Genomic DNA, 576716 nt, shown 5'->3' on the forward strand with positions numbered 1-576716 from the left:
ACTGAATGACTCTCGAGTTCAGACACGCAAGGATTCTAGAGTTTGGCCACCCTTGCGTTCCGGAACTCAGCCGTCAATTGATTCTAGAACCCACAATCTTTCACAATGGTAGAATAATGACGTGGTAGCATTCTGGACATCAGACACCTTAACTTCTGGCTAGCAGGCATTTTAGGACTTTAGAATTCCACCGTGCTGTGCATTCTAGAATTTCACCACATTCCGATTCTAGAATACAGACATTTGGTGCTTCTGGAATTCAGACACCCTGAGTTCCAGAATGTGGACATTCAATGACTCTCGAGTTCAGACACGCAAGGATTCTAGAGTTTGTCCACCCTGACATTACAGAACAAAGCCGTCCATGTTTTCTAGAACTCAGTATCTTTCAAAATGGTAGAATGCTGACGTGGTAGCATTCTGGACGACAGACACCTTAACTTCCGGCTAGCAGTCATTTTAGGAGTATAGAATTTCTCTGTGCTGTGCATTCTAGAATTCCGCCACATTCCGATTCTAAAATGCGGTAATTTGGTGCTTCTGGAATTCAGACACCCTGAGTTCCGGAATGTGGACTTTGAATGACTCTCGAGTTCAGAGATGCAAGGAATGTAGAGTTTGGCCACCCTGACATTCTGGAACTCAGCCGTCCATTGATTATAGAACCCAGAATCTTTCAGAATGGTAGAATGCTGACATGGTAACATTCTGGATGTCAGACACCTTAACTTCCGGCTAGCAGGCATTTTAGGACTTTAGAATTCCACGATGTTGTGCATTCTAGAATTCCGCCATATTCCGATTCTAGAATGCAGACATTCGGTGTTACTGGAATTCACATACCCTGAGTTCCGGAATGTGGTCATTGAATGACTCTCGAGTTCAGACACGCAATGATTCTAGAGTTTGGCCAACCTGACATTATGGAATGCAACCGTCCATTGATTCTAGAACCCAGAATCTTTCAGAATGGTAGGATGCTGGCGTGATAGCATTCTGGACGTCAGACACCTTAACTTCTGGCTAGCAGGCATTATAGGACTTTAGAATTCCGCCATGCTGTGCATTCTAGATTTCCGCCACATTCCTATTCTAGAATGCAGACATTTGGTTCTTCTGGAATTCAGACAGCATGAGTTCCGGAATGTGAATATTGTATGACTCTCGAGTTCAGACACACAAGGATTCTAGAGTTTAGCCACCTTGACATTCCGGAACTCAGCCTTCCATTGATTCTAGACCCAGTATCTTTCAGAACGGTAGAATGATGACGTGGTAGCATTCTGGACGTCAGACACTTTAACTTTCGGCTAGGAGGCATTTTAGGACTTTAGAATTCCACCATGCTGTGCATTCTACAATTTCGCCACATTCCGATTCCAGAATTCAAACATTTGTTGCTTCTGGAATTCAGACACCCTGCGTTCCGGAATGTGGACATTGAATGATTCTCGAGTTCAGACACGGAAGGATTCTAGAGTTTGGCCACCCTGACATTCAGGAACTCAGTCATATATTGATTCTAGAACACAGAATCTTTCAGAACTGTAGAATGCTGACGTGTTTGCATTCTGGACGTCAGACAAATTAACTTCCGGCTAGCAGGCATTTTAGGTCTTTAAAATTCCACCGTGCTGTGCATTCTAGAATTCTGCCACGTTGCGAATCTAGAATACAGACTTATGGTTCCTCTAGGATTCAGACCCCCTGAGTTCCGGAATGTGTACATTGAATGACTCTCGAGTTCATACACATAAGGACAGTAGAGTTTGGCCCCTCTGACATTCCAGAACTCAGCCGTCCATTGATTCTGGAACCCAGAATCTTTCAGAATGGTAGGATGTTGGCGTGGTAGCATTCTGGACGTCAGACACTTTAAGTTCTTGGTAGCAGGCATTATAGGATATTAGAATTCCACTGTGCTGTGCATTCTAGAATTCCGCCACAGTCCAAATGTAGAATGCAGACATTTGGTGCTTCTGGAAATCAGACACCCTGAGTTCCGGCATGTGGACATTGAATGACACTCGAGTTCAGACACATAAGCATTCTAGAGTTTGGCCACACTGACATTCCAGATGTCAGCCGTCCAATGACTCTAGAATCCAGACTCCTTCAGAACAGTAGAATGCTGACATAGTAGCTTTCTGGACGTCAGACAACTTAACTTCCGTCTAGCAGGCATTTTAGGACTTTAGAATTCGGCCGTGCTGTGCATTCTAGAAATCCGCCACATTCCGATTCTTGAATGCAGACATTTGGTGCTTCTGGAAATCAGATACCCTGAGTTCCGGCATGTGGACATTGAATGACGCTCGAGTTCAAACACGTAAGGATTGTAGAGTTTCGCCACCCTGACATTCCGGAACTCAACCGTCCATTGATTCTAGAAAAAAGAATCTTTCAGAATGTTAGAATGCTGACGTGGTAGCATTCTGGACGTCAGACACCTTAACTTCCGGCTATCAGGCATTTTAGGACTTTAGTATTCTGCCGTGCGGTGCATTCTAAAATTCCGCCACATTCCGATTCTAGAATACAGACATTTGGTGCTTCTGGAATTCAGACACCCTGAGTCCCGGAATGTGGACATTGAATGACTCTCGAGTTCAGACATGCAAGGATGCTAGAATTTGGCCAACCTGACATTCCGGACCTCATCCGTGAATTGATTCTAGAACCCAGAATCTTTGAGAATGGTAGAATGCTGACTTGGTAGCATTCTGGACATCAGACACCTTAACTTCCCACTAGTAGGCATTTTAGGACTTTAGAATTTTGCCGGGCTGTGCATTCTAGATATCCGCCACATTCCGATTCTAGAATCCACACATTTGGGGATTCTGGAATTCAAACAACCTGAGTTCCGGAATGTGGACATTGAATGACTGTCGATTTCAGACACGCAAGTATTCTAGCGTTTGGGCACTGACAACTTTTGGAACTCAGGTGTCCATTGATTCTAGAACTCAGAATCTTTCAGAACGGTAGAATGATGATGTGATCACATTCTGGACGTCAGACCCCTTAAATTCTGATGAGCAGGAATTTTAGAACTTTAGAATTCCGCTGTGGTTTGCATTGTAGAATTCCACCACATTCCGATTCTAGAATGCAGACATTTGTTGCTTCTGGAATTCAGACTCCCTGAGTTCCCGAATGTGGACATTGAATGACTCTCGAGTTCAGACACTCAAGGATTCTAGAGTTTGGACACCCTGACATTCCGGAACTCTGCCGTCCATTGATTCTAGATCCCAGAATCTTTCAGAACGGTGGAATGCTGACGTGGTAGCGTTCTGGACGTCAGACCCCTTAACTTCCGGCTAGAAGGCATTTTACGACTTTAGAATTCTGCCTTCTTGTTCATTCTAGAATTTCGCCACATTCCAGTGCTAGAATGCAGACATTTGGTGCTTCTGGAATTCAGACACCCTGACTTCCGGAATGTGGACATTGAATGACTCTCGAGTTCAGACACGCAGCATTTTAGAGTTTGGCCACCCTGACATTCCGGAACTCAGCCCTCCATTGATTCTAGAACCCAGAATCTTTCAGAACAGTAGAATATTGACGTGGTAGCATTCTGGAAGTCAGACACCTTAACTTCCGACTACCAGGCATTTTAAGACTTTAGAATTCTGCCGTGCTGTGTATTCTAGAATTCTGCAACATTCCGATTCTAGAATGCAGATATTTGGTGCTTCTGGAATTCAGACACCCTTAGTTGCGGAATGTGGACATTGAATGACTCCCGAGTTCAGACACGCAAGGATTCTAGAGTTTGGCCAACCTGACATTCCGAAACTAAGTCGTCCATTGATTCTAGAACCCAGAATCATTCAGAAGGGTAGAATGCTGACGAAGTAGCATTCTGGACGTCAGACAACTTAACTTCCGGCTGGCAGGCATTTTAGGACTTTAGAATTCTGCCATGCTGTGCATTCTAGAATTCCACCACATTCCGATTCAAGAATGCAGACATTTGGTGCTTCAGGAATTCAGACACCCTGAGTTCCGGAATGTGGACATTGAATGGTTCTCGAGTTCAACCATGCAAGGATTCTAGTGTTTGGCCACCCTGACATTCAGGAACTCAGCCGTCCATTGATTATAGAACCCAGAATCTTTCAGAACGGTAGAATGCTGACGTGGTAGCATTCTGGACATCAGACAGCTAAACTTCCGGCTAGCAGGCATTTTAGGACTTTAGAATTCCACCATGCTGTGCATTCTAGAATCACACCACATTCCGATTCTAGAATGCAGACATTTGGTTCTGTTGGAATTCAAACACCCTGAGCTCCAGAATGTGGACATTGAATGACTCTCGAGTTCAGACAAGCAAGGATTCTAGAATTTGGCCACCATGACATTCCGGAACTCAGCCGTCCATTGATTCCAGAACCCAGAATCTTTCAGAACGGTAGAATACTGATGTGGTAGTATTCTGGATGTCAGACAGCTTAACTTCCGGCTAGCAGGCATTTTAGGACTTTAGAATTCCGCAGTGCTGTGCATTCCAGAATTCCAAAACATTCCGATTCTAGAATGCAGACATTTGGTGCTTCTGGAATTCAGACACCCTGAGTTCTGGAATAGGAACATTGAATGACTCTCGAGTTCAGTCAAGCAAGGATTCTAGAGTTTGGCCACCCTGACATTCCGGACCTCATCCGTGAATTGATTCTAGAACACAGAATCTTTCAGAACGGTAGAATGCTGTCGTGGTTGCATTCTGGACATCAGACACCTTAACTTCCGGCTAGCAGGCATTTTAGGACTTTAGAATTTTGCCGTGCTGTGCACTCTAGAATTCCACCACATTCCGATTCTAGAATGCAGACTTTTGATGCTTCTGGAATTCAGACACCATGAGTTCCGGAATGTGGACACTGAATGACTCTCGAGTTCAGACACGCAAGGATTCTAGAGTTTGGCCAACCTGACATTCAGGAACTCAGCCGTCCATTGATTCTAGAACCTAGAATCTTTCAGAACGGTAGAATTCTGATGTGGTAGCATTCTGGAAGTCAGACACCTTAACTTCCGTCTACCAGGCATTTTTGGACTTTAGAATTCCACCGTGCTGTGCATTCTAGAATTCCGCCACATTCCAATTCTAGAATGCAGACTTTTGATGCTTCTGGAATTCAGACCCACTGAGTTCCGGAATGTGGACATTGAATGACTCTCGAGATCAAACACGTAAGTATTCTAGATTTTGGATACCCTGAAATTTTGGAACTCAACCGTCCATTGATTCTAGAACACAGAATCTTTTGGAATGGTAGAGTGCTGACCTGGTAGCATTCTGCACGTTAGACACCTGAACTTCTGGCTAGCAGGCATTTTAGGACTTTAGAATTCCGCCGTGCTGTGCATTCTAGAATTCCACCACATTCCGATTCTAGAATGCAGACGTTTGTTGCTTCTGTAATTCAGACCCCCTGAGTTCTGGAATGTGGAGATTGAAAGACTCTCGAGTTCAGACACATAAGGATTGTAGAGTTTGGCCACCCTGACATTCCGGAACTAAACCGTCCATTGATTCTTGAACCCAGAATCTTTCAGAATGGTAGGATGCTGATATGGCAGCATTCTGGACGTTAAACACCTTAACTTCGGGATAGCAAGCATTTTAGGACGTTAGAATTCCGTCGTTCTGTGCATTCTAGAGATCCGCCACATTCCGATTCTAGAATCCAGACATTTGATGCTCCTGGAACTCAGACACCCTGAGTTCCAGAATGTGGACATTGAATGACTCTCGAGTACAGACACGCAAGTATTCTAGAGTTTGGCCACCCTGACATTCCGGAACTCAGCCGTCAATTTATTCTAGAACCCAGAATCTTTCAGAAGGGTAGAATGCTGATGTGGTAGCATTCTGGACATCAGACACCTTAACTTCCGGCTAGCAGGCATTTTAGGACTTTCGAAATCCACTGTGCTGTGCAGTCTAGAATTCCGCCGCATTCGGATTCAAGAAAGCAGACATTTGTTACTTCTGGAATTCAAACACCCTGAGTTCCGGAATGTGGACATTGAATGACTCTCGAGTTCAGACACGCAAGGATTCTAGAATATGGGCACCCACACCTTCTGGAACTCAGCCGTCCATTGATTCTAGAACCCAGAATCTTTCAGAATGGCAAAATGATGACGTGGTCGTATTTTGGACGTCAGACACCTTAACTTCCGGCTAGTAGGTATTTTAGGACTTTAGAATTTTATTGTGCTGTGCATTCTAGAATTTCACCACATTCCGATTCTAGAATGAAGACATTTGGTGCTTCTGGAATTCAGACACCCTGAGTTCCGGAATGTGGACATTGAATGACTCTCGAGTTCAGACACGCAAGGACTCTAGAGTTTGGCCACCCTGATATTCCGGAAGTCAGCCATACATTGATTCTAGAACACAGAATCTTTCAGAACTCTAGAATGCTGACGTGGTAGCATTCTGGAGGTCAGACAAATTAAGTCCCGGCAAGCAGGCATTTTAGGTCTTTAGAATTCCACCGTGCTGTTCATACTAGAATTCCGCCACATAGCGATTCTAGAATACAGACTTTTGGTGCTTCTGGAATTCAGACCCCCTGAGTTCCGGAATGTGGACATTGAATGACTCTCGAGTTCAGACACGTAAGGATTCTAGAATTTGGCCACCCTGACATTCCTCAACTCAGCCTTCCATTGATTCTAGAACCCAGAATCTTTCAGAATGGTAGAATGCTGACCTCGTAGCATTCTGGACGTCAGATACCTTAACTTCCGGCTAGCAGGCATTTTAGGATTTCAGAATTCCACTGTGCTGTGCATTCTGGAATTCCACGACATTCCGATTCTAGAATGCACACAGTTGGTGCTTCTGGAATTCATACACCCTGAGTTCTGGAATGTGGACATTGAATTAGTCTCGAGTTCAGACACACAAGGATTCTAGAGTTTGGCCACCCTGACATTCCAGAACTCAGCCGTCCATTGATTCTAGAACCCAGAATCTTTCAGAATGGTAGAATGCTGACGTGGTAGCATTCGGGACGTCAGACACCTTAATTTCCGGCTAGCAGTCATTTTTGGACTTTAGAATTTCTCGGTGCTGTGCATTCTAGAACTCTGCCACATTCCGATTCTAGAATGCTGACATTTGGTGTTTCTGGAATTCAGACACCCTGAGTTCTGGAATGTGGACATTGAATGACTCTCGAGTTCAGACACGCAAGGACTCTAGAGTTTGGCCACCCTGACATTCCGGAACTCAGCCATAAATTGATTCTAGAACACAGAATCATTCAGAACTGTAGAATGCTGACGTGGTAGCATTCTTGACGTCAGACAAATTAACTCCCGGCTAGCAGGCATTTTAGGTCTTTAGACTTCCACCATGCTGTGCATTCTATAATTCTGCCACATTGTGGTTCTAGAATACAGACTTTTGGTGCTTCTGGAATTCAGACCCCCTGAGTTCCGGAATGTGGACATTGAATGACTCTTGAGTTCAGACACGTAAGGATTCTAGAGTTTGGCCACCCTGACATTCCAGAACTCAGCCGTCCATTGATGCTAGAACCCAGTATCATTCAGAACGGTAGAATGCTGATGTGGTAGCAATCTGGACGTCAGATATCTTAACTTCTGGATAGCAGGCATTTTAGGACTTTAGAATTCCGCCGTGCTGTGCATTCTAGAATTCCGCCATATTCCGATTCTAGAATGCAGACATTTGGTGCTTCTGGAATTCAGACACCCTGAGTTCCGGCATGTGAACATTGAATGACTCTCGGGTTTAGACACGTAAGGATTCTAGAGTTTGGCCAGCCTGACATTCCAGAACTCAAACATCCATTGACTCTAGAACCCAAAATCTTTCAGAATGGTAGAAGGCTGACCTCGTAGCATTCTGGACGTCAGATACCTTAACTTCCGGCTAGCAGGTATTTTAGGAATTAACAATTCCGCCGTGCTGTGCATTCTAGAATTCTGCCACATTCCCATTCTAGAATGCCGACATTTGGTGCTTCTGGAAATCAGACGCTCTGAGTTCCGGTATGTGGACATTAAATTACTCTCGAGATCAGATACGTAAGGAATCTAGAGTTTGGCCACCCTGATATTCTGGAACTCAGCTGTCCATTGATTCTAGAACCCAGAATTTTTCAGAATGTTAGAATGCTGACGTGGTAGCATTCTGGACGTCAGACACCTTAACTTCCGGATGGCAGGCATTTTAGGACTTTAGAATTTCTCCGTGCTGTGCAATCTAGAATTCCACCACAATCCGATTCCAGAATGCAGACATTTGGTGCTTCTGGAATTCAGACACCCTGAGTTCCATAATGTGGACATTGAATGACTCTCGAGTTCAGACACGCAAGGATTCTAGAGTTTGGCCACCCTGACATTCCAGAAATACACCGTCAATTGATTCTAGAACCCAGAATCTTTCAGAATGGTAGAATGCTGACGTGGTAGCATTCTGGACGTCAGACACCTTAACTTCCGGCTAGCAGCCATTTTTGGACTTTAGAATTTCTCCGTGCTGTGCAATCTAGAATTCCACCACAATCCGATACTTGAATGCAGACACTTGGTGCTTCTGGAATTCAGACACCCTGAGTTCTGGAATGTGGACATTGAATGACTCTCGAGTTCAGACAGGTAAGGATTCCAGAGTTTGAACAACCTGATTTTCTGGAAATCAACCGTCCATTGATTCTAGAAACCAGAATCTTTCAGAATGGTAGAATGCTGACATGGTAGCATTCTGGACGTCAGACACCTTAACTTCCGGCTAGCAGGCATTTTAGGACTTTATAATTTTGCCGTGTTGTGCATTCTAGAACTCTGCCACATTCCGATTCTAGAATGCAGACATTTGGTGTTTCTGGAATTCAGATACGCTGAGTGCCGGAATGTGGACATTGAATGACTCTCGGGTTCAAACACAAAAGGATTGTAGAGTTTGGCCACCCTGACTTTCTGGAACTCAGCCGTCCATTGATTCTAGAACCCAGAATCTTTCAGAATGGAAGAATGCTGACGTGGTAGCATTCTGGACGTCAGACACCTTAACTTCTGGCTAGCAGGCATTTTAGGACTTTAGAATTCCGCCGTGCTGTGCATTCCAGAATTCCGCCAGATTCCGATTCTAGAATGAAGACATTTGGTGCTTCTGGAATTCAGACACACTGAGTTCCGGAATGTGGACATTGAATGACTCTCGAGTTCAGACACGCAAGGATTCTAGAGTTTGGCCAGCCTGACATTCCGGAACTCAGCCATACATTGATTCTAGAACAAAGAATCTTTCAGAATTGTAGAATGCTGACGTGGTAGCATTCTGGACGTCAGACAAATTAACTCCCGGCTAGCAGGCATTTTAGGTCTTTAGAATTCCACCGTGCTGTGCATTCTAGAATACCGCCACATTGCGATTCTAGAAAACAGACTTTTGGTGCTTCTGGAATTCAGACACCCTGAGTTCCGGAATGTGGACATTGAATGACTCTCGAGTTCAGACATGTAAGCATTCTAGAGTTTGGCCACCCTGACATTCCAGAACTCAGCCGTCAATTGATTCTAGAACCCAGAATCTTTCAGAATGGTAGAATGCTGACCTCGTAGCATTCTGGACGCAGATACCTTAACTTCCGGCTAGCAGGCATTTTAGGAAATTACAATTCTGCCGTGCTGGGCATTCTAGAATTCCGCAACATTCCGATTCTAGAATGCGGACATTTGGTGCTTCTGGAATTCAGACCCTCTGAGTTCCGGAATGTGGACATTGAATGACTCTCGAGATCAGATATGTAAAGATTCTAGAGTATGGCCACCCTGACATTCCGGAACAAAACCATCCATTGATTCTTTAACCCAGAATCTTTCAGAATGATAGGATGCTGATGTGGCAGCATTCTGGACGTTAGACAGCTTAACTTCTGGCTAGCAGGCATTTTAGGAGTTTAGAATTCTGCCGTGCTGTGCTTTCTAGAGATCCGCCACATTCCGATTCAAAAATGCAGACTTTTGATGCTTCTGGAATTCAGACACCCTGAGTTCCGGAATGTGGACACTGAATGACTCTCGAGTTCAGACACGCAAGGATTCTAGAGTTTGGCCACCCTTGCGTTCCGGAACTCAGCCGTCAATTGATTCTAGAACCCACAATCTTTCACAATGGTAGAATAATGACGTGGTAGCATTCTGGACATCAGACACCTTAACTTCTGGCTAGCAGGCATTTTAGGACTTTAGAATTCCACCGTGCTGTGCATTCTAGAATTTCACCACATTCCGATTCTAGAATACAGACATTTGGTGCTTCTGGAATTCAGACACCCTGAGTTCCAGAATGTGGACATTCAATGACTCTCGAGTTCAGACACGCAAGGATTCTAGAGTTTGTCCACCCTGACATTACAGAACAAAGCCGTCCATGTTTTCTAGAACTCAGTATCTTTCAAAATGGTAGAATGCTGACGTGGTAGCATTCTGGACGACAGACACCTTAACTTCCGGCTAGCAGTCATTTTAGGAGTATAGAATTTCTCTGTGCTGTGCATTCTAGAATTCCGCCACATTCCGATTCTAAAATGCGGTAATTTGGTGCTTCTGGAATTCAGACACCCTGAGTTCCGGAATGTGGACTTTGAATGACTCTCGAGTTCAGAGATGCAAGGAATGTAGAGTTTGGCCACCCTGACATTCTGGAACTCAGCCGTCCATTGATTATAGAACCCAGAATCTTTCAGAATGGTAGAATGCTGACATGGTAACATTCTGGATGTCAGACACCTTAACTTCCGGCTAGCAGGCATTTTAGGACTTTAGAATTCCACGATGTTGTGCATTCTAGAATTCCGCCATATTCCGATTCTAGAATGCAGACATTCGGTGTTACTGGAATTCACATACCCTGAGTTCCGGAATGTGGTCATTGAATGACTCTCGAGTTCAGACACGCAATGATTCTAGAGTTTGGCCAACCTGACATTATGGAATGCAACCGTCCATTGATTCTAGAACCCAGAATCTTTCAGAATGGTAGGATGCTGGCGTGATAGCATTCTGGACGTCAGACACCTTAACTTCTGGCTAGCAGGCATTATAGGACTTTAGAATTCCGCCATGCTGTGCATTCTAGATTTCCGCCACATTCCTATTCTAGAATGCAGACATTTGGTTCTTCTGGAATTCAGACAGCATGAGTTCCGGAATGTGAATATTGTATGACTCTCGAGTTCAGACACACAAGGATTCTAGAGTTTAGCCACCTTGACATTCCGGAACTCAGCCTTCCATTGATTCTAGACCCAGTATCTTTCAGAACGGTAGAATGATGACGTGGTAGCATTCTGGACGTCAGACACTTTAACTTTCGGCTAGGAGGCATTTTAGGACTTTAGAATTCCACCATGCTGTGCATTCTACAATTTCGCCACATTCCGATTCCAGAATTCAAACATTTGTTGCTTCTGGAATTCAGACACCCTGCGTTCCGGAATGTGGACATTGAATGATTCTCGAGTTCAGACACGGAAGGATTCTAGAGTTTGGCCACCCTGACATTCAGGAACTCAGTCATATATTGATTCTAGAACACAGAATCTTTCAGAACTGTAGAATGCTGACGTGTTTGCATTCTGGACGTCAGACAAATTAACTTCCGGCTAGCAGGCATTTTAGGTCTTTAAAATTCCACCGTGCTGTGCATTCTAGAATTCTGCCACGTTGCGAATCTAGAATACAGACTTATGGTTCCTCTAGGATTCAGACCCCCTGAGTTCCGGAATGTGTACATTGAATGACTCTCGAGTTCATACACATAAGGACAGTAGAGTTTGGCCCCTCTGACATTCCAGAACTCAGCCGTCCATTGATTCTGGAACCCAGAATCTTTCAGAATGGTAGGATGTTGGCGTGGTAGCATTCTGGACGTCAGACACTTTAAGTTCTTGGTAGCAGGCATTATAGGATATTAGAATTCCACTGTGCTGTGCATTCTAGAATTCCGCCACAGTCCAAATGTAGAATGCAGACATTTGGTGCTTCTGGAAATCAGACACCCTGAGTTCCGGCATGTGGACATTGAATGACACTCGAGTTCAGACACATAAGCATTCTAGAGTTTGGCCACACTGACATTCCAGATGTCAGCCGTCCAATGACTCTAGAATCCAGACTCCTTCAGAACAGTAGAATGCTGACATAGTAGCTTTCTGGACGTCAGACAACTTAACTTCCGTCTAGCAGGCATTTTAGGACTTTAGAATTCGGCCGTGCTGTGCATTCTAGAAATCCGCCACATTCCGATTCTTGAATGCAGACATTTGGTGCTTCTGGAAATCAGATACCCTGAGTTCCGGCATGTGGACATTGAATGACGCTCGAGTTCAAACACGTAAGGATTGTAGAGTTTCGCCACCCTGACATTCCGGAACTCAACCGTCCATTGATTCTAGAAAAAAGAATCTTTCAGAATGTTAGAATGCTGACGTGGTAGCATTCTGGACGTCAGACACCTTAACTTCCGGCTATCAGGCATTTTAGGACTTTAGTATTCTGCCGTGCGGTGCATTCTAAAATTCCGCCACATTCCGATTCTAGAATACAGACATTTGGTGCTTCTGGAATTCAGACACCCTGAGTCCCGGAATGTGGACATTGAATGACTCTCCAGTTCAGACATGCAAGGATGCTAGAATTTGGCCAACCTGACATTCCGGACCTCATCCGTGAATTGATTCTAGAACCCAGAATCTTTGAGAATGGTAGAATGCTGACTTGGTAGCATTCTGGACATCAGACACCTTAACTTCCCACTAGTAGGCATTTTAGGACTTTAGAATTTTGCCGGGCTGTGCATTCTAGATATCCGCCACATTCCGATTCTAGAATCCACACATTTGGGGATTCTGGAATTCAAACAACCTGAGTTCCGGAATGTGGACATTGAATGACTGTCGATTTCAGACACGCAAGTATTCTAGCGTTTGGGCACTGACAACTTTTGGAACTCAGGTGTCCATTGATTCTAGAACTCAGAATCTTTCAGAACGGTAGAATGATGATGTGATCACATTCTGGACGTCAGACCCCTTAAATTCTGATGAGCAGGAATTTTAGAACTTTAGAATTCCGCTGTGGTTTGCATTGTAGAATTCCACCACATTCCGATTCTAGAATGCAGACATTTGTTGCTTCTGGAATTCAGACTCCCTGAGTTCCCGAATGTGGACATTGAATGACTCTCGAGTTCAGACACTCAAGGATTCTAGAGTTTGGACACCCTGACATTCCGGAACTCTGCCGTCCATTGATTCTAGATCCCAGAATCTTTCAGAACGGTGGAATGCTGACGTGGTAGCGTTCTGGACGTCAGACCCCTTAACTTCCGGCTAGAAGGCATTTTACGACTTTAGAATTCTGCCTTCTTGTTCATTCTAGAATTTCGCCACATTCCAGTGCTAGAATGCAGACATTTGGTGCTTCTGGAATTCAGACACCCTGACTTCCGGAATGTGGACATTGAATGACTCTCGAGTTCAGACACGCAGCATTTTAGAGTTTGGCCACCCTGACATTCCGGAACTCAGCCCTCCATTGATTCTAGAACCCAGAATCTTTCAGAACAGTAGAATATTGACGTGGTAGCATTCTGGAAGTCAGACACCTTAACTTCCGACTACCAGGCATTTTAAGACTTTAGAATTCTGCCGTGCTGTGTATTCTAGAATTCTGCAACATTCCGATTCTAGAATGCAGATATTTGGTGCTTCTGGAATTCAGACACCCTTAGTTGCGGAATGTGGACATTGAATGACTCCCGAGTTCAGACACGCAAGGATTCTAGAGTTTGGCCAACCTGACATTCCGAAACTAAGTCGTCCATTGATTCTAGAACCCAGAATCATTCAGAAGGGTAGAATGCTGACGAAGTAGCATTCTGGACGTCAGACAACTTAACTTCCGGCTGGCAGGCATTTTAGGACTTTAGAATTCTGCCATGCTGTGCATTCTAGAATTCCACCACATTCCGATTCAAGAATGCAGACATTTGGTGCTTCAGGAATTCAGACACCCTGAGTTCCGGAATGTGGACATTGAATGGTTCTCGAGTTCAACCATGCAAGGATTCTAGTGTTTGGCCACCCTGACATTCAGGAACTCAGCCGTCCATTGATTATAGAACCCAGAATCTTTCAGAACGGTAGAATGCTGACGTGGTAGCATTCTGGACATCAGACAGCTAAACTTCCGGCTAGCAGGCATTTTAGGACTTTAGAATTCCACCATGCTGTGCATTCTAGAATCACACCACATTCCGATTCTAGAATGCAGACATTTGGTTCTGTTGGAATTCAAACACCCTGAGCTCCAGAATGTGGACATTGAATGACTCTCGAGTTCAGACAAGCAAGGATTCTAGAATTTGGCCACCATGACATTCCGGAACTCAGCCGTCCATTGATTCCAGAACCCAGAATCTTTCAGAACGGTAGAATACTGATGTGGTAGTATTCTGGATGTCAGACAGCTTAACTTCCGGCTAGCAGGCATTTTAGGACTTTAGAATTCCGCAGTGCTGTGCATTCCAGAATTCCAAAACATTCCGATTCTAGAATGCAGACATTTGGTGCTTCTGGAATTCAGACACCCTGAGTTCTGGAATAGGAACATTGAATGACTCTCGAGTTCAGTCAAGCAAGGATTCTAGAGTTTGGCCACCCTGACATTCCGGACCTCATCCGTGAATTGATTCTAGAACACAGAATCTTTCAGAACGGTAGAATGCTGTCGTGGTTGCATTCTGGACATCAGACACCTTAACTTCCGGCTAGCAGGCATTTTAGGACTTTAGAATTTTGCCGTGCTGTGCACTCTAGAATTCCACCACATTCCGATTCTAGAATGCAGACTTTTGATGCTTCTGGAATTCAGACACCATGAGTTCCGGAATGTGGACACTGAATGACTCTCGAGTTCAGACACGCAAGGATTCTAGAGTTTGGCCAACCTGACATTCAGGAACTCAGCCGTCCATTGATTCTAGAACCTAGAATCTTTCAGAACGGTAGAATTCTGATGTGGTAGCATTCTGGAAGTCAGACACCTTAACTTCCGTCTACCAGGCATTTTTGGACTTTAGAATTCCACCGTGCTGTGCATTCTAGAATTCCGCCACATTCCAATTCTAGAATGCAGACTTTTGATGCTTCTGGAATTCAGACCCACTGAGTTCCGGAATGTGGACATTGAATGACTCTCGAGATCAAACACGTAAGTATTCTAGATTTTGGATACCCTGAAATTTTGGAACTCAACCGTCCATTGATTCTAGAACACAGAATCTTTTGGAATGGTAGAGTGCTGACCTGGTAGCATTCTGCACGTTAGACACCTGAACTTCTGGCTAGCAGGCATTTTAGGACTTTAGAATTCCGCCGTGCTGTGCATTCTAGAATTCCACCACATTCCGATTCTAGAATGCAGACGTTTGTTGCTTCTGTAATTCAGACCCCCTGAGTTCTGGAATGTGGAGATTGAAAGACTCTCGAGTTCAGACACATAAGGATTGTAGAGTTTGGCCACCCTGACATTCCGGAACTAAACCGTCCATTGATTCTTGAACCCAGAATCTTTCAGAATGGTAGGATGCTGATATGGCAGCATTCTGGACGTTAAACACCTTAACTTCGGGATAGCAAGCATTTTAGGACGTTAGAATTCCGTCGTTCTGTGCATTCTAGAGATCCGCCACATTCCGATTCTAGAATCCAGACATTTGATGCTCCTGGAACTCAGACACCCTGAGTTCCAGAATGTGGACATTGAATGACTCTCGAGTACAGACACGCAAGTATTCTAGAGTTTGGCCACCCTGACATTCCGGAACTCAGCCGTCAATTTATTCTAGAACCCAGAATCTTTCAGAAGGGTAGAATGCTGATGTGGTAGCATTCTGGACATCAGACACCTTAACTTCCGGCTAGCAGGCATTTTAGGACTTTCGAAATCCACTGTGCTGTGCAGTCTAGAATTCCGCCGCATTCGGATTCAAGAAAGCAGACATTTGTTACTTCTGGAATTCAAACACCCTGAGTTCCGGAATGTGGACATTGAATGACTCTCGAGTTCAGACACGCAAGGATTCTAGAATATGGGCACCCACACCTTCTGGAACTCAGCCGTCCATTGATTCTAGAACCCAGAATCTTTCAGAATGGCAAAATGATGACGTGGTCGTATTTTGGACGTCAGACACCTTAACTTCCGGCTAGTAGGTATTTTAGGACTTTAGAATTTTATTGTGCTGTGCATTCTAGAATTTCACCACATTCCGATTCTAGAATGAAGACATTTGGTGCTTCTGGAATTCAGACACCCTGAGTTCCGGAATGTGGACATTGAATGACTCTCGAGTTCAGACACGCAAGGACTCTAGAGTTTGGCCACCCTGATATTCCGGAAGTCAGCCATACATTGATTCTAGAACACAGAATCTTTCAGAACTCTAGAATGCTGACGTGGTAGCATTCTGGACGTCAGACAAATTAAGTCCCGGCAAGCAGGCATTTTAGGTCTTTAGAATTCCACCGTGCTGTTCATACTAGAATTCCGCCACATAGCGATTCTAGAATACAGACTTTTGGTGCTTCTGGAATTCAGACCCCCTGAGTTCCGGAATGTGGACATTGAATGACTCTCGAGTTCAGACACGTAAGGATTCTAGAATTTGGCCACCCTGACATTCCTCAACTCAGCCTTCCATTGATTCTAGAACCCAGAATCTTTCAGAATGGTAGAATGCTGACCTCGTAGCATTCTGGACGTCAGATACCTTAACTTCCGGCTAGCAGGCATTTTAGGATTTCAGAATTCCACTGTGCTGTGCATTCTGGAATTCCACGACATTCCGATTCTAGAATGCACACAGTTGGTGCTTCTGGAATTCATACACCCTGAGTTCTGGAATGTGGACATTGAATTAGTCTCGAGTTCAGACACACAAGGATTCTAGAGTTTGGCCACCCTGACATTCCAGAACTCAGCCGTCCATTGATTCTAGAACCCAGAATCTTTCAGAATGGTAGAATGCTGACGTGGTAGCATTCGGGACGTCAGACACCTTAATTTCCGGCTAGCAGTCATTTTTGGACTTTAGAATTTCTCGGTGCTGTGCATTCTAGAACTCTGCCACATTCCGATTCTAGAATGCTGACATTTGGTGTTTCTGGAATTCAGACACCCTGAGTTCTGGAATGTGGACATTGAATGACTCTCGAGTTCAGACACGCAAGGATTCTAGAGTTTGGCCAGCCTGACATTCCGGAACTCAGCCATACATTGATTCTAGAACAAAGAATCTTTCAGAATTGTAGAATGCTGACGTGGTAGCATTCTGGACGTCAGACAAATTAACTCCCGGCTAGCAGGCATTTTAGGTCTTTAGAATTCCACCGTGCTGTGCATTCTAGAATACCGCCACATTGCGATTCTAGAAAACAGACTTTTGGTGCTTCTGGAATTCAGACACCCTGAGTTCCGGAATGTGGACATTGAATGACTCTCGAGTTCAGACATGTAAGCATTCTAGAGTTTGGCCACCCTGACATTCCAGAACTCAGCCGTCAATTGATTCTAGAACCCAGAATCTTTCAGAATGGTAGAATGCTGACCTCGTAGCATTCTGGACGCAGATACCTTAACTTCCGGCTAGCAGGCATTTTAGGAAATTACAATTCTGCCGTGCTGGGCATTCTAGAATTCCGCAACATTCCGATTCTAGAATGCGGACATTTGGTGCTTCTGGAATTCAGACCCTCTGAGTTCCGGAATGTGGACATTGAATGACTCTCGAGATCAGATATGTAAAGATTCTAGAGTATGGCCACCCTGACATTCCGGAACAAAACCATCCATTGATTCTTTAACCCAGAATCTTTCAGAATGATAGGATGCTGATGTGGCAGCATTCTGGACGTTAGACAGCTTAACTTCTGGCTAGCAGGCATTTTAGGAGTTTAGAATTCTGCCGTGCTGTGCTTTCTAGAGATCCGCCACATTCCGATTCAAAAATGCAGACTTTTGATGCTTCTGGAATTCAGACACCCTGAGTTCCGGAATGTGGACACTGAATGACTCTCGAGTTCAGACACGCAAGGATTCTAGAGTTTGGCCACCCTTGCGTTCCGGAACTCAGCCGTCAATTGATTCTAGAACCCACAATCTTTCACAATGGTAGAATAATGACGTGGTAGCATTCTGGACATCAGACACCTTAACTTCTGGCTAGCAGGCATTTTAGGACTTTAGAATTCCACCGTGCTGTGCATTCTAGAATTTCACCACATTCCGATTCTAGAATACAGACATTTGGTGCTTCTGGAATTCAGACACCCTGAGTTCCAGAATGTGGACATTCAATGACTCTCGAGTTCAGACACGCAAGGATTCTAGAGTTTGTCCACCCTGACATTACAGAACAAAGCCGTCCATGTTTTCTAGAACTCAGTATCTTTCAAAATGGTAGAATGCTGACGTGGTAGCATTCTGGACGACAGACACCTTAACTTCCGGCTAGCAGTCATTTTAGGAGTATAGAATTTCTCTGTGCTGTGCATTCTAGAATTCCGCCACATTCCGATTCTAAAATGCGGTAATTTGGTGCTTCTGGAATTCAGACACCCTGAGTTCCGGAATGTGGACTTTGAATGACTCTCGAGTTCAGAGATGCAAGGAATGTAGAGTTTGGCCACCCTGACATTCTGGAACTCAGCCGTCCATTGATTATAGAACCCAGAATCTTTCAGAATGGTAGAATGCTGACATGGTAACATTCTGGATGTCAGACACCTTAACTTCCGGCTAGCAGGCATTTTAGGACTTTAGAATTCCACGATGTTGTGCATTCTAGAATTCCGCCATATTCCGATTCTAGAATGCAGACATTCGGTGTTACTGGAATTCACATACCCTGAGTTCCGGAATGTGGTCATTGAATGACTCTCGAGTTCAGACACGCAATGATTCTAGAGTTTGGCCAACCTGACATTATGGAATGCAACCGTCCATTGATTCTAGAACCCAGAATCTTTCAGAATGGTAGGATGCTGGCGTGATAGCATTCTGGACGTCAGACACCTTAACTTCTGGCTAGCAGGCATTATAGGACTTTAGAATTCCGCCATGCTGTGCATTCTAGATTTCCGCCACATTCCTATTCTAGAATGCAGACATTTGGTTCTTCTGGAATTCAGACAGCATGAGTTCCGGAATGTGAATATTGTATGACTCTCGAGTTCAGACACACAAGGATTCTAGAGTTTAGCCACCTTGACATTCCGGAACTCAGCCTTCCATTGATTCTAGACCCAGTATCTTTCAGAACGGTAGAATGATGACGTGGTAGCATTCTGGACGTCAGACACTTTAACTTTCGGCTAGGAGGCATTTTAGGACTTTAGAATTCCACCATGCTGTGCATTCTACAATTTCGCCACATTCCGATTCCAGAATTCAAACATTTGTTGCTTCTGGAATTCAGACACCCTGCGTTCCGGAATGTGGACATTGAATGATTCTCGAGTTCAGACACGGAAGGATTCTAGAGTTTGGCCACCCTGACATTCAGGAACTCAGTCATATATTGATTCTAGAACACAGAATCTTTCAGAACTGTAGAATGCTGACGTGTTTGCATTCTGGACGTCAGACAAATTAACTTCCGGCTAGCAGGCATTTTAGGTCTTTAAAATTCCACCGTGCTGTGCATTCTAGAATTCTGCCACGTTGCGAATCTAGAATACAGACTTATGGTTCCTCTAGGATTCAGACCCCCTGAGTTCCGGAATGTGTACATTGAATGACTCTCGAGTTCATACACATAAGGACAGTAGAGTTTGGCCCCTCTGACATTCCAGAACTCAGCCGTCCATTGATTCTGGAACCCAGAATCTTTCAGAATGGTAGGATGTTGGCGTGGTAGCATTCTGGACGTCAGACACTTTAAGTTCTTGGTAGCAGGCATTATAGGATATTAGAATTCCACTGTGCTGTGCATTCTAGAATTCCGCCACAGTCCAAATGTAGAATGCAGACATTTGGTGCTTCTGGAAATCAGACACCCTGAGTTCCGGCATGTGGACATTGAATGACACTCGAGTTCAGACACATAAGCATTCTAGAGTTTGGCCACACTGACATTCCAGATGTCAGCCGTCCAATGACTCTAGAATCCAGACTCCTTCAGAACAGTAGAATGCTGACATAGTAGCTTTCTGGACGTCAGACAACTTAACTTCCGTCTAGCAGGCATTTTAGGACTTTAGAATTCGGCCGTGCTGTGCATTCTAGAAATCCGCCACATTCCGATTCTTGAATGCAGACATTTGGTGCTTCTGGAAATCAGATACCCTGAGTTCCGGCATGTGGACATTGAATGACGCTCGAGTTCAAACACGTAAGGATTGTAGAGTTTCGCCACCCTGACATTCCGGAACTCAACCGTCCATTGATTCTAGAAAAAAGAATCTTTCAGAATGTTAGAATGCTGACGTGGTAGCATTCTGGACGTCAGACACCTTAACTTCCGGCTATCAGGCATTTTAGGACTTTAGTATTCTGCCGTGCGGTGCATTCTAAAATTCCGCCACATTCCGATTCTAGAATACAGACATTTGGTGCTTCTGGAATTCAGACACCCTGAGTCCCGGAATGTGGACATTGAATGACTCTCGAGTTCAGACATGCAAGGATGCTAGAATTTGGCCAACCTGACATTCCGGACCTCATCCGTGAATTGATTCTAGAACCCAGAATCTTTGAGAATGGTAGAATGCTGACTTGGTAGCATTCTGGACATCAGACACCTTAACTTCCCACTAGTAGGCATTTTAGGACTTTAGAATTTTGCCGGGCTGTGCATTCTAGATATCCGCCACATTCCGATTCTAGAATCCACACATTTGGGGATTCTGGAATTCAAACAACCTGAGTTCCGGAATGTGGACATTGAATGACTGTCGATTTCAGACACGCAAGTATTCTAGCGTTTGGGCACTGACAACTTTTGGAACTCAGGTGTCCATTGATTCTAGAACTCAGAATCTTTCAGAACGGTAGAATGATGATGTGATCACATTCTGGACGTCAGACCCCTTAAATTCTGATGAGCAGGAATTTTAGAACTTTAGAATTCCGCTGTGGTTTGCATTGTAGAATTCCACCACATTCCGATTCTAGAATGCAGACATTTGTTGCTTCTGGAATTCAGACTCCCTGAGTTCCCGAATGTGGACATTGAATGACTCTCGAGTTCAGACACTCAAGGATTCTAGAGTTTGGACACCCTGACATTCCGGAACTCTGCCGTCCATTGATTCTAGATCCCAGAATCTTTCAGAACGGTGGAATGCTGACGTGGTAGCGTTCTGGACGTCAGACCCCTTAACTTCCGGCTAGAAGGCATTTTACGACTTTAGAATTCTGCCTTCTTGTTCATTCTAGAATTTCGCCACATTCCAGTGCTAGAATGCAGACATTTGGTGCTTCTGGAATTCAGACACCCTGACTTCCGGAATGTGGACATTGAATGACTCTCGAGTTCAGACACGCAGCATTTTAGAGTTTGGCCACCCTGACATTCCGGAACTCAGCCCTCCATTGATTCTAGAACCCAGAATCTTTCAGAACAGTAGAATATTGACGTGGTAGCATTCTGGAAGTCAGACACCTTAACTTCCGACTACCAGGCATTTTAAGACTTTAGAATTCTGCCGTGCTGTGTATTCTAGAATTCTGCAACATTCCGATTCTAGAATGCAGATATTTGGTGCTTCTGGAATTCAGACACCCTTAGTTGCGGAATGTGGACATTGAATGACTCCCGAGTTCAGACACGCAAGGATTCTAGAGTTTGGCCAACCTGACATTCCGAAACTAAGTCGTCCATTGATTCTAGAACCCAGAATCATTCAGAAGGGTAGAATGCTGACGAAGTAGCATTCTGGACGTCAGACAACTTAACTTCCGGCTGGCAGGCATTTTAGGACTTTAGAATTCTGCCATGCTGTGCATTCTAGAATTCCACCACATTCCGATTCAAGAATGCAGACATTTGGTGCTTCAGGAATTCAGACACCCTGAGTTCCGGAATGTGGACATTGAATGGTTCTCGAGTTCAACCATGCAAGGATTCTAGTGTTTGGCCACCCTGACATTCAGGAACTCAGCCGTCCATTGATTATAGAACCCAGAATCTTTCAGAACGGTAGAATGCTGACGTGGTAGCATTCTGGACATCAGACAGCTAAACTTCCGGCTAGCAGGCATTTTAGGACTTTAGAATTCCACCATGCTGTGCATTCTAGAATCACACCACATTCCGATTCTAGAATGCAGACATTTGGTTCTGTTGGAATTCAAACACCCTGAGCTCCAGAATGTGGACATTGAATGACTCTCGAGTTCAGACAAGCAAGGATTCTAGAATTTGGCCACCATGACATTCCGGAACTCAGCCGTCCATTGATTCCAGAACCCAGAATCTTTCAGAACGGTAGAATACTGATGTGGTAGTATTCTGGATGTCAGACAGCTTAACTTCCGGCTAGCAGGCATTTTAGGACTTTAGAATTCCGCAGTGCTGTGCATTCCAGAATTCCAAAACATTCCGATTCTAGAATGCAGACATTTGGTGCTTCTGGAATTCAGACACCCTGAGTTCTGGAATAGGAACATTGAATGACTCTCGAGTTCAGTCAAGCAAGGATTCTAGAGTTTGGCCACCCTGACATTCCGGACCTCATCCGTGAATTGATTCTAGAACACAGAATCTTTCAGAACGGTAGAATGCTGTCGTGGTTGCATTCTGGACATCAGACACCTTAACTTCCGGCTAGCAGGCATTTTAGGACTTTAGAATTTTGCCGTGCTGTGCACTCTAGAATTCCACCACATTCCGATTCTAGAATGCAGACTTTTGATGCTTCTGGAATTCAGACACCATGAGTTCCGGAATGTGGACACTGAATGACTCTCGAGTTCAGACACGCAAGGATTCTAGAGTTTGGCCAACCTGACATTCAGGAACTCAGCCGTCCATTGATTCTAGAACCTAGAATCTTTCAGAACGGTAGAATTCTGATGTGGTAGCATTCTGGAAGTCAGACACCTTAACTTCCGTCTACCAGGCATTTTTGGACTTTAGAATTCCACCGTGCTGTGCATTCTAGAATTCCGCCACATTCCAATTCTAGAATGCAGACTTTTGATGCTTCTGGAATTCAGACCCACTGAGTTCCGGAATGTGGACATTGAATGACTCTCGAGATCAAACACGTAAGTATTCTAGATTTTGGATACCCTGAAATTTTGGAACTCAACCGTCCATTGATTCTAGAACACAGAATCTTTTGGAATGGTAGAGTGCTGACCTGGTAGCATTCTGCACGTTAGACACCTGAACTTCTGGCTAGCAGGCATTTTAGGACTTTAGAATTCCGCCGTGCTGTGCATTCTAGAATTCCACCACATTCCGATTCTAGAATGCAGACGTTTGTTGCTTCTGTAATTCAGACCCCCTGAGTTCTGGAATGTGGAGATTGAAAGACTCTCGAGTTCAGACACATAAGGATTGTAGAGTTTGGCCACCCTGACATTCCGGAACTAAACCGTCCATTGATTCTTGAACCCAGAATCTTTCAGAATGGTAGGATGCTGATATGGCAGCATTCTGGACGTTAAACACCTTAACTTCGGGATAGCAAGCATTTTAGGACGTTAGAATTCCGTCGTTCTGTGCATTCTAGAGATCCGCCACATTCCGATTCTAGAATCCAGACATTTGATGCTCCTGGAACTCAGACACCCTGAGTTCCAGAATGTGGACATTGAATGACTCTCGAGTACAGACACGCAAGTATTCTAGAGTTTGGCCACCCTGACATTCCGGAACTCAGCCGTCAATTTATTCTAGAACCCAGAATCTTTCAGAAGGGTAGAATGCTGATGTGGTAGCATTCTGGACATCAGACACCTTAACTTCCGGCTAGCAGGCATTTTAGGACTTTCGAAATCCACTGTGCTGTGCAGTCTAGAATTCCGCCGCATTCGGATTCAAGAAAGCAGACATTTGTTACTTCTGGAATTCAAACACCCTGAGTTCCGGAATGTGGACATTGAATGACTCTCGAGTTCAGACACGCAAGGATTCTAGAATATGGGCACCCACACCTTCTGGAACTCAGCCGTCCATTGATTCTAGAACCCAGAATCTTTCAGAATGGCAAAATGATGACGTGGTCGTATTTTGGACGTCAGACACCTTAACTTCCGGCTAGTAGGTATTTTAGGACTTTAGAATTTTATTGTGCTGTGCATTCTAGAATTTCACCACATTCCGATTCTAGAATGAAGACATTTGGTGCTTCTGGAATTCAGACACCCTGAGTTCCGGAATGTGGACATTGAATGACTCTCGAGTTCAGACACGCAAGGACTCTAGAGTTTGGCCACCCTGATATTCCGGAAGTCAGCCATACATTGATTCTAGAACACAGAATCTTTCAGAACTCTAGAATGCTGACGTGGTAGCATTCTGGACGTCAGACAAATTAAGTCCCGGCAAGCAGGCATTTTAGGTCTTTAGAATTCCACCGTGCTGTTCATACTAGAATTCCGCCACATAGCGATTCTAGAATACAGACTTTTGGTGCTTCTGGAATTCAGACCCCCTGAGTTCCGGAATGTGGACATTGAATGACTCTCGAGTTCAGACACGTAAGGATTCTAGAATTTGGCCACCCTGACATTCCTCAACTCAGCCTTCCATTGATTCTAGAACCCAGAATCTTTCAGAATGGTAGAATGCTGACCTCGTAGCATTCTGGACGTCAGATACCTTAACTTCCGGCTAGCAGGCATTTTAGGATTTCAGAATTCCACTGTGCTGTGCATTCTGGAATTCCACGACATTCCGATTCTAGAATGCACACAGTTGGTGCTTCTGGAATTCATACACCCTGAGTTCTGGAATGTGGACATTGAATTAGTCTCGAGTTCAGACACACAAGGATTCTAGAGTTTGGCCACCCTGACATTCCAGAACTCAGCCGTCCATTGATTCTAGAACCCAGAATCTTTCAGAATGGTAGAATGCTGACGTGGTAGCATTCGGGACGTCAGACACCTTAATTTCCGGCTAGCAGTCATTTTTGGACTTTAGAATTTCTCGGTGCTGTGCATTCTAGAACTCTGCCACATTCCGATTCTAGAATGCTGACATTTGGTGTTTCTGGAATTCAGACACCCTGAGTTCTGGAATGTGGACATTGAATGACTCCCGAGTTCAGACACGCAAGGACTCTAGAGTTTGGCCACCCTGACATTCCGGAACTCAGCCATAAATTGATTCTAGAACACAGAATCATTCAGAACTGTAGAATGCTGACGTGGTAGCATTCTTGACGTCAGACAAATTAACTCCCGGCTAGCAGGCATTTTAGGTCTTTAGACTTCCACCATGCTGTGCATTCTATAATTCCGCCACATTGTGGTTCTAGAATACAGACTTTTGGTGCTTCTGGAATTCAGACCCCCTGAGTTCCGGAATGTGGACATTGAATGACTCTTGAGTTCAGACACGTAAGGATTCTAGAGTTTGGCCACCCTGACATTCCAGAACTCAGCCGTCCATTGATGCTAGAACCCAGTATCATTCAGAACGGTAGAATGCTGATGTGGTAGCAATCTGGACGTCAGATATCTTAACTTCTGGATAGCAGGCATTTTAGGACTTTAGAATTCCGCCGTGCTGTGCATTCTAGAATTCCGCCATATTCCGATTCTAGAATGCAGACATTTGGTGCTTCTGGAATTCAGACACCCTGAGTTCCGGCATGTGAACATTGAATGACTCTCGGGTTTAGACACGTAAGGATTCTAGAGTTTGGCCAGCCTGACATTCCAGAACTCAAACATCCATTGACTCTAGAACCCAAAATCTTTCAGAATGGTAGAAGGCTGACCTCGTAGCATTCTGGACGTCAGATACCTTAACTTCCGGCTAGCAGGTATTTTAGGAATTAACAATTCCGCCGTGCTGTGCATTCTAGAATTCTGCCACATTCCCATTCTAGAATGCCGACATTTGGTGCTTCTGGAAATCAGACGCTCTGAGTTCCGGTATGTGGACATTAAATGACTCTCGAGATCAGATACGTAAGGAATCTAGAGTTTGGCCACCCTGATATTCTGGAACTCAGCTGTCCATTGATTCTAGAACCCAGAATTTTTCAGAATGTTAGAATGCTGACGTGGTAGCATTCTGGACGTCAGACACCTTAACTTCCGGATGGCAGGCATTTTAGGACTTTAGAATTTCTCCGTGCTGTGCAATCTAGAATTCCACCACAATCCGATTCCAGAATGCAGACATTTGGTGCTTCTGGAATTCAGACACCCTGAGTTCCATAATGTGGACATTGAATGACTCTCGAGTTCAGACACGCAAGGATTCTAGAGTTTGGCCACCCTGACATTCCAGAAATACACCGTCAATTGATTCTAGAACCCAGAATCTTTCAGAATGGTAGAATGCTGACGTGGTAGCATTCTGGACGTCAGACACCTTAACTTCCGGCTAGCAGCCATTTTTGGACTTTAGAATTTCTCCGTGCTGTGCAATCTAGAATTCCACCACAATCCGATACTTGAATGCAGACACTTGGTGCTTCTGGAATTCAGACACCCTGAGTTCTGGAATGTGGACATTGAATGACTCTCGAGTTCAGACAGGTAAGGATTCCAGAGTTTGAACAACCTGATTTTCTGGAAATCAACCGTCCATTGATTCTAGAAACCAGAATCTTTCAGAATGGTAGAATGCTGACATGGTAGCATTCTGGACGTCAGACACCTTAACTTCCGGCTAGCAGGCATTTTAGGACTTTATAATTTTGCCGTGTTGTGCATTCTAGAACTCTGCCACATTCCGATTCTAGAATGCAGACATTTGGTGTTTCTGGAATTCAGATACGCTGAGTGCCGGAATGTGGACATTGAATGACTCTCGGGTTCAAACACAAAAGGATTGTAGAGTTTGGCCACCCTGACTTTCTGGAACTCAGCCGTCCATTGATTCTAGAACCCAGAATCTTTCAGAATGGAAGAATGCTGACGTGGTAGCATTCTGGACGTCAGACACCTTAACTTCTGGCTAGCAGGCATTTTAGGACTTTAGAATTCCGCTGTGCTGTGCATTCCAGAATTCCGCCAGATTCCGATTCTAGAATGAAGACATTTGGTGCTTCTGGAATTCAGACACACTGAGTTCCGGAATGTGGACATTGAATGACTCTCGAGTTCAGACACGCAAGGATTCTAGAGTTTGGCCAGCCTGACATTCCAGAACTCTGCCATACATTGATTCTAGAACAAAGAATCTTTCAGAATTGTAGAATGCTGACGTGGTAGCATTCTGGACGTCAGACAAATTAACTCCCGGCTAGCAGGCATTTTAGGTCTTTAGAATTCCACCGTGCTGTGCATTCTAGAATACCGCCACATTGCGATTCTAGAAAACAGACTTTTGGTGCTTCTGGAATTCAGACACCCTGAGTTCCGGAATGTGGACATTGAATGACTCTCGAGTTCAGACATGTAAGCATTCTAGAGTTTGGCCACCCTGACATTCCAGAACTCAGCCGTCAATTGATTCTAGAACCCAGAATCTTTCAGAATGGTAGAATGCTGACCTCGTAGCATTCTGGACGCAGATACCTTAACTTCCGGCTAGCAGGCATTTTAGGAAATTACAATTCTGCCGTGCTGGGCATTCTAGAATTCCGCAACATTCCGATTCTAGAATGCGGACATTTGGTGCTTCTGGAATTCAGACCCTCTGAGTTCCGGAATGTGGACATTGAATGACTCTCGAGATCAGATATGTAAAGATTCTAGAGTATGGCCACCCTGACATTCCGGAACAAAACCATCCATTGATTCTTTAACCCAGAATCTTTCAGAATGATAGGATGCTGATGTGGCAGCATTCTGGACGTTAGACAGCTTAACTTCTGGCTAGCAGGCATTTTAGGAGTTTAGAATTCTGCCGTGCTGTGCTTTCTAGAGATCCGCCACATTCCGATTCAAAAATGCAGACTTTTGATGCTTCTGGAATTCAGACACCCTGAGTTCCGGAATGTGGACACTGAATGACTCTCGAGTTCAGACACGCAAGGATTCTAGAGTTTGGCCACCCTTGCGTTCCGGAACTCAGCCGTCAATTGATTCTAGAACCCACAATCTTTCACAATGGTAGAATAATGACGTGGTAGCATTCTGGACATCAGACACCTTAACTTCTGGCTAGCAGGCATTTTAGGACTTTAGAATTCCACCGTGCTGTGCATTCTAGAATTTCACCACATTCCGATTCTAGAATACAGACATTTGGTGCTTCTGGAATTCAGACACCCTGAGTTCCAGAATGTGGACATTCAATGACTCTCGAGTTCAGACACGCAAGGATTCTAGAGTTTGTCCACCCTGACATTACAGAACAAAGCCGTCCATGTTTTCTAGAACTCAGTATCTTTCAAAATGGTAGAATGCTGACGTGGTAGCATTCTGGACGACAGACACCTTAACTTCCGGCTAGCAGTCATTTTAGGAGTATAGAATTTCTCTGTGCTGTGCATTCTAGAATTCAGTCACATTCCGATTCTAAAATGCGGTAATTTGGTGCTTCTGGAATTCAGACACCCTGAGTTCCGGAATGTGGACTTTGAATGACTCTCGAGTTCAGAGATGCAAGGAATGTAGAGTTTGGCCACCCTGACATTCTGGAACTCAGCCGTCCATTGATTATAGAACCCAGAATCTTTCAGAATGGTAGAATGCTGACATGGTAACATTCTGGATGTCAGACACCTTAACTTCCGGCTAGCAGGCATTTTAGGACTTTAGAATTCCACGATGTTGTGCATTCTAGAATTCCGCCATATTCCGATTCTAGAATGCAGACATTCGGTGTTACTGGAATTCACATACCCTGAGTTCCGGAATGTGGACATTGAATGACTCTCGAGTTCAGACACGCAATGATTCTAGAGTTTGGCCAACCTGACATTATGGAATGCAACCGTCCATTGATTCTAGAACCCAGAATCTTTCAGAATGGTAGGATGCTGGCGTGATAGCATTCTGGACGTCAGACACCTTAACTTCTGGCTAGCAGGCATTATAGGACTTTAGAATTCCGCCATGCTGTGCATTCTAGATTTCCGCCACATTCCTATTCTAGAATGCAGACATTTGGTTCTTCTGGAATTCAGACAGCATGAGTTCCGGAATGTGAATATTGTATGACTCTCGAGTTCAGACACACAAGGATTCTAGAGTTTAGCCACCTTGACATTCCGGAACTCAGCCTTCCATTGATTCTAGACCCAGTATCTTTCAGAATGGTAGAATGATGACGTGGTAGCATTCTGGACGTCAGACACTTTAACTTTCGGCTAGGAGGCATTTTAGGACTTTAGAATTCCACCATGCTGTGCATTCTACAATTTCGCCACATTCCGATTCCAGAATTCAAACATTTGTTGCTTCTGGAATTCAGACACCCTGCGTTCCGGAATGTGGACATTGAATGATTCTCGAGTTCAGACACGGAAGGATTCTAGAGTTTGGCCACCCTGACATTCAGGAACTCAGTCATATATTGATTCTAGAACACAGAATCTTTCAGAACTGTAGAATGCTGACGTGTTTGCATTCTGGACGTCAGACAAATTAACTTCCGGCTAGCAGGCATTTTAGGTCTTTAAAATTCCACCGTGCTGTGCATTCTAGAATTCTGCCACGTTGCGAATCTAGAATACAGACTTATGGTTCCTCTAGGATTCAGACCCCCTGAGTTCCGGAATGTGTACATTGAATGACTCTCGAGTTCATACACATAAGGACAGTAGAGTTTGGCCCCTCTGACATTCCAGAACTCAGCCGTCCATTGATTCTGGAACCCAGAATCTTTCAGAATGGTAGGATGTTGGCATGGTAGCATTCTGGACGTCAGACACTTTAAGTTCTTGGTAGCAGGCATTATAGGATATTAGAATTCCACTGTGCTGTGCATTCTAGAATTCCGCCACAGTCCAAATGTAGAATGCAGACATTTGGTGCTTCTGGAAATCAGACACCCTGAGTTCCGGCATGTGGACATTGAATGACACTCGAGTTCAGACACGTAAGCATTCTAGAGTTTGGCCACACTGACATTCCAGATGTCAGCCGTCCAATGACTCTAGAATCCAGACTCCTTCAGAACAGTAGAATGCTGACATAGTAGCTTTCTGGACGTCAGACAACTTAACTTCCGTCTAGCAGGCATTTTAGGACTTTAGAATTCGGCCGTGCTGTGCATTCTAGAAATCCGCCACATTCCGATTCTTGAATGCAGACATTTGGTGCTTCTGGAAATCAGATACCCTGAGTTCCGGCATGTGGACATTGAATGACGCTCGAGTTCAAACACGTAAGGATTGTAGAGTTTCGCCACCCTGACATTCCGGAACTCAACCGTCCATTGATTCTAGAAAAAAGAATCTTTCAGAATGTTAGAATGCTGACGTGGTAGCATTCTGGACGTCAGACACCTTAACTTCCGGCTATCAGGCATTTTAGGACTTTAGTATTCTGCCGTGCGGTGCATTCTAAAATTCCGCCACATTCCGATTCTAGAATACAGACATTTGGTGCTTCTGGAATTCAGACACCCTGAGTCCCGGAATGTGGACATTGAATGACTCTCGAGTTCAGACATGCAAGGATGCTAGAATTTGGCCAACCTGACATTCCGGACCTCATCCGTGAATTGATTCTAGAACCCAGAATCTTTGAGAATGGTAGAATGCTGACTTGGTAGCATTCTGGACATCAGACACCTTAACTTCCCACTAGTAGGCATTTTAGGACTTTAGAATTTTGCCGGGCTGTGCATTCTAGATATCCGCCACATTCCGATTCTAGAATCCACACATTTGGGGATTCTGGAATTCAAACAACCTGAGTTCCGGAATGTGGACATTGAATGACTGTCGATTTCAGACACGCAAGTATCCTAGCGTTTGGGCACTGACAACTTTTGGAACTCAGGTGTCCATTGATTCTAGAACTCAGAATCTTTCAGAACGGTAGAATGATGATGTGATCACATTCTGGACGTCAGACCCCTTAAATTCTGATGAGCAGGAATTTTAGAACTTTAGAATTCCGCCGTGGTTTGCATTGTAGAATTCCACCACATTCCGATTCTAGAATGCAGACATTTGTTGCTTCTGGAATTCAGACTCCCTGAGTTCCCGAATGTGGACATTGAATGACTCTCGAGTTCAGACACTCAAGGATTCTAGAGTTTGGACACCCTGACATTCCGGAACTCTGCCGTCCATTGATTCTAGATCCCAGAATCTTTCAGAACGGTGGAATGCTGACGTGGTAGCGTTCTGGACGTCAGACCCCTTAACTTCCGGCTAGAAGGCATTTTACGACTTTAGAATTCTGCCTTCTTGTTCATTCTAGAATTTCGCCACATTCCAGTGCTAGAATGCAGACATTTGGTGCTTCTGGAATTCAGACACCCTGACTTCCGGAACGTGGACATTGAATGACTCTCGAGTTCAGACATGCAGCATTTTAGAGTTTGGCCACCCTGACATTCCGGAACTCAGCCCTCCATTGATTCTAGAACCCAGAATCTTTCAGAACAGTAGAATATTGACGTGGTAGCATTCTGGAAGTCAGACACCTTAACTTCCGACTACCAGGCATTTTAAGACTTTAGAATTCTGCCGTGCTGTGTATTCTAGAATTCTGCAACATTCCGATTCTAGAATGCAGATATTTGGTGCTTCTGGAATTCAGACACCCTTAGTTGCGGAATGTGGACATTGAATGACTCCCGAGTTCAGACACGCAAGGATTCTAGAGTTTGGCCAACCTGACATTCCGAAACTAAGTCGTCCATTGATTCTAGAACCCAGAATCATTCAGAAGGGTAGAATGCTGACGAAGTAGCATTCTGGACGTCAGACAACTTAACTTCCGGCTGGCAGGCATTTTAGGACTTTAGAATTCTGCCATGCTGTGCATTCTAGAATTCCACCACATTCCGATTCAAGAATGCAGACATTTGGTGCTTCAGGAATTCAGACACCCTGAGTTCCGGAATGTGGACATTGAATGGTTCTCGAGTTCAACCATGCAAGGATTCTAGTGTTTGGCCACCCTGACATTCAGGAACTCAGCCGTCCATTGATTATAGAACCCAGAATCTTTCAGAACGGTAGAATGCTGACGTGGTAGCATTCTGGACATCAGACAGCTAAACTTCCGGCTAGCAGGCATTTTAGGACTTTAGAATTCCACCATGCTGTGCATTCTAGAATCACACCACATTCCGATTCTAGAATGCAGACATTTGGTTCTGTTGGAATTCAAACACCCTGAGCTCCAGAATGTGGACATTGAATGACTCTCGAGTTCAGACAAGCAAGGATTCTAGAATTTGGCCACCATGACATTCCGGAACTCAGCCGTCCATTGATTCCAGAACCCAGAATCTTTCAGAACGGTAGAATACTGATGTGGTAGTATTCTGGATGTCAGACAGCTTAACTTCCGGCTAGCAGGCATTTTAGGACTTTAGAATTCCGCAGTGCTGTGCATTCCAGAATTCCAAAACATTCCGATTCTAGAATGCAGACATTTGGTGCTTCTGGAATTCAGACACCCTGAGTTCTGGAATAGGAACATTGAATGACTCTCGAGTTCAGTCAAGCAAGGATTCTAGAGTTTGGCCACCCTGACATTCCGGACCTCATCCGTGAATTGATTCTAGAACACAGAATCTTTCAGAACGGTAGAATGCTGTCGTGGTTGCATTCTGGACATCAGACACCTTAACTTCCGGCTAGCAGGCATTTTAGGACTTTAGAATTTTGCCGTGCTGTGCACTCTAGAATTCCACCACATTCCGATTCTAGAATGCAGACTTTTGATGCTTCTGGAATTCAGACACCATGAGTTCCGGAATGTGGACACTGAATGACTCTCGAGTTCAGACACGCAAGGATTCTAGAGTTTGGCCAACCTGACATTCAGGAACTCAGCCGTCCATTGATTCTAGAACCTAGAATCTTTCAGAACGGTAGAATTCTGATGTGGTAGCATTCTGGAAGTCAGACACCTTAACTTCCGTCTACCAGGCATTTTTGGACTTTAGAATTCCACCGTGCTGTGCATTCTAGAATTCCGCCACATTCCAATTCTAGAATGCAGACTTTTGATGCTTCTGGAATTCAGACCCACTGAGTTCCGGAATGTGGACATTGAATGACTCTCGAGATCAAACACGTAAGTATTCTAGATTTTGGATACCCTGAAATTTTGGAACTCAACCGTCCATTGATTCTAGAACACAGAATCTTTTGGAATGGTAGAGTGCTGACCTGGTAGCATTCTGCACGTTAGACACCTGAACTTCTGGCTAGCAGGCATTTTAGGACTTTAGAATTCCGCCGTGCTGTGCATTCTAGAATTCCACCACATTCCGATTCTAGAATGCAGACGTTTGTTGCTTCTGTAATTCAGACCCCCTGAGTTCTGGAATGTGGAGATTGAAAGACTCTCGAGTTCAGACACATAAGGATTGTAGAGTTTGGCCACCCTGACATTCCGGAACTAAACCGTCCATTGATTCTTGAACCCAGAATCTTTCAGAATGGTAGGATGCTGATATGGCAGCATTCTGGACGTTAAACACCTTAACTTCGGGATAGCAAGCATTTTAGGACGTTAGAATTCCGTCGTTCTGTGCATTCTAGAGATCCGCCACATTCCGATTCTAGAATCCAGACATTTGATGCTCCTGGAACTCAGACACCCTGAGTTCCAGAATGTGGACATTGAATGACTCTCGAGTACAGACACGCAAGTATTCTAGAGTTTGGCCAACCTGACATTCCGGAACTCAGCCGTCAATTTATTCTAGAACCCAGAATCTTTCAGAAGGGTAGAATGCTGATGTGGTAGCATTCTGGACATCAGACACCTTAACTTCCGGCTAGCAGGCATTTTAGGACTTTCGAAATCCACTGTGCTGTGCAGTCTAGAATTCCGCCGCATTCGGATTCAAGAAAGCAGACATTTGTTACTTCTGGAATTCAAACACCCTGAGTTCCGGAATGTGGACATTGAATGACTCTCGAGTTCAGACACGCAAGGATTCTAGAATATGGGCACCCACACCTTCTGGAACTCAGCCGTCCATTGATTCTAGAACCCAGAATCTTTCAGAATGGCAAAATGATGACGTGGTCGTATTTTGGACGTCAGACACCTTAACTTCCGGCTAGTAGGTATTTTAGGACTTTAGAATTTTATTGTGCTGTGCATTCTAGAATTTCACCACATTCCGATTCTAGAATGCACTCATTTGGTGCTTCTGGAATTCAGACACCCTGAGTTCCGGAATGTGGACATTGAATGACTCTCGATTTCAGACACGCAAGCATTCTAGAGTTTGGGCACACACAACTTTTGGAACTCAGCCGTCCATTGATTCTAGAACTCAGAATCTTTCAGAATGGTAGAATGATGATGTGGTCACATTCCAGACGTCAGATACCTTAACTTCCGGCTAGCAGGAAGTTAGGACTTTAGAATTCCGCCATGCTGTGCATTCTAGAATTCCACGACATTCCGATTCTAGAATGCAGACATTTGGTGCTTCTGGAATTCAGACTCCCTGAGTTCCCGAATGTGGACATTGAATGACTCTCGAGTTCAGACACTCAAGGATTCTAGGGTTTGGCCACCCTGACATTCCGGAACTCAGCCGTCCATTGATTCTAGATCCCAGAATCTTTCAGAACGGTGGAATGCTGACGTGGTAGCGTTCTGGATGTCAGTCCCCTTAACTTCCGGCTAGAAGGCATTTTATGACTTTAGAATTCTGCCTTGTTCATTCTAGAATTTTGCCACATTCCAGTGCTACAATGCAGACATTTGGTGCTTCTGGAATTCAGACACCCGTAGTTCTGGAATGTGGACATTGAATGACTCTCGAGTTCAGACATGCAACATTCTAGAGTTTCGCCACGCTGACATTCCGGAACTCAGCCGTCCATTGATTCTAGAACCCAGAATCTTTCAGAACAGTAGAATACTGACGTGGTAGCATTCTGGACATCAGACACCTTAACTTCCGACTACCAGGCATTTTAGGAATTTAGAATTCTGCCGTGCTGTGTATTCTAGAATTCTGCAACATTACGATTCCAGAATGCAGACATTTGGTTCTTCTGGAATTCAGACACCCTTAGTTCCGGAATGTGGACATTGAATGACTCTCGAGTTCAGACACGCAAGGTTTCTAGAGTTTGTCCAACCTGACATTCCGGAACTCAGTCGTCCATTGATTCTAGAACCCACAATCTTTCAGAACGGTAGAATGCTGATCTAGTAGCATTCTAGACGTCAGACACCTTAACTTCTGGCTAGCAGGCATTTTAGGACTTCAGAATTCCACCGTGCTGTGCATGCTAGAATTCCGCCACATTCCCATTCTAGAATGCAGACATTTGGTGCTTTTGGAGTTCAGACACCCTAAATTCCAGAATGTGGACATTGAATGACTCTGAAGTTCAGACACAAAAGGATTCTAGATTTTGGCCACCCTGACATTATGCAAATCAGCTGTCCATTGATTCTACAACCCGGAATCTTTCAGAATGGAAGAATTCTAACGTGGTAGCATTCTGGACGGCAGACACCTTACCTTCCGGCTAGCAGGCGTTTTAGGACATTAGTATTCCGACGTGCTGTGCATTCTGGAATTCCACCACATTCCGATTCTAGAATGCAAACATTTGGTGCTTCTGGAAATAAGACACCGTGAGTTCCGGAATGTGGAAATTGAGTGATTCTCGAGTTCAGACACGCACAATTCCAGAGTGTGGCCACCCTGAAATTCTGGGAACTCAGCCGTCCATTGATTCTACAACCCAGAGGTTTCAGAATGATGGAATGCTGACATGGTAGCATTCTGGATGTCAGACACATTACCTTCCACCTAGCAGGCATTTTAGGACTTTAGAATTCCGCCGTGCTGTGCATTCTAGAATTCCGCCACATTCCGATTCTAGAATGCAGACATTTGGTTCTTCTGGAATTCAGACACCCTGAGTACCGGAATGTGGACTTTGAATGACTCTCGAGTTCAGACACGCAAGGATTCTAGAGTTTGAACATCCTGAGATTCCGGAACTCAACCGTCCATTGATTCTAGAACCCAGAATCATTCGTAACGGTAGAATGCTGTCCTAGCAGCATTCTGGACGTCAGACATCTTAACTTCCGTCTAGCAGGCATTTTAGGACTTTAGAATTCCGCCATGCTGTGCATTCTAGAATTCCGCCACATTCCGATTCTAGAATGCAGACATTTGGTGCTTCTGGAATTCAGACACCCTGAGTTCCGGAATGTGGACATTGAATGACTCTCGAGTTCAGACACGCAAGGATTCTAGAGTTTGGCCACCCTGATATTCCGGAACTCAACCGTCCATTGATTCTAGAACCCAGAATCTTTCAGAATGGTAGAATGCTGACGTGGTAGCATTCTGGACGTCAGACACCTTAATTTTCGTCTAGCAGGCATTTTAGGACATTAGAATTCCACCGTGCTGTGCATTCTAGAATTCCGCCAAATTCCGAATCTAGAATGCAGACATTTGGTTCTTCTGGAATTCAGCCACCATGGGTTCCGGAATGTGGACAATGAATGACTCTCGAGTTCAGACACGCAAGGATTCTAGAGTTTGGCCACCCTGACATTCAGGAACTCAGCCGTCCATTGATTCTAGAACCCAGAATCTTTCGTAACTGTAGACTGCTGAACTAGTAGCATTCTGGACGCCAGACACCTTAACTTCCGGCTAGCAGGCATTTTAGGACTCTAGAATTCTGCCGTGCTGTGCATTCCAGAATTCCACCACATTCCGATTCTAGAATGCAGACATTTGGTGCTTCTGGAACTCAGACACCCTGAGATCCGGAATGTGGACATTGAATGACTGTCGAGTTCAGACACGCAAGGATTCTAGAGTTTGGGCACCCACAACTTTTGGAACTCAGACGTCCATTGATTCTAGAACTCAGAATCTTACAGAACGGTATAATAATGACGTGGTTGCATTCTGGACGTCAGACACCTTGACTTCCGGCTAGCAGGAATTTGAGGACTTTAGAATTCCACAGTGCTGTGCAATCTAGAATTCCACCACATTCCGATTCTAGAATGCAGACATTTAGTGCTTCTGGAATTCAGACACCCTGAATTCAAGAGTGTGGACATTGAATGACTCTCGAGTTCAGACACACAAGGATTCTTGAGTTTGGCCACCCTGACTTTATGGAACTCAGCCATCCATTGATTCTAGGACCCAGAATCTTTCAGAATGGTAGAATGCTGAGGTGGTAGCATTCTGGACGTCAGACACCTTAACTTCTGGCTAGCAGGCATTTAAGACTTCAGAATTCCGACATACTGTGCAATCTAGAAATCCACCAATTTCCAATTGTAGAATGCAGTCATTTGGTTCTTCTGGAATTCAGAAACAATGAGTTCCGGAATGTGGACATTGAATGACTCTCGAGTTCAGACACGTAAGGATTCTAGAGTTTGGACACACTGTCATTCCAGAACTCAGCCGTCCATTGACTCTAGAACCCAGAATCCTTCAGAACAGTAGAATGCTGACATAGTAGCTTTGTGGACGTCAGACAACTTAACTTCCGGCTAGCAGGCATTTTAGGGCTTGAGAATTCCGCCGTGCTGTGCATTCTAGAATTCCACCACATTCCGATTCTATAAAGCAATGTCTGCATTCTAGAATCGGAATGTGGCGGAATTCTAGAATGCACAGCACGGCGGAATTCTAAAGTCCTATAATGCCTGCTAGCTGGAAGTTAAGTTGTCTGACGTCCAGAATGCTACCACGTCAGCATTCTACCGTTCTGAAAGATTCTGGGTTCTAGAATCTACGGACGGTTGAGTTCCAGAATGTCAGGATGGCCAAACTCTAGAATCCTTACGTGTCTGAACTCGAGTGTCATTCAATGTGCACATTCCAGAACTCAGGTTGTCTGAATTCCAGAAGAACCAAATGTCTGCATTCTAGAATCGGAATGTGGCGGAATTCTAGAATGCACAGCACGGCGGAATTCTAAAGTCCTAAAATGCCTGCTATCCAGAAGTTAAGGTGTCTGACATCCAGAATGCTACCACATCAGAATTATACCATTCTGAAAGATTCTGGGATCTAGAGTCAATGGACAGCTGAGTTCCAGGATGTGAGGGTGTCCAAACTCTAGAATCCTTGCGTGTCTGAACTCGAGAGTCATTCAATGTCCACATTCCAGCACTCTGGATGTGTGAATTATAGAAGCACCAAATGTCTGCTTTCTAGAATCGGAATGTGGCGGAATTCTAGAATCCACAGCACGGCGGAATTCAAAAGTCCTAAAATGCCTGCTATCCGGAAGTTAAGGTGTCTGACATCCAGAATGCTAAAACGTCAGAATTATACCATTCTGAAACATTCTGGGATCTAGAATCAATGGACTGCTGAGTTCCAGAATGTCAGGGTGTCCAATCTCTAGAATTCTTGCGTGTCTGAGCTCGAGAGTCATTCAATGTCCACATTCCAGAACTCTGGATGTCTGAATTATAGAAGCACCAAATGTCTGCATTCTAGAATCTGAATGTGGCGGAATTCTAGAATGCACAGCACGGCGGAATTCTAAAGTCCTAAAATGGCTTCTAGCCGAAAGTTAAGGTGTCTGACGATCAGAATGTTACTAGGTCAGCATTCTACCGTTCTGAGAGATTCTGGGTTCTAGAATCAATGGACGGCAGAATTCTGGAATGTCAGGTTGTCCAAACTCTAGAATCCTTGCGTGTATGAACTCGAGAGTCATTCAATGCCCACATTCCGGATCACAGGGTGTCTGAATTCCAGAAGTACCAAGGGTCTGCATTCTAGAATCGGAATGTGGCGGAATTCTACAATGCACAGCACGGCGGAATTCTAAAGTCCTAAAATGCCTCCTATCCAGAAGTTAAGGTTTCTGACATCCAGAATGCTACCACGTCAGAATTATGCCATTCTGAAACATTCTGGGATCTAGAGTCAACGGACGGCTGAGTTCCAGAATGTCAGGGTGTCCAAACTCTAGAATCCTTGCATGTCTGAACTCGAGAGTCATTCAATACCACATTCCAGAACTCTGCATGTCTGAATTATAGAGGCACCAAATATCTGCATTCTAGAATCGGAATGTGGCGGAATTCTAGAATGCACAGCACGGCGGAATTCTAAAGTCCTAAAATGCCTGCTATCCGGAAGTTAAGGTGTCTGACATCCTGAATGCTACCATGTCAGAATTATACCATTCTGAAACATTCTGGGATCTAGAGTCAACGGACGGCTGAGTTCCAGAATGTCAGGGTGTCCAAACTCTAGAATCCTTGCATGTCTGAACTCGAGAGTCATTCAATGTCCACATTCCAGAACTCTGGATGTCTGAATTATAGAAGCACCAAATGTCGGCATTCTAGAATCGGAATGTGGTGGAATTCTAGAATGCACAGCACGGCGGAATTCTAAGTCCTAAAATGCCTGCTATCCGGAAGTTAAGGTGCCTGACATCCAGAATGCTACCATGTCAGAATTATACCATTCTGAAACATTCTGGGATCTAGAGTCAACGGACGGCTGAGTTCCGGAATGTCAGGGTGTCCAAACTCTAGAATCCTTGCGTGTCTGAACTCGAGAGTCATTCAAAGTCCACATTCCAGTACTCTGCATGTCTGAATTATAGAATCACCAAATGTCTGCATTCCAGAATCGGAATGTGGCGGAATTCTAGAGTGCACAGCCCGGCGGAATTCGAATGTCCTAAAATGCCTGCTATCGGGAAGTTAAGGTGTCTGACTTCCAGAATGCTACCACGTCAGAATTATACCATTCTGAAAGATTCTGGGATCTAGAATCAATGGACGGCTGAGTTCCAGAATGTCAGTGCGGCAAAACTCTAGAATCCTTGCGTGTCTGAACTCGAGAGCCATTCAATGTCCACATTCCAGAACTCTGGATGTCTGAATTATAGAAGCACCAAATGTCTGCATTCTAGAATCGGAATGTGGCGGAATTCTAGAATGCACAGCACGGCGGAATTCTAAAGTCCTAAAATGCCTCCTAGCCGAAAGTTAAGGTGTCTGATGACCAGAATGTTACTAGGTCAGCATTCTACCGTTCTGAGATTCTGGGATCTAGAATCAATGGACGGCTGAGTTCTGGAATGTCAGGGTGTCCAAACTCTAGAATCCTTACTTGTATGAACTCGAGAGTCATTCAATGTCCACATTCCGTATCACAGGGTGTCTGAATTCCAGAAGCACCAAATGTCTGCATTCTAGAATCGGAATGAGGCGGAATTCTAGAATGCACAGCACGGTGGAATTCGAATGTCCTAAAATGCCTGCTATCGGGAAGTTAAGGTGTCTGACATCCAGAATGCTACCACGTCAGAATTATACCATTCTGAAAGACTCTGGGATCTAGAATCAATGGACGGCTGAGTTCCAGAATGTCAGGGTGGCAAAACTCTAGAATCTTTGCGTGTCTGAACTCGAGAGTCATTCAATATCCACATTCCAGAACTCTGGATGTCTGAAATATAGAAGCACCAAATGTCTGCATTCTAGAATCGGAATGTGGCGGAATTCTAGAATGCACAGCACGGCAGAATTCTAAAGTCCTAAAATGCCTGCTATCTGGAAGTTAAGGTGTCTGACATCGAGAATGTTACTAGGTCAGCATTCTACCGTTCTGAGAGATTCTGGGTTCTAGTATCAATGGACGGCAGAGTTCTGGATTCTCAGGGTGTCCAAAATCTAATATCCTTGCGTGTCTGAACTCGAGAGTCATTCAATGTCCACATTCCAGAACTCTGGATGTCTGAATCATAGAAGCACCAAATGTCTGCATTCTAGAATCGGAATGTGGCCGAATTCTAGAATGCACAGCACGGCGGAATTCTAAAGTCTTAAAATGCCTCCTAGCCGAAAGTTAAGGTGTCTGACGACCAGAATGTTACTAGGTCAGTATTCTACCGTTCTGAGAGATTCTGGGCTCTAGAATCAATGGACGGCAGAGTTCTGGAATGTCAGGGTGTCCAAACTCTAGAATCCTGGCGTGTATGAACTCGAGAGTCATTCAATGTCCACATTCCGGATCACAGGGTGTCTGAATTCCAGAAGCACCAAATGTCTGCATTCTAGAATCAGAATGTGGCGGAATTCTACAATGCACAGCACGGCGGAATTGTAAAGTTCTAAAATGCCTCCTATCCAGAAGTTAAGGTTTCTGACATCCAGAATGCTACCACGTCAGAATTATACCATTCTGAAACATTCTGGGATCTAGAGTCAACGGACGGCTGAGTTCCAGAATGTCAGGGTGTCCAAACTCTAGAATCCTTGCATGTCTGAACTCGAGAGTTATTCAATACCACATTCCAGAACTCTGCATGTCTGAATTATAGAGGCACCAAATATCTGCATTCTAGAATCGGAATGTGGCGGAATTCTAGAATGCACAGCACGGCGGAATTCTAAGTCCTAAAATGCCTGCTATCCGGAAGTTAAGGTGCCTGACATCCAGAATGCTACCACGTCAGAATTATACCATTCTGAAACATTCTGGGATCTAGAATCAATGGACGGCTGAGTTCCAGAATGTCAGGGTGCCAAAACTCTCGAATCCTTGCGTGTCTGAACTTGAGAGTCATTCAATGTCCACATTGTAGAACTCTGGATGTCTGAATTATAGAAGCACCAAATGTCTGCATTCTAGAATCGGAATGTGGGAGAATACTAGAATTCACAGCACGGCGGAATTCTAAAGTCCTAAAATGCCTGCTATCCGGAAGTTAAGGTGTCTGACATCAATAATGCTACCACGTCAGAATTATACCATTCTGAAAGATTCTGGGATCTAGAGTCAATGGACGGCTGAGTTCTAGAATGTCAGGGTGTCCAAACTCTAGAATACTTGCGTGTCTGAACTCGAGAGTCATTCAATGTCCACATTCCAGAACTCTGGATGTCTGAATTATAGAAACAAAAAATGTCTGCATTCTAGAATCGGAATGTGGCGGAATTCTAGAATGCACAGCACGGCGGAATTTTAAAGTCCTAAAAAGCCTGCTATCCGGAAGTTAAGGTGTCTGACATCCAGAATTCTACCACGTCAGAATTATACCATTCTGAAAGATTCTGGGATCTAGACTCAATGGACGGCTGAGTTCCAGAATGTCAGGGTGGCAAAACTCTAGAATCCTTGTGTGTCTGAACTCGAGAGTCATTCAATGTCCACTTTCCAGAACTCTGGATGTTTGAATTATAGAAGCACCAAATGTCTGCATTCTAGAATCGGAATGTGGCGGAATTCTAGAATGCACAGCACGGCGGAATTCTAAAGTCCTAAAATGCCTGCTATCCGGAAGTTAAGGTGTCTGACATCCAGAATGCTACCACGTCAGAATTATACCATTCTGAAACATTCTGGGATCTAGAATCAAGGGACGGCTGAGTTCCAGAATGTCAGGGTGGCAAAACTCTAGAATTCTTGCGTGTCTGAACTCGAGAGTCATTCAATGTCCACATTCCAGAACTCTGGGTGTCTGAATTATAGAAGCACCAAATGTCTGCATTCTAGAATCGGAATGCGGCGGAATTCTAGAATGCACAGCACGGCGGAATTCTAAAGTCCTAAAATGCCTCCTACACGAAAGATAAGGTGTCTGACGACCAGAATGTTACTAAGTCAGCATTCTACCGTTCTGAGAGATTCTTGGTTCTAGAATCAATGGACGGCAGTGTTCTGGAATGTCAGGGTGTCCACACCCTAGAATACTTGGGTGTCTGAACTCGAGAGTCATTCAATGTCTACATTCCGGATCACAGGTTGTCTGAATTCCAGAAGCACCAAATGTCTGCATTCTAGAATTGGAAAGTGGCGGAAAACTAGAATGCACAGCACGGCGGAGTTCTAAATTCCTAAAATGCCTGCTCTCCAGAAGTTAAGGTGTCTGACATCCAGAATGCTACCACGTAAGAATTATACCATTCTGAAACATTCTCGGATCTAGAATCAATGGACGGCTGAGTTCCAGAATGTCAGGGTTGCAAAACTCTAGAATTCTTGCGTGTCTGAACTCGAGAGTCATTCCATGTCCACATTCCAGAACTCTGGATGTCTGAGTTATAGAAGCACCCAATGTCTGCATTCTAGAATCGGAATGCGGCGGAAATCTAGAATGCAGAGCACGGCGGAATTCTAAAGTCCTAAAATGCCTCCTACACGAAAGATAAGGTGTCTGACGACCAGAATGTTACTAAGTCAGCATTCTACCGTTCTGAGAGATTCTGGGTTCTAGAATCAATGGACGGCAGTGTTCTGGAATATCAGGGTGTCCAAACCCTAGAATACTTGGGTGTCTGAACTCGAGTGTCATTCAATGTCTACATTCCGGATCGCAGGGTGTCTGAATTCCAGAAGCACTAAATGTCTGCATTCTAGAATTGGAAAGTGGCGGAAAACTAGAATGCACAGCACGGCGGAATTCTAAAGTCTTAAAATGCCTGCTATCCGGAAGTTAAGGTGTCTGACATCCAGAATGCTACCACGTCAGAATTATACCATTCTGAAACATTCTGGGATCTAGAGTCAATGGACGGCTGAGTTCCAGAATGTCAGGGTGTCCAAACTCTAGAATCCTTGCGTGTCTGAACTCGAGAGTCATTCAATGTCCACATTCCAGAACTCTGGATGTCTGAACTATAGAATCACCAAATGTCTGCATTCTAGAATCGGAATGTGGCGGAATTCTAGAATGCACAGCACGGCAGAATTCTAAAGTCCTAAAATGCCTGCTATCTGGAAGTTAATGTGTCTGACATCCAGAATGTTACCAGGTCAGCATTCTACCATTCTGAGAGATTCTGGGTTCTAGAATCAATGGACGGCAGAGTTCTGGAATGTCAGGGTGTCCAAACTCTAGAATCCTTGCGTGTCTGAACTCGAGAGTCATTCAATGTCCACATTACGGATCACAGGGTGTCTGAATTCCAGAAGCACCAAATGTCTGCATTCTAGAATTGGAAAGTGGCGGAAATCTAGAATGCACAGCACGGTGGAATTCTAAAGTCCTAAAATGCCTGCTCTGCGGAAGTTAAGGTGTCTGACATCCAGAATGCTACCACGTCAGAATTATACCATTCTGAAACATTCTGGGATCTAGAGTCAATGGACGGCTGAGTTCCAGAATGTCAGGGTGACAAAACTCTAGAATCCTTGCGTGTCTGAACTCGAGAGTCATTCAATGTCCACATTACAGAACTCTGGATGTCTGAACTATAGAAGCCCCAAATGTCTGCATTCTAGAATCGGAATGTGGCGGAATTCTAGAATGCACAACACGGCAGAATTCTAAAGTCCTAAAATGCCTGCCATCCGGACGTTAAGGTGTCTGACATCCAGAATGCTACCACGTCAGAATTATGCCATTCTGAATCATTCTGGGAGTCTAGAATCAATGGACGGCTGAGTTCCAGAATGTCAGGGTGGCAAAACTCTAGAATCCTTGCGTGTCTGAACTCGAGAGTCATTCAATGTCCACATTCCAGAACTCTGGATATCTGAATTATAGAGGCACCAAATGTCTGCATTCTAGAATCGGAATGTGGCGGAATTCTAGAATGCAAAGCACGGCGGAATTCTAAAGTCCTAAAATGCCTCCTAGCTGAAAGTTAAGGTGTCTGACGACCAGAATGTTACTAGGTCAGCATTCTACCGTTCTGACAGATTCTGGGTTCGAGAATCAATGGACAGCAGAGTTCTGGAATGTCAGGGTGTCCAAACTCTAGAATCCTTGCGTGTGTGAACTCGAGAGTCATTCAATGTCCACATTCTGGATCACAGGGTGTCTGAATACCAGAAGCACCAAATGTCTGCATTCTAGAATCGGAATGTGGCGGAATTCTAGAATGCACAGCACGGCGGAATTCAAATGTCCTAAAATGCCTGCTATCGGGAAGTTAAGGTGTCTGACATCCAGAATGCTATGACGTCAGAATTATACCATTCTGAAACATTCTGGGATCTAGAGCCAATGGACGGCTGAGTTCCAGAATGTCAGGGTGTCCAAACTCTAGAATCCTTGCGAGTCTGAACTAGAGAGTCATTCAATGTGCACATTCCAGAACTCTGGATGTCTGAATTATAGAAGCACCAAATGTCTGCATTCTAGAATCGGAATGAGGCGGAATTCTAGAATGCACAGCACGGCGGAATTCTAAAGTCCTAAAATGCCTGCTATCCGGAAGTTAAGTTTCCTGACATCCAGAATGCTACCACGTCAGAATTATACCATTCTGAAACATTGTGGGATCTAGAATCAATGGACGGCTGAGTTCCAGAATGTCAGGGGGGCAAAACTCTAGAATCATTGCGTGTCTGAACTCGAGAGTCATTCAATGTCCACATTCTAGAACTCTGGATGTCTGAATTATAGAAGCACCAAATGTCTGCATTCTAGAATCGGAATGTGGCGGAATTCTAGAATGCACAGCACGGCAGAATTCTAAAGTCCTAAAATGCCTGCTATCTGGAAGTTAAGGTGTCTGACATCGAGAATGTTACTAGGTCAGCATTCTACCGTTCTGAGAGATTCTGGGTTCTAGTATCAATGGACGGCAGAGTTCTGGATTCTCAGGGTGTCCAAAATCTAATATCCTTGCGTGTCTGAACTCGAGAGTCATTCAATGTCCACATTCCAGAACTCTGGATGTCTGAATCATAGAAGCACCAAATGTCTGCATTCTAGAATCGGAATGTGGCCGAATTCTAGAATGCACAGCACGGCGGAATTCTAAAGTCTTAAAATGCCTCCTAGCCGAAAGTTAAGGTGTCTGACGACCAGAATGTTACTAGGTCAGTATTCTACCGTTCTGAGAGATTCTGGGCTCTAGAATCAATGGACGGCAGAGTTCTGGAATGTCAGGGTGTCCAAACTCTAGAATCCTGGCGTGTATGAACTCGAGAGTCATTCAATGTCCACATTCCGGATCACAGGGTGTCTGAATTCCAGAAGCACCAAATGTCTGCATTCTAGAATCAGAATGTGGCGGAATTCTACAATGCACAGCACGGCGGAATTGTAAAGTTCTAAAATGCCTCCTATCCAGAAGTTAAGGTTTCTGACATCCAGAATGCTACCACGTAAGAATTATACCATTCTGAAACATTCTGGGATCTAGAGTCAACGGACGGCTGAGTTCCAGAATGTCAGGGTGTCCAAACTCTAGAATCCTTGCATGTCTGAACTCGAGAGTTATTCAATACCACATTCCAGAACTCTGCATGTCTGAATTATAGAGGCACCAAATATCTGCATTCTAGAATCGGAATGTGGCGGAATTCTAGAATGCACAGCACGGCGGAATTCTAAGTCCTAAAATGCCTGCTATCCGGAAGTTAAGGTGCCTGACATCCAGAATGCTACCACGTCAGAATTATACCATTCTGAAACATTCTGGGATCTAGAATCAATGGACGGCTGAGTTCCAGAATGTCAGGGTGCCAAAACTCTAGAATCCTTGCGTGTCTGAACTTGAGAGTCATTCAATGTCCACATTGTAGAACTCTGGATGTCTGAATTATAGAAGCACCAAATGTCTGCATTCTAGAATCGGAATGTGGGAGAATACTAGAATTCACAGCACGGCGGAATTCTAAAGTCCTAAAATGCCTGCTATCCGGAAGTTAAGGTGTCTGACATCAAGAATGCTACCACGTCAGAATTATACCATTCTGAAAGATTCTGGGATCTAGAGTCAATGGACGGCTGAGTTCTAGAATGTCAGGGTGTCCAAACTCTAGAATACTTGCGTGTCTGAACTCGAGAGTCATTCAATGTCCACATTCCAGAACTCTGGATGTCTGAATTATAGAAACACAAAATGTCTGCATTCTAGAATCGGAATGTGGCGGAATTCTAGAATGCACAGCACGGCGGAATTCTAAAGTCCTAAAAAGCCTGCTATCCGGAAGTTAAGGTGTCTGACATCCAGAATTCTACCACGTCAGAATTATACCATTCTGAAAGATTCTGGGATCTAGACTCAATGGACGGCTGAGTTCCAGAATGTCAGGGTGGCAAAACTCTAGAATCCTTGTGTGTCTGAACTCGAGAGTCATTCAATGTCCACTTTCCAGAACTCTGGATGTTTGAATTATAGAAGCACCAAATGTCTGCATTCTAGAATCGGAATGTGGCGGAATTCTAGAATGCACAGCACGGCGGAATTCTAAAGTCCTAAAATGCCTGCTATCCGGAAGTTAAGGTGTCTGACATCCAGAATGCTACCACGTCAGAATTATACCATTCTGAAACATTCTGGGATCTAGAATCAAGGGACGGCTGAGTTCCAGAATGTCAGGGTGGCAAAACTCTAGAATTCTTGCGTGTCTGAACTCGAGAGTCATTCAATGTCCACATTCCAGAACTCTGGGTGTCTGAATTATAGAAGCACCAAATGTCTGCATTCTAGAATCGGAATGCGGCGGAATTCTAGAATGCACAGCACGGCGGAATTCTAAAGTCCTAAAATGCCTCCTACACGAAAGATAAGGTGTCTGACGACCAGAATGTTACTAAGTCAGCATTCTACCGTTCTGAGAGATTCTTGGTTCTAGAATCAATGGACGGCAGTGTTCTGGAATGTCAGGGTGTCCACACCCTAGAATACTTGGGTGTCTGAACTCGAGAGTCATTCAATGTCTACATTCCGGATCACAGGTTGTCTGAATTCCAGAAGCACCAAATGTCTGCATTCTAGAATTGGAAAGTGGCGGAAAACTAGAATGCACAGCACGGCGGAGTTCTAAATTCCTAAAATGCCTGCTCTCCGGAAGTTAAGGTGTCTGACATCCAGAATGCTACCACGTAAGAATTATACCATTCTGAAACATTCTGGGATCTAGAGTCAATGGACGGCTGAGTTCCAGAATGTCAGGGTGTCCAAACTCTAGAATCCTTGCGTGTCTGAACTCGAGAGTCATTCAATGTCCACATTCCAGAACTCTGGATGTCTGAACTATAGAATCACCAAATGTCTGCATTCTAGAATCGGAATGTGGCGGAATTCTAGAATGCACAGCACGGCAGAATTCTAAAGTCCTAAAATGCCTGCTATCTGGAAGTTAATGTGTCTGACATCCAGAATGTTACCAGGTCAGCATTCTACCATTCTGAGAGATTCTGGGTTCTAGAATCAATGGACGGCAGAGTTCTGGAATGTCAGGGTGTCCAAACTCTAGAATCCTTGCGTGTCTGAACTCGAGAGTCATTCAATGTCCACATTACGGATCACAGGGTGTCTGAATTCCAGAAGCACCAAATGTCTGCATTCTAGAATTGGAAAGTGGCGGAAATCTAGAATGCACAGCACGGTGGAATTCTAAAGTCCTAAAATGCCTGCTCTGCGGAAGTTAAGGTGTCTGACATCCAGAATGCTACCACGTCAGAATTATACCATTCTGAAACATTCTGGGATCTAGAGTCAATGGACGGCTGAGTTCCAGAATGTCAGGGTGGCAAAACTCTAGAATCCTTGCGTGTCTGAACTCGAGAGTCATTCAATGTCCACATTACAGAACTCTGGATGTCTGAACTATAGAAGCCCCAAATGTCTGCATTCTAGAATCGGAATGTGGCGGAATTCTAGAATGCACAACACGGCAGAATTCTAAAGTCCTAAAATGCCTGCCATCCGGACGTTAAGGTGTCTGACATCCAGAATGCTACCACGTCAGAATTATGCCATTCTGAATCATTCTGGGAGTCTAGAATCAATGGACGGCTGAGTTCCAGAATGTCAGGGTGGCAAAACTCTAGAATCCTTGCGTGTCTGAACTCGAGAGTCATTCAATGTCCACATTCCAGAACTCTGGATATCTGAATTATAGAGGCACCAAATGTCTGCATTCTAGAATCGGAATGTGGCGGAATTCTAGAATGCAAAGCACGGCGGAATTCTAAAGTCCTAAAATGCCTCCTAGCTGAAAGTTAAGGTGTCTGACGACCAGAATGTTACTAGGTCAGCATTCTACCGTTCTGACAGATTCTGGGTTCGAGAATCAATGGACAGCAGAGTTCTGGAATGTCAGGGTGTCCAAACTCTAGAATCCTTGCGTGTGTGAACTCGAGAGTCATTCAATGTCCACATTCTGGATCACAGGGTGTCTGAATACCAGAAGCACCAAATGTCTGCATTCTAGAATCGGAATGTGGCGGAATTCTAGAATGCACAGCACGGCGGAATTCAAATGTCCTAAAATGCCTGCTATCGGGAAGTTAAGGTGTCTGACATCCAGAATGCTATGACGTCAGAATTATACCATTCTGAAACATTCTGGGATCTAGAGCCAATGGACGGCTGAGTTCCAGAATGTCAGGGTGTCCAAACTCTAGAATCCTTGCGAGTCTGAACTAGAGAGTCATTCAATGTGCACATTCCAGAACTCTGGATGTCTGAATTATAGAAGCACCAAATGTCTGCATTCTAGTATCGGAATGAGGCGGAATTCTAGAATGCACAGCACGGCGGAATTCTAAAGTCCTAAAATGCCTGCTATCCGGAAGTTAAGTTTCCTGACATCCAGAATGCTACCACGTCAGAATTATACCATTCTGAAACATTGTGGGATCTAGAATCAATGGACGGCTGAGTTCCAGAATGTCAGGGGGGCAAAACTCTAGAATCATTGCGTGTCTGAACTCGAGAGTCATTCAATGTCCACATTCTAGAACTCTGGATGTCTGAATTATAGAAGCACCAAATGTCTGCATTCTAGAATCATAATGTGGCGGAATTCTAGAATGCACAGCACGGTGGAATTCTAAATTCCTAAAAAGCCTGCTATACGGAAGTTAAGGTGTCTGACATCCAGAATGCTACCACGTCAGAATTATACCATTCTGAAAGATTCTGGGATCTAGAGTCAATGGACGGCTGAGTTCCAGAATGTCAGGGTGTCCAAACTCTAGAATCCTTGCGTGTCTGAACTCGAGAGTCATTCAACGTCCACATTCTGGATCACAGGGTGTCTGAATTCCCAAAGCACCAAATGTCTGCATTCTAGAATCGGAATGTGGCGGAATTCTAGAATGCACAGCACGGCGGAATTCGAATGTCCTAAAATGCCTGCTATCGGGAAGTTAAGGTGTCTGACATCCAGAATGCTACGACGTCAGAATTATAAAATTCTGAAAGTTTCTGGGATCTAGAATCAATGGACGGCTGAGTTCCAGAATGTCAGGGTTTCCAAACTCAAGAATCCTTGCGTGTCTGAACTCGAGAGTCATTCAATATCCACATTCCAGAACTCTGGAGGTCTGAAATATAGAAGCACCAATTGTCTGCATTCTAGAATCGGAATGTGGCGGAATTCTAGAAAACACAGCACGGCAGAGTTCTAAAGTCCCAAAATGCCTGCTATCTGGAAGTTAAGGTGTCTGACATCCAGAATGTCACTAGGTCAGCATTCTACCGTTCTGAGAGATTCTGGGTTCTAGAATCAATGGACGGCAGAGTTCTGGAATGTCAGGGTGTCCAAACTCTAGAATCCTTGCGTGTCTGAACTCGAGAGTCATTCAATGTCCACATTCTGGATCACAGGGTGTCTGAATTCCAGAAGCACCAAATGTCTGCATTCTAGAATCGGAATGTGGCGGAATTCTAGAATGCACAGCACGGCAGAATTCTAAAGTCCTAAAATGCCTGCTATCGGGAAGTTAAGGTGTCTGACATCCAGAATGCTAACACGTCAGAATTATACCATTCTGAAACATTCTGGGATCTAGAATCAATGGACGGCTGAGTTCCAGAATGTCAGGGTGGCAAAACTCTAGAATCCTTGCGTGTCTGAACTCGAGGGTCATTCAATATCCACATTCCAGAACTCTGGATGTCTAAAATATAGAAGCACCAAATGTCTGCATTCTAGAATCGGAATGTGGCGGAATTCTAGAATGCACAGCACGGCGGAATTCGAATGTCCTAAAATGCCTGCTATCGGGAAGTTAAGGTGTCTGACATCCAGAATGCTACGACGTCAGAATTATAAAATTCTGAAAGTTTCTGGGATCTAGAATCAATGGACGGCTGAGTTCCAGAATGTCAGGGTTTCCAAACTCAAGAATCCTTGCGTGTCTGAACTCGAGAGTCATTCAATATCCACATTCCAGAACTCTGGATGTCTGAAATATAGAAGCACCAAATGTCTGCATTCTAGAATCGGAATGTGGCGGAATTCTAGAAAACACAGCACGGCAGAGTTCTAAAGTCCCAAAATGCCTGCTATCTGGAAGTTAAGGTGTCTGACATCCAGAATGTCACTAGGTCAGCATTCTACCGTTCTGAGAGATTCTGGGATCTAGAATCAATGGACGGCAGAGTTCTGGAATGTCAGGGTGTCCAAACTCTAGAATCCTTGCGTGTCTGAACTCGAGAGTCATTCAATGTCCACATTCTGGATCACAGGGTGTCTGAATTCCAGAAGCACCAAATGTCTGCATTCTAGAATCGGAATGTGGCGGAATTCTAGAATGCACAGCACGGCAGAATTCTAAAGTCCTAAAATGCCTGCTATCGGGAAGTTAAGGTGTCTGACATCCAGAATGCTAACACGTCAGAATTATACCATTCTGAAACATTCTGGGATCTAGAATCAATGGACGGCTGAGTTCCAGAATGTCAGGGTGGCAAAACTCTAGAATCCTTGCGTGTCTGAACTCGAGGGTCATTCAATATCCACATTCCAGAACTCTGGATGTCTAAAATATAGAAGCACCAAATGTCTGCATTCTAGAATCGGAATGTGGCGGAATTCTAGAATGCACAGCACGGCAGAATTCTAAAGTCCTAAAATGCCTGCTATCCGGAAGTTAAGGTGTCTGACATCCAGAATGCTACCGCGTCAGAATTATACCATTCTGAAAGATTCTGGGATCTATAATCAATGGACAGCTGAGTTCCAGAATGTCAGGGGGGCAAAACTCTAGAATCTTTGCGTGTCTGAACTCGAGAGTCATTCAATATCCACATTCCAGAACTCTGGATGTCTGAAATATAGAAGCACCAAATGTCTGCATTCTAGAATCGGAATGTGGCGGAATTCTAGAATGCACAGCACGGCAGAATTCTAAAGTCCTAAAATGCCTGCTATCTGGAAGTTAAGGTGTCTGACATCGAGAATGTTACTAGGTCAGCATTCTACCGTTCTGAGAGATTCTGGGTTCTAGTATCAATGGACGGCAGAGTTCTGGATTCTCAGGGTGTCCAAAATCTAATATCCTTGCGTGTCTGAACTCGAGAGTCATTCAATGTCCACATTCCAGAACTCTGGATGTCTGAATCATAGAAGCACCAAATGTCTGCATTCTAGAATCGGAATGTGGCCGAATTCTAGAATGCACAGCACGGCGGAATTCTAAAGTCTTAAAATGCCTCCTAGCCGAAAGTTAAGGTGTCTGACGACCAGAATGTTACTAGGTCAGTATTCTACCGTTCTGAGAGATTCTGGGCTCTAGAATCAATGGACGGCAGAGTTCTGGAATGTCAGGGTGTCCAAACTCTAGAATCCTGGCGTGTATGAACTCGAGAGTCATTCAATGTCCACATTCCGGATCACAGGGTGTCTGAATTCCAGAAGCACCAAATGTCTGCATTCTAGAATCAGAATGTGGCGGAATTCTACAATGCACAGCACGGCGGAATTGTAAAGTTCTAAAATGCATCCTATCCAGAAGTTAAGGTTTCTGACATCCAGAATGCTACCACGTAAGAATTATACCATTCTGAAACATTCTGGGATCTAGAGTCAACGGACGGCTGAGTTCCAGAATGTCAGGGTGTCCAAACTCTAGAATCCTTGCATGTCTGAACTCGAGAGTTATTCAATACCACATTCCAGAACTCTGCATGTCTGAATTATAGAGGCACCAAATATCTGCATTCTAGAATCGGAATGTGGCGGAATTCTAGAATGCACAGCACGGCGGAATTCTAAGTCCTAAAATGCCTGCTATCCGGAAGTTAAGGTGCCTGACATCCAGAATGCTACCACGTCAGAATTATACCATTCTGAAACATTCTGGGATCTAGAATCAATGGACGGCTGAGTTCCAGAATGTCAGGGTGCCAAAACTCTAGAATCCTTGCGTGTCTGAACTTGAGAGTCATTCAATGTCCACATTGTAGAACTCTGGATGTCTGAATTATAGAAGCACCAAATGTCTGCATTCTAGAATCGGAATGTGGGAGAATACTAGAATTCACAGCACGGCGGAATTCTAAAGTCCTAAAATGCCTGCTATCCGGAAGTTAAGGTGTCTGACATCAAGAATGCTACCACGTCAGAATTATACCATTCTGAAAGATTCTGGGATCTAGAGTCAATGGACGGCTGAGTTCTAGAATGTCAGGGTGTCCAAACTCTAGAATACTTGCGTGTCTGAACTCGAGAGTCATTCAATGTCCACATTCCAGAACTCTGGATGTCTGAATTATAGAAACACAAAATGTCTGCATTCTAGAATCGGAATGTGGCGGAATTCTAGAATGCACAGCACGGCGGAATTCTAAAGTCCTAAAAAGCCTGCTATCCGGAAGTTAAGGTGTCTGACATCCAGAATTCTACCACGTCAGAATTATACCATTCTGAAAGATTCTGGGATCTAGACTCAATGGACGGCTGAGTTCCAGAATGTCAGGGTGGCAAAACTCTAGAATCCTTGTGTGTCTGAACTCGAGAGTCATTCAATGTCCACTTTCCAGAACTCTGGATGTTTGAATTATAGAAGCACCAAATGTCTGCATTCTAGAATCGGAATGTGGCGGAATTCTAGAATGCACAGCACGGCGGAATTCTAAAGTCCTAAAATGCCTGCTATCCGGAAGTTAAGGTGTCTGACATCCAGAATGCTACCACGTCAGAATTATACCATTCTGAAACATTCTGGGATCTAGAATCAAGGGACGGCTGAGTTCCAGAATGTCAGGGTGGCAAAACTCTAGAATCCTTGCGTGTCTGAACTCGAGAGTCATTCAATGTCCACATTCCAGAACTCTGGGTGTCTGAATTATAGAAGCACCAAATGTCTGCATTCTAGAATCGGAATGCGGCGGAATTCTAGAATGCACAGCACGGCGGAATTCTAAAGTCCTAAAATGCCTCCTACACGAAAGATAAGGTGTCTGACGACCAGAATGTTACTAAGTCAGCATTCTACCGTTCTGAGAGATTCTTGGTTCTAGAATCAATGGACGGCAGTGTTCTGGAATGTCAGGGTGTCCACACCCTAGAATACTTGGGTGTCTGAACTCGAGAGTCATTCAATGTCTACATTCCGGATCACAGGTTGTCTGAATTCCAGAAGCACCAAATGTCTGCATTCTAGAATTGGAAAGTGGCGGAAAACTAGAATGCACAGCACGGCGGAGTTCTAAATTCCTAAAATGCCTGCTCTCCGGAAGTTAAGGTTTCTGACATCCAGAATGCTACCACGTAAGAATTATACCATTCTGAAACATTCTGGGATCTAGAGTCAATGGACGGCTGAGTTCCAGAATGTCAGGGTGTCCAAACTCTAGAATCCTTGCGTGTCTGAACTAGAGAGTCATTCAATGTCCACATTCCAGAACTCTGGATGTCTGAACTATAGAATCACCAAATGTCTGCATTCTAGAATCGGAATGTGGCGGAATTCTAGAATGCACAGCACGGCAGAATTCTAAAGTCCTAAAATGCCTGCTATCTGGAAGTTAATGTGTCTGACATCCAGAATGTTACCAGGTCAGCATTCTACCATTCTGAGAGATTCTGGGTTCTAGAATCAATGGACGGCAGAGTTCTGGAATGTCAGGGTGTCCAAACTCTAGAATCCTTGCGTGTCTGAACTCGAGAGTCATTCAATGTCCACATTACGGATCACAGGGTGTCTGAATTCCAGAAGCACCAAATGTCTGCATTCTAGAATTGGAAAGTGGCGGAAATCTAGAATGCACAGCACGGTGGAATTCTAAAGTCCTAAAATGCCTGCTCTGCGGAAGTTAAGGTGTCTGACATCCAGAATGCTACCACGTCAGAATTATACCATTCTGAAACATTCTGGGATCTAGAGTCAATGGACGGCTGAGTTCCAGAATGTCAGGGTGGCAAAACTCTAGAATCCTTGCGTGTCTGAACTCGAGAGTCATTCAATGTCCACATTACAGAACTCTGGATGTCTGAACTATAGAAGCCCCAAATGTCTGCATTCTAGAATCGGAATGTGGCGGAATTCTAGAATGCACAACACGGCAGAATTCTAAAGTCCTAAAATGCCTGCCATCCGGACGTTAAGATGTCTGACATCCAGAATGCTACCACGTCAGAATTATGCCATTCTGAATCATTCTGGGAGTCTAGAATCAATGGACGGCTGAGTTCCAGAATGTCAGGGTGGCAAAACTCTAGAATCCTTGCGTGTCTGAACTCGAGAGTCATTCAATGTCCACATTCCAGAACTCTGGATATCTGAATTATAGAGGCACCAAATGTCTGCATTCTAGAATCGGAATGTGGCGGAATTCTAGAATGCAAAGCACGGCGGAATTCTAAAGTCCTAAAATGCCTCCTAGCCGAAAGTTAATGTCTCTGATGACCAGAATGTTACTAGGTCAGCATTCTACCGTTCTGACAGATTCTGGGTTCGAGAATCAATGGACAGCAGAGTTCTGGAATGTCAGGGTGTCCAAACTCTAGAATCCTTGCGTGTGTGAACTCGAGAGTCATTCAATGTCCACATTCTGGATCACAGGGTGTCTGAATACCAGAAGCACCAAATGTCTGCATTCTAGAATCGGAATGTGGCGGAATTCTAGAATGCACAGCACGGCGGAATTCAAATGTCCTAAAATGCCTGCTATCGGGAAGTTAAGGTGTCTGACATCCAGAATGCTATGACGTCAGAATTATACCATTCTGAAACATTCTGGGATCTAGAGCCAATGGACGGCTGAGTTCCAGAATGTCAGGGTGTCCAAACTCTAGAATCCTTGCGAGTCTGAACTAGAGAGTCATTCAATGTGCACATTCCAGAACTCTGGATGTCTGAATTATAGAAGCACCAAATGTCTGCATTCTAGAATCGGAATGAGGCGGAATTCTAGAATGCACAGCACGGCGGAATTCTAAAGTCCTAAAATGCCTGCTATCCGGAAGTTAAGTTTCCTGACATCCAGAATGCTACCACGTCAGAATTATACCATTCTGAAACATTGTGGGATCTAGAATCAATGGACGGCTGAGTTCCAGAATGTCAGGGGGGCAAAACTCTAGAATCATTGCGTGTCTGAACTCGAGAGTCATTCAATGTCCACATTCTAGAACTCTGGATGTCTGAATTATAGAAGCACCAAATGTCTGCATTCTAGAATCATAATGTGGCGGAATTCTAGAATGCACAGCACGGTGGAATTCTAAATTCCTAAAAAGCCTGCTATACGGAAGTTAAGGTGTCTGACATCCAGAATGCTACCACGTCAGAATTATACCATTCTGAAAGATTCTGGGATCTAGAGTCAATGGACGGCTGAGTTCCAGAATGTCAGGGTGTCCAAACTCTAGAATCCTTGCGTGTCTGAACTCGAGAGTCATTCAACGTCCACATTCTGGATCACAGGGTGTCTGAATTCCCAAAGCACCAAATGTCTGCATTCTAGAATCGGAATGTGGCGGAATTCTAGAATGCACAGCACGGCGGAATTCGAATGTCCTAAAATGCCTGCTATCGGGAAGTTAAGGTGTCTGACATCCAGAATGCTACGACGTCAGAATTATAAAATTCTGAAAGTTTCTGGGATCTAGAATCAATGGACGGCTGAGTTCCAGAATGTCAGGGTTTCCAAACTCAAGAATCCTTGCGTGTCTGAACTCGAGAGTCATTCAATATCCACATTCCAGAACTCTGGAGGTCTGAAATATAGAAGCACCAATTGTCTGCATTCTAGAATCGGAATGTGGCGGAATTCTAGAAAACACAGCACGGCAGAGTTCTAAAGTCCCAAAATGCCTGCTATCTGGAAGTTAAGGTGTCTGACATCCAGAATGTCACTAGGTCAGCATTCTACCGTTCTGAGAGATTCTGGGTTCTAGAATCAATGGACGGCAGAGTTCTGGAATGTCAGGGTGTCCAAACTCTAGAATCCTTGCGTGTCTGAACTCGAGAGTCATTCAATGTGCACATTCTGGATCACAGGGTGTCTGAATTCCAGAAGCACCAAATGTCTGCATTCTAGAATCGGAATGTGGCGGAATTCTAGAATGCACAGCACGGCAGAATTCTAAAGTCCTAAAATGCCTGCTATCGGGAAGTTAAGGTGTCTGACATCCAGAATGCTAACACGTCAGAATTATACCATTCTGAAACATTCTGGGATCTAGAATCAATGGACGGCTGAGTTCCAGAATGTCAGGGTGGCAAAACTCTAGAATCCTTGCGTGTCTGAACTCGAGGGTCATTTAATATCCACATTCCAGAACTCTGGATGTCTAAAATATAGAAGCACCAAATGTCTGCATTCTAGAATCGGAATGTGGCGAAATTCTAGAATGCACAGCACGGCAGAATTCTAAAGTCCTAAAATGCCTGCTATCCGGAAGTTAAGGTGTCTGACATCCAGAATGCTACCGCGTCAGCATTCTACCATTCTGAGAGATTCTGGGTTCTAGAATCAATGGACGGCAGAGTTCTGGAATGTCAGGGTGTCCAAACTCTAGAATCCTTGCGTGTCTGAACTCGAGAGTCATTCAATGTCCACATTACGGATCACAGGGTGTCTGAATTCCAGAAGCACCAAATGTCTGCATTCTAGAATTGGAAAGTGGCGGAAATCTAGAATGCACAGCACGGTGGAATTCTAAAGTCCTAAAAGGCCTGCTCTGCGGAAGTTAAGGTGTCTGACATCCAGAATGCTACCACGTCAGAATTATACCATTCTGAAACATTCTGGGATCTAGAGTCAATGGACGGCTGAGTTCCAGAATGTCAGGGTGGCAAAACTCTAGAATCCTTGCGTGTCTGAACTCGAGAGTCATTCAATGTCCACATTACAGAACTCTGGATGTCTGAACTATAGAAGCCCCAAATGTCTGCATTCTAGAATCGGAATGTGGCGGAATTCTAGAATGCACAACACGGCAGAATTCTAAAGTCCTAAAATGCCTGCCATCCGGACGTTAAGGTGTCTGACATCCAGAATGCTACCACGTCAGAATTATGCCATTCTGAATCATTCTGGGAGTCTAGAATCAATGGACGGCTGAGTTCCAGAATGTCAGGGTGGCAAAACTCTAGAATCCTTGCGTGTCTGAACTCGAGAGTCATTCAATGTCCACATTCCAGAACTCTGGATATCTGAATTATAGAGGCACCAAATGTCTGCATTCTAGAATCGGAATGTGGCGGAATTCTAGAATGCAAAGCACGGCGGAATTCTAAAGTCCTAAAATGCCTCCTAGCCGAAAGTTAATGTCTCTGATGACCAGAATGTTACTAGGTCAGCATTCTACCGTTCTGACAGATTCTGGGTTCGAGAATCAATGGACAGCAGAGTTCTGGAATGTCAGGGTGTCCAAACTCTAGAATCCTTGCGTGTGTGAACTCGAGAGTCATTCAATGTCCACATTCTGGATCACAGGGTGTCTGAATACCAGAAGCACCAAATGTCTGCATTCTAGAATCGGAATGTGGCGGAATTCTAGAATGCACAGCACGGCGGAATTCAAATGTCCTAAAATGCCTGCTATCGGGAAGTTAAGGTGTCTGACATCCAGAATGCTATGACGTCAGAATTATACCATTCTGAAACATTCTGGGATCTAGAGCCAATGGACGGCTGAGTTCCAGAATGTCAGGGTGTCCAAACTCTAGAATCCTTGCGAGTCTGAACTAGAGAGTCATTCAATGTGCACATTCCAGAACTCTGGATGTCTGAATTATAGAAGCACCAAATGTCTGCATTCTAGAATCGGAATGAGGCGGAATTCTAGAATGCACAGCACGGCGGAATTCTAAAGTCCTAAAATGCCTGCTATCCGGAAGTTAAGTTTCCTGACATCCAGAATGCTACCACGTCAGAATTATACCATTCTGAAACATTGTGGGATCTAGAATCAATGGACGGCTGAGTTCCAGAATGTCAGGGGGGCAAAACTCTAGAATCATTGCGTGTCTGAACTCGAGAGTCATTCAATGTCCACATTCTAGAACTCTGGATGTCTGAATTATAGAAGCACCAAATGTCTGCATTCTAGAATCATAATGTGGCGGAATTCTAGAATGCACAGCACGGTGGAATTCTAAATTCCTAAAAAGCCTGCTATACGGAAGTTAAGGTGTCTGACATCCAGAATGCTACCACGTCAGAATTATACCATTCTGAAAGATTCTGGGATCTAGAGTCAATGGACGGCTGAGTTCCAGAATGTCAGGGTGTCCAAACTCTAGAATCCTTGCGTGTCTGAACTCGAGAGTCATTCAACGTCCACATTCTGGATCACAGGGTGTCTGAATTCCCAAAGCACCAAATGTCTGCATTCTAGAATCGGAATGTGGCGGAATTCTAGAATGCACAGCACGGCGGAATTCGAATGTCCTAAAATGCCTGCTATCGGGAAGTTAAGGTGTCTGACATCCAGAATGCTACGACGTCAGAATTATAAAATTCTGAAAGTTTCTGGGATCTAGAATCAATGGACGGCTGAGTTCCATAATGTCAGGGTTTCCAAACTCAAGAATCCTTGCGTGTCTGAACTCGAGAGTCATTCAATATCCACATTCCAGAACTCTGGAGGTCTGAAATATAGAAGCACCAATTGTCTGCATTCTAGAATCGGAATGTGGCGGAATTCTAGAAAACACAGCACGGCAGAGTTCTAAAGTCCCAAAATGCCTGCTATCTGGAAGTTAAGGTGTCTGACATCCAGAATGTCACTAGGTCAGCATTCTACCGTTCTGAGAGATTCTGGGTTCTAGAATCAATGGACGGCAGAGTTCTGGAATGTCAGGGTGTCCAAACTCTAGAATCCTTGCGTGTCTGAACTCGAGAGTCATTCAATGTCCACATTCTGGATCACAGGGTGTCTGAATTCCAGAAGCACCAAATGTCTGCATTCTAGAATCGGAATGTGGCGGAATTCTAGAATGCACAGCACGGCAGAATTCTAAAGTCCTAAAATGCCTGCTATCGGGAAGTTAAGGTGTCTGACATCCAGAATGCTAACACGTCAGAATTATACCATTCTGAAACATTCTGGGATCTAGAATCAATGGACGGCTGAGTTCCAGAATGTCAGGGTGGCAAAACTCTAGAATCCTTGCGTGTCTGAACTCGAGGGTCATTCAATATCCACATTCCAGAACTCTGGATGTCTAAAATATAGAAGCACCAAATGTCTGCATTCTAGAATCGGAATGTGGCGGAATTCTAGAATGCACAGCACGGCGGAATTCGAATGTCCTAAAATGCCTGCTATCGGGAAGTTAAGGTGTCTGACATCCAGAATGCTACGACGTCAGAATTATAAAATTCTGAAAGTTTCTGGGATCTAGAATCAATGGACGGCTGAGTTCCAGAATGTCAGGGTTTCCAAACTCAAGAATCCTTGCGTGTCTGAACTCGAGAGTCATTCAATATCCACATTCCAGAACTCTGGATGTCTGAAATATAGAAGCACCAAATGTCTGCATTCTAGAATCGGAATGTGGCGGAATTCTAGAAAACACAGCACGGCAGAGTTCTAAAGTCCCAAAATGCCTGCTATCTGGAAGTTAAGGTGTCTGACATCCAGAATGTCACTAGGTCAGCATTCTACCGTTCTGAGAGATTCTGGGATCTAGAATCAATGGACGGCAGAGTTCTGGAATGTCAGGGTGTCCAAACTCTAGAATCCTTGCGTGTCTGAACTCGAGAGTCATTCAATGTCCACATTCTGGATCACAGGGTGTCTGAATTCCAGAAGCACCAAATGTCTGCATTCTAGAATCGGAATGTGGCGGAATTCTAGAATGCACAGCACGGCAGAATTCTAAAGTCCTAAAATGCCTGCTATCGGGAAGTTAAGGTGTCTGACATCCAGAATGCTAACACGTCAGAATTATACCATTCTGAAACATTCTGGGATCTAGAATCAATGGACGGCTGAGTTCCAGAATGTCAGGGTGGCAAAACTCTAGAATCCTTGCGTGTCTGAACTCGAGGGTCATTCAATATCCACATTCCAGAACTCTGGATGTCTAAAATATAGAAGCACCAAATGTCTGCATTCTAGAATCGGAATGTGGCGGAATTCTAGAATGCACAGCACGGCAGAATTCTAAAGTCCTAAAATGCCTGCTATCCGGAAGTTAAGGTGTCTGACATCCAGAATGCTACCGCGTCAGAATTATACCATTCTGAAAGATTCTGGGATCTATAATCAATGGACAGCTGAGTTCCAGAATGTCAGGGGGGCAAAACTCTAGAATCTTTGCGTGTCTGAACTCGAGAGTCATTCAATATCCACATTCCAGAACTCTGGATGTCTGAAATATAGAAGCACCAAATGTCTGCATTCTAGAATCGGAATGTGGCGGAATTCTAGAATGCACAGCACGGCAGAATTCTAAAGTCCTAAAATGCCTGCTATCTGGAAGTTAAGGTGTCTGACATCGAGAATGTTACTAGGTCAGCATTCTACCGTTCTGAGAGATTCTGGGTTCTAGTATCAATGGACGGCAGAGTTCTGGATTCTCAGGGTGTCCAAAATCTAATATCCTTGCGTGTCTGAACTCGAGAGTCATTCAATGTCCACATTCCAGAACTCTGGATGTCTGAATCATAGAAGCACCAAATGTCTGCATTCTAGAATCGGAATGTGGCCGAATTCTAGAATGCACAGCACGGCGGAATTCTAAAGTCTTAAAATGCCTCCTAGCCGAAAGTTAAGGTGTCTGACGACCAGAATGTTACTAGGTCAGTATTCTACCGTTCTGAGAGATTCTGGGCTCTAGAATCAATGGACGGCAGAGTTCTGGAATGTCAGGGTGTCCAAACTCTAGAATCCTGGCGTGTATGAACTCGAGAGTCATTCAATGTCCACATTCCGGATCACAGGGTGTCTGAATTCCAGAAGCACCAAATGTCTGCATTCTAGAATCAGAATGTGGCGGAATTCTACAATGCACAGCACGGCGGAATTGTAAAGTTCTAAAATGCCTCCTATCCAGAAGTTAAGGTTTCTGACATCCAGAATGCTACCACGTAAGAATTATACCATTCTGAAACATTCTGGGATCTAGAGTCAACGGACGGCTGAGTTCCAGAATGTCAGGGTGTCCAAACTCTAGAATCCTTGCATGTCTGAACTCGAGAGTTATTCAATACCACATTCCAGAACTCTGCATGTCTGAATTATAGAGGCACCAAATATCTGCATTCTAGAATCGGAATGTGGCGGAATTCTAGAATGCACAGCACGGCGGAATTCTAAGTCCTAAAATGCCTGCTATCCGGAAGTTAAGGTGCCTGACATCCAGAATGCTACCACGTCAGAATTATACCATTCTGAAACATTCTGGGATCTAGAATCAATGGACGGCTGAGTTCCAGAATGTCAGGGTGCCAAAACTCTAGAATCCTTGCGTGTCTGAACTTGAGAGTCATTCAATGTCCACATTGTAGAACTCTGGATGTCTGAATTATAGAAGCACCAAATGTCTGCATTCTAGAATCGGAATGTGGGAGAATACTAGAATTCACAGCACGGCGGAATTCTAAAGTCCTAAAATGCCTGCTATCCGGAAGTTAAGGTGTCTGACATCAAGAATGCTACCACGTCAGAATTATACCATTCTGAAAGATTCTGGGATCTAGAGTCAATGGACGGCTGAGTTCTAGAATGTCAGGGTGTCCAAACTCTAGAATACTTGCGTGTCTGAACTCGAGAGTCATTCAATGTCCACATTCCAGAACTCTGGATGTCTGAATTATAGAAACACAAAATGTCTGCATTCTAGAATCGGAATGTGGCGGAATTCTAGAATGCACAGCACGGCGGAATTCTAAAGTCCTAAAATGCCTGCTATCCGGAAGTTAAGGTGTCTGACATCCAGAATGCTACCACGTCAGAATTATACCATTCTGAAACATTCTGGGATCTAGAATCAAGGGACGGCTGAGTTCCAGAATGTCAGGGTGGCAAAACTCTAGAATCCTTGCGTGTCTGAACTCGAGAGTCATTCAATGTCCACATTCCAGAACTCTGGGTGTCTGAATTATAGAAGCACCAAATGTCTGCATTCTAGAATCGGAATGCGGCGGAATTCTAGAATGCACAGCACGGCGGAATTCTAAAGTCCTAAAATGCCTCCTACACGAAAGATAAGGTGTCTGACGACCAGAATGTTACTAAGTCAGCATTCTACCGTTCTGAGAGATTCTTGGTTCTAGAATCAATGGACGGCAGTGTTCTGGAATGTCAGGGTGTCCACACCCTAGAATACTTGGGTGTCTGAACTCGAGAGTCATTCAATGTCTACATTCCGGATCACAGGTTGTCTGAATTCCAGAAGCACCAAATGTCTGCATTCTAGAATTGGAAAGTGGCGGAAAACTAGAATGCACAGCACGGCGGAGTTCTAAATTCCTAAAATGCCTGCTCTCCGGAAGTTAAGGTTTCTGACATCCAGAATGCTACCACGTAAGAATTATACCATTCTGAAACATTCTGGGATCTAGAGTCAATGGACGGCTGAGTTCCAGAATGTCAGGGTGTCCAAACTCTAGAATCCTTGCGTGTCTGAACTAGAGAGTCATTCAATGTCCACATTCCAGAACTCTGGATGTCTGAACTATAGAATCACCAAATGTCTGCATTCTAGAATCGGAATGTGGCGGAATTCTAGAATGCACAGCACGGCAGAATTCTAAAGTCCTAAAATGCCTGCTATCTGGAAGTTAATGTGTCTGACATCCAGAATGTTACCAGGTCAGCATTCTACCATTCTGAGAGATTCTGGGTTCTAGAATCAATGGACGGCAGAGTTCTGGAATGTCAGGGTGTCCAAACTCTAGAATCCTTGCGTGTCTGAACTCGAGAGTCATTCAATGTCCACATTACGGATCACAGGGTGTCTGAATTCCAGAAGCACCAAATGTCTGCATTCTAGAATTGGAAAGTGGCGGAAATCTAGAATGCACAGCACGGTGGAATTCTAAAGTCCTAAAAGGCCTGCTCTGCGGAAGTTAAGGTGTCTGACATCCAGAATGCTACCACGTCAGAATTATACCATTCTGAAACATTCTGGGATCTAGAGTCAATGGACGGCTGAGTTCCAGAATGTCAGGGTGGCAAAACTCTAGAATCCTTGCGTGTCTGAACTCGAGAGTCATTCAATGTCCACATTACAGAACTCTGGATGTCTGAACTATAGAAGCCCCAAATGTCTGCATTCTAGAATCGGAATGTGGCGGAATTCTAGAATGCACAACACGGCAGAATTCTAAAGTCCTAAAATGCCTGCCATCCGGACGTTAAGGTGTCTGACATCCAGAATGCTACCACGTCAGAATTATGCCATTCTGAATCATTCTGGGAGTCTAGAATCAATGGACGGCTGAGTTCCAGAATGTCAGGGTGGCAAAACTCTAGAATCCTTGCGTGTCTGAACTCGAGAGTCATTCAATGTCCACATTCCAGAACTCTGGATATCTGAATTATAGAGGCACCAAATGTCTGCATTCTAGAATCGGAATGTGGCGGAATTCTAGAATGCAAAGCACGGCGGAATTCTAAAGTCCTAAAATGCCTCCTAGCCGAAAGTTAATGTCTCTGATGACCAGAATGTTACTAGGTCAGCATTCTACCGTTCTGACAGATTCTGGGTTCGAGAATCAATGGACAGCAGAGTTCTGGAATGTCAGGGTGTCCAAACTCTAGAATCCTTGCGTGTGTGAACTCGAGAGTCATTCAATGTCCACATTCTGGATCACAGGGTGTCTGAATACCAGAAGCACCAAATGTCTGCATTCTAGAATCGGAATGTGGCGGAATTCTAGAATGCACAGCACGGCGGAATTCAAATGTCCTAAAATGCCTGCTATCGGGAAGTTAAGGTGTCTGACATCCAGAATGCTATGACGTCAGAATTATACCATTCTGAAACATTCTGGGATCTAGAGCCAATGGACGGCTGAGTTCCAGAATGTCAGGGTGTCCAAACTCTAGAATCCTTGCGAGTCTGAACTAGAGAGTCATTCAATGTGCACATTCCAGAACTCTGGATGTCTGAATTATAGAAGCACCAAATGTCTGCATTCTAGAATCGGAATGAGGCGGAATTCTAGAATGCACAGCACGGCGGAATTCTAAAGTCCTAAAATGCCTGCTATCCGGAAGTTAAGTTTCCTGACATCCAGAATGCTACCACGTCAGAATTATACCATTCTGAAACATTGTGGGATCTAGAATCAATGGACGGCTGAGTTCCAGAATGTCAGGGGGGCAAAACTCTAGAATCATTGCGTGTCTGAACTCGAGAGTCATTCAATGTCCACATTCTAGAACTCTGGATGTCTGAATTATAGAAGCACCAAATGTCTGCATTCTAGAATCATAATGTGGCGGAATTCTAGAATGCACAGCACGGTGGAATTCTAAATTCCTAAAAAGCCTGCTATACGGAAGTTAAGGTGTCTGACATCCAGAATGCTACCACGTCAGAATTATACCATTCTGAAAGATTCTGGGATCTAGAGTCAATGGACGGCTGAGTTCCAGAATGTCAGGGTGTCCAAACTCTAGAATCCTTGCGTGTCTGAACTCGAGAGTCATTCAACGTCCACATTCTGGATCACAGGGTGTCTGAATTCCCAAAGCACCAAATGTCTGCATTCTAGAATCGGAATGTGGCGGAATTCTAGAATGCACAGCACGGCGGAATTCGAATGTCCTAAAATGCCTGCTATCGGGAAGTTAAGGTGTCTGACATCCAGAATGCTACGACGTCAGAATTATAAAATTCTGAAAGTTTCTGGGATCTAGAATCAATGGACGGCTGAGTTCCAGAATGTCAGGGTTTCCAAACTCAAGAATCCTTGCGTGTCTGAACTCGAGAGTCATTCAATATCCACATTCCAGAACTCTGGAGGTCTGAAATATAGAAGCACCAATTGTCTGCATTCTAGAATCGGAATGTGGCGGAATTCTAGAAAACACAGCACGGCAGAGTTCTAAAGTCCCAAAATGCCTGCTATCTGGAAGTTAAGGTGTCTGACATCCAGAATGTCACTAGGTCAGCATTCTACCGTTCTGAGAGATTCTGGGTTCTAGAATCAATGGACGGCAGAGTTCTGGAATGTCAGGGTGTCCAAACTCTAGAATCCTTGCGTGTCTGAACTCGAGAGTCATTCAATGTGCACATTCTGGATCACAGGGTGTCTGAATTCCAGAAGCACCAAATGTCTGCATTCTAGAATCGGAATGTGGCGGAATTCTAGAATGCACAGCACGGCAGAATTCTAAAGTCCTAAAATGCCTGCTATCGGGAAGTTAAGGTGTCTGACATCCAGAATGCTAACACGTCAGAATTATACCATTCTGAAACATTCTGGGATCTAGAATCAATGGACGGCTGAGTTCCAGAATGTCAGGGTGGCAAAACTCTAGAATCCTTGCGTGTCTGAACTCGAGGGTCATTCAATATCCACATTCCAGAACTCTGGATGTCTAAAATATAGAAGCACCAAATGTCTGCATTCTAGAATCGGAATGTGGCGGAATTCTAGAATGCACAGCACGGCAGAATTCTAAAGTCCTAAAATGCCTGCTATCCGGAAGTTAAGGTGTCTGACATCCAGAATGCTACCGCGTCAGCATTCTACCATTCTGAGAGATTCTGGGTTCTAGAATCAATGGACGGCAGAGTTCTGGAATGTCAGGGTGTCCAAACTCTAGAATCCTTGCGTGTCTGAACTCGAGAGTCATTCAATGTCCACATTACGGATCACAGGGTGTCTGAATTCCAGAAGCACCAAATGTCTGCATTCTAGAATTGGAAAGTGGCGGAAATCTAGAATGCACAGCACGGTGGAATTCTAAAGTCCTAAAAGGCCTGCTCTGCGGAAGTTAAGGTGTCTGACATCCAGAATGCTACCACGTCAGAATTATACCATTCTGAAACATTCTGGGATCTAGAGTCAATGGACGGCTGAGTTCCAGAATGTCAGGGTGGCAAAACTCTAGAATCCTTGCGTGTCTGAACTCGAGAGTCATTCAATGTCCACATTACAGAACTCTGGATGTCTGAACTATAGAAGCCCCAAATGTCTGCATTCTAGAATCGGAATGTGGCGGAATTCTAGAATGCACAACACGGCAGAATTCTAAAGTCCTAAAATGCCTGCCATCCGGACGTTAAGGTGTCTGACATCCAGAATGCTACCACGTCAGAATTATGCCATTCTGAATCATTCTGGGAGTCTAGAATCAATGGACGGCTGAGTTCCAGAATGTCAGGGTGGCAAAACTCTAGAATCCTTGCGTGTCTGAACTCGAGAGTCATTCAATGTCCACATTCCAGAACTCTGGATATCTGAATTATAGAGGCACCAAATGTCTGCATTCTAGAATCGGAATGTGGCGGAATTCTAGAATGCAAAGCACGGCGGAATTCTAAAGTCCTAAAATGCCTCCTAGCCGAAAGTTAATGTCTCTGATGACCAGAATGTTACTAGGTCAGCATTCTACCGTTCTGACAGATTCTGGGTTCGAGAATCAATGGACAGCAGAGTTCTGGAATGTCAGGGTGTCCAAACTCTAGAATCCTTGCGTGTGTGAACTCGAGAGTCATTCAATGTCCACATTCTGGATCACAGGGTGTCTGAATACCAGAAGCACCAAATGTCTGCATTCTAGAATCGGAATGTGGCGGAATTCTAGAATGCACAGCACGGCGGAATTCAAATGTCCTAAAATGCCTGCTATCGGGAAGTTAAGGTGTCTGACATCCAGAATGCTATGACGTCAGAATTATACCATTCTGAAACATTCTGGGATCTAGAGCCAATGGACGGCTGAGTTCCAGAATGTCAGGGTGTCCAAACTCTAGAATCCTTGCGAGTCTGAACTAGAGAGTCATTCAATGTGCACATTCCAGAACTCTGGATGTCTGAATTATAGAAGCACCAAATGTCTGCATTCTAGAATCGGAATGAGGCGGAATTCTAGAATGCACAGCACGGCGGAATTCTAAAGTCCTAAAATGCCTGCTATCCGGAAGTTAAGTTTCCTGACATCCAGAATGCTACCACGTCAGAATTATACCATTCTGAAACATTGTGGGATCTAGAATCAATGGACGGCTGAGTTCCAGAATGTCAGGGGGGCAAAACTCTAGAATCATTGCGTGTCTGAACTCGAGAGTCATTCAATGTCCACATTCTAGAACTCTGGATGTCTGAATTATAGAAGCACCAAATGTCTGCATTCTAGAATCATAATGTGGCGGAATTCTAGAATGCACAGCACGGTGGAATTCTAAATTCCTAAAAAGCCTGCTATACGGAAGTTAAGGTGTCTGACATCCAGAATGCTACCACGTCAGAATTATACCATTCTGAAAGATTCTGGGATCTAGAGTCAATGGACGGCTGAGTTCCAGAATGTCAGGGTGTCCAAACTCTAGAATCCTTGCGTGTCTGAACTCGAGAGTCATTCAACGTCCACATTCTGGATCACAGGGTGTCTGAATTCCCAAAGCACCAAATGTCTGCATTCTAGAATCGGAATGTGGCGGAATTCTAGAATGCACAGCACGGCGGAATTCGAATGTCCTAAAATGCCTGCTATCGGGAAGTTAAGGTGTCTGACATCCAGAATGCTACGACGTCAGAATTATAAAATTCTGAAAGTTTCTGGGATCTAGAATCAATGGACGGCTGAGTTCCAGAATGTCAGGGTTTCCAAACTCAAGAATCCTTGCGTGTCTGAACTCGAGAGTCATTCAATATCCACATTCCAGAACTCTGGAGGTCTGAAATATAGAAGCACCAATTGTCTGCATTCTAGAATCGGAATGTGGCGGAATTCTAGAAAACACAGCACGGCAGAGTTCTAAAGTCCCAAAATGCCTGCTATCTGGAAGTTAAGGTGTCTGACATCCAGAATGTCACTAGGTCAGCATTCTACCGTTCTGAGAGATTCTGGGTTCTAGAATCAATGGACGGCAGAGTTCTGGAATGTCAGGGTGTCCAAACTCTAGAATCCTTGCGTGTCTGAACTCGAGAGTCATTCAATGTGCACATTCTGGATCACAGGGTGTCTGAATTCCAGAAGCACCAAATGTCTGCATTCTAGAATCGGAATGTGGCGGAATTCTAGAATGCACAGCACGGCAGAATTCTAAAGTCCTAAAATGCCTGCTATCGGGAAGTTAAGGTGTCTGACATCCAGAATGCTAACACGTCAGAATTATACCATTCTGAAACATTCTGGGATCTAGAATCAATGGACGGCTGAGTTCCAGAATGTCAGGGTGGCAAAACTCTAGAATCCTTGCGTGTCTGAACTCGAGGGTCATTCAATATCCACATTCCAGAACTCTGGATGTCTAAAATATAGAAGCACCAAATGTCTGCATTCTAGAATCGGAATGTGGCGGAATTCTAGAATGCACAGCACGGCAGAATTCTAAAGTCCTAAAATGCCTGCTATCCGGAAGTTAAGGTGTCTGACATCCAGAATGCTACCGCGTCAGAATTATACCATTCTGAAAGATTCTGTGATCTAGAGTCAATGGACGGCTGAGTTCCAGAATGTCAGGGTGTCCAAACTCTAGAATCCTTGCGTGTCTGAACTCGAGAGTCATTCAGTGTCCACATTCCAGAACTCTGGATGTCTGAATTATAGAAGCAACAAATGTCTGCATTCTAGAATTGGAATGTGGCGGAATTCTAGAATGCACAGCACGGCAGAATTCTAAAGTCCTAAAATGCCTGCTATCCGTAAGTTAAGGTGCCTGACATCCAGAATGCTACCACGTCAGAATTATACCATTCTGAAAGATTCTGGGATCTAGAGTCAATGGACGGCTGAGTTCCAGAATGTCAGGGTGGCAAAACTCTAGAATCCTTGCGTGTCTGAACTCGAGAGTCATTCAATGTCCACATTGCGGATCACAGGGTGTCTGAATTCCAGAAGCACCAAATGTCTGCATTCTAGAATCGGAATGTGGCGGAATTTTATAATGCACAGCATGGCAGAATTCTAAAGTCCTAAAATGTCTGCTATCCAGAAGTTAAGGTGTCTGACATCCAGAATGCTACCACGTCAGAATTATACCATTCTGAAACATTCTGGGATCTAGAGTCAATGGACGGCTGAGTTCCGGAATGTCAGGGTGTCCAAACTCTAGAATCCTTGCGTGTCTGAACTCGAGAGTCATTCAATGTCCACATTCCAGAACTCTGGATGTCTGAATAATAGAAGCACCAAATGTCTGCATTCTAGAATCGGAATGTGGCGGAATTCTAGAATGCACAGCACGGCGGAGTCCTAAATTCCTAAAATGCCTCCTAGCCGAAAGTTAAGGTGTCTGACGACCAGAATGTTACTATGTCAGCATTCTACCATTCTGAGAGATTCTGGGTTCTAGAATCAAAGGACGGCAGAGTTCTGGAATGTCAGGGTTTCCAAACTCCAGAATCCTTGCGTGTCTGAACTGAAGAGTCATTCAATGTTCACATTCCAGAACTCTGGATGTCTGAAATATAGAAGCACTAAATGTCTGCATTCTAGAATCAGAATGTGGCTGAATTCTAGAATGCACAGCACGGCAGAATTCTAAAGTGCTAAAATGCCTGCTATCTGGAAGTTAAGGTGTCTGACATCCAGAATGTTACTAGGTCAGCATTCTACTGTTCTGAGAGATTCTGGGGTCTAGAATCAATGGACGGCAGAGTTCTGGAATGTCAGGGTGTCCAAACTCTAGAAAACTTGCGTGACTGAACTCGAGAGTCATTCAATGTCCACATTCCGGATCACAGGGTGTCTGAATTCCAGAAGAACCAAATGTCTGCATTCTAGAATCGTAATGTGGCGGAATTCTAGAATGCACAGCACGACGAAATTCTAAAGTCCTAAAATGCCTGCTACCCGGAAGTTAAGGTGTATGACATCCAGAATGCTACCACGTCAGAATTATACCATTCTGAAGCATTCTGGGATCTAGAATCAATGGACGGCTGAGTTCCAGAATGTCAGGGTGGCAAAACTCTAGAATACTTGCGTGTCTGAACTCGAGGGTCATTCAGTATCCACATTCCAGAACTCTGGATGTCTAAAATATAGAAGCACCAAATGTCTGCATTCTAGAATCGGAATGTGGCGAAATTCTAGAATGCACAGCACGGCAGAATTCTAAAGTCCTAAAATGCCTGCTATCCGGAAGTTAATGTGTCTGATATCCAGAATGCTAGCACGTCAGAATTATACCATTCTGAAAGATTCTGGGATCTAGAGTCAATGGACGGCTGAGTTCCAGAATGTCAGGGTGACCAAACTCTAGAATCCTTGCGTGTCTGAACTCGAGAGTCATTCAATGTCCACATTCCAGAACTCTAGATGTCTTAATTATAGAAGCACCAAATGTCTGCATTTTAGAATTGGAATGTGGCGGAATTCTAGAATGCACAGCACGGCAGAATTCTAAAGTCCTATAATGCCTGCTATCCGGAAGTTAAGGTGTCTGACATCCAGAATGCTACCACGTCAGAATTATACCATTCTGAAACATTCTGGGATCTAGAAACAAAGGACAGCTGAGTTCCAGAATGTCAGGGTGGCAAAACTCTAGAATCCTTGCATGTCTAAACTCGAGGGTCATTCAATATCCACATTCCAGAACTCTGGATGTCTAAAATATAGAAGAACCAAATGTCTGCATTCTAGAATCGGAATGTGGCGGAATTCTAGAATGCACAGCACGGCAGAATTCTAAAGTCCTAAAATGCCTGCTATCTGGATGTTAAGGTGTCTGACATCCAGAATGTTATTAGGTCAGCATTCTACCGTTCTGAGAGATTCTGGGTTCTAGAATCAATGGACGGCAGAGTTCTGGAATGTCAGGGTGTCCAAACTCTAGAATCCTTGCGTGTCTGAACTCGAGAGTCATTCAATGTCCACATTCCGGATTACAGGGTGTCTGAATTCCAGAAGCACCAAATGTCTGCATTCTAGAATCATAATGTGGCGGAATTCTAGAATGCACAGCACGGCAGAATTCTAAAGTCCTAAAATACCTGCTATCGGGAAGTTAAGATGTCTGACATCCAGAATTCTACCACGTCAGAATTATACCATTCTCAAACATTCTCGATCTAGAATCAATGGATGGCTGAGTTCCAGAATGTCAGGATGGCAAAACTGTAGAATCCTTGCGTGTCTGAACTCGAGGGTCATTCAATATCCACATTCCAGAACTCTGGATGTCTGAAATATAGAAGCACCAAATGTCTGCATTCTAGAATCGGAATGTGGCAGAATTCTAGAATGCACAGCACGGCAGAATTCTAAAGTCCTAAAATGCCTGCTATCGGTAAGTTAAGGTGTCTGACATCCAGAATGCTACCACGTCAGAATTCTACCATTCTGAAACATTCTGGGATCTAGAGTCAATGGACGGCTGAGTTCCAGAATGTCAGGGTGTCCAAACTCTAGAATCCTTGCGTGTCTGAACTCGAGAGTCATTCAATGTCCACATTCCAGAACTCTGGATGTCTGAAATATAGAAGCACCAAATGTCTGCATTCTAGAATCGGAATGTGGCGGAATTCTAGAATGCACAGCACGGCAGAATTCTAATGTCCTAAAATGCCTGCTATATGGAAGTTAAGGTGTCTGACATCCAGAATGTTACTAGGTCAGCATTCTACCGTTCTGAGAGATTCTGGGTTCTAGAATCAATGGACGGCAGAGTTCTGGAATGTCAGGGTGTCCAAACTCTAGAATTCTTGCGTGTATGAACTCGAGAGTCATTCAATGTCCACATTCCGGATCACAGGGTGTCTGAATTCCAAAAGCACCAAATGTCTGCATTCTAGAATCGGAATGTGGCGGAATGCTAGAATGCACAGCCCGGCGGAATTCGAATGTCCTAAAATGCCTGCTATCGGGAAGTTAAGGTGTCTGACATCCAGAATGCAACGACGTCAGAATTATACCATTCTGAAAGATTCTGGGATCTAGAATCAATGGATGGCTGAGTTCCAGAATGTCAGGGTGGCAAAACTCTAGAATCCTTGCGTGTCTGAACTCGAGAGTCATTCAATATCCACATTCCAGAACTCTGGATGTCTGAAATATAGAAGCACCAAATGTCTGCATTCTAGAATCGGAATGTGGCTGAATTCTAGAATGTGCAGCACGGCAGAATTCTAAAGTCCTAAAATGCCTGCTATCTGGAAGTTAAGGTGTCTGACATCCAGAATGTTACTAGGTCAGCATTCTACAGTTCTGACAGATTCTGGGTTCTAGAATCAATGGACGGCAGAGTTCTGGAATGTCAGGGTGTCCAAACTCTAGAATCCTTGCGTGTCTGAACTCGAGAGTCTTTCAATGTCCACATTCCGGATCACAGGGTGTCTGAATTCCATAAGAACCAAATGTCGGCATTCTAGAATCGTAATGTGGCGGAATTCTAGAATGCACAGCACGGCGGAATTCTAAAGTCCTAAAATGCCTGCTATCCGGAAGTTAAGGTGTCTGACATCCAGAATGCTACCACGTCAGAATTATACAATTCTGAAACATTCTGGGATCTAGAATCAATGGACAGCTGAGTTCCAGAATGTCAGGTTGGCAAAACTCTAGAATCCTTGCGTGTCTGAACTCGAGGGTCATTCAATATCCACATTCCAGAACTCTGGATGTCTGAATTATAGAAGCACCAAATGTCTGCATTCTAGAATCGGAATGTGGCGGAATTCTAGAATGCACAGCACGGCAGAATTCTAAAGTCCTAAAATGCCTGCTATCCGTAAGTTACGGTGTCTGACATCCAGAATGCTACCACGTTAGAATTATACCATTCTGAAAGATTCTGGGATCTAGAGTCAATGAACGGCTGAGTTCCAGAATGTCAGGGTGCCCAACTCTAGAATACTTGCGTGTCTGAACTCGAGAGTCATTCAATATCCACATTCCAGAACTCTGGATGTCTGAATTTTAGAAGCAACAAATGTCTGCAGTCTAGAATTGGAATGTGGCGGAATTCTAGAATGCACAGCACGGCAGAATTCTAAAGATCTAAAATACCAGCTATCCGGAAGTTAAGGTGTCTGACATCCAAACTCTAGAATCCTTGCGTGTCTGAACTCGAGAGTCATTCTCTGTCCACATTCTGGATCACAGGGTGTCTGAATTCCAGAAGCACCAAATGTCTGCATTCTAGAATCGGAATGTGGTGGAATTCTAGAATGCACAGCACGAAAATATTCTAAAGTCCTAAAATGCGTGCTATCGGGAAGTTAAGGTGTCTGACATCCAGAATGCTACCACGTCAGAATTATACCATTCTGAAACATTCTGGGATCTAGAATCAATTGACGGCTGAGTTCCAGAATGTCAGGGTGGCAAAACTCTAGAATCCTTGCGTGTCTGAACTCGAGGGTCATTCAATATCCACATTCCAGAACTCTGGATATCTAAAATATAGAAGGACCAAATGTCTGCATTCTAGAATCGGAATGTGTCGGAATTCTAGAATGCACAGCACGGCAGAATTCTAAAGTCCTAAAATGCCTGCTATCCGGAAGTTATGCTGTCTGACATCCAGAATGCCACCACGTCAGAATTATACCATTCTGAAAGATTCTGGGATCTAGAGTCAACGGACGGCTGAGTTCCAGAATGTCAGAGTGTCCAAACTGTAGAATCCTTGCGTGTCTGAACTCGAGAGTCATTCAATGTCCACATTCCAGAACTCTGGATGTCTGAAATATAGAAACAACAAATGTCTGCATTCTAGAATTGGAATGTGGTGGAATTCTAGAATGCACAGCACGGCAGAATTCTAAAGTCCTAAAATGCCTGCTATCTGGAAGTCAAGGTGTCTGACATCCAGAATGTTACTAGGTCAGCATTCTAACGTTCTGAGAGATTCTGGGTTCTAGATTCAATGGACGGCAGACTTCTGGAATGTCAGGGTGTCCAAACTCTAGAATCCTTGCGTGTCTGAACTCGAGAGTCATTCAATGTCCACATTCTGGATCACAGGTTGTCTGAATTCCAGAAGCACCAAATGTCTGCATTCTAGAATCGGAATGTGGCGGAATTCTAGAATGCACAGCACGACAGTATTCTAAAGTCCTAAAATGCCTGCTATCGGGAAGTTAAGGTGTCTGACATCCAGAATGCTACCACGTCAGAATTATACCATTCTGAAACATTCTGGGATCTAGAATCAATGGACGGCTGAGTTCCAGAATGTCAGGGTGGCAAAACTCTAGAATACTTGCGTGTCTGAACTCGAGGGTCATTCAGTATCCACATTCCAGAACTCTGGATGTCTAAAATATAGAAGCACCAAATGTCTGCATTCTAGAATCGGAATGTGGCGGAATTCTAGAATGCACAGCACGGCAGAATTCTAAAGTCCTAAAATGCCTGCTATCCGGAAGTTAAGTTGTCTGACATCCAGAATGCTACCACGTCAGAATTATACCATTCTGAAAGATTCTGGGATCTAGAGTCAATGGACGGCTGAGTTCCGGAATGTCAGGGTGTCCAAACTCTAGAATCCTTGCGTGTCTGAACTCGAGAGTCATTCAATGTCCACATTCCAGAACTCTGGATGTCTGAATTATAGAAGCACCAAATGTCTGCATTCTAGAATTGAAATGTGGCGGAATTCTAGAATGCACAGCACGGCAGAATTCTAAAGTCCTATAATGCCTGCTATCCGGAAGTTAAGGTGTCTGACATCCAGAATGCTACCACGTCAGAATTATACCATTCTGAAACATTCTGGGATCTAGAATCAAAGGACAGCTGAGTTCCAGAATGTCAGGGTGGCAAAACTCTAGAATACTTGCATGTTTGAACTCGAGTCATTAAATGTCCACATTCCAGAACTCTGGATGTCTGAATTATAGAAGCACCAAATGTCTGCATTCTAGAATCGTAATGTGGCGGAATTCTAGAATGCACAGCACGGCAGAATTCTAAAGTCCTAAAATGCCTGCTATCCGGAAGTTAAGGTGTCTGACATCCAGAATGCTACCACGTCAGAATTATACCATTCTGAAACATTCTGGGATCTAGAATCAATGGACAGCTGAGTTCCAGAATGTCAGGTTGGCAAAACTCTAGAATCCTTGCGTGTCTGAACTCGAGGGTCATTCAATATCCACATTCCAGAACTCTGGATGTCTGAATTATAGAAGCAACAAATGTCTGCATTCTAGAATTGGAATGTGGCGGAATTTTAGAATGCACAGCACGGCAGAATTCTAAAGATCTAAAATACCTGCTATCCGGAAGTTAAGGTGTCTGACATCCAGAATGCTACCACGTCAGAATTATACCATTCTGAAACATTCTGGGATCTAGAATCAATGGGCGGCTGTGTTCCAGAATGTCAGGGTGTCCAAACTCTAGAATCCTTGCGTGTCTGAACTCGAGAGTCATTCTATGTCCACATTCTGGATCACAGGGTGTCTGAATTCCAGAAGCACCAAATGTCTGCATTCTAGAATCGGAATGTGGTGGAATTCTAGAATGCACAGCACGAAAATATTCTAAAGTCCTAAAATGCCTGCTATCGGGAAGTTAAGGTGTCTGACATCCAGAATGCTACCACGTCAGAATTATACCATTCTGAAACATTCTGGGATCTAGAATCAATGGACGGCTGAGTTCCAGAATGTCAGGGTGGCAAAACTCTAGAATCCTTGCGTGTCTGAACTCGAGGGTCATTCAATATCCACATTCCAGAACTCTGGATGTCTAAAATATAGAAGGACCAAATGTCTGCATTCTAGAATCGGAATGTGGCGGAATTCTAGAATGCACAGCACGGCAGAATTCTAAAGTCCTAAAATGCCTGCTATCCGGAAGTTAAGGTGTCTGACATCCAGAATGCCACCACGTCAGAATTATACCATTCTGAAAGATTCTGGGATCTAGAGTCAACGGACGGCTGAGTTCCAGAATGTCAGGGTGTCCAAACTGTAGAATCCTTGCGTGTCTGAACTCGAGAGTCATTCAATGTCCACATTCCAGAACTCTGGATGTCTGAATTATAGAAGCAACAAATGTCTGCATTCTAGAATTGGAATGTGGCGGAATTCTAGAATGCACAGCACGGCAGAATTCTAAAGTCCTAAAATGCCTGCTATCTGGAAGTCAAGGTGTCTGACATCCAGAATGTTACTAGGTCAGCATTCTAACGTTCTGAGAGATTCTGGGTTCTAGAATCAATGGACGGCAGACTTCTGGAATGTCAGGGTGTCCAAACTCTAGAATCCTTGCGTGTCTGAACTCGAGAGTCATTCAATGTCCACATTCTAGATCACAGGTTGTCTGAATTCCAGAAGCACCAAATGTCTGCATTCTAGAATCGGAATGTGGCGGAATTCTAGAATGCACAGCACGACAGTATTCTAAAGTCCTAAAATGCCTGCTATCGGGAAGTTAAGGTGTCTGACATCCAGAATGCTACCACGTCAGAATTATACCATTCTGAAGCATTCTGGGATCTAGAATCAATGGACGGCTGAGTTCCAGAATGTCAGGGTGGCAAAACTCTAGAATCCTTGTGTGTCTGAACTCGAGGGTCATTCAATATCCACATTCCAGAACTCTGGATGTCTAAAATATAGAAGCACCAAATGTCTGCATTCTAGAATCGGAATGTGGCGGAATTCTAGAATGCACAGCACGGCAGAATTCTAAAGTCCTAAAATGCCTGCTATCCGGAAGTTATGTTGTCTGACATCCAGAATGCCACCACGTCAGAATTATACCATTCTGAAAGATTCTGGGATCTAGAGTCAACGGACGGCTGAGTTCCAGAATGTCAGAGTGTCCAAACTGTAGAATCCTTGCGTGTCTGAACTCGAGAGTCATTCAATGTCCACATTCCAGAACTCTGGATGTCTGAAATATAGAAACAACAAATGTCTGCATTCTAGAATTGGAATGTGGTGGAATTCTAGAATGCACAGCACGGCAGAATTCTAAAGTCCTAAAATGCCTGCTATCTGCAAGTCAAGGTGTCTGACATCCAGAATGTTACTAGGTCAGCATTCTAACGTTCTGAGAGATTCTGGGTTCTAGATTCAATGGACGGCAGACTTCTGGAATGTCAGGGTGTACAAACTCTAGAATCCTTGCGTGTCTGAACTCGAGAGTCATTCAATGTCCACATTCTGGATTACAGGTTGTCTGAATTCCAGAACCACCAAATGTCTGCATTCTAGAATCGGAATGTGGCGGAATTCTAGAATGCGCAGCACGACAGTATTCTAAAGTCCTAAAATGCCTGCTATCGGGAAGTTAAGGTGTCTGACATCCAGAATGCTACCACGTCAGAATTATACCATTCTGAAACATTCTGGGATCTAGAATCAATGGACGGCTGAGTTCCAGAATGTCAGGGTGGCAAAACTCTAGAATCCTTGCGTGTCTGAACTCGAGCGTCATTCAATATCCACATTCCAGAACTCTGGATGTCTAAAATATAGAAGGACCAAATGTCTGCATTCTAGAATCGGAATGTGGCGGAATTCTAGAATGCACAGCACGGCAGAATTCTAAAGTCCTAAAATGCCTGCTATCCGGAAGTTAAGGTGTCTGACATCCAGAATGCCACCACGTCAGAATTATAACATTCTGAAAGATTCTGGGATCTAGAGTCAACGGACGGCTGAGTTCCAGAATGTCAGGGTGTCCAAACTGTAGAATCCTTGCGTGTCTGAACTCGAGAGTCATTCAATGTCCACATTCCAGAACTCTGGATGTCTGAATTATAGAAGCAACAAATGTCTGCATTCTAGAATTGGAATGTGGCGGAATTCTAGAATGCACAGCACGGCAGAATTCTAGAGTCCTAAAATGCCTGCTATCTGGAAGTCAAGGTGTCTGACATCCAGAATGTTACTAGGTCAGCATTCTAACGTTCTGAGAGATTCTGGGTTCTAGAATCAATGGACGGCAGACTTCTGGAATGTCAGGGTGTCCAAACTCTAGAATCCTTGCGTGTCTGAACTCGAGAGTCATTCAATGTCCACATTCTGGATCACAGGTTGTCTGAATTCCAGAAGCACCAAATGTCTGCATTCTAGAATCGGAATGTGGCGGAATTCTAGAATGCACAGCACGGCAGAATTCTAAAGTCCTAAAATACCTGCTATCGGGAAGTCAAGGTGTCTGACATCCAGAATGTTACTAGGTCAGCATTCTAACGTTCTGAGAGATTCTGGGTTCTAGATTCAATGGACGGCAGACTTCTGGATTGTCAGGGTGTCCAAACTCTAGAATCCTTGCGTGTCTGAACTCGAGAGTCATTCAATGTCCACATTCTGGATCACAGGTTGTCTGAATTCCAGAAGCACCAAATGTCTGCATTCTAGAATCGGAATGTGGCGGAATTCTAGAATGCACAGCACGACAGTATTCTAAAGTCCTAAAATGCCTGCTATCGGGAAGTTAAGGTGTCTGACATCCAGAATGCTACCACGTCAGAATTATACCATTCTGAAGCATTCTGGGATCTAGAATCAATGGACGGCTGAGTTCCAGAATGTCAGGGTGGCAAAACTCTAGAATCCTTGCGTGTCTGAACTCGAGGGTCATTCAATATCCACATTCCAGAACTCTGGATGTCTAAAATATAGAAGCACCAAATGTCTGCGTTCTAGAATCGGAATGTGGCTGAATTCTAAAATGCACAGCACGGCAGAATTCTAAAGTCCTAAAATGCCTGCTATCCGGAAGTTAAGTTGTCTGACATCCAGAATGCTACCACGTCAGAATTATACCATTCTGAAAGATTCTGGGATCTAGAGTCAATGGACGGCTGAGTTCCGGAATGTCAGGGTGTCCAAACTCTAGAATCCTTGCGTGTCTGAACTCGAGAGTCATTCAATGTCCACATTCCAGAATTCTGGATGTCTGAATTATAGAAGCACCAAATGTCTGCATTCTAGAATTGAAATGTGGCGGAATTCTAGAATGCACAGCACGGCAGAATTCTAAAGTCCCATAATGCCTGCTATCCGGAAGTTAAGGTGTCTGACATCCAGAATGCTACCACGTCAGAATTATACCACTCTGCAACATTCTGGGATCTAGAATCAAAGGACAGCTGAGTTCCAGAATGTCAGGGTGGCAAAACTCTAGAATACTTGCGTGTTTGAACTCGAGTCATTAAATGTCCACATTCCAGAACTCTGGATGTCTGAATTATAGAAGCACCAAATGTCTGCATTCTAGAATCGTAATGTGGCGGAATTCTAGAATGCACAGCACGGCAGATTTCTAAAGTCCTAAAATGCCTGCTATCCGGAAGTTAAGGTGTCTGAAATCCAGAATGCTACCACGTCAGAATTATACCATTCTGAAACATTCTGGGATCTAGAATCAATGGACAGCTGAGTTCCAGAATGTCAGGTTGGCAAAACTCTAGAATCCTTGCGTGTCTGAACTCGAGGGTCATTCAATATCCACATTCCAGAACTCTGGATGTCTGAATTATAGAAGCAACAAATGTCTGCATTCTAGAATTGGAATGTGGCGGAATTCTAGAATGCACAGCACGGCAGAATTCTAAAGATCTAAAATACCTGCTATCCGGAAGTTAAGGTGTCTGACATCCAGAATGCTACCACGTCAGAATTATACCATTCTGAAACATTCTGGGATCTAGAATCAATGGGCGGCTGTGTTCCAGAATGTCAGGGTGTCCAAACTCTAGAATCCTTGCGTGTCTGAACTCGAGAGTCATTCTATGTCCACATTCTGGATCACAGGGTGTCTGAATTCCAGAAGCACCAAATGTCTGCATTCTAGAATCGGAATGTGGTGGAATTCTAGAATGTACAGCTCGAAAATATTCTAAAGTCCTAAAATGCCTGCTATCGGGAAGTTAAGGTGTCTGACATCCAGAATGCTACCACGTCAGAATTATACCATTCTGAAACATTCTGGGATCTAGAATCAATGGACGGCTGAGTTCCAGAATGTCAGGGTGGCAAAACTCTAGAATCCTTGCGTGTCTGAACTCGAGGGTCATTCAATATCCACATTCCAGAACTCTGGATGTCTAAAATATAGAAGGACCAAATGTCTGCATTCTAGAATCGGAATGTGGCGGAATTCTAGAATGCACAGCACGGCAGAATTCTAAAGTCCTAAAATGCCTGCTATCTGGAAGTTAAGGTGTCTGACATCGAGAATGTTACTAGGTCAGCATTCTACCGTTCTGAGAGATTCTGGGTTCTAGAATCAATGGACGGCAGTGTTCTGGATTCTCAGGGTGTCCAAACTCTAGAATCCTTGCGTGTCTGAACTCGAGAGTCATTCAATGTCCACATTCCAGAACTCTGGATGTCTGAATTATACAAGCACCAAATGTCTGCATTCTAGAATCGGAATGTGGCCGAATTCTAGAATGCACAGCACGGCGGAATTCTAAAGTCTTAAAATGCCTCCTAGCCGAAAGTTAAGGTGTCTGACGACCAGAATGTTACTAGGTCAGTATTCTACCGTTCTGAGAGATTCTGGGCTCTAGAATCAATGGACGGCAGAGTTCTGGAATGTCAGGGTGTCCAAACTCTAGAATCCTGGCGTGTATGAACTCGAGAGTCATTCAATGTCCACATCCGGATCACAGGGTGTCTGAATTCCAGAAGCACCAAATGTCTGCATTCTAGAATCAGAATGTGGCGGAATTCTACAATGCACAGCACGGCGGAATTGTAAAGTCCTAAAATGCCTCCTATCCAGAAGTTAAGGTTTCTGACATCCAGAATGCTACCACGTCAGAATTATACCATTCTGAAACATTCTGGGATCTAGAGTCAACGGACGGCTGAGTTCCAGAATGTCAGGGTGTCCAAACTCTAGAATCCTTGCATGTCTGAACTCGAGAGTTATTCAATACCACATTCCAGAACTCTGCATGTCTGAATTATAGAGGCACCAAATATCTGCATTCTAGAATCGGATTGTGGCGGAATTCTAGAATGCACAGCACGGCGGAATTCTAAGTCCTAAAATGCCTGCTATCCGGAAGTTAAGGTGCCTGACATCCAGAATGCTACCACGTCAGAATTATACCATTCTGAAACATTCTGGGATCTAGAATCAATGGACGGCTGAGTTCCAGAAGGTCAGGGTGCCAAAACTCTAGAATCCTTGCGTGTCTGAACTTGAGAGTCATTCAATGTCCACATTGAAGAACTCTGGATGTCTGAATTATAGAAGCACCAAATGTCTGCATTCTAGAATCGGAATGTGGGAGAATACTAGAATTCACAGCACGGCGGAATTCTAAAGTCCTAAAATGCCTGCTATCCGGAAGTTAAGGTGTCTGACATCCAGAATGCCACCACGTCAGAATTATACCATTCTGAAAGATTCTGGGATCTAGAGTCAATGGACGGCTGAGTTCTAGAATGTCAGGGTTTCCAAACTCTAGAATACTTGCGTGTCTGAACTCGAGAGTCATTCAATGTCCACATTCCAGAACTCTGGATGTCTGAATTATAGAAACACAAAATGTCTGCATTCTGGAATCGGAATGTGGCGGAATTCTAGAATGCACAGCACGGCGGAATTCTAAAGTCCTAAAAAGCCTGCTATCCGGAAGTTAAGGTGTCTGACATCCAGAATTCTACCACGTCAGAATTATACCATTCTGAAAGATTCTGGGATCTAGACTCAATGGACGGCTGAGTTCCAGAATGTCAGGGTGGCAAAACGTTGGAATCCTTGTGTGTCTGAACTCGAGAGTCATTCAATGTCCACTTTCCAGAACTCTGGATGTCTGAATTATAGAAGCACCAAATGTCTGCATTCTAGAATCGGAATGTGGCGGAATTCTAGAATGCACAGCACGGCTGAATTCTAAAGTCCTAAAATGCCTGCTATCCGGAAGTTAAGGTGTCTGACATCCAGAATGCTACCACGTCAGAATTATACCATTCTGAAACATTCTGGGATCTAGAATCAATGGACGGCTGAGTTCCAGAATGTCAGGGTGGCAAAACTCTAGATTTCTTGCGTGTCTGAACTCGAGAGTCATTCAATGTCCACATTCCAGAACTCTGGATGTCTGAATTATAGAAGCACCAAATGTCTGCATTCTAGAATCGGAATGCGGCGGAATTCTAGAATGCACAGCACGGCGGAATTCTAAAGTCCTAAAATGCCTCCTACACGAAAGATAAGGTGTCTGACGACCAGAATGTTACTAAGTCAGCATTCTACCGTTCTGAGAGATTCTTGGTTCTAGAATCAATGGACGGCAGTGTTCTGGAATGTCAGGGTGTCCACACCATAGAATACTTGGGTGTCTGAACTCGAGAGTCATTCAATGTCTACATTCCGGATCACAGGTTGTCTGAATTCCAGAAGCACCAAATGTCTGCATTCTAGAATTGGAAAGTGGCGGAAAACTAGAATGCACAGCACGGCGGAGTTCTAAATTCCTAAAATGCCTGCTCTCCGGAAGTTAAGGTGTCTGACATCCAGAATGCTACCACGTCAGAATTATACCATTCTGAAACATTCTCGGATCTAGAATCAATGGACGGCTGAGTTCCAGAATTTCAGGGTTGCAAAACTCTAGAATTCTTGCGTGTCTGAACTCGAGACTCATTCCATGTCCACATTCCAGAACTCTGGATGTCTGAATTATAGAAGCACCCAATGTCTGCATTCTAGAATCGGAATGCGGCGGAAATCTAGAATGCAGAGCACGGCGGAATTCTAAAGTCCTAAAATGCCTCCTACACGAAAGATAAGGTGTCTGACGACCAGAATGTTACTAAGTCAGCATTCTACCGTTCTGAGAGATTCTGGGTTCTAGAATCAATGGACGGCAGTGTTCTGGAATATCAGGGTGTCCAAACCCTAGAATACTTGGGTGTCTGAACTCGAGAGTCATTCAATGTCTACATTCCGGATCGCAGGGTGTCTGAATTCCAGAAGCACTAAATGTCTGCATTCTAGAATTGGAAAGTGGCGGAATACTAGAATGCACAGCACGGCGGAATTCTAAAGTCCTAAAATGCCTGCTATCCGGAAGTTAAGGTGTCTGACATCCAGAATGCTACCACGTCAGAATTATACCATTCTGAAAGATTCTGGAATCTAGAATCAATATACGGCTGAGTTCCAGAATGTCAGGGTGTCCAAACTCTAGAATCCTTGCGTGTCTGAACTCGAGAGTCATTCAATATCCACATTCCAGAACTCTGGATGTCTGAAATATAGAAGCACCAAATGTCTTCATTCTAGAATCGGAATGTGGCGGAATTCTAGAATGCACAGCACGGCAGAATTCTAAAGTCCTAAAATGCCTGCTATCTGGAAGTTAATGTGTCTGACATCCAGAATGTTACCAGGTCAGCATTCTACCATTCTGAGAGATTCTGGGTTCTAGAATCAATGGACGGCAGAGTTCTGGAATGTCAGGGTGTCCAAACTCTAGAATCCTTGCGTGTCTGAACTCGAGAGTCATTCAATGTCCACATTACGGATCACAGGGTGTCTGAATTCCAGAAGCACCAAATGTCTGCATTCTAGAATTGGAAAGTGGCGGAAATCTAGAATGCACAGCACGGTGGAATTCTAAAGTCCTAAAATGCCTGCTCTGCGGAAGTTAAGGTGTCTGACATCCAGAATGCTACCACGTCAGAATTATACCATTCTGAAACATTCTGGGATCTAGAGTCAATGGACGGCTGAGTTGCAGAATGTCAGGGTGGCAAAACTCTAGAATCCTTGCGTGTCTGAACTCGAGAGTCATTCAATGTCCACATTACAGAACTCTGGATGTCTGAACTATAGAAGCACCAAATGTCTGCATTCTAGAATCGGAATGCGGCGGAATTCTAGAATGCACAGCACGGCGGAATTCTAAAGTCCTAAAATGCCTCCTACACGAAAGATAAGGTGTCTGACGACCAGAATGTTACTAAGTCAGCATTCTACCGTTCTGAGAGATTCTTGGTTCTAGAATCAATGGACGGCAGTGTTCTGGAATGTCAGGGTGTCCAAACTCTAGAATCCTTGCGTGTCTGAACTCGAGAGTCATTCAATGTCCACATTCTGGATCACAGGGTGTCTGAATTCCAGAAGCCCCAAATGTCTGCATTCTAGAATCGGAATGTGGCGGAATTCTAGAATGCACAGCACGGCAGAATTCTAAAGTCCTAAAATGCCTGCCATCCGGACGTTAAGGTGTCTGACATCCAGAATGCTACCACGTCAGAATTATGCCATTCTGAATCATTCTGGGAGTCTAGAAACAATGGACGGCTGAGTTCCAGAATGTCAGGGTGGCAAAACTCTAGAATCGTTGCGTGTCTGAACTCGAGAGTCATTCAATGTCCACATTCCAGAACTCTGGATATCTGAATTATAGAGGCACCAAATGTCTGCATTCTAGAATCGGAATGTGGCGGAATTCTAGAATGCAAAGCACGGCGGAATTCTAAAGTCCTAAAATGCATCCTAGCTGAAAGTTAAGGTGTCTGACGACCAGAATGTTACTAGGTCAGCATTCTACCGTTCTGAGAGATTCTGGGTTCGAGAATCAATGGACAGCAGAGTTCTGGAATGTCAGGGTGTCCAAACTCTAGAATCCTTGCGTGTGTGAACTCGAGAGTCATTCAATGTCCACATTCCGGATCACAGGGTGTCTGAATACCAGAAGCACCAAATGTCTGCATTCTAGAATCGGAATGTGGCGGAATTCTAGAATGCACAGCACGGCGGAATTCTAAAGTCCTAAAATGCCTGCTATCCGGAAGTTAAGTTTCCTGACATCCAGAATGCTACCACGTCAGAATTATACCATTCGGAAACATTGTGGGATCTAGAATCAATGGACGGCTGAGTTCCAGAATGTCAGGGCGGCAAAACTCTAGAATCATTGCGTGTCTGAACTCGAGAGTCATTCAATGTCCACATTCTAGAACTCTGGATGTCTGAATTATAGAAGCACCAAATGTCTGCATTCTAGAATCATAATGTGGCGGAATTCTAGAACGCACAGCACGGTGGAATTCTAAATTCCTAAAAAGCCTGCTATACGGAAGTTAAGGTGTCTGACATCCAGAATGCTACCACGTCAGAATTATACCATTCTGAAAGATTCTGGGATCTAGAGTCAATGGACGGCTGAGTTCCAGAATGTCAGGGTGTCCAAACTCTAGAATCCTTGCGTGTCTGAACTCGAGAGTCATTCAACGTCCACATTCTGGATCACAGGGTGTCTGAATTCCCAAAGCACCAAATGTCTGCATTCTGGAATCGGAATGTGGCGGAATTCAAGAATGCACAGCACGGCGGAATTCGAATGTCCTAAAATGCCTGCTATCGGGAAGTTAAGGTGTCTGACATCCAGAATGCTACGACGTCAGAATTATAAAATTCTGAAAGTTTCTGGGATCTAGAATCAATGGACGGCTGAGTTCCAGAATGTCAGGGTTTCCAAACTCAAGAATCCTTGCGTGTCTGAACTCGAGAGTCATTCAATATCCACATTCCAGAACTCTGGATGTCTGAAATATAGAAGCACCAATTGTCTGCATTCTAGAATCGGAATGTGGCGGAATTCTAGAAAACACAGCACGGCAGAGTTCTAAAGTCCCAAAATGCCTGCTATCTGGAAGTTAAGGTGTCTGACATCCAGAATGTCACTAGGTCAGCATTCTACCGTTCTGAGAGATTCTGGGTTCTAGAATCAATGGACGGCAGAGTTCTGGAATGTCAGGGTGTCCAAAGTCTAGAATCCTTGCGTGTCTGAACTCGAGAGTCATTCAATGTCCACATTCTGGATCACAGGGTGTCTGAAATATAGAAGCACCAAATGTCTGCATTCTAGAATCGGAATGTGGCGGAATTCTAGAATGCACAGCACGGCAGAATTCTAAAGTCCTAAAATGCCTGCTGTCGGGAAGTTAAGGTGTCTGACATCCAGAATGCTAACACGTCAGAATTATACCATTCTGAAGCATTCTGGGATCTAGAATCAATGGACGGCTGAGTTCCAGAATGTCAGGGTGGCAAAACTCTAGAATACTTGCGTGTCTGAACTCGAGGGTCATTCAGTATCCACATTCCAGAACTCTGGATGTCTAAAATATAGAAGCACCAAATGTCTGCATTCTAGAATCGGAATGTGGCTGAATTCTAGAATGCGCAGCACGGCAGAATTCTAAAGTCCTAAAATGCCTGCTATCGGGAAGTTAAGGTGTCTGACATCCAGAATGTTACTAGGTCAGCATTCTACCATTCTGATAGATTCTGGGTTCTAGAATCAATGGACGGCAGAGTTTTGGAATGTCAGGGTGTCCAAACTCTAGAATCCTTGCGTGTCGGAACTCGAGAGTCTTTCAATGTCCATATTCCGGATCACAGGGTGTCTGAATTCCATAAGAACCAAATGTCGGCATTCTAGAATCGTAATGTGGCGGAATTCTAGAATGCACAGCACGGCGGAATTCTAAAGTCCTAAAATGCCTGCTATCCGGAAGTTAAGGTGTCTGACATCCAGAATGCTACCACGTCAGAATTATACAATTCTGAAACATTCTGGGATCTAGAATCAATGGACAGCTGAGTTCCAGAATGTCAGGTTGGCAAAACTCTAGAATCCTTGCGTGTCTGAACTCGAGGGTCATTCAATATCCACATTCCAGAACTCTGGATGTCTGAATTATAGAAGCACCAAATGTCTGCATTCTAGAATCAGAATGTGGCGGAATTCTAGAATGCACAGCACGGCAGAATTCTAAAGTCCTAAAATGCCTGCTATCCGTAAGTTACGGTGTCTGACATCCAGAATGCTACCACGTTAGAATTATACCATTCTGAAAGATTCTGGGATCTAGAGTCAATGAACGGCTGAGTTCCAGAATGTCAGGGTGTCCAAACTCTAGAATACTTGCGTGTCTGAACTCGAGAGTCATTCAATATCCACATTCCAGAACTCTGGATGTCTGAATTTTAGAAGCAACAAATGTCTGCATTCTAGAATTGGAATGTGGCGGAATTCTAGAATGCACAGCACGGCAGAATTCTAAAGATCTAAAATACCTGCTATCCGGAAGTTAAGGTGTCTGACATCCAAACTCTAGAATCCTTGCGTGTCTGAACTCGAGAGTCATTCTCTGTGCACATTCTGGATCACAGGGTGTCTGAATTCCAGAAGCACCAAATGTCTGCATTCTAGAATCGGAATGTGGTGGAATTCTAGAATGCACAGCACGAAAATATTCTAAAGTCCTAAAATGCGTGCTATCGGGAAGTTAAGGTGTCTGACATCCAGAATGCTACCACGTCAGAATTATACCATTCTGAAACATTCTGGGATCTAGAATCAATTGACGGCTGAGTTCCAGAATGTCAGGGTGGCAAAACTCTAGAATCCTTGCGTGTCTGAACTCGAGGGTCATTCAATATCCACATTCCAGAACTCTGGATGTCTAAAATATAGAAGGACCAAATGTCTGCATTCTAGAATCGGAATGTGGCGGAATTCTAGAATGCACAGCACGGCAGAATTCTAAAGTCCTAAAATGCCTGCTATCCGGAAGTTATGGTGTCTGACATCCAGAATGCCACCACGTCAGAATTATACCATTCTGAAAGATTCTGGGATCTAGAGTCAACGGACGGCTGAGTTCCAGAATGTCAGAGTGTCCAAACTGTAGAATCCTTGCGTGTCTGAACTCGAGAGTCATTCAATGTCCACATTCCAGAACTCTGGATGTCTGAAATATAGAAACAACAAATGTCTGCATTCTAGAATTGGAATGTGGTGGAATTCTAGAATGCACAGCACGGCAGAATTCTAAAGTCCTAAAATGCCTGCTATCTGGAAGTCAAGGTGTCTGACATCCAGAATGTTACTAGGTCAGCATTCTAACGTTCTGAGAGATTCTGGGTTCTAGATTCAATGGACGGCAGACTTCTGGAATGTCAGGGTGTCCAAACTCTAGAATCCTTGCGTGTCTGAACTCGAGAGTCATTCAATGTCCACATTCTGGATCACAGGTTGTCTGAATTCCAGAAGCACCAAATGTCTGCATTCTAGAATCGGAATGTGGCGGAATTCTAGAATGCACAGCACGACAGTATTCTAAAGTCCTAAAATGCCTGCTATCGGGAAGTTAAGGTGTCTGACATCCAGAATGCTACCACGTCAGAATTATACCATTCTGAAGCATTCTGGGATCTAGAATCAATGGACGGCTGAGCTCCAGAATGTCAGGGTGGCAAAACTCTAGAATCCTTGTGTGTCTGAACTCGAGGGTCATTCAATATCCACATTCCAGAACTCTGGATGTCTAAAATATAGAAGCACCAAATGTCTGCATTCTAGAATCGGAATGTGGCGGAATTCTAGAATGCACAGCACGGCAGAATTCTAAAGTCCTAAAATGCCTGCTATCCGGAAGTTATGGTGTCTGACATCCAGAATGCCACCACGTCAGAATTATACCATTCTGAAAGATTCTGGGATCTATAGTCAACGGACGGCTGAGTTCCAGAATGTCAGAGTGTCCAAACTGTAGAATCCTTGCGTGTCTGAACTCGAGAGTCATTCAATGTCCACATTCCAGAACTCTGGATGTCTGAAATATAGAAACAACAAATGTCTGCATTCTAGAATTGGAATGTGGTGGAATTCTAGAATGCACAGCACGGCAGAATTCTAAAGTCCTAAAATGCCTGCTATCTGGAAGTCAAGGTGTCTGACATCCAGAATGTTACTAGGTCAGCATTCTAACGTTCTGAGAGATTCTGGGTTCTAGATTCAATGGACGGCAGACTTCTGGAATGTCAGGATGTCCAAACTCTAGAATCCTTGCGTGTCTGAACTCGAGAGTCATTCAATGTCCACATTCTGGATCACAGGTTGTCTGAATTCCAGAAGCACCAAATGTCTGCATTCTAGAATCGGAATGTGGCGGAATTCTAGAATGCACAGCACGACAGTATTCTAAAGTCCTAAAATGCCTGCTATCGGGAAGTTAAGGTGTCTGACATCCAGAATGCTACCACGTCAGAATTATACCATTCCGAAGCATTCTGGGATCTAGAATCAATGGACGGCTGAGTTCCAGAGTGTCAGGGTGGCAAAACTCTAGAATCCTTGCATGTCTGAACTCGAGTGTCATTCAATATCCACATTCCAGAACTCTGGATGTCTAAAATATAGAAGCACCAAATGTCTGCATTCTAGAATCGGAATGTGGCTGAATTCTAAAATGCACAGCACGGCAGAATTCTAAAGTCCTAAAATGCCTGCTATCCGGAAGTTAAGTTGTCTGACATCCAGAATGCTACCACGTCAGAATTATACCATTCTGAAAGATTCTGGGATCTAGAGTCAATGGACGGCTGAGTTCCGGAATGTCAGGGTGTCCAAACTCTAGAATCCTTGCGTGTCTGAACTCGAGAGTCATTCAATGTCCACATTCCAGAACTCTGGATGTCTGAATTATAGAAGCACCAAATGTCTGCATTCTAGAATTGGAATGTGGCGGAATTCTAGAATGCACAGCACGGCAGAATTCTAAAGTCCTAAAATGCCTGCTATCCGTAAGTTAAGGTGTCTGACATCCAGAATGCTACCACGTCAGAATTATGCCATTCTGAAACATTCTGGGATCTAGAGTCAATGGACGGCTGAGTTCCAGAATGTCAGGTTGTCCAAACTCTAGAATCCTTGCGTGTCTGAACTCGAGAGTCATTCAATGTCCACATTCCAGAACTCTGGATGTCTGAATTATAGAAGCACCAAATGTCTGCATTCTAGAATCAGAATGCGGCGGAATTCTAGAATGCACAGCACGGAAGAATTCTAAAGTCCTAAAATGCCTGCTATCTGGAAGTTAAGGTGTCTGACATCCAGAATGTTACTAGGTCAGCATTCTACCGTTCTGAGAGATTCTGGGTTCTAGAATCAATGGACGGCAGAGTTCTGGAATGTCAGGGTGTCCAAACTCTAGAATTCTTGTGTGTATGAACTCGAGAGTCATTCAATGTCCACATTCCGGATCACAGGGTGTCTGAATTCCAGAAGCACCAAATGTCTGCCTTCTAGAATCGGAATGTGGTGGAATTCTAGAATGCACAGCCCGGCGGAATTCGAATGTCCTAAAATGCCTGCTATCGGGAAATTAAGGTGTCTGACATCCAGAATGCTACGACGTCAGAATTATACCATTCTGAATTATTCTGGGATCTAGAATCAATGGACGGCTGAGTTCCAGAATGTCAGGGTTTCCAAACTCAAGAATCCTTTCGTGTCTGAACTCGAGATTCATTCAATATCCACATTCCAGAACTCTGGATGTCTGAAGTATAGAAGCACCAAATGTCTGCATTCTAGAATTGGAATGTGGCAGAAATCTAGAATGCACATGATGGCAGAATTCTAAAGTCCTAAAATGCCTGCTATCTGGAAGTTAAGGTGCCTAATATCCAGAATGTTACTAGGTCAGCATTCTACCGTTCCGAGAGATTCTGGGTTCTAGAATCAATGGACGGCAGAGTTCTGGAATGTCAGGGTGTCCAAACTCTAGAATCCTTGCGTGTCTGAACTCGAGAGTCATTCAATGTCCACATTCCGGATCACAGGGTGTCTGAATTCCAGAAGCACCAAATGTCTGCATTCTAGAATCGTAATGTGGCGAAATTCTAGAATGCACAGCACGGCAGAATTCTAAATCCTAAAATACCTGCTATCGGGAAGTTAAGGTGTCTGACATCCAGAATGCTACCACGTCAGAATTATACCATTCTCAAACATTCTGGGATCTAGAATCAATGGACGGTGAGTTCCAGAATGTCAGGGTGGCAAAAGTCTAGAATCCTTGCGTGTCTGAACTCGAGGGTCATTCAATATCCACATTCCAGAACTCTGGATGTCTGAAATATAGAGGCACCAAATGTCTGCATTCTAGAATCGGAATGTGGCAGAATTCTAGAATGCACAGCACGGCAGAATTCTAAAGTCCTAAATTGCCTGCTATCCGGAAGTTATGGTGTCTGACATCCAGAATGCCACCACGTCAGAATTATACCATTCTGAAAGATTCTGGGATCTATAGTCAACGGACGGCTGAGTTCCAGAATGTCAGAGTGTCCAAACTGTAGAATCCTTGCGTGTCTGAACTCGAGAGTCATTCAATGTCCACATTCCAGAACTCTGGATGTCTGAAATATAGAAACAACAAATGTCTGCATTCTAGAATTGGAATGTGGTGGAATTCTAGAATGCACAGCACGGCAGAATTCTAAAGTCCTAAAATGCCTGCTATCTGGAAGTCAAGGTGTCTGACATCCAGAATGTTACTAGGTCAGCATTCTAACGTTCTGAGAGATTCTGGGTTCTAGATTCAATGGACGGCAGACTTCTGGAATGTCAGGATGTCCAAACTCTAGAATCCTTGCGTGTCTGAACTCGAGAGTCATTCAATGTCCACATTCTGGATCACAGGTTGTCTGAATTCCAGAAGCACCAAATGTCTGCATTCTAGAATCGGAATGTGGCGGAATTCTAGAATGCACAGCACGACAGTATTCTAAAGTCCTAAAATGCCTGCTATCGGGAAGTTAAGGTGTCTGACATCCAGAATGCTACCACGTCAGAATTATACCATTCCGAAGCATTCTGGGATCTAGAATCAATGGACGGCTGAGTTCCAGAGTGTCAGGGTGGCAAAACTCTAGAATCCTTGCATGTCTGAACTCGAGTGTCACTCAATATCCACATTCCAGAACTCTGGATGTCTAAAATATAGAAGCACCAAATGTCTGCATTCTAGAATCGGAATGTGGCTGAATTCTAAAATGCACAGCACGGCAGAATTCTAAAGTCCTAAAATGCCTGCTATCCGGAAGTTAAGTTGTCTGACATCCAGAATGCTACCACGTCAGAATTATACCATTCTGAAAGATTCTGGGATCTAGAGTCAATGGACGGCTGAGTTCCGGAATGTCAGGGTGTCCAAACTCTAGAATCCTTGCGTGTCTGAACTCGAGAGTCATTCAATGTCCACATTCCAGAACTCTGGATGTCTGAATTATAGAAGCACCAAATGTCTGCATTCTAGAATTGGAATGTGGCGGAATTCTAGAATGCACAGCACGGCAGAATTCTAAAGTCCTAAAATGCCTGCTATCCGTAAGTTAAGGTGTCTGACATCCAGAATGCTACCACGTCAGAATTATGCCATTCTGAAACATTCTGGGATCTAGAGTCAATGGACGGCTGAGTTCCAGAATGTCAGGTTGTCCAAACTCTAGAATCCTTGCGTGTCTGAACTCGAGAGTCATTCAATGTCCACATTCCAGAACTCTGGATGTCTGAATTATAGAAGCACCAAATGTCTGCATTCTAGAATCAGAATGCGGCGGAATTCTAGAATGCACAGCACGGAAGAATTCTAAAGTCCTAAAATGCCTGCTATCTGGAAGTTAAGGTGTCTGACATCCAGAATGTTACTAGGTCAGCATTCTACCGTTCTGAGAGATTCTGGGTTCTAGAATCAATGGACGGCAGAGTTCTGGAATGTCAGGGTGTCCAAACTCTAGAATTCTTGTGTGTATGAACTCGAGAGTCATTCAATGTCCACATTCCGGATCACAGGGTGTCTGAATTCCAGAAGCACCAAATGTCTGCCTTCTAGAATCGGAATGTGGCGGAATTCTAGAATGCACAGCCCGGCGGAATTCGAATGTCCTAAAATGCCTGCTATCGGGAAATTAAGGTGTCTGACATCCAGAATGCTACGACGTCAGAATTATACCATTCTGAATTATTCTGGGATCTAGAATCAATGGACGGCTGAGTTCCAGAATGTCAGGGTTTCCAAACTCAAGAATCCTTTCGTGTCTGAACTCGAGATTCATTCAATATCCACATTCCAGAACTCTGGATGTCTGAAGTATAGAAGCACCAAATGTCTGCATTCTAGAATTGGAATGTGGCAGAAATCTAGAATGCACATGATGGCAGAATTCTAAAGTCCTAAAATGCCTGCTATCTGGAAGTTAAGGTGCCTAATATCCAGAATGTTACTAGGTCAGCATTCTACCGTTCCGAGAGATTCTGGGTTCTAGAATCAATGGACGGCAGAGTTCTGGAATGTCAGGGTGTCCAAACTCTAGAATCCTTGCGTGTCTGAACTCGAGAGTCATTCAATGTCCACATTCCGGATCACAGGGTGTCTGAATTCCAGAAGCACCAAATGTCTGCATTCTAGAATCGTAATGTGGCGAAATTCTAGAATGCACAGCACGGCAGAATTCTAAATCCTAAAATACCTGCTATCGGGAAGTTAAGGTGTCTGACATCCAGAATGCTACCACGTCAGAATTATACCATTCTCAAACATTCTGGGATCTAGAATCAATGGACGGTGAGTTCCAGAATGTCAGGGTGGCAAAAGTCTAGAATCCTTGCGTGTCTGAACTCGAGGGTCATTCAATATCCACATTCCAGAACTCTGGATGTCTGAAATATAGAGGCACCAAATGTCTGCATTCTAGAATCGGAATGTGGCAGAATTCTAGAATGCACAGCACGGCAGAATTCTAAAGTCCTAAATTGCCTGCTATCCGTAAGGTAAGGTGTCTGACATCCAGAATGCTACCACGTCAGAATTATACCATTCTGAAACATTCTGGGATCTAGAGTCAATGGACGGCTGAGTTCCAGAATGTCAGGGTGTCCAAACTCTAGAATCCTTGCGTGTCTGAACTCGAGAGTCATTCAATGTCCACATTCTAGAACTCTGGATGTCTGAATTACAGAAGCACCAAATGTCTGCATTCTAGAATTGGAATGTTGCGGAATTCTAGAATGCACAGCACGGAAGAATTCTAAAGTCCTAAAATGCCTGCTATCCAGAAGTTAAGGTGTCTGACATCCAGAATGCTACCACGTCAGAATTATACCATTCTGAAACATTCTGGGATCTAGAATCAATGGGCGGCTGCGTTCCAGAATGTCAGGGTGGCCAAACTCTAGAATACTTGTGTGTCTGAACTCGAGAGTCATTCAATGTCCACATTCCAGAACTCTGGATGTCTGAATTATAGAAGCACCAAATGTCTGCATTCTAGAATCGGAATGTAGTGGAATTCTAGAATGCACAGCACGGCGGAATTCTAAAGTCCTAAAATGCCTCCTAGCCGAAAGTTAAGGTGTCTGACGACCAGAATGTTACAAGGTCAGCATTCTACTGTTCTGAGAGATTATGGGTTCTAGAATCAATGGACGGCAGAGTTCTGGAATGTCAGGGTTTCCAAACACTAGAATCCTTGCATGTCTGAACTCGAGAGTCATTCAATATCCACAACCCAGAACTCTGGATGTCTGAAATATAGAAGCACCAAATATCTGCATTCTAGAATTGAAATGTGGCGGAATTCTAGAATGCACAGCACGGCAGAATTCTAATGTCCTAAAATGCCTGCTATCTGGAAGTTAAGGTGTCTGACATCCAGAATGTTACTAGGTCAGCATTCTACCGTTCTGAGAGATTCTGGGTTCTAGAATCAATGGACGGCAGAGTTCTGGAATGTCAGGGTGTCCAAACTCTAGAATTGTTGCGTGGATGAACTCGAGAGTCATTCAATGTCCACATTCCGGATCACAGGGTGTCTGAATTCCAGAAGCACCAAATGTCTGCATTCTAGAATCGGAATGTGGCGGAATGCTAGAATGCACAGCCCGGCGGAATTCGAATGTCCTAAAATGCCTGCTATCGGGAAGTTAAGGTGTCTGACATCCAGAATGCTACGACGTCAGAATTATACCATTCTGAATTATTCTGGGATCTAGAATCAATGGACGGCTGAGTTCCAGAATGTCAGGGTTTCCAAACTCAAGAATCCTTGCGTGTCTGAACTCGAGAGTCATTCAATATCCACATTCCAGAACTCTGGATGTATGAAATATAGAAGCACCAAATGTCTGCATTCTAGAATCGGAATGTGGCGGAATTCTAGAATGCACAGCACGGCAGAGATCTAAAGTCCTAAAAAGCCTGCTATCTGGAAGTTAAAGTGTCTGACATCCAGAATGTTGCTAGGTCTGCATTCTACCGTTCTGAGAGATTCTGTGTTCTAGAATCAATGGACGGCTGAGTTCCAGAATGTCAGGGTGGCAAAACTCTAGAATCGTTGCGTGTCTGAACTCGATGGTCATTCAATGTCCACATTCTGGATCACAGGGTGTCTGAATTTCAGAAGCACCAAATGTCTGCATTCTAGAATCGGAATGTGGCGGAATTCTAGAATGCAAAGCACGACAGAATTCTAAAGTCCTAAAATGCCTGCTATCGGGAAGCTAAGATGTCTGACATCCAGAATGCTACCACGTCAGAATTATTCCATTCTGAAACATTCTGGGATCTAGAATCAATGGACGGCTGAGTTCCAGAATGTCAGGGTGGGAAAACTCTAGAATCGTTGCGTGTTTGAACTCGAGGGTCATTCAATATCCACATTCCAGAACTCTGGATGTCTAAAATATAGAAGCACCAAATGTCTGCATTCTAGAATCGGAATGTGGTGGAATTCTAGAATGCACAGCACGGCAGAATTCTAAAGTCCTAAAATGCCTGCTATCCGGAAGTTAAGTTGTTTGACATCCAGAATGCTACCACGTCAGAATTATACCATTCTGAAAGATTCTGGGATCTAGAGTCAATGGACGGCTGAGTTCCGGAATGTCAGGGTGTCCAAACTCTAGAATCCTTGCGTGTCTGAACTCGAGAGTCATTCAATGTCCACATTCCAGAACTCTGGATGTCTGAATTATAGAAGCACCAAATGTCTGCATTCTAGAATTGGAATGTGGCGGAATTCTAGAATGCACAGCACGGCAGAATTCTAAAGTCCTAAAATGCCTGCTATCCGTAAGTTAAGGTGTCTGACATCCAGAATGCTACCACGTCAGAATTATGCCATTCTGAAACGTTCTGGGATCTAGAGTCAATGGACGGCTGAGTTCCAGAATGTCAGGTTGTCCAAACTCTAGAATCCTTGCGTGTCTGAACTCGAGAGTCATTCAATGTCCACATTCCAGAACTCTGGATGTCTGAATTATAGAAGCACCAAATGTCTGCATTCTAGAATCAGAATGCGGGGGAATTCTATAATGCACAGCACGGCAGAATTCTAAAGTCCTAAAATGCCTGCTATCTGGAAGTTAAGGTGTCTGACATCCAGAATGTTACTAGGTCAGCATTCTACCGTTCTGAGAGATTCTGGGTTCTAGAATCAATGGACGGCAGAGTTCTGGAATGTCAGGGTGTCCAAACTCTAGAATTCTTGTGTGTATGAACTCGAGAGTCATTCAATGTCCACATTCCGGATCACAGGGTGTCTGAATTCCAGAAGCACCAAATGTCTGCCTTCTAGAATCGGAATGTGGCGGAATTCTAGAATGCACAGCCCGGCGGAATTCGAATGTCCTAAAATGCCTGCTATCGGGAAGTTAAGGTGTCTGACATCCAGAATGCTACGACGTCAGAATTATACCATTCTGAATTATTCTGGGAAATAGAATCAATGGACGGCTGAGTTCCAGAATGTCAGGGTTTCCAAACTCAAGAATCCTTTCGTGTCTGAACTCGAGATTCATTCAATATCCACATTCCAGAACTCTGGATGTCTGAAGTATAGAAGCACCAAATGTCTGCATTCTAGAATTGGAATGTGGCAGAAATCTAGAATGCACATGATGGCAGAATTCTAAAGTCCTAAAATGCCTGCTATCTGGAAGTTAAGGTGCCTAATATCCAGAATGTTACTAGGTCAGCATTCTACCGTTCCGAGAGATTCTGGGTTCTAGAATCAATGGACGGCAGAGTTCTGGAATGTCAGGGTGTCCAAACTCTAGAATCCTTGCGTGTCTGAACTCGAGAGTCATTCAATGTCCACATTCCGGATCACAGGGTGTCTGAATTCCAGAAGCACCAAATGTCTGCATTCTAGAATCGTAATGTGGCGAAATTCTAGAATGCATAGCACGGCAGAATTCTAAATCCTAAAATACCTGCTATCGGGAAGTTAAGGTGTCTGACATCCAGAATGCTACCACGTCAGAATTATACCATTCTCAAACATTCTGGGATCTAGAATCAATGGACGGTGAGTTCCAGAATGTCAGGGTGGCAAAAGTCTAGAATCCTTGCGTGTCTGAACTCGAGGGTCATTCAATATCCACATTCCAGAACTCTGGATGTCTGAAATATAGAGGCACCAAATGTCTGCATTCTAGAATCGGAATGTGGCAGAATTCTAGAATGCACAGCACGGCAGAATTCTAAAGTCCTAAAATGCCTGCTATCGGGAAGTTAAGGTGTCTGACATCCAGAATGTTACCACATCAGAATTATAACATTCTGAAACATTCTGGGATCTAGAGTCAACGGACGGCTGAGTTCCAGAATGTCAGGGTGTCCAAACTCTAGAATCCTTGCATGTCTGAACTCGAGAGTCATTCAATATCCACATTCCAGAACTCTGGATGTCTGAAATATAGAAGCACCAAATGTCTGCATTCTAGAATCGGAATGTGGCGGAATTCTAGAATGCACAGCACGGCAGAATTCGAAAGTCCTAAAATGCCTGCTATCTGGAAGTTAAGGTTTCTGACATCCAGAATGTTACTAGTTCAGCATTGTACCATTCTGAGAGATTCTGGGTTCTAGAATCAATGGACGGCAGAGTTGTGTAATGTCAGGGTGTCCAAACTCTAGAATCCTTGAGTGTCTGAACTCGAGAGACATTCAATGTCCACATTCTGGATCACAGGGTTTCTGAATTACAGAAGCATCAAATATCTGCATTCTAGAATTGGAATGTGGCGGAATTCTAGAATGCACAGCACGGCAGAATTCTAAAGTCCTAAAATGCCTGCTATCCGTAAGTTAAGGTGTCTAACATCCAGAATGCTACCACGTCAGAATTATACCATTCTGAAAGATTCTGGGATCTAGAGTCAATGGACGGCTGAGTTCCAGAATGTCAGGGTGTCCAAACTCTAGAATCCTTGCGTGTCTGAACTCGAGAGTCATTCAATGTCCACATTCCAGAACTCTGGATGTCTGAATTATAGAAGCACCAATTGTCTGCATTCTAGAATCAGAATGTGGCGGAATTCTAGAATGCACAGCACGGCAGGATTCTAAAGTCCTAAAATGCCTCCTAGGAGAAAGTTAAAGTGTATGACGACCAGAATGTTACCAGGTCAGCATTCTACCGTTGAGAGAGATTCTGGGTTCTAGAATCAATGGACGGCAGAGTTCTGGAATATCAGGGTGTCAAAACTCTAGAATTCTTGCATGTATGAACTCGAGAGTCATTCAATGTCCACATTCCGGATCACAGGGTGTCTGAATTCCAGAAGCACCAAATGTCTGCATTGTAGAATCGGAATGTGGCGGAATCTAGAATGCACAGCCCGGTGGAATTCGAATGTCCTAAAATGCCTGCTATCGGGAAGTTAAGGTGTCTGACATCCAGAATGCTACGACGTCAGAATTATACAATTCTGAAAGATTCTGGGATCTAGAATCAATGGACGGCTGAGTTCCAGAATGTCAGGGTTTACAAAATCAAGAATCCTTGCGTGTCTGAACTCGAGAGTCATTCAATATCCACATTCCAGAACTCTGGATGTCTGAAATACAGAAGCACCAAATGTCTGCATTCTAGAATCGGAATGTGGCGAAATTCTAGAATGCACAGCACGGCAGAATTCTAAAGTCCTAAAATGCCTGCTATCTGGAAGTCAAGGTGTCTGACATCCAGAATGTTACTAGGTCAGCATTCTACTGTTCTGAGATATTCTGGGTTCTAGAATCAATGGACGGCAGAGTTCTGGAATGTCAGGGTGTCCAAACTCTAGAATCCTTGCGTGTCTGAACTCGAGAGTCATTCAATGTATACATTCTGGATCACAGGGTGTCTGAATTCCAGAAGCACCAAATGTCTGCATTCTAGAATTGGAATGTGGCGGAATTCTAGAATGCACAGCACGGCAGAATTCTAAAGTCGTAAAATGCCTGCTATAGGGAAGTTAAGGTGTCTGACATCCAGAATGCTACCACGTCAGAATTATACCATTCTGAAACATTCTGGGATCTAGAATCAATGGACAGCTGAGTTACAGAATGTCAGGGTGGCAAAAGTCTAGAATCCTTGCGTGTCTGAACTCGAGGGTCATTCAATATCCACATTCCAGAACTCTGGATGTCTGAAATATAGAGGCACCAAATGTCTGCATTCTAGAATCGGAATGTGGCAGAATTCTAGAATGCACAGCACGGCAGAATTCTAAAGTCCTAAATTGCCTGCTATCGGGAAGTTAAGGTGTCTGACATCCAGAATGCTACCACGTCAGAATTATACCATTCTGAAACATTCTGGGATCTAGAGTCAATGGACGGCTGAGTTCCAGAATGTCAGGGTGTCCAAACTCTAGAATCCTTGCGTGTCTGAACTCGAGAGTCATTCAATGTCCACATTCCAGAACTCTGGATGTCTGAATTATAGAAGCACCAAATGTCTGCATTCTAGAAACGGAATGTGGCGGAATTCTAGAATGCACAGCACGGCGGAATTCTAAAGTCCTAAAATGCCTCCTAGCCGAAAGTTAAGGTGTCTGACGACCAGAATGTTACAAGTTCAGCATTCTACTGTTCTGAGAGATTCTGGGTTCTAGAATCAATGGACGGCAGAGTTCCGGAATGTCAGGGTTTCCAAACTCTAGAATCCTTGCGTGTCTGAACTCGAGAGTCATTCAATATCCACATTCCAAAACTCTGGATGTCTGAAATATAGAAGCACCAAATGTCTGCATTCTAGAATCGGAATGTGGCGGAATTCTAGAATGCACAGCACGGCGGAATTCTAAAGTCCTAAAATGCCTGCTATCCGTAAGTTAAGGTGTCTGACATCCAGAATGCTACCACGTCAGAAATATACCATTCTGGAACATTCTGGGATCTAGAGTCAATGGACGGCTGAGTTCCAGAATGTCAGGGTGTCCAAATTCTAGAATCCTTGCGTGTCTGAACTTGAGCGTCATTCAATGCCACATTCCAGAACTCTGGATGTCTGAAATATAGAAGCACCAAATGTCTGCATTCTGGAATCGGAATGTGGCGGAATTCTAGAATGCACAGCACGGCAGAATTCTAATGTCTTTAAATGCCTGCTATCTGGAAGTTAAGGTGTCTGACATCCAGAATGTTACTAGGTCAGCATTCTACCGTTCTGAGACATTCTGGGTTCTAGAATCAATGGACGGCATAGTTCTGGAATGTCAGGGTGTCCAAACTCTAGAATTCTTGCGTGTATGAACTCGAGAGTCATTCAATGTCCACATTCCGGATCACAGGGTGTCTGAATTCCAAAAGCACCAAATGTCTGCATTCTAGAATCGGAATGTGGCGGAATGCTAGAATGCACAGCCCGGCGGAATTCGAATGTCCTAAAATGCCTGCTATCGTGAAGTTAAGGTGTCTGACATCCAGAATGCTACGACGTCAGAATTATACCATTCTGAATAATTCTGGGATCTAGAATCAATGGACGGCTGAGTTCCAGAATGTCAGGGTTTCCAAACTCAAGAATCCTTCCGTGTCTGAACTCGAGAGTCATTCAATATCCACATTCCAGAACTCTGGATGTCTGAAATATAGAAGCACCAAATGTCTGCATTCTAGAATTGGAATGTGGCGGAATTCTAGAATGCACATGATGGCAGAATTCTAAAGTCCTAAAATGCCTGCTATCCGAAGTTAAGGTGTCTGACATCCAGAATGATACTAGGTCTGCATTCTACCGTTCTGAGAGATTCTGGGTTCTAGAATCAATGGACGGCAGAGTTCTGGAATGTCAGGGTGTCCAAACTCTAGAATCCTTGCGTGTGTGAACTCGAGAGTCATTCAATGTCAACATTCCGGATCACAGGGTGTCTGAATTCCAGAAGCACCAAATGTCTGCATTCTAGAATCGTAATGTGGCGGAATTCTAGAATGCACAGCACGGCAGAATTCTAAAGTCCTAAAATACCTGCTATCGGGAAGTTAAGGTGTCTGACATCCAGAATGCTACCACGTCAGAATTATACCATTCTCAAACATTCTGGGATCTAGAATCAATGGACGGGTGAGTTCCAGAATGTCAGGGTGGCAAAACTCTAGAATCCTTGCGTGTCTGAACTCGAGGGTCATTCAATATCCACATTCCAGAACTCTGGATGTCTGAAATATAGAAGCACCAAATGTCTGCATTCTAGAATTGGAATGTGGCGGAATTCTAGAATGCACAGCACGGCAGAATTCTAAAGTCCTAAAATGCCTGCTATCCGTAAGTTAAGGTGTTTGACATCCAGAATGCTACCACGTCAGAATTATACCATTCTGAAAGATTCTGGGATCTAGTGTCTATGGAAGGCTGAGTTCCAGAATGTCAGGGTGTCCAAACTCTAGAATCCTTGCGTGTCTGAACTCGAGAGTCATTCAATGTCCACATTCTAGAACTCTGGATGTCTGAATTACAGAAGCACCAAACGTCTGCATTCTAGAATTGGAATGTGGTGGAATTCTAGAATGCACAGCACGGAAGAATTCTAAAGTCCTAAAATGCCTGCTATCCGGAAGTTAAGGTGTCTGACATCCAGAATGCTACCACGTCAGAATTATACCATTCTGAAACATTCTGGGATCTAGAATCAATGGGCGGCTGCGTTCCAGAATGTCAGGGTGGCCAAACTCTAGAATACTTGTGTGTCTGAACTCGAGAGTCATTCAATGTCCACATTCCAGAACTCTGGATGTCTGAATTATAGAAGCACCAAAGGTCTGCATTCTAGAATCGGAATGTGGTGGAATTCTAGAATTCACAGCACGGCGGAATTCTAAAGTCCTAAAATGCCTCCTAGCCGAAAGTCAAGGTGTCTGACGACCAGAATGTTACAAGGTCAGCATTCTACTGTTCTGAGAGATTCTGGGTTCTAGAATCAATGGACGGCAGAGTTCTGGAATGTCAGGGTTTCCAAACTCTAGAATCCTTGCATGTGTGAACTCGAGAATCATTCAATATCCACATTCCAGAACTCTGGATGTCTGAAATATAGAAGCACCAAATATCTGCATTCTAGAATTGGAATGTTGCGGAATTCTAGAATGCACAGCACGGCAGAATTCTAATGTCCTAAAATGCCTGCTATCTGGAAGTTAATGTGTCTGACATCCAGAATGTTACTAGGTCAACATTCTACCGTTATGAGACATTCTGGGTTCTAGAATCAATGGACGGCAGAGTTCTGGAATGTCAGGTTGTCCAAACTCTAGAATTCTTGCGTGTATGAACTTGAGAGTCATTCAATGTCCACATTCCGGATCACAGGGTGTCTGAATTCCAAAAGCACCAAATGTCTGCATTCTAGAATCGGAATGTGGCGGAATGCTGGAATGCACAGCCCGGCAGAATTCGAATGTCCTAAAATGCCTGCTATCGGGAAGTTAAGGTGTCTGACATCCAGAATGCTACAACGTCAGAATTATACCATTCTGAAAGATTCTGGTATCTAGAATCAATGGACGGCTGAGTTCCAGAATGTCAGGGTTTCCAAACTCAAGAAACATTGCGTGTCTGAACTCGAGAGTCATTCAATATCCACATTCCAGAACTCTGGATGTCTGAAATATAGAAGCACCAAATGTCTGCCTTCTAGAATCGGAATGTGGCGGAATGCTAGAATGCACAGCACGGCAGAATTCTAATGTCCTAAAATGCCTGCTATCTGGAAGTTAAGGTGTCTGACATCCAGAATGTTACTAGGTCAGCATTCTACCGTTCTGAGAGATTCTGGGTTCTAGAATCAATGGACGGCAGAGTTCTGGAATGTCAGGGTGTCCAAACTCTAGAATACTTGCGTGTCTGAACTCGAGAGTCATTCAATGTCCACATTCCTGATCACAGGGTGTCTGAATTCCAAAAGCACCCAATGTCTGCATTCTAGAATCGGAATGTGGCGGAATGCTAGAATGCACAGACCGGCGGAATTCGAATGTCCTAAAATGCCTGCTATCGGGAAGTTAAGGTGTCTGACATCCAGAATGCTACGACATCAGAATTATACCATTCTGAATTATTCTGGGATCTAGAATCAATGGACGGCTGAGTTCCAGAATGTCAGGGTTTCCAAACTCAAGAATCCTTGCGTGTCTGAACCCGAAAGTCATTCAATATCCACATTCCAGAACTCTGGATGTCTGAAATATAGAAGCACCAAATGTCTTCATTCTAGAATTGGAATGTGGCGGAATTCTAGAATGCACAGCACGGCAGAATTCTAAAGTCCTAAAATGCCTGCTATCCGGAACTTAAGGTGTCTGACATCCAGAATGCTACCACGTCAGAATTATACCATTCTGAAACATTCTGGGATCTAGAATCAAAGGACGGCTGAGTTCCAGAATGTCAGGGTGGCAAAACTCTAGAATCCTTGCGTGTCTGAACTCGAGAGTCATTCATTGTCCACATTCCAGAACTCTGGATGTCTGAATTATAGAAGCACCAAATGTCTGCATTCTAGAATCGGAATGTGGTGGAATTCTAGAATGCACAGCACGGCAGAATTCTAAAGTCCTAAAATGCCTCCTAGCGGAAAGTTAAGGTGTCTGATGACCAGAATGTTACTAGGTCAGCATTCTACCGTTCTGAGAGATTCTGGGTTCTAGAATCAATGGACGGCAGAGTTCTGGAATGTCAGGGTGTCCAAACTCTAGAATTCTTGCGTGTATGAACTCGAGAGTCATTCAATGTCCACATTCCGGATCACAGGGTGTCTGAATTCCAGTAGCACCAAATGTCTGCATTGTAGAATCGGAATCTGGCGGAATCTAGAATGCACAGCCCGGCGGAATTCGAATGTCCTAAAATGCCTGCAATCGGGAAGTTAAGGTGTCTGACATCCAGAATGCTACGACGTCAGAATTATACCATTCTGAAAGATTCTGGGATCTAGAATCAATGTACGGCTGAGTTCCAGAATGTCAGGGTTTCCAAACTCAAGAATCCTTGCGTGTCTGAACTCGAGAGTCATTCAATATCCACATTCCAGAACTCTGGATGTCTGAAATATAGAAGCACCAAATGTCTGCATTCTAGAATCGGAATGTGGCGGAATTCTAGAATGCACAGCACGGCGGAATTGTAAAGTCCTAAAATGCCTGCTATCCGGAAGTTAAGGTGTCTGACATCCAGAATGCTACCACGTCAGAATTATACCATTCTGAAACATTCTGGGATCTAGAGTCAACGGACGGCTGAGTTCCAGAATGTCAGGGTGTCCAAACTCTAGAATCCTTGCATGTCTGAACTCGAGAGTCATTCAATATCCACATTCCAGAACTCTGGATGTCTGAAATATAGAAGCACCAAATGTCTGCATTCTAGAATCGGAATGTGGCGGAATTCTAGAATGCACAGCACGGCAGAATTCGAAAGTCCTAAAATGCCTGCTATCTGGAAGTTAAGGTTTCTGACATCCAGAATGTTACTAGTTCAGCATTGTAACATTCTGAGAGATTCTGGGTTCTAGAATCAATGGACGGCAGAGTTCTGTAATGTCAGGGTGTCCAAACTCTAGAATCCTTGAGTGTCTGAACTCGAGAGACATTCAATGTCCACATTCTGGATCACAGGGTTTCTGAATTCCAGAAGCATCAAATATCTGCATTCTAGAATTGGAATGTGGCGGAATTCTAGAATGCACAGCACGGCAGAATTCTAAAGTCCTAAAATGCCTGCTATCCGTAAGTTAAGGTGTCTAACATCCAGAATGCTACCACGTCAGAATTATACCATTCTGAAAGATTCTGGGATCTAGAGTCAATGGACGGCTGAGTTCCAGAATGTCAGGGTGTCCAAACTCTAGAATCCTTGCGTGTCTGAACTCGAGAGTCATTCAATGTCCACATTCCAGAACTCTGGATGTCTGAATTATAGAAGCACCAATTGTCTGCATTCTAGAATCAGAATGTGGCGGAATTCTAGAATGCACAGCACGGCAGGATTCTAAAGTCCTAAAATGCCTCCTAGCCGAAAGTTAAAGTGTCTGACGACCAGAATGTTACCAGGTCAGCATTCTACCGTCGAGAGAGATTCTGGGTTCTAGAATCAATGGACGGCAGAGTTCTAGAATATCAGGGTGTCCAAACTCTAGAATTCTTGCATGTATGAACTCGAGAGTCATTCAATGTCCACATTCCGGATCACAGGGTGTCTGAATTCCAGAAGCACCAAATGTCTGCATTGTAGAATCGGAATGTGGCGGAATCTAGAATGCACAGCCCGGTGGAATTCGAATGTCCTAAAATGCCTGCTATCGGGAAGTTAAGGTGTCTGACATCCAGAATGCTACGACGTCAGAATTATACAATTCTGAAAGATTCTGGGATCTAGAATCAATGGACGGCTGAGTTCCAGAATGTCAGGGTTTACAAACTCAAGAATCCTTGCGTGTCTGAACTCGAGAGTCATTCAATATCCACATTCCAGAACTCTGGATGTCTGAAATACAGAAGCACCAAATGTCTGCATTCTAGATTCGGAATGTGGCGGAATTCTAGAATGCACAGCACGGCAGAATTCTAAAGTCCTAAAATGCCTGCTATCCGGAAGTTAAGGTGTCTGACATCCAGAATGCTACCACGTCCGAATTATACTATTCTGAAACACTCTGGGATCTAGAATCAAAGGACGGCAGTGTTCCAGAATGTCAGGGTGTCAAAACTCTAGAATCCTTGTGTGTCTGAACTCGAGAGTCATTCAATGTCCACATTCCAGAACTCTGGTGTCTGAATTATGGAAGCACCAAATGTCTGCATTCTAGAATTGGAATGTGGCGGAATTCTAGAATGCACAGCACGGCAGAATTCTAAAGTCCTAAAATGCCTGCTATCCGGAAGTTAAGGTGTCTGACATCCAGAATGCTACCACGTCAGAATTATACCATTCTGAAACATTCTGGGATCTAGAGTCAACGGACGGCTGAGTTCCAGAATGTCAGGGTGACCAAATTCTAGAATCCTTGCATGTCTGAACTCGAGAGTCATTCAATGTCCACATTACGGATCTCTGGATGTCTGAATTATAGAAGCACCAAATGTCTGCATTCTAGAATCGGAATGTGGCGGAATTCTAGAATGCACAGCACGGCGGAATTCTAAAGTCCTAAAATGCCTGCTGTCCGGAAGTTAAGGTGTCTGACATCCAGAATGCTACCACGTCAGAATTATAACATTCTGAAACATTCTGGGATCTAGAGTCAACGGACGGCTGAGTTCCAGAATGTCAGGGTGTCCAAACTCTAGAATCCTTGCATGTCTGAACTCGAGAGTCATTCAATAGACACATTCCAGAACTCTGGATGTCTGAAATATAGAAGCACCAAATGTCTGCATTCTAGAATCGGAATGTGGCGGAATTCTAGAATGCACAGCACGGCAGAATTCGAAAGTCCTAAAATGCCTGCTATCTGGAAGTTAAGGTTTCTGACATCCAGAATGTTACTAGTTCAGAATTGTACCATTCTGAGAGATTCTGGGTTCTAGAATCAATGGACGGCAGAGTTCTGTAATGTCAGGGTGTCCAAACTCTAGAATCCTTGAGTGTCTGAACTCGAGAGACATTCAATGTCCACATTATGGATCACAGGGTTTCTGAATTCCAGAAGCATCAAATATCTGCATTCTAGAAACGGAATGTGGCGGAACTCTAGAATGCACAGCACGGCAGAATTCTAAAGTCCTAAAATGCCTGCTATCCGTAAGTTAAGGTGTCTAACATCCAGAATGCTACCACGTCAGAATTATACCATTCTGAAAGATTCTGGGATCTAGAGTCAATGGACGGCTGAGTTCCAGAATGTCAGGGTGTCCAAACTCTAGAATCCTTGCGTGTCTGAACTCGAGAGTCATTCAATGTCCACATTCCAGAACTCTGGATGTCTGAATTATAGAAGCACCAATAGTCTGCATTCTAGAATCAGAATGTGGCGGAATTCTAGAATGCACAGCCCGGCAGGATTCTAAAGTCCTAAAATGCCTCCTAGCCGAAAGTTAAAGTGTCTGACTACCAGAATGTTACCAGGTCAGCATTCTACCGTTGAGAGAGATTCTGGGTTCTAGAATCAATGGACGGCAGAGTTCTGGAATGTCAGGGTGTCCAATCTCTAGAATTCTTGCATGTATGAACTCGAGAGTCATTCAATGTCCACATTCCGGATCACAGGGTGTCTGAATTCCAGAAGCACCAAATGTCTGCATTGTAGAATCGGAATGTGGTGGAATCTAGAATGCACAGCCCGGTGGAATTCGAATGTCCTAAAATGCCTGCTATCGGGAAGTTAAGGTGTCTGACATCCAGAATGCTACGACGTCAGAATTATACAATTCTGAAAGATTCTGGGATCTAGACTCAATGGACGGCTGAGTTCCAGAATGTCAGTTTGGCAAAACTCTAGAATCCTTGCGTGTCTGAACTCGAGAGTCATTCGATGTCCACATTCCAGAACTCTGGATATCTGAATTATAGAAGCACCAAATGTCTGCATTCTAGAATTGGAATGTGGCGGAATTCTAGAATGCACAGCACGGCAGAATTCTAAATCCTAAAATGCCTGCTGTCCGGAAGTTAAGGTGTCTGACATCCAGAATGCTACCACGTTAGAATTAAACCATTCTGAAAGATTCTTCGATCTAGAGTCAATGGACGACTGAGTTCCAGAATGTCAAGGTGTCCAAACACTAGAATCCTTGCGTGTCTGATCTCGAGAGTCATTCAGTGTCCACATTCCAGAACTCTGGATGTCTGAATTATAGAAGCACCAAATGTGTGCATTCTAGAATCGTAATGTGGCGGATTTCTAGAATGCACAGCACGGCAGAATTCTAAAGTCCTAAAATGCCTGCTATCCGGAAGTTACGGTGTCTGACATCCAGAATGCTACCACGTCAGAATTATACCATTCTGAAACATTCTGGGATCTAGAATCAATGGACGGCTGAGTTCCAGAATGTCAGGGTGGCAAAACTCTAGAATCCTTGCGTGTCTGAACTCGAGAGTCATTCAATGTCCACATTCCAGAACTATGGATGTCTGAATTATAGAAGCACCAAATGTCTGCATTCTAGAATCGGAATGTGACGGAATTCTAGAATGCACAGCACGGCAGAATTCTAAAGTTCTAAAATGCCTCCTAGCCAAAAGTTAAAGTGTCTGATGACCAGAATGTTACTAGGTCAGCATTCTACCGTTCTGAGAGATTCTGGGTTCTAGAATCAATGGACGGCAGAGTTCTGGAATGTCAGGGTGTCCAAACTCTAGAATTCTTGCGTGTATGAACACGAGAGTCATTCAATGTCCACATTCCGGATCACAGTGTGTCTGAATTCCAGAAGCACCAAATGTCTGCATTCTAGAATCGGAATGTGGCGGAATGCTAGAATGCCCAGCACAGCGGAATTCGAATGTCCTAAAATGCCTGCTATCGGGAAGTTAAGGTGTCTGACATCCAGATTGTTACCAGGTCAGCATTCTACCGTTGTGAGAGATTCTGGGTTCTAGAATCAATCGACGGCAAAGTTCTGGAATGTCAGGGTGTCCAAACTCTAGAATCCTTGCGTGTCTGAACTCGAGAGTCATTCAATGTCCACATTCTGGATCACAGGGTGTCTGAATTCCAGAAGCAGCAAATGTCTGCATTCTAGAATCGGAATGTGGCGGAATGCTAGAATGCACAGCCCGGCGGAATTCGAATGTCCTAAAATGCCTGCTATCGTGAAGTTAAGGTGTCTGACATCCAGAATGCTACGACGTCAGAATTATACCATTCTGAATAATTCTGGGATCTAGAATCAATGGACGGCTGAGTTCCAGAATGTCAGGGTTTCCAAACTCAAGAATCCTTCCGTGTCTGAACTCGAGAGTCATTCAATATCCACATTCCAGAACTCTGGATGTCTGAAATATAGAAGCACCAAATGTCTGCATTCTAGAATTGGAATGTGGCGGAATTCTAGAATGCACATGATGGCAGAATTCTAAAGTCCTAAAATGCCTGCTATCCGAAGTTAAGGTGTCTGACATCCAGAATGATACTAGGTCTGCATTCTACCGTTCTGAGAGATTCTGGGTTCTAGAATCAATGGACGGCAGAGTTCTGGAATGTCAGGGTGTCCAAACTCTAGAATCCTTGCGTGTGTGAACTCGAGAGTCATTCAATGTCCACATTCCGGATCACAGGGTGTCTGAATTCCAGAAGCACCAAATGTCTGCATTCTAGAATCGTAATGTGGCGGAATTCTAGAATGCACAGCACGGCAGAATTCTAAAGTCCTAAAATACCTGCTATCGGGAAGTTAAGGTGTCTGACATCCAGAATGCTACCACGTCAGAATTATACCATTCTCAAACATTCTGGGATCTAGAATCAATGGACGGGTGAGTTCCAGAATGTCAGGGTGGCAAAACTCTAGAATCCTTGCGTGTCTGAACTCGAGGGTCATTCAATATCCACATTCCAGAACTCTGGATGTCTGAAATATAGAAGCACCAAATGTCTGCATTCTAGAATTGGAATGTGGCGGAATTCTAGAATGCACAGCACGGCAGAATTCTAAAGTCCTAAAATGCCTGCTATCCGTAAGTTAAGGTGTTTGACATCCAGAATGCTACCACGTCAGAATTATACCATTCTGAAAGATTCTGGGATCTAGTGTCTATGGAAGGCTGAGTTCCAGAATGTCAGGGTGTCCAAACTCTAGAATCCTTGCGTGTCTGAACTCGAGAGTCATTCAATGTCCACATTCTAGAACTCTGGATGTCTGAATTACAGAAGCACCAAACGTCTGCATTCTAGAATTGGAATGTGGTGGAATTCTAGAATGCACAGCACGGAAGAATTCTAAAGTCCTAAAATGCCTGCTATCCGGAAGTTAAGGTGTCTGACATCCAGAATGCTACCACGTCAGAATTATACCATTCTGAAACATTCTGGGATCTAGAATCAATGGGCGGCTGCGTTCCAGAATGTCAGGGTGGCCAAACTCTAGAATACTTGTGTGTCTGAACTCGAGAGTCATTCAATGTCCACATTCCAGAACTCTGGATGTCTGAATTATAGAAGCACCAAAGGTCTGCATTCTAGAATCGGAATGTGGTGGAATTCTAGAATTCACAGCACGGCGGAATTCTAAAGTCCTAAAATGCCTCCTAGCCGAAAGTCAAGGTGTCTGACGACCAGAATGTTACAAGGTCAGCATTCTACTGTTCTGAGAGATTCTGGGTTCTAGAATCAATGGACGGCAGAGTTCTGGAATGTCAGGGTTTCCAAACTCTAGAATCCTTGCATGTGTGAACTCGAGAATCATTCAATATCCACATTCCAGAACTCTGGATGTCTGAAATATAGAAGCACCAAATATCTGCATTCTAGAATTGGAATGTTGCGGAATTCTAGAATGCACAGCACGGCAGAATTCTAATGTCCTAAAATGCCTGCTATCTGGAAGTTAATGTGTCTGACATCCAGAATGTTACTAGGTCAACATTCTACCGTTATGAGACATTCTGGGTTCTAGAATCAATGGACGGCAGAGTTCTGGAATGTCAGGTTGTCCAAACTCTAGAATTCTTGCGTGTATGAACTTGAGAGTCATTCAATGTCCACATTCCGGATCACAGGGTGTCTGAATTCCAAAAGCACCAAATGTCTGCATTCTAGAATCGGAATGTGGCGGAATGCTGGAATGCACAGCCCGGCAGAATTCGAATGTCCTAAAATGCCTGCTATCGGGAAGTTAAGGTGTCTGACATCCAGAATGCTACAACGTCAGAATTATAACATTCTGAAAGATTCTGGTATCTAGAATCAATGGACGGCTGAGTTCCAGAATGTCAGGGTTTCCAAACTCAAGAAACATTGCGTGTCTGAACTCGAGAGTCATTCAATATCCACATTCCAGAACTCTGGGTGTCTGAAATATAGAAGCACCAAATGTCTGCCTTCTAGAATCGGAATGTGGCGGAATGCTAGAATGCACAGCACGGCAGAATTCTAATGTCCTAAAATGCCTGCTATCTGGAAGTTAAGGTGTCTGACATCCAGAATGTTACTAGGTCAGCATTCTACCGTTCTGAGAGATTCTGGGTTCTAGAATCAATGGACGGCAGAGTTCTGGAATGTCAGGGTGTCCAAACTCTAGAATACTTGCGTGTCTGAACTCGAGAGTCATTCAATGTCCACATTCCTGATCACAGGGTGTCTGAATTCCAAAAGCACCCAATGTCTGCATTCTAGAATCGGAATGTGGCGGAATGCTAGAATGCACAGACCGGCGGAATTCGAATGTCCTAAAATGCCTGCTATCGGGAAGTTAAGGTGTCTGACATCCAGAATGCTACGACATCAGAATTATACCATTCTGAATTATTCTGGGATCTAGAATCAATGGACGGCTGAGTTCCAGAATGTCAGGGTTTCCAAACTCAAGAATCCTTGCGTGTCTGAACCCGAAAGTCATTCAATATCCACATTCCAGAACTCTGGATGTCTGAAATATAGAAGCACCAAATGTCTTCATTCTAGAATTGGAATGTGGCGGAATTCTAGAATGCACAGCACGGCAGAATTCTAAAGTCCTAAAATGCCTGCTATCCGGAACTTAAGGTGTCTGACATCCAGAATGCTACCACGTCAGAATTATACCATTCTGAAACATTCTGGGATCTAGAATCAAAGGACGGCTGAGTTCCAGAATGTCAGGGTGGCAAAACTCTAGAATCCTTGCGTGTCTGAACTCGAGAGTCATTCATTGTCCACATTCCAGAACTCTGGATGTCTGAATTATAGAAGCACCAAATGTCTGCATTCTAGAATCGGAATGTGGTGGAATTCTAGAATGCACAGCACGGCAGAATTCTAAAGTCCTAAAATGCCTCCTAGCGGAAAGTTAAGGTGTCTGATGACCAGAATGTTACTAGGTCAGCATTCTACCGTTCTGAGAGATTCTGGGTTCTAGAATCAATGGACGGCAGAGTTCTGGAATGTCAGGGTGTCCAAACTCTAGAATTCTTGCGTGTATGAACTCGAGAGTCATTCAATGTCCACATTCCGGATCACAGGGTGTCTGAATTCCAGTAGCACCAAATGTCTGCATTGTAGAATCGGAATCTGGCGGAATCTAGAATGCACAGCCCGGCGGAATTCGAATGTCCTAAAATGCCTGCAATCGGGAAGTTAAGGTGTCTGACATCCAGAATGCTACGACGTCAGAATTATACCATTCTGAAAGATTCTGGGATCTAGAATCAATGTACGGCTGAGTTCCAGAATGTCAGGGTTTCCAAACTCAAGAATCCTTGCGTGTCTGAACTCGAGAGTCATTCAATATCCACATTCCAGAACTCTGGATGTCTGAAATATAGAAGCACCAAATGTCTGCATTCTAGAATCGGAATGTGGCGGAATTCTAGAATGCACAGCACGGCGGAATTGTAAAGTCCTAAAATGCCTGCTATCCGGAAGTTAAGGTGTCTGACATCCAGAATGCTACCACGTCAGAATTATACCATTCTGAAACATTCTGGGATCTAGAGTCAACGGACGGCTGAGTTCCAGAATGTCAGGGTGTCCAAACTCTAGAATCCTTGCATGTCTGAACTCGAGAGTCATTCAATATCCACATTCCAGAACTCTGGATGTCTGAAATATAGAAGCACCAAATGTCTGCATTCTAGAATCGGAATGTGGCGGAATTCTAGAATGCACAGCACGGCAGAATTCGAAAGTCCTAAAATGCCTGCTATCTGGAAGTTAAGGTTTCTGACATCCAGAATGTTACTAGTTCAGCATTGTAACATTCTGAGAGATTCTGGGTTCTAGAATCAATGGACGGCAGAGTTCTGTAATGTCAGGGTGTCCAAACTCTAGAATCCTTGAGTGTCTGAACTCGAGAGACATTCAATGTCCACATTCTGGATCACAGGGTTTCTGAATTCCAGAAGCATCAAATATCTGCATTCTAGAATTGGAATGTGGCGGAATTCTAGAATGCACAGCACGGCAGAATTCTAAAGTCCTAAAATGCCTGCTATCCGTAAGTTAAGGTGTCTAACATCCAGAATGCTACCACGTCAGAATTATACCATTCTGAAAGATTCTGGGATCTAGAGTCAATGGACGGCTGAGTTCCAGAATGTCAGGGTGTCCAAACTCTAGAATCCTTGCGTGTCTGAACTCGAGAGTCATTCAATGTCCACATTCCAGAACTCTGGATGTCTGAATTATAGAAGCACCAATTGTCTGCATTCTAGAATCAGAATGTGGCGGAATTCTAGAATGCACAGCACGGCAGGATTCTAAAGTCCTAAAATGCCTCCTAGCCGAAAGTTAAAGTGTCTGACGACCAGAATGTTACCAGGTCAGCATTCTACCGTCGAGAGAGATTCTGGGTTCTAGAATCAATGGACGGCAGAGTTCTAGAATATCAGGGTGTCCAAACTCTAGAATTCTTGCATGTATGAACTCGAGAGTCATTCAATGTCCACATTCCGGATCACAGGGTGTCTGAATTCCAGAAGCACCAAATGTCTGCATTGTAGAATCGGAATGTGGCGGAATCTAGAATGCACAGCCCGGTGGAATTCGAATGTCCTAAAATGCCTGCTATCGGGAAGTTAAGGTGTCTGACATCCAGAATGCTACGACGTCAGAATTATACAATTCTGAAAGATTCTGGGATCTAGAATCAATGGACGGCTGAGTTCCAGAATGTCAGGGTTTACAAACTCAAGAATCCTTGCGTGTCTGAACTCGAGAGTCATTCAATATCCACATTCCAGAACTCTGGATGTCTGAAATACAGAAGCACCAAATGTCTGCATTCTAGATTCGGAATGTGGCGGAATTCTAGAATGCACAGCACGGCAGAATTCTAAAGTCCTAAAATGCCTGCTATCCGGAAGTTAAGGTGTCTGACATCCAGAATGCTACCACGTCCGAATTATACTATTCTGAAACACTCTGGGATCTAGAATCAAAGGACGGCAGTGTTCCAGAATGTCAGGGTGTCAAAACTCTAGAATCCTTGTGTGTCTGAACTCGAGAGTCATTCAATGTCCACATTCCAGAACTCTGGTGTCTGAATTATGGAAGCACCAAATGTCTGCATTCTAGAATTGGAATGTGGCGGAATTCTAGAATGCACAGCACGGCAGAATTCTAAAGTCCTAAAATGCCTGCTATCCGGAAGTTAAGGTGTCTGACATCCAGAATGCTACCACGTCAGAATTATACCATTCTGAAACATTCTGGGATCTAGAGTCAACGGACGGCTGAGTTCCAGAATGTCAGGGTGACCAAATTCTAGAATCCTTGCATGTCTGAACTCGAGAGTCATTCAATGTCCACATTACGGATCTCTGGATGTCTGAATTATAGAAGCACCAAATGTCTGCATTCTAGAATCGGAATGTGGCGGAATTCTAGAATGCACAGCACGGCGGAATTCTAAAGTCCTAAAATGCCTGCTGTCCGGAAGTTAAGGTGTCTGACATCCAGAATGCTACCACGTCAGAATTATAACATTCTGAAACATTCTGGGATCTAGAGTCAACGGACGGCTGAGTTCCAGAATGTCAGGGTGTCCAAACTCTAGAATCCTTGCATGTCTGAACTCGAGAGTCATTCAATAGCCACATTCCAGAACTCTGGATGTCTGAAATATAGAAGCACCAAATGTCTGCATTCTAGAATCGGAATGTGGCGGAATTCTAGAATGCACAGCACGGCAGAATTCGAAAGTCCTAAAATGCCTGCTATCTGGAAGTTAAGGTTTCTGACATCCAGAATGTTACTAGTTCAGAATTGTACCATTCTGAGAGATTCTGGGTTCTAGAATCAATGGACGGCAGAGTTCTGTAATGTCAGGGTGTCCAAACTCTAGAATCCTTGAGTGTCTGAACTCGAGAGACATTCAATGTCCACATTATGGATCACAGGGTTTCTGAATTCCAGAAGCATCAAATATCTGCATTCTAGAAACGGAATGTGGCGGAACTCTAGAATGCACAGCACGGCAGAATTCTAAAGTCCTAAAATGCCTGCTATCCGTAAGTGAAGGTGTCTAACATCCAGAATGCTACCACGTCAGAATTATACCATTCTGAAAGATTCTGGGATCTAGAGTCAATGGACGGCTGAGTTCCAGAATGTCAGGGTGTCCAAACTCTAGAATCCTTGCGTGTCTGAACTCGAGAGTCATTCAATGTCCACATTCCAGAACTCTGGATGTCTGAATTATAGAAGAACCAATAGTCTGCATTCTAGAATCAGAATGTGGCGGAATTCTAGAATGCACAGCACGGCAGGATTCTAAAGTCCTAAAATGCCTCCTAGCCGAAAGTTAAAGTGTCTGACTACCAGAATGTTACCAGGTCAGCATTCTACCGTTGAGAGAGATTCTGGGTTCTAGAATCAATGGACGGCAGAGTTCTGGAATGTCAGGGTGTCCAATCTCTAGAATTCTTGCATGTATGAACTCGAGAGTCATTCAATGTCCACATTCCGGATCACAGGGTGTCTGAATTCCAGAAGCACCAAATGTCTGCATTGTAGAATCGGAATGTGGTGGAATCTAGAATGCACAGCCCGGTGGAATTCGAATGTCCTAAAATGCCTGCTATCGGGAAGTTAAGGTGTCTGACATCCAGAATGCTACGACGTCAGAATTATACAATTCTGAAAGATTCTGGGATCTAGACTCAATGGACGGCTGAGTTCCAGAATGTCAGTTTGGCAAAACTCTAGAATCCTTGCGTGTCTGAACTCGAGAGTCATTCGATGTCCACATTCCAGAACTCTGGATATCTGAATTATAGAAGCACCAAATGTCTGCATTCTAGAATTGGAATGTGGCGGAATTCTAGAATGCACAGCACGGCAGAATTCTAAATCCTAAAATGCCTGCTGTCCGGAAGTTAAGGTGTCTGACATCCAGAATGCTACCACGTTAGAATTAAACCATTCTGAAAGATTCTTCGATCTAGAGTCAATGGACGACTGAGTTCCAGAATGTCAAGGTGTCCAAACACTAGAATCCTTGCGTGTCTGATCTCGAGAGTCATTCAGTGTCCACATTCCAGAACTCTGGATGTCTGAATTATAGAAGCACCAAATGTGTGCATTCTAGAATCGTAATGTGGCGGATTTCTAGAATGCACAGCACGGCAGAATTCTAAAGTCCTAAAATGCCTGCTATCCGGAAGTTACGGTGTCTGACATCCAGAATGCTACCACGTCAGAATTATACCATTCTGAAACATTCTGGGATCTAGAATCAATGGACGGCTGAGTTTCAGAATGTCAGGGTGGCAAAACTCTAGAATCCTTGCGTGTCTGAACTCGAGAGTCATTCAATGTCCACATTCCAGAACTATGGATGTCTGAATTATAGAAGCACCAAATGTCTGCATTCTAGAATCGGAATGTGACGGAATTCTAGAATGCACAGCACGGCAGAATTCTAAAGTTCTAAAATGCCTCCTAGCCAAAAGTTAAAGTGTCTGATGACCAGAATGTTACTAGGTCAGCATTCTACCGTTCTGAGAGATTCTGGGTTCTAGAATCAATGGACGGCAGAGTTCTGGAATGTCAGGGTGTCCAAACTCTAGAATTCTTGCGTGTATGAACACGAGAGTCATTCAATGTCCACATTCCGGATCACAGTGTGTCTGAATTCCAGAAGCACCAAATGTCTGCATTCTAGAATCGGAATGTGGCGGAATGCTAGAATGCCCAGCACGGCGGAATTCGAATGTCCTAAAATGCCTGCTATCGGGAAGTTAAGGTGTCTGACATCCAGATTGTTACCAGGTCAGCATTCTACCGTTGTGAGAGATTCTGGGTTCTAGAATCAATCGACGGCAAAGTTCTGGAATGTCAGGGTGTCCAAACTCTAGAATCCTTGCGTGTCTGAACTCGAGAGTCATTCAATGTCCACATTCTGGATCACAGGGTGTCTGAATTCCAGAAGCAGCAAATGTCTGCATTCTAGAATCGGAATGTGGCGGAATTCTAGAATGCACAGCAATTCGGAATTCGAATGTCCTAAAATGCCTGCTATCGGGAAGTTAAGGTGTCTGACATCCAGAATGCTAGTACGTCAGGATTATACCATTCTGAAAGATTCTGGGATCTAGACTCAATGGACGGCTGAGTTCCAGAATGTCAGGGTGGCAAAACTCTGGAATCCTTGCGTGTCTGAACTCGAGAGTCATTCGATGTCCACATTCCAGAACTCTGGATATCTGAATTATAGAAGCAACAAATGTCTGCATTCTAGAATCGGAATGTGGCGGAATTCTAGAATGCACAGCACGGCGGAATTGTAAAGTCCTAAAATGCCTGCTATCCGGAAGTTAAGGTGCCTGACATCCAGAATGCAACCACGTCAGAATTATACCATTCTGAAACATTCTGGGATCTAGAATCAATGCACGGCTGAGTTCCAGAATGTCAGGGTGGCAAAACTCTAGAATCCTTGCGTGTCTGAACTCGAGAGTCATTCAATGTCCACATTCCAGAACTCTGGATGTCTGAATTATAGAAGCACCAAATGTCTGCATTCTAGAATCGGAATGTGGCGGAATTCTAGAATGCACAGCACGGCGGAATTCTAAAGTCCTAAAATGCCTGCTATCCGGAAGTTATGGTGTCTGACATCCAGAATGCTACCACGTCAGAATTATACCATTCTGAAAGATTCTGGGATCTAGAGTCAATGTACGGCTCGGTTCCAGAATGTCAGGGTGTCCAAACTCTAGAATCCTTGCGTGTCTGAACTCGAGAGTCATTCAATGTCCACATTCCAGAACTCTGGATATCTGAATTATAGAAGCACCAAATGTGTGCATTGTAGAATCGGAATGTGGCGGAATTCTAGAATGCACAGCACGGCAGAATTCTAAAGTCCTAAAATGCCTCCTAGCCGAAAGTTAATGTCTCTGATGACCAGAATGTTACTAGGTCAGCATTCTAACGTTCTGAGAGATTCTGGGTTCTAGAATCAATGGACGGCAGAGTTCCGGAATGTCAGGGTGTCCAAACTCTAGAATTCTTGCGTGTATGAACACGAGAGTCATTCAATGTCCACATTCCGGATCACAGTGTGTCTGAATTCCAGAAGCACCAAATGTCTGCATTCTAGAATCGGAATGTGGCGGAATTCTAGAATGCACAGCACGGCGGAATTCGAATGTCCTAAAATGCCTGCTATCGGGAAGTTAAGGTGTCTGACATCCAGAATGCTACCACGTCAGAATTATACCATTCTGAAACATTCTGGGATCTAGAATCAATGGACGGCTGAGTTCCAGAATCTCAGGGTGGCAAAACTCTAGAATCCTTGCTGGCCTGAACTCGAGAATCATTCAATGTCCACATTCTATAGCTCTGGATGTCTGAATTATAGAAGCACCAAATGTCTGCATTCTGGAATCGGAATGTGGCGGAATTCTAGAATGCACAGCACGGCGGAATTGTAAAGTCCTAAAATGCCTGCTATCCGGAAGTTAAGGTGTCTGACATCCAGAATGCTACCACGTTAGAATTATACCATTCTGGAACATTCTGCGATCTAGAGTCAATGGACGGCTGAGTTCCAGAATGTCAGGGTGTCCAAACTCTAGAATTCTTGTGTGTCTGAACTCGAGAGTCATTCAATGTCCCCATTCTAGAACTCTGGATGTCTGAATTATTGAAGCACCAAATGTCTGCATTCTATAATCGTAATGTGGTGGAATTCTAGAATGCACAGCACGGTGGAATTCTAAATTCCTAAAACGCCTGCTATCCGGAAGTTAAGGTGTCTGACATCCAGAATGCTACCACGTCAGAATTATACCATTCTGCAAGATTCTGGGATCTAGAGTCAATGGACGGCTGAGTTCCAGAATGTCAGGGTGTCCAAACTCCAGAATCCTTGCGTGTCTGAACTCAAGAGTCATTCAATGTCCACATTCCAGAACTCTGGATGTCTGAATTATAGAAGCAACAAATGTCTGCATTCTAGAATCGGAATGTGGCGGAATTCTAGAATGCACAGCACGGCGGAATTCTAAAGTCCTAAAATGCCTGCTATCCGGAAGATAAGAGTCTGACATCCAGAATGCTACCACGTCAGAATTATACCATTTTGAAACATTCTGGGATCTAGAATCACTGGACGGCTGAGTTCCAGAATGTCAGGGTGGCCAAAGTCTAGAATCCTTGTGTGTCTGAACTCGAGAGTCATTCAATGTCCACATTCCAGAACTCTGGATGTCTGAATTATAGAAGCACCAAATGTCTGCATTCTAGAATCGGAATGTGGCGGAATTCTAGAATGCACAGCACGGCGGAATTCTAAAGTCCTAAAATGCCTGCTATCCGGAAGTTAAGGTGTCTGACGACCAGAATGTTACTAGGTCAGCATTCTACCGTTCTGAGAGATTCTGGGTTCTAGAATCAATGGACGACAGAGTTCTGGTATGTCAGGGTTTCCAAACTCTAGAATCCTTGCATGTCTGAACTCGAGAGTCATTCAATATCCACATTCCAGAACTGTGGATGTCTGAAATATAGAAGCACCAAATGTCTGCATTCTAGAATCGGAATGTCGTGGAATTCTAGAATGCACAGCACGGCGGAATTCTAAATTACTAAAATGCCTGCTATCCGGAAGTTAAGGTGTCTGACATCCAGAATGCTACCACGTCAGAATTATACCATTCTGAAACATTCTGGGATCTAGAATCAATGGACGGCTGAGTTCCAGAATGTCAGGGTGGAAAAACTCTAGAATCCTTGCGTGTCTGAACTCGAGAGTCATTCAATGTCCACATTCTAGAACTCTGGATGTCTGAATTAAAGAAGCACCAAATGTCGGCATTCTAGAAACGTAATGTGGCGGAATTCTAGATTGCACAGCACGGCGGAATTCTGAATTCCTAAAATGCCTGCTATCCGGAAGTTAAGGTGTCTGACATCCAGAATGCTACCACGTCAGAATTATACCATTCTGAAAGATTCTGGGATCTAGAGTCAATGGACGGCTGAGTTCCAGAATGTCAGGGTATCCAAACTCTAGAATCCTTGCGTGTCTGAACCCGAGAGTCATTCAATGTCCACATTCCAGAACTCTGGATGTCTGAATTATAGAAGCACCAAATGTCTGCATTCTAGAATCGGAATGTGGCGGAATTCTAGAATGCACAGCACGGCGGAATTCTAAAGTCCTAAAATGCCTGCTATCCGGAAGTTAAGGTGCCTGACATCCAGAAGGCAACCACGTCAGAATTATACCATTCTGAAGCATTCTGGGATCTAGAATCAATGGACGGCTGAGTTCCAGAATCTCAGGGTGACAAAACTCTAGAATCCTTGCGGGTCTGAACTGGAGAATCATTCAATGTCCACATTCTAGAGCTCTGGATGTCGGAATTATAGAAGCACCAAATGTCTGCATTCTGGAATCGGAATGTGGCGGAATTCTAGAATGCACAGCACGGCGGAATTCTAAAGTCCTACAATGCCTGCTGTCCGGAAGTTAAGGTGTCTGACATCCACAATGCTGCCACGTCAGAATTATACCATTCTGAAACATTCTGGGATCTAGAGTCAATGGACGGCTGAGTTCCAGAATGTCATGGTGTCCAAACTCTAGAATCTTTGCGTGTATGAACTCGAGAGTCATTCAATGTCCACATTCCAGAACTCTGGATGTCTGAATTATAGAAGCACCAAATGCCTGCATTCTAGAATCGGAATGTGGTGGAATTCTAGAATGCACAGCACGGCGGAATTCTAAAGTCCTAAAATGCCTCCTAGCCGAAAGTTAAGGTGTCTGACGACCAGAATGTTACTAGCTCAGCATTTTACCGTTCTGAGAGATTCTGGGTTCTAGAATCAATGGACGGCAGAGTTCTGGAATGTCAGGTTGTCCAATCTCTAGAATTCTTGCGTGTATGAACTCGAGAGTCATTCAATGAACACATTCCGGATCACAGGTTGTCTGAATTCCAGAAGCACCAAATGTCTGCATTCTAGAATCGGAATGTGGCGGAATTCTAGAATGCACAGCACGGCGGAATTCGAATGTCCTAAAATGCCTGCTATCGGGAAGTTAAGGTGACTGACATCCAGAATGCTACCACGTCAGAAATATACCATTCTGAAAGATTCTGGGATCTAGAATCAATGGACGGCTGAGTTCCAGAATGTCAGGCTGGCAAAACTCTAGAATCCTTGCGTTTCTGAACCCGAGAGTCATTCAATGTCCACATTCCAGAACTCTGGATGTCTGAATTATAGAAGCACCAAATGTCTGCATTCTAGGATCGGAATATGGTGGAATTCTAGAATGCACAGCACGGCAGAATTCTAAAGTGCTAAAATACCTCCTAGCCGAATGTTAAGGTGTCTGACGACCAGAATGCTACTAGGTCAGCCTTCTACCCTTCTGAGAGATTCTGGGTTCTAGAATTCATGGACGGCAGAGTTCTGGAATGCCAGGGTGTCCAAACTATAGAATCCTTGCGTGTATGAACTCGAGAGTCATTCAATGTCCACATTCCGGATCACAGGGTGTCTGAATTCCAGAAACACCAAATGTCTGCATTCTAGAATCGGAATGTGGCAGAATTCTAGAATGCACAGCACGTCGGTATTCGAACGTCCTAAAATGCCTGCTATCGGGAAGTTAAGGTGTCTGACATCCAGAATGCTACCACGTCAGAATTATACCATTCAGAAGGATTCTGGGATCTAGAATCAATGGACGGCTGAGTTCCAGAATGTCAGGGTGGCAAAACTCTAGAATCCTTGCGTGTCTGAACTCGAGAGTCATTCAATGTCCACATTCCAGAACTCTGGATGTCTGAAATATAGAAGCATCAAATGTCTGCATTCTAGAATCAGAATGTGGCGGAATTCTAGATTGCACATCACGGCAGAATTCTAAAGTCCTAAAATGCCTGGTATCTGGAAGTTAAGGTGTCTGACATCCAGCATGCTACCACGTCAGAAATATACCATTCTGAAACATTCTGGGATCTAGAATCAATGGACGGCTGAGTTCCAGAATGTCAGGGTGGCAAAACTCAAGAATCCTTGCGTGTCTGAACTCGAGAGTCATTCAATGTCCACATTCCAGAACTCTGGATGTCTGAAATATAGAAGCACCAAATGTCTGCATTCTAGAATCGGAATGTGGCGGAATTCTAGAATGCACAGCACGGCAGAATTCTAAAGTCCTAAAATGCCTGCTATCTGGAAGTAAAGGTGTCTGACATCCAGAATGTTACTAGGTGAGCATTCTACGGTTCTGACAGATTCTGGGTTCTAGAATCAACGGATGGCAGAGTTCTGGAAAGTCAGGGTGTCCAAACTCTAGAATCATTGCGTGTCTGAACTCGAGAGTCATTCAATGTCCACATTCTGGATCACAGGGTGTCTGAATTCCAGAAGCACCAAATGTCATCATTCTAGAATCGGAATGTGGCGGAATTCTACAATGCACAGCACGGCGGAATTCTAAAGTCCTTAAATGCCTGCTATCCAGAAGTTAAGGTGTCTGACATCCAGAATGCTACCACGTCAGAATTATACCATTCTGAAAGATTCTGGGATCTAGAATCAATGGACGGCTGAGTTCCAGAATGTCAGGGTGGCAATACTCTAGAATCCTTGCGTGTCTGAACTCGAGAGTCATTCAATGTCCACATTCCAGAACTCTGGATGTCTGAATTATAGAAGCACCAAATGTCTGCATTCTAGAATCGGAATGTGGCGGAAATCTAGAATGCACAGAACAGCAGAATTCTAAAGTCCTAAAATGACTTCTCTCGGGAAGTTAAGGTGTCAGACATCCAGAATGCTACCACGTCAGAATTATACCATTCTGAAACATTCTGGGATCTAGAATCAATGGACGGCTGAGTTCCAGAATGTCAGGGTGGCAAAGCTCTAGAATCCTTGCCTGTCTGAACTTGAGGGTCATTCAATATCTACATTGCAGAACTCTGGATGTCTGAAATATAGATGCGCCAAATGTCTGCATTCTAGAATCGGATTGTGGCGGAATTCTAGAATGCACAGCACGGCGGAATTCTAAAGTCCTAAAATGCCTGCTATCCGGAAGTTAAGGTGTCTGACATCCAGAATGCTACCACGTCAGAATTATACCATTCTGAAACATTCTGGGATCTAGAATCAATGGACGGCGAATTTCCAGAATGTCAGGGTTTCCAAACTCTAGAATCCATGCGTGTCTGAACTCGAGAGTCATTCAATATACACATTCCAGAACTCTGGATGTCTGAAATATAGAAGCACCAAATGTCTGCATTCTAGAATCGGAATGTGGCGGAATTCTAGAATGCACAGCACGGCAGAATTCTAAAGTCCTAAAATGCCTGCTATCTGGACGTTAAGGTTTCTGACATCCAGAATGTTACTAGTTCAGAATTGTACCATTCTGAGAGATTCTGGGTTCTAGAATCAATGGACGGCAGAGTTCTGTAATGTCAGGGTGTCCAAACTCTAGAATCCTTGAGTGTCTGAACTCGAGAGACATTCAATGTCCACATTATGGATCACAGGGTTTCTGAATTCCAGAAGCATCAAATATCTGCATTCTAGAAACGGAATGTGGCGGAACTCTAGAATGCACAGCACGGCAGAATTCTAAAGTCCTAAAATGCCTGCTATCCGTAAGTTAAGGTGTCTAACATCCAGAATGCTACCACGTCAGAATTATACCATTCTGAAAGATTCTGGGATCTAGAGTCAATGGACGGCTGAGTTCCAGAATGTCAGGGTGTCCAAACTCTAGAATCCTTGCGTGTCTGAACTCGAGAGTCATTCAATGTCCACATTCCAGAACTCTGGATGTCTGAATTATAGAAGCACCAATAGTCTGCATTCTAGAATCAGAATGTGGCGGAATTCTAGAATGCACAGCCCGGCAGGATTCTAAAGTCCTAAAATGCCTCCTAGCCGAAAGTTAAAGTGTCTGACTACCAGAATGTTACCAGGTCAGCATTCTACCGTTGAGAGAGATTCTGGGTTCTAGAATCAATGGACGGCAGAGTTCTGGAATGTCAGGGTGTCCAATCTCTAGAATTCTTGCATGTATGAACTCGAGAGTCATTCAATGTCCACATTCCGGATCACAGGGTGTCTGAATTCCAGAAGCACCAAATGTCTGCATTGTAGAATCGGAATGTGGTGGAATCTAGAATGCACAGCCCGGTGGAATTCGAATGTCCTAAAATGCCTGCTATCGGGAAGTTAAGGTGTCTGACATCCAGAATGCTACGACGTCAGAATTATACAATTCTGAAAGATTCTGGGATCTAGACTCAATGGACGGCTGAGTTCCAGAATGTCAGTTTGGCAAAACTCTAGAATCCTTGCGTGTCTGAACTCGAGAGTCATTCGATGTCCACATTCCAGAACTCTGGATATCTGAATTATAGAAGCACCAAATGTCTGCATTCTAGAATTGGAATGTGGCGGAATTCTAGAATGCACAGCACGGCAGAATTCTAAATCCTAAAATGCCTGCTGTCCGGAAGTTAAGGTGTCTGACATCCAGAATGCTACCACGTTAGAATTAAACCATTCTGAAAGATTCTTCGATCTAGAGTCAATGGACGACTGAGTTCCAGAATGTCAGGGTGTCCAAACACTAGAATCCTTGCGTGTCTGATCTCGAGAGTCATTCAGTGTCCACATTCCAGAACTCTGGATGTCTGAATTATAGAAGCACCAAATGTGTGCATTCTAGAATCGTAATGTGACGGATTTCTAGAATGCACAGCACGGCAGAATTCTAAAGTCCTAAAATGCCTGCTATCCAGAAGTTACGGTGTCTGACATCCAGAATGCTACCACGTCAGAATTATACCATTCTGAAACATTCTGGGATCTAGAATCCATGGACGGCTGAGTTCCAGAATGTCAGTGTGGCAAAACTCTAGAATCCTTGCGTGTCTGAACTCGAGAGTCATTCAATGTCCACATTCCAGAACTATGGATGTCTGAATTATAGAAGCACCAAATGTCTGCATTCTAGAATCGGAATGTGGCGGAATTCTAGAATGCACAGCACGGCAGAATTCTAAAGTTCTAAAATGCCTCCTAGCCAAAAGTTAAAGTGTCTGATGACCAGAATGTTACTAGGTCAGCATTCTACCATTCTGAGAGATTCTGGGTTCTAGAATCAATGGACGGCAGAGTTCTGGAATGTCAGGGTGTCCAAACTCTAGAATTCTTGCGTGTATGAACACGAGAGTCATTCAATGTCCACATTCCGGATCACAGTGTGTCTGAATTCCAGAAGCACCAAATGTCTGCATTCTAGAATCGGAATGTGGCGGAATGCTAGAATGCACAGCACGGCGGAATTCGAATGTCCTAAAATGCCTGCTATCGGGAAGTTAAGGTGTCTGACATCCAGATTGTTACCAGGTCAGCATTCTACCGTTCTGAGAGATTCTGGGTTCTAGAATCAATGGACGGCAAAGTTCTGGAATGTCAGGGTGTCCAAACTCTAGAATCCTTGCGTGTCTGAACTCGAGAGTCATTCAATGTCCACATTCTGGATCACAGGGTGTCTGAATTCCAGAAGCAGCAAATGTCTGCATTCTAGAATCGGAATGTGGCGGAATTCTAGAATGCACAGCAATTCGGAATTCGAATGTCCTAAAATGCCTGCTATCGGGAAGTTAAGGTGTCTGACATCCAGAATGCTAGTACGTCAGGATTATACCATTCTGAAAGATTCTGGGATCTAGACTCAATGGACGGCTGAGTTCCAGAATGTCAGGGTGGCAAAACTCTGGAATCCTTGCGTGTCTGAACTCGAGAGTCATTCGATGTCCACATTCCAGAACTCTGGATATCTGAATTATAGAAGCAACAAATGTCTGCATTCTAGAATCGGAATGTGGCAGAATTCTAGAATGCACAGCACGGCGGAATTCGAAAGTCCTAAAATGCCTGCTATCCGGAAGTTAAGGTGCCTGACATCCAGAATGCAACCACGTCAGAATTATACCATTCTGAAACATTCTGGGATCTAGAATCAATGCACGGCTGAGTTCCAGAATGTCAGGGTGGCAAAACTCTAGAATCCTTGCGTGTCTGAACTCGAGAGTCATTCAATGTCCACATTCCAGAACTCTGGATGTCTGAATTATAGAAGCACCAAATGTCTGCATTCTAGAATCGGAATGTGGCGGAATTCTAGAATGCACAGCACGGCGGAATTCTAAAGTCCTAAAATGCCTGCTATCCGGAAGTTATGGTGTCTGACATCCAGAATGCTACCACGTCAGAATTATACCATTCTGATAGATTCTGGGATCTAGAGTCAATGTACGGCTCGGTTCCAGAATGTCAGGGTGTCCAAACTCTAGAATCCTTGCGTGTCTGAACTCGAGAGTCATTCAATGTCCACATTCCAGAACTCTGGATATCTGAATTATAGAAGCACCAAATGTGTGCATTGTAGAATCGGAATGTGGCGGAATTCTAGAATGCACAGCACGGCAGAATTCTAAAGTCCTAAAATGCCTCCTAGCCGAAAGTTAATGTCTCTGATGACCAGAATGTTACTAGGTCAGCATTCTAACGTTCTGAGAGATTCTGGGTTCTAGAATCAATGGACGGCAGTGTTCCGGAATGTCAGGGTGTCCAAACTCTAGAATTCTTGCGTGTATGAACACGAGAGTCATTCAATGTCCACATTCCGGATCACAGTGTGTCTGAATTCCAGAAGCACCAAATGTCTGCATTCTAGAATCGGAATGTGGCGGAATTCTAGAATGCACAGCACGGCGGAATTCGAATGTCCTAAAATGCCTGCTATCGGGAAGTTAAGGTGTCTGACATCCAGAATGCTACCACGTCAGAATTATACCATTCTGAAACATTCTGGGATCTAGAATCAATGGACGGCTGAGTTCCAGAATCTCAGGGTGGCAAAACTCTAGAATCCTTGCTGGCCTGAACTCGAGAATCATTCAATGTCCACATTCTATAGCTCTGGATGTCTGAATTATAGAAGCACCAAATGTCTGCATTCTGGAATCGGAATGTGGCGGAATTCTAGAATGCACAGCACGGCGGAATTGTAAAGTCCTAAAATGCCTGCTATCCGGAAGTTAAGGTGTCTGACATCCAGAATGCTACCACGTTAGAATTATACCATTCTGGAACATTCTGCGATCTAGAGTCAATGGACGGCTGAGTTCCAGAATGTCAGGGTGTCCAAACTCTAGAATTCTTGCGTGTATGAACTCGAGAGTCATTCAATGTCCCCATTCTAGAACTCTGGATGTCTGAATTATAGAAGCACCCAATGTCTGCATTCTATAATCGTAATGTGGTGGAATTCTAGAATGCACAGCACGGTGGAATTCTAAATTCCTAAAACGCCTGCTATCCGGAAGTTAAGGTGTCTGACATCCAGAATGCTACCACGTCAGAATTATACCATTCTGAAAGATTCTGGGATCTAGAGTCAATGGACGGCTGAGTTCCAGAATGTCAGGGTGTCCAAACTCCAGAATCCTTGCGTGTCTGAACTCAAGAGTCATTCAATGTCCACATTCCAGAACTCTGGATGTCTGAATTATAGAAGCACCAAATGTCTGCATTCTAGAATCGGAATGTGGCGGAATTCTAGAATGCACAGCATGGCGGAATTCTAAAGTCCTAAAATGCCTGCTATCCGGAAGATAAGTGTCTGACATCCAGAATGCTACCACGTCAGAATTATACCATTTTGAAACATTCTGGGATCTAGAATCAATGGACGGCTGAGTTCCAGAATGTCAGGGTGGCCAAAGTCTAGAATCCTTGTGTGTCTGAACTCGAGAGTCATTCAATGTCCACATTCCAGAACTCTGGATGTCTGAATTATAGAAGCACCAAATGTCTGCATTCTAGAATCGGAATGTGGCGGAATTCTAGAATGCACAGCACGGCGGAATTCTAAAGTCCTAAAATGCCTGCTATCCGGAAGTTAAGGTGTCTGACGACCAGAATGTTACTAGGTCAGCATTCTACCGTTCTGAGAGATTCTGGGTTCTAGAATCAATGGACGACAGAGTACTGGTATGTCAGGGTTTCCAAACTCTAGAATCCTTGCATGTCTGAACTCGAGAGTCATTCAATATCCACATTCCAGAACTCTGGATGTCTGAAATATAGAAGCACCAAATGTCTGCATTCTAGAATCGGAATGTCGTGGAATTCTAGAATGCACAGCACGGCGGAATTCTAAATTACTAAAATGCCTGCTATCCGGAAGTTAAGGTGTCTGACATCCAGAATGCTACCACGTCAGAATTATACCATTCTGAAACATTCTGGGATCTAGAGTCAATGGACGGCTGAGTTCCAGAATGTCAGGGTATCCAAACTCTAGAATCCTTGCGTGTCTGAACCCGAGAGTCATTCAATGTCCACATTCCAGAACTCTGGATGTCTGAATTATAGAAGCACCAAATGTCTGCATTCTAGAATCGGAATGTGGCGGAATTCTAGAATGCACAGCACGGCGGAATTCTAAAGCCCTACAATGCCTGCTATCCGGAAGTTAAGGTGTCTGACATCCAGAAGGCAACCACGTCAGAATTATACCATTCTGAAACATTCTGGGATCTAGAATCAATGGACGGCTGAGTTCCAGAATCTCAGGGTGGCAAAACTCTAGAATCCTTGCGGGTCTGAACTGGAGAATCATTCAATGTCCACATTCTAGAGCTCTGGATGTCGGAATTATAGAAGCACCAAATGTCTGCATTCTGGAATCGGAATGTGGCGGAATTCTAGAATGCACAGCACGGCGGAATTCTAAAGTCCTACAATGCCTGCTGTCCGGAAGTTAAGGTGTCTGACATCCACAATGCTGCCACGTCAGAATTATACCATTCTGAAACATTCTGGGATCTAGAGTCAATGGACGGCTGAGTTCCAGAATGTCATGGTGTCCAAACTCTAGAATCTTTGCGTGTATGAACTTGAGAGTCATTCAATGTCCACATTCCAGAACTCTGGATGTCTGAATTATAGAAGCACCAAATGCCTGCATTCTAGAATCGGAATGTGGTGGAATTCTAGAATGCACAGCACGGCGGAATTCTAAAGTCCTAAAATGCCTCCTAGCCGAAAGTTAAGGTGTCTGACGAACAGAATGTTACTAGCTCAGCATTTTACCGTTCTGAGAGATTCTGGGTTCTAGAATCAATGGACGGCAGAGTTCTGGAATGTCAGGTTGTCCAATCTCTAGAATTCTTGCGTGTATGAACTCGAGAGTCATTCAATGTTCACATTCCGGATCACAGGTTGTCTGAATTCCAGAAGCACCAAATGTCTGCATTCTAGAATCGGAATGTGGCGGAATTCTAGAATGCACAGCACGGCGGAATTCGAATGTCCTAAAATGCCTGCTATCGGGAAGTTAAGGTGACTGACATCCAGAATGCTACCACGTCAGAAATATACCATTCTGAAAGATTCTGGGATCTAGAATCAATGGACGGCTGAGTTCCAGAATGTCAGGCTGGCAAAACTCTAGAATCCTTGCGTTTCTGAACCCGAGAGTCATTCAATGTCCACATTCCAGAACTCTGGATGTCTGAATTATAGAAGCACCAAATGTCTGCATTCTAGGATCGGAATATGGTGGAATTCTAGAATGCACAGCACGGCAGAATTCTAAAGTGCTAAAATACCTCCTAGCCGAATGTTAAGGTGTCTGACGACCAGCATGCTACTAGGTCAGCATTCTACCCTTCTGAGAGATTCTGGGTTCTAGAATTCATGGACGGCAGAGTTCTGGAATGCCAGGGTGTCCAAACTATAGAATCCTTGCGTGTATGAACTCGAGAGTCATTCAATGTCCACATTCCGGATCACAGGGTGTCTGAATTCCAGAAACACCAAATGTCTGCATTCTAGAATCGGAATGTGGCAGAATTCTAGAATGCACAGCACGTCGGTATTCGAATGTCCTAAAATGCCTGCTATCGGGAAGTTAAGGTGTCTGACATCCAGAATGCTACCACGTCAGAATTATACCATTCAGAATGATTCTGGGATCTAGAATCAATGGACGGCTGAGTTCCAGAATGTCAGGGTGGCAAAACTCTAGAATCCTTGCGTGTCTGAACTCGAGAGTCATTCAATGTCCACATTCCAGAACTCTGGATGTCTGAAATATAGAAGCACCAAATGTCTGCATTCTAGAATCGGAATGTGGCGGAATTCTAGAATGCACAGCACAGCGGAATTCTAAAGTCGTAAAATGCCGCCTAGCCGAAAGTTAAGGTGTCTGACGAACAGAATGTTACTAGGTCAGCATCCTACCGTTCTGAGAGATTCTGGGTTCTAGAATCAATGTACGGCAGAGTTCTGGAATGTCAGGTTGTCTAAACTCTAGAATTCTTGCGTGTATGAACTCGAGAGTCATTCAATGTCGACATTCCGGATCACAGGGTGTCTGAATTCCAGAAGCACCAAATGTCTGCATTCTAGAATCGGAATGTGGCGGAATTCTAGAATGCACAGTACGGCGGAATTCTAAAGTCCTAAAATGCCTGCTATCCTGAAGTTAAGCTGTCTGACATCCAGAATGTTACTAGGTCAGCATTCTACCGTTCTGAGAGATTCTGGGTTCTAAAATCAATGGACGGCAGAGTTCTGGAATGTCAGGGTGTCCAAACTCTAGAATCCTTGCGTGTATGAACTCGACAGTCATTCATTGTCCACATTCCGGATCACAGGGTGTCTGAATTCCAGAAGCACCAAATGTCTGCATTCTAGAATCGGAATGTGGCGGAATTCTAGAATGCACAGTACGGCGGAATTCTAAAGTCCTAAAATGCCTGCTATCCTGAAGTTAAGCTGTCTGACATCCAGAATGCTACCACGTCAGAATTATACCATTCTGAAAGATTCTGAGATCTAGAATCAATGGACGGCTGAGTTCCAGAATGTCAGGTTGGCAAAACTCTAGTATCCTTGCGTGTCTGAAGTCGAGATTCATTCAATGTCCACATTCCAGAACTCTGGATGTCTGAATTATAGAAGCACCAAATGTCTGCATTCTAGAATCGGAATGTGGCGGAATTCTAGAATGCACAGCACGGCGGAATTCTAAAGTCCTAAAATGCCTGCTATCTGGAAGTTAAGGTGTCTGACATCCAGAATGCTACCACGTCAGAATTATACCATTCTGAAACATTCTGGGATCTAGAGTCAATGGACGGCTGAGTTCCAGAATATCAGGGTGTCCAAACTCTAGAATCCTTGCGTGTCTGAACTCGAGAGTCATTCAATGTCCACATTCCAGTACTCTGGATGTCTGAATTATAGAAGCACAGAATGTCGGCATTCTAGAATCGGAATGTGGCGGAATTCTAGAATGCACAGCACGGCGGAATTCTAGAGTCCTAAAATGCCTGCTATCTAGAAGTTAAGGTGTCTGACATCCAGAATGTTACCACGTCAGAATTATACCATTCTGAAAGATTATGGGATCTAGAATCAATGGACGGCTGAGTTCCAGAATGTCAGGGTAGCAAAACTCTAGAATCCTTGCGTGTCTGAACTCCAGAGTCATTCAATGTGCACATTCCAGAACTCTGGATATCTGAATTATAGAAGCACCAAATGTCTGCATTCTAGAATCGGAATGTGGTGGAATTGTAGAATGCACAGCACGGCGGAATTCTAAAGTCCTAAAATGCCTACTATCCGGAAGTTAAGTTGTCTGACATCCAGAATGCTACCACGTCAGAATTATACCATTCTGAAAGATTATGGGATCTAGAATCAATGGACGGCTGAGTTCCAGAATGTCAGGGTAGCAAAACTCTAGAATCCTTGCGTGTCTGAACTCGAGAGTCATTCAATATCCACATTCCAGAACTCTGGATGTCTGAATTATAGAAGCACCAAATGTCTGCATTCTAGAATCGGAATGTGGCGGAATTCTAGAATGCACAGCACGGCGGAATTCTAAAGTCCTAAAATGCCTCCTAGCCGAAAGGTAAGGTGTCTGACGACCAGAATGTTACTAGGTCAGCATTCTACCGTTCTGAGAGATTCTGGGATCTAGAATCAATGGACGGCTGAGTTCCAGAATGTCAGGGTGGCAAAACTCTAGAATCCTTGGGTGTCTGAACTCGAGAGTCATTCAATGTCCACATTCAAGAACTCTGGATGTCTGAAATATAGAAGCACCAAATGTCTGCATTCTAGAATCGGAATGTGGCGGAATTGTGGAATGCACAGCACGGCGGAATTCTAAAGTCGTAAAATGCCTCCTAGCTGAAATTTAAGGTGTCTGACGACCAGAATGTTACTGGGTCAGCATTCTACCGTTCTGAGAGATTCTGCGTTCTAGAATCAATGTACGGCAGAGTTCTGGAATGTCAGGGTGTCCAAACTCTAGAATCCTACCGTGTATGAACTCAAGAGTCATTCAATGTCCACATTCCGGATCACAGGGTTACTGAATTCCAGAAGAACCAAATGTCTGCATTCTAGAATCGGAATGTGGCGGAATTCTAGAATGCACAGCACGGTGGAATTCGAATGTCTTAAAATGCCTGCTATCGGGAAGTTAAGGTGTCTGACATCCAGAATGCTACCACATCAGAATTATACCATTCTGAAAGATTCTGGGATCTAGAATCAATGGACGGCTGAGTTCCAGAATGTCAGGGTTTCCAAACTCTAGAATCCTTGCGTGTCTGAACTCGAGAGTCATTCAATATCCACATTCCAGAACTCTGGATGTCTGAAATATAGAAGAAACAAATGTCTGCATTCTAGATTCGGAATGTGGCAGAATTCTAGAATGCACAGCACGGCAGAATTCTAAAGTCTTAAAATGCCTGCTATCTGGAAGTTAATGGGTCTGACATCCAGAATGTTACTAGGTCAGCATTCTACCGTTCTGAGAGATTCTGGCTTCTAGAATCAATGGACGGCAGAGTTCTGGAATGTCAGGGTGTCCAAACTCTAGAATCCTTGCGTGTATGAACTCGAGTGTCATTCAATGTCCACATTCCGGATCACAGGGTGTCTGAATTTCAGAAGCACCAAATGTCTGCATTCTAGAATCGGAATGTGGCGGAATTCTAGAATGCACAGCACGGCGCAATTCTAAAGTCCTAAAATGCCTGCTATCCTGAAGTTAAGGTGTGTGACATCCAGAATGCTACCACGTCAGAATTATACCATTCTGAAACATTCTGGGATCTAGAATCAATGGACGGCTGAGTTCCAGAAGGTCAGGGAGGCAAAACTCTAGAATCCTTGCGTGTCTGAACTCGAGAGTCATTCAATATCCACCTTCCAGAACTCTGGATGTCTGAAATATAGAAGCACCAAATGTCTGCATTCTAGAATCAGAATGTGGCGGAATTCTAGATTGCACATCACGGCAGAATTCTAAAGTCCTAAAATGCCTCCTAGCCGAAAGTTAAGGTGTCTGATGACCAGAATGTTACTAGGTCAGCATTCTACCGTTCTGAGAGATTCTGGGTTCTAGAATCAATGGACGGCAGAGTTCTGGAATGTCAGGGTTTCCAAACTCTAGAATTCTTGCGTGTCTGAACTCGAGAGTCATTCAATATCCACATTCCAGAGCTCTGGATGTCTGAAATATAGAAGCACCAAATTTCTGCATTCTAGAATATGAATGTGGCGGAATTCTAGAATGCACAGCACGGCAGAATTCTAAAGTCCTAAAATGCCTGCTATCTGGAAGTTAAGGTGTCTGGCATCCAGAATGTTACTAGGTCAGAATTCTACCGTTCTGAGAGATTCTGAGATCTTGAATCAATGCACGGCAGTGTTCTGGAATATCAGGGTTTCCAAACTCTAGAATCCTTGCATGTCTGAACTCGAGAGTCATTCAATATCCATATTCCGGATCACAGGGTGTCTGAATTCCAGAAACACCAAATGTCTGCATTCTAGAATCGGAATGTGGCGGAATTCTACAATGCACAGCACGGCGGAATTCTAAAATCCTTAAATGCCTGCTATCCAGAAGTTAAGGTGTCTGACATCCAGAATGCTACCACGTCAGAAATATACCATTCTGAAAGATTCTGGGATCTAGAATCAATGGACGGCTGAGTTCCAGAATGTCAGGGTGGCAAAACTCTAGAATCCTTGCGTGTCTGAACTCGAGAGTCATTCAATGTCCACATTCCAGAACTCTGGATGTCTGAATTATAGAAGCACCAAATGTCTGCATTTTAGAATCGGAATGTGGCGGAATTCTAGAAAGCACAGAACGGCAGAATTCTAAAGTCCTAAAATGCCTTCTATCGGGAAGGTAAGGTGTCTGACATCCAGAATGCTACCACGTCAGAATTATACCATTCTGAATCATTCTGGGATCTAGAATCAATGGACGGCTGAGTTCCAGAATGTCAGGGTGGCAAAACTCTAGAATAATTGCCTGTCTGAACTCGATGGTCATTCAATATCCACATTCCAGAACTCTGGATGACTGAAATATAGAAGCACCAAATGTCTGAATTCTAGAATCGGAATGTGGCGGAATTCTAGAAGGCACAGCACGGCGGAATTCTAAAGTCCTAAAATGCCTGCTATCCGGAAGTTAAGGTGTCTGACATCCAGAATGCTACCACGTCAGAATTATACCATTCTGAAACATTCTGGGATCTAGAGTCAATGGACGGCTGAGTTCCAGAATGTCAGGGTGTCCAAACTCTAGAATCCTTGCGTGTCTGAACTCGAGAGTCATTCAATGTCCACATTCCAGAACTCTGGATGTCTGAATTATAGAAGCACCAAATGTGTGCATTCTAGAATCGTAATGTGGCGGATTTCTAGAATGCACAGCACGGCAGAATTCTAAAGTCCTAAAATGCCTGCTATCCGGAAGTTACGGTGTCTGACATCCAGAATGCTACCACGTCAGAATTATACCATTCTGAAACATTCTGGGATCTAGAATCCATGGACGGCTGAGTTCCAGAATGTCAGGGTGGCAAAACTCTAGAATCCTTGCGTGTCTGAACTCGAGAGTCATTCAATGTCCACATTCCAGAACTATGGATGTCTGAATTATAGAAGCACCAAATGTCTGCATTCTAGAATCGGAATGTGACGGAATTCTAGAATGCACAGCACGGCAGAATTCTAAAGTTCTAAAATGCCTCCTAGCCAAAAGTTAAAGTGTCTGATGACCAGAATGTTACTAGGTCAGCATTCTACCGTTCTGAGAGATTCTGGGTTCTAGAATCAATGGACGGCAGAGTTCTGGAATGTCAGGGTGTCCAAACTCTAGAATTCTTGCGTGTATGAACACGAGAGTCATTCAATGTCCACATTCCGGATCACAGTGTGTCTGAATTCCAGAAGCACCAAATGTCTGCATTCTAGAATCGGAATGTGGCGGAATGCTAGAATGCCCAGCACGGCGGAATTCGAATGTCCTAAAATGCCTGCTATCGGGAAGTTAAGGTGTCTGACATCCAGATTGTTACCAGGTCAGCATTCTACCGTTGTGAGAGATTCTGGGTTCTAGAATCAATCGACGGCAAAGTTCTGGAATGTCAGGGTGTCCAAACTCTAGAATCCTTGCGTGTCTGAACTCGAGAGTCATTCAATGTCCACATTCTGGATCACAGGGTGTCTGAATTCCAGAAGCAGCAAATGTCTGCATTCTAGAATCGGAATGTGGCGGAATTCTAGAATGCACAGCAATTCGGAATTCGAATGTCCTAAAATGCCTGCTATCGGGAAGTTAAGGTGTCTGACATCCAGAATGCTAGTACGTCAGGATTATACCATTCTGAAAGATTCTGGGATCTAGACTCAATGGACGGCTGAGTTCCAGAATGTCAGGGTGGCAAAACTCTGGAATCCTTGCGTGTCTGAACTCGAGAGTCATTCGATGTCCACATTCCAGAACTCTGGATATCTGAATTATAGAAGCAACAAATGTCTGCATTCTAGAATCGGAATGTGGCGGAATTCTAGAATGCACAGCACGGCGGAATTGTAAAGTCCTAAAATGCCTGCTATCCGGAAGTTAAGGTGCCTGACATCCAGAATGCAACCACGTCAGAATTATACCATTCTGAAACATTCTGGGATCTAGAATCAATGCACGGCTGAGTTCCAGAATGTCAGGGTGGCAAAACTCTAGAATCCTTGCGTGTCTGAACTCGAGAGTCATTCAATGTCCACATTCCAGAACTCTGGATGTCTGAATTATAGAAGCACCAAATGTCTGCATTCTAGAATCAGAATGTGGCGGAATTCTAGAATGCACAGCACGGCGGAATTCTAAAGTCCTAAAATGCCTGCTATCCGGAAGTTATGGTGTCTGACATCCAGAATGCTACCACGTCAGAATTATACCATTCTGAAAGATTCTGGGATCTAGAGTCAATGTACGGCTCGGTTCCAGAATGTCAGGGTGTCCAAACTCTAGAATCCTTGCGTGTCTGAACTCGAGAGTCATTCAATGTCCACATTCCAGAACTCTGGATATCTGAATTATAGAAGCACCAAATGTGTGCATTGTAGAATCGGAATGTGGCGGAATTCTAGAATGCACAGCACGGCAGAATTCTAAAGTCCTAAAATGCCTCCTAGCCGAAAGTTAATGTCTCTGATGACCAGAATGTTACTAGGTCAGCATTCTAACGTTCTGAGAGATTCTGGGTTCTAGAATCAATGGATGGCAGAGTTCCGGAATGTCAGGGTGTCCAAACTCTAGAATTCTTGCGTGTATGAACACGAGAGTCATTCAATGTCCACATTCCGGATCACAGTGTGTCTGAATTCCAGAAGCACCAAATGTCTGCATTCTAGAATCGGAATGTGGCGGAATTCTAGAATGCACAGCACGGCGGAATTCGAATGTCCTAAAATGCCTGCTATCGGGAAGTTAAGGTGTCTGACATCCAGAATGCTACCACGTCAGAATTATACCATTCTGAAACATTCTGGGATCTAGAATCAATGGACGGCTGAGTTCCAGAATCTCAGGGTGGCAAAACTCTAGAATCCTTGCTGGCCTGAACTCGAGAATCATTCAATGTCCACATTCTATAGCTCTGGATGTCTGAATTATAGAAGCACCAAATGTCTGCATTCTGGAATCGGAATGTGGCGGAATTCTAGAATGCACAGCACGGCGGAATTGTAAAGTCCTAAAATGCCTGCTATCCGGAAGTTAAGGTGTCTGGCATCCAGAATGCTACCACGTTAGAATTATACCATTCTGGAACATTCTGCGATCTAGAGTCAATGGACGGCTGAGTTCCAGAATGTCAGGGTGTCCAAACTCTAGAATTCTTGTGTGTCTGAACTCGAGAGTCATTCAATGTCCCCATTCTAGAACTCTGGATGTCTGAATTATTGAAGCACCAAATGTCTGCATTCTATAATCGTAATGTGGTGGAATTCTAGAATGCACAGCACGGTGGAATTCTAAATTCCTAAAACGCCTGCTATCCGGAAGTTAAGGTGTCTGACATCCAGAATGCTACCACGTCAGAATTATACCATTCTGAAAGATTCTGGGATCTAGAGTCAATGGACGGCTGAGTTCCAGAATGTCAGGGTGTCCAAACTCCAGAATCCTTGCGTGTCTGAACTCAAGAGTCATTCAATGTCCACATTCCAGAACTCTGGATGTCTGAATTATAGAAGCACCAAATGTCTGCATTCTAGAATCGGAATGTGGCGGAATTCTAGAATGCACAGCACGGCGGAATTCTAAAGTCCTAAAATGCCTGCTATCCGGAAGATAAGAGTCTGACATCCAGAATGCTACCACGTCAGAATTATACCATTTTGAAACATTCTGGGATCTAGAATCACTGGACGGCTGAGTTCCAGAATGTCAGGGTGGCCAAAGTCTAGAATCCTTGTGTGTCTGAACTCGAGAGTCATTCAATGTCCACATTCCAGAACTCTGGATGTCTGAATTATAGAAGCACCAAATGTCTGCATTCTAGAATCGGAATGTGGCGGAATTCTAGAATGCACAGCACGGCGGAATTCTAAAGTCCTAAAATGCCTGCTATCCGGAAGTTAAGGTGTCTGACGACCAGAATGTTACTAGGTCAGCATTCTACCGTTCTGAGAGATTCTGGGTTCTAGAATCAATGGACGACAGAGTTCTGGTATGTCAGGGTTTCCAAACTCTAGAATCCTTGCATGTCTGAACTCGAGAGTCATTCAATATCCACATTCCAGAACTGTGGATGTCTGAAATATAGAAGCACCAAATGTCTGCATTCTAGAATCGGAATGTCGTGGAATTCTAGAATGCACAGCACGGCGGAATTCTAAATTACTAAAATGCCTGCTATCCGGAAGTTAAGGTGTCTGACATCCAGAATGCTACCACGTCAGAATTATACCATTCTGAAACATTCTGGGATCTAGAATCAATGGACGGCTGAGTTCCAGAATGTCAGGGTGGAAAAACTCTAGAATCCTTGCGTGTCTGAACTCGAGAGTCATTCAATGTCCACATTCTAGAACTCTGGATGTCTGAATTAAAGAAGCACCAAATGTCGGCATTCTAGAAACGTAATGTGGCGGAATTCTAGATTGCACAGCACGGCGGAATTCTGAATTCCTAAAATGCCTCCTATCCGGAAGTTAAGGTGTCTGACATCCAGAATGCTACCACGTCAGAATTATACCATTCTGAAAGATTCTGGGATCTAGAGTCAATGGACGGCTGAGTTCCAGAATGTCAGGGTATCCAAACTCTAGAATCCTTGCGTGTCTGAACCCGAGAGTCATTCAATGTCCACATTCCAGAACTCTGGATGTCTGAATTATAGAAGCACCAAATGTCTGCATTCTAGAATCGGAATGTGGCGGAATTCTAGAATGCACAGCACGGCGGAATTCTAAAGTCCTAAAATGCCTGCTATCCGGAAGTTAAGGTGCCTGACATCCAGAAGGCAACCACGTCAGAATTATACCATTCTGAAGCATTCTGGGATCTAGAATCAATGGACGGCTGAGTTCCAGAATCTCAGGGTGGCAAAACTCTAGAATCCTTGCGGGTCTGAACTGGAGAATCATTCAATGTCCACATTCTAGAGCTCTGGATGTCGGAATTATAGAAGCACCAAATGTCTGCATTCTGGAATCGGAATGTGGCGGAATTCTAGAATGCACAGCACGGCGGAATTCTAAAGTCCTACAATGCCTGCTGTCCGGAAGTTAAGGTGTCTGACATCCACAATGCTGCCACGTCAGAATTATACCATTCTGAAACATTCTGGGATCTAGAGTCAATGGACGGCTGAGTTCCAGAATGTCATGGTGTCCAAACTCTAGAATCTTTGCGTGTATGAACTCGAGAGTCATTCAATGTCCACATTCCAGAACTCTGGATGTCTGAATTATAGAAGCACCAAATGCCTGCATTCTAGAATCGGAATGTGGTGGAATTCTAGAATGCACAGCACGGCGGAATTCTAAAGTCCTAAAATGCCTCCTAGCCGAAAGTTAAGGTGTCTGACGACCAGAATGTTACTAGCTCAGCATTTTACCGTTCTGAGAGATTCTGGGTTCTAGAATCAATGGACGGCAGAGTTCTGGAATGTCAGGTTGTCCAATCTCTAGAATTCTTGCGTGTATGAACTCGAGAGTCATTCAATGAACACATTCCGGATCACAGGTTGTCTGAATTCCAGAAGCACCAAATGTCTGCATTCTAGAATCGGAATGTGGCGGAATTCTAGAATGCACAGCACGGCGGAATTCGAATGTCCTAAAATGCCTGCTATCGGGAAGTTAAGGTGACTGACATCCAGAATGCTACCACGTCAGAAATATACCATTCTGAAAGATTCTGGGATCTAGAATCAATGGACGGCTGAGTTCCAGAATGTCAGGCTGGCAAAACTCTAGAATCCTTGCGTTTCTGAACCCGAGAGTCATTCAATGTCCACATTCCAGAACTCTGGATGTCTGAATTATAGAAGCACCAAATGTCTGCATTCTAGGATCGGAATATGGTGGAATTCTAGAATGCACAGCACGGCAGAATTCTAAAGTGCTAAAATACCTCCTAGCCGAATGTTAAGGTGTCTGACGACCAGAATGCTACTAGGTCAGCCTTCTACCCTTCTGAGAGATTCTGGGTTCTAGAATTCATGGACGGCAGAGTTCTGGAATGCCAGGGTGTCCAAACTATAGAATCCTTGCGTGTATGAACTCGAGAGTCATTCAATGTCCACATTCCGGATCACAGGGTGTCTGAATTCCAGAAACACCAAATGTCTGCATTCTAGAATCGGAATGTGGCAGAATTCTAGAATGCACAGCACGTCGGTATTCGAACGTCCTAAAATGCCTGCTATCGGGAAGTTAAGGTGTCTGACATCCAGAATGCTACCACGTCAGAATTATACCATTCAGAAGGATTCTGGGATCTAGAATCAATGGACGGCTGAGTTCCAGAATGTCAGGGTGGCAAAACTCTAGAATCCTTGCGTGTCTGAACTCGAGAGTCATTCAATGTCCACATTCCAGAACTCTGGATGTCTGAAATATAGAAGCATCAAATGTCTGCATTCTAGAATCAGAATGTGGCGGAATTCTAGATTGCACATCACGGCAGAATTCTAAAGTCCTAAAATGCCTGGTATCTGGAAGTTAAGGTGTCTGACATCCAGCATGCTACCACGTCAGAAATATACCATTCTGAAACATTCTGGGATCTAGAATCAATGGACGGCTGAGTTCCAGAATGTCAGGGTGGCAAAACTCAAGAATCCTTGCGTGTCTGAACTCGAGAGTCATTCAATGTCCACATTCCAGAACTCTGGATGTCTGAAATATAGAAGCACCAAATGTCTGCATTCTAGAATCGGAATGTGGCGGAATTCTAGAATGCACAGCACGGCAGAATTCTAAAGTCCTAAAATGCCTGCTATCTGGAAGTAAAGGTGTCTGACATCCAGAATGTTACTAGGTGAGCATTCTACGGTTCTGACAGATTCTGGGTTCTAGAATCAACGGATGGCAGAGTTCTGGAAAGTCAGGGTGTCCAAACTCTAGAATCCTTGCGTGTCTGAACTCGAGAGTCATTCAATGTCCACATTCTGGATCACAGGGTGTCTGAATTCCAGAAGCACCAAATGTCATCATTCTAGAATCGGAATGTGGCGGAATTCTACAATGCACAGCACGGCGGAATTCTAAAGTCCTTAAATGCCTGCTATCCAGAAGTTAAGGTGTCTGACATCCAGAATGCTACCACGTCAGAATTATACCATTCTGAAAGATTCTGGGATCTAGAATCAATGGACGGCTGAGTTCCAGAATGTCAGGGTGGCAATACTCTAGAATCCTTGCGTGTCTGAACTCGAGAGTCATTCAATGTCCACATTCCAGAACTCTGGATGTCTGAATTATAGAAGCACCAAATGTCTGCATTCTAGAATCGGAATGTGGCGGAAATCTAGAATGCACAGAACAGCAGAATTCTAAAGTCCTAAAATGACTTCTCTCGGGAAGTTAAGGTGTCAGACATCCAGAATGCTACCACGTCAGAATTATACCATTCTGAAACATTCTGGGATCTAGAATCAATGGACGGCTGAGTTCCAGAATGTCAGGGTGGCAAAGCTCTAGAATCCTTGCCTGTCTGAACTTGAGGGTCATTCAATATCTACATTGCAGAACTCTGGATGTCTGAAATATAGATGCGCCAAATGTCTGCATTCTAGAATCGGATTGTGGCGGAATTCTAGAATGCACAGCACGGCGGAATTCTAAAGTCCTAAAATGCCTGCTATCCGGAAGTTAAGGTGTCTGACATCCAGAATGCTACCACGTCAGAATTATACCATTCTGAAACATTCTGGGATCTAGAATCAATGGACGGCGAATTTCCAGAATGTCAGGGTTTCCAAACTCTAGAATCCATGCGTGTCTGAACTCGAGAGTCATTCAATATACACATTCCAGAACTCTGGATGTCTGAAATATAGAAGCACCAAATGTCTGCATTCTAGAATCGGAATGTGGCGGAATTCTAGAATGCACAGCACGGCAGAATTCTAAAGTCCTAAAATGCCTGCTATCTGGACGTTAAGGTTTCTGACATCCAGAATGTTACTAGTTCAGAATTGTACCATTCTGAGAGATTCTGGGTTCTAGAATCAATGGACGGCAGAGTTCTGTAATGTCAGGGTGTCCAAACTCTAGAATCCTTGAGTGTCTGAACTCGAGAGACATTCAATGTCCACATTATGGATCACAGGGTTTCTGAATTCCAGAAGCATCAAATATCTGCATTCTAGAAACGGAATGTGGCGGAACTCTAGAATGCACAGCACGGCAGAATTCTAAAGTCCTAAAATGCCTGCTATCCGTAAGTTAAGGTGTCTAACATCCAGAATGCTACCACGTCAGAATTATACCATTCTGAAAGATTCTGGGATCTAGAGTCAATGGACGGCTGAGTTCCAGAATGTCAGGGTGTCCAAACTGTAGAATCCTTGCGTGTCTGAACTCGAGAGTCATTCAATGTCCACATTCCAGAACTCTGGATGTCTGAATTATAGAAGCACCAATAGTCTGCATTCTAGAATCAGAATGTGGCGGAATTCTAGAATGCACAGCCCGGCAGGATTCTAAAGTCCTAAAATGCCTCCTAGCCGAAAGTTAAAGTGTCTGACTACCAGAATGTTACCAGGTCAGCATTCTACCGTTGAGAGAGATTCTGGGTTCTAGAATCAATGGACGGCAGAGTTCTGGAATGTCAGGGTGTCCAATCTCTAGAATTCTTGCATGTATGAACTCGAGAGTCATTCAATGTCCACATTCCGGATCACAGGGTGTCTGAATTCCAGAAGCACCAAATGTCTCCATTGTAGAATCGGAATGTGGTGGAATCTAGAATGCACAGCCCGGTGGAATTCGAATGTCCTAAAATGCCTGCTATCGGGAAGTTAAGGTGTCTGACATCCAGAATGCTATGACGTCAGAATTATACAATTCTGAAAGATTCTGGGATCTAGACTCAATGGACGGCTGAGTTCCAGAATGTCAGTTTGGCAAAACTCTAGAATCCTTGCGTGTCTGAACTCGAGAGTCATTCGATGTCCACATTCCAGAACTCTGGATATCTGAATTATAGAAGCACCAAATGTCTGCATTCTAGAATTGGAATGTGGCGGAATTCTAGAATGCACAGCACGGCAGAATTCTAAATCCTAAAATGCCTGCTGTCCGGAAGTTAAGGTGTCTGACATCCAGAATGCTACCACGTTAGAATTAAACCATTCTGAAAGATTCTTCGATCTAGAGTCAATGGACGACTGAGTTCCAGAATGTCAGGGTGTCCAAACACTAGAATCCTTGCGTGTCTGATCTCGAGAGTCATTCAGTGTCCACATTCCAGAACTCTGGATGTCTGAATTATAGAAGCACCAAATGTGTGCATTCTAGAATCGTAATGTGACGGATTTCTAGAATGCACAGCACGGCAGAATTCTAAAGTCCTAAAATGCCTGCTATCCAGAAGTTACGGTGTCTGACATCCAGAATGCTACCACGTCAGAATTATACCATTCTGAAACATTCTGGGATCTAGAATCCATGGACGGCTGAGTTCCAGAATGTCAGTGTGGCAAAACTCTAGAATCCTTGCGTGTCTGAACTCGAGAGTCATTCAATGTCCACATTCCAGAACTATGGATGTCTGAATTATAGAAGCACCAAATGTCTGCATTCTAGAATCGGAATGTGGCGGAATTCTAGAATGCACAGCACGGCAGAATTCTAAAGTTCTAAAATGCCTCCTAGCCAAAAGTTAAAGTGTCTGATGACCAGAATGTTACTAGGTCAGCATTCTACCATTCTGAGAGATTCTGGGTTCTAGAATCAATGGACGGCAGAGTTCTGGAATGTCAGGGTGTCCAAACTCTAGAATTCTTGCGTGTATGAACACGAGAGTCATTCAATGTCCACATTCCGGATCACAGTGTGTCTGAATTCCAGAAGCACCAAATGTCTGCATTCTAGAATCGGAATGTGGCGGAATGCTAGAATGCACAGCACGGCGGAATTCGAATGTCCTAAAATGCCTGCTATCGGGAAGTTAAGGTGTCTGACATCCAGATTGTTACCAGGTCAGCATTCTACCGTTCTGAGAGATTCTGGGTTCTAGAATCAATGGACGGCAAAGTTCTGGAATGTCAGGGTGTCCAAACTCTAGAATCCTTGCGTGTCTGAACTCGAGAGTCATTCAATGTCCACATTCTGGATCACAGGGTGTCTGAATTCCAGAAGCAGCAAATGTCTGCATTCTAGAATCGGAATGTGGCGGAATTCTAGAATGCACAGCAATTCGGAATTCGAATGTCCTAAAATGCCTGCTATCGGGAAGTTAAGGTGTCTGACATCCAGAATGCTAGTACGTCAGGATTATACCATTCTGAAAGATTCTGGGATCTAGACTCAATGGACGGCTGAGTTCCAGAATGTCAGGGTGGCAAAACTCTGGAATCCTTGCGTGTCTGAACTCGAGAGTCATTCGATGTCCACATTCCAGAACTCTGGATATCTGAATTATAGAAGCAACAAATGTCTGCATTCTAGAATCGGAATGTGGCGGAATTCTAGAATGCACAGCACGGCGGAATTCGAAAGTCCTAAAATGCCTGCTATCCGGAAGTTAAGGTGCCTGACATCCAGAATGCAACCACGTCAGAATTATACCATTCTGAAACATTCTGGGATCTAGAATCAATGCACGGCTGAGTTCCAGAATGTCAGGGTGGCAAAACTCTAGAATCCTTGCGTGTCTGAACTCGAGAGTCATTCAATGTCCACATTCCAGAACTCTGGATGTCTGAATTATAGAAGCACCAAATGTCTGCATTCTAGAATCGGAATGTGGCGGAATTCTAGAATGCACAGCACGGCGGAATTCTAAAGTCCTAAAATGCCTGCTATCCGGAAGTTATGGTGTCTGACATCCAGAATGCTACCACGTCAGAATTATACCATTCTGATAGATTCTGGGATCTAGAGTCAATGTACGGCTCGGTTCCAGAATGTCAGGGTGTCCAAACTCTAGAATCCTTGCGTGTCTGAACTCGAGAGTCATTCAATGTCCACATTCCAGAACTCTGGATATCTGAATTATAGAAGCACCAAATGTGTGCATTGTAGAATCGGAATGTGGCGGAATTCTAGAATGCACAGCACGGCAGAATTCTAAAGTCCTAAAATGCCTCCTAGCCGAAAGTTAATGTCTCTGATGACCAGAATGTTACTAGGTCAGCATTCTAACGTTCTGAGAGATTCTGGGTTCTAGAATCAATGGACGGCAGAGTTCCGGAATGTCAGGGTGTCCAAACTCTAGAATTCTTGCGTGTATGAACACGAGAGTCATTCAATGTCCACATTCCGGATCACAGTGTGTCTGAATTCCAGAAGCACCAAATGTCTGCATTCTAGAATCGGAATGTGGCGGAATTCTAGAATGCACAGCACGGCGGAATTCGAATGTCCTAAAATGCCTGCTATCGGGAAGTTAAGGTGTCTGACATCCAGAATGCTACCACGTCAGAATTATACCATTCTGAAACATTCTGGGATCTAGAATCAATGGACGGCTGAGTTCCAGAATCTCAGGGTGGCAAAACTCTAGAATCCTTGCTGGCCTGAACTCGAGAATCATTCAATGTCCACATTCTATAGCTCTGGATGTCTGAATTATAGAAGCACCAAATGTCTGCATTCTGGAATCGGAATGTGGCGGAATTCTAGAATGCACAGCACGGCGGAATTGTAAAGTCCTAAAATGCCTGCTATCCGGAAGTTAAGGTGTCTGACATCCAGAATGCTACCACGTTAGAATTATACCATTCTGGAACATTCTGCGATCTAGAGTCAATGGACGGCTGAGTTCCAGAATGTCAGGGTGTCCAAACTCTAGAATTCTTGCGTGTATGAACTCGAGAGTCATTCAATGTCCCCATTCTAGAACTCTGGATGTCTGAATTATAGAAGCACCCAATGTCTGCATTCTATAATCGTAATGTGGTGGAATTCTAGAATGCACAGCACGGTGGAATTCTAAATTCCTAAAACGCCTGCTATCCGGAAGTTAAGGTGTCTGACATCCAGAATGCTACCACGTCAGAATTATACCATTCTGAAAGATTCTGGGATCTAGAGTCAATGGACGGCTGAGTTCCAGAATGTCAGGGTGTCCAAACTCCAGAATCCTTGCGTGTCTGAACTCAAGAGTCATTCAATGTCCACATTCCAGAACTCTGGATGTCTGAATTATAGAAGCACCAAATGTCTGCATTCTAGAATCGGAATGTGGCGGAATTCTAGAATGCACAGCATGGCGGAATTCTAAAGTCCTAAAATGCCTGCTATCCGGAAGATAAGTGTCTGACATCCAGAATGCTACCACGTCAGAATTATACCATTTTGAAACATTCTGGGATCTAGAATCAATGGACGGCTGAGTTCCAGAATGTCAGGGTGGCCAAAGTCTAGAATCCTTGTGTGTCTGAACTCGAGAGTCATTCAATGTCCACATTCCAGAACTCTGGATGTCTGAATTATAGAAGCACCAAATGTCTGCATTCTAGAATCGGAATGTGGCGGAATTCTAGAATGCACAGCACGGCGGAATTCTAAAGTCCTAAAATGCCTGCTATCCGGAAGTTAAGGTGTCTGACGACCAGAATGTTACTAGGTCAGCATTCTACCGTTCTGAGAGATTCTGGGTTCTAGAATCAATGGACGACAGAGTACTGGTATGTCAGGGTTTCCAAACTCTAGAATCCTTGCATGTCTGAACTCGAGAGTCATTCAATATCCACATTCCAGAACTCTGGATGTCTGAAATATAGAAGCACCAAATGTCTGCATTCTAGAATCGGAATGTCGTGGAATTCTAGAATGCACAGCACGGCGGAATTCTAAATTACTAAAATGCCTGCTATCCGGAAGTTAAGGTGTCTGACATCCAGAATGCTACCACGTCAGAATTATACCATTCTGAAACATTCTGGGATCTAGAATCAATGGACGGCTGAGTTCCAGAATGTCAGGCTGGAAAAACTCTAGAATCCTTGCGTGTCTGAACTCGAGAGTCATTCAATGTCCACATTCTAGAACTCTGGATGTCTGAATTAAAGAAGCACCAAATGTCGGCATTCTAGAAACGTAATGTGGCGGAGTTCTAGAATGCACAGCACGGCGGAATTCTGAATTCCTAAAATGCCTGCTATCCGGAAGTTAAGGTGTCTGACATCCAGAATGCTACCACGTCAGAATTATACCATTCTGAAAGATTCTGGGATCTAGAGTCAATGGACGGCTGAGTTCCAGAATGTCAGGGTATCCAAACTCTAGAATCCTTGCGTGTCTGAACCCGAGAGTCATTCAATGTCCACATTCCAGAACTCTGGATGTCTGAATTATAGAAGCACCAAATGTCTGCATTCTAGAATCGGAATGTGGCGGAATTCTAGAATGCACAGCACGGCGGAATTCTAAAGCCCTACAATGCCTGCTATCCGGAAGTTAAGGTGTCTGACATCCAGAAGGCAACCACGTCAGAATTATACCATTCTGAAACATTCTGGGATCTAGAATCAATGGACGGCTGAGTTCCAGAATCTCAGGGTGGCAAAACTCTAGAATCCTTGCGGGTCTGAACTGGAGAATCATTCAATGTCCACATTCTAGAGCTCTGGATGTCGGAATTATAGAAGCACCAAATGTCTGCATTCTGGAATCGGAATGTGGCGGAATTCTAGAATGCACAGCACGGCGGAATTCTAAAGTCCTACAATGCCTGCTGTCCGGAAGTTAAGGTGTCTGACATCCACAATGCTGCCACGTCAGAATTATACCATTCTGAAACATTCTGGGATCTAGAGTCAATGGACGGCTGAGTTCCAGAATGTCATGGTGTCCAAACTCTAGAATCTTTGCGTGTATGAACTTGAGAGTCATTCAATGTCCACATTCCAGAACTCTGGATGTCTGAATTATAGAAGCACCAAATGCCTGCATTCTAGAATCGGAATGTGGTGGAATTCTAGAATGCACAGCACGGCGGAATTCTAAAGTCCTAAAATGCCTCCTAGCCGAAAGTTAAGGTGTCTGACGAACAGAATGTTACTAGCTCAGCATTTTACCGTTCTGAGAGATTCTGGGTTCTAGAATCAATGGACGGCAGAGTTCTGGAATGTCAGGTTGTCCAATCTCTAGAATTCTTGCGTGTATGAACTCGAGAGTCATTCAATGTTCACATTCCGGATCACAGGTTGTCTGAATTCCAGAAGCACCAAATGTCTGCATTCTAGAATCGGAATGTGGCGGAATTCTAGAATGCACAGCACGGCGGAATTCGAATGTCCTAAAATGCCTGCTATCGGGAAGTTAAGGTGACTGACATCCAGAATGCTACCACGTCAGAAATATACCATTCTGAAAGATTCTGGGATCTAGAATCAATGGACGGCTGAGTTCCAGAATGTCAGGCTGGCAAAACTCTAGAATCCTTGCGTTTCTGAACCCGAGAGTCATTCAATGTCCACATTCCAGAACTCTGGATGTCTGAATTATAGAAGCACCAAATGTCTGCATTCTAGGATCGGAATATGGTGGAATTCTAGAATGCACAGCACGGCAGAATTCTAAAGTGCTAAAATACCTCCTAGCCGAATGTTAAGGTGTCTGACGACCAGCATGCTACTAGGTCAGCATTCTACCCTTCTGAGAGATTCTGGGTTCTAGAATTCATGGACGGCAGAGTTCTGGAATGCCAGGGTGTCCAAACTATAGAATCCTTGCGTGTATGAACTCGAGAGTCATTCAATGTCCACATTCCGGATCACAGGGTGTCTGAATTCCAGAAACACCAAATGTCTGCATTCTAGAATCGGAATGTGGCAGAATTCTAGAATGCACAGCACGTCGGTATTCGAATGTCCTAAAATGCCTGCTATCGGGAAGTTAAGGTGTCTGACATCCAGAATGCTACCACGTCAGAATTATACCATTCAGAATGATTCTGGGATCTAGAATCAATGGACGGCTGAGTTCCAGAATGTCAGGGTGGCAAAACTCTAGAATCCTTGCGTGTCTGAACTCGAGAGTCATTCAATGTCCACATTCCAGAACTCTGGATGTCTGAAATATAGAAGCACCAAATGTCTGCATTCTAGAATCGGAATGTGGCGGAATTCTAGAATGCACAGCACAGCGGAATTCTAAAGTCGTAAAATGCCGCCTAGCCGAAAGTTAAGGTGTCTGACGAACAGAATGTTACTAGGTCAGCATCCTACCGTTCTGAGAGATTCTGGGTTCTAGAATCAATGTACGGCAGAGTTCTGGAATGTCAGGTTGTCTAAACTCTAGAATTCTTGCGTGTATGAACTCGAGAGTCATTCAATGTCGACATTCCGGATCACAGGGTGTCTGAATTCCAGAAGCACCAAATGTCTGCATTCTAGAATCGGAATGTGGCGGAATTCTAGAATGCACAGTACGGCGGAATTCTAAAGTCCTAAAATGCCTGCTATCCTGAAGTTAAGCTGTCTGACATCCAGAATGTTACTAGGTCAGCATTCTACCGTTCTGAGAGATTCTGGGTTCTAAAATCAATGGACGGCAGAGTTCTGGAATGTCAGGGTGTCCAAACTCTAGAATCCTTGCGTGTATGAACTCGAGAGTCATTCATTGTCCACATTCCGGATCACAGGGTGTCTGAATTCCAGAAGCACCAAATGTCTGCATTCTAGAATCGGAATGTGGCGGAATTCTAGAATGCACAGTACGGCGGAATTCTAAAGTCCTAAAATGCCTGCTATCCTGAAGTTAAGCTGTCTGACATCCAGAATGCTACCACGTCAGAATTATACCATTCTGAAAGATTCTGAGATCTAGAATCAATGGACGGCTGAGTTCCAGAATGTCAGGGTAGCAAAACTCTAGAATCCTTGCGTGTCTGAACTCCAGAGTCATTCAATGTGCACATTCCAGAACTCTGGATATCTGAATTATAGAAGCACCAAATGTCTGCATTCTAGAATCGGAATGTGGTGGAATTGTAGAATGCACAGCACGGCGGAATTCTAAAGTCCTAAAATGCCTACTATCCGGAAGTTAAGTTGTCTGACATCCAGAATGCTACCACGTCAGAATTATACCATTCTGAAAGATTATGGGATCTAGAATCAATGGACGGCTGAGTTCCAGAATGTCAGGGTAGCAAAACTCTAGAATCCTTGCGTGTCTGAACTCGAGAGTCATTCAATATCCACATTCCAGAACTCTGGATGTCTGAATTATAGAAGCACCAAATGTCTGCATTCTAGAATCGGAATGTGGCGGAATTCTAGAATGCACAGCACGGCGGAATTCTAAAGTCCTAAAATGCCTCCTAGCCGAAAGGTAAGGTGTCTGACGACCAGAATGTTACTAGGTCAGCATTCTACCGTTCTGAGAGATTCTGGGATCTAGAATCAATGGACGGCTGAGTTCCAGAATGTCAGGGTGGCAAAACTCTAGAATCCTTGGGTGTCTGAACTCGAGAGTCATTCAATGTCCACATTCAAGAACTCTGGATGTCTGAAATATAGAAGCACCAAATGTCTGCATTCTAGAATCGGAATGTGGCGGAATTGTGGAATGCACAGCACGGCGGAATTCTAAAGTCGTAAAATGCCTCCTAGCTGAAATTTAAGGTGTCTGATGACCAGAATGTTACTGGGTCAGCATTCTACCGTTCTGAGAGATTCTGCGTTCTAGAATCAATGTACGGCAGAGTTCTGGAATGTCAGGGTGTCCAAACTCTAGAATCCTACCGTGTATGAACTCAAGAGTCATTCAATGTCCACATTCCGGATCACAGGGTTACTGAATTCCAGAAGAACCAAATGTCTGCATTCTAGAATCGGAATGTGGCGGAATTCTAGAATGCACAGCACGGTGGAATTCGAATGTCTTAAAATGCCTGCTATCGGGAAGTTAAGGTGTCTGACATCCAGAATGCTACCACATCAGAATTATACCATTCTGAAAGATTCTGGGATCTAGAATCAATGGACGGCTGAGTTCCAGAATGTCAGGGTTTCCAAACTCTAGAATCCTTGCGTGTCTGAACTCGAGAGTCATTCAATATCCACATTCCAGAACTCTGGATGTCTGAAATATAGAAGAAACAAATGTCTGCATTCTAGATTCGGAATGTGGCAGAATTCTAGAATGCACAGCACGGCAGAATTCTAAAGTCTTAAAATGCCTGCTATCTGGAAGTTAATGGGTCTGACATCCAGAATGTTACTAGGTCAGCATTCTACCGTTCTGAGAGATTCTGGCTTCTAGAATCAATGGACGGCAGAGTTCTGGAATGTCAGGGTGTCCAAACTCTAGAATCCTTGCGTGTATGAACTCGAGTGTCATTCAATGTCCACATTCCGGATCACAGGGTGTCTGAATTTCAGAAGCACCAAATGTCTGCATTCTAGAATCGGAATGTGGCGGAATTCTAGAATGCACAGCACGGCGCAATTCTAAAGTCCTAAAATGCCTGCTATCCGGAAGTTAAGGTGTGTGACATCCAGAATGCTACCACGTCAGAATTATACCATTCTGAAACATTCTGGGATCTAGAATCAATGGACGGCTGAGTTCCAGAAGGTCAGGGAGGCAAAACTCTAGAATCCTTGCGTGTCTGAACTCGAGAGTCATTCAATATCCACCTTCCAGAACTCTGGATGTCTGAAATATAGAAGCACCAAATGTCTGCATTCTAGAATCAGAATGTGGCGGAATTCTAGATTGCACATCACGGCAGAATTCTAAAGTCCTAAAATGCCTCCTAGCCGAAAGTTAAGGTGTCTGATGACCAGAATGTTACTAGGTCAGCATTCTACCGTTCTGAGAGATTCTGGGTTCTAGAATCAATGGACGGCAGAGTTCTGGAATGTCAGGGTTTCCAAACTCTAGAATTCTTGCGTGTCTGAACTCGAGAGTCATTCAATATCCACATTCCAGAGCTCTGGATGTCTGAAATATAGAAGCACCAAATTTCTGCATTCTAGAATATGAATGTGGCGGAATTCTAGAATGCACAGCACGGCAGAATTCTAAAGTCCTAAAATGCCTGCTATCTGGAAGTTAAGGTGTCTGGCATCCAGAATGTTACTAGGTCAGCATTCTACCGTTCTGAGAGATTCTGAGATCTTGAATCAATGCACGGCAGTGTTCTGGAATATCAGGGTTTCCAAACTCTAGAATCCTTGCATGTCTGAACTCGAGAGTCATTCAATATCCATATTCCGGATCACAGGGTGTCTGAATTCCAGAAACACCAAATGTCTGCATTCTAGAATCGGAATGTGGCGGAATTCTACAATGCACAGCACGGCGGAATTCTAAAATCCTTAAATGCCTGCTATCCAGAAGTTAAGGTGTCTGACATCCAGAATGCTACCACGTCAGAAATATACCATTCTGAAAGATTCTGGGATCTAGAATCAATGGACGGCTGAGTTCCAGAATGTCAGGGTGGCAAAACTCTAGAATCCTTGCGTGTCTGAACTCGAGAGTCATTCAATGTCCACATTCCAGAACTCTGGATGTCTGAATTATAGAAGCACCAAATGTCTGCATTTTAGAATCGGAATGTGGCGGAATTCTAGAAAGCACAGAACGGCAGAATTCTAAAGTCCTAAAATGCCTTCTATCGGGAAGGTAAGGTGTCTGACATCCAGAATGCTACCACGTCAGAATTATACCATTCTGAATCATTCTGGGATCTAGAATCAATGGACGGCTGAGTTCCAGAATGTCAGGGTGGCAAAACTCTAGAATAATTGCCTGTCTGAACTCGATGGTCATTCAATATCCACATTCCAGAACTCTGGATGACTGAAATATAGAAGCACCAAATGTCTGAATTCTAGAATCGGAATGTGGCGGAATTCTAGAAGGCACAGCACGGCGGAATTCTAAAGTCCTAAAATGCCTGCTATCCGGAAGTTAAGGTGTCTGACATCCAGAATGCTACCACGTCAGAATTATACCATTCTGAAACATTCTGGGATCTAGAGTCAATGGACGGCTGAGTTCCAGAATGTCAGGGTGTCCAAACTCTAGAATCCTTGCGTGTCTGAACTCGAGAGTCATTCAATGTCCACATTCCAGAACTCTGGATGTCTGAATTATAGAAACACCAAATGTCTGCATTCTAGTATCGGAATGTGGCAGAATTCTAGAATGCACAGCACGGCGGAATTCTAAAGTCCTAAAATGCCTGCTATCCGGAAGTTAAGGTGTCTAACAGCCAGAATGCTACCACGTCAGAATTATACCATTCTGAAACATTCTGGGATCTAGAATCAATGGACGGCGAAGTTCCAGAATGTCAGGGTTTCCAAACTCTAGAATCCTTGCGTGTCTGAACTCGAGATTCATTCAATATCCACATTCCAGAACTCTGGATATCTGAAATATAGAAGCACCAAATGTCTGCATTCTAGAATCGGAATGTGGCGGAATTCTAGAATGCACAGCACGGCAGAATTCTAAAGGCTTAAAATGCCTGCTATCTGGAAGTTAAGGTGTCTGACATCCAGAATGTTACTAGGTCAGCATTCTATCGTTCTGACAGATTCTGTGTTCTAGTAACAATGGATGGCAGAGTTCTGGAAAGTCAGGGTGTCCAAACTCTAGAATCCTTGCGTGTCTGAACTCGAGAGTCATTGAATGTCCACATTCTGGATCACAGGGTGTCTGAATTCCAGAAGCACCAAATGTCTGCATTCTAGAATCGGAATGTGGCGGAATTCTACAATGCACAGCACGGCGGAATTCTAAAGTCCTTAAATGCCTGCTATCCAGAAGTTAAGGTGTCTGACATCCAGAATGCTACCACGTCAGAATTATACCATTCTGAAAGATTCTGGGATCTAGAATCAATGGACGGCTGAGTTCCAGAATGTCAGGGTGGCAAAACTCTAGAATTCTTGCGTGTCTGAACTCGAGAGTCATTCAATGATTACATTCCAGAACTCTGGATGTGTGAATTATAGAAGCACCAAATGTCTACATTCTAGAATCGGAATGTGGCGGAATTCAAGAATGCACTGAACGGCAGAATTCTAAAGTCCTAAAATGCCTTCTATCGGGAAGTTAAGGTGTCTGACATCCAGAATGCTACCACGTCAGAATTATACCATTCTGAAACATTCTGGGATCTAGAGTCAATGGACGGCTGAGTTCCAGAATGTCAGGGTGGCAAAACTCTAGAATCCTTGCCTGTCTGAACTCGAGGGTCATTCAATATCTACATTCCAGAACTCTGGATGTCTGAAATATAGAAGCACCAAATGTCTGCATTCTAGAATCGGAATGTGGCGGAATTCTAGAATGCACAGCACGGCGGAATTCTAAAGTCCTAAAATGCCTGCTATCCGGAAGTTAAGGTGTCTGACATCCAGAATGCTACCACGTCAGAATTATGCCATTCTGAAACATTCTGGGATCTAGAGTCAATGGACGGCTGAGTTCCAGAATGTCAGGGTGTCCAAACTCTAGAATCCTTCCGTGTCTGAACTCGAGAGTCATTCAATGTCCACATTCCAGAACTCTGGATGTCTGAATTATAGAAACACCAAATGTCTGCATTCTAGAATCGGAATGTGGCAGAATTCTAGAATGCACAGCACGGCGGAATTCTAAAGTCCTAAAATGCCTGCTATCCGGAAGTTAAGGTGTCTGACATCCAGAATGCTACCACGTCAGAATTATACCATTCTGAAACATTCTGGGATCTAGAATCAATGGACGGCTGAGTTCCAGAATGTCAGGGTAGCAAAACTCTAGAATCCTTGCGTGTCTGAACTCGAGAGTCATTCAATATCCACATTCCAGAACTCTGGATGTCTGAATTATAGAAGCACCAAATGTCTGCATTCTAGAATCGGAATGTGGCGGAATTCTAGAATGCACAGCACGGCGGAATTCTAAAGTCCTAAAATGCCTCCTAGCCGAAAGGTAAGGTGTCTGACGACCAGAATGTTACTAGGTCAGCATTCTACCGTTCTGAGAGATTCTGGGATCTAGAATCAATGGACGGCTGAGTTCCAGAATGTCAGGGTGGCAAAACTCTAGAATCCTTGGGTGTCTGAACTCGAGAGTCATTCAATGTCCACATTCAAGAACTCTGGATGTCTGAAATATAGAAGCACCAAATGTCTGCATTCTAGAATCGGAATGTGGCGGAATTGTGGAATGCACAGCACGGCGGAATTCTAAAGTCGTAAAATGCCTCCTAGCTGAAATTTAAGGTGTCTGACGACCAGAATGTTACTAGGTCAGCATTCTACCGTTCTGAGAGATTCTGGGTTCTAGAATCAATGGACGGCAGAGTTCTGGAATGTCAGGGTTTCCAAACTCTAGAATTCTTGCGTGTCTGAACTCGAGAGTCATTCAATATCCACATTCCAGAGCTCTGGATGTCTGAAATATAGAAGCACCAAATTTCTGCATTCTAGAATATGAATGTGGCGGAATTCTAGAATGCACAGCACGGCAGAATTCTAAAGTCCTAAAATGCCTGCTATCTGGAAGTTAAGGTGTCTGGCATCCAGAATGTTACTAGGTCAGCATTCTACCGTTCTGAGAGATTCTGAGATCTTGAATCAATGCACGGCAGTGTTCTGGAATATCAGGGTTTCCAAACTCTAGAATCCTTGCATGTCTGAACTCGAGAGTCATTCAATATCCATATTCCGGATCACAGGGTGTCTGAATTCCAGAAACACCAAATGTCTGCATTCTAGAATCGGAATGTGGCGGAATTCTACAATGCACAGCACGGCGGAATTCTAAAATCCTTAAATGCCTGCTATCCAGAAGTTAAGGTGTCTGACATCCAGAATGCTACCACGTCAGAAATATACCATTCTGAAAGATTCTGGGATCTAGAATCAATGGACGGCTGAGTTCCAGAATGTCAGGGTGGCAAAACTCTAGAATCCTTGCGTGTCTGAACTCGAGAGTCATTCAATGTCCACATTCCAGAACTCTGGATGTCTGAATTATAGAAGCACCAAATGTCTGCATTTTAGAATCGGAATGTGGCGGAATTCTAGAAAGCACAGAACGGCAGAATTCTAAAGTCCTAAAATGCCTTCTATCGGGAAGGTAAGGTGTCTGACATCCAGAATGCTACCACGTCAGAATTATACCATTCTGAATCATTCTGGGATCTAGAATCAATGGACGGCTGAGTTCCAGAATGTCAGGGTGGCAAAACTCTAGAATAATTGCCTGTCTGAACTCGATGGTCATTCAATATCCACATTCCAGAACTCTGGATGACTGAAATATAGAAGCACCAAATGTCTGAATTCTAGAATCGGAATGTGGCGGAATTCTAGAAGGCACAGCACGGCGGAATTCTAAAGTCCTAAAATGCCTGCTATCCGGAAGTTAAGGTGTCTGACATCCAGAATGCTACCACGTCAGAATTATACCATTCTGAAACATTCTGGGATCTAGAGTCAATGGACGGCTGAGTTCCAGAATGTCAGGGTGTCCAAACTCTAGAATCCTTGCGTGTCTGAACTCGAGAGTCATTCAATGTCCACATTCCAGAACTCTGGATGTCTGAATTATAGAAACACCAAATGTCTGCATTCTAGTATCGGAATGTGGCAGAATTCTAGAATGCACAGCACGGCGGAATTCTAAAGTCCTAAAATGCCTGCTATCCGGAAGTTAAGGTGTCTAACAGCCAGAATGCTACCACGTCAGAATTATACCATTCTGAAACATTCTGGGATCTAGAATCAATGGACGGCGAAGTTCCAGAATGTCAGGGTTTCCAAACTCTAGAATCCTTGCGTGTCTGAACTCGAGATTCATTCAATATCCACATTCCAGAACTCTGGATATCTGAAATATAGAAGCACCAAATGTCTGCATTCTAGAATCGGAATGTGGCGGAATTCTAGAATGCACAGCACGGCAGAATTCTAAAGGCTTAAAATGCCTGCTATCTGGAAGTTAAGGTGTCTGACATCCAGAATGTTACTAGGTCAGCATTCTATCGTTCTGACAGATTCTGTGTTCTAGTAACAATGGATGGCAGAGTTCTGGAAAGTCAGGGTGTCCAAACTCTAGAATCCTTGCGTGTCTGAACTCGAGAGTCATTGAATGTCCACATTCTGGATCACAGGGTGTCTGAATTCCAGAAGCACCAAATGTCTGCATTCTAGAATCGGAATGTGGCGGAATTCTACAATGCACAGCACGGCGGAATTCTAAAGTCCTTAAATGCCTGCTATCCAGAAGTTAAGGTGTCTGACATCCAGAATGCTACCACGTCAGAATTATACCATTCTGAAAGATTCTGGGATCTAGAATCAATGGACGGCTGAGTTCCAGAATGTCAGGGTGGCAAAACTCTAGAATTCTTGCGTGTCTGAACTCGAGAGTCATTCAATGATTACATTCCAGAACTCTGGATGTGTGAATTATAGAAGCACCAAATGTCTACATTCTAGAATCGGAATGTGGCGGAATTCAAGAATGCACTGAACGGCAGAATTCTAAAGTCCTAAAATGCCTTCTATCGGGAAGTTAAGGTGTCTGACATCCAGAATGCTACCACGTCAGAATTATACCATTCTGAAACATTCTGGGATCTAGAGTCAATGGACGGCTGAGTTCCAGAATGTCAGGGTGGCAAAACTCTAGAATCCTTGCCTGTCTGAACTCGAGGGTCATTCAATATCTACATTCCAGAACTCTGGATGTCTGAAATATAGAAGCACCAAATGTCTGCATTCTAGAATCGGAATGTGGCGGAATTCTAGAATGCACAGCACGGCGGAATTCTAAAGTCCTAAAATGCCTGCTATCCGGAAGTTAAGGTGTCTGACATCCAGAATGCTACCACGTCAGAATTATGCCATTCTGAAACATTCTGGGATCTAGAGTCAATGGACGGCTGAGTTCCAGAATGTCAGGGTGTCCAAACTCTAGAATCCTTCCGTGTCTGAACTCGAGAGTCATTCAATGTCCACATTCCAGAACTCTGGATGTCTGAATTATAGAAACACCAAATGTCTGCATTCTAGAATCGGAATGTGGCAGAATTCTAGAATGCACAGCACGGCGGAATTCTAAAGTCCTAAAATGCCTGCTATCCGGAAGTTAAGGTGTCTGACATCCAGAATGCTACCACGTCAGAATTATACCATTCTGAAACATTCTGGGATCTAGAATCAATGGACGGCTGAGTTCCAGAATGTCAGGGTAGCAAAACTCTAGAATCCTTGCGTGTCTGAACTCGAGAGTCATTCAATATCCACATTCCAGAACTCTGGATGTCTGAATTATAGAAGCACCAAATGTCTGCATTCTAGAATCGGAATGTGGCGGAATTCTAGAATGCACAGCACGGCGGAATTCTAAAGTCCTAAAATGCCTCCTAGCCGAAAGGTAAGGTGTCTGACGACCAGAATGTTACTAGGTCAGCATTCTACCGTTCTGAGAGATTCTGGGATCTAGAATCAATGGACGGCTGAGTTCCAGAATGTCAGGGTGGCAAAACTCTAGAATCCTTGGGTGTCTGAACTCGAGAGTCATTCAATGTCCACATTCAAGAACTCTGGATGTCTGAAATATAGAAGCACCAAATGTCTGCATTCTAGAATCGGAATGTGGCGGAATTGTGGAATGCACAGCACGGCGGAATTCTAAAGTCGTAAAATGCCTCCTAGCTGAAATTTAAGGTGTCTGACGACCAGAATGTTACTGGGTCAGCATTCTACCGTTCTGAGAGATTCTGCGTTCTAGAATCAATGTACGGCAGAGTTCTGGAATGTCAGGGTGTCCAAACTCTAGAATCCTACCGTGTATGAACTCAAGAGTCATTCAATGTCCACATTCCGGATCACAGGGTTACTGAATTCCAGAAGAACCAAATGTCTGCATTCTAGAATCGGAATGTGGCGGAATTCTAGAATGCACAGCACGGTGGAATTCGAATGTCTTAAAATGCCTGCTATCGGGAAGTTAAGGTGTCTGACATCCAGAATGCTACCACATCAGAATTATACCATTCTGAAAGATTCTGGGATCTAGAATCAATGGACGGCTGAGTTCCAGAATGTCAGGGTTTCCAAACTCTAGAATCCTTGCGTGTCTGAACTCGAGAGTCATTCAATATCCACATTCCAGAACTCTGGATGTCTGAAATATAGAAGAAACAAATGTCTGCATTCTAGATTCGGAATGTGGCAGAATTCTAGAATGCACAGCACGGCAGAATTCTAAAGTCTTAAAATGCCTGCTATCTGGAAGTTAATGGGTCTGACATCCAGAATGTTACTAGGTCAGCATTCTACCGTTCTGAGAGATTCTGGCTTCTAGAATCAATGGACGGCAGAGTTCTGGAATGTCAGGGTGTCCAAACTCTTGAATCCTTGCGTGTATGAACTCGAGTGTCATTCAATGTCCACATTCCGGATCACAGGGTGTCTGAATTTCAGAAGCACCAAATGTCTGCATTCTAGAATCGGAATGTGGCGGAATTCTAGAATGCACAGCACGGCGCAATTCTAAAGTCCTAAAATGCCTGCTATCCGGAAGTTAAGGTGTGTGACATCCAGAATGCTACCACGTCAGAATTATACCATTCTGAAACATTCTGGGATCTAGAATCAATGGACGGCTGAGTTCCAGAAGGTCAGGGAGGCAAAACTCTAGAATCCTTGCGTGTCTGAACTCGAGAGTCATTCAATATCCACCTTCCAGAACTCTGGATGTCTGAAATATAGAAGCACCAAATGTCTGCATTCTAGAATCAGAATGTGGCGGAATTCTAGATTGCACATCACGGCAGAATTCTAAAGTCCTAAAATGCCTCCTAGCCGAAAGTTAAGGTGTCTGATGACCAGAATGTTACTAGGTCAGCATTCTACCGTTCTGAGAGATTCTGGGTTCTAGAATCAATGGACGGCAGAGTTCTGGAATGTCAGGGTTTCCAAACTCTAGAATTCTTGCGTGTCTGAACTCGAGAGTCATTCAATATCCACATTCCAGAGCTCTGGATGTCTGAAATATAGAAGCACCAAATTTCTGCATTCTAGAATATGAATGTGGCGGAATTCTAGAATGCACAGCACGGCAGAATTCTAAAGTCCTAAAATGCCTGCTATCTGGAAGTTAAGGTGTCTGGCATCCAGAATGTTACTAGGTCAGCATTCTACCGTTCTGAGAGATTCTGAGATCTTGAATCAATGCACGGCAGTGTTCTGGAATATCAGGGTTTCCAAACTCTAGAATCCTTGCATGTCTGAACTCGAGAGTCATTCAATATCCATATTCCGGATCACAGGGTGTCTGAATTCCAGAAACACCAAATGTCTGCATTCTAGAATCGGAATGTGGCGGAATTCTACAATGCACAGCACGGCGGAATTCTAAAATCCTTAAATGCCTGCTATCCAGAAGTTAAGGTGTCTGACATCCAGAATGCTACCACGTCAGAAATATACCATTCTGAAAGATTCTGGGATCTAGAATCAATGGACGGCTGAGTTCCAGAATGTCAGGGTGGCAAAACTCTAGAATCCTTGCGTGTCTGAACTCGAGAGTCATTCAATGTCCACATTCCAGAACTCTGGATGTCTGAATTATAGAAGCACCAAATGTCTGCATTTTAGAATCGGAATGTGGCGGAATTCTAGAAAGCACAGAACGGCAGAATTCTAAAGTCCTAAAATGCCTTCTATCGGGAAGGTAAGGTGTCTGACATCCAGAATGCTACCACGTCAGAATTATACCATTCTGAATCATTCTGGGATCTAGAATCAATGGACGGCTGAGTTCCAGAATGTCAGGGTGGCAAAACTCTAGAATAATTGCCTGTCTGAACTCGATGGTCATTCAATATCCACATTCCAGAACTCTGGATGACTGAAATATAGAAGCACCAAATGTCTGAATTCTAGAATCGGAATGTGGCGGAATTCTAGAAGGCACAGCACGGCGGAATTCTAAAGTCCTAAAATGCCTGCTATCCGGAAGTTAAGGTGTCTGACATCCAGAATGCTACCACGTCAGAATTATACCATTCTGAAACATTCTGGGATCTAGAGTCAATGGACGGCTGAGTTCCAGAATGTCAGGGTGTCCAAACTCTAGAATCCTTGCGTGTCTGAACTCGAGAGTCATTCAATGTCCACATTCCAGAACTCTGGATGTCTGAATTATAGAAACACCAAATGTCTGCATTCTAGTATCGGAATGTGGCAGAATTCTAGAATGCACAGCACGGCGGAATTCTAAAGTCCTAAAATGCCTGCTATCCGGAAGTTAAGGTGTCTAACAGCCAGAATGCTACCACGTCAGAATTATACCATTCTGAAACATTCTGGGATCTAGAATCAATGGACGGCGAAGTTCCAGAATGTCAGGGTTTCCAAACTCTAGAATCCTTGCGTGTCTGAACTCGAGATTCATTCAATATCCACATTCCAGAACTCTGGATATCTGAAATATAGAAGCACCAAATGTCTGCATTCTAGAATCGGAATGTGGCGGAATTCTAGAATGCACAGCACGGCAGAATTCTAAAGGCTTAAAATGCCTGCTATCTGGAAGTTAAGGTGTCTGACATCCAGAATGTTACTAGGTCAGCATTCTATCGTTCTGACAGATTCTGTGTTCTAGTAACAATGGATGGCAGAGTTCTGGAAAGTCAGGGTGTCCAAACTCTAGAATCCTTGCGTGTCTGAACTCGAGAGTCATTGAATGTCCACATTCTGGATCACAGGGTGTCTGAATTCCAGAAGCACCAAATGTCTGCATTCTAGAATCGGAATGTGGCGGAATTCTACAATGCACAGCACGGCGGAATTCTAAAGTCCTTAAATGCCTGCTATCCAGAAGTTAAGGTGTCTGACATCCAGAATGCTACCACGTCAGAATTATACCATTCTGAAAGATTCTGGGATCTAGAATCAATGGACGGCTGAGTTCCAGAATGTCAGGGTGGCAAAACTCTAGAATTCTTGCGTGTCTGAACTCGAGAGTCATTCAATGATTACATTCCAGAACTCTGGATGTGTGAATTATAGAAGCACCAAATGTCTACATTCTAGAATCGGAATGTGGCGGAATTCAAGAATGCACTGAACGGCAGAATTCTAAAGTCCTAAAATGCCTTCTATCGGGAAGTTAAGGTGTCTGACATCCAGAATGCTACCACGTCAGAATTATACCATTCTGAAACATTCTGGGATCTAGAGTCAATGGACGGCTGAGTTCCAGAATGTCAGGGTGGCAAAACTCTAGAATCCTTGCCTGTCTGAACTCGAGGGTCATTCAATATCTACATTCCAGAACTCTGGATGTCTGAAATATAGAAGCACCAAATGTCTGCATTCTAGAATCGGAATGTGGCGGAATTCTAGAATGCACAGCACGGCGGAATTCTAAAGTCCTAAAATGCCTGCTATCCAGAAGTTAAGGTGTCTGACATCCAGAATGCTACCACGTCAGAATTATGCCATTCTGAAACATTCTGGGATCTAGAGTCAATGGACGGCTGAGTTCCAGAATGTCAGGGTGTCCAAACTCTAGAATCCTTCCGTGTCTGAACTCGAGAGTCATTCAATGTCCACATTCCAGAACTCTGGATGTCTGAATTATAGAAACACCAAATGTCTGCATTCTAGAATCGGAATGTGGCAGAATTCTAGAATGCACAGCACGGCGGAATTCTAAAGTCCTAAAATGCCTGCTATCCGGAAGTTAAGGTGTCTGACATCCAGAATGCTACCACGTCAGAATTATACCATTCTGAAACATTCTGGGATCTAGAATCAATGGACGGCGAAGTTCCAGAATGTCAGGGTTTCCAAACACTAGAATCCTTGCTTGTCTGAACTCGAGAGTCATTCAATATCCACATTCCAGAACTCTGGATGTCTGAAATATAGAAGCACCAAATGTCTGCATTCTAGAATCGGAATGTGGCGGAATTCCAGAATGCACAGCACGGCAGAATTCTAAAGTCCTAAAATGCCTGCTATCTGGAAGTTAAGGTGTCTGACATCCAGAAAGTTACTAGGTCAGCATTCTACCGTACTGACAGATTCTGGGTTCTAGAATCAATGGATGGCAGAGTTCTGGAAAGTCAGGGTGTCCAAACTCTAGAATCCTTGCGTGTCTGAACTCGAGAGTCATTCAATGTCCACATTCTGGATCACAGGGTGTCTGAATTTCAGAAGCACCAAATGTCTGCATTCTAGAATTGGAATGTGGCGGAATTCTAGAATGCACAGCATGGCTGAATTCTAAGGTCCTAAAATGCCTAGTATCCAGAAGTTAAGCTGTCTGACATCCAGAATGCTACCACGTCAGAATTATACCATTCTGAAAGATTCTGGGATCTAGAATCAATGGACGGCTGAGTTCCAGAATGTCAGGGTGGCAAAACTCTAGTATCCTTGCGTGTCTGAACTCGAGAGTCATTCAATGTCCACATTCCAGAACTCTGGATGTCTGAATTATAGAAGCACCAAATGTCTGCATTCTAGAATTGGAATGTGGCGGAATTCTAGAATGCACAGCACGGCGGAATTCTAAAGTCCTAAAATGCCTGCTATCCGGAAGTTAAGGTGTCTGCCATCCAGAATGCTACCACATCAGAATTGTACCATTCTGAAACATTCTGGGATCTAGAGTCAATGGACGGCTGAGTTCCAGAATGTCAGGGTGTCCAAACTCTAGAATCATTGCGTGTCTGAACTCGAGAGTCATTCAATGTCCACATTCCAGAGCTCTGGATGTCTGAATTATAGAAGCACCAAATGTCTGCATTCTAGAATCCGAATGTGGCAGAATTCTAAAATGCACACCACGTCGGAATTCTAAAGTCCTAAAATGCCTGCTATCCGGAAGTTAAGGTGTCTGACATCCAGAATGCTACCACGTCAGAATTATACCATTCTGAATCATTCTGGGATCTAGAATCAATGGACGGCTGTGTTACAGAATGTCAGGGTGGGAAAACTCTAGAATACTTGTGTGTGTGAACTCGAGAGTCATTCAATGTCCACATTCCAGAACTCTGGATGTCTGAATTATAGAAGCACCAAATGTCTGCATTCTAGAATCGGAATGTGGTGGAATTCTAGAATGCACAGCACAGCGGAATCCTAAAGTCCTAAAATGCCACCTAGCCGAAAGGTAAGGTGTCTGACGACCAGAATGTTACTGGGTCAGCATCCTACCGTTCTGAGAGATTCTGGGTTCTAGAATCAATGGACGGCAGAGTTCTGGAATGTCAGGGTGTCCAAACTCTAGAATCCTTGCGTGTCTGAACTCGAGAGTCATTCAATGACCACATTCCGGATCACAGGGTGTCTGAATTCCAGAAGCACCAAATGTCTGCATTCTAGAATCGGAATGTGGCGGAATTCTAGAATGCACAGCATGGCGGAATTCGAATGTCCTAAAATGCCTGCTATCGGGAAGTTAAGGTGTCTGACATCCAGAATGCTACCACGTCAGAATTATACCATTCTGAAAGATTCTGGGATCTAGAATCAATGGACGGCTGAGTTCCAGAATGTCATTGTTTCCAAATTCTAGAATCCTTGCGTGTCTGAACTCGAGAGTCATTCAATATCCACATTCCAGAACTCTGGATGTCTGAAATATAGAAGCACCAAATGTCTGCATTCTAGAATCGGAATGTGGCGGAATTCTAGAATGCACAGCACGGCAGAATTCTAAAGTCCTAAAATGCCTGCTATCTGGAAGTTAAGGTGTCTGACATCCAGAATGTTACTAGGTCAGCATTCTACCGTTCTGAGAGATTCTGGGTTCTAAAATCAATGGACGGCAGAGTTCTGGAATGTCAGGGTGTCCAAACTCTAGAATCCTTGCGTGTATGAACTCGAGAGTCATTCATTGTCCACATTCCGGATCACAGGGTGTCTGAATTCCAGAAGCACCAAATGTCTGCATTCTAGAATCGGAATGTGGCGGAATTCTAGAATGCACAGTACGGCGGAATTCTAAAGTCCTAAAATGCCTGCTATCCTGAAGTTAAGCTGACTGACATCCAGAATGCTACCACGTCAGAATTATACCATTCTGAAAGATTCTGGGATCTAGAATCAATGGACGGCTGAGTTCCAGGATGTCAGGTTGGCAAAACTCTAGTATCCTTGCGTGTCTGAACTCGAGAGTCATTCAATGTCCACATTCCAGAACTCTGGATGTCTGAATTATAGAAGCACCAAATGTCTGCATTCTAGAATCGGAATGTGGCGGAATTCTAGAATGAACACCACGGCGGAATTCTAAAGTCCTAAAATGCCTGCTATCCGGAAGTTAAGGTGTCTGACATCCAGAATGCTACCACGTCAGAATTATACCATTCTGAAACATTCTGGGATCTAGAATCAATGGACGGCTGAGTTCCAGAATATCAGGGTGTCCAAACTCTAGAATCCTTGTGTGTCTGAACTCGAGAGTCATTCAATGTCCACCTTCCAGAACTCTGGATGCCTGAAATATAGAAGCACCAAATGTCTGCATTCTAGAATCGGAATGTGGCAGAATTCTAGAATGCACAGCACGGCGGAATTCTAAAGTCCTAAAATGCCTGCTATCCGGAAGTTAAGGTGTCTAACATCCAGAATGCTACCACGTCGGAATTATACCATTCTGAAACATTCTGGGATCCAGAATCAATGGACGGCGAAGTTCCAGAATGTCAGGGTTTCCAAACTCTAGAATCCTTGCGTGTCTGAACTCGAGATTTATTCAATATCCACATTCCAGAACTCTGGATATCTGAAATATAGAAGCACCAAATGTCTGTATTCTAGAATCGGAATGTGGTGGAATTCTAGAATGCACAGCACAGCGGAATCCTAAAGTCCTAAAATGCCACCTAGCCGAAAGGTAAGGTGTCTGACGACCAGAATGTTACTGGGTCAGCATCCTACCGTTCTGAGAGATTCTGGGTTCTAGAATCAATGGACGGCAGAGTTCTGGAATGTCAGGGTGTCCAAACTCTAGAATCCTTGCGTGTCTGAACTCGAGAGTCATTCAATGACCACATTCCGGATCACAGGGTGTCTGAATTCCAGAAGCACCAAATGTCTGCATTCTAGAATCGGAATGTGGCGGAATTCTAGAATGCACAGCATGGCGGAATTCGAATGTCCTAAAATGCCTGCTATCGGGAAGTTAAGGTGTCTGACATCCAGAATGCTACCACGTCAGAATTATACCATTCTGAAAGATTCTGGGATCTAGAATCAATGGACGGCTGAGTTCCAGAATGTCATTGTTTCCAAATTCTAGAATCCTTGCGTGTCTGAACTCGGGAGTCATTCAATGTCCACATTCCAGTACTCTGGATGTCTGAATTATAGAAGCACCGAATGTCGGCATTCTAGAATCGGAATGTGGCGGAATTCTAGAATGCACAGCACGGCGGAATTCTAAAGTCCTAAAATGCCTGCTATCAAGAAGTTAAGGAGTCTGACATCCAGAATGCTACCACGTCAGAAGTATACCATTCTGAAAGATTCTGGGATCTAGAATCAATGGACGGCTGAGTTCCAGAATGTCAGGGTAGCAAAATTCAAGAATCCTTGCGTGTCTGAACTCCAGAGTCATTCAATGTCCACATTCCAGAACTCTGGATATCTGTATTATAGAAGCACCAAATGTCTGCATTCTAGAATCGGAATGTGGTGGAATTCTAGAATGCACAGCACGGCAGAATTCTAAAGTCCTAAAATGCCTGCTATCCGGAAGTTAAGGTGTCTGACATCCAGAATGCTACCACATCAGAATTGTACCTTTCTGAAACATTCTGGGATCTAGAGTCAATGGACGGCTGAGTTCCAGAATGTCAGGGTGTCCAAACTCTAGAATCCTTGCGTGTCTGAACTCGAGAGTCATTCAATGTCCACATTCCAGAACTCTGGATATCTGAATTATAGAAGCACCAAATGTCTGCATTCTAGAATCGGAATGTGGCGGAATTCTAGAATGCACAGCACGGTGGAATTCTAAAGTCCTAAAATGCCTGCTATCCAGAAGTTAAGGTGTCTGACATCCAGAATGTTACCACTTCAGAATTATACCATTCGGAAACATTTTGGGATCTAGAATCAATGGACGGCTGAGTTCCAGAATGTCAGGGTGGCAAAACTCTAGAATACTTGGGTGTCTGAACTCGAGAGTCATTCAATGTCCACATTCCAGAACTCTGGATGTCTGAAATATAGAAGCACCAAATGTCTGCATTCTAGAATCGGAATGTGGCGGAAATGTGGAATGCACAGCACGGCGGAACTCTAAAGTCCTAAAATGCCTCCTAGCCGAAATTTAAGGTGTCTGACGACCAGAATGTTACTAGGTCAGCATTGTACCGTTCTGAGAGATTCTGCGTTCTAGAATCATTGTACGGCAGAGTTCTGGAATGTCAGGGTGTCCAAACTCTAGAATCCTACCGTGTGTGAACTCAAGAGTCATTCAATGTCCACATTCCGGATCACAGGGTGTCTGAATTCCAGAAGCACCAAATGTCTGCATTCTAGAATCGGAATGTGGCGGAATTCTAGAATGCACAGCACGGTGGAATTCGAATGTCTTAAAATGCCTGCTATCGGGAAGTTAAGGTGTCTGACATCCAGAATGCTACCACGTCAGAATTATACCATTCTGAAAGATTCTGGGATCTAGAATCAATATACGGCTGAGTTCCAGAATGTCAGGGTTTCCAAACTCTAGAATCCTTGCGTGTCTGAACTCGAGAGTCATTCAATATCCACATTCCAGAACTCTGGATGTCTGAAATATAGAAGAACCAAATGTCTGCATTCTAGAATTGGAATGTGGCGGAATTCTAGAATGCACAGCACGGCAGAATTCTAAAGTCCTAAAATGCCTGCTATCTGGAAGTTAATGTGTCTGACATCAAGAATGTTACTAGGTCAGCATTCTACCGTTCTGAGAGATTCTGGCTTCTAGAATCAATGGACGGCAGAGTTCTGGAATGTCAGGGTGTCCAAACTCTAGAATCCTTGCGTGTCTGAACTCGAGAGTCATTCAATGACCACATTCCGGATCACAGGGTGTCTGAATTCCAGAAGCACCAAATGTCTGCATTCTAGAATCGGAACGTGGCGGAATACTAGAATACACAGCACGGCGTAATTCTAAAGTCCTAAAATGCCTGCTATCCAGAAGTTAAGGTGTCTGACATCCAGAATGCTACCACATCAGAATTATACCATTCTGAAAGATTCTGGGATCTAGATTCAATGGATGGCTGAGTTCCAGAATGTCAGGTTGGCAAAACTCTAGAATCCTTGCGTGCCTGAACTCGAGAGTCATTCAATGTCCAGAATCCAGAATTCTGGATGTCTGAATTATAGATGCACCAAATGTCTGCATTCTAGGATCGGAATGTGGCGGAATTCTAGAATGCACAGCACGGCAGAATTCTAAAGTCCTAAAATGCCTGCTATCCGGAAGTTAAGGTGTCTGATATCCACAATGTTACCACTTCAGAATTATACCATTCGGAAACATTCTGGGATCTAGAATCAATGGACGGCTGAGTTCCAGAATGTCAGGGTGGCAAAACTCTAGAATACTTGTGTGTCTGAAATCGAGAGTCATTCAATGTCCACATTCCAGAACTCTGGATGTCTGAAATATAGAAGCACCAAATGTCTGCATTCTAGAATCGGAATGTGGCGGAATTGTGGAATGCACAGCACGGCGGAATTCTAAACTCCTAAAATGCCTCCTAGCCGAAATTTAAGGTGTCTGACGACCAGAATGTTACTAGGTCAGCATTGTACCGTTCTGAGAGATTCTGCGTTCTAGAATCAATGGACGGCAGAGTTCTGGAATGTCAGGGTGTCCAAACTCTAGAATCCTTGCCTGTCTGAACTCGAGAGGCATTCAATGTCCACATTCCGGATCACAGGGTGTCTGAATTCCAGAAGCACCAAATGTCTGCATTCTTGAAGCGGAATGTGGCGGAATTCTAGAATGCACAGCACGGCGGAATTCGAAAGTCCTAAAATGCCTGCTATCGGGAAGTTAAGGTGTCTGACATCCAGAATGCTACCACGTCAGAATTATACCATTCTGAAAGATTCTGGGATCTAGAATCAATGGACGGCTGAGTTCCAGAATGTCAGGGTGTCCAAACTCTAGAATCCTTGCGTGTCTGAACTCGAGAGTCATTCAATGTTCACATTCCAGAACTCTGGATGTCTGAATTATAGAAGCACCAAATGTCTGCATTCTAGAATCGGAATGTGGCAGAATTCTAGAATGCAGAGCACGGCGGAATTCTAAAGTCCTAAAATGCCTGCTATGCAGAAGTTAAGGTGTCTGACATCCAGAATGCTACCACGTCAGAATTATACCGTTCTGAAACATTCTGGGATCTAGAATCAATGGACGGCTGAGTTCCAGAATGTCAGGGTGGCAAAACTCTAGAATCCTTGTCTGTCTGAACTCGAGAGTCATTCAATGACCACATTCCAGAACTCTGGATGTCTGAAATATAGAAGCACCAAAGGTCTGCATTCTAGAATCGGAATGTGGCGGAATACTAGAATGCACAGCACGGCAGAATTCTAAAGTCCTAAAATGCCTGCTATCGGGAAGTTAAGGTGTCTGACATCCAGAATGCTACCACGTCAGAATTATACCATTCTGAAACATTCTGGGATCTAGAGTCAAAGGACGGCTGAGTTCCAGAATGTCAGGGTGGCAAAACTCTAGTATCCTTGCGTGTCTGAACTCGAGAGTCATTCAATGTCCACATTCCAGAACTCTGGATGTCTGAATTATAGAAGCACCAAATGTCTGCATTCTAGAATTGGAATGTGGCGGAATTCTAGAATGCACAGCACGGCGGAATTCTAAAGTCCTAAAATGCCTGCTATCCGGAATTTAAGGTGTCTGCCATCCAGAATGCTACCACATCAGAATTGTACCATTCTGAAACATTCTGGGATCTAGAGTCAATGGACGGCTGAGTTCCAGAATGTCAGGGTGTCCAAACTCTAGAATCCTTGCGTGTCTGAACTCGAGAGTCATTCAATGTCCACATTCCAGAGCTCTGGATGTCTGAATTATAGAAGCACCAAATGTCTGCATTCTAGAATCCGAATGTGGCAGAATTCTAGAATGCACAGCACGTTGGAATTCTAAAGTCCTAAAATGCCTGCTATCCGGAAGTTAAGGTGTCTGACATCCAGAATGCTACCACGTCAGAATTATACCATTCTGAAACATTATGGGATCTAGAATCAATGGACGGCTGAGTTACAGAATGTCAGGGTGGCAAAACTCTAGAATACTTGTGTGTCTGAACTCGAGAGTCATTCAATGTCCACCTTCCAGAACTCTGGATGTCTGAATTATAGAAGCACCAAATGTCTGCATTCTAGAATCGGAATGTGGTGGAATTCTAGAATGCACAGCACAGCGGAATCCTAAAGTCCTAAAATGCCACCTAGCCGAAAGGTAAGGTGTCTGACGACCAGAATGTTACTGGGTCAGCATCCTACCGTTCTGAGAGATTCTGGGTTCTAGAATCAATGGACGGCAGAGTTCTGGAATGTCAGGGTGTCCAAACTCTAGAATCCTTGCGTGTCTGAACTCGAGAGTCATTCAATGACCACATTCCGGATCACAGGGTGTCTGAATTCAAGAAGCACCAAATGTCTGCATTCTAGAATCGGAATGTGGCGGAATTCTAGAATGCACAGCATGGCGGAATTCGAATGTCCTAAAATGCCTGCTATCGGGAAGTTAAGGTGTCTGACATCCAGAATGCTACCACGTCAGAATTATACCATTCTGAAAGATTCTGGGATCTAGAATCAATGGACGGCTGAGTTCCAGAATGTCATTGTTTCCAAATTCTAGAATCCTTGCGTGTCTGAACTCGAGAGTCATTCAATGTCCACATTCCAGTACTCTGGATGTGTGAATTATAGAAGCACCGAATGTCGGCATTCTAGAATCGGAATGTGGCGGAATTCTAGAATGCACAGCACGGCGGAATTCTAAAGTCCTAAAATGCCTGCTATCAAGAAGTTAAGGAGTCTGACATCCAGAATGCTACCACGTCAGAAGTATACCATTCTGAAAGATTCTGGGATCTAGAATCAATGGACGGCTGAGTTCCAGAATGTCAGGGTAGCAAAATTCAAGAATCCTTGCGTGTCTGAACTCCAGAGTCATTCAATGTCCACATTCCAGAACTCTGGATATCTGTATTATAGAAGCACCAAATGTCTGCATTCTAGAATCGGAATGTGATGGAATTCTAGAATGCACGGCACGGCAGAATTCTAAAGTCCTAAAATGCCTGCTATCCGGAAGTTAAGGTGTCTGACATCCAGAATGCTACCACATCAGAATTGTACCTTTCTGAAACATTCTGGGATCTAGAGTCAATGGACGGCTGAGTTCCAGAATGTCAGGGTGTCCAAACTCTAGAATCCTTGCGTGTCTGAACTCGAGAGTCATTCAATGTCCACATTCCAGAACTCTGGATATCTGAATTATAGAAGCACCAAATGTCTGCATTCTAGAATCGGAATGTGGCGGAATTCTAGAATGCACAGCACGGTGGAATTCTAAAGTCCTAAAATGCCTGCTATCCAGAAGTTAAGGTGTCTGACATCCAGAATGTTACCATTTCAGAATTATACCATTCGGAAACATTTTGGGATCTAGAATCAATGGACGGCTGAGTTCCAGAATGTCAGGGTGGCAAAACTCTAGAATACTTGGGTGTCTGAACTCGAGAGTCATTCAATGTCCACATTCCAGAACTCTGGATATCTGAAATATAGAAGCACCAAATGTCTGCATTCTAGAATCGGAATGTCGCGGAATTGTGGAATGCACAGCACGGCGGAATTCTAAAGTCCTAAAATGCCTCCTAGCCGAAATTTAAGGTGTCTGACGACCAGAATGTTACTAGGTCAGCATTGTACCGTTTTGAGAGATTCTGCGTTCTAGAATCATTGTACGGCAGAGTTCTGGAATGTCAGGGTGTCCAAACTCTAGAATCCTACCGTGTGTGAACTCAAGAGTCATTCAATGTCCACATTCCGGATCACAGGGTGTCTGAATTCCAGAAGCACCAAATGTCTGCATTCTAGAATCGGAATGTGGCGGAATTCTAGAATGCACAGCACGGTGGAATTCGAATGTCTTAAAATGCCTGCTATCGGGAAGTTAAGGTGTCTGACATCCAGAATGCTACCACGTCAGAATTATACCATTCTGAAAGATTCTGGGATCTAGAATCAATATACGGCTGAGTTCCAGAATGTCAGGGTTTCCAAACTCTAGAATCCTTGCGTGTCTGAACTCGAGAGTCATTCAATATCCACATTCCAGAACTCTGGATGTCTGAAATATAGAAGAACCAAATGTCTGCATTCTAGATTCGGAAGGTGGCGGAATTCTAGAATGCACAGCACGGCAGAATTCTAAAGTCCTAAAATGCCTGCTATCTGGAAGTTAATGTGTCTGACATCAAGAATGTTACTAGGTCAGCATTCTACCGTTCTGAGAGATTCTGGCTTCTAGAATCAATGGACGGCAGAGTTCTGGAATGTCAGGGTGTCCAAACTCTAGAATCCTTGCGTGTATGAACTCGAGAGTCATTCAATGTCCACATTCCGGATCACAGGGTGTCTGAATTTCAGAAGCACCAAATGTCTGCATTCTAGAATCGGAATGTGGTGGAATTCTAGAATGCACAGCACGGCCGAATTCTAAAGTCCTAAAATGCCTGCTATCCGGAAGTTAAGTTGTCTGACATCCAGAATGATACCACATCAGAATTATACCATTCTGAAACATTCTGGGATCTAGAATCAATGGACGGCTGAGTTCCAGAATGTCAGGGTTTCCAAACTCTAGAATCCTTTCGTGTCTGAACTCGAGAGGCATTCAATATCCACATTCCAGAACTCTGGATGTCTGAAATATAGAAGCACCAATTGTCTGCATTCTAGAATCGGAATGTGGCGGAATTCTAGAATGCACAGCACGGCAGAATTCTAAAGGCCTAAAATGCCTCCTAGCCGAAAGGAAAGGTGTCTGACGACCAGAATGTTACTAGGTCAGCATTCTACCGTTCTGAGAGATTCTGGCTTCTAGAATCAATGGACGGCAGAGTTCTGGAATGTCAGGGTGTCCAAACTCTAGAATCCTTGCGTGTCTGAACTCGAGAGTCATTCAATGACCACATTCCGGATCACAGGGTGTCTGAATTCCAGAAGCACCAAATGTCTGCATTCTAGAATCGGAACGTGGCGGAATACTAGAATACACAGCACGGCGTAATTCTAAAGTCCTAAAATGCCTGCTATCCAGAAGTTAAGGTGTCTGACATCCAGAATGCTACCACATCAGAATTATACCATTCTGAAAGATTCTGGGATCTAGATTCAATGGATGGCTGAGTTCCAGAATGTCAGGTTGGCAAAACTCTAGAATCCTTGCGTGTCTGAACTCGAGAGTCATTCAATGTCCAGAATCCAGAATTCTGGATGTCTGAATTATAGATGCACCAAATGTCTGCATTCTAGGATCGGAATGTGGCGGAATTATAGAATGCACAGCACGGCAGAATTCTAAAGTCCTAAAATGCCTGCTATCCGGAAGTTAAGGTGTCTGATATCCACAATGTTACCACTTCAGAATTATACCATTCGGAAACATTCTGGGATCTAGAATCAATGGACGGCTGAGTTCCAGAATGTCAGGGTGGCAAAACTCTAGAATACTTGTGTGTCTGAAATCGAGAGTCATTCAATGTCCACATTCCAGAACTCTGGATGTCTGAAATATAGAAGCACCAAATGTCTGCATTCTAGAATCGGAATGTGGCGGAATTGTGGAATGCACAGCACGGCGGAATTCTAAACTCCTAAAATGCCTCCTAGCCGAAATTTAAGGTGTCTGACGACCAGAATGTTACTAGGTCAGCATTGTACCGTTCTGAGAGATTCTGCGTTCTAGAATCAATGGACGGCAGAGTTCTGGAATGTCAGGGTGTCCAAACTCTAGAATCCTTGCCTGTCTGAACTCGAGAGGCATTCAATGTCCACATTCCGGATCACAGGGTGTCTGAATTCCAGAAGCACCAAATGTCTGCATTCTTGAAGCGGAATGTGGCGGAATTCTAGAATGCACAGCACGGCGGAATTCGAAAGTCCTAAAATGCCTGCTATCGGGAAGTTAAGGTGTCTGACATCCAGAATGCTACCACGTCAGAATTATACCATTCTGAAAGATTCTGGGATCTAGAATCAATGGACGGCTGAGTTCCAGAATGTCAGGGTGTCCAAACTCTAGAATCCTTGCGTGTCTGAACTCGAGAGTCATTCAATGTTCACATTCCAGAACTCTGGATGTCTGAATTATAGAAGCACCAAATGTCTGCATTCTAGAATCGGAATGTGGCAGAATTCTAGAATGCAGAGCACGGCGGAATTCTAAAGTCCTAAAATGCCTGCTATGCAGAAGTTAAGGTGTCTGACATCCAGAATGCTACCACGTCAGAATTATACCGTTCTGAAACATTCTGGGATCTAGAATCAATGGACGGCTGAGTTCCAGAATGTCAGGGTGCCAAAACTCTAGAATCCTTGTCTGTCTGAACTCGAGAGTCATTCAATGACCACATTCCAGAACTCTGGATGTCTGAAATATAGAAGCACCAAAGGTCTGCATTCTAGAATCGGAATGTGGCGGAATACTAGAATGCACAGCACGGCAGAATTCTAAAGTCCTAAAATGCCTGCTATCTGGAAGTTAAGGTGTCTGACATCCAGAATGTTACTAGGTCAGCATTCTACCGTTCTGAGAGATTCTGGGTTCTAGAATCAATGGACGGCAGAGGTCTGGAATGTCAGGGTGTCCAAACTCTAGAATCCTTGCGTGTCTGAACTCGAGAGTCATTCAATGTCCACATTCTGGATCACAGGGTGTCTGAATTCCAGAAGCACCAAATGTCTGCATTCTAGAATTGGAATGTGGCGAAATTCTAGAAAGCACAGCACGGCGGAATTCTAAAGTCCTAAAATGCCTGCTATCCAGAAGTTAAGGTGTCTGACATCCAGAATGCTACCACGTCAGAATTATACCATTCTGAAAGATTCTGGGATCTACAATCAATGGACGGCTGAGTTCCAGATTGTCAGTGTGGCAAAACTCAAGACTCCTGGCGTGTCTGAACTCGAGAGTCATTCAATGTCCACATTCCAGAACTCTGCATGTCTGAAATATAGAAGCACCAAATGTCTGCATTCTAGAATCGGAATGTGGCGGAATTCTAGAATGCACAGCACGGCGGAATTCTAAAGTCCTAAAATGCCTGCTATCCGGAAGTTAAGGTGCCTGACATCCAGAATGCAACCACGTCAGAATTATACCATTCTGAAACATTCTGGGATCTAGAATCAATGCACGGCTGAGTTCCAGAATGTCAGGGTGTCCAAACTCTAGAATCCTTGCGTGTCTGAACTCGAGAGTCATTCAATGTCCACATTCCAGAACTCTGGATGTCTGAATTATAGAAGCACCAAATGTCTGCATTCTAGAATCGGAATGTGGTGGAATTCTAGAATGCACAGCACGGCGGAATTCTAAAGTCCTAAAATGCCTGCTATCCGGAAGTTATGGTGTCTGACATCCAGAATGCTACCACGTCAGAATTATACCATTCTGATAGATTCTGGGATCTAGAGTCAATGTACGGCTCGGTTCCAGAATGTCAGGGTGTCCAAACTCTAGAATCCTTGCGTGTCTGAACTCGAGAGTCATTCAATGTCCACATTCCAGAACTCTGGATATCTGAATTATAGAAGCACCAAATGTGTGCATTGTAGAATCGGAATGTGGCGGAATTCTAGAATGCACAGCACGGCAGAATTCTAAAGTCCTAAAATGCCTCCTAGCCGAAAGTTAATGTCTCTGATGACCAGAATGTTACTAGGTCAGCATTCTAACGTTCTGAGAGATTCTGGGTTCTAGAATCAATGGACGGCAGAGTTCCGGAATGTCAGGGTGTCCAAACTCTAGAATTCTTGCGTGTATGAACACGAGAGTCATTCAATGTCCACATTCCGGATCACAGTGTGTCTGAATTCCAGAAGCACCAAATGTCTGCATTCTAGAATCGGAATGTGGCGGAATTCTAGAATGCACAGCACGGCGGAATTCGAATGTCCTAAAATGCCTGCTATCGGGAAGTTAAGGTGTCTGACATCCAGAATGCTACCACGTCAGAATTATACCATTCTGAAACATTCTGGGATCTAGAATCAATGGACGGCTGAGTTCCAGAATCTCAGGGTGGCAAAACTCTAGAATCCTTGCTGGCCTGAACTCGAGAATCATTCAATGTCCACATTCTATAGCTCTGGATGTCTGAATTATAGAAGCACCAAATGTCTGCATTCTGGAATCGGAATGTGGCGGAATTCTAGAATGCACAGCACGGCGGAATTGTAAAGTCCTAAAATGCCTGCTATCCGGAAGTTAAGGTGTCTGACATCCAGAATGCTACCACGTTAGAATTATACCATTCTGGAACATTCTGCGATCTAGAGTCAATGGACGGCTGAGTTCCAGAATGTCAGGGTGTCCAAACTCTAGAATTCTTGCGTGTATGAACTCGAGAGTCATTCAATGTCCCCATTCTAGAACTCTGGATGTCTGAATTATAGAAGCACCCAATGTCTGCATTCTATAATCGTAATGTGGTGGAATTCTAGAATGCACAGCACGGTGGAATTCTAAATTCCTAAAACGCCTGCTATCCGGAAGTTAAGGTGTCTGACATCCAGAATGCTACCACGTCAGAATTATACCATTCTGAAAGATTCTGGGATCTAGAGTCAATGGACGGCTGAGTTCCAGAATGTCAGGGTGTCCAAACTCCAGAATCCTTGCGTGTCTGAACTCAAGAGTCATTCAATGTCCACATTCCAGAACTCTGGATGTCTGAATTATAGAAGCACCAAATGTCTGCATTCTAGAATCGGAATGTGGCGGAATTCTAGAATGCACAGCATGGCGGAATTCTAAAGTCCTAAAATGCCTGCTATCCGGAAGATAAGTGTCTGACATCCAGAATGCTACCACGTCAGAATTATACCATTTTGAAACATTCTGGGATCTAGAATCAATGGACGGCTGAGTTCCAGAATGTCAGGGTGGCCAAAGTCTAGAATCCTTGTGTGTCTGAACTCGAGAGTCATTCAATGTCCACATTCCAGAACTCTGGATGTCTGAATTATAGAAGCACCAAATGTCTGCATTCTAGAATCGGAATGTGGCGGAATTCTAGAATGCACAGCACGGCGGAATTCTAAAGTCCTAAAATGCCTGCTATCCGGAAGTTAAGGTGTCTGACGACCAGAATGTTACTAGGTCAGCATTCTACCGTTCTGAGAGATTCTGGGTTCTAGAATCAATGGACGACAGAGTTCTGGTATGTCAGGGTTTCCAAACTCTAGAATCCTTGCATGTCTGAACTCGAGAGTCATTCAATATCCACATTCCAGAACTCTGGATGTCTGAAATATAGAAGCACCAAATGTCTGCATTCTAGAATCGGAATGTCGTGGAATTCTAGAATGCACAGCACGGCGGAATTCTAAATTACTAAAATGCCTGCTATCCGGAAGTTAAGGTGTCTGACATCCAGAATGCTACCACGTCAGAATTATACCATTCTGAAACATTCTGGGATCTAGAATCAATGGACGGCTGAGTTCCAGAATGTCAGGCTGGAAAAACTCTAGAATCCTTGCGTGTCTGAACTCGAGAGTCATTCAATGTCCACATTCTAGAACTCTGGATGTCTGAATTAAAGAAGCACCAAATGTCGGCATTCTAGAAACGTAATGTGGCGGAATTCTAGAATGCACAGCACGGCGGAATTCTGAATTCCTAAAATGCCTGCTATCCGGAAGTTAAGGTGTCTGACATCCAGAATGCTACCACGTCAGAATTATACCATTCTGAAAGATTCTGGGATCTAGAGTCAATGGACGGCTGAGTTCCAGAATGTCAGGGTATCCAAACTCTAGAATCCTTGCGTGTCTGAACCCGAGAGTCATTCAATGTCCACATTCCAGAACTCTGGATGTCTGAATTATAGAAGCACCAAATGTCTGCATTCTAGAATCGGAATGTGGCGGAATTCTAGAATGCACAGCACGGCGGAATTCTAAAGCCCTACAATGCCTGCTATCCGGAAGTTAAGGTGTCTGACATCCAGAAGGCAACCACGTCAGAATTATACCATTCTGAAACATTCTGGGATCTAGAATCAATGGACGGCTGAGTTCCAGAATCTCAGGGTGGCAAAACTCTAGAATCCTTGCGGGTCTGAACTGGAGAATCATTCAATGTCCACATTCTAGAGCTCTGGATGTCGGAATTATAGAAGCACCAAATGTCTGCATTCTGGAATCGGAATGTGGCGGAATTCTAGAATGCACAGCACGGCGGAATTCTAAAGTCCTACAATGCCTGCTGTCCGGAAGTTAAGGTGTCTGACATCCACAATGCTGCCACGTCAGAATTATACCATTCTGAAACATTCTGGGATCTAGAGTCAATGGACGGCTGAGTTCCAGAATGTCATGGTGTCCAAACTCTAGAATCTTTGCGTGTATGAACTTGAGAGTCATTCAATGTCCACATTCCAGAACTCTGGATGTCTGAATTATAGAAGCACCAAATGCCTGCATTCTAGAATCGGAATGTGGTGGAATTCTAGAATGCACAGCACGGCGGAATTCTAAAGTCCTAAAATGCCTCCTAGCCGAAAGTTAAGGTGTCTGACGAACAGAATGTTACTAGCTCAGCATTTTACCGTTCTGAGAGATTCTGGGTTCTAGAATCAATGGACGGCAGAGTTCTGGAATGTCAGGTTGTCCAATCTCTAGAATTCTTGCGTGTATGAACTCGAGAGTCATTCAATGTCCACATTCCGGATCACAGGTTGTCTGAATTCCAGAAGCACCAAATGTCTGCATTCTAGAATCGGAATGTGGCGGAATTCTAGAATGCACAGCACGGCGGAATTCGAATGTCCTAAAATGCCTGCTATCGGGAAGTTAAGGTGACTGACATCCAGAATGCTACCACGTCAGAAATATACCATTCTGAAAGATTCTGGGATCTAGAATCAATGGACGGCTGAGTTCCAGAATGTCAGGCTGGCAAAACTCTAGAATCCTTGCGTTTCTGAACCCGAGAGTCATTCAATGTCCACATTCCAGAACTCTGGATGTCTGAATTATAGAAGCACCAAATGTCTGCATTCTAGGATCGGAATATGGTGGAATTCTAGAATGCACAGCACGGCAGAATTCTAAAGTGCTAAAATACCTCCTAGCCGAATGTTAAGGTGTCTGACGACCAGAATGCTACTAGGTCAGCATTCTACCCTTCTGAGAGATTCTGGGTTCTAGAATTCATGGACGGCAGAGTTCTGGAATGCCAGGGTGTCCAAACTATAGAATCCTTGCGTGTATGAACTCAAGAGTCATTCAATGTCCACATTCCGGATCACAGGGTGTCTGAATTCCAGAAACACCAAATGTCTGCATTCTAGAATCGGAATGTGGCGGAATTCTAGAATGCACAGTACGGCGGAATTCTAAAGTCCTAAAATGCCTGCTATCCTGAAGTTAAGCTGTCTGACATCCAGAATGTTACTAGGTCAGCATTCTACCGTTCTGAGAGATTCTGGGTTCTAAAATCAATGGACGGCAGAGTTCTGGAATGTCAGGGTGTCCAAACTCTAGAATCCTTGCGTGTATGAACTCGAGAGTCATTCATTGTCCACATTCCGGATCACAGGGTGTCTGAATTCCAGAAGCACCAAATGTCTGCATTCTAGAATCGGAATGTGGCGGAATTCTAGAATGCACAGTACGGCGGAATTCTAAAGTCCTAAAATGCCTGCTATCCTGAAGTTAAGCTGTCTGACATCCAGAATGCTACCACGTCAGAATTATACCATTCTGAAAGATTCTGAGATCTAGAATCAATGGACGGCTGAGTTCCAGAATGTCAGGTTGGCAAAACTCTAGTATCCTTGCGTGTCTGAAGTCGAGATTCATTCAATGTCCACATTCCAGAACTCTGGATGTCTGAATTATAGAAGCACCAAATGTCTGCATTCTAGAATCGGAATGTGGCGGAATTCTAGAATGCACAGCACGGCGGAATTCTAAAGTCCTAAAATGCCTGCTATCTGGAAGTTAAGGTGTCTGACATCCAGAATGCTACCACGTCAGAATTATACCATTCTGAAACATTCTGGGATCTAGAGTCAATGGACGGCTGAGTTCCAGAATGTCAGGGTGTCCAAACTCTAGAATCCTTGCGTGTCTGAACTCGAGAGTCATTCAATGTCCACATTCCAGTACTCTGGATGTCTGAATTATAGAAGCACAGAATGTCGGCATTCTAGAATCGGAATGTGGCGGAATTCTAGAATGCACAGCACGGCGGAATTCTAGAGTCCTAAAATGCCTGCTATCTAGAAGTTAAGGTGTCTGACATCCAGAATGCTACCACGTCAGAATTATACCATTCTGAAAGATTATGGGATCTAGAATCAATGGACGGCTGAGTTCCAGAATGTCAGGGTAGCAAAACTCTAGAATCCTTGCGTGTCTGAACTCCAGAGTCATTCAATGTCCACATTCCAGAACTCTGGATATCTGAATTATAGAAGCACCAAATGTCTGCATTCTAGAATCGGAATGTGGTGGAATTGTAGAATGCACAGCACGGCGGAATTCTAAAGTCCTAAAATGCCTACTATCCGGAAGTTAAGTTGTCTGACATCCAGAATGCTACCACGTCAGAATTATACCATTCTGAAAGATTATGGGATCTAGAATCAATGGACGGCTGAGTTCCAGAATGTCAGGGTAGCAAAACTCTAGAATCCTTGCGTGTCTGAACTCGAGAGTCATTCAATATCCACATTCCAGAACTCTGGATGTCTGAATTATAGAAGCACCAAATGTCTGCATTCTAGAATCGGAATGTGGCGGAATTCTAGAATGCACAGCACGGCGGAATTCTAAAGTCCTAAAATGCCTCCTAGCCGAAAGGTAAGGTGTCTGACGACCAGAATGTTACTAGGTCAGCATTCTACCGTTCTGAGAGATTCTGGGATCTAGAATCAATGGACGGCTGAGTTCCAGAATGTCAGGGTGGCAAAACTCTAGAATCCTTGGGTGTCTGAACTCGAGAGTCATTCAATGTCCACATTCAAGAACTCTGGATGTCTGAAATATAGAAGCACCAAATGTCTGCATTCTAGAATCGGAATGTGGCGGAATTGTGGAATGCACAGCACGGCGGAATTCTAAAGTCGTAAAATGCCTCCTAGCTGAAATTTAAGGTGTCTGACGACCAGAATGTTACTGGGTCAGCATTCTACCGTTCTGAGAGATTCTGCGTTCTAGAATCAATGTACGGCAGAGTTCTGGAATGTCAGGGTGTCCAAACTCTAGAATCCTACCGTGTATGAACTCAAGAGTCATTCAATGTCCACATTCCGGATCACAGGGTTACTGAATTCCAGAAGAACCAAATGTCTGCATTCTAGAATCGGAATGTGGCGGAATTCTAGAATGCACAGCACGGTGGAATTCGAATGTCTTAAAATGCCTGCTATCGGGAAGTTAAGGTGTCTGACATCCAGAATGCTACCACATCAGAATTATACCATTCTGAAAGATTCTGGGATCTAGAATCAATGGACGGCTGAGTTCCAGAATGTCAGGGTTTCCAAACTCTAGAATCCTTGCGTGTCTGAACTCGAGAGTCATTCAATATCCACATTCCAGAACTCTGGATGTCTGAAATATAGAAGAAACAAATGTCTGCATTCTAGATTCGGAATGTGGCAGAATTCTAGAATGCACAGCACGGCAGAATTCTAAAGTCTTAAAATGCCTGCTATCTGGAAGTTAATGGGTCTGACATCCAGAATGTTACTAGGTCAGCATTCTACCGTTCTGAGAGATTCTGGCTTCTAGAATCAATGGACGGCAGAGTTCTGGAATGTCAGGGTGTCCAAACTCTAGAATCCTTGCGTGTATGAACTCGAGTGTCATTCAATGTCCACATTCCGGATCACAGGGTGTCTGAATTTCAGAAGCACCAAATGTCTGCATTCTAGAATCGGAATGTGGCGGAATTCTAGAATGCACAGCACGGCGCAATTCTAAAGTCCTAAAATGCCTGCTATCCGGAAGTTAAGGTGTGTGACATCCAGAATGCTACCACGTCAGAATTATACCATTCTGAAACATTCTGGGATCTAGAATCAATGGACGGCTGAGTTCCAGAAGGACAGGGAGGCAAAACTCTAGAATCCTTGCGTGTCTGAACTCGAGAGTCATTCAATATCCACCTTCCAGAACTCTGGATGTCTGAAATATAGAAGCACCAAATGTCTGCATTCTAGAATCAGAATGTGGCGGAATTCTAGATTGCACATCACGGCAGAAATCTAAAGTCCTAAAATGCCTCCTAGCCGAAAGTTAAGGTGTCTGATGACCAGAATGTTACTAGGTCAGCATTCTACCGTTCTGAGAGATTCTGGGTTCTAGAATCAATGGACGGCAGAGTTCTGGAATGTCAGGGTTTCCAAACTCTAGAATCCTTGCGTGTCTGAACTCGAGAGTCATTCAATATCCACATTCCAGAGCTCTGGATGTCTGAAATATAGAAGCACCAAATTTCTGCATTCTAGAATATGAATGTGGCGGAATTCTAGAATGCACAGCACGGCAGAATTCTAAAGTCCTAAAATGCCTGCTATCTGGAAGTTAAGGTGTCTGGCATCCAGAATGTTACTAGGTCAGCATTCTACCGTTCTGAGAGATTCTGAGATCTTGAATCAATGCACGGCAGTGTTCTGGAATATCAGGGTTTCCAAACTCTAGAATCCTTGCATGTCTGAACTCGAGAGTCATTCAATATCCATATTCCGGATCACAGGGTGTCTGAATTCCAGAAACACCAAATGTCTGCATTCTAGAATCGGAATGTGGCGGAATTCTACAATGCACAGCACGGCGGAATTCTAAAATCCTTAAATGCCTGCTATCCAGAAGTTAAGGTGTCTGACATCCAGAATGCTACCACGTCAGAAATATACCATTCTGAAAGATTCTGGGATCTAGAATCAATGGACGGCTGAGTTCCAGAATGTCAGGGTGGCAAAACTCTAGAATCCTTGCGTGTCTGAACTCGAGAGTCATTCAATGTCCACATTCCAGAACTCTGGATGTCTGAATTATAGAAGCACCAAATGTCTGCATTCTAGAATCGGAATGTGGCGGAATTCTAGAAAGCACAGAACGGCAGAATTCTAAAGTCCTAAAATGCCTTCTATCGGGAAGGTAAGGTGTCTGACATCCAGAATGCTACCACGTCAGAATTATACCATTCTGAATCATTCTGGGATCTAGAATCAATGGACGGCTGAGTTCCAGAATGTCAGGGTGGCAAAACTCTAGAATCCTTGCCTGTCTGAACTCGATGGTCATTCAATATCCACATTCCAGAACTCTGGATGACTGAAATATAGAAGCACCAAATGTCTGAATTCTAGAATCGGAATGTGGCGGAATTCTAGAAGGCACAGCACGGCGGAATTCTAAAGTCCTAAAATGCCTGCTATCCGGAAGTTAAGGTGTCTGACATCCAGAATGCTACCACGTCAGAATTATACCATTCTGAAACATTCTGGGATCTAGAGTCAATGGACGGCTGAGTTCCAGAATGTCAGGGTGTCCAACTCTAGAATCCTTGCGTGTCTGAACTCGAGAGTCATTCAATGTCCACATTCCAGAACTCTGGATGTCTGAATTATAGAAACACCAAATGTCTGCATTCTAGTATCGGAATGTGGCAGAATTCTAGAATGCACAGCACGGCGGAATTCTAAAGTCCTAAAATGCCTGCTATCCGGAAGTTAAGGTGTCTAACAGCCAGAATGCTACCACGTCAGAATTATACCATTCTGAAACATTCTGGGATCTAGAATCAATGGACGGCGAAGTTCCAGAATGTCAGGGTTTCCAAACTCTAGAATCCTTGCGTGTCTGAACTCGAGAGTCATTCAATGTCCACATTCCAGAACTCTGGATGTCTGAATTATAGAAGCACCAAATGTCTGCATTCTAGAATCGGAATGTGGCGGAATTCTAGAATGCACAGCACGGCGGAATTCTAAAGTCCTAAAATGCCTGCTATCCGGAAGTTATGGTGTCTGACATCCAGAATGCTACCACGTCAGAATTATACCATTCTGATAGATTCTGGGATCTAGAGTCAATGTACGGCTCGGTTCCAGAATGTCAGGGTGTCCAAACTCTAGAATCCTTGCGTGTCTGAACTCGAGAGTCATTCAATGTCCACATTCCAGAACTCTGGATATCTGAATTATAGAAGCACCAAATGTGTGCATTGTAGAATCGGAATGTGGCGGAATTCTAGAATGCACAGCACGGCAGAATTCTAAAGTCCTAAAATGCCTCCTAGCCGAAAGTTAATGTCTCTGATGACCAGAATGTTACTAGGTCAGCATTCTAACGTTCTGAGAGATTCTGGGTTCTAGAATCAATGGACGGCAGAGTTCCGGAATGTCAGGGTGTCCAAACTCTAGAATTCTTGCGTGTATGAACACGAGAGTCATTCAATGTCCACATTCCGGATCACAGTGTGTCTGAATTCCAGAAGCACCAAATGTCTGCATTCTAGAATCGGAATGTGGCGGAATTCTAGAATGCACAGCACGGCGGAATTCGAATGTCCTAAAATGCCTGCTATCGGGAAGTTAAGGTGTCTGACATCCAGAATGCTACCACGTCAGAATTATACCATTCTGAAACATTCTGGGATCTAGAATCAATGGACGGCTGAGTTCCAGAATCTCAGGGTGGCAAAACTCTAGAATCCTTGCTGGCCTGAACTCGAGAATCATTCAATGTCCACATTCTATAGCTCTGGATGTCTGAATTATAGAAGCACCAAATGTCTGCATTCTGGAATCGGAATGTGGCGGAATTCTAGAATGCACAGCACGGCGGAATTGTAAAGTCCTAAAATGCCTGCTATCCGGAAGTTAAGGTGTCTGACATCCAGAATGCTACCACGTTAGAATTATACCATTCTGGAACATTCTGCGATCTAGAGTCAATGGACGGCTGAGTTCCAGAATGTCAGGGTGTCCAAACTCTAGAATTCTTGCGTGTATGAACTCGAGAGTCATTCAATGTCCCCATTCTAGAACTCTGGATGTCTGAATTATAGAAGCACCCAATGTCTGCATTCTATAATCGTAATGTGGTGGAATTCTAGAATGCACAGCACGGTGGAATTCTAAATTCCTAAAACGCCTGCTATCCGGAAGTTAAGGTGTCTGACATCCAGAATGCTACCACGTCAGAATTATACCATTCTGAAAGATTCTGGGATCTAGAGTCAATGGACGGCTGAGTTCCAGAATGTCAGGGTGTCCAAACTCCAGAATCCTTGCGTGTCTGAACTCAAGAGTCATTCAATGTCCACATTCCAGAACTCTGGATGTCTGAATTATAGAAGCACCAAATGTCTGCATTCTAGAATCGGAATGTGGCGGAATTCTAGAATGCACAGCATGGCGGAATTCTAAAGTCCTAAAATGCCTGCTATCCGGAAGATAAGTGTCTGACATCCAGAATGCTACCACGTCAGAATTATACCATTTTGAAACATTCTGGGATCTAGAATCAATGGACGGCTGAGTTCCAGAATGTCAGGGTGGCCAAAGTCTAGAATCCTTGTGTGTCTGAACTCGAGAGTCATTCAATGTCCACATTCCAGAACTCTGGATGTCTGAATTATAGAAGCACCAAATGTCTGCATTCTAGAATCGGAATGTGGCGGAATTCTAGAATGCACAGCACGGCGGAATTCTAAAGTCCTAAAATGCCTGCTATCCGGAAGTTAAGGTGTCTGACGACCAGAATGTTACTAGGTCAGCATTCTACCGTTCTGAGAGATTCTGGGTTCTAGAATCAATGGACGACAGAGTTCTGGTATGTCAGGGTTTCCAAACTCTAGAATCCTTGCATGTCTGAACTCGAGAGTCATTCAATATCCACATTCCAGAACTCTGGATGTCTGAAATATAGAAGCACCAAATGTCTGCATTCTAGAATCGGAATGTCGTGGAATTCTAGAATGCACAGCATGGCGGAATTCTAAATTACTAAAATGCCTGCTATCCGGAAGTTAAGGTGTCTGACATCCAGAATGCTACCACGTCAGAATTATACCATTCTGAAACATTCTGGGATCTAGAATCAATGGACGGCTGAGTTCCAGAATGTCAGGCTGGAAAAACTCTAGAATCCTTGCGTGTCTGAACTCGAGAGTCATTCAATGTCCACATTCTAGAACTCTGGATGTCTGAATTAAAGAAGCACCAAATGTCGGCATTCTAGAAACGTAATGTGGCGGAATTCTAGAATGCACAGCACGGCGGAATTCTGAATTCCTAAAATGCCTGCTATCCGGAAGTTAAGGTGTCTGACATCCAGAATGCTACCACGTCAGAATTATACCATTCTGAAAGATTCTGGGATCTAGAGTCAATGGACGGCTGAGTTCCAGAATGTCAGGGTATCCAAACTCTAGAATCCTTGCGTGTCTGAACCCGAGAGTCATTCAATGTCCACATTCCAGAACTCTGGATGTCTGAATTATAGAAGCACCAAATGTCTGCATTCTAGAATCGGAATGTGGCGGAATTCTAGAATGCACAGCACGGCAGAATTCTAAAGCCCTACAATGCCTGCTATCCGGAAGTTAAGGTGTCTGACATCCAAAAGGCAACCACGTCAGAATTATACCATTCTGAAACATTCTGGGATCTAGAATCAATGGACGGCTGAGTTCCAGAATCTCAGGGTGGCAAAACTCTAGAATCCTTGCGGGTCTGAACTGGAGAATCATTCAATGTCCACATTCTAGAGCTCTGGATGTCGGAATTATAGAAGCACCAAATGTCTGCATTCTGGAATCGGAATGTGGCGGAATTCTAGAATGCACAGCACGGCGGAATTCTAAAGTCCTACAATGCCTGCTGTCCGGAAGTTAAGGTGTCTGACATCCACAATGCTGCCACGTCAGAATTATACCATTCTGAAACATTCTGGGATCTAGAGTCAATGGACGGCTGAGTTCCAGAATGTCATGGTGTCCAAACTCTAGAATCTTTGCGTGTATGAACTTGAGAGTCATTCAATGTCCACATTCCAGAACTCTGGATGTCTGAATTATAGAAGCACCAAATGCCTGCATTCTAGAATCGGAATGTGGTGGAATTCTAGAATGCACAGCACGGCGGAATTCTAAAGTCCTAAAATGCCTCCTAGCCGAAAGTTAAGGTGTCTGACGAACAGAATGTTACTAGCTCAGCATTTTACCGTTCTGAGAGATTCTGGGTTCTAGAATCAATGGACGGCAGAGTTCTGGAATGTCAGGTTGTCCAATCTCTAGAATTCTTGCGTGTATGAACTCGAGAGTCATTCAATGTCCACATTCCGGATCACAGGTTGTCTGAATTCCAGAAGCACCAAATGTCTGCATTCTAGAATCGGAATGTGGCGGAATTCTAGAATGCACAGCACGGCGGAATTCGAATGTCCTAAAATGCCTGCTATCGGGAAGTTAAGGTGACTGACATCCAGAATGCTACCACGTCAGAAATATACCATTCTGAAAGATTCTGGGATCTAGAATCAATGGACGGCTGAGTTCCAGAATGTCAGGCTGGCAAAACTCTAGAATCCTTGCGTTTCTGAACCCGAGAGTCATTCAATGTCCACATTCCAGAACTCTGGATGTCTGAATTATAGAAGCACCAAATGTCTGCATTCTAGGATCGGAATATGGTGGAATTCTAGAATGCACAGCACGGCAGAATTCTAAAGTGCTAAAATACCTCCTAGCCGAATGTTAAGGTGTCTGACGACCAGAATGCTACTAGGTCAGCATTCTACACTTCTGAGAGATTCTGGGTTCTAGAATTCATGGACGGCAGAGTTCTGGAATGCCAGGGTGTCCAAACTATAGAATCCTTGCGTGTATGAACTCGAGAGTCATTCAATGTCCACATTCCGGATCACAGGGTGTCTGAATTCCAGAAACACCAAATGTCTGCATTCTAGAATCGGAATGTGGCAGAATTCTAGAATGCACAGCACGTCGGTATTCGAATGTCCTAAAATGCCTGCTATCGGGAAGTTAAGGTGTCTGACATCCAGAATGCTACCACGTCAGAATTATACCATTCAGAAGGATTCTGGGATCTAGAATCAATGGACGGCTGAGTTCCAGAATGTCAGGGTGGCAAAACTCTAGAATCCTTGCGTGTCTGAACTCGAGAGTCATTCAATGTCCACATTCCAGAACTCTGGATGTCTGAAATATAGAAGCACCAAATGTCTGCATTCTAGAATCGGAATGTGGCGGAATTCTAGAATGCACAGCACAGCGGAATTCTAAAGTCGTAAAATGCCGCCTAGCCGAAAGTTAAGGTGTCTGACGAACAGAATGTTACTAGGTCAGCATCCTACGGTTCTGAGAGATTCTGGGTTCTAGAATCAATGTACGGCAGAGTTCTGGAATGTCAGGTTGTCTAAACTCTAGAATTCTTGCGTGTATGAACTCGAGAGTCATTCAATGTCGACATTCCGGATCACAGGGTGTCTGAATTCCAGAAGCACCAAATGTCTGCATTCTAGAATCGGAATGTGGCGGAATTCTAGAATGCACAGTACGGCGGAATTCTAAAGTCCTAAAATGCCTGCTATCCTGAAGTTAAGCTGTCTGACATCCAGAATGTTACTAGGTCAGCATTCTACCGTTCTGAGAGATTCTGGGTTCTAAAATCAATGGACGGCAGAGTTCTGGAATGTCAGGGTGTCCAAACTCTAGAATCCTTGCGTGTATGAACTCGAGAGTCATTCATTGTCCACATTCCGGATCACAGGGTGTCTGAATTCCAGAAGCACCAAATGTCTGCATTCTAGAATCGGAATGTGGCGGAATTCTAGAATGCACAGTACGGCGGAATTCTAAAGTCCTAAAATGCCTGCTATCCTGAAGTTAAGCTGTCTGACATCCAGAATGCTACCACGTCAGAATTATACCATTCTGAAAGATTCTGAGATCTAGAATCAATGGACGGCTGAGTTCCAGAATGTCAGGTTGGCAAAACTCTAGTATCCTTGCGTGTCTGAAGTCGAGATTCATTCAATGTCCACATTCCAGAACTCTGGATGTCTGAATTATAGAAGCACCAAATGTCTGCATTCTAGAATCGGAATGTGGCGGAATTCTAGAATGCACAGCACGGCGGAATTCTAAAGTCCTAAAATGCCTGCTATCTGGAAGTTAAGGTGTCTGACATCCAGAATGCTACCACGTCAGAATTATACCATTCTGAAACATTCTGGGATCTAGAGTCAATGGACGGCTGAGTTCCAGAATATCAGGGTGTCCAAACTCTAGAATCCTTGCGTGTCTGAACTCGAGAGTCATTCAATGTCCACATTCCAGTACTCTGGATGTCTGAATTATAGAAGCACAGAATGTCGGCATTCTAGAATCGGAATGTGGCGGAATTCTAGAATGCACAGCACGGCGGAATTCTAGAGTCCTAAAATGCCTGCTATCTAGAAGTTAAGGTGTCTGACATCCAGAATGCTACCACGTCAGAATTATACCATTCTGAAAGATTATGGGATCTAGAATCAATGGACGGCTGAGTTCCAGAATGTCAGGGTAGCAAAACTCTAGAATCCTTGCGTGTCTGAACTCCAGAGTCATTCAATGTCCACATTCCAGAACTCTGGATATCTGAATTATAGAAGCACCAAATGTCTGCATTCTAGAATCGGAATGTGGTGGAATTGTAGAATGCACAGCACGGCGGAATTCTAAAGTCCTAAAATGCCTACTATCCGGAAGTTAAGTTGTCTGACATCCAGAATGCTACCACGTCAGAATTATACCATTCTGAAAGATTATGGGATCTAGAATCAATGGACGGCTGAGTTCCAGAATGTCAGGGTAGCAAAACTCTAGAATCCTTGCGTGTCTGAACTCGAGAGTCATTCAATATCCACATTCCAGAACTCTGGATGTCTGAATTATAGAAGCACCAAATGTCTGCATTCTAGAATCGGAATGTGGCGGAATTCTAGAATGCACAGCACGGCGGAATTCTAAAGTCCTAAAATGCCGCCTAGCCGAAAGGTAAGGTGTCTGACGACCAGAATGTTACTAGGTCAGCATTCTACCGTTCTGAGAGATTCTGGGATCTAGAATCAATGGACGGCTGAGTTCCAGAATGTCAGGGTGGCAAAACTCTAGAATCCTTGGGTGTCTGAACTCGAGAGTCATTCAATGTCCACATTCAAGAACTCTGGATGTCTGAAATATAGAAGCACCAAATGTCTGCATTCTAGAATCGGAATGTGGCGGAATTGTGGAATGCACAGCACGGCGGAATTCTAAAGTCGTAAAATGCCTCCTAGCTGAAATTTAAGGTGTCTGACGACCAGAATGTTACTGGGTCAGCATTCTACCGTTCTGAGAGATTCTGAGATCTTGAATCAATGCACGGCAGTGTTCTGGAATATCAGGGTTTCCAAACTCTAGAATCCTTGCATGTCTGAACTCGAGAGTCATTCAATATCCATATTCCGGATCACAGGGTGTCTGAATTCCAGAAACACCAAATGTCTGCATTCTAGAATCGGAATGTGGCGGAATTCTACAATGCACAGCACGGCGGAATTCTAAAATCCTTAAATGCCTGCTATCCAGAAGTTAAGGTGTCTGACATCCAGAATGCTACCACGTCAGAAATATACCATTCTGAAAGATTCTGGGATCTAGAATCAATGGACGGCTGAGTTCCAGAATGTCAGGGTGGCAAAACTCTAGAATCCTTGCGTGTCTGAACTCGAGAGTCATTCAATGTCCACATTCCAGAACTCTGGATGTCTGAATTATAGAAGCACCAAATGTCTGCATTCTAGAATCGGAATGTGGCGGAATTCTAGAAAGCACAGAACGGCAGAATTCTAAAGTCCTAAAATGCCTTCTATCGGGAAGGTAAGGTGTCTGACATCCAGAATGCTACCACGTCAGAATTATACCATTCTGAATCATTCTGGGATCTAGAATCAATGGACGGCTGAGTTCCAGAATGTCAGGGTGGCAAAACTCTAGAATCCTTGCCTGTCTGAACTCGATGGTCATTCAATATCCACATTCCAGAACTCTGGATGACTGAAATATAGAAGCACCAAATGTCTGAATTCTAGAATCGGAATGTGGCGGAATTCTAGAAGGCACAGCACGGCGGAATTCTAAAGTCCTAAAATGCCTGCTATCCGGAAGTTAAGGTGTCTGACATCCAGAATGCTACCACGTCAGAATTATACCATTCTGAAACATTCTGGGATCTAGAGTCAATGGACGGCTGAGTTCCAGAATGTCAGGGTGTCCAAACTCTAGAATACTTGCGTGTCTGAACTCGAGAGTCATTCAATGTCCACATTCCAGAACTCTGGATGTCTGAATTATAGAAACACCAAATGTCTGCATTCTAGTATCGGAATGTGGCAGAATTCTAGAATGCACAGCACGGCGGAATTCTAAAGTCCTAAAATGCCTGCTATCCGGAAGTTAAGGTGTCTAACAGCCAGAATGCTACCACGTCAGAATTATACCATTCTGAAACATTCTGGGATCTAGAATCAATGGACGGCGAAGTTCCAGAATGTCAGGGTTTCCAAACTCTAGAATCCTTGCGTGTCTGAACTCGAGATTCATTCAATATCCACATTCCAGAACTCTGGATATCTGAAATATAGAAGCACCAAATGTCTGCATTCTAGAATCGGAATGTGGCGGAATTCTAGAATGCACAGCACGGCAGAATTCTAAAGGCTTAAAATGCCTGCTATCTGGAAGTTAAGGTGTCTGACATCCAGAATGTTACTAGGTCAGCATTCTATCGTTCTGACAGATTCTGTGTTCTAGTAACAATGGATGGCAGAGTTCTGGAAAGTCAGGGTGTCCAAACTCTAGAATCCTTGCATGTCTGAACTCGAGAGTCATTGAATGTCCACATTCTGGATCACAGGGTGTCTGAATTCCAGAAGCACCAAATGTCTGCATTCTAGGATCGGAATGTGGCGGAATTCTACAATGCACAGCACGGCGGAATTCTAAAGTCCTTAAATGCCTGCTATCCAGAAGTTAAGGTGTCTGACATCCAGAATGCTACCACGTCAGAATTATACCATTCTGAAAGATTCTGGGATCTAGAATCAATGGACGGCTGAGTTCCAGAATGTCAGGGTGGCAAAACTCTAGAATTCTTGCGTGTCTGAACTCGAGAGTCATTCAATGATTACATTCCAGAACTCTGGATGTGTGAATTATAGAAGCACCAAATGTCTACATTCTAGAATCGGAATGTGGCGGAATTCAAGAATGCACTGAACGGCAGAATTCTAAAGTCCTAAAATGCCTTCTATCGGGAAGTTAAGGTGTCTGACATCCAGAATGCTACAACGTCAGAATTATACCATTCTGAAACATTCTGGGATCTAGAGTCAATGGACGGCTGAGTTCCAGAATGTCAGGGTGGCAAAACTCTAGAATCCTTGCCTGTCTGAACTCGAGGGTCATTCAATATCTACATTCCAGAACTCTGGATGTCTGAAATATAGAAGCACCAAATGTCTGCATTCTAGAATCGGAATGTGGCGGAATTCTAGAATGCACAGCACGGCGGATTTCTAAAGTCCTAAAATGCCTGCTATCCGGAAGTTAAGGTGTCTGACATCCAGAATGCTACCACGTCAGAATTATGCCATTCTGAAACATTCTGGGATCTAGAGTCAATGGACGGCTGAGTTCCAGAATGTCAGGGTGTCCAAACTCTAGAATCCTTCCGTGTCTGAACTCGAGAGTCATTCAATGTCCACATTCCAGAACTCTGGATGTCTGAATTATAGAAACACCAAATGTCTGCATTCTAGAATCGGAATGTGGCAGAATTCTAGAATGCACAGCACGGCGGAATTCTAAAGTCCTAAAATGCCTGCTATCCGGAAGTTAAGGTGTCTGACATCCAGAATGCTACCACGTCAGAATTATACCATTCTGAAACATTCTGGGATCTAGAATCAATGGACGGCGAAGTTCCAGAATGTCAGGGTTTCCAAACACTAGAATCCTTGCTTGTCTGAACTCGAGAGTCATTCAATATCCACATTCCAAAACTCTGGATGTCTGAAATATAGAAGCACCAAATGTCTGCATTCTAGAATCGGAATGTGGCGGAATTCCAGAATGCACAGCACGGCAGAATTCTAAAGTCCTAAAATGCCTGCTATCTGGAAGTTAAGGTGTCTGACATCCAGAAAGTTACTAGGTCAGCATTCTACCGTACTGACAGATTCTGGGTTCTAGAATCAATGGACGGCTGAGTTCCAGAATGTCAGGGTGGCAAAACTCTAGTATCCTTGCGTGTCTGAACTCGAGAGTCATTCAATGTCCACATTCCAGAACTCTGGATGTCTGAATTATAGAAGCACCAAATGTCTGCATTCTAGAATTGGAATGTGGCGGAATTCTAGAATGCACAGCACGGCGGAATTCTAAAGTCCTAAAATGCCTGCTATCCGGAAGTTAAGGTGTCTGCCATCCAGAATGCTACCACATCAGAATTGTACCATTCTGAAACATTCTGGGATCTAGAGTCAATGGACGGCTGAGTTCCAGAATGTCAGGGTGTCCAAACTCTAGAATCATTGCGTGTCTGAACTCGAGAGTCATTCAATGTCCACATTCCAGAGCTCTGGATGTCTGAATTATAGAAGCACCAAATGTCTGCATTCTAGAATCCGAATGTGGCAGAATTCTAAAATGCACACCACGTCGGAATTCTAAAGTCCTAAAATGCCTGCTATCCGGAAGTTAAGGTGTCTGACATCCAGAATGCTACCACGTCAGAATTATACCATTCTGAAACATTCTGGGATCTAGAATCAATGGACGGCTGAGTTACAGAATGTCAGGGTGGGAAAACTCTAGAATACTTGTGTGTGTGAACTCGAGAGTCATTCAATGTCCACATTCCAGAACTCTGGATGTCTGAATTATAGAAGCACCAAATGTCTGCATTCTAGAATCGGAATGTGGTGGAATTCTAGAATGCACAGCACAGCGGAATCCTAAAGTCCTAAAATGCCACCTAGCCGAAAGGTAAGGTGTCTGACGACCAGAATGTTACTGGGTCAGCATCCTACCGTTCTGAGAGATTCTGGGTTCTAGAATCAATGGACGGCAGAGTTCTGGAATGTCAGGGTGTCCAAACTCTAGAATCCTTGCGTGTCTGAACTCGAGAGTCATTCAATGACCACATTCCGGATCACAGGGTGTCTGAATTCCAGAAGCACCAAATGTCTGCATTCTAGAATCGGAATGTGGCGGAATTCTAGAATGCACAGCATGGCGGAATTCGAATGTCCTAAAATGCCTGCTATCGGGAAGTTAAGGTGTCTGACATCCAGAATGCTACCACGTCAGAATTATACCATTCTGAAAGATTCTGGGATCTAGAATCAATGGACGGCTGAGTTCCAGAATGTCATTGTTTCCAAATTCTAGAATCCTTGCGTGTCTGAACTCGAGAGTCATTCAATATCCACATTCCAGAACTCTGGATGTCTGAAATATAGAAGCACCAAATGTCTGCATTCTAGAATCGGAATGTGGCGGAATTCTAGAATGCACAGCACGGCAGAATTCTAAAGTCCTAAAATGCCTGCTATCTGGAAGTTAAGGTGTCTGACATCCAGAATGTTACTAGGTCAGCATTCTACCGTTCTGAGAGATTCTGGGTTCTAAAATCAATGGACGGCAGAGTTCTGGAATGTCAGGGTGTCCAAACTCTAGAATCCTTGCGTATATGAACTCGAGAGTCATTCATTGTCCACATTCCGGATCACAGGGTGTCTGAATTCCAGAAGCACCAAATGTCTGCATTCTAGAATCGGAATGTGGCGGAATTCTAGAATGCACAGTACGGCGGAATTCTAAAGTCCTAAAATGCCTGCTATCCTGAAGTTAAGCTGACTGACATCCAGAATGCTACCACGTCAGAATTATACCATTCTGAATGATTCTGGGATCTAGAATCAATGGACGGCTGAGTTCCAGAATGTCAGGTTGGCAAAACTCTAGTATCCTTGCGTGTCTGAACTCGAGAGTCATTCAATGTCCACATTCCAGAACTCTGGATGTCTGAATTATAGAAGCACCAAATGTCTGCATTCTAGAATCGGAATGTGGCGGAATTCTAGAATGAACACCACGGCGGAATTCTAAAGTCCTAAAATGCCTGCTATCCGGAAGTTAAGGTGTCTGACATCCAGAATGCTACCACGTCAGAATTATACCATTCTGAAACATTCTGGGATCTAGAATCAATGGACGGCTGAGTTCCAGAATATCAGGGTGTCCAAACTCTAGAATCCTTGTGTGTCTGAACTCAAGAGTCATTCAATGTCCACCTTCCAGAACTCTGGATGCCTGAAATATAGAAGCACCAAATGTCTGCATTCTAGAATCGGAATGTGGCAGAATTCTAGAATGCACAGCACGGCGGAATTCTAAAGTCCTAAAATGCCTGCTATCCGGAAGTTAAGGTGTCTAACATCCAGAATGCTACCACGTCGGAATTATACCATTCTGAAACATTCTGGGATCTAGAATCAATGGACGGCGAAGTTCCAGAATGTCAGGGTTTCCAAACTCTAGAATCCTTGCGTGTCTGAACTCGAGATTTATTCAATATCCACATTCCAGAACTCTGGATATCTGAAATATAGAAGCACCAAATGTCTGCATTCTAGAATCGGAATGTGGCGGAATTCTAGAATGCACAGCACGGCAGAATTCTAAAGTCCTAAAATGCCTGCTATCTGGAAGTTAAGGTGTCTGACATCCAGAATGCTACCACGTCAGAATTATACCATTCTGAAACATTCTGGGATCTAGAGTCAATGGACGGCTGAGTTCCAGAATGTCAGGGTGGCAAAACTCTAGTATCCTTGCGTGTCTGAACTCGAGAGTCATTCAATGTCCACATTCCAGAACTCTGGATGTCTGAATTATAGAAGCACCAAATGTCTGCATTCTAGAATTGGAATGTGGCGGAATTCTAGAATGCACAGCACGGCGGAATTCTAATGTCCTAAAATGCCTGCTATCCGGAAGTTAAGGTGTCTGCCATCCAGAATGCTACCACATCAGAATTGTACCATTCTGAAACATTCTGGGATCTAGAGTCAATGGACGGCTGAGTTCCAGAATGTCAGGGTGTCCAAACTCTAGAATCCTTGCGTGTCTGAACTCGAGAGTCATTCAATGTCCACATTCCAGAGCTCTGGATGTCTGAATTATAGAAGCACCAAATGTCTGCATTATAGAATCCGAATGTGGCAGAATTCTAGAATGCACAGCACGTTGGAATTCTAAAGTCCTAAAATGCCTGCTATCCGGAAGTTAAGGTGTCTGACATCCAGAATGCTACCACGTCAGAATTATACCATTCTGAAACATTCTGGGATCTAGAATCAATGGACGGCTGAGTTACAGAATGTCAGGGTGGCAAAACTCTAGAATACTTGTGTGTCTGAACTCGAGAGTCATTCAATGTCCACATTCCAGAACTCTGGATGTCTGAATTATAGAAGCACCAAATGTCTGTATTCTAGAATCGGAATGTGGTGGAATTCTAGAATGCACAGCACAGCGGAATCCTAAAGTCCTAAAATGCCACCTAGCCGAAAGGTAAGGTGTCTGACGACCAGAATGTTACTGGGTCAGCATCCTACCGTTCTGAGAGATTCTGGGTTCTAGAATCAATGGACGGCAGAGTTCTGGAATGTCAGGGTGTCCAAACTCTAGAATCCTTGCGTGTCTGAACTCGAGAGTCATTCAATGACCACATTCCGGATCACAGGGTGTCTGAATTCCAGAAGCACCAAATGTCTGCATTCTAGAATCGGAATGTGGCGGAATTCTAGAATGCACAGCATGGCGGAATTCGAATGTCCTAAAATGCCTGCTATCGGGAAGTTAAGGTGTCTGACATCCAGAATGCTACCACGTCAGAATTATACCATTCTGAAAGATTCTGGGATCTAGAATCAATGGACGGCTGAGTTCCAGAATGTCATTGTTTCCAAATTCTAGAATCCTTGCGTGTCTGAACTCGGGAGTCATTCAATGTCCACATTCCAGTACTCTGGATGTCTGAATTATAGAAGCACCGAATGTCGGCATTCTAGAATCGGAATGTGGCGGAATTCTAGAATGCACAGCACGGCGGAATTCTAAAGTCCTAAAATGCCTGCTATCAAGAAGTTAAGGAGTCTGACATCCAGAATGCTACCACGTAAGAAGTATACCATTCTGAAAGATTCTGGGATCTAGAATCAATGGACGGCTGAGTTCCAGAATGTCAGGGTAGCAAAATTCAAGAATCCTTGCGTGTCTGAACTCCAGAGTCATTCAATGTCCACATTCCAGAACTCTGGATATCTGTATTATAGAAGCACCAAATGTCTGCATTCTAGAATCGGAATGTGGTGGAATTCTAGAATGCACAGCACGGCAGAATTCTAAAGTCCTAAAATGCCTGCTATCCGGAAGTTAAGGTGTCTGACATCCAGAATGCTACCACATCAGAATTGTACCTTTCTGAAACATTCTGGGATCTAGAGTCAATGGACGGCTGAGTTCCAGAATGTCAGGGTGTCCAAACTCTAGAATCCTTGCGTGTCTGAACTCGAGAGTCATTCAATGTCCACATTCCAGAACTCTGGATATCTGAATTATAGAAGCACCAAATGTCTGCATTCTAGAATCGGAATGTGGCGGAATTCTAGAATGCACAGCACGGTGGAATTCTAAAGTCCTAAAATGCCTGCTATCCAGAAGTTAAGGTGTCTGACATCCAGAATGTTACCACTTCAGAATTATACCATTCGGAAACATTTTGGGATCTAGAATCAATGGACGGCTGAGTTCCAGAATGTCAGGGTGGCAAAACTCTAGAATACTTGGGTGTCTGAACTCGAGAGTCATTCAATGTCCACATTCCAGAACTCTGGATGTCTGAAATATAGAAGCACCAAATGTCTGCATTCTAGAATCGGAATGTGGCGGAAATGTGGAATGCACAGCACGGCGGAACTCTAAAGTCCTAAAATGCCTCCTAGCCGAAATTTAAGGTGTCTGACGACCAGAATGTTACTAGGTCAGCATTGTACCGTTCTGAGAGATTCTGCGTTCTAGAATCATTGTACGGCAGAGTTCTGGAATGTCAGGGTGTCCAAACTCTAGAATCCTACCGTGTGTGAACTCAAGAGTCATTCAATGTCCACATTCCGGATCACAGGGTGTCTGAATTCCAGAAGCACCAAATGTCTGCATTCTAGAATCGGAATGTGGCGGAATTCTAGAATGCACAGCACGGTGGAATTCGAATGTCTTAAAATGCCTGCTATCGGGAAGTTAAGGTGTCTGACATCCAGAATGCTACCACGTCAGAATTATACCATTCTGAAAGATTCTGGGATCTAGAATCAATATACGGCTGAGTTCCAGAATGTCAGGGTTTCCAAACTCTAGAATCCTTGCGTGTCTGAACTCGAGAGTCATTCAATATCCACATTCCAGAACTCTGGATGTCTGAAATATAGAAGAACCAAATGTCTGCATTCTAGAATTGGAATGTGGCGAAATTCTAGAATGCACAGCACGGCAGAATTCTAAAGTCCTAAAATGCCTGCTATCTGGAAGTTAATGTGTCTGACATCAAGAATGTTACTAGGTCAGCATTCTACCGTTCTGAGAGATTCTGGCTTCTAGAATCAATGGACGGCAGAGTTCTGGAATGTCAGGGTGTCCAAACTCTAGAATCCTTGCGTGTCTGAACTCGAGAGTCATTCAATGACCACATTCCGGATCACAGGGTGTCTGAATTCCAGAAGCACCAAATGTCTGCATTCTAGAATCGGAACGTGGCGGAATACTAGAATACACAGCACGGCGTAATTCTAAAGTCCTAAAATGCCTGCTATCCAGAAGTTAAGGTGTCTGACATCCAGAATGCTACCACATCAGAATTATACCATTCTGAAAGATTCTGGGATCTAGATTCAATGGATGGCTGAGTTCCAGAATGTCAGGTTGGCAAAACTCTAGAATCCTTGCGTGCCTGAACTCGAGAGTCATTCAATGTCCAGAATCCAGAATTCTGGATGTCTGAATTATAGATGCACCAAATGTCTGCATTCTAGGATCGGAATGTGGCGGAATTCTAGAATGCACAGCACGGCAGAATTCTAAAGTCCTAAAATGCCTGCTATCCGGAAGTTAAGGTGTCTGATATCCACAATGTTACCACTTCAGAATTATACCATTCGGAAACATTCTGGGATCTAGAATCAATGGACGGCTGAGTTCCAGAATGTCAGGGTGGCAAAACTCTAGAATACTTGTGTGTCTGAAATCGAGAGTCATTCAATGTCCACATTCCAGAACTCTGGATGTCTGAAATATAGAAGCACCAAATGTCGGCATTCTAGAATCGGAATGTGGCGGAATTGTGGAATGCACAGCACGGCGGAATTCTAAACTCCTAAAATGCCTCCTAGCCGAAATTTAAGGTGTCTGACGACCAGAATGTTACTAGGTCAGCATTGTACCGTTCTGAGAGATTCTGCGTTCTAGAATCAATGGACGGCAGAGTTCTGGAATGTCAGGGTGTCCAAACTCTAGAATCCTTGCCTGTCTGAACTCGAGAGGCATTCAATGTCCACATTCCGGATCACAGGGTGTCTGAATTCCAGAAGCACCAAATGTCTGCATTCTTGAAGCGGAATGTGGCGGAATTCTAGAATGCACAGCACGGCGGAATTCTAAAGTCCTAAAATGCCTGCTATCGGGAAGTTAAGGTGTCTGACATCCAGAATGCTAACACGTCAGAATTATACCATTCTGAAAGATTCTGGGATCTAGAATCAATGGACGGCTGAGTTCCAGAATGTCAGGGTGTCCAAACTCTAGAATCCTTGCGTGTCTGAACTCGAGAGTCATTCAATGTTCACATTCCAGAACTCTGGATGTCTGAATTATAGAAGCACCAAATGTCTGCATTCTAGAATCGGAATGTGGCAGAATTCTAGAATGCAGAGCACGGCGGAATTCTAAAGTCCTAAAATGCCTGCTATGCAGAAGTTAAGGTGTCTGACATCCAGAATGCTACCACGTCAGAATTATACCGTTCTGAAACATTCTGGGATCTAGAATCAATGGACGGCTGAGTTCCAGAATGTCAGGGTGGCAAAACTCTAGAATCCTTGTCTGTCTAAACTCGAGAGTCATTCAATGACCACATTCCAGAACTCTGGATGTCTGAAATATAGAAGCACCAAAGGTCTGCATTCTAGAATCGGAATGTGGCGGAATACTAGAATGCACAGCACGGCAGAATTCTAAAGTCCTAAAATGCCTGCTATCGGGAAGTTAAGGTGTCTGACATCCAGAATGCTACCACGTCAGAATTATACCATTCTGAAACATTCTGGGATCTAGAGTCAAAGGACGGCTGAGTTCCAGAATGTCAGGGTGGCAAAACTCTAGTATCCTTGCGTGTCTGACCTCGAGAGTCATTCAATGTCCACATTCCAGAACTCTGGATGTCTGAATTATAGAAGCACCAAATGTCTGCATTCTAGAATTGGAATGTGGCGGAATTCTAGAATGCACAGCACGGCGGAATTCTAAAGTCCTAAAATGCCTGCTATCCGGAAGTTAAGGTGTCTGCCATCCAGAATGCTACCACATCAGAATTGTACCATTCTGAAACATTCTGGGATCTAGAGTCAATGGACGGCTGAGTTCCAGAATGTCAGGGTGTCCAAACTCTAGAATCCTTGCGTGTCTGAACTCGAGAGTCATTCAATGTCCACATTCCAGAGCTCTGGATGTCTGAATTATAGAAGCACCAAATGTCTGCATTCTAGAATCCGAATGTGGCAGAATTCTAGAATGCACAGCACGATGGAATTCTAAAGTCCTAAAATGCCTGCTATCCGGAAGTTAAGGTGTCTGACATCCAGAATGCTACCACGTCAGAATTATACCATTCTGAAACATTATGGGATCTAGAATCAATGGACGGCTGAGTTACAGAATGTCAGGGTGGCAAAACTCTAGAATACTTGTGTGTCTGAACTCGAGAGTCATTCAATGTCCACCTTCCAGAACTCTGGATGTCTGAATTATAGAAGCACCAAATGTCTGCATTCTAGAATCGGAATGTGGTGGAATTCTAGAATGCACAGCACAGCGGAATCCTAAAGTCCTAAAATGCCACCTAGCCGAAAGGTAAGGTGTCTGACGACCAGAATGTTACTGGGTCAGCATCCTACCGTTCTGAGAGATTCTGGGTTCTAGAATCAATGGACGGCAGAGTTCTGGAATGTCAGGGTGTCCAAACTCTAGAATCCTTGCGTGTCTGAACTCGAGAGTCATTCAATGACCACATTCCGGATCACAGGGTGTCTGAATTCCAGAAGCACCAAATGTCTGCATTCTAGAATCGGAATGTGGCGGAATTCTAGAATGCACAGCATGGCGGAATTCGAATGTCCTAAAATGCCTGCTATCGGGAAGTTAAGGTGTCTGACATCCAGAATGCTACCACGTCAGAATTATACCATTCTGAAAGATTCTGGGATCTAGAATCAATGGACGGCTGGGTTCCAGAATGTCATTGTTTCCAAATTCTAGAATCCTTGCGTGTCTGAACTCGAGAGTCATTCAATGTCCACATTCCAGTACTCTGGATGTCTGAATTATAGAAGCACCGAATGTCGGCATTCTAGAATCGGAATGTGGCGGAATTCTAGAATGCACAGCACGGCGGAATTCTAAAGTCCTAAAATGCCTGCTATCAAGAAGTTAAGGAGTCTGACATCCAGAATGCTACCACGTCAGAAGTATACCATTCTGAAAGATTCTGGGATCTAGAATCAATGGACGGCTGAGTTCCAGAATGTCAGGGTAGCAAAATTCAAGAATCCTTGCGTGTCTGAACTCCAGAGTCATTCAATGTCCACATTCCAGAACTCTGGATATCTGTATTATAGAAGCACCAAATGTCTGCATTCTAGAATCGGAATGTGGTGGAATTCTAGAATGCACAGCACGGCAGAATTCTAAAGTCCTAAAATGCCTGCTATCCGGAAGTTAAGGTGTCTGACATCCAGAATGCTACCACATCAGAATTGTACCTTTCTGAAACATTCTGGGATCTAGAGTCAATGGACGGCTGAGTTCCAGAATGTCAGGGTGTCCAAACTCTAGAATCCTTGCGTGTCTGAACTCGAGAGTCATTCAATGTCCACATTCCAGAACTCTGGATATCTGAATTATAGAAGCACCAAATGTCTGCATTCTAGAATCGGAATGTGGCGGAATTCTAGAATGCACAGCACGGTGGAATTCTAAGTCCTAAAATGCCTGCTATCCAGAAGTTAAGGTGTCTGACATCCAGAATGTTACCATTTCAGAATTATACCATTCGGAAACATTTTGGGATCTAGAATCAATGGACGGCTGAGTTCCAGAATGTCAGGGTGGCAAAACTCTAGAATACTTGGGTGTCTGAACTCGAGAGTCATTCAATGTCCACATTCCAGAACTCTGGATATCTGAAATATAGAAGCACCAAATGTCTGCATTCTAGAATCGGAATGTCGCGGAATTGTGGAATGCACAGCACGGCGGAATTCTAAAGTCCTAAAATGCCTCCTAGCCGAAATTTAAGGTGTCTGACGACCAGAATGTTACTAGGTCAGCATTGTACCGTTCTGAGAGATTCTGCGTTCTAGAATCATTGTACGGCAGAGTTCTGGAATGTCAGGGTGTCCAAACTCTAGAATCCTACCGTGTGTGAACTCAAGAGTCATTCAATGTCCACATTCCGGATCACAGGGTGTCTGAATTCCAGAAGCACCAAATGTCTGCATTCTAGAATCGGAATGTGGCGGAATTCTAGAATGCACAGCACGGTGGAATTCGAATGTCTTAAAATGCCTGCTATCGGGAAGTTAAGGTGTCTGACATCCAGAATGCTACCACGTCAGAATTATACCATTCTGAAAGATTCTGGGATCTAGAATCAATATACGGCTGAGGTCCAGAATGTCAGGGTTTCCAAACTCTAGAATCCTTGCGTGTCTGAACTCGAGAGTCATTCAATATCCACATTCCAGAACTCTGGATGTCTGAAATATAGAAGAACCAAATGTCTGCATTCTAGATTCGGAAGGTGGCGGAATTCTAGAATGCACAGCACGGCAGAATTCTAAAGTCCTAAAATGCCTGCTATCTGGAAGTTAATGTGTCTGACATCAAGAATGTTACTAGGTCAGCATTCTACCGTTCTGAGAGATTCTGGCTTCTAGAATCAATGGACGGCAGAGTTCTGGAATGTCAGGGTGTCCAAACTCTAGAATCCTTGCGTGTATGAACTCGAGAGTCATTCAATGTCCACATTCCGGATCACAGGGTGTCTGAATTTCAGAAGCACCAAATGTCTGCATTCTAGAATCGGAATGTGGTGGAATTCTAGAATGCACAGCACGGCCGAATTCTAAAGTCCTAAAATGCCTGCTATCCGGAAGTTAAGTTGTCTGACATCCAGAATGATACCACATCAGAATTATACCATTCTGAAACATTCTGGGATCTAGAATCAATGGACGGCTGAGTTCCAGAATGTCAGGGTGTCCAAACTCTAGAATCCTTGCGTGTCTGAACTCGAGAGGCATTCAATATCCACATTCCAGAACTCTGGATGTCTGAAATATAGAAGCACCAATTGTCTGCATTCTAGAATCGGAATGTGGCGGAATTCTAGAATGCACAGCACGGCAGAATTCTAAAGGCCTAATATGCCTCCTAGCCGAAAGGAAAGGTGTCTGACGACCAGAATGTTACTAGGTCAGCATTCTACCGTTCTGAGAGATTCTGGCTTCTAGAATCAATGGACGGCAGAGTTCTGGAATGTCAGGGTGTCCAAACTCTAGAATCCTTGCGTGTCTGAACTCGAGAGTCATTCAATGACCACATTCCGGATCACAGGGTGTCTGAATTCCAGAAGCACCAAATGTCTGCATTCTAGAATCGGAACGTGGCGGAATACTAGAATACACAGCACGGCGTAATTCTAAAGTCCTAAAATGCCTGCTATCCAGAAGTTAAGGTGTCTGACATCCAGAATGCTACCACATCAGAATTATACCATTCTGAAAGATTCTGGGATCTAGATTCAATGGATGGCTGAGTTCCAGAATGTCAGGTTGGCAAAACTCTAGAATCCTTGCGTGTCTGAACTCGAGAGTCTTTCAATGTCCAGAATCCAGAATTCTGGATGTCTGAATTATAGATGCACCAAATGTCTGCATTCTAGGATCGGAATGTGGCGGAATTATAGAATGCACAGCACGGCAGAATTCTAAAGTCCTAAAATGCCTGCTATCCGGAAGTTAAGGTGTCTGATATCCACAATGTTACCACTTCAGAATTATACCATTCGGAAACATTCTGGGATCTAGAATCAATGGACGGCTGAGTTCCAGAATGTCAGGGTGGCAAAACTCTAGAATACTTGTGTGTCTGAAATCGAGAGTCATTCAATGTCCACATTCCAGAACTCTGGATGTCTGAAATATAGAAGCACCAAATGTCTGCATTCTAGAATCGGAATGTGGCGGAATTGTGGAATGCACAGCACGGCGGAATTCTAAACTCCTAAAATGCCTCCTAGCCGAAATTTAAGGTGTCTGACGACCAGAATGTTACTAGGTCAGCATTGTACCGTTCTGAGAGATTCTGCGTTCTAGAATCAATGGACGGCAGAGTTCTGGAATGTCAGGGTGTCCAAACTCTAGAATCCTTGCCTGTCTGAACTCGAGAGGCATTCAATGTCTACCTTCCGGATCACAGGGTGTCTGAATTCCAGAAGCACCAAATGTCTGCATTCTTGAAGCGGAATGTGGCGGAATTCTAGAATGCACAGCACGGCGGAATTCGAAAGTCCTAAAATGCCTGCTATGGGGAAGTTAAGGTGTCTGACATCCAGAATGCTACCACGTCAGAATTATACCATTCTGAAAGATTCTGGGATCTAGAATCAATGGACGGCTGAGTTCCAGAATGTCAGGGTGTCCAAACTCTAGAATCCTTGCGTGTCTGAACTCGAGAGTCATTCAATGTTCACATTCCAGAACTCTGGATGTCTGAATTATAGAAGCACCAAATGTCTGCATTCTAGAATCGGAATGTGGCAGAATTCTAGAATGCAGAGCACGGCGGAATTCTAAAGTCCTAAAATGCCTGCTATGCAGAAGTTAAGGTGTCTGACATCCAGAATGCTACCACGTCAGAATTATACCGTTCTGAAACATTCTGGGATCTAGAATCAATGGACGGCTGAGTTCCAGAATGTCAGGGTGGCAAAACTCTAGAATCCTTGTCTGTCTGAACTCGAGAGTCATTCAATGACCACATTCCAGAACTCTGGATGTCTGAAATATAGAAGCACCAAAGGTCTGCATTCTAGAATCGGAATGTGGCGGAATACTAGAATGCACAGCACGGCAGAATTCTAAAGTCCTAAAATGCCTGCTATCTGGAAGTTAAGGTGTCTGACATCCAGAATGTTACTAGGTCAGCATTCTACCGTTCTGAGAGATTCTGGGTTCTAGAATCAATGGACGGCAGAGTTCTGGAATGTCAGGGTGTCCAAACTCTAGAATCCTTGCGTGTCTGAACTCGAGAGTCATTCAATGTCCACATTCTGGATCACAGGGTGTCTGAATTCCAGAAGCACCAAATGTCTGCATTCTAGAATTGGAATGTGGCGGAATTCTAGAAAGCACAGCACGGCGGAATTCTAAAGTCCTAAAATGCCTGCTATCCAGAAGTTAAGGTGTCTGACATCCAGAATGCTACCACGTCAGAATTATACCATTCTGAAAGATTCTGGGATCTACAATCAATGGACGGCTGAGTTCCAGATTGTCAGTGTGGCAAAACTCAAGAATCCTGGCGTGTCTGAACTCGAGAGTCATTCAATGTCCACATTCCAGAACTCTGGATGTCTGAAATATAGAAGCACCAAATGTCTGCATTCTAGAATCGGAATGTGGCGGAATTCTGGAATGCACAGCACGGTGGAATTCAAAATCGTAAAATGCCTACTAGCCGAAAGTTAAGGTGTCTGACTACCAGAATGTTACTAGGTCAGCATTCTACCGTTCTGAGAGATTCTGGTTCTAGAATCAATGTACGGCAGAGTTCTGGAATGTCAGGGTGTCCAAACTCTAGAATACTTGCGTGTCTGAACTCGAGAATCATTCAATGTCCACATTCCAGAACTCTGGATGTCTGAATTATAGAAGCACCAAATGTCTGCATTCTAGAATCGGAATGTGGCGGAATTCTAGAATACACAGCACGGCGTAATTCTAAAGTCCTAAAATGCCTGCTATACAGAAGTTAAGGTGTCTGACATCCAGAATGCCACCACATCAGAATTATACCGTTCTGAAACATTCTGGGATCTAGAATCAATGGACGGCTGAGTTCCAGAATGTCAGGGTGGCAAAACTCTAGAATCTTTGTCTGTCTGAACTCGAGAGTCATTCAATGACCACATTCCAGAACTCTGGATGTCTGAAATATAGAAGCACCAAAGGTCTGCATTCTAGAATCGGAATGTGGCGGAATACTAGAATGCACAGCACGGCAGAATTCTAAAGTCCTAAAATGCCTGCTATGTGGAAGTCAAGGTGTCTGACATCCAGAATGTTACTAGGTCAGCATTCTACCGTTCTGAGAGATTCTGGGTTCTAGAATCAATGGACGGCAGAGTTCTGGAATGTCAGGGTGTCCAAACTCTAGAATCCTTGCGTGTCTGAGCTCGAGAGTCATTCAATGTCCACATTCGGGATCACAGGGTTTCTGAATTCCAGAAGCACCAAATGTCTGCATTCTAGAATCGGAATGTGGCGGAATTCTAGAAAGCACAGCACGGCGGAATTCTAAAGTCCTAAAATGCCTGCTATCCAGAAGTTAAGGTGTCTGACATCCAGAATGCTACCACATCAGAATTATACCATTCTGAAAGATTCTGGGATCTACAATCAATGGACGGCTGAGTTCCAGATTGTCAGTGTGGAAAAACTCAAGAATCCTGGCGTGTCTGAACTCGAGAGTCATTCAATGTCCACATTCCAGAACTCTGGATGTCTGAAATATAGAAGCACCAAATGTCTGCATTCTAGAATCGGAATGTGGCGGAATTCTGGAATGCACAGCACGGTGGAATTCAAAATCCTAAAATGCCTACTAGCCGAAAGTTAAGGTGTCTGACGACCAGAATGTTACTAGGTTAGCATTCTACCGTTCTGAGAGATTCTGGGTTCAAGAATCAATGGACGGCAGAGTTCTGGAATGTCAGGGTGTCCAAAGTCTAGAATCCTTGCGTGTCTGAACTCGAGAGTTATTCAATGTAAACATTCCAGAACTCTGGATGTCTGAATTATAGAAGCAACAAATATCTGCATTCTAGAATCGGAATGTGGCGGAATTCTAGAATGCACAGCACGGCAGAATTCTACAGACCTAAAATGCCTGCTATCTGGAAGTTAAGGTGTCTGACATCCAGAATGTTACTAGGTCAGCATTCTACCGTTCTGAGAGATTCTGTGTTCTAGAATCAATGGATGGCAGAGTTCTGGAATGTCAGGGTGTCCAAACTCAAGAATCCTTGCGTGTCTGAACTTGAGAGTCATTCAATGTCCACATTCCGGATCACAGTTTGTCTGAATTCCAGAAGCACCAAATGTCTGCATTCTAGAATCGGAATTTGGCGGAATTCTAGAATGCACAACACGGCGGAATTCTAAATTCCTAAAATGCCTGCTATCCAGAAGTTAAGGTGTCTGACATCCAGAAAGCTACCACGTCAGAATTATACCATTCTGAAAGATTCTGGGATCTAGAATCAATGGATGGCTGAGTTCCAGATTGTCAGGGTTTCCAAACTCTAGAATCCTTGCGTGTCTGAACTCGAGAGTCATTCAATGTCCACATGCCAGAACTCTCGATGTCTGAATTATAGAAGCACCAAATGTCTGCATTATAGAATCGGAATGTGGCGGAATTCTAGAATTCACAGCACGGCGGAATTCGAAAGTCCTAAAATGCCTGCTATCGGGAAGTTAAGGTGTCTGACATCCAGAATGCTACCACGTCAGAATTATACCATTCAGAAAGATTCTGGGATCTAGAATCAATGGACGGCTGAGTTCCATAATGTCAGGGTTTCCAAAGTGTAGAATCCTTGCGTGTCTGAACTCGAGAGTCATTCAATATCCACATTCCAGAACTCTGGATGTCTGAAATATAGAAGCAACAAATGTCTGCATTCTAGAATCGGAATGTGGCGGAATTCTACAATGCACAGCACGGCGGAATTCTAAAGTCCTAAAATGCCTGCAATCCGGAAGTTAAGGTGTCTGACATCCAGAATGCTACCACATCAGAATTATACCATTCTGAAAGATTCTGGGATCTAGAATCAATGGACGTCTGAGTTCCAGAATGTCAGAGTGGCAAAACTCTAGTATCCTTGCGTGTATGATCTCGAGAGTCATTCAAGGTCCACATTCCAGAACTCTGGATGTCTGAATTATAGAAGCACCAAATGTCTGCATTCTGGAATCGGAATGTGGCGGAATTCTAGAATGCACTGCACGGCGGAATTCTAAAGTCCTAAAATGCCTGCTATCTGGAAGTTAAGGTGTCTGACATCCAGAAAGCTACCACGTCAGATTTATACCATTCTGAAACATTCTGGGATATAGAATCAAAGGACGACTGAGTTCCAGAATGTCAGGGTGGCAAAACTCTAGAATCCTTGCGTGTCTGAACTCGAGAGTCATTCAATGTCCACATTCCAGAACTCTGGATGTCTGAAATATAGAAGCACCAAATGTCTGCATTCTAGAATCGGAATGTGGCGGAATTCTAGAATGCACAGCACGGCGGAATTTTAAAGCCCTGAAATGCCTGCTATCCGGAAGTTAAGGTGTCTGACATCCAGAATGCTACCACGTCAGAATTATACCGTTCTGAGAGATTCTGGGTTCTAGATTCAATGGATTGCAGGGTTCTGGAATGTCAGGTTGTTCAAATTCTAGAATCCTTGCGTGTCTGAACTCGAGAGTCATTCAAATTCCACATTCCGGTTCACAGGGTGTCTGAATTCCAGAAGCACCAAATGTCTGCATTCTAGAATCGGAATGTGGCGGAATTCTAGAATGCACAGCACGGCAGAATTCTAAAGTCCTAAAATGCCTGCTATTGGGAAGCTAAGGTGTCTGACATCCAGAATGCTACCACGTCAGAATTATACCATTCTGAAATATTCTGGGACCTAGAATCAATGGATGGGTGAGTTCCAGAATGCCAGTGTGGCAAAACACTAGAATCCTTGCGTGTCTGAATTTGAGAGTCATTCAATGTCCACATTCCAGAACTCTGGATGTCTGCATTATAGAAGCACCAAATGTCTGCATTCTAGAATCATAATGTGGCGGAATTCTAGAATGCACAGCAAGGCGGAATTCTAATGTCCTAAAATGCCTGCTATGCAGAAGTTAAGGTGTCTGACATCCAGAATGCTACCACGTCAGAATTATACCATTCTGAATCATTCTGGGATCTAGAGTCAATGGACGGCTGAGTTCCAGAATGTCATGGTGTCCAAACTCTAGAATCCTTGCGTGTCTGAACTCGAGAGTCATTCAATGTCCACATTCCAGAACTCTGGATGTCTGAATTATAGAGGCTCCAAATGTCTGCATTCTAGAATCGGAATGTGGCGGAATTCTAGAATGCACAGCACGGCAGAATTCTAAAGTCCTAAAATGCCTGCTCTCCGGAAGTTATGGTGTCTGACATCCAGAATGCTAGCACGTCAGAATTATACCATTCTGAAACATTCTGGAATCTAGAATCAATGGACGGCTGAGTTCCAGAATGTCAGGGTGGCAAAACTCTAGAATCCTTGTGTGTCTGAACTCGAGAGTCATTCAATGTCCACATTCCAGAACTCTGGATGTCTGAATTATAGAAGCACCAAATGTCTGCATTCTAGAATCGGAATGTGGCGGAATTCTGGAATGCACAGCACGGCGGAATTCCAAAGTCCTAAAATGCCTCCTAGCCGAAAGTTAAGGTGTCTGACGACCAGTATGCTACTAGGTCAGCATTCTACCGTTCTCAGTGATGCTGGGTTCTAGAATCAATGGACGTCAGAGTTCTGGAATGTCAGGATGTCCAAACTCTAGAATCCTTGCGTGTATGAACTCGAGAGTCAATCAATGTCCACATTCCGGATCACAGGGTGTCTGAATTCCAGAAGCACCAAATGTCTGCATTCTAGAATCGGAATGTGGTGGAATTCTAGAATGCACAGCACGGCGGAATTCGAATGTCCTAAAATGCCTGCTATCAGGAAGTTAAGGTGTCTGACATCCAGAATGCTACCACGTCAGAATTATACCATTCTGAAAGATTCTGGGATCTAGAATCAATGGACGGCTGAGTTCCAGAATGTCAGGTTTTCCAAACACTAGAATCCTTGTGTGTCTGAACTCGAGAGTCATTCAATATCCACATTCCAGAACTCTGGATGTCTGAAATATAGAAGCACCAAATGTTTGCATTCTAGAATCGGAATGTGGCGGAATTCTAGAATGCACAGCACGGCGAAATTCTAAAGTCCTAAAATGCCTGCTATCAGGAAGTTAAGGTGTCTGACATACAGAATGCTACCACGGCGGAATTATACCGTTCTGAGAGATTGTGGGTTCTAGAATCAATGGATGGCAGGATTCTGGAATGTCAGGTTGTTCAAACTCTAGAATCCTTGCGTGTCTGAACTCGAGAGTCATTCAATTTCCACATTCCGGGTCACAGGGTGTCTGAATTCCAGAAGCACCAAATGTCTGCATTCTAGAATCGGAATGTGGCGGAATTCTAGAATGCACAGCCCGGCGGAATTCGAAAGTCCTAAAATGCCTGCTATCGGGAAGCTAAGGTGTCTGACATCCAGAATGCTACCACGTCAGAATTATACCACTCTGAAAGATTCTGGGATCTAGAATCAAAGAACAGCTGAGTTCCAGAATGTCAGGGTTTCCATACTCTGGAATCCTTGCGAGTCTGACCTCGAGAGTCATTCAATATCCACATTCCAGAACTCTGGATGTCTGAATTATAGAAGCACCAAATGACTGCATTCGAGAATCGGAATCTGGCGGAATTCTAGAATGCACAGCACGGCAGAATTCTAAAGTCATAAAATGCCTGCTATCCGGAAGATAAGGTGTCTGACATCCAGAATGTTACTAGGTCAGCATTCAGCCGTTCTGGGAGATTCTGGGCTCGAAAATCAATGGACGGCAGAGATCTGGAATGTCAGGGTGTCCAAACTCTAGAATCCTTGCGTGTCTGAACTCGAGAGTCATTCAATGTCCATATTCCGGATCACAGGGTGTCTGAATTCCAGAAGCACCAAATGACTGCATTCTAGAATCGGAATGTGTTGTAATTCTAGAATGCACAGCACGGCGGAATTCTAAAGTCCTAAAATGCCTGCTATCCGGAAGTAAAGGTGTCTGACATCCAGAATGCTACCACGTCAGAATTGTACCATTCTGAAATATTCTGGGAACTAGAATCAATGGATAGGTGAGTTCCAGAATGTCAGGTGGGCAAAACTCTAGAATCCTGGCGTGTCTGAACACGAGAGTCATTCAATGCCACATTCCAGAACTCTGGATGTCTGAATTATAGAAGCCCCAAATGTCTGCATTCTAGAATTGGAATGTGGCGGAATTCTAGAATGCACATCACGGCCGAATTCTAAAGTCCTAAAATTCCTGCTATCCGGAAATTAAGGTGTCTGACATCCAGAATGCTACCACGTCAGAATTTTACCATTCTGAAAAATTCTGGGATCTAGAATCAATGGATGGCTGAGTTCCAGAATGTCAAGGTGGCAAAACTCTAGAATCCTTGCGTGTCTGAACTCGAGAGTCATTCAGTGTCCACATTCCAGAACTCTGGATGTCTGAATTATAGAAGCACCAAATGTCTGCATTCTAAAATCGGAATGTGGCGGAATTATAGAATGTACAGCACGGCGGATTTCTAAAGTCCTAAAATGCCTGCTATCTGGAAGTTAAGGTGTCTGACATCCAGAATGCTACCACGTCAGATTTATACCATTCTGAAAGATTCTGGGATCTAGAATCAATGGACGGCTGAGTTCCAGAATGTTAAGGTGGCAAAACTCTAGAATCCTTGCGTGTCTGAACTCGAGAGTCATTCAATGTCCACATTCCAGAACTCTGGATATCTGAATTATAGAAGCACCAAATGTCTGCATTCTAGAATCAGAATGTGGTGAAATTCTATAATGCACAGCACGGCGGAATTCTAAAGTCCTAAAATGCCTGCTATCCGGAAGTTAAGGTGTCTGACATCCAGAATGCTACCACGTCAGAATTATACCATTCTGAAACATTCTGGGATCTAGAATCAATGGACGGCTGAGTTCCAGAATGTCAGGGTGCAAAACTCTAGAATCCTTGCGTGTCTGATCTCGAGAGTCATTCAAGGTCCACATTCCAGAACTCGGGATGTCTGAATTATAGAAGCACCAAATGTCTGCATTCTAGTATCAGAATGTGGCGGAATTCTAGAATGCACAGCACGGCGGAATTCTAAAGTCCTAAAGTGCCTGCTATCTGGAAGTTAAGGTGTCCGACATCCAGAATGCTACCACGCCAGAATTATACCATTCTGAAAGATTCTGGGATCTAGAGTCAATGGACGGCTGAGTTCCAGAATGTCACGGTGTCCAAACTCTAGAATCCTTGTGTGTCTGAACTCGAGAGTCATTCAATGTCCACATTCCAGAACTCTGGATGTCTGAATTATAGAAGCACCAAATGTCTGCATTCTAGAATCGGAATGTGGCGGAATTCTAGAATGCACAGCACGGCGGAATTCTAAAGTCCTAAAATGCCTGCTATCCGGAAGTTAAGGTTTCTGACATCCAGAATACTGCCACGTCAGAATTGTACCATTCTGAAACATTCTGGGGTCTAGAATCAATGGACGGCTGAGTTCCGGACTCTCAGGTTGGCAAAACTCTAGAATCCTTGCGTGTCTGAACTCGAGAGTTATTCAATGTCCACATTCCAGAACTCTGGATGTCTGAATTATAGAAGCAACAAATATCTGCTTTCTAGAATCGGAATGTGGCGGAATTCTAGAATGCACAGCACGGCAGAATTCTACAGACCTAAAATGCCTGCTATCTGGAAGTTAAGGTGTCTGACATCCAGAATGTTACTAGGTCAGCATTCTACCGTTCTGAGAGATTCTGTGTTCTAGAATCAATGGATGGCAGAGTTCTGGAATGTCAGGGTGTCCAAACTCAAGAATCCTTGCGTGTCTGAACTTGAGAGTCATTCAATGTCCACATTCCGGATCACAGTTTGTCTGAATTCCAGAAGCACCAAATGTCTGCATTCTAGAATCGGAATTTGGCGGAATTCTAGAATGCACAACAAGGCGGAATTCTAAATTCCTAAAATGCCTGCTATCCAGAAGTTAAGGTGTCTGACATCCAGAAAGCTACCACGTCAGAATTATACCATTCTGAAAGATTCTGGGATCTAGAATCAATGGATGGCTGAGTTCCAGATTGTCAGGGTTTCCAAACTCTAGAATCCTTGCGTGTCTGAACTCGAGAGTCATACAATGTCCACATGCCAGAACTCTGGATGTCTGAATTATAGAAGTACCAAATGTCTGCATTCTAGAATCGGAATGTGGCAGAATTCTAGAATGCAGAGCACGGCGGAATTCTAAAGTCCTAAAATGCCTGCTATGCAGAAGTTAAGGTGTCTGACATCGAGAATGCTACCACGTCAGAATTATATCGTTCTGAAACATTCTGGGATCTAGAATCAATGGACGGCTGAGTTCCAGAATGTCAGGGTGGCAAAACTCTAGAATCTTTGTCTGTCTGAACTCGAGAGTCATTCAATGACCACATTCCGGAACTCTGGATGTCTGAAATATAGAAGCACCAAAGGTCTGCATTCTAGAATCGGAATGTGGCGGAATACTAGAATGCACAGCACGGCAGAATTCTAAAGTCCTAAAATGCCTGCTATGTGGAAGTCAAGGTGTCTGACATCCAGAATGTTACTAGGTCAGCATTCTACCGTTCTGAGAGATTCTGGGTTCTAGAATCAATGGACGGCAGAGTTCTGGAATGTCAGGGTGTCCAAACTCTAGAATCCTTGCGTGTCTGAACTCGAGAGTCATTCAATGTCCACATTCGGGATCACAGGGTGTCTGAATTCCAGAAGCACCAAATGTCTGCATTCTAGAATCGGAATGTGGCGGAATTCTAGAAAGCACAGCACGGCGGAATTCTAAAGTCCTAAAATGCCTGCTATCCAGAAGTTAAGGTGTCTGACATCCAGAATGCTACCACGTCAGAATTATACCATTCTGAAAGATTCTGGGATCTACAATCAATGGACGGCTGAGTTCCAGATTGTCAGTGTGGAAAAACTCAAGAATCCTGGCGTGTCTGAACTCGAGAGTCATTCAATGTCCACATTCCAGAACTCTGGATGTCTGAAATATAGAAGCACCAAATGTCTGCATTCTAGAATCGGAATGTGGCGGAATTCTGGAATGCACAGCACGGTGGAATTCAAAATCCTAAAATGCCTACTAGCCGAAAGTTAAGGTGTCTGACGACCAGAATGTTACTAGGTTAGCATTCTACCGTTCTGAGAGATTCTGGGTTCAAGAATCAATGGACGGCAGAGTTCTGGAATGTCAGGGTGTCCAAAGTCTAGAATCCTTGCGTGTCTGAACTCGAGAGTTATTCAATGTCCACATTCCAGAACTCTGGATGTCTGAATTATAGAAGCAACAAATATCTGCATTCTAGAATCGGAATGTGGCGGAATTCTAGAATGCACAGCACGGCAGAATTCTACAGACCTAAAATGCCTGCTATCTGGAAGTTAAGGTGTCTGACATCCAGAATGTTACTAGGTCAGCATTCTACCGTTCTGAGAGATTCTGTGTTCTAGAATCAATGGATGGCAGAGTTCTGGAATGTCAGGGTGTCCAAACTCAAGAATCCTTGCGTGTCTGAACTTGAGAGTCATTCAATGTCCACATTCCGGATCACAGTTTGTCTGAATTCCAGAAGCACCAAATGTCTGCATTCTAGAATCGGAATTTGGCGGAATTCTAGAATTCACAGCACGGCGGAATTCGAAAGTCCTAAAATGCCTGCTATCGGGAAGTTAAGGTGACTGACATCCAGAATGCTACCACGTCAGAATTATACCATTCAGAAAGATTCTGGGATCTAGAATCAATGGACGGCTGAGTTCCATAATGTCAGGGTTTCCAAAGTGTAGAATCCTTGCGTGTCTGAACTCGAGAGTCATTCAATATCCACATTCCAGAACTCTGGATGTCTGAAATATAGAAGCAACAAATGTCTGCATTCTAGAATCGGAATGTGGCGGAATTCTACAATGCACAGCACGGCGGAATTCTAAAGTCCTAAAATGCCTGCAATCCGGAAGTTAAGGTGTCTGACATCCAGAATGCTACCACATCAGAATTATACCATTCTGAAAGATTCTGGGTTCTAGAATCAATGGACGTCTGAGTTCCAGAATGTCAGAGTGGCAAAACTCTAGTATCCGTGCGTGTATGAACTCGAGAGTCATTCAAGGTCCACATTCCAGAACTCTGGATGTCTGAATTATAGAAGCACCAAATGTCTGCATTCTGGAATCGGAATGTGGCGGAATTCTAGAATGCACTGCACGGCGGAATTCTAAAGTCCTAAAATGCCTGCTATCTGGAAGTTAAGGTGTCTGACATCCAGAAAGCTACCACGTCAGATTTATACCATTCTGAAACATTCTGGGATATAGAATCAAAAGACAGCTGAGTTCCAGAATGTCAGGTGGCAAAACTCTAGAATCCTTGTGTGTCTGAACTCGAGAGTCATTCAATGTCCACATTCCAGAACTCTGGATGTCTGAAATATAGAAGCACCAAATGTCTGCATTCTAGAATCGGAATGTGGCGGAATTCTAGAATGCACAGCACGGCGGAATTTTAAAGCCCTGAAATGCCTGCTATCCGGAAGTTAAGGTGTCTGACATCCAGAATGCTACCACGTCAGAATTATACCGTTCTGAGAGATTCTGGGTTCTAGATTCAATGGATTGCAGGGTTCTGGAATGTCAGGGTGTTCAAATTCTAGAATCCTTGCGTGTCTGAACTCGAGAGTCATTCAAATTCCACATTCCGGTTCACAGGGTGTCTGAATTCCAGAAGCACCAAATGTCTGCATTCTAGAATCGGAATGTGGCGGAATTCTAGAATGCACAGCACGGCAGAATTCTAAAGTCCTAAAATGCCTGCTATTGGGAAGCTAAGGTGTCTGACATCCAGAATGCTACCACGTCAGAATTATACCATTCTGAAATATTCTGGGACCTAGAATCAATGGATGGGTGAGTTCCAGAATGCCAGGGTGGCAAAACACTAGAATCCTTGCGTGTCTGAATTCGAGAGTCATTCAATGTCCACATTCCAGAACTCTGGATGTCTGCATTATAGAAGCACCAAATGTCTGCATTCTAGAATCATAATGTGGCGGAATTCTAGAATGCACAGCAAGGCGGAATTCTAATGTCCTAAAATGCCTGCTATCCAGAAGTTAAGGTGTCTGACATCCAGAATGCTACCACGTCAGAATTATACCATTCTGAAACATTCTGGGATCTAGAGTCAATGTACGGCTGAGTTCCAGAATGTCATGGTGTCCAAACTCTAGAATCCTTGCGTGTCTGACCTCGAGAGTCATTCAATGTCCACATTCCAGAACTCTGGATGTCTGAATTATAGAAGCTCCAAATGTCTGCATTCTAGAATCGGAATGTGGCGGAATTCTAGAATGCACAGCACGGCAGAATTCTAAAGTCCTAAAATGCCTGCTCTCCGGAAGTTATGGTGTCTGACATCCAGAATGCTAGCACGTCAGAATTATACCATTCTGAAACATTCTGGAATCTAGAATCAAAGGACGGCTGAGTTCCAGAATGTCAGGGTGGCAAAACTCTAGAATCCTTGTGTGTCTGAACTCGAGAGTCATTCAATGTCCACATTCCAGAACTCTGGATGTCTGAATTATAGAAGCACCAAATGTCTGCATTCTAGAATCGGAATGTGGCGGAATTCTGGAATGCACAGCACGGCGGAATTCCAAAGTCCTAAAATGCCTCCTAGCCGAAAGTTAAGGTGTCTGACGACCAGTATGTTACTAGGTCAGCATTCTACCGTTCTCAGTGATGCTGGGTTCTAGAATCAATGGACGTCAGAGTTCTGGAATGTCAGGATGTCCAAACTCTAGAATCCTTGCGTGTATGAACTCGAGAGTCAATCAATGTCCACATTCCGGATCACAGGGTGTCTGAATTCCAGAAGCACCAAATGTCTGCATTCTAGAATCGGAATGTGGTGGAATTCTAGAATGCACAGCACGGCGGAATTCGAATGTCCTAAAATGCCTGCTATCAGGAAGTTAAGGTGTCTGACATCCAGAATGCTACCACGTCAGAATTATACCATTCTGAAAGATTCTGGGATCTAGAATCAATGGACGGCTGAGTTCCAGAATGTCAGGTTTTCCAAACACTAGAATCCTTGTGTGTCTGAACTCGAGAGTCATTCAATATCCACATTCCAGAACTCTGGATGTCTGAAATATAGAAGCACCAAATGTTTGCATTCTAGAATCGGAATGTGGCGGAATTCTAGAATGCACAGCACGGTGAAATTCTAAAGTCCTAAAATGCCTGCTATCAGGAAGTTAAGGTGTCTGACATCCAGAATGCTACCACGGCGGAATTATACCGTTCTGAGAGATTCTGGGTTCTAGAATCAATGGATGGCAGGATTCTGGAATGTCAGGTTGTTCAAACTCTAGAATCCTTGCGTGTCTGAACTCGAGAGTCATTCAATTTCCACATTCCGGGTCACAGGGTGTCTGAATTCCAGAAGCACCAAATGTCTGCATTCTAGAATCGGAATGTGGCGGAATTCTAGAATGCACAGCCCGGCAGAGTTCGAAAGTCCTAAAATGCCTGCTATCGGGAAGCTAAGGTGTCTGACATCCAGAATGCTACCACGTCAGAATTATACCACTCTGAAAGATTCTGGGATCTAGAATCAAAGAACAGCTGAGTTCCAGAATGTCAGGGTTTCCATACTCTGGAATCCTTGCGAGTCTGACCTCGAGAGTCATTCAATATCCACATTCCAGAACTCTGGATGTCTGAATTATAGAAGCACCAAATGACTGCATTCGAGAATCGGAATCTGGCGGAATTCTAGAATGCACAGCACGGCAGAATTCTAAAGTCCTAAAATGCCTGCTATCCGGAAGATAAGGTGTCTGACATCCAGAATGTTACTAGGTCAGCATTCAGCCGTTCTGGGAGATTCTGGGCTCGAAAATCAATGGACGGCAGAGATCTGGAATGTCAGGGTGTCCAAACTCTAGAATCCTTGCGTGTCTGAACTCGAGAGTCATTCAATGTCCATATTCCGGATCACAGGGTGTCTGAATTCCAGAAGCACCAAATGACTGCATTCTAGAATCGGAATGTGTTGTAATTCTAGAATGCACAGCACGGCGTAATTCTAAAGTCCTAAAATGCCTGCTATCCGGAAGTTAAGGTGTCTGACATCCAGAATGCTACCACGTCAGAATTGTACCATTCTGAAATATTCTGGGAACTAGAATCAATGGATAGGTGAGTTCCAGAATGTCAGGTGGGCAAAACTCTGGAATCCTGGCGTGTCTGAACACGAGAGTCATTCAATGCCACATTCCAGAACTCTGGATGTCTGAATTATAGAAGCCCCAAATGTCTGCATTCTAGAATTGGAATGTGGCGGAATTCTAGAATGCACATCACGGCCGAATTCTAAAGTCCTAAAATTCCTGCTATCCGGAAGTTAAGGTGTCTGACATCCAGAATGCTACCACGTCAGAATTTTACCATTCTGAAAGATTCTGGGATCTAGAATCAATGGATGGCTGAGTTCCAGAATGTCAAGGTGGCAAAACTCTAGAATCCTTGCGTGTCTGAACTCGAGAGTCATTCAGTGTCCACATTCCAGAACTCTGGATGTCTGAATTATAGAAGCACCAAATGTCTGCATTCTAAAATCGGAATGTGGCGGAATTATAGAATGTACAGCACGGCGGATTTCTAAAGTCCTAAAATGCCTGCTATCTGGAAGTTAAGGTGTCTGACATCCAGAATGCTACCACGTCAGATTTATACCATTCTGAAAGATTCTGGGATCTAGAATCAATGGACGGCTGAGTTCCAGAATGTTAAGGTGGCAAAACTCTAGAATCCTTGCGTGTCTGAACTCGAGAGTCATTCAATGTCCACATTCCAGAACTCTGGATGTCTGAATTATAGAAGCACCAAATGTCTGCATTCTAGAATCAGAATGTGGTGAAATTCTATAATGCACAGCACGGCGGAATTCTAAAGTCCTAAAATGCCTGCTATCCTGAAGTTAAGGTGTCTGACATCCAGAATGCTACCACGTCAGAATTATACCATTCTGAAACATTCTGGGATCTAGAATCAATGGACGGCTGAGTTCCAGAATGTCAGGGTGCAAAACTCTAGAATCCTTGCGTGTCTGATCTCGAGAGTCATTCAAGGTCCACATTCCAGAACTCGGGATGTCTGAATTATAGAAGCACCAAATGTCTGCATTCTAGTATCAGAATGTGGCGGAATTCTAGAATGCACAGCACGGTGGAATTCTAAAGTCCTAAAGTGCCTGCTATCCGGAAGTTAAGGTGTCTGACATCCAGAATGCTACCACGCCAGAATTATACCATTCTGAAAGATTCTGGGATGTAGAGTCCATGGACGGCTGAGTTCCAGAATGTCAGGGTGTCCAAACTCTAGAATCCTTGCGTGTCTGAACTCGAGAGTCATTCAATATCCACATTCCAGAACTCTGGATGTCTGAATTATAGAAGCAACAAATATCTGCATTCTAGAATCGGAATGTGGCGGAATTCTAGAATGCACAGCACGGCAGAATTCTACAGACCTAAAATGCCTGCTATCTGGAAGTTAAGGTGTCTGACATCCAGAATGTTACTAGGTCAGCATTCTACCGTTCTGAGAGATTCTGTGTTCTAGAATCAATGGATGGCAGAGTTCTGGAATGTCAGGGTGTCCAAACTCAAGAATCCTTGCGTGTCTGAACTCGAGAGTCATTCAATGTCCACATTCCGGATCACAGTTTGTCTGAATTCCAGAAGCACCAAATGTCTGCATTCTAGAATCGGAATTTGGCGGAATTCTAGAATGCACAACACGGCGGAATTCTAAATTCCTAAAATGCCTGCTATCCAGAAGTTAAGGTGTCTGACATCCAGAAAGCTACCACGTCAGAATTATACCATTCTGAAAGATTCTGGGATCTAGAATCAATGGATGGCTGAGTTCCAGATTGTCAGGGTTTCCAAACTCTAGAATCCTTGCGTGTCTGAACTCGAGAGTCATACAATGTCCACATGCCAGAACTCTGGATGTCTGAATTATAGAAGTACGAAATGTCTGCATTCTAGAATCGGAATGTGGCGGAATTCTAGAATTCACAGCACGGCGGAATTCGAAAGTCCTAAAATGCCTGCTATCGGGAAGTTAAGGTGTCTGACATCCAGAATGCTACCACGTCAGAATTATACCATTCAGAAAGATTCTGGGATCTAGAATCAGTGGACGGCTGAGTTACATAATGTCAGGGTTTCCAAACTGTAGAATCCTTGCGTGTCTGAACTCGAGAGTCATTCAATATCCACATTCCAGAACTCTGGATGTCTGAAATATAGAAGCAACAAATGTCTGCATTCTAGAATCGGAATGTGGCGGAATTCTAGAATGCACAGCACGGCGGAATTCTAAAGTCCAAAAATGCCTGCTATCCGGAAGTTAAGGTGTCTGACATCCAGAATGATACCACATCAGAATTATACCATTCTGAAACATTCTGGGATCTAGAATCAATGGACGTCTGAGTTCCAGAATGTCAGAGTGGCAAAACTCTAGTATCCTTGCGTGTATGAACTCGAGAGTCATTCAAGGTCCACATTCCAGAACTCTGGATGTCTGAATTATAGAAGCACCAAATGTCTGCATTCTGGAATCGGAATGTGGCGGAATTCTAGAATGCACAGCACGGCGGAATTCTAAAGTCCTAAAATGCCTGCTATCTGGAAGTTAAGGTGTCTGACATCCAGAAAGCTATCACGTCAGATTTATACCATTCTGAAACATTTTGGGATATAGAATCAAAGGACGGCTGAGTTCCAGAATGTCAGGGTGGCAAAACTCTAGAATCCTTGCGTGTCTGAACTCGAGAGTCATTCAATGTCCACATTCCAGAACTCTGGATGTCTGAAATATAGAAGCACCAAATGTCTGCATTCTAGAATCGGAATGTGGCGGAATTCTAGAATGCACAGCACGGCGGAATTTTAAAGCCCTGAAATGCCTGCTATCCGGAAGTTAAGGTGTCTGACATCCAGAATGCTACCACGTCAGAATTATACCGTTCTGAGAGATTCTGGGTTCTAGATTCAATGGATTGCAGGGTTCTGGAATGTCAGGTTGTTCAAATTCTAGAATCCTTGCGTGTCTGAACTCGAGAGTCATTCAAATTCCACATTCCGGTTCACAGGGTGTCTGAATTCCAGAAGCACCAAATGTCTGCATTCTAGAATCGGAATGTGGCGGAATTCTAGAATGCACAGCACGGCAGAATTCTAAAGTCCTAAAATGCCTGCTATTGGGAAGCTAAGGTGTCTGACATCCAGAATGCTACCACGTCAGAATTATACCATTCTGAAATATTCTGGGACCTAGAATCAATGGATGGGTGAGTTCCAGAATGCCAGGGTGGCAAAACACTAGAATCCTTGCGTGTCTGAACTCGAGAGTCATTCAATGTCCATATTCCAGAACTCTGGATGTCTGCATTATAGAAGCACCAAATGTCTGCATTCTAGAATCGGAATGTGGCGGAATTCTAGAATGCACAGCACGGCAGAATTCTAAAGTCCTAAAATGCCTGCTCTCCGGAAGTTATGGTGTCTGACATCCAGAATGCTAGCACGTCAGAATTATACCATTCTGAAACATTCTGGAATCTAGAATCAAAGGACGGCTGAATTCCAGAATGTCAGGGTGGCAAAACTCTAGAATCCTTGTGTGTCTGAACTCGAGAGTCATTCAATGCCACATTCCAGAACTCTGGGTGTCTGAATTATAGAAGCACCAAATGTCTGCATTCTAGAATCGGAATGTGGCGGAATTCTGGAATGTACAGCACGGCGGAATTCCAAAGTCCTTAAATGCCTCCTAGCCGAAAGTTAAGGTGTCTGACTACCAGTATGTTACTAGGTCAGCATTCTACCGTTCTCAGAGATGCTGGGTTCTAGAATCAATGGACGTCAGAGTTCTGGAATGTCAGGATGTCCAAACTCTAGAATCCTTGCGTGTATGAACTCGAGAGTCAATCAATGTCCACATTCCGGATCACAGGGTGTCTGAATTCCAGAAGCACCAAATGTCTGCATTCTAGAATCGGAATGTGGTGGAATTCTAGAATGCACAGCACGGCGGAATTCGAATGTCCTAAAATGCCTGCTATCAGGAAGTTAAGGTGTCTGACATCCAGAATGCTACCACGTCAGAATTATACCATTCTGAAAGATTCTGGGATCTAGAATCAATGGACGGCTGAGTTCCAGAATGTCAGGTTTTCCAAACACTAGAATCCTTGTGTGTCTGAACTCGAGAGTCATTCAATATCCACATTCCAGAACTCTGGATGTCTGAAATATAGAAGCACCAAATGTTTGCATTCTAGAATCGGAATGTGGCGGAATTCTAGAATGCACAGCACGGCGAAATTCTAAAGTCCTAAAATGCCTGCTATCAGGAAGTTAAGGTGTCTGACATCCAGAATGCTACCACGGCGGAATTATACCGTTCTGAGAGATTCTGGGTTCTAGAATCAATGGATGGCAGGATTCTGGAATGTCAGGTTGTTCAAACTCTAGAATCCTTGCGTGTCTGAACTCGAGAGTCATTCAATTTCCACATTCCGGGTCACAGGGTGTCTGAATTCCAGAAGCACCAAATGTCTGCATTCTAGAATCGGAATGTGGCGGAATTCTAGAATGCACAGCCCGGCAGAGTTCGAAAGTCCTAAAATGCCTGCTATCGGGAAGCTAAGGTGTCTGACATCCAGAATGCTACCACGTCAGAATTATACCACTCTGAAAGATTCTGGGATCTAGAATCAAAGAACAGCTGAGTTCCAGAATGTCAGGGTTTCCATACTCTGGAATCCTTGCGAGTCTGACCTCGAGAGTCATTCAATATCCACATTCCAGAACTCTGGATGTCTGAATTATAGAAGCACCAAATGACTGCATTCGAGAATCGGAATCTGGCGGAATTCTAGAATGCACAGCACGGCAGAATTCTAAAGTCCTAAAATGCCTGCTATCCGGAAGATAAGGTGTCTGACATCCAGAATGTTACTAGGTCAGCATTCAGCCGTTCTGGGAGATTCTGGGCTCGAAAATCAATGGACGGCAGAGATCTGGAATGTCAGGGTGTCCAAACTCTAGAATCCTTGCGTGTCTGAACTCGAGAGTCATTCAATGTCCATATTCCGGATCACAGGGTGTCTGAATTCCAGAAGCACCAAATGACTGCATTCTAGAATCGGAATGTGTTGTAATTCTAGAATGCACAGCACGGCGTAATTCTAAAGTCCTAAAATGCCTGCTATCCGGAAGTTAAGGTGTCTGACATCCAGAATGCTACCACGTCAGAATTGTACCATTCTGAAATATTCTGGGAACTAGAATCAATGGATAGGTGAGTTCCAGAATGTCAGGTGGGCAAAACTCTGGAATCCTGGCGTGTCTGAACACGAGAGTCATTCAATGCCACATTCCAGAACTCTGGATGTCTGAATTATAGAAGCCCCAAATGTCTGCATTCTAGAATTGGAATGTGGCGGAATTCTAGAATGCACATCACGGCCGAATTCTAAAGTCCTAAAATTCCTGCTATCCGGAAGTTAAGGTGTCTGACATCCAGAATGCTACCACGTCAGAATTTTACCATTCTGAAAGATTCTGGGATCTAGAATCAATGGATGGCTGAGTTCCAGAATGTCAAGGTGGCAAAACTCTAGAATCCTTGCGTGTCTGAACTCGAGAGTCATTCAGTGTCCACATTCCAGAACTCTGGATGTCTGAATTATAGAAGCACCAAATGTCTGCATTCTAAAATCGGAATGTGGCGGAATTATAGAATGTACAGCACGGCGGATTTCTAAAGTCCTAAAATGCCTGCTATCTGGAAGTTAAGGTGTCTGACATCCAGAATGCTACCACGTCAGATTTATACCATTCTGAAAGATTCTGGGATCTAGAATCAATGGACGGCTGAGTTCCAGAATGTTAAGGTGGCAAAACTCTAGAATCCTTGCGTGTCTGAACTCGAGAGTCATTCAATGTCCACATTCCAGAACTCTGGATGTCTGAATTATAGAAGCACCAAATGTCTGCATTCTAGAATCAGAATGTGGTGAAATTCTATAATGCACAGCACGGCGGAATTCTAAAGTCCTAAAATGCCTGCTATCCTGAAGTTAAGGTGTCTGACATCCAGAATGCTACCACGTCAGAATTATACCATTCTGAAACATTCTGGGATCTAGAATCAATGGACGGCTGAGTTCCAGAATGTCAGGGTGCAAAACTCTAGAATCCTTGCGTGTCTGATCTCGAGAGTCATTCAAGGTCCACATTCCAGAACTCGGGATGTCTGAATTATAGAAGCACCAAATGTCTGCATTCTAGTATCAGAATGTGGCGGAATTCTAGAATGCACAGCACGGTGGAATTCTAAAGTCCTAAAGTGCCTGCTATCCGGAAGTTAAGGTGTCTGACATCCAGAATGCTACCACGCCAGAATTATACCATTCTGAAAGATTCTGGGATGTAGAGTCCATGGACGGCTGAGTTCCAGAATGTCAGGGTGTCCAAACTCTAGAATCCTTGCGTGTCTGAACTCGAGAGTCATTCAATATCCACATTCCAGAACTCTGGATGTCTGAATTATAGAAGCAACAAATATCTGCATTCTAGAATCGGAATGTGGCGGAATTCTAGAATGCACAGCACGGCAGAATTCTACAGACCTAAAATGCCTGCTATCTGGAAGTTAAGGTGTCTGACATCCAGAATGTTACTAGGTCAGCATTCTACCGTTCTGAGAGATTCTGTGTTCTAGAATCAATGGATGGCAGAGTTCTGGAATGTCAGGGTGTCCAAACTCAAGAATCCTTGCGTGTCTGAACTCGAGAGTCATTCAATGTCCACATTCCGGATCACAGTTTGTCTGAATTCCAGAAGCACCAAATGTCTGCATTCTAGAATCGGAATTTGGCGGAATTCTAGAATGCACAACACGGCGGAATTCTAAATTCCTAAAATGCCTGCTATCCAGAAGTTAAGGTGTCTGACATCCAGAAAGCTACCACGTCAGAATTATACCATTCTGAAAGATTCTGGGATCTAGAATCAATGGATGGCTGAGTTCCAGATTGTCAGGGTTTCCAAACTCTAGAATCCTTGCGTGTCTGAACTCGAGAGTCATACAATGTCCACATGCCAGAACTCTGGATGTCTGAATTATAGAAGTACGAAATGTCTGCATTCTAGAATCGGAATGTGGCGGAATTCTAGAATTCACAGCACGGCGGAATTCGAAAGTCCTAAAATGCCTGCTATCGGGAAGTTAAGGTGTCTGACATCCAGAATGCTACCACGTCAGAATTATACCATTCAGAAAGATTCTGGGATCTAGAATCAGTGGACGGCTGAGTTACATAATGTCAGGGTTTCCAAACTGTAGAATCCTTGCGTGTCTGAACTCGAGAGTCATTCAATATCCACATTCCAGAACTCTGGATGTCTGAAATATAGAAGCAACAAATGTCTGCATTCTAGAATCGGAATGTGGCGGAATTCTAGAATGCACAGCACGGCGGAATTCTAAAGTCCAAAAATGCCTGCTATCCGGAAGTTAAGGTGTCTGACATCCAGAATGATACCACATCAGAATTATACCATTCTGAAACATTCTGGGATCTAGAATCAATGGACGTCTGAGTTCCAGAATGTCAGAGTGGCAAAACTCTAGTATCCTTGCGTGTATGAACTCGAGAGTCATTCAAGGTCCACATTCCAGAACTCTGGATGTCTGAATTATAGAAGCACCAAATGTCTGCATTCTGGAATCGGAATGTGGCGGAATTCTAGAATGCACAGCACGGCGGAATTCTAAAGTCCTAAAATGCCTGCTATCTGGAAGTTAAGGTGTCTGACATCCAGAAAGCTATCACGTCAGATTTATACCATTCTGAAACATTTTGGGATATAGAATCAAAGGACGGCTGAGTTCCAGAATGTCAGGGTGGCAAAACTCTAGAATCCTTGCGTGTCTGAACTCGAGAGTCATTCAATGTCCACATTCCAGAACTCTGGATGTCTGAAATATAGAAGCACCAAATGTCTGCATTCTAGAATCGGAATGTGGCGGAATTCTAGAATGCACAGCACGGCGGAATTTTAAAGCCCTGAAATGCCTGCTATCCGGAAGTTAAGGTGTCTGACATCCAGAATGCTACCACGTCAGAATTATACCGTTCTGAGAGATTCTGGGTTCTAGATTCAATGGATTGCAGGGTTCTGGAATGTCAGGTTGTTCAAATTCTAGAATCCTTGCGTGTCTGAACTCGAGAGTCATTCAAATTCCACATTCCGGTTCACAGGGTGTCTGAATTCCAGAAGCACCAAATGTCTGCATTCTAGAATCGGAATGTGGCGGAATTCTAGAATGCACAGCACGGCAGAATTCTAAAGTCCTAAAATGCCTGCTATTGGGAAGCTAAGGTGTCTGACATCCAGAATGCTACCACGTCAGAATTATACCATTCTGAAATATTCTGGGACCTAGAATCAATGGATGGGTGAGTTCCAGAATGCCAGGGTGGCAAAACACTAGAATCCTTGCGTGTCTGAACTCGAGAGTCATTCAATGTCCATATTCCAGAACTCTGGATGTCTGCATTATAGAAGCACCAAATGTCTGCATTCTAGAATCGGAATGTGGCGGAATTCTAGAATGCACAGCACGGCAGAATTCTAAAGTCCTAAAATGCCTGCTCTCCGGAAGTTATGGTGTCTGACATCCAGAATGCTAGCACGTCAGAATTATACCATTCTGAAACATTCTGGAATCTAGAATCAAAGGACGGCTGAATTCCAGAATGTCAGGGTGGCAAAACTCTAGAATCCTTGTGTGTCTGAACTCGAGAGTCATTCAATGCCACATTCCAGAACTCTGGGTGTCTGAATTATAGAAGCACCAAATGTCTGCATTCTAGAATCGGAATGTGGCGGAATTCTGGAATGTACAGCACGGCGGAATTCCAAAGTCCTTAAATGCCTCCTAGCCGAAAGTTAAGGTGTCTGACTACCAGTATGTTACTAGGTCAGCATTCTACCGTTCTCAGAGATGCTGGGTTCTAGAATCAATGGACGTCAGAGTTCTGGAATGTCAGGATGTCCAAACTCTAGAATCCTTGCGTGTATGAACTCGAGAGTCAATCAATGTCCACATTCCGGATCACAGGGTGTCTGAATTCCAGAAGCACCAAATGTCTGCATTCTAAAATCGGAATGTGGTGGAATTCTAGAATGCACAGCACGGCGGAATTCGAATGTCCTAAAATGCCTGCTATCAGGAAGTTAAGGTGTCTGACATCCAGAATGCTACCACGTCAGAATTATACCATTCTGAAAGATTCTGGGATCTAGAATCAATGGACGGCTGAGTTCCAGAATGTCAGGGTTTCCAAACACTAGAATCCTTGTGTGTCTGAACTCGAGAGTCATTCAATATCCACATTCCAGAACTCTGGATGTCTGAAATATAGAAGCACCAAATGTCTGCATTCTAGAATCGGAATGTGGCGGAATTCTAGAATGCACAGCACGGCGGAATTTTAAATTCCTAAAATGCCTGCTATCAGGAAGTTAAGGTGTCTGACATCCAGAATGCTACCACGTCGGAATTATACCGTTCTGAGAGATTCTGGGTTCTAGAATCAATGGATGGCAGGATTCTGGAATGTCAGGTTGTTCAAACTCTAGAATCCTTGCGTGTCTGAACTCGAGAGTCATTCAATTTCCACATTCCGGGTCACAGGGTGTCTGAATTCCAGAAGCACCAAATGTCTGCATTCTAGAATCGGAATGTGGCGGAATTCTAGAATGCACAGCACGGCAGAATTCGAAAGTCCTAAAATGCCTGCTATCCGGAAGTTAAGGTGTCTGACATCCAGAATGCTACCACGTCAGAATTGTACCATTCTGAAATATTCTGGGAACTAGAATCAATGGATAGGTGAGTTCCAGAATGTCAGGTGGGCAAAACTCTGGAATCCTGGCGTGTCTGAACACGAGAGTCATTCAATGCCACATTCCAGAACTCTGGATGTCTGAATTATAGAAGCCCCAAATGTCTGCATTCTAGAATTGGAATGTGGCGGAATTCTAGAATGCACATCACGGCCGAATTCTAAAGTCCTAAAATTCCTGCTATCCGGAAGTTAAGGTGTCTGACATCCAGAATGCTACCACGTCAGAATTTTACCATTCTGAAAGATTCTGGGATCTAGATTCAATGGATGGCTGAGTTCCAGAATGTCAAGGTGGCAAAACTCTAGAATCCTTGCGTGTCTGAACTCGAGAGTCATTCAGTGTCCACATTCCAGAACTCTGGATGTCTGAATTATAGAAGCACCAAATGTCTGCATTCTAAAATCGGAATGTGGCGGAATTATAGAATGTACAGCACGGCGGATTTCTAAAGTCCTAAAATGCCTGCTATCTGGAAGTTAAGGTGTCTGACATCCAGAATGCTACCACGTCAGATTTATACCATTCTGAAAGATTCTGGGATCTAGAATCAATGGACGGCTGAGTTCCAGAATGTTAAGGTGGCAAAACTCTAGAATCCTTGCGTGTCTGAACTCGAGAGTCATTCAATGTCCACATTCCAGAACTCTGGATGTCTGAATTATAGAAGCACCAAATGTCTGCATTCTAGAATCAGAATGTGGTGAAATTCTATAATGCACAGCACGGCGGAATTCTAAAGTCCTGAAATGCCTGCTATCCTGAAGTTAAGGTGTCTGACATCCAGAATGCTACCACGCCAGAATTATACCATTCTGAAACATTCTGGGATGTAGAGTCCATGGACGGCTGAGTTCCAGAATGTCAGGGTGTCCAAACTCTAGAATCCTTGCGTGTCTGAACTCGAGAGTCATTCAATATCCACATTCCAGAACTCTGGATGTCTGAATTATAGAAGCAACAAATATCTGCATTCTAGAATCGGAATGTGGCGGAATTCTAGAATGCACAGCACGGCAGAATTCTACAGACCTAAAATGCCTGCTATCTGGAAGTTAAGGTGTCTGACATCCAGAATGTTACTAGGTCAGCATTCTACCGTTCTGAGAGATTCTGTGTTCTAGAATCAATGGATGGCAGAGTTCTGGAATGTCAGGGTGTCCAAACTCAAGAATCCTTGCGTGTCTGAACTCGAGAGTCATTCAATGTCCACATTCCGGATCACAGTTTGTCTGAATTCCAGAAGCACCAAATGTCTGCATTCTAGAATCGGAATTTGGCGGAATTCTAGAATGCACAACACGGCGGAATTCTAAATTCCTAAAATGCCTGCTATCCAGAAGTTAAGGTGTCTGACATCCAGAAAGCTACCACGTCAGAATTATACCATTCTGAAAGATTCTGGGATCTAGAATCAATGGATGGCTGAGTTCCAGATTGTCAGGGTTTCCAAACTCTAGAATCCTTGCGTGTCTGAACTCGAGAGTCATACAATGTCCACATGCCAGAACTCTGGATGTCTGAATTATAGAAGTACGAAATGTCTGCATTCTAGAATCGGAATGTGGCGGAATTCTAGAATTCACAGCACGGCGGAATTCGAAAGTCCTAAAATGCCTGCTATCGGGAAGTTAAGGTGTCTGACATCCAGAATGCTACCACGTCAGAATTATACCATTCAGAAAGATTCTGGGATCTAGAATCAATGGACGGCTGAGTTACATAATGTCAGGGTTTCCAAACTGTAGAATCCTTGCGTGTCTGAACTCGAGAGTCATTCAATATCCACATTCCAGAACTCTGGATGTCTGAATTATAGAAGCACCAAATGTCTGCATTCTGGAATCGGAATGTGGCGGAATTCTAGAATGCACAGCACGGCGGAATTCTAAAGTCCAAAAATGCCTGCTATCCGGAAGTTAAGGTGTCTGACATCCAGAAAGCTACCTCGTCAGATTTATACCATTCTGAAACATTTTGGGATATAGAATCAAAGGACGGCTGAGTTCCAGAATGTCAGGGTGGCAAAACTCTAGAATCCTTGCGTGTCTGAACTCGAGAGTCATTCAATGTCCACATTCCAGAACTCTGGATGTCTGAAATATAGAAGCACCAAATGTCTGCATTCTAGAATCGGAATGTGGCGGAATTCTAGAATGCACAGCACGGCGGAATTTTAAAGCCCTGAAATGCCTGCTATCCGGAAGTTAAGGTGTCTGACATCCAGAATGCTACCACGTCAGAATTATACCGTTCTGAGAGATTCTGGGTTCTAGATTCAATGGATTGCAGGGTTCTGGAATGTCAGGTTGTTCAAATTCTAGAATCCTTGCGTGTCTGAACTCGAGAGTCATTCAAATTCCACATTCCGGTTCACAGGGTGTCTGAATTCCAGAAGCACCAAATGTCTGCATTCTAGAATCGGAATGTGGCGGAATTCTAGAATGCACAGCACGGCAGAATTCTAAAGTCCTAAAATGCCTGCTATTGGGAAGCTAAGGTGTCTGACATCCAGAATGCTACCACGTCAGAATTATACCATTCTGAAATATTCTGGGACCTAGAATCAATGGATGGGTGAGTTCCAGAATGCCAGGGTGGCAAAACACTAGAATCCTTGCGTGTCTGAACTCGAGAGTCATTCAATGTCCATATTCCAGAACTCTGGATGTCTGCATTATAGAAGCACCAAATGTCTGCATTCTAGAATCGGAATGTGGCGGAATTCTAGAATGCACAGCACGGCAGAATTCTAAAGTCCTAAAATGCCTGCTCTCCGGAAGTTATGGTGTCTGACATCCAGAATGCTAGCACGTCAGAATTATACCATTCTGAAACATTCTGGAATCTAGAATCAAAGGACGGCTGAATTCCAGAATGTCAGGGTGGCAAAACTCTAGAATCCTTGTGTGTCTGAACTCGAGAGTCATTCAATGCCACATTCCAGAACTCTGGGTGTCTGAATTATAGAAGCACCAAATGTCTGCATTCTAGAATCGGAATGTGGCGGAATTCTGGAATGTACAGCACGGCGGAATTCCAAAGTCCTTAAATGCCTCCTAGCCGAAAGTTAAGGTGTCTGACTACCAGTATGTTACTAGGTCAGCATTCTACCGTTCTCAGAGAGGCTGGGTTCTAGAATCAATGGACGTCAGAGTTCTGGAATGTCAGGATGTCCAAACTCTAGAATCCTTGCGTGTATGAACTCGAGAGTCAATCAATGTCCACATTCCGGATCACAGGGTGTCTGAATTCCAGAAGCACCAAATGTCTGCATTCTAAAATCGGAATGTGGTGGAATTCTAGAATGCACAGCACGGCGGAATTCGAATGTCCTAAAATGCCTGCTATCAGGAAGTTAAGGTGTCTGACATCCAGAATGCTACCACGTCAGAATTATACCATTCTGAAAGATTCTGGGATCTAGAATCAATGGACGGCTGAGTTCCAGAATGTCAGGGTTTCCAAACACTAGAATCCTTGTGTGTCTGAACTCGAGAGTCATTCAATATCCACATTCCAGAACTCTGGATGTCTGAAATATAGAAGCACCAAATGTCTGCATTCTAGAATCGGAATGTGGCGGAATTCTAGAATGCACAGCACGGCGGAATTTTAAATTCCTAAAATGCCTGCTATCAGGAAGTTAAGGTGTCTGACATCCAGAATGCTACCACGTCGGAATTATACCGTTCTGAGAGATTCTGGGTTCTAGAATCAATGGATGGCAGGATTCTGGAATGTCAGGTTGTTCAAACTCTAGAATCCTTGCGTGTCTGAACTCGAGAGTCATTCAATTTCCACATTCCGGGTCACAGGGTGTCTGAATTCCAGAAGCACCAAATGTCTGCATTCTAGAATCGGAATGTGGCGGAATTCTAGAATGCACAGCACGGCAGAATTCGAAAGTCCTAAAATGCCTGCTATCGGGAAGCTAAGGTGTCTGACATCCAGAATGCTACCACGTCAGAATTATACCATTCTGAAAGATTCTGGGATCTAGAATCAAAGAACAGCTGAGTTCCAGAATGTCAGGGTTTCCATACTCTGGAATCCTTGCGAGTCTGAACTCGAGAGTCATTCAATGTCCACATTCCAGAACTCTGGATGTCTGAATTATAGAAGCACCAAATGACTGCATTCGAGAATCGGAATGTGGCGGAATTCCTGAATGCACAGCACGGCAGAATTCTAAAGTCCTAAAATGCCTGCTATCCGGAAGATAAGGTGTCTGACATCCAGAATGTTACTAGGTCAGCATTCAGCCGTTCTGGGAGATTCTGGGCTCGAAAATCAATGGACGGCAGAGATCTGGAATGTCAGGGTGTCCAAACTCTAGAATCCTTGCGTGTCTGAACTCGAGAGTCATTCAATGTCCATATTCCGGATCACAGGGTGTCTGAATTCCAGAAGCACCAAATGACTGCATTCTAGAATCGGAATGTGTTGTAATTCTAGAATGCACAGCACGGCGGAATTCTAAAGTCCTAAAATGCCTGCTATCCGGAAGTTAAGGTGTCTGACATCCAGAATGCTTCCACGTCAGAATTGTACCATTCTGAAACATTCTGGGAACTAGAATCAATGGATGGGTGAGTTCCAGAATGTCAGGGGGGCAAAACTCTAGAATCCTGGCGTGTCTGAACTCGAGAGTCATTCAATGCCACATTCCAGAATTCTGGATGTCTGAATTATAGAAGCAACAAATGTCTGCATTCTAGAATTGGAATGTGGCGGAATTCTAGAATGCACAGCACGGCAGAATTCTAAAGTCCTAAAATGCCTGCTATCCGGAAGTTAAGGTGTCTGACATCCAGAATGCTACCACGTCAGAATTTTACCATTCTGAAACATTCTGGGATCTAGAATCAATGGATGGCTGAGTTCCAGAATGTCAGGGTGGCAAAATTCTTGAATCCTTGCGTGTCTGAACTCGAGAGTCGTTCGATGTCCACATTCCAGAACTCTGGATGTCTGAATTATAGAAGCACCAAATGTCTGCTTTCTAGAATCGAAATGTGGCAGAATTCTAGAATGCACAGCACGGCGGAATTCTAAAGTCCTAAAATGCCTACTAGCCGAAAGTTAAGGTGTCTGACGACCAGAATGTTACTCGGTCAGCATTCTACCGTTCTGAGAGATTCTGGGTTCTAGAATCAATGGACGGCAGATTTCTGGAATGTCAGGGTTTCCAAACTCTAGGATCCTTCTGTGTCTGAACTCGTGAGTCATTCAAAGTCCACGTTCCGAATCATAGGGTGTCTGAATTCCAGAAGCACCAATTGTCTGCATTCTAGAATCGGAATGTGGCGGAATTCTTGAATGCACAGCACAGCGGAATTCTAAAGTCCAAAAATGCCTGCTATCCGCAAGTTAAGGTGTCTGACATCCAGAATGTTACTAGGTCAGCATTCTACCATTCTGAGAGATTCTGGGTTCTAGAATCAATGGACGGCAGAGTTCTGGAATGTCAGGGTGGCAAAATTCTAGAATCCTTGCGTGTCTGAACTCAAGAGTCATTCAATGTCCACATTCCAGAACTCTGCATGTCTGAATTATAGAAGCACCAAATGTCTGCATTCTAGAATCGGAATGTGGTGGAATTCTAGAATGCACAGCACGGCGGAATTCTAAATTCCTAAAATGCCTGCTATCCGGAAGTTAAGGTGTCTGACATCCAGAATGCTACCACGTCAGAATTATAGAATTCTGAAAGATTCTGGGATCTAGAATCAATGGATGTCTGAGTTCCAGAATGTCAGGGTGGCAAAACTCTAGATTCCTTGCGTGTCTGAACTCGAGAGTCATTCAATGTCCACATTCCAGAACTCTGCATGTCTGAATTATAGAAGCACCAATTGTCTGCATTCTAGAATCGGAATGTGGCGGAATTCTGGAATGCACAGCACGGCGGAATTCTAAAGTCCTAAAATGCCTGCTATCTGGAAGTTAAGGTGTCTGACATTCAGAATGTTACTAGGTCAGCATTCTACCGTTCTGAGAGATTCTGGATTCTAGAATCAATGGACGGCAGATATCTGGAATGTCAGGGTGTCCAAACTGTAGAATCCTTGCGTGTATGAACTCGAGAGTCATTCAATATCCACATTCCGGATCACAGGGTGTCAGAATTCCAGAAGCACCAAAGGTCTGCATTCTAGAATCGGAAAGTGGCGGAATTCTAGAATGCACAGCACGTCGGAATTCGAATGCCCTAAAATGCCTGCTATCCGGAAGTTAAGGTGTCTGACATCCAGAATGCTACCACGTCAGAATTATACCATTCTGAAAGATTCTGGGATCTAGAATCAATGGAAGGCTGAGTTCCAGAATGTCAGGGTCGCAAAACTCTAGAATCCTTGCGTGTCTGAACTCGAGAGTCATTCGATGTCCACATTCCAGATCTCTGGATGTCTGAATTATAGAAGCAGCAAATGTCTGCATTCTAGAATCAGAATGTGGCGGAATTCTAGAATGCGCAGCACGGCGGAATTCTCAAGTCCTAAAATGCCTGCTATCCGGAAGTTAAAGTGTCTGACATCCAGAATGCTACCACGTCAGAATTATACCATTCTGAAACATTCTGGGTTCTAGAATCAATGGACGGCTGAGTTCCAGAATGTCAGAGTGGCAAAACTCTTGAATCCTTGCGTGTCTGAACTCGAGAGTCGTTCAATGTCCACATTCCAGAACTCTGGATGTCTGAAATATAGAAGCACCAATTGTCTGCATTCTAGAATCGGAATGTTGCGGAATTCTAGAATGCACAGCACGGCGGAATTCTAAAGTCATAAAATGCCTACTAGCCGAAAGTTAAGGTGTCAGACGACCAGAAGGTTACTACGTAAGCATTCTACGGTTCTGAGAGATTCTGGGTTCTAGAATCAATGGACGGCACAGTTCTGGACTGTCAGGGTGTCCAAACTCTAGAATCCTTGCGTGTATGAACTCGAGAGTCATTCAATGTCCACATTCCGGATCACAGTGTGTCTGAATTCCAGAAGCACCAAATGTCTGCATTTTAGAATCGGAATGTGGCGGAATTCTAGAATGCACAGCATGGCGGAATTCTAAAGTCCTAAAATGCCTGCTATCCGGAAGTTAAGGTGTCAGACATTCAGAATGTTACTAGGTCAGCATTCTACCGTTCTGAGGGATGCTGGGTTCTATAATCAATGGACGTCAGAGTTCTGGAATGTCAGGGTGTCCAAACTCTAGAATCCTTGCGCGTATGAACTCGAGAGTCATTCAATGTCTGCATTCCGGATCACAGGGTGTCTGAATTCCAGAAGCAACAAATGTCTGCATTCAAGAATCGGAATGTGGCGGAATTCTAGAATGCCCAGTACGGCGGAATTCTAAAGTCCTAAAATGCATGCTATCTGGAAGTTAAGGTGTCTGACATCCAGAATGCTACCACATCAGAATTATACCATTCTGAAAGATTCTGGGATCTAAAATTAATGGACGTCTGAGTTACAGAATGTCAGAGTGGCAAAACTCTAGAATCCTTGCGTGTATGAACTCGAGAGTCATTCAATGTCCACATTCCAGAACTCTGGATGTCTGAATTATAGAAGCACCAAATGTCTGCATTCTAGAATCGGAATGTGGCGGGATTCTAGAATGCACAGCACGGCGGAATTCTAAACTCCTAAAATGCCTGCTATCTGGAAGTTAATGTGGCTGACATCCAGAATGCTACCACGTCAGATTTATTGCATTCTGATACATTCTGGGATATAGAATCAATGGACAGCTGAGTTCCAGAATGTCAGGGTGGCAAAACTCTAGAATCCTTGCGTGTCTGAACTCGAGAGTCATTCAATGTCCACATTCCAGAACTCTGGATGTCTGAAACATAGAAGCACCAAATGTCTGCATTCTAAAATCGGAATGTGGCGGATTTCTAGAATGCACAGCACGGTGGAATTTTAAAGTCCTAAAATGCCTGCTATCAGGAAGTTAAGGTGTCTGACATCCAGAATGCTACCATGTCAGAATTATACAGTTCTGAGAGATTCTGGGTTCTAGAATCAATGGATGGCATGGTTCTGGAATGTCAGGTTGTTTAAACTCTAGAATCCTTGCGTGTCTGAACTCGAGAGTCGTTCAATTTTCACATTCCGGGTCACAGGGTGTCTGAATTCCAGAAGCACCAAATGTCTGCATTCTAGAATCGGAATGTGGCGGAATTCTAGAATGCACAGCACGGCGGAATTCGAAAGTCCTAAAATGCCTGCTATCGGAAGCTAAGGTGTCTGACATTCAGAATGCTACCACGTCAGAATTATACCGTTCTGAAAGATTCTGGGATCTAGAATCAATGGACGGCTGAGTTCCAGAATGTCAGGGTTTCCAAACTCTAGAATCCTTGCGAGTCTGAACTCGAGAGTCATTCAATATCCACATTCCAGAACTCTGGATATCTGAATTATAGATCACCAAATGACTGCATTCTAGAATCGGAATGTGGCGGAATTTTAGAATGCACAGCACGGCCGAATTCTAAAGTCCTAAAATGCCTGCTATCCGGAAGTTAAGGTGTATGACATCCAGAATGTTACTAGGTCAGCATTCTACCATTCTGAGAGATTCTGGGCTCTAGAATCAATGGATGGCACAGATCTGGAATGTCAGGGTGTCCAAACTCTAGAATCCTTGCGTGTCTGAACTCGAGAGTCATCCAATGTCCACATTCCGGATCACAGGGTGTCTGAATTCCAGAAGCACCAAATGTCTGCATTCTAGAATTGGAATGTGGCGGAATTCTTGAATGCACAGCACGGCGGAATTCTAAAGTCCTTAAATGCCTGCTATCCAGAAGTTAAGGTGTCTGACATCCAGAATGCTACGACGTCAGAATTATACCATTCTGAAACATTCTGGGATCTAGAATCAATGGACGGCCGAGTTCCAGAATGTCACGGTGGCAAAAATCTAGAGTCCATGCGTGTCTGAACTCGAGAGTCATTCAATGTCCACATTCCAGAACTCTGGATGTCTGAATTATAGAAGCACCAAATGTCTGCATTCTAGAATCGGAATGTGGCGGAATTCTAGAACGCCCAGCACGTCGGAATTCGAATGTCCTAAAATGCCTGCTATCGGGAAGTTAAGGTGTCTGACATCCAGAATGCTACCACGTCAGAATTATACCATTCTGAAAGATTCTGGGATCTAGAATCAATGGACGGCTGAGTTCCAGAATGTCGGGGTGGCAAAACTCTAGAATCCTTGCGTGTCTGAACTCGAGAGTCATTCGATGTCCACATTCCAGAACTCTGGATGTCTGAATTATAGAAGCACCAAATGTCTGCATTCTAGATTCAGAATGTGGCGGAATTCTAGAATGCACAGCACGGCGGAATTCTAAAGTCCAAAAATGCCTGCTATCCGGAAGTTAAGGTGTCTGACATCCAGAATGCTACCACATCAGAATTATACCATTCTGAAAGATTCTGGGATCTAGAATCAATGGACGTCTGAGTTCCAGAATGTCAGAGTGGCAAAACTCTAGTATCCTTGCGTGTATGAACTCGAGAGTCATTCAAGGTCCACATTCCAGAACTCTGGATGTCTGAATTATAGAAGCACCAAATGTCTGCATTCTGGAATCGGAATGTGGCGGAATTCTAGAATGCACAGCACGGCGGAATTCTAAAGTCCTAAAATGCCTGCTATTGGGAAGCTAAGGTGTCTGACATCCAGAATGCTACCACGTCAGAATTATACCATTCTGAAATATTCTGGGACCTAGAATCAATGGATGGGTGAGTTCCAGAATGCCAGGGTGGCAAAACACTAGAATCCTTGCGTGTCTGAACTCGAGAGTCATTCAATGTCCATATTCCAGAACTCTGGATGTCTGCATTATAGAAGCACCAAATGTCTGCATTCTAGAATCGGAATGTGGCGGAATTCTAGAATGCACAGCACGGCAGAATTCTAAAGTCCTAAAATGCCTGCTCTCCGGAAGTTATGGTGTCTGACATCCAGAATGCTAGCACGTCAGAATTATACCATTCTGAAACATTCTGGAATCTAGAATCAAAGGACGGCTGAATTCCAGAATGTCAGGGTGGCAAAACTCTAGAATCCTTGTGTGTCTGAACTCGAGAGTCATTCAATGCCACATTCCAGAACTCTGGGTGTCTGAATTATAGAAGCACCAAATGTCTGCATTCTAGAATCGGAATGTGGCGGAATTCTGGAATGTACAGCACGGCGGAATTCCAAAGTCCTTAAATGCCTCCTAGCCGAAAGTTAAGGTGTCTGACTACCAGTATGTTACTAGGTCAGCATTCTACCGTTCTCAGAGAGGCTGGGTTCTAGAATCAATGGACGTCAGAGTTCTGGAATGTCAGGATGTCCAAACTCTAGAATCCTTGCGTGTATGAACTCGAGAGTCAATCAATGTCCACATTCCGGATCACAGGGTGTCTGAATTCCAGAAGCACCAAATGTCTGCATTCTAAAATCGGAATGTGGTGGAATTCTAGAATGCACAGCACGGCGGAATTCGAATGTCCTAAAATGCCTGCTATCAGGAAGTTAAGGTGTCTGACATCCAGAATGCTACCACGTCAGAATTATACCATTCTGAAAGATTCTGGGATCTAGAATCAATGGACGGCTGAGTTCCAGAATGTCAGGGTTTCCAAACACTAGAATCCTTGTGTGTCTGAACTCGAGAGTCATTCAATATCCACATTCCAGAACTCTGGATGTCTGAAATATAGAAGCACCAAATGTCTGCATTCTAGAATCGGAATGTGGCGGAATTCTAGAATGCACAGCACGGCGGAATTTTAAATTCCTAAAATGCCTGCTATCAGGAAGTTAAGGTGTCTGACATCCAGAATGCTACCACGTCGGAATTATACCGTTCTGAGAGATTCTGGGTTCTAGAATCAATGGATGGCAGGATTCTGGAATGTCAGGTTGTTCAAACTCTAGAATCCTTGCGTGTCTGAACTCGAGAGTCATTCAATTTCCACATTCCGGGTCACAGGGTGTCTGAATTCCAGAAGCACCAAATGTCTGCATTCTAGAATCGGAATGTGGCGGAATTCTAGAATGCACAGCACGGCAGAATTCGAAAGTCCTAAAATGCCTGCTATCGGGAAGCTAAGGTGTCTGACATCCAGAATGCTACCACGTCAGAATTATACCATTCTGAAAGATTCTGGGATCTAGAATCAAAGAACAGCTGAGTTCCAGAATGTCAGGGTTTCCATACTCTGGAATCCTTGCGAGTCTGAACTCGAGAGTCATTCAATGTCCACATTCCAGAACTCTGGATGTCTGAATTATAGAAGCACCAAATGACTGCATTCGAGAATCGGAATGTGGCGGAATTCCTGAATGCACAGCACGGCAGAATTCTAAAGTCCTAAAATGCCTGCTATCCGGAAGATAAGGTGTCTGACATCCAGAATGTTACTAGGTCAGCATTCAGCCGTTCTGGGAGATTCTGGGCTCGAAAATCAATGGACGGCAGAGATCTGGAATGTCAGGGTGTCCAAACTCTAGAATCCTTGCGTGTCTGAACTCGAGAGTCATTCAATGTCCATATTCCGGATCACAGGGTGTCTGAATTCCAGAAGCACCAAATGACTGCATTCTAGAATCGGAATGTGTTGTAATTCTAGAATGCACAGCACGGCGGAATTCTAAAGTCCTAAAATGCCTGCTATCCGGAAGTTAAGGTGTCTGACATCCAGAATGCTTCCACGTCAGAATTGTACCATTCTGAAACATTCTGGGAACTAGAATCAATGGATGGGTGAGTTCCAGAATGTCAGGGGGGCAAAACTCTAGAATCCTGGCGTGTCTGAACTCGAGAGTCATTCAATGCCACATTCCAGAATTCTGGATGTCTGAATTATAGAAGCAACAAATGTCTGCATTCTAGAATTGGAATGTGGCGGAATTCTAGAATGCACAGCACGGCAGAATTCTAAAGTCCTAAAATGCCTGCTATCCGGAAGTTAAGGTGTCTGACATCCAGAATGCTACCACGTCAGAATTTTACCATTCTGAAACATTCTGGGATCTAGAATCAATGGATGGCTGAGTTCCAGAATGTCAGGGTGGCAAAACTCTTGAATCCTTGCGTGTCTGAACTCGAGAGTCGTTCGATGTCCACATTCCAGAACTCTGGATGTCTGAATTATAGAAGCACCAAATGTCTGCTTTCTAGAATCGAAATGTGGCAGAATTCTAGAATGCACAGCACGGCGGAATTCTAAAGTCCTAAAATGCCTACTAGCCGAAAGTTAAGGTGTCTGACGACCAGAATGTTACTCGGTCAGCATTCTACCGTTCTGAGAGATTCTGGGTTCTAGAATCAATGGACGGCAGATTTCTGGAATGTCAGGGTTTCCAAACTCTAGGATCCTTCTGTGTCTGAACTCGTGAGTCATTCAAAGTCCACGTTCCGAATCATAGGGTGTCTGAATTCCAGAAGCACCAATTGTCTGCATTCTAGAATCGGAATGTGGCGGAATTCTTGAATGCACAGCACAGCGGAATTCTAAAGTCCAAAAATGCCTGCTATCCGCAAGTTAAGGTGTCTGACATCCAGAATGTTACTAGGTCAGCATTCTACCATTCTGAGAGATTCTGGGTTCTAGAATCAATGGACGGCAGAGTTCTGGAATGTCAGGGTGGCAAAATTCTAGAATCCTTGCGTGTCTGAACTCAAGAGTCATTCAATGTCCACATTCCAGAACTCTGCATGTCTGAATTATAGAAGCACCAAATGTCTGCATTCTAGAATCGGAATGTGGTGGAATTCTAGAATGCACAGCACGGCGGAATTCTAAATTCCTAAAATGCCTGCTATCCGGAAGTTAAGGTGTCTGACATCCAGAATGCTACCACGTCAGAATTATAGAATTCTGAAAGATTCTGGGATCTAGAATCAATGGATGTCTGAGTTCCAGAATGTCAGGGTGGCAAAACTCTAGATTCCTTGCGTGTCTGAACTCGAGAGTCATTCAATGTCCACATTCCAGAACTCTGCATGTCTGAATTATAGAAGCACCAATTGTCTGCATTCTAGAATCGGAATGTGGCGGAATTCTGGAATGCACAGCACGGCGGAATTCTAAAGTCCTAAAATGCCTGCTATCTGGAAGTTAAGGTGTCTGACATTCAGAATGTTACTAGGTCAGCATTCTACCGTTCTGAGAGATTCTGGATTCTAGAATCAATGGACGGCAGATATCTGGAATGTCAGGGTGTCCAAACTGTAGAATCCTTGCGTGTATGAACTCGAGAGTCATTCAATATCCACATTCCGGATCACAGGGTGTCAGAATTCCAGAAGCACCAAAGGTCTGCATTCTAGAATCGGAAAGTGGCGGAATTCTAGAATGCACAGCACGTCGGAATTCGAATGCCCTAAAATGCCTGCTATCCGGAAGTTAAGGTGTCTGACATCCAGAATGCTACCACGTCAGAATTATACCATTCTGAAAGATTCTGGGATCTAGAATCAATGGAAGGCTGAGTTCCAGAATGTCAGGGTCGCAAAACTCTAGAATCCTTGCGTGTCTGAACTCGAGAGTCATTCGATGTCCACATTCCAGATCTCTGGATGTCTGAATTATAGAAGCAGCAAATGTCTGCATTCTAGAATCAGAATGTGGCGGAATTCTAGAATGCGCAGCACGGCGGAATTCTCAAGTCCTAAAATGCCTGCTATCCGGAAGTTAAAGTGTCTGACATCCAGAATGCTACCACGTCAGAATTATACCATTCTGAAACATTCTGGGTTCTAGAATCAATGGACGGCTGAGTTCCAGAATGTCAGAGTGGCAAAACTCTTGAATCCTTGCGTGTCTGAACTCGAGAGTCGTTCAATGTCCACATTCCAGAACTCTGGATGTCTGAAATATAGAAGCACCAATTGTCTGCATTCTAGAATCGGAATGTTGCGGAATTCTAGAATGCACAGCACGGCGGAATTCTAAAGTCATAAAATGCCTACTAGCCGAAAGTTAAGGTGTCAGACGACCAGAAGGTTACTACGTAAGCATTCTACGGTTCTGAGAGATTCTGGGTTCTAGAATCAATGGACGGCACAGTTCTGGACTGTCAGGGTGTCCAAACTCTAGAATCCTTGCGTGTATGAACTCGAGAGTCATTCAATGTCCACATTCCGGATCACAGTGTGTCTGAATTCCAGAAGCACCAAATGTCTGCATTTTAGAATCGGAATGTGGCGGAATTCTAGAATGCACAGCATGGCGGAATTCTAAAGTCCTAAAATGCCTGCTATCCGGAAGTTAAGGTGTCAGACATTCAGAATGTTACTAGGTCAGCATTCTACCGTTCTGAGGGATGCTGGGTTCTATAATCAATGGACGTCAGAGTTCTGGAATGTCAGGGTGTCCAAACTCTAGAATCCTTGCGCGTATGAACTCGAGAGTCATTCAATGTCTGCATTCCGGATCACAGGGTGTCTGAATTCCAGAAGCAACAAATGTCTGCATTCAAGAATCGGAATGTGGCGGAATTCTAGAATGCCCAGTACGGCGGAATTCTAAAGTCCTAAAATGCATGCTATCTGGAAGTTAAGGTGTCTGACATCCAGAATGCTACCACATCAGAATTATACCATTCTGAAAGATTCTGGGATCTAAAATTAATGGACGTCTGAGTTACAGAATGTCAGAGTGGCAAAACTCTAGAATCCTTGCGTGTATGAACTCGAGAGTCATTCAATGTCCACATTCCAGAACTCTGGATGTCTGAATTATAGAAGCACCAAATGTCTGCATTCTAGAATCGGAATGTGGCGGGATTCTAGAATGCACAGCACGGCGGAATTCTAAACTCCTAAAATGCCTGCTATCTGGAAGTTAATGTGGCTGACATCCAGAATGCTACCACGTCAGATTTATTGCATTCTGATACATTCTGGGATATAGAATCAATGGACAGCTGAGTTCCAGAATGTCAGGGTGGCAAAACTCTAGAATCCTTGCGTGTCTGAACTCGAGAGTCATTCAATGTCCACATTCCAGAACTCTGGATGTCTGAAACATAGAAGCACCAAATGTCTGCATTCTAAAATCGGAATGTGGCGGATTTCTAGAATGCACAGCACGGTGGAATTTTAAAGTCCTAAAATGCCTGCTATCAGGAAGTTAAGGTGTCTGACATCCAGAATGCTACCATGTCAGAATTATACAGTTCTGAGAGATTCTGGGTTCTAGAATCAATGGATGGCATGGTTCTGGAATGTCAGGTTGTTTAAACTCTAGAATCCTTGCGTGTCTGAACTCGAGAGTCGTTCAATTTTCACATTCCGGGTCACAGGGTGTCTGAATTCCAGAAGCACCAAATGTCTGCATTCTAGAATCGGAATGTGGCGGAATTCTAGAATGCACAGCACGGCGGAATTCGAAAGTCCTAAAATGCCTGCTATCGGAAGCTAAGGTGTCTGACATTCAGAATGCTACCACGTCAGAATTATACCGTTCTGAAAGATTCTGGGATCTAGAATCAATGGACGGCTGAGTTCCAGAATGTCAGGGTTTCCAAACTCTAGAATCCTTGCGAGTCTGAACTCGAGAGTCATTCAATATCCACATTCCAGAACTCTGGATATCTGAATTATAGATCACCAAATGACTGCATTCTAGAATCGGAATGTGGCGGAATTTTAGAATGCACAGCACGGCCGAATTCTAAAGTCCTAAAATGCCTGCTATCCGGAAGTTAAGGTGTATGACATCCAGAATGTTACTAGGTCAGCATTCTACCATTCTGAGAGATTCTGGGCTCTAGAATCAATGGATGGCACAGATCTGGAATGTCAGGGTGTCCAAACTCTAGAATCCTTGCGTGTCTGAACTCGAGAGTCATCCAATGTCCACATTCCGGATCACAGGGTGTCTGAATTCCAGAAGCACCAAATGTCTGCATTCTAGAATTGGAATGTGGCGGAATTCTTGAATGCACAGCACGGCGGAATTCTAAAGTCCTTAAATGCCTGCTATCCAGAAGTTAAGGTGTCTGACATCCAGAATGCTACGACGTCAGAATTATACCATTCTGAAACATTCTGGGATCTAGAATCAATGGACGGCCGAGTTCCAGAATGTCACGGTGGCAAAAATCTAGAGTCCATGCGTGTCTGAACTCGAGAGTCATTCAATGTCCACATTCCAGAACTCTGGATGTCTGAATTATAGAAGCACCAAATGTCTGCATTCTAGAATCGGAATGTGGCGGAATTCTAGAACGCCCAGCACGTCGGAATTCGAATGTCCTAAAATGCCTGCTATCGGGAAGTTAAGGTGTCTGACATCCAGAATGCTACCACGTCAGAATTATACCATTCTGAAAGATTCTGGGATCTAGAATCAATGGACGGCTGAGTTCCAGAATGTCGGGGTGGCAAAACTCTAGAATCCTTGCGTGTCTGAACTCGAGAGTCATTCGATGTCCACATTCCAGAACTCTGGATGTCTGAATTATAGAAGCACCAAATGTCTGCATTCTAGATTTAGAATGTGGCGGAATTCTAGAATGCACAGCACGGCGGAATTCTAAAGTCATAAAATGCCTCCTAGCCGAAAGTTAAGGTGTCTGACGACCAGAATGTTACTAGGTCAGCATTCTACCGTTCTGAGAGATTCTGGGTTCTAGAATCAATGGACGGCAGAGTTCTGGAATGTGAGGGTGTCCAAACTCTAGAATCCTTGCGTGTATGAACTCGAGAGTCATTCAATGTCCACATTCCGGATCACAGGGTGTCCGAATTCCAGAAGCACCAAATCTCTGCATTCTAGAATCGGAATGTGGCGGAATTCTCGAATGCACAGCACGGCGGAATTCTAAAGTCCTAAAATGCCGGCTATCCGGATGTTAAGGTGTCTGACATCCAGAATGCTACCACGTCAGAATTATACCATTCTGAAACATTCTGGGATCAAGAATCAATGGACGGCTGAGTTTCAGAATCTCAGGGTGGCAAAATTCTAGAATCCTTGCGTGTCTGAACTCGAGAGTCTTTCAATGTCCGCATTCTAGAGCTCTGGATGTCTGAATTATAGAAGCACCAAATGTCTGCATTCTATAATCGGAATGCGGCGGAATTCTATAATGCACAGAACGGCAGAATTCTAAAGTCCTAAAATGCCTGCTATCGGGAAGTTAAGGTGTCTGACACCGAGAATGCTACCACGTCAGAATTATACCATTCTGAAAGATTCTGTGATCTAGAGTCAATGTACGGCTGAGTTCCAGAATGTCAGGGTGTCAAACCCTAGAATCCTTGCGTGTATGAACTCGAGAGTCATTCAATGTCCACATTACAGAACTCTGGATGTCTGAATTATAGAAGCACCAAATGTCTGCATTCTAGAATCGGAATGTGGCGGAATTCTAGAATGCACAGCACGGTGGAATTCTAAATTCCTAAAATGCCTGCTATCCAGAAGTTAAGGTGTCTGACATCCAGAATGCTACCACGTCAGAATTATACCATTCTGAAAGATTCTGGGATCTATAATCAATGGATGGCTGAGTTCCAGAATGTCAGGGTGTCCAAACTCTAGAATCCTTGCGTGTCTGAACTCGAGGGTCATTCAATGTCCACATTCCAGAACTCTGGATGTCTGAATTACTGAAGCACCAAATGACTGCATTCTAGAATTGGAAGGTGGCGGAAATCTAGAATGCACAGCACGGCAGAATTCTAAAGTCCTAAAATGCCTGCTATCCGGAAGTTAAGGTGTCTGACATCCAGAATGCTACCACGTCAGAATTATACCATTCTGAAAGATTCTGGGATCTAGAATCAATGGACGGCTGAGTTCCAGAATGTCAGGGTGGCAAAACTCTAGAATCCTTGCGTGTCTGAACTCGAGAGTCATTCGATATCCAAATTCCAGAACTCTGGATGTCTGAATTATAGAAGCACCAAATGTCTGCATTCTAGAATCGGAATATGGCGGAATTCTAGAATGCACAGCACGGCAGAATTCTAAAGTCGTAAAATGCCTCCTAGCCGAAAGTTAAGGTGTCTGACGACCAGAATGTTACTACGTCAGCATTCTACCGTTCTGAGAGATTCTGGGTTCTATAATCAATGGACGGCAGAGTTCTGGAATGTCAGGGTGTCCAAACTCTAGAATTCTTGCGTGTATGAACTCGAGAGTCATTCAATATCCACATTCCGGATCACAGGGTGTCTGAATTATAGAAGCACCAAATGTCTGCATTCTAGAATCGGAATGTGGAGGAATTCTAGAATGCACAGCACGGCGGAATTCGAATGTCTTAAAATGCCTGCTATCGGGAAGTTAAGGTGTCTGACATCCAGAATGCTGCCACGTCAGAATTATACCATTCTGAAAGATTCTGGGATCTAGAATCAATGAACGGCTGAGTTCCAGAATGTCAGGATTTCCAAACTCTAAAATCCTTGCGAGTCTGAACTCGAGAGTCATTCAATATCCACATTCCAGAACTCTGGATGTCTGAAATATAGAAGCACCAAATGTCTGCATTCTAGAATCGGAATGTGGCGGAATTCTAGAATGCACAGCACGGCGGAATTCTAAAGTCCTAAAATGCCTGCTATCCGGAAGTTAAGGTGTCTGACATCCAGAATGCTACCACGTCAGAATTATACCATTCTGAAACATTCTGGGATCTAGAATCAATGGACAGCTGAGTTCCAGAATGTCAGGGTGGCAAAACTCTAGAATACTTGCGTGTCTGAACTCGAGAGTCATTCAATGTCCACATTCCAGAACTCTGGATGTCTGAATTATAGAGGCACCAAATGTCTGCATTCTAGAATCGGAATGTGGCGGAATTCTAGAATGCACAGCACGGCGGAATTCTAAAGTCCTAAAATGCCTCCTATCCGAAAGGTAAGGTGTCTGACGACCAGAATGTTACTAGGTCAGCATCCTACCATTCTGAGAGATTCTGGCTTCTAGAATCAATGGACGGCAGAGTTCTGGAATGTCAGGGTGTCCAAACTCTAGAATTCTTGCGTGTGTGAACTCGAGAGTCATTCAATGTCCACATTCCGGATCACAGGGTGTCTGAATTCCAGAAGCACCAAATGTCTGCATTCTAGAATCGGAATGTGGCGGAATTCTAGAATGCACAGCACGGCGGTATTCGAATGTCCTAAAATGCCTGCTATCGGGAAGTTAAGGTGTCTGACATCCAGAATGCTGCCACGTCAGAATTATACCATTCTAAAAGATTCTGGGATCTAGAATCAATGGACGGCTGAGTTCCAGAATGCCAGGGTTTCCAAACTCTAGAATCCTTGCGTGTCTGAACTCGAGAGTCATTCAATATCCACATTCCAGAACTCTGGATGTCTGAAATATAGAAGCACCAAATGTCTGCATTCTAGAATCGGAATGTGGCGGAATTCTAGAATGCACAGCACGGCGGAATTCTAAAGTCCTAAAATGCCTGCTATCTGGAAGTTAAGGTGTCTGACATCCAGAATGTTACTAGGTGAGCATTCTACCGTTCTGAGAGATTCTGTGTTCTAGAATCAATGGACGGCAGAGTTCTGGAATGTCAGGGTGTCCAAACTCTAGAATCCTTGCGTGTCTGAACTCGAGAGTCATTCAATGTCCACATTCTGGATCACAGAGTGTCTGAAGACCAGAAGCACCAAATGCCTGCATTCTAGAATCGGAATGTGTCGGAATTCTAGAATGCACAGTATGGCTGAATTCTAAAGTCCTAAAATGCCTGCTCTCTAGAAGTTAAGGTGTCTGACATCCAGAATGCTACCACGTCAGATTATACCATTCTGAAAGATTCTGGGATCTAGAATCAATGGACGGCTGAGTTCCATAATGTCAGGGTGGCAAAACTCAAGAATCCTTGCGTGTCTGAACTCGAGAGTCATTCAATATCCACATTCCAGAACTCTGGATGTCTGAATTATACAAGCACCAAATGTCTGCATTCTAGAATCAGAATGTGGCGGAATTCTAGAATGCACAGCACGGTGGAATTCTAAAGTCCTAAAATGCCTACTAACTGAAAGTTAAAGCGTCTGACATCCAGAATGTTACCACATCAGAATTGTACCATTCTGAAACATTCTGGGATCTAGAGTCAATGGAAGGCTGAGTACCAGAATGTCAGGGTGTCCAAACTCTAGAATCCTTGCGTGTCTGAACTCGAGAGTCATTCAATGTCCACATTCCAGAACTCTGGATGTCTGAATTATAGAAGCACCAAATGTCTGCATTCCAGAATCGGAATGTGGCAGAATTCTAGAATGCACAGCACGGCGGAATTCTAAAGTCCTAAAATGCCTGCTATCCGGAAGTTAAGGTGTCTGACATCCAGAATGCCACCACGTCAGAATTATACCATTTTGAAACATTCTGGGATCTACAATCAATGGACAGCTGAGTTCCAGAATGTCAGGGTGGCCAAAGTCTAGAATCCTTGCGTGTCTGAACTCGAGAGTCATTCAATGTCCACATTCCAGAACTCTGGATGTCTGAATTATAGAAGCACCAAATGTCTGCATTCTAGAATCGGAATGTTGCGGAATTCTAGAATGCACAGCACGGCGGAATTCTAAAGTCCTAAAATGCCTGCTATCCGGAAGTTAAGGTGTCTGACGACCAGAACGTTACTAGGTCAGCATTCTACCGTTCTGAGAGATTCTGGGTTCTAGAATCATTGGACGGCAGAGTTCCAGAATGTCAGGGTGTCCAAACTCTAGAATCCTTGCGTGTCTGAACTCGAGGGTCATTCAATGTCAACCATTCCAGAACTCTGGATGTCTGAATTATTGAAGCACCAAATGTCTGCATTCTAGAATCGGAATGTGGCAGAATTCTAGAATGCACAGCACGGCGGAATTCTAAAGTCGTAAAATGCCTGCTATCCAGAAGTTATGGTGTCTGACATCCAGAATGCTACCACGTCAGAATTATACCATTCTGAAAAATTCTGAGATCTAGAATCAATGGACGGCTGAGTTCCAGAATCTCAGGGTGGAAAACTCGAGAATCCTTGCGTGTCTGAACTCGAGAGTCATTCAATGTCCACATTCCAGAACTCTGGATGTCTGAATTATAGAAGCACCAAATGTCTGCATTCTAGAATCGGAATGTGGCGGAATTCTAGAATGCACAGCACGGCGGAATTCGAAAGGCCTAAAATGCTTGCTATCCGGAAGTTAACGTGTCTGACATCCAGAATGCTACCACGTCAGAATTATACCATTCTGAAACATTCTGGGATCTAGAGTCAATGGACGGCTGAGTTCCTGAATGTCAGGGTGTCCAAACTCTAGAATCCTCGCGTGTCTGAACTCGAGAGTCATTCAATGTCCATATTCCAGAACTCTGGATGTCTGAATTATAGAAGCACCGAATGTTTGCATTGTAGAATCGCAATTTGGCGGAATTCTAGAATGCACAGCAAGGCGGAATTTTAAAGTCCTAAAATGCCTGCTATCCGGAAGTTAAGTTGCCTGACATCCAGAATGCTACCACGTCAGAATTATACCATTCTGAAAGATTCTGGGATCTAGAGTCAATGGACGGCTGAGTTCCAGAATGTCAGCGTGTCCAAACTCCAGAATCCTTGCGTGTCTGAACTCAAGAGTCATTCAATGACCACATTCCAGAACTCTGGATGTCTGAATTATAGAAGCACCAAATGTCTGCATTCTAGAATCGGAATGTGGCGGAATTCTAGAATGCACAGCACGGCGGAATTCTAAAGTCCTAAAATGCCTGCTTTCCGGAAGATAAGTGTCTGACATCCAGAATGCTACCACGTCAGAATTATACCATTTTGAAACATTCTGGGATCTACAATCAATGGACGGCTGAGTTCCAGAATGTCAGGGTGGCCAAAGTCTAGAATCCTTGCGTGTCTGAATTCGAGAGTCATTCAATGTCCACATTCCAGAACTCTGGATGTCTGAATTATAGAAGCACCAAATGTCTGCATTCTAGAATCGGAATGTGGTGGAATGCTAGAATGCACAGCACGGCGGAATTCTAAATCCTAAAATGCCTGGTATCCGGAAGTTAAGGTGTCTGACGACCAGAACGTTACTTGGTCAGCATTCTACCGTTCTGAGAGATTCTGGGTTCTAGAATCAATGGACGACAGAGTTCTGGAATGTCAGGGATTCCAAACTCTAGAATCCTTGCGTGTCTGAACTCGAGAGTCATTCAATATCCACATTCCAGAACTCTGGATGTCTGAAATACAGAAGAACCAAATGTCTGCATGCTAGAATCGGAATGTCGCGGAATTCTAGAATGCACAGCACGGCGGAATTCTAAATTACTAAAATGTCTCCTATCCGGAAGTTAAGGTGTCTGACATCAAGAATGCTACCACGTCAGAATTATACCATTCTGAAACATTCTGGGATCTAGAATCAATGGACGGCTGAGTTCCAGAAAGTCAGGGTGTCCAAACTCTAGAATCCTTGCGTGTCTGAACTCGAGAGTCATTCAATGTCCACATTCCAGAACTCTGGATGTCTGAATTATAGAAGCACCAAATGTCTGCATTCTAGAATCGGAATGTGGCGGAATTCTAGAATGCACAGCACGGCGGAATTCTAAAGTCCTAAAATTCCTGCTATCCGGAAGTTAAGGTCTCTGACATCCAGAATGCAACCACGTCAGAATTATACCATTCTGAAACATTCTGGGATCTAGAATCAATGGACGGCTGAGTTCCAGAAAGTCAGGGTGGCAAAAGTCTAGAATCCTTGCGTGTCTGAACTCGAGAGTCATTCAATGTCCACATTCCGGAACTCTGGATGTCTGAATTATAGAAGCACCAAATGTCTGCATTCTAGAATCGGAATGTGGCGGAATTCTAGAATGCACAGCACGGTGGAATTCTAAATTCCTAAAATGCCTGCTATCCAGAAGTTAAGGTGTCTGACATCCAGAATGCTACCACGTCAGAATTATACCATTCTGAAAGATTCTGGGATCTATAATCAATGGATGGCTGAGTTCCAGAATGTCAGGGTGTCCAAACTCTAGAATCCTTGCGTGTCTGAACTCGAGGGTCATTCAATGTCCACATTCCAGAACTCTGGATGTCTGAATTACTGAAGCACCAAATGACTGCATTCTAGAATTGGAAGGTGGCGGAAATCTAGAATGCACAGCACGGCAGAATTCTAAAGTCCTAAAATGCCTGCTATCCGGAAGTTAAGGTGTCTGACATCCAGAATGCTACCACGTCAGAATTATACCATTCTGAAAGATTCTGGGATCTAGAATCAATGGACGGCTGAGTTCCAGAATGTCAGGGTGGCAAAACTCTAGAATCCTTGCGTGTCTGAACTCGAGAGTCATTCGATATCCAAATTCCAGAACTCTGGATGTCTGAATTATAGAAGCACCAAATGTCTGCATTCTAGAATCGGAATATGGCGGAATTCTAGAATGCACAGCACGGCAGAATTCTAAAGTCGTAAAATGCCTCCTAGCCGAAAGTTAAGGTGTCTGACGACCAGAATGTTACTACGTCAGCATTCTACCGTTCTGAGAGATTCTGGGTTCTATAATCAATGGACGGCAGAGTTCTGGAATGTCAGGGTGTCCAAACTCTAGAATTCTTGCGTGTATGAACTCGAGAGTCATTCAATATCCACATTCCGGATCACAGGGTGTCTGAATTATAGAAGCACCAAATGTCTGCATTCTAGAATCGGAATGTGGAGGAATTCTAGAATGCACAGCACGGCGGAATTCGAATGTCTTAAAATGCCTGCTATCGGGAAGTTAAGGTGTCTGACATCCAGAATGCTGCCACGTCAGAATTATACCATTCTGAAAGATTCTGGGATCTAGAATCAATGAACGGCTGAGTTCCAGAATGTCAGGATTTCCAAACTCTAAAATCCTTGCGTGTCTGAACTCGAGAGTCATTCAATATCCACATTCCAGAACTCTGGATGTCTGAAATATAGAAGCACCAAATGTCTGCATTCTAGAATCGGAATGTGGCGGAATTCTAGAATGCACAGCACGGCGGAATTCTAAAGTCCTAAAATGCCTGCTATCCGGAAGTTAAGGTGTCTGACATCCAGAATGCTACCACGTCAGAATTATACCATTCTGAAACATTCTGGGATCTAGAATCAATGGACAGCTGAGTTCCAGAATGTCAGGGTGGCAAAACTCTAGAATACTTGCGTGTCTGAACTCGAGAGTCATTCAATGTCCACATTCCAGAACTCTGGATGTCTGAATTATAGAGGCACCAAATGTCTGCATTCTAGAATCGGAATGTGGCGGAATTCTAGAATGCACAGCACGGCGGAATTCTAAAGTCCTAAAATGCCTCCTATCCGAAAGGTAAGGTGTCTGACGACCAGAATGTTACTAGGTCAGCATCCTACCATTCTGAGAGATTCTGGCTTCTAGAATCAATGGACGGCAGAGTTCTGGAATGTCAGGGTGTCCAAACTCTAGAATTCTTGCGTGTGTGAACTCGAGAGTCATTCAATGTCCACATTCCGGATCACAGGGTGTCTGAATTCCAGAAGCACCAAATGTCTGCATTCTAGAATCGGAATGTGGCGGAATTCTAGAATGCACAGCACGGCGGTATTCGAATGTCCTAAAATGCCTGCTATCGGGAAGTTAAGGTGTCTGACATCCAGAATGCTGCCACGTCAGAATTATACCATTCTAAAAGATTCTGGGATCTAGAATCAATGGACGGCTGAGTTCCAGAATGCCAGGGTTTCCAAACTCTAGAATCCTTGCGTGTCTGAACTCGAGAGTCATTCAATATCCACATTCCAGAACTCTGGATGTCTGAAATATAGAAGCACCAAATGTCTGCATTCTAGAATCGGAATGTGGCGGAATTCTAGAATGCACAGCACGGCGGAATTCTAAAGTCCTAAAATGCCTGCTATCTGGAAGTTAAGGTGTCTGACATCCAGAATGTTACTAGGTGAGCATTCTACCGTTCTGAGAGATTCTGTGTTCTAGAATCAATGGACGGCAGAGTTCTGGAATGTCAGGGTGTCCAAACTCTAGAATCCTTGCGTGTCTGAACTCGAGAGTCATTCAATGTCCACATTCTGGATCACAGAGTGTCTGAAGACCAGAAGCACCAAATGCCTGCATTCTAGAATCGGAATGTGTCGGAATTCTAGAATGCACAGCATGGCTGAATTCTAAAGTCCTAAAATGCCTGCTCTCTAGAAGTTAAGGTGTCTGACATCCAGAATGCTACCACGTCAGATTATACCATTCTGAAAGATTCTGGGATCTAGAATCAATGGACGGCTGAGTTCCATAATGTCAGGGTGGCAAAACTCAAGAATCCTTGCGTGTCTGAACTCGAGAGTCATTCAATATCCACATTCCAGAACTCTGGATGTCTGAATTATACAAGCACCAAATGTCTGCATTCTAGAATCAGAATGTGGCGGAATTCTAGAATGCACAGCACGGTGGAATTCTAAAGTCCTAAAATGCCTACTAACTGAAAGTTAAAGCGTCTGACATCCAGAATGTTACCACATCAGAATTGTACCATTCTGAAACATTCTGGGATCTAGAGTCAATGGAAGGCTGAGTACCAGAATGTCAGGGTGTCCAAACTCTAGAATCCTTGCGTGTCTGAACTCGAGAGTCATTCAATGTCCACATTCCAGAACTCTGGATGTCTGAATTATAGAAGCACCAAATGTCTGCATTCCAGAATCGGAATGTGGCAGAATTCTAGAATGCACAGCACGGCGGAATTCTAAAGTCCTAAAATGCCTGCTATCCGGAAGTTAAGGTGTCTGACATCCAGAATGCCACCACGTCAGAATTATACCATTTTGAAACATTCTGGGATCTACAATCAATGGACAGCTGAGTTCCAGAATGTCAGGGTGGCCAAAGTCTAGAATCCTTGCGTGTCTGAACTCGAGAGTCATTCAATGTCCACATTCCAGAACTCTGGATGTCTGAATTATAGAAGCACCAAATGTCTGCATTCTAGAATCGGAATGTTGCGGAATTCTAGAATGCACAGCACGGCGGAATTCTAAAGTCCTAAAATGCCTGCTATCCGGAAGTTAAGGTGTCTGACGACCAGAACGTTACTAGGTCAGCATTCTACCGTTCTGAGAGATTCTGGGTTCTAGAATCATTGGACGGCAGAGTTCCAGAATGTCAGGGTGTCCAAACTCTAGAATCCTTGCGTGTCTGAACTCGAGGGTCATTCAATGTCAACCATTCCAGAACTCTGGATGTCTGAATTATTGAAGCACCAAATGTCTGCATTCTAGAATCGGAATGTGGCAGAATTCTAGAATGCACAGCACGGCGGAATTCTAAAGTCGTAAAATGCCTGCTATCCAGAAGTTATGGTGTCTGACATCCAGAATGCTACCACGTCAGAATTATACCATTCTGAAAAATTCTGAGATCTAGAATCAATGGACGGCTGAGTTCCAGAATCTCAGGGTGGAAAACTCTAGAATCCTTGCGTGTCTGAACTCGAGAGTCATTCAATGTCCACATTCCAGAACTCTGGATGTCTGAATTATAGAAGCACCAAATGTCTGCATTCTAGAATCGGAATGTGGCGGAATTCTAGAATGCACAGCACGGCGGAATTCGAAAGGCCTAAAATGCTTGCTATCCGGAAGTTAACGTGTCTGACATCCAGAATGCTACCACGTCAGAATTATACCATTCTGAAACATTCTGGGATCTAGAGTCAATGGACGGCTGAGTTCCTGAATGTCAGGGTGTCCAAACTCTAGAATCCTCGCGTGTCTGAACTCGAGAGTCATTCAATGTCCATATTCCAGAACTCTGGATGTCTGAATTATAGAAGCACCGAATGTTTGCATTGTAGAATCGCAATTTGGCGGAATTCTAGAATGCACAGCAAGGCGGAATTTTAAAGTCCTAAAATGCCTGCTATCCGGAAGTTAAGTTGCCTGACATCCAGAATGCTACCACGTCAGAATTATACCATTCTGAAAGATTCTGGGATCTAGAGTCAATGGACGGCTGAGTTCCAGAATGTCAGCGTGTCCAAACTCCAGAATCCTTGCGTGTCTGAACTCAAGAGTCATTCAATGACCACATTCCAGAACTCTGGATGTCTGAATTATAGAAGCACCAAATGTCTGCATTCTAGAATCGGAATGTGGCGGAATTCTAGAATGCACAGCACGGCGGAATTCTAAAGTCCTAAAATGCCTGCTTTCCGGAAGATAAGTGTCTGACATCCAGAATGCTACCACGTCAGAATTATACCATTTTGAAACATTCTGGGATCTACAATCAATGGACGGCTGAGTTCCAGAATGTCAGGGTGGCCAAAGTCTAGAATCCTTGCGTGTCTGAATTCGAGAGTCATTCAATGTCCACATTCCAGAACTCTGGATGTCTGAATTATAGAAGCACCAAATGTCTGCATTCTAGAATCGGAATGTGGTGGAATGCTAGAATGCACAGCACGGCGGAATTCTAAATCCTAAAATGCCTGGTATCCGGAAGTTAAGGTGTCTGACGACCAGAACGTTACTTGGTCAGCATTCTACCGTTCTGAGAGATTCTGGGTTCTAGAATCAATGGACGACAGAGTTCTGGAATGTCAGGGTTTCCAAACTCTAGAATCCTTGCGTGTCTGAACTCGAGAGTCATTCAATATCCACATTCCAGAACTCTGGATGTCTGAAATACAGAAGAACCAAATGTCTGCATGCTAGAATCGGAATGTCGCGGAATTCTAGAATGCACAGCACGGCGGAATTCTAAATTACTAAAATGTCTCCTATCCGGAAGTTAAGGTGTCTGACATCAAGAATGCTACCACGTCAGAATTATACCATTCTGAAACATTCTGGGATCTAGAATCAATGGACGGCTGAGTTCCAGAATGTCAGGGTGTCCAAACTCTAGAATCCTTGCGTGTCTGAACTCGAGAGTCATTCAATGTCCACATTCCAGAACTCTGGATGTCTGAATTATAGAAGCACCAAATGTCTGCATTCTAGAATCGGAATGTGGCGGAATTCTAGAATGCACAGCACGGCGGAATTCTAAAGTCCTAAAATGCCTGCTATCCGGAAGTTAAGGTCTCTGACATCCAGAATGCAACCACGTCAGAATTATACCATTCTGAAACATTCTGGGATCTAGAATCAATGGACGGCTGAGTTCCAGAAAGTCAGGGTGGCAAAAGTCTAGAATCCTTGCGTGTCTGAACTCGAGAGTCATTCAATGTCCACATTCCGGAACTCTGGATGTCTGAATTATAGAAGAACCAAATGTTTGCATTCTAGAATCGGAATGTGGTGGAATTCTAGAATGCACAGCACGGCGGAATTCTAAAGTCCTAAAATGCCTCCTAGCCGAAAGTTAAGGTGTCAGACGACCAGAAGGTTACTAGGTCAGCATTCTACCGTTCTGAGAGATTCTGGGTTCTAGAATCATTGGACGGCAGAGTTCTGGAGTGTCACGTTGTCCAAACTCTAGAATCCTTGCGTGTCTGAACTCGAGAGTCATTCAATGTCCACATTCCGGATCACAGGGTGTCTGAATTCCAGAAGCACGAAATGTCTGCATTCTAGAATCGGAATGTGGCGGAATTCTAGAATGCACAGCACGGCGGAATTCTAAAGTCCTAAAATGCCTGCTATCTGGAAGTTAAGGTGTCTGACATCCAGAATGCTACCACGTCAGAATTATACCATTCTGAAAGATTCTGGTATCTAGAGTCAACGGACGGCTGAGTTCCAGAATGTCAGGGTGTTCAAACTCTAGAATAATTTCTTGTCTGAACTCGAGAGTCATTCAATATCCACATTCCAGAACTTTGGATGTCTGAATTATAGAAGCACCGAATGTCTGCATTCTAGAATCGGAATGTGGCGGAATTCTAGAATGCACAGCACGGCGGAATTCTAAAGTCCTAAAATGCCTGCTATCCGGAAGTTAAGGTGTCTGACATCCAGAATGCTACCACGTCAGAATTATACCATTCTGAAACATTCTGGGATCTAGAATCAATGGACGGCTGAGTTCCAGAATCTCAGGGTGGCAAAACTCTAGAATCCTTGCGGGTCTGAACTCGAGAATCATTCAATGTCCACATTCTAGAGCTCTGGATGTCGGAATTGTAGAAGCACCAAATGTCTGCATTCTGGAATCGGAATGTGGCGGAATTCTAGAATGCACAGCACGGCGGAATTCTAAAGTCCTAAAATGCCTGCTGTCCGGAAGTTAAGGTGTCTGACATCCAGAATGCTGCCACGTCAGAATTATACCATTCTGAAACATTCTGGGATCTAGATTCAATGGACGGCTGAGTTCCAGAATGTCAGGGTGTCCAAACTCTAGAATCTTTGCGTGTATGAACTCGAGAGTCATTCAATGTCCACATTCCAGAACTCTGGATGTCTGAATTATAGAAGCACCAAATGTCTGCATTCTAGAATCGGAATGTGGCGGAATTGTAGAATGCACAGCAGGGCGGAATTCTAAAGTCCTAAAATGCCTCCTAGCCGAAAGTTAAGGTGTCTGACGACCAGAAGGTTACTAGGTCAGCATTCTACCGTTCTGAGAGATTCTGGGTTCTAGAATCAATGGACGACAGACTTCTGGAATGTCAGGGTTTCCAAACTCTGGAATCCTTGCGTGTCTGAACTCGAGAGTCATTCAATGTCCACATGCTAGAACTCTGGATGTCTGAATTATAGAAGCAACAAATGTCTGCATTCTAGAATCGGAATGTGGCGGAATTCTAAAATGCACAGCACGGCAGAATTCTTAAATCATAAAATGCCTGCTATCTGGAAGTTAAGGTGTCTGGCATCCAGAATGTTACTAGGTCAGCATTCTACCGTTCTGAGAGATTCTGGGATCTAGAATCAGTCGACGGCAGAGTTCTGGAATGTCAGGGTGTCCAAACTCTAGAATCCTTGCGTGTCTGATCTCGAGAGTCATTCAATGTCCACATTCCGGATCACAGGGTGTCTGAATTCCAGAAGCACCAAATGCCTGCATTCTAGAATCGGAATGTGTCGGAATTCTAGAATGCACAGCATGGCTGAATTCTAAAGTCCTAAAATGCCTGCTCTCTAGAAGTTAAGGTGTCTGACATCCAGAATGCTACCACGTCAGATTATACCATTCTGAAAGATTCTGGGATCTAGAATCAATGGACGGCTGAGTTCCAGAATGTCAGGATTTCCAAACTCTAGAATCCTTGCGTGTCTGAACTCGAGAGTCATTCAATATCCACATTCCAGAACTCTGGATGTCTGAAATATAGAAGCACCAAATGTCTGCATTCTAGAATCGGAATGTGGCGGAATTCTAGAATGCACAGCACGGCGGAATTCTAAAGTCCTAAAATGCCTGCTATCCGGAAGTTAAGGTGTCTGACATCCAGAATGCTATCACGTCAGAATTATACCATTCTGAAACATTCTGGGATCTAGAATCAATGGACAGCTGAATTCCAGAATGTCAGGGTGGCAAAACTCTAGAATACTTGCGTGTCTGAACTCGAGAGTCATTCAATGTCCACATTCCAAACTCTGGATGTCTGAATTATAGAAGCACCAAATGTCTGCATTCTAGAATCGGAATGTGGCGGAATTCTAGAATGCACAGCACGGCGGAATTCTAAAGTCCTAAAATGCCTCCTAGCCGAAAGGTAAGGTGTCTGACGACCAGAATGTTACTAGGTCAGCATCCTACCATTCTGAGAGATTCTGGGTTCTAGAATCAATGGACGGCAAAGTTATGGAATGTCAGGGTGTCCAAACTCTAGAATTATTGCGTGTGTGAACTCGAGAGTCATTCAATGTCCACATTCCGGATCACAGGGTGTCTGAATTCCAGAAGCACCAAATGCCTGCATTCTAGAATCGGAATGTGGCGGAATTCTAGAATGCACAGCACGGCGGTATTCGAATGTCCTAAAATGCCTGCTATCGGGAAGTTAAGGTGTTTGACATCCAGAATGCTACCACGTCAGAATTATACCATTCTAAAAGATTCTGGGATCTAGAATCAATGGACGGCTGAGTTCCAGAATGCCAGGGTTTCCAAACTCTAGAATCCTTGCGTGTCTGAACTCGAGAGTCATTCAATATCCACATTCCAGAACTCTGGATGTCTGAAATATAGAAGCACCAAATGTCTGCATTCTAGAATCGGAATGTGGCGGAATTCTAGAATGCACAGCACGGCGGAATTCTAAAGTCCTAAAATGCCTGCTATCTGGAAGTTAAGGTGTCTGACATCCAGAATGTTACTAGGTGAGCATTCTATCGTTCTGAGAGATTCTGTGTTCTAGAATCAATGGACGGCAGAGTTCTGGAATGTCAGGGTCTCCAAACTCTAGAATCCTTGCGTGTCTGAACTCGAGAGTCATTCAATGTCCACATTCCGGATCACAGGGTGTCTGAATTCCAGAAGCACCAAATGCCTGCATTCTAGAATCGGAATGTGTCGGAATTCTAGAATGCACAGCATGGCTGAATTCTAAAGTCCTAAAATGCCTGCTCTCTAGAAGTTAAGGTGTCTGACATCCAGAATGCTACCACGTCAGATTATACCATTCTGAAAGATTCTGGGATCTAGAATCAATGGACGGCTGAGTTCCATAATGTCAGGGTGGCAAAACTCAAGAATCCTTGCGTGTCTGAACTCGAGAGTCATTCAATATCCACATTCCAGAACTCTGGATGTCTGAATTATACAAGCACCAAATGTCTGCATTCTAGAATCAGAATGTGGCGGAATTCTAGAATGCACAGCACGGTGGAATTCTAAAGTCCTAAAATGCCTACTAACTGAAAGTTAAAGCGTCTGACATCCAGAATGCTACCACATCAGAATTGTACCATTCTGAAACATTCTGGGATCTAGAGTCAATGGAAGGCTGAGTACCAGAATGTCAGGGTGTCCAAACTCTAGAATCCTTGCGTGTCTGAACTCGAGAGTCATTCAATGTCCACATTCCAGAACTCTGGATGTCTGAATTATAGAAGCACCAAATGTCTGCATTCCAGAATCGGAATGTGGCAGAATTCTAGAATGCACAGCACGGCGGAATTCTAAAGTCCTAAAATGCCTGCTATCCGGAAGTTAAGGTGTCTGACATCCAGAATGCCACCACGTCAGAATTATACCATTTTGAAACATTCTGGGATCTACAATCAATGGACAGCTGAGTTCCAGAATGTCAGGGTGGCCAAAGTCTAGAATCCTTGCGTGTCTGAACTCGAGAGTCATTCAATGTCCACATTCCAGAACTCTGGATGTCTGAATTATAGAAGCACCAAATGTCTGCATTCTAGAATCGGAATGTTGCGGAATTCTAGAATGCACAGCACGGCGGAATTCTAAAGTCCTAAAATGCCTGCTATCCGGAAGTTAAGGTGTCTGACGACCAGAACGTTACTAGGTCAGCATTCTACCGTTCTGAGAGATTCTGGGTTCTAGAATCATTGGACGGCAGAGTTCCAGAATGTCAGGGTGTCCAAACTCTAGAATCCTTGCGTGTCTGAACTCGAGGGTCATTCAATGTCAACCATTCCAGAACTCTGGATGTCTGAATTATTGAAGCACCAAATGTCTGCATTCTAGAATCGGAATGTGGCAGAATTCTAGAATGCACAGCACGGCGGAATTCTAAAGTCGTAAAATGCCTGCTATCCAGAAGTTATGGTGTCTGACATCCAGAATGCTACCACGTCAGAATTATACCATTCTGAAAAATTCTGAGATCTAGAATCAATGGACGGCTGAGTTCCAGAATCTCAGGGTGGAAAACTCTAGAATCCTTGCGTGTCTGAACTCGAGAGTCATTCAATGTCCACATTCCAGAACTCTGGATGTCTGAATTATAGAAGCACCAAATGTCTGCATTCTAGAATCGGAATGTGGCGGAATTCTAGAATGCACAGCACGGCGGAATTCGAAAGGCCTAAAATGCTTGCTATCCGGAAGTTAACGTGTCTGACATCCAGAATGCTACCACGTCAGAATTATACCATTCTGAAACATTCTGGGATCTAGAGTCAATGGACGGCTGAGTTCCTGAATGTCAGGGTGTCCAAACTCTAGAATCCTCGCGTGTCTGAACTCGAGAGTCATTCAATGTCCATATTCCAGAACTCTGGATGTCTGAATTATAGAAGCACCGAATGTTTGCATTGTAGAATCGCAATTTGGCGGAATTCTAGAATGCACAGCAAGGCGGAATTTTAAAGTCCTAAAATGCCTGCTATCCGGAAGTTAAGTTGCCTGACATCCAGAATGCTACCACGTCAGAATTATACCATTCTGAAAGATTCTGGGATCTAGAGTCAATGGACGGCTGAGTTCCAGAATGTCAGCGTGTCCAAACTCCAGAATCCTTGCGTGTCTGAACTCAAGAGTCATTCAATGACCACATTCCAGAACTCTGGATGTCTGAATTATAGAAGCACCAAATGTCTGCATTCTAGAATCGGAATGTGGCGGAATTCTAGAATGCACAGCACGGCGGAATTCTAAAGTCCTAAAATGCCTGCTTTCCGGAAGATAAGTGTCTGACATCCAGAATGCTACCACGTCAGAATTATACCATTTTGAAACATTCTGGGATCTACAATCAATGGACGGCTGAGTTCCAGAATGTCAGGGTGGCCAAAGTCTAGAATCCTTGCGTGTCTGAATTCGAGAGTCATTCAATGTCCACATTCCAGAACTCTGGATGTCTGAATTATAGAAGCACCAAATGTCTGCATTCTAGAATCGGAATGTGGTGGAATGCTAGAATGCACAGCACGGCGGAATTCTAAATCCTAAAATGCCTGGTATCCGGAAGTTAAGGTGTCTGACGACCAGAACGTTACTTGGTCAGCATTCTACCGTTCTGAGAGATTCTGGGTTCTAGAATCAATGGACGACAGAGTTCTGGAATGTCAGGGTTTCCAAACTCTAGAATCCTTGCGTGTCTGAACTCGAGAGTCATTCAATATCCACATTCCAGAACTCTGGATGTCTGAAATACAGAAGAACCAAATGTCTGCATGCTAGAATCGGAATGTCGCGGAATTCTAGAATGCACAGCACGGCGGAATTCTAAATTACTAAAATGTCTCCTATCCGGAAGTTAAGGTGTCTGACATCAAGAATGCTACCACGTCAGAATTATACCATTCTGAAACATTCTGGGATCTAGAATCAATGGACGGCTGAGTTCCAGAATGTCAGGGTGTCCAAACTCTAGAATCCTTGCGTGTCTGAACTCGAGAGTCATTCAATGTCCACATTCCAGAACTCTGGATGTCTGAATTGTAGAAGCACCAAATGTCTGCATTCTAGAATCGGAATGTGGCGGAATTCTAGAATGCACAGCACGGCGGAATTCTAAAGTCCTAAAATGCCTGCTATCCGGAAGTTAAGGTCTCTGACATCCAGAATGCAACCACGTCAGAATTATACCATTCTGAAACATTCTGGGATCTAGAATCAATGGACGGCTGAGTTCCAGAAAGTCAGGGTGGCAAAAGTCTAGAATCCTTGCGTGTCTGAACTCGAGAGTCATTCAATGTCCACATTCCGGAACTCTGGATGTCTGAATTATAGAAGAACCAAATGTTTGCATTCTAGAATCGGAATGTGGTGGAATTCTAGAATGCACAGCACGGCGGAATTCTAAAGTCCTAAAATGCCTCCTAGCCGAAAGTTAAGGTGTCAGACGACCAGAAGGTTACTAGGTCAGCATTCTACCGTTCTGAGAGATTCTGGGTTCTAGAATCAATGGACGGCAGAGTTCTGGAGTGTCACGTTGTCCAAACTCTAGAATCCTTGCGTGTCTGAACTCGAGAGTCATTCAATGTCCACATTCCGGATCACAGGGTGTCTGAATTCCAGAAGCACGAAATGTCTGCATTCTAGAATCGGAATGTGGCGGAATTCTAGAATGCACAGCACGGCGGAATTCTAAAGTCCTAAAATGCCTGCTATCTGGAAGTTAAGGTGTCTGACATCCAGAATGCTACCACGTCAGAATTATACCATTCTGAAAGATTCTGGTATCTAGAGTCAACGGACGGCTGAGTTCCAGAATGTCAGGGTGTTCAAACTCTAGAATAATTTCTTGTCTGAACTCGAGAGTCATTCAATATCCACATTCCAGAACTTTGGATGTCTGAATTATAGAAGCACCGAATGTCTGCATTCTAGAATCGGAATGTGGCGGAATTCTAGAATGCACAGCACGGCGGAATTCTAAAGTCCTAAAATGCCTGCTATCCGGAAGTTAAGGTGTCTGACATCCAGAATGCTACCACGTCAGAATTATACCATTCTGAAACATTCTGGGATCTAGAATCAATGGACGGCTGAGTTCCAGAATCTCAGGGTGGCAAAACTCTAGAATCCTTGCGGGTCTGAACTCGAGAATCATTCAATGTCCACATTCTAGAGCTCTGGATGTCGGAATTGTAGAAGCACCAAAGGTCTGCATTCTGGAATCGGAATGTGGCGGAATTCTAGAATGCACAGCACGGCGGAATTCTAAAGTCCTAAAATGCCTGCTGTCCGGAAGTTAAGGTGTCTGACATCCAGAATGCTGCCACGTCAGAATTATACCATTCTGAAACATTCTGGGATCTAGATTCAATGGACGGCTGAGTTCCAGAATGTCAGGGTGTCCAAACTCTAGAATCTTTGCGTGTATGAACTCGAGAGTCATTCAATGTCCACATTCCAGAACTCTGGATGTCTGAATTATAGAAGCACCAAATGTCTGCATTCTAGAATTGGAATGTTGCGGAATTGTAGAATGCACAGCAGGGCGGAATTCTAAAGTCCTAAAATGCCTCCTAGCCGAAAGTTAAGGTGTCTGACGACCAGAATGTTACTAGGTCAGCATTCTACCGTTCTGAGAGATTCTGGGTTCTAGAATCAATGGACGACAGACTTCTGGAATGTCAGGGTTTCCAAACTCTGGAATCCTTGCGTGTCTGAACTCGAGAGTCATTCAATGTCCACATGCTAGAACTCTGGATGTCTGAATTATAGAAGCAACAAATGTCTGCATTCTAGAATCGGAATGTGGCGGAATTCTAAAATGCACAGCACGGCAGAATTCTTAAATCATAAAATGCCTGCTATCTGGACGTTAAGGTGTCTGGCATCCAGAATGTTACTAGGTCAGCATTCTACCGTTCTGAGAGATTCTGGGATCTAGAATCAGTCGACGGCAGAGTTCTGGAATGTCAGGGTGTCCAAACTCTAGAATCCTTGCGTGTCTGATCTCGAGAGTCATTCAATGCCCATATTCCGGATCACAGGGTGTCTGAATTCCAGAATCACCAAATGTCTGCATTCTAGGATCGGAATGTGGAGGAATTCTAGAATGCACAGCACGGCGGAATTCTGAAGTCCTTAAATGCCTGCTATCCAGAAATTAAGGTGTCTGACATCCAGAATGCTACCACGTCAGAATTATACCATTATGAAAGATTCTGGGATCTAGAATTAATGGACGGCTGAGTTCCAGAATGTCAGGTTGGCAAAACTCTGGAATCCTGCATGTCTGAACTCGAGAGTCATTCAATGTCCACATTCCAGAACTCTGGATGTCTGAATTATTAAAGCACCAAATATCTGCATTCTAGAATCGGAATGTGGCGGAATTCTAGAATGCACAGCATGGCGGAATTCTAAAGTCTTAAAATGCCTGCTATCCGGAAGCTAAGGTGTCTGACATCCAGAATGCTACCACGTCAGAATTATACCATTCTGAAACATTCTGGGATCTAGAGTCAATGGACGGTTGTGTTCCAGAATGTCAGGGTGTCCAAACTCTAGAATCCTTGCGTGTCTGAACTCGAGAGTCATTCAATGTCCACATTCCAGAACTCTGGATGTTTGAATTATAGAAGCAACAAATGTCTGCATTCTAGAATCGCAATGTGGCGGAATTCTAGAATGCAGAGAACGGCAGAATTCTAAAGTCCTAAAATGCCTGCTATCGGGAAGTTAATGTGTCTGACATCCAGAATGCTACCACGTCAGAATTATACCATTCTGAAACATTCTGGGATCTATAATCAATGGACGGCTGAGTTCCAGAAGGTCAGGGAGGCAAAACTCTAGAATCCTTGCGTGTCTGAACTCGAGAGTCATTCAATATCCACCTTCCAGAACTCTGGATATCTGAAATATAGAAGCACCAAATGTCTGCATTCTAGAATCAGAATGTGGCGGAATTCTAGATTGCACATCACGGCAGAATTCTAAAGTCCTAAAATGCCTGGTATCTGGAAGTTAAGGTGTCTGACATCCAGCATGCTACCACGTCAGAATTATACCATTCTGAAACATTCTGGGATCTAGAATCAATGGACGGCTGAGTTCCAGAATGTCAGGGTGTCCAAACTCAAGAATCCTTGCGTGTCTGAACTCGAGAGTCATTCAATGTCCACATTCCAGAACTCTGGATGTCTGAAATATAGAAGCACCAAATGTCTGCATTCTAGAATCGGAATGTGGCGGAATTCTAGAATGCACAGCACGGCAGAATTCTAAAGTTCTAAAATGCCTGCTATCTGGAAGTTAAGGTGTATGACATCCAGAATGTTACTAGGTCAGCATTCTACGGTTCTGACAGATTCTGGGTTCTAGAATCAATGGATGGCAGAGTTCTGGAAAGTCAGGGAGTCCAAACTCTAGAATCCTTGCGTGTCTGAACTCGAGAGTCATTCAATGTCCACATTCTGGATCACAGGGTGTCTGAATTCCAGAAGCACCAAATGTCTTCATTCTAGAATCGGAATGTGGTGGAATTCTACAATGCACAGCACGGCGGAATTCAAAAGTCCTTAAATGCCTGCTATCCAGAAGTTAAGGTGTCTGACATACAGAATGCTACCACGTCAGAATTATACCATTCTGAAAGATTCTGGGATCTAGAATCAATGGACGGCTGAGTTCCAGAATGTCAGGGTGGCAAAACTCTAGAATCCTTGCGTGTCTGAACTCGAGAGTCATTCAATGTCCACATTCCAGAACTCTGGATGTCTGAATTATAGAAGCACCAAATGTCTGCATTCTAGAATCGGAATGTGGCGGAATTCTAGAATGCACAGAACGGCAGAATTCTAAAGTCCTAAAATGCCTTCTATCGGGAAGTTAAGGTGTCTGACATCCAGAATGCTACCACGTCAGAATTATACCATTCTGAAATATTCTGGGATCTAGAGTCAATGGACGGCTGAGTTCCAGAATGTCAGGGTGTCCAAACTCTAGAATCCTTGCGTGTCTGAACTCGGGAGTCATTCAATGTCCACATTCCAGAACTCTGGATGTCTCAATTATAGAAACACGAAATGTCTGCATTCTAGAATCGGAATGTGGCAGAATTCTAGAATGCACAGCACGGCGGAATTCTAAAGTCCTAAAATGCCTGCTATCCGGAAGTTAAGGTGTCTGACATCCAGAATGCAACCACGTCAGAATTATACCATTCTGAAACATTCTGGGATCTAGAATCAATGGACGGCGAAGTTCCAGAATGTCAGGGTTTCCAAACTCTAGAATCCTTGCGTGTCTGAACTCGAGTGTCATTCATTATCCACATTCCAGAACTCTGGATGTCTGAAATATAGAAGCAGCAAATGTCTGCATTCTAGAATCGGAATGTGGCGGAATTCTAGAATGCACAGCACGGCAGAATTCTAAAGTCCTAAAATGCCTGCTATCTGGAAGTTAAGGTGTCTGACATCCAGAATGTTACTAGGTCAGCATTCTACCGTACTGACAGATTCTGGGTTCTAGAATCAATGGATGGCAGAGTTCTGGAAAGTCAGGGTGTCCAAACTCTAGAATCCTTGCGTGTCTGAACTCGAGAGTCATTCAATGTCCACATTCTGGATCACAGGGTGTCTGAATTCCAGAAGCACCAAATGTCTGCATTCTAGAATTGGAATGTGGCGGAATTCTAGAATGCACAGCACGGCGGAATTCTAAAGTCCTAAAATGCCTGCTATCCGGAAGTTAAGGTGTCTGACATCCAGAATGCTACCACATCAGAATTATACCATTCTGAAAGATTCTGGGATCTAGATTCAATGGATGGCTGAGTTCCAGAATGTCAGGGTGTCCAAACTCTAGAATCCTTGCGTGTCTGAACTCGAGAGTCATTCAATGTCCACATTCCGGATCACAGGGTGTCTGAATTCCAGAAGCACCAAATGTCTGCTTTCTAGAATCGGAATGTGGTGGAATTCTAGAATGTTCAGCACGGCGGAATTCTAAAGTCCTAAAATGCCTGCTATCCGGAAGTTAAGGTGTCTGACATCCAGAATGTTACCACGTCAGAATTATACCCTTCTGAAAGATTCTGGGATCTAGAATCAATGGACGGCTGAGTTACAGGATGTCACGGTGGCAAAACTCTAGTATCCTTGCATGTCTGAACTCGAGAGTCATTCAATGTCCACATTCCAGAACTCTGGATGTCTGAAATATAGAAGCACCAAATGTCTGCATTCTAGAATCAGAATGTGGCGTAATTCTAGAATGCACAGCACGGCAGAATTCTAAATTCCTAAAATGCCTGCTCTCTGGAAGTTAAGGTGTCTGACGACCAGAATGTTACTACGTCAGCATTTTACCGTTCTGAGAGATTCTGGGTTGTAGAATCAATGGACGGCAGAGTTCTGGAATGTCAGGGTGTCCAAACTCTAGAATCCTTGCGTGTCTGAACTCGAGAGTCATTCAATGACCACATTCCGGATCACAGGGTGTCTGAATTCCAGAAGCACCAAATGTCTGCATTCTAGAATCGGAACGTGGCGGAATACTAGAATACACAGCACGGTGGAATTCTAAAGTCCTAAAATGCCTGCTATCCAGAAGTTAAGGTGTCTGACATCTAGAATGCTACCACATCAGAATTATACCATTCTGAAAGATTCTGGGATCTAGAATCAATGGATGGCTGAGTGCCAGAATGTCAGGCTGGCAAAACTCTAGAATCCTTGCGTGTCTGAACTCGAGAGTCATTCAATGTCCAGAATCCAGAATTCTGGATGTCTGAATTATAGATGCACCAAATGTCTGCATTCTAGTATCGGAATGTGGCGGAATACTAGAATGCAGAGCACGGCGCTATTCTAAAGTCCTAAAATGCCTGCTATCCGGAAGTTAAGGTGTCTGACATCCAGAATGCTACCACATCAGAATTATACCATTCTGAAACATTCTGGGATCTATAGTCAATGGACGGCTGAGTTCCAGAATGTCAGGGTGTCCAAACTCTAGAATCCTTGCGTGTCTGAACTCGAGAGTCATTCAATGTCCACATTCCAGAACACTGGATGTCTGAATTATAGAAGCACCAAATGTCTGCATTCTAGAATCGGAATGTGGCGGAATTCTGGAATGCACAGCACGGCAGAATTCTAAAGTCCTAAAATGCCTGGTATCCGGAAGTTAAGGTGTCTGACATCCAGAATGTTACCACTTCAGAATTATACCATTCAGAAACATTCTGGGATCTAGAATCAATGGACGGCTGAGTTCCAGAATGTCAGGGTGGCAAAACTCTAGAATACTTGGGTGTCTGAACTCGAGAGTCATTCAATGTCCACATTCCAGAACTCTGGATGTCTGAAGTATAGAAGCAACAAATGTCTGCATTCTAGAATCGGAATGTGGCGGAATTGTGGAATGCACAGCACGGTGGAATTCTAAAGTCCTAAAATGCCTCCTAGCCGAAATTTAAGGTGTCTGACGACCAGAATGTTACTAGGTCAGCATTCTACCGTTCTGAGAGATTCTGCGTTCTAGAATCAATGTACGGCAGAGTTCTGGAATGTCAGGTTGGCAAAACTCTTGAATCCTTGCGTGTCTGAACTCGAGAGTCATTCAATGTCCACATTCCAGAACTCTGGATGTCTGAATTATAGAAGCACCAAATGTCTGCATTCTGGAATCGGAATGTGGCTGAATTCTAGAATGCACAGCACGGCGGATTTCTAAAGTCCTAAAATGCCTCCTAGCCGAAAGGTAAGGTGTCTGACGACCAGAATGTTACTAGGTCAGCATTCTACCGTTCTGAGAGATTCTGGGTTATAGAATCAATGGACGGCAGAGTTCTGGAATGTCAGGGTGTCCAAACACTAGAATTCTTGCGTGTATGAACTCGAGAGTCATTCAATGTCCACATTCCGGATCACAGGGTGTCTGAATTCCAGAAGCACCAAATGTCTGCATTCTAGAATCGGAATGTGGCGGAATTCTAGAATGTACAGCACGGCAGAATTCGAATGTCCTAAAATGCCTGCTATCGGGAAGTTAAGGTGTCTGACATCCAGAATGCTACCACGTTAGAATTATACCATTCTGAAAGATTCTGGGATCTAGAATCAATGGACGGCTGAGTTCCAGAATGTCAGGGTTTCCAAACTCTAGAATCCTTGCGTGTCTGAACTCGAGAGTCATTCAATATCCACATTCCAGAACTCTGGATGTCTGAAATATAGAAGCACCAAATGTCTGCATTCTAGAATTGGAATGTGGCGGAATTGTAGAAGGCACATCATGGCAGAATTCTAAAGTCCTAAAATGCCTGCTATCTGGAAGTTAAGGTTTCTGACATCCTGAATGTTACCAGGTCAGCATTCTAGCGTTCTGAGAGATTCTGGGTTCTAGAATCAATGGACGGCAGAGATCTGGAATGTCAGGGTTTCCAAACTCTAGAATCCTTGCGTGTCTGAACTCGAGAGTCATTCAATGTCCACATTCCGGATCACAGGGTGTCTGAATTCCAGAAGCACCAAATGTCTGCTTTCTAGAATCGGAATGTGGTGGAATTCTAGAATGTTCAGCACGGCGGAATTCTAAAGTCCTAAAATGCCTGCTATCCGGAAGTTAAGGTGTCTGACATCCATAATGTTACCACGTCAGAATTATACCATTCTGAAAGATTCTGGGATCTAGAATCAATGGACGGCTGAGTTACAGGATGTCACGGTGGCAAAACTCTAGTATCCTTGCATGTCTGAACTCGAGAGTCATTCAATGTCCACATTCCAGAACTCTGGATGTCTGAAATATAGAAGCACCAAATGTCTGCATTCTAGAATCAGAATGTGGCGTAATTCTAGAATGCACAGCACGGCAGAATTCTAAATTCCTAAAATGCCTGCTATCTGGAAGTTAAGGTGTCTGACGACCAGAATGTTACTAGGTCAGCATTTTACCGTTCTGAGAGATTCTGGGTTGTAGAATCAATGGACGGCAGAGTTCTGGAATGTCAGGGTGTCCAAACTCTAGAATCCTTGCGTGTCTGAACTCGAGAGTCATTCAATGACCACATTCCGGATCACAGGGTGTCTGAATTCCAGAAGCACCAAATGTCTGCATTCTAGAATCGGAATGTGGCGGAATTCTAGAATGTACAGCACGGCAGAATTCGAATGTCCTAAAATGCCTTCTATCGGGAAGTTAAGGTGTCTGACATCCAGAATGTTACCACGTCAGAATTATACCATTCTGAAAGATTCTGGGATCTAGAATCAATGGACGGCTGAGTTACAGGATGTCACGGTGGCAAAACTCTAGTATCCTTGCGTGTCTGAACTCGAGAGTCATTCAATGTCCACATTCCAGAACTCTGGATGTCTGAAATATAGAAGCACCAAATGTCTGCATTCTAGAATCAGAATGTGGCGTAATTCTAGAATGCACAGCACGGCAGAATTCTAAATTCCTAAAATGCCTGCTATCTGGAAGTTAAGGTGTCTGACGACCAGAATGTTACTAGGTCAGCATTCTACCGTTCTGAGAGATTCTGGGTTGTAGAATCAATGGACGGCAGAGTTCTGGAATGTCAGGGTGTCCAAACTCTAGAATCCTTGCGTGTCTGAACTCGAGAGTCATTCAATGTCCACATTCCGGATCACAGGGTGTCTGAATTCCAGAAGCACCAAATGTCTGCATTCTAGAATCGGAATGTGCAGGAATTGTGGAATGCACAGCACGGCGGAATTCTAAACTCCTAAAATGCCTCCTAGCCGAAATTTAAGGTGTCTGACGACCAGAATGTTACTAGGTCAGCATTCTACCGTTCTGAGAGATTCTGCGTTCTAGAATCAATGTACGGCAGAGTTCTGGAATGTCAGGGTGTCCAAACTCTAGAATCCTATCGTGTGTGAACTCAAGAGTCATTCAATGTCCACATTCCGGATCACAGGGTGTCTGAATTCCAGAAGCACCAAATGTCTGCATTCTAGAATCGGAATGTGGCGGAATTCTAGAATGCACAGCACGGTGGAATTCGAATGTCCTAAAATGCCTGCTATCGGGAAGTTAAGGTGTCTGACATCCAGAATGCTACCACGTCAGAATTATACCATTCTGAAAGATTCTGGGATCTAGAATCAATGGACGGCTGAGTTCCAGAATGGCAGGGTTTCCAAACTCTAGAATCCTTGCGTGTCTGAACTCGAGAGTCATTCAATATCCACATTCCAGAACTCTGGATGTCTGAAATATAGAATCACCAAATGTCTGCATTCTAGATTCGGAATGTGGCGGAATTCTAGAATGCACATCACGGCAGAATTCTAAAGTCTTAAAATGCCTGCTATCTGGAAGTTAATGTGTCTGACATCCAGAATGTTACTAGGTCAGCATTCTACCATGCTGAGAGATTCTGGCTTCTAGAATCAATGGACGGCAGAGTTCTGGAATGTCAGGGTGTCCAAACTCCAGGATCCTTGCGTGTATGAACTCGAGAGTCATTCAATGTCCACATTCCGGATCACAGGGTGTCCGAATTTCAGAAGCACCAAATGTCTGCATTCTAGAATCGGAATGTGGTGGAATTCTAGAATGCACAGCATGGCGGAATTCTAAAGTCCTAAAATGCCTCCTAGCCGAAAGGTAAGGTGTCTGACGACCAGAATGTTACTAGGTCAGCATTCTACCGTTCTGAGAGATTCTGGGTTCTATCATCAATGGACGGCAGAGTTCTGGAATGTCAGGGTGTCCAAACTCTAGAATTCTTGCGTGTATGAACTCGAGAGTCATTCATTGACCACATTCTGGATCACAGGGTGTCTGAATTCCAGAAGCACCAAATGTCTGCATTCTAGAATCGGAATGTGGCGGAATTCTAGAATGCACAGCACGGCGGAATTCTAAAGTCCTAAAATGCCTGCTGTCCGGAAGTTAAGGTGTCTGATATCCAGAATGTTACCACTTCAGAATTATACCATTCGGAAACATTCTGTGATCTAGAATCAATGGACGGCTGAGTTCCAGAATGTCAGGGTGGCAAAACTCTAGAATACTTGGGTGTCTGAACTCGAGAGTCATTCAATGTCCACATTCCAGAACTCTGGATGTCTGAAATATAGAAGCACCAAATGTCTGCATTCTAGAATCGTAATGTGGCGGAATTGTGGAATGCACAGCACGGTGGAATTCTAAAGTCCTAAAATGCCTCCTAGCCGAAATTTAAGGTGTCTGACGACCAGAATGTTACTAGGTCAGCATTCTACCGTTCTGAGAGATTCTGCGTTCTAGAATCAATGTACGGCAGAGTTCTGGAATGTCAGGTTGGCAAAACTCTTGAATCCTTGCGTGTCTGAACTCGAGAGTCATTCCATGTCCACATTCCAGAACTCTGGATGTCTGAATTATAGAAGCACCAAATGTCTGCATTCTGGAATCGGAATGTGGCTGAATTCTAGAATGCACAGCACGGCGGATTTCTAAAGTCCTAAAATGCCTCCTAGCCGAAAGGTAAGGTGTCTGACGACCAGAATGTTACTAGGTCAGCATTCTACCGTTCTGAGAGATTCTGGGTTATAGAATCAATGGACGGCAGAGTTCTGGAATGTCAGGGTGTCCAAACACTAGAATTCTTGCGTGTATGAACTCGAGAGTCATTCAATGTCCACATTCCGGATCACAGGGTGTCTGAATTCCAGAAGCACCAAATGTCTGCATTCTAGAATCGGAATGTGGTGGAATTCTAGAATGTACAGCACGGCAGAATTCGAATGTCCTAAAATGCCTGCTATCGGGAAGTTAAGATGTCTGACATCCAGAATGCTACCACGTCAGAATTATACCATTCTGAAAGATTCTGGGATCTAGAATCAATGGACGGCTGAGTTCCAGAATGTCAGGGTTTCCAAACTCTAGAATCCTTGCGTGTCTGAACTCGAGAGTCATTCAATATCCACATTCCAGAACTCTGGATGTCTGAAATATAGAAGAACCAAATGTCTGCATTCTAGATTCGGAATGTGGCGGAATTCTAGAATGCACAGCACGGCAGAATTCTAAAGTCCAAAATGCCTGCTATCTGGAAGTTAAGGTTTCTGACATCCTGAATGTTACCAGGTCAGCATTCTAGCGTTCTGAGAGATTCTGGGTTCTAGAATCAATGGACGGCAGAGATCTGGAAGGTCAGGGTTTCCAAACTCTAGAATCCTTGCGTGTCTGAACTCGAGAGTCATTCAATGTCCACATTCCGGATCACAGGGTGTCTGAATTCCAGAAGCACCAAATGTCTGCTTTCTAGAATCGGAATGTGGTGGAATTCTAGAATGTTCAGCACGGCGGAATTCTAAAGTCCTAAAATGCCTGCTATCTGGAAGTTAAGGTGTCTGACATCCAGAATGTTACCACGTCAGAATTATACCATTCTGAAAGATTCTGGGATCTAGAATCAATGGACGGCTGAGTTACAGGATGTCATGGTGGCAAAACTCTAGTATCCTTGCGTGTCTGAACTCGAGAGTCATTCAATGTCCACATTCCAGAACTCTGGATGTCTGAAATATAGAAGCACCAAATGTCTGCATTCTAGAATCAGAATGTGGCGTAATTCTAGAATGCACAGCACGGCAGAATTCTAAATTCCTAAAATGCCTGCTATCTGGAAGTTAAGGTGTCTGACGACCAGAATGTTACTAGGTCAGCATTTTACCGTTCTGAGAGATACTGGGTTGTAGAATCAATGGACGGCAGAGTTCTGGAATGTCAGGGTGTCCAAACTCTAGAATCCTTGCGTGTCTGAACTCGAGAGGCATTCAATGTCCACATTCCGGATCACAGGGTTTCTGAATTCCAGAAGCACCAAATGTCTGCATTCTAGGATCGGAATGAGGCGGAATTCTAGAATGCACAGCACGGCGGAATTCGAATGTCCTAAAATGCCTGCTATCGGGAAGTTAAGGTGTCTGACATCCAGAATGCTACCACGTCAGAATTATACCATTCTGAAAGATTCTGGGATCTAGAATCAATGGATGGCTGAGTTCCAGAATGTCAGGGTGTCCAAACTCTAGAATCCTTGCGTGTCTGAACTCCAGAGTCATTCAATGTTCACATTCCAGAACTCTGGATGTCTGAATTATAGAAGCACCAAATGTCTGCATTCTAGAATCGGAATGTGGCAGAATTCTAGAATGCCCAGCACGGCGGAATTATAAAGTCCTAAAATGCCTGCTATCCAGAAGTTAAGGTGTCTGACATCCAGAATGCTACCACGTCAGAATTATAGCGTTCTGAAACATTCTGGGATCTAGAATCAATGGACGGCTGAGTTCCAGAATGTCAGGGTGGCAAAACTCTAGAATCCTTGTCTGTCTGAACTCGAGAGTCATTCAATGACCACATTCCAGAACTCTGGATGTCTGAAATATAGAAGCACCAAAGGTCTGCATTCTAGAATCGGAATGTGGCGGAATTCTAGAATGCACAGCACGGCAGAATTCTAAAGTCCTAAAATGCCTGCTATCTGGAAGTTAAGGTGTCTGACATCCAGAATGTTACTAGGTCAGCATTCTACCGTTCTGAGAGATTCTGGGTTCTAGAATCAATGGACGGCAGAGTTCTGGAATGTCAGGGTGTCCAAACTCTAGAATCCTTGCGTGTCTGAACTCGAGAGTCATTCAATGTCCACATTCTGGATCACAGGGTGTCTGAATTCCAGAAGCGCCAAATGTCTGCATTCTAGAATCGGAATGTGGCGGAATTCTAGAATGCACAGCACGGCGGAATTCTAAAGTCCTAAAATGCCTGCTATCCAGAAGTTAAGGTGTCTGACATCCAGAATGCTACCACGTCAGAATTATACCATTCTGAAAGATTCTGGGATCTACAATCAATGGACGGCTGAGATCCAGATTGTCAATGTGGCAAAACTCAAGAATCCTGGCGTGTCTGAACTCGAGAGTCATTCAATATCCACATTCCAGAACTCTGGATTCCTGAAATATAGAAGCACCAAATGTCTGCATTCTAGAATCGGAATGTGGCGGAATTCTGGAATGCACAGCACGGTGGAATTCAAAATCCTAAAATGCCTACTAGCCGAAAGTTAAGGTGTCTGACTTCCAGAATGTTACTAGGTCAGCATTCTACCGTTCTGAGAGATTCTGGGTTCTAGAATCAATGTACGGCAGAGTTCTGGAATGTCAGGGTGTCCAAACTCTAGAATCCTTGCGTGACTGAACTCGAGAATCATTCAATGTCCACATTCCAGAACTCTGGATGTCTGAATTATAGAAGCACCAAATGTCTGCATTCTAGAATCGGAATGTGGCGGAATTCTAGAATGCACAGCACGGCGGAATTCGAATGTCCTAAAATGCCTGCTATCGGGAAGTTAAGGTGTCTGACATCCAGAATGCCACGACATCAGAATTATACCATTCTGAAAGATTCTGGGATCTAGAATCAATGGATGGCTGAGTTCCAGAATGTCAGGCTGGCAAAACTCTAGAATCCTTGCGTGTCTGAACTCGAGAGTCATTCAATGTCCAGAATCCAGAATTCTGGATGTCTGAATTATAGATGCACCAAATGTCTGCATTCTAGGATCGGAATGTGGCGGAATACTAGAATGCAGAGCACGGCGGCATTCTAAAGTCCTAAAATGCCTGCTATCCGGAAGTTAAGGTGTCTGACATCCAGAATGCTACCACATCAGAATTATACCATTCTGAAACATTCTGGGATCTATAGTCAATGGACGGCTGAGTTCCAGAATGTCAGGGTGTCCAAACTCCAGAATCCTTGCGTGTCTGAACTCGAGAGTCATTCAATGTCCACATTCCAGAACTCTGGATGTCTGAATTATAGAAGCACCAAATGTCTGCATTCTAGAATCGGAATGTGGCGGAATTCTAGAATGCACAGCACGGCAGAATTCTAAAGTCCTAAAATGCCTGGTATCCGGAAGTTAAGGTGTCTGACATCCAGAATGTTACCACTTCAGAATTATACCATTCGGAAACATTCTGGGATCTAGAATCAATGGACGGCTGAGTTCCAGAATGTCAGGGTGGCAAAACTCTAGAATACTTGGGTGACTGAACTCGAGAGTCATTCAATGTCCACATTCCAGAACTCTGGATGTCTGAAATATAGAAGCACCAAATGTCTGCATTCTAGAATCGGAATGTGCCGGAAATGTGGAATGCACAGCACGGCGGAATTCTAAACTCCTAAAATGCCTCCTAGCCGAAATTTAAGGTGTCTGACGACCAGAATGTTACTAGGTCAGCATTCTACCGTTCTGAGAGATTCTGCGTTCTAGAATCAATGTACGGCAGAGTTCTGGAATGTCAGGGTGTCCAAACTCTAGAATCCTATCGTGTGTGAACTCAAGAGTCATTCAATGTCCACATTCCGGATCACAGGGTGTCTGAATTCCAGAAGCACCAAATGTCTGCATTCTAGAATCGGAATGTGGCGGAATTCTAGAATGCACAGCACGGTGGAATTCGAATGTCCTAAAATGCCTGCTATCGGGAAGTTAAGGTGTCTGACATCCAGAATGCTACCACGTCAGAATTATACCATTATGAAAGATTCTGGGATCTAGAATCAATGGACGGCTGAGTTCCAGAATGTCAGGGTTTCCAAACTCTAGAATCCTTGCGTGTCTGAACTCGAGAGTCATTCAATATCCACATTCCAGAACTCTGGATGTCTGAAATATAGAAGCACCAAATGTCTGCATTCTAGATTCGGAATGTGGCGGAATTCTAGAAGGCACATCACGGCAGAATTCTAAAGTCTTAAAATGCCTGCTATCTGGAAGTTAATGTGTCTGACATCCAGAATGTTACTAGGTCAGCATTCTACCGTGCTGAGAGATTCTGGCTTCTAGAATCAATGGACGGCAGAGTTCTGGAATGTCAGGGTGTCCAAACTCTAAGATCCTTGCGTGTATGAACTCGAGAGTCATTCAATGTCCACATTCCGGATCACAGGGTGTCCGAATTTCAGAAGCACCAAATGTCTGCATTCTAGAATCGGAATGTGTTGTAATTCTAGAATGCACCGCATGGCGGAATTCTAAAGTCCTAAAATGCCTCCTAGCCGAAAGGTAAGGTGTCTGACGACCAGAATGTTACTAGGTCAGCATTCTACCGTTCTGAGAGATTCTGGGTTCTAGCATCAATGGACGGCAGAGTTCTGGAATGTCAGGGTGTCCAAACTCTAGAATTCTTGCGTGTATGAACTCGAGAGTCATTCAATGACCACATTCTGGATCACAGGGTGTCTGAATTCCAGAAGCACCAAATGTCTGCATTCTAGAATCGGAATGTGGCGGAATTCTAGAATGCACAGCACGGCGGAATTCTAAAGTCCTAAAATGCCTGCTGTCCGGAAGTTAAGGTGTCTGACATCCAGAATGTTACCACTTCAGAATTATACCATTCGGAAACATTCTGGAATCTAGAATCAATGGACGGCTGAGTTCCAGAATGTCAGGGTGGCAAAACTCTAGAATACTTGGGTGTTTGAACTCGAGAGTCATTCAATGTCCACATTCCAGAACTCTGGATGTCTGAAATATAGAAGCACCAAATGTCTGCATTCTAGAATCGGAATGTGGCGGAATTGTGGAATGCACAGCACGGTGGAATTCTAAAGTCCTAAAATGCCTCCTAGCCGAAATTTAAGGTGTCTGACGACCAGAATGTTACTAGGTCAGCATTCTACCGTTCTGAGAGATTCTGCGTTCTAGAATCAATGTACGGCAGAGTTCTGGAATGTCAGGTTGGCAAAACTCTTGAATCCTTGCGTGTCTGAACTCGAGAGTCATTCCATGTCCACATTCCAGAACTCTGGATGTCTGAATTATAGAAGCACCAAATGTCTGCATTCTGGAATCGGAATGTGGCTGAATTCTAGAATGAACAGCACGGCGGATTTCTAAAGTCCTAAAATGCCTCCTAGCCGAAAGGTAAGGTGTCTGACGACCAGAATGTTACTAGGTCAGCATTCTACCGTTCTGAGAGATTCTGGGTTATAGAATCAATGGACGGCAGAGTTCTGGAATGTCAGGGTGTCCAAACACTAGAATTCTTGCGTGTATGAACTCGAGAGTCATTCAATGTCCACATTCCAGGTCACAGGGTGTCTGAATTCCAGAAGCACCAAATGTCTGCATTCTAGAATCGGAATGTGGCGGAATTCTAGAATGTACAGCACGGCAGAATTCGAATGTCCTAAAATGCCTGCTCTCGGGAAGATAAGGTGTCTGACATCCAGAATGCTACCACGTCAGAATTATACCATTCTGAAAGATTCTGGGATCTAGAATCAATGGACGGCTGAGTTCCAGAATGTCAGGGTTTCCAAACTCTAGAATCCTTGCGTGTCTGAACTCGAGTGTCATTCAATATCCACATTCCAGAACTCTGGATGTCTGAAATATAGAAGAACCAAATGTCTGCATTCTAGATTCGGAATGTGGCGGAATTCTAGAATGCACAGCACGGCAGAATTCTAAAGTCCAAAATGCCTGCTATCTGGAAGTTAAGGTTTCTGACATCCTGAATGTTACCAGGTCAGCATTCTAGCGTTCTGAGAGATTCTGGGTTCTAGAATCAATGGACGGCAGAGGTCTGGAATGTCAGGGTTTCCAAACTATAGAATCCTTGCGTGTCTGAACTCGAGAGTCATTCAATGTCCACATTCCGGATCACAGGGTGTCTGAATTCCAGAAGCACCAAATGTCTGCTTTCTAGAATCGGAATGTGGTGGAATTCTAGAATGTTCAGCACGGCGGAATTCTAAAGTCCTAAAATGCCTGCTATCCGGAAGTTAAGGTGTCTGACATCCAGAATGTTACCACGTCAGAATTATACCATTCTGAAAGATTCTGGGATCTAGAATCAATGGACGGCTGAGTTACAGGATGTCACGGTGGCAAAACTCTAGTATCCTTGCGTGTCTGAACTCGAGAGTCATTCAATGTCCACATTCCAGAACTCTGGATGTCTGAAATATAGAAGCACCAAATGTCTGCATTCTAGAATCAGAATGTGGCGTAATTCTAGAATGCACAGTACGGCAGAATTCTAAATTCCTAAAATGCCTGCTATCTGGAAGTTAAGGTGTCTGACGACCAGAATGTTACTAGGTCAGCATTTTACCGTTCTGAGAGATTCTGGGTTGTAGAATCAATGGACGGCAGAGTTCTGGAATGTCAGGGTGTCCAAACTCTAGAATCCTTGCGTGTCTGAACTCGAGAGGCATTCAATGTCCACATTCCGGATCACAGGGTGTCTGAATTCCAGAAGCACCAAATGTCTGCATTCTAGGATCGGAATGAGGCGGAATTCTAGAATGCACAGCACGGCGGAATTCGAATGTCCTAAAATGCCTGCTATCGGGAAGTTAAGGTGTCTGACATCCAGAATGCTACCACGTCAGAATTATACCATTCTGAAAGATTCTGATATCTAGAATCAATGGACGGCTGAGTTCCAGAATGTCAGGGTGTCCAAACTCTAGAATCCTTGCGTGTCTGAACTCGAGAGTCATTCAATGTTCACATTCCAGAACTCTGGATGTCTGAATTATAGAAGCACCAAATGTCTGCATTCTAGAATCGGAATGTGGCAGAATTCTAGAATGCACAGCACGGCGGAATTATAAAGTCCTAAAATGCCTGCTATCCAGAAGTTAAGGTGTCTGACATCCAGAATGCTACCACGTCAGAATTATAGCGTTCTGAAACATTCTGGGATCTAGAATCAATGGACGGCTGAGTTCCAGAATGTCAGGGTGGCAAAACTCTAGAATCCTTGTCTGTCTGAACTCGAGAGTCATTCAATGACCACATTCCAGAACTCTGGATGTCTGAAATATAGAAGCACCAAAGGTCTGCATTCTAGAATCGGAATGTGGCGGAATTCTAGAATGCACAGCACGGCAGAATTCTAAAGTCCTAAAATTCCTGCTATCTGGAAGTTAAGGTGTCTGACATCCAGAATGTTACTAGGTCAGCATTCTACCATTCTGAGAGATTCTGGGTTCTAGAATCAATGGACGGCAGAGTTCTGGAATGTCAGGGTGTCCAAACTCTAGAATCCTTGCGTGTCTGAACTCGAGAGTCATTCAATGTCCACATTCCAGAACTCTGGATGTCTGAATTATAGAAGCACCAAATGTCTGCATTCTAGAATCGGAATGTGGCGGAATTCTAGAATGCACAGCACGGCGGAATTCGAAAGTCGTAAAATGCCTGGTATCGGAAAGTTAAGGTGTCTGACATCCAGAATGCTACCACGTCAGAATTATACCATTCTGAAAGATTCTGGGATCTAGATTCAATGGACGGCTGAGTTCCATAATGTCAGGGTTTCCAAACTGTAGAATCCTTGCGTGTCTGAACTCGAGAGTCATTCAATGTCCACATTCCGGATCACAGTTTGTCTGAATTCCAGACGCACCAAATGTCTGCATTCTAGAATCGGAATGTGGCGGAATTCTAGAACGCACAGCACGGCGGAATTCTAAAATCCTAAAATGCCTGCTATCCAGAAGTTACGGTGTCTGACATCCAGAATGCTACCACGTCAGAATTATACCATTCTGAAAGATTCTGTGATCTAGAATCAATGGATTGCTGAGTTCCAGAATGTCAGGGTGTCCAAACTCTAGAATCCTTGCGTGTCTGTACTCGAGAGTCATTCAATGACAACATGCCGGAACTCTGGATGTCTGAATTATAGAAGCACCAAATGTCTGCATTTGGGAATCGGAATGTGGCGGAATTCTAGAATGCACAGCACGGCGGAATTCTAAAGTCCTAAAATGCCTGCTATCCTGAAGTTAAGGTGTCAGACATCCAGAATGTTACTAGGTCAGCATTCTACCGTTCTGAGGGATTCTGGGTTCTAGAATCAATGGACGGCAGAGTTCTGGAATGCCAGGGTGTCCAAACTCTAGAATCCTTGCGGGTCTGAACTCGAGAGTCATTCAATGTCCGCATTCCAGATCACAGGGTGTCTGAATTCCAGAAGCAACAAATGTCTGCATTCAATAATCGGAATGTGGCGGAATTCTAGAATGCCCAGCACGGCGTAATTCTAAAGTCCTAAAATGCATGCTATCTGGAAGTTAAGGTGTCTGACATCCAGAATGCTACCACATCAGAATTATACCATTCTGAAAGATTCTGTGATCTAGAATTAATGGACGTCTGAGTTCCAGAATGTCAGAGTGGCAAACCTCTAGAATACTTGCGTGTATGAACTCGAGAGTCATTCAATGTCCACATTCCAGAACTCTGCATGTCTGAATTATAGAAGCACCAAATGTCTCCATTCTAGAACCGGAATGTGGCAGAATTCTAGAATGCACAGCACGGCGGAATTCTAAAGTCCTAAAATGCCTGCTATCTGGAAGTTAATGTGTCTGACATCCAGAATGCTACCACGTCAGATTTATAGCATTCTGAAACATTCTGGGATATAGAATCAATGGACAGCTGAGTTCCAAAATGTCAGGGTTTCCATACTCTGGAATCCTTGCGAGTCTGACCTCGAGAGTCATTCAATATCCACATTCCAGAACTCTGGATGTCTGAATTATAGAAGCACCAAATGACTGCATTCTAGAATCGGAATGTGGCGGAATTCTAGAATGCACAGCACGGCAGAATTCTAAAGTCCTAAAATGCCTGCTATCCGGAAGTTAAGGTGTCTGACATCCAGAATGTTACTAGGTCAGCATTCTGCCGTTCTGGGAGATTCTGGGCTCTAGAATCAATGGACGGCAGAGATCTGGAATGTCAGGGTGTCCAAACTCTAGAATCCTTGCGTGTCTGAACTCGAGAGTCATTCAATGTCCATATTCCGGATCACAGGGTGTCTGAATTCCAGAAGCACCAAATGTCTGCATTATAGAATCGGAATGTGTTGTAATTCTAGAATGCACAGCATGGCGGAATTCTAAAGTCCTAAAATGCCTGCTATCCGGAAGTTAAGATGTCTGACATCCAGAATGCTACCACGTCAGAATTGTACCATTCTGAAACATTCTGGGAACTAGAATCAATGGATGGGTGAGTTCCAGAATGTCAGGGGGACAAAATCTAGAATCCGGGTGTGTCTGAACTCGAGAGTCATTCAATGTCCACATTCCAGAACTCTGGATGTCTGAATTATAGAAGCCCCAAATGTCTGCATTCTAGAATTGGAATGTGGCGGAATTCTAGAATGCACAGCACGGCAGAATACTAAAGTCCTAAAATTCCTGCTATCCGGAAGTTAAGGTGTCTGACATCCAGAATGCTACCACGTCAGAATTTTACTATTCTGCAACATTCTGGGATCTAGAATCAATGGATGGCTGAGTTCCAGAATGTCAGGATGGCAAAACTCTAGAATCCTTGCGTGTCTGAACTCGAGAGTCATTCAGTGTCCACATTCCAGAACTCTGGATGTCTGAAATATAGAAGCACCAGATGTCTGCATTCTAGAATCGGAATGTGTCGGAATTCTAGAATGCACAGCATGGCGGTATTTTAAAGCCCTAAAATGCCTACTATCCGGAAGTTAAGGTGTCTGGCATTAAGAATGTTACTAGGTCAGCATTCTACCATTCTGAGAGATTCTGGGTTCTAGAATCAATGGATGGCATAGTTATGGAATGTCATGGTGTTCAAACTCAAGAATACTTGCGTGTCTGAACTCGAGTGTCATTCAATGTCCACATTCCGGATCACAGGGTGTCTGAATTCCAGAAGCACCAATTGTCTGCATTCTAGAATCGGAATGTGGCGGAATTCTTGAATGCACAGCACTGCGGAATTCTAAATTCCAAAAATGCCTGCTATCCGGAAGTTCAGGTGTCTGACATCCAGAATGTTACTAGGTCAGCATTCTACCATTCTGAGAGATTCTGGGTTCTAGAATCAATGGACGGCAGAGTTCTGGAATGTCAGGGTTGCAAAATTCTAGAATCCTTGCGTGTCTGGACTCAAGAGTCATTCAATGTCCACATTCCAGAACATTGCATGTCTGAATTATAGAAGCACCAAATGTCTGCATTCTAGAATCGGAATGTGGCAGAATTCTAGAATGCACAGCACGGCGGAATTCTAAATTCCTAAAATGACTGCTATCCGGAAGTTAAGGTGTCTGACATCCAGAATGCTACCACGTCAGAATTATAGAATTCTGAAAGATTCTGGGATCTAGAATCAAAGGATGGCTGAGTTCCAGAATGTCAGGGTGGCAAAACTCTAGAATCTTTGCGTGTCTGAACTCGAGAGTCATTCAATGTCCACATTCCAGAACTCTGGATGTCTGAATTATAGAAGCACCAAATGCCTGCATTCTAGAATCGGAATGTGGTGGAATTCTAGAATGCACAGCACGGCGGAATTCTAAAGTCATAAAATGCCTCCTAGCCGAAAGTTAAGGTGTCTGACGACCAGAATGTTACTAGGTCAGCATTCTACCGTTCTGAGAGATTCTGGGTTCAAGAATCAATGGACGGCAGAGTTCTGGAATGTCAGGGTGTCCAAAGTCTAGAATCCTTGTGTGTCTGAACTCGAGAGTCATTCAATGTCCACATTCCGGATCACAGGGTGTCTGAATTCCAGAAGCAGCAAATGTCTGCATTCTAGAATCGGAATGTGGCGGAATTCTAGAATGCACAGCATGGTGGAATTCGAATGTCCTAAAATGCCTGCTATCGGGAAGTTAATGTGTCTGACATCCAGAATGCTACCACGTCTGAATTATACCATTCTGAAAGACACTGGGATCTAGAATCAATGGACGGCTGAGTTCCAGAATGTCAGGGTGTCCAACCTCTAGAATCCTTGCGTGTCTGAACTCGAGAGTCATTCAATATCCACATTCCAGAACTCTGGATGTCTGAAATATAGAAGCACCAAATGTCTGCATTCTGGAATCGGAATGTGGCGGAATTCTAGAATGCACAGCACAGCAGAATTCTAAAGTCCAAAATGCCTGCTATCTGGAAGTTAAGTTGTCTGACATCCTCAATGTTTCTAGGTCAGCATTCTAGCGTTCTGAGAGATTCTGGGTTCTAGAATCAATGGACGGCCGAGATCTGGAATGTCAGGTTTTCCAAACTCTAGAATCCTTGCGTGTCTGAACTCGAGAGTCATTCAATGTCCACATTCCGGATCACAGGGTGTCTGAATTCCAGAACACCAAATGTCTGCATTCTAGAATCGGAATGTGGCGGAATTATAGAATGTACAGCACGGCGGAATTCTAAAGTCCTAAAATGCCTGCTATCTGGAAGTTAAGGTGTCTGACATCCAGAATGCTACCACGTCAGAATTATACCATTCTGAAAGATTCTGGGATCTAGAATCAATGGACGGCTGAGTTCCAGAGTGTCAAGGTGGCAAAACTCTAGAATCCTTGCGTGTCTGAACTCGAGAGTCATTCAATGTCCACATTCCAGAACTCTGGATGTCTGAATTATAGAAGCACCAAATGTCTGCATTCTAGAATCAGAATGTGGTGGAATTCTACAATGCACAGCACGGCGGAATTCTAAGGTCCTAAAATGCCTGCTATCCAGAAGTTACGGTGTCTGACATCCAGAATGCTACCACGTCAGAATTATACCATTCTGAAAGATTCTGTGATCTAGAATCAATGGATGGCTGAGTTCCAGAATGTCAGGGTGTCCAAACTCTAGAATCCTTGCGTGTCTGTACTCGAGAGTCATTCAATAACCACATGCCGGAACTCTGGATGTCTGAATTATAGAAGCACCAAATGTCTGCATTTTAGAATCGGAATGTGGCGGAATTCTAGAATGCACAGCACGGCGGAATTCTAAAGTCCTAAAATGCCTGCTATCCTGAAGTTAAGGTGTCAGACATCCAGAATATTACTAGGTCAGCATTCTATCGTTCTGAGGGATTCTGGGTTCTAGAATCAATGGACGGCAGAGTTCTGGAATGCCAGGGTGTCCAAACTCTAGAATCCTTGCGTGTCTGAACTCGAGAGTCATTCAATGTCCGCATTCCGGATCACAGGGTGTTTGAATTCCAGAAGCAACAAATGTCTGCATTCAATAATCGGAATGTGGCGGAATTCTAGAATGCCCAGCACGGCAGAATTCTAAAGTCCTAAAATGCATGCTATCTGGAAGTTAAGGTGTCTGACATCCAGAATGCTACCACATCAGAATTATACCATTCTGAAAGATTCTGTGATCTAGAATTAATGGACGTCTGAGTTCCAGAATGTCAGAGTGGCAAAACTCTAGAATCCTTGCGTGTCTGAACTCGAGAGTCATTCAATGTCCACATTCCAGAACTCTGGATGTCTGAATTATAGAAGCACCAAATGTCTCCATTCTAGAACCGGAATGTGGCAGAATTCTAGAATGCACAGCACGGCGGAATTCTAAAGTCCTAAAATGCCTGCTATCTGGAAGTTAATGTGTCTGACATCCAGAATGCTACCACGTCAGATTTATAGCATTCTGAAACATTCTGGGATATAGAATCAATGCACAGCTGAGTTGCAGAATGTCAGGGTGGCAAAACTCTAGAATCCTTGCGTGTCTGAACTCGAGAGTCATTCAACGTCCAAATTCCAGAACTCTCGATGTCTGAATTATAGAAGCACCAAATGTCTGCATTCTAGAATCGGAATGTGGCGGAATTCTAGAATGCACACCCTGGCAGAAATTTAAAGTCCTAAAATGCCTGCTATCCAGAAGTTAACGTGTCTGACATCCAGAATGCTACCACGTCGGAATTATACCGTTCTGAGAGATTCTGGTTTCTAGAATCAATGAATGGCAGGATTCTGGAATGTCAGGTTGTTCAAACTCTAGAATCCTTGCATGTCTGAACTCGAGAGTCATTCAATGTCCACATTCCAGGTCACAGGGTGTCTGAATTCCAGAAGCACCAAATGTCTGCATTCTAGAATCGGAATGTGGCGGAATTCTAGAATGCACAGCACGGCGGAATTCGAAAGTCCTAAAATGCCTGCTATCGGGAAGCTAAGTTGTCTGACATCCAGAATGCTACCACGTCAGAATTATACCATTTTGAAAGATTCTGGGATCTAGAATCAATGGACAGCTGAGTTCCAAAATGTCAGGGTTTCCATACTCTGGAATCCTTGCGAGTCTGACCTCGAGAGTCATTCAATATCCACATTCCAGAACTCTGGATGTCTGAATTATAGAAGCACCAAATGACTGCATTCTAGAATCGGAATGTGGCGGAATTCTAGAATGCACAGCACGGCAGAATTCTAAAGTCCTAAAATGACTGCGATCCGGAAGTTAAGGTGTCTGACATCCAGAATGTTACTAGGTCAGCATTCTGCCGTTCTGGGAGATTTTGGGCTCTAGAATCAATGGACGGCAGAGATCTGGAATGTCAGGGTGTCCAAACTCTAGAATCCTTGCGTGTCTGAACTCGAGAGTCATTCAATGTCCATATTCCGGATCACAGGGTGTCTGAATTCCAGAAGCACCAAATGTCTGCATTATAGAATCAGAATGTGTTGTAATTCTAGAATGCACAGCATGGCGGAATTCTAAAGTCATAAAATGCCTCCTAGCCGAAAGTTAAGGTGTCTGACGACCAGAATGTTACTAGGTCAGCATTCTATCGTTCTGAGAGATTCTGGGTTCTAGAATCAATGGACGGCAGAGTTCTGGAATGTCAGGGTGTCCAAACTCTAGAATCCTTGCGTGTATGAACTCGAGAGTCATTCAATGTCCACATTCCGGATCACAGTGTGTCTGAATTCCAGAAGCACCAAATGTCTGCATTCTAGAATCGGGATGTGGTGGAATTCTAGAATGCACAGCACGGCGGAATTCTAAATTCCAAAAATGCCTGCTATCCGGAAGTTCAGGTGTCTGACATCCAGAATGTTACTAGGTCAGCATTCTACCATTCTGAGAGATTCTGGGTTCTAGAATCAATGGACGGCAGAGTTCTGGAATGTCAGGGTGGCAAAATTCTAGAATCCTTGCGTGTCTGAACTCAAGAGTCATTCAATGTCCACATTCCAGAACACTGCATGTCTGAATTATAGAAGCACCAAATGTCTGTATTCTAGAATCGGAATGTGGCAGAATTCTAGAATGCACAGCACGGCGGAATTCTAATGTCCTAAAATGACTGCTATCCGGAAGTTAAGGTGTCTGACATCCAGAATGCTACCACGTCAGAATTATAGAATTCTGAAAGATTCTGGGATCTAGAATCAAAGGATGGCTGAGTTCCAGAATGTCAGGGTGGCAAAACTCTAGATTCCTTGGGTGTCTGAACTCGAGAGTCATTCAATGTCCACATTCCAGAACTCTGGATGTCTGAATTATACAAGCACCAAATGTCTGCATTCTAGAATCGGAATGTGGCGGAATTCTGGAATGCACAGCACGGCCGGATTCTAAAGTCCTAAAATGCCTGCTATCTGGAAGTTAAGGTGTCAGACATTCAGAATGTTACTAGGTCAGCATTCTACCGTTCTGAGAGATTTTGGGTTCTACAATCAATGGACGGCAGATATCTGGAATGTCAGGGTGTCCAAACTGTAGAATCCTTGCGTGTATGAACTCGAGAGTCATTCAATGTCCACAATCCGGATCACAGGGTGTCTGAATTCCAGAAGCAGCAAATGTCTGCATTCTAGAATCGGAATGTGGCGGAATTCTAGAATGCACAGCACGTCGGAATTCGAATGTCCTAAAATGCCTGCTCTCGGGAAGTTAAGGTGTCTGACATCCAGAATGCTACCACGTCAGAATTATACCATTCTGAAAGATTCTGGGTTCTAGAATCAATGGACGGCTGAGTTCCAGAATGTCAGGGTGGCAAAACTCTAGAATCCTTGCGTGTCTGAAGTCGAGAGTCATTCGATGTCCACATTCCAGAACTCTGCATGTCTGAATTATAGAAGCACCAAATGTCTGCATTCTAGATTCAGAATGTGGCGGAATTCTAGAATGCACAGCACGGCGGAATTCTAAAGTCCTAAAATGCCTGCTATCCGGAACTTAAAGTGTCTGACATCCAGAATGCTACCACGTCAGAATTATACCATTCTGAATCATTCTGGGATCTAGAATCAATGGACGGCTGAGTTCCAGAATGTCAGGGTGGCAAAACTCTAGAATCTTTGCGTGTCTGAACTCGAGAGTCATTCAATGTCCACATTCCAGAACTCTGGATGTCTGAATTATAGAAGCACCAAATGCCTGCATTCTAGAATCGGAATGTGGTGGAATTCTAGAATGCACAGCACGGCGGAATTCTAAAGTCATAAAATGCCTCCTAGCCGAAAGTTAAGGTGTCTGACGACCAGAATGTTACTAGGTCAGCATTCTACCGTTCTGAGAGATTCTGGGTTCTAGAATCAATGGACGGCAGAGTTCTGGAATGTCAGGGTGTCCAAACTCTAGAATCCTTGCGTGTATGAACTCGAGAGTCATTCAATGTCCACATTCCGGATCACAGTGTGTCTGAATTCCAGAAGCACCAAATGTCTGCATTCTAGAATCGGAATGTGGCGGAATTCTAGAATGCACAGCACGGCGGAATTCTAAAGTCCTAAAATGCCTGCTATCCGGAAGTTAAGGTGTCTGACATCCAGAATGCTACCACGTCAGAATTATACCATTCTGAAACATTCTGGGATCTAGAATCAATGGACGGCTGAGTTCCAGAATCTCAGGGTGGCAAAATTCTAGAATCCTTGCGTGTCTGAACTCGAGAGTCTTTCAATGTCCGCATTCTAGAGCTCTGGATGTCTGAATTATAGAAGCACCAAATGTCTGCATTCTAGAATTGGAATGTGGCTGAATTCTAGAATGCACAGCACGGCGGAATTCTAATGTCCTAAAATGTCTGCTATCCGGAAGTTAAGGTGTCTGACATCCAGAATGCTACCACGTCAGAATTATAGAATTCTGAAAGATTCTGGGATCTAGAATCAAAGGATGGCTGAGTTCCAGAATGTCAGGGTGGCAAAACTCTAGATTCCTTGCGTGTCTGAACTCGAGAGTCATTCAATGTCCACATTCCAGAACTCTGGATGTCTGAATTATAGAAGCACCAAATGTCTGCATTCTAGAATCGGAATGTGGCGGAATTCTGGAATGCACAGAACGGCCGGATTCTAAAGTCCTAAAATGCCTGCTATCTGGAAGTTAAGGTGTCTGACATTCAGAATGTTACTAGGTCAGCATTCTACCGTTCTGAGAGATTTTGGGTTCTACAATCAATGGACGGCAGATATCTGGAATGTCAGGGTGTCCAAACTGTAGAATCCTTGCGTGTATGAACTCGAGAGTCATTCAATGTCCACATTCCGGATCACAGGGTGTCTGAATTCCAGAAGCAGCAAGTGTCTGCATTCTAGAATCGGAATGTGGCGGAATTCTAGAATGCACAGCACGTCGGAATTCGAATGTCCTAAAATGCCTGCTCTCGGGAAGTTAAGGTGTCTGACATCCAGAATGCTACCACGTCAGAATTATACCATTCTGAAAGATTCTGGGTTCTAGAATCAATGGACGGCTGAGTTCCAGAATGTCAGGGTGGCAAAACTCTAGAATGCTTGCGTGTCTGAACTCAAGAGTCATTCGATGTCCACATTCCAGAACTCTGGATGTCTGAATTATAGAAGCACCAAATGTCTGCATTCTAGATTCAGAATGTGGCGGAATTCTGGAATGCACAGCACGGCGGAATTCTAAAGTCCTAAAATGCCTGCTATCCGGAAGTTAAAGTGTCTGACATCCAGAATGCTACCACGTCAGTATTATACCATTCTGAAATATTCTGGGACCTAGAATCAATGGACGGCTGAGTTCCAGAATGTCAGGGTGGCAAAACTCTAGAATCCTTGCGTGTCTGAACTCGAGAGTCATTCAATGTCCACATTCCAGAACTCTGGATGTCTGAATTATAGAAGCACCAAATGCCTGCATTCTAGAATCGGAATGTGGTGGTATTCTAGAATGCACAGCACGGCGGAATTCTAAAGTCATAAAATGCCTCCTAGCCGAAAGTAAAGGTGTCTGACGACCAGAATGTTACTAGGTCAGCATTCTACCGTTCTGAGAGATTCTGGGTTCTAGAATCAATGGACGGCAGAGTTCTGGAATGTCAGGGTGTCCAAACTCTAGAATCCTTGCGTGTATGAACTCGAGAGTCATTCAATGTCCACATTCCGGATCACAGTGTGTCTGAATTCCAGAAGCACCAAATGTCTGCATTCTAGAATCGGAATGTGGCGGAATTCTAGAATGCACAGCACGGCGGAATTCTAAATTCCTAAAATGCCTGCTGTCCGGAAGTTAAGGTGTCTGACATCCAGAATGTTACCACTTCAGAATTATACCATTCGGAAACATTCTGGGATCTAGAATCAATGGACGGCTGAGTTCCAGAATGTCAGGGTGGCAAAACTCTAGAATACTTGGGTGTTTGAACTCGAGAGTCATTCAATGTCCACATTCCAGAACTCTGGATGTCTGAAATATAGAAGCACCAAATGTCTGCATTCTAGAATCGGAATGTGGCGGAATTGTGGAATGCACAGCACGGTGGAATTCTAAAGTCCTAAAATGCCTCCTAGCCGAAATTTAAGGTGTCTGACGACCAGAATGTTACTAGGTCAGCATTCTACCGTTCTGAGAGATTCTGCGTTCTAGAATCAATGTACGGCAGAGTTCTGGAATGTCAGGTTGGCAAAACTCTTGAATCCTTGCGTGTCTGAACTCGAGAGTCATTCCATGTCCACATTCCAGAACTCTGGATGTCTGAATTATAGAAGCACCAAATGTCTGCATTCTGGAATCGGAATGTGGCTGAATTCTAGAATGAACAGCACGGCGGATTTCTAAAGTCCTAAAATGCCTCCTAGCCGAAAGGTAAGGTGTCTGACGACCAGAATGTTACTAGGTCAGCATTCTACCGTTCTGAGAGATTCTGGGTTATAGAATCAATGGACGGCAGAGTTCTGGAATGTCAGGGTGTCCAAACACTAGAATTCTTGCGTGTATGAACTCGAGAGTCATTCAATGTCCACATTCCAGGTCACAGGGTGTCTGAATTCCAGAAGCACCAAATGTCTGCATTCTAGAATCAGAATGTGGCGGAATTCTAGAATGTACAGCACGGCAGAATTCGAATGTCCTAAAATGCCTGCTCTCGGGAAGTTAAGGTGTCTGACATCCAGAATGCTACCACGTCAGAATTATACCATTCTGAAAGATTCTGGGATCTAGAATCAATGGACGGCTGAGTTCCAGAATGTCAGGGTTTCCAAACTCTAGAATCCTTGCGTGTCTGAACTCGAGTGTCATTCAATATCCACATTCCAGAACTCTGGATGTCTGAAATATAGAAGAACCAAATGTCTGCATTCTAGATTCGGAATGTGGCGGAATTCTAGAATGCACAGCACGGCAGAATTCTAAAGTCCAAAATGCCTGCTATCTGGAAGTTAAGGTTTCTGACATCCTGAATGTTACCAGGTCAGCATTCTAGCGTTCTGAGAGATTCTGGGTTCTAGAATCAATGGACGGCAGAGGTCTGGAATGTCAGGGTTTCCAAACTATAGAATCCTTGCGTGTCTGAACTCGAGAGTCATTCAATGTCCACATTCCGGATCACAGGGTGTCTGAATTCCAGAAGCACCAAATGTCTGCTTTCTAGAATCGGAATGTGGTGGAATTCTAGAATGTTCAGCACGGCGGAATTCTAAAGTCCTAAAATGCCTGCTATCCGGAAGTTAAGGTGTCTGACATCCAGAATGTTACCACGTCAGAATTATACCATTCTGAAAGATTCTGGGATCTAGAATCAATGGACGGCTGAGTTACAGGATGTCACGGTGGCAAAACTCTAGTATCCTTGCGTGTCTGAACTCGAGAGTCATTCAATGTCCACATTCCAGAACTCTGGATGTCTGAAATATAGAAGCACCAAATGTCTGCATTCTAGAATCAGAATGTGGCGTAATTCTAGAATGCACAGCACGGCAGAATTCTAAATTCCTAAAATGCCTGCTATCTGGAAGTTAAGGTGTCTGACGACCAGAATGTTACTAGGTCAGCATTTTACCGTTCTGAGAGATTCTGGGTTGTAGAATCAATGGACGGCAGAGTTCTGGAATGTCAGGGTGTCCAAACTCTAGAATCCTTGCGTGTCTGAACTCGAGAGGCATTCAATGTCCACATTCCGGATCACAGGGTGTCTGAATTCCAGAAGCACCAAATGTCTGCATTCTAGGATCGGAATGAGGCGGAATTCTAGAATGCACAGCACGGCGGAATTCGAATGTCCTAAAATGCCTGCTATCGGGAAGTTAAGGTGTCTGACATCCAGAATGCTACCACGTCAGAATTATACCATTCTGAAAGATTCTGATATCTAGAATCAATGGACGGCTGAGTTCCAGAATGTCAGGGTGTCCAAACTCTAGAATCCTTGCGTGTCTGAACTCGAGAGTCATTCAATGTTCACATTCCAGAACTCTGGATGTCTGAATTATAGAAGCACCAAATGTCTGCATTCTAGAATCGGAATGTGTCAGAATTCTAGAATGCACAGCACGGCGGAATTATAAAGTCCTAAAATGCCTGCTATCCAGAAGTTAAGGTGTCTGACATCCAGAATGCTACCACGTCAGAATTATAGCGTTCTGAAACATTCTGGGATCTAGAATCAATGGACGGCTGAGTTCCAGAATGTCAGGGTGGCAAAACTCTAGAATCCTTGTCTGTCTGAACTCGAGAGTCATTCAATGACCACATTCCAGAACTCTGGATGTCTGAAATATAGAAGCACCAAAGGTCTGCATTCTAGAATCGGAATGTGGCGGAATTCTAGAATGCACAGCACGGCAGAATTCTAAAGTCCTAAAATGCCTGCTATCTGGAAGTTAAGGTGTCTGACATCCAGAATGTTACTAGGTCAGCATTCTACCATTTTGAGAGATTCTGGGTTCTAGAATCAATGGACGGCAGAGTTCTGGAATGTCAGGGTGTCCAAACTCTAGAATCCTTGCGTGTCTGAACTCGAGAGTCATTCAATGTCCACATTCCAGAACTCTGGATGTCTGAATTATAGAAGCACCAAATGTCTGCATTCTAGAATCGGAATGTGGCGGAATTCTAGAATGCACAGCACGGCGGAATTCGAAAGTCGTAAAATGCCTGGTATCGGAAAGTTAAGGTGTCTGACATCCAGAATGCTACCACGTCAGAATTATACCATTCTGAAAGATTCTGGGATCTAGATTCAATGGACGGCTGAGTTCCATAATGTCAGGGTTTCCAAACTGTAGAATCCTTGCGTGTCTGAACTCGAGAGTCATTCAATGTCCACATTCCGGATCACAGTTTGTCTGAATTCCAGACGCACCAAATGTCTGCATTCTAGAATCGGAATGTGGCGGAATTCTAGAACGCACAGCACGGCGGAATTCTAAAATCCTAAAATGCCTGCTATCCAGAAGTTACGGTGTCTGACATCCAGAATGCTACCACGTCAGAATTATACCATTCTGAAAGATTCTGTGATCTAGAATCAATGGATTGCTGAGTTCCAGAATGTCAGGGTGTCCAAACTCTAGAATCCTTGCGTGTCTGTACTCGAGAGTCATTCAATGACCACATGCCGGAACTCTGGATGTCTGAATTATAGAAGCACCAAATGTCTGCATTTGGGAATCGGAATGTGGCGGAATTCTAGAATGCACAGCACGGCGGAATTCTAAAGTCCTAAAATGCCTGCTATCCTGAAGTTAAGGTGTCAGACATCCAGAATGTTACTAGGTCAGCATTCTACCGTTCAGAGGGATACTGGGTTCTAGAATCAATGGACGGCAGAGTTCTGGAATGCCAGGGTGTCCAAACTCTAGAATCCTTGCGGGTCTGAACTCGAGAGTCATTCAAAGTCCGCATTCCGGATCACAGGGTGTCTGAATTCCAGAAGCAACAAATGTCTGCATTCAATAATCGGAATGTGGCGGAATTCTAGAATGCCCAGCACGGCGTAATTCTAAAGTCCTAAAATGCATGCTATCTGGAAGTTAAGGTGTCTGACATCCAGAATGCTACCACATCAGAATTATACCATTCTGAAAGATTCTGTGATCTAGAATTAATGGACGTCTGAGTTCCAGAATGTCAGAGTGGCAAAACTCTAGAATACTTGCGTGTATGAACTCGAGAGTCATTCAATGTCCACATTCCAGAACTCTGCATGTCTGAATTATAGAAGCACCAAATGTCTCCATTCTAGAACCGGAATGTGGCAGAATTCTAGAATGCACAGCACGGCGGAATTCTAAAGTCCTAAAATGCCTGCTATCTGGAAGTTAATGTGTCTGACATCCAGAATGCTACCACGTCAGATTTATAGCATTCTGAAACATTCTGGGATATAGAATCAATGGACAGCTGAGTTCCAAAATGTCAGGGTTTCCATACTCTGGAATCCTTGCGAGTCTGACCTCGAGAGTCATTCAATATCCACATTCCAGAACTCTGGATGTCTGAATTATAGAAGCACCAAATGACTGCATTCTAGATCGGAATGTGGCGGAATTCTAGAATGCACAGCACGGCAGAATTCTAAAGTCCTAAAATGCCTGCTATCCGGAAGTTAAGGTGTCTGACATCCAGAATGTTACTAGGTCAGCATTCTGCCGTTCTGGGAGATTCTGGGCTCTAGAATCAATGGACGGCAGAGATCTGGAATGTCAGGGTGTCCAAACTCTAGAATCCTTGCGTGTCTGAACTCGAGAGTCATTCAATGTCCATATTCCGGATCACAGGGTGTCTGAATTCCAGAAGCACCAAATGTCTGCATTATAGAATCGGAATGTGTTGTAATTCTAGAATGCACAGCATGGCGGAATTCTAAAGTCCTAAAATGCCTGCTATCCGGAAGTTAAGATGTCTGACATCCAGAATGCTACCACGTCAGAATTGTACCATTCTGAAACATTCTGGGAACTAGAATCAATGGATGGGTGAGTTCCAGAATGTCAGGGGGACAAAATCTAGAATCCGGGTGTGTCTGAACTCGAGAGTCATTCAATGTCCACATTCCAGAACTCTGGATGTCTGAATTATAGAAGCCCCAAATGTCTGCATTCTAGAATTGGAATGTGGCGGAATTCTAGAATGCACAGCACGGCAGAATACTAAAGTCCTAAAATTCCTGCTATCCGGAAGTTAAGGTGTCTGACATCCAGAATGCTACCACGTCAGAATTTTACTATTCTGCAACATTCTGGGATCTAGAATCAATGGATGGCTGAGTTCCAGAATGTCAGGATGGCAAAACTCTAGAATCCTTGCGTGTCTGAACTCGAGAGTCATTCAGTGTCCACATTCCAGAACTCTGGATGTCTGAAATATAGAAGCACCAGATGTCTGCATTCTAGAATCGGAATGTGTCGGAATTCTAGAATGCACAGCATGGCGGTATTTTAAAGCCCTAAAATGCCTACTATCCGGAAGTTAAGGTGTCTGGCATTAAGAATGTTACTAGGTCAGCATTCTACCATTCTGAGAGATTCTGGGTTCTAGAATCAATGGATGGCATAGTTATGGAATGTCATGGTGTTCAAACTCAAGAATACTTGCGTGTCTGAACTCGAGTGTCATTCAATGTCCACATTCCGGATCACAGGGTGTCTGAATTCCAGAAGCACCAATTGTCTGCATTCTAGAATCGGAATGTGGCGGAATTCTTGAATGCACAGCACTGCGGAATTCTAAATTCCAAAAATGCCTGCTATCCGGAAGTTCAGGTGTCTGACATCCAGAATGTTACTAGGTCAGCATTCTACCATTCTGAGAGATTCTGGGTTCTAGAATCAATGGACGGCAGAGTTCTGGAATGTCAGGGTTGCAAAATTCTAGAATCCTTGCGTGTCTGGACTCAAGAGTCATTCAATGTCCACATTCCAGAACACTGCATGTCTGAATTATAGAAGCACCAAATGTCTGCATTCTAGAATCGGAATGTGGCAGAATTCTAGAATGCACAGCACGGCGGAATTCTAAATTCCTAAAATGACTGCTATCCGGAAGTTAAGGTGTCTGACATCCAGAATGCTACCACGTCAGAATTATAGAATTCTGAAAGATTCTGGGATCTAGAATCAAAGGATGGCTGAGTTCCAGAATGTCAGGGTGGCAAAACTCTAGAATCTTTGCGTGTCTGAACTCGAGAGTCATTCAATGTCCACATTCCAGAACTCTGGATGTCTGAATTATAGAAGCACCAAATGCCTGCATTCTAGAATCGGAATGTGGTGGAATTCTAGAATGCACAGCACGGCGGAATTCTAAAGTCATAAAATGCCTCCTAGCCGAAAGTTAAGGTGTCTGACGACCAGAATGTTACTAGGTCAGCATTCTACCGTTCTGAGAGATTCTGGGTTCAAGAATCAATGGACGGCAGAGTTCTGGAATGTCAGGGTGTCCAAAGTCTAGAATCCTTGTGTGTCTGAATTCGAGAGTCATTCAATGTCCACATTCCGGATCACAGGGTGTCTGAATTCCAGAAGCACCAAATGTCTGCATTCTAGAATCGGAATGTGGCGGAATTCTAGAATGCACAGCATGGTGGAATTCGAATGTCCTAAAATGCCTGCTATCGGGAAGTTAATGTGTCTGACATCCAGAATGCTACCACGTCTGAATTATACCATTCTGAAAGACACTGGGATCTAGAATCAATGGACGGCTGAGTTCCAGAATGTCAGGGTGTCCAACCTCTAGAATCCTTGCGTGTCTGAACTCGAGAGTCATTCAATATCCACATTCCAGAACTCTGGATGTCTGAAATATAGAAGCACCAAATGTCTGCATTCTGGAATCGGAATGTGGCGGAATTCTAGAATGCACAGCACAGCAGAATTCTAAAGTCCAAAATGCCTGCTATCTGGAAGTTAAGTTGTCTGACATCCTCAATGTTTCTAGGTCAGCATTCTAGCGTTCTGAGAGATTCTGGGTTCTAGAATCAATGGACGGCCGAGATCTGGAATGTCAGGTTTTCCAAACTCTAGAATCCTTGCGTGTCTGAACTCGAGAGTCATTCAATGTCCACATTCCGGATCACAGGGTGTCTGAATTCCAGAACACCAAATGTCTGCATTCTAGAATCGGAATGTGGCGGAATTATAGAATGTACAGCACGGCGGAATTCTAAAGTCCTAAAATGCCTGCTATCTGGAAGTTAAGGTGTCTGACATCCAGAATGCTACCACGTCAGAATTATACCATTCTGAAAGATTCTGGGATCTAGAATCAATGGACGGCTGAGTTCCAGAGTGTCAAGGTGGCAAAACTCTAGAATCCTTGCGTGTCTGAACTCGAGAGTCATTCAATGTCCACATTCCAGAACTCTGGATGTCTGAATTATAGAAGCACCAAATGTCTGCATTCTAGAATCAGAAAGTGGTGGAATTCTACAATGCACAGCACGGCGGAATTCTAAGGTCCTAAAATGCCTGCTATCCAGAAGTTACGGTGTCTGACATCCAGAATGCTACCACGTCAGAATTATACCATTCTGAAAGATTCTGTGATCTAGAATCAATGGATGGCTGAGTTCCAGAATGTCAGGGTGTCCAAACTCTAGAATCCTTGCGTGTCTGTACTCGAGAGTCATTCAATAACCACATGCCGGAACTCTGGATGTCTGAATTATAGAAGCACCAAATGTCTGCATTTTAGAATCGGAATGTGGCGGAATTCTAGAATGCACAGCACGGCGGAATTCTAAAGTCCTAAAATGCCTGCTATCCTGAAGTTAAGGTGTCAGACATCCAGAATATTACTAGGTCAGCATTCTATCGTTCTGAGGGATTCTGGGTTCTAGAATCAATGGACGGCAGAGTTCTGGAATGCCAGGGTGTCCAAACTCTAGAATCCTTGCGTGTCTGAACTGGAGAGTCATTCAATGTCCGCATTCCGGATCACAGGGTGTTTGAATTCCAGAAGCAACAAATGTCTGCATTCAATAATCGGAATGTGGCGGAATTCTAGAATGCCCAGCACGGCGGAATTCTAAAGTCCTAAAATACCTACTAGCCGAAAGTTAAGGTGTCTGATGACCAGAATGTTACTAGGTCAGCATTCTACCGTTCTGAGAGATTCTGTGATCTAGAATTAATGGACGTCTGAGTTCCAGAATGTCAGAGTGGCAAAACTCTAGAATCCTTGCGTGTCTGAACTCGAGAGTCATTCAATGTCCACATTCCAGAACTCTGGATGTCTGAATTATAGAAGCACCAAATGTCTCCATTCTAGAACCGGAATGTGGCAGAATTCTAGAATGCACAGCACGGCGGAATTCTAAAGTCCTAAAATGCCTGCTATCTGGAAGTTAATGTGTCTGACATCCAGAATGCTACCACGTCAGATTTATAGCATTCTGAAACATTCTGGGATATAGAATCAATGCACAGCTGAGTTGCAGAATGTCAGGGTGGCAAAACTCTAGAATCCTTGCGTGTCTGAACTCGAGAGTCATTCAACGTCCAAATTCCAGAACTCTCGATGTCTGAATTATAGAAGCACCAAATGTCTGCATTCTAGAATCGGAATGTGGCGGAATTCTAGAATGCACACCCTGGCAGAAATTTAAAGTCCTAAAATGCCTGCTATCCAGAAGTTAACGTGTCTGACATCCAGAATGCTACCACGTCGGAATTATACCGTTCTGAGAGATTCTGGTTTCTAGAATCAATGAATGGCAGGATTCTGGAATGTCAGGTTGTTCAAACTCTAGAATCCTTGCGTGTCTGAACTCGAGAGTCATTCAATGTCCACATTCCAGGTCACAGGGTGTCTGAATTCCAGAAGCACCAAATGTCTGCATTCTAGAATCGGAATGTGGCGGAATTCTAGAATGCACAGCACGGCGGAATTCGAAAGTCCTAAAATGCCTGCTATCGGGAAGCTAAGTTGTCTGACATCCAGAATGCTACCACGTCAGAATTATACCATTTTGAAAGATTCTGGGATCTAGAATCAATGGACAGCTGAGTTCCAAAATGTCAGGGTTTCCATACTCTGGAATCCTTGCGAGTCTGACCTCGAGAGTCATTCAATATCCACATTCCAGAACTCTGGATGTCTGAATTATAGAAGCACCAAATGACTGCATTCTAGAATCGGAATGTGGCGGAATTCTAGAATGCACAGCACGGCAGAATTCTAAAGTCCTAAAATGACTGCGATCCGGAAGTTAAGGTGTCTGACATCCAGAATGTTACTAGGTCAGCATTCTGCCGTTCTGGGAGATTTTGGGCTCTAGAATCAATGGACGGCAGAGATCTGGAATGTCAGGGTGTCCAAACTCTAGAATCCTTGCGTGTCTGAACTCGAGAGTCATTCAATGTCCATATTCCGGATCACAGGGTGTCTGAATTCCAGAAGCACCAAATGTCTGCATTATAGAATCAGAATGTGTTGTAATTCTAGAATGCACAGCATGGCGGAATTCTAAAGTCATAAAATGCCTCCTAGCCGAAAGTTAAGGTGTCTGACGACCAGAATGTTACTAGGTCAGCATTCTACCGTTCTGAGAGATTCTGGGTTCTAGAATCAATGGACGGCAGAGTTCTGGAATGTCAGGGTGTCCAAACTCTAGAATCCTTGCGTGTATGAACTCGAGAGTCATTCAATGTCCACATTCCGGATCACAGTGTGTCTGAATTCCAGAAGCACCAAATGTCTGCATTCTAGAATCGGGATGTGGCGGAATTCTAGAATGCACAGCACGGCGGAATTCTAAAGTCCTAAAATGCCTGCTATCCGGAAGTTAAGGTGTCTGACATCCAGAATGCTACCACGTCAGAATTATACCATTCTGAAACATTCTGGGATCTAGAATCAATGGACGGCTGAGTTCCAGAATCTCAGGGTGGCAAAATTCTAGAATCCTTGCGTGTCTGAACTCGAGAGTCTTTCAATGTCCGCATTCTAGAGCTCTGGATGTCTGAATTATAGAAGCACCAAATGTCTGCATTCTAGAATTGGAATGTGGCTGAATTCTAGAATGCACAGCACGGCGGAATTCTAATGTCCTAAAATGTCTGCTATCCGGAAGTTAAGGTGTCTGACATCCAGAATGCTACCACGTCAGAATTTTACCATTCTGAAACATTCTGGGATCTAGAATCAATGGATGGCTGAGTTCCAGAATGTTAGGGAGGCAAAACTCTAGAATCCTTGCGTGTCTGAACTCGAGAGTCATTCAGTGTCCACATTCCAGAACTCTGGATGTCTGAAATATAGAAGCACCAGATGTCTGCATTCTAGAATCGGAATGTGTCGGAATTCTAGAATGCACAGCATGGCGGTATTTTAAAGCCCTAAAATGCCTACTATCCGGAAGTTAAGGTGTCTGGCATTAAGAATGTTACTAGGTCAGCATTCTACCATTCTGAGAGATTCTGGGTTCTAGAATCAATGGATGGCATAGTTATGGAATGTCATGGTGTTCAAACTCAAGAATACTTGCGTGTCTGAACTCGAGAGTCATTCAATGTCCACATTCCGGATCACAGGGTGTCTGAATTCCAGAAGCACCAATTGTCTGCATTCTAGAATCGGAATGTGGCGGAATTCTTGAATGCACAGCACGGCGGAATTCTAAATTCCAAAAATGCCTGCTATCCGGAAGTTCAGGTGTCTGACATCCAGAATGTTACTAGGTCAGCATTCTACCATTCTGAGAGATTCTGGGTTCTAGAATCAATGGACGGCAGAGTTCTGGAATGTCAGGGTGGCAAAATTCTAGAATCCTTGCGTGTCTGAACTCAAGAGTCATTCAATGTCCACATTCCAGAACACTGCATGTTTGAATTATAGAAGCACCAAATGTCTGCATTCTAGAATCGGAATGTGGCAGAATTCTAGAATGCACAGCACGGCGGAATTCTAATGTCCTAAAATGACTGCTATCCGGAAGTTAAGGTGTCTGACATCCAGAATGCTACCACGTCAGAATTATAGAATTCTGAAAGATTCTGGGATCTAGAATCAAAGGATGGCTGAGTTCCAGAATGTCAGGGTGGCAAAACTCTAGATTCCTTGCGTGTCTGAACTCGAGAGTCATTCAATGTCCACATTCCAGAACTCTGGATGTCTGAATTATACAAGCACCAAATGTCTGCATTCTAGAATCGGAATGTGGCGGAATTCTGGAATGCACAGCACGGCCGGATTCTAAAGTCCTAAAATGCCTGCTATCTGGAAGTTAAGGTGTCAGACATTCAGAATGTTACTAGGTCAGCATTCTACCGTTCTGAGAGATTTTGGGTTCTACAATCAATGGACGGCAGATATCTGGAATGTCAGGGTGTCCAAACTGTAGAATCCTTGCGTGTATGAACTCGAGAGTCATTCAATGTCCACAATCCGGATCACAGGGTGTCTGAATTCCAGAAGCAGCAAATGTCTGCATTCTAGAATCGGAATGTGGCGGAATTCTAGAATGCACAGCACGTCGGAATTCGAATGTCCTAAAATGCCTGCTCTCGGGAAGTTAAGGTGTCTGACATCCAGAATGCTACCACGTCAGAATTATACCATTCTGAAAGATTCTGGGTTCTAGAATCAATGGACGGCTGAGTTCCAGAATGTCAGGGTGGCAAAACTCTAGAATCCTTGCGTGTCTGAAGTCGAGAGTCATTCGATGTCCACATTCCAGAACTCTGCATGTCTGAATTATAGAAGCACCAAATGTCTGCATTCTAGATTCAGAATGTGGCGGAATTCTAGAATGCACAGCACGGCGGAATTCTAAAGTCCTAAAATGCCTGCTATCCGGAACTTAAAGTGTCTGACATCCAGAATGCTACCACGTCAGAATTATACCATTCTGAATCATTCTGGGATCTAGAATCAATGGACGGCTGAGTTCCAGAATGTCAGGGTGGCAAAACTCTAGAATCTTTGCGTGTCTGAACTCGAGAGTCATTCAATGTCCACATTCCAGAACTCTGGATGTCTGAATTATAGAAGCACCAAATGCCTGCATTCTAGAATCGGAATGTGGTGGAATTCTAGAATGCACAGCACGGCGGAATTCTAAAGTCATAAAATGCCTCCTAGCCGAAAGTTAAGGTGTCTGACGACCAGAATGTTACTAGGTCAGCATTCTACCGTTCTGAGAGATTCTGGGTTCTAGAATCAATGGACGGCAGAGTTCTGGAATGTCAGGGTGTCCAAACTCTAGAATCCTTGCGTGTATGAACTCGAGAGTCATTCAATGTCCACATTCCGGATCACAGTGTGTCTGAATTCCAGAAGCACCAAATGTCTGCATTCTAGAATCGGAATGTGGCGGAATTCTAGAATGCACAGCACGGCGGAATTCTAAAGTCCTAAAATGCCTGCTATCCGGAAGTTAAGGTGTCTGACATCCAGAATGCTACCACGTCAGAATTATACCATTCTGAAACATTCTGGGATCTAGAATCAATGGACGGCTGAGTTCCAGAATCTCAGGGTGGCAAAATTCTAGAATCCTTGCGTGTCTGAACTCGAGAGTCTTTCAATGTCCGCATTCTAGAGCTCTGGATGTCTGAATTATAGAAGCACCAAATGTCTGCATTCTAGAATTGGAATGTGGCTGAATTCTAGAATGCACAGCACGGCGGAATTCTAATGTCCTAAAATGTCTGCTATCCGGAAGTTAAGGTGTCTGACATCCAGAATGCTACCACGTCAGAATTTTACCATTCTGAAACATTCTGGGATCTAGAATCAATGGATGGCTGAGTTCCAGAATGTTAGGGTGGCAAAACTCTAGAATCCTTGCGTGTCTGAACTCGAGAGTCATTCAGTGTCCACATTCCAGAACTCTGGATGTCTGAAATATAGAAGCACCAGATGTCTGCATTCTAGAATCGGAATGTGTCGGAATTCTAGAATGCACAGCATGGCGGTATTTTAAAGCCCTAAAATGCCTTCTATCCGGAAGTTAAGGTGTCTGGCATTAAGAATGTTACTAGGTCAGCATTCTACCATTCTGAGAGATTCTGGGTTCTAGAATCAATGGCTGGCATAGTTATGGAAAGTCATGGTGTTCAAACTCAAGAATACTTGCGTGTCTGAACTCGAGAGTCATTCAATGTCCACATTCCGGATCACAGGGTGTCTGAATTCCAGAAGCACCAATTGTCTGCATTCTAGAATCGGAATGTGGCGGAATTCTTGAATGCACAGCACGGCGGAATTCTAAATTCCAAAAATGCCTGCTATCCGGAAGTTCAGGTGTCTGACATCCAGAATGTTACTAGGTCAGCATTCTACCATTCTGAGAGATTCTGGGTTCTAGAATCAATGGACGGCAGAGTTCTGGAATGTCAGGGTGGCAAAATTCTAGAATCCTTGCGTGTCTGAACTCAAGAGTCATTCAATGTCCACATTCCAGAACACTGCATGTCTGAATTATAGAAGCACCAAATGTCTGCATTCTAGAATCGGAATGTGGCAGAATTCTAGAATGCACAGCACGGCGGAATTCTAAATTCCTAAAATGACTGCTATCCGGAAGTTAAGGTGTCTGACATCCAGAATGCTACCACGTCAGAATTATAGAATTCTGAAAGATTCTGGGATCTAGAATCAAAGGATGGCTGAGTTCCAGAATGTCAGGGTGGCAAAACTCTAGATTCCTTGCGTGTCTGAACTCGAGAGTCATTCAATGTCCACATTCCAGAACTCTGGATGTCTGAATTATAGAAGCACCAAATGTCTGCATTCTAGAATCGGAATGTGGCGGAATTCTGGAATGCACAGAACGGCCGGATTCTAAAGTCCTAAAATGCCTGCTATCTGGAAGTTAAGGTGTCTGACATTCAGAATGTTACTAGGTCAGCATTCTACCGTTCTGAGAGATTTTGGGTTCTACAATCAATGGACGGCAGATATCTGGAATGTCAGGGTGTCCAAACTGTAGAATCCTTGCGTGTATGAACTCGAGAGTCATTCAATGTCCACATTCCGGATCACAGGGTGTCTGAATTCCAGAAGCAGCAAATGTCTGCATTCTAGAATCGGAATGTGGCGGAATTCTAGAATGCACAGCACGTCGGAATTCGAATGTCCTAAAATGCCTGCTCTCGGGAAGTTAAGGTGTCTGACATCCAGAATGCTACCACGTCAGAATTATACCATTCTGAAAGATTCTGGGTTCTAGAATCAATGGACGGCTGAGTTCCAGAATGTCAGGGTGGCAAAACTCTAGAATGCTTGCGTGTCTGAACTCGAGAGTCATTCGATGTCCACATTCCAGAACTCTGGATGTCTGAATTATAGAAGCACCAAATGTCTGCATTCTAGATTCAGAATGTGGCGGAATTCTGGAATGCACAGCACGGCGGAATTCTAAAGTCCTAAAATGCCTGCTATCCGGAAGTTAAAGTGTCTGACATCCAGAATGCTACCACGTCAGTATTATACCATTCTGAAATATTCTGGGACCTAGAATCAATGGACGGCTGAGTTCCAGAATGTCAGGGTGGCAAAACTCTAGAATCCTTGCGTGCATGAACTCGAGAGTCATTCAATGTCCACATTCCAGAACTCTGGATGTCTGAATTATAGAAGCACCAAATGCCTGCATTCTAGAATCGGAATGTGGTGGTATTCTAGAATGCACAGCACGGCGGAATTCTAAAGTCATAAAATGCCTCCTAGCCGAAAGTTAAGGTGTCTGACGACCAGAATGTTACTAGGTCAGCATTCTACCGTTCTGAGAGATTCTGGGTTCTAGAATCAATGGACGGCAGAGTTCTGGAATGTCAGGGTGTCCAAACTCTAGAATCCTTGCGTGTATGAACTCGAGAGTCATTCAATGTCCACATTCCGGATCACAGTGTGTCTGAATTCCAGAAGCACCAAATGTCTGCATTCTAGAATCGGAATGTGGCGGAATTCTAGAATGCACAGCACGGCGGAATTCTAAAGTCCTAAAATGCCTGCTATCTGGAAGTTAAGGTGTCTGACATCCAGAATGCTACCACGTCAGAATTATACCATTCTGAAACATTCTGGGATCTAGAATCAATGGACGGCTGAGTTCCAGAATCTCAGGGTGGCAAAATTCTAGAATCCTTGCGTGTCTGAACTCGAGAGTCTTTCAATGTCCGCATTCTAGAGCTCTGGATGTCTGAATTATAGAAGCACCAAATGTCTGCATTCTAGAATTGGAATGTGGCTGAATTCTAGAATGCACAGCACGGCGGAATTCTAATGTCCTAAAATGTCTGCTATCCGGAAGTTAAGGTGTCTGACATCCAGAATGCTACCACGTCAGAATTTTACCATTCTGAAACATTCTGGGATCTAGAATCAATGGATGGCTGAGTTCCAGAATGTTAGGGAGGCAAAACTCTAGAATCCTTGCGTGTCTGAACTCGAGAGTCATTCAGTGTCCACATTCCAGAACTCTGGATGTCTGAAATATAGAAGCACCAGATGTCTGCATTCTAGAATCGGAATGTGTCGGAATTCTAGAATGCACAGCATGGCGGTATTTTAAAGCCCTAAAATGCCTACTATCCGGAAGTTAAGGTGTCTGGCATTAAGAATGTTACTAGGTCAGCATTCTACCATTCTGAGAGATTCTGGGTTCTAGAATCAATGGATGGCATAGTTATGGAATGTCATGGTGTTCAAACTCAAGAATACTTGCGTGTCTGAACTCGAGAGTCATTCAATGTCCACATTCCGGATCACAGGGTGTCTGAATTCCAGAAGCACCAATTGTCTGCATTCTAGAATCGGAATGTGGCGGAATTCTTGAATGCACAGCACGGCGGAATTCTAAATTCCAAAAATGCCTGCTATCCGGAAGTTCAGGTGTCTGACATCCAGAATGTTACTAGGTCAGCATTCTACCATTCTGAGAGATTCTGGGTTCTAGAATCAATGGACGGCAGAGTTCTGGAATGTCAGGGTGGCAAAATTCTAGAATCCTTGCGTGTCTGAACTCAAGAGTCATTCAATGTCCACATTCCAGAACACTGCATGTCTGAATTATAGAAGCACCAAATGTCTGCATTCTAGAATCGGAATGTGGCAGAATTCTAGAATGCACAGCACGGCAGAATTCTAAATTCCTAAAATGACTGCTATCCGGAAGTTAAGGTGTCTGACATCCAGAATGCTACCACGTCAGAATTATACCATTCTGAAAGATTCTGGGATCTAGAATCAATGGACGTCTGAGTTCCAGAATGTCAGGGTGGCAAAACTCTAGAATCCTTGCGTGTCTGAACTCGAGAGTCATTCAATGTCCACATTCCAGAACTCTGGATGTCTGAATTATAGAAGCACCAAATGTCTGCATTCTAGAATCGGAATGTGGCGGAATTCTAGAATGCACAGCACGGCGGAATTCTAAAGTCCTAAAATGCCTGCTATCCGGAAGTTAAGGTGTCTGACATCCAGAGTGTTACTAGGTCAGCATTCTACCGTTCTGAGAGATTCTGGGTTCTAGAATCAATGGACGGCAGAGATCTGGCATGTCAGGGTGTGCAAACTCTAGAATACTTGCGTGTCTGAACTCGAGAGTCATTCAATGTCCACATTCCAGATCTCTGGAAGTCTGAATTATAGAAGCACCAAATGTCTGCATTCTAGAATCGAAATGTGGCGGAATTCTAGAATGCACAGCACGGCGGAATTCTAAAGTCCTAAAATGCCTACTGGCCGAAAGTTAAGGTGTCTGATGACCAGAATGTTACTAGGTCAGCATTCTACCGGTCTGAGAGATTCTGGGTTCTAGAATCAATGGACGGCAGATTTCTGGAATGTCAGGGTGTCCAAACTCTAAAATCCTTCAGTGTTTGAACTCGAGAGTCATTCAATTTCCATATTCCGGGTCACAGGGTGACTGAATTCCAGAAGCACCAAATGTCTGCATTCTAGAATTGGAATGTGGCGGAATTCTAGAATGCACAGCACGGCGGAATTCTAAAGTCCTAAAATGCCTACTAGCGGAAAGTTAAGGTGTCTGATGACCAGAATGTTACTAGGTCAGCATTCTACCGTTCTGAGAGATTCTGGGTTCTAGAATCAATGGACGGCAGAGTTCTGGAATGTCAGGGTGTCCAAACTCTAGAATCCTTCAGTGTTTGAACTCGAGAGTCATTCAATTTCCATATTCCGGGTCACAGGGTGACTGAATTCCAGAAGCACCAAATGTCTGCATTCTACAATCGGAATATGGCGGAATTCTAGAATGCACAGCACGGCGGAATTCTAAAGTCCTAAAATGCCTGCTATCTGGAAGTTAAGGTGTCTGACATCCAGAATGTTACTAGGTCAGCATTCTACCATTCTGAGAGATTCTGGGTTCTATAATCAATGGCCGGCAGAGATCTGGCATGTCAGGGTGTCCAAACTCTAGAATCCTTGCGTGTCTGAACTCGAGATTCATTCAATGTGCACATTCCGGATCACAGGGTGTCTGAATTCCAGAAGCACCAAATGTAGGCATTCTAGAATCGGAATGTGGTAGAATTCTAGAATGCACAGCATGGCGGAATTCTAAAGTCCTAAAATGCCTGCTATCCGGAATTTAAGGTGTCTGACACCCAGAATGCTACCACATCAGAATTATACCATTCTGAAACATTCTGGGATCTAGAATCAATGGACGGGTGAGTTCCAGAATGTCAGGGTGGCAAAACTCTAGAATCCTGGCATGTCTGAACTCGAGAGTCATTCAATGTCCACATTCCAGAACTCTGGATGTCTGAATTATAGAAGCACCAAATGTCTGCATTCTAGAATCGGAATGTGGCGGAATTCTAGAATGCACAGCACGGCGATTTCTGAAGTCCTAAAATGCCTGCTATCCGGAAGTTAAGGTGTCTGACATCCAGAATGCTACCACGTCAGAATTATACCATTCTGAAAGATTCTGGGATCTAGAATCAATGGATGGCTGAGTTCCAGAATGTCAGGGTGGCAAAACTCTAGAATCCTTGCGTGTCTGAACTCGAGAGTCATTCAATGTCCACATTCCAGAACTCTGGATGTCTGAATTCCAGAAGCACCAAATGTCTGCATTCTAGAATCGGAATGTGGCGGAATTCTAGAATGCACAGCACGGCAGAATTCTGAAGTCCTAAAATGCCTGATATTCGGAAGTTAAGGAGTCTGACATCCAGAATGTTACTAGGTCAGCATTCTACCGTTCTGAGAGATTATGGGTTCTAGAATCAATGGACGGCAGAGTTCTGGAGTGTCAGGGTGTCCAAACTCTAGAATCCTTCCGTGTCTGAACTCGTGAGTCATTCAATGTCCACATTCCGGATCACAGGGTGTCTGAATTCCAGAAGCACCAAATGTCTGCATTCTAGAAGCGGAATGTGGTAGAATTCTAGAATGCACAGCACGGCGGAATTCGAAAGTCCTAAAATGCCTGCTATCCGGAAGTTAAGGTGTCTGACATCAAGAATGCTACCACGTCAGAATTATACCATTCTGAAAGATTCTGGGATCTAGAATCAATGGACGGCTGAGTTCCAGAATGTCAGGGTGGCAAAACTCTAGAATCCTTTCATGTCTGAACTCGAGAGTCATTCAATGTCCACATTCCAGAACTCTGGATGTCTGAATTATAGAAGCACCAAATGTCTGCATTCTAGAATCGGAATGTGGCGGAATTCTAGAATGCACAGCACGGCGGAATTCTAAAGTCCTAAAATGCCTGCTATCCGGAAGTTAACGTGTCTGACATCAAGAATGCTACCAAGTCAGAATTATACCATTCTGAAAGATTCTGGGATCTAGAATCAATGGACGGCTGAGTTCCAGAATGTCAGGGTGACAAAACTCGAGAATCCTTGCGTGTCTGAACTCGAGAATCATTCAATGTCCACATTCCAGAACTCTGGATGTCTGAATTATAGAAGCACCAAATGTCTGCATTCTAGAATCGGAATGTGGCGGAATTATAGAATGCACAGCACGGCAGAATTCTAAAGTCCTAAAATGCCTGCTAGCCGAAAGTTAAGGTGTCTGATGACCAGAATGTTACTAGGTCAGCATTCTACCGTTCTGACAGATTCTGGGTTCTAGAATCAATGGACGGCAGAGTTCTGGAATGTCAGGGTGTCCAAACTCTAGTATCCTTCAGTGTTTGAACTCGAGAGTCATTCAATTTCCATATTCCGGGTCACAGGGTGACTGAATTCCAGAAGCACCAAATGTCTGCATTCTAGAATCGGAATGTGGCGGAATTATAGAATGCAGAGCACGGCGGAATTCGAAAGTCCTAAAATGCCTGCTATCCGGAAGTTAAGGTGTATGACATCCAGAATGTTACCACGTCAGAATTATACCATTCTGAAAGATTCTGGGATCTAGAATCAATGGACGGCTGAGTTCCAGAATGTCAGGGTGGCAAAACTCTAGAATCCTTGCGTGTCTGAACTCGAGAGTCATTCAATGTCCACATTCCAGAACTCTGGATGTCTGTATTATTGAAGCACCAAATGTCTGCATTCTAGAATCGGAATGTGGCGGAATTATAGAATGCACAGCACGGCGGAATTCTAAAGTCCTAAAATGCCTGCTCTCCGGACGTTAAGGTGTCTGACATCCAGAATGTTACTAGGTCAGCATTCTACCGTTCTGAGAGATTCTGGGTTCTAGAATCAATGGACGGCAGAGATCTGGCATGTCAGGGTGTCCAATCTCTAGAATCCTTGCGTGTCTGAACTCGAGACTCATTCAATGTCCACATTCCGGATCACAGGGTGTCTGAATTGCAGAAACACCAAATGTCTGCATTCTAGAATCGGAATGTGGCAGAATTCTAGAATGTACAACACGGCGGAATTCTAAAGTCCTAAAATGCCTGCTATCCGGAAGTTAAGGTGTCTGACACCCAGAATGCTACCACATCAGAATTATACCATTCTGAAACATTCTGGGATCTAGAATCAATGGACGGGTGAGTTCCAGAATGTCATTATGGCAAAACTCTAGAATCCTGGCATGTCTGAACTCGAAAGTCAATCAATGTCCACATTCCAGAACTCTGGATATCTGAATTATAGAAGCACCAAATGTCTGCATTTTAGAATCGGAATGTGGTGGAATTCTAGAATGCACATCACGGCGGAAATCTAAAGTCTTAAAATGCCTGCTATCCGGAAGTTAAGGTGTCTGACATCCAGAATGCTACCACGTCAGAATTATACCATTCTGAAACATTCTGGGATCTAGAATCAGTGGACGGCTGAGATCCAGAATGTCAAGGTGGCAAAACTCAAGAATTCTTGCGTGTCTGAACTCGAGAGTCATTCAATGTCCACATTCCAGAACTCTGGATGTCTGAATTACAGAAGCACCAAATGTCTGCATTCTAGAATCGGAATGTGCCAGAATTCTAGAATGCACAGCACAGCGGAATTCTAAAGTCCTAAAATGCCTGCTATCCGGAAGTTAAGGTGTCTGACATCAAGAATGCTACCAAGTCAGAATTATAACATTCTGAAACATTCTGGGATCTAGAATCAATGGAGGGCTGAGTTCCAGAATGTCAGGGTGGCAAAACTCTAGAATCCTGGCGTGTCTGAACTCGAGAGTCATTCAATGTCCACATTCCAGAACTCTGGATGTCTGAAATATAGAAGCACCAAATGTCTGCATTCTAGAATCGGAATGTGGTGGAATTCTAGAATGCACAGCACGGCGGAATTTTAAAGTCCTAAAATGACTGCTATTCGGAAGTCAAGGTGTCTGACATCCAGAATGTTACTAAGTCAGCATTCTACCGTTCTGAGAGATTCTGGGTTCTAGAATCAATGGATGGCAGAGTTCTGGAATGTCAGGGTATCCAAACTCAAGAATACTTGCGTGTCTGAATTCGAGAGTCATTCAATGTCCACATTCCGCATCACAGGGTGTCTGAATTCCAGAAGCACCAAATGTCTGCATTCTAGAATCGGAATCTGGCGAAATTCTAGAATGCACAGCACGGCGGAATTCGAAAGTCCTAAAATGCCTGCTATCCGGAAGTTAAGGTGTCTGACATCCAGAATGCTGCCACGTCAGAATTATACCATTCTGAAAGATTCTGGGATCTAGAATCAATGGACGGCTGAGTTCCAGAATGTCAGGGTTTCCAAACTCTAGAATCCTTGCGTGTCTGAACTCGAGAGTCATTCAATATCCACATTCCAGGACTCTGGATGTCTGAAATATAGAAGCACCAAATGTCTGCATTCTAGAATGGGAATGTGGTAGAATTCTAGAATGCACAGCACGACAGAATTCTAAAGTCCTAAAATGCCTGCTATTCGGAAGTTAATGTGTCTGACATCCAGAATGTTACTAGGTCAGCATTCTACCGTTCTGAGAGATTCTGGGTTCTAGAATCAATGGACGGCAGAGTTCTGGAATGTCAGGGTGTCCAAACTCTAGAATCCTTCCGTGTCTGAACTCGTGAGTCATTCAATGTCCACATTCCGGATCACAGGGTGTCTGAATTCCAGAAGCACCAAATGTCTGCATTCTAGAATCGGAATGTGGCGGAATTCTAGAATGCACAGCACGACAGAATTCTAAAGTCCTAAAATGCCTGCTATTCGGAAGTTAAGGTGTCTGACATCCAGAATGTTACTAGGTCAGCATTCTACCGTTCTGAGAGATTCTGGGTTCTAGAATCAATGTACGGCAGAGTTCTGGAATGTCAGGGTGTCCAAACTCTAGAATCCTTCAGTGTATGAACTCGAGAGACTTTCAATTTCCATATTCCGGTTCAGAGGGTGACTGAATTCCAGAAGCACCAAATGTCTGCATTCTAGAATCGGAATGTGGCGGAATTCTAGAATGCACAGCACGGCGGAATTCTAAAGTCCTAAAATGCCTACTAGCCGAAAGTTAAGGTGTCTGATGACCAGAATGTTACTAGGTCAGCATTCTACCGTTCTGAGAGATTCTGGGTTCTAGAATCAATGTACGGCAGATTTCTGGAATGTCAGGGTGTCCAAACTCTAGAATCCTAGAGTGTTTGAACTCGAGAGTCATTCAATTTCCATATTCCGGGTCACAGGGTGCCTGAATTCCAGAAGCACCAAATGTCTGCATTCTAGAATCGGAATGTGGCGGTATTCTGGAATGCACAGCACGGCGGATTTCGAAAGTCCTAAAATGCCTGCTATCCGGAAGTTAAGGTGTCTGACATCCAGAATGCTGCCACGTCAGAATTATACCATTCTGAAAGATTCTGGGATCTAGAATCAATGGACGGGTGAGTTCCAGAATGTCAGGGTGGCAAAACTCTAGAATCCTGGCGTGTCTGAACTCGAGAGTCATTCAATGTCCACATTCCAGAACTCTGGATGTCTGAATTATAGAAGCACCAAATGACGGCATTCTAGAATCCGAATGTGGCGGAATTCTAGAATGCACAGCACGGCGGAATTCGAAAGTCCTAAAATGCCTGCTATCCGGAAGTTAAGGTGTCTGACATCCAGAATGCTACCACGTCAGAATTATACCATTCTGAAACATTCTGGGATCTAGAATCAATGGACGGCTGAGTTCCAGAATGTCAGGGTGGCAAAACTCTAGAATCCTTGCGTGTCTGAACTCGAGAGTCATTCAATGTCCACATTCCAGAACTCTGGATGTCTGAATTATAGAAGCACCAAATGTCTGCATTCTAGAATCGGAATGTGGCGGAATTCTATAATGCACAGCACGGCGGAATTCTAAAGTCCTAAAATGCCTGCTATCCGGAAGTTAAGGTGTCTGACATCCAGAGTGTTACTAGGTCAGCATTCTACCGTTCTGAGAGATTCTGGGTTCTAGAATCAATGGACGGCAGAGATCTGGCATGTCAGGGTGTCCAAACTCTAGAATACTTGCGTGTCTGAACTCGAGAGTCATTCAATGTCCACATTCCAGATCTCTGGATGTCTGAATTATAGAAGCACGAAATGTCTGCATTCTAGAACAGGAATGTGGCGGAATTCTAGAATGCACAGCACGGCGGAATTCTAAAGTCCTAAAATGCCTGCTATCCGGAAATTAAGTTGTCTGACATCAAGAATGCTACCAAGTCAGAATTATAACATTCTGAAAGATTCTGGGATCTAGAATCAATGGACGGCTGAGTTCCAGTATGTCAGGGTGGCAAAACTCTAGAATCCTGGCGTGTCTGAACTCGAGAGTCGTTCAATGTCCACATTCCAGAACTCTGGATGTCTGAAATATAGAAGCACCAAATGTCTGCATTCTAGAATCAGAATGTGGCGGAATTCTAGAATGCACAGCATGGCGGAATTTTAAAGTCCTAAAATGCCTGCTATACGGAAGTCAAGGTGTCTGACATCCAGAATGTTACTAAGTCAGCATTCTACCGTTCTGAGAGAATCTGTGTTCTAGAATCAATGGATGGCAGAGTTCTGGAATGTCAGGGTGTTCAAACTCAAGAATACTTGCGTGTCTGAACTCGAGAGTCATTCAATGTCCACATTCCGCATCACAGGGTGTCTGAATTCCAGAATCACCAAATGTCTGCATCCTAGAATCGGAATGTGGCGGAATTCTAGAATGCACTGCACGGCGGAATTCGAAAGTCCTAAAAGGCCTGCTATCAGGAAGTTAAGGTGTCTGACATCCCGAATGCTACCACGTCAGAATTATACCATTCTGAAAGATTCTGGGATCTAGAATCAATGGACGGCTGAGTTCCAGAATGTCAGGGTGGCAAAACTCTAGAATCCTTGCGGCTCTGAACTCGAGAGTCATTCAATGTCCACTTTCCAGAACTCTGGATGTCTGAATTATAGAAGCACCAAATGTCTGCATTCTAGAATCGGAATGTGGCGGAATTCTAGAATGCACAGAACAGCAGAATTCTAAAAATCCTAAAATAGCTGCTATCCGGAAGTTAAGGTGTCTGACATCAAGAATGCTACCAAGTCAGAATTATACCATTCTGAAAGATTCTGGGATCTAGAATCAATGGACGGCTGAGTTCCAGAATGTCAGGGTGGCAAAACTCTACAATCCTTGCGTGTCTGAACTCGAGAGTCATTCAATGTCCACATTCAAGAACTCTGGATGTCTGAATTATGGAAGCACCAAATGTCTGCATTCTAGAATCGGAATGTGGCGGAATTCTAGAATGCACAGCACGGCAGAATTCTAAAGTCCTAAAATGCCTGCTATCGGGAAGTTAAGGTTTCTGACATCCAAAATGCTACCACGTCAGAATTGTACCATTCTGAAAGATTCTGTGATCTAGAATCAATGGACGGCTGAGTTCCAGAATGTCAGGGTGGCAAAACTCTAGAATCCTTGCGTTTCTGAATTCGAGAGTCATTCAATGTCCACATTCCAGAACTCTGGATGTCTGAATTAGAGAAGCACCAAATGTCTGCATTCTAGAATCGGAATGTGGCGGAATTCTAGAATGCACAGCACGGCGGAATTCTAAAATCCTAAAATGCCTGCTATCCGGAAGTTAAGGTGTCTGACATCAAGAATGCTACCAATTCAGAATTATACCATTCTGAAAGATTCTGGGATCTAGAATCAATGGACCCCAGAGTTCCAGAATGTCAGTGTGGCAAAACTCTAGAATCCTTGCGTGTCTGAACTCGAGAGTCATTCAATGTCCACATTCCAGAACTCTGGATGTCTGAATTATAGAAGCACCAAATGTCTGCATTCTAGAATCGGAATGTGGCAGGATTCTAGAATGCACAGCACGGCGGAATTCTAAAGTCCTAAAATGCCTGCTATCCGGATGTTAAGGTGTCTGACATCAAGAATGCTACCAAGTCAGAATTATACCATTCTGAAAGATTCTGGGATCTAGAATCAATAAACGGCTGAGTTCCAGAATGTCAGGGTTGCAAAACTCTAGAATCCTTGCGTGTCTGAACTCGAGAGTCATTCAATGTCCACATTCCAGAACTCTGGATGTCTGAATTATAGTAGCACCAAATGTCTGCATTCTAGAATCGGAATGTGGCGGAATTCTAGAATGCACAGCACGGCGGAATTCTAAAGTCCTAAAATGCCTACTAACCGAAAGTTAAGGTGTCTGATGACCAGAATGTTGCTAGGTCAGCATTCTACCGTTCTGAGAGATTCTGGGTTCTAGAATCAATGGACGGCAGATTTCTGGAATGTCAGGGTGTCCAAACTCTAGAATCCTAGAGTGTTTGAACTCGAGAGTCATTCAATTTCCATATTCCGGGTCACACGGTGACGGAATTCCAGAAGCACCAAATGTCTGCATTCTAGAATCGGAATGTGGCGGAATTCTAGAATGCACAGCACGGCGGAATTCGAAAGACCTAAAATGCCTGCTATCCGGAAGTTAAGGTGTCTGACATCCAGAATGCTACCATGTCAGTATTATACCATTCTGAAAGATTCTGTGATCTAGAATCAATGGACGGCTGAGTTCCAGAATGTCAGGGAGGCAAAACTCTAGAATCCTTGCGTGTCTGAACTCGAGAGTCATTCAATGTCCAAATTCCAGAACTCTGGATGTCTGAATTATAGAAGCACCATATGTCTGCATTCTACAATCGGAATGTGGCGGAATTCTAGAATGCACAGCACGTCGGAATTCGAAAGTCCTAAAATGCCTGCTATCTGGAAGTTAAGGTGTCTGACATCCAGAATGTTACTAGGTCAGCATACTACCGTTCTGAGAGATTCTGGGTTCTAGAATCAATGGCCGGCAGAGATCTGGCTTGTCAGGGTGTCCAAACTCTAGAATCCGTGCGTGTCTGAACTCGAGAGTCATTCAATGTCCACATTCCGGATCACAGGGTGTCTGAATTGCAGAAGCACCAAATGTCTGCATTCTAGAATTGGAATGTGGTAGAATTCTAGAATGCACAGCACGGCGGAATTCGAAAGTCCTAAAATGCCTGCTCTCCGGAAGTTAAGGTGTCTGACACCCAGAATGCTACCACATCAGAATTATACCATTCTGAAACATTCTGGGATCTAGAATCAATGGACGGGTGAGTTCCAGAATGTCAGGGTTGCAAAATTCTAGAATCCTGGCATGTCTGACCTCGAGAGTCATTCAATGTCCACATTCCAGAACTCTGGATGTCTGAATTATAGAAGCACGAAATGTCTGCATTCTAGAATCGGAATGTGGCGGAATTCTAGAATGCACAGGACGGCGGAATTCTAAAGTCCTAAAATGCCTGCTATCCGGAAGTTAAGGTGTCTGACTTCAAGAATGCTACCAAGTCAGAATTATACCATTCTGAAAGATTATGGGATCTAGAATCAATGGACGGCTGAGTTCCAGAATGTCAGGGTGGCAAAATTCTAGAATCCTGGCGTGTCTGAACTCGAGAGTCATTCAATGTCCACATTCCAGAACTCTGGATGTCTGAAATATAGAAGCACCAAATCTCTGCATTCTAAAATAAGAATGTGGCGGAATTCTAGAATGCACAGCATGGCGGAATTTTAAAGTCCTAAAATGCCTGCTATACTGAAGTCAAGGTGTCTGACATCCAGAATGTTACTAAGTCAGCATTCTACCGTTCTGAGAGAATCTGGGATCTAGAAATAATGGATGGCAGAGTTCTGGAATGTCAGGGTGTTCAAACTCAAGAATACTTGCGTGTCTGAACTCGAGAGTCATTCAATGCCCACATTCCAGAACTCTGGATGTCTGAATTATAGAAGCAACAAATGTCTGCATTCTAGAATCGGAATGTGGCGGTATTGTAGAATGCACAGCACGGCAGAATTCTGAAGTCCTAAAATGCCTGCTATCGGGAAGTTAAGGTGTCTGACATCCAGAATGCAACCACGTCAGAATTATACCATTCTGAAAGATTCTGGGATCTAGAATCAATGGACGTCTGAGTTCCAGAATGTCAGGGTGGCAAAACTCTAGAATCCTTGCGTGTCTGAACTCGAGAGTCATTCAATGTCCACATTCCAGAACTCTGGATGTCTGAATTAATGAAGAACCAAATGTCTGCATTCTAGAATCGGAATGAGGCAGAATTCTACAATGCACAGCACGGCGGAATTCTAAAATCCTAAAATGCCTGCTATCCGGAAGTTAAGGTGTCTGACATCAAGAATGCTACCAAGTCAGAATTATACCATTCTGAAAGATTCTGGGATCTAGAATCAATGGACGGCTGAGTTCCAGAATGTCAGGGTGGCAAAACTCTAGAATCCTTGCGTGTCTGAACTCGAGAGTCATTCAATGTCCACATTCCAGAACTCTGGATGTCTGAATTATAGAAGCACCAAATGTCTGCATTCTAGAATCGGAATGTGGCGGAATTGTAGAATGCATAGCACGGCGGAATTCTAAAGTCCTAAAATGCCTGCTATCCGGAAATTAAGGTGTCTGACATCAAGAATGCTACCAAGTCAGAATTATACCATTCTGAAAGATTCTGGGATCTAGAATCAATGGACGGCTGAGTTCCAGAATGTCAGGGTGGCAAAACTCTAGAATCCTTGCGTGTCTGAACTCGAGAGTCATTCAATGTCCACATTCCAGAACTCTGGATGTCTGAATTATAGAAGCACCAAATGTCTGCATTCTAGAATCGGAATGTGGCGGAATTCTGGAATGCACAGAACGGCCGGATTCTAAAGTCCTAAAATGCCTGCTATCTGGAAGTTAAGGTGTCTGACATTCAGAATGTTACTAGGTCAGCATTCTACCGTTCTGAGAGATTCTGGGTTCTAGAATCAATGGACGGCAGATTTCTGGAATGTCAGGGTGTCCAAACTCTAGAATCCTTCAGTGTTTGAACTCGAGAGTCATTCAATTTCCATATTCCGGGTCACAGGGTGACTGAATTCCAGAAGCATCAAATGTCTTCATTCTACAATCGGAATGTGGCGGAATTCTAGAATGCACAGCACGGCGGAATTCTAAAGTCCTAAAATGCCTGCTATCTGGAAGTTAAGGTGTCTGACATCCAGTATGTTACTAGGTCAGCATTCTACCGTTCTGAGAGATTCTGGGATCTAGAATCAATGGACGGCAGAGATCTGGCATGTCAGGGTGTCCAAACTCTAGAATCCTTGCGTGTCTGAACTCGAGAGTCATTCAATGTCCACATCCCGGATCACAGGGTGTGTGAATTCCAGAAGCACCAAATGTCTGCATTCTAGAATCGGAATGTGGTAGAATTCTAGAATGCACAGCACGGCAGAATTCTAAAGTCCTAAAATGTCTGCTGTCCGGAAGTTAAGGTGTCTGACACCCAGAATGCTACCACATCAGAATTATACCATTCTGAAAGATTCTGGGATCTAGAATCAATGGACGGCTGAGTTCCAGAATGTCAGGGTGGCAAAACTCTAGAATCCTTGCGTGTCTGAATTCGAGAGTCATTCAATGTTCACATTCCAGAACTCTGGATGTCTGAATTATAGAAGCACCAAATGTCTGCATTCTAGAATCGGAATGTGGCGGAATTCTAGAATGCACAGCACGGCGGACTTCTAAAGTCCTAAAATGCCTGCTATCCGGAAGTTAAGGTGTCTGACATCCAGAGTGTTACTAGGTCAGCATTCTACCGTTCTGAGAGATTCTGGGTTCTAGAATCAATGGACGGCAGAGATCTGGCATGTCAGGGTGTCCAAACTCTAGAATACTTGCGTGTCTAACTCGAGAGTCATTCAATGTCCACATTCCAGATCTCTGGATGTCTGAATTATAGAAGCACCAAATGTCTGCATTCTAGAATCGGAATGTGGCGGAATTCTAGAATGCACAGCACGGCGGAATTCTAAAGTCCTAAAATGCCTGCTATCCGGAAGTTAAGGTGTCTGACATCAAGAATGCTACCAAGTCAGAATTATAACATTCTGAAAGATTCTGGGATCTAGAATCAATGGACGGCTGAGTTCCAGTATGTCAGGGTGGCAAAACTCTAGAATCCTGGCGTGTCTGAACTCGAGAGTCATTCAATGTCCACATTCCAGAACTCTGGATGTCTGAAATATAGAAGCACCAAATGTCTGCATTCTAGAATCAGAATGTGGCGGAATTCTAGAATGCACATCATGGCGGAATTTTAAAGTCCTAAAATGCCTGCTATACGGAAGTCAAGGTGTCTGACATCCAGAATGTTACTAAGTCAGCATTCTACCGTTCTGAGAGAATCTGGGTTCTAGAATCAATGGATGGCAGAGTTCTGGAATGTCAGGGTGTTCAAACTCAAGAATACTTGCGTGTCTGAACTCGAGAGTCATTCAATGTCCACATTCCGGATCACAGGGTGTCTGAATTCCAGAAGCACCAAATGTCTGCATCCTAGAATCGGAATGTGGCGGAATTCTAGAATGCACAACATGGCAGAATTCGAAAGTCCTAAAAGGCCTGCTATCGGGAAGTTAAGGTGTCTGACATCCCGAATGCTACCATGTCAGAATTATACCATTGTGAAAGATTCTGGGATCTAGAATCAATGGACGGCAGAGTTCCAGAATGTCAGGGTGGCAAAACTCTAGAATCCTTGCGGGTCTGAACTCGAGAGTCATTCAATGTCCACATTCAAGAACTCTGGATGTCTGAATTATAGAAGCACCAAATGTCTGCATTCTAGAATCGGAATGTGGCGGAATTCTAGAATGCACAGCACGGCGGAATTCTAAAGTCCTAAAATGCCTACTAACCGAAAGTTAAGGTGTCTGATGACCAGAATGTTACTAGGTCAGCATTCTACCGTTCTGAGAGATTCTGGGTTCTATAATCAATGGACGGCAGATTTCTGGAATGTCAGGGTGTCCAAACTCTAGAATCCTAGAGTGTTTGAACTCGAGAGTCATTCAATTTCCATATTCCGGTTCACACGGTGACGGAATTCCAGAAGCACCAAATGTCTGCATTCTAGAATCGGAATGTGGCGGAATTCTAGAATGCACAGCACGGCGGAATTCGAAAGACCTAAAATGCCTGGTATCCGGAAGTTAAGGTGTCTGACATTAAGAATGCTACCATGTCAGTATTATACCATTCTGAAAGATTCTGTGATCTAGAATCAGTGGATGGCTGAGTTCCAGAATGTCAGGGAGGCAAAACTCTAGAATCCTTGCGTGTCTGAATTCGAGAGTCATTCAATGTCCAAATTCCAGAACTCTGGATGTCTGAATTATAGAAGCACCATATGTCTGCATTCTACAATCGGAATGTGGCGGAATTCTAGAATGCACAGCACGGCGGAATTCTAAAGTCCTAAAATGCCTGCTATCTGGAAGTTAAGGTGTCTGACATCCAGAATGTTACTAGGTCAGCATACTACCGTTCTGAGAGATTCTGGGTTCTAGAATCAATGGCCGGCAGAGATCTGGCTTGTCAGGGTGTCCAAACTCTAGAATCCGTGCGTGTCTGGACTCGAGAGTCATTCAATGTCCACATTCCGGATCAAAGGGTGTCTGAATTCCAGAAGCACCAAATGTCTGCATTCTAGAATCTGAATGTGGTAGAATTCTAGAATGCACAGCACGGCGGAATTCTAAAGTCCTAAAATGCCTGCTATCCGGAAGTTAAGGTGTCTGACTCCCAGAATGCTACCACATCAGAATTATACCATTCTGAAACATTCTGGGATATAGAATCAGTGGACGGCTGAGTTCCAGAATGTCAGGGTGGCAAAACTCTAGAATCCTGGCATGTCTGAACTCGAGAGTCATTCAATGTCCACATTCCAGAACTCTGGATGTCTGAATTATAGAAGCACCAAATGTCTGCATTCTAGAATCGGAATGTGGCGGAATTCTAGAATGCACAGGACGGCGGAATTCTAAAGTCCTAAAATGCCTACTATCCGGAAGTTAAGGTGTCTGACATCAAGAATGCTACCAAGTCAGAATTATACCATTCTGAAAGATTCTGGGATCTAGAATCAATGGACGGCTGAGTTCCAGTATATCAGGGTGGCAAAACTCTAGAATCCTGGCGTGTCTGAACTCGAGAGTCATTCAATGTCCACATTCCAGAACTCTGGATGTCTGAAATATAGAAGCACCAAATGTCTGCATTCTAGAATCAGAATGTGGCGGAATTCTAGAATGCACAGCATGGCGGAACTTTAAAGTCCTAAAATGCCTGCTATACGGAAGTCAAGGTGTCTGACATCCAGAGTGTTACTAGGTCAGCATTCTACCGTTCTGAGAGAATCTGCCTTCTAGAATCAATGGATGGCAGAGTTCTGGAATGTCAGGGTGTTCAAACTCAAGAATACTTGCGTGTCTGAACTCGAGAGTCATTCAATGTCCACATTCCGGATCACAGGGTGTCTGAATACCAGAAGCACCAAATGTCGGCATTCTAGAATCGGAATGTGGTAGAATTCTAGAATGCACAACACGGCGGAATTCTAAAGTCCTAAAATGCCTGCTATCCGGAAGTTAAGGTGTCTGACATCAAGAATGCTACCATGTCAGAATTATACCATTCTGAAAGATTCTGGTATCTAGAATCAATGGACGGCTGAGTTCCAGAATGTCAGGGTGGCAAAACTCTAGAATCCTTGCGTGTCTGAACTCGAGAGTCATTCAATGTCCACATTCCAGAACTCTGGATGTCTGAATTATACAAGCACCAAATGTCTGCATTCTAGAATCGGAATGTGGCGGAATTCTAGAATGCACAGCACGACAGAATTCTAAAGTCCTAAAATGAGTGCTATTCGGAAGTTAAGGTGTCTGACATCCAGAATGTTACTAGGTCAGCATTCTACCGTTCTGAGAGATTCTGGGTTTTAGAATCAATGGACGGCAGAGTTCTGGAATGTCAGGGTGTCCAAACTCTAGAATCCTTCCGTGTCTGAACTCGTGAGTCATTCAATGTCCACATTCCGGATCACAGGGTGTCTGAATTCCAGAAGCACCAAATGTCTGCATTCTAGAATCGAAATGTGGCGGAATTCTAGAATGCACAGCACGGCGGAATTCGAAAGTCCTAAAATGCCTGCTATCCGGAAGTTAAGGTGTCTGACATCCAGAATGCTTCCACGTCAGAATTATACCATTCTGAAAGATTCTGGGATCTAGAATCAATGGACGACTGAGTTCCAGAATGTCAGGGTTTCCAAACTCTAGAATCCTTGCGTGTCTGAACTCGAGAGTCATTCAACATCCACATTCCAAGACTCTGGATATCTGAAATATAGAAGCACCAAATGTCTGCATTCTAGAATCGGAATGTGGTAGAATTCTAGAATGCACAGCACGACAGAATTCTACAGTCCTAAAATGCCTGCTATTCGGAAGTTAAGGTGTCTGACATCCAGAATGTTACTAGGTCAGCATTCTACCGTTCTGAGAGATTCTGGGTTCTAGAATCAATGGACGGCAGAGTTCTGGAATGTCAGGGTGTCCAAACTCTAGAATCCTTCCGTGTCTGAACTCGTGAGTCATTCAATGTCCACATTCCAGATCACAGGGTGTCTGAATTCCAGAAGCACCAAATGTCTGCATTCTAGAATCGGAATGTGGCGGAATTCTAGAATGCACAGCAAGACAGAATTCTAAAGTCCTAAAATGCCTGCTATTCGGAAGTTAAGGTGTCTGACATCCAGAATGTTACTAGGTCAGCATTCTACCGTTCTGAGAGATTCTGGGTTCTAGAATCAATGGACGGCAGAGTTCTGGAATGTCAGGGTGTCAAAACTCTAGAATCCTTCAGTGTCTGAACTCGAGAGTCACTCAATTTCCATATTCCGTGTCACAGGGTGACTGAATTCCAGAAGCACCAAATGTCTGCATTCTAGAATCGGAATGTGGCGGAATTCTAGAATGCACAGCACGGCGGAATTCGAAAGCCCTAAAATGCCTACTAGCCGAAAGTTAAGGTGTCTGAAGACCAGAATGTTACTAGGTCAGCATTATACCATTCTGAGAGATTCTGGGTTCTAGAATCAATGGACGCCAGAGTTCTGGAATGTCAGGGTGTCCAAACTCTAGAATCCTTCCGTGTCTGAACTCGTGAGTCATTCAATGTCCACATTCCGGATCACAGGGTGTCTGAATTCCAGAAGCACCAAATGTCTGCATTCTAGAATCGAAATGTGGCGGAATTCTAGAATGCACAGCACGGTGGAATTCGAAAGTCCTAAAATGCCTGCTATCGGGAAGTTAAGGTGTCTGACATCCAGAATGCTACCACGTCATTATTATACCATTCTGAAACATTCTGGGATCTAGAATCAATGGACGGCTGAGTTCCAGAATGTCAGGGTGGCAAAATTCTAGAATCCTTGCGTGTCTGAACTCGAGAGTCATTCAATGTCCACATTCCAGAACTCTGGATGTCTGAATTATAGAAGCACCAAATGTCTGCATTCTAGAATCGGAATGTGGCGGAATTCTAGAATGCACAGCACGGCGGAATTCTAAAATCCTAAAATGCCTGCCATCCGGAAGTTAAGGTGTCTGACATCAAGAATGCTACCAAGTCAGAATTATACCATTCTGAAAGATTCTGGGATCTAGAATCAATGGACGGCTGAGTTCCAGATTGTCAGGGTGGCAAAACTCTAGAATCCTTGCGTGTCTGAACTCGAGAGTCATTCAATGTCCACATTCCAGAACTCTGGATGTCTGAATTATAGAAGCACCAAATGTCTGCATTCTAGAATCGGAATGTGGCGGAATTCTAGAATGCACAGCACGGCGGAATTCTAAAGTCCTAAAATGCCTACTAGCCGAAAGTTAAGGTGTCTGATAACCAGAATGTTACTAGGTCAGCATTCTACCGTTCTGAGAGATTCTGGGTTCTAGAATCAATGGACGGTAGAGTTCTGGAATGTCAGGGTGTCCAAACTCTAGAATCCTTCCGTGTCTGAACTCGAGAGTCATTCAATGTCCACATTCCAGAACTCTGGATGTCTGAATTATAGAAGAACCAAATGTCTGCATTCTAGAATCGGAGTGTGGCGGAATTCTAGAATGCACAGCACGGCGGAATTCTAAAGTCCTAAAATGCCTGCTATCCGGAAGTTAAGGTGTCTGACATCAAGAATGCTACCTAGTCAGAATTATACCATTCTGAAATATTCTGGGATCTAGAATCAATGGACGGCTGAGTTCCAGAATGTCAGGGTTACCAAACTCTAGAATCCTTGCTTGTCTGAACTCGAGAGTCATTCAATGTCCACATTCCAGAACTCTGGATGTCTGAATTATAGAAGCACCAAATGTCTGCAATCTAGAATCGGAATGTGGCGGAATTCTGGAATGCACAGCACGGCGGAATTCTAAAGTCCTAAAATGTCTACTAGCCGAAAGTTAAGGTGTCTGATGACCAGAATGTTACTAGGTCAGTATTCTACCGTTCTCAGAGATTCTGGGTTCTAGAATCAATGGACGGCAGAGTTCTGGAAGGTCAGGGTGTCCAAACTCTAGAATTCTTCAGTGTTTGAACTCGAGAGTCATTCAATTTCCATATTCGGGGTCACAGGGTGACTGAATTCCAGAAGCACCAAATGTCTGCATTCTAGAATCAGAATGTGGCGGAATTCTAGAATGCACAGCACGGCGGAATTCTAAAGTCCTAAAATGCCTGCTATCCGGAAGTTAAGGTGTCTGACATCAAGAATGCTACCAAGTCAGAATTATACCATTCTGAAAGATTCTGGGATCTAGAATCAATGGACGGCTGAGTTCCAGAATGTCAGGGTGGCAAAATTCTAGAATCCTTGTGTGTCTGACCTCGAGAGTCATTCAATGTCCACATTCCAGAACTCTGGATGTCTGAATTATAGAAGCACCAAATGTCTGCATTCTAGAATCGGAATGTGGCGGAATTCTAGAATGCACAGCACGGCGGAATTCGAAAGCCCTTAAATGACTGCTATCCGGAAGTTAAGGTGTCTGACATCAAGAGTGCTACCAAGTCAGAATTATACCATTCTGAAACATTCTGGGATCTAGAATCAATGGACGGCTGAGTTCCAGAATGTCAGGGTGGCAGAACTCTAGAATCCTTGCGTGTCTGAACTCGAGAATCATTCAATGTCCACATTCCAGAACTCTGGATGTCTGTATTATAGAAGCACCAAATGTCTGCATTCTAGAATCGGAATGTGGCGGAATTCTAGAATGCACAGCACGGCGGAATTCTAAAGTCCTAAAATGCCTTCTCTCCGGACGTTAAGGTGTCTGACATCCAGAATGTTACTAGGTCAGCATTCTACCGTTCTGAGAGATTCTGGGTTCTAGAATCAATGGACGGCAGAGATCTGGCATGTCAGGGTGTCCAAACTCTAGAATCCTTGCGTGTCTGAACTCGAGAGTCATTCAATGTCCACATTCCGGATCACAGGGTGTCTGAATTCCAGAAGCACCAAATGTCTGCATTCTAGAATCGGAATGTGGTAGAATTCTAGAATGCACAACACGGCGGAATTCTAAAGTCCTTAAATGCCTGCTATCCGGAATTTAAGGTGTCTGACATCAAGAATGCTAACAAGTTAGAATTATACCATTCTGAAAGATTCTGGGATCTAGAATCAATGGACGGCTGAGTTCCAGAATGTCAGGGTGGCAAAACTCTAGAATCCTTGCGTGTCTGAACTCGAGAGTCATTCAATGTCCACATTGCAGAACTCTGGATGTCTGAATTATAGAAGCACCAAATGTCTGCATTCTAGAATCGGAATGTGGCGGAATTCTAGAATGCACAGCACGGCGGAATTCTAAAGTCCTAAAATGCCTGCTATCCGGAAGTTAAGGTGTCTGACATCAAGAATGCTACCAAGTCAGAATTATACCATTCTGAAAGATTCTGGGATCTAGAATCAATGGACAGCTGAGTTCCAGAAAGTCAGGGTTACCAAACTCTAGAATCCTTGCGTGTCTGAACTCGAGAGTTATTCAATGTCCACATTCCAGAACTCTGGATGTCTGAATTATAGAAGCACCAAATGTCTGCAATCTAGAATCGGAATGTGGCGGAATTCTAGAATGCACAGCACGGCTGAATTCTAAAGTCCTAAAATGCCTACTAGCCGAAAGTTAAGGTGTCTGATGACCAGAATGTTACTAGGTCAGCATTCTACCGTTCTGAGAGATTCTGGGTTCTAGAATCAATGGACGGCAGAGTTCTGGAATGTCAGTGTGTCCAAACTCTGGAATCCTTCAGTGTTTGAAATCGAGAGTCATTCAATTTCCATATTCCGGGTCACAGGGTGACTGAATTCCAGAAGCACCAAATGTCTGCATTCTAGAATCGGAATGTGGCGGAATTCTAGAATGCACAGCACGGCGGAATTCTAAAGTCCTAAAATGCCTGCTCTCCGGAGGTTAAGGTTTCTGACATCCAGAATGATACTAGGTCAGCATTCTACCGTTCTGAGAGATTCTGGGTTCTAGAATCAATGGACGGCAGAGATCTGGCATGTCAGGGTGTCCAAACTCTAGAATCCTTGCGTGTCTGAACTCGAGAGTCATTCAATGTCCACATTCCGGATCACAGGGTGTCTGAATTCCAGAAGCACCAAATGTCTGCATTCTAGAATCGGAATGTGGTAGAATTCTAGAATGCACAACACGGCGGAATTCTAAAGTCCTAAAATGCCTGCTATCCGGAAGTTAAGTTGTCTGACACCCAGAATGATACCACATCAGAATTATAGCATTCTGAAACATTCTGGGATCTAGCATCAATGGACGGGAGAGTTCCAGAATGTCAGGGTGGCAAAACTCTAGAATCCTTGCGTGTCTGAACTCGAGAGTCATTCAATGTCCACATTCCAGAACTCTTGATGTCTTAAATATAGAAGCACCAAATGTCTGCATTCTAGAATCAGAATGTGGCGGAATTCTAGAATGCACAGCACGGCGGATTTTTAAAGTCCTAAAATGCCTGCTATACGGAAGTCAAGGTGTCTGACATCCAGAATGTTACTAAGTCAGCATTCTACCATTCTGAGAGATTCTGAGTTCTAGAATCAATGGATGGCAGAGTTCTGGAATGTCAGGGTGTTCAAACTCAAGAATACTTGCGTGTCTGAACTCGAGAGTCATTCAATGTCCTCATTCCGCATCACAGGGTGTCTGAATTCCAGAAGCACCAAATGTCTGCATTCTAGTATCGGAATGTGGCGGAATTCTAGAATGCACAGCACGGTGGAATTCTAAAATCCTAAAATGCCTGCTATCCGGAAGTTAAGGTGTCTGACATCAAGAATGCTACCAAGTCAGAATTATACCATTCTGAAAGATTCTGGGATCTAGAATCAATGGACGGCTGAGTTCCAGAATGTCAGGGTTTCCAAACTCTAGAATCCTTGCGTGTCTGAACTCGACAGTCATTCAATGTCCACATTCCAGAACTCTGGATGTCTGAATTATAGAAGCACCAAATGTCTGCATTCTAGAATCGGAATGTGGCGGAATTCTAGAATGCACAGCACGGCGGAATTCTAAAGTCCTAAAATGCCTACTAGCCGAAAGTTAAGGTGTCTGATGACCAGAATGTTACTAGGTCAGCATTCTACCGTTCTGAGAGATTCTGGGTTCTAGAATCAATGGACGGCAGAGTTCTGGAATGTCAGGGTGTCCAAACTCTAGAATCCTTCAGTGTTTGAACTCGAGAGTCATTCAATTTCCATATTCCGGGTCACAGGGTGACTGAATTAAAGAAGCACCAAATGTCTGCATTCTAGAATCGGAATGTGGCAGAATTCTAGAATGCACAGCACGGCGGAATTCGAAAGTCCTAAAATGCCTGCTATCCGGAAGTTAAGGTGTCTGACATCCAGAATGCTACCACGTCAGGATTATACCATTCTGAAAGATTCTGGGATCTAGAAGAAATGGACGGCTGAGATCCAGAATGTCAGGGTTTCCAAACTCTAGAATCCTTGCATGTCTGAACTCGAGAGTCATTCAATATCCACATTCCAGGATTCTGGATGTCTGAAATATAGAAGCACCATATGTCTGCATTCTATAATCGGAATGTGGTAGAATTCTAGAATGCACAGCACGACAGAATTCTAAAGTCCTAAAATGCCTGCTATTCGGAAGTTAAGGTGTCTGACATCCAGAAGGTTACTAGGTCAGCATTCTACCGTTCTGAGAGATTCTGGGTTCTAGAATCAATGGACGGCAGAGTTCTGGAATGTCAGGGTGTCCAAACTCTAGAATCCTTCTGTGTCTGAACTCGTGAGTCATTCAATGTCCACATTCCGGATCACAGGGTGTCTGAATTCCAGAAGCACCAAATGTCTGCATTCTAGAATCGGAATGTGGCGGAATTCTAGAATGCACAGCACGGCGGAATTCGAAAGTCCTAAAATGACTGCTATCGGGAAGTTAAGGTGTCTGACATCCAGAATGCTACCACGTCAGAATTATACCATTCTGAACCATTCTGGGATATAGAATCAATGGACGGCTGAGTTCCAGAATGTCAGGGTGGCAAAACTCTAGAATCCTTGCGTGTCTGAACTCGAGAGTCATTCAATGTCCACATTCCAGAACTCTGGATGTCTGAATTATAGAAGCACCAAATGTCTGCATTCTAGAATCGGAATGTGGCGGAATTCTAGAATGCACATCAAGGCGGAATTCTAAAATCCTAAAATGCCTGCTATCCGGAAGTTAACGTGTCTGACATCAAAGAATGCTACGAAGTCAGAATTATACCATTCTGAAAGATTCTGGGATCTAGAATCAATGGACGGCTGAGTTCCAGAATATCAGGGTGGCAAAACTCTAGAATCCTTGCGTGTCTGAACTCGAGAGTCATTCAATGTCCACATTCCAGAACTCTGGATGTCTGAAATATAGAAGCACCAAATGTCTGCATTCTAGAATCGGAATGTGGCGGAATTCTAGAATGCACAGCACGGCGGAATTCGAAAGTCCTAAAATGCCTGCTATCCGGAAGTTAAGGTGTCTGACATCAAGAATGCTACCAAGTCAGAATTATACCATTCTGAAAGATTCTGGGACCTAGAATCAATGGACGGCTGAGTTCCAGAATGTCAGGTTGGGAAAACTCTAGAATCCTTGCGTGTCTGAACTCGAGAGTCATTCAATGTCCACATTCCAGAACTCTGGATGTTTGAATTATAGAAGCACCAAATGTCTGCATTCTAGAATCGGAATGTGGTGGAATTCTAGAATGCACAGTACCGCACCAATTCTAAATTCCTAAAATGCCTGCTATCCGGAAGTTAATGTGTCTGACATCAAGAATGCTACCAAGTCAGAATTATACCATTCTGAAAGATTCTGGGATCTAGAATCAATGGACGGCTGAGTTCCAGAATGTCAGGGTGGCAAAATTCTAGAATCCTTGTGTGTCTGAACTCGAGAGTCATTCAATGTCCACATTCCAGAACTCTGGATGTCTGAATTATAGAAGCACCAAATGTCTGCATTCTAGAATCGGAATGTGGCAGAATTCTAGAATGCACAGCACGGCGGAATTCTAAAGTCTTAAATGCCTACTAGCCGAAAGTTAAGGTGTCTGATGACCAGTATGTTACTAGGTCAGCATTCTACCGTTCTGAGAGATTCTGGGTTCTAGAATCAATGGACGGCAGAGATCTGGAATGTCAGGGTGTCCAAACTGTAGAATCCTTGCATGTCTGAACTCGAGAGTCATTCAATGTCCACATTCCAGAACTCTGGATGTCTGAAATATAGAAGCACTAAATGTCTGCATTCTAGAATCGGAATGTGGCAGAATTCTAGAATGCACAGCACGGCGGAATTCGAAAGTCCTAAAATGCCTGCTATCCGGAAGTTAAGGTGTCTGACATCCAGAATGCTACCACGTCAGAATTATACCATTCTGAAACATTCTGTGATCTAGAATCAATGGACGGCTAAGTTCCAGAATGTCAGGGTGGCAAAACTCTACAATCCTGGCGTGTCTGAACTCGAGAGTCATTCAATGTCCACATTCCAGAACTCTGGATGTCTAAATTATAGAAGCACCAAATGTCTGCATTCTAGAATCGGAATGTGGCGGAATTCTAGAATGCACAGCACGGCGGAATTCTAAAGTCCTAAAATGCCTGCTATCCGGAAGTTAAGGTGTCTGACATCAAGAATGCTACCACGTCAGAATTATACCATTCTGAAACATTCTGGGATCTAGAATCATTGGACGGCTGAGTTCCAGAATGTCAGGGTGGCAAAACTCTAGAATCCTTGCGTGTCTGAACTCGAGAGTCATTCAATGTCCACATTCCAGAACTCTGTATGTCTGAATTATAGAAGCACCAAATGTCTGCGTTCTAGAATCGGAATGTGGCGGAATTATAGAATGCACAACACGGCGGAATTCTAAAGTCCTAAAATGCCTGCTATCCGGAAGTTAAGGTGTCTGACATCAAGAATGCTACCAAGTCAGAATTATACCATTCTGAAAGCTTCTGGGATCTAGAATCAATGGACGGCTGAGTTCCAGAATGTCAGGGTGGCAAAATTCTAGAATCCTTGTGTGTCTGAACTCGAGAGTCATTCAATGTCCACATTCCAGAACTCTGGATGTCTGAATTATAGAAGCACCAAATGTCTGCATTCTAGAATCGGAATGTGGCGGAATTCTAGAATGCACAGCACGGCAGAATTCTAAAGCCCTAAAATGCCTGCTATCCGGAAGTTAAGGTGTCTGACATCAAGAGTGCTACCAAGTCAGAATTATAACATTCTGAAAGATTCTGGGATCTAGAATCAATGGACGGCTGAGTTCCAGAATGTCAGGGTGGCAAAACTCTAGAATCCTGGCGTGTCTGAACTCGAGAGTCATTCAATGTCCACATTCCAGAACTCTGGATGTCTGAAATATAGAAGCACCAAATGTCTGCATTCTAGAATCCGAAGGTGGCGGAATTCTAGAATGCACAGCACGGCGGAATTCGAAAGTCCTAAAATGCCTGCTATCCGGAAGTTAAGGTGTCTGACATCAAGAATGCTACCACGTCAGAATTATACCATTCTGAAAGATTCTGGGATCTAGAATCAATGGACGGCTGAGTTCCAGAATGTCAGGGTTTCCAAACTCTAGAATCCTTGTATGTCTGAACTCGAGAGTCATTCAATATCCACATTCCAGGACTCTGGATGTCTGAAATATAGAAGCACCAAATGTCTGCATTCTAGAATCGGAATGTGGCGTAATTCTAGAATGCACAGCACGACGGAATTCTAAAGTCCTAAAATGCCTGCTATTCGGAAGTTAAGGTGTCTGACATCCAGAATGTTACTATGTCAGCATTCTACCATTCTGAGAGATTCTGGGTTCTAGAATCAATGGACGGCAGAGTTCTGGAATGTCAGGGTGTCAAAACTCTAGAATCCTTCCGTGTCTGAACTCGTGAGTCATTCAATGTCCACATTCCGGATCACAGGGTGTCTGAATTACAGAAGCACCAAATGTCTGCATTCTAGAATCGGAATGTGGCGGAATTCTAGAATGCACAACACGGCAGAATTCTGAAGTCCTTAAATTCCTGATATTCGGAAGTTAAGGAGTCTGACATCCAGAATGTTACTAGGTCATCATTCTACCGTTCTGAGAGATTCTGGGTTCTAGAATCAATGGACGGCAGAGTTCTGGAATGTCAGGGTGTCCAAACTCTAGAATCCTTCCGTGTCTGAATTCCTGAGTCATTCATTGTCCACATTCCGGATCACAGGGTGTCTGAATCCCAGAAGCACCAAATGTCTGCATTCCAGAAGCGGAATGTGGCGGAATTCTGGAATGCACAGCACGGCGGAATTCGAAAGTCCTAAAATGCCTGCAATCGGGAAGTTAAGGTGTCTGACATCCAGAATGCTACCACGTCAGAATTATACCATTCTGAAAGATTCTGGGATCTAGAATCAATGGACGGCTGAGTTCCAGAATGTCAGGGTGGCAAAACTCTAGAATCCTTGCGTGTCTGAACTCGAGAGTCATTCAATGTCCACATTCCAGAACTCTGGATGTCTGAATTATAGAAGCACCAAATGTCTGCATTCTAGAATCGGAATGTGGCAGAATTCTAGAATGCACAGCACGGCAGAATTCTAAAATCCTAAAATGCCTGCTATCCGGAAGTTAAGGTGTCTGACATCAAGAATGCTACCAAGTCAGAATTATAGTATTCTGAAAGATTCTGGGATCTAGAATCAATGGACGGCTGAGTTCTAAAATGTCAGGGTGGCAAAACTATAGAATCCTTGCGTGTCTGAACTCGAGAGTCATTCAATGTCCACATTCCAGAACTCTGGATGTCTGAATTATAGAAGCACCAAATGTCTGCATTCTAGAATCGGAATGTGGCGGAATTCTAGAATGCACAGCATGGCGGAATTCTAAAGTCCTAAAATGCCTGCTATCTGGAAGTTAAGGTGTCTGACATCAAGAATGCTACCAAGTCAGAATTATACCATTCTGAAAGATTCTGGGATCTAGAATCAATGGACGGCTGAGTTCCAGAATGTCAGGGTTTCCAAACTCTAGAATCCTTGCGTGTCTGAACTCGAGAGTCATTCAATGTCCACATTCCAGAACTCTGGATGTCTGAATTATAGAAGCACCAAATGTCTGCATTCTAGAATTGGAATGTGGCGGAATTCTAGAATGCACAGCACGGCGGAATTCGAAAGTCCTAAAATGCCTGCTAGTCGAAAGTTAATGTGTCTGATGACCAGAATGTTACTAGGTCAGCATTCTACCGTTCTGAGAGATTCTGGGTTCTAGAATCAATGGACGGCAGAGTTCTGGAATGTCAGGGTGTCCAAACTCTAGAATCCTTCAGTGTTTGAACTCGAGAGTCTTTCAATTTCCATATTCCGGGTCACAGGGTGACTGAATTAAAGAAGCACCAAATGTCTGCATTCTAGAATCGGAATGTGGCGGAATTCTAGAATGCACAGCACGGCGGAATTCGAAAGTCCTAAAATGCCCGCTATCCGGAAGTTAAGGTGTCTGACATCCAGAATGCTACCACGTCAGAATTATACCATTCTGTAACATTCTGGGATGTAGAATCAATGGACGGCTGAGTTCCAGAATGTCAGGGTGGCAAAACTCTAGAATCCTGGCGTGTCTGAACTCGAGAGTCATTCAATGTCCACATTCCAGAACTCTGGATGTCTGAATTATAGAAGCACCAAATGTCTGCATTCTAGAATTGGAATGTGGCGGAATTCTAGAATGCACAGAACGGCGGAATTCTAAAGTCCTAAAATGCCTTCTATCGGGAAGTTAAGGTGTCTGACATCCAGAATGCTACCACGTCAGAATTATACCATTCTGAAAGATTCTGGGATCTAGAAGAAATGGACGGCTGAGTTCTAGAATGTCAGGGTTTCCAAACTCTAGAATCCTTGCGTGTCTGAACTCGACAGTCATTCAATGTCCACATTCCAGAACTCTGGATGTCTGAATTATAGAAGCACCAAATGTCTGCATTCTAGAATCGGAATGTGGCGGAATTCTAGAATGCACAGCACGGCGGAATTCTAAAGTCCTAAAATGCCTACTAGCCGAAAGTTAAGGTGTCTGATGACCAGAATGTTACTAGGTCAGCATTCTACCGTTCTGAGAGATTCTGGGTTCTAGAATCAATGGACGGCAGAGTTCTGGAATGTCAGGGTGTCCAAACTCTAGAATCCTTCAGTGTTTGAACTCGAGAGTCATTCAATTTCCATATTCCGGGTCACAGGGTGACTGAATTAAAGAAGCACCAAATGTCTGCATTCTAGAATCGGAATGTGGCAGAATTCTAGAATGCACAGCACGGCGGAATTCGAAAGTCCTAAAATGCCTGCTATCCGGAAGTTAAGGTGTCTGACATCCAGAATGCTACCACGTCAGGATTATACCATTCTGAAAGATTCTGGGATCTAGAAGAAATGGACGGCTGAGATCCAGAATGTCAGGGTTTCCAAACTCTAGAATCCTTGCATGTCTGAACTCGAGAGTCATTCAATATCCACATTCCAGGATTCTGGATGTCTGAAATATAGAAGCACCATATGTCTGCATTCTAGAATCGGAATGTGGTAGAATTCTAGAATGCACAGCACGACAGAATTCTAAAGTCCTAAAATGCCTGCTATTCGGAAGTTAAGGTGTCTGACATCCAGAAGGTTACTAGGTCAGCATTCTACCGTTCTGAGAGATTCTGGGTTCTAGAATCAATGGACGGCAGAGTTCTGGAATGTCAGGGTGTCCAAACTCTAGAATCCTTCTGTGTCTGAACTCGTGAGTCATTCAATGTCCACATTCCGGATCACAGGGTGTCTGAATTCCAGAAGCACCAAATGTCTGCATTCTAGAATCGGAATGTGGCGGAATTCTAGAATGCACAGCACGGCGGAATTCGAAAGTCCTAAAATGACTGCTATCGGGAAGTTAAGGTGTCTGACATCCAGAATGCTACCACGTCAGAATTATACCATTCTGAAAGATTCTGGGATCTAGAATCAATGGACGGCTGAGTTCCAGAATGTCAGGGTGGCAAAACTCTAGAATCCTTGCGTGTCTGAACTCGAGAGTCATTCAATGTCCACATTCCAGAACTCTGGATGTCTGAATTATAGAAGCACCAAATGTCTGCATTCTAGAATCGGAATGTGGCAGAATTCTAGAATGCACAGCACGGCAGAATTCTAAAATCCTAAAATGCCTGCTATCCGGAAGTTAAGGTGTCTGACATCAAGAATGCTACCAAGTCAGAATTATAGTATTCTGAAAGATTCTGGGATCTAGAATCAATGGACGGCTGAGTTCTAAAATGTCAGGGTGGCAAAACTATAGAATCCTTGCGTGTCTGAACTCGAGAGTCATTCAATGTCCACATTCCAGAACTCTGGATGTCTGAATTATAGAAGCACCAAATGTCTGCATTCTAGAATCGGAATGTGGCGGAATTCTAGAATGCACAGCATGGCGGAATTCTAAAGTCCTAAAATGCCTGCTATCTGGAAGTTAAGGTGTCTGACATCAAGAATGCTACCAAGTCAGAATTATACCATTCTGAAAGATTCTGGGATCTAGAATCAATGGACGGCTGAGTTCCAGAATGTCAGGGTTTCCAAACTCTAGAATCCTTGCGTGTCTGAACTCGAGAGTCATTCAATGTCCACATTCCAGAACTCTGGATGTCTGAATTATAGAAGCACCAAATGTCTGCATTCTAGAATTGGAATGTGGCGGAATTCTAGAATGCACAGCACGGCGGAATTCGAAAGTCCTAAAATGCCTGCTAGTCGAAAGTTAATGTGTCTGATGACCAGAATGTTACTAGGTCAGCATTCTACCGTTCTGAGAGATTCTGGGTTCTAGAATCAATGGACGGCAGAGTTCTGGAATGTCAGGGTGTCCAAACTCTAGAATCCTTCAGTGTTTGAACTCGAGAGTCTTTCAATTTCCATATTCCGGGTCACAGGGTGACTGAATTAAAGAAGCACCAAATGTCTGCATTCTAGAATCGGAATGTGGCGGAATTCTAGAATGCACAGCACGGCGGAATTCGAAAGTCCTAAAATGCCCGCTATCCGGAAGTTAAGGTGTCTGACATCCAGAATGCTACCACGTCAGAATTATACCATTCTGTAACATTCTGGGATGTAGAATCAATGGACGGCTGAGTTCCAGAATGTCAGGGTGGCAAAACTCTAGAATCCTGGCGTGTCTGAACTCGAGAGTCATTCAATGTCCACATTCCAGAACTCTGGATGTCTGAATTATAGAAGCACCAAATGTCTGCATTCTAGAATTGGAATGTGGCGGAATTCTAGAATGCACAGAACGGCGGAATTCTAAAGTCCTAAAATGCCTTCTATCGGGAAGTTAAGGTGTCTGACATCCAGAATGCTACCACGTCAGAATTATACCATTCTGAAAGATTCTGGGATCTAGAAGAAATGGACGGCTGAGTTCTAGAATGTCAGGGTTTCCAAACTCTAGAATCCTTGCGTGTCTGAACTCGACAGTCATTCAATGTCCACATTCCAGAACTCTGGATGTCTGAATTATAGAAGCACCAAATGTCTGCATTCTAGAATCGGAATGTGGCGGAATTCTAGAATGCACAGCACGGCGGAATTCTAAAGTCCTAAAATGCCTACTAGCCGAAAGTTAAGGTGTCTGATGACCAGAATGTTACTAGGTCAGCATTCTACCGTTCTGAGAGATTCTGGGTTCTAGAATCAATGGACGGCAGAGTTCTGGAATGTCAGGGTGTCCAAACTCTAGAATCCTTCAGTGTTTGAACTCGAGAGTCATTCAATTTCCATATTCCGGGTCACAGGGTGACTGAATTAAAGAAGCACCAAATGTCTGCATTCTAGAATCGGAATGTGGCAGAATTCTAGAATGCACAGCACGGCGGAATTCGAAAGTCCTAAAATGCCTGCTATCCGGAAGTTAAGGTGTCTGACATCCAGAATGCTACCACGTCAGGATTATACCATTCTGAAAGATTCTGGGATCTAGAAGAAATGGACGGCTGAGATCCAGAATGTCAGGGTTTCCAAACTCTAGAATCCTTGCATGTCTGAACTCGAGAGTCATTCAATATCCACATTCCAGGATTCTGGATGTCTGAAATATAGAAGCACCATATGTCTGCATTCTAGAATCGGAATGTGGTAGAATTCTAGAATGCACAGCACGACAGAATTCTAAAGTCCTAAAATGCCTGCTATTCGGAAGTTAAGGTGTCTGACATCCAGAAGGTTACTAGGTCAGCATTCTACCGTTCTGAGAGATTCTGGGTTCTAGAATCAATGGACGGCAGAGTTCTGGAATGTCAGGGTGTCCAAACTCTAGAATCCTTCTGTGTCTGAACTCGTGAGTCATTCAATGTCCACATTCCGGATCACAGGGTGTCTGAATTCCAGAAGCACCAAATGTCTGCATTCTAGAATCGGAATGTGGCGGAATTCTAGAATGCACAGCACGGCGGAATTCGAAAGTCCTAAAATGACTGCTATCGGGAAGTTAAGGTGTCTGACATCCAGAATGCTACCACGTCAGAATTATACCATTCTGAAAGATTCTGGGATCTAGAATCAATGGACGGCTGAGTTCCAGAATGTCAGGGTGGCAAAACTCTAGAATCCTTGCGTGTCTGAACTCGAGAGTCATTCAATGTCCACATTCCAGAACTCTGGATGTCTGAATTATAGAAGCACCAAATGTCTGCATTCTAGAATCGGAATGTGGCGGAATTCTAGAATGCACAGCAAGGCGGAATTCTAAAATCCTAAAATGCCTGCTATCCGGAAGTTAACGTGTCTGACATCAAAGAATGCTACGAAGTCAGAATTATACCATTCTGAAAGATTCTGGGATCTAGAATCAATGGACGGCTGAGTTCCAGAATATCAGGGTGGCAAAACTCTAGAATCCTTGCGTGTCTGAACTCGAGAGTCATTCAATGTCCACATTCCAGAACTCTGGATGTCTGAAATATAGAAGCACCAAATGTCTGCATTCTAGAATCGGAATGTGGCGGAATTCTAGAATGCACAGCACGGCGGAATTCGAAAGTCCTAAAATGCCTGCTATCCGGAAGTTAAGGTGTCTGACATCAAGAATGCTACCAAGTCAGAATTATACCATTCTGAAAGATTCTGGGACCTAGAATCAATGGACGGCTGAGTTCCAGAATGTCAGGTTGGGAAAACTCTAGAATCCTTGCGTGTCTGAACTCGAGAGTCATTCAATGTCCACATTCCAGAACTCTGGATGTTTGAATTATAGAAGCACCAAATGTCTGCATTCTAGAATCGGAATGTGGTGGAATTCTAGAATGCACAGTACCGCACCAATTCTAAATTCCTAAAATGCCTGCTATCCGGAAGTTAATGTGTCTGACATCAAGAATGCTACCAAGTCAGAATTATACCATTCTGAAAGATTCTGGGATCTAGAATCAATGGACGGCTGAGTTCCAGAATGTCAGGGTGGCAAAATTCTAGAATCCTTGTGTGTCTGAACTCGAGAGTCATTCAATGTCCACATTCCAGAACTCTGGATGTCTGAATTATAGAAGCACCAAATGTCTGCATTCTAGAATCGGAATGTGGCAGAATTCTAGAATGCACAGCACGGCGGAATTCTAAAGTCCTAAAATGCCTACTAGCCGAAAGTTAAGGTGTCTGATGACCAGTATGTTACTAGGTCAGCATTCTACCGTTCTGAGAGATTCTGGGTTCTAGAATCAATGGACGGCAGAGATCTGGAATGTCAGGGTGTCCAAACTGTAGAATCCTTGCATGTCTGAACTCGAGAGTCATTCAATGTCCACATTCCAGAACTCTGGATGTCTGAAATATAGAAGCACCAAATGTCTGCATTCTAGAATCGGAATGTGGCAGAATTCTAGAATGCACAGCACGGCGGAATTCGAAAGTCCTAAAATGCCTGCTATCCGGAAGTTAAGGTGTCTGACATCCAGAATGCTACCACGTCAGAATTATACCATTCTGAAACATTCTGTGATCTAGAATCAATGGACGGCTAAGTTCCAGAATGTCAGGGTGGCAAAACTCTACAATCCTGGCGTGTCTGAACTCGAGAGTCATTCAATGTCCACATTCCAGAACTCTGGATGTCTAAATTATAGAAGCACCAAATGTCTGCATTCTGGAATCGGAATGTGGCGGAATTCTAGAATGCACAGCACGGCGGAATTCTAAAGTCCTAAAATGCCTGCTATCCGGAAGTTAAGGTGTCTGACATCAAGAATGCTACCACGTCAGAATTATACCATTCTGAAACATTCTGGGATCTAGAATCATTGGACGGCTGAGTTCCAGAATGTCAGGGTGGCAAAACTCTAGAATCCTTGCGTGTCTGAACTCGAGAGTCATTCAATGTCCACATTCCAGAACTCTGTATGTCTGAATTATAGAAGCACCAAATGTCTGCGTTCTAGAATCGGAATGTGGCGGAATTCTAGAATGCACAACACGGCGGAATTCTAAAGTCCTAAAATGCCTGCTATCCGGAAGTTAAGGTGTCTGACATCAAGAATGCTACCAAGTCAGAATTATACCATTCTGAAAGATTCTGGGATCTAGAATCAATGGACGGCTGAGTTCCAGAATGTCAGGGTGGCAAAATTCTAGAATCCTTGTGTGTCTGAACTCGAGAGTCATTCAATGTCCACATTCCAGAACTCTGGATGTCTGAATTATAGAAGCACCAAATGTCTGCATTCTAGAATCGGAATGTGGCGGAATTCTAGAATGCACAGCACGGCAGAATTCTAAAGCCCTAAAATGCCTGCTATCCGGAAGTTAAGGTGTCTGACATCAAGAGTGCTACCAAGTCAGAATTATAACATTCTGAAAGATTCTGGGATCTAGAATCAATGGACGGCTGAGTTCCAGAATGTCAGGGTGGCAAAACTCTAGAATCCTGGCGTGTCTGAACTCGAGAGTCATTCAATGTCCACATTCCAGAACTCTGGATGTCTGAAATATAGAAGCACCAAATGTCTGCATTCTAGAATCCGAAGGTGGCGGAATTCTAGCATGCACAGCACGGCGGAATTCGAAAGTCCTAAAATGCCTGCTATCCGGAAGTTAAGGTGTCTGACATCAAGAATGCTACCACGTCAGAATTATACCATTCTGAAAGATTCTGGGATCTAGAATCAATGGACGGCTGAGTTCCAGAATGTCAGGGTTTCCAAACTCTAGAATCCTTGTATGTCTGAACTCGAGAGTCATTCAATATCCACATTCCAGGACTCTGGATGTCTGAAATATAGAAGCACCAAATGTCTGCATTCTAGAATCGGAATGTGGCGTAATTCTAGAATGCACAGCACGACGGAATTCTAAAGTCCTAAAATGCCTGCTATTCGGAAGTTAAGGTGTCTGACATCCAGAATGTTACTATGTCAGCATTCTACCATTCTGAGAGATTCTGGGTTCTAGAATCAATGGACGGCAGAGTTCTGGAATGTCAGGGTGTCAAAACTCTAGAATCCTTCCGTGTCTGAACTCGTGAGTCATTCAATGTCCACATTCCGGATCACAGGGTGTCTGAATTACAGAAGCACCAAATGTCTGCATTCTAGAATCGGAATGTGGCGGAATTCTAGAATGCACAACACGGCAGAATTCTGAAGTCCTTAAATTCCTGATATTCGGAAGTTAAGGAGTCTGACATCCAGAATGTTACTAGGTCATCATTCTACCGTTCTGAGAGATTCTGGGTTCTAGAATCAATGGACGGCAGAGTTCTGGAATGTCAGGGTGTCCAAACTCTAGAATCCTTCCGTGTCTGAATTCCTGAGTCATTCATTGTCCACATTCCGGATCACAGGGTGTCTGAATCCCAGAAGCACCAAATGTCTGCATTCCAGAAGCGGAATGTGGCGGAATTCTGGAATGCACAGCACGGCGGAATTCGAAAGTCCTAAAATGCCTGCAATCGGGAAGTTAAGGTGTCTGACATCCAGAATGCTACCACGTCAGAATTATACCATTCTGAAAGATTCTGGGATCTAGAATCAATGGACGGCTGAGTTCCAGAATGTCAGGGTGGCAAAACTCTAGAATCCTTGCGTGTCTGAACTCGAGAGTCATTCAATGTCCACATTCCAGAACTCTGGATGTCTGAATTATAGAAGCACCAAATGTCTGCATTCTAGAATCGGAATGTGGCAGAATTCTAGAATGCACAGCACGGCAGAATTCTAAAATCCTAAAATGCCTGCTATCCGGAAGTTAAGGTGTCTGACATCAAGAATGCTACCAAGTCAGAATTATAGTATTCTGAAAGATTCTGGGATCTAGAATCAATGGACGGCTGAGTTCTAAAATGTCAGGGTGGCAAAACTATAGAATCCTTGCGTGTCTGAACTCGAGAGTCATTCAATGTCCACATTCCAGAACTCTGGATGTCTGAATTATAGAAGCACCAAATGTCTGCATTCTAGAATCGGAATGTGGCGGAATTCTAGAATGCACAGCATGGCGGAATTCTAAAGTCCTAAAATGCCTGCTATCTGGAAGTTAAGGTGTCTGACATCAAGAATGCTACCAAGTCAGAATTATACCATTCTGAAAGATTCTGGGATCTAGAATCAATGGACGGCTGAGTTCCAGAATGTCAGGGTTTCCAAACTCTAGAATCCTTGCGTGTCTGAACTCGAGAGTCATTCAATGTCCACATTCCAGAACTCTGGATGTCTGAATTATAGAAGCACCAAATGTCTGCATTCTAGAATTGGAATGTGGCGGAATTCTAGAATGCACAGCACGGCGGAATTCGAAAGTCCTAAAATGCCTGCTAGTCGAAAGTTAATGTGTCTGATGACCAGAATGTTACTAGGTCAGCATTCTACCGTTCTGAGAGATTCTGGGTTCTAGAATCAATGGACGGCAGAGTTCTGGAATGTCAGGGTGTCCAAACTCTAGAATCCTTCAGTGTTTGAACTCGAGAGTCTTTCAATTTCCATATTCCGGGTCACAGGGTGACTGAATTAAAGAAGCACCAAATGTCTGCATTCTAGAATCGGAATGTGGCGGAATTCTAGAATGCACAGCACGGCGGAATTCGAAAGTCCTAAAATGCCCGCTATCCGGAAGTTAAGGTGTCTGACATCCAGAATGCTACCACGTCAGAATTATACCATTCTGTAACATTCTGGGATGTAGAATCAATGGACGGCTGAGTTCCAGAATGTCAGGGTGGCAAAACTCTAGAATCCTGGCGTGTCTGAACTCGAGAGTCATTCAATGTCCACATTCCAGAACTCTGGATGTCTGAATTATAGAAGCACCAAATGTCTGCATTCTAGAATTGGAATGTGGCGGAATTCTAGAATGCACAGCACGGCGGAATTCGAAAGTCCTAAAATGCCTGCTATCCGGAAGTTAAGGTGTCTGACATCCAGAATGCTACCACGTCAGAATTATACCATTCTGAAAGATTCTGGGATCTAGAAGAAATGGACGGCTGAGTTCTAGAATGTCAGGGTTTCCAAACTCTAGAATCCTTGCGTGTCTGAACTCGAGAGTCATTCAATATCCACATTCCAGGACTCTGGATGTCTGAAATATAGAAGCACCAAATGTCTGCATTCCAGAATCGGAATGTGGTAGAATTCTAGAATGCACAGAACGACAGAATTCTAAAGTCCTAAAATGCCTGCTATTCGGAAGTTAAGGTGTCTGACATCCAGAATGTTACTAGGTCAGCATTCTACCGTTCTGAGAGATTCTGGGTTCTAGAATCAATGGACGGCAGAGTTCTGGAATGTCAGGGTGTCCAAACTCTAGAATCCTTCCGTGTCTGAACTCGTGAGTCATTCAATGTCCACATTCCGGATCACAGGGTGTCTGAATTCCAGAAGCACCAAATGTCTGCATTCTAGAATCGGAATGTGGCGGAATTCTAGAATGCACAGCACGGCGGAATTCTAAAGTCCTAAAATGACTGCTATCGGGAAGTTAAGGTGTCTGACATCCAGAATGCTACCACGTCAGAATTATACCATTCTGAAAGATTCTGGGATCTAGAATCAATGGACGGCTGAGTTCCAGAATGTCAGGGTGGCAAAACTCTAGAATCCTTGCGTGTCTGAACTCGAGAGTCATTCAATGTCCACATTCCTGAACTCTGGATGTCTGAATTATAGAAGCACCAAATGTCTGCATTCTAGAATCGGAATGTGGCGGAATTCTAGAATGCACAGCACGGCGGAATTCTAAAGTCCTAAAATGCCTGCTATCCGGAAGTTAACGTGTCTGACATCAAAGAATGGTACCAAGTCAGAATTATACCATTCTGAAAGATTCTGGGATCTAGAATCAATGGACGGCTGAGTTCCAGAATATCAGGGTGGCAAAAATCTAGAATCCTTGCGTGTCTGAACTCGAGAGTCATTCAATGTCCACATTCCAGAACTCTGGATGTCTGAATTATAGAAGCACCAAATGTCTGCATTCTAGAATCGGAATGTGGCGGAATTCTAGAATGCACAGCACGGCGGAATTCTAAAGTCCTAAAATGCCTGCTATCCGGAAGTTAAGGTGTCTGACATCAAGAATGCTACCAAGTCAGAATTATACCATTCTGAAAGATTCTGGGATCTAGAATCAATGGACGGCTGAGTTCAAGAATGTCAGGTTGGGAAAACACTAGAATCCTTGCGTGTCTGAACTCGAGAGTCATTCAATGTCCACATTCCAGAACTCTGGATGTCTGAAATATAGAAGCACCAAATGTCTTCATTCTAGAATCGGAATGTGGCGGAATTCTAGAATGCACAGCACCGCGCCAATTCTAAAGTCCTAAAATGCCTGCTATCCGGAAGTTAATGTGTCTGACATCAAGAATGCTACCAAGTCAGAATTATACCATTCTGAAAGATTCTGGGATCTAGAATCAATGGACGGCTGAGTTCCAGAATGTCAGGGTGGCAAAATTCTAGAATCCTTGCGTGTCTGAACTCGAGAGTCATTCAATGTCCACATTCCAGAACTCTGGATGTCTGAATTATAGAAGCACCAAATGTCTGCATTCTAGAATCGGAATGTGGCAGAATTCTAGAATGCACAGCACCGCGGAATTCTAAAGTCCTAAAATGCCTACTAGCCGAAAGTTAAGGTGTCTGATGACCAGTATGTTACTAGGTCAGCATTCTACCGTTCTGAGAGATTCTGGGTTCTAGAATCAATGGACGGCAGAGATCTGGAATGTCAGGGTGTCCAAACTCTAGAATCCTTGCGTGTCTGAACTCGAGAGTCATTCAATGTCCACATTCCAGAACTCTGGATGTCTGAAATATTGGAGCACCAAATGTCTGCAACCTAGAATCAGAATGTGGCGGAATTCTAGAATGCACAGCACGGCGGAATTTTAAAGTCCTAAAATGCCTGCTATACGGAAGTCAAGGTGTCTGACATCCAGAATGTTACTAAGTCAGCATTCTACCGTTCTGAGAGATTCTGAGTTCTAGAATCAATGGATGGCAGAGTTCTGGAATGTCAGGGTGTTCAAACTCAAGAATACTTGCGTGTCTGAACTCGAGAGTCATTCAATGTCCACATTCCGCATCACAGGTTGTCTGAATTCCAGAAGCACGAAATGTCTGCATTCTAGAATCGGAATGTGGCGGAATTCTAGAATGCACATCACGGCGGAATTCTAAAGTCCTGAAATGCCTGATATCCGGAAGTTAAGGTGTCTGACATCAAGAATGCTACCAAGTCAGAATTATACCATTCTGAAAGATTCTGGGATCTAGAATCAATGGACGGCTGAGTTCCAGAATGTCAGGGTGGCAAAACTCTAGAATCCTTGCGTGTCTGAACTCGAGAGTCATTCAATGTCCACATTCCAGAACTCTGGATGTCTGAATTACAGAAGCACCAAATGTCTGCATTCAAGAATCGGAATGTGGCGGAATTCTAGAATGCACATCACGGCGGAATTCTAAAGTCCTAAAATGCCTACTAGCCGAAAGATAAGGTGTCTGATGACCAGAATGTTACTAGGTCAGCATTCTACCGTTCTGAGAGATTCTGGGTTCTATAATCAATGGACGGCAGAGTTCTGGAATGTCAGGGTGTCCAAACTCTAGAATCCTTCAATGTTTGAACTCGAGAGTCATTCAATTTCCATATTCCGGGTCACAGGATGTCTGAATTCCAGAAGCACCAAATGTCTGCATTCTAGAATCGGAATGTGGCGGAATTCTAGAATGCACAGCACGGCGGAATTCGAAAGTCCTAAAATGCCTGCTATCCGGAAGTTAAGGTGTCTGACATCCAGAATGCTACCACGTCAGAATTATACCATTCTGAAAGATTCTGGGATCTAGAATCAATGGACGGCTGAGTTCCAGAATGTCAGGGTGGCAAATCTCTAGAATCCTTGCGTGTCTGAACTCGAGAGTCATTCAATGTCCACATTCCAGAACTCTGGATGTCTGTATTATAGAAGCACCAAATGTCTGCATTCTAGAATCGGAATGCGGCGGAATTCTAGAATGCACAGCACGGCGGAATTCTAAAGTCCTAAAATGCCTGCTCGCGGGAAGTTAAGGTGTCTGACATCCAGAATGATACTAGGTCAGCATTCTACCGTTCTGAGAGATTCTGGGTTCTAGAATCAATGGACGGCAGAGATCTGGCATTTCAGGGTGTCCAAACTCTAGAATCCTTGGTGTCTGAACTCGAGAGTCATTCAATGTCCACATTCCGGATCACAGGGTGTCTGAATTCCAGAAGCACCATATGTCTGCATTCTAGAATCGGAATGTGGTAGAATTCTAGAATGCACAACACGGCGGAATTCTAAAGTCCTAAAATGCCTGCTATCCGGAAGTTAAGGTGTCTGACACCCAGAATGCTTCCACATCAGAATTATACCATTCTGAATCATTCTGGGATCTAGAATCAATGGACGGGTGAGTTCCAGAATGTCAGGGTGGCAAAACTCTAGAATCCTGGCGTGTCTGAACTCGAGAGTCATTCAATGTCCACATTCCAGAACTCTGGATGTCTGAATTATAGAAGCAACAAATGTCTGCATTCTAGAATCGGAATGTGGCGGAATTCTAGAATGCACAGCACGGCGGAATTCTAAAGTCCTAAAATGCCTGCTATCCGGAAGTTAAGGTGTCTGACATCAAGAATGCTACCACGTCAGAATTATACCATTCTGAAAGATTCTGGGATCTAGAATCAATGGACGGCTGAGTTCCAGAATGTCAGGGTGGCAAAACTCAAGAATCCTTGCGTGTCTGAACTCGAGAGTCATTCAATGTCCACATTCCGGATCACAGGGTGTCTGAATTCCAGAAGCACCAAATGTCTGCATTCTAGAATCGGAATGTGGCGGAATTCTAGAATGCACAACACGGCAGAATTCTGAAGTCCTTAAATTCCTGATATTCGGAAGTTAAGGAGTCTGACATCCAGAATGTTACTAGGTCATCATTCTACCGTTCTGAGAGATTCTGGGTTCTAGAATCAATGGACGGCAGAGTTCTGGAATGTCAGGGTGTCCAAACTCTAGAATCCTTCCGTGTCTGAACTCCTGAGTCATTCAATGTCCACATTCCGGATCACAGGGTGTCTGAATCCCAGAAGCACCAAATGTATGCATTCCAGAAGCGGAATGTGGCGGAATTCTGGAATGCACAGCACGGCGGAATTCTAAAGTCCTAAAATGCCTGCAATCGGGAAGTTAAGGTGTCTGACATCCAGAACGCTACCACGTCAGAATTATACCATTCTGAAACATTCTGGGATCTAGAATCAATGGACGGCTGAGTTCCAGGATGTCAGGGTGGCAAAACTCTAGAATCCTTGCGTGTCTGAACTCGAGAGTCATTCAATGTCCACATTCCAGAACTCTGGATGTCTGAAATATAGAAGCACCAAATGTCTGCAACCTAGAAACAGAATGTGGCGGAATTCTAGAATGCACAGCACGGCGGAATTTTAAAGTCCTAAAATGCCTGCTATACGGAAGGCAAGGTGTCTGACATCCAGAATGTTACTAAGTCAGCATTCTACCGTTCTGAGAGATTCTGAGTTCTAGAATCAATGGATGGCAGAGTTCTGGAATGTCAGGGTGTTCAAACTCAAGAATACTTGCGTGTCTGAACTCGAGAGACATTCAATGTCCACATTCCGCATCACAGGGTGTCTGAATTCCAGAAGCACGAAATGTCTGCATTCTAGAATCGGAATGTGGCGGAATTCTAGAATGCACAGCACGGCGGAATTCTAAAATCATAAAATGCCTGCTTTCCGGAAGTTAAGGTGTCTGACATCAAGAATGCTACCAAGTCAGAATTATACCATTCTGAAAGATTCTGGGATCTAGAATCAATGGACGGCTGAGTTCCAGAATGTCAGGGTGGCAAAACTCTAGAATCCTTGCGTGTCTGAACTCGAGAGTCATTCAATGTCCACATTCCAGAACTCTGGATGTCTGAATTACAGAAGCACCAAATGTCTGCATTCAAGAATCGGAATGTGGCGGAATTCTAGAATGCACATCACGGCGGAATTCTAAAGTCCTGAAATGCCTGCTATCCGGAAGTTAAGGTGTCTGACATCAAGAATGCTACCAAGTCAGAATTATAACATTCTGAAAGATTCTGGGATCTAGAATCAATGGACGGCTGAGTTCCAGAATGTCAGGGTTTCCAAACTCTAGAATCCTTGCGTGTCTGAACTCGAGAGTCATTCAATGTCCACATTGCAGAACTCTGGATGTCTGAATTATAGAAGCACCAAATGTCCGCATTCTAGAATCGGAATGTGGCGGAATTCTAGAATGCAGAGCACGGCGGAATTCTAAAGTCCTAAAATGCCTGCTATCCGGAAGTTAAGGTGTCTGACATCAAGAATGCTACCAAGTCAGAATTATGCCATTCTGAAAGATTCTGGGATCTAGAATCAATGGACGGCTGAGCTCCAGAATGTCAGGGTTACCAAACTCTAGAATCCTTGCGTGTCTGAACTCGAGAGTCATTCAATGTCCACATTCCAGAACTCTGGATGTCTGAATTATAGAAGCACCAAATGTCTGCAATCTAGAATCGGAATGTGGCGGAATTCTAGAATGCACAGCACGGCGGAATTCTAAACTCCTAAAATGCCTACTAGCCGAAAGTTAAGGTGTCTGATGACCAGAATGTTACTAGGTCAGCATTCTACCGTTCTGAGAGATTCTGGGTTCTAGAATCAATGGACGGCAGAGTTCTGGAATGTCAGGGTGTCCAAACTCTAGAATCCTTCAGTGTTTGAACTCGAGAGTCATTCAATTTCCATATTCCGGGTCACAGGATGTCTGAATTCCAGAAGCACCAAATGTCTGCATTCTAGAATCGGAATGTGGCGGAATTCTAGAATGCACAGCACGGCGGAATTCTAAAGTCCTGAAATGCCTGCTATCCGGAAGTTAAGGTGTCTGACATCCAGAATGCTACCACGTCAGAATTATACCATTCTGAAAGATTCTGGGATCTAGAATCAATGGACGGCTGAGTTCCAGAATGTCAGGGTGGCAAAACTCTAGAATCCTTGCGTGTCTGAACTCGAGAGTCATACAATGTCCACATTCCAGAACTCTGGATGTCTGTATTATAGAAGCACCAAATGTCTGCATTCTAGAATCGGAATGTGGCGGAATTCTAGAATGCACAGCACGGCGGAATTCTAAAGTCCTAAAATGCCTGCTCTCCGGAAGTTAAGGTGTCTGACATCCAGAATGATACTAGGTCAGCATTCTACCGTTCTGAGAGATTCTGGGTTCTAGAATCAATGGACGGCAGAGATCTGGCATGTCAGGGTGTCCAAACTCTAGAATCCTTGCGTGTCTGAACTCGAGAGTCATTCAATGTCCACATTCCGGATCACAGGGTGTCTGAATTCCAGAAGCACCAAATGTCTGCATTCTAGAATCGGAATGTGGTAGAATTCTAGAATGCACAACACGGCGGAATTCTAAAGTCCTAAAATGCCTGCTATCCGGAAGTTAAGGTGTCTGACACCCAGAATGCTTCCACATCAGCATTATACCATTCTGAATCATTCTGGGATCTAGAATCAATGGACGGGTGAGTTCCAGAATGTCAGGGTGGCAAAACTCTAGAATCCTGGCGTGTCTGAACTCGAGAGTCATTCCATGTCCACATTCCAGAACTCTGGATGTCTGAATTATAGAAGCAACAAATGTCTGCATTCTAGAATCGGAATGTGGCGGAATTCTAGAATGCACAGCACGGCGGAATTCTAAAGTCCTAAAATGCCTGCTATCCGGAAGTTAAGGTGTCTGACATCAAGAATGCTACCACGTCAGAATTATACCATTCTGAAAGATTCTGGGATCTAGAATTAATGGACGGCTGAGTTCCAGAATGTCAGGGTGGAAAAACTCAAGAATCCTTGCGTGTCTGAACTCGAGAGTCATTCAATGTCCACATTCCGGATCACAGGGTGTCTGAATTCCAGAAGCACCAAATGTCTGCATTCTAGAATCAGAATGTGGCGGAATTCTAGAATGCACAACACGGCAGAATTCTGAAGTCCTTAAATTCCTGATATTCGGAAGTTAAGGAGTCTGACATCCAGAATGTTACTAGGTCATCATTCTACCGTTCTGAGAGATTCTGGGTTCTAGAATCAATGGACGGCAGAGTTCTGGAATGTCAGGGTGTCCAAACTCTAGAATCCTTCAGTGTTTGAACTCGAGAGTCATTCAATTTCCATATTCCGGGTCACAGGATGTCTGAATTCCAGAAGCACCAAATGTCTGCATTCTAGAATCGGAATGTGGCGGAATTCTGGAATGCACAGCACGGCGGAATTCGAAAGTCCTAAAATGCCTGCTATCCGGAAGTTAAGGTGTCTGACATCCAGAATGCTACCACGTCAGAATTATACCATTCTGAAAGATTCTGGGATCTAGAATCAATGGACGGCTGAGTTCCAGAATGTCAGGGTGGCAAAACTCTAGAATCCTTGCGTGTCTGAACTCGAGAGTCATACAATGTCCACATTCCAGAACTCTGGATGTCTGTATTATAGAAGCACCAAATGTCTGCATTCTAGAATCGGAATGTGGCGGAATTCTAGAATGCACAGCACGGCGGAATTCTAAAGTCCTAAAATGCCTGCTCTCCGGAAGTTAAGGTGTCTGACATCCAGAATGATACTGGGTCAGCATTCTACCGTTCTGAGAGATTCTGGGTTCTAGAATCAATGGACGGCAGAGATCTGGCATGTCAGGGTGTCCAAACTCTAGAATCCTTGCGTGTCTGAACTCGAGAGTCATTCAATGTCCACATTCCGGATCACAGGGTGTCTGAATTCCAGAAGCACCAAATGTTTGCATTCTGGAATCGGAATGTGGTAGAATTCTAGAATGCACAACACGGCGGAATTCTAAAGTCCTAAAATGCCTGCTATCCGGAAGTTAAGGTGTCTGACACCCAGAATGCTACCACATCAGAATTATACCATTCTGAATCATTCTGGGATCTAGAATCAATGGACGGGTGAGTTCCAGAATGTCAGGGTGGCAAAACTCTAGAATCCTGGCGTGTCTGAACTCGAGAGTCATTCAATGTCCACATTCCAGAACTCTGGATGTCTGAATTATAGAAGCAACAAATGTCTGCATTCTAGAATCGGAATGTGGCGGAATTCTAGAATGCACAGCTCGGCGGAATTCTAAAGTCCTAAAATGCCTGCTATCCGGAAGTTATGGTGTCTGACATCAAGAATGCTACCACGTCAGAATTATACCATTCTGAAAGATTCTGGGATATAGAATCAATGGACGGCTGAGTTCCAGAATGTCAGGGTGGCAAAACTCAAGAATCCTTGCGTGTCTGAACTCGAGAGTCATTCAATGTCCACATTCCGGATCACAGGGTGTCTGAATTCCAGAAGCACCAAATGACTGCATTCTAGAATCGGAATGTGGCGGAATTCTAGAATGCACAACACGGCAGAATTCTGAAGTCCTTAAATTCCTGATATTCGGAAGTTAAGGAGTCTGACACCAGAATGTTACTAGGTCATCATTCTACCGTTCTGAGAGATTCTGGGTTCTAGAATCAATGGACGGCAGAGTTCTGGAATGTCAGGGTGTCCAAACTCTAGAATCCTTCCGTGTCTGAACTGCTGAGTCATTCAATGTCCACATTCCGGATCACAGGGTGTCTGAATCCCAGAAGCACCAAATGTATGCATTCCAGAAGCGGAATGTGGCGGAATTCTGGAATGCACAGCACAGCGGAATTCGAAAGTCCTAAAATGCCTGAAATCGGGAAGTTAAGGTGTCTGACATCCAGAATGCTACCACGTCAGAATTATACCATTCTGAAAGATTCTGGGATCTAGAATCAATGGACGGCTGAGTTCCAGAATGTCAGGGTGGCAAAACTCTAGAATCCTTGCGTGTCTGAACTCGAGAGTCATTCAATGTCCACATTCCAGAACTCTGGATGTCTGAAATATAGAAGCACCAAATGTCTGCAACCTAGAATCAGAATGTGGCGGAATTCTAGAATGCACAGGACGGCGGAATTTTAAAGTCCTAAAATGCCTGCTATACGGAAGTCAAGGTGTCTGACATCCAGAATGTTACTAAGTCAGCATTCTACCGTTCTGAGAGATTCTGAGTTCTAGAATCAATGGATGGCAGAGTTCTGGAATGTCAGGGTGTTCAAACTCAAGAATACTTGCGTGTCTGAACTCGAGAGACATTCAATGTCCACATTCCGCATCACAGGGTGTCTGAATTCCAGAAGCACGAAATGTCTGCATTCTAGAATCAGAATGTGGAGGAATTCTAGAATGCACAGCACGGCGGAATTCTAAAATCATAAAATGCCTGCTTTCCGGAAGTTAAGGTGTCTGACATCAAGAATGCTACCAAGTCAGAATTATACCATTCTGAAAGATTCTGGGATCTAGAATCAATGGACGGCTGAGTTCCAGAATGTCAGGGTGGCAAAACTCTAGAATCCTTGCGTGTCTGAACTCGAGAGTCATTCAATGTCCACATTCCAGAACTCTGGATGTCTGAATTACAGAAGCACCAAATGTCTGCATTCAAGAATCGGAATGTGGCGGAATTCTAGAATGCACATCACGGCGGAATTCTAAAGTCCTAAAATGCCTGCTATCCGGAAGTTAAGGTGTCTGACATCAAGAATGCTACCAAGTCAGAATTATACCATTCTGAAACATTCTGGGATCTAGAATCAATGGACGGCTGATTTCCAGAATGTCAGGGTTTCCAAACTCTAGAATCCTTGCGTGTCTGAACTCGAGAGTCATTCAATGTCCACATTGCAGAACTCTGGATGTCTGAATTATAGAAGCACCAAATGTCCGCATTCTAGAATCGGAATGTGGCGGAATTCTAGAATGCAGAGCACGGCGGAATTCTAAAGACCTAAAATGCCTGCTATCCGGAAGTTAAGGTGTCTGACATCAAGAATGCTACCAAGTCAGAATTATACCATTCTGAAAGATTCTGGGATCTAGAATCAATGGACGGCTGAGCTCCAGAATATCAGGGTTACCAAACTCTAGAATCCTTGCGTGTCTGAACTCGAGAGTCATTCAATGTCCACATTCCAGAACTCTGGATGTCTGAATTATAGAAGCACCAAATGTCTGCATTCTAGAATCGGAATGTGGCGGAATTCTAGAATGCACAGCACGGCGGAATTCTAAACTCCTAAAATGGCTACTAGCCGAAAGTTAAGGTGTCTGATGACCAGAATGTTACTAGGTCAGCATTCTACCATTCTGAGAGATTCTGGGTTCTAGAATCAATGGACTGCAGAGTTCTGGAATGTCAGGGTGTCCAAACTCTAGAATCCTTCAGTGTTTGAACTCGAGAGTCATTCAATGTCCACATTGCAGAACTCTGGATGTCTGAATTATAGAAGCACCAAATGTCCGCATTCTAGAATCGGAATGTTGCGGAATTCTAGAATGCAGAGCACGGCGGAATTCTAAAGTCCTAAAATGCCTGCTATCCGGAAGTTAAGGTGTCTGACATCCAGAATGCTACCACGTCAGAATTATACCATTCTGAAAGATTCTGGGATCTAGAATCAATGGACGGCTGAGTTCCAGAATGTCAGGGTGGCAAGACTCTAGAATCCTTGCGTGTCTGAACTCGAGAGTCATTCAATGTCCACATTCCAGAACTCTGGATGTCTGTATTATAGAAGCACCAAATGTCTGCATTCTAGAATCGGAATGTGGCGGAATTCTAGAATGCACAGCACGGCGGAATTCTAAAGTCCTAAAATGCCTGCTCTCCGGAAGTTAAGGTGTCTGACATCCAGAATGATACTAGGTCAGCATTCTACCGTTCTGAGAGATTCTGGGTTCTAGAATCAATGGACGACAGAGATCTGGCATGTCAGGGTGTCCAAACTCTAGAATCCTTGCGTGTCTGAACTCGAGAGTCATTCATTGTCCACATTCCGGATCACAGGGTGTCTGAATTCCAGAAGCACCAAATGTCTGCATTCTAGAATCGGAATGTGGTAGAATTCTAGAATGCACAACACGGCGGAATTCTAAAGTCCTAAAATGCCTGCTATCCGGAAGTTAAGGTGTCTGACACCCAGAATGCTACCACATCAGAATTATACCATTCTGAATCATTCTGGGATCTAGAATCAATGGACGGGTGAGTTCCAGAATGTCAGGGTGGCAAAACTCTAGAATCCTGGCGTGTCTGAACTCGAGAGTCATTCAATGTCCACATTCCAGAACTCTGGATGTCTGAATTATAGAAGCAACAAATGTCTGCATTCTAGAATCGGAATGTGGCGGAATTCTAGAATGCACAGCACGGCGGAATTCTAAAGTCCTAAAATGCCTGCTATCCGGAAGTTATGGTGTCTGACATCAAGAATGCTACCACGTCAGAATTATACCATTCTGAAAGATTCTGGGATCTAGAATCAATGGACGGCTGAGTTCCAGAATGTCAGGGTGGCAAAACTCAAGAATCCTTGCGTGTCTGAACTCGAGAGTCATTCAATGTCCACATTCCGGATCACAGGGTGTCTGAATTCCAGAAGCACCAAATGTCTGCATTCTAGAATCGGAATGTGGCGGAATTCTAGAATGCACAACACGGCAGAATTCTGAAGTCCTTAAATTCCTGATATTCGGAAGTTAAGGAGTCTGACATCCAGAATGTTACTAGGTCATCATTCTACCGTTCTGAGAGATTCTGGGTTCTATAATCAATGGACGGCAGAGTTCTGGAATGTCAGGGTGTCCAAACTCTAGAATCCTTCCGTGTCTGAACTCCTGAGTCATTCAATGTCCACATTCCGGATCACAGGGTGTCTGAATCCCAGAAGCACCAAATGTATGCATTCCAGAAGCGGAATGTGGCGGAATTCTGGAATGCACAGCACGGCGGAATTCGAAAGTCCTAAAATGCCTGCAATCGGGAAGTTAAGGTGTCTGACATCCAGAATGCTACCACCTAAGAATTATACCATTCTGAAAGATTCTGGGATCTAGAATCAATGGACGGCTGAGTTCCAGAATGTCAGGGTGGCAAAACTCTAGAATCCTTGCGTGTCTGAACTCGAGAGTCATTCAATGTCCACATTCCAGGACTCTGGATGTCTGAAATATAGAAGCACCAAATGTCTGCAACCTAGAATCAGAATGTGGCGGAATTCTAGAATGCACAGCACGCGGAATTTTAAAGTCCTAAAATGCCTGCTATACGAAAGTCAAGGTGTCTGACATCCAGAATGTTACTAAGTCAGCATTCTACCGTTCTGAGAGATTCTGAGTTCTAGAATCAATGGATGGCAGAGTTCTGGAATGTCAGGGTGTTCAAACTCAAGAATACTTGCGTGTCTGAACTCGAGAGTCATTCAATGTCCACATTCCGCTTCACAGTGTGTCTGAATTCCAGAAGCACGAAATGTCTGCTTTCTAGAATCGGAATGTGGCGGAATTCTAGAATGCACAGCACGGCGGAATTCTAAAATCATAAAATGCCTGCTATCCGGAAGTTAAGGTGTCTGACATCAAGAATGCTACCAAGTCAGAATTATACCATTCTGAAAGATTCTGGGATCTAGAATCAATGGACGGCTGAGTTCCAGAATGTCAGGGTGGCAAAACTCTAGAATCCTTGCGTGTCTGAACTCGAGAGTCATTCAATGTCCACATTCCAGAACTCTGGATGTCTGAATTACAGAAGCACCAAATGTCTGCATTCAAGAATCGGAATGTGGCGGAATTCTAGAATGCACATCACGGCGGAATTCTAAAGTCCTGAAATGCCTGCTATCCGGAAGTTAAGGTGTCTGACATCAAGAATGCTACCAAGTCAGAATTATACCATTCTGAAAGATTCTGGGATCTAGAATCAATGGACGGCTGAGTTCCAGAATGTCAGGGTTTCCAAACTCTAGAATCCTTGCGTGTCTGAACTCGAGAGTCATTCAATGTCCACATTGCAGAACTCTGGATGTCTGAATTATAGAAGCACCAAATGTCCGCATTGTAGAATCGGAATGTGGTGGAATTCTAGAATGCAGAGCACGGCGGAATTCTAAAGTCCTAAAATGCCTGCTATCCGGAAGTTAAGGTGTCTGACATCAAGAATGCTACCAAGTCAGAATTATACCATTCTGAAAGATTCTGGGATCTAGAATCAATGGACGGCTGAGTTCCAGAATGTCAGGGTGGCAAAACTCAAGAATCCTTGCGTGTCTGAACTCGAGAGTCATTCAATGTCCACATTCCGGATCACAGGGTGTCTGAATTCCAGAAGAACCAAATGTCTGCATTCTAAAATCGGAATGTGGCGGAATTCTAGAATGCACAACACGGCAGAATTCTGAAGTCCTTAAATTCCTGATATTCGGAAGTTAAGGAGTCTGACATCCAGAATGTTACTAGGTGATCATTCTACCGTTCTGAGAGATTCTGGGTTCTAGAAGCAATGGACGGCAGAGTTCTGGAATGTCAGGGTGTCCAAACTCTAGAATCCTTCCGTGTCTGAACTCCTGAGTCATTCAATGTCCACATTCCGGATCACAGGGTGTCTGAATCCCAGAAGCACCAAATGTATGCATTCCAGAAGCGGAATGTGGCGGAATTCTGGAATGCACAGCACGGCGGAATTCGAAAGTCCTAAAATGCCTGCAATCGGGAAGTTAAGGTGTCTGACATCCAGAATGCTACCACGTCAGAATTATACCATTCTGAAAGATTCTGGGATCTAGAATCAATGGACGGCTGAGTTCCAGAATGTCAGGGTGGCAAAACTCTAGAATCCTTGCGTGTCTGAACTCGAGAGTCATTCAATGTCCACATTCCAGAACTCTGGATGTCTGAAATATAGAAGCACCAAATGTCTGCAACCTAGAATCAGAATGTGGCGGAATTCTAGAATGCACAGCACGGCGGAATTTTAAAGTCCTAAAATGCCTGCTATACGGAAGTCAAGGTGTCTGACATCCAGAATGTTACTAAGTCAGCATTCTACCGTTCTGAGAGATTCTGAGTTCTAGAATCAATGGATGGCAGAGTTCTGGAATGTCAGGGTGTTCAAACTCAAGAATACTTGCGTGTCTGAACTCGAGAGACATTCAATGTCCACATTCCGCATCACAGGGTGTCTGAATTCCAGAAGCACGAAATGTCTGCATTCTAGAATCGGAATGTGGCGGAATTCTAGAATGCACAGCACGGCGGAATTCTAAAGTCCTAAAATGCCTGCTCTCCGGAAGTTAAGGTGTCTGACATCCAGAATGATACTAGGTCAGCATTCTACCGTTCTGAGAGATTCTGGGTTCTAGAATCAATGGACGGCAGAGATCTGGCATGTCAGGGTGTCCAAACTCTAGAATCCTTGCGTGTCTGAACTCGAGAGTCATTCAATGTCCACATTCCGGATCACAGGGTGTCTGAATTCCAGAAGCACCAAATGTTTGCATTCTGGAATCGGAATGTGGTAGAATTCTAGAATGCACAACACAGCGGAATTCTAAAGTCCTAAAATGCCTGCTATCCGGAAGTTAAGGTGTCTGACACCCAGAATGCTACCACATCAGAATTATACCATTCTGAATCATTCTGGGATCTAGAATCAATGGACGGGTGAGTTCCAGAATGTCAGGGTGGCAAAACTCTAGAATCCTGGCGTGTCTGAACTCGAGAGTCATTCAATGTCCACATTCCAGAACTCTGGATGTCTGAATTATAGAAGCAACAAATGTCTGCATTCTAGAATCGGAATGTGGCGGAATTCTAGAATGCACAGCACGGCGGAATTCTAAAGTCCTAAAATGCCTGCTATCCGGAAGTTATGGTGTCTGACATCAAGAATGCTACCACGTCAGAATTATACCATTCTGAAAGATTCTGGGATCTAGAATCAATGGACGGCTGAGTTCCAGAATGTCAGGGTGGCAAAACTCAAGAATCCTTGCGTGTCTGAACTCGAGAGTCATTCAATGTCCACATTCCGGATCACAGGGTGTCTGAATTCCAGAAGCACCAAATGTCTGCATTCTAGAATCGGAATGTGGTGGAATTCTAGAATGCACAACACGGCAGAATTCTGAAGTCCTTAAATTCCTGATATTCGGAAGTTAAGGAGTCTGACATCCAGAATGTTACTAGGTCATCATTCTACCGTTCTGAGAGATTCTGGGTTCTAGAATCAATGGACGGCAGAGTTCTGGAATGTCAGGGTGTCCAAACTCTAGAATCCTTCCGTGTCTGAACTCCTGAGTCATTCAATGTCCACATTCCGGATCACAGGGTGTCTGAATCCCAGAAGCACCAAATGTATGCATTCCAGAAGCGGAATGTGGCGGAATTCTGGAATGCACAGCACAGCGGAATTCGAAAGTCCTAAAATGCCTGAAATCGGGAAGTTAAGGTGTCTGACATCCAGAATGCTACCACGTCAGAATTATACCATTCTGAAAGATTCTGGGATCTAGAATCAATGGACGGCTGAGTTCCAGAATGTCAGGGTGGCAAAACTCTAGAATCCTTGCGTGTCTGAACTCGAGAGTCATTCAATGTCCACATTCCAGAACTCTGGATGTCTGAAATATAGAAGCACCAAATGTCTGCAACCTAGAATCAGAATGTGGCGGAATTCTAGAATGCACAGCACGGCGGAATTTTAAAGTCCTAAAATGCCTGCTATACGAAAGTCAAGGTGTCTGACATCCAGAATGTTACTAAGTCAGCATTCTACCGTTCTGAGAGATTCTGAGTTCTAGAATCAATGGATGGCAGAGTTCTGGAATGTCAGGGTGTTCAAACTCAAGAATACTTGCCTGTCTGAACTCGAGAGTCATTCAATGTCCACATTCCGCATCACAGGGTGTCTGAATTCCAGAAGCACGAAATGTCTGCATTCTAGAATCGGAATGTGGCGGAATTCTAGAATGCACAGCACGGCGGAATTCTAAAATCATAAAATGCCTGCTATCCGGAAGTTAAGGTGTCTGACATCAAGAATGCTACCAAGTCAGAATTATACCATTCTGAAAGATTCTGGGATCTAGAATCAATGGACGGCTGAGTTCCAGAATGTCAGGGTGGCAAAACTCTAGAATCCTTGCGTGTCTGAACTCGAGAGTCATTCAATGTCCACATTCCAGAACTCTGGATGTCTGAATTACAGAAGCACCAAATGTCTGCATTCAAGAATCGGAATGTGGCGGAATTCTAGAATGCACATCACGGCGGAATTCTAAAGTCCTGAAATGCCTGCTATCCGGAAGTTAAGGTGTCTGACATCAAGAATGCTACCAAGTCAGAATTATACCATTCTGAAAGATTCTGGGATCTAGAATCAATGGACGGCTGAGTTCCAGAATGTCAGGGTTTCCAAACTCTAGAATCCTTGCGTGTCTGAACTCGAGAGTCATTCAATGTCCACATTGCAGAACTCTGGATGTCTGAATTATAGAAGCACCAAATGTCCGCATTGTAGAATCGGAATGTGGCGGAATTCTAGAATGCAGATCACGGCGGAATTCTAAAGTCCTAAAATGCCTGCTATCCGGAAGTTAATGTGTCTGACATCAAGAATGCTACCAAGTCAGAATTATACCATTCTGAAAGATTCTGGGATCTAGAATCAATGGACGGCTGAGCTCCAGAATGTCAGGGTTACCAAACTCTAGAATCCTTGCGTGTCTGAACTCGAGAGTCATTCAATGTCCACATTCCAGAACTCTGGATGTCTGAATTATAGAAGCACCAAATGTCTGCAATCTAGAATCGGAATGTGGCGGAATTCTAGAATGCACAGCACGGCGGAATTCTAAACCCCTAAAATGCCTACTAGCCGAAAGTTAAGGTGTCTGATGACCAGAATGTTACTAGGTCAGCATTCTACCGTTCTGAGAGATTCTGGGTTCTAGAATCAATGGACGGCAGAGTTCTGGAATGTCAGGGTGTCCAAACTCTAGAATCCTTCAGTGTTTGAACTCGAGAGTCATTCAATTTCCATATTCCGGGTCACAGGATGTCTGAATTCCAGAAGCACCAAATGTCTGCATTCTAGAATCGGAATGTGGCGGAATTCTAGAATGCACAGCACGGCGGAATTCGAAAGTCCTAAAATGCCTGCTATCCGGAAGTTAAGGTGTCTGACATCCAGAATGCTACCACGTCAGAATTATACCATTCTGAAAGATTCTGGGATCTAGAATCAATGGACGGCTGAGTTCCAGAATGTCAGGGTGGCAAAACTCTAGAATCCTTGCGTGTCTGAACTCGAGAGTCATACAATGTCCACATTCCAGAACTCTGGATGTCTGTATTATAGAAGCACCAAATGTCTGCATTCTAGAATCGGAATGTGGCGGAATTCTAGAATGCACAGCACGGCGGAATTCTAAAGTCCTAAAATGCCTGCTCTCCGGAAGTTAAGGTGTCTGACATCCAGAATGATACTAGGTCAGCATTCTACCGTTCTGAGAGATTCTGGGTTCTAGAATCAATGGACGGCAGAGATCTGGCATGTCAGGGTGTCCAAACTCTAGAATCCTTGCGTGTCTGAACTCGAGAGTCATTCAATGTCCACATTCCGGATCACAGGGTGTCTGAATTCCAGAAGCACCAAATGTTTGCATTCTGGAATCGGAATGTGGTAGAATTCTAGAATGCACAACACAGCGGAATTCTAAAGTCCTAAAATGCCTGCTATCCGGAAGTTAAGGTGTCTGACACCCAGAATGCTACCACATCAGAATTATACCATTCTGAATCATTCTGGGATCTAGAATCAATGGACGGGTGAGTTCCAGAATGTCAGGGTGGCAAAACTCTAGAATCCTGGCGTGTCTGAACTCGAGAGTCATTCAATGTCCACATTCCAGAACTCTGGATGTCTGAATTATAGAAGCAACAAATGTCTGCATTCTAGAATCGGAATGTGGCGGAATTCTAGAATGCACAGCACGGTGGAATTCTAAAGTCCTAAAATGCCTGCTATCCGGAAGTTATGGTGTCTGACATCAAGAATGCTACCACGTCAGAATTATACCATTCTGAAAGATTCTGGGATCTAGAATCAATGGACAGCTGAGTTCCAGAATGTCAGGGTGGCAAAACTCAAGAATCCTTGCGTGTCTGAACTCGAGAGTCATTCAATGTCCACATTCCGGATCACAGGGTGTCTGAATTCCAGAAGCACCAAATGTCTGCATTCTAGAATCGGAATGTGGCGGAATTCTAGAATGCACAACACGGCAGAATTCTGAAGTCCTTAAATTCCTGATATTCGGAAGTTAAGGAGTCTGACATCCAGAATGTTACTAGGTCATCATTCTACCGTTCTGAGAGATTCTGGGTTCTAGAATCAATGGACGGCAGAGTTCTGGAATGTCAGGGTGTCCAAACTCTAGAATCCTTCCGTGTCTGAACTCCTGAGTCATTCAATGTCCACATTCCGGATCACAGGGTGTCTGAATTCCTGAAGCACCAAATGTATGCATTCCAGAAGCGGAATGTGGCGGAATTCTGGAATGCACAGCACAGCGGAATTCGAAAGTCCTAAAATGCCTGAAATCGGGAAGTTAAGGTGTCTGACATCCAGAATGCTACCACGTCAGAATTATACCATTCTGAAAGATTCTGGGATCTAGAATCAATGGACGGCTGAGTTCCAGAATGTCAGGGTGGCAAAACTCTAGAATCCTTGCGTGTCTGAACTCGAGAGTCATTCAATGTCCACATTCCAGAACTCTGGATGTCTGAAATATAGAAGCACCAAATGTCTGCAACCTAGAATCAGAATGTGGCGGAATTCTAGAATGCACAGCACGGCGGAATTTTAAAGTCCTAAAATGCCTGCTATACGAAAGTCAAGGTGTCTGACATCCAGAATGTTACTAAGTCAGCATTCTACCGTTCTGAGAGATTCTGAGTTCTAGAATCAATGGATGGCAGAGTTCTGGAATGTCAGGGTGTTCAAACTCAAGAATACTTGCCTGTCTGAACTCGAGAGTCATTCAATGTCCACATTCCGCATCACAGGGTGTCTGAATTCCAGAAGCACGAAATGTCTGCATTCTAGAATCGGAATGTGGCGGAATTCTAGAATGCACAGCACGGCGGAATTCTAAAATCATAAAATGCCTGCTATCCGGAAGTTAAGGTGTCTGACATCAAGAATGCTACCAAGTCAGAATTATACCATTCTGAAAGATTCTGGGATCTAGAATCAATGGACGGCTGAGTTCCAGAATGTCAGGGTGGCAAAACTCTAGAATCCTTGCGTGTCTGAACTCGAGAGTCATTCAATGTCCACATTCCAGAACTCTGGATGTCTGAATTACAGAAGCACCAAATGTCTGCATTCAAGAATCGGAATGTGGCGGAATTCTAGAATGCACATCACGGCGGAATTCTAAAGTCCTGAAATGCCTGCTATCCGGAAGTTAAGGTGTCTGACATCAAGAATGCTACCAAGTCAGAATTATACCATTCTGAAAGATTCTGGGATCTAGAATCAATGGACGGCTGAGTTCCAGAATGTCAGGGTTTCCAAACTCTAGAATCCTTGCGTGTCTGAACTCGAGAGTCATTCAATGTCCACATTGCAGAACTCTGGATGTCTGAATTATAGAAGCACCAAATGTCCGCATTGTAGAATCGGAATGTGGCGGAATTCTAGAATGCAGAGCACGGCGGAATTCTAAAGTCCTAAAATGCCTGCTATCCGGAAGTTAAGGTGTCTGACATCAAGAATGCTACCAAGTCAGAATTATACCATTCTGAAAGATTCTGGGATCTAGAATCAATGGACGGCTGAGCTCCAGAATGTCAGGGTTACCAAACTCTAGAATCCTTGCGTGTCTGAACTCGAGAGTCATTCAATGTCCACATTCCAGAACTCTGGATGTCTGAATTATAGAAGCACCAAATGTCTGCAATCTAGAATCGGAATGTGGCGGAATTCTAGAATGCACAGCACGGCGGAATTCTAAACCCCTAAAATGCCTACTAGCCGAAAGTTAAGGTGTCTGATGACCAGAATGTTACTAGGTCAGCATTCTACCGTTCTGAGAGATTCTGGGTTCTAGAATCAATGGACGGCAGAGTTCTGGAATGTCAGGGTGTCCAAACTCTAGAATCCTTCAGTGTTTGAACTCGAGAGTCATTCAATTTCCATATTCCGGGTCACAGGATGTCTGAATTCCAGAAGCACCAAATGTCTGCATTCTAGAATCGGAATGTGGCGGAATTCTAGAATGCACAGCACGGCGGAATTCGAAAGTCCTAAAATGCCTGCTATCCGGAAGTTAAGGTGTCTGACATCCAGAATGCTACCACGTCAGAATTATACCATTCTGAAAGATTCTGGGATCTAGAATCAATGGACGGCTGAGTTCCAGAATGTCAGGGTGGCAAAACTCTAGAATCCTTGCGTGTCTGAACTCGAGAGTCATACAATGTCCACATTCCAGAACTCTGGATGTCTGTATTATAGAAGCACCAAATGTCTGCATTCTAGAATCGGAATGTGGCGGAATTCTAGAATGCACAGCACGGCGGAATTCTAAAGTCCTAAAATGCCTGCTCTCCGGAAGTTAAGGTGTCTGACATCCAGAATGATACTAGGTCAGCATTCTACCGTTCTGAGAGATTCTGGGTTCTAGAATCAATGGACGGCAGAGATCTGGCATGTCAGGGTGTCCAAACTCTAGAATCCTTGCGTGTCTGAACTCGAGAGTCATTCAATGTCCACATTCCGGATCACAGGGTGTCTGAATTCCAGAAGCACCAAATGTCTGCATTCTAGAATCGGAATGTGGTAGAATTCTAGAATGCACAACACGGCGGAATTCTAAAGTCCTAAAATGCCTGCTATCCGGAAGTTAAGGTGTCTGACACCCAGAATGCTTCCACATCAGCATTATACCATTCTGAATCATTCTGGGATCTAGAATCAATGGACGGGTGAGTTCCAGAATGTCAGGGTGGCAAAACTCTAGAATCCTGGCGTGTCTGAACTCGAGAGTCATTCCATGTCCACATTCCAGAACTCTGGATGTCTGAATTATAGAAGCAACAAATGTCTGCATTCTAGAATCGGAATGTGGCGGAATTCTAGAATGCACAGCACGGCGGAATTCTAAAGTCCTAAAATGCCTGCTATCCGGAAGTTAAGGTGTCTGACATCAAGAATGCTACCACGTCAGAATTATACCATTCTGAAAGATTCTGGGATCTAGAATTAATGGACGGCTGAGTTCCAGAATGTCAGGGTGGAAAAACTCAAGAATCCTTGCGTGTCTGAACTCGAGAGTCATTCAATGTCCACATTCCGGATCACAGGGTGTCTGAATTCCAGAAGCACCAAATGTCTGCATTCTAGAATCAGAATGTGGCGGAATTCTAGAATGCACAACACGGCAGAATTCTGAAGTCCTTAAATTCCTGATATTCGGAAGTTAAGGAGTCTGACATCCAGAATGTTACTAGGTCATCATTCTACCGTTCTGAGAGATTCTGGGTTCTAGAATCAATGGACGGCAGAGTTCTGGAATGTCAGGGTGTCCAAACTCTAGAATCCTTCCGTGTCTGAACTCCTGAGTCATTCAATGTCCACATTACGGATCACAGGGTGTCTGAATCCCAGAAGCACCAAATGTATGCATTCCAGAAGCGGAATGTGGCGGAATTCTGGAATGCACAGCACGGCGGAATTCGAAAGTCCTAAAATGCCTGCAATCGGTAAGTTACGGTGTCTGACATCCAGAATGCTACCACGTCAGAATTATACCATTCTGAAAGATTCTGGGATCTAGAATCAATGGACGGCTGAGTTCCAGAATGTCAGGGTGGCAAAACTCTAGAATCCTTGCGTGTCTGAACTCGAGAGTCATTCAATGTCCACATTCCAGAACTCTGGATGTCTGAAATATAGAAGCACCAAATGTCTGCAACCTAGAAACAGAATGTGGCGGAATTCTAGAATGCACAGCACGGCGGAATTTTAAAGTCCTAAAATGCCTGCTATACGGAAGTCAAGGTGTCAGACATCCAGAATGCTACCACGTCAGAATTATACCATTCTGAAAGATTCTGGGATCTACAATCAATGGACGGCTGAGTTCCAGAATGTCAGGGTGGCAAAACTCTAGAATCCTTGCGTGTCTGAACTCGAGAGTCATACAATGTCCACATTCCAGAACTCTGGATGTCTGTATTATAGAAGCACCAAATGTCTGCATTCTAGAATCGGAATGTGGCGGAATTCTAGAATGCACAGCACGGCGGAATTCTAAAGTCCTAAAATGCCTGCTCTCCGGAAGTTAAGGTGTCTGACATCCAGAATGATACTAGGTCAGCATTCTACCGTTCTGAGAGATTCTGGGTTCTAGAATCAATGGACGGCAGAGATCTGGCATGTCAGGGTGTCCAAACTCTAGAATCCTTGCGTGTCTGAACTCGAGAGTCATTCAATGTCCACATTCCGGATCACAGGGTGTCTGAATTCCAGAAGCACCAAATGTTTGCATTCTGGAATCGGAATGTGGTAGAATTCTAGAATGCACAACACAGCGGAATTCTAAAGTCCTAAAATGCCTGCTATCCGGAAGTTAAGGTGTCTGACACCCAGAATGCTACCACATCAGAATTATACCATTCTGAATCATTCTGGGATCTAGAATCAATGGACGGGTGAGTTCCAGAATGTCAGGGTGGCAAAACTCTAGAATCCTGGCGTGTCTGAACTCGAGAGTCATTCAATGTCCACATTCCAGAACTCTGGATGTCTGAATTATAGAAGCAACAAATGTCTGCATTCTAGAATCGGAATGTGGCGGAATTCTAGAATGCACAGCACGGCGGAATTCTAAAGTCCTAAAATGCCTGCTATCCGGAAGTTATGGTGTCTGACATCAAGAATGCTACCACGTCAGAATTATACCATTCTGAAAGATTCTGGGATCTAGAATCAATGGACGGCTGAGTTCCAGAATGTCAGGGTGGCAAAACTCAAGAATCCTTGCGTGTCTGAACTCGAGAGTCATTCAATGTCCACATTCCGGATCACAGGGTGTCTGAATTCCAGAAGCACCAAATGTCTGCATTCTAGAATCGGAATGTGGTGGAATTCTAGAATGCACAACACGGCAGAATTCTGAAGTCCTTAAATTCCTGATATTCGGAAGTTAAGGAGTCTGACATCCAGAATGTTACTAGGTCATCATTCTACCGTTCTGAGAGATTCTGGGTTCTAGAATCAATGGACGGCAGAGTTCTGGAATGTCAGGGTGTCCAAACTCTAGAATCCTTCCGTGTCTGAACTCCTGAGTCATTCAATGTCCACATTCCGGATCACAGGGTGTCTGAATCCCAGAAGCACCAAATGTATGCATTCCAGAAGCGGAATGTGGCGGAATTCTGGAATGCACAGCACAGCGGAATTCGAAAGTCCTAAAATGCCTGAAATCGGGAAGTTAAGGTGTCTGACATCCAGAATGCTACCACGTCAGAATTATACCATTCTGAAAGATTCTGGGATCTAGAATCAATGGACGGCTGAGTTCCAGAATGTCAGGGTGGCAAAACTCTAGAATCCTTGCGTGTCTGAACTCGAGAGTCATTCAATGTCCACATTCCAGAACTCTGGATGTCTGAAATATAGAAGCACCAAATGTCTGCAACCTAGAATCAGAATGTGGCGGAATTCTAGAATGCACAGCACGGCGGAATTTTAAAGTCCTAAAATGCCTGCTATACGAAAGTCAAGGTGTCTGACATCCAGAATGTTACTAAGTCAGCATTCTACCGTTCTGAGAGATTCTGAGTTCTAGAATCAATGGATGGCAGAGTTCTGGAATGTCAGGGTGTTCAAACTCAAGAATACTTGCCTGTCTGAACTCGAGAGTCATTCAATGTCCACATTCCGCATCACAGGGTGTCTGAATTCCAGAAGCACGAAATGTCTGCATTCTAGAATCGGAATGTGGCGGAATTCTAGAATGCACAGCACGGCGGAATTCTAAAATCATAAAATGCCTGCTATCCGGAAGTTAAGGTGTCTGACATCAAGAATGCTACCAAGTCAGAATTATACCATTCTGAAAGATTCTGGGATCTAGAATCAATGGACGGCTGAGTTCCAGAATGTCAGGGTGGCAAAACTCTAGAATCCTTGCCTGTCTGAACTCGAGAGTCATTCAATGTCCACATTCCAGAACTCTGGATGTCTGAATTACAGAAGCACCAAATGTCTGCATTCAAGAATCGGAATGTGGCGGAATTCTAGAATGCACATCACGGCGGAATTCTAAAGTCCTGAAATGCCTGCTATCCGGAAGTTAAGGTGTCTGACATCAAGAATGCTACCAAGTCAGAATTATACCATTCTGAAAGATTCTGGGATCTAGAATCAATGGACGGCTGAGTTCCAGAATGTCAGGGTTTCCAAACTCTAGAATCCTTGCGTGTCTGAACTCGAGAGTCATTCAATGTCCACATTGCAGAACTCTGGATGTCTGAATTATAGAAGCACCAAATGTCCGCATTGTAGAATCGGAATGTGGCGGAATTCTAGAATGCAGATCACGGCGGAATTCTAAAGTCCTAAAATGCCTGCTATCCGGAAGTTAAGGTGTCTGACATCAAGAATGCTACCAAGTCAGAATTATACCATTCTGAAAGATTCTGGGATCTAGAATCAATGGACGGCTGAGCTCCAGAATGTCAGGGTTACCAAACTCTAGAATCCTTGCGTGTCTGAACTCGAGAGTCATTCAATGTCCACATTCCAGAACTCTGGATGTCTGAATTATAGAAGCACCAAATGTCTGCAATCTAGAATCGGAATGTGGCGGAATTCTAGAATGCACAGCACGGCGGAATTCTAAACCCCTAAAATGCCTACTAGCCGAAAGTTAAGGTGTCTGATGACCAGAATGTTACTAGGTCAGCATTCTACCGTTCTGAGAGATTCTGGGTTCTAGAATCAATGGACGGCAGAGTTCTGGAATGTCAGGGTGTCCAAACTCTAGAATCCTTCAGTGTTTGAACTCGAGAGTCATTCAATTTCCATATTCCGGGTCACAGGATGTCTGAATTCCAGAAGCACCAAATGTCTGCATTCTAGAATCGGAATGTGGCGGAATTCTAGAATGCACAGCACGGCGGAATTCGAAAGTCCTAAAATGCCTGCTATCCGGAAGTTAAGGTGTCTGACATCCAGAATGCTACCACGTCAGAATTATACCATTCTGAAAGATTCTGGGATCTAGAATCAATGGACGGCTGAGTTCCAGAATGTCAGGGTGGCAAAACTCTAGAATCCTTGCGTGTCTGAACTCGAGAGTCATACAATGTCCACATTCCAGAACTCTGGATGTCTGTATTATAGAAGCACCAAATGTCTGCATTCTAGAATCGGAATGTGGCGGAATTCTAGAATGCACAGCACGGCGGAATTCTAAAGTCCTAAAATGCCTGCTCTCCGGAAGTTAAGGTGTCTGACATCCAGAATGATACTAGGTCAGCATTCTACCGTTCTGAGAGATTCTGGGTTCTAGAATCAATGGACGGCAGAGATCTGGCATGTCAGGGTGTCCAAACTCTAGAATCCTTGCGTGTCTGAACTCGAGAGTCATTCAATGTCCACATTCCGGATCACAGGGTGTCTGAATTCCAGAAGCACCAAATGTTTGCATTCTGGAATCGGAATGTGGTAGAATTCTAGAATGCACAACACAGCGGAATTCTAAAGTCCTAAAATGCCTGCTATCCGGAAGTTAAGGTGTCTGACACCCAGAATGCTACCACATCAGAATTATACCATTCTGAATCATTCTGGGATCTAGAATCAATGGACGGGTGAGTTCCAGAATGTCAGGGTGGCAAAACTCTAGAATCCTGGCGTGTCTGAACTCGAGAGTCATTCAATGTCCACATTCCAGAACTCTGGATGTCTGAATTATAGAAGCAACAAATGTCTGCATTCTAGAATCGGAATGTGGCGGAATTCTAGAATGCACAGCACGGTGGAATTCTAAAGTCCTAAAATGCCTGCTATCCGGAAGTTATGGTGTCTGACATCAAGAATGCTACCACGTCAGAATTATACCATTCTGAAAGATTCTGGGATCTAGAATCAATGGACAGCTGAGTTCCAGAATGTCAGGGTGGCAAAACTCAAGAATCCTTGCGTGTCTGAACTCGAGAGTCATTCAATGTCCACATTCCGGATCACAGGGTGTCTGAATTCCAGAAGCACCAAATGTCTGCATTCTAGAATCGGAATGTGGCGGAATTCTAGAATGCACAACACGGCAGAATTCTGAAGTCCTTAAATTCCTGATATTCGGAAGTTAAGGAGTCTGACATCCAGAATGTTACTAGGTCATCATTCTACCGTTCTGAGAGATTCTGGGTTCTAGAATCAATGGACGGCAGAGTTCTGGAATGTCAGGGTGTCCAAACTCTAGAATCCTTCCGTGTCTGAACTCCTGAGTCATTCAATGTCCACATTCCGGATCACAGGGTGTCTGAATTCCTGAAGCACCAAATGTATGCATTCCAGAAGCGGAATGTGGCGGAATTCTGGAATGCACAGCACAGCGGAATTCGAAAGTCCTAAAATGCCTGAAATCGGGAAGTTAAGGTGTCTGACATCCAGAATGCTACCACGTCAGAATTATACCATTCTGAAAGATTCTGGGATCTAGAATCAATGGACGGCTGAGTTCCAGAATGTCAGGGTGGCAAAACTCTAGAATCCTTGCGTGTCTGAACTCGAGAGTCATTCAATGTCCACATTCCAGAACTCTGGATGTCTGAAATATAGAAGCACCAAATGTCTGCAACCTAGAATCAGAATGTGGCGGAATTCTAGAATGCACAGCACGGCGGAATTTTAAAGTCCTAAAATGCCTGCTATACGAAAGTCAAGGTGTCTGACATCCAGAATGTTACTAAGTCAGCATTCTACCGTTCTGAGAGATTCTGAGTTCTAGAATCAATGGATGGCAGAGTTCTGGAATGTCAGGGTGTTCAAACTCAAGAATACTTGCCTGTCTGAACTCGAGAGTCATTCAATGTCCACATTCCGCATCACAGGGTGTCTGAATTCCAGAAGCAAGAAATGTCTGCATTCTAGAATCGGAATGTGGCGGAATTCTAGAATGCACAGCACGGCGGAATTCTAAAATCATAAAATGCCTGCTATCCGGAAGTTAAGGTGTCTGACATCAAGAATGCTACCAAGTCAGAATTATACCATTCTGAAAGATTCTGGGATCTAGAATCAATGGACGGCTGAGTTCCAGAATGTCAGGGTGGCAAAACTCTAGAATCCTTGCGTGTCTGAACTCGAGAGTCATTCAATGTCCACATTCCAGAACTCTGGATGTCTGAATTACAGAAGCACCAAATGTCTGCATTCAAGAATCGGAATGTGGCGGAATTCTAGAATGCACATCACGGCGGAATTCTAAAGTCCTGAAATGCCTGCTATCCGGAAGTTAAGGTGTCTGACATCAAGAATGCTACCAAGTCAGAATTATACCATTCTGAAAGATTCTGGGATCTAGAATCAATGGACGGCTGAGTTCCAGAATGTCAGGGTTTCCAAACTCTAGAATCCTTGCGTGTCTGAACTCGAGAGTCATTCAATGTCCACATTGCAGAACTCTGGATGTCTGAATTATAGAAGCACCAAATGTCCGCATTGTAGAATCGGAATGTGGCGGAATTCTAGAATGCAGAGCACGGCGGAATTCTAAAGTCCTAAAATGCCTGCTATCCGGAAGTTAAGGTGTCTGACATCAAGAATGCTACCAAGTCAGAATTATACCATTCTGAAAGATTCTGGGATCTAGAATCAATGGACGGCTGAGCTCCAGAATGTCAGGGTTACCAAACTCTAGAATCCTTGCGTGTCTGAACTCGAGAGTCATTCAATGTCCACATTCCAGAACTCTGGATGTCTGAATTATAGAAGCACCAAATGTCTGCAATCTAGAATCGGAATGTGGCGGAATTCTAGAATGCACAGCACGGCGGAATTCTAAACCCCTAAAATGCCTACTAGCCGAAAGTTAAGGTGTCTGATGACCAGAATGTTACTAGGTCAGCATTCTACCGTTCTGAGAGATTCTGGGTTCTAGAATCAATGGACGGCAGAGTTCTGGAATGTCAGGGTGTCCAAACTCTAGAATCCTTCATTGTTTGAACTCGAGAGTCATTCAATTTCCATATTCCGGGTCACAGGATGTCTGAATTCCAGAAGCACCAAATGTCTGCATTCTAGAATCGGAATGTGGCGGAATTCTAGAATGCACAGCACGGCGGAATTCGAAAGTCCTAAAATGCCTGCTATCCGGAAGTTAAGGTGTCTGACATCCAGAATGCTACCACGTCAGAATTATACCATTCTGAAAGATTCTGGGATCTAGAATCAATGGACGGCTGAGTTCCAGAATGTCAGGGTGGCAAAACTCTAGAATCCTTGCGTGTCTGAACTCGAGAGTCATACAATGTCCACATTCCAGAACTCTGGATGTCTGTATTATAGAAGCACCAAATGTCTGCATTCTAGAATCGGAATGTGGCGGAATTCTAGAATGCACAGCACGGCGGAATTCTAAAGTCCTAAAATGCCTGCTCTCCGGAAGTTAAGGTGTCTGACATCCAGAATGATACTAGGTCAGCATTCTACCGTTCTGAGAGATTCTGGGTTCTAGAATCAATGGACGGCAGAGATCTGGCATGTCAGGGTGTCCAAACTCTAGAATCCTTGCGTGTCTGAACTCGAGAGTCATTCAATGTCCACATTCCGGATCACAGGGTGTCTGAATTCCAGAAGCACCAAATGTCTGCATTCTAGAATCGGAATGTGGTAGAATTCTAGAATGCACAACACGGCGGAATTCTAAAGTCCTAAAATGCCTGCTATCCGGAAGTTAAGGTGTCTGACACCCAGAATGCTTCCACATCAGCATTATACCATTCTGAATCATTCTGGGATCTAGAATCAATGGACGGGTGAGTTCCAGAATGTCAGGGTGGCAAAACTCTAGAATCCTGGCGTGTCTGAACTCGAGAGTCATTCCATGTCCACATTCCAGAACTCTGGATGTCTGAATTATAGAAGCAACAAATGTCTGCATTCTAGAATCGGAATGTGGCGGAATTCTAGAATGCACAGCACGGCGGAATTCTAAAGTCCTAAAATGCCTGCTATCCGGAAGTTAAGGTGTCTGACATCAAGAATGCTACCACGTCAGAATTATACCATTCTGAAAGATTCTGGGATCTAGAATTAATGGACGGCTGAGTTCCAGAATGTCAGGGTGGCAAAACTCAAGAATCCTTGCGTGTCTGAACTCGAGAGTCATTCAATGTCCACATTCCGGATCACAGGGTGTCTGAATTCCAGAAGCACCAAATGTCTGCATTCTAGAATCAGAATGTGGCGGAATTCTAGAATGCACAACACGGCAGAATTCTGAAGTCCTTAAATTCCTGATATTCGGAAGTTAAGGAGTCTGACATCCAGAATGTTACTAGGTCATCATTCTACCGTTCTGAGAGATTCTGGGTTCTAGAATCAATGGACGGCAGAGTTCTGGAATGTCAGGGTGTCCAAACTCTAGAATCCTTCCGTGTCTGAACTCCTGAGTCATTCAATGTCCACATTACGGATCACAGGGTGTCTGAATCCCAGAAGCACCAAATGTATGCATTCCAGAAGCGGAATGTGGCGGAATTCTGGAATGCACAGCACGGCGGAATTCGAAAGTCCTAAAATGCCTGCAATCGGTAAGTTACGGTGTCTGACATCCAGAATGCTACCACGTCAGAATTATACCATTCTGAAAGATTCTGGGATCTAGAATCAATGGACGGCTGAGTTCCAGAATGTCAGGGTGGCAAAACTCTAGAATCCTTGCGTGTCTGAACTCGAGAGTCATTCAATGTCCACATTCCAGAACTCTGGATGTCTGAAATATAGAAGCACCAAATGTCTGCAACCTAGAAACAGAATGTGGCGGAATTCTAGAATGCACAGCACGGCGGAATTTTAAAGTCCTAAAATGCCTGCTATACGGAAGTCAAGGTGTCAGACATCCAGAATGCTACCACGTCAGAATTATACCATTCTGAAAGATTCTGGGATCTACAATCAATGGACGGCTGAGTTCCAGAATGTCAGGGTGGCAAAACTCTAGAATCCTTGCGTGTCTGAACTCGAGAGTCATACAATGTCCACATTCCAGAACTCTGGATGTCTGTATTATAGAAGCACCAAATGTCTGCATTCTAGAATCGGAATGTGGCGGAATTCTAGAATGCACAGCACGGCGGAATTCTAAAGTCCTAAAATGCCTGCTCTCCGGAAGTTAAGGTGTCTGACATCCAGAATGATACTAGGTCAGCATTCTACCGTTCTGAGAGATTCTGGGTTCTAGAATCAATGGACGACAGAGATCTGGCATGTCAGGGTGTCCAAACTCTAGAATCCTTGCGTGTCTGAACTCGAGAGTCATTCAATGTCCACATTCCGGATCACAGGGTGTCTGAATTCCAGAAGCACCAAATGTTTGCATTCTGGAATCGGAACGTGGTAGAATTCTAGAATGCACAACACGGCGGAATTCTAAAGTCCTAAAATGCCTGCTATCCGGAAGTTAAGGTGTCTGACACCCAGAATGCTACCACATCAGAATTATACCATTCTGAATCATTCTGGGATCTAGAATCAATGGACGGGTGAGTTCCAGAATGTCAGGGTGGCAAAACTCTAGAATCCTGGCGTGTCTGAACTCGAGAGTCATTCAATGTCCACATTCCAGAACTCTGGATGTCTGAATTATAGAAGCAACAAATGTCTGCATTCTAGAATCGGAATGTGGCGGAATTCTAGAATGCACAGCACGGCGGAATTCTAAAGTCCTAAAATGCCTGCTATCCGGAAGTTATGGTGTCTGACATCAAGAATGCTACCACGTCAGAATTATACCATACTGAAAGATTCTGGGATCTAGAATCAATGGACGGCTGAGTTCCAGAATGTCAGGGTGGCAAAACTCAAGAATCCTTGCGTGTCTGAACTCGAGAGTCATTCAATGTCCACATTCCGGATCACAGGGTGTCTGAATTCCAGAAGCACCAAATGTCTGCATTCTAGAATCGGAATGTGGCGGAATTCTAGAATGCACAACACGGCAGAATTCTGAAGTCCTTAAATTCCTGATATTCGGAAGTTAAGGAGTCTGACACCAGAATGTTACTAGGTCATCATTCTACCGTTCTGAGAGATTCTGGGTTCTAGAATCAATGGACGGCAGAGTTCTGGAATGTCAGGGTGTCCAAACTCTAGAATCCTTCCGTGTCTGAACTCCTGAGTCATTCAATGTCCACATTCCGGATCACAGGGTGTCTGAATCCCAGAAGCACCAAATGTATGCATTCCAGAAGCGGAATGTGGCGGAATTCTGGAATGCACAGCACAGCGGAATTCGAAAGTCCTAAAATGCCTGAAATCGGGAAGTTAAGGTGTCTGACATCCAGAATGCTACCACGTCAGAATTATACCATTCTGAAAGATTCTGGGATCTAGAATCAATGGACGGCTGAGTTCCAGAATGTCAGGGTGGCAAAACTCTAGAATCCTTGCGTGTCTGAACTCGAGAGTCATTCAATGTCCACATTCCAGAACTCTGGATGTCTGAAATATAGAAGCACCAAATGTCTGCAACCTAGAATCAGAATGTGGCGGAATTCTAGAATGCACAGCACGGCGGAATTTTAAAGTCCTAAAATGCCTGCTATACGAAAGTCAAGGTGTCTGACATCCAGAATGTTACTAAGTCAGCATTCTACCGTTCTGAGAGATTCTGAGTTCTAGAATCAATGGATGGCAGAGTTCTGGAATGTCAGGGTGTTCAAACTCAAGAATACTTGCCTGTCTGAACTCGAGAGTCATTCAATGTCCACATTCCGCATCACAGGGTGTCTGAATTCCAGAAGCATGAAATGTCTGCATTCTAGAATCGGAATGTGGCGGAATTCTAGAATGCACAGCACGGCGGAATTCTAAAATCATAAAATGCCTGCTATCCGGAAGTTAAGGTGTCTGACATCAAGAATGCTACCAAGTCAGAATTATACCATTCTGAAAGATTCTGGGATCTAGAATCAATGGACGGCTGAGTTCCAGAATGTCAGGGTGGCAAAACTCTAGAATCCTTGCGTGTCTGAACTCGAGAGTCATTCAATGTCCACATTCCAGAACTCTGGATGTCTGAATTACAGAAGCACCAAATGTCTGCATTCAAGAATCGGAATGTGGCGGAATTCTAGAATGCAGAGCACGGCGGAATTCTAAAGTCCTAAAATGCCTGCTATCCGGAAGTTAAGGTGTCTGACATCAAGAATGCTACCAAGTCAGAATTATACCATTCTGAAAGATTCTGGGATCTAGAATCAATGGACGGCTGAGCTCCAGAATGTCAGGGTTACCAAACTCTAGAATCCTTGCGTGTCTGAACTCGAGAGTCATTCAATGTCCACATTCCAGAACTCTGGATGTCTGAATTATAGAAGCACCAAATGTCTGCAATCTAGAATCGGAATGTGGCAGAATTCTAGAATGCACAGCACGGCGGAATTCTAAACTCCTAAAATGCCTACTAGCCGAAAGTTAAGGTGTCTGATGACCAGAATGTTACTAGGTCAGCATTCTACCGTTCTGAGAGATTCTGGGTTCTAGAATCAATGGACGACAGAGATCTGGCATGTCAGGGTGTCCAAACTCTAGAATCCTTGCGTGTCTGAACTCGAGAGTCATTCATTGTCCACATTCCGGATCACAGGGTGTCTGAATTCCAGAAGCACCAAATGTCTGCATTCTAGAATCGGAATGTGGTAGAATTCTAGAATGCACAACACGGCGGAATTCTAAAGTCCTAAAATGCCTGCTATCCGGAAGTTAAGGTGTCTGACACCCAGAATGCTACCACATCAGAATTATACCATTCTGAATCATTCTGGGATCTAGAATCAATGGACGGGTGAGTTCCAGAATGTCAGGGTGGCAAAACTCTAGAATCCTGGCGTGTCTGAACTCGAGAGTCATTCAATGTCCACATTCCAGAACTCTGGATGTCTGAATTATAGAAGCAACAAATGTCTGCATTCTAGAATCGGAATGTGGCGGAATTCTAGAATGCACAGCACGGCGGAATTCTAAAGTCCTAAAATGCCTGCTATCCGGAAGTTATGGTGTCTGACATCAAGAATGCTACCACGTCAGAATTATACCATTCTGAAAGATTCTGGGATCTAGAATCAATGGACGGCTGAGTTCCAGAATGTCAGGGTGGCAAAACTCAAGAATCCTTGCGTGTCTGAACTCGAGAGTCATTCAATGTCCACATTCCGGATCACAGGGTGTCTGAATTCCAGAAGCACCAAATGTCTGCATTCTAGAATCGGAATGTGGCGGAATTCTAGAATGCACAACACGGCAGAATTCTGAAGTCCTTAAATTCCTGATATTCGGAAGTTAAGGAGTCTGACATCCAGAATGTTACTAGGTCATCATTCTACCGTTCTGAGAGATTCTGGGTTCTATAATCAATGGACGGCAGAGTTCTGGAATGTCAGGGTGTCCAAACTCTAGAATCCTTCCGTGTCTGAACTCCTGAGTCATTCAATGTCCACATTCCGGATCACAGGGTGTCTGAATCCCAGAAGCACCAAATGTATGCATTCCAGAAGCGGAATGTGGCGGAATTCTGGAATGCACAGTACGGCGGAATTCGAAAGTCCTAAAATGCCTGCAATCGGGAAGTTAAGGTGTCTGACATCCAGAATGCTACCACCTAAGAATTATACCATTCTGAAAGATTCTGGGATCTAGAATCAATGGACGGCTGAGTTCCAGAATGTCAGGGTGGCAAAACTCTAGAATCCTTGCGTGTCTGAACTCGAGAGTCATTCAATGTCCACATTCCAGGACTCTGGATGTCTGAAATATAGAAGCACCAAATGTCTGCAACCTAGAATCAGAATGTGGCGGAATTCTAGAATGCACAGCACGCGGAATTTTAAAGTCCTAAAATGCCTGCTATACGAAAGTCAAGGTGTCTGACATCCAGAATGTTACTAAGTCAGCATTCTACCGTTCTGAGAGATTCTGAGTTCTAGAATCAATGGATGGCAGAGTTCTGGAATGTCAGGGTGTTCAAACTCAAGAATACTTGCGTGTCTGAACTCGAGAGTCATTCAATGTCCACATTCCGCTTCACAGTGTGTCTGAATTCCAGAAGCACGAAATGTCTGCTTTCTATAATCGGAATGTGGCGGAATTCTAGAATGCACAGCACGGCGGAATTCTAAAATCATAAAATGCCTGCTATCCGGAAGTTAAGGTGTCTGACATCAAGAATGCTACCAAGTCAGAATTATACCATTCTGAAAGATTCTGGGATCTAGAATCAATGGACGGCTGAGTTCCAGAATGTCAGGGTGGCAAAACTCTAGAATCCTTGCGTGTCTGAACTCGAGAGTCATTCAATGTCCACATTCCAGAACTCTGGATGTCTGAATTACAGAAGCACCAAATGTCTGCATTCAAGAATCGGAATGTGGCGGAATTCTAGAATGCACATCACGGCGGAATTCTAAAGTCCTGAAATGCCTGCTATCCGGAAGTTAAGGTGTCTGACATCAAGAATGCTACCAAGTCAGAATTATACCATTCTGAAAGATTCTGGGATCTAGAATCAATGGACGGCTGAGTTCCAGAATGTCAGGGTTTCCAAACTCTAGAATCCTTGCGTGTCTGAACTCGAGAGTCATTCAATGTCCACATTGCAGAACTCTGGATGTCTGAATTATAGAAGCACCAAATGTCCGCATTGTAGAATCGGAATGTGGTGGAATTCTAGAATGCAGAGCACGGCGGAATTCTAAAGTCCTAAAATGCCTGCTATCCGGAAGTTAAGGTGTCTGACATCAAGAATGCTACCAAGTCAGAATTATACCATTCTGAAAGATTCTGGGATCTAGAATCAATGGACGGCTGAGTTCCAGAATGTCAGGGTGGCAAAACTCAAGAATCCTTGCGTGTCTGAACTCGAGAGTCATTCAATGTCCACATTCCAGATCACAGGGTGTCTGAATTCCAGAAGAACCAAATGTCTGCATTCTAAAATCGGAATGTGGCGGAATTCTAGAATGCACAACACGGCAGAATTCTGAAGTCCTTAAATTCCTGATATTCGGAAGTTAAGGAGTCTGACATCCAGAATGTTACTAGGTGATCATTCTACCGTTCTGAGAGATTCTGGGTTCTAGAAGCAATGGACGGCAGAGTTCTGGAATGTCAGGGTGTCCAAACTCTAGAATCCTTCCGTGTCTGAACTCCTGAGTCATTCAATGTCCACATTCCGGATCACAGGGTGTCTGAATCCCAGAAGCACCAAATGTATGCATTCCAGAAGCGGAATGTGGCGGAATTCTGGAATGCACAGCACGGCGGAATTCGAAAGTCCTAAAATGCCTGCAATCGGGAAGTTAAGGTGTCTGACATCCAGAATGCTACCACGTCAGAATTATACCATTCTGAAAGATTCTGGGATCTAGAATCAATGGACGGCTGAGTTCCAGAATGTCAGGGTGGCAAAACTCTAGAATCCTTGCGTGTCTGAACTCGAGAGTCATTCAATGTCCACATTCCAGAACTCTGGATGTCTGAAATATAGAAGCACCAAATGTCTGCAACCTAGAATCAGAATGTGGCGGAATTCTAGAATGCACAGCACGGCGGAATTTTAAAGTCCTAAAATGCCTGCTATACGGAAGTCAAGGTGTCTGACATCCAGAATGTTACTAAGTCAGCATTCTACCGTTCTGAGAGATTCTGAGTTCTAGAATCAATGGATGGCAGAGTTCTGGAATGTCAGGGTGTTCAAACTCAAGAATACTTGCGTGTCTGAACTCGAGAGACATTCAATGTCCACATTCCGCATCACAGGGTGTCTGAATTCCAGAAGCACGAAATGTCTGCATTCTAGAATCGGAATGTGGCGGAATTCTAGAATGCACAGCACGGCGGAATTCTAAAATCATAAAATGCCTGCTTTCCGGAAGTTAAGGTGTCTGACATCAAGAATGCTACCAAGTCAGAATTATACCATTCTGAAAGATTCTGGGATCTAGAATCAATGGACGGCTGAGTTCCAGAATGTCAGGGTGGCAAAACTCTAGAATCCTTGCGTGTCTGAACTCGAGAGTCATTCAATGTCCACATTCCAGAACTCTGGATGTCTGAATTACAGAAGCACCAAATGTCTGCATTCAAGAATCGGAATGTGGCGGAATTCTAGAATGCACATCACGGCGGAATTCTAAAGTCCTGAAATGCCTGCTATCCGGAAGTTAAGGTGTCTGACATCAAGAATGCTACCAAGTCAGAATTATACCATTCTGAAACATTCTGGGTTCTAGAATCAATGGACGGCAGAGATCTGGCATGTCAGGGTGTCCAAACTCTAGAATCCTTGCGTGTCTGAACTCGAGAGTCATTCAATGTCCACATTGCAGAACTCTGGATGTCTGAATTATAGAAGCACCAAATGTCCGCATTCTAGAATCGGAATGTGGCGGAATTCTAGAATGCAGAGCACGGCGGAATTCTAAAGTCCTAAAATGCCTGCTATCCGGAAGTTAAGGTGTCTGACATCAAGAATGCTACCAAGTCAGAATTATACCATTCTGAAAGATTCTGGGATCTAGAATCAATGGACGGCTGAGCTCCAGAATGTCAGGGTTACCAAACTCTAGAATCCTTGCGTGTCTGAACTCGAGAGTCATTCAATGTCCACATTCCAGAACTCTGGATGTCTGAAATATAGAAGCACCAAATGTCTGCAATCTAGAATCGGAATGTGGCAGAATTCTAGAATGCACAGCACGGCGGAATTCTAAACTCCTAAAATGCCTACTAGCCGAAAGTTAAGGTGTCTGATGACCAGAGTGTTACTAGGTCAGCATTCTACCGTTCTGAGAGATTCTGGGTTCTAGAATCAATGGACGGCAGAGTTCTGGAATGTCAGGGTGTCCAAACTCTAGAATCCTTCAGTGTTTGAACTCGAGAGTCATTCAATTTCCATATTCCGGGTCACAGGATGTCTGAATTCCAGAAGCACCAAATGTCTGCATTCTAGAATCGGAATGTGGCGGAATTCTAGAATGCACAGCACGGCGGAATTCGAAAGTCCTAAAATGCCTGCTATCCGGAAGTTAAGGTGTCTGACATCCAGAATGCTACCACGTCAGAATTATACCATTCTGAAAGATTCTGGGATCTAGAATCAATGGACGGCTGAGTTCCAGAATGTCAGGGTGGCAAAACTCTAGAATCCTTGCGTGTCTGAACTCGAGAGTCATTCAATGTCCACATTCCAGAACTCTGGATGTCTGTATTATAAAAGCACCAAATGTCTGCATTCTAGAATCGGAATGTGGTGGAATTCTAGAATGCACAGCACGGCGGAATTCTAAAGTCCTAAAATGCCTGCTCTCCGGAAGTTAAGGTGTCTGACATCCAGAATGATACTGGGTCAGCATTCTACCGTTCTGAGAGATTCTGGGTTCTAGAATCAATGGACGGCAGAGATCTGGCATGTCAGGTTGTCCAAACTCTAGAATCCTTGCGTGTCTGAACTCGAGAGTCATTCAATGTCCACATTCCGGATCACAGGGTGTCTGAATTCCAGAAGCACCAAATGTCTGCATTCTAGAATCGGAATGTGGTAGAATTCTAGAATGCACAACACGGCGGAATTCTAAAGTCCTAAAATGCCTGCTATCCGGAAGTTAAGATGTCTGACACCCAGAATGCTACCACATCAGAATTATACCATTCTGAATCATTCTGGGATCTAGAATCAATGGATGGGTGAGTTCCAGAATGTCAGGGTGGCAAAACTCTAGAATCCTTGCGTGTCTGAACTCGAGAGTCATTCAATGTCCACATTCCAGAACTCTGGATGTCTGAATTATAGAAGCAACAAATGTCTGCATTCTAGAATCGGAATGTGGCGGAATTCTAGAATGCACAGCACGGCGGAATTCTAAAGTCCTAAAATGACTGCTATCCGGAAGTTAAGGTGTCTGACATCAAGAATGCTACCACGTCAGAATTATACCATTCTGAAAGATTCTGGGATCTAGAATCAATGGACGGCTGAGTTCCAGAATGTCAGGGTGGCAAAACTCAAGAATCCTTGCGTGTCTGAACTCGAGAGTCATTCAATGTCCACATTCCGGATCACAGGGTGTCTGAATTCCAGAAGCACCAAATGTCTGCATTCTAGAATCGGAATGTGGCGGAATTCTAGAATGCACAACACGGCAGAATTCTGAAGTCCTTAAATTCCTGATATTCGGAAGTTAAGGAGTCTGACATCCAGAATGTTACTAGGTCATCATTCTACCGTTCTGAGAGATTCTGGGTTCTAGAATCAATGGACGGCAGAGTTCTGGAATGTCTGGGTGTCCAAACTCTAGAATCCTTCCGTGTCTGAACTCCTGAGTCATTCAATGTCCACATTCCGGATCACAGGGTGTCTGAATCCCAGAAGCACCAAATGTATGCATTCCAGAAGCGGAATGTGGCGGAATTCTGGAATGCACAGCACGGCGGAATTCGAAAGTCCTAAAATGCCTGCAATCGGGAAATTAAGGTGTCTGACATCCAGAATGCTACCACGTCAGAATTATACCATTCTGAAAGATTCTGGGATCTAGAATCAATGGACGGCTGAGTTCCAGAATGTCAGGGTGGCAAAACTCTAGAATCCTTGCGTGTCTGAACTCGAGAGTCATTCAATGTCCACATTCCAGAACTCTGGATGTCTGAAATATAGAAGCACCAAATGTCTGCAACCTAGAATCAGAATGTGGCGGAATTCTAGAATGCACAGCACGGCGGAATTTTAAAGTCCTAAAATGCCTGCTATACGGAAGTCAAGGTGTCTGACATCCAGAATGTTACTAAGTCAGCATTCTACCGTTCTGAGAGATTCTGAGTTCTAGAATCAATGGATGGCAGAGTTCTGGAATGTCAGGGTGTTCAAACTCAAGAATACTTGCGTGTCTGAACTCGAGAGACATTCAATGTCCACATTCCGCATCACAGGGTGTCTGAATTCCAGAAGCACGAAATGTCTGCATTCTAGAATCGGAATGTGGCGGAATTCTAGAATGCAGAGCACGGCGGAATTCTAAAGTCCTAAAATGCCTGCTATCCGGATGTTAAGGTGTCTGACATCAAGAATGCTACCAAGTAAGAATTATACCATTCTGAAAGATTCTGGGATCTAGAATCAATGGACGGCTGAGCTCCAGAATATCAGGGTTACCAAACTCTAGAATCCTTGCGTGTCTGAACTAGAGAGTCATTCAATGTCCACATTCCAGAACTCTGGATGTCTGAATTATAGAAGCACCAAATGTCTGCAATCTAGAATCGGAATGTGGCGGAATTCTAGAATGCACAGCACGGCGGAATTCTAAACTCCTAAAATGCCTACCAGCCGAAAGTTAAGGTGTCTGATGACCAGAATGTTACTAGGTCAGCATTCTACCGTTCTGAGAGATTCTGGGTTCTAGAATCAATGGACGGCAGAGTTCTGGAATGTCAGGGTGTCCAAACTCTAGAATCCTTCAGTGTTTGAACTCGAGAGTCATTCAATTTCCATATTCCGGGTCACAGGATGTCTGAATTCCAGAAGCACGAAATGTCTGCATTCTAGAATCGGAATGTGGCGGAATTCTAGAATGCACAGCACGGCGGAATTCGAAAGTCCTAAAATGCCTGCTATCCGGAAGTTAAGGTGTCTGACATCCAGAATGCTACCACGTCAGAATTATACCATTCTGAAAGATTCTGGGATCTAGAATCAATGGACGGCTGTGTTCCAGAATGTCAGGGTGGCAAAACTCTAGAATCCTTGCGTGTCTGAACTCGAGAGTCATTCAATGTCCACATTCCAGAACTCTGGATGTCTGAATTATAGAAGCACCAAATGTCTGCATTCTAGAATCGGAATGTGGTGGAATTCTAGAATGCACAGCACGGCGGAATTCTAAAGTCCTAAAATGCCTGCTCTCCGGAAGTTAAGGTGTCTGACATCCAGAATGATACTAGGTCAGCATTCTACCGTTCTGAGAGATTCTGGGTTCTAGAATCAATATACGGCAGAGATCTGGCATGTCAGGTTGTCCAAACTCTAGAATCCTTGCGTCTCTGAACTCGAGAGTCATTCAATGTCCACATTCCGGATCACAGGGTGTCTGAATTCCAGAAGCACCAAATGTCTGCATTCTAGAATCGGAATGTGGTAGAATTCTAGAATGCACAACACGGCGGAATTCTAAAGTCCTAAAATGCCTGCTATCCGGAAGTTAAGATGTCTGACACCCAGAATGCTACCACATCAGAATTATACCATTCTGAATCATTCTGGGATCTAGAATCAATGAATGGGTGAGTTCCAGAATGTCAGGGTGGCAAAACTCTAGAATCCTGGCGTGTCTGAACTCGAGAGTCATTCAATGTCCACATTCCAGAACTCTGGATGTCTGAATTATAGAAGCAACAAATGTCTGCATTCTAGAATCGGAATGTGGCGGAATTCTAGAATGCACAGCACGGCGGAATTCTAAAGTTCTAAAATGACTGCTATCCGGAAGTTAAGGTGTCTGACATCAAGAATGCTACCACGTCAGAATTATACCATTCTGAAAGATTCTGGGATCTAGAATCAATGGACGGCTGAGTTCCAGAATGTCAGGGTGGCAAAACTCAAGAATCCTTGCGTGTCTGAACTCGAGAGTCATTCAATGTCCACATTCCAGAACTCTGGATGTCTGAATTACAGAAGCACCAAATGTCTGCATTCAAGAATCGGAATGTGGCGGAATTCTAGAATGCACATCACGGCGGAATTCTAAAGTCCTGAAATGCCTGCTATCTGGAAGTTAAGGTGTCTGACATCAAGAATGCTACCAAGTCAGAATTATACCATTCTGAAACATTCTGGGATCTAGAATCAATGGACGGCTGAGTTCCAGAAAGTCAGGGTTTCCAAACTCTAGAATCCTTGCGTGTCTGAACTCGAGAGTCATTCAATGTCCACATTGCAGAACTCTGGATGTCTGAATTATAGAAGCACCAAATGTCCGCATTCTAGAATCGGAATGTGGCGGAATTCTAGAATGCAGAGCACGGCGGAATTCTAAAGTCCTAAAATGCCTGCTATCCGGAAGTTAAGGTGTCTGACATCAAGAATGCTACCAAGTCAGAATTATACCATTCTGAAAGATTCTGGGATCTAGAATCAATGGACGGCTGAGCTCCAGAATGTCAGGGTTACCAAACTCTAGAATCCTTGCGTGTCTGAACTCGAGAGTCATTCAATGTCCACATTCCAGAACTCTGGATGTCTGAAATATAGAAGCACCAAATGTCTGCAATCTAGAATCGGAATGTGGCAGAATTCTAGAATGCACAGCACGGCGGAATTCTAAACTCCTAAAATGCCTACTAGCCGAAAGTTAAGGTGTCTGATGACCAGAGTGTTACTAGGTCAGCATTCTACCGTTCTGAGAGATTCTGGGTTCTAGAATCAATGGACGGCAGAGTTCTGGAATGTCAGGGTGTCCAAACTCTAGAATCCTTCAGTGTTTGAACTCGAGAGTCATTCAATTTCCATATTCCGGGTCACAGGATGTCTGAATTCCAGAAGCACCAAATGTCTGCATTCTAGAATCGGAATGTGGCGGAATTCTAGAATGCACAGCACGGCGGAATTCGAAAGTCCTAAAATGCCTGCTATCCGGAAGTTAAGGTGTCTGACATCCAGAATGCTACCACGTCAGAATTATACCATTCTGAAAGATTCTGGGATCTAGAATCAATGGACGGCTGAGTTCCAGAATGTCAGGGTGGCAAAACTCTAGAATCCTTGCGTGTCTGAACTCGAGAGTCATTCAATGTCCACATTCCAGAACTCTGGATGTCTGTATTATAAAAGCACCAAATGTCTGCATTCTAGAATCGGAATGTGGTGGAATTCTAGAATGCACAGCACGGCGGAATTCTAAAGTCCTAAAATGCCTGCTCTCCGGAAGTTAAGGTGTCTGACATCCAGAATGATACTGGGTCAGCATTCTACCGTTCTGAGAGATTCTGGGTTCTAGAATCAATGGACGGCAGAGATCTGGCATGTCAGGTTGTCCAAACTCTAGAATCCCTGCGTGTCTGAACTCGAGAGTCATTCAATGTCCACATTCTGGATCACAGGGTGTCTGAATTCCAGAAGCACCAAATGTCTGCATTCTAGAATCGGAATGTGGTAGAATTCTAGTATGCACAACACGGCGGAATTCTAAAGTCCTAAAATGCCTGCTATCCGGAAGTTAAGATGTCTGACACCCAGAATGCTACCACATCAGAATTATACCATTCTGAATCATTCTGGGATCTAGAATCAATGGATGGGTGAGTTCCAGAATGTCAGGGTGGCAAAACTCTAGAATCCTTGCGTGTCTGAACTCGAGAGTCATTCAATGTCCACATTCCAGAACTCTGGATGTCTGAATTATAGAAGCAACAAATGTCTGCATTCTAGAATCGGAATGTGGCGGAATTCTAGAATGCACAGCACGGCGGAATTCTAAAGTCCTAAAATGACTGCTATCCGGAAGTTAAGGTGTCTGACATCAAGAATGCTACCACGTCAGAATTATACCATTCTGAAAGATTCTGGGATCTAGAATCAATGGACGGCTGAGTTCCAGAATGTCAGGGTGGCAAAACTCAAGAATCCTTGCGTGTCTGAACTCGAGAGTCATTCAATGTCCACATTCCGGATCACAGGGTGTCTGAATTCCAGAAGCACCAAATGTCTGCATTCTAGAATCGGAATGTGGCGGAATTCTAGAATGCACAACACGGCAGAATTCTGAAGTCCTTAAATTCCTGATATTCGGAAGTTAAGGAGTCTGACATCCAGAATGTTACTAGGTCATCATTCTACCGTTCTGAGAGATTCTGGGTTCTAGAATCAATGGACGGCAGAGTTCTGGAATGTCTGGGTGTCCAAACTCTAGAATCCTTCCGTGTCTGAACTCCTGAGTCATTCAATGTCCACATTCCGGATCACAGGGTGTCTGAATCCCAGAAGCACCAAATGTATGCATTCCAGAAGCGGAATGTGGCGGAATTCTGGAATGCACAGCACGGCGGAATTCGAAAGTCCTAAAATGCCTGCAATCGGGAAATTAAGGTGTCTGACATCCAGAATGCTACCACGTCAGAATTATACCATTCTGAAAGATTCTGGGATCTAGAATCAATGGACGGCTGAGTTCCAGAATGTCAGGGTGGCAAAACTCTAGAATCCTTGCGTGTCTGAACTCGAGAGTCATTCAATGTCCACATTCCAGAACTCTGGATGTCTGAAATATAGAAGCACCAAATGTCTGCAACCTAGAATCAGAATGTGGCGGAATTCTAGAATGCACAGCACGGCGGAATTTTAAAGTCCTAAAATGCCTGCTATACGGAAGTCAAGGTGTCTGACATCCAGAATGTTACTAAGTCAGCATTCTACCGTTCTGAGAGATTCTGAGTTCTAGAATCAATGGATGGCAGAGTTCTGGAATGTCAGGGTGTTCAAACTCAAGAATACTTGCGTGTCTGAACTCGAGAGACATTCAATGTCCACATTCCGCATCACAGGGTGTCTGAATTCCAGAAGCACGAAATGTCTGCATTCTAGAATCGGAATGTGGCGGAATTCTAGAATGCAGAGCACGGCGGAATTCTAAAGTCCTAAAATGCCTGCTATCCGGATGTTAAGGTGTCTGACATCAAGAATGCTACCAAGTAAGAATTATACCATTCTGAAAGATTCTGGGATCTAGAATCAATGGACGGCTGAGCTCCAGAATATCAGGGTTACCAAACTCTAGAATCCTTGCGTGTCTGAACTCGAGAGTCATTCAATGTCCACATTCCAGAACTCTGGATGTCTGAATTATAGAAGCACCAAATGTCTGCAATCTAGAATCGGAATGTGGCGGAATTCTAGAATGCACAGCACGGCGGAATTCTAAACTCCTAAAATGCCTACCAGCCGAAAGTTAAGGTGTCTGATGACCAGAATGTTACTAGGTCAGCATTCTACCGTTCTGAGAGATTCTGGGTTCTAGAATCAATGGACGGCAGAGTTCTGGAATGTCAGGGTGTCCAAACTCTAGAATCCTTCAGTGTTTGAACTCGAGAGTCATTCAATTTCCATATTCCGGGTCACAGGATGTCTGAATTCCAGAAGCACGAAATGTCTGCATTCTAGAATCGGAATGTGGCGGAATTCTAGAATGCACAGCACGGCGGAATTCGAAAGTCCTAAAATGCCTGCTATCCGGAAGTTAAGGTGTCTGACATCCAGAATGCTACCACGTCAGAATTATACCATTCTGAAAGATTCTGGGATCTAGAATCAATGGACGGCTGTGTTCCAGAATGTCAGGGTGGCAAAACTCTAGAATCCTTGCGTGTCTGAACTCGAGAGTCATTCAATGTCCACATTCCAGAACTCTGGATGTCTGTATTATAGAAGCACCAAATGTCTGCATTCTAGAATCGGAATGTGGTGGAATTCTAGAATGCACAGCACGGCGGAATTCTAAAGTCCTAAAATGCCTGCTCTCCGGAAGTTAAGGTGTCTGACATCCAGAATGATACTAGGTCAGCATTCTACCGTTCTGAGAGATTCTGGGTTCTAGAATCAATATACGGCAGAGATCTGGCATGTCAGGTTGTCCAAACTCTAGAATCCTTGCGTCTCTGAACTCGAGAGTCATTCAATGTCCACATTCCGGATCACAGGGTGTCTGAATTCCAGAAGCACCAAATGTCTGCATTCTAGAATCGGAATGTGGTAGAATTCTAGAATGCACAACACGGCGGAATTCTAAAGTCCTAAAATGCCTGCTATCCGGAAGTTAAGATGTCTGACACCCAGAATGCTACCACATCAGAATTATACCATTCTGAATCATTCTGGGATCTAGAATCAATGAATGGGTGAGTTCCAGAATGTCAGGGTGGCAAAACTCTAGAATCCTGGCGTGTCTGAACTCGAGAGTCATTCAATGTCCACATTCCAGAACTCTGGATGTCTGAATTATAGAAGCAACAAATGTCTGCATTCTAGAATCGGAATGTGGCGGAATTCTAGAATGCACAGCACGGCGGAATTCTAAAGTTCTAAAATGACTGCTATCCGGAAGTTAAGGTGTCTGACATCAAGAATGCTACCACGTCAGAATTATACCATTCTGAAAGATTCTGGGATCTAGAATCAATGGACGGCTGAGTTCCAGAATGTCAGGGTGGCAAAACTCAAGAATCCTTGCGTGTCTGAACTCGAGAGTCATTCAATGTCCACATTCCAGAACTCTGGATGTCTGAATTATAGAAGCAACAAATGTCTGCATTCTAGAATCGGAATGTGGCGGAATTCTAGAATGCACAGCACGGCGGAATTCTAAAGTCCTAAAATGACTGCTATCCGGAAGTTAAGGTGTCTGACATCAAGAATGCTACCACGTCAGAATTATACCATTCTGAAAGATTCTGGGATCTAGAATCAATGGACGGCTGAGTTCCAGAATGTCAGGGTGGCAAAACTCAAGAATCCTTGCGTGTCTGAACTCGAGAGTCATTCAATGTCCACATTCCGGATCACAGGGTGTCTGAATTCCAGAAGCACCAAATGTCTGCATTCTAGAATCGGAATGTGGCGGAATTCTAGAATGCACAACACGGCAGAATTCTGAAGTCCTTAAATTCCTGATATTCGGAAGTTAAGGAGTCTGACATCCAGAATGTTACTAGGTCATCATTCTACCGTTCTGAGAGATTCTGGGTTCTAGAATCAATGGACGGCAGAGTTCTGGAATGTCTGGGTGTCCAAACTCTAGAATCCTTCCGTGTCTGAACTCCTGAGTCATTCAATGTCCACATTCCGGATCACAGGGTGTCTGAATCCCAGAAGCACCAAATGTATGCATTCCAGAAGCGGAATGTGGCGGAATTCTGGAATGCACAGCACGGCGGAATTCGAAAGTCCTAAAATGCCTGCAATCGGGAAATTAAGGTGTCTGACATCCAGAATGCTACCACGTCAGAATTATACCATTCTGAAAGATTCTGGGATCTAGAATCAATGGACGGCTGAGTTCCAGAATGTCAGGGTGGCAAAACTCTAGAATCCTTGCGTGTCTGAACTCGAGAGTCATTCAATGTCCACATTCCAGAACTCTGGATGTCTGAAATATAGAAGCACCAAATGTCTGCAACCTAGAATCAGAATGTGGCGGAATTCTAGAATGCACAGCACGGCGGAATTTTAAAGTCCTAAAATGCCTGCTATACGGAAGTCAAGGTGTCTGACATCCAGAATGTTACTAAGTCAGCATTCTACCGTTCTGAGAGATTCTGAGTTCTAGAATCAATGGATGGCAGAGTTCTGGAATGTCAGGGTGTTCAAACTCAAGAATACTTGCGTGTCTGAACTCGAGAGACATTCAATGTCCACATTCCGCATCACAGGGTGTCTGAATTCCAGAAGCACGAAATGTCTGCATTCTAGAATCGGAATGTGGCGGAATTCTAGAATGCAGAGCACGGCGGAATTCTAAAGTCCTAAAATGCCTGCTATCCGGATGTTAAGGTGTCTGACATCAAGAATGCTACCAAGTAAGAATTATACCATTCTGAAAGATTCTGGGATCTAGAATCAATGGACGGCTGAGCTCCAGAATATCAGGGTTACCAAACTCTAGAATCCTTGCGTGTCTGAACTAGAGAGTCATTCAATGTCCACATTCCAGAACTCTGGATGTCTGAATTATAGAAGCACCAAATGTCTGCAATCTAGAATCGGAATGTGGCGGAATTCTAGAATGCACAGCACGGCGGAATTCTAAACTCCTAAAATGCCTACCAGCCGAAAGTTAAGGTGTCTGATGACCAGAATGTTACTAGGTCAGCATTCTACCGTTCTGAGAGATTCTGGGTTCTAGAATCAATGGACGGCAGAGTTCTGGAATGTCAGGGTGTCCAAACTCTAGAATCCTTCAGTGTTTGAACTCGAGAGTCATTCAATTTCCATATTCCGGGTCACAGGATGTCTGAATTCCAGAAGCACGAAATGTCTGCATTCTAGAATCGGAATGTGGCGGAATTCTAGAATGCACAGCACGGCGGAATTCGAAAGTCCTAAAATGCCTGCTATCCGGAAGTTAAGGTGTCTGACATCCAGAATGCTACCACGTCAGAATTATACCATTCTGAAAGATTCTGGGATCTAGAATCAATGGACGGCTGTGTTCCAGAATGTCAGGGTGGCAAAACTCTAGAATCCTTGCGTGTCTGAACTCGAGAGTCATTCAATGTCCACATTCCAGAACTCTGGATGTCTGAATTATAGAAGCACCAAATGTCTGCATTCTAGAATCGGAATGTGGTGGAATTCTAGAATGCACAGCACGGCGGAATTCTAAAGTCCTAAAATGCCTGCTCTCCGGAAGTTAAGGTGTCTGACATCCAGAATGATACTAGGTCAGCATTCTACCGTTCTGAGAGATTCTGGGTTCTAGAATCAATATACGGCAGAGATCTGGCATGTCAGGTTGTCCAAACTCTAGAATCCTTGCGTCTCTGAACTCGAGAGTCATTCAATGTCCACATTCCGGATCACAGGGTGTCTGAATTCCAGAAGCACCAAATGTCTGCATTCTAGAATCGGAATGTGGTAGAATTCTAGAATGCACAACACGGCGGAATTCTAAAGTCCTAAAATGCCTGCTATCCGGAAGTTAAGATGTCTGACACCCAGAATGCTACCACATCAGAATTATACCATTCTGAATCATTCTGGGATCTAGAATCAATGAATGGGTGAGTTCCAGAATGTCAGGGTGGCAAAACTCTAGAATCCTGGCGTGTCTGAACTCGAGAGTCATTCAATGTCCACATTCCAGAACTCTGGATGTCTGAATTATAGAAGCAACAAATGTCTGCATTCTAGAATCGGAATGTGGCGGAATTCTAGAATGCACAGCACGGCGGAATTCTAAAGTTCTAAAATGACTGCTATCCGGAAGTTAAGGTGTCTGACATCAAGAATGCTACCACGTCAGAATTATACCATTCTGAAAGATTCTGGGATCTAGAATCAATGGACGGCTGAGTTCCAGAATGTCAGGGTGGCAAAACTCAAGAATCCTTGCGTGTCTGAACTCGAGAGTCATTCAATGTCCACATTCCAGAACTCTGGATGTCTGAATTACAGAAGCACCAAATGTCTGCATTCAAGAATCGGAATGTGGCGGAATTCTAGAATGCACATCACGGCGGAATTCTAAAGTCCTGAAATGCCTGCTATCTGGAAGTTAAGGTGTCTGACATCAAGAATGCTACCAAGTCAGAATTATACCATTCTGAAACATTCTGGGATCTAGAATCAATGGACGGCTGAGTTCCAGAAAGTCAGGGTTTCCAAACTCTAGAATCCTTGCGTGTCTGAACTCGAGAGTCATTCAATGTCCACATTGCAGAACTCTGGATGTCTGAATTATAGAAGCACCAAATGTCCGCATTCTAGAATCGGAATGTGGCGGAATTCTAGAATGCAGAGCACGGCGGAATTCTAAAGTCCTAAAATGCCTGCTATCCGGAAGTTAAGGTGTCTGACATCAAGAATGCTACCAAGTCAGAATTATACCATTCTGAAAGATTCTGGGATCTAGAATCAATGGACGGCTGAGCTCCAGAATGTCAGGGTTACCAAACTCTAGAATCCTTGCGTGTCTGAACTCGAGAGTCATTCAATGTCCACATTCCAGAACTCTGGATGTCTGAAATATAGAAGCACCAAATGTCTGCAATCTAGAATCGGAATGTGGCAGAATTCTAGAATGCACAGCACGGCGGAATTCTAAACTCCTAAAATGCCTACTAGCCGAAAGTTAAGGTGTCTGATGACCAGAGTGTTACTAGGTCAGCATTCTACCGTTCTGAGAGATTCTGGGTTCTAGAATCAATGGACGGCAGAGTTCTGGAATGTCAGGGTGTCCAAACTCTAGAATCCTTCAGTGTTTGAACTCGAGAGTCATTCAATTTCCATATTCCGGGTCACAGGATGTCTGAATTCCAGAAGCACCAAATGTCTGCATTCTAGAATCGGAATGTGGCGGAATTCTAGAATGCACAGCACGGCGGAATTCGAAAGTCCTAAAATGCCTGCTATCCGGAAGTTAAGGTGTCTGACATCCAGAATGCTACCACGTCAGAATTATACCATTCTGAAAGATTCTGGGATCTAGAATCAATGGACGGCTGAGTTCCAGAATGTCAGGGTGGCAAAACTCTAGAATCCTTGCGTGTCTGAACTCGAGAGTCATTCAATGTCCACATTCCAGAACTCTGGATGTCTGTATTATAAAAGCACCAAATGTCTGCATTCTAGAATCGGAATGTGGTGGAATTCTAGAATGCACAGCACGGCGGAATTCTAAAGTCCTAAAATGCCTGCTCTCCGGAAGTTAAGGTGTCTGACATCCAGAATGATACTGGGTCAGCATTCTACCGTTCTGAGAGATTCTGGGTTCTAGAATCAATGGACGGCAGAGATCTGGCATGTCAGGTTGTCCAAACTCTAGAATCCCTGCGTGTCTGAACTCGAGAGTCATTCAATGTCCACATTCTGGATCACAGGGTGTCTGAATTCCAGAAGCACCAAATGTCTGCATTCTAGAATCGGAATGTGGTAGAATTCTAGTATGCACAACACGGCGGAATTCTAAAGTCCTAAAATGCCTGCTATCCGGAAGTTAAGATGTCTGACACCCAGAATGCTACCACATCAGAATTATACCATTCTGAATCATTCTGGGATCTAGAATCAATGGATGGGTGAGTTCCAGAATGTCAGGGTGGCAAAACTCTAGAATCCTTGCGTGTCTGAACTCGAGAGTCATTCAATGTCCACATTCCAGAACTCTGGATGTCTGAATTATAGAAGCAACAAATGTCTGCATTCTAGAATCGGAATGTGGCGGAATTCTAGAATGCACAGCACGGCGGAATTCTAAAGTCCTAAAATGACTGCTATCCGGAAGTTAAGGTGTCTGACATCAAGAATGCTACCACGTCAGAATTATACCATTCTGAAAGATTCTGGGATCTAGAATCAATGGACGGCTGAGTTCCAGAATGTCAGGGTGGCAAAACTCAAGAATCCTTGCGTGTCTGAACTCGAGAGTCATTCAATGTCCACATTCCGGATCACAGGGTGTCTGAATTCCAGAAGCACCAAATGTCTGCATTCTAGAATCGGAATGTGGCGGAATTCTAGAATGCACAACACGGCAGAATTCTGAAGTCCTTAAATTCCTGATATTCGGAAGTTAAGGAGTCTGACATCCAGAATGTTACTAGGTCATCATTCTACCGTTCTGAGAGATTCTGGGTTCTAGAATCAATGGACGGCAGAGTTCTGGAATGTCTGGGTGTCCAAACTCTAGAATCCTTCCGTGTCTGAACTCCTGAGTCATTCAATGTCCACATTCCGGATCACAGGGTGTCTGAATCCCAGAAGCACCAAATGTATGCATTCCAGAAGCGGAATGTGGCGGAATTCTGGAATGCACAGCACGGCGGAATTCGAAAGTCCTAAAATGCCTGCAATCGGGAAATTAAGGTGTCTGACATCCAGAATGCTACCACGTCAGAATTATACCATTCTGAAAGATTCTGGGATCTAGAATCAATGGACGGCTGAGTTCCAGAATGTCAGGGTGGCAAAACTCTAGAATCCTTGCGTGTCTGAACTCGAGAGTCATTCAATGTCCACATTCCAGAACTCTGGATGTCTGAAATATAGAAGCACCAAATGTCTGCAACCTAGAATCAGAATGTGGCGGAATTCTAGAATGCACAGCACGGCGGAATTTTAAAGTCCTAAAATGCCTGCTATACGGAAGTCAAGGTGTCTGACATCCAGAATGTTACTAAGTCAGCATTCTACCGTTCTGAGAGATTCTGAGTTCTAGAATCAATGGATGGCAGAGTTCTGGAATGTCAGGGTGTTCAAACTCAAGAATACTTGCGTGTCTGAACTCGAGAGACATTCAATGTCCACATTCCGCATCACAGGGTGTCTGAATTCCAGAAGCACGAAATGTCTGCATTCTAGAATCGGAATGTGGCGGAATTCTAGAATGCAGAGCACGGCGGAATTCTAAAGTCCTAAAATGCCTGCTATCCGGATGTTAAGGTGTCTGACATCAAGAATGCTACCAAGTAAGAATTATACCATTCTGAAAGATTCTGGGATCTAGAATCAATGGACGGCTGAGCTCCAGAATATCAGGGTTACCAAACTCTAGAATCCTTGCGTGTCTGAACTCGAGAGTCATTCAATGTCCACATTCCAGAACTCTGGATGTCTGAATTATAGAAGCACCAAATGTCTGCAATCTAGAATCGGAATGTGGCGGAATTCTAGAATGCACAGCACGGCGGAATTCTAAACTCCTAAAATGCCTACCAGCCGAAAGTTAAGGTGTCTGATGACCAGAATGTTACTAGGTCAGCATTCTACCGTTCTGAGAGATTCTGGGTTCTAGAATCAATGGACGGCAGAGTTCTGGAATGTCAGGGTGTCCAAACTCTAGAATCCTTCAGTGTTTGAACTCGAGAGTCATTCAATTTCCATATTCCGGGTCACAGGATGTCTGAATTCCAGAAGCACGAAATGTCTGCATTCTAGAATCGGAATGTGGCGGAATTCTAGAATGCACAGCACGGCGGAATTCGAAAGTCCTAAAATGCCTGCTATCCGGAAGTTAAGGTGTCTGACATCCAGAATGCTACCACGTCAGAATTATACCATTCTGAAAGATTCTGGGATCTAGAATCAATGGACGGCTGTGTTCCAGAATGTCAGGGTGGCAAAACTCTAGAATCCTTGCGTGTCTGAACTCGAGAGTCATTCAATGTCCACATTCCAGAACTCTGGATGTCTGTATTATAGAAGCACCAAATGTCTGCATTCTAGAATCGGAATGTGGTGGAATTCTAGAATGCACAGCACGGCGGAATTCTAAAGTCCTAAAATGCCTGCTCTCCGGAAGTTAAGGTGTCTGACATCCAGAATGATACTAGGTCAGCATTCTACCGTTCTGAGAGATTCTGGGTTCTAGAATCAATATACGGCAGAGATCTGGCATGTCAGGTTGTCCAAACTCTAGAATCCTTGCGTCTCTGAACTCGAGAGTCATTCAATGTCCACATTCCGGATCACAGGGTGTCTGAATTCCAGAAGCACCAAATGTCTGCATTCTAGAATCGGAATGTGGTAGAATTCTAGAATGCACAACACGGCGGAATTCTAAAGTCCTAAAATGCCTGCTATCCGGAAGTTAAGATGTCTGACACCCAGAATGCTACCACATCAGAATTATACCATTCTGAATCATTCTGGGATCTAGAATCAATGAATGGGTGAGTTCCAGAATGTCAGGGTGGCAAAACTCTAGAATCCTGGCGTGTCTGAACTCGAGAGTCATTCAATGTCCACATTCCAGAACTCTGGATGTCTGAATTATAGAAGCAACAAATGTCTGCATTCTAGAATCGGAATGTGGCGGAATTCTAGAATGCACAGCACGGCGGAATTCTAAAGTTCTAAAATGACTGCTATCCGGAAGTTAAGGTGTCTGACATCAAGAATGCTACCACGTCAGAATTATACCATTCTGAAAGATTCTGGGATCTAGAATCAATGGACGGCTGAGTTCCAGAATGTCAGGGTGGCAAAACTCAAGAATCCTTGCGTGTCTGAACTCGAGAGTCATTCAATGTCCACATTCCAGAACTCTGGATGTCTGAATTACAGAAGCACCAAATGTCTGCATTCAAGAATCGGAATGTGGCGGAATTCTAGAATGCACATCACGGCGGAATTCTAAAGTCCTGAAATGCCTGCTATCCGGAAGTTAAGGTGTCTGACATCAAGAATGCTACCAAGTCAGAATTATACCATTCTGAAACATTCTGGGATCTAGAATCAATGGACGGCTGAGTTCCAGAATGTCAGGGTTTCCAAACTCTAGAATCCTTGCGTGTCTGAACTCGAGAGTCATTCAATGTCCACATTGCAGAACTCTGGATGTCTGAATTATAGAAGCACCAAATGTCCGCATTCTAGAATCGGAATGTGGCGGAATTCTAGAATGCAGAGCACGGCGGAATTCTAAAGTCCTAAAATGCCTGCTATCCGGAAGTTAAGGTGTCTGACATCAAGAATGCTACCAAGTCAGAATTATACCATTCTGAAAGATTCTGGGATCTAGAATCAATGGACGGCTGAGCTCCAGAATGTCAGGGTTACCAAACTCTAGCATCCTTGCGTGTCTGAACTCGAGAGTCATTCAATGTCCACATTCCAGAACTCTGGATGTCTGAAATATAGAAGCACCAAATGTCTGCAATCTAGAATCGGAATGTGGCAGAATTCTAGAATGCACAGCACGGCGGAATTCTAAACTCCTAAAATGCCTACTAGCCGAAAGTTAAGGTGTCTGATGACCAGAGTGTTACTAGGTCAGCATTCTACCGTTCTGAGAGATTCTGGGTTCTAGAATCAATGGACGGCAGAGTTCTGGAATGTCAGGGTGTCCAAACTCTAGAATCCTTCAGTGTTTGAACTCGAGAGTCATTCAATTTCCATATTCCGGGTCACAGGATGTCTGAATTCCAGAAGCACCAAATGTCTGCATTCTAGAATCGGAATGTGGCGGAATTCTAGAATGCACAGCACGGCGGAATTCGAAAGTCCTAAAATGCCTGCTATCCGGAAGTTAAGGTGTCTGACATCCAGAATGCTACCACGTCAGAATTATACCATTCTGAAAGATTCTGGGATCTAGAATCAATGGACGGCTGAGTTCCAGAATGTCAGGGTGGCAAAACTCTAGAATCCTTGCGTGTCTGAACTCGAGAGTCATTCAATGTCCACATTCCAGAACTCTGGATGTCTGTATTATAAAAGCACCAAATGTCTGCATTCTAGAATCGGAATGTGGTGGAATTCTAGAATGCACAGCACGGCGGAATTCTAAAGTCCTAAAATGCCTGCTCTCCGGAAGTTAAGGTGTCTGACATCCAGAATGATACTGGGTCAGCATTCTACCGTTCTGAGAGATTCTGGGTTCTAGAATCAATGGACGGCAGAGATCTGGCATGTCAGGTTGTCCAAACTCTAGAATCCTTGCGTGTCTGAACTCGAGAGTCATTCAATGTCCACATTCCGGATCACAGGGTGTCTGAATTCCAGAAGCACCAAATGTCTGCATTCTAGAATCGGAATGTGGTAGAATTCTAGAATGCACAACACGGCGGAATTCTAAAGTCCTAAAATGCCTGCTATCCGGAAGTTAAGATGTCTGACACCCAGAATGCTACCACATCAGAATTATACCATTCTGAATCATTCTGGGATCTAGAATCAATGGATGGGTGAGTTCCAGAATGTCAGGGTGGCAAAACTCTAGAATCCTTGCGTGTCTGAACTCGAGAGTCATTCAATGTCCACATTCCAGAACTCTGGATGTCTGAATTATAGAAGCAACAAATGTCTGCATTCTAGAATCGGAATGTGGCGGAATTCTAGAATGCACAGCACGGCGGAATTCTAAAGTCCTAAAATGACTGCTATCCGGAAGTTAAGGTGTCTGACATCAAGAATGCTACCACGTCAGAATTATACCATTCTGAAAGATTCTGGGATCTAGAATCAATGGACGGCTGAGTTCCAGAATGTCAGGGTGGCAAAACTCAAGAATCCTTGCGTGTCTGAACTCGAGAGTCATTCAATGTCCACATTCCGGATCACAGGGTGTCTGAATTCCAGAAGCACCAAATGTCTGCATTCTAGAATCGGAATGTGGCGGAATTCTAGAATGCACAACACGGCAGAATTCTGAAGTCCTTAAATTCCTGATATTCGGAAGTTAAGGAGTCTGACATCCAGAATGTTACTAGGTCATCATTCTACCGTTCTGAGAGATTCTGGGTTCTAGAATCAATGGACGGCAGAGTTCTGGAATGTCAGGGTGTCCAAACTCTAGAATCCTTCCGTGTCTGAACTCCTGAGTCATTCAATGTCCACATTCCGGATCACAGGGTGTCTGAATCCCAGAAGCACCAAATGTATGCATTCCAGAAGCGGAATGTGGCGGAATTCTGGAATGCACAGCACGGCGGAATTCGAAAGTCCTAAAATGCCTGCAATCGGGAAATTAAGGTGTCTGACATCCAGAATGCTACCACGTCAGAATTATACCATTCTGAAAGATTCTGGGATCTAGAATCAATGGACGGCTGAGTTCCAGAATGTCAGGGTGGCAAAACTCTAGAATCCTTGCGTGTCTGAACTCGAGAGTCATTCAATGTCCACATTCCAGAACTCTGGATGTCTGAAATATAGAAGCACCAAATGTCTGCAACCTAGAATCAGAATGTGGCGGAATTCTAGAATGCACAGCACGGCGGAATTTTAAAGTCCTAAAATGCCTGCTATACGGAAGTCAAGGTGTCTGACATCCAGAATGTTACTAAGTCAGCATTCTACCGTTCTGAGAGATTCTGAGTTCTAGAATCAATGGATGGCAGAGTTCTGGAATGTCAGGGTGTTCAAACTCAAGAATACTTGCGTGTCTGAACTCGAGAGACATTCAATGTCCACATTCCGCATCACAGGGTGTCTGAATTCCAGAAGCACGAAATGTCTGCATTCTAGAATCGGAATGTGGCGGAATTCTAGAATGCAGAGCACGGCGGAATTCTAAAGTCCTAAAATGCCTGCTATCCGGATGTTAAGGTGTCTGACATCAAGAATGCTACCAAGTAAGAATTATACCATTCTGAAAGATTCTGGGATCTAGAATCAATGGACGGCTGAGCTCCAGAATATCAGGGTTACCAAACTCTAGAATCCTTGCGTGTCTGAACTCGAGAGTCATTCAATGTCCACATTCCAGAACTCTGGATGTCTGAATTATAGAAGCACCAAATGTCTGCAATCTAGAATCGGAATGTGGCGGAATTCTAGAATGCACAGCACGGCGGAATTCTAAACTCCTAAAATGCCTACCAGCCGAAAGTTAAGGTGTCTGATGACCAGAATGTTACTAGGTCAGCATTCTACCGTTCTGAGAGATTCTGGGTTCTAGAATCAATGGACGGCAGAGTTCTGGAATGTCAGGGTGTCCAAACTCTAGAATCCTTCAGTGTTTGAACTCGAGAGTCATTCAATTTCCATATTCCGGGTCACAGGATGTCTGAATTCCAGAAGCACGAAATGTCTGCATTCTAGAATCGGAATGTGGCGGAATTCTAGAATGCACAGCACGGCGGAATTCGAAAGTCCTAAAATGCCTGCTATCCGGAAGTTAAGGTGTCTGACATCCAGAATGCTACCACGTCAGAATTATACCATTCTGAAAGATTCTGGGATCTAGAATCAATGGACGGCTGTATTCCAGAATGTCAGGGTGGCAAAACTCTAGAATCCTTGCGTGTCTGAACTCGAGAGTCATTCAATGTCCACATTCCAGAACTCTGGATGTCTGTATTATAGAAGCACCAAATGTCTGCATTCTAGAATCGGAATGTGGTGGAATTCTAGAATGCACAGCACGGCGGAATTCTAAAGTCCTAAAATGCCTGCTCTCCGGAAGTTAAGGTGTCTGACATCCAGAATGATACTAGGTCAGCATTCTACCGTTCTGAGAGATTCTGGGTTCTAGAATCAATATACGGCAGAGATCTGGCATGTCAGGTTGTCCAAACTCTAGAATCCTTGCGTCTCTGAACTCGAGAGTCATTCAATGTCCACATTCCGGATCACAGGGTGTCTGAATTCCAGAAGCACCAAATGTCTGCATTCTAGAATCGGAATGTGGTAGAATTCTAGAATGCACAACACGGCGGAATTCTAAAGTCCTAAAATGCCTGCTATCCGGAAGTTAAGATGTCTGACACCCAGAATGCTACCACATCAGAATTATACCATTCTGAATCATTCTGGGATCTAGAATCAATGAATGGGTGAGTTCCAGAATGTCAGGGTGGCAAAACTCTAGAATCCTGGCGTGTCTGAACTCGAGAGTCATTCAATGTCCACATTCCAGAACTCTGGATGTCTGAATTATAGAAGCAACAAATGTCTGCATTCTAGAATCGGAATGTGGCGGAATTCTAGAATGCACAGCACGGCGGAATTCTAAAGTTCTAAAATGACTGCTATCCGGAAGTTAAGGTGTCTGACATCAAGAATGCTACCACGTCAGAATTATACCATTCTGAAAGATTCTGGGATCTAGAATCAATGGACGGCTGAGTTCCAGAATGTCAGGGTGGCAAAACTCAAGAATCCTTGCGTGTCTGAACTCGAGAGTCATTCAATGTCCACATTCCGGATCACAGGGTGTCTGAATTCCAGAAGCACCAAATGTCTGCATTCTAGAATCGGAATGTGGCGGAATTCTAGAATGCACAACACGGCAGAATTCTGAAGTCCTTAAATTCCTGATATTCGGAAGTTAAGTTGTCTGACATCCAGAATGTTACTAGGTCATCATTCTACCGTTCTGAGAGATTCTGGGTTCTAGAATCAATGGACGGCAGAGTTCTGGAATGTCTGGGTGTCCAAACTCTAGAATCCTTCCGTGTCTGAACTCCTGAGTCATTCAATGTCCACATTCCGGATCACAGGGTGTCTGAATCCCAGAAGCACCAAATGTATGCATTCCAGAAGCGGAATGTGGCGGAATTCTGGAATGCACAGCACGGCGGAATTCGAAAGTCCTAAAATGCCTGCAATCGGGAAGTTAAGGTGTCTGACATCCAGAATGCTACAACGTCAGAATTATACCATTCTGAAAGATTCTGGGATCTAGAATCAATGGACGGCTGAGTTCCAGAATGTCAGGGTGGCAAAACTCTAGAATCCTTGCGTGTCTGAACTCGAGAGTCATTCAATGTCCACATTCCAGAACTCTGGATGTCTGAATTACAGAAGCACCAAATGTCTGCATTCAAGAATCGGAATGTGGCGGAATTCTATAATGCACATCACGGCGGAATTCTAAAGTCCTGAAATGCCTGCTATCCGGAAGTTAAGGTGTCTGACATCAAGAATGCTACCAAGTCAGAATTATACCATTCTGAAAGATTCTGGGATCTAGAATCAATGGACGGCTGAGTTCCAGAATGTCAGGGTTTCCAAACTCTAGAATCCTTGCGTGTCTGAACTCGAGAGTCATTCAATGTCCACATTGCAGAACTCTGGATGTCTGAATTATAGAAGCACCAAATGTCCGCATTCTAGAATCGGAATGTGGCGGAATTCTAGAATGCAGAGCACGGCGGAATTCTAAAGTCCTAAAATGCCTGCTATCCGGAAGTTAAGGTGTCTGACATCAAGAATGCTACCAAGTAAGAATTATACCATTCTGAAAGATTCTGGGATCTAGAATCAATGGACGGCTGAGCTCCAGAATATCAGGGTTACCAAACTCTAGAATCCTTGCGTGTCTGAACTCGAGAGTCATTCAATGTCCACATTCCAGAACTCTGGATGTCTGAATTATAGAAGCACCAAATGTCTGCAATCTAGAATCGGAATGTGGCGGAATTCTAGAATGCACAGCACGGCGGAATTCTAAACTCCTAAAATGCCTACCAGCCGAAAGTTAAGGTGTCTGATGACCAGAATGTTACTAGGTCAGCATTCTACCGTTCTGAGAGATTCTGGGTTCTAGAATCAATGGACGGCAGAGTTCTGGAATGTCAGGGTGTCCAAACTCTAGAATCCTTCAGTGTTTGAACTCGAGAGTCATTCAATTTCCATATTCCGGGTCACAGGATGTCTGAATTCCAGAAGCACGAAATGTCTGCATTCTAGAATCGGAATGTGGCGGAATTCTAGAATGCACAGCACGGCGGAATTCGAAAGTCCTAAAATGCCTGCTATCCGGAAGTTAAGGTGTCTGACATCCAGAATGCTACCACGTCAGAATTATACCATTCTGAAAGATTCTGGGATCTAGAATCAATGGACGGCTGTGTTCCAGAATGTCAGGGTGGCAAAACTCTAGAATCCTTGCGTGTCTGAACTCGAGAGTCATTCAATGTCCACATTCCAGAACTCTGGATGTCTGTATTATAGAAGCACCAAATGTCTGCATTCTAGAATCGGAATGTGGTGGAATTCTAGAATGCACAGCACGGCGGAATTCTAAAGTCCTAAAATGCCTGCTCTCCGGAAGTTAAGGTGTCTGACATCCAGAATGATACTAGGTCAGCATTCTACCGTTCTGAGAGATTCTGGGTTCTAGAATCAATATACGGCAGAGATCTGGCATGTCAGGTTGTCCAAACTCTAGAATCCTTGCGTCTCTGAACTCGAGAGTCATTCAATGTCCACATTCCGGATCACAGGGTGTCTGAATTCCAGAAGCACCAAATGTCTGCATTCTAGAATCGGAATGTGGTAGAATTCTAGAATGCACAACACGGCGGAATTCTAAAGTCCTAAAATGCCTGCTATCCGGAAGTTAAGATGTCTGACACCCAGAATGCTACCACATCAGAATTATACCATTCTGAATCATTCTGGGATCTAGAATCAATGAATGGGTGAGTTCCAGAATGTCAGGGTGGCAAAACTCTAGAATCCTGGCGTGTCTGAACTCGAGAGTCATTCAATGTCCACATTCCAGAACTCTGGATGTCTGAATTATAGAAGCACCAAATGTCTGCATTCTAGAATCGGAATGTGGCGGAATTCTAGAATGCACAGCACGGCGGAATTCTAAAGTCCTAAAATGACTGCTATCCGGAAGTTAAGGTGTCTGACATCAAGAATGCTACCACGTCAGAATTATACCATTCTGAAAGATTCTGGGATCTAGAATCAATGGACGGCTGAGTTCCAGAATGTCAGGGTGGCAAAACTCAAGAATCCTTGCGTGTCTGAACTCGAGAGTCATTCAATGTCCACATTCCGGATCACAGGGTGTCTGAATTCCAGAAGCACCAAATGTCTGCATTCTAGAATCGGAATGTGGCAGAATTCTAGAATGCACAACACGGCAGAATTCTGAAGTCCTTAAATTCCTGATATTCGGAAGTTAAGGTGTCTGACATCCAGAATGTTACTAGGTCATCATTCTACCGTTCTGAGAGATTCTGGGTTCTAAAATCAATGGACGGCAGAGTTCTGGAATGTCTGGGTGTCCAAACTCTAGAATCCTTCCGTGTCTGAACTCCTGAGTCATTCAATGTCCACATTCCGGATCACAGGGTGTCTGAATCCCAGAAGCACCAAATGTATGCATTCCAGAAGCGGAATGTGGCGGAATTCTGGAATGCACAGCACGGCGGAATTCGAAAGTCCTAAAATGCCTGCAATCGGGAAGTTAAGGTGTCTGACATCCAGAATGCTACCACGTCAGAATTATACCATTCTGAAAGATTCTGGGATCTAGAATCAATGGACGGCTGAGTTCCAGAATGTCAGGGTGGCAAAACTCTAGAATCCTTGCGTGTCTGAACTCGAGAGTCATTCAATGTCCACATTCCAGAACTCTGGATGTCTGAAATATAGAAGCACCAAATGTCTGCAACCTAGAATCAGAATGTGGCGGAATTCTAGAATGCACAGGACGGCGGAATTTAAAAGTCCTAAAATGCCTGCTATACGGAAGTCAAGGTGTCTGACATCCAGAATGTTACTAAGTCAGCATTCTACCGTTCTGAGAGATTCTGAGTTCTAGAATCAATGGATGGCAGAGTTCTGGAATGTCAGGGTGTTCAAACTCAAGAATACTTGCGTGTCTGAACTCGAGAGTCATTCAATGTCCACATTCCGCATCACAGGGTGTCTGAATTCCAGAAGCACGAAATGTCTGCATTCTAGAATCGGAATGTGGCGGAATTCTAGAATGCACAGCACGGCGGAATTCTAAAATCATAAAATGCCTGCTATCCGGAAGTTAAGGTGTCTGACATCAAGAATGCTACCAAGTCAGAATTATACCATTCTGAAAGATTCTGGGATCTAGAATCAATGGACGGCTGAGTTCCAGAATGTCAGGGTGGCAAAACTCTAGAATCCTTGCGTGTCTGAACTCGAGAGTCATTCAATGTCCACATTCCAGAACTCTGGATGTCTGAATTACAGAAGCACCAAATGTCTGCATTCAAGAATCGGAATGTGGCGGAATTCTAGAATGCACATCACGGCGGAATTCTAAAGTCCTGAAATGCCTGCTATCCGGAAGTTAAGGTGTCTGACATCAAGAATGCTACCAAGTCAGAATTATACCATTCTGAAAGATTCTGGGATCTAGATTCAATCGACGGCTGAGTTCCAGAATGTCAGGGTTTCCAAACTCTAGAATCCTTGCGTGTCTGAACTCGAGAGTCATTCAATGTCCACATTGCAGAACTCTGGATGTCTGAATTATAGAAGCACCAAATGTCCGCATTCTAGAATCGGAATGTGGCGGAATTCTAGAATGCAGAGCACGGCGGAATTCTAAAGTCCTAAAATGCCTGCTATCCGGAAGTTAAGGTGTCTGACATCAAGAATGCTACCAAGTAAGAATTATACCATTCTGAAAGATTCTGGGATCTAGAATCAATGGACGGCTGAGCTCCAGAATATCAGGGTTACCAAACTCTAGAATCCTTGCGTGTCTGAACTCGAGAGTCATTCAATGTCCACATTCCAGAACTCTGGATGTCTGAATTATAGAAGCACCAAATGTCTGCAATCTAGAATCGGAATGTGGCGGAATTCTAGAATGCACAGCACGGCGGAATTCTAAACTCCTAAAATGCCTACCAGCCGAAAGTTAAGGTGTCTGATGACCAGAATGTTACTAGGTCAGCATTCTACCGTTCTGAGAGATTCTGGGTTCTAGAATCAATGGACGGCAGAGTTCTGGAATGTCAGGGTGTCCAAACTCTAGAATCCTTCAGTGTTTGAACTCGAGAGTCATTCAATTTCCATATTCCGGGTCACAGGATGTCTGAATTCCAGAAGCACCAAATGTCTGCATTCTAGAATCGGAATGTGGCGGAATTCTAGAATGCACAGCACGGCGGAATTCGAAAGTCCTAAAATGCCTGCTATCCGGAAGTTAAGGTGTCTGACATCCAGAAAGCTACCACGTCAGAATTATACCATTCTGAAAGATTCTGGGATCTAGAATCAATGGACGGCTGTGTTCCAGAATGTCAGGGTGGCAAAACTCTAGAATCCTTGCGTGTCTGAACTTGAGAGTCATTCAATGTCCACATTCCAGAACTCTGGATGTCTGTATTATAGAAGCACCAAATGTCTGCATTCTAGAATCGGAATGTGGTGGAATTCTAGAATGCACAGCACGGCGGAATTCTAAAGTCCTAAAATGCCTGCTCTCCGGAAGTTAAGGTGTCTGACATCCAGAATGATACTAGGTCAGCATTCTACCGTTCTGAGAGATTCTGGGTTCTAGAATCAATGGACGGCAGAGATCTGGCATGTCAGGTTGTCCAAACTCTAGAATCCTTGCGTGTCTGAACTCGAGAGTCATTCAATGTCCACATTCCGGATCACAGGGTGTCTGAATTCCAGAAGCACCAAATGTCTGCATTCTAGAATCGGAATGTGGTAGAATTCTAGAATGCACAACACGGCGGAATTCTAAAGTCCTAAAATGCCTGCTATCCGGAAGTTAAGATGTCTGACACCCAGAATGCTACCACATCAGAATTATACCATTCTGAATCATTCTGGGATCTAGAATCAATGGATGGGTGAGTTCCAGAATGTCAGGGTGGCAAAACTCTAGAATCCTGGCGTGTCTGAACTCGAGAGTCATTCAATGTCCACATTCCAGAACTCTGGATGTCTGAATTATAGAAGCAACAAATGTCTGCATTCTAGAATCGGAATGTGGCGGAATTCTAGAATGCACAGCACGGCGGAATTCTAAAGTCCTAAAATGACTGCTATCCGGAAGTTAAGGTGTCTGACATCAAGAATGCTACCACGTCAGAATTATACCATTCTGAAAGATTCTGGGATCTAGAATCAATGGACGGCTGAGTTCCAGAATGTCAGGGTGGCAAAACTCAAGAATCCTTGCGTGTCTGAACTCGAGAGTCATTCAATGTCCACATTCCGGATCACAGGGTGTCTGAATTCCAGAAGCACCAAATGTCTGCATTCTAGAATCGGAATGTGGCGGAATTCTAGAATGCACAACACGGCAGAATTCTGAAGTCCTTAAATTCCTGATATTCGGAAGTTAAGTAGTCTGACATCCAGAATGTTACTAGGTCATCATTCTACCGTTCTGAGAGATTCTGGGTTCTAGAATCAATGGACGGCAGAGTTCTGGAATGTCTGGGTGTCCAAACTCTAGAATCCTTCCGTGTCTGAACTCCTGAGTCATTCAATGTCCACATTCCGGATCACAGGGTGTCTGAATCCCAGAAGCACCAAATGTATGCATTCCAGAAGCGGAATGTGGCGGAATTCTGGAATGCACAGCACGGCGGAATTCGAAAGTCCTAAAATGCCTGCAATCGGGAAGTTAAGGTGTCTGACATCCAGAATGCTACCACCTAAGAATTATACCATTCTGAAAGATTCTGGGATCTAGAATCAATGGACGGCTGAGTTCCAGAATGTCAGGGTGGCAAAACTCTAGAATCCTTGCGTGTCTGAACTCGAGAGTCATTCAATGTCCACATTCCAGAACTCTGGATGTCTGAAATATAGAAGCACCAAATGTCTGCAACCTAGAATCAGAATGTGGCGGAATTCTAGAATGCACAGCATGGCGGAATTTTAAAGTCCTAAAATGCCTGCTATACGGAAGTCAAGGTGTCTGACATCCAGAATGTTACTAAGTCAGCATTCTACCGTTCTGAGAGATTCTGAGTTCTAGAATCAATGGATGGCAGAGTTCTGGAATGTCAGGGTGTTCAAACTCAAGAATACTTGCGTGTCTGAACTCGAGAGTCATTCAATGTCCACATTCCGCATCACAGGGTGTCTGAATTCCAGAAGCACGAAATGTCTGCATTCTAGAATCGGAATGTGGCGGAATTCTAGAATGCACAGCACGGCGGAATTCTAAAATCATAAAATGCCTGCTATCCGGAAGTTAAGGTGTCTGACATCAAGAATGCTACCAAGTCAGAATTATACCATTCTGAAAGATTCTGGGATCTAGAATCAATGGACGGCTGAGTTCCAGAATGTCAGGGTGGCAAAACTCTAGAATCCTTGCGTGTCTGAACTCGAGAGTCATTCAATGTCCACATTCCAGAACTCTGGATGTCTGAATTACAGAAGCACCAAATGTCTGCATTCAAGAATCGGAATGTGGCGGAATTCTAGAATGCACATCACGGCGGAATTCTAAAGTCCTGAAATGCCTGCTATCCGGAAGTTAAGGTGTCTGACATCAAGAATGCTACCAAGTCAGAATTATACCATTCTGAAAGATTCTGGGATCTAGAATCAATGGACGGCTGAGTTCCAGAATGTCAGGGTTTCCAAACTCTAGAATCCTTGCGTGTCTGAACTCGAGAGTCATTCAATGTCCACATTCCAGAACTCTGGATGTCTGAATTATAGAAGCACCAAATGTCCGCATTCTAGAATCGGAATGTGGCGGAATTCTAGAATGCAGAGCACGGCGGAATTCTAAAGTCCTAAAATGCCTGCTATCCGGAAGTTAAGGTGTCTGACATCAAGAATGCTACCAAGTAAGAATTATACCATTCTGAAAGATTCTGGGATCTAGAATCAATGGACGGCTGAGCTCCAGAATGTCAGGGTTACCAAACTCTAGAATCATTGCGTGTCTGAACTCGAGAGTCATTCAATGTCCACATTCCAGAACTCTGGATGTCTGAATTATAGAAGCACCAAATGTCTGCAATCTAGAATCGGAATGTGGCAGAATTCTAGAATGCACAGCACGGCGGAATTCTAAACTCCTAAAATGCCTACTAGCCGAAAGTTAAGTTGTCTGATGACCAGAATGTTACTAGGTCAGCATTCTACCGTTCTGAGAGATTCTGGGTTCTAGAATCAATGGACGGCAGAGTTCTGGAATGTCAGGGTGTCCAAACTCTAGAATCCTTCAGTGATTGAACTCGAGAGTCATTCAATTTCCATATTCCGGGTCACAGGATGTCTGAATTCCAGAAGCACCAAATGTCTGCATTCTAGAATCGGAATGTGGCGCAATTCTAGAATGCACAGCACGGCGGAATTCGAAAGTCCTAAAATGTCTGCTATCCGGAAGTTAAGGTGTCTGACATCCAGAATGCTACCACGTCAGAATTATACCATTCTGAAAGATTCTGGGATCTAGAATCAATGGACGGCTGAGTTCCAGAATGTCAGGGTGGCAAAACTCTAGAATCCTTGCGTGTCTGAACTCGAGAGTCATTCAATGTCCACATTCCAGAACTCTGGATGTCTGTATTATAGAAGCACCAAATGTCTGCATTCTAGAATCGGAATGTGGCGGAATTCTAGAATGCACAGCACGGCGGAATTCTAAAGTCCTAAAATGCCTGCTCTCCGGAAGTTAAGGTGTCTGACATCCAGAATGATACTAGGTCAGCATTCTACCGTTCTGAGAGATTCTGGGTTCTAGAATCAATGGACGGCAGAGATCTGGCATGTCAGGTTGTCCAAACTGTAGAATCCTTGCGTGTCTGAACTCGAGAGTCATTCAATGTCCACATTCCGAATCACAGGGTGTCTGATTTCCAGAAGCACCAAATGTCTGCATTCTAGAAACGGAATGTGGTAGAATTCTAGAATGCACAACACGGCGGAATTCTAAAGTCCTAAAATGCCTGCTATCCGGAAGTTAAGATGTCTGACACCCAGAATGCTACCACATCAGAATTATACCATTCTGAATCATTCTGGGATCTAGAATCAATGGATGGGTGAGTTCCAGAATGTCAGGGTGGCAAAACTCTAGAATCCTGGCGTGTCTGAACTCGAGAGTCATTCAATGTCCACATTCCAGAACTCTGGATGTCTGAATTATAGAAGCAACAAATGTCTGCATTCTAGAATCGGAATGTGGCGGAATTCTAGAATGCACAGCACGGCGGAATTCTAAAGTCCTAAAATGACTGCTATCCGGAAGTTAAGGTGTCTGACATCAAGAATGCTACCACGTCAGAATTATACCATTCTGAAAGATTATGGGATCTAGAATCAATGGACGGCTGAGTTCCAGAATGTCAGGGTGGCAAAACTCAAGAATCCTTGCGTGTCTGAACTCGAGAGTCATTCAATGTCCACATTCCGGATCACAGGGTGTCTGAATTCCAGAAGCACCAAATGTCTGCATTCTAGAATCGGAATGTGGCGGAATTCTAGAATGCACAGCACGGCAGAATTCTAAAATCCTAAAATGCCTGCTATCCGGAAGTTAAGGTGTCTGACATCAAGAATGCTACCAAGTCAGAATTATACTATTCTGAAAGATTCTGGGATCTAGAATCAATGGACGGCTGAGTTCTAGAATGTCAGGGTGGCAAAACTCTAGAATCCTTGCGTGTCTGAACTCGAGAGTCATTCAATGTCCACATTCCAGAACTCTGGATGTCTGAATTATAGAAGCAACAAATGTCTGCATTCTAGAATCGGAATGTGGCAGAATTCTAGAATGCACAGCATGGTGGAATTTTAAAGTCCTAAAATGCCTGCTATCCGGAAGTTAAGGTGTCTGACATCAAGAATGCTACCAAGTCAGAATTATACCATTCTGAAAGATTCTGGGATCTAGAATCAATGGACGGCTGAGTTCCAGAATGTCAGGGTTTCCAAACTCTAGAATCCTTGCGTGTCTGAACTCGAGAGTCATTCAATGTCCACATTCCAGAACTCTGGATGTCTGAATTATAGAAGCACCAAATGTCTGCATTCTAGAATCGGAATGTGGCGGAATTCTAGAATGCACAGCATGGCGGAATTCTAAAGTCCTAAAATGCCTACTAGCCGAAAGTTAATGTGTCTGATGACCAGAATGTTACAAGGTCAGCATTCTACCGTTCTGAGAGATTCTGGGTTCTAGAATCAATGGACGGCAGAGTTCTGGAATGTCAGGGTGTTTAAACTCTAGAATCCTTCAGTGTTTGAACTCGAGAGTCATTCAATTTCCATATTCCGGGTCACAGGGTGACTGAATTAAAGAAGCACCAAACGTCTGCATTCTAGAATCGGAATGTGGCGGAATTCTAGAATGCACAGCACGGCGGAATTCGAAAGTCCTAAAATGCCTGCTATCCGGAAGTTAAGGTGTCTGACATCCAGAATGCTACCACGTCAGAATTATACCATTCTGAAAGACTCTGGGATCTAGAATCAATGGACGGCTGAGTTCCAGAATGTCAGGGTTTCCAAACTCTAGAATCCTTGCATGTCTGAACTCGAGAGTCATTCAATATCCACATTCCAGGACTCTGGATGTCTGAAATATAGAAGCACCAAATGTCTGCACTCTAGAATCGGAATGTGGTAGAATTCTAGAATGCACAGCACGACAGAATTCTAAAGTCCTAAAATGCCTGCTATTCGGAAGTTAAGGTGTCGGACATCCAGAATGTTACTAGGTCAGCATTCTACCGTTCTGAGAGATTCTGGGTTCTAGAATCAATGGACGGCAGAGTTCTGGAATGTCAGGGTTTCCAAACTCTAGAATCCTTCCGTGTCTGAACTCGTGAGTCATTCAATGTCTACATTCCGGATCACAGGGTGTCTGAATTCCAGAAGCACCAAATGTCTGCATTCTAGAATCGGAATGTGGCGGAATTCTAGAATGCACAGCACGGCGGAATTCTAAAGTCCTAAAATGCCTACTAGCCGAAAGTTAAGGTGTCTGATGACCAGTATGTTACTAGGTCAGCATTCTACCGTTCTGAGAGATTCTGGGTTCTAGAATCAATGGACGGCAGAGATCTGGAATGTCAGGGGGTCCAAACTCTAGAATCCTTGCGTGTCTGAACTCGAGAGTCATTCAATGTCCATATTCCAGAACTCTGGATGTCTGAAATATAGAAGCACCAAATGTCTGCAACCTAGAATCAGAATGTGGCGGAATTCTAGAATGCACAGCACGGCGGAATTCTAAAGTCCTAAAATGCCTGCTATACGGAAGTCAAGGTGTCTGACATCCAGAATGTTACTAAGTCAGCATTCTACCGTTCTGAGAGATTCTGAGTTCTAGAATCAATGGATGGCAGAGTTCTGGAATGTCAGGGTGTTCAAACTCAAGAATACTTGCGTGTCTGAACTCGAGAGTCATTCAATGTCCACATTCCGCATCACAGGGTGTCTGAATTCCAGAAGCACGAAATGTCTGCATTCTAGAATCGGAATGTGGCGGAATTCTAGAATACACAGCACGGCGGAATTCTAAAATCATAAAATGCCTGCTATCCGGAAGTTAAGGTGTCTGACATCAAGAATGCTACCAAGTCAGAATTATACCATTCTGAAAGATTCTGGGATCTAGAATCAATGGACGGCTGAGTTCCAGAATGTCAGGGTGGCAAAACTCTAGAATCCTTGCGTGTCTGAACTCGAGAGTCATTCAATGTCCACATTCCAGAACTCTGGATGTCTGAATTACAGAAGCACCAAATGTCTGTATTCTAGAATCGGAATGTGGCGGAATTCTAGAATGCACAGCACGGCAGATTTCTAAAGTCCTGAAATGCCTGCTATCCGGAAGTTAAGGTGTCTGAACTCAAGAATGCTACCAAGTCAGAATTATACCATTCTGAAAGATTCTGGGATCTAGAATCAATGGACGGCTGAGTTCCAGAATGTCAGGGTGTCCAAACTCTAGAATCCTTGCGTGTCTGAACTCGAGAGTCATTCAATGTCCACATTGCAGAACTCTGGATGTCTGAATTATAGAAGCACCAAATGTCCGCATTCTAGAATCGGAATGTGGCGGAATTCTAGAATGCAGAGCACGGCGGAATTCTAAAGTCCTAAAATGCCTGCTATCCGGAAGTTAAGGTGTCTGACATCAAGAATGCTACCAAGTCTGAATTATACCATTCTGAAAGATTCTGGCATCTAGAATCAATGGACGGCTGAGCTCCAGAATGTCAGGGTTACCAAACTCTAGAATCCTTGCGTGTCTGAACTCGAGAGTCATTCAATGTCCACATTCCAGAACTCTGGATGTCTGAATTATAGAAGCACCAAATGTCTGCATTCTAGAATCGGAATGTGGCGGAATTCTAGAATGCACAGCACGGTGGAATTCTAAACTCCTAAAATGCCTACTAGCCGAAAGTTAAGGTGTCTGATGACCAGAATGTTACTAGGTCAGCATTCTACCGTTCTGAGAGATTCTGGGTTCTAGAATCAATGGACGGCAGAGTTCTGGAATGTCAGGGTGTCCAAACTCTAGAATCCTTCAGTGTTTGAACTCGAGAGTCATTCAATTTCCATATTCCAGGTCACAGGATGTCTGAATTCCAGAAGCACCAAATGTCTGCATTCTAGAATCGGAGTGTGGCGGAATTCTAGAATGCACAGCACGGCGGAATTCGAAAGTCCTAAAATGCCTGCTATCCGGAAGTTAAGGTGTCTGACATCCAGAATGCTACCACGTCAGAATTATACCATTCTGAAAGATTCTGGGATCTAGAATCAATGGACGGCTGAGTTCCAGAATGTCAGGGTGGCAAAACTCAAGAATCCTTGCGTGTCTGAACTCGAGAGTCATTCAATGTCCACATTCCAGAACTCTGGATGTCTGTATTATAGAAGCACCAAATGTCTGCATTCTAGAATCGGAATGTGGCGGAATTCTAGAATGCACAGCACGGCAGAATTCTAAAGTCCTAAAATGCCTGCTCTCCGGAAGTTAAGGTGTCTGACATCCAGAATGATACTAGGTCAGCATTCTACCGTTCTGAGAGATTCTGGGTTCTAGAATCAATGGACGGCAGAGATCTGGCATGTCAGGGTGTCCAAACTCTAGAATCCTTGCGTGTCTGAACTCGAGAGTCATTCAATGTCCACATTCCGGATCACAGGGTGTCTGAATTCCAGAAGCACCAAATGTCTGCATTCTAGAATCGGAATGTGGTAGAATTCTAGAATGCACAACACGGCGGAATTCTAAAGTCCTAAAATGCCTGCTATCCGGAAGTTAAGGTGTCTGACACCCAGAATGCTACCACATCAGAATTATACCATTCTGAATCATTCTGGGATCTAGAATCAATGGACGGGTGAGTTCCAGAATGTCAGGGTGGCAAAACTCTAGAATCCTGGCGTGTCTGAACTCGAGAGTCATTCAATGTCCACATTCCAGAACTCTGGATGTCTGAATTATAGAAGCAACAAATGTCTGCATTCTAGAATCGGAATGTGGCGGAATTCTAGAATGCACAGCACGGCGGAATTCTAAAGTCCTAAAATGCCTGCTATCCGGAAGTTAAGGTGTCTGACATCAAGAATGCTACCACGTCAGAATTATACCATTCTGAAAGATTCTGGGATCTAGAATCAGTGGACGGCTGAGTTCCAGAATGTCAGGGTGGCAAAACTCAAGAATCCTTGCGTGTCTGAACTCGAGAGTCATTCCATGTCCACATTCCGGATCACAGGGTGTCTGAATTCCAGAAGCACCAAATGTCTGCATTCTAGAATCGGAATGTGGCGGAATTCTAGAATGCACAACACGGCAGAATTCTGAAATCCTTAAATTCCTGATATTCGGAAGTTAAGGAGTCTGACATCCAGAATGTTACTAGGTCATCATTCTACCGTTCTGAGAGATTCTGGGTTCTAGAATCAATGGACGGCAGAGTTCTGGAATGTCAGGGTGTCCAAACTCTAAAATCCTTCCGTGTCTGAACTCCTGAGTCATTCAATGTCCACATTCCGGATCACAGGGTGTCTGAATCCCAGAAGCACCAAATGTATGCATTCCAGAAGCGGAATGTGGCGGAATTCTGGAATGCACAGCACGGCGGAATTCGAAAGTCCTAAAATGCCTGCAATCGGGAAGTTAAGGTGTCTGACATCCAGAATGCTACCACGTCAGAATTATACCATTCTGAAAGATTCTGGGATCTAGAATCAATGGACGGCTGAGTTCCAGGATGTCAGGGTGGCAAAACTCTAGAATCCTTGCGTGTCTGAACTCGAGAGTCATTCAATGTCCACATTCCAGAACTCTGGATGTCTGAATTATAGAAGCACCAAATGTCTGCATTCTAGAATCGGAATGTGGCGGAATTCTAGAATGCACAGCACGGCGGAATTTGAAAGTCCTAAAATGCCTGCTATCCGGAAGTTAAGGTGTCTGACATCAAGAATGCTACCAAGTCAGAATTATACTATTCTGAAAGATTCTGGGATCTAGAATCAATGGACGGCTGAGTTCCAGAATGTCAGGGTGGCAAAACTCTAGAATCCTTGCGTGTCTGAACTCGAGAGTCATTCAATGTCCACATTCCAGAACTCTGGATGTCTGTATTATAGAAGCACCAAATGTCTGCATTCTAGAATCGGAATGTGGCGGAATTCTAGAATGCACAGCACGGCGGAATTCTAAAGTCCTAAAATGCCTGCTATCCGGAAGTTAAGGTGTCTGACATCCAGAATGATACTAGGTCAGCATTCTACCGTTCTGAGAGATTCTGGGTTCTAGAATCAATGGACGGCAGAGATCTGGCATGTCAGGGTGTCCAAACTGTAGAATCCTTGCGTGTCTGAACTCGAGAGTCATTCAATGTCCACATTCCGGATCACAGGGTGTCTGAATTCCAGAAGCACCAAATGTCTGCATTCTAGAATCGGAATGTGGTAGAATTCTAGAATGCACAACACGGCGGAATTCTAAAGTCCTAAAATGCCTGCTATCCGGAAGTTAAGGTGTCTGACACCCAGAATGCTACCACATCAGAATTATACCATTCTGAATCATTCTGGGATCTAGAATCAATGGACGGGTGAGTTCCAGAATGTCAGGGTGGCAAAACTCTAGAATCCTGGCGTGTCTGAACTCGAGAGTCATTCAATGTCCACATTCCAGAACTCTGGATGTCTGAATTATAGAAGCAACAAATGTCTGCATTCTAGAATCGGAATGTGGCGGAATTCTAGAATGCACAGCACGGCGGAATTCTAAAGTCCTAAAATGCCTGCTATCCGGAAGTTAAGGTGTCTGACATCAAGAATGCTACCACGTCAGAATTATACCATTCTGAAACATTCTGGGATCTAGAATCAATGGACGGCTGAGTTCAAGGATGTCAGGGTAGCAAAACTCAAGAATCCTTGCGTGTCTGAACTCGAGAGTCATTCAATGTCCACATTCCAGAACTCTGGATGTCTGAATTACAGAAGCACCAAATGTCTGCATTCTAGAATCGGAATGTGGCGGAATTCTAGAATGCACAGCACGGCGGAATTCTAAAGTCCTAAAATGCCTGCTATCCGGAAGTTAAGGTGACTGACATCAAGAATGCTACCAATTCAGAATTATACCATTCTGAATGATTCTGGGATCTAGAATCAATGGACGGCTGAGTTCCTGAATGTCAGGGTTTCCAAACTCTAGAATCCTTGCGTGTCTGAACTCGAGAGTCATTCAATGTCCACATTCCAGAACTCTGGATGTCTGAAATATAGAAGCACCAAATGTCTGCATTCTAGAATCAGAATGTGACGGAATTCTAGAATGCACAGCACGGCAGAATTCTAAAGTCCTAAAATGCCTACTAGCCGAAAGTTAAGGTGTCTGATGACCAGAATGTTACTAGGTCAGCATTCTACCGTTCTGAGAGATTCTGGGTTCTAGAATCAATGGACGGCAGAGTTCTGGAATGTCAGGTTGTCCGAACTCTAGAATAATTCAGTGTTTGAACTCGAGTGTCATTCAATTTCCATATTCCGGGTCACAGGATGTCTGAATTCCAGAAGCACCAAATGTCTGCATTCTAGAATCGGAATGTGGCGGAATTCTAGAATGCACAGCACGGCGGAATTCGAAAGTCCTAAAATGCCTGCTATCCGGAAGTTAAGGTGTCTGACATCCAGAAAGCTACCACGTCAGAATTATACCATTCTGAAAGATTCTGGGATCTAGAATCAATGGACGGCTGTGTTCCAGAATGTCAGGGTGGCAAAACTCTAGAATCCTTGCGTGTCTGAACTCGAGAGTCATTCAATGTCCACATTCCAGAACTCTGGATGTCTGTATTATAGAAGCACCAAATGTCTGCATTCTAGAATCGGAATGTGGTGGAATTCTAGAATGCACAGCACGGCGGAATTCTAAAGTCCTAAAATGCCTGCTCTCCGGAAGTTAAGGTGTCTGACATCCAGAATGATACTAGGTCAGCATTCTACCGTTCTGAGAGATTCTGGGTTCTAGAATCAATGGACGGCAGAGATCTGGCATGTCAGGTTGTCCAAACTCTAGAATCCTTGCGTGTCTGAACTCGAGAGTCATTCAATGTCCACATTCCGGATCACAGGGTGTCTGAATTCCAGAAGCACCAAATGTCTGCATTCTAGAATCGGAATGTGGTAGAATTCTAGAATGCACAACACGGCGGAATTCTAAAGTCCTAAAATGCCTGCTATCCGGAAGTTAAGATGTCTGACACCCAGAATGCTACCACATCAGAATTATACCATTCTGAATCATTCTGGGATCTAGAATCAATGGATGGGTGAGTTCCAGAATGTCAGGGTGGCAAATCTCTAGAATCCTGGCGTGTCTGAACTCGAGAGTCATTCAATGTCCACATTCCAGAACTCTGGATGTCTGAATTATAGAAGCAACAAATGTCTGCATTCTAGAATCGGAATGTGGCGGAATTCTAGAATGCACAGCACGGCGGAATTCTAAAGTCCTAAAATGACTGCTATCCGGAAGTTAAGGTGTCTGACATCAAGAATGCTACCACGTCAGAATTATACCATTCTGAAAGATTCTGGGATCTAGAATCAATGGACGGCTGAGTTCCAGAATGTCAGGGTGGCAAAACTCAAGAATCCTTGCGTGTCTGAACTCGAGAGTCATTCAATGTCCACATTCCGGATCACAGGGTGTCTGAATTCCAGAAGCACCAAATGTCTGCATTCTAGAATCGGAATGTGGCGGAATTCTAGAATGCACAACACGGCAGAATTCTGAAGTCCTTAAATTCCTGATATTCGGAAGTTAAGGAGTCTGACATCCAGAATGTTACTAGGTCATCATTCTACCGTTCTGAGAGATTCTGGGTTCTAGAATCAATGGACGGCAGAGTTCTGGAATGTCTGGGTGTCCAAACTCTAGAATCCTTCCGTGTCTGAACTCCTGAGTCATTCAATGTCCACATTCCGGATCACAGGGTGTCTGAATCCCAGAAGCACCAAATGTATGCATTCCAGAAGCGGAATGTGGCGGAATTCTGGAATGCACAGCACGGCGGAATTCGAAAGTCCTAAAATGCCTGCAATCGGGAAGTTAAGGTGTCTGACATCCAGAATGCTACCACGTCAGAATTATACCATTCTGAAAGATTCTGGGATCTAGAATCAATGGACGGCTGAGTTCCAGAATGTCAGGGTGGCAAAACTCTAGAATCCTTGCGTGTCTGAACTCGAGAGTCATTCAATGTCCACATTCCAGAACTCTGGATGTCTGAAATATAGAAGCACCAAATGTCTGCAACCTAGAATCAGAATGTGGCGGAATTCTAGAATGCACAGCATGGCGGAATTTTAAAGTCCTAAAATGCCTGCTATACGGAAGTCAAGGTGTCTGACATCCAGAATGTTACTAAGTCAGCATTCTACCGTTCTGAGAGATTCTGAGTTCTAGAATCAATGGATGGCAGAGTTCTGGAATGTCAGGGTGTTCAAACTCAAGAATACTTGCGTGTCTGAACTCGAGAGTCATTCAATGTCCACATTCCGCATCACAGGGTGTCTGAATTCCAGAAGCACGAAATGTCTGCATTCTAGAATCGGAATGTGGCGGAATTCTAGAATGCACAGCACGGCGGAATTCTAAAATCATAAAATGCCTGCTATCCGGAAGTTAAGGTGTCTGACATCAAGAATGCTACCAAGTCAGAATTATACCATTCTGAAAGATTCTGGGATCTAGAATCAATGGACGGCTGAGTTCCAGAATGTCAGGGTGGCAAAACTCTAGAATCCTTGCGTGTCTGAACTCGAGAGTCATTCAATGTCCACATTCCAGAACTCTGGATGTCTGAATTACAGAAGCACCAAATGTCTGCATTCAAGAATCGGAATGGGGCGGAATTCTAGAATGCACATCACGGCGGAATTCTAAAGTCCTGAAATGCCTGCTATCCGGAAGTTAAGGTGTCTGACATCAAGAATGCTACCAAGTCAGAATTATACCATTCTGAAAGATTCTGGGATCTAGAATCAATGGACGGCTGAGTTCCAGAATGTCAGGGTTTCCAAACTCTAGAATCCTTGCGTGTCTGAACTCGAGAGTCATTCAATGTCCACATTCCAGAACTCTGGATGTCTGAATTATAGAAGCACCAAATGTCCGCATTCTAGAATCGGAATGTGGCGGAATTCTAGAATGCAGAGCACGGCGGAATTCTAAAGTCCTAAAATGCCTGCTATCCGGAAGTTAAGGTGTCTGACATCAAGAATGCTACCAAGTAAGAATTATACCATTCTGAAAGATTCTGGGATCTAGAATCAATGGACGGCTGAGCTCCAGAATGTCAGGGTTACCAAACTCTAGAATCATTGCGTGTCTGAACTCGAGAGTCATTCAATGTCCACATTCCAGAACTCTGGATGTCTGAATTATAGAAGCACCAAATGTCTGCAATCTAGAATCGGAATGTGGCAGAATTCTAGAATGCACAGCACGGCGGAATTCTAAACTCCTAAAATGCCTACTAGCCGAAAGTTAAGTTGTCTGATGACCAGAATGTTACTAGGTCAGCATTCTACCGTTCTGAGAGATTCTGGGTTCTAGAATCAATGGACGGCAGAGTTCTGGAATGTCAGGGTGTCCAAACTCTAGAATCCTTCAGTGTTTGAACTCGAGAGTCATTCAATTTCCATATTCCGGGTCACAGGATGTCTGAATTCCAGAAGCACCAAATGTCTGCATTCTAGAATCGGAATGTGGCGGAATTCTAGAATGCACAGCACGGCGGAATTCGAAAGTCCTAAAATGCCTGCTATCCGGAAGTTAAGGTGTCTGACATCCAGAATGCTACCACGTCAGAATTATACCATTCTGAAAGATTCTGGGATCTAGAATCAATGGACGGCTGAGTTCCAGAATGTCAGGGTGGCAAAACTCTAGAATCCTTGCGTGTCTGAACTCGAGAGTCATTCAATGTCCACATTCCAGAACTCTGGATGTCTGTATTATAGAAGCACCAAATGTCTGCATTCTAGAATCGGAATGTGGCGGAATTCTAGAATGCACAGCACGGCGGAATTCTAAAGTCCTAAAATGTCTGCTCTCCGGAAGTTAAGGTGTCTGACATCCAGAATGATACTAGGTCAGCATTCTACCGTTCTGAGAGATTCTGGGTTCTAGAATCAATGGACGGCAGAGATCTGGCATGTCAGGTTGTCCAAACTGTAGAATCCTTGCGTGTCTGAACTCGAGAGTCATTCAATGTCCACATTCCGAATCACAGGGTGTCTGATTTCCAGAAGCACCAAATGTCTGCATTCTAGAATCGGAATGTGGTAGAATTCTAGAATGCACAACACGGCGGAATTCTAAAGTCCTAAAATGCCTGCTATCCGGAAGTTAAGATGTCTGACACCCAGAATGCTACCACATCAGAATTATACCATTCTGAATCATTCTGGGATCTAGAATCAATGGATGGGTGAGTTCCAGAATGTCAGGGTGGCAAAACTCTAGAATCCTGGCGTGTCTGAACTCGAGAGTCATTCAATGTCCACATTCCAGAACTCTGGATGTCTGAATTATAGAAGCAACAAATGTCTGCATTCTAGAATCGGAATGTGGCGGAATTCTAGAATGCACAGCACGGCGGAATTCTAAAGTCCTAAAATGACTGCTATCCGGAAGTTAAGGTGTCTGACATCAAGAATGCTACCACGTCAGAATTATACCATTCTGAAAGATTATGGGATCTAGAATCAATGGACGGCTGAGTTCCAGAATGTCAGGGTGGCAAAACTCAAGAATACTTGCGTGTCTGAACTCGAGAGTCATTCAATGTCCACATTCCGGATCACAGGGTGTCTGAATTCCAGAAGCACCAAATGTCTGCATTCTAGAATCGGAATGTGGCGGAATTCTAGAATGCACAGCACGGCAGAATTCTAAAATCCTAAAATGCCTGCTATCCGGAAGTTAAGGTGTCTGACATCAAGAATGCTACCAAGTCAGAATTATACTATTCTGAAAGATTCTGGGATCTAGAATCAATGGACGGCTGAGTTCTAGAATGTCAGGGTGGCAAAACTCTAGAATCCTTGCGTGTCTGAACTCGAGAGTCATTCAATGTCCACATTCCAGAACTCTGGATGTCTGAATTATAGAAGCAACAAATGTCTGCATTCTAGAATCGGAATGTGGCGGAATTCTAGAATGCACAGCATGGTGGAATTTTAAAGTCCTAAAATGCCTGCTATCCGGAAGTTAAGGTGTCTGACATCAAGAATGCTACCAAGTCAGAATTATACCATTCTGAAAGATTCTGGGATCTAGAATCAATGGACGGCTGAGTTCCAGAATGTCAGGGTTTCCAAACTCTAGAATCCTTGCGTGTCTGAACTCGAGAGTCATTCAATGTCCACATTCCAGAACTCTGGATGTCTGAATTATAGAAGCACCAAATGTCTGCATTCTAGAATCGGAATGTGGCGGAATTCTAGAATGCACAGCATGGCGGAATTCTAAAGTCCTAAAATGCCTACTAGACGAAAGTTAATGTGTCTGATGACCAGAATGTTACAAGGTCAGCATTCTACCGTTCTGAGAGATTCTGGGTTCTAGAATCAATGGACGGCAGAGTTCTGGAATGTCAGGGTGTTTAAACTCTAGAATCCTTCAGTGTTTGAACTCGAGAGTCATTCAATTTCCATATTCCGGGTCACAGGGTGACTGAATTAAAGAAGCACCAAACGTCTGCATTCTAGAATCGGAATGTGGCGGAATTCTAGAATGCACAGCACGGCGGAATTCGAAAGTCCTAAAATGCCTGCTATCCGGAAGTTAAGGTGTCTGACATCCAGAATGCTACCACGTCAGAATTATACCATTCTGAAAGACTCTGGGATCTAGAATCAATGGACGGCTGAGTTCCAGAATGTCAGGGTTTCCAAACTCTAGAATCCTTGCATGTCTGAACTCGAGAGTCATTCAATATCCACATTCCAGGACTCTGGATGTCTGAAATATAGAAGCACCAAATGTCTGCACTCTAGAATCGGAATGTGGTAGAATTCTAGAATGCACAGCACGACAGAATTCTAAAGTCCTAAAATGCCTGCTATTCGGAAGTTAAGGTGTCGGACATCCAGAATGTTACTAGGTCAGCATTCTACCGTTCTGAGAGATTCTGGGTTCTAGAATCAATGGACGGCAGAGTTCTGGAATGTCAGGGTTTCCAAACTCTAGAATCCTTCCGTGTCTGAACTCGTGAGTCATTCAATGTCTACATTCCGGATCACAGGGTGTCTGAATTCCAGAAGCACCAAATGTCTGCATTCTAGAATCGGAATGTGGCGGAATTCTAGAATGCACAGCACGGCGGAATTCTAAAGTCCTAAAATGCCTACTAGCCGAAAGTTAAGGTGTCTGATGACCAGTATGTTACTAGGTCAGCATTCTACCGTTCTGAGAGATTCTGGGTTCTAGAATCAATGGACGGCAGAGATCTGGAATGTCAGGGGGTCCAAACTCTAGAATCCTTGCGTGTCTGAACTCGAGAGTCATTCAATGTCCATATTCCAGAACTCTGGATGTCTGAAATATAGAAGCACCAAATGTCTGCAACCTAGAATCAGAATGTGGCGGAATTCTAGAATGCACAGCACGGCGGAATTCTAAAGTCCTAAAATGCCTGCTATACGGAAGTCAAGGTGTCTGACATCCAGAATGTTACTAAGTCAGCATTCTACCGTTCTGAGAGATTCTGAGTTCTAGAATCAATGGATGGCAGAGTTCTGGAATGTCAGGGTGTTCAAACTCAAGAATACTTGCGTGTCTGAACTCGAGAGTCATTCAATGTCCACATTCCGCATCACAGGGTGTCTGAATTCCAGAAGCACGAAATGTCTGCATTCTAGAATCGGAATGTGGCGGAATTCTAGAATACACAGCACGGCGGAATTCTAAAATCATAAAATGCCTGCTATCCGGAAGTTAAGGTGTCTGACATCAAGAATGCTACCAAGTCAGAATTATACCATTCTGAAAGATTCTGGGATCTAGAATCAATGGATGGCTGAGTTCCAGAATGTCAGGGTGGCAAAACTCTAGAATCCTTGCGTGTCTGAACTCGAGAGTCATTCAATGTCCACATTCCAGAACTCTGGATGTCTGAATTACAGAAGCACCAAATGTCTGTATTCTAGAATCGGAATGTGGCGGAATTCTAGAATGCACAGCACGGCGGATTTCTAAAGTCCTGAAATGCCTGCTATCCGGAAGTTAAGGTGTCTGAACTCAAGAATGCTACCAAGTCAGAATTATACCATTCTGAAAGATTCTGGGATCTAGAATCAATGGACGGCTGAGTTCCAGAATGTCAGGGTTTCCAAACTCTAGAATCCTTGCGTGTCTGAACTCGAGAGTCATTCAATGTCCACATTGCAGAACTCTGGATGTCTGAATTATAGAAGCACCAAATGTCCGCATTCTAGAATCGGAATGTGGCGGAATTCTAGAATGCAGAGCACGGCGGAATTCTAAAGTCCTAAAATGCCTGCTATCCGGAAGTTAAGGTGTCTGACATCAAGAATGCTACCAAGTCTGAATTATACCATTCTGAAAGATTCTGGGATCTAGAATCAATGGACGGCTGAGCTCCAGAATGTCAGGGTTACCAAACTCTAGAATCCTTGCGTGTCTGAACTCGAGAGTCATTCAATGTCCACATTCCAGAACTCTGGATGTCTGTATTATAGAAGCACCAAATGTCTGCATTCTAGAATCGGAATGTGGCGGAATTCTAGAATGCACAGCACGGCGGAATTCTAAAGTCCTAAAATGCCTGCTCTCCGGAAGTTAAGGTGTCTGACATCCAGAATGATACTAGGTCAGCATTCTACCGTTCTGAGAGATTCTGGGTTCTAGAATCAATGGACGGCAGAGATCTGGCATGTCAGGTTGTCCAAACTGTAGAATCCTTGCGTGTCTGAACTCGAGAGTCATTCAATGTCCACATTCCGAATCACAGGGTGTCTGATTTCCAGAAGCACCAAATGTCTGCATTCTAGAGTCGGAATGTGGTAGAATTCTAGAATGCACAACACGGCGGAATTCTAAAGTCCTAAAATGCCTGCTATCCGGAAGTTAAGATGTCTGACACCCAGAATGCTACCACATCAGAATTATACCATTCTGAATCATTCTGGGATCTAGAATCAATGGATGGGTGAGTTCCAGAATGTCAGGGTGGCAAAACTCTAGAATCCTGGCGTGTCTGAACTCGAGAGTCATTCAATGTCCACATTCCAGAACTCTGGATGTCTGAATTATAGAAGCAACAAATGTCTGCATTCTAGAATCGGAATGTGGCGGAATTCTAGAATTCACAGCACGGCGGAATTCTAAAGTCCTAAAATGACTGCTATCCGGAAGTTAAGGTGTCTGACATCAAGAATGCTACCACGTCAGAATTATACCATTCTGAAAGATTATGGGATCTAGAATCAATGGACGGCTGAGTTCCAGAATGTCAGGGTGGCAAAACTCAAGAATCCTTGCGTGTCTGAACTCGAGAGTCATTCAATGTCCACATTCCGGATCACAGGGTGTCTGAATTCCAGAAGCACCAAATGTCTGCATTCTAGAATCAGAATGTGGCGGAATTCTAGAATGCACAGCACGGCAGAATTCTAAAATCCTAAAATGCCTGCTATCCGGAAGTTAAGGTGTCTGACATCAAGAATGCTACCAAGTCAGAATTATACTATTCTGAAAGATTCTGGGATCTAGAATCAATGGACGGCTGAGTTCTAGAATGTCAGGGTGGCAAAACTCTAGAATCCTTGCGTGTCTGAACTCGAGAGTCATTCAATGTCCACATTCCGGATCACAGGGTGTCTGAATTCCAGAAGCACCAAATGTCTGCATTCTAGAATCGGAATGTGGCGGAATTCTAGAATGCACAACACGGCAGAATTCTGAAGTCCTTAAATTCCTGATATTCGGAAGTTAAGGAGTCTGACATCCAGAATGTTACTAGGTCATCATTCTACCGTTCTGAGAGATTCTGGGTTCTAGAATCAATGGACGGCAGAGTTCTGGAATGTCTGGGTGTCCAAACTCTAGAATCCTTCCGTGTCTGAACTCCTGAGTCATTCAATGTCCACATTCCGGATCACAGGGTGTCTGAATCCCAGAAGCACCAAATGTATGCATTCCAGAAGCGGAATGTGGCGGAATTCTGGAATGCACAGCACGGCGGAATTCGAAAGTCCTAAAATGCCTGCAATCGGGAAGTTAAGGTGTCTGACATCCAGAATGCTACCACGTCAGAATTATACCATTCTGAAAGATTCTGGGATCTAGAATCAATGGACGGCTGAGTTCCAGAATGTCAGGGTGGTAAAACTCTAGAATCCTTGCGTGTCTGAACTCGAGAGTCATTCAATGTCCACATTCCAGAACTCTGGATGTCTGAAATATAGAAGCACCAAATGTCTGCAACCTAGAATCAGAATGTGGCGGAATTCTAGAATGCACAGCATGGCGGAATTTTAAAGTCCTAAAATGCCTGCTATACGGAAGTCAAGGTGTCTGACATCCAGAATGTTACTAAGTCAGCATTCTACCGTTCTGAGAGATTCTGAGTTCTAGAATCAATGGATGGCAGAGTTCTGGAATGTCAGGGTGTTCAAACTCAAGAATACTTGCGTGTCTGAACTCGAGAGTCATTCAATGTCCACATTCCGCATCACAGGGTGTCTGAATTCCAGAAGCACGAAATGTCTGCATTCTAGAATCGGAATGTGGCGGAATTCTAGAATGCACAGCACGGCGGAATTCTAAAATCATAAAATGCCTGCTATCCGGAAGTTAAGGTGTCTGACATCAAGAATGCTACCAAGTCAGAATTATACCATTCTGAAAGATTCTGGGATCTAGAATCAATGGACGGCTGAGTTCCAGAATGTCAGGGTGGCAAAACTCTAGAATCCTTGCGTGTCTGAACTCGAGAGTCATTCAATGTCCACATTCCAGAACTCTGGATGTCTGAATTACAGAAGCACCAAATGTCTGCATTCAAGAATCGGAATGGGGCGGAATTCTAGAATGCACATCACGGCGGAATTCTAAAGTCCTGAAATGCCTGCTATCCGGAAGTTAAGGTGTCTGACATCAAGAATGCTACCAAGTCAGAATTATACCATTCTGAAAGATTCTGGGATCTAGAATCAATGGACGGCTGAGTTCCAGAATGTCAGGGTTTCCAAACTCTAGAATCCTTGCGTGTCTGAACTCGAGAGTCATTCAATGTCCACATTCCAGAACTCTGGATGTCTGAATTATAGAAGCACCAAATGTCCGCATTCTAGAATCGGAATGTGGCGGAATTCTAGAATGCAGAGCACGGCGGAATTCTAAAGTCCTAAAATGCCTGCTATCCGGAAGTTAAGGTGTCTGACATCAAGAATGCTACCAAGTAAGAATTATACCATTCTGAAAGATTCTGGGATCTAGAATCAATGGACGGCTGAGCTCCAGAATGTCAGGGTTACCAAACTCTAGAATCATTGCGTGTCTGAACTCGAGAGTCATTCAATGTCCACATTCCAGAACTCTGGATGTCTGAATTATAGAAGCACCAAATGTCTGCAATCTAGAATCGGAATGTGGCAGAATTCTAGAATGCACAGCACGGCGGAATTCTAAACTCCTAAAATGCCTACTAGCCGAAAGTTAAGTTGTCTGATGACCAGAATGTTACTAGGTCAGCATTCTACCGTTCTGAGAGATTCTGGGTTCTAGAATCAATGGACGGCAGAGTTCTGGAATGTCAGGGTGTCCAAACTCTAGAATCCTTCAGTGTTTGAACTCGAGAGTCATTCAATTTCCATATTCCGGGTCACAGGATGTCTGAATTCCAGAAGCACCAAATGTCTGCATTCTAGAATCGGAATGTGGCGGAATTCTAGAATGCACAGCACGGCGGAATTCGAAAGTCCTAAAATGCCTGCTATCCGGAAGTTAAGGTGTCTGACATCCAGAATGCTACCACGTCAGAATTATACCATTCTGAAAGATTCTGGGATCTAGAATCAATGGACGGCTGAGTTCCAGAATGTCAGGGTGGCAAAACTCTAGAATCCTTGCGTGTCTGAACTCGAGAGTCATTCAATGTCCACATTCCAGAACTCTGGATGTCTGTATTATAGAAGCACCAAATGTCTGCATTCTAGAATCGGAATGTGGCGGAATTCTAGAATGCACAGCACGGCGGAATTCTAAAGTCCTAAAATGTCTGCTCTCCGGAAGTTAAGGTGTCTGACATCCAGAATGATACTAGGTCAGCATTCTACCGTTCTGAGAGATTCTGGGTTCTAGAATCAATGGACGGCAGAGATCTGGCATGTCAGGTTGTCCAAACTGTAGAATCCTTGCGTGTCTGAACTCGAGAGTCATTCAATGTCCACATTCCGAATCACAGGGTGTCTGATTTCCAGAAGCACCAAATGTCTGCATTCTAGAATCGGAATGTGGTAGAATTCTAGAATGCACAACACGGCGGAATTCTAAAGTCCTAAAATGCCTGCTATCCGGAAGTTAAGATGTCTGACACCCAGAATGCTACCACATCAGAATTATACCATTCTGAATCATTCTGGGATCTAGAATCAATGGATGGGTGAGTTCCAGAATGTCAGGGTGGCAAAACTCTAGAATCCTGGCGTGTCTGAACTCGAGAGTCATTCAATGTCCACATTCCAGAACTCTGGATGTCTGAATTATAGAAGCAACAAATGTCTGCATTCTAGAATCGGAATGTGGCGGAATTCTAGAATGCACAGCACGGCGGAATTCTAAAGTCCTAAAATGACTGCTATCCGGAAGTTAAGGTGTCTGACATCAAGAATGCTACCACGTCAGAATTATACCATTCTGAAAGATTATGGGATCTAGAATCAATGGACGGCTGAGTTCCAGAATGTCAGGGTGGCAAAACTCAAGAATACTTGCGTGTCTGAACTCGAGAGTCATTCAATGTCCACATTCCGGATCACAGGGTGTCTGAATTCCAGAAGCACCAAATGTCTGCATTCTAGAATCGGAATGTGGCGGAATTCTAGAATGCACAGCACGGCAGAATTCTAAAATCCTAAAATGCCTGCTATCCGGAAGTTAAGGTGTCTGACATCAAGAATGCTACCAAGTCAGAATTATACTATTCTGAAAGATTCTGGGATCTAGAATCAATGGACGGCTGAGTTCTAGAATGTCAGGGTGGCAAAACTCTAGAATCCTTGCGTGTCTGAACTCGAGAGTCATTCAATGTCCACATTCCAGAACTCTGGATGTCTGAATTATAGAAGCAACAAATGTCTGCATTCTAGAATCGGAATGTGGCGGAATTCTAGAATGCACAGCATGGTGGAATTTTAAAGTCCTAAAATGCCTGCTATCCGGAAGTTAAGGTGTCTGACATCAAGAATGCTACCAAGTCAGAATTATACCATTCTGAAAGATTCTGGGATCTAGAATCAATGGACGGCTGAGTTCCAGAATGTCAGGGTTTCCAAACTCTAGAATCCTTGCGTGTCTGAACTCGAGAGTCATTCAATGTCCACATTCCAGAACTCTGGATGTCTGAATTATAGAAGCACCAAATGTCTGCATTCTAGAATCGGAATGTGGCGGAATTCTAGAATGCACAGCATGGCGGAATTCTAAAGTCCTAAAATGCCTACTAGACGAAAGTTAATGTGTCTGATGACCAGAATGTTACAAGGTCAGCATTCTACCGTTCTGAGAGATTCTGGGTTCTAGAATCAATGGACGGCAGAGTTCTGGAATGTCAGGGTGTTTAAACTCTAGAATCCTTCAGTGTTTGAACTCGAGAGTCATTCAATTTCCATATTCCGGGTCACAGGGTGACTGAATTAAAGAAGCACCAAACGTCTGCATTCTAGAATCGGAATGTGGCGGAATTCTAGAATGCACAGCACGGCGGAATTCGAAAGTCCTAAAATGCCTGCTATCCGGAAGTTAAGGTGTCTGACATCCAGAATGCTACCACGTCAGAATTATACCATTCTGAAAGACTCTGGGATCTAGAATCAATGGACGGCTGAGTTCCAGAATGTCAGGGTTTCCAAACTCTAGAATCCTTGCATGTCTGAACTCGAGAGTCATTCAATATCCACATTCCAGGACTCTGGATGTCTGAAATATAGAAGCACCAAATGTCTGCACTCTAGAATCGGAATGTGGTAGAATTCTAGAATGCACAGCACGACAGAATTCTAAAGTCCTAAAATGCCTGCTATTCGGAAGTTAAGGTGTCGGACATCCAGAATGTTACTAGGTCAGCATTCTACCGTTCTGAGAGATTCTGGGTTCTAGAATCAATGGACGGCAGAGTTCTGGAATGTCAGGGTTTCCAAACTCTAGAATCCTTCCGTGTCTGAACTCGTGAGTCATTCAATGTCTACATTCCGGATCACAGGGTGTCTGAATTCCAGAAGCACCAAATGTCTGCATTCTAGAATCGGAATGTGGCGGAATTCTAGAATGCACAGCACGGCGGAATTCTAAAGTCCTAAAATGCCTACTAGCCGAAAGTTAAGGTGTCTGATGACCAGTATGTTACTAGGTCAGCATTCTACCGTTCTGAGAGATTCTGGGTTCTAGAATCAATGGACGGCAGAGATCTGGAATGTCAGGGGGTCCAAACTCTAGAATCCTTGCGTGTCTGAACTCGAGAGTCATTCAATGTCCATATTCCAGAACTCTGGATGTCTGAAATATAGAAGCACCAAATGTCTGCAACCTAGAATCAGAATGTGGCGGAATTCTAGAATGCACAGCACGGCGGAATTCTAAAGTCCTAAAATGCCTGCTATACGGAAGTCAAGGTGTCTGACATCCAGAATGTTACTAAGTCAGCATTCTACCGTTCTGAGAGATTCTGAGTTCTAGAATCAATGGATGGCAGAGTTCTGGAATGTCAGGGTGTTCAAACTCAAGAATACTTGCGTGTCTGAACTCGAGAGTCATTCAATGTCCACATTCCGCATCACAGGGTGTCTGAATTCCAGAAGCACGAAATGTCTGCATTCTAGAATCGGAATGTGGCGGAATTCTAGAATACACAGCACGGCGGAATTCTAAAATCATAAAATGCCTGCTATCCGGAAGTTAAGGTGTCTGACATCAAGAATGCTACCAAGTCAGAATTATACCATTCTGAAAGATTCTGGGATCTAGAATCAATGGATGGCTGAGTTCCAGAATGTCAGGGTGGCAAAACTCTAGAATCCTTGCGTGTCTGAACTCGAGAGTCATTCAATGTCCACATTCCAGAACTCTGGATGTCTGAATTACAGAAGCACCAAATGTCTGTATTCTAGAATCGGAATGTGGCGGAATTCTAGAATGCACAGCACGGCGGATTTCTAAAGTCCTGAAATGCCTGCTATCCGGAAGTTAAGGTGTCTGAACTCAAGAATGCTACCAAGTCAGAATTATACCATTCTGAAAGATTCTGGGATCTAGAATCAATGGACGGCTGAGTTCCAGAATGTCAGGGTTTCCAAACTCTAGAATCCTTGCGTGTCTGAACTCGAGAGTCATTCAATGTCCACATTGCAGAACTCTGGATGTCTGAATTATAGAAGCACCAAATGTCCGCATTCTAGAATCGGAATGTGGCGGAATTCTAGAATGCAGAGCACGGCGGAATTCTAAAGTCCTAAAATGCCTGCTATCCGGAAGTTAAGGTGTCTGACATCAAGAATGCTACCAAGTCTGAATTATACCATTCTGAAAGATTCTGGGATCTAGAATCAATGGACGGCTGAGCTCCAGAATGTCAGGGTTACCAAACTCTAGAATCCTTGCGTGTCTGAACTCGAGAGTCATTCAATGTCCACATTCCAGAACTCTGGATGTCTGTATTATAGAAGCACCAAATGTCTGCATTCTAGAATCGGAATGTGGCGGAATTCTAGAATGCACAGCACGGCGGAATTCTAAAGTCCTAAAATGCCTGCTCTCCGGAAGTTAAGGTGTCTGACATCCAGAATGATACTAGGTCAGCATTCTACCGTTCTGAGAGATTCTGGGTTCTAGAATCAATGGACGGCAGAGATCTGGCATGTCAGGTTGTCCAAACTGTAGAATCCTTGCGTGTCTGAACTCGAGAGTCATTCAATGTCCACATTCCGAATCACAGGGTGTCTGATTTCCAGAAGCACCAAATGTCTGCATTCTAGAGTCGGAATGTGGTAGAATTCTAGAATGCACAACACGGCGGAATTCTAAAGTCCTAAAATGCCTGCTATCCGGAAGTTAAGATGTCTGACACCCAGAATGCTACCACATCAGAATTATACCATTCTGAATCATTCTGGGATCTAGAATCAATGGATGGGTGAGTTCCAGAATGTCAGGGTGGCAAAACTCTAGAATCCTGGCGTGTCTGAACTCGAGAGTCATTCAATGTCCACATTCCAGAACTCTGGATGTCTGAATTATAGAAGCAACAAATGTCTGCATTCTAGAATCGGAATGTGGCGGAATTCTAGAATTCACAGCACGGCGGAATTCTAAAGTCCTAAAATGACTGCTATCCGGAAGTTAAGGTGTCTGACATCAAGAATGCTACCACGTCAGAATTATACCATTCTGAAAGATTATGGGATCTAGAATCAATGGACGGCTGAGTTCCAGAATGTCAGGGTGGCAAAACTCAAGAATCCTTGCGTGTCTGAACTCGAGAGTCATTCAATGTCCACATTCCGGATCACAGGGTGTCTGAATTCCAGAAGCACCAAATGTCTGCATTCTAGAATCAGAATGTGGCGGAATTCCAGAATGCACAGCACGGCAGAATTCTAAAATCCTAAAATGCCTGCTATCCGGAAGTTAAGGTGTCTGACATCAAGAATGCTACCAAGTCAGAATTATACTATTCTGAAAGATTCTGGGATCTAGAATCAATGGACGGCTGAGTTCTAGAATGTCAGGGTGGCAAAACTCTAGAATCCTTGCGTGTCTGAACTCGAGAGTCATTCAATGTCCACATTCCAGAACTCTGGATGTCTGAATTATAGAAGCAACAAATGTCTGCATTCTAGAATCGGAATGTGGCGGAATTCTAGAATGCACAGCATGGCGGAATTTTAAAGTCCTAAAATGCCTGCTATCCGGAAGTTAAGGTGTCTGACATCAAGAATGCTACCAAGTCAGAATTATACCATTCTGAAAGATTCTGGGATCTAGAATCAATGGACGGCTGAGTTCCAGAATGTCAGGGTTTCCAAACTCTAGAATCCTTGCGTGTCTGAACTCGAGAGTCATTCAATGTCCACATTCCAGAACTCTGGATGTCTGAATTATAGAAGCACCAAATGTCTGCATTCTAGAATCGGAATGTGGCGGAATTCTAGAATGCACAGCATGGCGGAATTCTAAAGTCCTAAAATGCCTACTAGCCGAAAGTTAATGTGTCTGATGACCAGAATGTTACAAGGTCAGCATTCTACCGTTCTGAGAGATTCTGGGTTCTAGAATCAATGGACGGCAGAGTTCTGGAATGTCAGGGTGTTTAAACTCTAGAATCCTTCAGTGTTTGAACTCGAGAGTCATTCAATTTCCATATTCCGGGTCACAGGGTGACTGAATTAAAGAAGCACCAAACGTCTGCATTCTAGAATCGGAAAGTGGCGGAATTCTAGAATGCACAGCACGGCGGAATTCGAAAGTCCTAAAATGCCTGCTATCCGGAAGTTAAGGTGTCTGACATCCAGAATGCTACCACGTCAGAATTATACCATTCTGAAAGACTCTGGGATCTAGAATCAATGGACGGCTGAGTTCCAGAATGTCAGGGTTTCCAAACTCTAGAATCCTTGCATGTCTGAACTCGAGAGTCATTCAATATCCACATTCCAGGACTCTGGATGTCTGAAATATAGAAGCACCAAATGTCTGCACTCTAGAATCGGAATGTGGTAGAATTCTAGAATGCACAGCACGACAGAATTCTAAAGTCCTAAAATGCCTGCTATTCGGAAGTTAAGGTGTCGGACATCCAGAATGTTACTAGGTCAGCATTCTACCGTTCTGAGAGATTCTGGGTTCTAGAATCAATGGACGGCAGAGTTCTGGAATGTCAGGGTTTCCAAACTCTAGAATCCTTCCGTGTCTGAACTCGTGAGTCATTCAATGTCTACATTCCGGATCACAGGGTGTCTGAATTCCAGAAGCACCAAATGTCTGCATTCTAGAATCGGAATGTGGCGGAATTCTAGAATGCACAGCACGGCGGAATTCTAAAGTCCTAAAATGCCTACTAGCCGAAAGTTAAGGTGTCTGATGACCAGTATGTTACTAGGTCAGCATTCTACCGTTCTGAGAGATTCTGGGTTCTAGAATCAATGGACGGCAGAGATCTGGAATGTCAGGGGGTCCAAACTCTAGAATCCTTGCGTGTCTGAACTCGAGAGTCATTCAATGTCCATATTCCAGAACTCTGGATGTCTGAAATATAGAAGCACCAAATGTCTGCAACCTAGAATCAGAATGTGGCGGAATTCTAGAATGCACAGCACGGCGGAATTCTAAAGTCCTAAAATGCCTGCTATACGGAAGTCAAGGTGTCTGACATCCAGAATGTTACTAAGTCAGCATTCTACCGTTCTGAGAGATTCTGAGTTCTAGAATCAATGGATGGCAGAGTTCTGGAATGTCAGGGTGTTCAAACTCAAGAATACTTGCGTGTCTGAACTCGAGAGTCATTCAATGTCCACATTCCGCATCACAGGGTGTCTGAATTCCAGAAGCACGAAATGTCTGCATTCTAGAATCGGAATGTGGCGGAATTCTAGAATACACAGCACGGCGGAATTCTAAAATCATAAAATGCCTGCTATCCGGAAGTTAAGGTGTCTGACATCAAGAATGCTACCAAGTCAGAATTATACCATTCTGAAAGATTCTGGGATCTAGAATCAATGGACGGCTGAGTTCCAGAATGTCAGGGTGGCAAAACTCTAGAATCCTTGCGTGTCTGAACTCGAGAGTCATTCAATGTCCACATTCCAGAACTCTGGATGTCTGAATTACAGAAGCACCAAATGTCTGTATTCTAGAATCGGAATGTGGCAGAATTCTAGAATGCACAGCACGGCGGATTTCTAAAGTCCTGAAATGCCTGCTATCCGGAAGTTAAGGTGTCTGAACTCAAGAATGCTACCAAGTCAGAATTATACCATTCTGAAAGATTCTGGGATCTAGAATCAATGGACGGCTGAGTTCCAGAATGTCAGGGTTTCCAAACTCTAGAATCCTTGCGTGTCTGAACTCGAGAGTCATTCAATGTCCACATTGCAGAACTCTGGATGTCTGAATTATAGAAGCACCAAATGTCCGCATTCTAGAATCGGAATGTGGCGGAATTCTAGAATGCAGAGCACGGCGGAATTCTAAAGTCCTAAAATGCCTGCTATCCGGAAGTTAAGGTGTCTGACATCAAGAATGCTACCAAGTCTGAATTATACCATTCTGAAAGATTCTGGGATCTAGAATCAATGGACGGCTGAGCTCCAGAATGTCAGGGTTACCAAACTCTAGAATCCTTGCGTGTCTGAACTCGAGAGTCATTCAATGTCCACATTCCAGAACTCTGGATGTCTGAATTATAGAAGCACCAAATGTCTGCATTCTAGAATCGGAATGTGGCGGAATTCTAGAATGCAGAGCACGGCGGAATTCTAAAGTCCTAAAATGCCTGCTATCCGGAAGTTAAGGTGTCTGACATCCAGAATGCTACCACGTCAGAATTATACCATTCTGAAAGATTCTGGGATCTAGAATCAATGGACGGCTGAGTTCCAGAATGTCAGGGTGGCAAAACTCAAGAATCCTTGCGTGTCTGAACTCGAGAGTCATTCAATGTCCACATTCCAGAACTCTGGATGTCTGTATTATAGAAGCACCAAATGTCTGCATTCTAGAATCGGAATGTGGCGGAATTCTAGAATGCACAGCACGGCGGAATTCTAAAGTCCTAAAATGCCTGCTCTCCGGAAGTTAAGGTGTCTGACATCCAGAATGATACTAGGTCAGCATTCTACCGTTCTGAGAGATTCTGGGTTCTAGAATCAATGGACGGCAGAGATCTGGCATGTCAGGGTGTCCAAACTCTAGAATCCTTGCGTGTCTGAACTCGAGAGTCATTCAATGTCCACATTCCGGATCACAGGGTGTCTGAATTCCAGAAGCACCAAATGTCTGCATTCTAGAATCGGAATGTGGTAGAATTCTAGAATGCACAACACGGCGGAATTCTAAAGTCCTAAAATGCCTGCTATCCGGAAGTTAAGGTGTCTGACACCCAGAATGCTACCACATCAGAATTATACCATTCTGAATCATTCTGGGATCTAGAATCAATGGACGGGTGAGTTCCAGAATGTCAGGGTGGCAAAACTCTAGAATCCTGGCGTGTCTGAACTCGAGAGTCATTCAATGTCCACATTCCAGAACTCTGGATGTCTGAATTATAGAAGCAACAAATGTCTGCATTCTAGAATCGGAATGTGGCGGAATTCTAGAATGCACAGCACGGCGGAATTCTAAAGTCCTAAAATGCCTGCTATCCGGAAGTTAAGGTGTCTGACATCAAGAATGCTACCACGTCAGAATTATACCATTCTGAAAGATTCTGGGATCTAGAATCAATGGACGGCTGAGTTCCAGAATGTCAGGGTGGCAAAACTCAAGAATCCTTGCGTGTCTGAACTCGGGAGTCATTCCATGTCCACATTCCGGATCACAGGGTGTCTGAATTCCAGAAGCACCAAATGTCTGCATTCTAGAATCGGAATGTGGCGGAATTCTAGAATGCACAACACGGCAGAATTCTGAAATCCTTAAATTCCTGATATTCGGAAGTTAAGGAGTCTGACATCCAGAATGTTACTAGGTCATCATTCTACCGTTCTGAGAGATTCTGGGTTCTAGAATCAATGGACGGCAGAGTTCTGGAATGTCAGGGTGTCCAAACTCTAAAATCCTTCCGTGTCTGAACTCCTGAGTCATTCAATGTCCACATTCCGGATCACAGGGTGTCTGAATCCCAGAAGCACCAAATGTATGCATTCCAGAAGCGGAATGTGGCGGAATTCTGGAATGCACAGCACGGCGGAATTCGAAAGTCCTAAAATGCCTGCAATCGGGAAGTTAAGGTGTCTGACATCCAGAATGCTACCACGTCAGAATTATACCATTCTGAAAGATTCTGGGATCTAGAATCAATGGACGGCTGAGTTCCTGAATGTCAGGGTTTCCAAACTCTAGAATCCTTGCGTGTCTGAACTCGAGAGTCATTCAATGTCCACATTCCAGAACTCTGGCTGTCTGAAATATAGAAGCACCAAATGTCTGCATTCTAGAATCAGAATGTGACGGAATTCTAGAATGCACAGCACGGCAGAATTCTAAAGTCCTAAAATGCCTACTAGCCGAAAGTTAAGGTGTCTGATGACCAGAATGTTACTAGGTCAGCATTCTACCGTTCTGAGAGATTCTGGGTTCTAGAATCAATGGACGGCAGAGTTCTGGAATGTCAGGTTGTCCGAACTCTAGAATAATTCAGTGTTTGAACTCGAGTGTCATTCAATTTCCATATTCCGGGTCACAGGATGACTGAATTCCAGAAGCACCAAATGTCTGCATTCTAGAATCGGAATGTGGCGGAATTCTAGAATGCACAGCACAGCGGAATTCTAAAGTCCTAAAATGCCTGCTATCCGGAAGTTAAGGTGTCTGACATCCAGAATGCTACCACGTCAGAATTATACCATTCTGAAACATTCTGGGATCTGGAATCAATGGACGGCTGAGCTCCAGAATGTCAGGGTGGCAAAACTCTAGAATCCTTGCGTGTCTGAACTCGAGAGTCATTCAATGTCCACATTCCAGAACTCTGGATGTCTGAATTATAGAAGCACCAAATGTCTGCATTCTAGAATCGGAATGTGGCGGAATTCTAGAATGCACAGCACGGCGGAATTCTAAAGTCCTAAAATGCCTGCTATCCGGAAGTTAAGGTGTCTGACATCAAGAATGCTACCAAGTCAGAATTATACCATTCTGAAAGATTTTGGGATCTAGAATCAATGGACGGCTGAGTTCCAGAATGTCAGGTTGGCAAAACTCTAGAATCCTTGCGTGTCTGAACTCGAGAGTCTTTGAATGTCCACATTCCAGAACTCTGGATGTCTGAATTATAGAAGCACCAAATGTCTGCATTCTAGAATCGGAATGTGGCGGAATTCTAGAATGCACAGCACCGCGCCAATTCTAAAGTCCTAAAATGCCTGCTATCCGGAAGTTAATGTGTCTGACATCAAGAATGCTACCAAGTCAGAATTATACCATTCTGAAAGATTCTGGGATCTAGAATCAATGGACGGCTGAGTTCCAGAATGTCAGGGTGGCAAAATTCTAGAATCCTTGCGTGTCTGAACTCGAGAGTCATTCAATGTCCACATTCCAGAACTCTGGATGTCTGAATTATAGAAGCACCAAATGTCTGCATTGTAGAATCGGAATGTGGCAGAATTCTAGAATGCACAGCACGGCGGATTTCTAAAGTCCTAAAATGCCTACTAGCCGAAAGTTAAGGTGTCTGATGACCAGTATGCTACTAGGTCAGCATTCTACCGTTCTGAGAGATTCTGGGTTCTAGAATCAATGGACGGCAGAGATCTGGAATGTCAGGGTGTCCAAACTCTAGAATCCTTGCGTGTCTGAACTCGAGAGTCATTCAATGTCCACATTCCAGAACTCTGGATGTCTGAAATATAGAAGCACCAAATGTCTGCAACCTAGAATCAGAATGTGGCGGAATTCTAGAATGCACAGCACGGCGGAATTTTAAAGTCCTAAAATGCCTGCTATACGGAAGTCAAGGTGTCTGACATCCAGAATGTTACTAAGTCAGCATTCTACCGTTCTGAGAGATTCTGAGTTCTAGAATCAATGGATGGCAGAGTTCTGGAATGTCAGGGTGTTCAAACTCAAGAATACTTGCGTGTCTGAACTCGAGAGTCATTCAATGTCCACATTCCGCATCACAGGGTGTCTGAATTCCAGAAGCACGAAATGTCTGCATTCTAGAATCGGAATGTGGCGGAATTCTAGAATGCCTGCACGGCGGAATTCTAAACTCCTAAAATGCCTACTAGCCGAAAGTTAAGGTGTCTGATGACCAGAATGTTACTAGGTCAGCATTCTACCGTTCTGAGAGATTCTGGGTTCTATAATCAATGGACGGCAGAGTTCTGGAATGTCAGGGTGTCCAAACTCTAGAATCCTTCAGTGTTTGAACTCGAGAGTCATTCAATTTCCATATTCTGGGTCACAGGATGTCTGAATTCCAGAAGCACCAAATGTCTGCATTCTAGAATCGGAATGTGGCGGAATTCTAGAATGCACAGCACGGCGGAATTCGAAAGTCCTAAAATGCCTGCTATCCGGAAGTTAAGGTGTCTGACATTCAGAATGCTACCACGTCAGAATTATACCATTCTGAAAGATTCTGGGATCAAGAATCAATGGACGGCTGAGTTCCAGAATGTCAGGGTGGCAAAACTCTAGAATCCTTGCGTGTCTGAACTCAAGAGTCATTCAATGTCCACATTCCTGAACTCTGGATGTCTGTATTATAGAAGCACTAAATGTCTGCATTCTAGAATCGGAATGTGGCGGAATTCTAGAATGCACAGCACGGCGGAATTCTAAAGTCCTAAAATGCCTGCTCTCCGGAAGTTAAGGTGTCTGACATCCAGAATGATACTAGGTCAGCATTCTACCGTTCCGAGAGATTCTGGGTTCTAGAATCAATGGACGGCAGAGATCTGGCATGTCAGGGTGTCCAAACTCTAGAATCCTTGCGTGTCTGAACTCGAGAGTCATTCAATGTCCACATTCCGGATCACAGGGTGTCTGAATTCCAGAAGCACCAAATGTCTGCATTCTAGAATCGGAATGTGACGGAATTCTAGAATGCACAGCACGGCAGAATTCTAAAGTCCTAAAATGCCTACTAGCCGAAAGTTAAGGTGTCTGATGACCAGAATGTTACTAGGTCAGCATTCTACCGTTCTGAGAGATTCTGGGTTCTAGAATCAATGGACGGCAGAGTTCTGGAATGTCAGGTTGTCCAAACTCTAGAATAATTCAGTGTTTGAACTCGAGAGTCATTCAATTTCCATATTCCGGGTCACAGGGTGACTGAATTCCAGAAGCACCAAATGTCTGCATTCTAGAATCGGAATGTGGCGGAATTCTAGAATGCACAGCACAGCGGAATTCTAAAGTCCTAAAATGCCTGCTATCCGGAAGTTAAGGTGTCTGACATCCAGAATGCTACCACGTCAGAATTATACCATTCTGAAACATTCTGGGATCTGGAATCAATGGACGGCTGAGTTCCAGAATGTCAGGGTGGCAAAACTCTAGAATCCTTGCGTGTCTGAACTCGAGAGTCATTCAATGTCCACATTCCAGAACTCTGGATGTCTGAATTATAGAAGCACCAAATGTCTGCATTCTAGAATCGGAATGTGGCGGAATTCTAGAATGCACAGCACGGCGGAATTCTAAAGTCCTAAAATGCCTGCTATCCGGAAGTTAAGGTGTCTGACATCAAGAATGCTACCAAGTCAGAATTATACCATTCTGAAAGATTTTGGGATCTAGAATCAATGGACGGCTGAGTTCCAGAATATCAGGTTGGCAAAACTCTAGAATCCTTGCTTGTCTGAACTCGAGAGTCTTTGAATGTCCACATTCCAGAACTCTGCATGTCTGAATTATAGAAGCACCAAATGTCTGCTTTCTAGAATCGGAATGTGGAGGAATTCTAGAATGCACAGCACCGCGCCAATTCTAAAGTCCTAAAATGCCTGCTATCCGGAAGTTAATGTGTCTGACATCAAGAATGCTACCACATCAGAATTATACCATTCTGAAAGATTCTGGGATCTAGAATCAATGGACGGCTGAGTTCCAGAATGTCAGGGTGGCAAAATTCTAGAATCCTTGCGTGTCTGAACTCGAGAGTCATTCAATGTCCACATTCCAGAACTCTGGATGTCTGAATTATAGAAGCACCAAATGTCTGCATTGTAGAATCGGAATGTGGCAGAATTCTAGAATGCACAGCACGGCGGATTTCTAAAGTCCTAAAATGCCTACTAGCCGAAAGTTAAGGTGTCTGATGACCAGTATGCTACTAGGTCAGCATTCTACCGTTCTGAGAGATTCTGGGTTCTAGAATCAATGGACGGCAGAGATCTGGAATGTCAGGGTGTCCAAACTCTAGAATCCTTGCGTGTCTGAACTCGAGAGTCATTCAATGTCCACATTCCAGAACTCTGGATGTCTGAAATATAGAAGCACCAAATGTCTGCAACCTAGAATCAGAATGTGGCGGAATTCTAGAATGCACAGCACGGCGGAATTTTAAAGTCCTAAAATGCCTGCTATACGGAAGTCAAGGTGTCTGACATCCAGAATGTTACTAAGTCAGCATTCTACCGTTCTGAGAGATTCTGAGTTCTAGAATCAATGGATGGCAGAGTTCTGGAATGTCAGGGTGTTCAAACTCAAGAATACTTGCGTGTCTGAACTCGAGAGTCATTCAATGTCCACATTCCGCATCACAGGGTGTCTGAATTCCAGAAGCACGAAATGTCTGCATTCTAGAATCGGAATGTGGCGGAATTCTAGAATGCCTGCACGGCGGAATTCTAAACTCCTAAAATGCCTACTAGCCGAAAGTTAAGGTGTCTGATGACCAGAATGTTACTAGGTCAGCATTCTACCGTTCTGAGAGATTCTGGGTTCTATAATCAATGGACGGCAGAGTTCTGGAATGTCAGGGTGTCCAAACTCTAGAATCCTTCAGTGTTTGAACTCGAGAGTCATTCAATTTCCATATTCTGGGTCACAGGATGTCTGAATTCCAGAAGCACCAAATGTCTGCATTCTAGAATCGGAATGTGGTGGAATTCTAGAATGCACAGCACGGCGGAATTCGAAAGTCCTAAAATGCCTGCTATCCGGAAGTTAAGGTGTCTGACATTCAGAATGCTACCACGTCAGAATTATACCATTCTGAAAGATTCTGGGATCAAGAATCAATGGACGGCTGAGTTCCAGAATGTCAGGGTGGCAAAACTCTAGAATCCTTGCGTGTCTGAACTCGAGAGTCATTCAATGTCCACATTCCAGAACTCTGGATGTCTGTATTATAGAAGCACTAAATGTCTGCATTCTAGAATCGGAATGTGGCGGAATTCTAGAATGCACAGCACGGCGGAATTCTAAAGTCCTAAAATGCCTGCTCTCCGGAAGTTAAGGTGTCTGACATCCAGAATGATACTAGGTCAGCATTCTACCGTTCCGAGAGATTCTGGGTTCTAGAATCAATGGACGGCAGAGATCTGGCATGTCAGGGTGTCCAAACTCTAGAATCCTTGCGTGTCTGAACTCGAGAGTCATTCAATGTCCACATTCCGGATCACAGGGTGTCTGAATTCCAGAAGCACCAAATGTCTGCATTCTAGAATCGGAATGTGGTAGAATTCTAGAATGCACAACACGGCGGAATTCTAAAGTCCTGAAATGCCTGCTATCCGGAAATTAAGGTGTCTGACACCCAGAATGCTACCACATCAGAATTATACCATTCTGAATCATTCTGGGATCTAGAATCAATGGACGGGTGAGTTCCAGAATGTCAGGGTGGCAAAACTCTAGAATCCTGGCGTGTCTGAACTCGAGAGTCATTCAATGTCCACATTCCAGAACTCTGGATGTCTGAATTATAGAAGCAACAAATGTCTGCATTCTAGAATCGGAATGTGGCGGAATTCTAGAATGCACAGCACGGCGGAATTCTAAAGTCCTAAAATGCCTGCTATCCGGAAGTTAAGATGTCTGACATCAAGAATGCTACCACGTCAGAATTATACCATTCTGAAAGATTCTGGGATCTAGAATCAATGGACGGCTGAGTTCCAGAATGTCAGGGTGGCAAAACTCAAGAATCCTTGCGTGTCTGAACTCGAGAGTCATTCCATGTCCACATTCCGGATCACAGGGTGTCTGAATTCCAGAAGCACCAAATATCTGCATTCTAGAATCGGAATGTGGCGGAATTCTAGAATGCACAACACGGCAGAATTCTGAAATCCTTAAATTCCTGATATTCGGAAGTTAAGGAGTCTGACATCCAGAATGTTACTAGGTCATCATTCTACCGTTCTGAGAGATTCTGGGTTCTAGAATCAATGGACGGCAGAGTTCTGGAATGTCAGGGTGTCCAAACTCTAAAATCCTTCCGTGTCTGAACTCCTGAGTCATTCAATGTCCACATTCCGGATCACAGGGTGTCTGAATCCCAGAAGCACCAAATGTATGCATTCCAGAAGCGGAATGTGGCGGAATTCTGGACTGCACAGCACGGCGGAATTCGAAAGTCCTAAAATGCCTGCAATCGGGAAGTTAAGGTGTCTGACTTCCAGAATGCTACCACGTCAGAATTATACCATTCTGAAAGATTCTGGGATCTAGAATCAATGGACGGCTGAGTTCCAGGATGTCAGGGTGGCAAAACTCTAGAATCCTTGCGTGTCTGAACTCGAGAGTCATTCAATGTCCACATTCCAGAACTCTGGATGTCTGAATTATAGAAGCACCAAATGTCTGCATTCTAGAATCGGAATGTGGCGGAATTCTAGAATGCACAGCACGGCGGAATTTGAAAGTCCTAAAATGCCTGCTATCCGGAAGTTAAGGTGTCTGACATCAAGAATGCTACCAAGTCAGAATTATACTATTCTGAAAGATTCTGGGATCTAGAATCAATGGACGGCTGAGTTCCAGAATGTCAGGGTGGCAAAACTCTAGAATCCTTGCGTGTCTGAACTCGAGAGTCATTCAATGTCCACATTCCAGAACTCTGGATGTCTGTATTATAGAAGCACCAAATGTCTGCATTCTAGAATCGGAATGTGGCGGAATTCTAGAATGCACAGCACGGCGGAATTCTAAAGTCCTAAAATGCCTGCTATCCGGAAGTTAAGGTGTCTGACATCCAGAATGATACTAGGTCAGCATTCTACCGTTCTGAGAGATTCTGGGTTCTAGAATCAATGGACGGCAGAGATCTGGCATGTCAGGGTGTCCAAACTGTAGAATCCTTGCGTGTCTGAACTCGAGAGTCATTCAATGTCCACATTCCGGATCACAGGGTGTCTGAGTTCCAGAAGCACCAAATGTCTGCATTCTAGAATCGGAATGTGGTAGAATTCTAGAATGCACAACACGGCGGAATTCTAAAGTCCTAAAATGCCTGCTATCCGGAAGTTAAGGTGTCTGACACCCAGAATGCTACCACATCAGAATTATACCATTCTGAATCATTCTGGTATCTAGAATCAATGGACGGGTGAGTTCCAGAATGTCAGGGTGGCAAAACTCTAGAATCCTGGCGTGTCTGAACTCGAGAGTCATTCAATGTCCACATTCCAGAACTCTGGATGTCTGAATTATAGAAGCAACAAATGTCTGCATTCTAGAATCGGAATGTGGCGGAATTCTAGAATGCACAGCACGGCGGAATTCTAAAGTCCTAAAATGCCTGCTATCCGGAAGTTAAGGTGTCTGACCTCAAGAATGCTACCACGTCAGAATTATACCATTCTGAAACATTCTGGGATCTAGAATCAATGGACGGCTGAGTTCCAGGATGTCAGGGTAGCAAAACTCAAGAATCCTTGCGTGTCTGAACTCGAGAGTCATTCAATGTCCACATTCCAGAACTCTGGATGTCTGAATTACAGAAGCACCAAATGTCTGCATTCTAGAATCGGAATGTGGCGGAATTCTAGAATGCACAGCACGGCGGAATTCTAAAGTCCTAAAATGCCTGCTATCCGGAAGTTAAGGTGACTGACATCAGGAATGCTACCAATTCAGAATTATACCATTCTGAATGATTCTGGGATCTAGAATCAATGGACGGCTGAGTTCCTGAATATCAGGGTTTCCAAACTCTAGAATCCTTGCGTGTCTGAACTCGAGAGTCATTCAATGTCCACATTCCAGAACTCTGGATGTCTGAAATATAGAAGCACCAAATGTCTGCATTCTAGAATCAGAATGTGACGGAATTCTAGAATGCACAGCACGGCAGAATTCTAAAGTCCTAAAATGCCTACTAGCCGAAAGTTAAGGTGTCTGATGACCAGAATGTTACTAGGTCAGCATTCTACCGTTCTGAGAGATTCTGGGTTCTAGAATCAATGGACGGCAGAGTTCTGGAATGTCAGGTTGTCCAAACTCTAGAATAATTCAGTGTTTGAACTCGAGAGTCATTCAATTTCCATATTCCGGGTCACAGGGTGACTGAATTCCAGAAGCACCAAATGTCTGCATTCTAGAATCGGAATGTGGCGGAATTCTAGAATGCACAGCACAGCGGAATTCTAAAGTCCTAAAATGCCTGCTATCCGGAAGTTAAGGTGTCTGACATCCAGAATGCTACCACGTCAGAATTATACCATTCTGAAACATTCTGGGATCTGGAATCAATGGACGGCTGAGTTCCAGAATGTCAGGGTGGCAAAACTCTAGAATCCTTGCGTGTCTGAACTCGAGAGTCATTCAATGTCCACATTCCAGAACTCTGGATGTCTGAATTATAGAAGCACCAAATGTCTGCATTCTAGAATCGGAATGTGGCGGAATTCTAGAATGCACAGCACGGCGGAATTCTAAAGTCCTAAAATGCCTGCTATCCGGAAGTTAAGGTGTCTGACATCAAGAATGCTACCAAGTCAGAATTATACCATTCTGAAAGATTTTGGGATCTAGAATCAATGGACGGCTGAGTTCCAGAATGTCAGGTTGGCAAAACTCTAGAATCCTTGCTTGTCTGAACTCGAGAGTCTTTGAATGTCCACATTCCAGAACTCTGGATGTCTGAATTATAGAAGCACCAAATGTCTGCATTCTAGAATGGGAATGTGGCGGAATTCTAGAATGCACAGCACCGCGCCAATTCTAAAGTCCTAAAATGCCTGCTATCCGGAAGTTAATGTGTCTGACATCAAGAATGCTACCAAGTCAGAATTATACCATTCTGAAAGATTCTGGGATCTAGAATCAATGGACGGCTGAGTTCCAGAATGTCAGCGTGGCAAAATTCTAGAATCCTTGCGTGTCTGAACTTGAGAGTCATTCAATGTCCACATTCCAGAACTCTGGATGTCTGAATTATAGAAGCACCAAATGTCTGCATTGTAGAATCGGAATGTGGCAGAATTCTAGAATGCACAGCACGGCGGAATTCTAAAGTCCTAAAATGCCTACTAGCCGAAAGTTAAGGTGTCTGATGACCAGTATGCTACTAGGTCAGCATTCTACCGTTCTGAGAGATTCTGGGTTCTAGAATCAATGGACGGCAGAGATCTGGAATGTCAGGGTGTCCAAACTCTAGAATCCTTGCGTGTCTGAACTCGAGAGTCATTCAATGTCCACATTCCAGAACTCTGGATGTCTGAAATATAGAAGCACCAAATGTCTGCAACCTAGAATCAGAATGTGGCGGAATTCTAGAATGCACAGCACGGCGGAATTTTAAAGTCCTAAAATGCCTGCTATACGGAAGTCAAGGTGTCTGACATCCAGAATGTTACTAAGTCAGCATTCTACCGTTCTGAGAGATTCTGAGTTTTAGAATCAATGGATGGCAGAGTTCTGGAATGTCAGGGTGTTCAAACTCAAGAATACTTGCGTGTCTGAACTCTTGAGTCATTCAATGTCCACATTCCGCATCACAGGGTGTCTGAATTCCAGAAGCACGAAATGTCTGCATTCTAGAATCGGAATGTGGCGGAATTCTAGAATGCCTGCACGGCGGAATTCTAAACTCCTAAAATGCCTACTAGCCGAAAGGTAAGGTGTCTGATGACCAGAATGTTACTAGGTCAGCATTCTACCGTTCTGAGAGATTCTGGGTTCTATAATCAATGGACGGCAGAGTTCTGGAATGTCAGGGTGTCCAAACTCTAGAATCCTTCAGTGTTTGAACTCGAGAGTCATTCAATTTCCATATTCTGGGTCACAGGATGTCTGAATTCCAGAAGCACCAAATGTCTGCATTCTAGAATCGGAATGTGGCGGAATTCTAGAATGCACAGCACGGCGGAATTCTAAAGTCCTAAAATGCCTGCTATCCGGAAGTTAAGGTGTCTGACATCAAGAATGCTACCACGTCAGAATTATACCATTCTGAAAGATTCTGGGATCAAGAATCAATGGACGGCTGAGTTCCAGAATGTCAGGGTGGCAAAACTCTAGAATCCTGGCGTGTCTGAACTCGAGAGTCATTCAATGTCCACATTCCAGAACTCTGGATGTCTGAATTATAGAAGCAACATATGTCTGTATTCTAGAATCGGAATGTGGCGGAATTCTAGAATGCACAGCACGGTGGAATTCTAAAGTCCTAAAATGCCTGCTATCCGGAAGTTAAGGTGTCTGACATCAAGAATGCTACCACGTCAGAATTATACCATTCTGAAAGATTCTGGGATCTAGAATCAATGGACGGCTGAGTTCCAGAATGTCAGGGTGGCAAAACTCAAGAATCCTTGCGTGTCTGAACTCGAGAGTCATTCAATGTCCACATTCCGGATCACAGGGTGTCTGAATTCCAGAAGCACCAAATGTCTGCATTCTAGAATCGGAATGTGGCGGAATTCTAGAATGCACAACACGGCAGAATTCTGAAGTCCGTAAATTCCTGATATTCGGAAGTTAAGGAGTCTGACATCCAGAATGTTACTAGGTCATCATTCTACCGTTCTGAGAGATTCTGGGTTCTAGAATCAATGGACGGCAGAGTTCTGGAATGTCAGGGTGTCCAAACTCTAGAATCCTTCCGTGTCTGAACTCATGAGTCATTCAATATCCACATTCCGGATCACAGGGTGTGTGAATCCCAGAAGCACCAAATGTATGCATTCCAGAAGCGGAATGTGGCGGAATTCTGGAATGCACAGCACGGCGGAATTCGAAAGTCCTAAAATGCCTGCAATCGGGAAGTTAAGGTGTCTGACATCCAGAATGCTACCACGTCAGAATTATACCATTCTGAAAGATTCTGGGATCTAGAATCAATGGACGGCTGAGTTCCAGAATGTCAGGGTGCCAAAACTCTAGAATCCTTGCGTGTCTGAACTCGAGAGTCATTCAATGTCCACATTCCAGAACTCTGGATGTCTGAATTATAGAAGCACCAAATGTCTGCATTCTAGAATCGGAATGTGGCGGAATTCTAGAATGCACAGCACGGCAGAATTCTAAAATCCTAAAATGCCTGCTATCCGAAAGTAAAGGTGTCTGACATCAAGAATGCTACCAAGTCAGAATTATACTATTCTGAAAGATTCTGGGATCTAGAATCAATGGACGCCTGAGTTCTAGAATGTCAGGGTGGCAAAACTCTAGAATCCTTGCGTGTCTGAACTCGAGAGTCATTCAATGTCCACATTCCGTATCACAGGGTGTCTGAATTCCAGAAGCACCAAATGTCTGCATTCTAGAATTGGAATGTGGTAGAATTCTAGAATGCACAACACGGCGGAATTCTAAAGTCCTGAAATGCCTGCTATCCGGAAATTAAGGTGTCTGACACCCAGAATGCTACCACATCAGAATTATACCATTCTGAATCATTCTGGGATCTAGAATCAATGGACGGGTGAGTTCCAGAATGTCAGGGTGGCAAAACTCTAGAATCCTTGCGTGTCTGAACTCGAGAGTCATTCAATGTCCACATTCCAGAACTCTGGATGTCTGAATTATAGAAGCACCAAATGTCTGCATTCTAGAATCGGAATGTGGCGGAATTCTAGAATGCACAGCACGGCGGAATTCTAAAGTCCTAAAATGCCTGCTATCCGGAAATTAAGGTGTCTGACATCAAGAATGCTACCAAGTCAGAATTATACCATTCTGAAATATTCTGGGATCTAGAATCAATGGACGGCTGAGTTCCAGAATGTCAGGGTGACAAAATTCTAGAATCCTGGTGTGTCTGAACTCGAGAGTCATTCAATGTCCACATTCCAGAACTCTGGATGTCTGAAATATGGAAGAACCAAATGTCTGCATTCTAGAATCGGAATGTGGCGGAGTTCTAGAATGCACAGCACGGCGGAATTCTAAAGTCCTAAAATGCCTGCTATACGGAAGTCAAGGTGTCTGACATCCAGAATGTTACTAAGTCAGCATTCTAACGTTCTGAGAGATTCTGGGTTCTAGAATCAATGGACGGCAGAGATCTGGAATGTCAGGGTGTCCAAACTCTAGAATCCTTGCATGTCTGAACTCGAGAGTCATTCAATGTCCACATTCCGTATCACAGGGTGTCTGAATTCCAGAAGAACCAAATGTCTCCATTCTAGAATCGGAATGTGGTAGAATTCTAGAATGCACAGCACGGTAGAATTCTAAAGTCCTAAAATGCCTGCTATCCGGAAGTTAAGGTGTCTGACATCCAGAGTGGTACCACATCAGTATTATACCATTCTGAAACATTCTGGTTTCTAGAATCAATGGACGGCAGAGATCTGGAATGTCAGGGTGTCCAAACTCTAGAATCCTTGCATGTCTGAACTCGAGAGTCATTCAATGTCCACATTCCAGAACTCTTGATGTCTGAATTATAGAAGCACCAAATGTCTGCATTCTAGAATCGGAATGTGGCGGAATTCTAGAATGCACAGCACGGCGGAATTCTAAAGTCCTAAAATGCCTGCTATCCGGAAGTTAAGGTGTCTGACATCCAGAATGCTACCACGTCAGAATTATACCATTCTGAAAGATTCTGGGATCTAGAATCAATGGACGGCTGAGTTCCAGAATGCAAGGGTGGCAAAACTCTAGAATCCTTGCATGTCTGAACTCGAGAGTCATTCAATGTCCACATTCCAGAACTCTGGATGTCTGAAATATAGAAGCACCAAATGTCTGCATTCTAGAATCAGAATGTGGCGGAATTCTAGAATGCACAGCACGGCGGAATTTTAAAGTCCTAAAATGCCTGCTCTACGGAAGTCAAGGTGTCTGACATCCAGAATGTTACTATGTCAGCATTCTGCCGTTCTGAGAGATTCTGGGTTCTAGAATCAATGGACGGCATAGTTCTGGAATGTCAGGGTGTCAAAACTCTAGAATCCTTCCGTGTCTGAACTCGTGAGTCATTCAATGTCCACATTCCGGATCACAGGGTGTCTGAATTCCAGAAGCACCAAATGTCTGCATTCTAGAAACGGAATGTGGCGGAATTCTAGAATGCACAACACGGCAGAATTCTGAAGTCCTTAAATGCCTGATATTCGGAAGTTAAGGAGTCTGACATCCAGAATGTTACTAGGTCAGCATTCTACCGTTCTGAGAGATTCTGGGTTCTAGAATCAATGGACGGCAGAGTTCTGGAATGTCAGGGTGTCCAAACTCAAGAATCCTTCCGTGTCTGAACTCCTGAGTCATTCAATGTCCACATTCCGGATCACAGAGTGTCTGAATTCCAGAAGCATCAAATGTCTGCATTCTAGAAGCGGAATGTGGCGGAATTCTAGAATGCACAGCACGGCGGAATTCGAAAGTCCTAAAATGCCTGCTATCGGGAAGTTAAGGTGTCTGACATCCAGAATGCTACCACGTCAGAATTATACCATTCTGAAAGATTCTTGGTTCTAGAATCAATGGACAGCCGAGTTCCAGAATGTCAGGTTGGCAAAACTCTAGAATCCTTGCGTGTCTGAACTCGAGAGTCATTCAATGTCCACATTCCAGAACTCTGGATGTCTGAATTATAGAAGCACCAAATGTCTGCATTCTAGAATCGGAATGTGGCGGAATTCTAGAATGCACAGCACCGCGCCAATTCTAAAGTCCTAAAATGCCTGCTATCCGGAAGTTAATGTGTCTGGCATCAAGAATGCTACCAAGTCAGAATTATACCATTCTGAAAGATTTTGGTATCTAGAATCAATGGACGGCTGAGTTCCAGAATGTCAGGTTGGCAAAACTCTAGAATCCTTGCGTGTCTGAACTCGAGAGTCATTCAATGTCCACATTCCAGAACTCTGGATGTCTGAATTATAGAAGCACCAAATGTCTGCATTCTAGAATCGGAATGTGGCGGAATTCTAGAATGCACAGCACCGCGCCAATTCTAAAGTCCTAAAATGACTGCTATCCGGAAGTTAATGTGTCTGACATCAAGAATGCTACCAAGTCAGAATTATACCATTCTGAAAGATTCTGGGATCTAGAATCAATGGACGGCTGAGTTCCAGAATGTCAGGGTGGCAAAATTCTAGAATCTTTGCGTGTCTGAACTCGAGAGTCATTCAATGTCCACATTCCAGAACTCTGGATGTCTGAATTATAGAAGCACCAAATGTCTGCATTCTAGAATCGGAATGTGGCAGAATTCTAGAATGCACAGCACGGCGGAATTCTAAAGTCCTAAAATGCCTACTAGCCGAAAGTTAAGGTGTCTGATGACCAGTATGTTACTAGGTCAGCATTCTACCGTTCTGAGAGATTCTGGGTTCTAGAATCAATGGACGGCAGAGATCTGGAATGTCAGGGTGTCCAAACTCTAGAATCCTTGCGTGTCTGAACTCGAGAGTCATTCAATGTCCACATTCCGGATCACAGGGTGTCTGAATTCCAGAAGCACCAAATGTCTGCATTCTAGAATCGGAATGTGGTGGAATTGTAGAATGCACAGCACGGCGGAATTCTAAAGTCCTAAAATGCCTGCTATCCGGAAGTTAAGGTGTCTGACATCCAGAATGCTACCACGTCAGAATTATACCATTCTGAAAGATTCTGGGATCTAGAATCAATGGACGGCTGTGTTCCAGAATGTCAGGGTGGCAAAACTCTAGAATCCTTGCGTGTCTGAACTCGAGAGTCATTCAATGTCCACATTCCAGAACTCTGGATGTCTGTATTATAGAAGCACCAAATGTCTGCATTCTAGAATCGGAATGTGGTGGAATTCTAGAATGCACAGCACGGCGGAATTCTAAAGTCCTAAAATGCCTGCTCTCCGGAAGTTAAGGTGTCTGACATCCAGAATGATACTAGGTCAGCATTCTACCGTTCTGAGAGATTCTGGGTTCTAGAATCAATATACGGCAGAGATCTGGCATGTCAGGTTGTCCAAACTCTAGAATCCTTGCGTCTCTGAACTCGAGAGTCATTCAATGTCCACATTCCGGATCACAGGGTGTCTGAATTCCAGAAGCACCAAATGTCTGCATTCTAGAATCGGAATGTGGTAGAATTCTAGAATGCACAACACGGCGGAATTCTAAAGTCCTAAAATGCCTGCTATCCGGAAGTTAAGATGTCTGACACCCAGAATGCTACCACATCAGAATTATACCATTCTGAATCATTCTGGGATCTAGAATCAATGAATGGGTGAGTTCCAGAATGTCAGGGTGGCAAAACTCTAGAATCCTGGCGTGTCTGAACTCGAGAGTCATTCAATGTCCACATTCCAGAACTCTGGATGTCTGAATTATAGAAGCAACAAATGTCTGCATTCTAGAATCGGAATGTGGCGGAATTCTAGAATGCACAGCACGGCGGAATTCTAAAGTTCTAAAATGACTGCTATCCGGAAGTTAAGGTGTCTGACATCAAGAATGCTACCACGTCAGAATTATACCATTCTGAAAGATTCTGGGATCTAGAATCAATGGACGGCTGAGTTCCAGAATGTCAGGGTGGCAAAACTCAAGAATCCTTGCGTGTCTGAACTCGAGAGTCATTCAATGTCCACATTCCAGAACTCTGGATGTCTGAATTACAGAAGCACCAAATGTCTGCATTCAAGAATCGGAATGTGGCGGAATTCTAGAATGCACATCACGGCGGAATTCTAAAGTCCTGAAATGCCTGCTATCTGGAAGTTAAGGTGTCTGACATCAAGAATGCTACCAAGTCAGAATTATACCATTCTGAAACATTCTGGGATCTAGAATCAATGGACGGCTGAGTTCCAGAAAGTCAGGGTTTCCAAACTCTAGAATCCTTGCGTGTCTGAACTCGAGAGTCATTCAATGTCCACATTGCAGAACTCTGGATGTCTGAATTATAGAAGCACCAAATGTCCGCATTCTAGAATCGGAATGTGGCGGAATTCTAGAATGCAGAGCACGGCGGAATTCTAAAGTCCTAAAATGCCTGCTATCCGGAAGTTAAGGTGTCTGACATCAAGAATGCTACCAAGTCAGAATTATACCATTCTGAAAGATTCTGGGATCTAGAATCAATGGACGGCTGAGCTCCAGAATGTCAGGGTTACCAAACTCTAGAATCCTTGCGTGTCTGAACTCGAGAGTCATTCAATGTCCACATTCCAGAACTCTGGATGTCTGAAATATAGAAGCACCAAATGTCTGCAATCTAGAATCGGAATGTGGCAGAATTCTAGAATGCACAGCACGGCGGAATTCTAAACTCCTAAAATGCCTACTAGCCGAAAGTTAAGGTGTCTGATGACCAGAGTGTTACTAGGTCAGCATTCTACCGTTCTGAGAGATTCTGGGTTCTAGAATCAATGGACGGCAGAGTTCTGGAATGTCAGGGTGTCCAAACTCTAGAATCCTTCAGTGTTTGAACTCGAGAGTCATTCAATTTCCATATTCCGGGTCACAGGATGTCTGAATTCCAGAAGCACCAAATGTCTGCATTCTAGAATCGGAATGTGGCGGAATTCTAGAATGCACAGCACGGCGGAATTCGAAAGTCCTAAAATGCCTGCTATCCGGAAGTTAAGGTGTCTGACATCCAGAATGCTACCACGTCAGAATTATACCATTCTGAAAGATTCTGGGATCTAGAATCAATGGACGGCTGAGTTCCAGAATGTCAGGGTGGCAAAACTCTAGAATCCTTGCGTGTCTGAACTCGAGAGTCATTCAATGTCCACATTCCAGAACTCTGGATGTCTGTATTATAAAAGCACCAAATGTCTGCATTCTAGAATCGGAATGTGGTGGAATTCTAGAATGCACAGCACGGCGGAATTCTAAAGTCCTAAAATGCCTGCTCTCCGGAAGTTAAGGTGTCTGACATCCAGAATGATACTGGGTCAGCATTCTACCGTTCTGAGAGATTCTGGGTTCTAGAATCAATGGATGGCAGAGATCTGGCATGTCAGGTTGTCCAAACTCTAGAATCCTTGCGTGTCTGAACTCGAGAGTCATTCAATGTCCACATTCTGGATCACAGGGTGTCTGAATTCCAGAAGCACCAAATGTCTGCATTCTAGAATCGGAATGTGGTAGAATTCTAGAATGCACAACACGGCGGAATTCTAAAGTCCTAAAATGCCTGCTATCCGGAAGTTAAGATGTCTGACACCCAGAATGCTACCACATCAGAATTATACCATTCTGAATCATTCTGGGATCTAGAATCAATGGATGGGTGAGTTCCAGAATGTCAGGGTGGCAAAACTCTAGAATCCTTGCGTGTCTGAACTCGAGAGTCATTCAATGTCCACATTCCAGAACTCTGGATGTCTGAATTATAGAAGCAACAAATGTCTGCATTCTAGAATCGGAATGTGGCGGAATTCTAGAATGCACAGCACGGCGGAATTCTAAAGTCCTAAAATGACTGCTATCCGGAAGTTAAGGTGTCTGACATCAAGAATGCTACCACGTCAGAATTATACCATTCTGAAAGATTCTGGGATCTAGAATCAATGGACGGCTGAGTTCCAGAATGTCAGGGTGGCAAAACTCAAGAATCCTTGCGTGTCTGAACTCGAGAGTCATTCAATGTCCACATTCCGGATCACAGGGTGTCTGAATTCCAGAAGCACCAAATGTCTGCATTCTAGAATCGGAATGTGGCGGAATTCTAGAATGCACAACACGGCAGAATTCTGAAGTCCTTAAATTCCTGATATTCGGAAGTTAAGGAGTCTGACATCCAGAATGTTACTAGGTCATCATTCTACCGTTCTGAGAGATTCTGGGTTCTAGAATCAATGGACGGCAGAGTTCTGGAATGTCTGGGTGTCCAAACTCTAGAATCCTTCCGTGTCTGAACTCCTGAGTCATTCAATGTCCACATTCCGGATCACAGGGTGTCTGAATCCCAGAAGCACCAAATGTATGCATTCCAGAAGCGGAATGTGGCGGAATTCTGGAATGCACAGCACGGCGGAATTCGAAAGTCCTAAAATGCCTGCAATCGGGAAATTAAGGTGTCTGACATCCAGAATGCTACCACGTCAGAATTATACCATTCTGAAAGATTCTGGGATCTAGAATCAATGGACGGCTGAGTTCCAGAATGTCAGGGTGGCAAAACTCTAGAATCCTTGCGTGTCTGAACTCGAGAGTCATTCAATGTCCACATTCCAGAACTCTGGATGTCTGAAATATAGAAGCACCAAATGTCTGCAACCTAGAATCAGAATGTGGCGGAATTCTAGAATGCACAGCACGGCGGAATTTTAAAGTCCTAAAATGCCTGCTATACGGAAGTCAAGGTGTCTGACATCCAGAATGTTACTAAGTCAGCATTCTACCGTTCTGAGAGATTCTGAGTTCTAGAATCAATGGATGGCAGAGTTCTGGAATGTCAGGGTGTTCAAACTCAAGAATACTTGCGTGTCTGAACTCGAGAGACATTCAATGTCCACATTCCGCATCACAGGGTGTCTGAATTCCAGAAGCACGAAATGTCTGCATTCTAGAATCGGAATGTGGCGGAATTCTAGAATGCAGAGCACGGCGGAATTCTAAAGTCCTAAAATGCCTGCTATCCGGATGTTAAGGTGTCTGACATCAAGAATGCTACCAAGTAAGAATTATACCATTCTGAAAGATTCTGGGATCTAGAATCAATGGACGGCTGAGCTCCAGAATATCAGGGTTACCAAACTCTAGAATCCTTGCGTGTCTGAACTCGAGAGTCATTCAATGTCCACATTCCAGAACTCTGGATGTCTGAATTATAGAAGCACCAAATGTCTGCAATCTAGAATCGGAATGTGGCGGAATTCTAGAATGCACAGCACGGCGGAATTCTAAACTCCTAAAATGCCTACCAGCCGAAAGTTAAGGTGTCTGATGACCAGAATGTTACTAGGTCAGCATTCTACCGTTCTGAGAGATTCTGGGTTCTAGAATCAATGGACGGCAGAGTTCTGGAATGTCAGGGTGTCCAAACTCTAGAATCCTTCAGTGTTTGAACTCGAGAGTCATTCAATTTCCATATTCCGGGTCACAGGATGTCTGAATTCCAGAAGCACGAAATGTCTGCATTCTAGAATCGGAATGTGGCGGAATTCTAGAATGCACAGCACGGCGGAATTCGAAAGTCCTAAAATGCCTGCTATCCGGAAGTTAAGGTGTCTGACATCCAGAATGCTACCACGTCAGAATTATACCATTCTGAAAGATTCTGGGATCTAGAATCAATGGACGGCTGTGTTCCAGAATGTCAGGGTGGCAAAACTCTAGAATCCTTGCGTGTCTGAACTCGAGAGTCATTCAATGTCCACATTCCAGAACTCTGGATGTCTGTATTATAGAAGCACCAAATGTCTGCATTCTAGAATCGGAATGTGGTGGAATTCTAGAATGCACAGCACGGCGGAATTCTAAAGTCCTAAAATGCCTGCTCTCCGGAAGTTAAGGTGTCTGACATCCAGAGTGATACTAGGTCAGCATTCTACCGTTCTGAGAGATTCTGGGTTCTAGAATCAATATACGGCAGAGATCTGGCATGTCAGGTTGTCCAAACTCTAGTATCCTTGCGTCTCTGAACTCGAGAGTCATTCAATGTCCACATTCCGGATCACAGGGTGTCTGAATTCCAGAAGCACCAAATGTCTGCATTCTAGAATCGGAATGTGGTAGAATTCTAGAATGCACAACACGGCGGAATTCTAAAGTCCTAAAATGCCTGCTATCCGGAAGTTAAGATGTCTGACACCCAGAATGCTACCACATCAGAATTATACCATTCTGAATCATTCTGGGATCTAGAATCAATGAATGGGTGAGTTCCAGAATGTCAGGGTGGCAAAACTCTAGAATCCTGGCGTGTCTGAACTCGAGAGTCATTCAATGTCCACATTCCAGAACTCTGGATGTCTGAATTATAGAAGCAACAAATGTCTGCATTCTAGAATCGGAATGTGGCGGAATTCTAGAATGCACAGCACGGCGGAATTCTAAAGTTCTAAAATGACTGCTATCCGGAAGTTAAGGTGTCTGACATCAAGAATGCTACCACGTCAGAATTATACCATTCTGAAAGATTCTGGGATCTAGAATCAATGGACGGCTGAGTTCCAGAATGTCAGGGTTTCCAAACTCTAGAATCCTTGCGTGTCTGAACTCGAGAGTCATTCAATGTCCACATTGCAGAACTCTGGATGTCTGAATTATAGAAGCACCAAATGTCCGCATTCTAGAATCGGAATGTGGCGGAATTCTAGAATGCAGAGCACGGCGGAATTCTAAAGTCCTAAAATGCCTGCTATCCGGAAGTTAAGGTGTCTGACATCAAGAATGCTACCAAGTCAGAATTATACCATTCTGAAAGATTCTGGGATCTAGAATCAATGGACGGCTGAGCTCCAGAATGTCAGGGTTACCAAACTCTAGAATCCTTGCGTGTCTGAACTCGAGAGTCATTCAATGTCCACATTCCAGAACTCTGGATGTCTGAAATATAGAAGCACCAAATGTCTGCAATCTAGAATCGGAATGTGGCAGAATTCTAGAATGCACAGCACGGCGGAATTCTAAACTCCTAAAATGCCTACTAGCCGAAAGTTAAGGTGTCTGATGACCAGAGTGTTACTAGGTCAGCATTCTACCGTTCTGAGAGATTCTGGGTTCTAGAATCAATGGACGGCAGAGTTCTGGAATGTCAGGGTGTCCAAACTCTAGAATCCTTCAGTGTTTGAACTCGAGAGTCATTCAATTTCCATATTCCGGGTCACAGGATGTCTGAATTCCAGAAGCACCAAATGTCTGCATTCTAGAATCGGAATGTGGCGGAATTCTAGAATGCACAGCACGGCGGAATTCGAAAGTCCTAAAATGCCTGCTATCCGGAAGTTAAGGTGTCTGACATCCAGAATGCTACCACGTCAGAATTATACCATTCTGAAAGATTCTGGGATCTAGAATCAATGGACGGCTGAGTTCCAGAATGTCAGGGTGGCAAAACTCTAGAATCCTTGCGTGTCTGAACTCGAGAGTCATTCAATGTCCACATTCCAGAACTCTGGATGTCTGTATTATAAAAGCACCAAATGTCTGCATTCTAGAATCGGAATGTGGTGGAATTCTAGAATGCACAGCACGGCGGAATTCTAAAGTCCTAAAATGCCTGCTCTCCGGAAGTTAAGGTGTCTGACATCCAGAATGATACTGGGTCAGCATTCTACCGTTCTGAGAGATTCTGGGTTCTAGAATCAATGGACGGCAGAGATCTGGCATGTCAGGTTGTCCAAACTCTAGAATCCTTGCGTGTCTGAACTCGAGAGTCATTCAATGTCCACATTCCGGATCACAGGGTGTCTGAATTCCAGAAGCACCAAATGTCTGCATTCTAGAATCGGAATGTGGTAGAATTCTAGAATGCACAACACGGCGGAATTCTAAAGTCCTAAAATGCCTGCTATCCGGAAGTTAAGATGTCTGACACCCAGAATGCTACCACATCAGAATTATACCATTCTGAATCATTCTGGGATCTAGAATCAATGGATGGGTGAGTTCCAGAATGTCAGGGTGGCAAAACTCTAGAATCCTTGCGTGTCTGAACTCGAGAGTCATTCAATGTCCACATTCCAGAACTCTGGATGTCTGAATTATAGAAGCAACAAATGTCTGCATTCTAGAATCGGAATGTGGCGGAATTCTAGAATGCACAGCACGGCGGAATTCTAAAGTCCTAAAATGACTGCTATCCGGAAGTTAAGGTGTCTGACATCAAGAATGCTACCACGTCAGAATTATACCATTCTGAAAGATTCTGGGATCTAGAATCAATGGACGGCTGAGTTCCAGAATGTCAGGGTGGCAAAACTCAAGAATCCTTGCGTGTCTGAACTCGAGAGTCATTCAATGTCCACATTCCCGATCACAGGGTGTCTGAATTCCAGAAGCACCAAATGTCTGCATTCTAGAATCGGAATGTGGCGGAATTCTAGAATGCACAACACGGCAGAATTCTGAAGTCCTTAAATTCCTGATATTCGGAAGTTAAGGAGTCTGACATCCAGAATGTTACTAGGTCATCATTCTACCGTTCTGAGAGATTCTGGGTTCTAGAATCAATGGACGGCAGAGTTCTGGAATGTCTGGGTGTCCAAACTCTAGAATCCTTCCGTGTCTGAACTCCTGAGTCATTCAATGTCCACATTCCGGATCACAGGGTGTCTGAATCCCAGAAGCACCAAATGTATGCATTCCAGAAGCGGAATGTGGCGGAATTCTGGAATGCACAGCACGGCGGAATTCGAAAGTCCTAAAATGCCTGCAATCGGGAAATTAAGGTGTCTGACATCCAGAATGCTACCACGTCCGAATTATACCATTCTGAAAGATTCTGGGATCTAGAATCAATGGACGGCTGAGTTCCAGAATGTCAGGGTGGCAAAACTCTAGAATCCTTGCGTGTCTGAACTCGAGAGTCATTCAATGTCCACATTCCAGAACTCTGGATGTCTGAAATATAGAAGCACCAAATGTCTGCAACCTAGAATCAGAATGTGGCGGAATTCTAGAATGCACAGCACGGCGGAATTTTAAAGTCCTAAAATGCCTGCTATACGGAAGTCAAGGTGTCTGACATCCAGAATGTTACTAAGTCAGCATTCTACCGTTCTGAGAGATTCTGAGTTCTAGAATCAATGGATGGCAGAGTTCTGGAATGTCAGGGTGTTCAAACTCAAGAATACTTGCGTGTCTGAACTCGAGAGACATTCAATGTCCACATTCCGCATCACAGGGTGTCTGAATTCCAGAAGCACGAAATGTCTGCATTCTAGAATCGGAATGTGGCGGAATTCTAGAATGCAGAGCACGGCGGAATTCTAAAGTCCTAAAATGCCTGCTATCCGGATGTTAAGGTGTCTGACATCAAGAATGCTACCAAGTAAGAATTATACCATTCTGAAAGATTCTGGGATCTAGAATCAATGGACGGCTGAGCTCCAGAATATCAGGGTTACCAAACTCTAGAATCCTTGCGTGTCTGAACTCGAGAGTCATTCAATGTCCACATTCCAGAACTCTGGATGTCTGAATTATAGAAGCACCAAATGTCTGCAATCTAGAATCGGAATGTGGCGGAATTCTAGAATGCACAGCACGGCGGAATTCTAAACTCCTAAAATGCCTACCAGCCGAAAGTTAAGGTGTCTGATGACCAGAATGTTACTAGGTCAGCATTCTACCGTTCTGAGAGATTCTGGGTTCTAGAATCAATGGACGGCAGAGTTCTGGAATGTCAGGGTGTCCAAACTCTAGAATCCTTCAGTGTTTGAACTCGAGAGTCATTCAATTTCCATATTCCGGGTCACAGGATGTCTGAATTCCAGAAGCACGAAATGTCTGCATTCTAGAATCGGAATGTGGCGGAATTCTAGAATGCACAGCACGGCGGAATTCGAAAGTCCTAAAATGCCTGCTATCCGGAAGTTAAGGTGTCTGACATCCAGAATGCTACCACGTCAGAATTATACCATTCTGAAAGATTCTGGGATCTAGAATCAATGGACGGCTGTGTTCCAGAATGTCAGGGTGGCAAAACTCTAGAATCCTTGCGTGTCTGAACTCGAGAGTCATTCAATGTCCACATTCCAGAACTCTGGATGTCTGTATTATAGAAGCACCAAATGTCTGCATTCTAGAATCGGAATGTGGTGGAATTCTAGAATGCACAGCACGGCGGAATTCTAAAGTCCTAAAATGCCTGCTCTCCGGAAGTTAAGGTGTCTGACATCCAGAATGATACTAGGTCAGCATTCTACCGTTCTGAGAGATTCTGGGTTCTAGAATCAATATACGGCAGAGATCTGGCATGTCAGGTTGTCCAAACTCTAGAATCCTTGCGTCTCTGAACTCGAGAGTCATTCAATGTCCACATTCCGGATCACAGGGTGTCTGAATTCCAGAAGCACCAAATGTCTGCATTCTAGAATCGGAATGTGGTAGAATTCTAGAATGCACAACACGGCGGAATTCTAAAGTCCTAAAATGCCTGCTATCCGGAAGTTAAGATGTCTGACACCCAGAATGCTACCACATCAGAATTATACCATTCTGAATCATTCTGGGATCTAGAATCAATGAATGGGTGAGTTCCAGAATGTCAGGGTGGCAAAACTCTAGAATCCTGGCGTGTCTGAACTCGAGAGTCATTCAATGTCCACATTCCAGAACTCTGGATGTCTGAATTATAGAAGCAACAAATGTCTGCATTCTAGAATCGGAATGTGGCGGAATTCTAGAATGCACAGCACGGCGGAATTCTAAAGTTCTAAAATGACTGCTATCCGGAAGTTAAGGTGTCTGACATCAAGAATGCTACCACGTCAGAATTATACCATTCTGAAAGATTCTGGGATCTAGAATCAATGGACGGCTGAGTTCCAGAATGTCAGGGTGGCAAAACTCAAGAATCCTTGCGTGTCTGAACTCGAGAGTCATTCAATGTCCACATTCCGGATCACAGGGTGTCTGAATTCCAGAAGCACCAAATGTCTGCATTCTAGAATCGGAATGTGGCGGAATTCTAGAATGCACAACACGGCAGAATTCTGAAGTCCTTAAATTCCTGATATTCGGAAGTTAAGTTGTCTGACATCCAGAATGTTACTAGGTCATCATTCTACCGTTCTGAGAGATTCTGGGTTCTAGAATCAATGGACGGCAGAGTTCTGGAATGTCTGGGTGTCCAAACTCTAGAATCCTTCCGTGTCTGAACTCCTGAGTCATTCAATGTCCACATTCCGGATCACAGGGTGTCTGAATCCCAGAAGCACCAAATGTATGCATTCCAGAAGCGGAATGTGGCGGAATTCTGGAATGCACAGCACGGCGGAATTCGAAAGTCCTAAAATGCCTGCAATCGGGAAGTTAAGGTGTCTGACATCCAGAATGCTACAACGTCAGAATTATACCATTCTGAAAGATTCTGGGATCTAGAATCAATGGACGGCTGAGTTCCAGAATGTCAGGGTGGCAAAACTCTAGAATCCTTGCGTGTCTGAACTCGAGAGTCATTCAATGTCCACATTCCAGAACTCTGGAAGTCTGAATTACAGAAGCACCAAATGTCTGCATTCAAGAATCGGAATGTGGCGGAATTCTATAATGCACATCACGGCGGAATTCTAAAGTCCTGAAATGCCTGCTATCCGGAAGTTAAGGTGTCTGACATCAAGAATGCTACCAAGTCAGAATTATACCATTCTGAAAGATTCTGGGATCTAGAATCAATGGACGGCTGAGTTCCAGAATGTCAGGGTTTCCAAACTCTAGAATCCTTGCGTGTCTGAACTCGAGAGTCATTCAATGTCCACATTGCAGAACTCTGGATGTCTGAATTATAGAAGCACCAAATGTCCGCATTCTAGAATCGGAATGTGGCGGAATTCTAGAATGCAGAGCACGGCGGAATTCTAAAGTCCTAAAATGCCTGCTATCCGGAAGTTAAGGTGTCTGACATCAAGAATGCTACCAAGTAAGAATTATACCATTCTGAAAGATTCTGGGATCTAGAATCAATGGACGGCTGAGCTCCAGAATATCAGGGTTACCAAACTCTAGAATCCTTGCGTGTCTGAACTCGAGAGTCATTCAATGTCCACATTCCAGAACTCTGGATGTCTGAATTATAGAAGCACCAAATGTCTGCAATCTAGAATCGGAATGTGGCGGAATTCTAGAATGCACAGCACGGCGGAATTCTAAACTCCTAAAATGCCTACCAGCCGAAAGTTAAGGTGTCTGATGACCAGAATGTTACTAGGTCAGCATTCTACCGTTCTGAGAGATTCTGGGTTCTAGAATCAATGGACGGCAGAGTTCTGGAATGTCAGGGTGTCCAAACTCTAGAATCCTTCAGTGTTTGAACTCGAGAGTCATTCAATTTCCATATTCCGGGTCACAGGATGTCTGAATTCCAGAAGCACGAAATGTCTGCATTCTAGAATCGGAATGTGGCGGAATTCTAGAATGCACAGCACGGCGGAATTCGAAAGTCCTAAAATGCCTGCTATCCGGAAGTTAAGGTGTCTGACATCCAGAATGCTACCACGTCAGAATTATACCATTCTGAAAGATTCTGGGATCTAGAATCAATGGACGGCTGTGTTCCAGAATGTCAGGGTGGCAAAACTCTAGAATCCTTGCGTGTCTGAACTCGAGAGTCATTCAATGTCCACATTCCAGAACTCTGGATGTCTGTATTATAGAAGCACCAAATGTCTGCATTCTAGAATCGGAATGTGGTGGAATTCTAGAATGCACAGCACGGCGGAATTCTAAAGTCCTAAAATGCCTGCTCTCCGGAAGTTAAGGTGTCTGACATCCAGAATGATACTAGGTCAGCATTCTACCGTTCTGAGAGATTCTGGGTTCTAGAATCAATATACGGCAGAGATCTGGCATGTCAGGTTGTCCAAACTCTAGAATCCTTGCGTCTCTGAACTCGAGAGTCATTCAATGTCCACATTCCGGATCACAGGGTGTCTGAATTCCAGAAGCACCAAATGTCTGCATTCTAGAATCGGAATGTGGTAGAATTCTAGAATGCACAACACGGCGGAATTCTAAAGTCCTAAAATGCCTGCTATCCGGAAGTTAAGATGTCTGACACCCAGAATGCTACCACATCAGAATTATACCATTCTGAATCATTCTGGGATCTAGAATCAATGAATGGGTGAGTTCCAGAATGTCAGGGTGGCAAAACTCTAGAATCCTGGCGTGTCTGAACTCGAGAGTCATTCAATGTCCACATTCCAGAACTCTGGATGTCTGAATTATAGAAGCACCAAATGTCTGCATTCTAGAATCGGAATGTGGCGGAATTCTAGAATGCACAGCACGGCGGAATTCTAAAGTCCTAAAATGACTGCTATCCGGAAGTTAAGGTGTCTGACATCAAGAATGCTACCACGTCAGAATTATACCATTCTGAAAGATTCTGGGATCTAGAATCAATGGACGGCTGAGTTCCAGAATGTCAGGGTGGCAAAACTCAAGAATCCTTGCGTGTCTGAACTCGAGAGTCATTCAATGTCCACATTCCGGATCACAGGGTGTCTGAATTCCAGAAGCACCAAATGTCTGCATTCTAGAATCGGAATGTGGCGGAATTCTAGAATGCACAACACGGCAGAATTCTGAAGTCCTTAAATTCCTGATATTCGGAAGTTAAGGTGTCTGACATCCAGAATGTTACTAGGTCATCATTCTACCGTTCTGAGAGATTCTGGGTTCTAAAATCAATGGACGGCAGAGTTCTGGAATGTCTGGGTGTCCAAACTCTAGAATCCTTCCGTGTCTGAACTCCTGAGTCATTCAATGTCCACATTCCGGATCACAGGGTGTCTGAATCCCAGAAGCACCAAATGTATGCATTCCAGAAGCGGAATGTGGCGGAATTCTGGAATGCACAGCACGGCGGAATTCGAAAGTCCTAAAATGCCTGCAATCGGGAAGTTAAGGTGTCTGACATCCAGAATGCTACCACGTCAGAATTATACCATTCTGAAAGATTCTGGGATCTAGAATCAATGGACGGCTGAGTTCCAGAATGTCAGGGTGGCAAAACTCTAGAATCCTTGCGTGTCTGAACTCGAGAGTCATTCAATGTCCACATTCCAGAACTCTGGATGTCTGAAATATAGAAGCACCAAATGTCTGCAACCTAGAATCAGAATGTGGCGGAATTCTAGAATGCACAGGACGGCGGAATTTAAAAGTCCTAAAATGCCTGCTATACGGAAGTCAAGGTGTCTGACATCCAGAATGTTACTAAGTCAGCATTCTACCGTTCTGAGAGATTCTGAGTTCTAGAATCAATGGATGGCAGAGTTCTGGAATGTCAGGGTGTTCAAACTCAAGAATACTTGCGTGTCTGAACTCGAGAGTCATTCAATGTCCACATTCCGCATCACAGGGTGTCTGAATTCCAGAAGCACGAAATGTCTGCATTCTAGAATCGGAATGTGGCGGAATTCTAGAATGCACAGCACGGCGGAATTCTAAAATCATAAAATGCCTGCTATCCGGAAGTTAAGGTGTCTGACATCAAGAATGCTACCAAGTCAGAATTATACCATTCTGAAAGATTCTGGGATCTAGAATCAATGGACGGCTGAGTTCCAGAATGTCAGGGTGGCAAAACTCTAGAATCCTTGCGTGTCTGAACTCGAGAGTCATTCAATGTCCACATTCCAGAACTCTGGATGTCTGAATTACAGAAGCACCAAATGTCTGCATTCAAGAATCGGAATGTGGCGGAATTCTAGAATGCACATCACGGCGGAATTCTAAAGTCCTGAAATGCCTGCTATCCGGAAGTTAAGGTGTCTGACATCAAGAATGCTACCAAGTCAGAATTATACCATTCTGAAAGATTCTGGGATCTAGATTCAATGGACGGCTGAGTTCCAGAATGTCAGGGTTTCCAAACTCTAGAATCCTTGCGTGTCTGAACTCGAGAGTCATTCAATGTCCACATTGCAGAACTCTGGATGTCTGAATTATAGAAGCACCAAATGTCCGCATTCTAGAATCGGAATGTGGCGGAATTCTAGAATGCAGAGCACGGCGGAATTCTAAAGTCCTAAAATGCCTGCTATGCAGAAGTTAAGGTGTCTGACATCAAGAATGCTACCAAGTAAGAATTATACCATTCTGAAAGATTCTGGGATCTAGAATCAATGGACGGCTGAGCTCCAGAATATCAGGGTTACCAAACTCTAGAATCCTTGCGTGTCTGAACTCGAGAGTCATTCAATGTCCACATTCCAGAACTCTGGATGTCTGAATTATAGAAGCACCAAATGTCTGCAATCTAGAATTGGAATGTGGCGGAATTCTAGAATGCACAGCACGGCGGAATTCTAAACTCCTAAAATGCCTACCAGCCGAAAGTTAAGGTGTCTGATGACCAGAATGTTACTAGGTCAGCATTCTACCGTTCTGAGAGATTCTGGGTTCTAGAATCAATGGACGGCAGAGTTCTGGAATGTCAGGGTGTCCAAACTCTAGAATCCTTCAGTGTTTGAACTCGAGAGTCATTCAATTTCCATATTCCGGGTCACAGGATGTCTGAATTCCAGAAGCACCAAATGTCTGCATTCTAGAATCGGAATGTGGCGGAATTCTAGAATGCACAGCACGGCGGAATTCGAAAGTCCTAAAATGCCTGCTATCCGGAAGTTAAGGTGTCTGACATCCAGAAAGCTACCACGTCAGAATTATACCATTCTGAAAGATTCTGGGATCTAGAATCAATGGACGGCTGTGTTCCAGAATGTCAGGGTGGCAAAACTCTAGAATCCTTGCGTGTCTGAACTTGAGAGTCATTCAATGTCCACATTCCAGAACTCTGGATGTCTGTATTATAGAAGCACCAAATGTCTGCATTCTAGAATCGGAATGTGGTGGAATTCTAGAATGCACAGCACGGCGGAATTCTAAAGTCCTAAAATGCCTGCTCTCCGGAAGTTAAGGTGTCTGACATCCAGAATGATACTAGGTCAGCATTCTACCGTTCTGAGAGATTCTGGGTTCTAGAATCAATGGACGGCAGAGATCTGGCATGTCAGGTTGTCCAAACTCTAGAATCCTTGCGTGTCTGAACTCGAGAGTCATTCAATGTCCACATTCCGGATCACAGGGTGTCTGAATTCCAGAAGCACCAAATGTCTGCATTCTAGAATCGGAATGTGGTAGAATTCTAGAATGCACAACACGGCGGAATTCTAAAGTCCTAAAATGCCTGCTATCCGGAAGTTAAGATGTCTGACACCCAGAATGCTACCACATCAGAATTATACCATTCTGAATCATTCTGGGATCTAGAATCAATGGATGGGTGAGTTCCAGAATGTCAGGGTGGCAAAACTCTAGAATCCTGGCGTGTCTGAACTCGAGAGTCATTCAATGTCCACATTCCAGAACTCTGGATGTCTGAATTATAGAAGCAACAAATGTCTGCATTCTAGAATCGGAATGTGGCGGAATTCTAGAATGCACAGCACGGCGGAATTCTAAAGTCCTAAAATGACTGCTATCCGGAAGTTAAGGTGTCTGACATCAAGAATGCTACCACGTCAGAATTATACCATTCTGAAAGATTCTGGGATCTAGAATCAATGGACGGCTGAGTTCCAGAATGTCAGGGTGGCAAAACTCAAGAATCCTTGCGTGTCTGAACTCGAGAGTCATTCAATGTCCACATTCCGGATCACAGGGTGTCTGAATTCCAGAAGCACCAAATGTCTGCATTCTAGAATCGGAATGTGGCGGAATTCTAGAATGCACAACACGGCAGAATTCTGAAGTCCTTAAATTCCTGATATTCGGAAGTTAAGGAGTCTGACATCCAGAATGTTACTAGGTCATCATTCTACCGTTCTGAGAGATTCTGGGTTCTAGAATCAATGGACGGCAGAGTTCTGGAATGTCTGGGTGTCCAAACTCTAGAATCCTTCCGTGTCTGAACTCCTGAGTCATTCAATGTCCACATTCCGGATCACAGGGTGTCTGAATCCCAGAAGCACCAAATGTATGCATTCCAGAAGCGGAATGTGGCGGAATTCTGGAATGCACAGCACGGCGGAATTCGAAAGTCCTAAAATGCCTGCAATCGGGAAGTTAAGGTGTCTGACATCCAGAATGCTACCACGTCAGAATTATACCATTCTGAAAGATTCTGGGATCTAGAATCAATGGACGGCTGAGTTCCAGAATGTCAGGGTGGCAAAACTCTAGAATCCTTGCGTGTCTGAACTCGAGAGTCATTCAATGTCCACATTCCAGAACTCTGGATGTCTGAAATATAGAAGCACCAAATGTCTGCAACCTAGAATCAGAATGTGGCGGAATTCTAGAATGCACAGGACGGCGGAATTTTAAAGTCCTAAAATGCCTGCTATACGGAAGTCAAGGTGTCTGACATCCAGAATGTTACTAAGTCAGCATTCTACCGTTCTGAGAGATTCTGAGTTCTAGAATCAATGGATGGCAGAGTTCTGGAATGTCAGGGTGTTCAAACTCAAGAATACTTGCGTGTCTGAACTCGAGAGTCATTCAATGTCCACATTCCGCATCACAGGGTGTCTGAATTCCAGAAGCACGAAATGTCTGCATTCTAGAATCGGAATGTGGCGGAATTCTAGAATGCACAGCACGGCGGAATTCTAAAATCATAAAATGCCTGCTATCCGGAAGTTAAGGTGTCTGACATCAAGAATGCTACCAAGTCAGAATTATACCATTCTGAAAGATTCTGGGATCTAGAATCAATGGACGGCTGAGTTCCAGAATGTCAGGGTGGCAAAACTCTAGAATCCTTGCGTGTCTGAACTCGAGAGTCATTCAATGTCCACATTCCAGAACTCTGGATGTCTGAATTACAGAAGCACCAAATGTCTGCATTCAAGAATCGGAATGTGGCGGAATTCTAGAATGCACATCACGGCGGAATTCTAAAGTCCTGAAATGCCTGCTATCCGGAAGTTAAGGTGTCTGACATCAAGAATGCTACCAAGTCAGAATTATACCATTCTGAAAGATTCTGGGATCTAGAATCAATGGACGGCTGAGTTCCAGAATGTCAGGGTTTCCAAACTCTAGAATCCTTGCGTGTCTGAACTCGAGAGTCATTCAATGTCCACATTGCAGAACTCTGGATGTCTGAATTATAGAAGCACCAAATGTCCACATTCTAGAATCGGAATGTGGCGGAATTCTAGAATGCAGAGCACGGCGGAATTCTAAAGTCCTAAAATGCCTGCTATCCGGAAGTTAAGGTGTCTGACATCAAGAATGCTACCAAGTAAGAATTATACCATTCTGAAAGATTCTGGGATCTAGAATCAATGGACGGCTGAGCTCCAGAATATCAGGGTTACCAAACTCTAGAATCCTTGCGTGTCTGAACTCGAGAGTCATTCAATGTCCACATTCCAGAACTCTGGATGTCTGAATTATAGAAGCACCAAATGTCTGCAATCTAGAATCGGAATGTGGCGGAATTCTAGAATGCACAGCACGGCGGAATTCTAAACTCCTAAAATGCCTACCAGCCGAAAGTTAAGGTGTCTGATGACCAGAATGTTACTAGGTCAGCATTCTACCGTTCTGAGAGATTCTGGGTTCTAGAATCAATGGACGGCAGAGTTCTGGAATGTCAGGGTGTCCAAACTCTAGAATCCTTCAGTGTTTGAACTCGAGAGTCATTCAATTTCCATATTCCGGGTCACAGGATGTCTGAATTCCAGAAGCACGAAATGTCTGCATTCTAGAAACGGAATGTGGCGGAATTCTAGAATGCACAGCACGGCGGAATTCGAAAGTCCTAAAATGCCTGCTATCCGGAAGTTAAGGTGTCTGACATCCAGAAAGCTACCACGTCAGAATTATACCATTCTGAAAGATTCTGGGATCTAGAATCAATGGACGGCTGTGTTCCAGAATGTCAGGGTGGCAAAACTCTAGAATCCTTGCGTGTCTGAACTCGAGAGTCATTCAATGTCCACATTCCAGAACTCTGGATGTCTGTATTATAGAAGCACCAAATGTCTGCATTCTAGAATCGGAATGTGGTGGAATTCTAGAATGCACAGCACGGCGGAATTCTAAAGTCCTAAAATGCCTGCTCTCCGGAAGTTAAGGTGTCTGACATCCAGAATGATACTAGGTCAGCATTCTACCGTTCTGAGAGATTCTGGGTTCTAGAATCAATGGACGGCAGAGGTCTGGCATGTCAGGTTGTCCAAACTCTAGAATCCTTGCGTGTCTGAACTCGAGAGTCATTCAATGTCCACATTCCGGATCACAGGGTGTCTGAATTCCAGAAGCACCAAATGTCTGCATTCTAGAATCGGAATGTGGTAGAATTCTAGAATGCACAACACGGCGGAATTCTAAAGTCCTAAAATGCCTGCTATCCGGAAGTTAAGATGTCTGACACCCAGAATGCTACCACATCAGAATTATACCATTCTGAATCATTCTGGGATCTAGAATCAATGGATGGGTGAGTTCCAGAATGTCAGGGTGGCAAAACTCTAGAATCCTGGCGTGTCTGAACTCGAGAGTCATTCAATGTCCACATTCCAGAACTCTGGATGTCTGAATTATAGAAGCAACAAATGTCTGCATTCTAGAATCGGAATGTGGCGGAATTCTAGAATGCACAGCACGGCGGAATTCTAAAGTCCTAAAATGACTGCTATCCGGAAGTTAAGGTGTCTGACATCAAGAATGCTACCACGTCAGAATTATACCATTCTGAAAGATTCTGGGATCTAGAATCAATGGACGGCTGAGTTCCAGAATGTCAGGGTGGCAAAACTCAAGAATCCTTGCGTGTCTGAACTCGAGAGTCATTCAATGTCCACATTCCGGATCACAGGGTGTCTGAATTCCAGAAGCACCAAATGTCTGCATTCTAGAATCGGAATGTGGCGGAATTCTAGAATGCACAACACGGCAGAATTCTGAAGTCCTTAAATTCCTGATATTCGGAAGTTAAGGAGTCTGACATCCAGAATGTTACTAGGTCATCATTCTACCGTTCTGAGAGATTCTGGGTTCTAGAATCAATGGACGGCAGAGTTCTGGAATGTCTGGGTGTCCAAACTCTAGAATCCTTCCGTGTCTGAACTCCTGAGTCATTCAATGTCCACATTCCGGATCACAGGGTGTCTGAATCCCAGAAGCACCAAATGTATGCATTCCAGAAGCGGAATGTGGCGGAATTCTGGAATGCACAGCACGGCGGAATTCGAAAGTCCTAAAATGCCTGCAATCGGGAAGTTAAGGTGTCTGACATCCAGAATGCTACCACCTAAGAATTATACCATTCTGAAAGATTCTGGGATCTAGAATCAATGGACGGCTGAGTTCCAGAATGTCAGGGTGGCAAAACTCTAGAATCCTTGCGTGTCTGAACTCGAGAGTCATTCAATGTCCACATTCCAGAACTCTGGATGTCTGAAATATAGAAGCACCAAATGTCTGCAACCTAGAATCAGAATGTGGCGGAATTCTAGAATGCACAGCATGGCGGAATTTTAAAGTCCTAAAATGCCTGCTATACGGAAGTCAAGGTGTCTGACATCCAGAATGTTACTAAGTCAGCATTCTACCGTTCTGAGAGATTCTGAGTTCTAGAATCAATGGATGGCAGAGTTCTGGAATGTCAGGGTGTTCAAACTCAAGAATACTTGCGTGTCTGAACTCGAGAGTCATTCAATGTCCACATTCCGCATCACAGGGTGTCTGAATTCCAGAAGCACGAAATGTCTGCATTCTAGAATCGGAATGTGGCGGAATTCTAGAATGCACAGCACGGCGGAATTCTAAAATCATAAAATGCCTGCTATCCGGAAGTTAAGGTGTCTGACATCAAGAATGCTACCAAGTCAGAATTATACCATTCTGAAAGATTCTGGGATCTAGAATCAATGGACGGCTGAGTTCCAGAATGTCAGGGTGGCAAAACTCTAGAATCCTTGCGTGTCTGAACTCGAGAGTCATTCAATGTCCACATTCCAGAACTCTGGATGTCTGAATTACAGAAGCACCAAATGTCTGCATTCAAGAATCAGAATGTGGCGGAATTCTAGAATGCACATCACGGCGGAATTCTAAAGTCCTGAAATGCCTGCTATCCGGAAGTTAAGGTGTCTGACATCAAGAATGCTACCAAGTCAGAATTATACCATTCTGAAAGATTCTGGGATCTAGAATCAATGGACGGCTGAGTTCCAGAATGTCAGGGTTTCCAAACTCTAGAATCCTTGCGTGTCTGAACTCGAGAGTCATTCAATGTCCACATTCCAGAACTCTGGATGTCTGAATTATAGAAGCACCAAATGTCCGCATTCTAGAATCGGAATGTGGCGGAATTCTAGAATGCAGAGCACGGCGGAATTCTAAAGTCCTAAAATGCCTGCTATCCGGAAGTTAAGGTGTCTGACATCAAGAATGCTACCAAGTAAGAATTATACCATTCTGAAAGATTCTGGGATCTAGAATCAATGGACGGCTGAGCTCCAGAATGTCAGGGTTACCAAACTCTAGAATCATTGCGTGTCTGAACTCGAGAGTCATTCAATGTCCACATTCCAGAACTCTGGATGTCTGAATTATAGAAGCACCAAATGTCTGCAATCTAGAATCGGAATGTGGCAGAATTCTAGAATGCACAGCACGGCGGAATTCTAAACTCCTAAAATGCCTACTAGCCGAAAGTTAAGTTGTCTGATGACCAGAATGTTACTAGGTCAGCATTCTACCGTTCTGAGAGATTCTGGGTTCTAGAATCAATGGACGGCAGAGTTCTGGAATGTCAGGGTGTCCAAACTCTAGAATCCTTCAGTGATTGAACTCGAGAGTCATTCAATTTCCATATTCCGGGTCACAGGATGTCTGAATTCCAGAAGCACCAAATGTCTGCATTCTAGAATCGGAATGTGGCGGAATTCTAGAATGCACAGCACGGCGGAATTCGAAAGTCCTAAAATGCCTGCTATCCGGAAGTTAAGGTGTCTGACATCCAGAATGCTACCACGTCAGAATTATACCATTCTGAAAGATTCTGGGATCTAGAATCAATGGACGGCTGAGTTCCAGAATGTCAGGGTGGCAAAACTCTAGAATCCTTGCGTGTCTGAACTCGAGAGTCATTCAATGTCCACATTCCAGAACTCTGGATGTCTGTATTATAGAAGCACCAAATGTCTGCATTCTAGAATCGGAATGTGGCGGAATTCTAGAATGCACAGCACGGCGGAATTCTAAAGTCCTAAAATGCCTGCTCTCCGGAAGTTAAGGTGTCTGACATCCAGAATGATACTAGGTCAGCATTCTACCGTTCTGAGAGATTCTGGGTTCTAGAATCAATGGACGGCAGAGATCTGGCATGTCAGGTTGTCCAAACTGTAGAATCCTTGCGTGTCTGAACTCGAGAGTCATTCAATGTCCACATTCCGAATCACAGGGTGTCTGATTTCCAGAAGCACCAAATGTCTGCATTCTAGAAACGGAATGTGGTAGAATTCTAGAATGCACAACACGGCGGAATTCTAAAGTCCTAAAATGCCTGCTATCCGGAAGTTAAGATGTCTGACACCCAGAATGCTACCACATCAGAATTATACCATTCTGAATCATTCTGGGATCTAGAATCAATGGATGGGTGAGTTCCAGAATGTCAGGGTGGCAAAACTCTAGAATCCTGGCGTGTCTGAACTCGAGAGTCATTCAATGTCCACATTCCAGAACTCTGGATGTCTGAATTATAGAAGCAACAAATGTCTGCATTCTAGAATCGGAATGTGGCGGAATTCTAGAATGCACAGCACGGCGGAATTCTAAAGTCCTAAAATGACTGCTATCCGGAAGTTAAGGTGTCTGACATCAAGAATGCTACCACGTCAGAATTATACCATTCTGAAAGATTATGGGATCTAGAATCAATGGACGGCTGAGTTCCAGAATGTCAGGGTGGCAAAACTCAAGAATCCTTGCGTGTCTGAACTCGAGAGTCATTCAATGTCCACATTCCGGATCACAGGGTGTCTGAATTCCAGAAGCACCAAATGTCTGCATTCTAGAATCGGAATGTGGCGGAATTCTAGAATGCACAGCACGGCAGAATTCTAAAATCCTAAAATGCCTGCTATCCGGAAGTTAAGGTGTCTGACATCAAGAATGCTACCAAGTCAGAATTATACTATTCTGAAAGATTCTGGGATCTAGAATCAATGGACGGCTGAGTTCTAGAATGTCAGGGTGGCAAAACTCTAGAATCCTTGCGTGTCTGAACTCGAGAGTCATTCAATGTCCACATTCCAGAACTCTGGATGTCTGAATTATAGAAGCAACAAATGTCTGCATTCTAGAATCGGAATGTGGCGGAATTCTAGAATGCACAGCATGGTGGAATTTTAAAGTCCTAAAATGCCTGCTATCCGGAAGTTAAGGTGTCTGACATCAAGAATGCTACCAAGTCAGAATTATACCATTCTGAAAGATTCTGGGATCTAGAATCAATGGACGGCTGAGTTCCAGAATGTCAGGGTTTCCAAACTCTAGAATCCTTGCGTGTCTGAACTCGAGAGTCATTCAATGTCCACATTCCAGAACTCTGGATGTCTGAATTATAGAAGCACCAAATGTCTGCATTCTAGAATCGGAATGTGGCGGAATTCTAGAATGCACAGCATGGCGGAATTCTAAAGTCCTAAAATGCCTACTAGCCGAAAGTTAATGTGTCTGATGACCAGAATGTTACAAGGTCAGCATTCTACCGTTCTGAGAGATTCTGGGTTCTAGAATCAATGGACGGCAGAGTTCTGGAATGTCAGGGTGTTTAAACTCTAGAATCCTTCAGTGTTTGAACTCGAGAGTCATTCAATTTCCATATTCCGGGTCACAGGGTGACTGAATTAAAGAAGCACCAAACGTCTGCATTCTAGAATCGGAATGTGGCGGAATTCTAGAATGCACAGCACGGCGGAATTCGAAAGTCCTAAAATGCCTGCTATCCGGAAGTTAAGGTGTCTGACATCCAGAATGCTACCACGTCAGAATTATACCATTCTGAAAGACTCTGGGATCTAGAATCAATGGACGGCTGAGTTCCAGAATGTCAGGGTTTCCAAACTCTAGAATCCTTGCATGTCTGAACTCGAGAGTCATTCAATATCCACATTCCAGGACTCTGGATGTCTGAAATATAGAAGCACCAAATGTCTGCACTCTAGAATCGGAATGTGGTAGAATTCTAGAATGCACAGCACGACAGAATTCTAAAGTCCTAAAATGCCTGCTATTCGGAAGTTAAGGTGTCGGACATCCAGAATGTTACTAGGTCAGCATTCTACCGTTCTGAGAGATTCTGGGTTCTAGAATCAATGGACGGCAGAGTTCTGGAATGTCAGGGTTTCCAAACTCTAGAATCCTTCCGTGTCTGAACTCGTGAGTCATTCAATGTCTACATTCCGGATCACAGGGTGTCTGAATTCCAGAAGCACCAAATGTCTGCATTCTAGAATCGGAATGTGGCGGAATTCTAGAATGCACAGCACGGCGGAATTCTAAAGTCCTAAAATGCCTGCTATCCGGAAGTTAAGGTGTCTGACATCCAGAATGCTACCACGTCAGAATTATACCATTCTGAAAGATTCTGGGATCTATAATCAATGGACGGATGAGTTCCAGAATGTCAGGGTTTCCAAACTCTAGAATCCTTGCATGTCTGAACTCGAGAGTCATTCAATATCCACATTCCAGGACTCTGGATGTCTGAAATATAGAAGCACCAAATGTCTGCACTCTAGAATCGGAATGTGGTAGAATTCTAGAATGCACAGCACGACAGAATTCTAAAGTCCTAAAATGCCTACTAGCCGAAAGTTAAGGTGTCTGATGACCAGTATGTTACTAGGTCAGCATTCTACCGTTCTGAGAGATTCTGGGTTCTAGAATCAATGGACGGCAGAGATCTGGAATGTCAGGGGGTCCAAACTCTAGAATCCTTGCGTGTCTGAACTCGAGAGTCATTCAATGTCCATATTCCAGAACTCTGGATGTCTGAAATATAGAAGCACCAAATGTCTGCAACCTAGAATCAGAATGTGGCGGAATTCTAGAATGCACAGCACGGCGGAATTCTAAAGTCCTAAAATGCCTGCTATACGGAAGTCAAGGTGTCTGACATCCAGAATGTTACTAAGTCAGCATTCTACCGTTCTGAGAGATTCTGAGTTCTAGAATCAATGGATGGCAGAGTTCTGGAATGTCAGGGTGTTCAAACTCAAGAATACTTGCGTGTCTGAACTCGAGAGTCATTCAATGTCCACATTCCGCATCACAGGGTGTCTGAATTCCAGAAGCACGAAATGTCTGCATTCTAGAATCGGAATGTGGCGGAATTCTAGAATACACAGCACGGCGGAATTCTAAAATCATAAAATGCCTGCTATCCGGAAGTTAAGGTGTCTGACATCCAGAATGCTACCACGTCAGAATTATACCATTCTGAAAGATTCTGGGATCTAGAATCAATGGACGGCTGAGTTCCAGAATGTCAGGGTGGCAAAACTCTAGAATCCTTGCGTGTCTGAACTCGAGAGTCATTCAATGTCCACATTCCAGAACTCTGGATGTCTGAATTACAGAAGCACCAAATGTCTGTATTCTAGAATCGGAATGTGGCGGAATTCTAGAATGCACAGCACGGCGGATTTCTAAAGTCCTGAAATGCCTGCTATCCGGAAGTTAAGGTGTCTGAACTCAAGAATGCTACCAAGTCAGAATTATACCATTCTGAAAGATTCTGGGATCTAGAATCAATGGACGGCTGAGTTCCAGAATGTCAGGGTTTCCAAACTCTAGAATCCTTGCGTGTCTGAACTCGAGAGTCATTCAATGTCCACATTGCAGAACTCTGGATGTCTGAATTATAGAAGCACCAAATGTCCGCATTCTAGAATCGGAATGTGGCGGAATTCTAGAATGCAGAGCACGGCGGAATTCTAAAGTCCTAAAATGCCTGCTATCCGGAAGTTAAGGTGTCTGACATCAAGAATGCTACCAAGTCTGAATTATACCATTCTGAAAGATTCTGGCATCTAGAATCAATGGACGGCTGAGCTCCAGAATGTCAGGGTTACCAAACTCTAGAATCCTTGCGTGTCTGAACTCGAGAGTCATTCAATGTCCACATTCCAGAACTCTGGATGTCTGAATTATAGAAGCACCAAATGTCTGCATTCTAGAATCGGAATGTGGCGGAATTCTAGAATGCACAGCACGGTGGAATTCTAAACTCCTAAAATGCCTACTAGCCGAAAGTTAAGGTGTCTGATGACCAGAATGTTACTAGGTCAGCATTCTACCGTTCTGAGAGATTCTGGGTTCTAGAATCAATGGACGGCAGAGTTCTGGAATGTCAGGGTGTCCAAACTCTAGAATCCTTCAGTGTTTGAACTCGAGAGTCATTCAATTTCCATATTCCAGGTCACAGGATGTCTGAATTCCAGAAGCACCAAATGTCTGCATTCTAGAATCGGAGTGTGGCGGAATTCTAGAATGCACAGCACGGCGGAATTCGAAAGTCCTAAAATGCCTGCTATCCGGAAGTTAAGGTGTCTGACATCCAGAATGCTACCACGTCAGAATTATACCATTCTGAAAGATTCTGGGATCTAGAATCAATGGACGGCTGAGTTCCAGAATGTCAGGGTGGCAAAACTCAAGAATCCTTGCGTGTCTGAACTCGAGAGTCATTCAATGTCCACATTCCAGAACTCTGGATGTCTGTATTATAGAAGCACCAAATGTCTGCATTCTAGAATCGGAATGTGGCGGAATTCTAGAATGCACAGCACGGCGGAATTCTAAAGTCCTAAAATGCCTGCTCTCCGGAAGTTAAGGTGTCTGACATCCAGAATGATACTAGGTCAGCATTCTACCGTTCTGAGAGATTCTGGGTTCTAGAATCAATGGACGGCAGAGATCTGGCATGTCAGGGTGTCCAAACTCTAGAATCCTTGCGTGTCTGAACTCGAGAGTCATTCAATGTCCACATTCCGGATCACAGGGTGTCTGAATTCCAGAAGCACCAAATGTCTGCATTCTAGAATCGGAATGTGGTAGAATTCTAGAATGCACAACACGGCGGAATTCTAAAGTCCTAAAATGCCTGCTATCCGGAAGTTAAGGTGTCTGACACCCAGAATGCTACCACATCAGAATTATACCATTCTGAATCATTCTGGGATCTAGAATCAATGGACGGGTGAGTTCCAGAATGTCAGGGTGGCAAAACTCTAGAATCCTGGCGTGTCTGAACTCGAGAGTCATTCAATGTCCACATTCCAGAACTCTGGATGTCTGAATTATAGAAGCAACAAATGTCTGCATTCTAGAATCGGAATGTGGCGGAATTCTAGAATGCACAGCACGGCGGAATTCTAAAGTCCTAAAATGCCTGCTATCCGGAAGTTAAGGTGTCTGACATCAAGAATGCTACCACGTCAGAATTATACCATTCTGAAAGATTCTGGGATCTAGAATCAATGGACGGCTGAGTTCCAGAATGTCAGGGTGGCAAAACTCAAGAATCCTTGCGTGTCTGAACTCGAGAGTCATTCCATGTCCACATTCCGGATCACAGGGTGTCTGAATTCCAGAAGCACCAAATGTCTGCATTCTAGAATCGGAATGTGGCGGAATTCTAGAATGCACAACACGGCAGAATTCTGAAATCCTTAAATTCCTGATATTCGGAAGTTAAGGAGTCTGACATCCAGAATGTTACTAGGTCATCATTCTACCGTTCTGAGAGATTCTGGGTTCTAGAATCAATGGACGGCAGAGTTCTGGAATGTCAGGGTGTCCAAACTCTAAAATCCTTCCGTGTCTGAACTCCTGAGTCATTCAATGTCCACATTCCGGATCACAGGGTGTCTGAATCCCAGAAGCACCAAATGTATGCATTCCAGAAGCGGAATGTGGCGGAATTCTGGAATGCACAGCACGGCGGAATTCGAAAGTCCTAAAATGCCTGCAATCGGGAAGTTAAGGTGTCTGACATCCAGAATGCTACCACGTCAGAATTATACCATTCTGAAAGATTCTGGGATCTAGAATCAATGGACGGCTGAGTTCCAGGATGTCAGGGTGGCAAAACTCTAGAATCCTTGCGTGTCTGAACTCGAGAGTCATTCAATGTCCACATTCCAGAACTCTGGATGTCTGAATTATAGAAGCACCAAATGTCTGCATTCTAGAATCGGAATGTGGCGGAATTCTAGAATGCACAGCACGGCGGAATTTGAAAGTCCTAAAATGCCTGCTATCCGGAAGTTAAGGTGTCTGACATCAAGAATGCTACCAAGTCAGAATTATACTATTCTGAAAGATTCTGGGATCTAGAATCAATGGACGGCTGAGTTCCAGAATGTCAGGGTGGCAAAACTCTAGAATCCTTGCGTGTCTGAACTCGAGAGTCATTCAATGTCCACATTCCAGAACTCTGGATGTCTGTATTATAGAAGCACCAAATGTCTGCATTCTAGAATCGGAATGTGGCGGAATTCTAGAATGCACAGCACGGCAGAATTCTAAAGTCCTAAAATGCCTGCTATCCGGAAGTTAAGGTGTCTGACATCCAGAATGATACTAGGTCAGCATTCTACCGTTCTGAGAGATTCTGGGTTCTAGAATCAATGGACGGCAGAGATCTGGCATGTCAGGGTGTCCAAACTGTAGAATCCTTGCGTGTCTGAACTCGAGAGTCATTCAATGTCCACATTCCGGATCACAGGGTGTCTGAATTCCAGAAGCACCAAATGTCTGCATTCTAGAATCGGAATGTGGTAGAATTCTAGAATGCACAACACGGCGGAATTCTAAAGTCCTAAAATGCCTGCTATCCGGAAGTTAAGGTGTCTGACACCCAGAATGCTACCACATCAGAATTATACCATTCTGAATCATTCTGGGATCTAGAATCAATGGACGGGTGAGTTCCAGAATGTCAGGGTGGCAAAACTCTAGAATCCTGGCGTGTCTGAACTCGAGAGTCATTCAATGTCCACATTCCAGAACTCTGGATGTCTGAATTATAGAAGCAACAAATGTCTGCATTCTAGAATCGGAATGTGGCGGAATTCTAGAATGCACAGCACGGCGGAATTCTAAAGTCCTAAAATGCCTGCTATCCGGAAGTTAAGGTGTCTGACATCAAGAATGCTACCACGTCAGAATTATACCATTCTGAAACATTCTGGGATCTAGAATCAATGGACGGCTGAGTTCAAGGATGTCAGGGTAGCAAAACTCAAGAATCCTTGCGTGACTGAACTCGAGAGTCATTCAATGTCCACATTCCAGAACTCTGGATGTCTGAATTACAGAAGCACCAAATGTCTGCATTCTAGAATCGGAATGTGGCGGAATTCTAGAATGCACAGCACGGCGGAATTCTAAAGTCCTAAAATGCCTGCTATCCGGAAGTTAAGGTGACTGACATCAAGAATGCTACCAATTCAGAATTATACCATTCTGAATGATTCTGGGATCTAGAATCAATGGACGGCTGAGTTCCTGAATGTCAGGGTTTCCAAACTCTAGAATCCTTGCGTGTCTGAACTCGAGAGTCATTCAATGTCCACATTCCAGAACTCTGGATGTCTGAAATATAGAAGCACCAAATGTCTGCATTCTAGAATCAGAATGTGACGGAATTCTAGAATGCACAGCACGGCAGAATTCTAAAGTCCTAAAATGCCTACTAGCCGAAAGTTAAGGTGTCTGATGACCAGAATGTTACTAGGTCAGCATTCTACCGTTCTGAGAGATTCTGGGTTCTAGAATCAATGGACGGCAGAGTTCTGGAATGTCAGGTTGTCCGAACTCTAGAATAATTCAGTGTTTGAACTCGAGTGTCATTCAATTTCCATATTCCGGGTCACAGGATGTCTGAATTCCAGAAGCACCAAATGTCTGCATTCTAGAATCGGAATGTGGCGGAATTCTAGAATGCACAGCACGGCGGAATTCGAAAGTCCTAAAATGCCTGCTATCCGGAAGTTAAGGTGTCTGACATCCAGAAAGCTACCACGTCAGAATTATACCATTCTGAAAGATTCTGGGATCTAGAATCAATGGACGGCTGTGTTCCAGAATGTCAGGGTGGCAAAACTCTAGAATCCTTGCGTGTCTGAACTCGAGAGTCATTCAATGTCCACATTCCAGAACTCTGGATGTCTGTATTATAGAAGCACCAAATGTCTGCATTCTAGAATCGGAATGTGGTGGAATTCTAGAATGCACAGCACGGCGGAATTCTAAAGTCCTAAAATGCCTGCTCTCCGGAAGTTAAGGTGTCTGACATCCAGAATGATACTAGGTCAGCATTCTACCGTTCTGAGAGATTCTGGGTTCTAGAATCAATGGACGGCAGAGATCTGGCATGTCAGGTTGTCCAAACTCTAGAATCCTTGCGTGTCTGAACTCGAGAGTCATTCAATGTCCACATTCCGGATCACAGGGTGTCTGAATTCCAGAAGCACCAAATGTCTGCATTCTAGAATCGGAATGTGGTAGAATTCTAGAATGCACAACACGGCGGAATTCTAAAGTCCTAAAATGCCTGCTATCCGGAAGTTAAGATGTCTGACACCCAGAATGCTACCACATCAGAATTATACCATTCTGAATCATTCTGGGATCTAGAATCAATGGATGGGTGAGTTCCAGAATGTCAGGGTGGCAAATCTCTAGAATCCTGGCGTGTCTGAACTCGAGAGTCATTCAATGTCCACATTCCAGAACTCTGGATGTCTGAATTATAGAAGCAACAAATGTCTGCATTCTAGAATCGGAATGTGGCGGAATTCTAGAATGCACAGCACGGCGGAATTCTAAAGTCCTAAAATGACTGCTATCCGGAAGTTAAGGTGTCTGACATCAAGAATGCTACCACGTCAGAATTATACCATTCTGAAAGATTCTGGGATCTAGAATCAATGGACGGCTGAGTTCCAGAATGTCAGGGTGGCAAAACTCAAGAATCCTTGCGTGTCTGAACTCGAGAGTCATTCAATGTCCACATTCCGGATCACAGGGTGTCTGAATTCCAGAAGCACCAAATGTCTGCATTCTAGAATCGGAATGTGGCGGAATTCTAGAATGCACAACACGGCAGAATTCTGAAGTCCTTAAATTCCTGATATTCGGAAGTTAAGGAGTCTGACATCCAGAATGTTACTAGGTCATCATTCTACCGTTCTGAGAGATTCTGGGTTCTAGAATCAATGGACGGCAGAGTTCTGGAATGTCTGGGTGTCCAAACTCTAGAATCCTTCCGTGTCTGAACTCCTGAGTCATTCAATGTCCACATTCCGGATCACAGGGTGTCTGAATCCCAGAAGCACCAAATGTATGCATTCCAGAAGCGGAATGTGGCGGAATTCTGGAATGCACAGCACGGCGGAATTCGAAAGTCCTAAAATGCCTGCAATCGGGAAGTTAAGGTGTCTGACATCCAGAATGCTACCACGTCAGAATTATACCATTCTGAAAGATTCTGGGATCTAGAATCAATGGACGGCTGAGTTCCAGAATGTCAGGGTGGCAAAACTCTAGAATCCTTGCGTGTCTGAACTCGAGAGTCATTCAATGTCCACATTCCAGAACTCTGGATGTCTGAAATATAGAAGCACCAAATGTCTGCAACCTAGAATCAGAATGTGGCGGAATTCTAGAATGCACAGCATGGCGGAATTTTAAAGTCCTAAAATGCCTGCTATACGGAAGTCAAGGTGTCTGACATCCAGAATGTTACTAAGTCAGCATTCTACCGTTCTGAGAGATTCTGAGTTCTAGAATCAATGGATGGCAGAGTTCTGGAATGTCAGGTTGTTCAAACTCAAGAATACTTGCGTGTCTGAACTCGAGAGTCATTCAATGTCCACATTCCGCATCACAGGGTGTCTGAATTCCAGAAGCACGAAATGTCTGCATTCTAGAATCGGAATGTGGCGGAATTCTAGAATGCACAGCACGGCGGAATTCTAAAATCATAAAATGCCTGCTATCCGGAAGTTAAGGTGTCTGACATCAAGAATGCTACCAAGTCAGAATTATACCATTCTGAAAGATTCTGGGATCTAGAATCAATGGACGGCTGAGTTCCAGAATGTCAGGGTGGCAAAACTCTAGAATCCTTGCGTGTCTGAACTCGAGAGTCATTCAATGTCCACATTCCAGAACTCTGGATGTCTGAATTACAGAAGCACCAAATGTCTGCATTCAAGAATCGGAATGGGGCGGAATTCTAGAATGCACATCACGGCGGAATTCTAAAGTCCTGAAATGCCTGCTATCCGGAAGTTAAGGTGTCTGACATCAAGAATGCTACCAAGTCAGAATTATACCATTCTGAAAGATTCTGGGATCTAGAATCAATGGACGGCTGAGTTCCAGAATGTCAGGGTTTCCAAACTCTAGAATCCTTGCGTGTCTGAACTCGAGAGTCATTCAATGTCCACATTCCAGAACTCTGGATGTCTGAATTATAGAAGCACCAAATGTCCGCATTCTAGAATCGGAATGTGGCGGAATTCTAGAATGCAGAGCACGGCGGAATTCTAAAGTCCTAAAATGCCTGCTATCCGGAAGTTAAGGTGTCTGACATCAAGAATGCTACCAAGTAAGAATTATACCATTCTGAAAGATTCTGGGATCTAGAATCAATGGACGGCTGAGCTCCAGAATGTCAGGGTTACCAAACTCTAGAATCATTGCGTGTCTGAACTCGAGAGTCATTCAATGTCCACATTCCAGAACTCTGGATGTCTGAATTATAGAAGCACCAAATGTCTGCAATCTAGAATCGGAATGTGGCAGAATTCTAGAATGCACAGCACGGCGGAATTCTAAACTCCTAAAATGCCTACTAGCCGAAAGTTAAGTTGTCTGATGACCAGAATGTTACTAGGTCAGCATTCTACCGTTCTGAGAGATTCTGGGTTCTAGAATCAATGGACGGCAGAGTTCTGGAATGTCAGGGTGTCCAAACTCTAGAATCCATCAGTGTTTGAACTCGAGAGTCATTCAATTTCCATATTCCGGGTCACAGGATGTCTGAATTCCAGAAGCACCAAATGTCTGCATTCTAGAATCGGAATGTGGCGGAATTCTAGAATGCACAGCACGGCGGAATTCGAAAGTCCTAAAATGCCTGCTATCCGGAAGTTAAGGTGTCTGACATCCAGAATGCTACCACGTCAGAATTATACCATTCTGAAAGATTCTGGGATCTAGAATCAATGGACGGCTGAGTTCCAGAATGTCAGGGTGGCAAAACTCTAGAATCCTTGCGTGTCTGAACTCGAGAGTCATTCAATGTCCACATTCCAGAACTCTGGATGTCTGTATTATAGAAGCACCAAATGTCTGCATTCTAGAATCGGAATGTGGCGGAATTCTAGAATGCACAGCACGGCGGAATTCTAAAGTCCTAAAATGTCTGCTCTCCGGAAGTTAAGGTGTCTGACATCCAGAATGATACTAGGTCAGCATTCTACCGTTCTGAGAGATTCTGGGTTCTAGAATCAATGGACGGCAGAGATCTGGCATGTCAGGTTGTCCAAACTGTAGAATCCTTGCGTGTCTGAACTCGAGAGTCATTCAATGTCCACATTCCGAATCACAGGGTGTCTGATTTCCAGAAGCACCAAATGTCTGCATTCTAGAATCGGAATGTGGTAGAATTCTAGAATGCACAACACGGCGGAATTCTAAAGTCCTAAAATGCCTGCTATCCGGAAGTTAAGATGTCTGACACCCAGAATGCTACCACATCAGAATTATACCATTCTGAATCATTCTGGGATCTAGAATCAATGGATGGGTGAGTTCCAGAATGTCAGGGTGGCAAAACTCTAGAATCCTGGCGTGTCTGAACTCGAGAGTCATTCAATGTCCACATTCCAGAACTCTGGATGTCTGAATTATAGAAGCAACAAATGTCTGCATTCTAGAATCGGAATGTGGCGGAATTCTAGAATTCACAGCACGGCGGAATTCTAAAGTCCTAAAATGACTGCTATCCGGAAGTTAAGGTGTCTGACATCAAGAATGCTACCACGTCAGAATTATACCATTCTGAAAGATTATGGGATCTAGAATCAATGGACGGCTGAGTTCCAGAATGTCAGGGTGGCAAAACTCAAGAATCCTTGCGTGTCTGAACTCGAGAGTCATTCAATGTCCACATTCCGGATCACAGGGTGTCTGAATTCCAGAAGCACCAAATGTCTGCATTCTAGAATCGGAATGTGGCGGAATTCTAGAATGCACAGCACGGCAGAATTCTAAAATCCTAAAATGCCTGCTATCCGGAAGTTAAGGTGTCTGACATCAAGAATGCTACCAAGTCAGAATTATACTATTCTGAAAGATTCTGGGATCTAGAATCAATGGACGGCTGAGTTCTAGAATGTCAGGGTGGCAAAACTCTAGAATCCTTGCGTGTCTGAACTCGAGAGTCATTCAATGTCCACATTCCAGAACTCTGGATGTCTGAATTATAGAAGCAACAAATGTCTGCATTCTAGAATCGGAATGTGGCGGAATTCTAGAATGCACAGCATGGCGGAATTTTAAAGTCCTAAAATGCCTGCTATCCGGAAGTTAAGGTGTCTGACATCAAGAATGCTACCAAGTCAGAATTATACCATTCTGAAAGATTCTGGGATCTAGAATCAATGGACGGCTGAGTTCCAGAATGTCAGGGTTTCCAAACTCTAGAATCCTTGCGTGTCTGAACTCGAGAGTCATTCAATGTCCACATTCCAGAACTCTGGATGTCTGAATTATAGAAGCACCAAATGTCTGCATTCTAGAATCGGAATGTGGCGGAATTCTAGAATGCACAGCATGGCGGAATTCTAAAGTCCTAAAATGCCTACTAGCCGAAAGTTAATGTGTCTGATGACCAGAATGTTACAAGGTCAGCATTCTACCGTTCTGAGAGATTCTGGGTTCTAGAATCAATGGACGGCAGAGTTCTGGAATGTCAGGGTGTTTAAACTCTAGAATCCTTCAGTGTTTGAACTCGAGAGTCATTCAATTTCCATATTCCGGGTCACAGGGTGACTGAATTAAAGAAGCACCAAACGTCTGCATTCTAGAATCGGAAAGTGGCGGAATTCTAGAATGCACAGCACGGCGGAATTCGAAAGTCCTAAAATGCCTGCTATCCGGAAGTTAAGGTGTCTGACATCCAGAATGCTACCACGTCAGAATTATACCATTCTGAAAGACTCTGGGATCTAGAATCAATGGACGGCTGAGTTCCAGAATGTCAGGGTTTCCAAACTCTAGAATCCTTGCATGTCTGAACTCGAGAGTCATTCAATATCCACATTCCAGGACTCTGGATGTCTGAAATATAGAAGCACCAAATGTCTGCACTCTAGAATCGGAATGTGGTAGAATTCTAGAATGCACAGCACGACAGAATTCTAAAGTCCTAAAATGCCTGCTATTCGGAAGTTAAGGTGTCGGACATCCAGAATGTTACTAGGTCAGCATTCTACCGTTCTGAGAGATTCTGGGTTCTAGAATCAATGGACGGCAGAGTTCTGGAATGTCAGGGTTTCCAAACTCTAGAATCCTTCCGTGTCTGAACTCGTGAGTCATTCAATGTCTACATTCCGGATCACAGGGTGTCTGAATTCCAGAAGCACCAAATGTCTGCATTCTAGAATCGGAATGTGGCGGAATTCTAGAATGCACAGCACGGCGGAATTCTAAAGTCCTAAAATGCCTACTAGCCGAAAGTTAAGGTGTCTGATGACCAGTATGTTACTAGGTCAGCATTCTACCGTTCTGAGAGATTCTGGGTTCTAGAATCAATGGACGGCAGAGATCTGGAATGTCAGGGGGTCCAAACTCTAGAATCCTTGCGTGTCTGAACTCGAGAGTCATTCAATGTCCATATTCCAGAACTCTGGATGTCTGAAATATAGAAGCACCAAATGTCTGCAACCTAGAATCAGAATGTGGCGGAATTCTAGAATGCACAGCACGGCGGAATTCTAAAGTCCTAAAATGCCTGCTATACGGAAGTCAAGGTGTCTGACATCCAGAATGTTACTAAGTCAGCATTCTACCGTTCTGAGAGATTCTGAGTTCTAGAATCAATGGATGGCAGAGTTCTGGAATGTCAGGGTGTTCAAACTCAAGAATACTTGCGTGTCTGAACTCGAGAGTCATTCAATGTCCACATTCCGCATCACAGGGTGTCTGAATTCCAGAAGCACGAAATGTCTGCATTCTAGAATCGGAATGTGGCGGAATTCTAGAATACACAGCACGGCGGAATTCTAAAATCATAAAATGCCTGCTATCCGGAAGTTAAGGTGTCTGACATCAAGAATGCTACCAAGTCAGAATTATACCATTCTGAAAGATTCTGGGATCTAGAATCAATGGACGGCTGAGTTCCAGAATGTCAGGGTGGCAAAACTCTAGAATCCTTGCGTGTCTGAACTCGAGAGTCATTCAATGTCCACATTCCAGAACTCTGGATGTCTGAATTACAGAAGCACCAAATGTCTGTATTCTAGAATCGGAATGTGGCGGAATTCTAGAATGCACAGCACGGCGGATTTCTAAAGTCCTGAAATGCCTGCTATCCGGAAGTTAAGGTGTCTGAACTCAAGAATGCTACCAAGTCAGAATTATACCATTCTGAAAGATTCTGGGATCTAGAATCAATGGACGGCTGAGTTCCAGAATGTCAGGGTTTCCAAACTCTAGAATCCTTGCGTGTCTGAACTCGAGAGTCATTCAATGTCCACATTGCAGAACTCTGGATGTCTGAATTATAGAAGCACCAAATGTCCGCATTCTAGAATCGGAATGTGGCGGAATTCTAGAATGCAGAGCACGGCGGAATTCTAAAGTCCTAAAATGCCTGCTATCCGGAAGTTAAGGTGTCTGACATCAAGAATGCTACCAAGTCTGAATTATACCATTCTGAAAGATTCTGGGATCTAGAATCAATGGACGGCTGAGCTCCAGAATGTCAGGGTTACCAAACTCTAGAATCCTTGCGTGTCTGAACTCGAGAGTCATTCAATGTCCACATTCCAGAACTCTGGATGTCTGAATTATAGAAGCACCAAATGTCTGCATTCTAGAATCGGAATGTGGCGGAATTCTAGAATGCAGAGCACGGCGGAATTCTAATGTCCTAAAATGCCTGCTATCCGGAAGTTAAGGTGTCTGACATCCAGAATGCTACCACGTCAGAATTATACCATTCTGAAAGATTCTGGGATCTAGAATCAATGGACGGCTGAGTTCCAGAATGTCAGGGTGGCAAAACTCAAGAATCCTTGCGTGTCTGAACTCGAGAGTCATTCAATGTCCACATTCCAGAACTCTGGATGTCTGTATTATAGAAGCACCAAATGTCTGCATTCTAGAATCGGAATGTGGCGGAATTCTAGAATGCACAGCACGGCGGAATTCTAAAGTCCTAAAATGCCTGCTCTCCGGAAGTTAAGGTGTCTGACATCCAGAATGATACTAGGTCAGCATTCTACCGTTCTGAGAGATTCTGGGTTCTAGAATCAATGGACGGCAGAGATCTGGCATGTCAGGGTGTCCAAACTCTAGAATCCTTGCGTGTCTGAACTCGAGAGTCATTCAATGTCCACATTCCGGATCACAGGGTGTCTGAATTCCAGAAGCACCAAATGTCTGCATTCTAGAATCGGAATGTGGTAGAATTCTAGAATGCACAACACGGCGGAATTCTAAAGTCCTAAAATGCCTGCTATCCGGAAGTTAAGGTGTCTGACACCCAGAATGCTACCACATCAGAATTATACCATTCTGAATCATTCTGGGATCTAGAATCAATGGACGGGTGAGTTCCAGAATGTCAGGGTGGCAAAACTCTAGAATCCTGGCGTGTCTGAACTCGAGAGTCATTCAATGTCCACATTCCAGAACTCTGGATGTCTGAATTATAGAAGCAACAAATGTCTGCATTCTAGAATCGGAATGTGGCGGAATTCTAGAATGCACAGCACGGCGGAATTCTAAAGTCCTAAAATGCCTGCTATCCGGAAGTTAAGGTGTCTGACATCAAGAATGCTACCACGTCAGAATTATACCATTCTGAAAGATTCTGGGATCTAGAATCAATGGACGGCTGAGTTCCAGAATGTCAGGGTGGCAAAACTCAAGAATCCTTGCGTGTCTGAACTCGAGAGTCATTCCATGTCCACATTCCGGATCACAGGGTGTCTGAATTCCAGAAGCACCAAATGTCTGCATTCTAGAATCGGAATGTGGCGGAATTCTAGAATGCACAACACGGCAGAATTCTGAAATCCTTAAATTCCTGATATTCGGAAGTTAAGGAGTCTGACATCCAGAATGTTACTAGGTCATCATTCTACCGTTCTGAGAGATTCTGGGTTCTAGAATCAATGGACGGCAGAGTTCTGGAATGTCAGGGTGTCCAAACTCTAAAATCCTTCCGTGTCTGAACTCCTGAGTCATTCAATGTCCACATTCCGGATCACAGGGTGTCTGAATCCCAGAAGCACCAAATGTATGCATTCCAGAAGCGGAATGTGGCGGAATTCTGGAATGCACAGCACGGCGGAATTCGAAAGTCCTAAAATGCCTGCAATCGGGAAGATAAGGTGTCTGACATCCAGAATGCTACCACGTCAGAATTATACCATTCTGAAAGATTCTGGGATCTAGAATCAATGGACGGCTGAGTTCCTGAATGTCAGGGTTTCCAAACTCTAGAATCCTTGCGTGTCTGAACTCGAGAGTCATTCAATGTCCACATTCCAGAACTCTGGATGTCTGAAATATAGAAGCACCAAATGTCTGCATTCTAGAATCAGAATGTGACGGAATTCTAGAATGCACAGCACGGCAGAATTCTAAAGTCCTAAAATGCCTACTAGCCGAAAGTTAAGGTGTCTGATGACCAGAATGTTACTAGGTCAGCATTCTACCGTTCTGAGAGATTCTGGGTTCTAGAATCAATGGACGGCAGAGTTCTGGAATGTCAGGTTGTCCGAACTCTAGAATAATTCAGTGTTTGAACTCGAGTGTCATTCAATTTCCATATTCCGGGTCACAGGATGACTGAATTCCAGAAGCACCAAATGTCTGCATTCTAGAATCGGAATGTGGCGGAATTCTAGAATGCACAGCACAGCGGAATTCTAAAGTCCTAAAATGCCTGCTATCCGGAAGTTAAGGTGTCTGACATCCAGAATGCTACCACGTCAGAATTATACCATTCTGAAACATTCTGGGATCTGGAATCAATGGACGGCTGAGCTCCAGAATGTCAGGGTGGCAAAACTCTAGAATCCTTGCGTGTCTGAACTCGAGAGTCATTCAATGTCCACATTCCAGAACTCTGGATGTCTGAATTATAGAAGCACCAAATGTCTGCATTCTAGAATCGGAATGTGGCGGAATTCTAGAATGCACAGCACGGCGGAATTCTAAAGTCCTAAAATGCCTGCTATCCGGAAGTTAAGGTGTCTGACATCAAGAATGCTACCAAGTCAGAATTATACCATTCTGAAAGATTTTGGGATCTAGAATCAATGGACGGCTGAGTTCCAGAATGTCAGGTTGGCAAAACTCTAGAATCCTTGCGTGTCTGAACTCGAGAGTCTTTGAATGTCCACATTCCAGAACTCTGGATGTCTGAATTATAGAAGCACCAAATGTCTGCATTCTAGAATCGGAATGTGGCGGAATTCTAGAATGCACAGCACCGCGCCAATTCTAAAGTCCTAAAATGCCTGCTATCCGGAAGTTAATGTGTCTGACATCAAGAATGCTACCAAGTCAGAATTATACCATTCTGAAAGATTCTGGGATCTAGAATCAATGGACGGCTGAGTTCCAGAATGTCAGGGTGGCAAAATTCTAGAATCCTTGCGTGTCTGAACTCGAGAGTCATTCAATGTCCACATTCCAGAACTCTGGATGTCTGAATTATAGAAGCACCAAATGTCTGCATTGTAGAATCGGAATGTGGCAGAATTCTAGAATGCACAGCACGGCGGATTTCTAAAGTCCTAAAATGCCTACTAGCCGAAAGTTAAGGTGTCTGATGACCAGTATGCTACTAGGTCAGCATTCTACCGTTCTGAGAGATTCTGGGTTCTAGAATCAATGGACGGCAGAGATCTGGAATGTCAGGGTGTCCAAACTCTAGAATCCTTGCGTGTCTGAACTCGAGAGTCATTCAATGTCCACATTCCAGAACTCTGGATGTCTGAAATATAGAAGCACCAAATGTCTGCAACCTAGAATCAGAATGTGGCGGAATTCTAGAATGCACAGCACGGCGGAATTTTAAAGTCCTAAAATGCCTGCTATACGGAAGTCAAGGTGTCTGACATCCAGAATGTTACTAAGTCAGCATTCTACCGTTCTGAGAGATTCTGAGTTCTAGAATCAATGGATGGCAGAGTTCTGGAATGTCAGGGTGTTCAAACTCAAGAATACTTGCGTGTCTGAACTCGAGAGTCATTCAATGTCCACATTCCGCATCACAGGGTGTCTGAATTCCAGAAGCACGAAATGTCTGCATTCTAGAATCGGAATGTGGCGGAATTCTAGAATGCCTGCACGGCGGAATTCTAAACTCCTAAAATGCCTACTAGCCGAAAGTTAAGGTGTCTGATGACCAGAATGTTACTAGGTCAGCATTCTACCGTTCTGAGAGATTCTGGGTTCTATAATCAATGGACGGCAGAGTTCTGGAATGTCAGGGTGTCCAAACTCTAGAATCCTTCAGTGTTTGAACTCGAGAGTCATTCAATTTCCATATTCTGGGTCACAGGATGTCTGAATTCCAGAAGCACCAAATGTCTGCATTCTAGAATCGGAATGTGGCGGAATTCTAGAATGCACAGCACGGCGGAATTCGAAAGTCCTAAAATGCCTGCTATCCGGAAGTTAAGGTGTCTGACATTCAGAATGCTACCACGTCAGAATTATACCATTCTGAAAGATTCTGGGATCAAGAATCAATGGACGGCTGAGTTCCAGAATGTCAGGGTGGCAAAACTCTAGAATCCTTGCGTGTCTGAACTCGAGAGTCATTCAATGTCCACATTCCTGAACTCTGGATGTCTGTATTATAGAAGCACTAAATGTCTGCATTCTAGAATCGGAATGTGGCGGAATTCTAGAATGCACAGCACGGCGGAATTCTAAAGTCCTAAAATGCCTGCTCTCCGGAAGTTAAGGTGTCTGACATCCAGAATGATACTAGGTCAGCATTCTACCGTTCCGAGAGATTCTGGGTTCTAGAATCAATGGACGGCAGAGATCTGGCATGTCAGGGTGTCCAAACTCTAGAATCCTTGCGTGTCTGAACTCGAGAGTCATTCAATGTCCACATTCCGGATCACAGGGTGTCTGAATTCCAGAAGCACCAAATGTCTGCATTCTAGAATCGGAATGTGACGGAATTCTAGAATGCACAGCACGGCAGAATTTTAAAGTCCTAAAATGCCTACTAGCCGAAAGTTAAGGTGTCTGATGACCAGAATGTTACTAGGTCAGCATTCTACCGTTCTGAGAGATTCTGGGTTCTAGAATCAATGGACGGCAGAGTTCTGGAATGTCAGGTTGTCCAAACTCTAGAATAATTCAGTGTTTGAACTCGAGAGTCATTCAATTTCCATATTCCGGGTCACAGGGTGACTGAATTCCAGAAGCACCAAATGTCTGCATTCTAGAATCGGAATGTGGCGGAATTCTAGAATGCACAGCACAGCGGAATTCTAAAGTCCTAAAATGCCTGCTATCCGGAAGTTAAGGTGTCTGACATCCAGAATGCTACCACGTCAGAATTATACCATTCTGAAACATTCTGGGATCTGGAATCAATGGACGGCTGAGTTCCAGAATGTCAGGGTGGCAAAACTCTAGAATCCTTGCGTGTCTGAACTCGAGAGTCATTCAATGTCCACATTCCAGAACTCTGGATGTCTGAATTATAGAAGCACCAAATGTCTGCATTCTAGAATCGGAATGTGGCGGAATTCTAGAATGCACAGCACGGCGGAATTCTAAAGTCCTAAAATGCCTGCTATCCGGAAGTTAAGGTGTCTGACATCAAGAATGCTACCAAGTCAGAATTATACCATTCTGAAAGATTTTGGGATCTAGAATCAATGGACGGCTGAGTTCCAGAATATCAGGTTGGCAAAACTCTAGAATCCTTGCTTGTCTGAACTCGAGAGTCTTTGAATGTCCACATTCCAGAACTCTGGATGTCTGAATTATAGAAGCACCAAATGTCTGCTTTCTAGAATCGGAATGTGGAGGAATTCTAGAATGCACAGCACCGCGCCAATTCTAAAGTCCTAAAATGCCTGCTATCCGGAAGTTAATGTGTCTGACATCAAGAATGCTACCAAGTCAGAATTATACCATTCTGAAAGATTCTGGGATCTAGAATCAATGGACGGCTGAGTTCCAGAATGTCAGGGTGGCAAAATTCTAGAATCCTTGCGTGTCTGAACTCGAGAGTCATTCAATGTCCACATTCCAGAACTCTGGATGTCTGAATTATAGAAGCACCAAATGTCTGCATTGTAGAATCGGAATGTGGCAGAATTCTAGAATGCACAGCACGGCGGAATTCTAAAGTCCTAAAATGCCTACTAGCCGAAAGTTAAGGTGTCTGATGACCAGTATGCTACTAGGTCAGCATTCTACCGTTCTGAGAGATTCTGGGTTCTAGAATCAATGGACGGCAGAGATCTGGAATGTCAGGGTGTCCAAACTCTAGAATCCTTGCGTGTCTGAACTCGAGAGTCATTCAATGTCCACATTCCAGAACTCTGGATGTCTGAAATATAGAAGCACCAAATGTCTGAAACCTAGAATCAGAATGTGGCGGAATTCTAGAATGCACAGCACGGCGGAATTTTAAAGTCCTAAAATGCCTGCTATACGGAAGTCAAGGTGTCTGACATCCAGAATGTTACTAAGTCAGCATTCTACCGTTCTGAGAGATTCTGAGTTCTAGAATCAATGGATGGCAGAGTTCTGGAATGTCAGGGTGTTCAAACTCAAGAATACTTGCGTGTCTGAACTCGAGAGTCATTCAATGTCCACATTCCGCATCACAGGGTGTCTGAATTCCAGAAGCACGAAATGTCTGCATTCTAGAATCGGAATGTGGCGGAATTCTAGAATGCCTGCACGGCGGAATTCTAAACTCCTAAAATGCCTACTAGCCGAAAGTTAAGGTGTCTGATGACCAGAATGTTACTAGGTCAGCATTCTACCGTTCTGAGAGATTCTGGGTTCTATAATCAATGGACGGCAGAGTTCTGGAATGTCAGGGTGTCCAAACTCTAGAATCCTTCAGTGTTTGAACTCGAGAGTCATTCAATTTCCATATTCTGGGTCACAGGATGTCTGAATTCCAGAAGCACCAAATGTCTGCATTCTAGAATCGGAATGTGGTGGAATTCTAGAATGCACAGCACGGCGGAATTCGAAAGTCCTAAAATGCCTGCTATCCGGAAGTTAAGGTGTCTGACATTCAGAATGCTACCACGTCAGAATTATACCATTCTGAAAGATTCTGGGATCAAGAATCAATGGACGGCTGAGTTCCAGAATGTCAGGGTGGCAAAACTCTAGAATCCTTGCGTGTCTGAACTCGAGAGTCATTCAATGTCCACATTCCAGAACTCTGGATGTCTGTATTATAGAAGCACTAAATGTCTGCATTCTAGAATCGGAATGTGGCGGAATTCTAGAATGCACAGCACGGCGGAATTCTAAAGTCCTAAAATGCCTGCTCTCCGGAAGTTAAGGTGTCTGACATCCAGAATGATACTAGGTCAGCATTCTACCGTTCCGAGAGATTCTGGGTTCTAGAATCAATGGACGGCAGAGATCTGGCATGTCAGGGTGTCCAAACTCTAGAATCCTTGCGTGTCTGAACTCGAGAGTCATTCAATGTCCACATTCCGGATCACAGGGTGTCTGAATTCCAGAAGCACCAAATGTCTGCATTCTAGAATCGGAATGTGGTAGAATTCTAGAATGCACAACACGGCGGAATTCTAAAGTCCTGAAATGCCTGCTATCCGGAAATTAAGGTGTCTGACACCCAGAATGCTACCACATCAGAATTATACCATTCTGAATCATTCTGGGATCTAGAATCAATGGACGGGTGAGTTCCAGAATGTCAGGGTGGCAAAACTCTAGAATCCTGGCGTGTCTGAACTCGAGAGTCATTCAATGTCCACATTCCAGAACTCTGGATGTCTGAATTATAGAAGCAACAAATGTCTGCATTCTAGAATCGGAATGTGGCGGAATTCTAGAATGCACAGCACGGCGGAATTCTAAAGTCCTAAAATGCCTGCTATCCGGAAGTTAAGATGTCTGACATCAAGAATGCTACCACGTCAGAATTATACCATTCTGAAAGATTCTGGGATCTAGAATCAATGGACGGCTGAGTTCCAGAATGTCAGGGTGGCAAAACTCAAGAATCCTTGCGTGTCTGAACTCGAGAGTCATTCCATGTCCACATTCCGGATCACAGGGTGTCTGAATTCCAGAAGCACCAAATATCTGCATTCTAGAATCGGAATGTGGCGGAATTCTAGAATGCACAACACGGCAGAATTCTGAAATCCTTAAATTCCTGATATTCGGAAGTTAAGGAGTCTGACATCCAGAATGTTACTAGGTCATCATTCTACCGTTCTGAGAGATTCTGGGTTCTAGAATCAATGGACGGCAGAGTTCTGGAATGTCAGGGTGTCCAAACTCTAAAATCCTTCCGTGTCTGAACTCCTGAGTCATTCAATGTCCACATTCCGGATCACAGGGTGTCTGAATCCCAGAAGCACCAAATGTATGCATTCCAGAAGCGGAATGTGGCGGAATTCTGGACTGCACAGCACGGCGGAATTCGAAAGTCCTAAAATGCCTGCAATCGGGAAGTTAAGGTGTCTGACTTCCAGAATGCTACCACGTCAGAATTATACCATTCTGAAAGATTCTGGGATCTAGAATCAATGGACGGCTGAGTTCCAGGATGTCAGGGTGGCAAAACTCTAGAATCCTTGCGTGTCTGAACTCGAGAGTCATTCAATGTCCACATTCCAGAACTCTGGATGTCTGAATTATAGAAGCACCAAATGTCTGCATTCTAGAATCGGAATGTGGCGGAATTCTAGAATGCACAGCACGGCGGAATTTGAAAGTCCTAAAATGCCTGCTATCCGGAAGTTAAGGTGTCTGACATCAAGAATGCTACCAAGTCAGAATTATACTATTCTGAAAGATTCTGGGATCTAGAATCAATGGACGGCTGAGTTCCAGAATGTCAGGGTGGCAAAACTCTAGAATCCTTGCGTGTCTGAACTCGAGAGTCATTCAATGTCCACATTCCAGAACTCTGGATGTCTGTATTATAGAAGCACCAAATGTCTGCATTCTAGAATCGGAATGTGGCGGAATTCTAGAATGCACAGCACGGCGGAATTCTAAAGTCCTAAAATGCCTGCTATCCGGAAGTTAAGGTGTCTGACATCCAGAATGATACTAGGTCAGCATTCTACCGTTCTGAGAGATTCTGGGTTCTAGAATCAATGGACGGCAGAAATCTGGCATGTCAGGGTGTCCAAACTGTAGAATCCTTGCGTGTCTGAACTCGAGAGTCATTCAATGTCCACATTCCGGATCACAGGGTGTCTGAGTTCCAGAAGCACCAAATGTCTGCATTCTAGAATCGGAATGTGGTAGAATTCTAGAATGCACAACACGGCGGAATTCTAAAGTCCTAAAATGCCTGCTATCCGGAAGTTAAGGTGTCTGACACCCAGAATGCTACCACATCAGAATTATACCATTCTGAATCATTCTGGTATCTAGAATCAATGGACGGGTGAGTTCCAGAATGTCAGGGTGGCAAAACTCTAGAATCCTGGCGTGTCTGAACTCGAGAGTCATTCAATGTCCACATTCCAGAACTCTGGATGTCTGAATTATAGAAGCAACAAATGTCTGCATTCTAGAATCGGAATGTGGCGGAATTCTAGAATGCACAGCACGGCGGAATTCTAAAGTCCTAAAATGCCTGCTATCCGGAAGTTAAGGTGTCTGACCTCAAGAATGCTACCACGTCAGAATTATACCATTCTGAAACATTCTGGGATCTAGAATCAATGGACGGCTGAGTTCCAGGATGTCAGGGTAGCAAAACTCAAGAATCCTTGCGTGTCTGAACTCGAGAGTCATTCAATGTCCACATTCCAGAACTCTGGATGTCTGAATTACAGAAGCACCAAATGTCTGCATTCTAGAATCGGAATGTGGCGGAATTCTAGAATGCACAGCACGGCGGAATTCTAAAGTCCTAAAATGCCTGCTATCCGGAAGTTAAGGTGACTGACATCAGGAATGCTACCAATTCAGAATTATACCATTCTGAATGATTCTGGGATCTAGAATCAATGGACGGCTGAGTTCCTGAATATCAGGGTTTCCAAACTCTAGAATCCTTGCGTGTCTGAACTCGAGAGTCATTCAATGTCCACATTCCAGAACTCTGGATGTCTGAAATATAGAAGCACCAAATGTCTGCATTCTAGAATCAGAATGTGACGGAATTCTAGAATGCACAGCACGGCAGAATTCTAAAGTCCTAAAATGCCTACTAGCCGAAAGTTAAGGTGTCTGATGACCAGAATGTTACTAGGTCAGCATTCTACCGTTCTGAGAGATTCTGGGTTCTAGAATCAATGGACGGCAGAGTTCTGGAATGTCAGGTTGTCCAAACTCTAGAATAATTCAGTGTTTGAACTCGAGAGTCATTCAATTTCCATATTCCGGGTCACAGGGTGACTGAATTCCAGAAGCACCAAATGTCTGCATTCTAGAATCGGAATGTGGCGGAATTCTAGAATGCACAGCACAGCGGAATTCTAAAGTCCTAAAATGCCTGCTATCCGGAAGTTAAGGTGTCTGACATCCAGAATGCTACCACGTCAGAATTATACCATTCTGAAACATTCTGGGATCTGGAATCAATGGACGGCTGAGTTCCAGAATGTCAGGGTGGCAAAACTCTAGAATCCTTGCGTGTCTGAACTCGAGAGTCATTCAATGTCCACATTCCAGAACTCTGGATGTCTGAATTATAGAAGCACCAAATGTCTGCATTCTAGAATCGGAATGTGGCGGAATTCTAGAATGCACAGCACGGCGGAATTCTAAAGTCCTAAAATGCCTGCTATCCGGAAGTTAAGGTGTCTGACATCAAGAATGCTACCAAGTCAGAATTATACCATTCTGAAAGATTTTGGGATCTAGAATCAATGGACGGCTGAGTTCCAGAATGTCAGGTTGGCAAAACTCTAGAATCCTTGCTTGTCTGAACTCGAGAGTCTTTGAATGTCCACATTCCAGAACTCTGGATGTCTGAATTATAGAAGCACCAAATGTCTGCATTCTAGAATCGGAATGTGGCGGAATTCTAGAATGCACAGCACCGCGCCAATTCTAAAGTCCTAAAATGCCTGCTATCCGGAAGTTAATGTGTCTGACATCAAGAATGCTACCAAGTCAGAATTATACCATTCTGAAAGATTCTGGGATCTAGAATCAATGGACGGCTGAGTTCCAGAATGTCAGCGTGGCAAAATTCTAGAATCCTTGCGTGTCTGAACTCGAGAGTCATTCAATGTCCACATTCCAGAACTCTGGATGTCTGAATTATAGAAGCACCAAATGTCTGCATTGTAGAATCGGAATGTGGCAGAATTCTAGAATGCACAGCACGGCGGAATTCTAAAGTCCTAAAATGCCTACTAGCCGAAAGTTAAGGTGTCTGATGACCAGTATGCTACTAGGTCAGCATTCTACCGTTCTGAGAGATTCTGGGTTCTAGAATCAATGGACGGCAGAGATCTGGAATGTCAGGGTGTCCAAACTCTAGAATCCTTGCGTGTCTGAACTCGAGAGTCATTCAATGTCCACATTCCAGAACTCTGGATGTCTGAAATATAGAAGCACCAAATGTCTGCAACCTAGAATCAGAATGTGGCGGAATTCTAGAATGCACAGCACGGCGGAATTTTAAAGTCCTAAAATGCCTGCTATACGGAAGTCAAGGTGTCTGACATCCAGAATGTTACTAAGTCAGCATTCTACCGTTCTGAGAGATTCTGAGTTTTAGAATCAATGGATGGCAGAGTTCTGGAATGTCAGGGTGTTCAAACTCAAGAATACTTGCGTGTCTGAACTCTTGAGTCATTCAATGTCCACATTCCGCATCACAGGGTGTCTGAATTCCAGAAGCACGAAATGTCTGCATTCTAGAATCGGAATGTGGCGGAATTCTAGAATGCCTGCACGGCGGAATTCTAAACTCCTAAAATGCCTACTAGCCGAAAGGTAAGGTGTCTGATGACCAGAATGTTACTAGGTCAGCATTCTACCGTTCTGAGAGATTCTGGGTTCTATAATCAATGGACGGCAGAGTTCTGGAATGTCAGGGTGTCCAAACTCTAGAATCCTTCAGTGTTTGAACTCGAGAGTCATTCAATTTCCATATTCTGGGTCACAGGATGTCTGAATTCCAGAAGCACCAAATGTCTGCATTCTAGAATCGGAATGTGGCGGAATTCTAGAATGCACAGCACGGCGGAATTCTAAAGTCCTAAAATGCCTGCTATCCGGAAGTTAAGGTGTCTGACATCAAGAATGCTACCACGTCAGAATTATACCATTCTGAAAGATTCTGGGATCAAGAATCAATGGACGGCTGAGTTCCAGAATGTCAGGGTGGCAAAACTCTAGAATCCTGGCGTGTCTGAACTCGAGAGTCATTCAATGTCCACATTCCAGAACTCTGGATGTCTGAATTATAGAAGCAACATATGTCTGTATTCTAGAATCGGAATGTGGCGGAATTCTAGAATGCACAGCACGGTGGAATTCTAAAGTCCTAAAATGCCTGCTATCCGGAAGTTAAGGTGTCTGACATCAAGAATGCTACCACGTCAGAATTATACCATTCTGAAAGATTCTGGGATCTAGAATCAATGGACGGCTGAGTTCCAGAATGTCAGGGTGGCAAAACTCAAGAATCCTTGCGTGTCTGAACTCGAGAGTCATTCAATGTCCACATTCCGGATCACAGGGTGTCTGAATTCCAGAAGCACCAAATGTCTGCATTCTAGAATCGGAATGTGGCGGAATTCTAGAATGCACAACACGGCAGAATTCTGAAGTCCGTAAATTCCTGATATTCGGAAGTTAAGGAGTCTGACATCCAGAATGTTACTAGGTCATCATTCTACCGTTCTGAGAGATTCTGGGTTCTAGAATCAATGGACGGCAGAGTTCTGGAATGTCAGGGTGTCCAAACTCTAGAATCCTTCCGTGTCTGAACTCATGAGTCATTCAATATCCACATTCCGGATCACAGGGTGTGTGAATCCCAGAAGCACCAAATGTATGCATTCCAGAAGCGGAATGTGGCGGAATTCTGGAATGCACAGCACGGCCGAATTCGAAAGTCCTAAAATGCCTGCAATCGGGAAGTTAAGGTGTCTGACATCCAGAATGCTACCACGTCAGAATTATACCATTCTGAAAGATTCTGGGATCTAGAATCAATGGACGGCTGAGTTCCAGAATGTCAGGGTGCCAAAACTCTAGAATCCTTGCGTGTCTGAACTCGAGAGTCATTCAATGTCCACATTCCAGAACTCTGGATGTCTGAATTATAGAAGCACCAAATGTCTGCATTCTAGAATCGGAATGTGGCGGAATTCTAGAATGCACAGCACGGCAGAATTCTAAAATCCTAAAATGCCTGCTATCCGAAAGTAAAGGTGTCTGACATCAAGAATGCTACCAAGTCAGAATTATACTATTCTGAAAGATTCTGGGATCTAGAATCAATGGACGGCTGAGTTCTAGAATGTCAGGGTGGCAAAACTCTAGAATCCTTGCGTGTCTGAACTCGAGAGTCATTCAATGTCCACATTCCGTATCACAGGGTGTCTGAATTCCAGAAGCACCAAATGTCTGCATTCTAGAATTGGAATGTGGTAGAATTCTAGAATGCACAACACGGCGGAATTCTAAAGTCCTGAAATGCCTGCTATCCGGAAATTAAGGTGTCTGACACCCAGAATGCTACCACATCAGAATTATACCATTCTGAATCATTCTGGGATCTAGAATCAATGGACGGGTGAGTTCCAGAATGTCAGGGTGGCAAAACTCTAGAATCCTTGCGTGTCTGAACTCGAGAGTCATTCAATGTCCACATTCCAGAACTCTGGATGTCTGAATTATAGAAGCACCAAATGTCTGCATTCTAGAATCGGAATGTGGCGGAATTCTAGAATGCACAGCACGGCGGAATTCTAAAGTCCTAAAATGCCTGCTATCCGGAAATTAAGGTGTCTGACATCAAGAATGCTACCAAGTCAGAATTATACCATTCTGAAATATTCTGGGATCTAGAATCAATGGACGGCTGAGTTCCAGAATGTCAGGGTGACAAAATTCTAGAATCCTGGTGTGTCTGAACTCGAGAGTCATTCAATGTCCACATTCCAGAACTCTGGATGTCTGAAATATGGAAGAACCAAATGTCTGCATTCTAGAATCGGAATGTGGCGGAGTTCTAGAATGCACAGCACGGCGGAATTCTAAAGTCCTAAAATGCCTGCTATACGGAAGTCAAGGTGTCTGACATCCAGAATGTTACTAAGTCAGCATTCTAACGTTCTGAGAGATTCTGGGTTCTAGAATCAATGGACGGCAGAGATCTGGAATGTCAGGGTGTCCAAACTCTAGAATCCTTGCATGTCTGAACTCGAGAGTCATTCAATGTCCACATTCCGTATCACAGGGTGTCTGAATTCCAGAAGAACCAAATGTCTCCATTCTAGAATCGGAATGTGGTAGAATTCTAGAATGCACAGCACGGTAGAATTCTAAAGTCCTAAAATGCCTGCTATCCGGAAGTTAAGGTGTCTGACATCCAGAGTGGTACCACATCAGTATTATACCATTCTGAAACATTCTGGTTTCTAGAATCAATGGACGGCAGAGATCTGGAATGTCAGGGTGTCCAAACTCTAGAATCCTTGCATGTCTGAACTCGAGAGTCATTCAATGTCCACATTCCAGAACTCTTGATGTCTGAATTATAGAAGCACCAAATGTCTGCATTCTAGAATCGGAATGTGGCGGAATTCTAGAATGCACAGCACGGCGGAATTCTAAAGTCCTAAAATGCCTGCTATCCGGAAGTTAAGGTGTCTGACATCCAGAATGCTACCACGTCAGAATTATACCATTCTGAAAGATTCTGGGATCTAGAATCAATGGACGGCTGAGTTCCAGAATGCAAGGGTGGCAAAACTCTAGAATCCTTGCATGTCTGAACTCGAGAGTCATTCAATGTCCACATTCCAGAACTCTGGATGTCTGAAATATAGAAGCACCAAATGTCTGCATTCTAGAATCAGAATGTGGCGGAATTCTAGAATGCACAGCACGGCGGAATTTTAAAGTCCTAAAATGCCTGCTCTACGGAAGTCAAGGTGTCTGACATCCAGAATGTTACTATGTCAGCATTCTGCCGTTCTGAGAGATTCTGGGTTCTAGAATCAATGGACGGCATAGTTCTGGAATGTCAGGGTGTCAAAACTCTAGAATCCTTCCGTGTCTGAACTCGTGAGTCATTCAATGTCCACATTCCGGATCACAGGGTGTCTGAATTCCAGAAGCACCAAATGTCTGCATTCTAGAAACGGAATGTGGCGGAATTCTAGAATGCACAACACGGCAGAATTCTGAAGTCCTTAAATGCCTGATATTCGGAAGTTAAGGAGTCTGACATCCAGAATGTTACTAGGTCAGCATTCTACCGTTCTGAGAGATTCTGGGTTCTAGAATCAATGGACGGCAGAGTTCTGGAATGTCAGGGTGTCCAAACTCAAGAATCCTTCCGTGTCTGAACTCCTGAGTCATTCAATGTCCACATTCCGGATCACAGAGTGTCTGAATTCCAGAAGCATCAAATGTCTGCATTCTAGAAGCGGAATGTGGCGGAATTCTAGAATGCACAGCACGGCGGAATTCGAAAGTCCTAAAATGCCTGCTATCGGGAAGTTAAGGTGTCTGACATCCAGAATGCTACCACGTCAGAATTATACCATTCTGAAAGATTCTTGGTTCTAGAATCAATGGACAGCCGAGTTCCAGAATGTCAGGTTGGCAAAACTCTAGAATCCTTGCGTGTCTGAACTCGAGAGTCATTCAATGTCCACATTCCAGAACTCTGGATGTCTGAATTATAGAAGCACCAAATGTCTGCATTCTAGAATCGGAATGTGGCGGAATTCTAGAATGCACAGCACCGCGCCAATTCTAAAGTCCTAAAATGCCTGCTATCCGGAAGTTAATGTGTCTGGCATCAAGAATGCTACCAAGTCAGAATTATACCATTCTGAAAGATTTTGGTATCTAGAATCAATGGACGGCTGAGTTCCAGAATGTCAGGTTGGCAAAACTCTAGAATCCTTGCGTGTCTGAACTCGAGAGTCATTCAATGTCCACATTCCAGAACTCTGGATGTCTGAATTATAGAAGCACCAAATGTCTGCATTCTAGAATCGGAATGTGGCGGAATTCTAGAATGCACAGCACCGCGCCAATTCTAAAGTCCTAAAATGACTGCTATCCGGAAGTTAATGTGTCTGACATCAAGAATGCTACCAAGTCAGAATTATACCATTCTGAAAGATTCTGGGATCTAGAATCAATGGACAGCTGAGTTCCAGAATGTCAGGGTGGCAAAATTCTAGAATCTTTGCGTGTCTGAACTCGAGAGTCATTCAATATCCACATTCCAGAACTCTGGATGTCTGAATTATAGAAGCACCAAATGTCTGCATTCTAGAATCGGAATGTGGCAGAATTCTAGAATGCACAGCACGGCGGAATTCTAAAGTCCTAAAATGCCTACTAGCCGAAAGTTAAGGTGTCTGATGACCAGTATGTTACTAGGTCAGCATTCTACCGTTCTGAGAGATTCTGGGTTCTAGAATCAATGGACGGCAGAGATCTGGAATGTCAGGGTGTCCAAACTCTAGAATCCTTGCGTGTCTGAACTCGAGAGTCATTCAATGTCCACATTCCGGATCACAGGGTGTCTGAATTCCAGAAGCACCAAATGTCTGCATTCTAGAATTGGAATGTGGTGGAATTGTAGAATGCACAGCACGGCGGAATTCTAAAGACCTAAAATGCCTGCTATCCGGAAGTTAAGGTGTCTGACATCCAGAATGGTACCACATCAGAATTATACCATTCTGAAACATTCTGGGATCTAGAATCAATGGACGGCCGAGTTCCAGAATGTCAGGGTGGCAAAACTCTAGAATCCTGGCGTGTCTGAACTCGAGAGTCATTCAATGTCCACATTCCAGAACTCTGGATGTCTGAATTATAGAAGCACCAAATGTCTGCCTTCTAGAATCGGAATGTGGCGGAATTCTAGAATGCACAGCACGGCGGAATTTTAATGTCCTAAAATGCCTACTAGCCGAAAGTTAAGGTGTCTGATGACCAGTATGTTACTAGGTCAGCATTCTACCGTTCTGAGAGATTCTGGGTTCTAGAATCAATGGACGGCAGAGATCTGGAATGTCAGGGTGTCCAAACTCTAGAATCCTTGCATGTCTGAACTCGAGAGTCATTCAATGTCCACATTCCGGATCACAGGGTGTCTGAATTCCAGAAGCACCAAATGTCTCCATTCTAGAATCGGAATGTGGTAGAATTCTAGAATGCACAGCACGGTAGAATTCTAATGTCCTAAAATGCCTGCTATCCGGAAGTTAAGGTGTCTGACATCCAGAGTGGTACCACATCAGAATTATAACATTCTGAAACATTCTGGGATCTAGAACCAATGGACGGGTGAGTTCCAGCATGTCAGGGTGGCAAAACTCTAGAATCCTGGCATGTCTGAACTCGAGAGTCATTCAATGTCCACATTCCAGAACTCTGGATGTCTGAATTATAGAAGCACCAAATGTCTGCATTCTAGAATCGGAATGTGGCGGAATTCTAGAATGCACAGCACGGCGGAATTCGAAAGTCCTAAAATGCCTGCTATCCGGAAGTTAAGGTGTCTGACATCCAGAATGCTACCACGTCAGAATTATACCATTCTGAAAGATTCTGGGATCTAGAATCAATGGACGGCTGAGTTCCAAAATGCAAGGGTGGCAAAACTCTAGAATCCTTGCGTGTCTGAACTCGAGAGTCATTCAATGTCCACATTCCAGAACTCTGGATGTCTGAAATATAGAAGCACCAAATGTCTGCATTCTAGAATCAGAATGTGGCGGAATTCTAGAATGCACAGCACGGGGGAATTCTAAAGTCCTAAAATGCCTGCTATACGGAAGTCAAGGTGTCTGACATCCAGAATGTTACTAAGTCAGCATTCTACCGTTCTGAGAGATTCTGAGTTCTAGAATCAATGGATGGCAGAGTTCTGGAATGTCAGGTTGTTCAAACTCAAGAATACTTGCGTGTCTGAACTCGAGAGTCATCCAATGTCCACATTCCGCATCACGGGGTGTCTGAATTCCAGAAGCACCAAATGTCTGCATTCTAGAATCGGAATGTGGCGGAATTCTAGAATGCACAGCACGGCGGAATTCGAAAGTCCTAAAATGCCTGCTATCCGGAAGTTAAGGTGTCTGACATCCAGAATGCTACCACGTCAGAATTATACCATTCTGAAAGATTCTGGGATCTAGAATCAATGGACGGCTGAGTTCCAGATTGTCAGGGTTTCCAAACTCTAGAATCCTTGCATGTCTGAACTCGAGAGTCATTCAATATCCACTTTCCAGGACTCTGGATGTCTGAAATATAGAAGAACCAAATGTCTGCATTCTAGAATCGGAATGTGGCGGAATTCTAGAATGCACAGCACGACAGAATTCTAAAGTCTTAAAATGCCTGCTATCTGGAAGTTAAGGTGTCTGACATCCAGAATGTTATTAGGTCAGCATTCTTCCGTTCTGAGAGATTCTGGGTTCTACAATCAATGGACAGCAGAGTTCTGGAATGTCAGGGTGTCAAAACTCTAGAATCCTTCCGTGTTTGAACTCGTGAGTCATTCAATGTCCACATTCCGGATCACAGGGTGTCTGAATTCCAGAAACACCAAATGTCTGCATTCTAGAATCGGAATGTGGCGGAATTCTAGCATGCACAGCACGGCAGAATTTTGAAGTCCTAAAATGCCTGATATTCGGAAGTTAAGGAGTCTGACACCCAGAATGTTACTAGGTCAGCATTCTACAGTTCTGAGAGATTCTGGGTTCTAGAATCAATGGACGGCAGAGTTCTGGAATGTCAGGGTGTCCAAACTCTAGAATCCTTCAGTGTTTGAACTCGAGAGTCATTCAATTTCCATATTCCGGGTCACAGGGTGACTGAATTCCAGAAGCACCAAACGTCTGCATTCTAGAATCGGAATGTGGCGGAATTCTAGAATGCACAGCACGGCAGAATTCGAAAGTCCTAAAATGTCTGCTATCGGGAAGTTAATGTGTCTGACATCCAGAATGCTACCACGTCAGATTTATACCATTCTGAAAGATTCTGGGATCTAGAATCAATGGACGGCTGAGTTCCAGAATGTCAGGGTGTCAAAACTCTAGAATCCTTGCGTGTCTGAACTCGAGAGTCATTCAATGTCCACATTCCAGAACTCTGGATGTCTGAATTATAGAAGCACCAAATGTCTGCATTCTAGAATCGGAATGTGGCGGAAATCTAGAATGCACAGCAAGGCGGAATTCTAAAATCCTAAAATGCCTGCTATCCGGAAGTTAAGGTGTCTGACATCAAGAATGCTACCAAGTCAGAATTATAAAATTCTGAAAGATTCTGGGATCTAGAATCAATGGACGGCTGAGTTCCAGAATGTCAGGTTGGGAAAACTCTAGAATCATTGCGTGTCTGAACTCGAGAGTCATTCAATGTCCACATTCCAGAACTCTGGATGTCTGAATTATAGAAGCACCAAATGTCTGCATTCCAGAATCGGAATGTGGCGGAATTCTAGAATGCACAGCTCGGCGGAATTCTAAAGTCCTAAAATGCCTGCTATCCGGAAGTTAAGGTGTCTGACATCCAGAATGCTACCAAGTCAGAATTATAACATTCTGAAACATTCTGGGATCTAGAATCAATGGACGGCTGAGTTCCAGAATGCAACGGTGGCAAAACTCTAGAATCCTTGCGTGTCTGAACTCGAGAGTCATTCAATGTCCACATTCCAGAACTCTGGATGTCTGAAATATAGAAGCACCAAATGTCTGCATTCTAGAATCGGAATGTGGCGGAAATCTAGAATGCACAGCACGGCGGAATTTTAAAGTCCTAAAATGCCTGCTATACGGAAGTCAAGGTGTCTGACATCCAGAATGTTACTAAGTCAGCATTCTACCGTTCTGAGAGATTCTGGGTTCTAGAATCAATGGATGGCAGAGTTCTGGAATGTCAGGGTGTTCAAACTCAAGAATACTTGCGTGTCTGAACTTGAGAGTCATTCAATGTCCACATTCCGCATCACAGGGTGTCTGAATTCCAGAAGCACCAAATGTCTGCATTCTAGAATCGGAATGTGGTAGAATTCTAGAATGCACAGCACGACAGAATTCTAAAGTCCTAAAATGTCTGCTATTCGGAAGTTAAGGTGTCTGACATCCAGAAAGTTACTAGGTCAGCATTCTACCGTTCTGAGAGATTCTGGGTTCTAGAATCAATGGACGGCAGAGTTCTGGAATGTCAGGGTGTCCAAACTCTAGAATCCTTCCGTGTCTGAACTCGTGAGTCATTCAATGTCCACATTCCGGATCACAGGGTGTCTGAATTTCAGAAGCACCAAATGTCTGCATTCTAGAATCGGAATGTGGCGGAATTCTAGAATGCACAGCACGGCGGAATACGAAAGTCCTAAAATGCCTGCAATCGGGAAGTTAAGGTGTCTGACATCCAGAATGCTACCACGTCAGAATTATACCATTCTGAAAGATTCTGGGATCTAGAATCAATGGACGGCTGAGTTCCAGAATGTCAGGGTGTCAAAACTCTAGAATCCTTGCGTGTCTGAACTCGAGAGTCATTCAATGTCCACATTCCAGAACTCTGGATGTCTGAATTATAGAAGCACCAAATGTCTGCATTCTAGAATCGGAATGTGGCGGAATTCTAGAATGCACAGCAAGGCGGAATTCTAAAATCCTAAAATGCCTGCTATCCGGAAGTTAAGGTGTCTGACATCAAGAATGCTACCAAGTCAGAATTATAAAATTCTGAAAGATTCTGGGATCTAGAATCAATGGACGGCTGAGTTCCAGAATGTCAGGTTGGGAAAACTCTAGAATCATTGCGTGTCTGAACTCGAGAGTCATTCAATGTCCACATTCCAGAACTCTGGATGTCTGTATTATAGAAGCACCAAATGTCTGCATTCTAGAATCGGAATGTGGCGGAATTCTAGAATGCACAGCACGGCGGAATTCTAAAGTCCTAAAATGCCTACTAGCCGAAAGTTAAGGTGTCTGATGACCAGTATCTTACTTGGTCAGCATTCTACCGTTCTGAGAGATTCTGGGTTCTAGAATCAATGGACGGCAGAGATTTGGAAGGTCAGGGTGTCCAAACTCTAGAATCCTTGCGTGTCTGAACTCGAGAGTCATTCAATGTCCACATTCCAGATCACAGGGTGTCTGAATTCCAGAAGCACCAAATGTCTGCATTCTAGAATCGGAATGTGGTAGAATTCTAGAATGCACAGCACGGCGGAATTCGAAAGTCCTAAAATGCCTGCTATCTAGAAGTTAAGATGTCTGACATCCAGAATGGTACCACATCAGAATTATACCATTCTGAAACATTCTGGGATCTAGAATCAATGGACAGCTGAGTTCCAGAATGTCAGGGTGGCAAAACTCTAGAATCCTGGCGTGTCTGAACTTGAGAGTCATTCAATGTCCACATTCCAGAACTCTGGATGTCTGAATTATAGAAGCACCAAATGTCTGCATTCTAGAATCGGAATGTGGCGGAATTCTAGAATGCACAGCACGGCGGAATTCTAAAGTCCTAAAATGCCTGCTATCCGGAAGTTAAGGTGTCTGACATCCAGAATGCTACCAAGTCAGAATTATAACATTCTGAAACATTCTGGGATCTAGAATCAATGGACGGCTGAGTTCCAGAATGCAAGGGTGGCAAAACTCTAGAATCCTTGCGTGTCTGAACTCGAGAGTCATTCAATGTCCACATTCCAGAACTCTGGATGTCTGAAATATAGAAGCACCAAATGTCTGCATTCTAGAATCGGAATGTGGCGGAAATCTAGAATGCACAGCACGGCGGAATTTTAAAGTCCTAAAATGCCTGCTATACGGAAGTCAAGGTGTCTGACATCCAGAATGTTACTAAGTCAGCATTCTACCGTTCTGAGAGATTCTGGGTTCTAGAATCAATGGATGGCAGAGTTCTGGAATGTCAGGGTGTTCAAACTCAACAATACTTGCGTGTCTGAACTCGAGAGTCATTCAATGTCCACATTCCGCATCACAGGGTGTCTGAATTCCAGAAGCACCAAATGTCTGCATTCTAGAATTGGAATGTGGCGGAATTCTAGAATGCACAGCACGGCAGAATTCGAAAGTCCTAAAATGCCTGCTATCCGGAAGTTAAGGTGTCTGACATCCAGAATGCTACCACGTCAGAATTATACCATTCTGAAAGATTCTGGGATCTAGAATCAATGGACGGCTGAGTTCCATAATGTCAGGGTTTCCAAACTCTAGAATTCTTGCATGTCTGAACTCGAGAGTCATTCAATATCCACATTCCTGGACTCTGGATGTCTGAAATATAGAAGCACCAAATGTCTGCATTCTAGAATCGGAATGTGGTAGAATTCTAGAATGCACAGCACGACAGAATTCTAAAGTCCTAAAATGTCTGCTATTCGGAAGTTAAGGTGTCTGACATCCAGAATGTTACTAGGTCAGCATTCTACCGTTCTGAGAGATTCTGGGTTCTAGAATCAATGGACGGCAGAGTTCTGGAATGTCAGGGTGTCCAAACTCTAGAATCCTTCCGTGTCTGAACTCGTGAGTCATTCAATGTCCACATTCCGGATCACAGGGTGTCTGAATTTCAGAAGCACCAAATGTCTGCATTCTAGAATCGGAATGTGGCGGAATTCTAGAATGCACAGCACGGCGGAATACGAAAGTCCTAAAATGCCTGCAATCGGGAAGTTAAGGTGTCTGACATCCAGAATGCTACCACGTCAGAATTATACCATTCTGAAAGATTCTGGGATCTAGAATCAATGGACGGCTGAGTTCCAGAATGTCAGGGTGTCAAAACTCTAGAATCCTTGCGTGTCTGAACTCGAGAGTCATTCAATGTCCACATTCCAGAACTCTGGATGTCTGAATTATAGAAGCACCAAATGTCTGCATTCTAGAATCGGAATGTGGCGGAATTCTAGAATGCACAGCACGGCGGAATTCTAAAGTCCTAAAATGCCTGCTATCCGGAAGTTAATGTGTCTGACATCCAGAATGCTACCAAGTCAGAATTATAACATTCTGAAACATTCTGGGATCTAGAATCAATGGACGGCTGAGTTCCAGAATGCAAGGGTGGCAAAACTCTAGAATCCTTGCGTGTCTGAACTCGAGAGTCATTCAATGTCCACATTCCAGAACTCTGGATGTCTGAAATAAAGAAGCACCAAATGTCTGCATTCTAGAATCGGAATGTGGCGGAAATCTAGAATGCACAGCACGGCGGAATTTTAAAGTCCTAAAATGCCTGCTATACGGAAGTCAAGGTGTCTGACATCCAGAATGTTACTAAGTCAGCATTCTACCGTTCTGAGAGATTCTGGGTTCTAGAATCAATGGATGGCAGAGTTCTGGAATGTCAGGGTGTTCAAACTCAACAATACTTGCGTGTCTGAACTCGAGAGTCAATCAATGTCCACATTCCGCATCACAGGGTGTCTGAATTCCAGAAGCACCAAATGTCTGCATTCTAGAATCGGAATGTGGCGGAATTCTAGAATGCACAGCACGGCAGAATTCGAAAGTCCTAAAATGCCTGCTATCCGGAAGTTAAGGTGTCTGACATCCAGAATGCTACCACGTCAGAATTATACCATTCTGAAAGATTCTGGGATCTAGAATCAATGGACGGCTGAGTTCCATAATGTCAGGGTTTCCAAACTCTAGAATTCTTGCATGTCTGAACTCGAGAGTCATTCAATATCCACATTCCAGGACTCTGGATGTCTGAAATATAGAAGCACCAAATGTCTGCATTCTAGAATCGGAATGTGGTAGAATTCTAGAATGCACAGCACGACAGAATTCTAAAGTCCTAAAATGTCTGCTATTCGGAAGTTAAGGTGTCTGACATCCAGAATGTTACTAGGTCAGCATTCTACCGTTCTGAGAGATTCTGGGTTCTAGAATCAATGGACGGCAGAGTTCTGGAATGTCAGGGTGTCCAAACTCTAGAATCCTTCCGTGTCTGAACTCGTGAGTCATTCAATGTCCACATTCCGGATCACAGGGTGTCTGAATTTCAGAAGCACCAAATGTCTGCATTCTAGAATCGGAATGTGGCGGAATTCTAGAATGCACAGCACGGCGGAATACGAAAGTCCTAAAATGCCTGCAATCGGGAAGTTAAGGTGTCTGACATCCAGAATGTTACTAGGTCAGCATTCTACCGTTCTGAGAGATTCTGGGTTCTAGAATCAATGGACGGCAGAGTTCTGGAATGTCAGGGTGTCCAAACTCTAGAATCCTTCCGTGTCTGAACTCGTGAGTCATTCAATGTCCACATTCCGGATCACAGGGTGTCTGAATTTCAGAAGCACCAAATGTCTGCATTCTAGAATCGGAATGTGGCGGAATTCTAGAATGCACAGCAAGGCGGAATTCTAAAATCCTAAAATGCCTGCTATCCGGAGGTTAAGGTGTCTGACATCAAGAATGCTACCAAGTCAGAATTATACCATTCTGAAAGATTCTGGGATCTAGAATCAATGGACGGCTGAGTTCCAGAATGTCAGGTTGGGAAAACTCTAGAATCATTGCGTATCTGAACTCGAGAGTCATTCAATGTCCACATTCCAGAACTCTGGATGTCTGAATTATAGAAGCACCAAATGTCTGCATTCTAGAATCGGAATGTGGCGGAATTCTAGAATGCACAGCACCGCGCCAATTCTAAAGTACTAAAATGCCTGCTATCCGGAAGTTAATGTGTCTGACATCGAGAATGCTACCAAGTCAGAATTATACGATCCTGAAAGATTCTGGGATCTAGAATCAATGGACGGCTGAGTTCCAGAATGTCAGGGTGGCAAAATTCTAGAATCCTTGTGTGTCTGAACTCGAGAGTCATTCAATGTCCACATTCCAGAACTCTGGATGTCTGAATTATAGAAGCACCAAATGTCTGCATTCTAGAATCGGAATGTGGCGGAATTCTAGAATGCACAGCACGGCGGAATTCTAAAGTCCTAAAATGCCTACTAGCCGAAAGTTAAGGTGTCTGATGACCAGTATCTTACTAGGTCAGCATTCTACCGTTCTGAGAGATTCTGGGTTCTAGAATCAATGGACGGCAGAGATCTGGAAGGTCAGGGTGTCCAAACTCTAGAATCCTTGCGTGTCTGAACTCGAGAGTCATTCAATGTCCACATTCCGGATCACAGGGTGTCTGAATTCCAGAAGCACCAAATGTCTGCATTCTAGAATCGGAATGTGGTAGAATTCTAGAATGCACAGCACGGCAGAATTCGAAAGTCCTAAAATGCCTGCTATCTGGAAGTTAAGATGTCTGACATCCAGAATGGTACCACATCAGAATTATACCATTCTGAAACATTCTGGGATCTAGAATCAATGGACAGCTGAGTTCCAGAATGTCAGGGTGGCAAAATTCTAGAATCCTGGCGGGTCTGAACTCGAGAGTCATTCAATGTCCACATTCCAGAACTCTGGATGTCTGAATTATAGAAGCACCAAATGTCTGCATTCTAGAATCGGAATGTGGCGGAATTCTAGAATGCACAGCACGGCGGAATTCTAAAGTCCTAAAATGCCTGCTATCCGGAAGTTAAGGTGTCTGACATCCAGAATGCTACCAAGTCAGAATTATAACATTCTGAAACATTCTGGGATCTAGAATCAATGGACGGCTGAGTTCCAGAATGCAAGGGTGGCAAAACTCTAGAATCCTTGCGTGTCTGAACTCGAGAGTCATTCAATGTCCACATTCCAGAACTCTGGATGCCTGAAATATAGAAGCACCAAACGTCTGCATTCTAGACTCGGAATGTGGCGGAAATCTAGAATGCACAGCACGGCGGAATTTTAAAGTCCTAAAATGCCTGCTATACGGAAGTCAAGGTGTCTGACATCCAGAATGTTACTAAGTCAGCATTCTATCGTTCTGAGAGATTCTGGGTTCTAGAATCAATGGATGGCAGAGTTCTGGAATGTCAGGGTGTTCAAACTCAAGAATACTTGCGTGTCTGAACTCGAGAGTCATTCAATGTCCACATTCCGCATCACAGGGTGTCTGAATTCCAGAAGCACCAAATGTCTGCATTCTAGAATCGGAATGTGGCGGAATTTAGAATGCACAGCACGGCAGAATTCGAAAGTCCTAAAATGCCTGCTATCCGGAAGTTAAGGTGTCTGACATCCAGAATGCTACCACGTCAGAATTATACCATTCTGAAAGATTCTGGGATCTAGAATCAATGGACGGCTGAGTTCCATAATGTCAGGGTTTCCAAACTCTAGAATTCTTGCATGTCTGAACTCGAGAGTCATTCAATATCCACATTCCAGGACTCTGGATGTCTGAAATATAGAAGCACCAAATGTCTGCATTCTAGAATCGAAATGTGGCGGAATTCTAGAATGCACAGCACGACAGAATTCTAAAGTCCTAAAATGTCTGCTATTCGGAAGTTAAGGTGTCTGACATCCAGAATGTTACTAGGTCAGCATTCTACCGTTCTGAGAGATTCTGGGTTCTAGAATCAATGGACGGCAGAGTTCTGGAATGTCAGGGTGTCCAAACTCTAGAATCCTTCCGTGTCTGAACTCGTGAGTCATTCAATGTCCACATTCCGGATCACAGGGTGTCTGAATTTCAGAAGCACCAAATGTCTGCATTCTAGAATCGGAATGTGGCGGAATTCTTGAATGCACAGCACGGCGGAATTCTAAAGTCCTAAAATGTCTGCTATTCGGAAGTTAAGGTGTCTGACATCCAGAATGCTACCACGTCAGAATTATACCATTCTGAAAGATTCTGGGATCTAGAATCAATGGACGTCTGAGTTCCAGAATGTCAGGGTGGCAAAGCTCTAGAATCCTGGCGTGTCTGAACTCGAGAGTCATTCAATGTCCACATTCCAGAACTCTGGATGTCGGAATTAGAGAAGCACCAAATGTCTGCATTCTAGAATCGGAATGTGGCGGAAATCTAGAATGCACAGCACGGCGGAATTTTAAAGTCCTAAAATGCCTGCTATACGGAAGTCAAGGTGTCTGACATCCAGAATGTTACTAAGTCAGCATTCTACCGTTCTGAGAGATTCTGGGTTCTAGAATCAATGGATGGCAGAGTTCTGGAATGTCAGGGTGTTCAAACTCAACAATACTTGCGTGTCTGAACTCGAGAGTCAATCAATGTCCACATTCCGCATCACAGGGTGTCTGAATTCCAGAAGCACCAAATGTCTGCATTCTAGAATCGGAATGTGGCGGAATTCTAGAATGCACAGCACGGCAGAATTCGAAAGTCCTAAAATGCCTGCTATCCGGAAGTTAAGGTGTCTGACATCCAGAATGCTACCACGTCAGAATTATACCATTCTGAAAGATTCTGGGATCTAGAATCAATGGACGGCTGAGTTCCATAATGTCAGGGTTTCCAAACTCTAGAATTCTTGCATGTCTGAACTCGAGAGTCATTCAATATCCACATTCCAGGACTCTGGATGTCTGAAATATAGAAGCACCAAATGTCTGCATTCTAGAATCGGAATGTGGTAGAATTCTAGAATGCACAGCACGACAGAATTCTAAAGTCCTAAAATGTCTGCTATTCGGAAGTTAAGGTGTCTGACATCCAGAATGTTACTAGGTCAGCATTCTACCGTTCTGAGAGATTCTGGGTTCTAGAATCAATGGACGGCAGAGTTCTGGAATGTCAGGGTGTCCAAACTCTAGAATTCTTTCGTGTCTGAACTCGTAAGTCATTCAATGTCCACATTCCGGATCACAGGGTGTCTGAATTTCAGAAGCACCAAATGTCTGCATTCTAGAATCGGAATGTGGCGGAATTCTAGAATGCACAGCAAGGCGGAATTCTAAAATCCTAAAATGCCTGCTATCCGGAAGTTAAGGTGTCTGACATCAAGAATGCTACCAAGTCAGAATTATACCATTCTGAAAGATTCTGGGATCTAGAATCAATGGACGGCTGAGTTCCAGAATGTCAGGGTGGGAAAACTCTAGAATCATTGCGTATCTGAACTCGAGAGTCATTCAATGTCCACATTCCAGAACTCTGGATGTCTGAATTATAGAAGCACCAAATGTCTGCATTCTAGAATCGGAATGTGGCGGAATTCTAGAATGCACAGCACCGCGCCAATTCTAAAGTACTAAAATGCCTGCTATCCGGAAGTTAATGTGTCTGACATCGAGAATGCTACCAAGTCAGAATTATACGATCCTGAAAGATTCTGGGATCTAGAATCAATGGACGGCTGAGTTCCAGAATGTCAGGGTGGCAAAATTCTAGAATCCTTGTGTGTCTGAACTCGAGAGTCATTCAATGTCCACATTCCAGAACTCTGGATGTCTGAATTATAGAAGCACCAAATGTCTGCATTCTAGAATCGGAATGTGGCGGAATTCTAGAATGCACAGCACGGCGGAATTCTAAAGTCCTAAAATGCCTACTAGCCGAAAGTTAAGGTGTCTGATGACCAGTATCTTACTAGGTCAGCATTCTACCGTTCTGAGAGATTCTGGGTTCTAGAATCAATGGACGGCAGAGATCTGGAAGGTCAGGGTGTCCAAACTCTAGAATCCTTGCGTGTCTGAACTCGAGAGTCATTCAATGTCCACATTCCGCATCACAGGGTGTCTGAATTCCAGAAGCACCAAATGTCTGCATTCTAGAATCGGAATGTGGCGGAATTTAGAATGCACAGCACGGCAGAATTCGAAAGTCCTAAAATGCCTGCTATCCGGAAGTTAAGGTGTCTGACATCCAGAATGCTACCACGTCAGAATTATACCATTCTGAAAGATTCTGGGATCTAGAATCAATGGACGGCTGAGTTCCATAATGTCAGGGTTTCCAAACTCTAGAATTCTTGCATGTCTGAACTCGAGAGTCATTCAATATCCACATTCCAGGACTCTGGATGTCTGAAATATAGAAGCACCAAATGTCTGCATTCTAGAATCGAAATGTGGCGGAATTCTAGAATGCACAGCACGACAGAATTCTAAAGTCCTAAAATGTCTGCTATTCGGAAGTTAAGGTGTCTGACATCCAGAATGTTACTAGGTCAGCATTCTACCGTTCTGAGAGATTCTGGGTTCTAGAATCAATGGACGGCAGAGTTCTGGAATGTCAGGGTGTCCAAACTCTAGAATCCTTCCGTGTCTGAACTCGTGAGTCATTCAATGTCCACATTCCGGATCACAGGGTGTCTGAATTTCAGAAGCACCAAATGTCTGCATTCTAGAATCGGAATGTGGCGGAATTCTTGAATGCACAGCACGGCGGAATTCTAAAGTCCTAAAATGTCTGCTATTCGGAAGTTAAGGTGTCTGACATCCAGAATGCTACCACGTCAGAATTATACCATTCTGAAAGATTCTGGGATCTAGAATCAATGGACGTCTGAGTTCCAGAATGTCAGGGTGGCAAAGCTCTAGAATCCTGGCGTGTCTGAACTCGAGAGTCATTCAATGTCCACATTCCAGAACTCTGGATGTCGGAATTAGAGAAGCACCAAATGTCTGCATTCTAGAATCGGAATGTGGCGGAAATCTAGAATGCACAGCACGGCGGAATTTTAAAGTCCTAAAATGCCTGCTATACGGAAGTCAAGGTGTCTGACATCCAGAATGTTACTAGGTCAGCATTCTACCGTTCTGAGAGATTCTGGGTTCTAGAATCAATGGACGGCAGAGTTCTGGAATGTCAGGGTGTCCAAACTCTAGAATTCTTTCGTGTCTGAACTCGTAAGTCATTCAATGTCCACATTCCGGATCACAGGGTGTCTGAATTTCAGAAGCACCAAATGTCTGCATTCTAGAATCGGAATGTGGCGGAATTCTAGAATGCACAGCAAGGCGGAATTCTAAAATCCTAAAATGCCTGCTATCCGGAAGTTAAGGTGTCTGACATCAAGAATGCTACCAAGTCAGAATTATACCATTCTGAAAGATTCTGGGATCTAGAATCAATGGACGGCTGAGTTCCAGAATGTCAGGTTGGGAAAACTCTAGAATCATTGCGTATCTGAACTCGAGAGTCATTCAATGTCCACATTCCAGAACTCTGGATGTCTGAATTATAGAAGCACCAAATGTCTGCATTCTAGAATCGGAATGTGGCGGAATTCTAGAATGCACAGCACCGCGCCAATTCTAAAGTACTAAAATGCCTGCTATCCGGAAGTTAATGTGTCTGACATCGAGAATGCTACCAAGTCAGAATTATACGATCCTGAAAGATTCTGGGATCTAGAATCAATGGACGGCTGAGTTCCAGAATGTCAGGGTGGCAAAATTCTAGAATCCTTGTGTGTCTGAACTCGAGAGTCATTCAATGTCCACATTCCAGAACTCTGGATGTCTGAATTATAGAAGCACCAAATGTCTGCATTCTAGAATCGGAATGTGGCGGAATTCTAGAATGCACAGCACGGCGGAATTCTAAAGTCCTAAAATGCCTACTAGCCGAAAGTTAAGGTGTCTGATGACCAGTATCTTACTAGGTCAGCATTCTACCGTTCTGAGAGATTCTGGGTTCTAGAATCAATGGACGGCAGAGATCTGGAAGGTCAGGGTGTCCAAACTCTAGAATCCTTGCGTGTCTGAACTCGAGAGTCATTCAATGTCCACATTCCGGATCACAGTGTGTCTGAATTCCAGAAGCACCAAATGTCTGCATTCTAGAATCGGAATGCGGTAGAATTCTAGAATGCACAGCACGGCGGAATTCGAAAGTCCTAAAATGCCTGCTATCTGGAAGTTAAGATGTCTGACATCCAGAATGGTACCACATCAGAATTATACCATTCTGAAACATTCTGGGATCTAGAATCAATGGACAGCTGAGTTCCAGAATGTCAGGGTGGCAAAATTCTAGAATCCTGGCGGGTCTGAACTCGAGAGTCATTCAATGTCCACATTCCAGAACTCTGGATGTCTGAATTATAGAAGCACCAAATGTCTGCATTCTAGAATCGGAATGTGGCGGAATTCTAGAATGCACAGCACGGCGGAATTCTAAAGTCCTAAAATGCCTGCTATCCGGAAGTTAAGGTGTCTGACATCCAGAATGCTACCAAGTCAGAATTATAACATTCTGAAACATTCTGGGATCTAGAATCAATGGACGGCTGAGTTCCAGAATGCAAGGGTGGCAAAACTCTAGAATCCTTGCGTGTCTGAACTCGAGAGTCATTCAATGTCCACATTCCAGAACTCTGGATGCCTGAAATATAGAAGCACCAAACGTCTGCATTCTAGAATCGGAATGTGGCGGAAATCTAGAATGCACAGCACGGCGGAATTTTAAAGTCCTAAAATGCCTGCTATACGGAAGTCAAGGTGTCTGACATCCAGAATGTTACTAAGTCAGCATTCTATCGTTCTGAGAGATTCTGGGTTCTAGAATCAATGGATGGCAGAGTTCTGGAATGTCAGGGTGTTCAAACTCAAGAATACTTGCGTGTCTGAACTCGAGAGTCATTCAATGTCCACATTCCGCATCACAGGGTGTCTGAATTCCAGAAGCACCAAATGTCTGCATTCTAGAATCGGAATGTGGCGGAATTTAGAATGCACAGCACGGCAGAATTCGAAAGTCCTAAAATGCCTGCTATCCGGAAGTTAAGGTGTCTGACATCCAGAATGCTACCACGTCAGAATTATACCATTCTGAAAGATTCTGGGATCTAGAATCAATGGACGGCTGAGTTCCATAATGTCAGGGTTTCCAAACTCTAGAATTCTTGCATGTCTGAACTCGAGAGTCATTCAATATCCACATTCCAGGACTCTGGATGTCTGAAATATAGAAGCACCAAATGTCTGCATTCTAGAATCGAAATGTGGCGGAATTCTAGAATGCACAGCACGACAGAATTCTAAAGTCCTAAAATGTCTGCTATTCGGAAGTTAAGGTGTCTGACATCCAGAATGTTACTAGGTCAGCATTCTACCGTTCTGAGAGATTCTGGGTTCTAGAATCAATGGACGGCAGAGTTCTGGAATGTCAGGGTGTCCAAACTCTAGAATCCTTCCGTGTCTGAACTCGTGAGTCATTCAATGTCCACATTCCGGATCACAGGGTGTCTGAATTTCAGAAGCACCAAATGTCTGCATTCTAGAATCGGAATGTGGCGGAATTCTTGAATGCACAGCACGGCGGAATTCTAAAGTCCTAAAATGTCTGCTATTCGGAAGTTAAGGTGTCTGACATCCAGAATGCTACCACGTCAGAATTATACCATTCTGAAAGATTCTGGGATCTAGAATCAATGGACGTCTGAGTTCCAGAATGTCAGGGTGGCAAAGCTCTAGAATCCTGGCGTGTCTGAACTCGAGAGTCATTCAATGTCCACATTCCAGAACTCTGGATGTCTGAATTAGAGAAGCACCAAATGTCTGCATTCTAGAATCGGAATGTGGCGGAATTCTAGAATGCACAGCACGGCGGAATTCTAAAGTCTTAAAATGCCTACTAAACGAACGTTAAGGTGTCTGATGACCAGTATGTTACTAGGTCAGCATTCTACCGTTCTGAGAGATTCTGGGTTCTAGAATCAATGGACGGCAGAGATCTGGAATGTCAGGGTGTCCAAACTCTAGAATCCTTGCATGTCTGAACTCGAGAGTCATTCAATGTCCACATTCCGGATCACAGGGTGTCTGAATTCCAGAAGCACCAAATGTCTGCATTCTAGAATCGGAATGTGGTAGAATTCTAGAATGCACAGCACGGTAGAATTCTAAAGTCCTAAAATGCCTGCTATCCGGAAGTTAAGGTGTCTGACATCCAGAGTGGTACCACATCAGAATTATACCATTCTGAAACATTCTGGGATCTAGAATGAAAGGACGGCTGAGATCCAGAATGTCAGGGTGGCAAAACTCTAGAATCCTTGCGTGTCTGAACTCGAGAGTCATTCAATGTCCACATTCCAGAACTCTGGATGTCTGAATTATAGAAGCACCAAATGTCTGCATTCTAGAATCGGAATGTGGCGGAATTCTACAATGCACAGCACGGCGGAATTCTAAAGTCCTAAAATCCCTGCTATCGGGAAGTTAAGGTGTCTGACATCCAGAATGCTACCACGTCAGAATTATACCATTCTGAAAGATTCTGGGATCTAGAATCAATGGACGGCTGAGTTCCAGAATGTCAGGGTGGCAAAACTCTAGAATCCTTGCGTGTCTGAACTCGAGAGTCATTCAATGTCCACATTCCAGAACTCTGGATAATTGAATTATAGAAGCACCAAATGTCTGCATTCTAGAATCGGAATGTGGCGGAATTCTAGAATGCACAGCACGGCGGAATTCTAAAGTCCTAAAATGCCTACTAGCCGAAAGTTAAGGTGTCTGATGACCAGAATGTTACTAGGTCAGCATTCTACAGTTCTGAGAGATTCTGGGTTCTAGAATCAATGGACGGCAGAGTTCTGGAATGTCAGGGTGTCCAAACTCTAGAATCCTTCAGTGTTTGAACTCGAGAGTCATTCAATTTCCATATTCCGGGTCACAGGGTGACTGAATTCCAGAAGCACCAAAATGTCTGCATTCTAGAATCGGAATGTGGCGGAATTCTAGAATGCACAGCACGGCGGAATTCGAAAGTCCTAAAGTGCCTGCTATCCGGAAGTAAAGGTGTCTGATATCCAGAATGCTACCACGTCAGAATTATACCATTCTGAAAGATTCTGGGATCTAGAATCAATGGACGGCTGAGTTCCAGAATGTCAGGGTGGCAAAACTCTAGAATACTGGCGTGTCTGAACTCGAGAGTCATTCAATGTCCACATTCCAGAACTCTGGATGTCTGAATTATAGAAGCACCAAATGTCTGCATTCTAGAATCGGAATGTGGCGGAATTCTAGAATGCACAGCACGGCGGAATTCTAAAGTCCTAAAATGCCTGCTATCCGGAAGTTAAGGTGTCTGACATCAAGAGTGCTACCAAGTCAGAATTATAACATTCTGAAAGATTCTGGGATCTAGAATCAATGGACGGCTGAGTTCCAGAATGTCAGGGTGGCAAAACTCTAGAATCCTTGCCTGTCTGAACTCTAGAGTCATTCAATGTCCACATTCCGGATCACAGGGTGTCTGAATTCCAGAAGCACCAAATGTCTGCATTCTAGAATCGGAATGTGGCGGAATTGTAGAATGCACAGCACGGCGGAATTCGAAAGTCCTAAAATGCCTGCTATCGGGAAGATAAGGTGTCTGACATCAAGAATGCTACCAAGTCAGAATTATAAAATTCTGAAAGATTCTGGGATCTAGAATCAATGGACGGCTGAGTTCCAGAATGTCAGGTTGGGAAAACTCTAGAATCATTGCGTGTCGGAACTCGAGAGTCATTCAATGTCCACATTCCAGAACTCTGGATGTCTGAATTATAGAAGCACCAAATGTCTGCATTCTAGAATCGGAATGTGGCGGAATTCTAGAATGCACAGCACCGCGCCAATTCTAAAGTCCTAAAATGCCTGCTATCCGGAAGTTAATGTGTCTGACATCAAGAATGCTACCAAGTCAGAATTATACCATTCTGAAAGATTCTGGGATCTAGAATCAATGGATGGCTGAGTTCCAGAATGTCAGGGTGGCAAAATTCTAGAATCCTTGTGTGTCTGAACTCGAGAGTCATTCAATGTCCACATTCCAGAACTCTGGATGTCTGAATTATAGAAGCACCAAATGTCTGCATTCTAGAATCGGAATGTGGCGGAATTCTAGAATGCACAGCACGGCGGAATTCTTAAATCCTAAAATGCCTACTAGCCGAAAGTTAAGGTGTCTGATGACCAGTATCTTACTAGGTCAGCATTCTACCGTTCTGAGAGATTCTGGGTTCTAGAATCAATGGACGGCAGAGATCTGGAATGTCAGGGTGTCCAAACTCTAGAATCCTTGCGTGTCTGAACTCAAGAGTCATTCAATGTCCACATTCCGGATCACAGGGTGTCTGAATTCCAGAAGCACCAAATGTCTGCATTCTAGAATCGGAATGTGGTAGAATTCTAGAATGCACAGCACGGCGGAATTCGAAAGTCCTAAAATGCCTGCTATCTGGAAGTTAAGATGTCTGACATCCAGAATGGTACCACATCAGAATTATACCATTCTGAAACATTCTGGGATCTAGAATCAATGGACAGCTGAGTTCCAGAATGTCAGGGTGGCAAAACTCTAGAATCCTGGCGTGTCTGAACTCGAGATTCATTCAATGTCCACATTCCAGAACTCTGGATGTCTGAATTATAGAAGCACCAAATGTCTGCATTCTAGAATCGGAATGTGGCGGAATTCTAGAATGCACAGCACGGCGGAATTCGAAAGTCCTAAAATGCCTGCTATCCGGAAGTTAAGGTGTCTGACATCCAGAATGCTACCAAGTCAGAATTATAACATTCTGAAACATTCTGGGATCTAGAATCAATGGACGGCTGAGTTCCAGAATGCAAGGGTGGCAAAACTCTAGAATCCTTGCGTGTCTGAATTCGAGAGTCATTCAATGTCCACATTCCAGAACTCTGGATGTCTGAAATATAGAAGCACCAAATGTCTGCATTCTAGAATCGGAATGTGGCGGAAATCTAGAATGCACAGCACGGCGGAATTTTAAAGTCCTAAAATGCCTGCTATACGGAAGTCAAGGTGTCTGACATCCAGAATGTTACTAAGTCAGCATTCTACCGTTCTGAGAGATTCTGGGTTCTAGAATCAATGGATGGCAGAGTTCTGGAATGTCAGGTTGTTCAAACTCAAGAATACTTGCGTGTCTGAACTCGAGAGTCATTCAATGTCCACATTCCGCATCACAGGGTGTCTGAATTCCAGAAGCACCAAATGTCTGCATTCTAGAATCGGAATGTGGCCGAATTCTAGAATGCACAGCACGGCGGAATTCGAAAGTCCTAAAATGCCTGCTATCCGGAAGTTAAGGTGTCTGACATCAAGAATGCTACCACGTCAGAATTATACCATTCTGAAAGATTCTGGGATCTAGAATCAATGGACGGCTGAGTTCCATAATGTCAGGGTTTCCAAACTCTAGAATTCTTGCATGTCTGAACTCGAGAGTCATTCAATATCCACATTCCAGGACTCTGGATGTCTGAAATATAGAAGCACCAAATGTCTGCATTCTAGAATCGGAATGTGGTAGAATTCTAGAATGCACAGCACGACAGAATTCTAAAGTCCTAAAATGCCTGCTATTCGGAAGTTAAGGTGTCTGACATCCAGAATGTTACTAGGTCAGCATTCTACCGTTCTGAGAGATTCTGGGTTCTAGAATCAATGGACGGCAGAGTTCTGGAATGTCAGGGTGTCCAAACTCTAGAATCCTTCCGTGTCTGAACTCGTGAGTCATTCAATGTCCACATTCCGGATCACAGGGTGTCTGAATTCCAGAAGCACCAAATGTCTGCATTCTAGAATCGGAATGTGGCGGAATTCTAGAATGCACAGCACGGCGGAATTCTAAAGTCCTAAAATGCCTACTAGCCGAAAGTTAAGGTGTCTGATGACCAGAATGTTACTAGGTCAGCATTCTACCGTTCTGAGAGATTCTGGGTTCTAGAATCAATGGACGGCAGAGTTCTGGAATGTCAGGGTTTCCAAACTCTAGAATCCTTCCGTGTCTGAACTCGAGAGTCATTCAATGTCCACATTCCAGAACTCTGGATGTCTGAATTATAGAAGCACCAAATGTCTGCATTCTAGAATCGGAATGTGGCGGAATTCTAGAATGCACAGCACGGCGGAATTCTAAAGTCCTAAAATGCCTGCTATTCGGAAGTTAAGGTGTCTGACATCCAGAATGTTACTAGGTCAGCATTCTACTGTTCTGAGAGATTCTGGGTTCTAGAATCAATGGACGGCAGAGTTCTGGAATGTCAGGGTGTCCAAACTCTAGAATCCTTCCGTGTCTGAACTCGAGAGTCCTTCAATGTCCACATTCCAGAACTCTGGATGTCTGAATTATAGAAGCACCAAATGTCTGCATTCTAGAATCGGAATGTGGCGGAATTCTAGAATGCACAGCACGGCGGAATTCTAAAGTCCTAAAATGCCTGCTATCCGGAAATTAAGGTGTCTGACATCAAGAATGCTACCAAGTCAGAATTATACCATTCTAAAAGATTCTGGGATCTAGAATCAATCGACGGCTGAGTTCCAGAATGTCAGGGTGGCAAAACTCTAGAATCCTTGCGTGTCTGAACTCGAGAATCATTCAATGTCCACATTCCAGAACTCTGGATGTCTGAATTATAGAAGCGCCAAATGTCTGCTTTCTAGAATCGGAATGTGGCGGAATTCTAGAATGCACAGCACGGAGGAATTCTAAAGTCCTAAAATGCCTGCTATCCGGAAGTTAAGGTGTCTGACATCCAGAATGCTACCACGTCAGAATTATACCATTCTGAAACATTCTGGGATCTAGAATCAATGGACGGCTGAGTTCCAGAATGCAAGGGTGGCAAAACTCTAGAATCCTTGCGTGTCTGAACTCGAGAGTCATTCAATGTCCACATTCCAGAACTCTGGATGTCTGAATTATAGAAGCACCAAATGTCTGCATTCTTGAATCGGAATGTGGTAGAATTCTAGAATGCACAGCACGACAGTATTCTAAAGTCCTAAAATGCCTGCTATCCGGAAGTTAAGGTGTCTGACATCCAGAATGTTACTAGGTCAGCATTCTACCGTTCTGAGAGATTCTGGGTTCTAGAATCAATGGACGGCAGAGTTCTGGAATGTCAGGGTGTCCAAACTCTAGAATCCTTCCGTGTCTGAACTCGAGAGTCATTCAATGTCCACATTCCAGAACTCTGGATGTCTGAATTATAGAAGCACCAAATGTCTGCATTCTTGAATCGGAATGTGGCGGAATTCTAGAATGCACAGCACGGCAGAATTCTAAAGTCCTAAAATGCCTGCTATCCGGAAGTTAAGGTGTCTGACATCAAGAATGCTACCAAGTCAGAATTATACCATTCTGAAAGATTCTGGGATCTAGAATCAATGGACGGCTGAGTTTCAGAATGTCAGGGTGGCAAAATTCTAGAATCCTTGTGTGTCTGAACTCGAGAGTCATTCAATGTCCACATTCCAGAACTCTGGATGTCGGAAATATAGAAGCACCAAATGTCTGCATTCTAGAATCGGAATGTGGCGGAATTGTAGAATGCACAGCACGGCGGAATTTTAAAGTCCTAAAATGCCTGCTATATGGAAGTCAAGGTGTCTGACCTCCAGAATGTTACTAAGACAGCATTCTACCGTTCTGAGAAATTCTGGGTTCTAGAATCAATGGATGGCAGAGTTCTGGAATGTCAGGGTGTTCAAACTCAAGAATACTTGCGTGTCTGAACTCGAGAGTCATTCAATGTCCACATTGAGCATCACAGGGTGTCTGAATTCCAGAAGCACCAAATGTCTGCATTCTAGAATCGGAATGTGGCGGAATTCTAGAATGCACAGCACGGCGGAATTCGAATGTCCTAAAATGCCTGCTATCCGGAAGTTAAGGTGTCTGAAATCCAGAATGCTACCACGTCAGAATTATACCATTCTGAAAGATTCTGGGATCTAGAATCAATGGACGGCTGAGTTCCAGAATGTCAGGGTTTCCAAACTCTAGAATCCTTGCATGTCTGAACTCGAGAGTCATTCAATATCCACATTCCAGGACTCTGGATGTCTGAAATATAGAAGCACCAAATGTCTGCATTCTAGAATCGGAATGTGGCGGAATTGTAGAATGCACAGCCCGACAGAATTCTAAAGTCCTAAAATGCCTGCTATTCGGAAGTTAAGGTGTCTGACATCCAGAATGTTACTAGGTCAGCATTCTACCGTTCTGAGAGATTCTGGGTTCTAGAATCAATGGACGGCAGAGTTCTGGAATGTCAGGGTGTCCAAACTCTAGAATCCTTCCGTGTCTGAACTCGAGAGTCATTCAATGTCCACATTCCAGAACTCTGGATGTCTGAATTATAGAAGCACCAAATGTCTGCATTCTAGAATCGGAATGTGGCGGAATTCTAGAATGCACAGCACGGCGGAATTCTAAAGTCCTAAAATGCTTGCTATCCGGAAGTTAAGGTGTCTGACATCAAGAATGCTACCAAGTCAGAATTATACCATTCTAAAAGATTCTGGGATCTAGAATCAATGGACAGCTGAGTTCCAGAATATCAGGGTGGCAAAACTCTAGAATCCTTGCGTGTCTGAACTCGAGAGTCATTCAATGTCCACATTCCAGAACTCTGGATGTCTGAATTATAGAAGGGCCAAATGTCTGCATTCTAGAATCGGAATGTGGCGGAATTCTAGAATGCACAGAACGGAGGAATTCTAAAGTCCTAAAATGCCTGCTATTCGGAAGTTAAGGTGTCTGACATCCAGAATGTTACTAGGTCAGCATTCTACCGTTCTGAGAGATTCTGGGTACTAGAATCAATGGACGGCAGAGATCTGGAATGTCAGGGTGTCCAAACTCTAGAATCCTTGCGTGTCTGAACTCGAGAGTCATTCAATGCCCACATTCCGGATCACAGGGTGTCTGAATTCCAGAAGCACCAAATGTCTGCATTCTAGAATTGGAATGTGGTGGAATTATAGAATGCACAGCACGGCGGAATTCTAAAGTCCTAAAATGCCTGCTATCCGGAAGTTAAGGTGTGTGACATCCAGAATGGTACCACATCAGAATTATACCATTCTGAAACATTCTGGGATCTAGAATCAATGGACGGCCGAGTTCCAGAATGTCAGGGTGGCAAAACTCTAGAATCCTTGCGTGTCTGAACTCGAGAGTCATTCAATGTCCACATTCCAGAACTCTGGATGTCTGAATTATAGAAGCACCAAATGTCTGCATTCTAGAATCGGAATGTGGCGGAATTCTAGAATTCACAGTACGGCGGAATTCTAAAGTCCTAAAATGCCTGCTATCCGGAAGTTAACGTGTCTGACATCAAGAATGCTACCAATTCAGAATTATAACATTCTGAAACATTCTGGGATCTAGAATCAATGGACGGCTGAGTTCCAGAATGCGAGGATGTCAAAACTCTAGAATCCTGGCGGGTCTGAACTCGAGAGTCATTCAATGTCCACATTCCAGAACTCTGGATGTCTGAAATATAGAAGCACCAAATGTCTGCATTCTAGAATCGGAATGTGGCGGAATTCTAGAATGCACAGCACAGCGGAATTTTAAAGTCCTAAAACGCCTGCTATTCTGAAGTCAAGGTGTCTGACATCCAGAATGTTACTAAGTCAGCATTCTACCGTTCTGAGAAATTCTCGGTTCTATAATCAATGGATGGCAGAGTTCTGGAATGTCAGGGTGTTCAAACTCAAGAATACTTGCGTGTCTGAACTCGAGAGTCATTCAATGTCCACATTCTGCATCACAGGGTGTCTGAATTCTAGAAGCACCAAATGTCTGCATTCTAGAATCGGAATGTGGCGGAATTCTAGAATGCACAGCACAGCGGAATTCGAATGTCCTAAAATGCCTGCTATCCGGAAGTTAAGGTGTCTGACATCCAGAATGCTACCACGTCAGAATGATACCATTCTGAAACATTCTGGGATCTAGAATCAATGGATGGCTGAGTTCCAGAATGTCAGGGTGGCAAAACTCTAGAATCCTTGCGTGTCTGAACTCGAGAGTCATTCAGTGTCCACATTCCAGAACTCTGGATGTCTGAATTATAGAAGCACCAAATGTCTGCTTTCTAGAATCGGAATGTGGCGGAATTCTAGAATGCACAGCACGGCGGAAATCTAAAGTCCTAAAATGCCTGCTATCCGGAAGTTAATGTGTCTGACATCAAGAATGCTACCACGTCAGAATTTTACCATTCTGAAACATTCTGTGATCTAGAATCAATGGACGGCTGAGTTCCAGAATGTCAGTGTGGCAAAACTCTAGAATCCTTGCGTGTCTGAACTCGAGAGTCATTCAATGTCCACATTCCAGAACTCTGGATGTCTGAATTATAGAAGCAACAAATGTCTGCATTCTAGAATCGGAATGTGGCGGAATTCTAGAATGCACAGCACGGCGGAATTCTAAAGTCCTAAAATGCCTGCTATCCGGAAGTTAAGGTGTCTGACATCAAGAATGCTACCAAGTCAGAATTATAACATTCTGAAAGATTCTGGGATCTAGAATCAATGGACGGCTGAGTTCCAGAATGTCATGGTGGCAAAATTCTAGAATCCTTGTGTATCTGAACTCGAGAGTCATTCAATGTCCACATTCCAGAACTCTGGATGTCTGAATTATAGAAGCACCAAATGTCTGCATTCTAGAATCGGAATGTGGCGGAATACTAGAATGCACAGCACGGCAGAATTCTAAAGCCCTAAAATGCTTGCTATCCGGAAGTTAAGGTGTCTGACATCAAGAGTGCTACCAAGTCAGAATTATACCATTCTGAAAGATTCTGGGATCTAGAATCAATGGACGGCTGAGTTCCAGAATGTCAGGGTGGCAAAACTCTAGAATCCTTGCCTGTCTGAACTCGAGAGTCATTCAATGTCCACATTCCAGAACTCTGGATGTCTGAAATATAGAAGCACCAAATGTCTGCATTCTAGAATCGGAATGTGGCGGAATTGTAGAATGCACAGCACGGCGGAATTTTAAAGTCCTAAAATGCCTGCTATACGGAAGTCAAGGTGTCTGACCTCCAGAATGTTACTAAGTCAGCATTCTACCGTTCTGAGAAATTCTGGGTTCTAGAATCAATGGATGGCAGAGTTCTGGAATGTCAGGGTGTTCAAACTCAAGAATACCTGCGTGTCTGAACTCGAGAGTCATTCAATGTCCACATTCCGCATCACAGGGTGTCTGAATTCCAGAAGCACCAAATGTCTGCATTCTAGAATCGGAATGTGGCGGAATTCTAGAATGCACAGCACGGCGGAATTCGAAAGTCCTAAAATGCCTGCTATCCGGAAGTTAAGGTGTCTGAAATCCAGAATGCTACCACGTCAGAATTATACCATTCTGAAAGATTCTGGGATCTAGAATCAATGGACAGCTGAGTTCCAGAATGTCAGGGTTTCCAAACTCTAGAATCCTTGCATGTCTGAACTCGAGAGTCATTCAATATCCACATTCCAGGACTCTGGATGACTGAAATATAGAAGCACCAAATGTCTGCATTCTAGAATCGGAATGTGGTAGATTTCTAGAATGCACAGCACGACAGAATTCTAAAGTCCTAAAATGCCTGCTATTCGGAAGTTAAGGTGTCTGACATCCAGAATGTTACTAGGTCAGCATTCTACCGTTCTGAGAGATTCTGGGTTCTAGAATCAATGGACGGCAGAGTTCTGGAATGTCAGGGTGTCCAAACTCTAGAATCCTTCCGTGTCTGAATTCGAGAGTCATTCAATGTCCACATTCCAGAACTCTGGTTGTCTGAATTATAGAAGCAGCAAATGTCTGCATTCTAGAATCGGAATGTGGCGGAATTCTAGAATGCACAGCACGGCGGAATTCTAAAGTCCTAAAATGCCTGCTATCCGGAAATTAAGGTGTCTGACATCAAGAATGCTACCAAGTCAGAATTATACCATTCTGAAAGATTCTGGGATCTAGAATCAATGGACGGCTGAGTTCCAGAATGTCAGGGTGGCAAAACTCTAGAATCCTTGCGTGTCTGAACTCGAGAGTCATTCAATGTCCACATTCCAGAACTCTGGATGTCTGAATTATAGAAGCACCAAATGTCTGCATTCTAGAATCGGAATGTGGCAGAATTCAAGAATGCACAGCACGGCGGAATTCTAAAGTCCTAAAATGCCTACTAGCCGAAAGTTAAGGTGTCTGATGACCAGTATGTTACTAGGTCAGCATTCTACCGTTCTGAGAGATTCTGGGTTCTAGAATCAATGGACGGCAGAGATCTGGAATGTCAGGGTTTCCAAACTCTAGAATCCTTGCGTGTCTGAACTCGAGAGTCATTCAATGACCACATTCCGGATCACAGGGTGTCTGAATTCCAGAAGCACCAAATGTCTGCATTCTAGAATTGGAATGTGGTGGAATTCTAGAATGCACAGCACGGCGGAATTCTAAAGTCCTAAAATGCCTGCTATCCGGAAGTTAAGGTGTCTGACATCCAGAATGGTACCACATCAGAATTATAACATTCTGAAACATTCTGGGATCTAGAATCAATGGACGGCCGAGTTCCAGAATGTCAGGGTGGCAAAACTCTAGAATCCTTGCGTGTCTGAACTCGAGAGTCATTCAATGTCCACATTCCAGAACTCTGGATGTCTGAATTATAGAAGCACCAAATGTCTGCATTCTAGAATCGGAATGTGGCAGAATTCTAGAATGCACAGCACGGCGGAATTCTAAAGTCCTAAAATGCCTGCTATCCGGAAGTTAAGGTGTCTGACATCAAGAATGCTACCAAGTCAGAATTATAACATTCTGAAACATTCTGGGATCTAGAATCAATGGACGGCTGAGTTCCAGTATGCAATGGTGGCAAAACTCTAGAATCCTTGCGTGTCTGAACTCGAGAGTCATTCAATGTCCACATTCCAGAACTCTGGATGTCTGAAATATAGAAGCACCAAATGTCTGCATCCTAGAATCAGAATGTGGCGGAATTCTAGAATGCACACCACGGCGGAATTTTAAAGTCCTAAAATGCCTGCTATACGGAAGTCAAGGTGTCTGACATCCAGAATGTTACTAAGTCAGCATTCTACCGTTCTGAGAGATTCTGAGTTCTAGAATCAATGGATGGCAGAGTTCTGGAATGTCAGGGTGTTCAAACTCAAGAATACTTGCGTGTCTGAACTCGAGAGTCATTCAATGTCCACATTCCGCATCACAGGGTGTCTGAATTCCAGAAGCACGAAATGTCTGCATTCTAGAATCGGAATGTGGCGGAATTCTAGAATGCACAGCACGGCGGAATTGTAAAATAATAAAATGCCTGCTATCCGGAAGTTAAGGTGTCTGACATCCAGAATGCTACCAAGTCAGAATTATACCATTCTGAAAGATTCTGGGATCTAGAATCAATGGACGGCTGAGTTCCAGAATGTCAGGGTTTCCAAACTCTAGAATCCTTGCGTGTCTGAACTCGAGAGTCATTCAATGTCCACATTGCAGAACTCTGGATGTCTGAATTATAGAAGCACCAAATGTCCGCATTCTAGAATCAGAATGTGGCGGAATTCTAGAATGCACAGCACGGCGGAATTCTAAAGTCCTAAAATGCCTGCTATCCGGAAGTTAAGGTGTCTGACATCAAGAATGCTACCAAGTCAGAATTATACCATTCTGAAAGATTCTGGGATCTAGAATCAATGGACGGCTGAGTTCCAGAATGTCAGGGTTACCAAACTCTAGAATCCTTGCGCGTCTGAACTCGAGAGTCATTCAATGTCCACATTCCAGAACTCTGGATGTCTGAATTATAGATGCACCAAATGTCTGCAATCTAGAATCGGAATGTGGCGGAATTCTAGAATGCACTGCATGGCGGAATTCCAAACTCCAAAAATGCCTACTAGCCGAAAATTAAGGTGTCTGATGACCAGAATGTTACTAGGTCAGCATTCTACCGTTCTGAGAGATTCTGGGTTCTAGAATCAATGGACGGCAGAGTTCTGGAATGTCAGGGTGTCCAAACTCTAGAATCATTCAGTGTTTGAACTCGAGAGTCATTCAATTTCCATATTCCGGGTCACAGGGTGTCTGAATTCCAGAAGCACCAAATGTCTGTATTCTAGAATCGGAATGTGGCAGAATTCTAGAATGCACAGCACGGCGGAATTCGAAAGTCCTAAAATGCCTGCTATCCGGAAGCTAAGGTGTATGACATCCAGAATGCTACCACGTCAGAATTATACCATTCTGAAAGATTCTGGGATCTAGAATCAATGGACGGTTGAGTTCCAGAATGTCAGGGTGGCAAAACTCTAGAATCCTTTCGTGTCTGAACTCGAGAGTCATTCAATATCCACATTCCAGGACTCTGGATGTCTGAAATATAGAAGCACCAAATGTCTGCATTCTAGAATCGGAATGTGGTGGAATTCTAGAATGCACAGCACGACGGAATTCTAAAGTCCTAAAATGCCTGCTTTTCGGAAGTTAAGGTGTCTGACATCCAGAATGTTACTATGTCAGCATTCTACCGTTCTGAGAGATTCTGGGTTCTAGAATCAATGGACGGCAGAGTTCTGGAATGTCAGGGTGTCAAAACTCTAGAATCCTTCCGTGTTTGAACTCGTGAGTCATTCAATGTCCACATTCTGGATCACAGGGTGTCTGAATTCCAGAAGCACCAAATGTCTGCATTCTAGAATCGGAATGTGGCGGAATTCTAGAATGCACAACACGGCAGAATTGTGAAGTCCTTAAATTCCTGATATTCGGAAGTTAAGGAGTCTGACATCCAGAATGTTACTAGGTCAGCATTCTACCGTTCTGAGAGATTCTGGGTTCTAGAATCAATGGACGGCAGATTTCTGGAATGTCAGGTTGTCCAAACTCAAGAATCCTTCCGTGTCTGAACTCCTGAGTCATTCAATGTCCACATTCCGGATCACAGAGTGTCTGAATTCCAGAAGCACCAAATGTCTGCATTCTAGAAGCGGAAAGTGGCGGAATTCTAGAATGCACAGCACGGCGTAATTCGAAAGTCCAAAAATGCCTGCTATCGGGAAGTTAAGGTGTCTGACATCCAGAATGCTACCACGTCAGAATTATAACATTCTGAAAGATTCTGGGATCTAGAATCAATGGAGAGCTGAGTTCCACAATGTCAGGGTGGCAAAACTCTAGAATCCTTGCGTGTCTGAACTCGAGAGTCATTCAATGTCCACATTCCAGAACTCTGGATGTCTGAATCATAGAAGCACCAAATGTCTGCATTCTAGAATCGGAATGTGGCGGAATTCTAGAACGCACAGCAAGGCGGAATTCTAAAATCCTAAAATGCCTACTATCCGGAAGTTAACGTGTCTGAAATCAAGAATGCTACCAAGTCAGAATTATACCATTCTGAAAGATTCTGGGATCTAGAATCAATGGACGGCTGAGTTCCAGAATATCAGGGTGGCAAAGCTCTGGAATCCTTGCGTGTCTGAACTCGAGGGTCATTCAATGTCCACATTCCAGATCTCTGGATGTCTGAATTATAGAAGCACCAAATGTCTGCATTCTAGAATCGGAATGTGGCGGAATTCTAGAATGCACAGCACCGCGCCAATTCTAAAGTCCTAAAATGCCTGCTATCCGGAAGTTAATGTGTCTGACATCAAGAATGCTACCTAGTCAGAATTATACCATTCTGAAAGATTCTGGGATCTAGAATCAATGGACGGCTGAGTTCCAGAATGTCAGGGTGGCAAAATTCCAGAATCCTTGTGTCTGAACTCGAGAGTCATTCAATGTCCACATTCCAGAACTCTGGATGTCTGAAGTATGGAAGCACCAAATGTCTGCATTCAAGAATTGGAATGTGGCGGAATTCTAGAATGCACAGCACGGCGGAATTCTAAAGTCCTAAAATGCCTACTAGCCGAAAGTTAAGGTGTCTGATAACCAGTATCTTACTAGGTCAGCATTCTACCGTTCTGAGAGATTCTGGGTTCTAGAATCAATGGACGGCAGAGATCTGGAATGTCAGGGTGTCCAAACTCTAGAATCCTTGCGTGTCTGAACTCGAGAGTCATTCAATGTCCACATTCCGGATCACAGGGTGTCTGAATTCCAGAAGCACCAAATGTCTGCATTCTGGAATCGGAATGTGGTAGAATTCTAGAATGCACAGCACGGCGGAATTCTAAAGTCCTAAAATGCCTGCTATCCGGAAGTTAAGGTGTCTGACATCAAGAATGTTACCACGTCAGAATTATACCATTCTGAAACATTCTGGGATCTAGAATCAATGGACGGCTGAGTTCCAGAATATCAGGGTGACAAAATTCTAGAATCCTGGTGTGTCTGAACTCGAGAGTCATTCAATGTCCACATTCCAGAACTCTGGATGTCTGAATTATAGAAGCACCAAATGTCTGCATTCTAGAATCGGAATGTGGCGGAATTCTAGAATGCACAGCACGGCGGAATTCTAAAGTCCTAAAATGCCTGCTATCCGGAAATTAAGGTGTCTGACATCAAGAATGCTACCAAGTCAGAATTATACCATTCTGAAATATTCTGGGATCTAGAATCAATGGACGGCTGAGTTCCAGAATATCAGGGTGACAAAATTCTAGAATCCTGGTGTGTCTGAACTCGAGAGTCATTCAATGTCCACATTCCAGAACTCTGGATGTCTGAAATATAGAAGAACCAAATGTCTGCATTCTAGAATCGGAATGTGGCGGAGTTCTAGAATGCACAGCACGGCGGAATTTTAAAGTCCTAAAATGCCTGCTATCCGGAAGTTAAGGTGTCTGACATCCAGAATGCTAGCACGTCAGAATTATAACGTTCTGAAAGATTCTGGGATCTAGAATCAATGGACGGCTGAGTTCCAGAATGCAAGGGTGGCAAAACTCTAGAATCCTTGCATGTCTGAACTCGAGAGTCATTCAATGTCCACATTCCAGAACTCTGGATGTCTGAAATATAGAAGCACCAAATGTCTGCATTCTAGAATCAGAATGTGGCGGAATTCTATAATGCACAGCACGGCGGAATTTTAAAGTCCTAAAATGCCTGCTATACGGAAGTCAAGGTGTCTGACATCCAGAATGTTACTAAGTCAGCATTCTACCGTTCTGAGAGATTCTGAGTTCTAGAATCAATGGATGGCAGAGTTCTGGAATGTCAGGGTGTTCAAACTCAAGAATACTTGCGTGTCTGAACTCGAGAGTCATTCAATGTCCACATTCCGCATCACAGGGTGTCTGAATTCCAGAAGCACCAAATGTCTGCATTCTAGTATCGGAATGTGGCGGAATTCTAGAATGCACACCACGGTGGAATTCTAAAATCATAAAATGCCTGCTATCCGGGAGTTAAGGTGTCTGACATCAAGAATGCTACCAAGTCAGAATTAAACCATTCTGAAAGATTCTGGGATCTAGAATCAATGGACGGCTGAGTTCCAGAATGTCAGGGTGGCAAAACTCTAGAATCCTTGCGTGTCTGAACTCGAGAGTCATTCAATGTCCACATTCCAGAACTCTGGATGTCTGAATTACAGAAGCACCAAATGTCTGCATTCTAGAATCGGAATGTGGCGGAATTCTAGAATGCACAGCACGGCGGAATTCTAAAGTCCTAAAATTCCTACTAGCCGAAAGGTAAGGTGTCTGATGACCAGAATGTTACTAGGTCAGCATTCTACCATTCTGAGAGATTCTGGGTTCTTGAATCAATGGACGGCAGAGTTCTGGAATGTCAGGGTGTCCAAACTCTAGAATACTTCGGTGTTTGAATTCGAGAGTCATTCAATTTCCATATTCCGGGTCACAGTGTGAGTGAATTCCAGAAGCACCAAATGTCTGCATTCTAGAATCGGAATGTGGCGGAATTCTAGAATGCACAGCACGGCGGAATTCTAAAGTCCTAAAATGCCTGCTATCCGGAAGTTAAGGTGTCTGACATCCAGAATGCTACCACGTCAGAATTATACCATTCTGGGATCTAGAATCAATGGACGGCTGAGTTCCAGAATGTCAGGGTGGCAAAACTGTAGAATCCTGGCGTGTCTGAACTCGAGAGTCATTCAATGTCCACATTCCAGAACTCTGGATGTCTGAATTATAGAAGCACAAAATGTCTGCATTTTAGAATCGGAATGTGGCGGAATTCTAGAATGCACAGCACGGCGGAATTCTAAAGTTCTAAAATGCCTGCTATCCGGAAGTTAAGGTGTCTGACATCAAGAATGCTACCACGTCAGAATTATACCATTCTGAAACATTCTGGGATCTAGAATAAATGGACGGCTGAGTTCCAGAATGTCAGGGTGGCAAAACTCTAGAATCCTTGCGTGTCTGAACTCTAGAGTCATTCAATATCCATATTCCAGGACTCTGGATGTCTGAAATATAGAAGCACCAAATGTCTGCATTCTAGAATCGGAATGTGGCGGAATTCTAGAATGCACAGCACGACGGAATTCTAAAGTCCTAAAATGCCTCCTATTCGGAAGTTACGGTGTCTGACATCCAGAATGTTACTATGTCAGCATTCTGCCGTTCTGAGAGATTCTGGGTTCTAGAATCAATGGACGGCAGAGTTCTGGAATGTCAGGGTGTCAAAACTCTAGAATCCTTCCGTGTCTGAACTCGTGAGTCATTCAATGTCCACATTCCGGATCACAGGGTGTCTGAATTCCAGAAGCACCAAATGTCTGCATTCTAGAATCGGAATGTGGCGGAATTCTAGAATGCACAACACGGCAGAATTCTGAAGTCCTTAAATGCCTGATATTCGGAAGTTAAGGAGTCTGACATCCAGAATGTTACTAGGTCAGCATTCTACCGTTCTGAGAGATTCTGGGTTCTAGAATCAATGGACGGCAGAGTTCTGGAATGTCAGGGTGTCCAAACTCAAGAATCCTTCCGTGTCTGAACTCCTGAGTCATTCAATGTCCACATTCCGGATCACAGAGTGTCTGAATTCCAGAAGCACCAAATGTCTGCATTCTAGAAGCGGAATGTGGCGGAATTCTAGAATGCACAGCACGACAGAATTCTAAAGTCCTAAAATGCCTGCTATCCGGAAGTTAAGGTGTCTGACATCAAGAATGCTACCAAGTCAGAATTATAACTTTCTGAATAATTCTGGGATCTAGAATCAATGGACGGCTGAGTTCCAGAATGCGAGGGTGGCAAAACTCTAGAATCCTTGCGTGTCTGAACTCGAGAGTCATTCAATGTCCACATTCCAGAACTCTGGATGTCTGAAATATAGAAGCACCAAATGTCTGCATTCTAGAATCGGAATGTGGCGGAATTCTAGAATGCACAGCACAGCGGAATTTTAAAGTGCTAAAATGCCTGCTATACGGAAGTCAAGGTTTTTGACATCCAGAATGTTACTAAGTCAGCATTCTACCGTTCTGAGAGATTCTCGGTTCTAGAATCAATGGATGGCAGAGTTCTGGAATGTCAGGGTGTTCAAACTCAAGAATACTTGCGTGTCTGAACTCGAGAGTCATTCAATGTCCACATTCCGCATCACAGGGTGTCTGAATTCCAGAAGCACCAAATGTCTGCATTCTAGAATCGGAATGTGGCGGAATTCTAGAATGCACAGCACGGCGGAATTCGAAAGTCCTAAAATGCCTGCTATCCGGAAGTTAAGGTGTCTGACATCCAGAATGCTACCACGTCAGAATTATACCATTCTGAAACATTCTGGGATCTAGAATCAATGGACGGCTGAATTCCAGAATGTCAGGGTGGCAAAACTCTAGAATCCTTGCGTGTCTGAACTCGAGAGTCATTCAATGTCCACATTCCAGAACTCTGGATGTCTGAATTATAGAAGCACCAAATGTCTGCATTCTAGAATCGGATTGTGGCAGAATTCAAGAATGCACAGCACGGCGGAATTCTAAAGTCCTAAAATGCCTACTAGCCGAAAGTTAAGGTGTCTGATGACCAGTATGTTACTAGGTCAGCATTCTACCGTTCTGAGAGATTCTGGGTTCTAGAATCAATGGACGGCAGAGATCTGGAATGTCAGGGTGTCCAAACTCTAGAATCCTTGCGTGTCTGAACTCGAGAGTCATTCAATGACCACATTCCGGATCACAGGGTGTCTGAATTCCAGAAGCACCAAATGTCTGCATTCTAGAATCGGAATGTGGTGGAATTCTAGAATGCACAGCACGGCGGAATTCTAAAGTCCTAAAATGCCTGCTATCCGGAAGTTAAGGTGTCTGACATCCAGAATGGTACCACATCAGAATTATAACATTCTGAAACATTCTGGGATCTAGAATCAATGGACGGCCGAGTTCCAGAATGTCAGGGTGGCAAAACTCTAGAATCCTTGCGTGTCTGAACTCGAGAGTCATTCAATGTCCACATTCCAGAACTCTGGATGTCTGAATTATAGAAGCACCAAATGTCTGCATTCTAGAATCGGAATGTGGCAGAATTCTAGAATGCACAGCACGGCGGAATTCTAAAGTCCTAAAATGCCTGCTATCCGGAAGTTAAGGTGTCTGACATCAAGAATGCTACCAAGTCAGAATTATAACATTCTGAAACATTCTGGGATCTAGAATCAATGGACGGCTGAGTTCCAGTATGCAATGGTGGCAAAACTCTAGAATCCTTGCGTGTCTGAACTCGAGAGTCATTCAATGTCCACATTCCAGAACTCTGGATGTCTGAAATATAGAAGCACCAAATGTCTGCATCCTAGAATCAGAATGTGGCGGAATTCTAGAATGCACACCACGGCGGAATTTTAAAGTCCTAAAATGCCTGCTATACGGAAGTCAAGGTGTCTGACATCCAGAATGTTACTAAGTCAGCATTCTACCGTTCTGAGAGATTCTGAGTTCTAGAATCAATGGATGGCAGAGTTCTGGAATGTCAGGGTGTTCAAACTCAAGAATACTTGCGTGTCTGAACTCGAGAGTCATTCAATGTCCACATTCCGCATCACAGGGTGTCTGAATTCCAGAAGCACGAAATGTCTGCATTCTAGAATCGGAATGTGGCGGAATTCTAGAATGCACAGCACGGCGGAATTGTAAAATAATAAAATGCCTGCTATCCGGAAGTTAAGGTGTCTGACATCCAGAATGCTACCAAGTCAGAATTATACCATTCTGAAAGATTCTGGGATCTAGAATCAATGGACGGCTGAGTTCCAGAATGTCAGGGTTTCCAAACTCTAGAATCCTTGCGTGTCTGAACTCGAGAGTCATTCAATGTCCACATTGCAGAACTCTGGATGTCTGAATTATAGAAGCACCAAATGTCCGCATTCTAGAATCAGAATGTGGCGGAATTCTAGAATGCACAGCACGGCGGAATTCTAAAGTCCTAAAATGCCTGCTATCCGGAAGTTAAGGTGTCTGACATCAAGAATGCTACCAAGTCAGAATTATACCATTCTGAAAGATTCTGGGATCTAGAATCAATGGACGGCTGAGTTCCAGAATGTCAGGGTTACCAAACTCTAGAATCCTTGCGCGTCTGAACTCGAGAGTCATTCAATTTCCACATTCCAGAACTCTGGATGTCTGAATTATAGATGCACCAAATGTCTGCAATCTAGAATCGGAATGTGGCGGAATTCTAGAATGCACTGCATGGCGGAATTCCAAACTCCAAAAATGCCTACTAGCCGAAAATTAAGGTGTCTGATGACCAGAATGTTACTAGGTCAGCATTCTACCGTTCTGAGAGATTCTGGGTTCTAGAATCAATGGACGGCAGAGTTCTGGAATGTCAGGGTGTCCAAACTCTAGAATCCTTCAGTGTTTGAACTCGAGAGTCATTCAATTTCCATATTCCGGGTCACAGGGTGTCTGAATTCCAGAAGCACCAAATGTCTGTATTCTAGAATCGGAATGTGGCAGAATTCTAGAATGCACAGCACGGCGGAATTCGAAAGTCCTAAAATGCCTGCTATCCGGAAGCTAAGGTGTATGACATCCAGAATGCTACCACGTCAGAATTATACCATTCTGAAAGATTCTGGGATCTAGAATCAATGGACGGTTGAGTTCCAGAATGTCAGGGTGGCAAAACTCTAGAATCCTTTCGTGTCTGAACTCGAGAGTCATTCAATATCCACATTCCAGGACTCTGGATGTCTGAAATATAGAAGCACCAAATGTCTGCATTCTAGAATCGGAATGTGGTGGAATTCTAGAATGCACAGCACGACGGAATTCTAAAGTCCTAAAATGCCTGCTTTTCGGAAGTTAAGGTGTCTGACATCCAGAATGTTACTATGTCAGCATTCTACCGTTCTGAGAGATTCTGGGTTCTAGAATCAATGGACGGCAGAGTTCTGGAATGTCAGGGTGTCAAACCTCTAGAATCCTTCCGTGTTTGAACTCGTGAGTCATTCAATGTCCACATTCTGGATCACAGGGTGTCTGAATTCCAGAAGCACCAAATGTCTGCATTCTAGAATCGGAATGTGGCGGAATTCTAGAATGCACAACACGGCAGAATTGTGAAGTCCTTAAATTCCTGATATTCGGAAGTTAAGGAGTCTGACATCCAGAATGTTACTAGGTCAGCATTCTACCGTTCTGAGAGATTCTGGGTTCTAGAATCAATGGACGGCAGATTTCTGGAATGTCAGGTTGTCCAAACTCAAGAATCCTTCCGTGTCTGAACTCCTGAGTCATTCAATGTCCACATTCCGGATCACAGAGTGTCTGAATTCCAGAATCACCAAATGTCTGCATTCTAGAAGCGGAAAGTGGCGGAATTCTAGAATGCACAGCACGGCGTAATTCGAAAGTCCAAAAATGCCTGCTATCGGGAAGTTAAGGTGTCTGACATCCAGAATGCTACCACGTCAGAATTATAACATTCTGAAAGATTCTGGGATCTAGAATCAATGGAGAGCTGAGTTCCACAATGTCAGGGTGGCAAAACTCTAGAATCCTTGCGTGTCTGAACTCGAGAGTCATTCAATGTCCACATTCCAGAACTCTGGATGTCTGAATCATAGAAGCACCAAATGTCTGCATTCTAGAATCGGAATGTGGCGGAATTCTAGAACGCACAGCAAGGCGGAATTCTAAAATCCTAAAATGCCTACTATCCGGAAGTTAACGTGTCTGAAATCAAGAATGCTACCAAGTCAGAATTATACCATTCTGAAAGATTCTGGGATCTAGAAACAATGGACGGCTGAGTTCCAGAATATCAGGGTGGCAAAGCTCTGGAATCCTTGCGTGTCTGAACTCGAGGGTCATTCAATGTCCACATTCCAGATCTCTGGATGTCTGAATTATAGAAGCACCAAATGTCTGCATTCTAGAATCGGAATGTGGCGGAATTCTAGAATGCACAGCACCGCGCCAATTCTAAAGTCCTAAAATGCCTGCTATCCGGAAGTTAATGTGTCTGACATCAAGAATGCTACCAAGTCAGAATTATACCATTCTGAAAGATTCTGGGATCTAGAATCAATGGACGGCTGAGTTCCAGAATGTCAGGGTGGCAAAATTCCAGAATCCTTGTGTCTGAACTCGAGAGTCATTCAATGTCCACATTCCAGAACTCTGGATGTCTGAAGTATGGAAGCACCAAATGTCTGCATTCAAGAATCGGAATGTGGCGGAATTCTAGAATGCACAGCACGGCGGAATTCTAAAGTCCTAAAATGCCTACTAGCCGAAAGTTAAGGTGTCTGATAACCAGTATCTTACTAGGTCAGCATTCTACCGTTCTGAGAGATTCTGGGTTCTAGAATCAATGGACGGCAGAGATCTGGAATGTCAGGGTGTCCAAACTCTAGAATCCTTGCGTGTCTGAACTCGAGAGTCATTCAATGTCAACATTCCGGATCACAGGGTGTCTGAATTCCAGAAGCACCAAATGTCTGCATTCTGGAATCGGAATGTGGTAGAATTCTAGAATGCACAGCACGGCGGAATTCTAAAGTCCTAAAATGCCTGCTATCCGGAAGTTAAGGTGTCTGACATCAAGAATGTTACCACGTCAGAATTATACCATTCTGAAACATTCTGGGATCTAGAATCAATGGACGGCTGAGTTCCAGAATATCAGGGTGACAAAATTCTAGAATCCTGGTGTGTCTGAACTCGAGAGTCATTCAATGTCCACATTCCAGAACTCTGGATGTCTGAATTATAGAAGCACCAAATGTCTGCATTCTAGAATCGGAATGTGGCGGAATTCTAGATGCACAGCACGGCGGAATTCTAAAGTCCTAAAATGCCTGCTATCCGGAAATTAAGGTGTCTGACATCAAGAATGCTACCAAGTCAGAATTATACCATTCTGAAATATTCTGGGATCTAGAATCAATGGACGGCTGAGTTCCAGAATATCAGGGTGACAAAATTCTAGAATCCTGGTGTGTCTGAACTCGAGAGTCATTCAATGTCCACATTCCAGAACTCTGGATGTCTGAAATATAGAAGAACCAAATGTCTGCATTCTAGAATCGGAATGTGGCGGAGTTCTAGAATGCACAGCACGGCGGAATTTTAAAGTCCTAAAATGCCTGCTATCCGGAAGTTAAGGTGTCTGACATCCAGAATGCTAGCACGTCAGAATTATAACGTTCTGAAAGATTCTGGGATCTAGAATCAATGGACGGCTGAGTTCCAGAATGCAAGGGTGGCAAAACTCTAGAATCCTTGCATGTCTGAACTCGAGAGTCATTCAATGTCCACATTCCAGAACTCTGGATGTCTGAAATATAGAAGCACCAAATGTCTGCATTCTAGAATCAGAATGTGGCGGAATTCTATAATGCACAGCACGGCGGAATTTTAAAGTCCTAAAATGCCTGCTATACGGAAGTCAAGGTGTCTGACATCCAGAATGTTACTAAGTCAGCATTCTACCGTTCTGAGAGATTCTGAGTTCTAGAATCAATGGATGGCAGAGTTCTGGAATGTCAGGGTGTTCAAACTCAAGAATACTTGCGTGTCTGAACTCGAGAGTCATTCAATGTCCACATTCCGCATCACAGGGTGTCTGAATTCCAGAAGCACCAAATGTCTGCATTCTAGTATCGGAATGTGGCGGAATTCTAGAATGCACACCACGGTGGAATTCTAAAATCACAAAATGCCTGCTATCCGGGAGTTAAGGTGTCTGACATCAAGAATGCTACCAAGTCAGAATTAAACCATTCTGAAAGATTCTGGGATCTAGAATCAATGGACGGCTGAGTTCCAGAATGTCAGGGTGGCAAAACTCTAGAATCCTTGCGTGTCTGAACTCGAGAGTCATTCAATGTCCACATTCCAGAACTCTGGATGTCTGAATTACAGAAGCACCAAATGTCTGCATTCTAGAATCGGAATGTGGCGGAATTCTAGAATGCACAGCACGGCGGAATTCTAAAGTCCTAAAATTCCTACTAGCCGAAAGGTAAGGTGTCTGATGACCAGAATGTTACTAGGTCAGCATTCTACCGTTCTGAGAGATTCTGGGTTCTTGAATCAATGGACGGCAGAGTTCTGGAATGTCAGGGTGTCCAAACTCTAGAATACTTCGGTGTTTGAACTCGAGAGTCATTCAATTTCCATATTCCGGGTCACAGTGTGAGTGAATTCCAGAAGCACCAAATGTCTGCATTCTAGAATCGGAATGTGGCGGAATTCTAGAATGCACAGCACGGCGGAATTCTAAAGTCCTAAAATGCCTGCTATCCGGAAGTTAAGGTGTCTGACATCCAGAATGCTACCACGTCAGAATTATACCATTCTGGGATCTAGAATCAATGGACGGCTGAGTTCCAGAATGTCAGGGTGGCAAAACTGTAGAATCCTGGCGTGTCTGAACTCGAGAGTCATTCAATGTCCACATTCCAGAACTCTGGATGTCTGAATTATAGAAGCACCAAATGTCTGCATTTTAGAATCGGAATATGGCGGAATTCTAGAATGCACAGCACGGCGGAATTCTAAAGTTCTAAAATGCCTGCTATCCGTAAGTTAAGGTGTCTGACATCAAGAATGCTACCACGTCAGAATTATACCATTCTGAAACATTCTGGGATCTAGAATAAATGGACGGCTGAGTTCCAGAATGTCAGGGTGGCAAAACTCTAGAATCCTTGCGTGTCTGAACTCTAGAGTCATTCAATATCCACATTCCAGGACTCTGGATGTCTGAAATATAGAAGCACCAAATGTCTGCATTCTAGAATCGGAATGTGGCGGAATTCTAGAATGCACAGCACGACGGAATTCTAAAGTCCTAAAATGCCTCCTATTCGGAAGTTACGGTGTCTGACATCCAGAATGTTACTATGTCAGCATTCTGCCGTTCTGAGAGATTCTGGGTTCTAGAATCAATGGACGGCAGAGTTCTGGAATGTCAGGGTGTCAAAACTCTAGAATCCTTCCGTGTCTGAACTCGTGAGTCATTCAATGTCCACATTCCGGATCACAGGGTGTCTGAATTCCAGAAGCACCAAATGTCTGCATTCTAGAATCGGAATGTGGCGGAATTCTAGAATGCACAACACGGCAGAATTCTGAAGTCCTTAAATGCCTGATATTCGGAAGTTAAGGAGTCTGACATCCAGAATGTTACTAGGTCAGCATTCTACCGTTCTGAGAGATTCTGGGTTCTAGAATCAATGGACGGCAGAGATCTGGAATGTCAGGGTGTCCAAACTCAAGAATCCTTCCGTGTCTGAACTCCTGAGTCATTCAATGTCCACATTCCGGATCACAGAGTGTCTGAATTCCAGAAGCACCAAATGTCTGCATTCTAGAAGCGGAATGTGGCGGAATTCTAGAATGCACAGCACGACAGAATTCTAAAGTCCTAAAATGCCTGCTATCCGGAAGTTAAGGTGTCTGACATCAAGAATGCTACCAAGTCAGAATTATAACTTTCTGAAACATTCTGGGATCTAGAATCAATGGACGGCTGAGTTCCAGAATGCGAGGGTGGCAAAACTCTAGAATCCTTGCGTGTCTGAACTCGAGAGTCATTCAATGTCCACATTCCAGAACTCTGGATGTCTGAAATATAGAAGCACCAAATGTCTGCATTCTAGAATCGGAATGTGGCGGAATTCTAGAATGCACAGCACAGCGGAATTTTAAAGTCCTAAAATGCCTGCTATACGGAAGTCAAGGTTTTTGACATCCAGAATGTTACTAAGTCAGCATTCTACCGTTCTGAGAGATTCTCGGTTCTAGAATCAATGGATGGCAGAGTTCTGGAATGTCAGGGTGTTCAAACTCAAGAATACTTGCGTGTCTGAACTCGAGAGTCATTCAATGTCCACATTCCGCATCACAGGGTGTCTGAATTCCAGAAGCACCAAATGTCTGCATTCTAGAATCGGAATGTGGCGGAATTCTAGAATGCACAGCACGGCGGAATTCGAAAGTCCTAAAATGCCTGCTATCCGGAAGTTAAGGTGTCTGACATCCAGAATGCTACCACGTCAGAATTATACCATTCTGAAACATTCTGGGATCTAGAATCAATGGACGGCTGAATTCCAGAATGTCAGGGTGGCAAAACTCTAGAATCCTGGCGTGTCTGAACTCGAGAGTCATTCAATGTCCACATTCCAAAACTCTGGATATCTGAATAATAGAAGCACCAAATGTCTGCATTCTAGAATCGGAATGTGGCGGAATTCTAGAATGCACAGCACGGCGGAATTCTAAAGTCCTAAAATGCCTGCTATCCGGAAGTTAAGGTGTCTGACATCAAGAATGCTACCACGTCAGAATTATACCATTCCGAAACATTCTGTGATCTAGAATCAATGGACGGCTGAGTTCCAGAATGTCAGGGTGGCAAAACCCTAGAATCCTTGCGTGTCTGAACTCGAGAGTCATTCAATGTCCACATTCCAGAACTCTGGATGTCTGAATTATAGAAGCACCAAATGTCTGCATTCTAGAATCGGAATGTGGCGGAATTCTAGAATGCACAGCACGGCGGAATTCTAAAGTCCTAAAATGCCTGCTATCCGGAAGTTAAGGTGTCTGACATCAAGAATGCTACCAAGACAGAATTATACCATTCTGAAAGATTCTGGGATCTAGAATCAATGGACGGCTGAGTTCCAGAATGTCAGGGTGGCAAAATTCTATAATCCTTGTGTGTCTGAACTCGAGAGTCATTCAATGTCCACATTCCAGAACTCTGGATGTCTGAATTATAGAAGCACCAAATGTCTGCATTCTAGAATCGGAATGTGGCGGAATACTAGAATGCACAGCACGGCGGAATTCTAAAGCCCTAAAATGCCTGCTATCCGGAAGTTAAGGTGTCTGACATCAAGAGTGCTACCAAGTCAGAATTATAACATTCTGAAAGATTCTGGGATCTAGAATCAATGGACGGCTGAGTTCCAGAATGTCAGGGTGGCAAAACTCTAGAATCCTTGCCTGTCTGAACTCGAGAGTCATTCAATGTCCACATTCCAGAACTCTGGATGTCTGAAATATAGAAGCACCAAATGTCTGCATTCTAGAATCGGAATGTGGCGGAATTGTAGAATGCACAGCACGGCGGAATTTTAAAGTCCTAAAATGCCTGCTATACGGAAGTCAAGGTATCTGACCTCCAGAATGTTACTAAGTCAGCATTCTACCGTTCTGAGAAATTCTGGGTTCTAGAATCAATGGATGGCAGAGTTCTGGAATGTCAGGGTGTTCAAACTCAAGAATACTTGCGTGTCTGAACTCGAGAGTCATTCAATGTCCACATTCCGCATCACAGGGTGTCTGAATTCCAGAAGCACCAAATGTCTGCATTCTAGAATCGGAATGTGGCGGAATTCTAGAATGCACAGCACGGCGGAATTCGAAAGTCCTAAAATGCCTGCTATCCGGAAGTTAAGGTGTCTGACATCCAGAATGCTACCACGTCAGAATTATACCATTCTGAAAGATTCTGGGATCTAGAATCAATGGACGGCTGAGTTCCAGAATGTCAGGGTTTCCAAACTCTAGAATCCTTGCATGTCTGAACTCGAGAGTCATTCAATATCCACATTCCAGGACTCTGGATGTCTGAAATATAGAAGCACAAAATGTCTGCATTCTAGAATCGGAATGTGGTAGAATTCTAGAATGCACAGCACGACAGAATTCTAAAGTCCTAAAATGCCTGCTATTCGGAAGTTAAGGTGTCTGACATCCAGAATGTTACTAGGTCAGCATTCTACCGTTCTGAGAGATTCTGGGTTCTAGAATCAATGGACGGCAGAGTTCTGGAATGTCAGGGTGTCCAAACTCTAGAATCCTTCAGTGTTTGAACTCGAGAGTCATTCAATTTCCATATTCCGTGTCACAGGGTGACTGAATTCCAGAATCACAAAATGTCTGCATTCTAGAATCGGAATGTGGCGGAAATCTAGAATGCACAGCACGACGGAATTCTAAAGTCCTAAAATGCCTACTAGCCGAAAGTTAAGGTGTCTGATGACCAGAATGTTACTAGGTCAGCATTCTACCGTTCTGAGAGATTCTGGGTTCTAGAATCAATGGACGGCAGAGATCTGGCATGTCAGGGTGTCCAAACACTAGAATCCTTGCGTGTCTGAACTCGAGAGTCATTCAATGTCCACATTCCGGATCACAGGGTGTCTGAATTCCAGAAGCACCAAATGTCTGCATTCTGGAATCGGAATGTGGTAGAATTCTAGAATGCACAACACGGCGGAATTCTAAAGTCCTAAAATGCCTGCTATCCGGAAGTTAAGGTGTCTGACATCAAGAATGCTTCCAAGTCAGAATTATACCATTCTGAAAGATTCTGGGATCTAGAATCAATGGACGGCTGAGTTCCAGAATGTCAGGGTGGCAAAACTCTAGAATCCTTGCGTGTCTGAACTCGAGAGTCATTCAATGTCCACATTCCAGAACTCTGGATGTCTGAATTATAGAAGCACCGAATGTCTGCATTCTAGAATCGGAATGAGGCGGAATTCTAGAATGCACAGCACGGCGGAATTCTAAAGTCCTAAAATGGCTACTAGCCGAAAGTTAAGGTGTCTGATGACCAGAATGTTACTAGGTCAGCATTCTACCGTTCTGAGAGATTCTGGGTTCTAGAATCAATGGACGGCAGAGTTCTGGAATGTCAGGGTGTCCAAATTCTAGAATCCTTCAGTGTTTGAAATCGAGAGTCATTCAGTTTCCATATTCCGGGTCACAGGGTGACTGAATTCCAGAAGACCAAATGTCTGCATTCTAGAATCGGAATGTGGCGGAATTCTAGAATGCACAGCACGGGGGAATTCGAAAGTCCTAAAATGCCTGCTATCCGGAAGTTAAGGTGTATGACATCCAGAATTCTACCACGTCAGCGTTATACCTTTCTCAAAGATTCTGGGATCTAGAATCAATGGACGGCTGAGTTCCAGAATGTCAGGGTGGAAAAACTCTAGAATCCTTGCATGTCTGAACTCGAGAGTCATTCAATGTCCACATTCCGGATCACAGGGTGTCTGAATTCCAGAAGCACCAAATGTCTGCATTCTAGAATCGGAATGTGGTAGAATTCTAGAATGCACAGCACGGTAGAATTCTAATGTCCTAAAATGCCTGCTATCCGGAAGTTAAGGTGTCTGACATCAAGAATGCTACCAAGTCAGAATTATAAAATTCTGAAAGATTCTGGGATCTAGAATCAATGGACGGCTGAGTTCCAGAATGTCAGGTTGGGAAAACTCTAGAATCATTGCGTGTCTGAACTCGAGAGTCATTCAATGTCCACATTCCAGAACTCTGGATGTCTGAATTATAGAAGCACCAAATGTCTGCATTCTAGAATCGGAATGTGGCGGAATTCTAGAATGCACAGCACCGCGCCAATTCTAAAGTCCTAAAATGCCTGCTATCCGGAAGTTAATGTGTCTGACATCAAGAATGCTACCAAGTCAGAATTACACCATTCTGAAAGATTCTGGGATCTAGAATCAATGGACGGCTGAGTTCCAGAATATCAGGGTGGCAAAATTCTAGAATCCTTGTGTGTCTGAACTCGAGAGTCATTCAATGTCCACATTAAAGAACTCTGGATGTCTGAATTATAGAAGCACCAAATGTCTGCATTCTAGAATCGGAATGTGGCGGAATTCTAGAATGCACAGCACGGCGGAATTCTAAAGTCCTAAAATGCCTACTAGCCGAAAGTTAAGGTGTCTGATGACCAGTATCTTACTAGGTCAGCATTCTACCGTTCTGAGAGATTCTGGGTTCTAGAATCAATGTACGGCAGAGATCTGGAAGGTCAGGGTGTCCAAACTCTAGAATCCTTGCGTGTCTGAACTCGAGAGTCATTCAATGTCCACATTCCGGATCACAGGGTGTCTGAATTCCAGAAGCACCAAATGTCTGCATTCTAGAATCGGAATGTGGTAGAATTCTAGAATGCACAGCACGGCGGAATTCGAAAGTCCTAAAATGCCTGCTATCTGGAAGTTAAGATGTCTGACATCCAGAATGGTACCACATCAGAATTATACCATTCTGAAACATTCTGGGATCTAGAATCAATGGACAGCTGAGTTCCAGAATGTCAGGGTGGCAAAACTCTAGAATCCTGGCGTGTCTGAACTCGAGAGTCATTCAATGTCCACATTCCAGAACTCTGGATGTCTGAATTATAGAAGCACCAAATGTCTGCATTCTAGAATCGGAATGTGGCGGAATTCTAGAATGCACAGCACGGCGGAATTCTAAAGTCCTAAAATGCCTGCTATCCGGAAGTTAAGGTGTCTGACATCAAGAATGCTACCAAGTCAGATTTAAAACATTCTGAAACATTCTGGGATCTAGAATCAATGGACGGCTGAGTTCCAGAATGCAAGGGTGGCAAAACTCTAGAATCCTTGCGTGTCTGAACTCGAGAGTCATTCAATGTCCACATTCCAGAACTCTGGATGTCTGAAATATAGAAGCACCAAATGTCTGCATTCTAGAATCGGAATGTGGCGGAAATCTAGAATGCACAGCAAGGCGGAATTTTAAAGTAATAAAATGCCTGCTATACGGAAGTCAAGGTGTCTGACATCCAGAATGTTACTAAGTCAGCATTCTACCGTTCTGAGAGATTCTGGGTTCTAGAATCAATGGATGGCAGAGTTCTGGAATGTCAGGGTGTTCAAACTCAAGAATACTTGCGTGTCTGAACTCGAGAGTCATTCAATGTCCACATTCCGCATCACAGGGTGTCTGAATTCCAGAAGCACCAAATGTCTGCATTCTAGAATCGGAATGTGGCGGAATTCTAGAATGCACAGCACGGCAGAATTCGAAAGTCCTAAAATGCCTGCTATCCGGAATTTAAGGTGTCTGACATCCAGAATGCTACCACGTCAGAATTATACCATTCTGAAAGATTCTGGGATCTAGAATCAATGGACGGCTGAGTTTCATAATGTCAGGGTTTCCAAACTCTAGGATTCTTGCATGTCTGAACTCGAGAGTCATTCAATATCCACATTCCAGGACTCTGGATGTCTGAAATATAGAAGCACCAAATGTCTGCATTCTAGAATCGGAATGTGGTAGAATTCTAGAATGCACAGCACGACAGAATTCTAAAGTCCTAAAATGCCTGCTATTCGGAAGTTAAGGTGTCTGACATCCAGAATGTTACTGGGTCAGCATTCTACCGTTCTGAGAGATTCTGGGTTCTAGAATCAATGGACGGCAGAGTTCTGGAATGTCAGGGTGTCCAAACTCTAGAATCCTTCCGTGTCTGAACTCGTGAGTCATTCAATGTCCACATTCCGGAACACAGGGTGTCTGAATTCCAGAAGCACCAAATGTCTGCATTCTAGAATCGGAATGTGGCGGAATTCTAGAATGCACAGCATGGCGGAATTCGAAAGTCCTAAAATGCCTGCAATCGGGAAGTTAAGGTGTCTGACATCCAGAATGCAACCACGTCAGAGTTATACCATTCTGAAAGATTCTGGGATCTAGAATCAATGGACGGCTGAGTTCCAGAATGTCAGGGTGGCAAAACTCTAGAATCCTGGCGTGTCTGAACTCGAGAGTCATTCAATGTCCACATTCCAGAACTCTGGATGTCTGAATTATAGAAGCACCAAATGTCTGCATTCTAGAATCGGAATGTGGCGGAATTCTAGAATGCACAGCACGGCTGAATTCTAAATTCCTAAAATGCCTACTAACCGAAAGTTAAGGTGTCTGATGACCAGTATATTACTAGGTCAGCATTCTACCGTTCTGAGAGATTCTGGGTTATAGAATCAATGGACGGCAGAGATCTGGAATGTCAGGGTGTCCAAACTCTAGAATCCTTGCATGTCTGAACTCGAGAGTCATTCAATGTCCACATCCGGATCACAGGGTGTCTGAATTCCAGAAGCACCAAATGTCTGCATTCTAGAATCGGAATGTGGTAGAATTCTAGAATGCACAGCACGGTAGAATTCTAAAGTCCTAAAATGCCTGCTATCCGGAAGTTAAGGTGTCTGACATCCAGAATGTTACTAGGTCAGCATTCTACCGTTCTGAGAGATTCTGGGTTATAGAATCAATGGACGGCAGAGTTCTGGAATGTCAGGGTGTCCAAACTCTAGAATCCATCCGGGTCTGAACTCGAGAGTCACTCAATGTCCACATTCCAGAACTCTGGATGTCTGAATTATAGAAGCACCAAATGTCTGCATTCTAGAATCGGAATGTGGCGGAATTCTAGAATGCACAGCACGGCGGAATTCTAAAGTCCTAAAATGCCTGCTATCTGGAAGTTAAGGTGTCTGACATCAAGAATGCTACCAAGTCAGAATTATACCATTCTGAAAGATTCTGGGATCTAGAATCAATGGACGGCTGAGTTCCAGAATGTCAGGGTTTCCAATCTCTAGAATCCTTGCATGTCTGAACTCGAGAGTCAATCAATATCCACATTCCAGGACTCTGGATGACTGAAATATAGAAGCAACAAATGTCTGCATTCTAGAATCGGAATGTGGTAGAATTCTAGAATGCACAGCACGACAGAATTCTAAAGTCCTAAAATGCCTGCTATTCGGAAGTTAAGGTGTCTGACATCCAGAATGTTACTAGGTCAGCATTCTACCGTTCTGAGAGATTCTGGGTTGTAGAATCAATGGACGGCAGAGTTCTGGAATGTCAGGGTGTCCAAACTCTAGAATCCTTCCGTGTCTGAACTCGAGAGTCATTCAATGTCCACATTCCAGAACTCTGGATGTCTGAATTATAGAAGCACCAAATGTCTGCATTCTTGAATCGGAATGTGGCGGAATTCTAGAATGCACAGCACGGCAGAATTCTAAACTCCTAAAATGCCTGCTATCCGGAAGTTAAGGTGTCTGACATCAAGAATGCTACCAAGTCAGAATTATACCATTCTGAAAGATTCTGGGATCTAGAATCAATGGACGGCTGAGTTTCAGAATGTCAGGGTGGCAAAATTCTAGAATCCTTGTGTGTCTGAACTCGAGAGTCATTCAATATCCACATTCCAGAACTCTGGATGTCTGAATTATAGAAGCACCAAATGTCTGCATTCTAGAATCGGAATGTGGCGGAATACTAGAATGCACAGCACGGCGGAATTCTAAAGCCCTAAAATGCCTGCTATCCGGAAGTTAAGGTGTCTGACATCAAGAGTGCTACCAAGTCAGAATTATAACATTCTGAAAGATTCTGGGATCTAGAATCAATGGACGGCTGAGTTCCAGAATGTCAGGGTGGCAAAAATCTAGAATCCTTGCCTGTCTGAACTCGAGAGTCATTCAATGTCCACATTCCAGAACTCTGGATGTCTGAAATATAGAAGCACCAAATGTCTGCATTCTAGAATCGGAATGTGGCGGAATTGTAGAATGCACAGCACGGAGGAATTTTAAAGTCCTAAAATGCCTGCTATACGGAAGTCAAGGTGTCTGACCTCCAGAATGTTACTAAGACAGCATTCTACCGTTCTGAGAAATTCTGGGTTCTAGAATCAATGGATGGCAGAGTTCTGGAATGTCAGGGTGTTCAAACTCAAGAATACTTGCGTGTCTGAACTCGAGAGTCATTCAATGTCCACATTCCGCATCACAGGGTGTCTGAATTCCAGAAGCACCAAATGTCTGCATTCTAGAATCGGAATGTGGCGGAATTCTAGAATGCACAGCACGGCGGAATTCTTAAGTCCTAAAATGCCTGCTATCCGGAAGTTAAGGTGTCTGACATCAAGAATGCTACCAAGTCAGAATTATACCATTCTGAAAGATTCTGCGATCTAGAATCAATGGACGGCTGAGTTCCAGAATGTCAGGGTGGCAAAACTCTAGAATGCTTGCCTGAATGAACTCGAGAGTCTTTCAATGTCCACATTCCAGAACTCTGGATGTCTGAAATATAGAAGCACCAAATGTCTGCATTCTAGAATCGGAATGTGGCAGAATTCTAGAATGCACAGCACAGCGGAATTTTAAAGTCCTAAAATGCCTGCTATTCGGAAGTCAAGGTGTCTGACATCCAGAATGTTACTAAGTCAGCAATCTACCGTTCTGAGAGATTCTCGGTTCTAGAATCAATGGATGGCAGAGTTCTGGAATGTCAGGGTGTTCAAACTCAAGAATACTTGCGTGTCTGAACTCGAGAGTCATTCAATGTCCACATTCCGCATCACAGGGTGTCTGAATTCCAGAAGCACCAAATGTCTGCATTCTAGAATCGGAATGTGGCGGAATTCTAGAATGCACAGCACGGCGGAATTCGAAAGTCCTAAAATGCCTGCTATCCGGAAGTTAAGGTGTCTGAAATCCGGAATGCTACCACGTCAGAATTATACCATTCTGAAAGATTCTGGGATCTAGAATCAATGGACGGCTGAGTTCCAGAATGTCAGGGTTTCCAATCTCTAGAATCCTTGCATGTCTGAACTCGAGAGTCAATCATTATCCACATTCCAGGACTCTGGATGTCTGAAATATAGAAGCACCAAATGTCTGCATTCTAGAATCGGAATGTGGTAGAATTCTAGAATGCACAGCACGACAGAATTCTAAAGTTCTAAAATGCCTGCTATTCGGAAGTTAACATGTCTGACATCCAGAATGTTACTAGGTCAGCATTCTACCGTTCTGAGAGATTCTGGGTTCTAGAATCAATGGACGGCAGAGTTCTGGAATGTCAGGGTGTCCAAACTCTAGAATCCTTGCGTGTCTGAACTCGAGAGTCATTCAATGTCCACATTCCAGAACTCTGGATGTCTGAATTATAGAAGCACCAAATGTCTGCATTCTTGAATCGGAATGTGGCGGAATTCTAGAATGCACAGCACGGCAGAATTCTAAAGTCCTAAAATGCCTGCTATCCGGAAGTTAAGGTGTCTGACATCAAGAATGCTACCAAGTCAGAATTATACGATTCTGAAAGATTCTGGGATCTAGAATCAATGGACGGCTGAGTTTCAGAATGTCAGGGTGGCAAAATTCTAGAATCCATGTGTGTCTGAACTCGAGAGTCATTCAATATCCACATTCCAGAACTCTGGATGTCTGAATTATAGAAGCACCAAATGTCTGCATTCCAGAATCGGAATGTGGCGGAATACTAGAATGCACAGCACGGCGGAATTCTAAAGCCCTAAAATGCCTGCTATCTGGAAGTTAAGGTGTCTGACATCAAGAGTGCTGCCAAGTCAGAATTATAACTTTCTGAAAGATTCTGGGATCTAGAATCAATGGACGGCTGAGTTCCAGAATGTCAGGGTGGCAAAACTCTAGAATCCTTGCCTGTCTGAACTCGAGAGTCATTCAATGTCCACATTCCAGAACTCTGGATGTCTGAAATATAGAAGCACCAAATGTCTGCATTCTAGAATCGGAATGTGGCGGATTGTAGAATGCACAGCACGGCGGAATTTTAAAGTCCTAAAATGCCTGCTATACGGAAGTCAAGGTGTCTGACATCCAGAATGTTACTAAGACAGCATTCTACCGTTCTGAGAAATTCTGGTTTCTAGAATCAATGGATGGCAGAGTTCTGGAATGTCAGGGTGTTCAAACTCAAGAATACTTGCGTGTCTGAACTCGAGAGTCATTCAATGTCCACATTCCGCATCACAGGGTGTCTGAATTCCAGAAGCACCAAATGTCTGCATTCTAGAATCGGAATGTGGCGGAATTCTAGAATGCACAGCACGGCGGAATTCGAAAGTCCTAAAATGCCTGCTATCCGGAAGTTAAGGTGTCTGAAATCCAGAATGCTACCACGTCAGAATTATACCATTCTGAAAGATTCTGGGATCTAGAATCAATGGACGGCTGAGTTCCAGAATGTCAGGGTTTCCAAACTCTAGAATCCTTGCATGTCTGAACTCGAGAGTCATTCAATATCCACATTCCAGGACTCTGGATGTCTGAAATATAGAAGCACCAAATGTCTGCATTCTAGAATCGGAATGTGCCGGAATTGAAGAATGCACAGCACGACAGAATTCTAAAGTCCTAAAATGCCTGCTATTCGGAAGTTAAGGTGTCTGACATCCAGAATGTTACTAGGTCAGCATTCTACCGTTCTGAGAGATTCTGGGTTCTAGAATCAATGGACGGCAGAGTTCTGGAATGTCAGGGTGTCCAAACTCTAGAATCCTTCCGTGTCTGAACTCGAGAGTCATTCAATGTCCACATTCCAGAACTCTGGATGTCTGAATTATAGAAGCACCAAATGTCTGCATTCTAGAATCGGAATGTGGCGGAATTCTAGAATGCACAGCACGGCGGAATTCTAAAGTCCTAAAATGCCTACTAACCGAAAGTTAAGGTGTCTGATGACCAGTATCTTACTAGGTCAGCATTCTACCGTTCTGAGAGATTCTGGGTTCTAGAATCAATGGACGGCAGAGATCTGGAAGGTCAGGGTGTCCAAACTCTAGAATCCTTGCGTGTCTGAACTCGAGAGTCATTCAATGTCCCCATTCCGGATCACAGGGTGTCTGAATTCCAGAAGCACCAAATGTCTGCATTCTAGAATCGGAATGTGGTAGAATTCTAGAATGCACAGCACGGCGGAATTCGAAAGTCCTAAAATGCCTGCTATCTGGAAGTTAAGATGTCTGACATCCAGAATGGTACCACATCAGAATTATACCATTCTGAAACATTCTGGGATCTAGAATCAATGGACAGCTGAGTTCCAGAATGTCAGGTTGGCAAAACTCTAGAATCCTGGCGTGTCTAAACTCGAGAGTCATTCAATGTCCACATTCCAGAACTCTGGATGTCTGAATTATAGAAGCACCAAATGTCTGCATTCTAGAATCGGAATGTGGCGGAATTCTAGAATGCACAGCACGGCGGAATTCTAAAGTCCTAAAATGCATGCTATCCGGAAATTAAGGTGTTTGACATCAAGAATGCTACCAAGTCAGAATTATAACATTCTGAAACATTCTGGGATCTAGAATCAATGGACGGCTGAGTTCCAGAATGCAAGGGTGGCAAAACTCTAGAATCCTTGCGTGTCTGAACTCGAGAGTCATTCAATGTCCACATTCCAGAACTCTGGATGTCTGAAATATAGAAGCATCAAATGTCTGCATTCTAGAATCGGAATGTGGCAGAATTCTAGAATGCACAGCAAAGCGGAATTTTAAAGTCCTAAAATGCCTGCTATTCGGAAGTCAAGGTGTCTGACATCCAGAATGTTACTAAGTCAGCATTCTACCGTTCTGAGAGATTCTCGGTTCTAGAATGAATGGATGGCAGAGTTCTGGAATGTCAGGGTGTTCAAACTCAAGAATACTTGCGTGTCTGAACTCGAGAGTCATTCAATGTCCACATTCCGCATCACAGGGTGTCTGAATTCCAGAAGCACCAAATGTCTGCATTCTAGAATCGGAATGTGGCGGAATTCTAGAATGCACAGCACGGCGGAATTCGAATGTCCTAAAATGCCTGCTATCCGGAAGTTAAGGTGTCTGAAATCCAGAATGCTACCACGTCAGAATTATACCATTCTGAAAGATTCTGGGATCTAGAATCAATGGATGGCTGAGTTCCAGAATGTCAGGGTTTCCAAACTCTAGAATCCTTGCATGTCTGAACTCGAGAGTCATTCAATATCCACATTCCAGGACTCTGGATGTCTGAAATATAGAAGCACCAAATGTCTGCATTCTAGAATCGGAATGTGGTGGAATTGTAGAATGCACAGCACGACAGAATTCTAAAGTCCTAAAATGCCTGCTATTCGGAAGTTAAGGTGTCTGACATCCAGAATGTTACTAGGTCAGCATTCTACCGTTCTGAGAGATTCTGGGTTCTAGAATCAATGGACGGCAGAGTTCTGGAATGTCAGGGTGTCCAAACTCTAGAATCCTTCCGTGTCTGAACTCGAGAGTCATTCAATGTCCACATTCCAGAACTCTGGATGTCTGAATTATAGAAGCACCAAATGTCTGCATTCTAGAATCGGAATGTGGCGGAATTCTAGAATGCACAGCACCACGCCAATTCTAAAGTCCTAAAATGCCTGCTATCCGGAAGTTAAGGTGTCTGACATCAAGAATGCTACCAAGTCAGAATTATACCATTCTGAAAGATTCTGGGATCTAGAATCAATGGACGGCTGAGTTCCAGAATGTCAGGGTGGCAAAACTCTGGAATGCTTGCCTGTCTGAACTCGAGAGTCTTTCAATGTCCACATTCCAGAACTCTGGATGTCTGAAATATAGAAGCACCAAATGTCTGCATTCTAGAATCGGAATGTGGCAGAATTCTAGAATGCACAGCAAAGCGGAATTTTAAAGTCCTAAAATGCCTGCTATTCGGAAGTCAAGGTGTCTGACATCCAGAATGTTACTAAGTCAGCATTCTGCTGTTCTGAGAGATTCTCGGTTCTAGAATCAATGGATGGCAGAGTTCTGGAATGTCAGGGTGTTCAAACTCAAGAATACTTGCGTGTCTGAACTCGAGAGTCATTCAATGTCCACATTCCGCATCACAGGGTGTCTGAATTCCAGAAGCACCAAATGTCTGCATTCTAGAATCGGAATGTGGCGGAATTCTAGAATGCACAGCACGGCGGAATTCGAAAGTCCTAAAATGCCTGCTATCCGGAAGTTAAGGTGTCTGAAATCCGGAATGCTACCACGTCAGAATTATACCATTCTGAAAGATTCTGGGATCTAGAATCAATGGACGGCTGAGTTCCAGAATGTCAGGGTTTCCAATCTCTAGAATCCTTGCATGTCTGAACTCGAGAGTCAATCAATATCCACATTCCAGGACTCTGGATGACTGAAATATAGAAGCACCAAATGTCTGCATTCTAGAATCGGAATGTGGTAGAATTCTAGAATGCACAGCACGACAGAATTCTAAAGTCCTAAAATGCCTGCTATTCGGAAGTTAAGGTGTCTGACATCCAGAATGTTACTAGGTCAGCATTCTACCGTTCTGAGAGATTCTGGGTTCTAGAATCAATGGACGGCAGAGTTCTGGAATGTCAGGGTGTCCAAACTCTAGAATCCTTCCGTGTCTGAACTCGAGAGTCATTCAATGTCCACATTCCAGAACTCTGGATGTCTGAATTATAGAAGCACCAAATGTCTGCATTCTTGAATCGGAATGTGGCGGAATTCTAGAATGCACAGCACGGCAGAATTCTAAACTCCTAAAATGCCTTCTATCCGGAAGTTAAGGTGTCTGACATCAAGAATGCTACCAAGTCAGAATTATACCATTCTGAAAGATTCTGGGATCTAGAATCAATGGACGGCTGAGTTCCAGAATGTCAGGGTGGCAAAACTCTAGAATCCTGGCGTGTCTGAACTCGAGAGTCATTCAATGTCCACATTCCAGAACTCTGGATGTCTGAATTATAGAAGCACCAAATGTCTGCATTCTAGAATCGGAATGTGGCGGAATTCTAGAATGCAGAGCACGGCTGAATTCTAAATTCCTAAAATGCCTACTAACCGAAAGTTAAGGTGTCTGATGACCAGTATATTACTAGGTCAGCATTCTACCGTTCTGAGAGATTCTGGGTTATAGAATCAATGGACGGCAGAGATCTGGAATGTCAGGGTGTCCAAACTCTAGAATCCTTGCATGTCTGAACTCGAGAGTCATTCAATGTCCACATTCCGGATCACAGGGTGTCTGAATTCCAGAAGCACCAAATGTCTGCATTCTAGAATCGGAATGTGGTAGAATTCTAGAATGCACAGCACGGTAGAATTCTAAAGTCCTAAAATGCCTGCTATCCGGAAGTTAAGGTGTCTGACATCCAGAGTGGTACCACATCAGAATTATACCATTCTGAAACATTCTATGATCTAGAATCAAAGGACGGCTGAGTTCCAGAATGTCAGGGTGGCAAAACTCTAGAATCCTTGCGTGTCTGAACTCGAGAGTCATTCAATGTCCACATTCCAGAACTCTGGATGTCTGAATTATAGAAGCACCAAATGTCTGCATTCTAGAATCGGAATGTGGCGGAATTCTACAATGCACAGCACGGCGGAATTCTAAAGTCCTAAAATGCCTGCTATCGGGAAGTTAAGGTGTCAAACATCCAGAATGCTACCACGTCAGAATTATACCATTCTGAAAGATTCTGGGATCTAGAATCAATGGACGGCTGAGTTCGAGAATGTCAGGGTGGCAAAACTCTAGAATCCTTGCGTGTCTGAACTCGAGAGTCATTCAATGTCCACATTCCAGAACTCTGGATATCTGAATTATAGAAGCACCAAATGTCTGCATTCTAGAATCGGAATATGGCGGAATTCTAGAATGCACAGCACGGCGGAATTCTAAAGTCCTAAAAAGCCTACTAGCCGAAAGTTAAGGTGTCTGATGACCAGAATGTTACTATGTCAGCATTCTACCGTTCTGAGAGATTCTGGGTTATAGAATCAATGGACGGCAGAGTTCTGGAATGTCAGGGTGTCCAAACTCTAGAATCCTTCCGTGTCTGAACTCGAGAGTCATTCAATGTCCACATTCCAGAACTCTGGATGTCTGAATTATAGAAGCACCAAATGTCTGCATTCTAGAATCGGAATGTGGCGGAATTCTAGAATGCACAGCACGGCGGAATTCTAAAGTCCTAAAATGCCTGCTATCCGGAAATTAAGGTGTCTGACATCAAGAATGCTACCAAGTCAGAATTATACCATTTTGAAAGATTCTGGTATCCAGAATCAATGGATGGCTGAGTTCCAGAATGTCAGGGTGTCCAAACTCTAGAATCCTTGCGTGTCTGAACTCGAGAGTCATTCAATGTCCACATTCCAGAACTCTGGATGTGTGAATTATAGAAGCACCAAATGTCTGCATTCTAGAATCGGAATGTGGCGGAATTCTAGAATGCACAGCACGGCGGAATTCTAAAGTCCTAAAATGCCTGCTATCCGGAAGTTAAGGTGTTTGACATCAAGAATGCTACCAAGTCAGAATTATAACATTCTGAAACATTCTGGGATCTAGAATCAATGGACGGCTGAGTTCCAGAATGCAAGGGTGGCAAAACTCTAGAATCCTTGCGTGTCTGAACTCGAGAGTCATTCAATGTCCACATTCCAGAACTCTGGATGTCTGAAATATAGAAGCATCAAATGTCTGCATTTTAGAATCGGAATGTCGCAGAATTATAGAATGCACAGCAAAGCGGAATTTTAAAGTCCTAAAATGCCTGCTATTCGGAAGTCAAGGTGTCTGACATCCAGAATGTTACTAAGTCAGCATTCTACCGTTCTGAGAGATTCTCGGTTCTAGAATGAATGGATGGCAGAGTTCTGGAATGTCAGGGTGTTCAAACTCAAGAATACTTGCGTGTCTGAACTCGAGAGTCATTCAATGTCCACATTCCGCATCACAGGGTGTCTGAATTCCAGAAGCACCAAATGTCTGCATTCTAGAATCGGAATGTGGCGGAATTCTAGAATGCACAGCACGGCGGAATTCGAATGTCCTAAAATGCCTGCTATCCGGAAGTTAAGGTGTCTGAAATCCAGAATGCTACCACGTCAGAATTATACCATTCTGAAAGATTCTGGGATCTAGAATCAATGGACGGCTGAGTTCCAGAATGTCAGGGTTTCCAAACTCTGGAATCCTTGCATGTCTGAACTCGAGAGTCATTCAATGTCCACATTCCAGAACTCTGGATATCTGAATTATAGAAGCACCAAATGTCTGCATTCTAGAATCGGAATATGGCGGAATTCTAGAATGCACAGCACGGCGGAATTCTAAAGTCCTAAAAAGCCTACTAGCCGAAAGTTAAGGTGTCTGATGACCAGAATGTTACTAGGTCAGCATTCTACCGTTCTGAGAGATTCTGGGTTATAGAATCAATGGACGGCAGAGTTCTGGAATGTCAGGGTGTCCAAACTCTAGAATCCTTCCGTGTCTGAACTCGAGAGTCATACAATGTCCACATTCCAGAACTCTGGATGTCTGAATTATAGAAGCACCAAATGTCTGCATTCTAGAATCGGAATGTGGCGGAATTCTAGAATGCACAGCACGGCGGAATTCTAAAGTCCTAAAATGCCTGCTATCCGGAAATTAAGGTGTCTGACATCAAGAATGCTACCAAGTCAGAATTATACCATTTTGAAAGATTCTGGTATCCAGAATCAATGGATGGCTGAGTTCCAGAATGTCAGGGTGTCCAAACTCTAGAATCCTTGCGTGTCTGAACTCGAGAGTCATTCAATGTCCACATTCCAGAACTCTGGATGTGTGAATTATAGAAGCACCAAATGTCTGCATTCTAGAATCGGAATGTGGCGGAATTCTAGAATGCACAGCACGGCGGAATTCTAAAGTCCTAAAATGCCTGCTATCCGGAAGTTAAGGTGTTTGACATCAAGAATGCTACCAAGTCAGAATTATAACATTCTGAAACATTCTGGGATCTAGAATCAATGGACGGCTGAGTTCCAGAATGCAAGGGTGGCAAAACTCTAGAATCCTTGCGTGTCTGAACTCGAGAGTCATTCAATGTCCACATTCCAGAACTCTGGATGTCTGAAATATAGAAGCATCAAATGTCTGCATTTTAGAATCGGAATGTCGCAGAATTATAGAATGCACAGCAAAGCGGAATTTTAAAGTCCTAAAATGCCTGCTATTCGGAAGTCAAGGTGTCTGACATCCAGAATGTTACTAAGTCAGCATTCTACCGTTCTGAGAGATTCTCGGTTCTAGAATGAATGGATGGCAGAGTTCTGGAATGTCAGGGTGTTCAAACTCAAGAATACTTGCGTGTCTGAACTCGAGAGTCATTCAATGTCCACATTCCGCATCACAGGGTGTCTGAATTCCAGAAGCACCAAATGTCTGCATTCTAGAATCGGAATGTGGCGGAATTCTAGAATGCACAGCACGGCGGAATTCGAATGTCCTAAAATGCCTGCTATCCGGAAGTTAAGGTGTCTGAAATCCAGAATGCTACCACGTCAGAATTATACCATTCTGAAAGATTCTGGGATCTAGAATCAATGGACGGCTGAGTTCCAGAATGTCAGGGTTTCCAAACTCTGGAATCCTTGCATGTCTGAACTCGAGAGTCATTCAATATCCACATTCCAGGACTCTGGATGTCTGAAATATAGAAGCACCAAATGTCTGCATTCTAGAATCGGAATGTGGCGGAATTGTAGAATGCACAGCACGACAGAATTCTAAAGTCCTAAAATGCCTGCTATTCGGAAGTTAAGGTGTCTGACATCCAGAATGTTACTAGGTCAGCATTCTACCATTCTGAGAGATTCTGGGTTCTAGAATCAATGGACGGCAGAGTTCTGGAATGTCAGGGTGTCCAAACTCTAGAATCCTTCCGTGTCTGAACTCGAGAGTCATTCAATGTCCACATTCCAGAACTCTGGATGTCTGAATTATAGAAGCACCAAATGTCTGCATTCTAGAATCGGAATGTGGCGGAATTCTAGAATGCACAGCACCGCGCCAATTCTAAAGTCCTAAAATGCCTGATATCCGGAAGTTAAGGTGTCTGACATCAAGAATGCTACAAAGTCAGAATTATACCATTCTGAAAGATTCTGGGATCTAGAATCAATGGACGGCTGAGTTCCAGAATGTCAGGGTGGCAAAACTCTGGAATGCTTGCCTGTCTGAACTCGAGAGTCTTTCAAGGTCCACTTTCCAGAACTCTGGATGTCTGAAATATAGAAGCACCAAATGTCTGCATTCTAGAATCGGAATGTGGCAGAATTCTAGAATGCACAGCAAAGCGGAATTTTAAAGTCCTAAAATGCCTGCTATTCGGAAGTCAAGGTGTCTGACATCCAGAATGTTACTAAGTCAGCATTCTACCGTTCTGAGAGATTCTCGGTTCTAGAATCAATGGATGGCAGAGTTCTGGAATGTCAGGGTGTTCAAACTCAAGAATACTTGCGTGTCTGAACTCGAGAGTCATTCAATGTCCACATTCCGCATCACAGGGTGTCTGAATTCCAGAAGCACCAAATGTCTGCATTCTAGAATCGGAATGTGGCGGAATTCTAGAATGCACAGCACGGCGGAATTCGAAAGTCCTAAAATGCCTGCTATCCGGAAGTTAAGGTGTCTGAAATCCGGAATGCTACCACGTCAGAATTATACCATTCTGAAAGATTCTGGGATCTAGAATCAATGGACGGCTGAGTTCCAGAATGTCAGGGTTTCCAATCTCTAGAATCCTTGCATGTCTGAACTCGAGAGTCAATCAATATCCACATTCCAGGACTCTGGATGACTGAAATATAGAAGCACCAAATGTCTGCATTCTAGAATCGGAATGTGGTAGAATTCTAGAATGCACAGCACGACAGAATTCTAAAGTCCTAAAATGCCTGCTATTCGGAAGTTAAGGTGTCTGACATCCAGAATGTTACTAGGTCAGCATTCTACCGTTCTGAGAGATTCTGGGTTCTAGAATCAATGGACAGCAGAGTTCTGGAATGTCAGGGTGTCCAAACTCTAGAATCCTTCTGTGTCTGAACTCGAGAGTCATTCAATGTCCACATTCCAGAACTCTGGATGTCTGAATTATAGAAGCACCAAATGTCTGCATTCTTGAATCGGAATGTGGCGGAATTCTAGAATGCACAGCACGGCAGAATTCTAAACTCCTAAAATGCCTTCTATCCGGAAGTTAAGGTGTCTGACATCAAGAATGCTACCAAGTCAGAATTATACCATTCTGAAAGATTCTGGGATCTAGAATCAATGGACGGCTGAGTTCCAGAATGTCATGGTGGCAAAATTGTAGAATCCTTGTGTGTCTGAACTCGAGAGTCATTCAATATCCACATTCCAGAACTCTGGATGTCTGAATTATAGAAGCACCAAATGTCTGCATTCTAGAATCGGAATGTGGCGGAATACTAGAATGCACAGCACGGCGGAATTCTAAAGCCCTAAAATGCCTGCTATCCGGAAGTTAAGGTGTCTGACATCAAGAGTGCTACCAAGTCAGAATTATAACATTCTGAAAGATTCTGGGATCTAGAATCAATGGACGGCTGAGTTCCAGAATGTCAGGGTGGCAAAACTCTAGAATCCTTGCCTGTCTGAACTCGAGAGTCATTCAAAGTCCACATTCCAGAACTCTGGATGTCTGAAATATAGAAGCACCAAATGTCTGCATTCTAGAATCGGAATGTGGCGGAATTGTAGAATGCACAGCACGGAGGAATTTTAAAGTCCTAATATGCCTGCTATACGGAAGTCAAGGTGTCTGACCTCCAGAAAGTTACTAAGACAGCATTCTACCGTTCTGAGAAATTCTGGGTTCTAGAATCAATGGATGGCAGAGTTCTGGAATGTCAGGGTGTTCAAACTCAAGAATACTTGCGTGTCTGAACTCGAGAGTCATTCAATGTCCACATTCCGCATCACAGGGTGTCTGAATTCCAGAAGCACCAAATGTCTGCATTCTAGAATCGGAATGTGGCGGAATTCTAGAATGCACAGCACGGCGGAATTCTAAAGTCCCAAAATGCCTGCTATCCGGAAATTAAGGTGTCTGACATCAAGAATGCTACCAAGTCAGAATTATACCATTCTAAAAGATTCTGGGATCTAGAATCAATGGACGGCTGAGTTCCAGAATGTCAGGGTGGCAAAACTCTAGAATCCTTGCGTGTCTGAAGTCGAGAGTCATTCAATGTCCACATTCCAGAACTCTGGATGTCTGAATTATAGAAGCGCCAAATGTCTGCATTCTAGAATCGGAATGTGGCGGAATTCTAGAATGCACAGCACGGAGGAATTCTAAAGTCCTAAAATGCCTGCTATTCGGAAGTTAAGGTGTCTGACATCCAGAATGTTACTAGGTCAGCATTCTACCGTTCTGAGAGATTCTGGGTTCTAGAATCAATGGACGGCAGAGATCTGGAATGTCAGGGTGTCCAAACTCTAGAATCCTTGCGTGTCTGAACTCGAGAGTCATTCAATGTCCACATTCCGCATCACAGGGTGTCTGAATTCCAGAAGCACCAAATGTCTGCATTCTAGAATTGGAATGTGGTGGAATTATAGAATGCACAGCACGGCGGAATTCTAAAGTCCTAAAATGCCTGCTATCCGGAAGTTAAGGTGTGTGACATCCAGAATGGTACCACATCAGAATTATACCATTCTGAAACATTCTGGGATCTAGAATCAATGGACGGCCGAGTTCCAGAATGTCAGGGTGGCAAAACTCTAGAATCCTTGCGTGTCTGAACTCGAGAGTCATTCAATGTCCACATTCCAGAACTCTGGATGTCTGAATTATAGAAGCACCAAATGTCTGCATTCTAGAATCGGAATGTGGCGGAATTCTAGAATGCACAGCACGGCGGAATTCTAAAGTCCTAAAATGCCTGCTATCCGGAAGTTAACGTGTCTGACATCAAGAATGCTACCAAGTCAGAATTATAACATTCTGAAACATTCTGGGATCTAATATCAATGGACGGCTGAGTTCCAGAATGCGAGGGTGTCAAAACTCTAGAATCCTGGCGGGTCTGAACTCGAGAGTCATTCAATGTCCACATTCCAGAACTCTGGATGTCTGAAATATAGAAGCACCAAATGTCTGCATTCTAGAATCGGAATGTGGCGGAATTCTAGAATGCACAGCACAGCGGAATTTTAAAGTCCTAAAATGCCTGCTATACTGAAGTCAAGGTGTCTGACATCCAGAATGTTACTAAGTCAGCATTCTACCGTTCTGAGAAATTCTCGGTTCTATAATCAATGGATGGCAGAGTTCTGGAATGTCAGGGTGTTCAAACTCAAGAATACTTGCGTGTCTGAACTCGAGAGTCATTCAATGTCCACATTCCGCATCACAGGGTGTCTGAATTCTAGAAGCACCAAATGTCTGCATTCTAGAATCGGAATGTGGCGGAACTCTAGAATGCACAGCACAGCGGAATTCGAATGTCCTAAAATGCCTGCTATCCGGAAGTTAAGGTGTCTGACATCCAGAATGCTACCACGTCAGAATTATACCATTCTGAAACATTCTGGGATCTAGAATCAATGGACGGCTGAGTTCCAGAATGTCAGGGTGGCAAAACTCTAGAATCCTTGCGTGTCTGAACTCGAGAGTCATTCAGTGTCCACATTCCAGAACTCTGGATGTCTGAATTATAGAAGCACCAAATGTCTGCTTTCTAGAATCGGAATGTGGCGGAATTCTAGAATGCACAGCACGGCGGAAATCTAAAGTCCTAAAATGCCTGCTATCCGGAAGTTAATGTGTCTGACATCAAGAATGCTACCACGTCAGAATTATACCATTCTGAAACATTCTGGGATCTAGAATCAATGGACGGCTGAGTTCCAGAATGTCAGTGTGGCAAAACTCTAGAATCCTTGCGTGTCTGAACTCGAGAGTCATTCAATGTCCACATTCCAGAACTCTGGATGTCTGAATTATAGAAGCACCAAATGTCTGCATTCTAGAATCGGAATGTGGGGGAATTCTAGAATGCACAGCACGGCGGAATTCTAAAGTCCTAAAATGCCTGCTATCCGGAAGTTAAGGTGTCTGACATCAAGAATGCTACCAAGTCAGAATTATACGATTCTGAAAGATTCTGGGATCTAGAATCAATGGACGGCTGAGTTCCAGAATGTCATGGTGGCAAAATTCTAGAATCCTTGTGTGTCTGAACTCGAGAGTCATTCAATGTCCACATTCCAGAACTCTGGATGTCTGAATTATAGAAGCACCAAATGTCTGCATTCTAGAATCGGAATGTGGCGGAATACTAGAATGCACAGCACGGCGGAATTCTAAAGCCCTAAAATGCTTGCTATCCGGAAGTTAAGGTGTCTGATATCAAGAGTGCTACCAAGTCAGAATTATAACATTCTGTAAGATTCTGGGGTCTAGAATCAATGGACGGCTGAGTTCCAGAATGTCAGGGTGGCAAAACTCTAGAATCCTTGCCTGTCTGAACTCGAGAGTCATTCAATGTCCACATTCCAGAACTCTGGATGTCTGAAATATAGAAGCACCAAATGTCTGCATTCTAGAATCGGAATGTGGTGGAATTGTAGAATGCACAACACGGCGGAATTTTAAAGTCCTAAAATGCCTGCTATACGGAAGTCAAGGTGTCTGACCTCCAGAATGTTACTAAGACAGCATTCTACCGTTCTGAGAAATTCTGGGTTCTAGAATCAATGGATGGCAGAGTTCTGGAATGTCAGGGTGTTCAAACTCAAGAATACTTGCGTGTCTGAACTCGAGAGTCATTCAATGTCCACATTCCGCATCACAGGGTGTCTGAATTCCAGAAGCACCAAATGTCTGCATTCTAGAATCGGAATGTGGCGGAATTCTAGAATGCACAGCACGGCGGAATTCTAAAGTCCTAAAATGCCTGCTATCTGGAAGTTAAGGTGTCTGACATCAAGAATGCTACCAAGTCAGAATTATACCATTCTGAAAGATTCTGGGATCTAGAATCAATGGACGGCTGAGTTCCAGAATGTCAGGGTGGCAAAACTCTAGAATGCTTGCCTGTCTGAACTCGAGAGTCTTTCAATGTCCACATTCCAGAACTCTGGATGTCTGAAATATAGAAGCACCAAATGTCTGCATTCTAGAATCGGAATGTGGCAGAATTCTAGAATGCACAGCACAGCGGAATTTTAAAGTCCTAAAATGCCTGCTATTCGGAAGTCAAGGTGTCTGACATCCAGAATGTTACTAAGTCAGCATTCTACCGTTCTGAGAGATTCTCGGTTCTAGAATCAAAGGATGGCAGAGTTCTGGAATGTCAGGGTGTTCAAACTCAAGAATACTTGCGTGTCTGAACTCGAGAGTCATTCAATGTCCACATTCCGCATCACAGGGTGTCTGAATTCCAGAAGCACCAAATGTCTGCATTCTAGAATCGGAATGTGGCGGAATTCTAGAATGCACAGCACGGCGGAATTCAAAAGTCCTAAAATGCCTGCTATCCGGAAGTTAAGGTGTCTGAAATCCGGAATGCTACCACGTCAGAATTATACCATTCTGAAAGATTCTGGGATCTAGAATCAATGGACGGCTGAGTTCCAGAATGTCAGGGTTTCCAATCTCTAGAATCCTTGCATGTCTGAACTCGAGAGTCAATCAATATCCACATTCCAGGACTCTGGATGTCTGAAATATAGAAGCACCAAATGTCTGCATTCTAGAATCGGAATGTGGTAGAATTCTAGAATGCACAGCACGACAGAATTCTAAAGTCCTAAAATGCCTGCTATTCGGAAGTTAAGGTGTCTGACATCCAGAATGTTACTAGGTCAGCATTCTACCGTTCTGAGAGATTCTGGGTTCTAGAATCAATGGACGGCAGAGTTCTGGAATGTCAGGGTGTCCAAACTCTAGAATCCTTCCGTGTCTGAACTCGAGAGTCATTCAATGTCCACATTCCAGAACTCTGGATGTCTGAATTATAGAAGCACCAAATGTCTGCATTCTTGAATCGGAATGTGGCGGAATTCTAGAATGCACAGCACGGCAGAATTCTAAAGTCCTAAAATGCCTGCTATCCGGAAGTTAAGGTGTCTGACATCAAGAATGCTACCAAATCAGAATTATACGATTCTGAAAGATTCTGGGATCTAGAATCAATGGACGGCTGAGTTCCAGAATGTCATGGTGGCAAAATTCTAGAATCCTTGTGTGTCTGAACTCGAGAGTCATTCAATGTCCACATTCCAGAACTCTGGATGTCTGAATTATAGAAGCACCAAATGTCTGCATTCTAGAATCGGAATGTGGCGGAATACTAGAATGCACAGCACGGCGGAATTCTAAAGCCCTGAAATGCTTGCTATCCGGAAGTTAAGGTGTCTGATATCAAGAGTGCTACCAAGTCAGAATTATAACATTCTGAAAGATTCTGGGATCTAGAATCAATGGACGGCTGAGTTCCAGAATGTCAGGGTGGCAAAACTCTAGAATGCTTGCCTGTCTGAACTCGAGAGTCTTTCAATGTCCACATTCCAGAACTCTGGATGTCTGAAATATAGAAGCACCAAATGTCTGCATTCTAGAATCGGAATGTGGCAGAATTCTAGAATGCACAGCACAGCGGAATTTTAAAGTCCTAAAATGCCTGCTATTCGGAAGTCAAGGTGTCTGACATCCAGAATGTTACTAAGTCAGCATTCTACCGTTCTGAGAGATTCTGGGTTCTAGAATCAATGGATGGCAGAGTTCTGGAATGTCAGGGTGTTCAAACTCAAGAATACTTGCGTGTCTGAACTCGAGAGTCATTCAATGTCCACATTCCGCATCACAGGGTGTCTGAATTCCAGAAGCACCAAATGTCTGCATTCTAGAATCGGAATGTGGCGGAATTCTAGAATGCACAGCACGGCAGAATTTGAAAGTCCTAAAATGCCTGCTATCCGGAAGTTAAGGTGTCTGAAATCCGGAATGCTACCACGTCAGAATTATACCATTCTGAAAGATTCTGGGATCTAGAATCAATGGACGGCTGAGTTCCAGAATGTCAGGGTTTCCAATCTCTAGAATCCTTGCATGTCTGAACTCGAGAGTCAATCAATATCTACATTTCAGGACTCTGGATGTCTGAAATATAGAAGCACCAAATGTCTGCATTCTAGAATCGGAATGTGGTAGAATTCTAGAATGCACAGCACGACAGAATTCTAAAGTCCTAAAATGCCTGCTATTCGGAAGTTAAGGTGTCTGACATCCAGAATGTTACTAGGTCAGCATTCTACCGTTCTGAGAGATTCTGGGTTCTAGAATCAATGGACGGCAGAGTTCTGGAATGTCAGGGTGTCCAAACTCTAGAATCCTTCCGTGTCTGAACTCGAGAGTCATTCAATGTCCACATTCCAGAACTCTGGATGTCTGAAATATAGAAGCACCAAATGTCTGCATTCTTGAATCGGAATGTGGCGTAATTCTAGAATGAACAGCACGGCAGAATTCTAAAGTCCTAAAATGCCTGCTATCCGGAAGTTAAGGTGTCTGAAATCCGGAATGCTACCACGTCAGAATTATACCATTCTGAAAGATTCTGGGATCTATAATCAATGGACGGCTGAGTTTCAGAATGTCAGGGTGGCAAAATTCTAGAATCCTTGTGTGTCTGAACTCGAGAGTCATTCAATATCCACATTCCAGAACTCTGGATGTCTGAATTATAGAAGCACCAAATGTCTGCATTCTAGAATCGGAATGTGGCGGAATACTAGAATGCACAGCACGGCGGAATTCTAAAGCCCTAAAATGCCTGCTATCCGGAAGTTAATGTGTCTGACATCAAGAGTGCTACCAAGTCAGAATTATAACTTTCTGAAAGATTCTGGGATCTAGAATCAATGGACGGCTGAGTTCCAGAATGTCAGGGTGGCAAAACTCTAGAATCCTTGCCTGTCTGAACTCGAGAGTCATTCAATGTCCACATTCCAGAACTCTGGATGTCTGAAATATAGAAGCACCAAATGTCTGCATTCTAGAATCGGAATGTGGCGGATTGTAGAATGCACAGCACGGCGGAATTTTAAAGTCCTAAAATGCCTGCTATACGGAAGTCAAGGTGTCTGACATCCAGAATGTTACTAAGACAGCATTCTACCGTTCTGAGAAATTCTGGTTTCTAGAATCAATGGATGGCAGAGTTCTGGAATGTCAGGGTGTTCAAACTCAAGAATACTTGCGTGTCTGAACTCGAGAGTCATTCAATGTCCACATTCCGCATCACAGGGTGTCTGAATTCCAGAAGCACCAAATGTCTGCATTCTAGAATCGGAATGTGGTGGAATTCTAGAATGCACAGCACGGCGGAATTCGAAAGTCCTAAAATGCCTGCTATCCGGAAGTTAAGGTGTCTGAAATCCGGAATGCTACCACGTCAGAATTATACCATTCTGAAAGATTCTGGGATCTAGAATCAATGGACGGCTGAGTTCCAGAATGTCAGGGTTTCCAATCTCTAGAATCCTTGCATGTCTGAACTCGAGAGTCAATCAATATCCACATTCCAGGACTCTGGATGTCTGAAATATAGAAGCACCAAATGTCTGCATTCTAGAATCGGAATGTGGTAGAATTCTAGAATGCACAGCACGACAGAATTCTAAAGTCCTAAAATGCCTGCTATTCGGAAGTTAAGGTGTCTGACATCCAGAATGTTACTAGGTCAGCATTCTACCATTCTGAGAGATTCTGGGTTCTAGAATCAATGGACGGCAGAGTTCTGGAATGTCAGGGTGTCCAAACTCTAGAATCCTTCCGTGTCTGAACTCGAGAGTCATTCAATGTCCACATTCCAGAACTCTGGATGTCTGAAATATAGAAGCACCAAATGTCTGCATTCTTGAATCGGAATGTGGCGGAATTCTAGAATGCACAGCACGGCAGAATTCTAAAGTCCTAAAATGCCTGCTATCCGGAAGTTAAGGTGTCTGAAATCCGGAATGCTACCACGTCAGAATTATACCATTCTGAAAGATTCTGGGATCTAGAATCAATGGACGGCTGAGTTTCAGAATGTCAGGGTGGCAAAATTCTAGAATCCTTGTGTGTCTGAACTCGAGAGTCATTCAATATCCACATTCCAGAACTCTGGATGTCTGAATTATAGAAGCACCAAATGTCTGCATTCTAGAATCGGAATGTGGCGGAATACTAGAATGCACAGCACGGCGGAATTCTAAAGCCCTAAAATGCCTGCTATCCGGAAGTTAATATGTCTGACATCAAGAGTGCTACCAAGTCAGAATTATAACTTTCTGAAAGATTCTGGGATCTAGAATCAATGGACGGCTGAGTTCCAGAATGTCAGGGTGGCAAAACTCTAGAATCCTTGCCTGTCTGAACTCGAGAGTCATTCAATGTCCACATTCCAGAACTCTGGATGTCTGAAATATAGAAGCACCAAATGTCTGCATTCTAGAATCGGAATGTGGCGGATTGTAGAATGCACAGCACGGCGGAATTTTAAAGTCCTAAAATGCCTGCTATACGGAAGTCAAGGTGTCTGACATCCAGAATGTTACTAAGACAGCATTCTACCGTTCTGAGAAATTCTGGTTTCTAGAATCAATGGATGGCAGAGTTCTGGAATGTCAGGGTGTTCAAACTCAAGAATACTTGCGTGTCTGAACTCGAGAGTCATTCAATGTCCACATTCCGCATCACAGGGTGTCTGAATTCCAGAAGCACCAAATGTCTGCATTCTAGAATCGGACTGTGGCGGAATTCTAGAATGCACAGCACGGCGGAATTCGAATGTCCTAAAATGCCTGCTATCCGGAAGTTAAGGTGTCTGAAATCCAGAATGCTACCACGTCAGAATTATACCATTCTGAAAGATTCTGGGATCTAGAATCAATGGACGGCTGAGTTCCAGAATGTCAGGGTTTCCAAACTCTAGAATCCTTGCATGTCTGAACTCGAGAGTCATTCAATATCCACATTCCAGGACTCTGGATGTCTGAAATATAGAAGCACCAAATGTCTGCATTCTAGAATCGGAATGCGGTGGAATTGTAGAATGCACAGCACGACAGAATTCTAAAGTCCTAAAATGCCTGCTATTCGGAAGTTAAGGTGTCTGACATCCAGAATGTTACTAGGTCAGCATTCTACCGTTCTGAGAGATTCTGGGTTCTAGAATCAATGGACGGCAGAGTTCTGGAATGTCAGGGTGTACAAACTCTAGAATCCTTCCGTGTCTGAACTCGAGAGTCATTCAATGTCCACATTCCAGAACTCTGGATGTCTGAATTATAGAAGCACCAAATGTCTGCATTCTAGAATCGGAATGTGGCGGAATTCTAGAATGCACAGCACGGCGGAATTCTAAAGTCCTAAAATAGCTGCTATCCGGAAGTTAAGGTGTCTGACATCAAGAATGCTACCAAGTCAGAATTATTCCATTCTGAAAGATTCTGGGATCTAGAATCAATGGACGGCTGAGTTCCAGAATGTCAGGGTGGCAAAACTCTAGAATGCTTGCCTGTCTGAACTCGAGAGTCTTTCAATGTCCACATTCCAGAACTCTGGATGTCTGAAATATAGAAGCACCAAATGTCTGCATTCTAGAATCGGAATGTTGCGGAATTCTAGAATGCACAGCACGGCGGAATTTTAAAGTCCTAAAATGCCTGCTATACGGAAGTCAAGGTGTCTGACCTCCAGAATGTTACAAAGTCAGCATTCTACCATTCTGAGAAATTCTGGGTTCAAGAATCATTGGATGGCAGAGTTCTGGAATGTCAGGGTGTTCAAACTCAAGAATACCTGCGTGTCTGAACTCGAGAGACATTCAATGTCCACATTCCGCATCACAGGGTGTCTGAATTCCAGAAGCACCAAATGTCTGCATTCTAGAATCGGAATGTGGCGGAATTCTAGAATGCACAGCACGGCGGAATTCGAAAGTCCTAAAATGCCTGCTATCCGGAAGTTAAGGTGTCTGACATCAAGAATGCTACCAAGTCAGAATTATACCATTCTGAAAGATTCTGGGATCTAGAATCAATGGACGGCTGAGTTCCAGAATGTCAGGGTGGCAAAACTCTGGAATGCTTGCCTGTCTGAACTCGAGAGTCTTTCAATGTCCACATTCCAGAACTCTGGATGTCTGAATTAGAGAAGCACCAAATGTCTGCATTCTAGAATCGGAATGTGGCGGAATACTAGAATGCACAGCACGGCGGAATTCTAAAGCCCTAAAATGCCTGCTATCCGGAAGTTAAGGTGTCTGACATCAAGAGTGCTACCAAGTCAGAATTATAACATTCTGAAAGATTCTGGGATCTAGAATCAATGGACGGCTGAGTTCCAGAATGTCAGGGTGGCAAAACTCTAGAATCCTTGCGTGTCTGAACTCGAGAGTCATTCAATGTCCACATTCCAGAACTCTGGATGTCTGAAATATAGAAGCACCAAATGTCTGCATTCTAGATTCGGAATGTGGCGGAATTGTAGAATGCACAGCACGGAGGAATTTTAAAGTCCTAAAATGCCTGCTATACGGAAGTCAAGGTGTCTGACCTCCAGAATGTTACTAAGACAGCATTCTACCGTTCTGAGAAATTCTGGGTTCTAGAATCAATGGATGGCAGAGTTCTGGAATGTCAGGGTGTTCAAACTCAAGAATACTTGCGTGTCTGAACTCGAGAGTCATTCAATGTCCACATTCCGCATCACAGGGTGTCTGAATTCCAGAAGCACCAAATGTCTGCATTCAAGAATCGGAATGTGGCGGAATTCTAGAATGCACAGCACGGCGGAATTCTAAAGTCCTAAAATGCCTGCTATCCGGAAGTTAAGGTGTCTGACATTAAGAATGCTACCAAGTCAGAATTATACCATTCTGAAAGATTCTGGGATCTAGAATCAATGGACGGTTGAGTTCCAGAATGTCAGGGTTTCCAATCTCTAGAATCCTTGCATGTCTGAACTCGAGAGTCAATCAATATCCACATTCCAGGACTCTGGATGTCTGAAATATAGAAGCACCAAATGTCTGCATTCTAGAATCGGAATGTGGTAGAATTCTAGAATGCACAGCACGACAGAATTCTAAAGTCCTAAAATGCCTGCTATTCGGAAGTTAAGGTGTCTGACATCCAGAATGTTACTAGGTCAGCATTCTACCGTTCTGAGAGATTCTGGGTTCTAGAATCAATGGACGGCAGAGTTCTGGAATGTCAGGGTGTCCAAACTCTAGAATCCTTCCGTGTCTGAACTCGAGAGTCATTCAATGTCCACATTCCAGAACTCTGGATGTCTGAAATATAGAAGCACCAAATGTCTGCATTCTTGAATCGGAATATGGCGGAATTCTAGAATGCACAGCACGGCAGAATTCTAAAGTCCTAAAATGCCTGCTATCCGGAAGTTAAGGTGTCTGAAATCCGGAATGCTACCACGTCAGAATTATACCATTCTGAAAGATTCTGGGATCTAGAATCAATGGACGGCTGAGTTTCAGAATGTCAGGGTGGCAAAATTCTAGAATC

The sequence above is a fragment of the Aotus nancymaae genome, unplaced genomic scaffold (assembly GCF_030222135.1).
Source record: "Aotus nancymaae isolate 86718 unplaced genomic scaffold, 86718_ANA_hifiasm-v0.15.2.pri h1tg000001l, whole genome shotgun sequence".
Classification (NCBI taxonomy): domain Eukaryota; kingdom Metazoa; phylum Chordata; class Mammalia; order Primates; family Aotidae; genus Aotus; species Aotus nancymaae.